The sequence below is a fragment of the Haemaphysalis longicornis genome, unplaced genomic scaffold, assembly GCF_048455015.1.
Source record: "Haemaphysalis longicornis isolate Haplotype H1 unplaced genomic scaffold, Haemaphysalis longicornis Haplotype H1 scaffold_8, whole genome shotgun sequence".
NCBI classification, from domain to species: Eukaryota; Metazoa; Arthropoda; class Arachnida; order Ixodida; family Ixodidae; genus Haemaphysalis; species Haemaphysalis longicornis.
In genome coordinates this window covers 191,848,350-192,422,101 of record NW_027526445.1, presented here as the reverse complement: position 1 = coordinate 192,422,101, position 573,752 = coordinate 191,848,350, and the positions used below count along the sequence as shown (strand labels likewise).

At 49.3% G+C, this 573,752-nt stretch overlaps 10 protein-coding genes, 3 long non-coding RNA genes, 1 other non-coding gene and 1 pseudogene across 42 annotated transcripts; 9 read left to right on the top strand and 6 right to left on the bottom strand.

Annotated features, from left to right (window-relative positions):
- Positions 1–28,910: 28,910 nt before the first annotated feature.
- On the bottom strand, positions 28,911–55,333 carry LOC144149219 (uncharacterized). Its single transcript, XM_077680758.1, has 4 exons — positions 54,338–55,333; positions 42,604–42,901; positions 38,616–38,957; positions 28,911–29,863 (listed from the first exon to the last, which is right to left on the bottom strand). Exons 2-4 carry the CDS (start codon positions 42,852–42,854, stop codon positions 29,701–29,703), a joined length of 756 nt encoding a protein of 251 aa, XP_077536884.1. The 5' UTR covers positions 42,855–42,901; positions 54,338–55,333; the 3' UTR covers positions 28,911–29,700.
- Positions 55,334–105,534: 50,201 nt separating this feature from the next.
- LOC144149850 (BTB/POZ domain-containing protein 7) lies at positions 105,535–145,158 on the top strand. 3 transcript variants are annotated; one of them, XM_077681550.1, is made up of 13 exons: positions 105,536–105,855; positions 109,252–109,321; positions 110,637–110,799; positions 111,375–111,530; positions 112,894–113,160; positions 114,065–114,263; positions 120,871–121,254; positions 123,058–123,266; positions 123,353–123,428; positions 128,481–128,800; positions 132,541–132,760; positions 137,166–137,539; positions 139,722–140,031. In XM_077681550.1, exons 3-13 carry the CDS (start codon positions 110,764–110,766, stop codon positions 139,878–139,880), a joined length of 2,400 nt encoding a protein of 799 aa, XP_077537676.1. In that variant the 5' UTR covers positions 105,536–105,855; positions 109,252–109,321; positions 110,637–110,763; the 3' UTR covers positions 139,881–140,031. The 3 variants fall into 3 exon arrangements, with proteins under 3 accessions (XP_077537677.1, XP_077537676.1, XP_077537675.1); XM_077681549.1 differs by lacking the exon at positions 109,252–109,321; XM_077681551.1 differs by lacking the exons at positions 109,252–109,321; positions 128,481–128,800 and having other exon boundaries at positions 105,535–105,855; positions 139,722–145,158.
- Positions 145,159–150,673: 5,515 nt separating this feature from the next.
- LOC144149849 (protein phosphatase 1 regulatory subunit 21) lies at positions 150,674–176,331 on the bottom strand. 4 transcript variants are annotated; one of them, XR_013318375.1, is made up of 22 exons: positions 176,119–176,331; positions 175,520–175,588; positions 175,315–175,455; positions 173,453–173,548; positions 171,821–171,985; positions 170,080–170,138; positions 169,909–170,003; positions 169,139–169,353; positions 167,255–167,356; positions 166,365–166,453; positions 166,124–166,260; positions 162,903–163,001; positions 160,341–160,468; positions 157,976–158,137; positions 157,084–157,182; positions 156,760–156,798; positions 156,591–156,653; positions 156,032–156,068; positions 155,818–155,927; positions 155,244–155,342; positions 152,649–152,897; positions 150,674–151,042 (listed from the first exon to the last, which is right to left on the bottom strand). XR_013318375.1 is itself a non-coding variant. In XM_077681548.1 (22 exons), the coding sequence occupies exons 1-22, from the start codon at positions 176,188–176,190 to the stop codon at positions 151,016–151,018; spliced, it is 2,256 nt and encodes a 751-aa protein (XP_077537674.1). In that variant the 5' UTR covers positions 176,191–176,329; the 3' UTR covers positions 150,674–151,015. The 4 variants fall into 4 exon arrangements, 1 of the variants encoding a protein (XP_077537674.1); XR_013318374.1 differs by having other exon boundaries at positions 156,026–156,068; positions 173,453–173,545; XR_013318373.1 differs by having other exon boundaries at positions 156,026–156,068; positions 176,119–176,330.
- Positions 176,332–177,140: 809 nt separating this feature from the next.
- On the top strand, positions 177,141–231,934 carry Pkc98e (Protein kinase C). 4 transcript variants are annotated; one of them, XM_077681543.1, is made up of 15 exons: positions 177,141–178,313; positions 181,273–181,324; positions 190,214–190,240; positions 195,149–195,317; positions 197,060–197,091; positions 197,805–197,887; positions 200,292–200,424; positions 203,470–203,603; positions 209,903–209,938; positions 215,159–215,261; positions 215,523–215,716; positions 216,584–216,757; positions 217,243–217,725; positions 217,942–218,088; positions 224,243–231,934. In XM_077681543.1, the coding sequence occupies exons 1-15, from the start codon at positions 177,951–177,953 to the stop codon at positions 224,420–224,422; spliced, it is 2,310 nt and encodes a 769-aa protein (XP_077537669.1). In that variant the 5' UTR covers positions 177,141–177,950; the 3' UTR covers positions 224,423–231,934. The 4 variants fall into 4 exon arrangements, with proteins under 4 accessions (XP_077537669.1, XP_077537672.1, XP_077537670.1 ...); XM_077681546.1 differs by lacking the exon at positions 209,903–209,938; XM_077681544.1 differs by lacking the exon at positions 190,214–190,240 and having other exon boundaries at positions 177,143–178,313.
- A 4,457-nt stretch (positions 231,935–236,391) lies between these two features.
- Positions 236,392–263,387, top strand: Rtnl1 (reticulon). 4 transcript variants are annotated; one of them, XM_077681539.1, is made up of 8 exons: positions 236,392–237,099; positions 238,729–238,764; positions 247,498–247,705; positions 248,980–249,118; positions 251,700–251,769; positions 256,827–256,873; positions 256,951–257,009; positions 261,752–263,387. In XM_077681539.1, exons 1-8 carry the CDS (start codon positions 236,499–236,501, stop codon positions 261,813–261,815), a joined length of 1,224 nt encoding a protein of 407 aa, XP_077537665.1. In that variant the 5' UTR covers positions 236,392–236,498; the 3' UTR covers positions 261,816–263,387. The 4 variants fall into 4 exon arrangements, with proteins under 4 accessions (XP_077537665.1, XP_077537666.1, XP_077537668.1 ...); XM_077681540.1 differs by lacking the exon at positions 238,729–238,764; XM_077681542.1 differs by lacking the exons at positions 236,392–237,099; positions 238,729–238,764 and adding an exon at positions 239,751–240,266.
- Positions 263,388–280,992: 17,605 nt separating this feature from the next.
- Positions 280,993–281,074, top strand: Trnal-aag (transfer RNA leucine (anticodon AAG)). The gene has a single exon. It is a non-coding gene; the product is annotated as a tRNA-Leu (tRNA).
- A 648-nt stretch (positions 281,075–281,722) lies between these two features.
- On the top strand, positions 281,723–415,228 carry LOC144149839 (MAP/microtubule affinity-regulating kinase 3-like). Of its 17 annotated transcripts, none has more exons than XM_077681522.1 (16): positions 281,723–282,154; positions 352,430–352,548; positions 379,234–379,332; positions 381,384–381,416; positions 386,525–386,557; positions 387,034–387,891; positions 388,150–388,249; positions 389,093–389,205; positions 389,303–389,519; positions 389,590–389,908; positions 393,919–394,062; positions 395,592–395,675; positions 402,349–402,642; positions 408,995–409,048; positions 410,802–410,868; positions 412,575–415,228. In XM_077681522.1, exons 2-16 carry the CDS (start codon positions 352,474–352,476, stop codon positions 412,932–412,934), a joined length of 2,850 nt encoding a protein of 949 aa, XP_077537648.1. In that variant the 5' UTR covers positions 281,723–282,154; positions 352,430–352,473; the 3' UTR covers positions 412,935–415,228. The 17 variants fall into 17 exon arrangements, with proteins under 17 accessions (XP_077537648.1, XP_077537662.1, XP_077537645.1 ...); XM_077681519.1 differs by having other exon boundaries at positions 281,724–282,154; positions 389,075–389,205; XM_077681521.1 differs by lacking the exon at positions 281,723–282,154 and adding an exon at positions 304,160–304,177 and having other exon boundaries at positions 389,075–389,205.
- LOC144148687 (uncharacterized) lies at positions 363,918–365,228 on the top strand. Its single transcript, XM_077680205.1, has one exon. The coding sequence runs from the start codon at positions 363,918–363,920 to the stop codon at positions 365,169–365,171; it is 1,254 nt and encodes a 417-aa protein (XP_077536331.1). The 3' UTR covers positions 365,172–365,228.
- A 44,368-nt stretch (positions 415,229–459,596) lies between the features above and the next one.
- Positions 459,597–466,535, bottom strand: LOC144149229 (uncharacterized). Its single transcript, XM_077680771.1, has 2 exons — positions 465,616–466,535; positions 459,597–460,195 (listed from the first exon to the last, which is right to left on the bottom strand). The coding sequence occupies exons 1-2, from the start codon at positions 466,482–466,484 to the stop codon at positions 460,042–460,044; spliced, it is 1,023 nt and encodes a 340-aa protein (XP_077536897.1). The 5' UTR covers positions 466,485–466,535; the 3' UTR covers positions 459,597–460,041.
- Positions 466,536–470,053: 3,518 nt separating this feature from the next.
- LOC144149189 (uncharacterized) lies at positions 470,054–481,346 on the bottom strand. Its single transcript, XM_077680716.1, has 4 exons — positions 481,164–481,346; positions 478,265–478,465; positions 472,471–473,519; positions 470,054–470,610 (listed from the first exon to the last, which is right to left on the bottom strand). The coding sequence occupies exons 2-4, from the start codon at positions 478,463–478,465 to the stop codon at positions 470,454–470,456; spliced, it is 1,407 nt and encodes a 468-aa protein (XP_077536842.1). The 5' UTR covers positions 481,164–481,346; the 3' UTR covers positions 470,054–470,453.
- Positions 481,347–514,870: 33,524 nt separating this feature from the next.
- On the top strand, positions 514,871–517,371 carry LOC144149186 (uncharacterized). Its single transcript, XR_013318227.1, has 2 exons — positions 514,871–514,992; positions 516,397–517,371. It is a non-coding gene; the product is annotated as an uncharacterized LOC144149186 (long non-coding RNA).
- Positions 517,372–523,214: 5,843 nt separating this feature from the next.
- LOC144149836 (uncharacterized) lies at positions 523,215–524,320 on the top strand (annotated as a pseudogene). Its single transcript, XR_013318370.1, has 2 exons — positions 523,215–523,931; positions 524,024–524,320. The product of XR_013318370.1 is annotated as an uncharacterized LOC144149836 (transcript).
- Positions 524,321–548,945: 24,625 nt separating this feature from the next.
- On the bottom strand, positions 548,946–551,045 carry LOC144150005 (uncharacterized). The gene is made up of 4 exons (XR_013318408.1): positions 550,822–551,045; positions 550,540–550,722; positions 550,414–550,470; positions 548,946–549,053 (listed from the first exon to the last, which is right to left on the bottom strand). It is a non-coding gene; the product is annotated as an uncharacterized LOC144150005 (long non-coding RNA).
- Positions 551,046–555,768: 4,723 nt separating this feature from the next.
- Positions 555,769–557,130, bottom strand: LOC144148638 (uncharacterized). The gene has a single exon (XM_077680149.1). The coding sequence runs from the start codon at positions 557,128–557,130 to the stop codon at positions 555,769–555,771; it is 1,362 nt and encodes a 453-aa protein (XP_077536275.1).
- A 2,815-nt stretch (positions 557,131–559,945) lies between these two features.
- Positions 559,946–562,610, top strand: LOC144149783 (uncharacterized). The gene is made up of 3 exons (XR_013318364.1): positions 559,946–560,979; positions 561,039–561,283; positions 562,360–562,610. It is a non-coding gene; the product is annotated as an uncharacterized LOC144149783 (long non-coding RNA).
- Positions 562,611–573,752: the final 11,142 nt, after the last annotated feature.

The window sequence follows — 573,752 nt, the reverse complement described above, 5'->3', positions numbered from 1 at the left end:
AGTTCGGATTTGGCTCGTACTCAGAACAGACAAGTTGGTGCGGCATTCTTATGAAAACTTTATTGCAATTGACCTTCAAGAATGGTACGATAGAGTTTTAAACAAAAAAGGCAATAAAACATGCAACAGAGCTTCAAGAACAGTAAAACTATACATGAAGAGCCGGTGAGTCCTCTTGGCAGCATTAGCAGCTCTTTTCGAATGGTTCCGTAGGGTACTTTTTTGGGCACCCCTGAAGACACTCACGACGCTCTTCATTGCCTCGCCATAAATTTCCAAAATGCTTCATAAGAAGCCTGCTCATATCATCTTCCATGGCTTGTAAGCGGCAGCTAATTTGTTAGGTACGTAAATGGGAAATATGGGAATAACAATAATAATAACCAGATTTACTCCGTAAGGACGAGGGAGACGAGATAAAATGATAGTATCACACCTCTCCGTTTCATTTCGTTTACTTCAGTTCACGTTATTGTAGACGTGTGGCGGCAGATCATTCGCCGGTCTCCTCATTGCTCTCTGAACTCATGATCAGCCAGCTCTCAAAAGAAAAAAAAATTGATGCGTACACGCACAAAACAGCGCGAACAGTAACACCAAAAGCGAAATCCCATGCATTGGGCAAATGAATTTGGCTCATGTCCATCCGTGCCACAGCAGGGTCTGGCTCATTTTCCATACGAAGTAAGGTCTGCGTACACGTTTGCAGGGAATTGTCTCAACTATTTATCTGCCACATTTTTTAGGGGTTGCCGGGATTTTCTTGGCAGTGCAGTTTTATCTGACTTAGTATTGGTTTGTGGATTAGGTTCATTTCGAAAAATGAACCTCATTTGGTGGTCAACGTGGGATTTTAAAAAAAAAAAAAAAACAGGCGAGGTTTGTTTGCTCCGTTTACACGGAAGCCAGTACCGCTGTACACTGGCTTCGTGCTCTGCTGCCGGCCTGCCATTTGTAATGCGCTGCACCCCCTTTACCCTGTCCGTCCGAAATCGGTGCTTCCGTTCTCCCGGACAGCAGTAACTTATCGCTTGTTTCGCCAGGGTGGCGGTTTCAGCGGCTCGGGTCGCATATGCTTTGGTGGGGAAGAAAATTTTTGTCTTTAGACATTCAACAAATCTCTCCCTCCTAGCGCGCCGTGGTGTCGGCGGATACTGTCGCCCATGCCTGGTGTTTGTGGCTCAACTGTTTCCTTCCATGAGCCGAACTCACAGCACGTTTTTCACTACTTTTCGTGGAAATGCTGCTTTTGCGTTTGTCGGTAAGAGGTCTGCTTGCCGCAGATAATCCCGCTGTAGGGTATACGCAATGCCTTCCTCCGTCCGGCTCGCGCACGTGTGCAGTGTCACAAGGCGACCCAAGGGCTTGGAACCGGATGGCGACGAGCAGAGTGGCGCGAGGGGATGCTTGACCCCATCGCCCGGCGCCTCTAACATTACGCCCGCTCAGGGAAAGCTACCGTGAGAGTACCAAAGACCTGTTCCACAGTCGGCGCGTCCGTCTGAACAAGAAGGATCGGTCAAAAAGGAAGCGCAAGAACGTTACCACGCTCGACGACGGCAGGGTGACAATGGGAAGACGCGCATCGCAGTTGTACGGCGGCAAGAGACACCGGCGGCATTCCCTTGGACCACTAAAGGCAGTGACCTCGGAACTGTTGATTGACAGCCATTGTGGTTAATGGCTGCTATGCACAACGGCGGTGCAGTGATGCCAGCACTGGTGGACCCCGTTGGGGCGATGACCCTCCTCCCTTCTCGTCACTTTGCCGTGTCCCCCAAGCCGTCGGCGGAGTAGCAGTCCTTTGGGACGGCCTTGCCGGCGACCTTCTACGCAGCTTTTGGGGGGACTTTCGTTTCCTCCCGACCTTCGGGGGCGGCGAACAGGGGGGAGCGGGGGTCAAAATCCTAATTGGTACGTGTGTTGCTGTGCGGGGGCGGCTTCGCTTCCGACTGCATGCGCAATTTTGCTGAGTTTGTCCGGAGCTGCGGCCAAGAGCGGTCGCATCTTGCTCCCATGGTGGTTTCTGGGCGCCAGAGCCCCACGAATTTCTCGCCAACCCCGCGGCGGTTCAGCACCCTTTTTGGCCTCCGGGCCCTCATCAGGGATCGTGCCGCGATACCCTTTTTGTGCGCTGCGGCACCTTTTAATTGTAATCCAGTTTTCATTGTCTTGTGTTATGCTTCGTCGTCTCCTGTAAATTAGCGTAAATAGACTTTCTCTTCACCATCTACTTGCCTCGTCTCGTCATCGGGTCGATCACCATCCTCCACGACGGCACCACCCACCTCAACAACGAACCAAACTTTACTGGCGGGTTTACGGACCCCGAGCTGCATTCCTATGAACAGACCTCGAGAACACCGGGCTTGAGCGGGGAAGGGCACGGAGTCAAGGTGGCCAATGGTCAACATGAGAGAGACGGGTGTGCAGCGGGTGATCGGTGAAAATGAATCCCGGCCGGACATCTCGACGGACACCAACCAGACTTTTGGCCGAGAGAAATTTCGGCTTCAAAATTGGACTGCAAACTGTGTCTTTGTATTAGAGAGGTTATACAATCCCGGGTACATATGATGAAAATACGAGGGGCATTAAACATAGCTTAGTCTCGCGATGTCGGAGTATCGTCAAGGTGTCGGCAGAGAGCAACGAGTTTACTTCACCAACGGGCCGAACAAAAGAACAGAGGAAAAGCTCATTCCCGCCTTGCAGGACAATTAAGCCACGCTGCGACGCCGAGGAAGCGACAAGGCGCATCCCTGGAAATAACAAGGTTCTTTACAAAACTTCCATTGGTAAGCGCTGACGCGATGGCGCTTGCCACCATTTTTTTTAATCTACATTTGCTGCAGTCCAGTTCGTCTCGATACTGCAATTTCCGAGGCCTGAATCACTAGCGCTTTGAATGACAGACCGTTAAACGTCTACTTCTTAAGCGCCAAAAACTACAGGGACATAGAATGAGACAGGGACACAGAATGGGACATAGAATGAGCGCGTAGGGACATAGAATGAGACATAGAATGGGACACAGAATGAAACATAGAATGAAACATAGGACACAGGGACATAGAATGAGACATAGAATAAGCGCGTGTCCCTGTCTCATTCTATGTCCCTGTAGTTTTTGGCGCTTAAGAAGTAGTTATGGAACACCAACTAGCCCGAACGCAAGCCCTTCTTCGTTAAACGTCGAACTCTGAGGGTGTTTAAGGTAATAACACACAGAGTTAGGCGTATTCATCTCCGATTTATCTATAATTTTGTTTCCTTCCTTCATAACTAGTAGCTACAAGTTTTGTTTGAAGAAAAATATAAAAGCGCGAGAGGTTTGCCACGGAGATCTGAACTCTCGAGTGCCTACATGCACTTCCGTTTCTGCCGACTTCGCTCGCGTATAACGTGTGGGATGCTCCTGAAATATGCCTTAACATTAGCTGAGGGAATGAATAGTTACTGTGCAGTACGCGTATTTATTCCTGTAAATATTTTAATTACTGCCGCTCTTTTTTTAATTTTGCAAACTTCGCGTGGGGATCTTTAACATGCGCAGAAATCTCGACCATACGAGTGTTCTCGCTCTTAATTTGCCTCCATCACAACGGCGCATACAGTTAATTTCATTTCTCTATGCAGGTTTACGCACCTTTATGGTAAACGCTGGGCATTCATCGTGTTTGTACTAGTAACGGCGGGTACCCTCGCCATCTCCCCTAATTTGCATAGAAAAGTTACCATGGGTTGCCCCCCCGAAAAAAAATCCTGGGTACGTGCCTGGTGGTGTCCATTATACTATATGTATACCTCTGGCATGGCCGTTCCATCCGCAACTAACGGCGCTGTGCTCTGCTGAACGAAACTCGGCTATATAAGTTTGGCAACCACGCCCATATCCAGATTGCAACAAATTGGTCGTTTGATGACTGAAAAGCAAAACCCACGCAAATGAGGCAGACGCAAACTTTATATATCAATAGATTTATTCGCTGCCATGCGATCTTCAGGAGTTCTCCCTGTTGACACATGGTGGCAACGTCCACGCAAATTTTCTCCAGACGTTCGGCTTCTTGTGGAATCGCAGGCCTGCGCTTCGTTTACGCTCAGAAGGACTTCGGAGGTCTTTGGAAGATTTTGGGCCTGGAATTTAGCACGATTTCTTATCCGAGGCCATGTTACCGGGCAGCACCGGGCGCTGTGTTCTGTCTAATCTTGACGCACGCTAATCTTTGAAGCGGATGCAGAGCCCGGGAAGGTCTAGCGAGCATGATTCCCCGGCTGCCGCTCGCACCCTTATGGGACCTGCCTGCCTACGCGTGCTAAGCACATGACTGTTGCACGTTAACAAACTCTACCTCACCGAATGCGACCTCGAGTCCAATGTGAGTGCGATTAACAACATCTCTCTTGACGCCACCGTTGAGAATCGGGTTGAAACGGAGCGGGCGGCGCACGCCGGCGTTTTTAAAGTCATTCTTCGGTTTGCGGGCGCAGCTTCCCAGGCCGCACCATGTCCATGGCGCATTGGCCGTGTCTGTGGCCGTTTCCAGTGTTGCCAAGCGAAGAAATCGACAGCTAACCTTTTCAACGAATACCACCGTAACATTGACAGACACACTCCCACTGGTGGATTCCCGCTAGGGGGCCGCGAGATGCACAAGCCCCTTGCATATTTCGCTCCCACTCACGCTGGCTAACCGCTACCTAGGCCATCGAGAGGGGTACCACGGTAATCGGCAAGTCAAGGATCACCTGGACACCACCATCCAAGTCATCGAATCACCAGGAGGTTAGTTCGGAGTGCCAGCCGCCGCAGCTGCTGCGCTGGAGAGTTAGGCCTCACGCTAGGCCTAACAGAATACGCCATGTGCTCCACAACGACAGCAATGAATACTACGACATCGACGGAAGGAGAATCAACCTCCGGAATACGAATTGGAACCTACGAAGGTACTACAAGCATCGAAGCCCAAGGAGAAGACTTCGATCCCGCGGACGTACATCGCCGGTTGACTACCACCGTGCGACGTGGGACACAACAAGCCAAGTCAGCCACTGGTGAGTCCTCAACCAATGCACGTCACTCAAGACCACGAGAGAGAGTCACTTATGCCAAGAAGGTAGCCAATGCACTCACCAAGGCAGCCTGCATGCCACAGTTATGCCGAGGGAGGATATCAAGATCATTGACCGGCCACGCGGTGGACAGAGGCCACGATAACGATGGCTGCCATTTTGGTGTCATCTTGGATGCCCTGACAGGAAGCAAGTGCTGATACCATATGCACTAATAATGCCCAGAGTATTATAGTGATTAGCACCCCAGCTCACCAACGGGCAGTGCAATACCTAAGAATGAAGAGCCTACTGATTGGAGACAAAGCCCATGAAATATGCACGTGTCAGGCCGCGCAGGAAGATACGGTGAAAGGAATGATCAGAAGAGTGGCTACTGAAGACACCGAGAGGGATATAAATGCCAATATTGTCAATGAATCCAATCCATTTGCACTGCAGGCTCACAGAATTGGTACTACAACTACAGACATTGTGTTTTTCGAAGTACATAAAGTACCGAACTATGTTAAATACGGCCCCTTATTGCTCAAATGCAGCCTATACCGAAAACATTTTGATGTCTGCAGGCAATGCGGAAAAATAGGCCATAGAAGCGACGTATGCCCATTTCCAGACACAAAAGTTTGCATGCGGTTTAGCGAACCCTAACGCTGAGCATGCCGGCCATTGCCAACCCAAGGGCAAGTTGTGTGGCGGAAGTCACATGACCGGGGCTAAAGAATGCACCAACAAATTCAAAATCCCTTACGTCGTTAAAAAAAGACAATGGACCCGCAAGCTCTCCGATGGTCAACAGCTGCGTCAACAACAGCTGCGCGAATTCAGCGAACTTGACGCAACAAGCTTCCCGCCTCTGAGACAGCTGTCAACTGAAAAGAACAGTAGGAGTAGATCTACCACCAGGAACAATAGCAAGCAAAGAGATGGTAGCCAGATCACCAGAAGTGCAAGTAGGCAGCCCTCTCAAACACGAGAGGGAGAGTAGCCTGGGCAGACACCCTTGAAACCCCACCGAATACAATGGCACCAAAAAGTTCCGACGAATCGGCCATTCTTAAAGCCCTTAGAGCCGAAAATGAACAATTGAAACAGAGAATCGCAAATCTCTAAATGACAAACAGATCCATTAACGAAAAGTTGGATAGACTCCTGACGCGTCAAACCCGCGAGCAGCAGGCGCCACCTGCCCCAGGTCCTGTTCCAGAGCAGGCGCGCATGACTGAAACAGAGCCGACCAGCAAGCGCAGGGCTGTTGACCCAGCCCCATCGAATGCCGCTATGTCTACCCAAGACCGTAAGCTGCGACTCCGGCAGGATAAGCCAGAGGAACGACAGGCAAATATGGAAGATCGGCTCGATGAATTCATCAAGACCACAAACGAAAGGCACCAACAAGTACAAAGTATCCTCGTACACATTCAAACACAGCTGGCCACAATTACGGAAAGACTCAACACCAACGCACAGGCAGCAGAACAGCACATAGCCCCGGGACCGCCGCCAATGTCGGTCATCCAACAGCCACAGCCACTACCCCTCCACTACCAGTCACGGGATCTCCTCATATGGCAATGGAATTGTAACGGGTATCAAAGTAAGAAAGCGATCATACAGCTTAACAACGTGAGGGTTCGAGCTAGTTGGTACTCAATAGTGCAAATTTAAAGCGCAACAAATTTAGACAAAAGACGAATGACACAAGGACAGCAGAATCTCGAGAACATCAATTGCAACCCGGACGTTATCATGGTACAAGAAACACTCAGCGAAACCCCACCAAAACTCTCTGGCTACCACACGTATGCAAGCCCGCCAATTAAGCGCCCGTGCGGACGCCAAGGGAGCCGGACGTGGGGTCTGCATTTTCATACGCAAGGGGATCACCTATATAGAACACGACTTAATCAGAAGAAGTGCCACTGATCACTGCGCAGTAGCAATTGTCACCGGAAAGAAGCGAAAGGTCAGCACCTTTCTCGTCACCTTATACGGTAACCCTGCACATCGCCAAAAACGTTTCAGAGCGCTTGTGCACAAGGCGTCGCGATTGGTCCACGATAACACACTCATCGTCGGTGGAGATTTTAAATCTCCGCACCATCACCGGGGCTACCCGACATCGATTGTCAAAGGCCGCTTCTTGATGGAGGAGGGAACGGAAGCCGGTATGCACCTGATCACTGACCCCACTGACCCAACGCGTTGTGGCACATCTGTAACAAGGGACACGACCACGGACCTCACTTTCGTCAAGCACAACGCACGGCACATCCAATGGAGAAACACTCACGAAGACTGTGGAAGTGACCACTACGTCCTCGAAATTGTCGTCCCCCTTCCTGAAAGGACGCCAGCACTTCGAAAACCCAAGATCACGGACTAGGTCGCATTCCGCAAATCCTTACCCCAAGAGCGCATGGAAATCGTCGATATTGAGCGTTGGGCGAAAGCGGTCGTCCAAACGACCTCGGACGTAGCCAAAGAAATAGAGACTGACGACAACATCACACAGATGGACAGCCGCCGGGCCCATCTACTTGAGGCCAAGAAATCTATAAAGGCCCGCTGGAAGACGCAGCGTACGAACCGTCGATTCCGCAAATAGAAGTCCATTGTAAGGTACTACGCACCCAGCAGTGGCACGAAGTCTGCAATGCAGTCGACGGGCAGCTCCACATGAGCAAGACTTGGAACCTACTTAGACACCTCCTGGACGAAACCCGGACAAAGAGTCACCATCACAACACGCTCAATAGAATCCTGCACATAGCCGTGGTAGAAATGGGAGAAAGTGAAGTGGAACGCCGGCTGGACGAAAAGTACCCGCCGACAACACCTACAGACAATCACCCGGAATACGCTGGAAACGTCAACGAGGACTTAGATCGCGATATAGAGGTCTGGGAAGTTCGAGCGGCCTTACAGACACTCAACTGTAAATCGGCAGCGGGACCTGACTGGGTCGCTAACAAGGCACTCAAGAATTTCAACAACCCTGCGATCGAGGCACTCACGAGGTATTACAAGTGCTGGCGCGAAGGCAGTCTTCCCACGACAATGGAAGACTGCTCGCACCATCCTAATACCGAAACCCGGGAAACCGCCCAGCATCGAACATCTCCGGCCTATCTCTCTTACCTCATGCGTAGGTGAAGTCTTGGAACATGTATTGCTGAATCGTTGGCAACGCTACTTGGAAGACAACGCACTCTATCCCAATACTCTTGTGGGTACCTTGTGAAAAGCTGAGTACCCAGGACGCAATGCTGCTCCTCAAGCAAGAAATAGTGGATAACACCTTCACCAGAGACAATAGAGCAATACTAGGACTTGACCTACAAAGTGCATTTGACAAGCTTCGACACTGTGCAATCCTTCACCAGGTGTCCAACCTGAACATGGGCAAACGCACGTACAATTATATCAGAGACTTCCTCACTGAGCGCTGCACTCAGATCTGCGCGGGTCTTGTAGAACTACCCGAAAAGCAACTGGGCAGCGTGGGGACCCCGCAGGGATCTGTCATCTCCCCGCTGATTTTTAATCTTGTCATGATTGGCGTCGCCAACCGCCTCGAACAACTGGAGGGTGTTCGGCACACCATCTATGCTGACGATGTCACCCTCTGGGTCTCGGGAGGCATCGACGGTTACATTGAAGACACGCTACAGAAAGCGGTCGATACAATAGAGGAACAACTCGAGGGGTCGGGCCTTGTCTGCTCCCTGGCTAAATCGGAACTCCTCATCATACCGCCAAAGGGTCGGAGAAGGAAAGACTATGCCCATAACATCCAGGTGCACACAAAGGAAGGGCAAACAATCCCAGATGTTATGACAGTAGAAAAAACTGCGCGTAAAAGACAGGACCGTGACAAGTAGACAGGACAAGCGCAGACTCACAACTAACTTTATTGAAACAATGAAGAAGAATATATGTCATTTCTGGCACATGCGCACACAGAAGCCAGTTCGTTTATCTTTTCCTGTCAGTGCACCATCCTCTTTAAAAATTCAAATTCATTGCCGTACAAAGCAACGGATGGCACGCTAACACAATTTTTGTCATTCCTGCGTATAAAAAACGCTTCCATCAACTCTCGGGCGATTCGATCACGGCCTTTGCCCAGCACTGTAGTTTCATTTATCAGCGGCCGACATGGTTTATCTTCACAGGCAAGACAATAGTGCGGAAGGTGGGACCCTGTTTTGTTTTTTATTGAAAGCTGGTGTTCCCTCAGGCTGGTGTTTTTTATACGAAGGAATGACAAAAATTGTGTTAGCGTGCCATCCGTTGCTTTGTACGGCAATGAATTTGAATTTTTAAAGAGGATGGTGCACTGACGGGAAAAGATAAACGAACTGGCTTCTGTGTGCGCATGTGCCAGAAATTACATATATTCTTCTTCATTGTTTCAATAAAGTTAGTTGTGAGTCTGCGCTTGTCCTGTCTACTTGTCACGGTCCTGTCTTTTACGCGCAGTTTTTTCTACTGTCATAATGCTGCACCAACTAGCCCAACAACATGCTGTACTAAAATCCCAGATGTCTCCAAAATCAGAGTTCTGGGGCTTCTACTGGAGGGCGGCTGCGGTAACGGCGCCACGGTCGCCAAGATCACATCAAAGGCAATATCTGCATCCCACCTCATCCGACGCGTTTCAAACAGGAAAGCAGGCATGAAGGAGAAAAGTTTGCTACGACTTATACAATCCTTTGCCATCAGTCACATAGCCTACGTAGCCGCGTTCCACAATTGGAGACGTAAAATATAAGCAATCCGTAAAATATACAAGCTCGCATTAGGCCTCCTCCAGAGCGCCAGCACTGAACGGCTTCTCGCCCTAGGTGTCCACAACACTCTGGAGGAAATTGCGGAGGCACAACGAACTGAGCAGCTAGAGAGGCTATCAGCAACACGAACGGGTCGATACATTCTCCATCGACTGAACCTCGTACCCACGAGAGAAAGAGAAACAACTAAGAACAAGATACCGGAGGAGATACGCCAACACTTGGTGGTTCCGCTCCCGCGAAATATGCACCCAGAGCACAACCGGGAAAGGAGGTTGGCCAGGGCAAAAGCTTTGATCGACCTTCACGCCAACGACAACGGGGCTGTATATGTAGATGCAGCCCAGTATCAACAGAGAAACACCTACGCAGCCACGGTGATTGCGGCAACGACGGCCAACGTCAAGATCGCCGCATCCATCAAGGCTCCTAGTGCAACGCAAGCAGAATAGATGGCTATCGCCCTGACCATCACGATTCCCACGACCACGACAATCCTCAGCGACTCCACGTCAGCGATAATGAACTATGCCAGGGGAAATGTGTGCGCGGCTGTAGCCCATATTCTCTCTCGAATACGGGAACGCAACCTCGCCAACTACCTCAAGTGGTTCCCCGCCCGCATGGGACTTCACATCTCTGGGAAGGGGAACAACAACCATAACGAGATTGCCCATGCTGCAGCGCGAGATCTTACCAACCGCACTGCAGCAGAAGTCGACACTGATACTTCGGAGTCGTACAACGCGGGCAAGGGACCCATGACTACCTACAGCGAGATTGTCACCTGGTACCGACTCAGCAGGCGGACCATGCCTCCTCCACACCCGGGTCTAACTCGAGCGGAAGCAGTCCTCTACCGACAACTACAAACACACTCGGTCCTTACACCAGCCCTTGCCCGATACGTATGCCCCGAGGTGTACGAAACGGACATCTTCCGCCTATGTCAAGACCATAGAGCTAAACTGGCTCACATCTTATGGCAATGCAACAAGGCAGCAACGAGAACAACGCTTCCTCGGGAAATAGAAGACGCCAAGTGCAGCGCTAACCTAGACACACAGCTCCAGGTGGTCAACACTATTATCGCAGCACTGGAGCTAAAACGGCCGTCAAGTCAACGCCAGGAGGACCCCACCAGGCGCAGCAGCGCCCAGGGAACCACCAGGAGTGTCCGGGATCTGCATCGAGTCGTTCCTGGGATGTCCATGGACCCCTCTACTGAAGACTAACCATCGGCCTGTATTGGCGCCTTAACAGGTTGCCTCCTCATGTGCTTCAACATGGGTGTTCAACAAAGTTTCACTTACTTACCTACACTCCCACTGGTGCGCGAAACGTTGACGTCGGCATCGGAAGAATTCGAAAAACTTGTGGACACGTTCCTTGCACGAAGTGTTCGTAGAGGTGCATAGATCGGTAGATCGCTGTTGGCTGTGGCGAACATGCTCCCTCCGGTTAGCTAAATATTTACGCTGCTATCGGAAACGACAGTCGCCGTGACGTTTCCGTGTTCACCAGCGTCGGCATGTGTGGTGGCCCCGCGGGAACTTGAACCGATCTGGACTACCTTCGAGCCATTTTTGACGGTCATGACGTTCTCGTCGCAGCACAATGATACGATCTAGCTGACGTTCGAACAGTTTTCGATGGTCGAGACGCTCCCGCCAGAACCTGCGGTGTGCTGTGAGGGATGGTCCAACCGTTAATGCGATAAATAATGCCCCACCACTGTGGAAAACCCGTTTGCGAGCCCCCTGTGTTTTTAGGTGGATTTCCGCGTACCTTAACAAAAAAAAAACAGTTTGTACAAGGGCACAATTTCTCTTCTTGTACGCTCCCTGTCACCTCCGGGGTCCCACAGGGCTGTGTGTTAGGACGCTTGCTGGTTTTAGTTTCTATAAACGATTTAGCACATGTTATGCCGGATTGTTATGCCGGATTCAATGCCGGATTCAATGCCGGATTTGTTATGCCGGATTCAATAAGATTGTTTGCTGATGATTGTGCTGTTTTTTTGTTAAACCATGGCTGAAAACGACCATGCTTCTTTACAGGCAGCTGTTGTGGTAATTCACGACTGGTATGTGAACTGGGGCATAGCACTGAACAGGGAAGAAAAACTGTCCTCGTCCGCGTAACAAGGGAAAAAAATCTGCGAGTATTTTCGCTTACCATCTTAACGGCAGCAACATTCAAGAGGTTAATAAATATCACTGGTAACACTTACCAGTAATCTTTCGCGGGGTTGCGCACATTGAAAATAAGAAAGACAACTCGATCCACTGAAAATGAGGAAGACAGCACTGAAGCGGTGCGAGGACACGGGGTTAGACAGGGTCACTGCGTCCGTCAAGAAGAGTCAGCAAGCTAGTCTGCAGTCGGTATTTTCTCCGCTGTTGCAACCGGGTGGGCCGACCCGAGCCGAGCTCCGTCGCCTCCGACATACGTGTGGTAGCGTGGTGTAAAGCGAGCGGCCAGCCGCTGTTGCAGCCGTGAAGAAGTCCAGAAGCCGTAGGCTAACGTAACTGTTTACTTCATAGCGAGAGGTGAGCCGAAGCCAAAGAACAATGCCCCGACGGGCGAGGTAACAGTACAGGACTCGAGCAGAGTGACAGCATGGATTCACTGCTCAAACAGGAATGGGGTATAGCGCTTGAGAGGCTCGTATTTATACCCAAAAGCGCAACGGTCAAAACAGTGTTCCCTCTAGAATGTGCACACGCCACGAACGTCACAGACACACACAACGCTCTTTCCAGAGTTCGTGAGCAGTCGGTAGCATCGGCACACGTTGAGTCCGCGGGAGAGGGGAGAGAGGAGGACTCCGCCGCGATCGCGGGGCATCTGTGTCCTTGGGGTGCGTCTCGACGTGTCGCTGGCAACCGCCAGAGTTTGAAGCGCGCCGAAAGCGAGGCGTCTGACCCAAGCTTGTTGAAACGTGACAACATGAGCCACCGACACGGTGGGGCTTGCTCGAAAGGCGCACGTAGTGGCTCCGCCGCACAGCCGAGGAGTGATCAGACGAAGCCCAGCGACGGGCTCAGTCGTAACACCGCCAAGGCACACAAGCCTGAATGCCCGTTCAAGGTGATCGTCTCTGAGCGTGGCACTTGGCGACACTCCGTGGGGCTGTTCTTGCAGCGGTTTCTAGGCATACAACGATCGATGACCCTTTTCGAGTTAGGGAGGCACAAGACGTTTAAACCTTCCTAGAAATGGAGCAACCAAAAGCGGTGAGCGCCTTTTCAAATGATCTAAGGGATCTATACTTCTCGCTGCCGCATGCCTCCATTTGTCAAGCTGTTGAAGAAGGCATAGACTGCGTAGGTGCCATTCGATTCCATAATGAATGCGGCGTTAATGTAGGTAGCTTCATTAAGTTGCTCTCTCATTTTACCTGGACTCCACGTTCGTAGAATTCTAGGCCGCATCTACATCCAGAAAAAGGGTGTGTGCATCGGCTCTGTTATCGCTCCTGTACTGAGTGACCTTGTGCTCGCCCGTCATAGTAGGGCTTTGGATGCGTCTCTGAAGGACAGTGCGGCGCTAAAAGTTCTGTACAAGGCGTCTGAGAAAGAACAGGCGAGCGACGTCGATGACATTATGACACTGTTTGCCCAGAAACTTAGCGACTTCGTGCTAGCAAAGGATGTGCCCACTGATGACGAACTTTAGTTTTTTGGATGTGAGGTTGTTCTTACATGCCAAGGACCTTTGCACCGTGAAGTCAAAAGGGTTTCATGTTATTCACGTCGGCGCACTCGAAGCTTGTGAAGCGCAGAGTGGATACTTCTGCAGCTATAAAACTCGCAGTCAAGATCCTGCCATGACCGAGTCCAGAGAAGCCTCGACGCTCAAACGAGCCGACTGCCTAGGGCTGGCTTTTCTGCTTCGCTACTCTACGGCGTGGGCTACAAAGTCTTGAAAGGACTAAGAAACCCGCCCCAGGAACAAGAGCCTCCATCAAGAGAGAGAAATAAGATAGCCGTGATTCCCTACATCCACGGGGTCAGCCGCTCAAGAAAATAGTAGGGCGGTCGGGCGTTGACCTCGTCTTTTCTGCTCCCGACAAATTAAGTAGCCCGTGCCGCAAAGTGAACAGTGAAAGTCCAGCGACGAAAAAGTGCCCGAAGAAACATGCGAAGCGCTACGTCCAATGCCAGGGGGAGGTTATCTACGAGATACCACTGTCTTGTAAGCGGTCGTACCTGGGACAAAGGGGGCGCTGCCTCAACGATCGTCTTCGGGAGCACGCGTGCGACGTAAAAAAAATTGGGCCCATCTCCCCGCGAGGGGGACTCGAGTTAATGCGTCGCATGGGGGTGGGTGTATTGCGTTAACGTTTAGTGTTTGGGGAGTTGGTGGTAGTGAATGCGTTGTATCAGCAGCTTCTTGACGTAGTTTGAATGAGTCAAGGATATAAGGCGCGTTCGTAGCCTCCCCTTCTGTGTCGGCTTTGTGGCGCTGTGGGTAGAGCACCATGTACATTGCGTTCCGCCCGCAGGGTCTAGGGATCGAAACCAGGCGCCGGATAGTATTTTTTTTATATAGTGTAGGGGGAGGGGTGCGGACTACGACTACGGACGTCAACGCGGGTGACATCGTGAGTTACTGAAATGCTCTGCATTTAAAACGCCGCAGGCAGCACACTCGCTGTACACGTAGCCAAGTGCTTTAGCTGATCGCCCCTGTTTGAGAGAAGCCACGTGCTGGCGCGATGCCGGGACCGGATGCGACGAGAGATTAGAGAAGCGTGGGAAATGCATACCCGAAACATGATTGCATCAGCGCTGCCTCCATTGCTCTCACGGGGAAAGAAGTTCACTTTCTTGGGGATACTGGAGATAAGTAGGGCTGTATTACAAGGCGTGCTAGTTGCTACGAATGTGTCAGTAATGCGGATTACTCTACCTTATAAAATTGATTGTGCATTTTTATTGCCTTTAGTTTTTTTTTCTTTCCTAAAAAAAGGGTATCACGTGTATTTTCTCTGTTCCTATTTATTGCCCGTTCAGTGACAATAGAGAGTTTTAGCACTCTGTATGTTCCGTGTTGTACGTAGGGAGAGAGAGAGAGAAAGCTCTTTATTAAAGGGACACTGAAGTGAATTTGTCAAGCTCCCGTTTTTGCTTGCACTGCGTAGACTGGCTGAAATTAGCACACTTTTCATCGTTTATCCGGTTGACAAATCAGTAATTATTTTACAAAGCGCGAAAGAAGAAAAACTACCATGCGCGGTTTGCGGCGGCCGCACCAACTAAGGCTGTGAGGTTGGGAGGAGGGGCGCCGTGATTGGACGTTGCCGAAGGTTAGCAATCACATAAGTTTCGGTTTCGGTTTCGGTTCTGTAAAACATAACCAAAGCGTTGTTGGATGGGCATTCTCAATATCTCAGTAATCATCGTACCGCGCTTCTGCCATGTTGTCGGCTGTAAAATGCACAAGATAAGCCTCCCAGGACGGCTTGTAGTCGTAGCATTCACTAGCCGAGACCTACGCAGTGCATGAACGCCCTCCGCGTACCCGCAGACGTCCAAATGTCATGCGCTTTTCCCCCTTATTTGGAGCTTGCCTCCCTCATTTCTGTATCGTAAAAAGCGTGTTCGCACCAGGCCAAGGGTCTGTTCATTCTGGCCTGTGCCCACTGCCTCCAAGCAGTCGGTGCTTATGGCAACAGCACGCCAACGAGAACTCGCTAGCGCGCCAGTGCCAGCCTGCGCGCGTTTTGTGAACTAGTTCGTGTAGCCATGAACGTTGCGGCCCAAAAAAAGGTGAACTCAATATAGAAAACATAGGCGGAAAACAAAAAAGTTAACTTACAAAAAAAAAAAGCACGTACCCGCGGGGATTCGAACTCGTGACTTGCAAAACATTTGCAGTGACATACCTAGCGCCCCAGACCACCGAGCCACGGAGCGGGACGCGAAGGTCTTGCTAATATAGGGTATATATTGTACAACCGGTTTACACTTTTATTTAGTTTTGGCATTTCAAGCAGCTTAGGTGACTATTTGTTGTACTGCGATCGTGCAGTAAGCGTCGCCCGAGTTTCCACAGTGGCTCACGTCTAGCAATTGCATTTCGTAGACGGAAAAGCGTTCGCAGATGCGTAGTCGTGCTGCTGGCCGCTGTGCTTGTTCGCCCAGCGCAAAAAAGTGCTTCCCGCGCCCTAGTTTTACGCTGTACGGTAAAAATATCAGTTGATTTTATTTCCTTAGTACCTATATTGACTTCGCTGACTCTTCTCCCGCCTTCAAGAGGCCTTATATTTTCCTACTGGCGTACCAGTCAGCGAAGCGTCGCATGTGCGCTTGTGCAGCGCTTGTGTGAAGCGACCTTGACTTGGAGCTAGATACAGTGTACAAACAAACCAAGTAAAGAAAGGCACATTCTTCCGTTCACAAACGTGTCCTGGCTTCGTTTCAACTAAGCGAACGAATTGCGACCAAGCAATTTTTTTAACCTCCTTGATTGCGACGACCTGCCGGCGGCCGGCGGACGAAACGCTGGGCCGACTGACTCTGTCGGCCGGGGAGCCGTGCAGTAGCGCAGCCGTGGCGCAGCCAATTGCCAGCTCATCCCCTCCTGACGTCACACGAAAACGCCACAGAAAATGGGCGAGCGTAAAGAGAGGAGGACAGCATTTTCGAATCAGTTTTTCTACTAAATAAAATCGCGTAAACGCGCCTAGAGTGGTCGAAACATGGCCTGGGGACTCCGGACTACAATTTGCGCTAGTAATCCCGCAATGTTTACATATCACTTCAGTGTCCCTTTAAAGAAGAAAGCCGAGAGGTTTGCCAGAATCTCTACACTGACATGCTACTCGGCGGGGGAATGGGTAGGGGAGGGTAGAAAAGGCCCTAGATATAACAGGGCGGAAGAACGAGGAGAAAAGAAGTAAGAAAAAAAAGCACACATCGTGGAGTTTGTGGGAACAGTTCGATGAACATCACGATCTCCGTAGTATGTCAAATCAGTTCAGTAACACTGATCCAGGTATTCAAATAACGCCACTAGTGCTTTGCTTTGAGCTGAAATGGAGGGCCATGAACCGAGGAGTACTTTTAAGCTGATTGGTCCTGGGCGTAGGTGCTCGATCTCCTGCTCCAAAAGGCACCTTGCGACTATGCAAGCGGGGCACTCTAACAGTAGGTGTTCTACGGTTTCCGGCGATCCGCAGTTATCACAGCACGGATTCGAGGTTGCACCGAGACCGAGTCGAAACAGGTATGTTTTCGTGAGCGCTGCATTGAGGCGTAATCGGTGGTATAAGGTTTCTAGTCGGCGCGGAAGTCGCTCTGGCAGCTTAATCCTGAGCTCGGGGTCTACGTGATGGAAGAAGGCATAATGGTGCTCTGGAAGAGACCAGAGCCCGTTCCGCTCCATTAAAACAAGTGCCTTAGTCATAGCTGAGGCATCATGCTTGGTGAAGAAGACCTTCCTCCTGTGATGCATTTGAAGGCCCCTGCGAGCTGCTTCATCCACCTTCTCGTTCCCTGGAGCACCACTGTGGGCCTGGAATCCTCTGAAATGTCACTTGGCGCCCAATGTCTTTGGCTAGGTGGTGCAAGTAAGTTATTTCACGAGAGGCGTGTTCGTGAATCCTGAAGCAGTCGTTGCGCAGTATAGACTTTGGAGGGCTGCCTTGGAACCGGTGAGGATGGTCCATTGCCCCGGTGGTAGGCGGAGAATGTACCGGATGTCTTCCTTGATGGCGTGAAGCTCGGCTGACATTGATGACGTTGCCCACTCAAGTCGATGAGAGAACATCTGTCCAGTGGACGAGATAACGATCCCAGAGGAACTGCGATCAAGCGTACATGAGCCGTCTGTAAAAATTTGGTTTGTGCTATGGGGTCGCCTTACTCGCTCAGCCTGGCAAGCGGGCTTCGCCTAGCGGCTCCCGCGCGAGAAACGTAGCGATCCCAACCCGGACAGCGGCCACGGCGGGTTCGGGCGAAAACGGAGACCTGAACCCTATCAAACAGATTTATTAAATAACTAAAAAGTACAAAAACACACTGGTTGATCTTATTACGCTAACCTAAAAAAGAGAGAAAAAAGGTCGGTCAGGCTTACCCGGGCTGGGGGCGCTCCAACAGAGGACAAAGGGACCCTGGTCGACGGAGCGGGGGTGGCCTACGTCTGTTTCCTTCCGTGGTCAGGACCCGAGAGAGCGTCCCCTCGGGTTTTTTGGCGGAAAACAGAAGACGACACCACCCCCCACTTCCTCCGCTCCCTCGACGGACAGCAGCGCTCCCCGCGGGCTACGCGGCGCACGGGAAAACGAAACAGCCGTGTCTCACCTCCCGCCGCTCATGCGCGCCGCGACAGCCGTCGCGAGAGCGGGACCTCCTTGGAGGAATGCGGGAATAATTCAGCATTTCCACAGTGCCTGAGTATAGCCGGCTAATGTGGTCGAGTGTCAACTGCAACAAGCCGCTTTGAGGCATAAGCTTTGGTCGAACATTGAAGACATTGCATCTTTCCATTAGCTCCCAGGCACCAAATTCAATGCCGTCTTATTTCCCACCCTGGACCCTTCCGTGTTGTACGTAGTTACCCTGTGGACCGGGACCCGTCTGGGCACTTGGGCATTCGTCGCGGTAGGGAAGATTAGTTCCGCGGGCCGGCCCTCGCCATGCCCGTGCATTCGTCACGGTGGGGTGCCTCCTCGCCCTTCCGCGCGCGCAGGCGCAGTCGGGTCCCAGTGAACACGGTAACTACGTAAACGACGGGACAGACGGACTGCTCGGGACTGACGGACGGGACAGACGGACAGACGGACTCAGTTAGCGCCCTGTCTGTGTGCCCTTTCTGAAGTCTCGTTTCCCGCGCTGGTTTATAACTCGATATTGTAGTTTGATCGTAATCATAATCAGCATATTTATAAACAAGGACGGGCGAAGTCCTCTCCTAAAGACGTCCACCCTTTCGTATACCACGCCATATCCGAATGTGTTTGCTGCCAAAGTGCCGCCCAGCAGCTTGACAGCCCTTGCCTTGTGAATTATAGTTGTGCTGGCGTTTTTCTTGGATAGTGGCACAGGTGTTGTCCTGAGGAACTTAGAGAGCAATTTCGCAAGCTTCTTTAAAAACTACGTCTTCTGCACCATTTGGTTGGGAGGTTTAACGCACCGACGCTACACAGGCGATGAGGGGTGCCGTAGTGGATGGCTTCGGATTACTTTTGATCACCTGGGGACCACGTGCGCCGAAATCTCGAACACACGGGCGTTTTCCCTTTTGCCTTCATCAGAATAATTTCCATCATTTATGTGGTCTGCGGTTATTCCGCCGTCTCCTGCAGCTACCACTCTCTTCCCGTTTGCACCTCGTGTTCAGTTGCTTTTGGAACCTCGCGAACCAAGCTAGTCTATACAGACACTCCCAAACTATGGGGTGCAGGGTACGTCACGCAGATTGGAGGTTGAGGGTATACGCCTCGAGCTTCGCGATCGCTGCGCCGCCTGCCACGGCTTCTCCGCGGCGTTTACGGGATGAGCGCTGCGTGGCTGATAGGGGCTCATGCAGTGGTTTGGTTCTCTTTCGCTTTTTTTTTTTTGCCTTTCCGTGCCCTTTCCATCTTGTTACGGCCATGTCTCTAGGAAAATAGTACGTTTAGGTCACTTCAAAAAACAGCTGCACCTTGCTATAGACCTTATGCAAAAGTGCCGCCATCTACCGGAAGAAAAACGAAACGAGCACGCGACGCCTTGTTGGTTGATGGCGGTCCCGGCCGGCGTGAAATAAATTGCCCGGACGCTTACACACGAAAGGGAGAAAAGGAGGAGTGCGAGTGGGAAAGGCGAAGGGCGCTTGGCTTTTCCGCCGTTGTGCACACTCCCCGCGCTCTGGGACCGCCCTGTCGGCGTTGAATATCGCCGGAGAAGTGTGCGCTCTGCGCTAGCCTCTGCTCGTGCACTTTCGTGAAGCGACAAGTGTATTAATCGGCGTGTTTTATTTCGCTCTCTGCGACGGCCGCGCTGTGGATTGAACGCTTAATCCTTCGTATTCTAGCGAAGTTACGAGTGCTTCAACCGTGCCTGTGTTGGATATTTCGCGCTCTCTTACGTGAAGCGGCAACTGTTTGGATACGCAGTGTGCACACTCCCTGTGCTCTGGGACCTGCCGGAGCTGTGCCCTCTGCTCTAGCCTGTGCTCATGTTACGTGAAGTGTTTCAATCGGCATGTTGTATTTCGCTTTCTGCGACGGCCGCGCTGTGGATTGAACGCCTAATCATTCATATTCTAACGAAGTTACGAGTGCTTCAACCGTGCCTGTGTTGGATTTCGCGTTCTCAACAGGTGTTGCCCGCCGCTTATGCACTTACGTGAAGCGGCAAGTGCTTGGATCAAGCCGGTCGTGGTTTGGGTCACGACAGCCGGTCGTGGTTTTGATACACAGTGTGCGCTACCGTATCCGCTCCTCATGCTCTTACGCGAAGTGCTTCAACCGTGCCTCTGTGCGTGATTACGCGTTCTCAGGCGTTGCCCGCTGCTGTAGATTTCGAAGTGCCTCAACCCTTCGCCAATCGCCGCGTATATGAACCGGCTGTTTCTCGAGCGTGTATCTAGATCTACACCGTTCACCCTGTGATCGACCGCCGCTGTAAAAGTTATAAAGTCAAGCTTTAATTGTCAGGTGTTGCCCACCGCTGTGGATTTCGATGTGCCTCAGCCGTTCGCAAATCGCCGCGTGATTGGAACGGCTGTTTGTCAAACGTGGATCTGCACCGTTCACCCTACATGGAATCAGCTTAACCTTTGGCCCGAAAATTGCATTTTGTGCCCTGATTGTTTCTGCGATAGTGCAGACAACCGTGTTGCTTCAGATATATTTTTTTTCTAGCGTTCCGTGCTGACGAGACGGCAATTGGAACTCCCTAAAGTTTCGTCAGGCGGAATGATAACTGGCCAGAGTCCTTCAGTGATTTACTATTGCTCAGATGCGTTGCCTCCATCAGGCAGGATGACCTTTAATTGTGTTATTCAGTAAAGCTTGGGTGTTGGGCTAGTTGGTATGAAGACATGAGGAAACGCAGAGCGCTGAAGTTTACAAGACGACCACAGAATAAAGGAACAAACAAATCACACCAACCGTTTCGAATTGATACACTTGTCGCTTCACGAAAGTGCCCGAGCAGAGGCTAGCGCAGAGCGCACACTTCTCCGGCGATATTCAACGCCGACAGGGCGGTCCCAGAGCGCGGGGAGTGTGCACAACGGCGGAAAAGCCAAGCGCCCCTCGCCTTTCCCACTCGCACTCCTCCTTTTCTCCCTTTCGTGTGTGAGCGTCCGGGCAATTTATTTCACGCGGGCGGGCGCTTGGTACGGAGCGTGTGAGGGGCTTTCTCGGCTTGGCGATCCTTTTATATTGAGATTTAGGCGCAGCCAAATGAGCGACGAGTGATCGGTGGACCTTTCATCATTGCCCACATTTGCGGGCGACTTCGTAAATATGCATTATGCATCGAAAAAGCAGTCAGGGAGGCACCGGGGGGGAAGCTGTTGGAGGCTGCCGCATTTCTTCTCTTTTTTTTTTTTTTTTTGCTTTGAAAGTACGTGCGTGTCGGTTCGCATTCTGCGGGTTTCTCAGGAGGTCATTCCTGAAGCGCTTCCAAACTTGCGGGCTGTTCTGGGGTTGAAATGGGGGAGGGGGGGGCACTCGCGATATAGCTATACGCTAAGGATCCTCTGGGACGCAGAGGAAACCTGCAAACGAAAAAAAAAACACTTAAAAAATAAATTACATACCCGGCATTTCTTAACAGCGGAGCTGTTGATTGATTGTGGGGTTTAACGCGCCGACGCAACGCAGGCGATGAGGCGCGCCGTAGTGGAGGGCTCCGGATTAATTTTGACCACCTGGGGATCTTTAACGTGCGCCGACATCTCGAACACACGGGCGTTTTTGCTTTTCGCCTCCATCAGAAAAGCGGCCGCCGCGGCCGGGAAACGAACCCGCGACCTCGTGCTCAGCAGCGCAACGCCTTAGCCACTGAGCCACCGCGGCGGGTCAGCGGAGCTGTTGTAGCTGGCCGTAATGTGTAGCACGCAACGTGTGTGGCGTGTAACGCGTTAAACATTGCCAATAAATTACCAATAAATTGCCAATGAATAATTAAATTACCAATAAATTGCCGAGCGCTGGTGAGCGCGTGCCTCGCGGCGACCGCCGAGCGTCCCCAGCACACGCAAAGGCTTTAGCAAAAAAAAAAACTGCGAAAGCCTTAAAAGAAAATGCCGAGCGCTCGTGAGCGCGTGCCTCGCGGCGACCGCTGAGCGTCATTTGCTTGCGCCGTGGGCAACAAAACTGGGTGCACACTACCGCTTAGAAAATTTTGCTCGAAAAATTTCATCTTCGGAAAATAGGCTACGGTCGAACAGCAAGCGACGAGCGGTGAATGACCGATACACGGGTTACCATGTACGTTACTTGCGCTACTCATGGCGCTACGTGAAGGTTGCAACTCTCGCGGATCCCTTATTTCCTGTAACGTTTGGCAAACAAAAGAATGCGTAGTACTTCCATCCGAGCATTCAGAATAAAAAAAAAATGCGGGCGTGCAAAGCACGAACGGCAGACTGAAAAATCTACCCGCACGATAAAGTACGAGTAGACCGATGCAGTGCGCCTTAACTACCAGCAGGGAGGAGTGCTACTGGGCAAATACAGGGCTAAAAAACAGCTCACTTCGGGATATTTTTAGTTCTGCACATATTGTTCGTTTCCTGACTATGCATGCGATCTAGCTATAATATTACTGCGCGAAGGGAAGTCGACACCCGCAAGCGACTTCACGCAGGGCTCGAGTCACGCTTCCGTTGAGAAATAATAACAATAAAAAAAGATGTGTACGCTATTTCCGTGGTCGTTCTCGTATCATCTTCGAGCACAGCAAGTTACACGGCAGTATTTGGGCATCTTGGACAACGATAAATGCCGACGTGCGCGTCGCTAACCCCGGGCTAACAGCGGTATCCGGAGATACGGGAATCCCCCAACATGGCGGAAGCGCACGCGGTTCCAGCAAGAGCGCGCCAAATTTTGCATAAGGGCGCCGATTTCTTCTCGCGGCTACCTTCCTGCTTCATGTTTTCGACTAGAGGTCCTCTGAGCGCGTAGCTGCACAACCTCGTTTGCTTACATGATTCGGTGGCAACTGCTTTTTCAATCGTGTAGCCTCTCTGCTCCGGCGCGTGGGCCCTGGTTGACGTGTATATGTCACCGGGACCTACTCGCCAAAACCCAAGGCGGCGCAGCACTTTGGCGTGTATCGTCGAGCTGAGATCTCGGTCGCTCTTAAGGCGCAACTAGAGTCACTAAATAAGGTTTTAGAGTACCGTCACTGAGGTACGCAAGTGAGCAGCGGTGGCCATTTTGGTGCTTATCAGTGTTGTCAGATTGTCTCTTCTACCTTCTCGCCGCTAACTTTGACCGGGTCGCTTGTAAACAACATGGCGGGGCTGGCGGGGCCGTGCAGCCGGCGGTGGTGCCTCGAAGTCAGAAATGGATGCTTTCAGGAAATAAAACTCACCAGTAAACCCTACCTGATCACAAAACCCCCATATAAGTGCTGGTTTTTGTACGCACTGAATTCAGTGAACTTTAGTGAGCGGCTATCATTTAGCGGCTAAGAAAAATTCAGTAATGCAGCCACCTCTTTTTCTGATAATGGACGTTACTAGCTAGGTGATGCAGAACGATGCTTGAACTCTCATTTGGCTCGAAAAGTTTTTAACACTTCAGCCGGTTCAGCACTAACGCCCAGGTCATTTTTAGCTCAAGTTAATGGAGTGCAGAAATGCCTCACATTTTCTGGGAGTATTCTTTCACTGCTGAAAATCAAAATACTATCAGAAGGATATCAACGATGAGCATATGAAAGCAGAGCGGGCAAAAAAGAACAACTGAATGTAAAATAAATATTTATTGAAGACAACGGCCTCAAAAAAAAGAACACAACCAATCGCAGTTCAAAAAAATCTGGAAAAATTCATTATGAACTCTTGCAAGCCTTTCCGAGGACAATGAGGCCGATTCCGAGGACGACTTATGCCAAACGGCATACTATCGCAATGAAAAGAAGAATGCCTCGAGATCACAAAAACTATCATAGCAGCAGAAAAAACCACACTCTCCCCTGAAAGAAAGCAAAGTGATTGCCATATAAACAGGAAAACTCTGCTGTTTTATTGCATAACTGAACACAAAACTGGTACAAAAAGTAGAAAGCAAAGACCCCATGACTTGCACACACACACACAACGCATTTATCCAACAAATATTCTGTACACAGTGAGTATGCATTTGGTAGCATATCAGTACTTGGCCAAAGTAACACAAGGAAGAATTTTGTATGTGCATCTATGTGCAAAGCTGATCATGTCACACTTGAAAACTATTACCCCGAGGATGAAATCACATTACTTCACAATGAAGTCACATTGCTACTGAACTATAAAAACAAACCTTTCCAAGAACGTAATTATTGTAACTTAAAAAAATTGACAAAAACAGAGTTTCTGCACTGTTTGAAAAGTGATTATTGTGAAGTGAATATACGTCACACAGGTACATGTACGGAAGTGCTAGAAGAAATGAAGTTGGCAATCGATTTCGAATTGCGGCACTACACAACTACATCATTTCCATGAGGAAATTGGCCCCAGCCATTTCGCAGCAGTAGAATGGGCTTTTCCAGCCCCTGTATTCGAGCAACAAACATGTGAACATTAAAGAGACACTGAAGCAATTTGTAAACATTGCAGGATTACTAGCGCAAATTGTAGTCTGGCCGTGTTTCAACCACTCTCACTGTATTTACACAACTTTAATAAGCAGAAAAGTCAATTCTTCACGCTTCAGTTAATTCGGATTCGCAGCAGAAATCAAAGGCGCACCTAAAAAACTTCGAGATTGGAATGGGAAACGAACGAGCTTGTGTGCATCTCAAAAGAACAAAAAAAAAAAAAAACACCGCACGGCATTGCTATACAACCAAGTGAAAGGCAGAATGCCCACCTGTGGCCATCAATCTATCACACAGATTCATCACACAGATGGTCGCTCCCGAGCCCATGCTCTCTGTTTGCACTCCTTTTCTTCATGTTTGTTGCTCACCACCACACATCTGGTCCACACGCATGGTCACTCCCAAGCCCATACTACTTGTTTGCACTCTTTTTCGTCACGCTTGTCACTCCCCACCACACACCTTGTCCACGCGTGGTCACTCTCAAGCCCATACGCCACTCATTGCACTGGTCTTCGTCGCAGTTGTCACTCTCCTCATCACACATCGCCACTCTCGAGCGGTCTTCTTGCGGCACTTGTCTTTGCTGCACTCCTCACTCTCCCCATCACATGAACCCTGTCACACTCCCGGGCACACTGCTCGTTGCATTCCTCTTCCTTCAACTCATGGCACTGAGCCGGGGGAGCTAAGACATTGTGCAGCTGAGCACGACACAGCAGGTTCAATACTCCGGCCACAGCAGCTGTCTTTCCGAAGGAGGTGACAAGCATGAGCTCCTAAGTGTATGAGATCCCAATGCACACTGAAGATCGTGAGGTCTCCTAAATTCATCCTGAACTGACTTGCCGCGGTGGCTGAGTGGCTAAGGCGTTGCGTTGCTGATCCCAAGGATTTGGGTTTGATTCCTGGCTGCGGCGAAAAGAGAAAATATCCGTGTGTTCGAGATTTTGGCACACGTTGAAGTTTACCCCAGGTGGTCAAAATTAATCCGGAGCCCTCCACTACGGTGCCATAGCCCGGGTGCAGCTTCGATGCGTAAAATCACACAATCAATCAATCATCCTAAACTGTACATCGGTGCCTTAAGTTTGCCTTTTGTTCTCCAAACTGCTGCCAGTTAACACACTAACGAATCTGAGAGACAGCTGCCCTCATTCCAACACTTTTCGATCCACATTTTGCCTTTGCAGTCTTCGCCTTGCTGCTGAGCTTTCGTAGGGTGATCCGCAACCGAAGCATGAGGAAAGCCTGTGTTAGGCGCTTCTGCAAGTCGTGGCAATGCGGAAAGCTGTTCGCGAGTTGGCATTTGTCCAAGGCAGCATTTGTGAGTGAGGCGAGAGAAACTGTTAGAGCGTCATGTTCGTGTGCACGGAAAACACTATCCGCATGCTGCAGCAAGCTCACGACATGACCTGATGGACGTGTGAGAGGGTTGGGTTGTGACAGTGAGCGGTAAGACTTCAGCTTCAAAAGCTGCTCATTCTGCTCCACGGGCTCTCCCTGGAGACACTCTCTGCATCTGTCACAAAGCTTGAATTTCTTGCTGACACTATGCGTTATGTACCCCGCCACATAGACAAGAGACTCCATCTGTACGTCATTAAGTGGGGGAGCATCATCGTCAAGAAGGCTGTCAGTTAGGAGCTCAACTTCTGCTGCCTCCACACTGTTCTTCTGAGCTGCCTTCTACTAGGCGCAACCACATGCGACGTTTTGGTCGCGTTTGGAGACCGTCCGCGGCGACGCGCGTTCAGCGCGCGCCACCAAATACACAGCAGCGCGCTCGGAGCGCCGGTGTCTGCGCATCCCAGATTTTCGGTCCGTTTTCGGCGTCTGCGCCGGATGTTGCTGTCCTCAATTTCCGGTCCCCCTCCGCACGCAACATGGCGGCTCTTTATTTGGCGGCTCTTTAGCACTTTATTTAATAGAACATCAATTTAACGTGTTTTGTTTGTTGAAGTTTTGATTATTCTTCAGTTTATTAAGAATGACTTAAACAGAACGATGCTGCCTTTACCAAAGTAAGTCTGGCAACTTGGATCGGAGAAGCGCTCTTCGCGCGTCTCATGTGGTTGCTCGCCCTCTCCAACGCCCGTTCCGCGTCGGCGCCAGGCGCCGCAGACGGTTGCAAGACGCGGGCAAAACGTTGCATGTGGTTGCGCCTTTACTTCATCAAAGCCGTCCCGGGCGTTCTAGGATCCGGTGGCTGGGATCGCGGTCGACGTTGTTCTAGAAACACCACCGGTGCCCATCCGTCACGAACCCAGACGCTGAGCCGCTTCGGCTTCTATTCCAGCTGCGGTCGCAGTCTCTTCTGTTTCCTCGCCCAGTCGACCCGAACGCTCTCTTATCCGGGGCATGGCATCCCGGTCTACGCCTGTGCGGTATCTGCTTTTCGCCTTTGCGGGCCAACTGCATGCACTCAAATTTCACTTTACATTTAATGTGCAGTACGTACCTCCAAATCAGCTGGGACACGGGCGGTATCCCCGTGGAACGCTTCGGTAATCAGTGAGGAGCGTTTCCAAAAGCTCCGGCGCAGGCCACGCTGCACCTGCCGGCGGATTGCGTAAACAGCCATGGCGCTTCACAGCCGGAATCTAGTCCCTTTCCGCCCCAATTCCGCGCTCCCTTTACGGCCTTCGTATTGGGGCGTCTTGCTGCCTGCCGCCGCAAGTTGGGGTCGATAAAATAACATCCCAGCCAGGGGTAGCGGCAGGGCAGAATTAAAAGAAATCCGAGTTGCGGGACTAAATTTAAATTCAAACAACTGAGATAGGCTAGATGGCGCACGCTGTCACCCCCGATTCAAAGGGGAGGCCTTTAATCATCATCATCATCATCATCATCTATACTGCTCGAACGCCAACAAGAGCTGTTCGGGGACGCGGTTCTGTGTGCTTCTTAGCCACTCTTACGGGAGTTGGTGACGGCAGCAGCATATCACCACTGTCACTTCCGAATACGTCAGCACAAGTGAATTCTATTGGCGCTCCGTTTGCACCTGATACTAATGCAATGAGAGGTGTGTTTCGTTTTGCAGCGCAGACAACGAATGTGGCTTTGTTTCGAATATATACATTGTAGAAAAATATTCGGAATGTAATTACCCACCACCTGACAATAACTTGTGCCTTTTATGGGAATATAGGCCACACGAGTATTCCAAGGCGGCTCGTAGCAACATATGTGTCCACTCACGCCTTATAGCAAGAACCAAGGATTAATGAAACCATGGAAAATAAATGGACTGCGAGTCCAGAAGAAACAGAATAGCTCGTACGGGAATAAAAAACCCAGTGCAGCTTCGGAAATGCTAAAGACGTTCACCAGATGCTAAATGTCCTGTTATTTCGCAAGACAGGGAAGGGGGGGGGGGGGGGGGGTGGGGGGGGGGGGGGGGGGCGCTTAACTATCGTTGTGCACAAATGTGGAGTAAAATCAAGGAATGAACTTTTCCGTAATCACGCACACAATCTGCGCGTTCCCTTTCCTTTTTCGACTTCAACAACCAGCTGATCAATCGGCAAACGCATTTCTTTTAGCCAGTTTACAAGCGATAAAAGGTGTCGTTGGAAGAGTGTGGTATCTGATAAGGCCCTCTGATTGCAGTTTGTTCTAGATTCTGCAGGCTTCCTGGGTCACGTTATGTTTCGAAGAAGCGTTAAGTCGCGGGCGCGGATTACTCTATAAGCCCGTCTCCGCGCTGGTCGCGGAGGATATATTAATGTTTGCGAGCTCTCACCTCGTGACAAAACGGCCCAGAATTAATTTTTTTTTGTCGTGTGCTGAATCCCGAGTATAATTTTGAACTATCCATCGTACTTCTTTCGTAGAATGCTCGTGAAATTTATTCCACATTGACTTGTCAATATCTGAGGTATGATATTGGCAAGCATAACTGGCGTGCTGTCAGGTATGAGTGCTCCGCTAGATTATGTAAGCATAGTCGTAGCAGGAAACGCTGAGTTTCAGAGGAGTGGAATGTCACTCAGCTCCATGCATATGCCGGTTTCGCGACGCCGGCCTGTGACACACACCTGGCGCTTATACACACCGAATGTACCACATTAAGATCGCGTCAGAGACATTTACACTCTTAAATACACATTTGGGAACCGAGTGACTGCTCCACATAAATATGTATTTAGAACACCTACAAACGGTATATCTCAGCCGCGAAATGCAGCAAAAGCAACGGCGACAGTTGGGAGCAGGCCGGAGCCTCCCGCGGCTACTCTCGAAACGGGCGGCTGCAGGATTTCACTACATGTAGGCAGCGCTCGAGGCGTATAGGAACTTGTCTGAAGCAAAAGCGGCACTCACGCCATATTTGGAGCAGATATCCCTTGCCGCCATCCTTCCTCGTACAAGTCGCGAGACAAATGAAGACACTCGACAAATACAGCCTGCACGCAAGAAATCTTTATTTTCTCGGAGCTGATCATCCATGGTCGTGCAATAAATTAAGTTATGATGAAATCCCACATGAGGCCACTCTCTGAAAGTCCAGCACTTTTTTATACCCCAAAGGCGACCAGGGTTCGCCAAAAGAATCGCCACAACCAGATGGGGACCGACACCCTGTAGAGCCGACGTACACCAGCTGAAACATGAAATGAACGTTGTGACGTGCACGCACATAAAAATGAAGGGCAGACACACTGCGGGCGTCCACGCCGCTCGGCTCTTCCCGAGGCAGTTCAATTTGACCAGGAGCAAATAAAGAAATGCACTCAAAGGAAGCACGCGCCCGTTGATCAAGCTGCCTAGTGAAGACTCTCATATCGGCGAGCCTAGTAAGCGGCGATGCACTGTAGTCGTCGCAATGAGTCCTCTCGAGATCCTAAGTTGGTGTAAAGGGAAACAAACGTTTGGCGCTGGCACAGCCCCGTTGAGCAAACTGCAAGGGCGTCGTCAGAGATGCAGCCGACTTGAGGCCTCACCATGAGCACGTGCCGTGGTAGGATTGCGCAGCCTCTGTGACGTCGTCTTGCCGAGCGTGGATGCCATGCTCTTCCATCCCGTCTCGATCCGGGACATGCTGGTCTTGCAGGCTACCGGAGGAAGTAGCTGACGATGGTCTGTATTATCTCCAGTGGCGACACGATGCAGCCGTCGTACTGGCGCGAACAGTCGGCGTCCTCCTGACGACCGTAGCGGGCGGCCAGCTGGTACTTGGAGACCACCGTGGTCGGCTCGTCCGGTGCCGAGTACGGCCTGCGCAGGGAAAATCGCGAGTGTTTAGAAAATTAATACTATGAGAACGATACTGAGCATCCGATGCAAGGGTGCCAATATTTCTTCAACTGTGTCGCTTTAGTTGCGTCGTCTAGCAGCGCAGCCACTCTAGAGAACGCTGTTAATGTAATAGCCGCTCTACATTAAATTCTGTATATACCCAAGCGATACAAACTGCTCAAATCTCTAGAAGAAAACTTTCCTCTGTAAAATTGTGTAACTACGAGGAGCCCTTTAAACGCACAGTATAATACAATTGGTTCATCCTTCTAGTTCGCGTAATTTTACAGCGCAGAGTTTTGTCCTTGACGTACACACCAGCTACCCCCGCTTCCAGGCATTACAGATATTCGGGAACTTTCTCCGCTAATGGGCATTGCGTACGGATTGCGACATTGCGTGCAATACCCATGAGCATTAATGCACTAATGCCGTTATTCGGAGGAAATGCCACGTAAAACTATAACGAATAGACAATATGTGATGTGAGAGAGCAAATTATACCCTATGATCGCGCGAGTGTGATGACACTTCGTGCATTCCACCACGCAGTGTAGCTCTTTCCTCTTGCAGCGTCTGGGATCCTAGTGCTGCATTTGCTTGTCGCGACGTTGCACGGTTTGTGCTTATGGGATCTACTAATGGGACCCAGTCACACTTCTTTCAACTTTTTTCTAACTTATAGAATGATTTCAGTACTTACTCAACAGGCACATTTAGAACTGAGAATATGGGGTCACAAAGAAAACCTCAAACAAAAATCACGGCGCTACGCCCATCAGATAACGTATAAACGTTCCCGAAAGAGTTTTCTTTCTCTGTCTAAAGATTGTTTGCCCGCTTGGGCGACGTCACTCGTGCTATATCGCGGCCGTTGGCCGCCTTCCCTACAGTCGCAGCGGTAAACGCATCTGATATAACTACTTAAAAAACGGAACAGCAACAAAAGCAAAGCATAAACTTGAAGGCGTATCTGCCCGGCAAGCAAATCACGCGGCGACGCTCTTAGCTGGCGATAACTACAGCTTTCGCGGTGTTTCCTAGTAAGAAGGAAAGAGTGAAAGCGTTTATCAGCAGTGTTGCAGGGCCTCTTAAGGAGGCTCACCTAATCACATTCCTATGGGACTAACTATTTCGCGACCTACGTGCTTGAAAATTGTCGCAACGTATCTACAGTATATAACACAACTAGTAACTGTCTTTCATGACTTTGCAACCGCAATCGATAATCACCAACAAATAGATGCAGTATTTTTAGATCTGTCAAAGGCATTTGACCGGGTGCCGCACAATTTACTTGTGGCTAGACTCAGTGAGATTGGTTTACCCGACATCACAGTTCGGTGGATAAAGGCTGCACCCAGTTTGTTGAATGCGATGATGTTTGGTCAGACAGTCTACGTGTCTTGTCAGGAGTGCCGCAGGGTCAGTGTTGGGACCATTGCTGTTCTTAGTGTGCATTAATAATATTGCGAAAGAGATTGGTGACAGCATAAAGGTCAAATTGTTTGCAGATGATTGCGTTGTTTACTTTGATATCAAGAGTGGTTCTTGCCAGACTGCATTGAATGAAAATATTTGTAAGCTCGTGGACTGGTGCGATAAGAGGGCATGGGAATTAATTTTCCAAAATCAGTTTCTACGGCCGTTACAACAAAATCCGCTTACTTGCACTTATGTTATTAAAAACCGTGCTCTCGAAGTTGTAACGTCTGTCAAATACTTGGGCTTAGCAATTACTATTAATCTAAAATGGCGTATGCATATTGACAATACTTGCATCAAGGCCTTTCTGAAGCTATCCTTCTTGAGAAGAAAATTGAAAAGACGTCCTTCTAATATTAAGTTAGAAGATTATCGCACCTTGATTCGCCCAGTCCTCGAGTACTTTTCAATAGTTTGGGATCCGTTTCATGCCAAGAATGCTAGTACCGTTGTAGGAAGCGGACTCGGTTAGTGTGGCAGATGCGGCTTCCTAAATAGCGTAGGCCCGGCCCGGCCAGAAGTGAGAGCGGCGAATTCGAGCTACCGCCCACCTGCACGATCATGTTCCATCTGTTGTCGCGTGCAACTGCTGACGCTTGCCAGGCACCGTGATGATGATTGGGCGCTGATGGTGACGATGGCGATGGTGTCGCTACACCGTGATTGAATGTATCCAGCGTCTTGTTGCACAGTTCATTTTGTCAGACTACGGGGCATCGTCATCAGTAACAAAAATGATAAAAAAAAACTCAGCTTGCCTCCACTTCTACTCCACCGGCAGGTCGCCCGCCTCAAAGTTCTGTATCTACTGTACGACAACAAAACCAGCCTGTCACGCGGCCTTCCCGCGCCACTTAGGTAATCGAGGATCAATCACAGCAAAACCATACGACCGTACTTCATCCGCACTAAAATATTTCAGATGTTTTTTTCCCTAACACCATAGGCGTGCGCAGAGTTCTCGATTAGGGGGGGGCAAAGCCTTACCGCTGCCCCCCCCCCCCTTTTACAGCAACTCCCGACCTCTTCCCACTGAAGGCCTAGCGGTCCGAATGCAGTGCAAAGAGGGATGGTTACAAAATTTTTATTTCAATGCGATGAAATTGCAACACATACAAAATATTTCTGAGCAGAAATTTTTACTTTAATGTGTTACATTGGCAAAATATGGGCCAATTTGGCGCCCCCCTTCAGATGATTAGGGGGGGCGGCCGCCCCCCCTGCCCCCCTGTGCGCACGCCTATGCCTAACACCATAGAACAATGTAACGGTTTGCCCGTATCGATTACGGAATGTACAAGTGTTCGTGCGTTTGAACATGATTTGTATAATCACCTTTTGTAGCCCACTCCTGCTTGGGAAGCATGGAGGAAAGAAAGAATACCTTTTCTTTCCTCCATGTTGGGAAGCGATGCTGTATGGTCCCTAGAAATCTTGCTAGTCTGCCGTCCGCCGGCCGTCGCGGGGGCTCCGCTGTGATGCATGCAGCGGCGGCGCTGCGCGCAGTCGGAGCGCGGCCGGGCGGGGGGAGCGGTGCGGAGGACGGCGCTCGCCGTGCTGCCTCCGTACGTCTGCTTGGGTTCATTTCAGCCCATTTTAGCCGTGCGTTTTCGTTCTACCTTCGTTTTGGCTAAGCGTAGCAAAAAAAAAAAAAAAAAAAGACTCCCACGAATATGATCAGTCGCAAGTTTTAACCGAAGCATGAAGTCACGGGAATACGCTTTCGCTTATTGTGTAAAGCCACACGAAAAAAAAAAATCGTGTCATTTGAAATATGCAGCACAACCACACGGAGTAGCGTCAATGGGATAAAAACATCTCAGTTTTGAACTTTTATTTCGTTTACTTCTTGCACACATACGACAAGGCTAATGAACAAAAATTGCGTGCGATGTGCAACCTCTCGAGTAAATCTAGCGACCTTTACAAAAACAAAGACAAAAAAGCACATCACATTCATTGTGGCTACACAACAATATATATAACAAAAAGATGGGTAATGGGCAATTAGTAATTACGAAGCTTAAGGTTAACACGCAAGCTACCAACTAAAACCCACATAATTTAAATCTATTTACAACGTCACACGGGAGCCTGCAAAACGTGCATGATCAATTCACATTGGTAGTTACACAAAGCTAATGATTCACACAGTACAAACCAAAACCCGCAATATTTCATCTATTTACAATATCACACTCTAGCCTGCGAAAAGTTGCATGATCGGCTGTGGTAGCTATACAAATGTAATGATTAACACAATACAAACCAATTAAAATCCACATAATTTACACCTATTTACAACATCACACTGTAACCTGCAAAAACGGGCATCATTGATCGATATTAGTGGTTATACAAAGCTTATCATTCACACAATGCAAACGAAAACTCACATAATATAATTACATCTATTTACAACCTCACACTGAAAACAGCCCTTGAATATGAAATTAAAAGAGAAAAACAGTTCACTAGGAAAAAACATTTGACATCAACCATCGTCAGTTGCACCTCCTCAACTTCAACAGTTTCATCCTTTGCTGCTTTTCTGCTCTCTCATTGTTCTGAGATTTTGTAAGGAAACGAAATCTCAGAAGAACGTAGAATTTCACTACGTTTTTTGTGAGTGCAGCTGCATGAACTTTACAGCCAAGGAGGGGCAACTCTGTATTGCGCAAGAATGCCGAAAAATCAACCAGGCTTTTTTCGTGCAGCTTGTTGACACTGAAATATGTCGTGAAGCTATCCTCAAGCACCCCAATCGCTGCACTCAGGGGTCCAGACGGGTAGAGAAGGCCACCGTTATCAAATTTCGCAGTAAACTGCGAAGCTTGATCGCTTCGCATTGCTTCCGACTTATCGGTAGTCAAGGAAGAACCACAATGCTCACACTGCGTCATTCTTAATGCCTTTCGAGCTACATAACCCGCAATATAATATGTCAGCATGTCATGACTCTTCTGTACCACACATGGGGTGTGGTCTGTGGAAATGCAGGACACAAGCGCTGCCTCTGCGCCACTAAAATTCCCCTCATCGATGAGGCAGTCAACGGCATCAATGGTTCGCTGCGTTGGTGGCTGCAGTTTAGTGCCGGATATGAGGGAAGTGATCACCTGCGGCGAGCAATTGCCAGACTTTGGTGGCCTAGCAAGGTTATAAAATGCAAGTGCATTTATCGTGAGGAGGAACTGTGCGGCAGTGGGGTGGTCATTTGTTCCTGACATCTGCCGAACAATTCCGAAAACATTTTCAAGTTTGTCTTGGCTCAAATTCGCAGTGAGCAAGTATCTGAAGCCGACAGAAGTTAGGAATTCAAGTAGTTCAAGTGTGCTTTTAATTGTGACACGAAGACCTTCGGCTGTGTTTTCTGAAAGAAAGCCGCCTTTTCTGACTTTGGCATACTGTTCCCATTCTGTCAGGTAGGACAAAAATTCCTCCAAAAATTGGCAGTTTGACGATCTTAGGTAAAGAGCTTTATTTGGTGTGCGGGAAGTCATAACCCGAATCAGCCGGTTGATTTTTTCAACAAAACACTGCGTAGGAGCCACTGGGCCGCACGCTTTTTCAATCTTTTTCGAGTACAAAAAAAGTCCCTTGATGACCTCATCCCCGAACAACTGGAATGCAAGTCCCACTCTCATTTTTTGGAATGCATCGGGGCTAAGGTGCACATTTGTGATCTTTGGCATCACCTTCAAAGACACGCTTTTGCAGTCGCTTTTCCATGCTTCTCTGATAAATCCCACGTTTGTGTAGCCTTGAGGCGTATGAAACCCCGTGGTTACGAAGGCGTTCCTGAGGTTCTTTAGGAGGTGGGGGAAATCGGAAAAAAAGTGCAGATGGCGCGTCTGGACAACTGGGTGTGGAGCCTTGCACTGTATGCCTTTGATTGTACCTTCAAGAAAAAAAAAACACGGAGAAAGTTACCAAAATCTATTCAATCAATCATCTAATCCGATTAATTTTGTAACGTACACAGAATTTGGGCATGAGGCTGCAATGCTGCTTACCTATAATTTTCTATTTATAGAAAAGAAATAACGGCACAGCAGGTGTAGCAAAAGACAACCATTACTACCTCTCAGAAGGTGTTACATGAATACTGTTAGCGAGATTTTGATCGTTCATCTATGAGAGAGTGACAGATACCATGACGAGTGAATAATTCTTACCTTTTATGCCGAACAACTTCCACATTGATCTATTCCACGTTGCTCCATCGCAAGTCACCGAGTCCACAAATAAGCCAGCTTTCTCACAGAGGATTGTTGCCTCGACGATGATTTTCGCCAATACATCTCCCTTGACGTTTCCCCGCGAAGCAAACACTCCCAATATCTGTGTCCAGTTTCCTGCATATTTCAGTAGCAAATAATGAGCTGCTTTTTAGTTCGACTTTGATACAATATCAAAGTTATAGCAGCTGTAAGTAATTGAAAAATAAATACCTTGATATGGTTGAAAGATCACCACCATTCCATGGTCGCTGAGCTGTTCCCTTTGAGCATCTGGGGTAAATTGTGCCAGGTCCACGAATCCTTCTAAGTCACCTGTAAAATGGAAGCACGTGAAGGTTACAATCAACCGAATGAAAACCCCTTTAGGCATACATGCCTCCCGAAAAGCAGAAAAAAGTTCTCGTACCTGTAGGCTTGACGTCCAGATGCTCGGATATCTTCATCTCGTCGAAAACTAGCCCTCCGTGACGAGAAAAGGCATCCATGTCTTTAGTTTTTTCAGACAGGGCCTCGAATATTCTTGGATTAAATCCAAAGCCACTTTTGAAGTTATGAATGCGCTTCTGCAGACACGTTCTTCCCGGAAGAGCCATGATGTTGTTGCGTCTTATGTGCTCATAGAGTTTCGGGCTCCTCATCCTCATTATGATGCACTCAAGAAGCCACTCTTCCGTGTAGGCAAATCCTTTGGTTGACTTTCGCCTCGCTGCTTCAAAGCACGTTCTCACAGCTAGCTGCTGTTTTCGAGGAAGACCGCTGATTCTGGCTTCGAATTCTGTTTTGGACAGTTCTTCATTTTTGACTTTAAGATCATCTATCACCTTCTGCACTCGGGCAAGTTTCTGCTTCGCGCGCAGAAGGGCACGTGTTTTTGAGGCTCTCTTCTTTGCATTAACCTTCCCAGAAACGGTCACACTATTGTTTGCCCTTTTTCGTCTAGAAAGCGTGTTCATTGTTATCCTTCGCAGGTACCTGCATGCTACACACGCAGTTTCAGAAGAGACAGTTAGGGAGCATTTTGGGGAAAAGTAGCTCCCGTTCGATGAAACAAATGATTTGCTTGTGGGCTTCAAGCCACAACCAGGGCACAACTTTAGGTTCCCTACCTCGAGCAACAAATTTTCTGCCTCCTCCGCCGTCTTCAGTTCTTGAGTTCTTAATTTCTTTCCGCGAATGTACACTGCCGCACAGACTGAATCTCCTGTTGATGACTTCAAACTCAGCACAACGCGTCGGCTCACGTGCAGACTGTCTAGGGCGCCGTCGTCGCTCAAATGGCAGAACGCAAACGTTATGTCACTGCTAGCACCGAGGTCAACCTTCGTCCAGGGTGGCGGCGCCCGCAGCTCGGTAAACTCGCTCGCGACATCGGGGACACAATTAGAGTCATCCAGGTGCGAGGCGGCACTACACGTAACGCCTGAACTGCCTTCTGCATCAAGGTGCCGTTTCTTCGGAGGCGGTGGTGGCGGCTGATCGCACAAATTGCGCTCTTTTCTCTTCCGAGCAACAGGTTTCGACACATACTTGGGGGCATCGGGAAACACTGTCGGCACAGCATCTTCCGTCAGCCGAGGCACATCACGTGGGATTTCAACTAGATTACCTTGAATAACGGTCTTGAAGCTTCGCTCGATGAAGCACGGTTCGAAGTGTCTCTCACACACGACGCTTGCGTCATCCAAATCCTTGTCAGCGCGCTTTATGTTACGCGCCCACTGCTGCAGCTTTTCCTTGTCCTTGGGAGTACGGAAGATGGAATATTTCTCCTTGCAGGATTTATATCCGCTCTTACACCCGGGCACAAAGCAAGTACCATCGCGCTTCGCGCGCTTTCTCGACGACATGGTGAAGGCTTTTCGATTTCCCCATTTGAACTGAAAGCCTCGCAGGAGCAGCAGTGAGAGCAGCAGTCGCAGCAGCGTGTGGAGAGGGTATGGTCCCTAGAAACAAAACTTTCTAGGGACCCAAGCGGGGACAAGCTGTTTATAATCATTGTGGGAATTTTGTGACGAGCCGGGGTGTTCGTTCAATTTACCAGCGCAACTAAAGCGTGTAATGGGCTCACGACAAAGAAACGGATACGAAGTTTAGAGAAGGCCTTTCGTTTGGTCTTCTCAATTTATCTGTGTCGTTCAAAGTCTGCGGTTGTGCTCGCAACGTTCTTAGCGAGAATCCTAGCCATTTGAACTTGCTCGGACAGAAAGGTGTCAACGCGTGAAATGTGTGCGGCCTCTCCGCCTCTTATGGCACTGCAACCATCCTGACTCCCCTTTGTTTCTTTCTTTCTTTCTTTCTTTCTATCTGAATAAAATTCTCAAGGCTGGCTCGGTCTACAAACGCGTTGCACAAACCCCGATGCGCCCGCTCTCCGCAGCAGTAGCGCGCGGCACAGGCCGGCCGGCGGCAGCTCTCGCCCGGCCGCTCGGGCGCTCCGATTGCTAGCAGCGCCCTCTGCGCAGCGCTGTGCGTGCATCAGCGGCGCGGACACCCTTGCCCATAGAGAAGGCGCGGGGACGGCAGACTAGCAAGATTTCTAGGGACCCTAGATGCTGGCTGCAGTGTTTATAAATAGATAAATAAATAAATAAATAAATAAATAAATAAATAAATAAAAATACAAAAGGTTTTCCAGGTCGATGAAAATGATCCTAATGACCTAGTTTGCTTATTTAAGAAATATATCACTTTTGCACTGAAATAGAAATGAATATTAGTTTCGCTACTTTGCACTAGGTGGCGCTAACTGTAGAGCAAGCGAGTTTCTTATTTTTCAAAACGGAAGTGATATACATTTCCAAAATAAGCAAAGTAGGCTGTCGGGAATATTTTCACGAATCTGTGTACCTTTCGTGTTGGGGCGCGATATGTTTGAGCCCGTGGGTCGTGATATGCATGAATGAGTCAGTCCCGTAGGAATGTGATGAGAGTCCCTGCAGAGCTGGCTTTGTCGCAAGGCGTGCCCTATCCCGAAGGCGCGAGGAGGGGACCGCTGTACTCACGGGTAGAGCAGCTGGAGCGCGAGGCCGATGAGGCCGTACTTGTTGGGCTGGTTGTGGGCCTCGCAGACGCTGCGCTTCATGCACTCCTGCGGGTCCAGGCTGGGGATGCTGGGGAACTTCTCGAGGCCCTTGTCCACGCGCGTCATCACGAACTCGCTGAAGCCCGCAAGGCCGCTGCCCGCGCGGAACAGCAGCGTGCGCTCGTCCGCCGGCTGCTGCTGCAGATGCGGCTCGCTCCTCTCGGCCGAGCCGGCATGTCCTCCGCCAGGCATGAGCAGAGGGAAGAGCATGCTCAGGGCACCCGCCGTGGCCGCCGCGATGAGCCCCAGCTCCAGCGGGGACCTGCGCCGGGAGGGCGTTGTGAGAGCACGGCGTACGACGTTGGACACGGCGCCGCGTCCTGGCAGAGCTCTCCACAGTGTGAGCGCTAGATGACACCTCTGCGGTAAACAAATGTAAGCAATTGCTGCTGAATGCTCGAGCGGAGCTCGCATCGGACCGTGTTTGGTCCGAGTGTTCCGTTTACGAACAACACGGGTGAGGCTATCTGTTGAAATTATCTCGTTCATCCCTTCCCTCTCTTGTGAGCCGTGGATGGCTCGTCTGACCTCTTGGTCCGCATCATCAGCTTGCTTGTGTCCCCTGTAGGAGAAAGGCCTCTCCCGTGTTCCTGCAGCCCTTCCTGTCCTGCGATGCCCCAGTCCACTCTTTGCCTGCGAATTCCTGATTCCGTCACTTTACCCGACCAGCGGTCCTCTCCTACTTCTAGTCCCGTCTCTCGGTAGCCACTCTGTTTCCGTGATGGTCTACCGGTCTGTAATGGGCTGGGATTGTACGCCCAGCCCGATTCCGCTGCTTCCTCTCAATTTGAGCTCATACCCAACATATATTCTTGTTCCCCAAGGGGGTTTCCTTTCACTACGCCCACGCTTGCAGCGAAGCATTCTTTTCGGGCCGTAATGGCGTCGTTTTCAGCACGAATGGTGGATGGAGCGAAAGCGATGCAGGCGATCTCAATGGCAGGCTAAAAAGCTGTAAAACTACATCTGCTTTGTTTGGAACTTTCAAATCAGTCTTAATTGCAACGTCAAACGGGAGTATTGCGCGACGTTTGCCGTTGTAAAGGAGGAGGATGGTTACACGCTGTGGCAGACCGCCTACTCGCTTATGGTAGGAAACCTTGTGTAGCTTTGTTTCTAAGCAGCAATCCATACGTTGGCATCTGAAATTACCACACACCCGTTACCGGTCGTATTGAAAAACAAGTGTTGAGGCGATAAGCGAATTCTAGAAGGAGTTTTCGTGGTATGTGACGGCCGTCGCTAGGTTCCACACGGAGTTTCGTTTATTTCATGATTGCAGTTCTAGGTACCAAATAACATTGCCACAGTTCGCAACATTCAGCGGCTATAGGTGGCGCCACGAGATGGCCGTTAGAGAGATCACAAAGCTGGACGGGGTCTGTGCCAGGTGGGCACCGAGTGGTGTGTCACCGGGTCACCGTTGCGACGCACGACTAACATGTCGGATGAAAGGAAACGCTGCCTTGTAGAAGGCGAACAGTTCGTGACGCGGGGTGCTACATATGTTGCTATCTGAAATTCGTCAGTGGCCTGGCTTGCGTAGTGATTTCTCCTTTTTGCCGCAACTGAGCGCTGCTACCTGATTTTTTTGCGCACTCCTCAAAATGTTGTTGCTTGTTGCTTGTTTGCGTTGTTATATATTATTTTGAGGCCCACTTTTTCTGGTAGCGGCTACGTTTTATTTATTGGTTGGTGAAGTGGTTTGGCGCCGAGAAATTCCGTGCAGTGTGCAGCCTAGACTGCTTGTCTTGACCTCTCGCTGACAGCGTATCGCATTGTGTCTTGGCCTTGTACCGCGAAGTTGTGGTACTTTTCACGGCGCCTGCCTCCGTGGTAGAATGGACGCGACCACGGCAGTTCGCGACGACTAGGGTGCCATATATATTGTACTACGCTTTCACTGCGCGAGCACGACGCCTGCCCTCGTGACGGGTTCGACGTTACGATTGCAGCTTGCGACGACTACGGTAACTTTGCGATACCCTTATAGCGCGTGACGACTACAGCGCCGTCTCATGACGCCTGCCTTCGAGGCGTGGCCCACGCGACGATGGCAGTGCGCAGCGACTGCAGCAACATTTCACGGTGCCTACCTTCGCGATGGGATAGACACGACGACGGCAGCTTGCGAGGAGACAACTAGCGATTCCGTTTCAGGGTGCGACGATTATAATAGTAACATTATACAATACACTTTCATCACACGAATACGGCACTTTCACAGCGCCTCCCTTCATGGCGGTGCAGCGCGCTACGACTACGGCAAGATTTCTCGACGCCTGCCAACGTAGCGTGGCCTTTTTTTATATATGCGTGATCGGCGTCCCGATTCGAAGCTTATAACAATCCATCCCTTCTTGAGGCGGACATCAAGTGGCGTGCTGCGGCACTGCGGTACGCACCACTTTTACTATCACGGACTGACCGCACGCGCAACGTTTGTGCTTCTTGTGTTCCAGCGTCCCTCGCCTGTTTTTTTGCTTTTTTCGCTAAGCAAGACCACGGACCACCGACATCAGCCAGCCTGAAGCCACACTCAACTAAACATAAATACACACAGAGAAGAACCAATGTTTCGACTGGTTCCGGCAGCCACCACGTGGCGGCGCCACTGTTGGTGAAAGTTGCGAATCGTGTGCGGAGCACTGCTGAGGTCTCTCGAATCTTATTTTTTTTGGCAGCGATAGCATGTGTATATTACCAGCATCCTGCATTTCCACGTATGTTTGTCTGAGCTCTTGTTTTGCGCCAGTGAAAAGAGAGGAGCGTAAAGGCAACCTTATCCGGTCCCACGCCGAGCGCCCGCAATCCGCGCTGGCGATTATGGAGTGTCTCGTGTCTGCGGTCAATGGTGCAATGAAATGAGGACTGAAGTCACTCCTGTACACAACAGCGATCGGCCGATGGCATAGGTACACGCAATAGTCGGCCTAAACTTCCTTTGTGAGGAGGATGTACACGCGTATTAGAGGAATGCTCAGCTCTTGTCAAAAGCATGGCTAACAGGTGGCCTGGACAGGCTATTCCGCTATTCCCGCGTAATGCGACCCGACGCAGATGCTATCGCATTTAGTTTTGCTTGACCGTAAGCTGTACTAGTGCACAAAACCACTTTAGGTGCCCCATCAGCATAGGGTCAGCAGCCGTGTTTCACAGGGTCGCGTGTCCCACGCCTGTAACCTGATTAGAGTTGTGGAGGATGAGGACGGCAGAAGAGGGAGGTCTCTCCTCCTTCACGTCTTTCTCATTTCTCCCCCTCTTACAGGTGAAATTCCTCTCTAACAACACCTCGTCCTCCGAAGCAAACATCATACGAAGGCTGAGGTCTGACTGCTATCGTAAAAAGTTCTCCACAACTGCTAGAAACGGCGGGTGGCCGCTTTACGAGCGTTCTAAAGTTCCCTATGCCTAAAGGCGCCATGAATACAAAATACAACTTTGGTTCGTTGTTAAGGAGGATCTTTTGTTCCAATACCGATGATACCAATTTTATCGCAAACTTGCTACACAGCTAGGCTAGATAGCAAGGAAAACGGATGAAGCAGTAGCGGCTAACCAGCCGCCTTCTCGCCCGCTCTTTATGACGTCACCGTATCTTGTTTTGTATGTTAATCGGGCCTCCAGTTCCATTTTTTTTGCCCTATCACTTGAATGCTAACGTGCAGTTAGCACACTGACAGAAATGTTTTTAGCCTCCCCCCTGTTGCTTCCGCTGCTGATGTTCGCTTTAGCGCTACGGGCAATGTATAGCGCGACATTTGAAAGTTTCTCAACATTTCTTGCGTTTTCACGGGTAAGAAAACGTGTTTTGTGGATATATAATGAACAGGCAGCTCTTCAAAATAAACGAGGTTTTACGCTGTCTTCGTGGTCCCTTTAAGTTCTACGTGCACATTGCAACGCACCTGAAGGGCGAGCTTTCGGCCAGATATCGTAGGCTGAATGCGGCCGTGGCGTTGCCAGAGGCTGCGCCGAGCTCGTTGAGGACGTGGTCGAGCCGGGCCGCGCTGTCTTCTTTGCGGGCGTACAGGTGGGCCGATCTGGACGGGCTCGCGAGCGACGGGGCCTGCGGAGCCTGCGAGGCCAGCACTGCGGACACGGCCAGGGACAGGCAGACGGCGGCTGCCATGTGATGGCGGCGGCAGGACGTCGGCATAATGGCGGCCTCTCGTCGGTGGAGGAGCCGAGAAGAACGCAGCTCGACTGTAACGAAACGACGAAGTCTCTCAAGTTCACGCGGGTGAGCGGGTATCGGATTAACACTGAGGGCAGCTGTAGAGTGGACAGTTTTATTTTATTTCATTTCGTAAATCAGATTGCGTCAGTTCAGGTGCATCACCCGATTTCACAAACCAACACTGTCCAAACAATTAAAGTGCGTCATACCAATAACATTGATGAAGTAGCTTGAGCCACTAACGTACTTCTTAATGGCACAGCATCGTCCCCCAAAACTACTATCGTTCCAAGTCAGTTTGCTAAAATTATTCGACCCACGACATTTTAGAGCACGTGAACAAATAAGCGCCGTCTCCACCGATTCTCCGACGGCCTTATACTGTGTCCCCGAGTAATAGGCTTCTTGTGAAACTATCTAAAACTATCGGTTCTTGGCATATCCACGCAACCACTGCTGGGAGGCGTAGGAGGAAAAGCACGGCACCCCCCCCCCCCCCCCCTTACCATTCTCAACATTTTAAGCTGGGACCGGGAGGGAGGGGGGGGGGGATGATTTACGAGCTAGGCCGCGATTTCTGCCGATCATAAAATTACTGCCTATGATTGTGTTCTTGTCGCAAGCTACGCACCATTGTGACGCAGTTTAGGTGTCAGCCAGTTCGCAATGTGCGTGAGGAAAAAATAAACAAAGCACTCAGGACGTAATGCATGACATCCCGAATTCTTTGTTTCTTTAATCCTAAAATGATTCCTTGTTTAGATTGTGCTTCTTTTAATTTTCGTTTTTTTTTTACTTGACTCTTTTCTACTCCTTTCCGGTTCTCCCTATTCCCTTTTGCGTCATCAGGTCGCTACGAATATGAACGCACTATTTGGGGATTTGGGGACGGGCGATGCATGGCTTATGGCAATAGTAACTTGGCTGAGTACCAAACAGCGTTACTCTAAGCACAGTTTCGGACTGAACTTGCGCTGGACTGATTCACGTGGAAGTTAACCCGAAAATTAGGGCTAGGTTCATTATTTGTTTACAGCGCGAAAAAAAATCTGGACGCACGAAGAGCGACCTGACCAAGACAAGCGCTAACTTCGTACTGCGGTTTATTGAGGACAACGCACTGTGACTTAGTGCAACAGATGCGAACCTGAGCTATTAAGCCTTCAGAACGTTGGCACTGCATATAATGGAAGACAATTGACCTTCACATTTGGCACAACGAACAACGCAACGAAAGTGATCGCGTAACCAGAGAAGAAATAATCCAGCTCCCTTTGTGACAGCCTAAGGAAAGGCATACCGACGCATCCGTCACACTTTTAGGAGCGCAAACAATTTTGGCCGCTCCTCCAGAAATCTGGCCGTCTGTCCGCAACGCGTGCCATTTAATATAAACGCCCGACGGTCTTTCACTAATAACGTACCCTTGGTTTTATAGAAGGGTCTTTATAAGACGTCGTATGCCCTATGGCTTTCAAAGCATACATACGTAAAGGTGTACAGTTAAACCTGGATGCAACGAACCTCTGTGTAACGAATTCCTGGATTTAGCGAAGTTTTTCAATGCCCTGTTGCCACCCCCCTTGACGCCCATGTGTTTGCGACCTCTATAACGAAGGGCATTGCTGCGGTAAACCTTGATGTAACAAAGTCGATACGCTGATTAGTCATTGTTTTGTTTTTTTACTTTTACTGAAAAATCGGCCGGAACAATGCACTAATCGAGCAAATAATAGCACTACTGTAAGGAGCCAGCATCAACGAAACATCTAAAATTGCCTAAAAACGAAATCCGTCATGAAGATGAACGGAGCGGCTAGCGCCCCTCAGTGGTAACGTAGCATCCACTTCTGGTTTGGCTTTTGTATCGTGACACCGCACCGGGTAGCTAGATTAACTAAACTTTACTTTCTTTTCGCCCGCACCCTAAACTACAGCGCGTTTCCATATGTTCGCGCGGTGTCGGTTCGAGACATTCGTGTTGAGGTGCTAGGCCCGCTTGTCGGCGTGTAGTGGCGCGTCTCCGCTGCCATCCCGTGGTATCGGTTCGTCGGGGAATGGAAGTTTTGTCTTTTCAAGACAAGCTGGCAATTTTAAATGTCGTCTCCACCGGCGAGAAAGAAGAACGTCGCCGCCCGGTGCAGTGTCCGAGCTGGCACCCTCTTAATAACAATTCTGAGAGCGGAACGTCAAGTCCGTGAAAAGGCGCCCTTTCAGCACACGTTTGGTTCTTGAAACGCGTTAAGGCACCGAAAAGTGTCAAGAGGCAAAAGTGATACTGAAGTTGCATTTATAAATACGGGGGTAAGTCGCTTTTCTGATGGAGGCGAAAAGCAAGAACGCCCGTGTGTACGAGATTTCGGCGCACGTTAAAGATCCCCAGGTGGTCAAAATTAATCCGAAGCCCTCCACTACGGCGCGCCTCATCGCCTGTTAAACCCTACAATCAATCAATCAAATACGGGGGGGTAAGTGAGCATGCTTCTTCGCAGAGCCGTGCAGTGCCTCGCGCCTTCTGAGCTTCTCTCAGGAGACGGAACTGGCAGACTCGCGGTGAAAGGACCGTGTATTGACTCAGTATGGGTGGTGCTCGGGTGGAGCAACTGCCGGCACATCTAGCCAGGCTAACCGCGTTTGATCTAACGGAACAACAACAACCAGCACCTGAGCTCGCGCGAAAGCAGCAGGCGCAACTCGCTCGGTTTTTCACTGCGAAATAAATCCTCGAAGGCTGAGTTCACCTTCACTCATGACGTCTAGCATTCTGGTTTTGTTTCTGCTTCATTCCCGCGAGCCTTAACTCGAAACCTGCATGTAACGGAAAAACTGCGATGTCAACTTCGTTGCATCCAGGTTTAACTTATGTGCGAAATGAACCCCTGGAACGAATACTTACGTACTATCTAACAAGCCCCGAGCTGCTACAAATCTAGGACGGTTGCAAGTTCGGCGAGTTGGTAGGTGTTCATAGCAATCGCAGTGCGACAGACGAGGCAGACAGCGCAATAACCACAGGACGAGCGATGACTCTCAACTACATTTATTGAAAACCCGCCACGCACGCTTATACCAAAGGCAAACAAAGCCACACGTGTCAAAGTTGCATACGGAAAAAGAAAGGCGGAAGACACGAGCTATTTGTCGTTATGCATGAACTGAACCTCATTATCAGCAAGCGCCAATGAAGGGTGGCTGGCGCAATTTTCGCCCCTCTTGTTAATGTGATAGGCTTCAACCATTTCTCGGTGTAACTGCTTCGGGCGCTCGGTAACAACATCAGTTTCCTGAAACACCGGGTGGCAGCCGCCCGTGTCGCAGTGTGAGGGCAAATGCGGTCGCGGACGTTTGTCCAAGGAGAGCGCATGTTCTTGCAATCCAACATTTGCTCACCTGCCAGCCGTATGACACAGCGCACGACGCTTGTTTAGCAGTCCACATATCTGTAGTGGAGCGCGGAGGGCCGTGGATTAATTGGCGTATTCATGGGAGATTGTGGCCACTACTACACCAGGGTGGTCAATCCTGCTCTGGTGAGGGAGTGCGTTACCGGCAATGGTCGCCGGGGTAGGCCGCCCCCAAACCCAGCCTCATTCTCCAATTCAATCAACACGCGGATTTTTTTTAATCCGGTGAGAATTGTGCGGCACCGGGATTCGAACCACGGTCCTTCTGTACGCGAGGCGGATGCTCTATCTCTACGCTACCGCTGCTCCCTTGGTCATTAAGGGTAACAGATTGGATCCCTAGAGAAGGCAAGCGTGGCAGGGAGCGGCAGAAAGTTAGATGGGTAGATGGGATCAAGAAGTTTGCGGGGATAAATTGGTCGCAGGTAGCACAGGACCGGGATAATTGGAGATCTATGGGAGAAGCCTTTGCCCTGCAGTGGCCATATAGATAGGCTGATGGTGGTGGTGGTGGTGATGATGATACCTGTACACACGCTTCGTGCCGCACCCCGATTCGGCTACCCTTCCTGTCAACGTAGCCTCTCCTTCTACGGCAGCGCCCATGCCCCCACTACCGTGCCCTTGGGAAGACTGATGAATTACCACGCATGGCCATTGATCTTCTGAAAGTGTTCCGTGAAACTGGTTCCGGTTTGACGTTAACGGTTGAGCTTTCAAAAAAAAAAAGAAAAAAAGAATCAGGAGCTGCAGTTTCTGGACCTCCACTGGAGATTTGAGGAAGGCCATGTGTGCTGGTTGTACTTGCCTAATGTGCACTGATTTTCAAAGCGAACGCTTTCTATGCCTCACTTGTGCCGTCTATCGCAAAGCCTTACTGCAGGAAAACCAACTTTTCCTAACGGGTTTCACACAACGATATGATGATAAGTGAAGGCACATCAAATGCGCCCTAGAAAGCGCTTCGTGTTCTGAATCGAACCTGAGTTATGGCACAGGGCATTCGAAGTCAGTAAAGAATGCAGTGTGTTGCGCCACCATACTGTGGATGAGAGGTTCGAAGGTCAGTTAAAGAGGCTGGAAGCGGCAGGTTACCCTATGAGCAGCGCTCTGGAGCTGTGGCAATAAATTGGCCAGGCATGTCAAATCTCGTGGGGACCCCGATAAGGAAAGAAAAAAAAAAAAAAAACGGAAGGGAATAAGCTGGCCGTGATTCCCTATGTGCACCGTACGTCGCACGGTTTGAAGAATGTTGCAAGTCGGCATGGTGTCACGGTGGTTTTTTCCGCCCCGCTTAAACTGGAGGGATTGTGCGCTGCCGTGCAGAGAAAGGCTTCGTTGGCAGGAAGGGCAGCAAAATCACGGTGTGGCAAAAAAATTACCCCATCTTCCCGAGGGGAACCCTGAGTAGGATGCGGAGCATCGGGGGGTTCCGTTGCGTTCCGTTGTGTTAGTAGTTGGGTTTGGGGGAAATTGTCGAAGTTCCGGTACCGCCACTCGACGTTCTCGAACCGACGCTGCTTGACGTTGCCGAAGCTCAGGAACCGCTGCTTGACGTTGACGCTTCGAAGCTGCTTCGCGCTGACGAAGTTCAGGGTCCGCCGCTCGCTTCAAGCGTTTGCGTTCAGCGTCGCGTGCCCTTCGCTTCGCAGCTTTGTCTTGAGTGGACGTAACGTTGCCATTAGTGTTTGGGCTGATGCTGACGCGTGCTTGCGCCAGCCCACTCACTGACGGGACTGTTGCTTCCATCACACTTCATCGGAAGCATCAACGGAGTCAACCGAAGCAAGCGCTGCACTGAACGCGCGCAGCGCTCTACCCGCTTTATATTCACACTTGAAGGAGAAGAGACTAGAGGAGGAGAGTAGCGCATGCGCCGCGAAAGCAGAAGCGAGAACGCAGGAGAAGCGCAAGCAGGTGGTAGGAGAGAAGTGGAGAGAGTAACGCGCAGCTGTTGGAGAGCGGGAAGGAGGAGAGTTGCGCATGCGTAGTGTGAGTGCGGACGCCGACGCCGCGGGACATAACCCAGAGCAAGAGACGCTCCGCATCTAAAAGATTGAGCACAGATATGTGGACTGCTAAACCGGCGTCGTGCGGTGTGTCATACCTCGAGCAGAGTGGAAAGCCGGACAAGTTGAAAATGGTTCATGACTGGAACTGCGCACAAAAAAAAAAAAACTGGACCAAACTGTGTGTTCTCTTCCCTGGTCCAGATTTTTTTTTTTTTTTGCGCAGTCCCAGTCGTGATACATAGGGCAGGCTGAAAGGTGTGCAAATGTTAGATTGCGAGAGCATGCGCTTTCCTTCGACAAACGTCCGCGACCGCACTTGCCCCAACACTGCGACACGTGCGGCTGTCACCCGGTGTTTCAGGAAACTGATGTTGTTACCGAGCATCCGAAGCAGTTGCACTGACAGATGGTTGAAGCCTGTCGTATTAGTAAGAGGGGCGAAAAGTGCGTAAGCCACCCTTCAGTGGCGCTTGCTGATAAAGAGGTTCTCTTCATGGATAACGACAAATAACTCGTGTTTTACTTCTTTATCTTTTTGTATGCAAATCTGACACGTGTGGCGTTGTTTGCCTTTGGTATAAATGTGTGTGGCGGGTTTTCAACAAATTTAGTTGAAAGTTAGCGCTCGTCCCGTGGTTATTCTTCCGACTGTCTCGTCTGTCGCGCTGCGACTAGCTATGAACTTCTACAAATCCTCTCGTGCCTTCGTATTTCGGTAGCCTTTCCGCGTGCACACGTGCATTTACTAATGATTTGTTGCGCCGTCATAACCTGTTTCGAACGTGCAGTCGCTAAGGTATGAGTTTACTGTTGTCAGCGTTGGTGTGGTTAGAGGTAGAGCGCACACGAAGACGAGTGCAAAAACGACATCCTCCTGAAGGCGAACTCATCAAGAGCGGAATTAAGTAAGCGTTTAAAGAATAACCGTCGGTTGCAGAAGAATGTGAATGTTGCTTTTGAAGGCATATATACGTTTAAGATTGCATTCAGCAACTTTAGCTTGCCAGTACTTGTGTCATCAGTACACGTCAAGTTTCCCAAGTGGGGGGTCCGCGGGCCGCAGAGGCCACGCCAAGGGTCGGCGAGTTCCTCGGTGACGCTTTTCTTTTCCTGCCTTTCGTAAAACCCTGCTGCCAACGCGAAAATGTGGCTTTGCCGCATCACACGTGCGTTTTAGCTCCTCAGCGTAGGCGGCACTTGAAAGATGGCTTTTGTGGCAACGCCGAGGTTGTGCAGGACGGGACACACAAAATGCGGCCATATAAACAGGTGCACGGGGAAAAGCGGGCTATTTGGTTTGTATTCATAACTGGCGCACCGTATACATGGGGACAAAAACAAAACTGTTTCACGAAGAACCGCGGTGGTCGTGGGATGACCTTTTTTTGTTTTTGTCCCAATAGCGTGCGCAAAGCTTACCGCTATGAAGAGGAAATTGTTTGACTACAGGACACGTATCAACATACTTAATGGTGGTGGTCTCCTATTTATTCTGCGAGCTCAAAAGGGGTCCTCGGCACGCTCTTGGTATACCGGGCCATATGGTATATTTATGGGTTCCCAGACAGTTTATCGAACGCCGTTTTATCGAAGAAATGTACGTTTTATCGAACCACCTCCGTTCGTTTTATCTAAAGTACGGTCTTTGTGCTTTCATTGTAATTTTTAGTGTTTGTTTCATTTAACTGACCTTTGCACTAACCTAATTTGCAGCTATAGTTTCATTCGACATTGTCTCGACCATGCATTATGTGCAGCAACCTGCGTACATATGTTGACGCGTCTTTCCCTCCCTTTCGTTGTTCTCGGACGCGTTTATTTTATGGCTTTGTTTCTTGAATGCCCATGGATAGCTCTCTCAAGCATGTATGTTCCATTTTTTGTATTACGGTATTTGCCACTATCTTACGAACCCTAACCCCTTGCACAATATACCTTGGTTGTGTTCGGTGTATTTAGATTGGTATTGCCAAATATACACCTTTCACGGACGCTCATGATCACGTGATCTGGCTGTCAGAATCTCTGGTTTCACTGTTTGTAGAGCCACGTCTGTGAATTCAAGTGACGTCGCAAGGGTAATCGTTGTGGGTGTCGTTTACAGCTTCGCTTTCCAACCACCTTCCCAGCGTGAATTGGAGCCAATTTTTTTCCTCTCTTTAGTTTTAATTAAGTCGTTGAGAACAGTAGGACATGGCTTATTAATAGCCCACAAGAAATAAACACCGTGCAGATAAATAGCTAGAAATTCAGAAATAGGAGGAGGCTTTTACTAGCTGTCCAGTTTGGAGTTTTGACGTTAGACGCACAAGCGCTGATTTGGTTGATTTTAGTGTTTAACGCGTCGTAGCAAGACGTCGGTTATGAGGCGCGTTGAGGGCTCCCGATCAATTTTGACCACGTGCGCCAAAATCTCCACACACAGGCAGGGGTTTTCGCTCTGCGCCTTCACCCTAAAAGCGGCCACCGTGGCCGGGATCGAGCCCGCGACCTCGGGCTCAGCAGCACAGCCTGGAGCCACCAACAACAGCACCTCAGCCCTCGCGCCACCGCGGCGGGGTTGCACAAGCGACAAGAGGTGCCTCGCTTGCATAAACACGCGCGGCAAAGTAATTACGTGCCGATACAGAAGCGGAGTATGACAAACTAAGAAGCATATCAGGGCATTATGGCCTAGTGTACGCTACAATGACGTGGTATGCAGCGGATCAGATGGGGGGATGGATACGGAGATTCGTTCCAGCTGCACAATGAACCGAACAAAAAACTGACGGAGAGAAACTTTGCGCAACCCAAAAAACATTAAAGGCATGCAGGAAATAAAAGGCGTCTACTATAAATGCTACAAATTTTGGTTAATAATAAGGACCCGCTGCGGAGACGCAGACGAACCTAAAAAATATACTGCAAATTTTCTCAAATGAAAAGGCTGAGAAAAACATTTCCAATAAAACGGCTTCGATAAAACTTGCGTCGATAAAACGACGTTCGATAAACTGTCCGGACCCCATATTTATGAAGAGGCCATAAGCTCTATTTTATTATTAAAATTTCCTAAAGGCTTCTACAATTTAAAGGCCGTCTAATAATAAAAGGCTGTGGAGCTTCCAAGGCAAACACACGTAGAGGTACCACAGCGGGGAGTTTACACAACTTTTTGTGCGTTTCATGAGAGGAGCAGTCGGAGAGAAGGAGGGGGGGGAAGGGGGGGCATGCAAAAAGAGAGCGAGAAACGCGGCACTCAATTTAAGATTAGGAATTTGCACTGGGCGCCTGGGGATAAACATTCTCCTAAACAAAAAGGGAGGCGTAACAAGACAGCGGCGGCAGCACTTTTTGCCGTCCTTTCCTAACTGGCCCGCCGGTGCGTGAGCGCGCTGCTTTCACAGCACAGCCCCAAGGAGGCCGGCCTGTTACCCCCGTTCGCTGCGCTGCTCGGAAAAGCAGGCCATTTGCCTCCTGTCTGCGTACGCGTACCTGCACGAGATCATCCCCGCTGTATCGCTCGGAGCCACGGCCGCAAAGAAAGTTGATACGCCGAAGCGTGTCGTTCCGCCTGCCTCCTCCTCTGACACCCCTGCTCAGCGGCACGTGCGGGCACGTGTCAGCCAGAGAGAGAGAGAGAGAGAGAGAGGGGGGGGGGGCGCAGCGGAGAAGAAACGCCCCGAAGAAAACACGGCGAAGCGAACGGGAAGCGAAGAAAAGGAGACCGACCGGACGGCGCGCCACCTTTCAACCCAGTGACCCGTTGTTCGCGAGAAGGGCCAGGAACGGAGCGGGAATAGCGGCGGGAGGCCACTCTTCTGCGCTCCAGGAAGTTCAAGGGGACGGCCCTCTCTCCATTACGTCACGCTGCGCAAATCCCTCTGCCAAACGACGATGGAAACGACCGCGAAATGTCTCCTCGTCGATGCGTTCTTGAAAGCCGTTGGCCGGTAGCACGTCAGGGCGCGTTCGGGCAGAAGCGCGAGACACACCTCATCTGTGCCGGTGACTTCTCTGGTTGATGGCGCTGATGTTTTCATGCCCTGATTATTTCCCAATTACAATTGATGCGCAGACGGGCAAAGTTAGCAGTTGGACCACTAATGCAATAGTGACGCAGTAACGTCATTGTGTACAACAGCGAGGTATCCATAATAATGCCTTTACTTTACTTGTTTGTTTCATTTAAACTCATAATTTCATTCCACCCGAGGACAGATTGTCACGCGTTCCCAGTATTTCCGAAAAGTCGCTCACGTAAAGGCAAAGGGCGTGGACGGCCCTCCCCCCCCCCCCCCCCCCCCCCCCCCTCTCCCTCCTGGGTGGGCAGTTTTTTTTTTTCCCGAACGCGCACACCGATCGAACAAAGGCGACGCCCGCTGGCAAGATCCCCGGCCACCGCGCCCGAACGGGACGCACCTCATTCAGGCGCACTTCATCTCGCTGTCACCTTTGGAGCGAGGCCTCTCAAGATAAATCCTTCTTTCCATTGAGAACGGTGGCAGCGCCCCTGAGAGGCAGACCTTTCTGCGTATGATCCCACCTAGAACAGGTCCTCGCGAGCGTAGCAGGAAGTCTCCACTCGAGACTGCGAGTGCAGTTCGCGGTATTTGTACCTTTTGCTGCCTTTTTTTCCCTCCCCCAGTTTCATTTTGATTGTGGCCGCTGAATATCAGCTCTCTATAATAGACGTACGCGCGCCGTAATGGACATTATGCGCTTCCAGTGCTCTCGAAAATGTTAAGAATTTGTGCGCGGTTCGAGGCACACACGCGTTGCAGCTGAGAAGGACCTCTCGCAAAATAAAAAAAGAAATATCGCGTCACTCTCTCCTCGTACGACCTACCGCGATATTTCCCTCCATATAAACGTCCGGTAAACGTGGAAATACGTAGCCGAGAAAAGTTTCCTGCATCGAGGTTTTCGTTATATAAGCCAAATTTCCCATTATGAACGGCTCTGCAAAGTCGGCTCCATCTTTATTTCGTAACTCCTTCCACGGTATTCATGAATAAATCATGAATAAATTTGTTGCAGTGATGCTGCCTGGCTTCTGCCGGCCGGTATCGAGTGTCCGTCGCCGACGAAGACACAAGAACTCACAGCTCCGGCAGAGGAACGAAATTGTACTCTGTAATGAGCAGAAAGCGTTCATAAACGCTGCGCCGCAGAACCACAGTATACAACACAACGTGTTCGGCCTCCAAGAAATTGTCAGCGGCGTGCGTACTGAAACGGGTTATCCAGAGAGAATTTTCGTTGCAGTTGCTGCCATCAGTGGGTCTCCTCGATTTACCAGTCCGCGGGCAGTCCGAGGACTGTGTTCGGACCGGAGGTCATAGGAATACATGGGAAAATTGAGTGCCGGATCGCGTCTCGGGCAGTCCGCGGACGATGCGGGACTGATAATCGAGGAGGCCCAATGTATCTCAACTTCAGCATCAAAGAAATGAATAGGATGAGTTATGCGTTGCAAACACGGTAGTCGAATTTCTATTCCATTCCTTAGGTCTTTTTGCACTGCTTTCGACCCTTCCTGGGTGCACATAACAAAAGAATACGGTATTCTTATCTGGACCCCGTATGTCTAACAAGCTGTAGTCAGTGCATCGTGCTTCTCATCCCAAAAGCCGCCGCAAAAAGAAATAAGGGGGGGGGGGGGGGATTCGCGCATGTTCTTCTTTTTCTCTTACAAATCGTACTGCTGACCAAGCACAACAACCAACTTCTAAATTCAGACGATAATTAACAGTGCGAAGGATGCTATTTCGTTCCAGCAACTGTCACTTTCTTCAGCCAGTCGTCTTAGCGACGCAGCATCCATCAAAAATCGATCTGTAATTCATGGCTGAGCAGCAAGCCAGAGAGACGTGCTCTATCGGGTCAACCGCCAGAAACCACGCCGTATCGGCGGGTCCCACTCCGCTAGGCGGCCGACTCCGAGGCAGCAGCAAACGAGCAAAACGGATTCAGCCAGCGGAGTGACGTGTAGACAAAACAGCTGTCAACGGATGCTGAATGTGAAGGGGGAAGGCGAGGGGGAAGAGATTGCGGCTCTCACCTGTCCGGCCGGCGAAGAACAAGTGGTCGCTCTTGAAGGAAGGGAGTTGCGACGTGCGGTCCCGCTATGCTGATGACGCGGCTTCGGGGACTCGGGAGCGCGGGCGCTTCTTCCTAAGAACAGCGGGCAAACCGGTGCGTTGTTCCTCGATGTACCGTTTTATCTCGAGCGAGGAGGCACGGAGCAGGCTCTGTTCGCGGATCTCGTCTCCGGCGGGTCACGGCACGAGTGGCCGTGAGGAGAGCGGTCGTACGCAGACGAGAGCGACGAACGCCGAAATCCGGGCGCGTGTCCGGAGAGGAAGGAGGGGCAGACGCTGCCCTTCCCTCGCTGCGGGATCCTCGACGCCTTCTCTCTTCCTCTTTCGAAACCTCCCTCTCGCACAGTTCTGCATTCCGGACATCAACACCCCCTAGACGAAAAGGGCCGGCTGGGTGGGTGGGTATGCATGGCTCGAGTCTGTGATTCTCGAATTGACACTCTCCTGTAGTGAGGAGGTTGGAAACATCGGCGTCTGTTCCACTACGTTTCCATTCGAATGGGACGAGGTTAAAGGAGCGGTTAAAAGAACCTTGTGAGTAATTTTTTGGCAGCCCGAAAAGATGCATTGCACGCTGCTTGAGCCAGACAGAGGCGTGTTTCGTGGCCGGACTGGGGAAATCCCTGCTCCCGCGTTGGTATTATTTTACCTGCTGCAAGACCGGAAGTACAACTTCAGTATGGCAGAGAGGAGTGTGCGGGTCGTGAGCACCATGCCCCGTTTTATCCGTCCTACGGTCGTTGTTCTCTACTAATCTTGTGGCCGCGAGGGAGCGTTTATTTTGGTCTTTTAAAATCAAAATCAATAATTTTTGAACTGGTCTTTGAATATCAGGCGTTTAGTACCACGTGTTTCGCACGTTACGGACTCGCTTGGTTGCAAGGAGAGGTGACTGGCCTCGTCGATTTTAACTTCAAATGAACCTCAGCTTGCCTGTAACCCTTCAAATGCTCAGCATCAGCCGTGAAGCACCTCGCCGAATTCTTGCGGTTATATATTTGCCGGCAACTGCGAATATGCTTTTTAAGTATTACTCCACGATTGCACGCTGCTTGAGCCAGACGCGGAAAGTGCGCCCCTTCTTCGAATGGATGTGTAGAACAAACTTGACATCCGTACGTCTGTGAGGTCTGTGGTGCTCCACTGATGTGGAGGTAAGCTTGCCAAATCGACCTCAATCGAAAGGACGAGATTGAAATCGAGAAAAACTGTAGGTGAGGCCAAAGCTGGGCAGGTCTGCCACCCGCCTCTGGTTCAACAAAATGCAACCTCGGCGAGCTTCGAGCGCATCGCAATTGCCCATACGTTGCGTACAGTAGTCGATTTCCCTTCTATAATGGGTTCGCAGAAAAAATGCGTCGCGGGCATCTCGCCCTGACACCCGTGACGCCAGCCTCCGGCATGGTTGCCTTCCCAGCACAGCAGGCATCAATCTGTTCCAGGTAAGTGTCGGGCAGGCGGGTGCTCGGGTCGATCGGTGGGCACGACAGCCAGGCAATCATTGCCGCTCCTGCTCATTTCCCGAGAACGTGTTGTGTTGTGTGTGGAAACACAAACAGCGTGACAGACTTGCCTCTTCCCGGAGACGGGCGAAGTGAATAGCTTTTAGGACGATGCAGCCGGGAGAGAGGGGATGGGGGCAATTCTCTACACCTCCGACTTCCAACCCCCCCCCCCCCCCCCCCCCCTTTCTAAACATCGTGTCTAAAGAACGGCTTTCTAAAGAAAGGGGCAAAAACATTTGAGGCTGACCACGCTGCGAGCACAGGGCTGCGAGTAACAAAAATGAAAAAAAAAGTAAAGAAAAAGGGGCGCTTTGATTGCTGCAGCCTAGCCACGGGAAAGTGCGCCTGCTACCGTGACATTCATGTGGGAGGTACGGGTGACGTGTGGGTGAGGGAGGGATTGCAGGACAAGGGGCCCTATTCTCTACTGCAGAAATTTGGCTTTCAATTTTGGCTTTCAGTTTTGTTCCCGTGCCTCCTCCGGTTGACAAAGCGGTTGTGTTTGCTGTCGTCATTTCGATGTTTCATGACGTTCACGGGCACCAGTTGTTAACTGCAACACGGATTGTAGGCGGGCCAGTTGGTACACATTCTTCTGAGATTAACAGCGCGAAAGAACGGGACGACAGAGGAGAAGACAGCGCTGTGTTAGTCTACGCCTCTGCTGTTCCTTTCTTTCGCCCTGTTAATCTAAGAAACACCAGTTGTAAAGTTTGCCTTATTTCTCTTCACTGAAAGGGCATAATTCTTGGCCGGCAGTGAAAAACTAGCATAAATGCAGCGGACATGTCAACGTACGCCTGTCTTTGCTATGCAACAGCAATACGGCTTGTCTGTCGCGCACTTTCTGTGATTGGCTAGAGAGGCGTAACGTAATTTAAACAGCCGGCAGAAACGATTATTCGTCACATATTGGCAACTTCAGCCTGCGTAAAAGTGACGTAATGTTACGTAACAGCTTGAATATGGCGGCTGCTGTCGCCGTGAAATAGGGCAACAAATTTCACCGACCTTCGGTGCTGTGATATCCCCGTTAATCTGTAGCACGCGCAGTTTAAAGCGTGTTTTCTACCGAAAGAAATAATAGTTTTGACTGTTTCCAAGTCAGCAATCACGGAGCGTACACATAACCTGCCGTAGTTTGCTTTCATGTTTGGAAATAAAATAAGAATTATCTGTTTTGAGTAACCGCAACATAAGAGGACAGTACAAGCCTCTCCACGGCAAAGAAAACCCAATGCATGGCATTTGTCCACACTCATCCTAGTAAGCTGCTGGGTCAACTCAAGTGAAAAATAACAAAGAAAAGTGACTGTTTTATGCATTACTGCGGTGATTAAAGTCGCGCTTGACGAATGAGTGAATCGGCGACATCGGTACGCTCCGCGGTTATTAGGCGTAGCGCTTCGCTGCCCTTATGCGTCATACAAGCGATGGTCGCGGCCATCGCGGCCGTCTTTTTCTCTGATCACGCCATAAACTTGTAACATAGCAGCTGACGATGGCGTGGTGGCGGTGGCCGCCGTGAAGGTGATAACGCAACAAAGATTGCATTGAAGCAGAGAGCGCAACTATGTTACGAAAACCGATTGAAAGAAATGAATAGATATGGGTTCCCAGACAGTTTATCGAACGCCGTTTTATCGAACGCCGTCTAATCGAAAAAATGCCCGTTTTATCGAACGCCGTTTTATCGAATGCCGTTTTATCGAACCACCTACGTCCGTTTTATCGAAAGTGCGGGTTTGCGGCTTTCATTGTAATTTTCGGTGTTTATATTGTTTAACTGGCCATCGCATTAACCTAAACTGCAGTAACCTTCATTCTACATTGTCTCTGTCGTGCATTACATTTTACCGTGTTTTCGTGTTTACCGTGCGCCTTTACCGTGTTTTCGATCACCTTTGTTTTATTAAATTATTTTTAATTTTTGAGTCTATTGAATTCACTCAAGCATGTATGACCTCCTTGTTTATATTACAGAATTTGCCCCTATAGTACCAACCCTAACCCCGATGCGCAATATTCCTTAGATGTGTATCGGCGTGTTTAGGTTAGTGGTGCCAAATATATCCCTTGCGCCATGGTTCATCATTACGTCATCCAGAGTCTTGTCCCCCCTAATTGTTCTAGTCACGTGGTTTACACGCGACTCCTACTTGGACATTGGGGTCACATTGTTTGCATCTGGAGAAATATTGGGCCAAGAACTTCTGAAAGATTAGTGCTATACGACTGGAACAGGGGCGTTCCGACCGTGATAGTGAGACCCCAACAGAGGTGGTGGAGTCTAGGAGAACTCGTCACAAGGGAACCCGTCACAGCCAACTCATCATAGATGAACTCGTCAAGTAGGACAAGTCGTCAGAGGTCATCTCGCACTAGGAAAACTCGTAAGCTAGTACAACTGGACAATTGCCCATCCCGTCACAATTTACGTTTTTTGTTAATCATGCTCAAATAAAAAAAAATACAGGATTTCGTATACTTTTCTACTTTTGCGTAAACACTCTTAGCCCGTCTTTCGATTCACCAACCTTACGTTTTCGTGGTGGCCTTAAAGGAACGCGCCCGACCAGGAAACGCATTTCGTTGGTTTTTGTGTACTTTGTTCAGGTAATCGCATGGGCCATAGTATTGCTCGTCCCCATTTTTTTTTATTTGTCCATTTTCATTTACAGGTAATCGGGTCATGGCGTTGTATTTTGAGTAGACCTTCATGATTTCTCTATTTTTGGTGTTTACTATTTTGATCTTAGTGTTTTTATGCTTTATGATAAAAAGGCAAAAGTATGCACCCCAGCAGACATGGTGGGGTGCAACCGGAGGAAGATGAAAACGAACCAACCTGCAGTACGGTGACAATTTTGTAACTAACGTTTTTCTCGTTAGTTCATGCAAGGCATGGAGAACAGTTGTACAAGGCTTGGTAACCTCTTAGCAATTGAACTAAGTAATTAAAAATTAGGAATGCAGAAATCAGGAGAGACTTTTGCTAGCGTTCAAGTTAAGCTTTTGACATTGGACTCTCAAGCGCCAAGAAGTGCCTTTTTTATGTACAACATACGCGGCGAAATAATTAGATTATGTGTCGACACAAAAGTGGTGTATACAAAAAGGTACGAAGCATATCGAGGCATTTTAATCAATACGCCACAATGACGTGATATGCTTCGGATCAGAGGGGATAGAGACACAAGGAGATTCGTTATGGCCGTACCAATTGCGCAATGAACGCAACAAAAAATTCTGGTGACATTTTTCGCGCATCACAAAAACAAAAAATTACAAATTTGCAAATTACATAGCAAGGAGGAAATTAAAAAAACGTACTGGAAATTCTGTTACTCGAAAAGGCCGAGAAGAATACTTTCGATAAAACGGCTTCGATAAAACGTCCGTCGATGAAACGGCGTTCGATAAAACGGCGTTCGATAAAACGACTTCGATAAAACGGCGTTCGATAAAACGGCGTTCGATAAACTGTCCGGATCCCATAGATATGGTGAATAAGATTGTGGGATGTTGTTTAGCTCAACATCCCCCTTTCGCTCGCTTTTGGATCAACGTTGCCCGATCGCCTTGTGGTGTTAACGTCAATATTTACCTGCAGAAATGCGTTTCCCTTGCCAGCCTCAGCTACTGTCTTATTTTTTATAATACATGTCAAGTGTTTTAAATCTTTTATGCGCAATATTTGATAGCTTGGTTGTGATCTCTATGAGTAAAGCGTCAAATTACACTGCATGTCGTTCTAGTTATACGTGCATCACATCCCTGATTGCTTACGCTGTGCTTACACAAAAAACATGGCGAATCCACTGTGAATTTGTGCAGTCGAGAATGGGGCCCCAGGACATTTTATGCAAGAGTTCTCCGAAAGCCCGACTTTTTTGGAAGGCGTGCGGTATTGCCATTTTTAGTTCGCCGCGGCGGCCGCTAGGAGGACCGGTTCTGGAAAAAGGTCCAGACTCCATTGAGCTGTTCGGCGTTTTTTTGTTATTACATACCAAATGGACCTTTTTCCAGTAGCGCTCTGCGCATGCGCTGCCCTCGCTCCCAGCGACCGATCCGCCATGCTTGGGGGGCAAAATGTAACAAAACGACGCCATATTGGATTAGCCAGTTGCGAACGCCGAGCCAGCTAAGTGCTGCTCCATCTTCTGAGCCCTCAAAGCGGCCGACAGGCAGGCGCCACGCTGCCGTCGAAACATTTCTCTGCCGCCAAAACCATGCCTGGCGCCTGCGACGGCTTCCTTAACAGCGCGGGACAGGCGGAAAAATAGGGAGCGTGTACTTCTATTATCCCCCAAGTGTGCGGTTCGGGCGGCCGCCGCAAGAGGGCTACGCTACTGGGAAAAGGGCCATTACGTTTTTGATCGGATATGCACCATATTTTCTTGATTACAAGCACCCCTCCTTCTTTTGAGTGGCGTTGCAACAAGTGCGCAGATGGTGTATAGGATATCCTAGCATATCCACGTTAAAATGTCAGCTTATTTAACACAGCGTCTTTGCTAAAAGGGCGGAAAGTGCTTAGACACGAAGAGGGCTTCCAAAAGGACCACGAGGACACGCGAAAGAAAAAGAAATTGTTATGATCTTTAGAGACCAACTGCACTCAAAATTTCAACCTTTTGAAATCGTTATTTCCGTATAATCCACCTAAAAAGACTGCAAGATACAAAATATTACAGCTGAAATACGCGTATCCGCGGCGCAAATGACCATCAAAAATAGAACATTTTAAAACCCAAATTGAGAAGAGCGCGGCCATTACGGCCAGGCTGAAAGGACGCCCAGCCAGCGAGCGGCCGCACGCAGCCGACCGGCCAGAGCAAACCTGCGCGCAACGCTTCGACCTTGCCGCAGGTGCACCGTCGCCGCACCGGCGACGGTGCACTTGCCAGCGAATTGCGTAAAGTCATGAAGCGGAAGTGACGTTGCGGCCGGCCCTGCGCTTTTTCCTACGGCCAGCCAGGAGAAGCGGTCGAGTTCCGCCTGGCGCGCTTCTCAGTGCTGTGGCGAGGGTGAAGCCATCTTAGTAACGTTGGATGTAGCGTTGCGCGCAGGTTTTCCCCGGCCGGCCGCCCGCTCGCCGGCTGGGCCGGCTGAAACTCCACTTCAACCTGGCCGTAATGGCCGCACTCTCCTCAATTTCGCTATGGTGTACTATAGTACACTATAGTACACTATACACTATAGCACTATAGAATTCTATAGAATTCTAGTCCACTATAATTTCTCTTTCAGAATCTCCAATTTTTGATGGTCATTTGCACCGCGGATTCGGGTATTTCGGCTGTCATATTTTGTGGTTCCCAGACAGTTTATCGAACGCCGTTTTATCGAACGCCGTTTTATCGAACAAATGCCCGTTTTATCGAACGCCGTTTTATCGAATGCCGTTTTATCGAACCACCTACGTCCGTTTTATCGAAAGTGCGGTTTTGCGGCTTGCATTGTAATTTTCGGGGTTTATTTTGTTTAACTGGCCATCGCATTAACCTAACCTGCAGTAACCTTCCTCCTACATTGTCTCTGCCGTGCATTACATAAAAAACCTATCTATATATGTTGACGCGCCTTTACAGTGTTTTCGATAACCTTTGTTTTATTAAATTATTTTTATTTTTTGAGTCTTTATTGATTTCACTCAAGCATGTATGACCCCCTTGTTTATATTACAGAATTTGCCCCTATAGTACCAACCCGAACCCCGTGCGCAATATTCCTTAGATGTGTATCGGCGTGTTTAGGTTAGTGTTGAAAAATATATCCCTTGCGCCATGGTTCATCATTACGTGATCCAGAGTCTTGTACCCCACAATTGTTCTAGTCACGTGGTTTACCCGCGACTCCTACTCGGACCTTGGGGTCACACTGTTTGCATCTGGAGAAATGTTGGGTCAAGAACTTCTGAAAGATTAGTGCTATGTGACTGGAACAGGGGGAATTCCGACAGTGATAGTGAGACCCCAACAGAGGTGGTGGAGTCTAGGAGAATCGTCACAAGGTAACCTGTCAGAGCCAACTCGTCATAGGTGAACTCGTCAAGTAGGACAAGTCGTCAGAGGTCATCTTGCACTAGGGAAACTCGTAAGCTAGTACAGCTGGACAATTGCCCATCCCATCACAATTTACGTTTTTTGTTAATCATGCTCAAATAAAAAAAAAATACAGGATTTCGTATAATTTTCTACTTTTGCGTCAACACTCTTAGCCCCTCTTTTGATTCACCAACCTTACGTTTTCGTGGTGGCCTTGGAGGAACACACCCTACCAGGCAGCGCATTTTGTTGGTTTTTTGTGTGCCTTGTTCAGGTATAATCGCACGGGCCATAGTATTGCTCGTTCTCATTTTTTAATTTTTCCATTTTTATTTAGAGGTAATCGGGTCACGACGCTGTATTTTGAGTAGACCTTCATGATTTCTCCATTTTCGGTGTTTACTATTTTGATCTTGCTGTTTTTATGCCTTATGATAAAAAGGCAAGAGCATGCACCCCAGCAGACATGCTGGGGTGCAACCAGAGGGAGATGAAAACGAACCAACCTGCAGCACGGTGACAATTTTGTACCTAACGTTTTTCTCGTTAGTTCATGCAAAGCAACGAGAACAGTAGTACAAGGCTTGGTAACCTCTTAGCAACTGAACTCAGATCCCATTAAGAATTAGGAATGCAGAAATCGGGAGAGACTTTTGCTAGCGTTTCAGTTAGGTTTTTGACATTGGACCCTCAAGCGCCAAGAAGTGCTTTACTTATGTACAACATACGCGGCGAAATAATTAGATTATGTGTCGACACAAAAGCGCTTTATACAAAAAGGTACGAAGCATATCGAGGCATTTTAATCAATACGCCACAATGCCGTGATATGCTTCGGATCAGAGGGGATAGAGACACAAGGAGATTCGTTATGGCAGTACCAGTTGCGCAATGAACACAGCAAAAAATTCTGGTGACATATTTCGCGCATCACAAAAACAAACGAAAATACACGCAGGAAATAAAAGTCAACTAGAAGACAGACTATAAATGTTTTTAAATAGGCCTGCTGTGGAGACAAGATTTGCAAATTACATAGCGAGGAGGAAATTAAAAAAACGTACTGCAAATTATGATACTCGAAAAGGCCGAGAAAAACACTTTCGATAAAACGGCTTCGATAAAACGTCCGTCGATAAAACGGCGTTCGATAAAACGGCGTTCGATAAAACGACTTCGATAAAACGGCGTTCGATAAAACGGCGTTCGATAAACTGTCCGGATCCCATATTTTGTATCTTGCAGCGCTTTTAGGCCGACTATACGGAATGACGTTTTCAAGAGGTTGAAATTTTGAGAGTGCAGTTGGCCTCTAGCTGCGCGTTAACATGCAAGCGATCCAATCAAACAGAGCTAGAAGCCCCGCTACAATCGCGCAGTTCTGCTTCTTGGCGGTGGCGGCGGCCGCCAATCGCGCAACCGAGATCCTGTGACGTCATAGCGAAATCGCCCTGAAGCGGCTGGGGAGTTCCCATTGCGTCATGTTTTCTTTATTACTTCCTTCTTTGAAGGTTGCGATGAAATTGTTATCGGGATAAAGCAGTCTTTCTAATGAACCAAACTTGCATTTTGTCTTCATGGCCCCTTTAAATGCGAAACAAAATCCTGAAATAGAAACGAACAAAACCACTTTTTTTGTTTGCTGGTACCGGGAATGAGTGTTCAAAGGACACGATGAAGCAAGACAGTTTCAGATGCGAAGCATCTCATGGTCGGGGCTATGTCCCTCCCTTGTCGTTGTCGTTGTTGCGCCGTCCACACCCCCACTGCGCATGCTCGGCTTGCTGAACGCCCGGTGGTGTCTTACCCTTCTATAGCTCATGGAGCGACAGTGTTGCCGGTGTCTTCCTGGGCCGGCACGAGACGAGCACGCTTCACGCGCCTTCGTTGTTGTTGTTGCAAACTTTATTAGAAAGGAAGGCCAAAGGCCAGGTGGGGGTGGGGGTGGGAGGGAAGGGAGGACGGAGCATTGTTCTTATAATGCCGGCTTCAAGGGTTCTCTTCAGGAGTCGTGCAGACCACTGCTATATTGCTCGTACTAGGCCGCTCTTTGTGGCATAAATGGCGATTTCGAAGAGTGTGTCGTGTGAGAGGGATGTTGGGTCGATGTAGGTTGAGGTGTCGTGGTGTGGGGGAGTGAATGTACGAAATCGAGAAAACTTGGGGCTGTGCCAGATGAGGTGGTGGAGATCGGCTGCGATGGAGTGGTGGCAGTAGGGACATCGGGGGGCGTGCTGGGGATAATACCATTGTCGAATGGTCTCTGGTGCCGTACAGGTGTTGGTCAGGAACTTGTTCAAGAAGATCTCTTGTGCTCGAGTTAGGGTGGGGAAGGAGGTGAGGTGGCCTGAAGGGGTCAGTGACTTGAGGCGTTGTTGTTTCAGCTGCTTGAATCTACGGAGCCTGATTGCGGGAGCGAGAGTGGGGTCATCGTCAGGGCAGTTGGGCCAGGGGTGGTCCGAGAAGGGCGGCGCCGGGGGTCCATCGGAGGCTATTGTGAGAAGGGCCTCCTGCGCAGCCACGTGAGCTGCTTGGTTCCCAGGAGCGGCTGATTCATGACCGGGGGTCCAGTCGATTCGGACTTGGCAGCCTGATGTTTGGAGCGCAGTGATTTGATGAATAATGTGGTGGACAGAAGGGTGGGTGGACATGGGATGACAAAGTTCTTGGAGAGCTTCATATGAGTCTGTTAGGATGCGAAGGTTGGGGGTAATGGGGAGATGGTAATCGTACATAAAGTAGTCGAGAGAATCGTGGATAGCGATGAGCTCCGCGTCCGTTGAAGTAATATTGGGAATACGGTGATATTGGGCTCCCATTATGGATAAATTGTCCGGGCTGATCCATGCTGGGCCGACGTGTGGGTTTATGTGGCTAGCGTCGGTGTAGACGTCAGTTTCACCCGGTCGTTTAATTGAGGCAAGACGTCGGCAGCGTCGCTGTCGAAGCTCGGGCTTCCTGCGTGCGACGGGTTGAGAGGTGACGGATTGAGTGAAGTGGGGCCGCTGCCATGGGGGTATTGGGGCTGGAAAATTAGGTAAGGGAATATTGCTTCGTTGATCCCACGCGGTGAGGAGCACGCCTTGGTGGGTGAGTTGTCGTTTAAAATTGTATTGATCCGTTTGTTCCTGAATGATGCGGTCGATTGGTGGGAGGGTCGCTGCTTGTTGGAGGTTTGCAGTTTTTGTATGACGTGGGAGGCCAGTGATGGTGCGTAGGGTGGAATTGTGAAGAACTTGTAGCGTGCGTCGTTGGGTGCAGTTGAGGTCATAATGTGTCCCTCCGTACGAAAGAATGCCCACCGCTACTGCTCTGCCGAGGGTGGTGATAGCCTTTTGTTTGGCTCCCCCATGTTTGTTTGAGAGCCGTCGGAGGGTGTGCTGCACGAAGTTCCATTTCTGCTTAAGGCGATTAAGCCATATTGTGGGGCTGTTTCTGGTTCCAATGTAGACTCCGAGGAGTTTAATTGGTTCCAGTCTGGCTGACACAGAAATGGAGGCGACACTGACTTGAGGTGGCACGTAATCGGTGGGGAGTTGACGGCCGAAGATGGCGAGGAATTCTGTTTTGTGAGCTGCGAGGGACAGGCCAAGGTCGGGGGGGACCTTTTCGAGTCCCGTCACTGCGCACTGGAGGTCGGTAATCATGGCTTCTTGATTTGGGTATTGGGCTGATTCGGTCCATATAGTAGACGTTTCATCGTCGTCGGCAGCGGCGTGCGTCGGCGAGTCTCGGCGGGCCGTGATTACAAGCAGCCCAAAACCATCCGGGGAACGTGCATCGACCTCATCTTCAGCAACGTCAGGGTTCATCCATTACAACAGCCCTTGACTTTACATTTCACAGACCAAGGCGGTCATGATCAAATCGGAGCGCCACCCACAGCTAGCTCGACGTCACGTATACGTTGAACATGATGATGATAATGCTTAAATAAAGACAAACTCATACCACGTACAACGTCTCTCTCTCTCTCTTTAATGCCTCTTCACTCTAACACCCCCCACCCCCCTCCAATAAAATTACGCCATCTTTCCGTAGGGGAACAGTATGCGAAACAGCCATGGGGTCAACGCGATTGTAGTTCCGGGAAAAGAAAAGTGTGCTAGTTACCATGGAAACCAAACGGTAAATATAACGGTAGCTGCGTACCTCAACCTCACGGAAACGACGAACTGAAAACTAATGGGCACTTGAATCGACCCCATGCCTGCTTCGCATACTACTCAGGGTTCCCCTACAAGAAGATGGTGTAATTTTTTTTTAACCAAACTGTTCCTTGAAGAGAAAGGAAGGCACCACGACAACGAATAGCTGTTAGTGGTTTTTGTGACACGAGATCACAGTACACAATTATCTTGCGCAAGTGCGTTTGCATCCCTAGACCAAGGATGGTTAGTGTTGCTAACATAAGGCTAAGCATTGATAAGCTTCATTATGTTTTTGTGTTATCAGGTCGACACTGGTTATGACATAATTCACCCGATTTAACGATTCGTTCAGTCGCTGTTTTTAGGCATGGCTGAAGCTCTGTAGCTAAATATGTTATTTTTATTTTCTCTCACAGATGTTCCTCTTTTATTAACCCCTTCCTCCTGCCGGAACATTTATGCCCGACTCCAGCCTTTCGAGGCGCAGAACGCCGGAAAGTTCCGAGGTTCCTTAGTGTGTCGTACCGAAAATGGAGAGCAACATGTGCAATAAATATCGGCGACCACCCAGCAATCTTCGAAGGATAGAGGCGGTAATTCTTCGCCGAGCCCAGACTGGCCAACTTCTGTCCCCAGCGCGGCTACACCTCATCAACCCGCACTCATACGTGACCCCACAGTGCCCGTTATGCCCCGCAAGAGGCACGACTGAACATATTTCGTGGCATTGCCCTGCCTTTACCGCGGTTCGGGAGACTGCACTTCAGTCTCTCGGCGTACGCCGACCTGGAACCCTCAAGGAGTGGATAGATCCACCATCGCACGTTGGACCATCGGACGCACTCCGGCTCTGGCGGGCTTTTCTTCAATATTTTAAGGACGAGAGATGACCCGGCCGCTTCTTTGCAGAGCCGACGTCGGCACCACCCCACCTCGAAGACGTGGACAGCGGCCCCTTTCCCCCTCCACCATAGATTCCCCCATTTCTGTCACAAGGTTTATAACCTGTACAAAGCAGAAATAAAGACGTCATTAAAAAAAAACTGGAACCATCGCAGCGTAAAATCAAACGTGAAGAACCAAGGAACCTGACAGTTTGAGGTGCTTGAAGGCTTTGAGAAAGTCGTCACCACTCATCCCGGGAGCGCAGAGAGAGAAAGAGAGAGAGAGAGAGAGAGAGAGAGAGAGAGAGAGAGAGAGAGAGAGAGAGAGAGAGAGAGAGAGAGAGAGAGAGAGAGAGAGAGAGAGAGAAATGATTATTTGCTGGAGAGTTTAGCGCCAACCCAAACAGAAGCTGGTTACTCCAGGCATTGGAGTATACAAAAGGTACAATACTTGCCCTAAGGAACCACGAGGTTAGATTAAGTACATTGAGACAGCAGCGGCTGAAAGATCGCATGCACACTTCGTAACTACTTGCTCTGTATAGTACACAAGCACACACATATATATACACATGATTTATTACAGCAGCGGAATATAGTTAAAAAAACTGTATACATCTATATACAAACATTACAAAATATGCACAACGCGACACAGATACTTTCGCCAATATACATACACCCTTGTGTCTTTCCACACCCATTCAGAGGAATGTACACGCATTTAATAGTGTTCGCACATCTTCGTCACTTGAAAAAAACTCCTTAGGCAAGAAAGGCTTTCGTTTGGTTGCGTACATTGTCCCACGGACCCAACAGTTTTGGAAATGATAGCGGTGTCCGAGATAGCAGGCTAAGCTTGTCACTTAATTTTTTCCGCTCGGTCGCATATAGAGGGCACTCAAGTAGGACATGATGCACATCTTCAGTTTGGTGTCCACGCACAGCAGGTGTCATCAGCAAATCGAATACGGTAAAGGAATTTCTTGATGAAGGCCACGTCAAGACGAAGGCGGTGTATACAGAAGAGGATAGTCGACTTCACTGCTCAGAAACGCAGAAACGAACTGCTGCGCAAAGCTGCCTTTCCAATGCCACTGCTGTCAAAATGGAGGCGCATCGTTGCTGCCGTTTTGCCGTAGATCGAAAGGGCAAAAAAGGAAGAAAGTGACCGTCGCTTCTTTGTGGAATTGTCACTTTCTTTTAATATTTATCTCAGTGCAAGCACATCGGTTCATCCATTCTTGCTTTACTTTTAGTGTCTAAAATACACTTATGATCACTTTGTTTTCATGCATATTTTGTACGCTTTTATTTGTCAGGGCTCAACGAGTGCCCTGGTATGCCACAGCTTTTTTTTTTCCTTTTATATTTTTAAAGTCTTGATATGTTGTGATTTTCTTGTCGTTTACAACTGTACTATTCAATATACTATAGTCAAATTTAACGTGGTGATTGACGAATGTTTATCATAGCATTATGTATTTTCTGTTCCTAACCTAACCAGTCGATCGATTAGTGTATAAAACTGCATTATTCGTATTTAATAAATCAGACTGCTTATTGGGTTATGCACAAACCTCCTCATAGAGAGATCCACCAATGTTTATCTGTAATAGTCCATCTAGAGTCAGCAGCTATATTCAGGATCGCCTTCCTATTCCTTGCCGCAAGCTTTTCGCACACTTCTTTTACTCGTGTAAGTGCATCAAAACATGCATTCTGAAGTAATTACAACTCTTATCAGCGCTTCAATAGATTTCATCAGTGCTGGCCGTTCGATGAATGGCCTCACCATTTGCGATATGTGCAGCATTGCAAAGGACGAGAAGGAAAAGACGGTGTATTTTTGATGAATCGCGGGGTTCGTCAAGTGTCAGTCCTTTCTCCGGTTCTTTTTTTAACATTCTTCTTAGAACAATTCGGATGATGGATAATATATCAACTTACGTTTATGCAGATGATATTGATTTTTACTCATCGGGCTCAGACATTCATCACTTGTGTCAATGATTACAAAGCTATCTGGTCACCCTAGACAATTGGCTTAGCAGGCTTCATTTATCACTGAACGTTAGAAAATGTTCTGTTTTAGTATTTCCGGCTACCATCCCCAAATCGTTGCGCCTATTGTAGCGGCTGCAGTCCATCCCTCAAATTACAGAAATTAAATGTCTCGGTATAATCTTTGATGACAAGCTTACATGGCGCCCTCATATTAAACATTCAGGTTCCAGGACATGCAGGAATCTCATACAATGAAGTGGCTGATCAATCAGCCAGACGTCGGTCTCTTGGTGGCCCCGTGGTCGCGCGATGTCCAAATGACAGCTTTCTATTGCGGGCGAGATTTAGGCGTTTACAACTACTCCAGACTTATCGGCAAGACGCCCTTCTCTCTACTAGAGATTAAAACCACCTTCGTCATGCATGGAAACGGATGTTTCTTAAATCGAGGATACGCGAGGTAGAAATCACTTAACTTAGATGCAAGATTCCCCCATTAAATTTTTATCTTCATAAATCTGGCCTGGCTCCATCTCCGCAATGACCTTTCTGCTAGGAACAAGAAAATATAGAAAGTTTCCTTTTGCATTGCCGCCGCTTCTATTCAATGCGACGCACGCACCTGGAGTCAACCTCTAATCGGCTCCACCTTGTGCTATCTACTTCCGAAGTTCTGTCCCTAGGCGCTTCCGCCCTAGGTGTTTGCCACAGGGACGTTGTGTCCGCCCTTCACTCTTACGTTGCGGCAACTCGCCGGTCTCCCTGCAAGCCAGGTAATGCGTTCACATTTATTTATTTTTATTACTGGCTCTACTTTCATAATATAAGAAATATTTTCTGTATTTCCTTTTTTTGAATATTGGGATCTTAAATAATATAGGTCACATCCTGATTAGGTACAAGTCTTCTTGGCCAGTCCCCCGCGTGGGTATGTGCCATGTTCTGAGGCAACCAACCAACCAGTGAGCGCGAGACGAAAAGCGAACGCCGAAGCGTGAGCTGGCATCATCTCCCGTTCCCCCGAGGTTCGCAGCAACATCTCTTGTTTCCGCAAGACGGAGGACCAACACCACGCGGTGTTGATTCTGCGCCGAATTCCTGCTAGTCATCCGCTGGAGGGGGCTCGATGGAGGGACTCCCGTCACCACCGAAGATGCCGGCACCGAAGACATCGGCATAGACTACAGGGCGAGGGTGTCGAAGACCGTGACCGGCTACATGAACTGCGGCGACGTCGTCTGGTTCGATTGCCTGGAAATGCACCAGGTCCAAATGGGGCGTGACCATCTCCTGGAGTTCGCCAGCGACTTCTTGCGCGCGCCGGAATGGGGTGGCCCTGAGACGACCGAGCCCTTGCCCTGTTGGCACCGTGCCGTGAACCGCGTTTCGTCGAAGGATAATAATCTGCTGCGACGGATCAAGAGCCAACGGGCGGGGGAGCCGGAACCCTTTATCCGGGAGCCTTCCTGCGTAACAGGAAAAGGCCGCCCGCTGCTGACGAACGGGCCCTTGCATCTATCATTCTCCTCCAACGATGGTTACGACATTGCGTATTGGCGGCACGACAGGCGTCTCTCCGACATGGGCCTGGCCATCTCGGAGCTCTGGAAACCCGTGGACCCCGCCCCGATCCTGCCAACACCGGGAGCTTCAGGACCTGGGAAAGAGGCCGGCTGCAGGAGCGTAAGAGACTCGGGCTTACGAGGCGGCCTCGAAAGAGGCTCCTTTCGCGTCGTGCCCTCGCAACTCGTCGAAGCCGCTACGACGGCCATGCTGCTCGTACGATGTCGACGGGAGGAGTGTTTGCCTCTCCGCCACGACCCGGAGCCCATGCACCGGCCGGAGACTCACAGCTTTGCGGCAACGAAACTGGCCGGGGACCGGCCGACGCCAATGGGGCGAGGGTCTTCTTGGCGTGCAAAGGGAAAGCCAAGTGAAGTACAGACTCCATCGGAATCGCTGGGCAGCCAAGCGGTCGAAATGCTGCATGTCTTGCGGGTTTAGTGTTTTCGCCTCAGAGGATAATATCTCGCTGAGCGTTCCTCGAGCACATCTGAGTTCCAGGTGAATACGGAGCTGCTCAGAGTCCCTGGGCCAGCGAGGACTGCGCTCCCCACATGGGCCGCCGTGGGCAAAAACTGCCTCGGCGCACCTCGAAGCGAGGTGTCTTACAGTTTCGACAGTCCAGGCGTAGATTGTTTCGTGAGAACGTCTTTGCAAATACAAAGTTTGATTTCGCTAGAGAGCCTCGATTCTTTTAGACAAGTTGTAACTAGAAAACGCGGCATGGCTGTCGAGTACTATATACGAGTCGGAGATGATCATGCTGGCTACATTTTAATCTGCAACATTTGCGTCACACCCAGTTCCGTATACGGGGGATGTGATTTCGGTAAAAGACTAGAAAAAATAATGTAAGAGTGAACATAAGGTAAAGAAAATGTAAAACAATTACGATTAGCTTAAAAATCAAACGCTTCAATATGCAGGAGGCATATTTTGCATAACCTTGCGCTTATTCTATTTTTGTTTGTTTTCTTTTGTCAGGACACTGCAAAATGGCTGATCGTTGAAGTCAAAGCGGACGTCAAAGCCACTTACGCTTCGTGCGCCACTTCAGTCGGCTATTTAAATCTCTTTAGAAGCTGTTTACCGCAATAGCACGATCGGTCCGCATGCCAACTAAAACTGCGGGCAGAAATATATGCGCCACACTGCTGCCTACCCTTCGGAGGTATACCTGAACAACTGGACAGTATAAGAGGGTTTTTGGCACATCGTTCAGCAGCGTCAGGCTATTTTGAGTGAAATAAAATGCAAAAATCTCGGCTTTGTTATGTCAGATTAGATTAGACTGGGGTCAAGGGAGTTAGACTATGTTATCGGCTGCCTTACGTTGAAACAGCCTGACAGACTCTCGCGCAGTATCGGGGGGAGGGAGGTAGGTGTGCCAGAAATGCGCCTCATGCCTTCCCTGGGGGATTGGTTTGGAAATGGGCGCACGACGGTCACCGTCCCTCTGTCCCTGGGATGGTTAAGCCCAACGTTGCGTGCTTTCACGACACTTGCGGGCACTCGCAGCTCGATGTGCAATGAATTTGACGTTGTTTCACTCGTCGTTAGGGGCAAGATGTAAACGCAGAGGTGTGTTGGTCTACGCTATCCCTGGCATTTTTAGTTGCGCACGAGTGCAAGTAATCGCACTGTAGTGCATGCTAAAGAGTAGCAAGCATAGCCCCGCGTGTACTGGCCAACGCTCACCTCCGGGTTTTACATTTTCTTGCGTAATGAAGATACCCGCAGCGAATGCCTGCACCGATTTATTGGCCACCGCTTTTCCTGGAATCTACCGTTTCGCGGGGCTCGTGGCACGATAGGACCAACATAGGACCAATCCGGAGCCATGGATAGCCTCAGACTGGGTGCATCTATTGATGTCTGTGGTGTAAACATTCCCCTCGAGAAGCGTATTTAGCCACTTCGCACACGACATCCAACCGCACTGCACAAAATGTAGTAGCACCACATGCTCTGGCAATGCCCTGCGTTACCGCGCGGTGACTTTATAACAGAAGAAGAGTGGGAAGAAGCCCTACAAAGTGAAGAGTACATGACTCAACTCCGGGCTGTCCAGATTGCTTGCGAGAGAGCGGAGGAACAAGGACTTCCGCCCCCTGCGCAAGTGCGGCCCGCATCCGCAGGACGCAGTCACTAAGACTGCCATGGATTTTCTGGACCTCAATAAAGTTCTCTGTCTGTCTGTCTGTCTGTCTGTCTGTCTGTCTGTCTGTCTGTCTGTCTGTCTGCGGCCCCATCATGCAAATACATCGCTCACATCTCCCATGTGTCGTAACCATCTTGTCACGCGGCGGCAGGACAGAGGACATGAACCATGGCATAGGCGCACGACAGAGCCCGCTCTGGCTGCGCCTCGCACACCGCTGCTTCTTCATCGGTGGTGGTGGTGGTGGTGATGGTGGCCCGTAAACTGGCGCATACCCACTCAGGGAAATTAATTGGCCAAGAATATTTTTGGATGAGTGTGCCCGGCGGCGTATATGCGTTTCCTAGTCAGTACAGCCAGACGTCACCTGAGCTTGCTTATTGGGGTTATATCACAGCACAAACGTACCTAAAGCGTAGAAAAACACTCGAACTGAAATAAATAACAAATATAGATGAGGCGTGATTCTGTGGAGGCAAAACGGATAAGTAGGCTCACGTGTTTTTTATTTATTTATTTATTTATTTATTTATTTATTTATTTATTTATTTATTTATTTATTTATTTATTTATTTATTTATCGCATACTGCGGACCATGTATCCATCCAGGAGAGGGCGATGCAGTTCAAAATTCTTCTGCATACATGCAGAATGCATACACTGCAGTGCCAAATTCATATTACACTTGAAACTCCTGAAAAAAAAAAGCGACAATAAAACAAGCAATGGAGAAGACTTAGCGACAAGTAAAAGTTATACAATTTCACCTCGGCATATCGAGCTGGGGGGAATCGTGGGGCAGAGCATTCCAATCAGAAACTGTTGTTGGGAAAAACGAATACTTGTAAATGTTAGTACGTGCAAATATAAGTGTAATGTTGAGACTATGTTTATGACGTGAAGCCCTGGTTGTGTCCTTTGTTATGTAATCTGGCGCATGCAGTCCTGATCTGGAAAAGTATAAGAGACGGAAAAAGTTAAGCCGTGCAGTTTTCCTTCGATCAGCCAAAAGTTCGACGTTCGCATCTTGCAACATGGCTGACGGCGAATCGCGGCGTCTATAACGATTGAATATAAATCGAGCAGCTAATCGCTGTATTCTTTCTATTTTTTTGTATATTGCCAGCTGTTTGCGGGTCCAACACAATGCTGACATATTCAAGAGAAGGACGAACTATGGCTTTATAGGCTCTAAGTTTTAGGGAACTTGAAGAACAAACCAATTTATGTTTTAGAAAGCCTGATTTTCTTCGGGCAGCAGAACATATATCATCAATATGAGCTGTCCAGCTAAGCTTTGATGCGATCGTTACGTCCAACTACTTGTACTCTTCTAAGCGCCTGATAGTGTATCAGCCTGCATTATAAGTAAATTCAAATTCTCGGATTTTGTTACTGAGACATAATATGCGGTTTGCTCAAAATTAATCACCATTTCCCACTCTTTACACCATTATTTTATGTAGTTTAAGTTCTCAATTGCCAGTCACGCTGGTCAGAGATATAATTTATGGTATTAAAAATTATGCAGTCGTCAGCAAGTAACTTAACAGACATGCCAGGTTGGATGGCTTGAACCAGATTGTTAATATAGATATTAAATAATACTGGCCCGAGAACTGACCCTTGCGGGACTCCAGAAAACACCCCCAAATAACCAGAGCTGAAACCGTTTATATCTACGTACTGTTTTCTGTTCGTTAAACATGCTATGACCCAGTTAATTATTTCCGGAGGAATGCCAATGCCTTTCATTTTGTTTATTAGTTTGAAATGCGGGACCTTGTCGAAGGCCTTAGAGAAGTCCATAAAAATGACATCAATCTGTCCAGCCTTGTCCAAAACTTTGAAGAACTCGTTGAGAGAACTGGGAGAACTCGTTGGGAGAAACTTGGGAGAACTTCGGAGAACAGCACGTACGTCTCTTTAACAGACCATAGGCGCAATATTCCGTTCGAAGGGGCCAACAGCTGAGCTCAGACAGCTCACCCCACAAATTCCATCTTGGAAAACCCCACAAATCTCATCATCATCATCAGCAACAGCAGCCGCCTGTTTAAGTCCAGTGCAGGACGAAGGCCCCTCCCACCTCCAGTGCTCCTGCCCTGCGCTGCTCGAGTCTGCTCCCTGCATCCGAATTTCCTTTTTTTCACCTCTCCGTCGACCTTCCCCTAATACCCCTGTCACACGGGCACTTTCAATCGCGATTGAGTCGATCCGGATCGAGCTCAATCCGGATCGGGCGCATGCTACACGGCAGTTTCAATCGCGATCGAGCTCGATCCCGCTCGAACTCAATCCTGGTTTCTTAAGCGCGATCGAGGCTTCCAAGCGCGATCGAACAAAAGCGGCGATATTCTCGTCCCCGCTGAGTATTGGCACAGAATGTGATAACTTCAACTAACGCTACAAACTGTGTCAAATAACTTAACCCCAATAAGCGTGAGGTAACATTTACACAGTTACGTATACCTACGACCACGAGAAGTTACCAGATGCCGGCCGCAAGTACAATGTTAGCGCCATCTAGCGTACACGGGTGCAACCGGTGCAACTTCTCGATCGCGATTTAAACGGGCCGTGTAGCAGCGGCAGTGCGTCGAGCGCGCTCGGAAACTCGATCGCGATTCACTTCAATCGCGATTGAAAGTGCCCGTGTGACAGGGTGTGACCCATGGCGGTCCATGGTGGCCCGTGTGACCCATGGTGGTCCACCTGTTGCCATTTCATCTCACTGCATGGCCAGCCCAACTGCATTATTTTCGTTTATTTGAACTATGATATCTTCTATTCGAGTTTATTTCCTGATGCAAGAAACTCGTTTGCTGTCATTGAGCGTTACTCCGATCATTCTTCGTTCCGACCTAAGTTTGCTTTCTAGTTGTTGGGTAAGGCGCCAAGTGTCAGCTCCGTATGTCACCACCGGCAGTATGCACTGGTTGTAGATTTTTCTTTTGAGTGGCAGAGGTAGCTTACTTTTCCTTATTTGGTAACGCTTGCCGATTGCTCCCCAACCCACGTTTATTTACCGTTGTTGTAGTCAGCATTGACTACCTGTCGAGGTATACTCGGTGACAACTTAAGAACGGCACCGGAAGTTGCCGCTGTGCCTTATCACCGTAGCCGGATGTTTCTCCGCGCGGCGCAAGTAGGGCGTTGCTGGGAATATTTTGAACATGGCGTCAGCCGTTCCCGTAATTTTTGGACTTAATATGCTTACAAACGACTCCAGCGACGACAAACAAACTGCGTGAGACAAGGCAGACGATATCACGCATTCTTAGCAAACCCCTTTCAAAACGCGCCCGCAGCTGACGTCACGGGTCCGGCGCTTTGGCGGAGTGATACACTACATGAGGTGGTGCCGTTCTTGAGTTGTAACCGAGTATAGTTATGATCTTCTACTTGTTCTAGCGCTTCGTTACAAATGCGGAACAGGGCAATTTCTGCCTCTTTTTAACTCATTGCTTTCGATTTATTCATATTTATCTTTATCGCGACGGCCATGCTTTCTGCTTGTCGTTCCTCAAGCAGTGTTTGCAGGTGTCTGGTCTGCAGACTCGCTTGGCAAGACTATGACCCCTGCAAACCTCAAATGGCTCAAGTGTTCTCTGTTTATCCGTAAACCGTGGTTTCCCATTCAAGCCTCCAGACAAGCGTTGGACAGTTCTGGCGAGACGGTATCTCCGTGTCGTATGCCCTTTCGGATCGGGAATTTGTCGCTTTGCTGGTAAAATATTATCCTGCTCGTACAGAAGTCTTATGTAAGTCTCCTTTATTCCCTGGTCTCTTAATACTTCCAGGACTGCTGCGGTGTGTGCTGAATCAAAAGCCCTTTTTATAGTCTATAAATGCCATGAATGAGGTTTTAGTGTACTATGGGGATTTTCCTATTATTTAACGACATGGGTGTGATCTATTGTTGAGTTCTCTTTGCTAAACCCAGCCTGATCTCTAGGTTGTTGGGAATCTATATAGCTAACTGTAGCTTTGGTAAACAGCTTGTGCATAACCGAGGTTAGGCTGATGGGTCTAATTCTGGTGGTCTTTATTATGTTGGCGTTTTTCCATGCTATGGCCGCCAGTCTTTAAAGGGGCCATGAAGACAAAATACAAATGAATGACGTGAGCACTGCATACCACGCTGCGTCGTAACTGTCGACGGGCGTACGAGACATGCCTACCCATCATGAACATGTCAAACCATGACTTGGACATCAAGGAACACGAGCGGGTAGCACGAGCGGAAATCTGCTATCCAGACGATATGCCGGAGCGAGAACTAAACGTCCACGTCACTCAGCGACAGCCGATTCCACGCGAAAAGATAAAAACTGGACCTGTTGTTACTCCGCAGCAGCGAGAAATGCTGGAATGCCTTATCGACGAGTATCGTGATTGCTTTGCACGCAGCATTTGGGTGATAGTGGGAGAACCTGGAGGGTGTGTTTTGCGCGGTGAAACCAGTAGCAGCTCAGTCTTCTGGGGGGCGCAGCTGAGACCACATGACTTGGCATAAGCAGCCACCACATCCGCTGCCTCCTGTAGGCGGCTCTCTAACTCTCCGATCGACCCTGTGGACGACCAGATGGTTATGTGGTCAGCGTATAGGCCATGGCGGATCCCCTGGATGTTGCCGAGGAGTGGCGGCAGGCCTACCAGGACAATATTGAAAATTATAGGATTAGGTGGGCGCGGAACACCACAGGGGGCTGTATTGTCTCCATGGAAAAGGAGTCGAGACACAAGACAGCGTTCGTCACGCCTGACGGGCACTACGAGTTCGTCCGAATGCCGTTTGGGTTGCCCAATGCCCCAGCGGTATTCCAACAGATGATCAACGCGATTCTGGGACCTCTGCGATACTCCGTGGCACTCGCCTACATGGATGACATCTTGCTCCCAACGACAACTGTAGACAAGGGACTCGAGCACCTACGAAAGATTTTGGAGGCTCTCCGAAGAGTGAGACTGACGCTACGATTGAGCAAGTGCTACTTCTTCTGCGACCGAGTCGACTACCTTGGCTACGACATTTCTGTGGAAGGGGTGCGACCAGGAACTCTCAAACTTCAGTGTGTAGCTGAATTTCGGAAACCGACAAATGTACACGAGGTCCGCCGATTCCTGGGACTCGCAAACTACTTCCGACGATTTGTCAAGGGGTTCGCCACCATTGCTAAGCCTTTGACGAAACCGACTTCCAAGGACGAAACCTGGAAGTGCACTGCAGAGCAAGACTTCGCGTTCGCCGAGCTGAAAAAGAGGTTAATCGAAAAGCCCATCTTGGCTCATTTCTCGTTCGACGCAAGAACGGAAGTTCACACGGATGCCAGCAGAGATGGGCTGGGAGCTATTCTCTTACAAGAGCAAACTAACGGGCAGCTTCATCCCGTCGTGTACGCCAGCCGACAGACAACCGAGTGTGAGGAGAGATACCACTCCTACGAGCTGGAAACATTGGCAGTTATGTGGGCGCTGGAGAAGTTCCGGTCCTACCTAATAGGACTAAACTTCAAAGTGGTGACTGACTGCAATGCCGTGCGGGCAACGATGAGTAAACGAACTCTCCTACCTCGGATCGGCAGGTGGTGGCGTCGACTGCAAGAGTTTATCTTCGATGCTGAGTATCGAAAGGGCAAGACCATGGCGCATGTCGATGCAGTCAGCCGCTCACCACACGACCCTCCCGAAGAGGCTGATGTCGTTGGCGGCATTCAGATCCTCGCTACGTGCATGGAAGTAGAAGACTGCCTTGCTATCGCTGAAGTTAACGATCCCAAAATAATGGCACTGAAGGAGAGGTTAGAAAAAAAACAATGCCTCACGAAAGAAGAGCGGCGCCTACAAAGCGAATATCAGTTGCACAACGGCAAAGTGTTCAAGAAGTTTCAATTAAGACGGAGGTTCACAGGAAAGGCTCCTCTGGGTCGTTCGAAGTCATACACGTGGGAGGGTAGTGAAGGCTTGTGATGACGACATCGGGCATTTCGCTGTGGGCAAGACAATGTCAAGATCAAGAGAGAACTACTGGTTTCCAGGCATGTCAAGGGATACATAGCTGCTTGCGTTGAATGCCTTTCCCAGAAGACGCCCGCCGAGAAAAAAACCAGGCAAGCTGCATAGCATCGAGAAGGTGAACAAGCCATTTCATACGATCCACATCGACCATCTCGGCCCATTTGTTCGGAGCAAATCGGGCAACGCGTACATAATTGCCGCTGTTGATGGCTTCACGAAGTTCGTAATGTTGCGAGCTGTTCGTAACTCCTCGGCTGGACCAGCGGTGCTGTTTCTTCAGGACATTGCTAGCGTTTTCGGGCCACCGAATGTGGTAATCACAGATAGAGGGACTGCATTCACTAGAGTGAAGTTCAGGGCAATCGGTGAAAGCTTTAGAATCACGCATGTCAAGACTGCGACTGCCACGCCACGAGCAAACGGTCAAGTGGAACGGTACAACCGCATGATAACTCCGGCGGTGGCAAGCATGACCAAAAGAGAAGACGGTCGGGACTGGGACTCGACACTGCCTCAGGTGCAGTGGGGTATTAATAACACCGTGCACCAGGCCACGAAGACTACGCCGCTTGGACTTCTGTTCAACTTCAGGTCACGGAGCATTACGGGTGACTGCATGGAAGACGCCCTCACGGAACATTTCGACAAAGAGTTGGAGGAGAAAAGGGCCGCAGCAATGGAAAACATCCGTGAGGTCCAACAGCAAACACGTTACCACAAGAAGCGGGCTGAACCGTCTGAGTTTCAACCGGGAGACATTGTTCTAGTTGAGCGAGAACCCACAGTGAGCGGAGTATCCCGCAAACTTAAAGTCAAATACAAGGGACCGTAGGTCATAGCAGAGAAGCTTCCCAATGACCACTACCGCATCAGAGACGTCTAACACACCCGGAGGACATGAAGAGCATATTCCAGCGTAGCTCCCGTTGACAAACTCAAGCTTTGGGCGAAGGACATCGACTCGGGAAGCTCCGAATCGAACGAAGACAAAAGTTCCGACCGGGACGGTCGGTAATGCAGGATGGCCGAATGTACGCAGCGCTTCCGCTGGATGACGCCACCGAACTCATCCAGGTGCGATCGTGTAACGCAAGCAGGCGAGCGGAAGCCGCGCCCGCGCACCTCCGCGTCAGAGAGCAAGAAGAGCGCTCGCCTATGGGCCACGCGAGCCAGCGTTGTAATGAAAATCAGTTAAAACGAATTGTTTCAGTTCAGCCAACGGCTCTCAATATAGATAACACGTGTTTTATAGTGTTTCCAGCGCTTGTCCAGATGCAAATGATGTTCTATTCACTGAGAAATTAGTCAGTTTAAGCTAAAATTTTGATTTTCCCGCTAAATCGTGTGTTTTCGAGGTCTGCAATGACATAACAGGAACCGACCGCTCTGCAGCCGATTGGGAAGACACTTACCAGTGGTACCACCCGGCACAGATTGGGTTCAGACCTCGTCTGGGGACGGAGGATGGACTTGAGCACTTATCATCAATGGTGCTACTTGGTGGCTGATCTCACAAAGTGCGGACGTTGCTTGCCATGGACACTCACAAGGCATATGACAACGCCAGCCACACCGCTATCCTGGAAGTTCTCCAAAGCCTACTTGTCCCGGAAAAGGTCCGCTCTTTCATCCGGACCTTCTTGACTAAAAGGTCATTTTCCGTACGCATTGGTGGAACTAGTTATGGCCATTTTACGGCCGTCCGTGGAGTGCCTCAGGGGTCGGTGATTTCACCCTGCCTCTTTAATGTAGTTATGCTGCCGCTTGCCTGGCATCTTGGCTCCATATCAGACCTACACCTTCTGGTGTACGCGGACGATATTACAGTATGGACTGCCCTCCCAGACCTGTCTCGGCAAGCCGCGCAACAAGCTTTAACGGACACACAGAAATGGTGTAAATACGCTGGTCTCTTGCTTTCAGTCGAAAAAACAACCATTCTGTCCGCGGCCAATGCTTGGGGCCGTCGTAGACTGGAGATGTCACCGATCTCACTACAACTCTCCGGCCAGCCTGTGAGCACTGCCACCTCTCTTCGCGTGCTGGGATTGGAGATTTCATTGTCAGGGTCAGCTGCCTTGTGGCTTCGATCTGCCCGTCAACAAGCAGGTCAAATGCTACACCTTATCCGACGCATTTCACAAAAGTCTGGAGGCTCTTGCTTCAAAATGGCCCGACTTTTGGTGCGGTCAATACTTCAGCCTCGACTTGTATATCAGGCTCAATTCCAGCATATGACCCAAGCGGAGTGGGCCCGACTTGAAGCAATTAATAGAGCTGCAATGCGGATGATCACCTGCCTCCCTCAAATAACGCCTATACCAACTCTTCAGGTTAGCACCCTGGATGAGCTTGTACATCAGCGCCGCTCCACACGCCAGAACTAACTAAATTTTGTTCCGGAGGCAGCGAAGTTGCCGATCTACATGGGCCGTTCTCTACCCGCCTTACCAGCCCACCCTGTAGCTAGGCTGCCCTGGCTGTACCATCAAGTGACCGACAACCGGCCTCTCATTCGACCCCACAGTCGGTCGATGGGAAACGCAGACGAGCAATCCGCGGGGGTGCCATTACTAGCGACTGCGAACCTGCCCCAGGTTGTAGAGGCATTTGTGGACGCTGGGGTCCAAGACAGCGTTTTAACTACAGCGATCGTATGCCCCTCTCATCCAGAAGCAAACCAAAACTGTGCTTATGAAACACTCCGCACCTGGCCTTCTTTGCTGGCGTAGCTTACAGCCATCCGGGACGGACTGCAAGCTCTACTACCGGCACTTCTTGAAGCCCCTGGAAGTTCTACGGCACAAATTTACACGGACTCAACGGCGGCCATACGGGATTTGCGACATGTAGCCTCCAACTCGTCTGTCTCAAGAGACAGTCATGACCTGCTGGACACGTGCCCCTGCCCTCTCCGACTGTCGTGGATACGGCGTAATGCTATCACCGCTCGTATTGCGGAGGATAGTTTCTGTCACGTTACGTCGGTTCCACGGCCCCTGCCCTTGCTGACCCACATGACCAATTTGTCCAACTAAAGGAAGATCTGCGTCTCGCCACACGTACTCTCATCCCACCGTGTTGGAACGACCTTTCCAGTGGGCTCGCTCGCTGGGAGGAGGTCCTGCTGCGTAGACTATGAGTTGGGGTGGCCCTCTCTCCTGCGGTAACCCGGGCTGGCCACCGCGATACCATGCCCCGTTTTCCACGACCTGCCCCTTCTGTACGGCTCCTGCCGAAGACGCCGACACCAACCACCTGCTATGGACGTGCCCTTCCCTGAGTGCAGCGAGATCCCGACACCTTCGCGGCACAGGCCTGCATCCGGGGAGACCCCCCGATCTTCAGCGATGGCTGTGGGGGCCCCACCACCGCTGTCTTCTGGACTTCTTCCGGGAAGCGGGTGCAAACGTGTACCTGTAGGACCTTATGCCAAAGAGCATACTATCGGAATTAAAAAAAAAAGCCTTGTTTACCGTTAGTGAACCTAGACGGCGCCACCATACCGTGGCAAGCCGTTTTCTGCCTCTGGTTTGTTTTTGACTGTATTTGCACCTGGCTTGTTTTTGTTCAGGTAGAAAATAATTGTTTCGTGAAGCATAGTGCTCGCTCGACAAATATGCTCATGTAAGACACCGTTGTTTGCGTCAATCGGCCAGTGTCGTATGAGCTACCCCAAAGCGCTGCAGTCCTGTGCAGCTAAACCAAGCATAGTGCGCGCATTACCAACAACAGTACGCATCGGTACTTCTATGTTTACGTGTGCTTTCGTAACTTCCACTGTTTGCCCCACCATTCTTAGTGCTTTAAAAGAATGTGGCCTAAATTTAAGCGCAAATAGCTTGTTCGGCAAGCTTATAAGCTCTTACGTTTGCTTTATCCGGTCTCCGCCAATCGCAGAGCTGGCTGGCCTATGACATCATAGGTTCTGTGCCGGGAAATGAGCGAGTGGGTCGCATGGCCATTTTTCCTGTTTATATAGCTTATTTGAGCGAAGCTTACGATAAAAGTGTTGTCAGTACGATTCTAACGAGCCAGTCTTTTGAATGAACCCAACATGTGTTTTGTCTTCATGGCCCCTTTAGGCATTCCGAAAATAGTGCAGCAAGCTTTTCCATTACAATATGTTTGCCCTCCTTTATAAATCCGCGGTCATGTGGCCGTATACGCCTCGAGCTTCGCGATCGCTGCTCCGCCTGCCGCCGCTTCTCTGCGGCGTTGACGGGATGTGCGCTGCGTGGCTGATAGGGGCTCGTGCAGTGTCTTGGTTCTGTTTCGCTTCTTTTCGCCTTTCCGCGCCCTAAAAAAACTTGTTATGGTGACGTCTATAAGCAAAGAGTACGTTTAGGTCACTTAAAAAGCAGCTACGTCTTCGTAGAGCACACGATCGCCTGCAAGAGCTACCCGCGGACGCGGTTCTGCGCGCATCGTCGCCGCTCTTCCGGGCGTCGTCGACGGTAGCAGTATATCACCCCTGTCACGTCAGGCACAAATGAATTCTACTGTCGCCTCGTTTAGACCTGATACTGGCACAGTGAGAGGTTGGCTTCATTTTGCAGCGTGGACAACGAATGCGGCTTTGTTTTGAATGTATACGACGCCGAAAAATATGTTTCGGGGATGTTTTTAGCCAATCTCGGACAATAACTTTTGCATTTTATAAGAATATAAGCCATGCGAAAATGTTAAGCATATTTCAAGCCTGTACGTCGTTAAATATGTGCCCACACATGCTTTATAGCAAGAACCAAGGCAATCTAATATGAAACTACCGATAAATACATGCTGTGCAAGTGCGGAAGAAAAATAATAGCTCTGATGGAAATGAAAAAAAAAAATACAGTGCAACTTCTGACATGCTAAAGACGTTCGTCAAAATTTAAGCCAGGTAGGGCTCACCTTGCAACTATACGCGAAATGCACCGCTATTTCGCGAGACGTAGGTTTGGGGGTAGGGGAGGAGGACGCTTTGTACAAATGCGGAGCGGAATCAAGTAAAGAACGTTTCGGTAATCACACACGCAAATCTCGCGTTCACTGTCGTTTTGTTTTAAATGCAGAGCATTTCTTAGCCTCGCCTCTTCCTGCGTCGGACGGCGTCCACAGCTCCGCGTCCGCAGCAGGTGCGCGCATGCGTCGTAGTCAGCCCGTTCGCTCGTCACCCCCGGAACGCTCCGTCGCGGTCTCGGCCGCGGCCGGGCTGGAGGAGCGGCGGGCGCGCACTTTCATATGAAAGTGCGTGCTCGCCGCTCCTCCAGTCCGGCCGTGTCTCGGCGTAACAGGTGCGTGATAGCAGCGCGGTGGGGCGTAGAAGAGCGCGCGCTGCTTGCGCATGCGCGCTCTCCCCCCCATAGCGCTCTCCCTCTACTGCGCGCGCTGCAAATATAAAGCCGCTAGTGGTCGCTCGTACTTCAGTCACTGCGTTGCTCCTTCCTTCCTTGGTTGACGCTCGCCCCCACGTTTACTCGTGTCTGCTACTCCAGCATCACGGAAGAAGCGATGGAAGCAACACTACCTTCAACCAGTACTGAGGCCCCAATGCTCTGCATTTACTCGTGTTCCCCTCGGGGGAAGGCGCGGGAATTTTTTTTCGTCTTCAACGAACACCTCATCGTTCGGCGGACGCATTTTTGGAAGTATACAGGGTAGGCAGTTCGCAAGCGATGAAAGAGTGGGGTATGTGATAAGGCCCTCTGATTTCAGTTTCTACTTTATTCTGCAGGTTCCCTGTGCCATGTGACGATATTTCGAAGAAGCGTTTAGCCGCGGACGCCGATTATATTCTAAGCCAGTCTGAGCGCTGGTCGCAGAGGATATACAGTTGAACACGGATATATCGAATTACTGTCTATATCGAACAGTGCAAACATCCCCTTGAAAATCCCATGCAAAAGTATAGGGCTTTTGTGCGCGTGTATCGAACTCCTGATCACGGGCAAATTCGATATATCGAATTCCGCGCCGAAGGCTCCCCAGAAAGTTTGCCTCCTCTGATGGGGTGGAGTTGATGATAATGTTGACTCATCGCAGGCGCTGCCTGGCTTGGTGAGACAGAGGCGGCGTCCGCAGCATTATGTCGCTTCGATGGCCTTCAACAGCTCTTTTCACGCTAGCACGAGGGGCAGCTCCATGATAGCTAGAAAGCGGATAGTGGTTGGGGCGAAAGGACATAAAGGAGCAAAAGAAATTGACCGGAGGCAATCTTTTTCTGTGACTGAGCTGTTTGGTGGCTCGTGCAGGGGGACCGATGCGGCGTTGTATGTTTGTTTTGTACAAGGCATTTATTTCAGAGCAACGACGGCGGGAATTCGTCGGGTGCAGGCTGCTGAAAAGATGTTGGTTGAAAAGGCGTTCGGAATTCCTCGCAGTAGTTTTGAGGGCTATGCACCCATCAACGTTGACGTAAAGGCGAATGCAGCACAACCCGCCCCGGCTATTCCGGAGCGTGGCGGGTGCAAAGCGACTTCGTTGCACGCCTCCAGATGGGGGAGGTGTTCGGTTCGGATACTGAAGATAACGGCACGCAGTGCCTGACAATGTTCCCAACCGCCTACTGCAGCCGAGGTTACGTCAGCGTTATTTGCCTCTGTTGTGGCACAGTGTACAGCGTTGATTTTCTCATTTGTGTGTGTTTGTAATCTTGAAGACAATTTGGCGAACTCTAAGACGCAGAAGAAAAAACAAGCGACGCTCAAGGACATTTCAATGATAAGTAAAGTGCAGTGGTCATCATGCTGCGGTTCGAATTTTCCGTGCTTTGGCGGTCAAAGCGGTAAATTACCGTTTACCACGACTTCAGAAAACTCTCAGTGATGTGCGCAGTTGTCAGATAATCTTCAGATAGGCCTATTTTATATATCGAATTATCGATATATCGAATTATTTCACGATCCCCTTGGAGTTCGATATATCCGTGTTCGACTGTAAGTAGCAGACGAATGTTTGCGGGCGCTCACCTCACGACAAGACGGCTCTTAGTCGTGTGCTGATCCCCGAGTATAATTCTGCATTATTCGTTGTACTTACGTTGAATATTTCCGAAATTACACACACTGGCTTGTAAATGGTGGTGACCAATATCTGAGGTTGGCAAAAGTAACTGGCGTGCTGTCAGGTATGAGTGTTCCGCTGAATATGTAAGCGCACAAAACTGATTTACATCGTAGTCGTATACCCGTAGCATGAACATCAGAGGAACGGGTGGTTATGGAGACACTGCTAGTAAATTCAGGGCAGTGTAACTACGATCAGGTCCATGCATACGCCGGTTCCGCGACGCTGGCCTGTGACACACACCTGGCGCTTATACAGACCGAATATACCACACTAAGATCGCGTCAGAAACATTTACACTCTCGTAAACACACCCCATTTGCGTACAGAGTGACTGCTTCACATAAACATGTATTTCCAACGCCCGCAAACGCTAAATCTCAGTCGTCAACATGCCGCAAAAGCAGCGGCGACAGTAGGGAGCGGGACCGCGGGACGGAGACTCCCGCGCCTGCTTCCGAAACGGGCCGCTAGGGGGATTTCAGTGGCGCCCCTACTAAGGTCCCTGAAAGAACTAAGGTAGCGCCAACTGCTCCCTCCTTCTCCGCTGCCCTCCTCTTTTTTCTCTCCCCTCACCCGCGGCGCCGCCGTCCCTTTAACTCCGCGGCGGGGCCGCCATATTTGTTGGCCACTTGAGAGCAGACGCCCTCGCTACGCTTCAGGGCGCTCGCTGCAGTTTGCTCTTGTTTTCGCGCCGAAATCGCTCTTTGGTAGCATTTATAGGATTTCTAGAGCCCCGTTTTACCAACAGGCACTGAGTGATAGTGTTTTGTTTTATATTTTTGTCTACAAGGGGATATTTGCGGGGCGGATGCCGCTGGCGCATACGCACAGCGCGGTTTTTGTTTACTTGTGCGGTATTCTGTAACACCTCAGGATAGCTCGTGAATGCGAAAGGATCGAGCGTGGACATTTCAAACTGCTCTGTTACGGTAGTTCCGTTCTTGCATTCGCGTGACTGTGGTCGTGCAATCACTGCACAGAGGTCTTGCGCACGGTTCGCGGCAGTATACAGTGCGCTTCATTCGCAAATGCCGTAGTTCGAGCGCTGCGCTGGCGTCCTTGCACTCGCCTTTCTTGCGATAATTGTGTATCCTCAGCGGCGTTCACTCTGCGCCCGCTTTTACTAACGACCTACAGCCTACCTCAATTACGCACAGTTTAGAGTGCTTTGCCGTTTTTGTAGAAATGTTTCCTTCACCTTCAAGTCGTTATAGGCTGCTGTGAGTAGACTAAAAACATACACATGCTGTTGTGCGTGTGTGCACGTACAGCGACGTGAAAAGCCCCTGCTTCCCCGACTTCGCAGCCGGATACACTAAACTACACTCGCGGCCGTACGTTCATGTGCGAACCTAGTGAAAAACGCAGACTTGTAATTCTGGGAATACGCGCCAGAGAAGACTGCGATCAATCGATCGGGTAAACTGAAATTACAGTCCCTCTAGGTACAAATTATGTAACTAGTTACTGCAGTTAATTAATCATGCAATACGTTTTTTCACCGGGCGCGGTCGTTTACAGCCGTTATTAATGGAGGCGCCTGGACAGAATTGTTTTGTGCTGGGATATATTCTGGCAGATTTGTACATTGCACTAACACAGGGATACACCCGAAAGAAATTCGAAAGAGGACCAATGTCACGATGATTATCAAGAGAAAACAATAAATCACAAAAATGAATTGGTGCCAGCAAATAGATATTTTATTGGAACAAACGCCCGTAATGACGTCGTGCAGGTGGCTTGTGCTGCTGACGTGGCTCCCCGTGAGAAAAAATGTTGGGAGGGGCATTTGGGTTTAGTTTTTTTAACGCCAAGCTTCTCCAATATCCGTTGCTCAAATTGATCCGTGAAATAATCCTATTGAGAAGGGAAAAGAAATGTCGCCACCGAGTTTGAGATGCGCCACAAACACTCCGCAAATATAGGCAATAATGCATTGCAGAAGGGAGTTAGTGACTGTTCTACCGTAGCATGGTCAAATTCGTGTTCGCGCATCTGCTCAGTGCCGCGTCCGCTCAACTCGCTACACTAAACCCGTTTAGCAAGCGCTTTGCTGGACAAAAATACATCTGCTGAAAATAATATAGTCGCCCAGTGTGTTTTGGTTCAAATCGCAATGACTGGATACGCTGCGCCATTGACTACTAAGATGAAGTAAGCGCGCACACTGCAAATGTACGGCATCACGTGTAATGCAAACGTAAGTCGTAATTAACGTTCCTCTGTGCATACACGGAAGAAAGGGCGTACAGCCGTTACGGTGCGAATATGCATTTGAAGCGCTCATTCAAACGTGCGCGAATTTAATAAAGCGATAACAGAAATTGCGCATCAAACGTACGTCAACGGCGCGGTCACTATATTAGCTGACCTTAAATTGTTTTACCTAGCCGCAATTTTTTTTTTCTCGCAACAGCCTCAATTTGCGCCGCACCGACCAAGCCCATATTACGCAGCAAATCACTCCGATGTCATAACAACGGGATTATAATACCACCCGGGTAGCTAACACACAAAACATGACTTCACGCCAAAAGAGCGTACACGCACTCGGAACGCACATGATACATGGTCAGACGCAAGCTGCCGTCGGCCAAAACAAGCATGAATTCAGGTGAACAATTCTCGCGTCACGAAACCCTTACGACAACTGACTGAACATGCTACGCCGCTGATATTGATGCTGGAAGTTAAGCGCGCACATGACAAATACACGGCCTCTTATCCAAACCAAAGCTTACGACGGGACGAACTCGGCGCTGCGCGCAATGCCTACTCAGAACAAAGCGTGGACGACGGTCGCGAAGGGAATACGCATTTCTTCGTAAGTGACCGCTCAAGCTCGCGCAGAATTTAACAGAGCAAGAACAAGCATTCAGAAACTTACCTCGCAAAAGAGTGATGGTAGCGTCGGCCTGAAGTATGCCCGTTCAAATCTATGCAACCAAACTTTTCTCCTTTCTGCGTCGCGTTTCCCGGACGGAATAACGAAGTCTTGTGCCCTGCCTGACGATATTCGCGCTGCCTAAGGCACAACACATCGACACCGAGAAGCAACCTAAAACGACACCAGTGCGACATTTTTTCGAAGCGAGCAGCTAATTCCGGTACTGAAGCACGGTGGCGACGGTGGCTCGGAAGCCAGCAATGGCGTCGCAGCGGCGGCGTTGCGCAATGTCCCAGCCGGCGAGGCATCGGCGAGGCGACCCGGCGGCGGAGCAAAAAAAACAAAACCACGTGACTTTTCCCTTGGCCAATGGCGCGCGGCGTTCGCCGGCGAAAAAGAAAATGGCAAAAAACGAAGTAAGAGAGGAGCGCGGGCGAGGGCGAAAGGCGGCGAGATCTAAAGATGGCGCTACCTTAGTAATTTTAGGGACCTTAGCCCCTACAGGCCGCGCTCGAGGCGTATATATCTGTAATCCGCGGAGTTTGTTCATTCCATTGGGAGGGGGAAAGGGAGTTCTGTTGCCAACCTGTCCTCCACCGTCATTCGGTAAACGCGGCATGTGCCACCATGCATTACTCCCAGATGGTCGGTGAGTGTTTAATCCCAACACTTTGTTTAACTTATTCACAGCTAATGCTTTGTCCTACTGCATTTCCTCAACACATGTTTTTTCAGCGTCCAAATATTTTAGATTTTAGTCTGTCCGTCTGTCTGTCTGTAACTCGATTCAGCCACCCGGCCAAAGTAAACTGCTTACTGCGCAATAGTCTTATATACTCACAGCCAAATGTAAACGTCTAAACCTGGTTTATATGTTCATACTTGTCAACTTTGTTGAACAAGAACAAGACATTACGCAAATATAAGACAGGAAATTAGTACACAACGGATATTTACAGTGTTCCTTTATTAAAAATTTCATGGATGCTTGGTTTTTGGATAAAAAATTCCCCCGCATTTCCCCGAGGGGGAGAATGTGAAAGTGCGAATGCACGGTTGTCGGCCCGCTTGCGGCGCTTGCGCTCGGCCCCCGCAGCCCACCGCCTCGCCGCCTTCTCTTCCATCTCTTCCATCGGGTTTGTAGTATCACGTGTACACCACGCAGTTATCAAGCCGCTATAACGCCGCTGAGTCGCCAACGCACGCCGCTGACGACGTAGTTTGAGTGCGTTAAAGATATAAGGCGCGTTCTGACACCGGTATCAGCGTCGCGTCCGTGGCTTATTCGGTAGAGCGTCGGGCTGCGGCCCTCAAAGTCCTCGGATCGAAACCTGGCGCCGGATGCTGTTTCTTCTTTAAAGGCCAACTGCACTCAAATTTCACCTCGGCCAAATTTGTTTTTAATGCGTAGTAAGTACCCCCAAATAAGCTGAGACACAAGTGGTAGCCCCGTGAAACGCCTCGTTAATCAGTCAGAAGCGTTTAAAAATGCTCCGCCGCAGACCACTCTGCACCTGCCGGCGGATCGCGTAAACAGCCATGACGCGCCTGTGACGTTCCAGCCTACGGTGGCTTTTTCCTCTGGCCAGCCACGCAGCGGGAGAACCGGTCGAGCTCTGCTGGGGGCCCCCGTGCGCGCGTAGAGCTTGCGCGCAGACAATAGAGAGTTTTAGCAGTACGTATGCTCCGGCCGTTCCGTTCGTTACGTTGCTACCGGATTTACCGGGACCCGACTGCGCATGCGCCATTTGTTCCGTACGCGGCCGGCGTCTCTCCCGGCACTCTGCTTCCGTGTTACCGTATCCGGAGCCCGCAACCGGCTTGCTCGGGTGTTGGAAACTTTAGGCTTAGCGTCCTGGCAAATATTTGATCGCCGCTATCTGTGCAACTGCGAATGACAATCCGTAACACAACTTTTCACCTCACTATCATCCCCTTTCTCGCATGTGAAACTTTATTTGAGCTACAACTGCCGTGAGCGATCGGTGACCGAGACATCTGCGTAGCCTGTTTCGATGCTTCTGAGGCAGGTATCGCCATCTCTCGGTCGCTCGCCGCACCGCGCGCCGCGGCATCCACGGCCGGTCAGCATAAGCGCATCGCGGCAGATATATCTGATCGCCGCTTTTAAAATAAGCCCTGAGAACAATCCCTAGCACAATTTTTCACCACACTAACACCTACTTTCTCGCAGGTGGAACTTCGTTTTAGTGATCAGATTGATTCGGAAGAACAGCGACAAGCGGTTGCTACCGTGGTCTGCGCCGGTTCGAGCCGCTGAGTGTGGCGAGCTGGCAGGCGCGACCGGCGTGTGCGCGGACTGTTTCCGATGCAGAAAACGCTTCACGATTGCCTGCTTTATCCATTTCTTGCGTACAAACCCGCGGAATCTACAAATTCAGCTCAGCGATCGTCGTAGTTGACCATGGTGCAAAAACAGTGGGCGGAGCGGCGCCGACGAGGCATCGCACACCCGCATCGGGCCATGTGTCTCAAATTCACGCGTACGACTAGTCGTGGTGACAGTCGTAACGATCAGTCGCATACGAATCGCGTGTACCAATTGTACATGTGTCTAGCGCTTCAATCGGGCAAGGCCAAGGCCATTCCTCCACGTGAACGGCGCGCGACCATGTCGTCACCTGCGCTCGCTCTGGTGCCGTCGCCGCCACCGCAGCCCCTGCCTCACAATGCGTCCGGCCGAGCGCGATTTATTTTAGATTTGCAATGCTTTAGGGGAAACTGCGTTGTTTATTTACGTATTTTTAGCGTGTGGATTTTTGCAACTACTCGGCTAATCAGCCGTCACACGGAACGAACGGTACGACGCTACGGAGTGCTAAAACACGTTTTCCGTCTCACTCTACGGAAAGAACCCGGTACGTACGCGCGCATGCGCAGTCGGGTCCCGGTAAACCCGGTAGCAACGTAACCAACGTAACGAACGTAACGAACGTACTGCTAAAACTCTCTATTCTCCCGAACTGGTGACCGTCCGGCCGCTCGCTGGACGGCTGCAACGTCACTGCAATGGCCGCGCTCTCCTCGGTTTCGGTTTCAAAATCGCCGATTTTTGCTGGCCGCTTGCGGCGTCCACGTGCGTATTTCAGCTGTTGTATTTTGCATGTTGCTTTCTTTTTAAGCAGACTATACGGAAATAGGGTTTTCAAGAAGTCGAAATTTTGAGTGCAGTTGGCCTTTAAAGAGCGCTGCGGACGCCGCCGACGCCGCCGCCGCCGCCGACGCCGGCGGTGGATGGTTTGGGGTCGCTTATAAAGTGCATTCGCACTGAAATAATGATATTCTACATCTACTGAAGAAAATCGCCGCCTCCTGGCGGCATATTAAAAATCACGCGGCAACAGCGACGAAATGTTCCACTAGCTAGGTTCCACGTTCTGCTTGGAACGCACGTGGAGCACGGCCACGCAGTTCTATAAAACTTGTAGTCGGCCGCCTCCATTCACGCGCGTCTCCGCCGTACTGCAGCGCTGGCATCGAGGAACCCAGCATGTAGCCCTGGGAACGCGGTAAATTCAAATCGCCTTGCGCAAACCTTTAGTGTGTTTACCTTGGGATGAGCGCGACGGCACAGAAACAGCATGAGAGATGAGCGGGAAAGCAAAGGGGGCATTTCCTTGGCAAATGTCTACAAAGACTATCGTCTTTTGACGACATTTGCAACGAAAGGAGCAGATACGCGGCCAATTTTTAATGCCTATATGCCTATACAATAAAAGAACTTAGTTTAAAACATCGCCTTTGTTATGCCAGCGGCTCGCGTCCACATCTGAGTCATGCTTTGGTAAAGCTACAACGTGGCGAAAGGAGAGGCTGTTCACCGAGATAAGCGTTTGTATTTGCTAAGCAGCTTTCGTGAGCAATCTACATAAATACTGTGCAAACTATAAGACATCATACAAGGGGCGCCGCGGTGACCGTTTGCGCATACACGTACACGGCGCAGTCCTTGCTGGGCAGCAGTCGGGGCAGCTCCGTGAGCACCTGGGCCATGCCGAGCTTACTGGAGGCGTGCACGACTGCGTCGGCTGGATCAGGGTCCGTATACAGAAGTTGGCCGCGGCTTCCACTTCACGCCGTAAGACCTCGGATGCATGAGGGTCAAAGTTGAAGGATGCGAGGTCCTGTCGGTCACCAATGGCCGGCCCGCACCGCAGGAAGCGAGGTGCTCCGGATCCTGCACCTTCTCCCACCGAGGGTTCTCCTCGAGTGGAACGGAGTCTACGGCACGGCACCAGCCGCGCGAGGGCTTGGCCATCGTAGGGGAACCCAACTCCGACGTGCGCAACAAGTCGCTGGCGAAGTCCGTGCAATGGGCACGCTTCACTTTCACCTGGTGCGTCTTTAGGCAATCGGTGAAGAGTACGCTGTTCATGTAGCGGGTTGTTTCAACGCGTCCAAACAAGCGGTTGGCCAGCGGAAAGTCGGCACAGAGTCCACGTTACGCGATGTTGATCCTCTGTCTTGCGTGGAAGTCGATCCTGGAAACAAAGAGATCCTGCCGCGAACCTCGGGAACGGGAAGAATGCCAGCTTGCGCTTGAGCGTTCGATTTCGTCTCGCGCTCACATTCCACTGTTGATGATGATGATGAAATCCCTCGCTTCCTCGTTATTCTCCTCTTTTGAGGTCATAGTGTGAGGTGCTGAAGCATATAGTGTTAGCTGAAGCCCCAGCCATAGGTCGGCCAACATTGTTGAGATCTATTGTAAAACTTTTGTGATTTCATATTCTTCCCATCCACATTTTTATAAAGGTTACAATTACCAACCACTTCTGCAAAGTCTACTCTTCATCCGAAAAATTTCTAGGAAGCCTTGTTTGTTTTTATTAGCATCTGGCAACGCTGCTGTCACGAGTGTCTTACATGTAATGATTTTCTTTGAAAATGGATGGTAAACGTTTATTGCGCTTATAGGGGAGGGGTAGAAGGAAAAAATAAAATTAGTATCAACATCATCACCATAATAATAATAATAATAATAATAATAATAATTATTATTATTATTATTTTTTTTTTTTCAACAGTGTTTCAACAGTGTTAACAAACTCTTCTTTTCTTCTCTATGCTGATGATGTCAAACTATTTAGGCACATTAGCGGTGTTCAGGACTGCTGTGCCTTGCAGAGGGATGTGTCGGAATTATCGGTCTGGTGCAGGAAAAACTGCCTAATTTTAAACCCCACTAAAACAAAGGTTGTCACCTACAGCCGGAAAACTCACAGTCTGCTGTTTTCCTACAGTATTGAGGGAGCTCCTCTGCAAAGGGTTGAGGAGATTAGGGACCTAGGGGTGCTTTTCGACAGTACCCTCTCTTTTTCTCCTCATATTAGGCTCATCACCCGGCGAGCACTCCGAAGCCTTGGAAAGGTGTGTCGGATTACAAAGGAATTCTCTTCTCCAGATCCATTTCTAATGCTATACAATGCAATATGTATACCACAGTTAGAATATGCTTCTGTTGCCTGGAACGGCATCTCCAAATCTAGTAGTGAATTAATAGAACGTGTGCAGAAGAAGTTTTTATCCATATTTAAGCACCGTCATCACAATCACAGTTTTCATCCTGATTCTGACTTACCCATAGTCCCTTCCATCCCTTCCTTGAACTGCAGACGTATGCGTGCAGACCTTACATTTCTTCACAAAATTGTTCATGGCGACCTCTCTTGCGCAGACCTGCTTAACTCTTTAGAGTTTAGTGTACCTCAAAAGCCCACCAGGTCGCATCGCCCGTTCTTGACCGCTGCGCGCAACTCCAATCATTCTCCTGTGAGCAGAATACAGAATTGTTACAACCGCTTCTTTGAACGCCTTGACATCTTTCAGAAATCCTTTACAATTGAATTGTTACAACCGCTTCTTTGAACTCCTTGACATCTTTCAGAAATCCTTTACAATTTACCGTACAGCGCTGTTGAATACAGTATGTTAAACACCTATGATATGTCTGTCGCTCTTTTTTTTCTGGAATTTGGTTTCTCTGCGGTTGTGTCTATCCAACTGATAGTTGCCTATTTTTGAAACTGTTTACTGTCATTTGTTCGTATTATCATTTGTCTCTACACTCCGTTGTTTTTGTTGTATTACTGTCAAACTTTGTTCTCTGCCTGTCGTGTGGCCTTTACGACAGGCAGAGCAACATAGGCATCTTCTTTTTTTATTTTTTACCTGTACCAGAGTCATTCAATGCTCTGCCTGTACCCAGGCTCCGCCTGTGCTTTATTTGTCATTTTCACTACTTCAATTTGTGTGTCTTGTCGCTTGTTTGTTTTCATGTAACTACCCGTGCGCCAGCACTCAGGCCTCTGGCTGTTCCTGGGCACGTAAATAAACATGATTGATTGATTGATTGATTGATTGATTGATTGATTGATTGATTGATTGATTGATTGATTGATTGATTGATTGATTGATTGATTGATTGATTGATTGATTATTCGACGTTTCGACGTTTTACCGAAATCGTCAGAAGTGGCATGGAAAAGTATATCCCTTGTTATAAGCCTGTTCCTTCCAAATTTCCCCACTGGTTTTCTAAAGAACTTCGAAGTTCGCTTAAACTTAAGGACAGCGCCCACAAAAAGGCCAAGCGTTCTGGGCTTGACAAGTGGAAGGCGCAGTTTAGTCGGTATCGCTCACTTTGTAAAATCCTCTACCGGCGTGACCACCAGCTCTATATAGAATCGTTAGAGGCTGCTGCGTCTCAGAAACCGGCTGAATTCTGGAGGTATGTACGCGGCCGTTCTAAGGCGTCTAAAGAACACGTTCGCCTGTTTAATTCCGATGGTGAAGAGGTTCAGGATGTTGCCACCAGTTTTGGTCAGTACTTTCATTCTGTCTTTCAACTGCCAGATGGCAACGACGAACGCCTATCGTTTAATAACTCTAATTTTAACACACTTATGTTCGATGAAAAAATTGTCAATGATAGCCTTCAACGGATGAAACCATCATTTTCCTGTGGTGCAGATGGAATTCGAGCAGCCCTCATGAAGGCTTACGGCACCATTTTTGTGCCTGTCTTAACTTCCATTTATAATAACTGCTTACTTTTAGGTAAATTTCCTCGTGCATGGAAGATCGCTCGAATTTTTCCAATATTTAAGTCTGGTGATAAGTCAGCTGTTTCTAACTATCGCCCGATCTCACTCCATTGTGCCGCCTCAAAACTCTTTGAGTCAGCTCTGCACAAAGTTCTTGCGTCAAGAACGTTGTGATACCAAATCAGCATGGCTTTTTCTCGGGTCGATCGACGGTCACAAATCTTGCAAGCTTTATGACACAGGCTTCGGCTGCAGTTTGTGAAAACGGCCAGTTGGACGTTATTTATTTTGACCTCAGTAAGGCGTTTGATGTGGTGAACCATCAGTTATTAATTAACAAGCTTGCTAAGTGCGGTGTAGACGCAAGCCTTGTTGCCTTGTAGTCCAACTATCTCCTTGAGCGGTCCTTTTATGTAGATGTTAACTACAAAAAGTCTAGTGTTTACCCTGCAACAAGTGGTGTACCCCAGGGTTCCGTGCTGGGTCCATTATTGTTTTCTGTCTTTATCAATGATGTGTCAACAGTGTTAACAAACTCTTCTTTTCTTCTCTATGCTGATGATGTCAAACTATTTAGGCACATTAGCGGTGTTCAGGACTGCTGTGCCTTGCAGAGGGATGTGTCGGAATTATCGGTCTGGTGCAGGAAAAACTGCCTAATTTTAAACCCCACTAAAACAAAGGTTGTCACCTACAGCCGGAAAACTCACAGTCTGCTGTTTTCCTACAGTATTGAGGGAGCTCCTCTGCAAAGGGTTGAGGAGATTAGGGACCTAGGGGTGCTTTTCGACAGTACCCTCTCTTTTTCTCCTCATATTAGGCTCATCACCCGGCGAGCACTCCGAAGCCTTGGAAATGTGTGTCGGATTACAAAGGAATTCTCTTCTCCAGATCCATTTCTAATGCTATACAATGCTATATGTATACCACAGTTAGAATATGCTTCTGTTACCTGGAACGGCATCTCCAAATCTAGTAGTGAATTAATAGAACGTGTGCAGAAGAAGTTTTCATCCATATTTAAGCACCGTCATCACAACCATAGTTTTCATCCTGATTCTGACTTACCCATAGTCCCTTCCATCCCTTCCTTGAACTGCAGACGTATGCGTGCAGACCTTACATTTCTTCACAAAATTGTTCATGGTGACCTTTCTTGCGCAGACCTGCTTAACTGTTTAGAGTTTAGTGTACCACAAAGGCCCACCAGGTCGCATCGCCCGTTCTTGACCGCTGCGCGCAACTCCAATCATTCTCCTGTGCGCAGAATACAGAATTGTTACAACCGCTTCTTTGAACACCTTGACATCTTTCAGAAATCCTTTACAATTTACCGTACAGCGCTGTTGAATACAGTATGTTAAACACCTATGATATGTCTGTCGTTCTATTTTTTTTTCTGGAATTTGGTTTCTCTGCGGTGTGTCTATCCAACTGATAGTTGCCTATTTTTGAAACTGTTTACTGTCATTTGTTCGTCTGATCATTTGTCTCTACACTCTTGCCGTTGTTTTTGTTGTATTACTGTCAAACTTTGTTGCTCTGCCTGTCGTGTGGCCTTTACGACAGGCAGAGCAACATAGGCATCTTCTTTTTTTATTTTTTACCTGTACCCAGGCTCCGCCTGTGCTTTATTTCTGTCATTTTCACTACTTCAATTTGTGTGTGTCTTGTCGCTTGTTTGTTTCTTGCTATATGTTTCTTGTATTTTGTTTTCCTGTAACTACCCGTGCGCCAGCACTCAAGCCTCTGGCTGTTCCTGGGCACGTAAATAAACATGATTGATTGATTATTATTATTATTATTATTATTATTATTATTATTATTACTTTGCCGCAAAAGTGGACCAGGAAACATGATACCTTTTGCAACTCCAATTGTCTGCGTGTCTTGTGCCCTGTGTGCCGACTGCAATGCACGTACAATCGGTACTCGGATTACCTTGATATATTTAATGATTGTCCTACTCTGTTTCGCAAACATGTCTGTGAGTTTGTATTGGCGTAACTGCCAACTTTTCTTATTCTGCATTTGTCTTTTATCCTTGAGTTCATGCACTTAAATGACTTTCATTCCGTAACTTCAACATAAGCTATCCTTTCGTTTTTTTTGTATTTTGTATTTTATTTTGTATTTGAAAGATGTGTACATTATGTTTCGTGTGTTTCTGTTTCCGTGCGCCAGCACAAAGGCCCCCCTGGCTGTTCCTGGGCACGCAAATAAATGATTGATTGATTGATTGATTGATTGATTATTATTATTATTATTATTATTATTATTATTATTATTATTATTATTATTATTAAAGGCCACACGCTACTGCAAAGGCTAAAGATGACCCTGGTGTTGATGACGCCAGCCTGCTTGTAATGGACCCATTACACAGTCGGAGGGCCAAGGCTGACCTTTTATTCTTGTACAAACTGGTCCACAGCCTCATTGATTGTACAGAGTTGCTGGGTGCCATAAATTTCAGAACCCCAACAGGCACCACCAGGGCACCTAGACCGTTTTATGTCTCTGCCCGTGTCAAGAGTCCCGTGGGACGCATTCAGCACCTATACAATATGCACGCAGAAAGTTTGGACGTATTCCATCGACCCTTTCCAGCTTTTTGTAAGAAACTGCGTCGCTTGACAAACCAGTAGTAGTTTGCTTGCCCTAGTATGTAACGTCCATTCACACACTTTATGCTGCCGGGGTCGGCTAACTATGTATGTATGCTAATTGTTTCGATATTCCCTTGTGTATCTAAGTTTTATGCCTTCATTGTGGCGTGATCTTTAGCTAATATCTTTTTCCGGTTTACATGTTTCAGTGTACAGATTTTTAATCATACCTTGTTGTATTACACTTGTAGTCTTCATAGCAGTCAGCAGTGTCTTATTGCTATGCACTGATTGCAATGCCTTGTTTGCATATGTGCTCGGGTCATGTGTGTGTGTCGGCGTGCGTGTATCTCGAAGTGTCTCATTCTCGTTCAGACTATACAATGCTATTTTCTATATTTTACTGAGATATGCACTTTTCTTTCTTTCCGCACCAGCACATCGTTCCTTGACACACTAATAAACAATTAATTGGTTGTTTCATTCATCATTTTTATTATCTCTGCGATTTGTTGGTCTGATCATTTATATCTATACTCCTGCCATTGTTTTTTTCGATATTGTTCTGTCAAACTTGTTCCTCTGTTTGCTGTGTGTCTCGACAAGATGGGACATCACAAAGGCATCGCTCGTTTTAAGGTAATACTTTATTGCAGTGCGACTTTTCAAAAATCAAAACTCTCGTTTTATATGTACACTCTGTCTCCATCATGTGCAGTGTGTATTTTGTTGTATATTTCCTTTTTTCAAGTGCCTTGAAAGTTTCGCTGGCCGAGTGCCATAGCTTGCAACGCTGTTTTTTTTTTTTTTTTTGATTTTCTGTCATATCGGGGATTTTGTGTGTTGTGCCGTGCTGTCTTGCGTTTCTTTTAATAATGTGTTGTATATGGTGTGCCAGCACCAAGACCTTAGGGTTGTTCCTGGGCACCGAAAATAAAGGTTGATTGATTGATTGATTGATTGATTGATTGATTGATTGATTGATTGATTGATTGATTGATTGATTGATTGATTGATTGATTGATTGATTGATTGATTGATTGATTGATTGATTGATTGATTGATTGATTGATTGATTGATTATTTCGGCAAATTTCCTCGTGCATGGTAGATTGCTCGAATTTTTCCAATATTTAAGTCAATAGATAAGTCAGCCGTTACCAACTATCGCCCAATCTCACTCCTTTGTGTCGCCTCAAAACTCTTTGAGTCAGCTCTGCACAACGTTCTTGCTGCCTGCGTCAAGAACGTTCTGATACCAAATCAGCACGGCTTTTTCTCGGGTCGATCGACGGTTACAAATCTTGCTAGCTTCATGACTCGGGCTTCGGCTGCAGTTTGTGAAAACGGCCAGTTGGATGTTATCTATTTTGACCTCAGTAAGGCGTTTGATGTAGTGAACCATAAATTATTAATTAACAAGCTTACTATGTCCGGTGTTGATGCAAGCCTTGTTGCCTTGTTGTGTCTATCCAACTGCGCTGTTGAACTGCGTACTGCGCTGTTGAACACAGTATGTTAAACATCTATGATATCTCTGTCGTTCGTTTTTCTTTTTTTTTTATTGCTGAAATTTGGTTTCTCTGCGGTTCTGTTTAACCAATATAGTTGCCTGTTTTTGAAACTGTTTACTTATCATGCTTGTCTTATCATTTGTCTCTGTACTCTTGTCATTGTTTTTGTCGTCTTACTGTCAAACTTTGTTCTCCGCTTGTTGTGTATTCATTACAATAAGCTGAGCCACAAAGGCATCTTCTTTTTTCTTTTTTACCTAGGCTCCACCTGTGCTTTATTTTTGTAATTTTCGCTACTTCAATATGTGTGTGTCTTGTCGCTTGTTTGTTTCTTGCAATATGTTTCTTGTATTTTGTTTTCATGTAACTATCCGTGCGCCAGCACTCAGGCCTCTGGCTGTTCCTGGGCACGTAAATAAACATGTTTGATTGATTGATTGATTGATTATTATTATTATTATTATTATTATTATTATTATTATTATTATTATTATTATTATTATTATTATTATTATTATTATTATTATTATTATTATTATTATTATTATTATTGAGTTCTACGCGTTAATATTGCAATATTTCAGTAAATCTGGAGTCGACCTTTAATCGGCCCCTCCTTTCGCTATATACTATCGAAGTTCTTTCACTAAGCGCTTCTGCCCTAGGAGTTTGCCACAGGGACGTTGTGTCCGCCCTTCACTCTTACGTTGCGGCAACTGGCCGGTCTCCCTGCGAACCAGGTAATGCGTTCACATTTATTTATTTTTATTACTGGCTCTACTTTCATAATATAAGAAATATTTTCTGTATTTCCTTTTTTTGAATATTGGGATCTTAAATAATATAGGTCACATCCTGATTAGGTACAAGTCTTCTTGGCCAGTCCCACGCGTGGGTATGTGCCATGTTCTGAGGCAACCAACCAACCAGTGAGCGCGAGACGAAAAGCGAACGCCGAAGCGTGAGCTGGCATCATCTCCCGTTCCCCCGAGGTTCGCAGCAACATCTCTTGTTTCCGCAAGACGGAGGACCAACACCACGCGGTGTTGATTCTGCGCCGAATTCCTGCTAGTCATCCGCTGGAGGGGGCTCGATGGAGGGACTCCCGTCACCACCGAAGATGCCGGCACCGAAGACATCGGCATAGACTACAAGGCGAGGGTGTCGACCACGACCGGCTACATGAACTGCGGCGACGTCGTCTGGTTCGATAGCCTGGAAATGCACTAGGTCCAAATGGGGCGTGACCATCTCCTGGAGTTCGCCAGCGACTTCTTGCGCGCGCCGGAATGGGGTGGCCCTGAGACGACCGAGCCCTTGCCCTGTTGGCACCGTGCCGTGAACCGCGTTTCGTCGAAGGATAATAATCTGCTGCCACGGATCAAGAGCCAACGGGCGGGGGAGCCGGAACACTTTATCCGGGAGCCTTCCTGCGTAACGGGAAAAGGCCGCCCGCTGCTGACGTACGGGCCCTCGCATCTATCATCCTCCTCCAACGATGGTTACGTCATTGCGTATTGGCGGCACGACAGGCGGCTCTCCGACATGGGCCTGGCCATCTCGGAGCTCTGGAAACCCGTGGACCGCGCCCCGATCCTGCCAACACCGGGAGCTTCAGGACCTGGGAAAGAGGCCGGCTGCAGGAGCGCAAGAGACTCGGGCTTACGAGCTCGGCCTCGAAAGAGGCTCCTTTTGCGTCGTGCCCTCGCAACTCGTCGAAGCCGCTACGACGGCCATGCTGCTCGTACGATGTCGACGGGGAGGAGTGTTTCCCGGAGACTCGCAGCAATGCGGCAACGAAACTGGCCGGGGACCGGCCGACGCCAATGGGGCGAGGGTCTTCTTGGCGTGCAAAGGGAAAGCCAAGTGAAGTACAGACTCCATCGGAATCGCTGGGCAGCCAAGCGATCGAAATGCTGCATGTCTTGCGGGTTTAGTGTTTTCGCCTCAGAGGATAATATCTCGCTGAGCGTTCCTCGAGCACATCTGAGTTCCAGGTGAATACGGAGCTGCTCAGAGTCCCTGGGCCAGCGAGGACTGCGCTCCCCACATGGGCCGCCGTGGGCAAAAACTGCCTCGGCGCAACTCGACGCGAGGTGTCTTACAGTTTCGACAGTCCGGGCGTAGATTGTTTCGTGAGAACGTCTTTGCAAATACAAAGTTTGATCTCGGTAGAGAGCCTCGATTCTTTTAGACAAGTTGTAACTAGAAAACGCGGCATGACTGTTGCTACATACCGCTATGTGTCCGGCTCAGCGTTCACACGCTCACGCGCCCGCGTGCGAGAGCGGGCTGTTTGTTCCGACCCCATGTTTTAGCCGCAGCCAGCGGCTGGACTCTCACTCGCTTCCTCCATAAACGGCATCGAGACTTGACAACTGTCGAATGGACGAGTGGGAAGACGTTTGCGCCACACCCAGTTTAGTATGCGGACGGAGGATGTGATTTCAGTAAAGGAGGGCAAGAAAACAAAAATGAAAAGGAAAACAAGATAAAGTAAAACAATTACAATTTGGTTAAAAATCAAACGCTTCCGTAGCTAGGAGGCATATTTTACACACCTTGCGCTTATTCTATTTCTTTTTGTTTGTTTTCTTTTGTCATGACACTGCAAAATATGGCTAATCGTTGAAGTCAAAGCGGACTTCAAACCCGCTTACGTTTTGTGCGCGTCTTTCGTCAGCTATTTACATCATTTTAGAAGCTATTTACCGCAAAGGTACTATCGGTCCGCATGCGTGCCAACAAAAACTGCGAGCACAAATATATGCGCCACACTGCATGCGCCTAACCATAGGAGGTGGCTGAACAACAGGACGGTCTTTGGCTTTGGCACATCGCTCCGCAGCATCAGGCTGTTTTGAGTGAAATGAAATCTAAAATCCCTGGTTTGGTTATGTCAGATTAGGCTAGACTGTGGTCAAACATGCAAAGGTGAAAATACTCTCAATGCCGCTCGCTTCAATGCGTGCCTGTACGTCCTTTCTTGCCTCTTTTTCAAATGTGTTGACGTGAGCTAGAAGGAAGCCCCAGGTAACGCTTTTAAAGCTTTCGTTACAGTGAACTAGAATACCTGTAGTTTCAGGTGTACCCATGGTACAGTGAACCCTATTCGAGTTCTCTATACCCGTGGTGAACAGGGTGGGGGAAGGCCAAAGGCTTTTGAATTTTTGGCACTTATAAGTCGTGAGCTTGGCTTCAAAACGGCGTGAGGATTTAATTTGCGGACTTGTGACTACGGTTAGCCACAACGGTCCAAAAATTACAAAGTATTGGCGCCGGACAGCGCCCAGAGGGCGACGCGGAGCCCGCGACACCCAGCGCCCCCTTCGGCAGATGTGCGCAACGTTGGGCCGGTCCCCGCAGGCCGTTACGTTCTCGGCTGGAGGGTGCTCCTCTTTTTGCAGCGCGAATGAAGCTTATTAGTCGCCCCTTTTGGGTTTAAAACGAAGTAAGAGATTGTACAGTAGTCCTGCCACATATAGTGCACGTGAATGGAGAAGGATTTATTCGGTTGAATTCGCGTATGGGAAGGCATATAAAGGCCGCATAGGCGTGATGCCCAGAAGAGAAATGCTTGTACACACTGCCTGCGGGCAAAACTTTTTCAAGGTCAGCATGTTTCCCTTCAAGACAAAACGTAATTTATATTGTTCAATCCACAAAATAGGAGGCTTTGTCCGTAAATACATCAGACGTTGCGCGATGTTTCCGCGCGAGGTATTCCATCCATGTGACTGCACTTGCGACTGCAGAACTACTAACTGGACCACATGGGTGTTACGTATGGGTCTTGGATCCGAGTGTGATGCTCGATACATGCAACAGTATTAAATTCACTTTTGTTTGTGTATAGCGAAAAGTGCTGCCACTAATAAGTGCCCGCTTCGCCAAGAAACTTTTGGGCTTCCAGGTGTAGCCCGGTACGCCAGCTGTATAAAAACACGCCCCCAAAAAGAAACTCTTCACGAGATGGGTGGGGGGAGGGGTCATCTAATAGGCGTATCGTGGTATCGTAATCAATAACGGAATATTCATAGTCGGGTACTTTTTTCTCTTCACGCCAACGGACCTCTCAGAAAGAAATAGTAGCGCATTTATTACCGTCAACCCATCTGCAGCAATTGTCGCGGGAGAAAATTCTTGTTCCCTGTGGACACTCCTCACTCCTCCGGAGTGATCGGAATCACAACGTATGGGATAAATAAAATTTGTCCTCCTTCCCCTCCTTCACGAGCGCGAAAATTTCATCTTGCATTCATATATTTCCAACTTTTATTGCGGCACGTCTTATCTCTATTTTTCTTTGCTTTTCAGTGGCTTAGACAACAATTTCATTGTTTCTTTTGCAAGAAGAGGCGGTGATTTTATGATATCCAATAGCTCGCGAAATATGTTTCTATATGTATTTAATAAGGCGATATAAGCAATATAAGTACGTGAAATATTAGATGACGCAGGGTAGAACCGCTGGGTGATAAACTACGCTGCCATAACTGTGTTTGGGAGTCCTCTTGTTACCAAATTTAATGCGTATTTAATGTATTTACCGCTTGCTGCAGCTGCTCGTACACCACGGCAGCATGTAATTCGGGCTTTTCAAGATTCAGTAACCACTCTCCGGCAGTCGCTTCCGACGCCAGCGCCACCGCGCCGGTGCGGCTGGTGCTCTTACGAATTATTTTTTTGTGCGCTCTGGGCGCTCTGGGTGAGAGAAGCACGTGTGGGCCGTGGCTCGTAAACACGCCGAGAGATATGGAGGACGAGACGACGGTATCGAGCGATTCCGACGATGACTGGACTTTACAAGAGTGGATGGAGATAGCCAACCCTGCTAACCATCATGCCTTCGAACCCCTCGCAAGACACCGCCAGGACATTGAATCGGGAAACGGCACCGATGGCGTGCGTAGGGAGAACTCCAACAATCGAAGTAATGAGACGCGATCGTCTGCTGTTGCGCTCACTCGTTCCGTCGTGCACGTCGGCGAGTCGTCATCAGACTATTCCGAAGAAATCGACACGAGCGACTCCGACGAAGAGGGGACTTTGGAAGAGTGGTTGGAGATACTCAACCCTGCAAACCACCATGCCTTCGAGCCTTTGGCAAGGGACGCGGAGACGGATCCGATTCGTAAAAGCGAGGAGTAATGACAACGCGCACACGAAATGCCGAAGTGAGATTCACGAGGAGATGGCCGTTACTGTTTGTTGACCAACATTTAATGTGTTCTTGAAACCTGTCGCGCAGAACAGCGATAAGAGTCAAATGTTCTTGATCTCAACTTCTTTCTTTTTGTTTGATGTCCTGAGTTTGTGCTGCTAACTTGCAGCATGAAATGCGTCGTTTGAGTGTCGTTGCGTGCTTTGTCGAAGTCACAAACGGAGCCCTAGTCGGTTTTCTTCGTGTACAATCGTGGAGAAAATGTGTACACGTGTATGCATGGAGCGTGTATGACCATGCTCATGCGTTTTTAAAATGGCGGGAAAGTCTGCGAGTTGGGTGGTGGCGTCACCTTGCGAGCAAGCGCTGGAACTGCGGTGTTTGTTGTGATTTCAACTTCGAAGTTCATGTGCTGTAATTCTTACGTACTGCGCTGTATATAAAAATAAAAGTCTAATAAGTGTACAAGCGTCTTGGTTTTCAAGGTTCCAATCCCTTTTCTTTCCCAAACGTTTGCGCCATCTTGTGCATGTTCTGGGTACCCGCCTCCGGTGCTCCTGCGGCTCGAAGGCGTCCTCCCTTGACAACTGCTTGCGTGTTTTCTTTTTCATGTGTACGTGTACCGATAGCCTTGCCAATCGTATACTGCCTCTTATACGCTAAGAAGTTATTCGTGCCTTGTCGCAGAAGATTTTCCGAACCAGTGTTGCATCAGCCCAGTGGGCACCGTGGGAAAGTGTGCCGCCTGCGGGAATCTGTCGCGGCCGCTTGCTTCGCTATCTTCGTCAACATGACTTTTCTGCTCGGACTTGATCTCCTTTGACGGAAATACGAGGTAAGATGGTGTGCCCATCCCGTACAGTTTTTCTGGACATGTGCGAGTCGTATGGAATGCCTTTGGTAGCGCGGGTAAACATCGCTTTCGCGTTGCAGACAACCCAGAGCAAACTCCCGAAGTCGGCAAATGGAGAGAGATTTTCCCCTTTTTCGTTCCATTATATTCGGTTGGTTCTCATCGAAATAAGGTACGCACAGCACAACTTCTCGGGGAAAGTCTTGCAACTGGAGTCCACGGAAGCGACCTCGTTAAACTACATCCGTCTTTGGGCAATTGGAACAGATCGCCTCGATCAAACGAGTGGGTCGGCGGACGGGACGCGTCTTCCGTGTCACCAGCTCCTGCCTTTAATTTCTTGAGTACGGACTACATGGCGAAAGTAGCTGTTTCACGGACTTCCTCACGTGTTCTTCTGTGTGCACGCACTGCAGCAGAAATGTGCCTGGGAGGGGGCCCGCTCTTTAGGGTGCTCCGATTTTGTTTTGTAGTGTTTCATTTTTAGGCCTACTACCTCTGCCGCCGTTTTTTCCCGTTCTTTCGCAAATTTCGCTCCTGGTAAGCTGTGGCGTGTGTTAAGAATTGGCTGCAGCTATTATGGGATAATTGGCACATCTGGCACTTACTGGCTTCAGAGATCGGAGAATAATTTGCTACAACCGAAAGTGTCTGGAAGGCACGTACCGATCAGCTGATTTTACGACGAAGTAGTGGAAGACCAAACAAGCTTTATTCGCGGGCGAACTATTGCTAACTACGTGTGCATTTGTTCAGGGGGTTGCTTGCGCGGTCGTGCCCAAATTCCTTAATACCTCTGGCACGCATTAAACAAAAGGCATTTAGTGACAATTCAATTTCTCACTCTTGCATGCTGCATGAGTGTATGCATCGCAAAAAGCCCTTGCAGAGACTTAAGTCACTTAAGTGGTGGACCAATGTTTGCTACTGGAAGATAAAGGCAACTGAATGTTTAACCCGGTCAGTCAAAAAGGATGTGCTCGTCATTTTGTCAAAGATTGTGGTACTCAACTGTTTCGAGTTGCTTAGATGCAATGTTTAGAGACTCTATCACTGCGTAATATGTTCCTTTCGTGGCGCTCCGGTGATGCACATTTCAGCCAGTCACCTTCGGAATCTTTGTGCGTTTGATTACTCTGCTTCACTTCATCACAGTTGCAGCTACTAGTATAGTTACCATTCCCCAACAATTCCGTTCATTTTTATTTAGAACTACTCTGAAGGCTTGGAATTTAACACACTACCAAGCTCGGGAAAGTTTCCTTGGTCCAGGTGAAAAGCATCAAGCTTGACAAATTAACAGTCGGCATTACTACAAAACGACGGACCTCCTCCCAGGAGTGATCTCATGAGCTACCCGATTGAACAGCTGTTCCCGCATGGTCGAAATGTGAAGGAAAAAGAAAAAGACATGTCTGCATTGCAACTGGAACTTTCACATCACGTCACATTATTTCCGCGAAAACCCGTCGTGGGGATATAAAATAAGGGGTGGGTTAACAAAATAAATATTTTGTTTATTGCCACGAGTTTTTCATTGTGAAATATGAGTAAAAGTTGGTCCAGAAATTTTGATGGGCAGGAAATGGCAACGGCATCGTAAGGAAGATCCTTTGTAGTCCATATAAAGAAGAACATTGCAGCATATTTCCCCCTCTACTTACAGGGGAAAAAAAACTTCATCTAGCTGAGCAGGGCATGTCCTGAGCTATGCTGCCAAACCATGGTTTGATCATGGCGAAAAACTGCAAAAAACACACACTTTCGAAGAAGAAACATACAAAATGAGTGCACATTATGAACTACACTTTCTAAGCTTGATGGACTAGAAATATGGCTTTTAAAAACAGCAAACTGGGCGAGTTGATGTTATTACAGTTGTAATGCTGGAAAGACTTGTGGGGGTGCTTGTGAAAATTCTTGAATGAATGCTTGTCTCTGTACGTCCCATATGAGGAGAAGTGTTGTGGGACTGCATCTCGGCACGAGTGAGGAGGGTAACGGTGTACCTCAGGGCTCTGTGAGCTGCGGGATCTTGACCTTGGTTTGACTACTCGTACATGCTTTGTGCTAGCGGGGAGTGGGGCCAAATGTGCATGCCCCTCGTGTGGAGCACGATCACTGCACTGCAGGTTCCTGCTTCGCTTCTTCTGCCACCGAAAATCAGGAGCCCAAACCTCGTTTTGTGCTCGTCAACGTCAGTAGAACACCACGCTATCTGTTTTGCCTGAAGATGCCGCCACTTTCTTGTTGACAAGCCTGTTTAATCCTGCTAATGTTTGAACACTCATGCTGGACAGAAGCTGACGAGGGCCTGCTCCTTTTATTGCAATGGAATGCGTGCCTGGCTTTGAGTGAAGTTCTTTCATGAAAGTGTTACGACACATTAACTCTAGTAGGTAATGCTTTCGGCATTAAAACCCAATAGCTCCTTATGTTGTGGTCCTCTACGGAATCTTTCCTAATGGAATGAGCTATTGTTTTTTCCTTTACTTACTTACTTCCTCTGTCTGGTCTAGATGTTTTTGGAAATGTAGTTAAGCATTTAATGCATATTTGTATGCAGTTAGTCCATGGTCCTATACTCAAGCTAGTGGCTGCAGTGACTGCTCAGGCACATCTTACATTTTGCACAGTGCCGTCCTGTGAGAAGACTTTGGGGAAGTCATAAATGGAAAGCAGCGAAAAGAAATGAGGAAGGATGATAAGAATAGAATTCAGCATGCGCATGGGCTCAGTATCAGAAAGAGACCCAAAATCCCAGTGTTCCTTGATGCACAGGGTAATCTTCTACATCATGGTGATGAGCAGCACACTCAGTGTCCTTGATGCAGGCTCAAGTCACTCAGGCACAACTGTGGCCTGAACCTTCCTTCCTGTTCCAGCAGAAACAGAAGTGCACCTCCTCCCCGTTTTTGTCCCCGAGGTGCAGAGAGGGCACACCCATGCCGTTTGCACAATTTCAAACGTTAGCCAGCCCATGTAAAGAGAGCTGGGCAAAACTGGGGCATGGGTTAGTTGATGTGCGTGTGCTTCAAAACCGTGTGGCGCTTGAAGAGGGGGCGCAAGAAGAAGAAGGAGGCAGGCACAGGCGGGCACTGCACTCGCAACTGAACTCTTTCACACCCAACATTTCAACGCAGCCACCACTGCAGGGCCAAAGTCTCTGCCAGGCCACTCGGAATACTTTGCCCCTGATTTTTCGCATCTAATCTTTCCTCCTAGTTCTGTCCCTCTGTCTGCTGTGCTATCTCCGAAATCAAGTACAGTACTTGTCTGGCTTGGCCGCTGTCTACACTGCGTGGTGTGTCACGCCCAACCATATTTCTCTTAGTGGGCACCGTAGTGTCCTTCACGCTGGTTTGTGCCCTGATTCAGGTTGCCCGCTGCCGACCTCCGAGTGTGACGCCCGTGCTCTTTCTTTCGGTGGCTCCTTGGGCCAGTGCAGGTACTGGTCCACGCCAGTGCCGTGTGTGAGCGTGGAGTTGTGGCTTGTCTTGTGCAAATCTAACCACCTTGCTCTAGCAGAATCGTACTGGTACCTGGGTGTACCCATCGACAGCAAGCTAACATGGACTGACCATATCGCACAGCTTACGGCCGATGCCTCCAAAAAATTAAGTTTTATCAGAAGGCCCCTTTTCTGCTCACCGGCCTCAGTTCGTAAACTTGCCTACAAAAGTTATGTCCGTAGTAAACTCGAATATGCTGCTCCAATTTGGAATCCACACCAATCTTACTTAATCGACACCCTTGAAGCCATTCAAAATCCCGCGGCTCGCTTCATAACTTCCCAGTACAATTTCCGCACAAGTATTACTGCTATAAAATTATCACCGTCTCTCAACTCCCTAGACCCTAGACGAAAAATAGCTCGCCTCTGCTTGTTTCACAAACTGTATTTCAATTTTGCTCACTTACATGGCTCCCTGCTTCTTCCACCAATTCCAACTTTGTGCCGGTTTTTCAATTCTTTGAGTGTTCAAAATTTAAAAGGTTCCACTAACACTTTCAACAAATCTTTTCTTCCATTAACGATCGAGATCGGAATCAGCTTCCAAATGCAATAGCCAATGAGCGTAATAGTACTCTTAAGTTTAAAACATTACTCGAAACTCATTTGACAACCGCACTGTCATACTGTCTGTGTATTATACTCGGGAACAAGTTAAGAACGGCAATAGCTCATGTACGGTATCACTCCGCCTAAGTGACGGACCCGGATGTCAACAGGCGCGCGGGGTTTGAAAGGGCATTGCTGTGAATGCGTGATATCGTCTGCCTTTTCTCACACAGTTTGTTTGTCGTCGCTGCAGTAGTTTATGAGCATATTAAGTCCAAAAAATCACGGAAATGGCTTGCGCCATGTTCAAAATACTCCCAGTAATGCACTACTTACGCCGCGCGGAGTAACATCCGGCTGCGGTGATGAGGCACAGCGGCAACTTCCATTGCCGTTCTTAACTTGTAACCGAGGTAATTGTGTAACCCGTTGCTTTTTTTGCAATTTTATGCCACTTTGAATTGTGCTATTAGTTGTACAATGAGTTTTATTATTATTGCCCTGTAATCCCAATTTTTGAATTGTATCCTACCTTATGTTCTTGGTCTGCAATTGCCTTTGTGTGTGCTTGTTCGATCCCTCCCCCTTTAGTAGTACCCCATCAAGGATGATGATGATGATGATTGTGTTGAAATACACACACCACTGTGGCAGACGGTGCTGTTACATTTAACCCCCCCCTCTGTGTGTGATGATGCAGCGGCTGCGGTGGAGGGGCATGGTGCTTGGGCCGGGAAGGTGATGGGCGCTGCCGGGAAGCGGCCCCTCAGCAGCAGGCAGCCCCATGCGTCCCCCTGGGCTCCGCTCTAGGGCGCGCCGGGGACATCATGGGGGTGGGAGCGTCCTCACCCGACCCTCCCCAGGTGACGTTCTTGGGAAACACCAAAGTTTTTGTCTGTCTGCCTGCCTGGCACTCAGTCGGGCGGTGCAACCAAACTGAGGGAATGCTTTGACGGGGAGCGTGCATAGCCAGGACCGTTCCAAACCACTGAAACTGCCACCATGGCTCACTGATGCCTTCATTAAAGCGAAGTGAAAGTACATAACTGGCAGTTCTGGCTTTCTTTTAGCCAGGAATACTTGTTGGAGTCGTCGTTACAATAGTAAGGGAAGAAACTGCATGTTAGAAAGGAGATGAAAGCAAACGCTGAAAGAAAATTTTGCCTCGTCCTGTTCTAAACAGAACAAAAACCAAACATAAAGAAAAGGTGTGCGCTGTTGCAACAGATGGCACGAGCAGTGCAAACATGGGAAAACTGAACTGAACAGACCGTCTTACTGCAGTGGATGGTTCCCAGGTAGGTGGTTCTCAGAGTCTAAAGTTGCAGCTGTACACATCCTCTGCTTGTGTGAAAAACCCAATGGGACTCTTGTGGGATGCTGGCACTGGTTCCCTGCGAGCGCGTCACGTGGGACTCCCTCATGCCTGCGCACGCAGGCTGCTCCCGAAATGGTTCGGAAGAAGCGGGGTGTGGCTCCGCTGCTGACGCTGCGCAAGCGGCTGGCACGGCGCCGCTGGCGGGCCAGCAAGGGCTTTGACCACGCCCAGGTCTTCAATGACTTCCTCAACACGGCCGGATGGACCGTGCGGGAGGTGAGTGGGGCAGGGACGAGCAGGGGGCGTTCTGGAAAGGGCCCCCCGCACTGTCCACTGAGAGCTTTACGAGCCAGGCTTTGCAAGAAGAAATGTGGGCTACCTGATATGCCGTGTCCATTCTGCATTTGTCCTGGACTTTGTTATAGCACCCCACGTTGTCAGGAGGAGGTCAACATGTAACTCGCTCACTCGTGGTCTTTTTCACTGAACTGCCCAGAGTAGTTTCGAGCAGTTCCTGGATATTCCAAAACTGCTCTTTGAAGAGGACTTGTATAGGCATATAAAATGCGGAGCTGCTTTGGAGCGCTTTTGAGCAGTGTCTGAAATGACAAACCAGTAGTGGGCGCAAAACTTCTTCGCTTCACCAGAGCAAATTGAAGAAGATACGGCCGGTGGTCTTGTAGGGGGGTATCAAGAGTGGGCTCCCACTGTTCACACACTGCGGACTGCAGGATTAGAGTGTGCATGTTTCTCAGTGAATTCACGAAGGGGGCTAAGGGAAGTGGGGAGTGCTAGCTGGCAACACGGAGTGCTGCTGCATGTTTGTCAAGGAGTTCACCACCTGCGTGTCCTAGCGTAAGAGGTGTGGTGCCTTGCTTAACAACCTTTTGCACTTGAATTCACCACATCTCAAGCTCACTCACAGCCAGCCGTGCTAAAGTTGCAGCCCACCTTCTGGGGGGATCCCCCTCTTTTCTTCCTTGTTTTTTTTTCTCTCAGAAGTCCTTGGTGGATTTTCAAGATGACAATGGGTTGCTAAAGTTTGTCTGCCGGTGTGGCCAATGCATCTCTGCCGGTGTGGCCAATGCATCTAGCTGCTGTTCTTGCCATGTTGTTGCTGTTGCAAAACCTCTCAGGTCTGAGAGATTTTCGTGTACCGAACACAGATGTGGGTTAAAGCATCATCACCAGCAGCAGAATATGAAATTAGTCGTAACATTTGGGGTGGTTTTTATGCTGGCTGGCAAAAAGTTGCTATCTGCTCTCAACTAGATGAAAAACTTCTTGCTTGCCGCTTTCATTCATGGTTACTTGGCTTGATGAAATTGATCTGTTTTGGGAAAAAAAAGTGTATGGGGATAGTGGGAAGGTGGAATTCAATCACACTTGTGTGTTTTCTGGACGCAATTTGCAATTATGAAACATGGTTGCGTGGCCATCTTCAACCAGCTACAGTTCTGGTGCATTTTTTTTTTACAGTTTTTCTAGCACACAAGAAGTTTGTGAGAATGCATGTGATGCTTTCGGAGCTGTTGTGAATGGTGGCATGATGGCAGTGCAGCTTAGTCCCCCTCCCAGCTGCCTTATCTGGCCTGACACCTGCCGCTTGTGCGCCCTGCGGCTGCCCTGCCCCCCTCAGGTGGCGGCCCTGGTGCACGAGTATGAGGCCACGGCGGCCCTGCGGGAGCTGACGGTGCAGGCGGACGCCGCGCGTCCCCCCGCGCGGTCGTGCCGGGCCGACCTGGGGCGCCTGCTGGAGTCGCGGCTGTGCGCCGACGTGACTCTGGCCTACCGGGGCACGGCCTTCCCCGCCCACCGGGCCCTGCTCTCGGCACGCTGCCCCTTCTTCCGGGACCTGCTCTCTGATGGGACGGGAGGGGCGCGGCAGCAGCAGCAGCAGCAGATGGTGAGGGGGACGGGATCTTCTGCTCTCTCTCTTCTGTAGTGTGAAAGCGCTGTGTGCCCTGCGAGGCGCAAAACCCGGCGTTGTAAGCAGCGGATGCTACCAAAAACCTGCCTGCTGTTGTCTAACTGAAAAAGAGAATGCCATGGCAGGAATGGCAATCGAACCCATGAACACGTAGTGACTAAACCACTACACCACACTCGCATCACGTGGAACGCTGCTTTGATTAGATGTCATCCAAAGGGGGCCAAAAGCAGGAGAACAATTTCTCGGGGAACTTGAGTATGCGGATGTGCTTTGAATGCAGAAACATTATGGCTTCATCGGGCAATGCTTTTGTGCTACATTGTGCGTGCCATGCGGGTTGCATGAAGTGGCCGTAATTTAGCTTCATAGCTTGTCGGTACACCGCTCCGAATGGTTTGTGGTCTGGCACCAATGAGGGCGGAAGAGATGGGCACTCCAGGTAGCTGTAAAGGAGTCTTTTGTTAGTGTCACCAGGGGAAGCCTTTTCCATTCAAGGCACATGAGCAGGCTGAAATGCCCTCAGGAAATTTTGTTCACTCCCATCCTGTAGGCTCATTTGTTATCTGTTGAACCTCAATGGGGGTGGCAGAAATGTCAAATATTTGAGCAGCCCACAAGGTATTAGTCGGAAAAAACTCTGACGTCTTTCTCAATGATCCCTTCAGAGGCTGCCGAATGGTTGGTTGGCCACTCACAAGTGAGGCTTCTCTGGAAATTACCGTGAACCCAGTTGTCCAGTTGTCAGATGAGTCATGTGAACCAGGCAAATGCAGGAAGTACTAAAAGCTTTTCGTTGACAGCCGAACGAGGGACGTGCAGGAGGAGGCCTGCTCTGTTGGTGTGGTCCCTCCCTCACAACGTGTTCCCCTCCTAACAGATGGTGGTGGAGATGGACATCCCCGGGGTGGGCACGGAGCTGTTTGGGGACCTGCTGCGCTACCTGTACACGGGCGAGCTGAGCGTGGCCGCGGGCGGGGAGGCCGGCAGCAGCGCCGCCCTGGCCACCCTCCTGCGGCTCAGCGAGCAGTTCGGGGTGCCCAACCCGCTCGCCCACGACCTCCGCCGCATGCTCGAAGGTGCCCCCCCCCCTCCTCCTCCCCCTCCTGCCGTTGCATGCAGAAAAGGGGCACTGTTCAGCCACGGCTGAGAGTCAGGTTGAAAAGGTGCACAGGGACTCCCAAGAGTAGTAACTCTGCATTCTTTCGGGTAGATAATTGCAAGTGCTCGGTATGAGTGGCGTGTTCTACGGAATATGGCATCACCGAGCAGAAAGGCCTTTAAAGGGACCCTGCAACACTCTTTGAGCAGTGCAAGTAAACCTGCGCAACGTTTAGATTACATTGCCAGGAATACCTGAGCCAAATATTACACGTGCACGTGAAGCGGTGAGCGCGCAAATCGATGTGAAAGACGCGGAAAAACAAACCGCTCTCTCTTCAGTTATCCTCATTATGCATGGCCTGAGGGACGTCACATAGGCCATGGCTGCCCGATCGGCTGTCACTGGTCAACTCCGCGGGTAGATTCTCCCATTTCCGTCGTCGTCATCGCTGTGTACGAACCTCTTCTATGCCTGAACCTGTAGGCACAGTTTTGCCGTTTCTTTTGTGTTTTGAGTGCGCGCGGAGTTTGAGTGATGGGCTCAATACTTCCCTTTCAACGGGACCACTCGACTACAAACGTTTATTGCTTCAAAAACGCCCTACCAGCCCGAGCGCGCACTTGCGAGCAGGCACCCATGCCTGCTTTTTTGTGGCACCAGACCGGAAATAGGCCCCTCCGCGTTGCGGAGAAAAGGAGAAAACTACACGGCATGTGATATATCGAAGGCCGCCGAAGAGAACGCCGCGAGCCGCCCCCCTCTCCGGGAGAGAGCGCGCAGCTTTCATCGCGTTGCCCGCGGTCGAGTTGAGAGGGAACGATTATGCGCGATTTCTCATCGCGCGTAGTTTCGTTAATTGTGAACGGATTTTCATAATTCTTGCGGGAGGAGATTTCTGGGACAATAGACTTTATCCCAAAATACATTACTAGTAGTCGATGGCAAGTGTTGCAGGGTCCCTTTAAGGAATGAAAGTCATCATTAGCATGGGTTTCCCTTCAAGCCTGGATTTGTTGGTGGTGCTGTCTCTGGCTGCTGTAGCAGTGGGCAATGACTTCCAAGACGGTGTGGCTGGACCCGCAGAAGTGGCACCCCTGGGGCGGCATTTGGCAATTTCTTTTGCGAGGGGTAGTTGGCCCACTCACGCCACAGGTTTCTTCCTTAGCCTTGCATTTGCAGTGGTGTGTCCTTTATAGTGGGTGGGTGACAGTTTATTATGGGCGGTCAGGTGCAATCACTGCAGATTGCAGAGCAAAGTCATGACACATTCTCCTCTTTCACACTGTCCAGTCAAAAGCACATTTGCAAGCCTCCACTGCACTGGTCAGTTCTTTACGTGGGTTAAAGGACCCGTGCAACGCTTTTTTTCTTTGAGGTACTTTTCAGGCTTTACGTCTGTTCTTCGTGTCATGCAGAGACAGACGCAAAAAGAATAATCCAGATCTGTGCAGAAGTGAAAGGGTTATTCCATTTTTTAAATTTAAATGTACAAGCAAATTAAAGGTTGCTCTTTCTCTCGAAAACCGGGCGACAGCTGATCGCTTTCCACTCTCCCCGATGACGGCGCATCGCAGAACCAATGAGGGCAGCGAAAAATGCCGCTTTCCAGAAGTTTTAAAGGCACGGTTGTCTATCCTAGCAAGCTCTTTTCCGCGCTTCTTGACGGCATCGTTCGGTGGCACAGCGACAACTGGCGACAACCACTCCCACTGTACTGATACAGCGCCGACAAGTAGAAAGCGGAGTCCGCTGAAGTCGCCTGCCCATCGCTGCGTTCGTGTGTGTCACTAGGCTTAGTTTTCTGAACTCTACCGTACTCTTCAAGCTATGTTCAGTTAACAAGATGGCTGTTCATAACAAGGCTTACATTGAAGAATGCCCTGAGGGATTCAAAGTGTGAAGTGTGTGCACTGCCATTGAGTTTCATACTAATGTATACTAGAGGGGAATCAGGCGCTGCAGTTGCGGGCCATTGGGGGTGCTGTCATTGCAGCTAGCACCATTCCTTGCCTACTTGGCTTGACCACCCACATGCCTTCTTTTTTGTCTCGAAGCCAAAATCAACAAAGAAGGGTAACATCATTTTCTTGTTCATCCTGCATGAAGCTTCTAAATAACCCCTGACAAATGAATCTTTCTGGAGCTTCAACTTCATAACACCAAAACAAATTCTATTAATTTTCTAGAGTAATGTTGTTGCTTTCTTGCAGCAAGAGGCAACTTTCCAGCTTGTTCATGAGCCATGCTGAGGACAAGTGGAATGGGCCCATCTAATACATGACAGAACGCTCACTGAAGCCCGGCTCCCTTAGACAGCGGTGCCGAATTTCCCTCTATTACATGTTAGTATGAAACTCTATGTGCGCTGCCTTGCTACTGAGGCTTGACCTAAACTCCACTTGTGGATTCATGCAAGGGTGGGAAACAGTCGCAAATACTGGTTAAAAAAAAAAAAAAAAATTGTGTGACGCTCACACACACACACACACAAAGAAGAGCATCTATTTCGGTTTCGAACTACTGACCTTCAAAAGGAAACTCTGATAGGTTAACCATGCAGCTATTTTGGCAACACGGCAAGGTGCTACAATGCAGCATACAATGCCTACGCCTCGATGAGTGTCTATGCGTGTGTGTGTAGTTTTTGTCGTTTTTCAGAAATTCTGGCAGTGATAATGTTTGTTCAGCACGAACAGACACTAGGTCAAGTGGGGGAAGCGGGAGTAGAGGGTGGGATATTCGTAGCTTGGGACATCTTGAAAATAAACCGGTCAAGTTGAAGCTGGTTGGCTCCTCATGAAGGCGGAAGAGGCCACGTGGGGTGAGGAGAGCAGGCTCACGGCTCTAAACCGCATGCGCTGGACTGCTTTCTAGAGAGTAGTGCGCAATTAAAGTCAGCATGGAGGGTTCCAGTGTTCGAGGGTCGATGTATGAGGAGGAGGCATTTGGAGGAGGGTTGAAGTTTCTGTAACGTAGATTTCGGACAGTGCCAAATTAGGTGCTGGAGATTGGCGGGTGTGAGGGAGGCACAGAAGGGACATCAAGGCAGCAGGTATGGGGTGTACCATTTACGGTGTAGGAAAGCGGAGCCGTGGACTCGGTGAGGCGATGTGGCTCTCCTACATTTATTGGGGTGCGCAAGGCCCGGCCGGAACTGTAGTGGTACCGGCGATGGCAAGCGACCGCCCAGGTCGCTTGCCATCGCTTGCCCAGGTCGCTTGCCTGTATGGTGGCCGCTACAGGGCTCCCCCCCTAGCGCGGAGCGCGACACAAGAAAACAAGAACATGAGCAACTAGTGCTGGAAGGTATATACACAGGGTAGCACGGGTGTGACGAAGGCTGCATAAGCATATGTACACGGTGTGTCCATGGTCAAAGGTCCCTGAACAGTCCACGTCGTCAACTTAAGGGCTTTCGGAGGGCATTGTAGCCTCCGGTGGTCTGGGCTGGGAATATAGCAGCGGACGATCGTGAACATGGATCGGCTGAACCGATGTCAGGCTGCCGCGGGTGTGAAAATTAATGCTTATGGTGGCACGGGTCTGGAAGGGTGGGCGCTGGAAGTGCAGCGTTCCACATCGTGAGTGTGCCGGTGTAAAAACAGCACGACGGCGTTGAAGTTGGAGTGGAGGGAATGGCCTCAGACGCAGTGTCGGTTCGCATGCTTGACGCGGAGCCGGTACGTGACGCCGACAGTGACTGCGCCGTTTCCGTCTTGCGGAATTCGAAAGCAGGTTGTGATGAGCCAGAAAACCCTGACGGATCCAGAGCACGCGCCTCCGGCGTTGGCAGAGCTGAAAAGGCGGTCGACGTGAGATTCCTGCTGTTTTACCAGCGCAGCAGACCGCCTTCGGGGTGGGCGCTTGCAGTGTCGGCGGCGACTTTTACGCACGACGGCGCACATGAGGGTTGGTGGGGGCCGCTTCGAGACTGAATAGGGTGGGTTTTCATGAGATGGACCTCGTGGCGGATTCTTTAGACGTGCGGGACTTGCGGCTCGCAAGCTGAGTATCCATTCAGCCATGGTGGGCAGGTCGCTGGAAGACGGGCTTTCGTCCACGTTGGGAACAAGTACAACCGTGTGCGTCTCGTGCGTGATTTGCGGCGGCGGCAGGGGAACCGTAATAGACGCATCAGCCACAGCACAGATGGTCGAGGTGCGTTGTGGTGCAGCGCCTTCGAGTGACGTCTCCAGCTGTGTTGACGAAAATGTTGTATTGGTTCCCGAAGCTGCACTTGGGTCGACAGGAGCCGCCTGCATGAAAGGTGGTAAGAACGGTTTCTTGAGGAGCCAGCCCAGGGCTTGAGTGCTGCGGGGAGGCAGTGCAGATACATTGGGCGACGGACTGCTAGGGCGTAAGGTGCAGTCTTTCATTGTCGTTGCCCCTGGGCTGCCATCCATGGGGTACAGCGTGGTCGCGGTTGCCGTGGTGCCGTCGCAGGGTGGTACCGCCGACGCCAGCATGCTGGTGCTAGGAACAAGGTCCCCGACCGGGGTGGTGCAAGGCCGGGCGGCTGGCGTGGGTGGTTTTAGGTACCGACCATAGCGCGCGAGGATGATGGTCCTGAGCTCGTCGTAGGGCTGGGCTCCAGGCTCCTGCAATGTGGAGGTCAGGCTGGATGGTAGGAGCTCGTACATCAGTGAGTAACGGTCCTGCTGCGCTGCGACGCCGTGCAAGTCATAAAAGCACTCCATCTGACAGAGCCATACTTCGGGGTTCTTGGGGTAGAACGGAGGGCGGAGTGGCAATGCCGCTGAATTGAGTGGAGTGGTGTCACCAGGTGGAGTCGAGTGGCTGGGCGCAGCTGGCGTGGTGTGGCCCGTAGAATGACGTTCAGCGAAGCCGGGTGGTGGTAGAACGTCTCTTCGCTTTTGGGTCGGAGAGTCGTCTTCAGGGGGCGAGGGAGGTTGCAAGCCGGTCAGCACGGTTCCCATTCCATCGTGCGGTACGTCGCGCGAGGTAACCGTGGAAGGGGGCGATGTAGCGTCCTTGTGGCGGGAAAGACTCGAGCCGAGGCACGCCATCACGTAGGCCTGTAGGGTGTCGTAGGGCCGATCACCATGTTCTAGCGGCTCACAGCGTAGGTCGGCCGGAAGCAGGATGGTGGTGATGCGGTAGCGCTCGGTCTGTGAGTCGATGCGGCGGATGAAGAAGTGCGCTTCCATTTTCAAGAACCAGGCTCGGGGGTAGGGTCGCTCGAAGGCTGGGTAGGGCGGCAGAGGGCAAGCTAAGTGGGCTCCATGCTGCCGACGTCCGGGTCACCAATTATGTAGGCGGCCGATGAGGCGGTGCGGCAGGGCCTACATTTATTTAGAGTTGCGTGGGGACGACAACATGGGCCGAGAATCCAGGGAGCGCCCGTGGGGTGCGGCTGAGCAGCGCGGAGGCCATGATGTTCTGTGGCGCGTGGCTCGCCCCGCGTGTCGAGGCCACGCGCTGCTGACGCTGGCGGAAGCGGCCAATGATGATGATGGTGGCCGCTACAACGGAATGTCTCTGGGGTTAAGCTAGCATTGGCAAAATATTTGTTCATAAAAATCTCGGCTGATCTTGGGAGCGGGGGTAGAGTGTGTCTTGAGGCGGTATTTTTTTTCTTTTTTTCTTTTTTTTTTTTTTTTGCCGTAGAATCTGTATGGCTCGTGGTAATGACTCAGGAGGCGGAGGAGCCAAGTCGGGTAGCAGCGGAGGACTGGAGGTTATGCACTCCCGTGCAGCCGAGTGGGCTGCCTGGTTCCCCGGTGAGGACTCCTCGTGTCCAGGCGACCAGTCGATGCGAAGATGGATGCCGCTAGATTTTAGGATGGAGATCTGATGCAGGATTTTGTTGGCAATGGGATTGGTTGATGTGGGACTTTGTAGTGTCTTTAGGGCTTCGAATGAGTACGTCACGAAGCGTATTTGTCAAGGGACGGAGGAGTGAAAGTCGAACATGAGGAAGTCGATGGCCTGAATGATGGCACAGAGTTCCGCTTCCAGAATGGTAGCACATGGAATATCAAAGGTTCGTTTGCCTTGAATGGAGGGGAGATCAGGCGATGTCCATGCGGTGCCAACTTGGGGATTAGCTATGCTTGCGTCGGTGTAAATATCAGTTTCTTGGGGGTGTTAAGGAAGAAATATCACCTAAAGCATTATTTAGGCTTATTTGGTCGGTACACTGACATATACAAAATATTGCAAGCTCAGCCAATCATAGGGTGCGTAGGGTCCCCGCGTTGCATCATCATATCCGGAGGCTTCAGGCATGACATAGGCAGTGCCGCATTTGCTGGTATTTGTAGAGGTGAATATTGCAGAACTTTTTTATTTCCCCACCGACGCTGATAATTCTTTTTTTGTGTGTCTGTATCTGAACGACACAGAGAATCGTTGCAGGGCCAGAGAAGTACCTGTAAAAAAAGCATTGCAGGGGTCCGTTAAAGGTGCTTGTTTTGTCATTTGCAGTATACTTTAATTGTAAAGCATTGTGTTTCAAAATTCTCCAGTCACTGTCCAACCGACGCCTTCCGTGCATTATCCGTAGCACCGCCGTGTGATTCACTCGAGCTCTGCGTGTAACGTTCCTCCAACACCTCCAGGCGGCCACCTGGCGGACGCCAGCCTGGTGTGGGAAACCGGGCCGTCTGGCCTGGTAATAGAGCAGGCGACGGAGTTCCCCTGCCACCGGGCGGTGCTGGCGGCACGGTGCCCCTTCTTCCGGGGCGTGGTGCAGCGGCGGATCAGCAGCGCCGCCGCCGCCTCGTCAGCGGCGGGCGGGGACGCGGCGTGTGGGCGCCTGCGGGTGGTGCTGGACTCGGCGGTGGTGCCCCTGCGGTACGCGCGGGTCCTCCTGTGGGCCCTGTACCAGGACACCGTGGACCTGTCGACGCTGCCCTGCTCCTCAGCTGGGGGCTCCTTGGCCGAAGAGCTCATGGAACTCTACCAGGTGGCCAGGCTCCTCGAACTGGACTCCCTCGCACAGGGTGGGTGCCTGCCCAGGCTTTTCTCACGCCCAGAATCCTTGCTGGGGCAGCAAGTGGGCTGAGCCAGTGTCGAGTGTTGGAAGAAGTAGTAGGTGGTCGGAGGGCTGTGAGCCTCAAATCATGGCACTTGCCCAAACAAGAGATTGACCAAGGGGCTGTCTACAAAAATAGGCTGACCGCATGTGTGAATGTTTTCTTCTTTACTTCGGCTATGTGTCAAAGAACACCTGCTGTTCCATGGTGTACCTGCCAGGCTCTGGATTTGGGTCTTTTCCCGAAATTCGGGGTTAGTGTGCTTGTCCAGGGTTTCTGGTCTCCGTGTGCACCTACTTCTGTGTCTGTTTCGATCGGAGAATTTGGTGTATACTCTGGCCGCACGTGAAAATTCGCCTGGGCGTCACAATATCTCCGTTGTCATCGTCTTCACGCTCAACATTACTTTGAACAGCCCAAAGAAATCGTCCTCAGTGATCAACTTGTAAATGAGTTGGTGAGTATTCTTTTTGGAAACCAGCATGGAAGGAGAAAGAAACGCAAATGAGTGTTGGACTAACAAATAACTGTTTGTTGAATGATAAACAATCAAGTATCTAAGAACTTGCATATGCCCACGAGGTGAAGAAAGCCAGACAAGTAAGCAGCCCAGTCTCAGCCAGAAGACAACAACCATATTGTCACGTAGTCAAAGACGACGCAGTTCTCTTCAAGGAAAACAAGTTTATTGGAGCGAACTTATGTTCCCCTAACAACTCAAAGAATACACTGGTGGCGAAGCAGCAGTTGCTTGCGCAGGCGAGCGGCGGTGAGTCGAATGCCACGGCGTCTGCTTAGCAGTCATTTATCTCTCAGTGCGAGGGCTTCTCGAACAGTCGAATCGCATCCAGAACACTCTAGATCAACGAGGATTATTCTAGGCTGTTCACGCTATTTCGGAACGCTCTCCCTATCAGAAGAGATGACACATGCGACACAGAAAGAAAGAACGGAACACACGCCTCCCTTGCCACACAGGCAACACCGATAACACAGACGGACGCAGCCGGGTGGCAAAAAGCAAAACACACATAGACAAACCCAATGCATGGTTCGCGACAATATCGTGGAGCAGGCAGATACAGACTCTGGAGACACGCTATCTCTTTTGAGTGTACAGCAGCAACAGAAATTTGCCTATCTGTTGGTTGCTGTGCAGTCAAGAGAGATACAGCATACAGATACACCTGGCAGCCAAGGTTTGTGCATATGTGGCCCGAGGGCAGAGCCCAGTGGTTCCTCCCATCCCACAAGGGCTTGTTTTGAGCCTCGTTAGCTATCGGAGAGCCGAGATAAAACTGGCACAGGAAGGGGTGGGGCCACTGCTTCTACTACAGCTGCGCGTTGGAGTGGACCAAACTCAGGATTCTGCCCCTGGGAGTGTTACACCAACTGTCTCGCATTGATTGTTTCACATCGATGTTTCATTGACTTAATCACAGCCTGCTGTAAAAATTGGAGTAACTCGCATGATTTTTAATTAATTCGTTTCTCTCACCTTTCACTTTAATTAATGACAGCCATTACGTTTGGAAGGACTGCCTGCCAGTAACTGGTGCCTCCAAAATGGCTGCGTGCATCAGCAGTGCAGGGCAGTGCACGTAGTCAGTGCACGTGCTGTCCCATCTGTTGCATGTTGAGTGCAGCGCTGCCCAAGCTGACAACCTTGGTGGCCTTCGCACACTGACTGATGCCTTCTTGAGAATGTTCTTCCTTCCGCTCGGTTGCCAAGGCCCGTAGCTTAGACGCCAGCACCCCCTCCTGACGCAGCGTGCGAGGACGCCCTGGTGGAGCTGCTGGGCCCGGACACCCTGAGCGGGGTGCTGCAGTGGGGGGCGCAGCCGTACGGCTCCCCCTGGGTCCTGCGGCAGGCCATGGGCTTCCTGGCCGAGGAGTTCTCCGCCCTGGCCGCCACCCCCCTGCTCTTCCAGCTCTCCAAGGCGCAGCTGCTGCCCCTGCTGCAGTCCGACTTCCTCCAGGTACGGACTGCGCCGCTTCCCCGCACCGGCCAGGGGGGCTTCCCTGCACTCAACCGTGGCCCCCCTCCCGCCGCTCTGAACTGCAGGCGAGCGAGCTGGAGATCCTGGTGGCGGTGCTCAAGTGGGGGGAGCAGCAGCTGCTCAAGAGGATGGAGGAGAGGGGTGAGTTGTGGGCACGCCCCGTTGGTTGTCCCTGTGTGCGTGGCTAACCGGGGATATAACCCTGTGTAGGTGGCACACCTTGAATGGACAGGGGTTGTCACCACGGTCTGGTGGGCCACCACCAGAGAGGGTGTGGGACACTGGCAGGCAGATAGAACACCATCGGTATTAATGAGGAGCAAAGTCACAGCAGCCCCTCTTCACAGGAGAGGCAGTGATGTAGTGCTTCTTTAGAAGAAAAGTGCGTGGGCTTCTAAGTGCAGCCCTCACCTGTGGTTGCATTGTGTGCTTTTACGGTAAGGCCTCGTTACAAGGACCACTCAAGGGACCTGGTAAACATTTCTCCTGTAACCGCAGATTTGAAGAACTGAGGAGTCAGAGAGGAGTCAGACTGTACCACTCTGTCAGAAATGGGCGTCAAAGTGTGTTTGAGCATATCACCAGAACATTGCTCAGGGTGGCCTGAAGATGGCATTGGTAACAGTTTTAGTGACTGCGGATTGTGTCGGCTTCCTTCCCAACTTCTGTACCTGCAGCACTTCACTGTGGGCAAGTTCTCCTGTTCTCACAATGCCATTGAAGTGCTCCTAGGGGTTCATCGGCCAACACGTTCTGCCCTGTGATATCCTGGTCGTCCTCCTCCTCTGGTTGACTCTCTAGGGCACCTTTTTTTATGCTCGAGGATCTCGCGATCTGTAAGCGTTTCAGATTGCACAAGGTCCACACCTGCAGCCACGAACTCCTCAAAACACTCTGAAAGCTCTGCGGCCTTTTGGATGAAAAGCCGAGCTTCATCTTCAAGGCAGTATTCCACAGGGCCTTCCATATGAGGGCCCTCTTGCATCATGTCTGTCCTGGATAGTGAAAACTTTGCTCTAGGGAGCCAAAAGAAGTTGCCCTGAGTAACATAAGTGTCTCTTGTAACCACGTTTGTGATGTTACTAACATGGGGAACATAGGGAAACCATCCAAGCTGTTTTCAAATGTCTTCTGTAACAGCGTCTCTTGTACCGACGTTATACTGTACAAATTTCGTCGAAAAGGGAATTGACTGGGAATTGTTTGAGAGTGCAACAGAGACTATTTGTAGCATAACACTTGCGGCGTGGCAGTGGGTGCAATGTGGGTCGACGGCCACATTGCGACCGGTTTGCCTTCCCTAGAACTCAACGCATGAGTGCAAAATGTGGTCACTTAAAGCACAATACCGGTCATGGTATGGTTTCCTGGGAGGGTTGCTGGTAGGCCAGAGTAGTTCTACTCTATTCTATTCTATTCTATTCTATTCTATTCTATTCTAAACATTCTATTGAGTAGGGATGGGCGAATATAGATTTTGAGGTTCGAAGCGAATTCGAAGCGAATAGTGATTTGGTCGAATAATTTCGAATCAAATAGTTCGAATAGTGCACATTGCAAATCACAAAGACAAATGAGCAACTTGTGACCTGACTAATGTGCACAATTTTTTCTAATAATTAAAACTCACATAGGCACAGCATTGTGTAAAACTATTACCAGTTGAACATTTATTGCAAAATCTTACACACAGCTTTCCTTTGCTGTATTCACAAGTTTTCATGACGAAATGCCTGTTGCACCACATGCTCTAGGTGCAGCAGTTTCCGCCGGCTGCTCATTCACAAGTTTAAGCGCCGCCTAGAAACTCGCAGAGTTATTAAGCGCCGCCAGAGTCCTTCAATACTTTACTGGTCACGAAACTGCTCCGTAACTCAATGGGAGAGCTTCATATGCTGCGTTTGGCCGCCGCGCGGTGGCGCCACCCTCTCACAGAGGTCACTCCTCGGGCGGCGTTGCGCTGTCTCGAACGGCGGAGCCGCGGCGAGTTGTGTTTGTTTTTTGCGGGGAAAAAAATTGAGAGCATTTTGAGAGCATCGTGGACCTAGAATTGTGCAAGGCTAACTTAAAGCCGGATTTTTGTCATATCAGTCAGGTTGTAGCAGTGTTTCATTACCTGTTCGCAAACTTGTATTACCTTGCGCTGAAGCTCGCGTGTAAAAAAGCTTTGGGACGTCCTTGTGCTTTTACTTTTCATATTTCCGCGAATTATCCCTTAGGGTTCGTTTTGTTTGTTTTGTATCCGCGCGTGGCCGATTGCGGTTTCTTATCTGGCGTTTCAACCAGAGCGCCCGTTTGCTCTGTTTGTCGTACGTCCCGTCGGGCAATATTGTTGGATATGGAAAGGGTGCCACCTTGTCGCTAATTTGATTTTTTGTTTCTTCGACAATGTTCTCGATCCTATTTCCATGGATCCGAAATTAATAACGTTCTGAGAGTAATGCATGCATAGCAAACGCCGCGCAACTCACTTTATCGACATTAATCTGTGCACGTCACACTGCGGACTGCTTCTTCAACGTTTGTGTTTCATTCTAGTCTTTTGTAGTGCAGGAGATCGCTAGCTCGCTGCGTTCAGGAAAGCTTTGCTTCGTTCTTGGCTACGTGGAAATATTCTGTTTCCTCCGTGTGCTGCACATCGCAGCGCGAAAAAATAAATTTTTGTACGCTGGACCACGCTCTTTTGTCTCCCTTCGTAACATTGAAATTTTTTGTTGCGTGTGATAAAATCAGTTTTATTGTTCTTTTTTCGCTTCCTGTTTTTGCAAGTAATGCAAAGCGTGGATGCAGAAAGACACATGGTGCACCATATTCTGCAGCGTTTTTCTGCAGCATTTTTACATGTTCTCAAGTACGTACCCACTCATCGAAACGACAATACTATTGGGCTATCTCTTTTATCGTTCTGTGCATTCCAGAGCAATCAACGGATTCATTAAGGGTAGTCTGAACGACGCGTATTTGGTTTCTTTCATTTTTTTTTATTGTATTGTCGATAGGCTCGCAGCAGTTCGGGACTACACAGCGACCGTATATGCGGTAATTACAACTTTGCTTTAAGAAAAGAAGCAATATAGATTTAAAAATCCGTAAACACGACGGCGTAGCGCTTGTGCCAGAGCACACAGAAGCCGTTGCCGTTCGCGGCCTAAGTCTACGGTAATTTACTTCGAAAAATAAAACCCCATTGAAGGGAGGTGATTTACACAATGACTGGACTATTCATAGCTAACTACTACGAAAAAAAAACATACCTAATCAGCGCGCGGATACCAAAAGCAGCAAGCGTTTGCACGCCAAGGGCTGGCCAATACGCCGCACGCGCGGCGGCTGGATGACCTTCGTGCGGCGGTGGCGCCTGTAGTGGCGCGCGCGGTCCCTATATGAAACGAGCGCCGAAGTTTCGTGACCAGTAAAGCATTGAAGGACTCTGGCGCCGCCTAGAAGCTCCGCTAAAAAAAGAAGTATTGTAGCCACTAGTATCCTCGGCCGTAGCCAAGCAAAGCGGAAGTGGCTGGCCGCCATTTTGAATAGGCTCGCTTAGTGCGGCGTACTGCCGCACTGTGCGAGCCTATTCAAAATGGCGGCATGCCTATTCAAAATGGCGGCCTGTACAAGTCTGCTGGCTTGGTGCCGCTATGTTCGGAGCGGTGTCGTTTCAGTGCCGCCTTTTTTTTTTTTTAACCTAAAGTGTGCTGGCGGCCGAGAGCTTCGTCGAACCTCTAGGCAAGGCAGCAACTCGGCAGTGCCGGCACTGATAATAGAAATGTCCGCGTCGGTGGGTCTTGAGCCAAGCCTGGGGTAACTCTCGGAAAGCTTGGCCGAAAAGCTTGGCTTTTAGCTGCCTATTCGGGAGCATCGAATAATTCGAAAATATCGAATACCTGCATTCGGATCGAAGCGAATAACGAATAGAGAGCTATTCGATCGAATATTCGACAATACCGAATATTCGCCCATCCCTACTATTGAGTGACCAGCCAGGTAGAGTGAGAACCTGAATTCCACATCTTGTGCCCTTTGAGAGCTCAGCATCCTTTTGGTGGTATCACTGGTAGCCTGGAAGTTGTGACTCTTGAGCAATTTGGTGCCCTGGTACTGCTGACCATGCTGGTCGCCCAAGGTGCATCTTCAGAAATAGCTGCGTATTTACTGGTAAAGGGCACTTTCTGGAGCAGCATACAATAGAATGAGCATCTCGGGAAACGTGGCCTCAGCACAGCATTACAAAGGGCGAGGCTGCCAGTGCAAGCACTCCACCTGTTTACCAGTGTCTTTCTGAAAGAATGGCATGATGCCATGCTTTAATCAATTCGGTGGCGAAAAATGGGTTAGAGGCGGTGGCAGTGCGCGAGGTGAGGGATCGTCCCGTTTTCCAAGAGAAACGGGGGTGTTGTGTCATTTTGCCTTTCAGGAAGAGATAATCAAGCTGCTGCTCTTCTTAGTGACATGAGAGCCAAGGTTAGTGAGGAGTCGCATATCTCCCGTTAGTGAGGAGTCGCATATCACACTGGTCAGTGAGGGTCAAGTCTGGGTAATCGTAGAGTTTCGTACTATAATATATACTGGAGCACAGTCTGGTGCCATTGTTTTGGCAGGCCGTGCCTCAGCAAGCGTTCCTTCGTGTACTGGGTAGGAACCATAGTGTCACATAGATTTTCATACTAATATGTACTAGAAGGAAATCTGGTGCCACTGTCTAGGGGAGCCGCGCTTCAGCGAGCGTTCCGTCATGCACCGGGCAGGCACGTTCCACTTGTCCTTGGCATGGCTCATGAACAGGCTGGAAAGTTGCCTCTGGCTGCAAGAAAGCAACAACATTACTCTATAAGATTAATGGAATTTTTTTTAGTGTTATAAAGTTGAAGCCCCAGAAAAATTTATTTGTCAGGGGTTATTTGTTAGATGAACAAGAAAAAGATGTTGTTGCCCTTCGTTGATTTTGGCTTCGAGACAAAAAAGAAGCCATGTGGGTAGTCATGCCAAGTAGGCGAGGAATGGTGCTAGCTGCAATGGCGGCAACCACGACGGCCCGCGACTGCAGCGCCTGATTTCCCTCTGGTATGCATTAGTATGGAACTCTGTGGCGATAGTGAAGGTGAGGGCGATGCGTCATGTTGAGTGAGTGTGCAGATGAGCTCTTGCTTGGAGCCAGGCGGCCGGTTGAGTGCGAGGGCGTGCCCTGCGGTGCAGAGCCGAACGTGGTGAGCCAGACGGCGCACAGCGTGGCCCGGCGGGGGGCCCGCGGCCGGCGGGAGCTGCTGAGCGACGGGGAGCTGCGGGAGCTGCTCTCGGAGCTGCTGTGCCACGTGCGCACGCAGCACGTGCTGCCCCCCGGGGCAGAGGCCCTGCAGTCGGCCCAGAGGAGGGGCCTCTTCCCCCGCCCGCCCCCGTGCATGCTGGGAGGGGAGGAGGAGCCCCCCGCGCAGGCCCCGCCCTCCCGGGGGGCCACTGCCTGGCTCGGGGGGGCTCCCCGGCCCCGCCTCTTCGCCCCCTACGTGGACGAGGCCAAGGTGGGCAGGGGGCAACCCATTTGTGGTCAAGCATGTTTTCCCTGTCCCAAATGAGAGGGCATCCCTAGGACACCTTAGCTGGAAACGGTTCTGCTGATAGCACCGTAGACCCTTTGCCATCGGAACCGTCAGACCCACCGGCCACACGTGTGTGTGCCCCCCTCCCCCAAAAGGAGTGCTGGCAACCATGGCAGTGAGCCGTGCGGCAACCACCTTTAACTGCACGTGAGACTGAAAGAGGTACTTCAAAACTTGTCCCCGTCTAACTCTTTCGTTGCCGCGCCTACTCATAATCGCTCAATTTGAACGATACCTTGGGAGCCCCTTTTCACAGCGTTCCAGGCGTTTCGGGAACAAGTAAAGCTATTTGGGGTTAGCTCAGAAAAGGCCCTTTCAAAAGTCAGCTTTATTTTCATTTTTGCAACAAATACCTGATTTTCAACACCCATTTGCATCTCCTGAGTGTGGAAAAGGGCCGTGGTCATCACGCGTCACTGCTACCAAAGAAGAACGCGTACCGCAGCGTTTGGTTTTTGTCATCAGAGCACGAATTGTGAATCAGAAGATGGTTTTCAATGGTCAGGTTTGCACTCTGATAGTAATAATCCCTGACATCAGCTGCAAATATCAAGTAGTGCGTGTTTGCAAAGTTTGCTTACGACTTTAGGCAGTTTTATTGCCTTTGCGCATGTTGTTCTGAGTCATGTTGTAGTTTTACCTACCCCAGGACCATTGCCAAACAGTTTCGGTTTCGTTTCTGTGTCGCAAAATTCCTGTTTGGCATTACTACGCAGTTACCCAACGACCCAACTGCAAGCCTATCTGACATGGCGCCTTCAGCGTCCACCACTGATCCCCAAAAAAAGCATGCCACTCGTGATTTCATCTCGCCCTAACCCGATTCTGCGATAAGAACTTCCGATGCAAGTCAAAAGATAACACCCAGTCGCCAGATATCACTTCCGACTAGGAGAGCACTTCAAACCGACCTTACACACCGCCAGCTGTTCGCCTGCCATTTTCGTTTCCATATGAAGGAATCTCCGGAGGTCTAGTGCTGCTGCTTAGTTGAACTCTCTGTTCGCACGTGGTCTCCAATAAGTTTTGTACTGTTTCATTTTAAAAATGTTAGGTGGCGCTACAATGCAGGAGGCTTGTAGTGCTCATCGGTTCCATTGCGCCACAGCTAGTCGGCCAAAGTTTGCAGGGCACGACTCTAGCGCATCGCACCTCATTCCTGCAAGCAGTGCTACAATAGCAATCCAGAAGATGATAACAAAATACAAGTTTATGTTTTGAGAGGTTACTGACAGGGAACGTCAGCAAGCATCACCCACCGAGTTTCGTTTTCAACTCCCTGCAGATTTTTCCGCATTGCATGCTTATCCCGAATACTGTGCTGGCTGTAAATGCAAATTCAGTCATTGACAAAATGTTCTTGCGTCAGGTGGGGACAAATTGGGGCCTCTGTTGATGTCAAACCACCAGATTTCTTCCAGGGAAGCACCCAAAATTGCACAATTTGAAATGGAGGTTGGGCTTCACTGCATGGTACAAGCACCATGTAGGCTAACATTGTTTTTATATCGGAGAAACTGTTCCGCGCAAGTAAGCATTTTTTTAGGACGTGTTTTTGAAATATTGCCCTACAAAATGCATATTCGAAATTTTTTCTACTCTCGGTTGTTTGTTATACACAATTCCTTTTTTTATCATTTCCTAAGCCAAGTTCACAAAACTTTTTATTTTGATAGTTCTTTTCGCAGCTATGATGTATAAAACATTTTAAAAACTGATGTTGTTAGAAAAGGCATTGAATGATCTGCATTTTATGTTGCTGCAGTTAGTGCCGAACCAACATGTTTAGCAGAAAAAAAGATGTTTCCTTAGACACCTCAAAATCTGTCAATATCCCGCGACAACGAATGAGCTAAAACAACAACGTGCAACTTTTTCTATTCCTTCATGCGGTTTTTGAATCACGTGTTGCAAATGATGGAGTTATTTGGACACGTACGGTAGTGTCGCATTTAGCCACTACTTGGCGCCACCTTGCAGAAAGTTTAGTGCCAAATTGAAATGATTTCCGCCTGTTTATTTAGAAATTGCTTGCGGTTACCCCGGTATATAAGACGCTAGCTTTCATGTGAGCTGGAGGACATGCCCTCTACAAAAACTGGTTGCCTGTCCCTTTTAGTGTTTTGATGAGTTTGCCAGGAGGTGTGGGGTGAAACAATGTTTCAGTGTCACTATTGGGGTACTTCATGGGCACCACTTTCCCAGCACCAAATGTGTCAAACGAATACTTGAATGTAGACATTTGAACACGTTTTGCCTGGTTCACAGCGACGTACAACTGAGAAAATAACAAACTCCAGCCAGAGGTAGAAATGGAGGACCTGAGCAGCTTTGAGAACAGCTTAGTTGCATCCTCCGGGGTTGCGTCTCATCTCACCTGTTAACTCCTCTTAGTCACCTGTGAGGAAGGAACCAAGCTGGTTTCAGAGCTGCTCAGGTTCTTCGTTTCTACCTCTGGCTGGAGTTTGTTATTTTCTTTGTCGAATGAATACTGACTGTTGACGGGCAGCAAGAATGCAAAAGCAGAGGGCACTATTCTCCTGCTGCAGTGCCGCGCAGAAAGCACAGCGTTGCAGCAGCAGCAGATTGTCCCTTTCACGGGGGTAGGGCCAAGCCTGTTATCAAAGGACCCAGTGGGCAGAGCTCAGTCGGTGCAGCTTATTAATGGGGCTGCAAATGTGCGGTGCACAGAATGCTTCGTAAAAGAAACTACGCGGAGGAAAGGGGTGTACCAGGCTAAAAGCCAGAGAGCATACTAGTCGCATGATTGCTCTGGGTGTCCTTGTGGCTGCAATCGAATGGCTTATCTTCTATTTAGAGGTGTTGAATGGAGAAATGGGTGCAGTCATGGGAGGTTGTGGCCATTACTACACCAGGGTGGCCAATCCTGCTCTGGCGAGGGAGTACAGTACCGGCAATGGTCGCCGGGATCAGGCCACACCTTCCTTCTGTAATGCGATCAACACTGGAGCAGTGGAATGGAAGGTGTAACATTGAGGGACCAAGAAGAGAGTGGAGTGGGTCAGAGAACAAACGCATGTTAAGGACATATTGGTGGAAATTAAGAAGAAGAAATGGACGTGGGCAGGGCATGTAGTGCGAAGGCAGGATAACCGTTGGTCATTGAGGGCAACAGAGGGGATCCCTAGAGAAGGCAAGCGTGGCAGGGGGCGGCAGAAAGTTAGGTGGGCAGATGAGATCAAGAAGATTGCAGGGATAAACTGGTTGCAGTTAGCACCGGACCGGGATAATTGGAGATCTATGGGGGAGGCCCTTGCCCTGCAGTGGCCGTAGACAGGTTGACGATGGAGAAATGTCGTTCGCATCTTTCTTTTTAGATCACGTGCTCCCAAATGGGAGCCGAAAACTGACTAATGACAAGCGGGATCATGTTCCTTTTTTTGTTTCTTTTATCCATTTGTAACTTTGGAGGGTAACTTGCTGCATCGATGCACTGGGAATGTGCTGGGTTGCAAGTTGTGCAGGAGCAATGCGCTACATGCTGCACTGTTACTGCCACCTTTGCTGCGAGAGAACAAGAAAGCGTCTCTGTTTAGTATTTCTTTTTGGGGAGCTGTTTGCAGCCGGTGCCCACTTGACGACAGCTGGAGGACCTTGTTGTTCGCTTCCCTTTCCCTCCTTCTCTCCCGTGGTCCTCGCAGGCGTGGCTGGAGGAGCAGCTGTCGCAGGAGCAGGCCCTGGGCCCCGTGGCCCCGAGCCCGTGGCCCCCGCACCTGTCGCACATTCCAGACACCCTGTACATGGTGGACAAGGGGGCCACGGGAGGGGTGTTCCGCGAGGGGGGCTGCCCCTGCCTCCTGGCCCCCTCCGGGGCAGGGGGGGGCCCTCCGGCCGTCAGGCTGCCGGACCCCACACTGCCAGGTGAGCTGGGCCCCCTTCTGGGGTGTCGTAGTAGCAGGGGCCAGGAGGACAAGCACGGGGAAAGAAGCAACGCTCCACTTCTCGGGGTGGCCACGTAATGTCACAAGTGCTTGGCACAAGTTAAAGCGGCCCTGGAGTCAAAATTCAAGTTGCTCTAGATCAACAGATTATCTCACAGAGAACAAGAATATACCACTACTTGTAGTTTTTTTCAAAATGAGGTAGCAAATAGCGAAAACATGCAGACAGGTGCTGCCGCCACTAGCTATACTGCTCAACTTGCACTGGAAGGGCCTAAAGGGACACTGAAGTGAATTTGTCAAGCTCCCGGTTTTGCTTGCACTGCGTAGACTAGCTCAAATTACCACACTTTTCATCGTTTATTCGGTTGATAAGTTGTTAATTATTTTATAAAGCGGGAAAGAAGAAAAACTTTGTGGGAATCGTGGAGAACTGCGACCTGCGATCCCGAGCCAGCGCGCGCTTCGGGAGAGACGCTTGTGCGCTGAAACCGGTCCGGCGCTCCGCTGGTTCGTCGGCGTCCCCCGAGAGATGGCGCCACCGATGTGTGCGGGGATAGGCGCGCGGGCGCGGGCGGCGCGAACGTGCGCGCACGGGAGTCGGGAGAGTCTCGTCGGAGACCCGGTCGGGGCGAGATCGGCGGAACGCGGCGGTGATGGATACTTGTGTCTCAGGTGGGAGCTTTGTTTGTTGCGCGCCGTGAGTGCCTGCCTCCCGTTCGCGGTCACGACCCGGACGGCGTGATTTGTGAACGCCGTCGAGCCTTGTGCTCGCATGCTTTGGGATTCCCCAAATAAACGGCTGTGCTTCGGCACTACTGTCTACTGTGTTCTCGTATCGGCGAACCTCGCTGGGCTGCCGTAGCCATGGGAGCCCGCGTGGTTGACACGCCGGGAGCTAGCGTGGTGGCTTACGCCAGGACTGGCTAAGGCCCCCGAGGAACCCTTCACGTATATCCCACAACTTCCATGCGCGGTCTGTGGCGGCTGCACCAACTAAAGGCTGTGACGTCGGGAGGAGATAGCACCGGGATTGGACGATGTCCAAGGTTAGCATTCAAACAAGTTTCAGTTTCGGTTCTGTAAAACAACATGCTTGACATCCGACGGCATCGTTCGATGGGCATTCTCGATATCTCAGTAATCGCCGTACCGCGCTGCTGCCATGTTGTCGACTGTCAAATGCCTAAGATAAGCCTCCCAGGACGGCTTGGAATCGTAAAAATCACTAGCCGAGGCCTACACAGTGGATGAACGCCCTCCGCGTCACCGCAGACGCTCAAATGCCATGCGCTTTTCCCGCATATTTGGAGCTTGCCTCACTCATGCCTGTATCGTAAAAAGCGTGTTCGCACCAGGCCAAGGGTGTGCTGATTCAGGCCTGTGCCCACTGCCCGCAAGCAGTCGGTGCTTGTGGCAACAACACGCTAACGAGAACTTGCTAGCACGTCAGTGGCAGTCTGTGTGCGTTCTGCGAACTTGCTCGTGGAGCAGTAAACGTTACGGCCCAAAAATGGTGAACTCAGTTAAGAAAACATCGGCCGAAAACGAAAAAATCAACTTGCAAAAAAAAGAAAAAAGCAAGAAAGCCTGTACCCTCGGGGATTCGAACTTGTGACTCTCAAAACAATAGCCTAGCACCTCAGACGACTCAGCCACGAGCCAGCTCTGCCGAGGATGGATATATAAGGTATATAATGTATAACCAGTTTACACTTTTATTTAGTTTTATCATTTCAAGTACTTTAGGTGACTATTTGTTGTATAGCGCCCATGCAGTAAGCGTCCCCCAAACTTCCACAATATCTCACGTCTAGCAATTCCATTTCATGGACGGAAAAGCATTCGCAGATGTGCGGTCGTGCTGCTGACTGCTGTGCTTGTTCACCCAGCGCAAAAAAGTGTTTCCTGCTCCCTAGTTTTGTGCTGTACGGTAAAAGTTTCAGTTGATTTTATTTCCTTAGTACCTATATTGACTTCGCTGACTCTTCTCCCGCCTTCAAGTGGCCTTAGATTTTCCTACTAGCATAAAGTCAGCGAAGCGTCCCATGTGCACTTGTGCAGTGCTTGTGTGGAGCGACCCGCACTCGGAGCTTGATACAGTGTACAAACTAACAAAGTAAAGAAAGGCACATTCTTCCATTCACGAACAGGTGGTGGCTTAGTTTCAATTGAGCGAGCGAATTGCGACGACCCATCGGCGGCCGGCGGTCTAAACGCTGGGCCAACTGACTCGATCGGAAGGTCGGCGAACCGTGCAGTAGTGCAGCCAATTGCCAGCTCGTCTCCTCGTGATGTCACACGAAAACGCCACAGAAAATGGGCGAGGGTGCAGAGAGGAGGACAGCATTTTCGAATTGCTTTTTCTACTAAATAAATTCGCGTAAACGCGCTCAGAGTGGTCGAAACATCTATGGTCTCCGGACTACAATTTGCGCTCGTAATCCCGCAATGTTTACAAATCACTTCAGTGTCCCTTTAAATTGCCTGGCATGTGCAATGCCCTTTCTGGCTGTTGCTGGATGGCGCTACTGTCTGCGGTACTGCTTTTTGAGGAAGTGTGCGAACTGCGCACAAGCGGTTTGTTCGACACCAACATTCGCGGGGCGTCAGGAGGACTTTAACAGAACATGCTGTTGGGCTAGTTGGTACATACTGAATGGGAGGCCTAGCACAAAAAAGACGAAGATGGTGGCAGACGTGACAGGCGCTACTAACGAGCATATATATGACAGGCATGCACTGAGTGAAAAAGAAAGGAAGGAAAAAAAAGTGATACATCAAGGGCATCTGGCACACCGCGAACATCAGAAAAAAGTTTGCAGAAATGCACTAGATAGAAAGCGACAGTACTCTCACACACATGGGCCCCTTTCTTTTTATGAAAAATGCCTCGGCAACCTCACGTGCAGTCACATCTCTGCTTCTTTCGATTATTTTTGTTTTGTCTAGGTCAGGTTTACAATCACAATCACAATCCTTACAATGTTGTGGCAAGTGTGAACCAGTTCCATTTTTCATCGACAGGGCGTGTTTTCTTAGGCGGTCATTGATGCACTGGCCGGTATGGCCGATATACACTTTACCACAAATCAAAGGAAATGAAACGCAAAAAATGCGAAAAGAAGCATGTCAAGCCTTTCATCAGGTGTGGGATAGGTGTTGCGTACGAGATTCCTTTGATTTGTGGTTGTGTCCAGTGTCCCTTTAAGCGAGCAGTATCTGTTGTGTGGAATGAAACTGCACGATCTCCGCAATTGGCATTCAGCTGTGCAGTCAAAACGTGGCCTGACCGCTATCATCTTGTCCATCAGGTGCCACAGATGCAGCTGTGAAGCAGACTCCATTAGTTTTCGATGTGACATTAGTTATCTGGTCGCTCACCAAATGTCCGCCGTGATGGGTGTTTCACCCCCTGTATGTATTCTTGCTCCATGGTCAGGAGTCAGGGAGGTAGGTTTGTGTGAGTATTGAAAAGCTGATGACAGTGGCGGTGTTGGTGGCAGTGGATTGTTGAGGGCGGTGGTGGGTGCTGCCTCTGTGGTGGCGATGACGATACTACTGTATACCACATTTACCCAAATCTAACGCACCCCCAATCCTAATGTACACCTGCTTTTCAGGACCACCAAAAATATAAAGTGCACAAGTTTCCTTCACAAGACAAGCTTTGTACGGGTGCAAGAAGTTAATTCACTATCCCACTAGGACATCTGTTGTAGCCCCAGCCCTCCAGTTACAACATACTGTAAGGCATAGGTGCCTCCCTTCTAAGCTCAAACTAAAAATGATCTGCGAGAAGCCATCATGGAGTGGCAGTCCTCTGTGGTAGATGCACTACGTGGCATCACCTATGTTAGCTGCTCTTTCTCCTTCAGCGGTTCAAAGTACCCAAGAGCACAGGCCTGATGTCTGGAGCTTGCTATCTCAAAAGGAGTGCCTGCTATCAGCTAAAGTTTCTTTTTAATATTTCTTGGCACCAGAAGCACTCTCAATGCTCTGCAGAAACACTCACGTGGACTGGATGCAACTTTTGTACCTTGCAGGTATTTCTCCCATCAGATATTCTGGTTGCATCTTCCCTGGTAGCTCCTCTGACAAGATTACCAACTGCGCGGTCATGTTTGTCTTTGTGAGCAGCTCAATTCTGGGCATTCTAATTGTCAAAGCCACACCAGGGCTGCTATAGTGTTGGGCTCCTGATTAATTGTGACCACCTGGGGAAATCTCGACACGGGCATCTATGTCCGTCTTTGAAGCGGCCATATCCCTGTCAAGTGACACAGGGAGCGCAGGGGACACAAACAGGCTGCTGCTGCTGAATACTCTCGGGTTGTGCAGACAAGGAGGAGAGCGCACCGCCTGTGCCCTGTGCTCTGACGCAGTGCTGAGCGAGGAGCTGGTGCGCCAGATGCGGCAGCGGGAACAGGAGCTGCGCGGGGGGGCCTCGCGGGCCTACTCGCTGGGCGCCAACCGGTGCGCCATCAGCCACCAGTTGCAGCTGCGCGTGGTGCGGGAGGCCGGGCTGCCCGACCAGGCGGCCGCCCTGCTGGCCCAGGCCCCGGCCCCCGCCCCGGACGACTGGGCGCCGCCCCCGGACCACCCGCTCGACCTGATGCTGGGCCGGAACCCCTCGGCTCGGCCCAACCCCGTCCTGGCCCCGCCCTCCCGGGCCCCGCCCCGGAGGCTGGCCCCGCCCACCGAGCTCCGGCTGCACCGGCAGCCGCACCTGGGGAGGCGCGCCCTGCGCCTGTCCGAGGTGGGCGACAAAGAGGCGTGCTGCTCGTGGCTGGGCTGCATTACCGTCAATGTCTTTTTATCAAAAGGCTCCCAGCAAGTTGAGTGTTAAATTGCGTTGTCAGCTTTTGTAGAGCGACAGTGCAGAGAGGTGATAAAAAACTGAAAATGACACCAGCTATTTTCTAGCGAGCTTTGTTCAGAGAACGGGCAGCTTTATTCTGACAAAGCTTATTTCTGAAGGTTCCCCGCATGTCTAACAAGTGGACTTGGAATTTTCAGCCAGTTTCCAGCGGTTTCGGTTTTCTTCTTGCATTGCGAAATTCATATTTTGCATCAAGTTACCGAACTTCAAGCTGGTTTGCCTTTATCGCCCACTACTCCTCGAAAAAACTGTACCACTCGTGATTTCACTTCACCCACACTTTAGTTCTGTGTTGCAGCTTCAGCTGAAGGTTCTGAAAGAACACCAAGTCGTCAGATAACAGTTCTTACAAGGGGAGCATTTCAAATCGGTCTTGCACTGCGCCAGCTGTCTACCGACCAGTTTCGTTTTCGTACAAGGGTGTTTCCGGAGGTCTAGTGTTGCTTCTTAGTAGAACTGTCGATTTTGACAAAGTCTCCAACATGTTTGGTATTGTTTCGTTTCGGAAACATTAGATGGCGCTACAATGCAGGAGGCTTGCAGTGCTGAACTCTGTCGCGCGACAGCTTCTTGGGAAAAACTCGCTGGGATACAGTTCTAGTGCATCACACCTCATTCTTGCAAGCAGGGATACAATAGTGAACCAGAAGATGATTAACTGGAAGGGAAAGTTCTCACAGATAAGTGATGATAAACTGGCCGTGAACATAAACTAGCATCCACCACCAAGTCTTGTTTTCAATTAAAAGCAGATTGTTTTGCATTGTGTGCTTGTCCCGTATTTTGTGCCGGCTGTAAATACAAATTCAGTCATTGACAAGGTGTTTTTGCATCATGTGGGGACAAATTGGTGCCTCAATAATGTCATACTGGCAGATTTCTTCCAAAGAACCATCCAAAATCGTGCATTTTGGAATGCACGATTTTTTGCCTTCACCGCATAGCACAGGCACCATGTGGGCTAACAATTTTTTTTATATCTGACAAATTGTTCTGCAGAACTCAATATTTTTTCTAGAATGTGTTTTTAAAATCTCTACCTAGAAAATGTATATTCTAAATTCTTCCTAGTATAGGTGGTTTGTTATACACAACATCCTTTTTATGATTTTCTTCGACGTCTGCATGAAAATTTTGATTTTGATCATTTTTTTCGCAACCTTTATGTATGAAAACATTTTAGAAAGTGCTGTTGTTGGAAAGGACGTTAAAGCATCTGCATTTTATAATATGTGCTGTTGTTGGAAAGGAAAGGACGTTAAAGCATCTGCATTTTATAATATGTGCTGTGGGCTAACGTACGGGATAGCAGAGGACCCCGGCTAGCTTTGCTAGAGAACGCTACACACCGTACACTAGCCCTGCGGAATCTGAAGACTCACGCACGGGTTCGAGTACTCACATGCGGTAGACAGGCTCCGGCAATCCAAAGTGAGGCTTTATTGCCTGGCAGATACAGGGCATACACAAGACAACACGACTATCGCTTGCGGGGAGACAGTGGCTCCTGTCGCTCGCTCAAGCCACTGGGCTCAGACCTCGATATCCGTCATCACGGCCGCGGGAGCAGGGGAGGCATCCCGAGGCGACCGATCAGGGCAGAATTTCTCGGCAGAGTCCCCGCGGAACATTCGCGTGTCCCGTAGGTCGGTTCGGGGGGAGAGGAGGTCTCCCCCGGCGCTCGAGGAGAGGGTGGCGAGGGAGAAGGCGACGAACCAGTCCTCCTTCCCCTCGCCCTCCGCGCACTTTCGCGACGAGCCGGTTCGGCGCATCGCGCGGGGTCATGAAGAGGACACGGCCTCCGTGACGCGCCGGCTACCCAAAATGGCGGCACCCAGCTCGCGGAAACATGTGCAGGCGAGGCGTAAGGAAACAAGGGTCCCCACAGTGCTTAACCAATACATTTAGCACATAGAAAGACAGATACCTAAAAATTGGTCAATTCCCAGCGATAATGAAAGAGATAACCGGGTTGTGACTGGGTTGTTGACCTGCTTCCAGAGAATCCTTGCTCTCGGTGCTCACGGCTTCTGTTTCCTCCCTCCCCTCGGCCGTGCAGCTGCAGAGCGAGGGTGGGGGCGGCCACCTGAGCAAGATGATCCCGGACATCGCCATGGCGACGGCCACTCTGGAGCACCTGGACCTGGCCGAGTCGGACAAGGACGACTACGGCAGCTGCGAGGCGGACGACCTCTCGCCCGTCCACATGCTCGTCTGACCCTTGGCCAGGAGGCCTGTGCTGCAGCAGCGGCGGCGTCGCCTCGTCCACCTGCAGCAGCAGCAGCCCTCGCTCTTCCGCGTGCAGCAGCTACGACTGGGCACCCCCGCGCAGCCGGCTGCCACGGCAACGCCGGCAGTGCGCGGGGCTCTCCCGCCGCCGGGAGAGCAGCCGTCGCCGTCGACCGCCTCTGCTCGGGCGGAGCCCTCGTCATCGTCATCATCTAAGCCGTCGCCTGGCCTTGCCAACCTCGGGTTCCCCTCGCCCAGAAGGCGAACGCCTCCTCCCCTCCTTGTGCAACACTTTTACGACGACACTTTCCAAGAGCCGATGGCGGGGAGACAGTGGAACATCAGGGACGGTTACTCCTCTCTGGGACGCCCGTCATCGGTTCGCGCGCAACGGCAGTGGTACGTGTCTGGCCTGCGCGACCCTTCCGCGTGGAACTGGAGACACTGACCCCTGAAGGTGGTGGAGTCCCACTGTGACAGCTGTCGGTGTGTCCACGCTAGAAGGCCGAGACTGGTGAGGGGAACTGAGGTGTTGTCCCTGTTGTTGTTGCATATGTATATGTATATGCGCGTGTTATACACTGAGGGCTTTTTATTTTCCCTTATTGCTATTTATTTATTTTGAACATTCAGTCTTCCACTGCTTCCATGAGCGGCGTGTGTACATTTGGAACAAGGACTTGGTTCGTTGGTGGCGCGCACTGTACGTTGCTTCTTTTCATTAAAGCGTTGTACAAATGATGCAGAAACGGGGGGGTCTGTGGAAGCGGGTTCTGTGCTGTAGAAAGATGCTTGTACAAAGACTTTTTAGGGTCACTGTGAAGCGAGTGATGAACACGTATGGGCACATGCATTGAGATGCCTGACCGAGGAATTCGGGGAGAAGAGGCTTTCGAGGGGAAGAAAGAGGCAGTGAGCAAGGTTTTGTTACGCCCTAGGACGAGGTGTGTGTGTGACATGTGCCCTGGTGATTTTTGACATGCCTCAGTTGCATCTGATAATGTGTTCAGGCCAGAGGGGCCAGGATTGCTGCCCGGCAATTCACTGCAAGATCTGAACTACTTGGAGCCTTTTATTTATTACTTTCCGCATTTCCGCCCAGCAGTTTGAAAGAGAAAAAGAGTATGGAGAATGCAACAGTGTCAGATGATGTTTGGTTAGGCAAGTGAAAACTGGCATCATTCCCAAACTATGGTTTTAAATGTGTCAAGAGGGGGAGGGGGGTGCATTTAGAAGGACATGTTGGATGAGTGGGCGCATCTTCACAAGGAGTGTGAACTGCATCAACTGTTGACCTCTACAAGTTGTGTCAAATCAGTCATTGGTCTTTGAAAAGGCTGGGAGAGCCAGGAGAGGCCGCGATGTCCCCTTTTAGCATGGAATGCATTGTTGTGATTGGCAGCAAATCCTGGTTTTATGTTGTCCTTCATCAAGGTTAAACAACTCCAACAAAATGTGGCGAACTTTCTTTAAAGTGTGAGAAATGGGGATGGCACCCTTGAAGTATGTACTGTCATGAAACTGCCGATTCCCACAGTCTCGCTTTGCACGTGTTGTGTGGCCTGTGGGACCCTGGTAGGCGAGTAGCTATTCTAATTTTGGATGCTCCAAAGTCCCAATGAAAAGCAACCAAGTGCTCAGTGATGATGTTTGGGAAAAGAAAATAATGTCGATAAATATAAGCCAAAAAAGACGGGCGGAGACAAGACGACAAGGACTGCACTAACTCGGCACAGACCTTGCTGTCTTGTCTTCGTCCTTGCCTTTCTTTGCGCTGGTTATCTTTGAATTTTGCGACAACATGCCCAATTTTTCATGTTGATGATGATAAGGGCGTGGGAGATACAGAAGGCCTCTCCGAACTCTCTCTTACCACAGTGTGCATGTATTGATGGGTGTCCATGGAATTTTTTTAAGGTGTGGTAAGCAATGTCTAGGGTAGAATTGAATCCAGTCGACTCTGATCAGAATCGGCAGCTTGGCCAAAGTGAAGACAAAAATCAAATCAACCGAAATTTGGCTAAATCAGTTGGTTAAGTTAATAATTTGACTTGGGTAAATGACCTTAATTTCGCAAGATTGGTCCGAGTGTTACACCATGGGCTCGGTATTTTCATGTGCTTGACCGAAACTACTGTTGTGAAATTACATTGCGTGTTGGCCGGGAAAGTTATTGGTGATGAGAGGAACTGTAATTGTCACGTTTTCGGCACCAGCAGCAGTTCTTTGCAAGGCAGTGTTTCGAAGATGCTTAATTTCCCAGATGAATTTCTGGGACTGCGTAAAGGAAACCAGAATGGCTGCAACTTGGGAGGAACAGGGACACCAGAAGCACCAGGACATCACACTCACTGATTCACTTGTCTGCCCATTCACAGTTGGAATATTCCTCTGCCATCTTTCTTCTCTGGCCACAGCACGCAACGAGGGACCATCTGAGGAATGCTTAATATGTACAAGGAGTGTTAAAGGACCACTGTCAATGTAGAATTACGACTTGGCATGGTGTAAGCCTGCCAGAGCAATCTGGATTTCTGAAGTGTACACGTCAGGAGGAGGCTAAAGTGCACAATATTCGTGCTTTGAAACGTATTTTGCCTGAAGGTGAGGGTTGGAATTCTTCTGGCAACCATGATTCTGAGTAACTTCAGTACCTTGTTTTTCTATGCATACAGTAGCCGACCGTTCTTCGGACTCCAAAAATTCAGACTTGCTGGATATTCCGGACTTTCCCGAGGAACCACCACTTGTCCCATAGGAGTAATGGCTCACGGATTTTTTGGACTGCTCTTTTATTCGGATTTTTGTTCGTTGCCCTCCAGGGCGGAAAAATCGGTCGGCTACTGTATTTAGATCAATGCTAAAAGATGGGCGTCGAAGCGTACCAATGCCATTGTCTCGGAAGTAAGCGTTTTTTGTGGCTGTCATTTGCGGGACCAGTTTTTTTGTGGGTTGTTGGCGATATGTACAGCTCTCAAAAAGTCAGCCTTTGTCACAAGAATGAACGCTCGTTACCTTCATTCGAGAACTGAACCTGAAAATTGGAATCTGCACGTGGTTTTGCGTAAGTTAAGTCCATGGGCCAGTCGCACGCTTTGTGCTTGGGTTTTAAGTGGGCAGGGGCTGAGTTTCACCCTTGGCTTCCCCTGTGGATGCCCACGTATGCACTAGAACTGCACTGATTAGCTTTTCGGGGCAAGGTACAAAACATCGTTGGGACTGTGTTAGAGCGTTTTGAATCACTTCACCCGTATAAAACCTGTGCTTCAGCTGTAAACATGATCTGCACATATCTTGTTGCATTGAAGCAATGCATTTTGGTGGACTGAGTTGATGTTGCTCAAGACTGTGTACAAAGGCTGTATTTGTTGCTTTCAAGAAATTCTTTTTCGCACATTTTTTGTATAGCGGTGTTGGTGGCAGTTCCTTTGCGGGGTCTGTTTCTTTGCAAACAGGGTGATTTTACTCGGAACTGCGAGGGTTTATTTTTATTGTACAGTGCTGGTCTGTCAGTTTTAGCTGGGTGCTTGTTGCATGTATAGTTGACGATGGTGCGAGCCAAGCCGTGTGCAAGTAGCATGGGCGCAACTTTGTAACCTAAATGCGGTTGAAGCCTGGTATTGTTGTACATACTGTGAAATGCTGGATTTGTTCCCTGGAATAGCCATGTTTGCAAAGGTAGCTCTGTGCGGCTTAAGTAATTTTGCATATAAATTGCGCAACGGCACGACCATATCTCCATAATATAGCATTTTAAAATTGGTGGCACACACACAGAGGCTGCTGCGCAAGAGTACTGTCCGCTGTATTCGGAATTTGTAATTTTCTAAATGCTTTGGGTAGGAATCCATGGGCTATTTAAATCTCCAAAAATTGGAGGAATACTGGTTTTATTGTCACTTTTTGTAAAGTTGGCATTAATTTTTATCAGTAAGAAAAGAATTACCTTTTTAGGGACACAGTTAAGATGCAAACAATCTGACAATGATGACGATGAATTTGCCCTCAGATTTACTTATGAGGCTGTTGGTGGAACAAAAAGACATTGTCTCTATGTCAGATGGCTCTGCGGTGTCATTTTTGGTTTTAATTTAGGATTTCTTTTAAGAAATTGATTTTTTTCTGCCTAAGAAGAAGTGCATTCCACCCTAAAGCCTCATTATTTGGATGATAAAAGTTTATCCTGATGGGGCTTTAACATGATTTGTGCATGTGCAGTTCTGAAAATAAATCTGGCGATATCAGGTTTCGCCTGAAAACAGAGGACACTATGTATATAAAACCTGGAGCATTAATGCTTAACTTGGTTATGGAATGCTCAACTAGTATTCTTTTTCGCTTTCTGTTCAAAATTCTTTTAGTCGACCGAGAGCAAGAGTTCAAAAAGAGATGAAATGCTCTGTAATAGCTTCTTTTTTTTTTTGAGAGGCGTGTGAATGCTGATTTTATTGCAGGCATCGTAAATGTTCTTTGGTAAGCTTTCAGTATGGTGTTAACCCTTCCAGGTCACGTTTACTGAAATCTATTGCGGGCCCTTTCACTTCCATGTGCACGCAACGTTGAGATTAGAAACCACTCGAAAACGATGACTAGTTCACATTTGGATGTTATTGTGATTTTAGTACATTCAAGTTTACTTATCTCTTATCTTTCATGCTTCCCTCAGCAGACTATGTCGGGTTTACCTTTTTTTTTTAATGTGACCCTCACTGCATGTTGATGTAGACAAAGCAATAACAATTTCCTAACTTACCAGTAGCAGCAAAGACATAAACAGCGGAGATGCCACTCAAATGAGTCAATAAAATCAAATTTTTATCGTGCAGAAAAACACAGACAATGCTCTTGCTTTTTTTAGGATAAAATGTAGGCAAGAGTGTCTAATGACCCAATATCGCTTGCTCTTGAAAAATATCTCTTCACCTTGAAATGAATCGATTGCGGTTTCAGTAATGGTGGTCCTGAAAGGGTCAACTGAACTCTCCTGCCAGGACGAAGCGAGTGTTGCACTCGCGAAACCACAGCGTCCATTTGAACACGAGGTAAATGGCCAGGCAGCAGTTTTTTGCGTCGCATGTATGCCACGTTTTTGTCTGTTTGATTGGCACTCAAGGCAGCTTGGGCGTTGCTTTGTTTTTTCTACCCGGTCATAAAGAGAGTGCAGTGCTTAGTGGCGTAGATGATGCCGCCATGCTTGAGAGGAGGCACTTGTGCTGTGCTGGCAATTGGTGGACAGTGCAAATAAAGTGAAATTATGTATTTATACATTCTGGCTGTTGAGGCACGGTCCTCCGTCTGTGTTGCTGCATCAGCTGTAGGCATGTGCTCGGTTGAAGTTCATGAACAAGGCAGGCAGGTATGGCACGGTGGTTCCCACCTGATGTGCGTGCATCAGGTGGTTCCCACCTGATGCACGCACATTTTTCTCCAATATTCTCTCTTATCGTGCATTTCTAATCATTACCTCATAAGAGCACAAAACGAAATTCCCCCGTGCCTGCCTCTGCCTTGACCTGTCCCACTGTTCATGTAACCCATTCATTCTCGCTCTCTCTTTTATATGTGTATGTATATGGAAATGAACTAGCATGATACTGTGAATGGACCTCCTAAGATGAAGAGTGATATCTTCCCCTTGTTTCTTGCTTAGTTATCTTACTGCCTCCTGGGAAAAATCCTGCCGGCGTTCCATGCACTGCTCTTTGAGAAGTTTTCCCGAGCAGCAGTTGATGCACGCTCTGTTTTGCGGACTCCGTGAGGCACTGGGGAAGCTGCAACAGGGCAACGGGCTCAGCAGCAGCAGCAGCAGCCAATCGCAGCCTCGGATGCAGTGACGACATTAAGCATCGGAGGAAAAAAGAATCTGAGAACCGTTCCCTCTACCAACATCGCAATTTCCAAAGCACCACCACTGGGCGTGTCGCTTTTGCCATACAGCCACGAGCAATAGCTGCAGTACCACAAGATTCCAGGGTTGAGGCAATTTCTGTTCCCCATGGTAAACTGCAAGTGTTGCCTGCCTATCCTTCCAACCCTGAAGAACCATAAAGACAGTGAGATTACCGAATGAACCGCCACTATCCGGAAAAATTTAATCAAGTCACAGATCTCGTGGTACACAAACTTTTGCATATGACTATGTTGCTCTCGGGACAAACGCCGCTATCTCATTGCCAGTGATTTTCACCACAGTGTGGTGTTATTGATTAGGATTGTCACACCAACAGCTGTTGCTGGTAGAAATTTCTTTTAAATAAAAACTAAGGAGCAAAAATTGATAGTGAGAGAGAGAGAACAAAACTTTATTTTAAAAAAATTTCATCATCTTCCCGTAGGGGAACCCTGAGTAGTAAGCGAAGCAGCCATGGGGTCGACTCAAGTTCCCATTAGTTTTCAGTTCGATCGCGGCGTTGTGGGAAGAGAATGACTGGAGCGCGCTCGCGCGTCATTTATACAGCGGAGCTACAGTGGTGCCCCCAGCGGAGTATGCAGCGGCTACCGTCACGTCTTAACCCTAAGCTGCTTCGCATTATTGGTTGGCCAATCCCTAGGGGCATTCTGCCACAACCATCATCAGCGGTGCCTGGCCAGGCATGCGCAGTGGGGATGTGGTACTCGGGGTTCCCCTATGGGAAGATGACGACGGTGGTTGAACGCGAGGCTATCTCGTGATGGATTCTTTGGTTGGCCGATCCCTAGGGACATCCTGCCACAATCATCATCAGCGGTGCCTGGCCAGGCATGCGCAGTGGGGGTGTGGACGGCAGACAACGACAACGACAAAGGAGGGAGGGACACAGCCCCGAGCATGAGATGCTTCGCATCTAAAAATAAAACCGGGTTGGCGAGGGGGGGTGGCGGTGGACCAGAGGGCAGTGGGGTGTGTGGAATTGCTGCGGATGTGTGTGTATCAGTCAAGTACGATGAGGGAACACGTGTGTTTGTAGTATGCGCCACATGTGGGCAGCCTCGAGGGATAGGTGTGGGTGTGGGGGTGGCAGAGTGCGGTGGAGGAGGCGGTAATGAAGGGTAACTTCCCTGAAACTAAGGAGAGGCTCAGAGTGTCTCGTTCTCGGGAGAAAAAGTGGCCCGGGAAGTAAGAGCTCAAGCGTGTGCATTCGCTGCCTCGTTAGCACCTATGCCGGTGTGGGCTGGGATCCACACCAGTTGCACGGGCTCGGCCGGGGGGCTGTGGAGAAGAATTTTGAGGGCTACGGAGGATACAAAGCCTTTGGTGAAGTGCCGGATCGCCTGCTGTGAGTCTGATAGGACTCACAGGTGATAGGTGATTGGGGTGGTTGGGGTGGGACTCTGGGAGAGTGCAAGGGCAATGGCCGCTTCCTTCGCCGTAGTTGCTCATGAGGTGGAGATGGTGGCAGTGTGTGTGGGGGCGTTGATGTCGGGTCCAGTAACCGCGAGGGCATAGGTCGGTTTGTGTGGCTGCATCTACGTACATGGTGTGTTTGGCAGGGGGGTGGAGTTTTTTGCATGATGACTTGCACGAGCTGCTCGGCGGTTGGCATGGAATATGGGGTGCATGTGACGGGGAAGCGGTTTGATGCGGATGAGAGCTGGAATGTTGCGTAAAATAGGTGGGGGGGTAGTGGATGTTGAGGGGTGTGTGCCCTGTGATTTGGAGTATGCAATGTCCCGTGGGTGTGGCAGAGAGTCTGGCGAGTTGGGCTGTCCGGTGGGCCTCAAGAAGTTCAGGGATGGTGTTATGGATGCCTAGTGACATAAGGCGATTGGAAGGAGCCCCAGGAGGATGGAGCAAGGCCACACGATATGCTTTGCGGAGCATGGCATCCAGGGTGTATGTTTGAGTGTTTGTGACATGCATGTGGGGCAGTTGGTAGAGTATGCGACTGATCATAAAGCTGTGTACTAAACGTAGTCGGTCCAGTTCCGCTAAGAGGGGACATGGCTTTTAAAACTGTTTCTGTTAATTTTTAAGTAAACTCTGTGAAACTTGTCAGCCTTGCTGCTTTTCCCCACTGATTTCAAAAATGACATTATTTTTTAGTTGGTCAATTAGTTCCCAAGATAATTAGAGATAATTAACCATGTTTTGGAGGAACAATAGACAAAACAGTGTTGGTCATAAAACTGTAGTCTTTGCATTCTCCAACACCATGAACCCTGGTGAGTGCAATAAGACAATCAGTTTTTTTATGCATCGCTTGGAACTAATTTTACAGCCCATTAAACTTAAGTGTTTGAAATGGGCACTCAAAATGGTTCATTGCCACTGGTGCCACGAAGGTTTAATGATCTGTAAAATTAGTTCCAAGTGATGCATCAAAAAACTAATTGTCTTATTGCACTCACCAGGGTTCATAGTGTTCGAAAATGTAAAGACTACAGTTTTATGACCAACACCGTTTTGTCTATTGTTCCTCCAAAAATGGTTAATTACCTCTAATTATTTCGGGAACTAATTGACCAAGTAAAAAAATAATGCCATATTTGAAATCAGTGGGGGAAAAGCAGCAAGTCTGAAAAGTTTCAAAGAGTTTACTTAAAAACCAAAAAAAGTCTTTTTAAGAGCAGTGTCCCCTAGGCCTTGATGGCGGTTGGCGACGCGTTTTGCGGTGGATAGTTTGGGCTGTGTATTTCTTAATGTAGTTGAGTGTGGGGAGTGTAGATCTGTTGTGTGTGATAGTAAGACCCAAGATTCTTAGCTCGTGGGTGTGGGGGATGGGGTCGTCATTCGCAAATAGTTGTATTGGCGGTTGGGGGAAGGGTGGGTTTTGGGAGGTGTCATGATAAGTAGGGCAGATTTGGTGGGCGAGCATGTAAGGCCAAGAGGGGTGATGTGTGTGAGGACGTGGTCAAGCCCAGTTTGTAAGGTGTCTTCTATCTGGTTATCACTGCGACGTGGCACCCATAGGCATGATGAGCATGTTTACTCTCTCTCTCTCTTGCATAGTAAAATGATGTAGGGAGTGGGTCTCGCACACTCTTCACTTCGAATGCCTTCAGGGGACGGGCAGTTGTCTGGTGCACAGCTGTTTCGGGCAAATAAAAGAATGTGGTGACCTGACACTGGCAGCAACACACTTTTCTCCTCTTGCACCCGACGGCACTGCTTGGCATTCGAGATTCCAATAGGTCTTACCCAAATGTCAGTTTAAACAAAACTCTCAACCTTTCGTAGCTTCATGTGCACTTTTCTTACACAAAAGATTTTTTTCTCCTTAAAAGCGAAATGCCCCCTCCTCCTCTCTCTCATCACTCCAAACATTTTGCAAGGTAGTAGTGAATGATGCATTTCCACAGCAGCCAAACAGTGACCATCCAAATGTTGTGGGATATGAAATTCGAACGTTTTATGCATGTATCTCAAAGTTCTCTATCCCGGCGTTTTTGAAGCGAAAGCTTTCGCAATGGCATCCTGCGAAGAAAATAATGCATTTCCCCGTAGACCAGTTGGTTGACCGAAAAGCTCTGTTAAGATCTCCGGACACACGGCGCGTGTCTGAAACCGGACTTCCACCGTGTCGAAACGGTTACTTGAAAATCACAAAAAAAGGAACAATTCTAGGTAAGACAATACACGCATTGATGATGGAGAGGTACACCAGTATGTACCTTTATCTCAAAAACCACGTATCGGTACACGTTTAGATTGCTTGTACATGCGTTTACTCAGTGCGCTAGAAATTCCCGCATGGGTTTGTTCCTTGTTTGCGGTTTGGGTCTTTGAAGGTTAGACGAACAATTGGACGCACTTTCAGTGAAGGTTTTGATGCAGTTGTGATGTCAAAAAGCTTTCACACTTCTTTTGACTTTCTTTAGGAAGCAACAGTAAAGTTTTTGTTACCTCCTTAATTCCAATTTCATAATCTGTTATGTCATAAACTAGAGTACAGAAAAAGGTAAGGTATGGGTATGTCGTACCTGCCTGTATAACTTTGCAGTTTGATTGCTGAAGCTGCAGCCGAATGTGGTATATAGTTGCCGTTTAAGTGTGTTGGCCTTTTGATATAAACCAATCTGTGTTTTTCCTTTGGTTAAGTCTGAAGAGGTAAGCAGGCGTGTTTGCTGTTAAAAGATGCCAGAGAAGGCCCCTCACTGCGCAAGAAAAGCTCAAACAGAGAAGAACGAAGGCACATTGAAGCCCCACAGGGATGTTGTGGAGAGATTCTGAAGACATCTATCAAAGCAATGCTACTGTTGAGCAAGAAAAAGTGAGGGATCGTAAAAAAAATGCTTACAGGTTGCTCACAGCATTCTCAATGCATAACAAGGTACACCTGTTATTGTTTACTTAACCAAAGAAACTGCCAACCTGAAAAATACACCTGTCTAAGGTGCTAGTTGCAACTAAAGTCTATTCAACACCTGAGCAGTCTTGGTGTCTGTTGACTTGTAGTACATGAACCTACTTCAAACGAGACTAACCTAACAAATAGGCCCTAAAACATATTACATGGCCTCAGGTTCCACAGCAAAGCCAAGCAGCATGCAGAAATAGTCTATCAAAAAAAGTGGGCCTTTTAGAAAGTTAGCAAGAAATTGCTCCGTAAAAATGTCTGCTCTGCTGCTGAAGAATTCATAAACCCATGCTTACAAGGAATGTCATAAAAAAAAAAAAACTGCCCTTGAAACAAATCAGATGATCTGGATTTGCCCAAAATGCATCATAATTTATGCATATATCAAACATGCGAATAAAAAATCAAACCACCCAAAACTGCCAAGAGAGGATCATTAGAAGTAGCAAGCCACGGTAACATTAAGTCACAGCTGACTTGCAAGAAACATCCAAGGGAGCAGACATGAAACATTCACAGGGGGCCTTTATTGCACCGAGCATTTTCTTTTTTTGCGTGACCAGAACAAAAGGCTGGAATGGCCGATGTGTCCCGCATAATACGCGGACACAGAAGGGATTATGCAGACTACTACTCCCCGGGATGGCAGGCCCACTAGCTTAACCGGGTGCTCTCCCAGCTAGGCTGTGATTCCACCTCCGCACGCTGCCATCATCCAGTGGGGAAATGGCTGAACGCGCTTGGCGGCAGTCGCCCGTGAAATCCAGCTAGTCGGTGGTGGGCTTGCTTGCGACGCACCACTGAGCACGTGGAGTGCTTCAGCACTTTCCAGGAATGTCCAAGCACTTCACTTTGGCTTCAGCTTCTTGCCAAACTGCAACACAGAGCAAGGGACAAGCAAATTAACAACGGCATTTGCTATGGAAACCCACATGTATACTAATAAGGCTGAACTCGTGTGCAGTGTCAGTATCGAAATACTACACTATTTTAACACGAAAGTGTTTTATTCCCGGATACACGAAGATTTCGCTGACATCATGTCCATCACGGAAGTGACGCCAGTACAACGAGGCAAGCGGCCTGTAAAGGGTGCACTCCTGCACACAGGGTCTTCTTGCAGGGAAGCAACCTTTAGTACTAAAGAGTACGTTATACTTAGGGTTGTTCGTTTTCAGGTTTCATATTTTAACACAAAAGTGTTTTATGCCGTGATAGCCCAAGATTTCACTGACGTCATATCCGCTACGGAAATGACAGAAGTACACCTTGGCCGAAGCGACCCCCCAGTAGGACGTTGCTCGCCAAGCACACCCGCAAGACAGCCGCCAACCCGCAAATCATGCTCAGCTGCAGATTTCACAGCACATTTCACTTACGTGTTTTACCGATTCCTATGCCAGAGGAATCAACCAGGTTTTCCTCTGTCTTTATAAAAACTAGAATTCAGGTGTTTTCATGAGCCTGTACTAACTTTTTTTGCTTCTTTTCGGGTGCACTGGCCACCGCAGTCAACAGTTGTCAAGTTCAAGTGCGTCGCTGTTGATAGAAATTTCCAACCATCCCACCATGGTTGGGCCACTCATTTTGGCTGAATTAAGTGGCCCATGGAATTAACCGAAGCAGAAGCACATAGACTTATTACCCTAAGGGGAGCTCTAAGTACCATCAAACCAAGCGAAAAAACTGAATTAGCCAAGGTTGATTCAACAGATCCAGCTTAACCTGTAACAATAGGTCAGTAGTTTAGATGAGAGGCTCCCGGGCATGCTGACGCAAAAGAACCCTCTAAGCCACCACTAAGATGCCTCGCTTAGGGCCAGTTGCACTGAAATTTTGTGCAGAGTTTCCCGAATTTAACATTCAGCATTCTCCTCTAACTGCATAAAAAAAGCCACTGAAAAAAAGGTAGAACAGGAGGGAGGCAACTAAAGAACCCAGTTCCTAAGAACCCAATTCCCTGGTCTAAGTTATACACAGTAGTTTTTATCTTTCTTAATTTTTTTTTCCTCCAAATGTTCCAACCAGCAAGTACTCAGGGTGGCATTTAACAGACTGCAATCACGTATATCTCTTAAAAGTATGTACTTCAACAAGAAAACAAAGACAATAATAACCACGAAAGGGGTTAAAACTAGAACAGAAAAGCTCAAATAGTGCCATGGAATCTACGAAAAGCATTTAGTGTGGTCACATCTTTCAAGCTCGAGAATACTATGCACTAAGGCTTTCCCCCATGAGTGACACAAACCAGCACACAAATTAAGCTGCACCACGCTGCCGATGAAGCTACTGCGTCGGCTGCGTTGGTGCACTGCACTTGACAGGACACTGCAAGTACTGGGGCGAAATTTTGAGAGTGCCCAACAAGCAAACACGGCTATGCCGGAACGAATCAAGAAAGGCGTGGCAACAACCAAGCCCTGAGGCACCTCCCCGGCATGCACGAGCGAGTTAGGAGCAAGGTGCTGCGAAGTGACCTGCAAAGTGGCAGCGGCAGCAGCGGTGGCGGGGAGGAGGGGTGGCAGGGGTGGCCTCTAGTGGGCAAAGCAGCTGAGGAGAAGCGAGTAGTCGGCATGCACCTTGGTCGTGGAGGAGGAGGAGGGGCCGTGCCGGAGGGCGTCGATCTCGTCCCTCTGCTGGGTCAGCCGCTCGTTCATGCTGGCCAGGTGCTCGCTCATGGTGCTCAGCTGGTCCTCGTAGCTGCGAGCCGTCGACCGCATCTCGTCCTGCGTCCACCCACACCAGCACCAGGGTGAGAGGAGGAAGACAGAATCGCACCTGCTGCACGAAGAACTGCCATTGCATGCTCCCTGCAGGCGCTATTCACGGCAGGAGTACTACTGCCACAAAACATCACGTATGCTGGGCTTTAAAAGGGCCCTGAAACACGTTTAGAAAACGGTTAATCATGGGGCTATGTGCTTGCGGACACCTGAGCTGAACATGAACAGCAGGAAGCTCCCTATTACGCTGAAAACCTTGCCACCCCTTCCATGCGCTTTCAGATATCGCAACGTGGAGATGCCCGCTATTGGTCAGAATTTTTTTCTGCACTTACGGCACACTTATGGCATGCACTGCTAGCTTTCCACTGATGCCTACAGGCTTATGCACTAGTGTGTTTGTTTATGTTTATCATTTTATTCTCTTAACATGCACCCTTTCTCAAGATGTGTGCAAACATTGTGGAAAAACCATGCACCCCTCTGTCTAACGACGACGATGGTTTCATGCGAAGCTTTCTTGTGATGGATTGTTTGGATGTTGTCTGATTTTGAACTGAGTTTCAACCATGTTGAAATGGAGCAATCGCATGGACGCCGGATTCATAACATGAAGGACCCACGTTCGATTCCAGCCACTGAAGCGTTTTTTTCTTTCACTTCACCTACGATCATACATCATCATCGCCGGAGAAAGTTGACTTTCCTGCAGGTCATTTTCAAGTTGCAGACACCATCAGTGAGAACACTAAAGCTTTGCTTTAAAACTTGCAGCGCCTCTGCACACTTCTGCTGGTCACAGCAGCACAGGCAGTGGAACACTTCACTGAAACCAGCTCCCCACAAGCAAGGAAAAAAAAAAAAAAAAAAAGGATGACAAAAACAAACTGCTACCACCAGCAGCCTCTGTGATTTTTGCCTGCAGCACATTTCAGAAGCTCAGCGCACAATCATCTGATAAATGAAGCGCTGATCACCAAGGTCATGTGAGACAGCACAGGAGCGAAGCATAGGACTGCTGAAGAAGCTCAACCCAAATGTGTCGCACAGGCTGGCATTTGCTCATGTCAAAAAGCTCTCCCAGAATTGCAAAATGTACGCACTCGCAAAGCCACAGCTTCGGAACACATGCATTCTAAGGGGACACCACTGCATGCATAACCAATGTTGCTACCACACTGTAAATCACAATGTAAACCAGCAAGCCCCTTTATGGCCTGCCTTAGAGTGAAGGAATCGGAAGTCTCTCTGGCCTCACACTCTACAGAGTGCAGAAGGAAGTCCATCTTGTGCTATTGCCAGAGCAGTGGCACCACATGGGAGAGACTGCAACGAGAGCCGCCAGAGAGAAATCTAGTGGCCATCTTTGCGATCTCACCTAAGGTGTTCAAGGCACGTTATTCTCTAAGTGCGCTCTTCCACTATCACAGAAACGCTGTGCTCTAATGTCAGCCACTGCCACGCAGCCCTTGCGAGTTTATTTGTGCTTGCAGTTATTTGCACAGCCACCTGCTGTAGCCGAACAACTTCAATGTAGCACACATCAATAACGCCACGTCCGCCAGAGCACGTACAGTGCGTGCAATCGGATCCTGCGCAGTGGACACAAGTTATCGGTATCAAAGCTCAAAGCATGTATCAAGGCTTGGTGCTTTTTACCGGCATCGTACAAGCACTGCTTGACCTCCACTGAGTTCACAGTACAAACTTCTAGGTAGCTTCTACGTGATGATGCAACGTCCGTGCTATGAAATGCACTGCAGCAGTGCGATTGCCTCTGTGTGCCGAAGCTTTGCATACACGAAAGCATTCATATTTTGCCCGTAAGCCAGAGCATTTAAAATGGGGCAGGCCTGCTCAAAATGGAAATTGCACATGCAAGCTTATGCTTAGCAGATATGGGCACTGGGTGCTGCCAAAATGTGCCAACTTCTCTGCAGTGAGTTACACGACTTACTTCAGCCCATCCCAACAAGCAAACGGAGAAGGGTTTGAGCACTGGCCAACAGTGGCAAAGAAAGCCTCGCTGCACATACACACACCACCCGATCTTTCAATGTACATCCTTAAAGTAAACGTAAATGCTGTCACAATGGACCAGACATGTAAATGTCAGTGTTTGGTCTCAAAATACTGCTGGCTAGGTGAACATCCTAACGAGACAGATATCAAATGCAAGAGCAAATGTGAAGTTTTTACTACGCCAGACCTACGAATCTTCACGCGTCAGGCCTTCTGAAATGCACAACCACCCCACTGCTCCTGCCACTTGGCGTCAGGTTCATCGCTAGCCATGTGCACATTGAAGCGAGTTGTTTGAAGAGTGCCAGGAGGGTTGACGCCGGTTACCCTGAGCTGCTGCAGCAGCAGCTGTGTGTCCTGAAGCTGGTTCTCCAGCTCCACCTTGTGCTGTTCGGCCAGGTGGAGCCGCTTCTGCAGGGCCTTGCACTGCAAGCACAGAGGCAGAGAGAGAGACACGGTGAACAGGGGGGCAGGCTACTACTACTACTACCGTAAGAGAGAATCTGCACTGTGCGGGGCTCACTGTAGTGCACAGGTTAGCTCAGGTCAAACTTGTCATTCCAGCATTACCACAACTTTGTTCTTCTTCATTTGCTTGGACCTTGTTCTCAAAAACCTCCCCCTCACACAGTGTGATTAATAAAGGTCAAGATTGCTTGCCACTCATCTGCTCCCTTTCATACCCCGCCACACTACCTACCCATTTTCACCCCCTTAGGGGCTGTTCTCTGAATGAGACAGACTGCGCTACTCTTTCCTGGCCCTCGAATGTGCACACGGTCCACGCTACTCAGCATTTTAAAACCCTAAGTGTGCAGAGAAGCCCAATTCTCACTATGGGAAATACTAATGCCGTGTGTGAATGCACGCGAGAAGGGAAGAAAAAGAAGGAGGGCCCTGCCTCGGAGTAGAAGTGGACCGCCTTGCTGTCGGCCAGCTGGCACTGTCGGATCATCTCCTTCATGCGCGCCTTGAAGTGCTCCGCTATCACCCGGCCGTCGTTGCCATCGCCTGCAAAGGAAACCCCTATTCACAAGCTGCTCCAGCCATACACACAGAATGCGACCGATGAATGACTTCGTCTTGAGGCCCTCAAAGAGACTACTGACCTTCACCTTGGTTCGAGGGCTGTCCTGATTCCGGCAACACATCCTGGTGGTGGGAAATGGAGAGACGAGTGTTGAAACAAAGTGTGTGGCAGCAACCTCAAAGTGGTTAAGTTGGCGTGTGCAGCGAAATACCAACATCAACAAAGTGCTCAAACCGAAATATCAATGCAATACAGGGATGTCAAGTGCATCGAAACGAGATAAAAAGTACGGTGTGAAGCATTTGATCTACAAACGTGATTTCTAGAGGTCAGGTTGCCAATGCACTCCAGCTAAAGTTCATCGAACAGCTGCTGACAAGCGACGTTGTAACTGCAAACTAGGTACACTGATCTATTGATGGCGAATGATGTGTTTCTTGCATTTTCTCTACCAAAAAAAAACCTGGAAGATCTGCTCAGCTTATAAAAGAAGCATTGTGTTCAGAAAGAACAACTGCACTAGCGAAGTCCATGCACTGTGATGTGTAGCTTTATGTACACAAAAAAGGCACACGAAAAAGCCATTGTGCAGCCAACCACTCCAACAAAAGTGCCTTGGCGGTCAGCTGACCCTGCCTCCTCACCTTGGCCTGCCTTTCGTACTTGGCTTGTGTAAGCTGCCACTCCAGCATCCAGTGCTCCTTTTCCTGAATTTATAAGCGGGCACAACACAGAAGAATATTCGTGCAGCTTGCACAGACAGCAGCACTGCCCAGCTGAGCAGAAGGGACAAAATAGGTAGAAGCCGCTCACCTCCTCGAGCTTCCTCACTTTGTTCTTCAAACTCTCAAGCTGAAATAGAAGAGAAAGAAAAAAAAAAAGATAAATAAAGACGAGTACAACACACTGCACGCAGACAACTAGGAGAACATTTTCTACTTGCTGCAGTTCAGTGTCTTGCAGTGTGTACGACGAGCTGTAATCAATAGCTTCGGCTTAATCAGAACATCTGGGAAGGTTTCGAATGCCAAGATACTCCGAGAAATAGTTGCAACGCACAATTTGAAGGAGTTAAAACAGATATGTTGGCATGGGGTAGAAGAAATGAATACCCTTGAACTGCTACAGCCATCTCACCTGCTGGGCAATTGACTCCTTGTTTTCAACATGGCTCTGGAGGGCTCCAGAGTTCTCGATTGCTACGCTGTATGGCACACAATCGGGGCTTTTTGTGTACTGTTGAAGAGATAAGAAAAAGAAATAGAAGAGGAGGAGGCCATAAACATGTTAGCCAAGGCACTTGCAGAATCAAGCTTATCCATAACAAAGTTGTGAGCATCCTTTCAGACTCCAACATCGGATGCGCTTTTTGTACTTTCTGCATGGAATGAGAAAGCCCCGTTACATTGCATTAAGAGAACTGCTGTCCTTCAAAGCAACACAGGCATTCAACAATCCCTGTAACCTGATTTTCTTTTTTTAAGCTTGCAGCGACTGTCGTCATTAAAATTTGAGCAAAACTTAACAAGGGGAAGCCTGTGACGTCCCACTAAAACTAAGGGTGGGTATCTGTTAATTGCACTCAATAGTTTACAGGTGGGCTCAGGGAACAAATACCGCCCATAGTGCAAGAACAAAGATGCAAGTTTTTAAAAGAAAAGTTAAAACTGAAGCTTCATGCCCAAAAGCTGCAACTGGACTACGAGGCATGCTGTAGGAGAGCGCTGCGAATTAATTCGGACCTCCTGGACATCTTTACTACGCACTGATCTTGCTACACGCAGGTATCTTTGTTTTTCACCTAGACCCTAAAAGTGGCTGCCGCAGTTGGGATCAAACTCGTGTACCTGTGCGGCACTGCCTTGGCCACTGAGCTACCGCGGTGGGAGCAAAAGATACAGGGACATCTTTATCATTTTTTTTAACCTTCTGCCTTTTAGTGCAGGCCCCCTGAGCACCGTATGGGACCAGCGAGACGTTCACCCAGCCAGTGGCGATCCTTTCGAAGCCAGGCCCATCCCCCACTCACCAGCTGGCAGCTCCTGAGGTAGGCGGCCCCCCGCTGCCTGAGGGGTGCCACGTGCGGCCCCAGGTGGGACGTGCAGAGGGCCCCTGCGCCCACAAGGCCCCTGCACTGGTAGGCTTCCCTGCGCAGCAGCACCTTGCTGTGGCCCTCGAGCGCTCGCGACAGCTGCGCCGCAAAGAGGGGGCCAAGGGACAGAGAGGAGCAGTGCACGCATGAACATCCTTCTCAACAGAAACACGCATGTGACTCAAGGACTCCCATAAGACTTAAAGGGGCCATGCAGACAAAGTACAAGTTTGCCTTATTTGAAACATTTGGTGTTTTACAGTGCCCCCAGTGCTTGTCCGGCAGCAAATAATGCTTTAGTCACTGAGAAAATAATCAATTTAACTTAAAATTTTGATTATCCCGCCAAATTGTGTGTTTCCATGACGTCTGCAATGACGTCACAAGAACAGGTCTCCAAGTGAAACCTAGTGCGCCATTAGGCTTGGCAGCCGACTGCAGAGCTTTGTTTGCCATCAGTCCTCCTAGATGGTGCTGCCACCATACTGCGCTGGGCCATTTCATGCCTGTGCTTTGTTTTTAACCGAATTTGCACCTGGCTTGTTTTTGTTACAGCAGGTAGTAATCGTTTCGTGAGACATGTGGTGCGTTCCAATGTACCCTTTAAACGGCTTCGTTGCCGCCTTTGCGGACAGTCCGCCATGTTAAGCTCCATTCCGATTCGAACGAAGCAGTCAACGAAGACTGCTTTGAAGAAACAGCATCGAAGTCAGCAACGATGCACGCTACCTTCCTGTCTAAACTACTATGTGACGCCAGTGCGACTTTTTTGTGTACTAATGTTGTGACAAATTAACATGTTATTTTATTGAGATATTTAGTATATATTTACTAGTTAATTACATAATGCTTGTAAAAATAACGGCAATATAATTTTCAAAACCTGCGTTATCCAACACGTCTGCTCCTACAAAGTTGTCATCCGCGTTGGTGACCGCTGCGCCATTCCAATTCTGCTTCCTTAGACGTCTAGTTCGACTGTTCCGTAACCTGTCTACCAAGCTGTCCCCGAATTGGAACGCAGCCATGGTGCTCGCTCGACAAATACGGCCGCGTAGGACACCGCCGCTTACGCCAATCAGCCAGTGTCATCTGAGACAACCCCGAAATGCCGCAGTGCTGTACAGCTGTAACAAGGATAGCGTGCGCAGTGGCAACAGCAGTACGCTTCGGTACTTCTATGTTTACATGTACGTGTGTAAGTCAGTGCAGCCGGCAAAGTGCTGCTCTAACTTGTTCAATGTTATGCGTGCGTTTGTAACTTAAATTGTTAGCCCCACCATTCTTGCTGCTGTAAAAAGACTATGAGCTAAATTTAACACAGCCATTAGGCATGTTGGGCCTGTCTGACACAACACTAGCCAACTGAGAAAAGCGGCATGGCCACTCACTTGACCATGTTTGTGGACCCATGGCTTATGCTTTAGGAAGCAATTTCTATCAGTCGTATTAAGAATACAGCAGGTATAGAGGTGTGGTCAGAAGCAGAGTGCCAACACTGGCGCTTCAGCAGTATTGCAGCACCACCTATGAAAGCGGGAGATAAACAAGATAACCAAATGGCTGTCTCCGAGATCACAGCAGGCCTGGTCAGCACACCATGTTCACTCTTAAGGCCGTGCCCTGGATATGTCATTGCCAATGCCGCGAAACATGCGATTATGCAGGAGAATGGAAATTTCAGCTTAAAATATTTAATTTCTCAGCGAAGAATACATCGATTGCTGCCAGACAAGCACTGAGGGCACTATAAAACACCAAATCTCTTGAATAAAACAAACATATTTTGTCTTCATGGAAAAAACACTGGTGTCACATAAGATCAGGTGGTGATGGCCAGGTTCACAAACAACTGGTGTTGCCATCGCAGCTTTGACCATGACCATGACTATGACCACTGTGAAGCCTCACTGTATGATCATTTTCAAGCTGCAATTTAGCAGCACAATCTATTGCCGCTTAAAGAGAACATTTTGCCTCCCACAGAACACCTCATTTTAACGGAGATGGGTAGCGTCCCCATTCCACAAATGCCTTTCCCAGCCGAGGCTGCCATGGGCAAAACGTTGTTTTTATTTGATTTCCGAATAAGCAGATAAGTGTGGTCCATAATCTTATTGTTAAACAAGATGAAACATAAAATGGAACCACTGCGCAAAATCTGAGCACATTCAAATGCGTGGTTGTCTGGGGGGAAAAAACACTACAATAAAAAGATTTAAAGTGTCTCAGTTACAATCGTAAGGCCCTGTGTGTTGGGTATGGGGCGCACTGAAAACGAGGGGCACGTGGGTTGGCGCACCTTTCGGCAGCTGTTTGAGACGGTCGCCAGACTGCTGACCAGGCAGTCGTCGGTCGTCTTGGCCTCCGAGGACACCGTGGGCAACTCGTGCTCGAGCAGCATGAGCGAACTCAGCTGCCTCTTCACTTCTGCCGAGCAGAAGACAAGCAGCCCAGGCAAAGAAAGCGGTTAGCTAAACAAGCCCCTAGTAGAGCCATGTGAAAAAAACGCTCAGGGTGATGAGGGAAACATAGACCACAGAACGACAAAAAGCAAAACCAATGAATTTACTCAGAGAAAATCCACCACAATGTATTTATATTCAGCCTAAATACAAACATTCGTTTCTATAAACGTTCGTCTTTACCTGCGTAACTCTCCCCTTGTGTATTCACAATCGATGCAGCTACAAACAGGTCAGTGAAAAGGTGCAGTAATACTGGACGTTGATTTTTCAGTGGTTCTCTTATTTATGCACTGTTCTTGAGCGGTGTTCATTTAAGCACTGAAAAACTTTTAAAAGAACACCATAAGCATATTAAGCAACTTCCACCCGTCTACACTTAAATTCAAGTTCCCTCCCTTTTATTCGCATCCCTTTGCTGCAGCTTTCAGGGTTAGCCGAAATTTCTTTTTTTTTTATCATACACAGCTGAAATGTGAATACAGTTAAACCTGGTTGTAACGAACCTGCATGTAACAAATTCCTGCATTTAGCGAAGTTTTTCGATTCCCCATTTCCATGGCCATTGAAGCTTATGTGTTTGCGACCTCTATGTAACGAAGGCGTTGCGGCGGTTGAACTTGACGTAGAAAAACTCGCTAAGCTTATCAGTCATTGTTTTCTGAGCTTTTAGTAAAAAATTGGCTGGCGAAACACGCTCACTTTGCGAATGCCAGCACTACTTTAAGGGGCCAGCAACTACAAAAATGTTTACATCTCTCTGAAAACAAAATTAGTCATGATGATGATGAATGGTTCGGCTAGCGCCATCCGACGGCTAACACAGCACCGACTTGAGGTTTCGCTTGTGTAGAAAGCTACATTTCACTTTTTTTTTTTTGCCCGCACCGTAAACGACCATGCGCCCCCACGTCTGAGTGCGGTGTCGGTTCGACACTTAAGTTTTGAGGTGCTGGGCCTGCTGGTCGGCGTCTAGTCGCGCATCTCCACTGCTATATGTGGTGTTGGTTCATCTCTGATGGGTACTGCTGCCAGAAAACGAAACCTTTTCTCTTTTCAAGACAAGAAACCAAATGCCATCGCCGCCCGGTGCAGCAACCCTCTCAACAATTTTGAGCGCGGAAGTGAGCATCACGTTCACGAAAAGGCACCCTTTTCAGTCCAAGTTTGGTTCTGGAACGCGTTTGGAATTAAAAAGTTCCGAAAGGCAGCAGTGATAATCTACACTTGTGAACACGGGTGTAAGCTACCTTGCCTCTTTGGGCGCGCGGTGTAGTGCCTAAGCTCGTGCGAAAGAGCAGGCGCAAATCAAGCAGTTTTCTACTGTGAAATAAGTCCTTGAAGGGAGAGTTCACTTTCAGTGATGTCTAGCATTCTGGTTTCGTTTCTCCTTCATTCACGCGAGCCTTAACTCGAAACCTGCATGTAACAAAGACCTGGATGTAATGAAAAATTGCGAGATTTTGTCAACTTGGTTATATCCAGGTTTAACTGTAACCTCAATGTGCTCGTAGGGTTAGGCTTCGAGTGCTATTGATTACTACTTCTCTGGGTGAAAACTACCAACGCTGCAGTTCTTCCTGCAAAAATATCCTGGATACATGGGTGTTCGAAATGAAATTCGAGTCAAATGTCCTTCAGAATTTCCATCACATGATACATCTGAAATTTCGAATGTCATTTGACTCAAACATCATCGGAATGTCAATTCAAATGCTGGTGTAGCTACTCGTCTGCCTGATAATAGTGCGATTCATGCTTGGTTACACTAACAGTGTGGAAAAACCGAAAGTCAGAACGAAGCGCTTGGTCTAGCTAGCCAATGACACACCATCGGAAGAATCCAAGCCAAGAGAAAAGGGAGAGAGAGAAAAGAGGAGATGGTGCGAATGGAAGCCTAACACGGCACACATTTTATTGTAGCTCCATATAACCGTTAAATAAACGAGTGTTTGTGCCAAAGCCCAGAAGCCGTATCTCTGACCCTCACTGCTACTTGGGGGACACTCCTGAGCCTGCCGTATTTGCACGATTCTAACGCGCCTTTGATTGTAACGTGCAGGGGAAGTTTTGGCATAAAACTAGAAAAAAAAAAATCTGAAAAAAAGAAATATCTGCAACAGCTGGAAAAAATATGCCCATCGAGGAATGTATATGCCAAAATTTGCTCGCGTGGTGCTGATGGACTGTTTTGAATTGGATTGAGCTGGATGCTTGTGTCCATGGCAATACCACTGGACACTTTGAAGCCGATTTCGGTGTTGCGCTTGATTGCAACACACACACAGATTTGAAGGCTGCTTTTAAGGAATAAAGGTGTGCGCTAGAATCATGCAAATATGGTATTCGAAATACCAGCGCACAAATATTTCCTACAGTGGAGTGCTTCCATTAAATACCTTCGAAATCCTCCCAGAGGCCTTTGGCGACCGCGACCAGGTTCCCCACAACGGCCACATATCCCACACAGTGGCATGCCTTGGAACCGGGCTCGCAACCTGCATGGTAACGCAACCAAACACACACTCTAAGGCACTTTTCCACACAGTAATAGTAATTGTATTTTTGAAAGTAATCGCAAGAATTCAAAACAAAATGTTCCTGACCAATCAGGACTTTTGCGGGAAAAAACAACAGGTCGAACGAATACTGGCTCAGTCTATCGTCTTTCGCATCACTCGCAGCTGAGGGGACAACGCTCATTTTGGACCGCCTCTGAATGTTGTGTTCATAGGCCTCCACTACTAGTGTTATGGCTGTGTGCAAATGCCTTTCTTTAAATCAATCACCCACAGTAGTATGCATGGGCATCTATTCATTTCATAGCAGCAAAAATGTTGGGGGGAAGCAATGGAAGTTACGAAAGTGCACATAAACACAGAAGCCCCAGTGCATACTGCTGTTGGTAATGCGTGCACTCTGCTTGTTACAGCTGCACAGCACTGCAGTGCTTTGGGGTTGTCTCAGACGACACTGGCCCATTGGCGTGAGCGAGTGTCTTACGTGACCCTATTTATCGAGCAAACACCATGCCTCACAAAACGATTACTACCTACCGTAACAAAAACAAGCCGGGTGAAAATATGGTCAAAAACAAAGCAAAGGTGAATGGCGATGCAGAGCAGTATGGTAACGCCGTATAGGAGGACTGATGGCAAACAAAGCTCTGCAGTCAACTGCCAAGCCTAATGGTGCACTAAGGCCCGCTTGAAGACCTGTTCTTGTAACGTCATTGCAGACGTCACGAAAACACACGATTTGGCGGGATAATCAAAATTTAAAGGGGCCCTGAAAGGCATTTTGAGCACACTAAATGAACTAGCGCAACCGTTAGATTGGGTCGTCAACGTCCTCTGTGCCAAGTATTACTCTTTTACGCGCAGCGGAAAGCTCACACTTTTGTTGTAAAGTTTGTCGTTTTTTTCTCACCCTTTCCTTCGTGTTTTTGGATGCCGCCATCTTCACATGTCTACATCATCGATTCCCAGATGTTCGTCATGAGCTAGACATCCTGCTATTGGGCGGCTTTTTCACGCACTTCCGGCAAAGAGATGAGTCGTCTGCTCAGCGTCGGCTCGCCGGCTGATCTGCCAGCGGAGTGCCGGAGTGCTTGGGCATTTTAAGACAAACGAAACAAGTGTAAAACAAACGCTTAACCATTTGTATTGAATGCAACACGGCCATAACACGACATGGATATTCTGTTACCTGAGTACGTTCCATGAAGAAAGCGTTGAAGCCCCGTGACACTTATTTCGTGCAATCGCAGAGAACGCCCTCAGCCGAATGCCCGGGTTTGACACATACATTTTATTCAACTTCAAAACAATCCAGAGATGCGTTTCTAACGAACACAACGTCACAACATGCGTTGAAAGTCTGAAAGTCACAACATGCGTTGAAAGTCTGATTGACAGAGGATGGGTTGCCTCCTGCCCGTCGTAAATTCGGTACTCACCTCGCGCGCGGTTTGCGGGGACGAACAGCAAGTCACTTAACTCTGGCGCACAAGCCGATGGCTTTTAGCCACGCACACTGCACATACCCCATGCGAGGTTGAGTCGTACGTTGCTCGAGAAAGATAATCCAGACCATGGGAAGCACTATCCACCCGCAGAAGCACAGCGTCGCATTTCATCGCGAAACAAAGGCGTCCACAACACACACACCATCGCCTCCTGTAATGCCAAACGCATCTCGCACTTCCCAATGGGAGTGAGTGGTACGCCTGCAGTGCCCACATGTCGCGAAGGGGGGCCCCGAGCTGAACCGGGATCACGCAACCGTCACTGACTTCTGGAGCGGTTTGTGCCTTGTTGCCAAGGCAACCGATGTTTGAGATTGTCAAAGAAATGGCGCTCGCTCCAGCGCTAGAAAGCTCAGAGCCGCCGAGGAGCATGTTTTGCCAACGTTGCCGCTCTCCACCACGCGTCGCCCCAAGCTAAACTGGTCACATGATTGAAGCGTTTTGTGCACGGGTTCTGTATCGGTTTAATATGACTTTTTCACATGCCGCCGGCAGGAATTACCACCGCTGCAAAATAAGACCCGGCACCAGCGGGGCCACATCTGATACGGCGCTTTTTGGATAAACAGTGCGCGGTGCATCAAGGGAACGAGCGCACGACCCTCCCCGTGCGGCTGCGAGTTCGCCGCCGATAAAAAGTCATGTGCCGCCAGCAACGTACACCGCGAAAGGGCAAGGCCAGGCCGCCGCATACATGCGGCCAGATTTTTCGTTCGCTTTTCCAGCCTTGAGCGGAGTGCGGGATTCATGGTGTCAACAAAGCTTGCCCGTAGCAGACGACAGTCTGAGCAGCACAATAGCGGAAGTATGTCACCGCTGCGGAGCGCAGCATCATGGGAGGCAAGGCTCGCGCGCCGTCAACAGCGGAGAGTATAGGTCGAAAGGAGGAGGAAACGCGGAGCGACGATAATGCGCGGTTTTTGATTTACGATTTCTCAGCAAATACTCATCGCTTTAACATAATTCTTGTGGGAGGAGATTGCAAATACATGGTTTTATTTGGGTACATGTACATCCATGCATCGGCGGAAGGTATTTCAGGACCCCTTTAAGTTAAATTGGTTAATTTCTCAGTGACTAAAGCATTATTTGCTGCCGGACAAGTGCGGGGGACACTGCAAAACACCAAATCTTTCGAATAAAGCAAACTTGTACTTTGTCTGCATGGCCGCTTTAATAACCACAAAGGTAGCCGTGCTCCTTTTACTCTGATGGCATTTCAACCAAAGGCCTTTGAAAAACGTTGCGTAGCAGCTCAAAGGTGTCATTTGAGTAAAATGACATCCGACTCAAACGCCTTCGAAACGCTGGTGTAGCACGGGTATTACACGGCCACGAACGCCAAGCTTCACCTGTCCATGAAAGTTGCATATAGCTTTTTGTAAACGCAAATTTTTCCCTCCCTCTTTTCAATGATGCTTCTAAAGCTTTGACATGGCTGCAGTAAAGGTGTAGGTGAATGACCAAATACATAGGCCACTGCTAAGGCGCGAACCTTCACAAACCGAGAATGTGGGACTGAGTAAGCTACAGAGGATTATTCGGGGACTGTGAGATAATTGCACCGAGATAAATTGGCCAGAGCCGAATCACCTTTTTCCGACAGCAGGAGCAGGTACCGGTCCATCTTGTCAAACTTGACCACGACACGGCCAATAACCTGCCCAAGCTTCGCCCGGAGTTCGTGACACTTGGTGTCTGAAGTCGGTGAACTGGCCCCCGCTTTTAGACTGCACAGCGTGGAAAGGGCACAGGTTTCGCAGTGCGTCGACTCAGCTGCTTGCTCAAGCGGGCAGACTCTGCAAAAGTGGCTAGCAAGTAAATGGGCACTCACCTAAGCATAATGTAAGGTAGCAGCTTGTTTAGGTAAGACACGTATCTGGAGAACGCCGCCGACAGGGCAGCAACCACAGGGCCACCGTCCTGCACAGCGGTCAGCGCACGTCAGTGCACCACACTAAGGGTTGCGAGTGACATCCAGGCTTTAAACAAAACAATGCTCAAAAGTGACACAAGAAAGGGTGTCGGAGTGAGAAATGACACTGCACTTGCTTCGTTCTCCCGTTAGCCACCGAAGAAAGGAACAGTCGAAAGCTTGCAATTTTACCATGAGGAGGAAGTTGGTTATTGTTCAAAATATTTTGGCACTAAAAGACACCAAAGGTAAGATACGGCTAGCCAACACAGTCTGTTCACATTCGTTTGAACTAACTACTAAAAGACAGGCAGAAGGGATATGCAGAAGCAGAAAAGATATGCAACAGTAAAGAGAGAAGGAAAACAGAGAATTACGCTCACTGAGGCTTTCTTTCATCAGGCTCGAATGAAATTCAAATTCAATGCAGCGGAAACAACTGGTTTATGTACTGCCATTGGCAACTGCCAAATCAGATGTTTAAGTAGTTGCACAAGTTTCGAACCCGGATTGGTTTACCTGTGGTGACAACTTAGAAGCATCCCTTCTTGCCTGCAAACTACAAAACAGGCAGCAGCGCAAACAATCTAGTAAAACTGCAGCCCTCGAAGTCACTTCACCCCTTTGTGGTCCTGCCGACTAGCCGAACAAAGCTCGGACGCTAGCAGGGCAGTCGATGATGCGTCTAGTTCACCTGCAGCTCAGACGCAACAAGGCCGCATCATATTGTGTGCAAAAGAGAGGCCCCTTCCAAACGCAGAGGCCCGGAAGGCGACAAAACGCGGCGTGGCTGGGAAGCGGACACTCACGAGTATGTAGAGCCCCTGCTGGCAGAGGGTGTCAAAGTAGGCCTGGTAGGCCTCCTCGATGGGCTGCAGGTAGGCCACGTTGCCGTGGAGGTGCTGGGCAAACTGCACCACCATGGGGGGCAGAGAGAAGAAGGGCTCGGGTTTAGCACCTGTGCACCCATAGTTATCATGAGTGAAAGCCAAGGCTATGCACGCAACGTTTCGTGAAAGTTTGCTCTTGCTTGAGGTTTCGCGGCCTGCCGTCTAGCTGTCATGCCTACTGGGTGACTGCATTCATCCTTTCGCTTGCGCTGAAGGGCACCCACAGACTCCCCAGCTGGCATGCCATCTATCGCGAGACTGAAGGACCAAACAGTTAAACCCTCACCTGGCCATGTTGTCCGCTTACGCTGAAGCATGTGCACAGACGGCACAGCTGGCACTGAATGATCAAGCGCAGGCAAAGCAGCCGTTTCCCCCTCACCCAGTCGTGCGGTACTGCCGCAGCAAGGATCCGAGTGAGAAGAGTGATAAGAAAGTGGCTGAAGGTCATGCAAGCAAGTGGTTGAAGGTGAGCTGCAATGCGATGAATGACCTTGAAAGATGCAGCATAGTAGAGCTTACACTCTAAAATGCACATAATTAGTGCCATTTTTGAGTGAATCAGTAGCATGGGAACCACTAGCTAGCAAGCACACACGCCTCCTCTTGTCACTTATGGGAGCAGATGGGTCTTTGGGGCCAAAAAAAACGGTCAAAAAGTCGTTCACTGAAAAATGGCATTTTAGGCCTCTACGGCCATTTTTCTGTCAGTCAGCAAATATGCTCATCAAAAGGCACCGTATTTTATTGTAAGTAGCATTTTAAAGTGCCCTCTACAGTGCAGTTTGCGTCGAATTTGATGGCAATGCTAGCTTTGCAACGCAAAGCTAGCATTTTGCCGATGGATATCTAAGCACCCAGAGCAGGTACGACTAATTTTTTTCGTCTGATATCTAAATGTGTGAAGAATACAATGCTGGGAACAAGGTTTTCAAGTGGAGACTTAGAAAAAATTATTATGGTGTTCAACTGACACCACCTGTGAGCCATTTCTGGCAGAGCACAGGAGGAGTGAAGTTCAGCGTGTTGAAAAGTGATGACCAAAAATAGCTAAATCAAAAGCGTTCTTCCAACGTTGTATTATTTAGTCATTTGTCTATCTAGCCACGTGGTAATTGCCATTGTGTATGGAGTGGTTATTTTTGTAATTGTGGGCCCAAAATAATGGCAATTAATAATCAATTATCTCAAAAATAACCAACTTGGAAAATATCTAACTGAAGATTTGAAATCAGCACAAAAAACTCCATTACTCCGTGCAGTTTCATTAAAATTGGTTCGTAAACAAAAGAAAAACAGCTCTAAGACCAGTCTTCTCCCTTATGTGCAGAGCAGGTGATGCTACATTCCCTCGCTTGAGGGGTAGGATCGGGACCTGGCCATCCTCCCCGACTCATCTGTCCTCCCTTGTGGGGAGCAGAGTTCTTGCTCTGTATTCCGAGTCTCACAGTTGGGAGAAGCGGAATGCACAATGAAACATCGCATGCTATGCTCCTGGCACTCCAGGTGGCACCACCGTACAAACGTGGTTACCCTGTCCAAGATGGCCACTGGCTCTCCCGTGGGCAAAGGCTGTCTTCACTTTTGTTTTATAAATAAGCCGGTAAGTGCCGTCGCCAGTCCTGGTAATAAGCAAAACGTGCGACACGCGGCAACCTTCATGTCAAGTTTGAGCGTGTACAGTGAAGTGGCGTGTTCAGGAAAACATTTTTCGAAATGCACATTTACTGTCGCGACGCCCTGCATCGGTGCAGATCTCCGTGCAGAGAAGCGGAGGGGAAGCCCCCCGCACTGGCTGCTCACCACTTGCAGCGGCCCCTGTGCCAGTTGCGGGTCCAGCCCGCAGATGGCGCCCGCAAGCAGCAGGCGCACGCGCTGCTCGGCGTATGTGTGCAGCGTCGACAGCGCCTGGCTCAGCTCAGGCACCAGCTCCGCCAGCTGCACGAGCAGCGCCCGCACACCCTTCTCGTGCGAGTGCCGCACCACGGGCACGTCCAGGCGTGCCGCACGCCCGTCCCCTGTGCATGGCGGAAGAAGGGGCCTCCCGTCAAGCGTCATCGGCCGCAGCGGCACCCAACAGTCTTGTCGCCAAACTGCCTCGCTCGCTCCTTCCCTACCCAGAGTTACTCAATGTGCAGCACTTGCGAAACTCCCCACAGAACCCACGTATCAAAAGTTAGTCTGTGGGTATTGCTCCCTGCACTGCAGGTCTGCGGGGGCAAGCACGCGGCAAGTTGACCGTCCTGTTATCTGTCGGCAGAAAATTGAGTAGTACTCAAGTGCTTGCAGCTGCTGCCACAAGTCATACCAGAAAGAACCATCACGGCCGAAGCAAGCCGTACCAAATTTGATGTTTCCCAACTAGAAAAGCAAGCTTCATTTTTATGTAGGTTTTGAAGCGAATGTTTGGCAAAGTGCAGTTTCTCTGCCCTAGTTGCCAATGTGCCAGTACCCTCAGCGTCAGCAAAGCAGGGCTGCTTGAACGTGGAAAAGGCATCGCAGCTTCCTTCTTCCTTTTTAAGGCCCTTGGCGCAAGAAAGGAGTACATCTGTCACTTCTTGCGGCACACTCACCAGCATCCCTGAAGTGCACGTTCTGCTTGATGATGGTCTCAGCCTCGGCCAACCTGCCCCCCAGGTCTTCCGTCACCTCGGCCAGCTTGGACTCGCTGCAAACCAAGAAAGGACAGTAGAAGTAAACAAATCAGCTCCCTCGGATATGCAAAGGCCACTCAGCTGCTTTACCTCTGCTCATTCTTCGCAGACACTTCCTTCAGTTCCTTCTCACAGGACTTGAGCTTCAACTGTAAGGTTTAAGAGGAAAAACATCAGGTTAGAAACTGGTGGCAACCATTGCCAGTTTCCACTGTGAGCCCCCCACCCAGCCCCTTGCGGTGAGAAAAAATCCGGGGCCATCTCCACTAACGTGAAACCTAAGGAGGGGCGAAGCACGCAGTGTGCAAGTGTATTCTTGGCGTTTTTGCCCTCGGAGATGAAAACGCTGGGGGGTAGAGGTGTACAGCTTTGCTGTAAGTCTCATGTCTTTGAAGCACAAAGGACGTGTCCCGGTGTGTTGTTTTAGTACGTGTTACGTTCTAGCGAGACGCGTTGGAAAACGAGTGTCCCGGTGTTTTAGTACCGTGACCACATGATACTAGGACGTCACGAGACGCCAACAGCAGGCGCCCTAAAAAATTAACCCCAATTCCTCTGTAAACACAATGAAATCAGAAAGTACGATGAAGCAATGCACCAGTTTTGATTACGTTCACTGCAGTGGGCAAATTTCAAGAAAGAAGAATCGAGTTTTGTCATGTTTTCATGCACCTGATGCTCAGTGCTTTGTGCAAAGGGGAAGTAGGGGCTTGTGCACTCATGCAAAACTGGTCTTGCACGACAGCACCTGCGGTTTCCTGCCTTACAAAAGCCCCTGGAGGGTCTATGGGATGCTGAAGTTCAGTGTTTCTTTTTTTTTTTAACCACTCAGCTAGCACTTTTTTTGCTACAAAAAAAAAAACAAGAAGAAGGGGGGTTACGCTGGAGTAAAAGCACAGAAGCATTTATAGGCGACGCTCAATAGCTTCACTATACCACAGATTCTGTTCTTCCCCTTCTGTTGCCACGTTCTGCTCAGCTCAATGAAGTGAAATTTCATCTAAATTTAAATCTGTCTGCCAGAGGTGTTTGAGTGCATGCAGTTTCCGAAGCACTTGGCAGGTGTACCCAATCTTTGTCACATATCGCATGCCCCAGTCAGCTGTCCCACTTTTGTCTCGTACTCCTGAACACGAGTAGAGCGAAGCAAGTTGCACAACAGGTCAAGTAGCAGCTCCCTTCGATTCAGACACGGTTCACTGCAACGCCTGCACCGAAGGGCTCGATTTTCCACTGCAGGAACGATGCCTTGCACTGCATCCCTTGACTGCTCACAGTACAGCTGTGGTGCCGAGACGTGCTGAACCTCCTCTGGAGGAGGTGCAGCAGGCTGGTTGCATGCACATGTGCCGTAGTTGGGGTGGTGCGAGTCGGCAGGTGGCTAACAGCAGTGGCAGTGACAGTTCGTCCAACCGCAAGGTGTGCTGCCCGCACTTCACCTTGTCGCTGACATGTTTGGGGTAGTTGAGATGGCCGTCAGCTTGGAGTTGTACAGGACGGCAGGCGAGAAGGCTTAGCAGATAGGAGATGAACATGCCTGCACCTCACTCAATGTAAACATACACGGGGAACACTGGTGACGCTGCAGATGTGTTACACAGCACTGCAGAAGTGCACCTGCGCACTGCAACGGTGCTGTGCACTGCTTGTGAATCGAACAGAGCTGCTAGAGTGCGCTACACCTTCCACCAATAGCCACTAGTCAGGCTCACACACATCGCAAGCCTGTCACACGCACCAAGCATGCTCCAAACGTACCATTTTTTTACGTGCCCGCCAAAAAACGTATCCCCAGCCGCCCTCAGCAGCCGAAGGCCGTGCCCCCACGCACCTCGAGCTTGGCCCGCTCCTGGGTGAGGCGGCTGATGTGCTCCTCCCTGCGGCCGACGGCCTCGCTCAGCTGCTCCTCGTGCGTGGACAGGGCCTGCCGCACCTGCTCCAGCTCCGCCTCCAGCTGCTCCACCACCCGCCGGTGTTCCGCCTCCACCGACGACACCTGTCCCCACCACCAGAGGAGAGGAGAGGGGAGGTGGAAAAGCAGAGGGTCTCATTCTGAGGGGCTGGGTGTTTCTCCTTTAATGATTTCCAGTGTTTTCAAAAGGAGCGCAACAAATCATAGCTCTGCATGCTCAACAATTAGCACTTGCTATTCGAGTGAACTCGCAGGGACTCCCTTAGCACTCAAGGCGGTCAATATTTTCTTCAAATATTCCACAAGTTACGTCTCTGCTACGATACGGGCAAATTTTTCAAACTTCTCTGCACAGCACGTTCTCTTTGGATTTTCCTTCCTGCACAACAATGCAGCCAAGCAAATACACTTTAAAACACATGCGAACCTTGCACAAAAATGTTTGCTAGTGACAGAATTCAAAATGGGAAATATTTTTGCCAATAGTGTCAGCTGAGCTACTGCCATCTTGGCAACAGACACCTGGTCACGCCAGTCACACAACCCCACCTCTTTTTAGTGGCCAGTCAAAGATACTCCCCGTACCTTAAAATATTTGCTTTTCTTTTCAATACCCTCTCTCGCCTTGCCTTGATTTTTATCCCTGTTTTGTACCTTTTTCTCTCATCAAATAGATGAGCACACGGGTGAGCAAAGTCCTGACTACCCACATTGTCGTCACTTTTTTTTTTCATATCTAGTTTCAGAAGCTCCAGCTACATTACCCACATCTTTATTCCAAAATATTCTATTCAATTTGCAGCCAAAAGTTCAGTATGTGCCTAACTCTTATTATATATGGATATGTAACCTCTTAACAAGTAAAAGCATTTGTGCAAGAAATGAAATATGGAGATTACACGTGCAGACCCAAGACCCATCTAATAATAAGAATCAACTCATATCCAACACAATGTGGCAAAAGCAAACTGCTTCATGGTCGAACAGGTACAAATAGGCCCTTTTTAAGTTCTGCAACTGCTCCCTTAACTCGTTCAGGTTACCTGAACTTTGTGTACGGATCACATCTTGCGGTCTATATTTTCTGGGACAATTTCAACCAAAGTGCTTGCTTGGTACACTCGTGACAAAGCATCTCATTGCACTGACGATCTGTTCTACAAGGTAAAAAGCCCTGCAGCAATAAGAAATAATGAAGCCACTAGCTAAACAACACCAATGAAGAAATAAAAAAACGGCTATACCTACCTAAGATCAAATTTAAGGGCAAATTAGCAGGTACTTGTAGGGAGAATTTTTTTGTGTCTTTTCGGGGGGAAGGGGTGCAGAGTAACATGCAGCACACCAGTATGCATACGCTAGGTAATAACAGTGCCGAAATGCCTCAGCCGAAGAGTTCTTTTAGGCGGCCAAGCAGATGATTGTGGCCCCTTCCCTCTCTTCCATCGATTAATTGTTCCAATGGATCTGCCAGCATGTCAATCGATCGACTGAGCCCTCAGCGGGCGGTTGGCCCTCGTGAGAGGAAACCCCACCAAGCTGGGCACGTACCTGGAGGTGCAGCTTCTCGTTCTCCTCGATGCGACTCTGCAGCTCGGCATCGATGATGCCCTGGTGGGCTGGAGATGCTGCTGCATTGTGCTTCTTCTGGGACAGGGGACACCAGGCACGCACGCTTACACGGCGAACACTTCTTTACAAGTCCTTGCTCGACATCAGCTGTCTGCCCCTCGTGACAAGCACCCCCATGTTTGAAGACACAGGGGCCGCACCCAACCCCCATCACTGACGTAGGGCTGTGAGCAAGAGAGCAGGTTGCACTTGCCTCGATGCGCACATGTCCCAAGAGAAAATGGTAGCTGGTCCCACCTGGTTTATGGATAAATGCCCAGCTGGGATCAGCTGGTCCCAGCTGGGAATATAACCGTGAACCAGCTGGGACCAGCTACATTTTCTCCTGGGGTTCTACCAAAAAGACCTTTAATTGTTTAATAATGTGTGCATCGATACAACGACCATGCACCAGCATGTAACGGCCACACTCAAGTAAGGGCTGCACTCCGAATTTCAAGAAACAAAAGAGGCAATTGGATTATTTTCCACACATGGGCCACACAAACGATTTTGAAGCTGAGCAAGAGGGATAATTAAATTATTTAATTTGGGGGGTTTAATGCACTGAAGCTGCCAATGCCGAATGCACCGGTGCCGTAGTGGAAGGCTGCAGATTAATTCTGATCACGTGGGGATCTTTTACATTTCTCTGAAATCTTGACAGCGGCATTTTCGCTTTTTACTTCCATCATAAATGCAGCCAGCGCAGCCGGAACTTAACCCACATACCTGGGCTCAGCAGCACAATGCCTTAGCCACTGAGCCGCCACGGGGGTCGCACAACTGATAAGGACGAATGCTAAGGCCTGAAATGCTTTATCCTTTTTCTTTTCGTGCAGGAACTTGGGAATGAAGCCAATGTTACAAAAAATCATTACCAAATAAAAACAAATTGTTTTTCTTCATGCAATGGCTGCACCCTTGGCTTTCACCAAAAATCCTGGAAACGAAACTTGCAACCATCACACGAGTATATACAGTAACACATTCACAACAGCACTGTTAATGCAACTTGCAAGACAAACTGAATGAGCACCACCACCCACACTGTGCGCCCCATGTTTTGAAATGAACCACGATGCTGTTGTATTTTCGTATTGATTCCATGACACCATCAGAGATGGCGCTGTGATCTGTTAACCTGTCATGTCGTGTATATAAATGCACTGTCCAATAAACATTGGCAGTCGTCGGTGGCTCACGGCAGCGTTCATGTGTGCCAGTTTGTTCCGTCCGAGATAGCGGCCCACCACGGCGCAGCACCACATTGGCGACCAGGAGGGGATAAGTTGAGATAAGCTGACCCTTGACCTCAGTTACACTATGTGGAACCTGTAGAGTTCCCTTGTCAGCTGGTGCAAAATTTAGTTGTTTAGTTGTTTGGACACTTGTTTCAAAAATTCAAGGGTCCAACTAGACTTTTTAGAACCTCGTTGTTTGAAGGATGTTGTGCAGAACAGAGTACAATTTTTGTCAATTCAATATGTGTCAATCCAAAGCTTGCATGTGACGTCCCCACAGCAGTTTCTGGAGTACTGGTTTCAGCGCTGCTTGAGACGACAGCAGTGGATAAGTTCCCAGCCATCCATCAAGCAAGGCAAGCGGTGCTCCAACATGGTATCTGAAGTAACGTCAGTGCAAGCTACGCATTTGCTGTGACCCCCCCACATTTCGAATCTAAGAAGGTGAAAAATAATGGCGAGTTAAACGCAATGAGCTGTTTTATGAAAACGATACCCAACCAATCCTTATGTGCGTTGTGAACAGGTAAAAATAAGGGCACTGCATCCGTATACTACCTTGTTCCTTTTCGAGCGATCCTCCTCAAGCTCTTCTTGCAGGAAGCCAACCCGCTTGGTGAGCTGCTGGTTGCAGAAATTTAGACTTTCGACCTCTTGCACCAGCTTCCGCATTGCCTGCTCCTTGTCCTTCAAGACATCCTGCAGATAATTCAGTCGAAACGATAACAGCACGGCTCGCGCAAATTTCCGCACGCAGGATTACCTTAAGTTCGACGTTCTTGGCTTGCTCCTCCGCCACGGCTTTCTTCAGGACCTGAGCTTGGGCACGTAGCTGTCAGAGAACGGGGACAAAACGGCGCGATGGTCGAGAACTGCGGGCATAACCGGCTGTTAGACCGTTTTGGTATCATCCCCGTGCGTTGAATCGATCACAGCAAGCACGGTACACACTCGTTTGCGTACATTTGACTTTAATTGATCCACACGCTCTGCGCACTTGGTTAACAAAAGCGACGACACAGAGCGCTTTAAACCAGAGACAAACAACTTTTATGAACTTTTTAGATGTACTCCGCACGCGGCAGTATCCACTAAGTGCACGCGAACCCGATTAGTGCACAGGGCCCTCAACTCAGCCAGTCGGTGATCTCCACCCCCTTCATTCATTGCGCAGCCGATAAGGCCGCAAGTAGAGCCAACTGGTCGCACCGCAGAGGCGCTTAACGTGCACGCAAGGCCGCCAGCGGCTCGCACATCGGTGAAGCAGGAAACGAGCGCAATTGACGCCGGCGCATCACGCGCACCGAGGCGGCACTTGTTTTGACAATGAGAGGAGTCAACGGGTGGATTGACCCGCACTACCTTGGAGTACTCGTAGGCGAGTTTCTGGTACTTGGCCGGCAAGCTGCCCTCGGGAGAGGCCGACTCATCCATCGAGTCAGCCGGCCTCCTCAGCCCGCGGACCAGTGGTGGCCGCGGCCGCTCGAGGAACCCCGCTGCGCGAACCAACACCGCACACTTCGCCCAGCGAGATTTGCAAACCGCAGGTGATAACTATCCATAATCTGACGGGGACCGTCGATTGTCACGCCCTCTTCCGTCGAAATAAAAAGACGCTATTAGAGCCGCGCTGAATGCAATCCATAGCCGACAGCAGCCAACGGCTTCACCTGCCATACCTGCGACGTGACCTGCGTTGTCTTTTCTACCTGCGACTGTGAAGTGCCGAAACTCGGAACGCCCGCCTACCATGCGCATTGGTCGCAGCAGGCGGCAACATGTTTGCTCCAGAAACATATCTGCAGCTAGAAACTGGTGTCAACAAATATAAAGACCAATATTAAGCAAAACAAAAAATACTCCGTCAAGTAAAGCTGTACGTCGCAAAATGCGTGTCTATTAATATTGTGGTCAATTGTTTCATTCGAATACAGGAATAGAATACACTGATCGTACAGCCTAAATATAGAACTTCCCTTCGCGTTACACAGAGCGCGTTACCTAGGAACGCAGACCTTATTCCAGTAACACAATCTATTTACTTCCTGTCGTGAAGTCATCCCAATTTCTTGATAACAGCTCAACGCTGTGCGTCACGCTCTCGCCTCACTTCCTCGAGCGTGCGAGTCGGCACAGCAGACTTCCTTTGCTTTGTTTGATCGCCTTACGTGCTTACGCACGCGCTTACGTGCGCAAATTCTCTCCCTTATAAGTATTTGTGGATGCTCTTTGACATAATAATAGAACGCATGGAAGACACTGGCGCGCAGGACGTCGGTATGTATTTGAAATAAATAAAAAAAACGTATCTACGCTATCACTGAAACCGTACGTAAAAATACTCTTCTTGTTGTGATTAAGTTCGGCGAGTTTAAGCTGCGAGTGGATTATTTCTACGATCCGGTATGCGCGCACAATGCCCAACGCCGATCGACCTCCTGTGGGGCCGCTTCCCTGCACAATTCCGGCGCCACGCAGGGCAACTAGCTTTGGCGAGCGCCGCTTGTTGATCGCTTCTCGATCGCTAGCCGTCTCAACAGGTACCGCTCTCGGCGCTTGGCCTTTTCTAGCGAAGCGCGGCCGAGGCGGTGACAATGCGCGGCTTGGGCTTGTTTTTTTAACGCGTGATGCAAAGCCGGGATCCGGCAGCAATGAGCAGTGGTGCCGAAAGAGTCGGTGAGCAGACGGCTCAAGCGAAACGAGGCCTAACAGGAACTCGGCACTCCTCCTCTCTCTCTCTCTGGAACAGTAGCGGACGCATTCCGTTGGCCGCTCGCCTGGCGGCGGCGTGCCTCACAAGACGCCAATGCGCGACGTCACTCGAGGCTTTTGAGCACGTCGGCGGGGCTGGCTACGGCGACGCCTCGGGCGACGTGCGCTAGCGCTTGTCGAAATAACGGAACGCGCCCGCCGACTGCGGCTTCGCGGACACGGTGCGCGTGCGCGCCTGCTGTGCGCGCATTGTGGGATAGCTGGCTTGACCCGCATAATTAGTCCTCGCGAAGTCGGCCGTTCGAGGGGCCGGGACGAAGTAATTTGGTGGCAGTTTTGCCGAGCGAGTGAGGCCGGGACGTCCGAGCTGCGCAGCGGACGAGCCGGCGCCGAAATGCGCGGATCACGGCGCGACGAGGGCTGCTGAGGGCCCCGCGGGAACCGCCGGCGCGCCGAGCCCTGCTCCGGGGAAGGCCGCAGACATGCCAAGCTTTACGGGCACCGTCAAGCTGAAGATATGCGAAGCCGTGGAGCTCAAGCCGACAGACTTGACCACCCGGCACGCGAACGTGGTCGGCTCGAAGCCTCAACTGATGCTGATAGACCCCTACGTGTCCATCAATGTCGATGATATCCTCATCAGCCGATCCAGCACCAAGCAGCGGACCTTCAAGCCCGTCTGGAACGAGTACTTCACGGCCGAAGTGCACGGCGCCCAGAACCTCGGCTTCACCGTGTTCCACGCGGCGCTGCCTTCGGACGACTTCGTCGCCAACTGCAGCGTCTCCTTCGACGAGCTGGCCAACTCGGCCAAGGAGCAAGGCAGCAACGAGAACGACATTTGGGTGAGCGCCATTCCCTCCTCCCCACCCCCCGATCCCCGGCCGCCGGATAAATCGGGAAACATTCGGTCGCCGCCGGAACGCCCATTTGCCGCCGCCGCCACTGTCCACCTCGGCAGCAGCTCTGGCCGCCGCTGCCCCCCAACATCGCCGCTGCAGCCGCCACCCGGGACGCGATGGTGCGCGATATGGCACCGCGCGCACCCGCCGTGCACCCGCCGCGCGCGCCAGCGGCCCCAAAATCGCGAGATTATTGTTTACCTTGCGACGACGTCTCAAGGTCTCCCCCGTGCTTGTGAAACCGCCGCAGCCGCCGCGTAGTGTTTACCCCTCGCCCAACTTGTAGGCCGCCCCGCGGCCGCAATTAAGCGAGCGTCTCTTAGCGGGCCTCTCAGCCGAGCGTGGCTGATTGCGGTCAATTTGTCGACAGGCGACCGAGCGTGGAAAACCATTGTCTCCGGGCGATGGCGTGTATCCGATACCTCCTCGTAAGGCGAGACGCGGCCGTGCACCGCCTACGACCGAGTGGCAGGGCCGAGATTTGCTGGATGGATATATATGTGGCGCTTGTCGAAGTCACGTGTCTCGAAACTGGATCGCGGTGACAGCGTTAAGCATGCGCAAGCATGCAACAAACGGGGTTTTGAAGTTTGGTGATCAGTCGCGAATAGAGGCAGTACGTATTTATGAAAGTCCATCAGTTAAACACACATGATCGATACGAGCTTTGCCTCAGCTTTTGAGAGATAGAACTGCCGAGGGACAGTTCGTGCTGTCTTTTCACTGTCAAAACGTGTGTGCTTGTTGGCTGTGTTTGGCACAAAATGCACTAACTCCGCCATTCATGCGCCCACTCGGCAATTCTCAAGTAGGAGGGGCAAAAAACGGCAAGGGATTGTCGTCGATGGCCCAAGTTAGTGTTAATTCTCCTTCTAAGCCATACAGTTACCCCCAAAACAGCAGATAACTGGAAGTAGTCAATTGAAGACTTGTTGCTTGATGTGCACCGAGCTTCTATCCCGGGATGAAGCTGTGAAAGATTGGATAGCTATGTATGTTCGCGCTGCATGAAGAGTGAGATTATAACAGTGCTCCCCTCTCCTACACTGCGTAGCTGGGGAGCGAGATGAGCTGCTGCCACCCCTCGCCACGAAGGATGCCGTTTCTTGTGTACCGGGAAACCCTGTGCAATGTGCTCAGCATTGTGTAGGAATACTGCTTCGAACGGTGCAATGATGTGCCAGTATTTTTTACTGCAGTCTTGAAGGCAGTGCCAAAAACATGCAGCGTGATATGCTTCAAACATCTTTTATAACGGACGGTCACTTTGTTTGCAGCCTCATGCCTTACTTTTTTCTAAGATGCTAAAAGCGAGGCTAGTGTGGGTGAAGGCTATTGTACAGACAGAGGAGTACTGGCTTGGTATTGCAGTTTTCCCCCAAACTTGTGCAAGCTTGATTCAGAACCATGAAGACAAAACACGCAAGTTTGGTTTATTTAAGTCTCAATAACAATGATACCAATTTTATTGCGAATTTGAAGCAAACAATGGAGATTAAACTAAGGAAGACAGATGAAGCAGTGGCGACTTGCCGGTCACTTTGCCACGGGGTCCTTACAACGTCACGGAATTTTGTTGTTGGTGCAGTTTGCGGCCGCCGACCAACGCCACTGCTGAGAAGTGAGTGCGATTGTAGTGGTGCATTTAGTTCCGTTTGATTGTATCACTTGAATGCTAACGTCTCATTAACACCCGAGGGCGTTACAGTAGGGGGACGTATTTTACGAGGCATAAAAGTAAACGGTGTAGGAATGGAATGCTGTGCTCATCAGGAAAAGTTGAACAGAAGAATGACCACAATGTAACTACAACAGTGAAAACAAAACAAGGAAAAGAAGGCCATGCAAAAGCAGTGCGGTGGTTGGGGCGTAGAACAATACATAGAACAACGCGTACGACAGGGCGTAGAACCCCCCACTTATGTCACTGCTGACGTCATATCGTGCAAATTTTGAGTTTTCAATATTTCTTGCTCTTTTTATCAGTTACAGAAACGTCTTTTAGGGCTGGAATTGAGTTAAGCGAGTTAGTTACCAGAGGCTACTTTCAAATTGAACTAAAGGAGATTTTATCTTCGTGGCCCCTTTAAGAAAAGAATCAATGTATGGCTTGTCTTTATATGGACCACGGTACTATTCTTCCGCCGTGATACGGACAGTTCCGCTTCATCATTGGGACATCTATTTAGTGCAGCTGAAATCCAGATGCAGCCTACCTCCATTTAGGCTAATGGGAAGAAACCACGAAAAAAAAATTAGCTGCGTTCAAAAACCTCATATATGGGAGTTTCTCTTAATTGGAGAGGAGCCTAGTTGGAATCTTATGTCAAGAGGCCTGCTTTGATTTAGCAGGCTGAAAGGAAAACGTGAGGTGATCGTAGTTCCAAGTGCTCGTGCGTGAGGATATAAAAGCGCAAGAGATGTATGCATTATGGTAGGGTGTGCAGTCATGGGTGAATCAAGTTTGTGCACATAAATGTAAAGCAAAAGTTGAAAATTAGAGTAGGCTTCGGTGAGGTCGAGTAATAGTGGAGTTCAGCCACACATAAAAAAGGAGCGCTCTTACTGAACCTACGTAATGTGACGATGTGATTTACAAGGAACAGTCGCTCAATTTGTGTTTCAGTTCATATGTTCTCGCCTTAGCATTTTATTTGTTGACGGCAGTAAATGCCACGTGCTACAGCGATAACTTTAAATTTTACTCATAGCGTCTACTGAACAGGCGAGTGGCCACTCTTTATCGACAAGAAGACATTGCCATTATCAAATCATCAGTTGTCAATAAACGCTGTCGATGTGTATGTTTTCTTGCCGTTTTTTTTTTCCTGTTGGTTTTTGTTGTTTAGACTTGTTGAGTTTGTGGCGGGCAAACCACTGAAGGTGTGTCCTCATTTGACAGATTGACCTCGAGCCAGGAGGGAAGATCCATGTGGTCATCGAACTACTTTCAGGTAACTGTGCTCGTCTGTCTTGTGTGCGGTCGCGGATCCTGCAGCAGCAGTCAGTTGCGTAAAGGCAGGGCAATTGCAAAAGGTTTCCCTTTAGAGAGGAAAAACCTGCAGTGACGCAACTGAGATAAAAATACTAGGGGAAATGATAAGTGACACCAGGAAGCAGCGTGTGATGTCACCATGCGTTCTCTACGCGGGGGCTGTAACAGGAAGTACCGGCTGTGTGGGCGGACAGCGTTTCACGGTTATGCTGTCAAAACTACTCCGGCATTTATTCTTTTTCATTTCCTCATTCAACTCCACTTGTGGGACTGAACGTGTTCTTTGTAGCACTGGTCTAGCAGTTGTTTTTCAATGAATGAACGCCGTGCTTGTATGTGTATGTGTCCCTTTACGCTAACCCATGTTCAATATTTTCATTGCATCAGCCAGCACTGTCATTGTGAAATGCAGCTTATTGGTACACATCTCTGACACGAAGTGATGCAATTTAATGGCAAGGATGTAGAAACGCATCCCGCTTAGTGTAGGGCAACAGGTGAGGGGAAGCGGGCTTATCGCTTGCATTGATGTATACTCTTGTCTAGCTGAAATCGCGGCTGAAAGGGGTAGGCAAAACTGCAGCCTTTACGAGCATTCTTGTTATGTTCCCTTTGCCAGCCCTGGTTCGCAGCTGCCGGTTGCAATTGCTCTAGTTCATCGAGCGAAGCGAACAGGCAGCTGTGTGAAACTGGGTCGTACCATCACCCACACTGGTAGAAAAAAATCAAGTAGAGCGTGTATGCCAAGGGAGAAGTTTATTTGTTGATTTCAGAGTACACGGCATTTGTATGTCAACTGCACCTCTGCCTTTACAAGGGGGTCAGCGCTTCTTCTCTCCGGCAGAGGCATTCACTTCAGCGTTCCTGATAGGCCAGGTGTAGCTTTGACTCGTAAAGCAGTGCTTGCATTTTTTTTAAACGTCCTCTACCTGTTGATGTGTACAGTACCACCTTGCACACGATTTTGAAATATACGGTTTGGGGTAAGGAAGGATTGGGTGCAAAAATGTATGGTGCGCGTGTTCACGGAAGGTATTCTCTGCCATTTCCTGCGTGCTACTTCCTTGTTGGTTACTAGGCGAGAGGCAAGCTTGAGTTATAAGTGCCGGGAAAAGGCCCCAGAAAAACCCAAGCTTTCATGGTAGATTTTAATCAGACGTTGTACTCTTGCTCAGATTGCCTGTCCTGATTTCAAATGCATGGTTGTTTTCGTGGGAGACCGGTTAGATCTTAAAGATATGGAATTGAAATAGGCCTTTCTTTTTCTGCCAAAAATAAAAAGACTGATTTTAAAAAAATGGATACACTATTGGTGTATGGGTAGACAGTGCAATATATAAGGAATTCTGAAAATATATTTTAAATCGCACCATTATTACGGATTTCGCAGCTTACTAACCACTATACTGACAATTGAAGAATTAAAAAAAAGCTTTTTATAGATGAAATAAAAACATCGTCTTGCAGGGTTGCATGGTCTACACATTAAGCTTCCTTCTTCAAAGAAAACTGTAACCCTAGTTGTATTAGGTCCTGAGATAAATGTGCAGAAAACATGAAAGGTTGCCAAGAGTACTGTTTTGAGAGAAAACAAAAGATGAAGCTGAGGGATGGGAGCAAAAACCGTCATTTACAAGTACTTTGGAGCATAACTTGGTAAATGTTCGTAGTAGGGTAGTTACATTTTGCAAGTCTCATTTCATTTTGTTTCATTTGACTTATTTCCACTTAAAGGACCCAAAGAACTTGTAGATTATAAATAAATATGTAACGCATAAAATCAAGTTTCCTCATTGGCAAATCTCAAGACCAGTTTTCAAGACCGCAGTGTCTCCTTACCTGTCTGAGAATCACAATTCAGTTGCTAGGAAGTTCCAGATTATTAGTTCCAGAGAAGCACGCTTGCTTGCTTTTCTGGCATGGTCGTTGGGGATCCTCAGCTCACGCAACGCCATGAAACCACATTTTTCTTTTGATTGATTGATTGATTGATTATGGGGGTTTAACGCGCCGACGCTTCACAGGTGGTGAGGTGCGCTGTAGTGGAGGACTCCGGATTAATTTTGACCTCCTGGGTATCTTTAACATGTGCCGAAATCTCTAACACACAGGCGTTTTTGCTTTTCGCCTCCTCATTTTTCTTTTGCTTCATGTCAACCTCGGCAGCATGCTTTCTCTTTTTGTGGCTTCTGTGAGGCTCGCTGCTGGACCATGATTGCTTTCTTGCCAGTAGATGTGGATGCAGTCTTTACTCTGTCAGATTTTGTCACTTCTTTGAATAATAGGTTGCTTAACCTTGATTGATTGGTGAGTGGGATTCACCATTAATTAACCCTTGAATTGTCACTTCTGCATTTTCAAACATTCATTGTCATAGTATATTTTTAAAATTTACTCTGCCAAAGTGTGTGAAGCTACATTTTTCTTTTGGTTAGTTTCCTTTATTTAATGGATAATCAATTCACGCTCCACTGCAGTCACTGGTTCGTTTAAGAACACTTCATCCAGGAAAGCTATCGACATGTTGTTGTGGGGAGAAGTTTCTCGTGGACCATAGGACTGCTTGTTCCTTTGCGAAGCTGTTAAGACCGAGATTTTTATGGCTGTCATCCTTGTAGCTGCAATGCAGGGTGTTTCAACATGTGAGCTTTTGGGTGTATTTCAATTCTGTAAAGATGAAACTGATTACTAATGAAGAATAATGATCAAAGCTGCAATAATGTGTGGTAACAACTTTGCCTATGTCGGCAGGTTACGCTGCCATGAAGAAAAAAAAAAAAGAATGCTGTGTACTTTATGTCTAATCAGATGGCGATCAAGTCAAATAGGTTGTGATCGCCATTCTGTTGTCGCCTCATTGCGTGAAGGGGCATCACAAGAAAATGAAGGTGTCTCAGAAGCTCACAAAAAAGCATCGTAGACAAATCAATGTGTATCACCTGAATTCGAAAAACAGATCCGTTGTTGCACACCTATGACAGATCGGCAACAGGTTGTCCTTTGATATTTCTTTATTATTTTGCTTTCACCAGAGAAATGGCAAACCTTGTATAGGTAGTAATGTAAGGGGTGCACTCGGCGACCAGTATTCAGCGGCTGCATTTATGTGCATTGCTCGAATACTCACTCGTTTTCTGGTATCTTCATACCTTCAGAGCTATTTGTAGGTAAACACGTGAAAAAAAAATGTAAACAGTTTGCTTTGTAGTGAGCAATCTTGACTATAGTATTTTACTGCAGAGCACCATCAGAAACACTAGGAGCCATGAAGCAGTGAAGCCTTTTGCAACATTGTTTGAAGCATGTTTGTTATAAATATTCGTCACCATTTAGAAAATGGTGCAGTGGAATTTTTAATTTCGTACTAATTATTGGAAATATTTCTTCGAAAATATTGCAGGGATTGGGAGGGTAGTTGGTGTGAAGAAAATGCTTTAGCTTCCTTTTTCTGTCTACTTGTTGAGTCGGAAGCCAGTAGATTGGCTGTTCAGCTAAAATTCTCCGCAAAGTTTTTATTACCGTACCCCAACCATCGTTTGAAATAAAGCAGGTGCTTCTCATCTGTAGCTTCTAGAATGGACCAACAGAACTTTGGGTGTTACAAGCATCCAGAAAGAAAAATAAAGACCTCAATGGGCAGCTAGCATAGACGGAATTTCATAACACAATGTTTTCTTCTGTGCAGTTTCCTTGTGTTGCAGTGGGCATTTTGCCTTATACCCGTGCCACACGTACACAAAAAATGACATTAAGTGCTGAAGGCCTTAAGATGCCAAATGACATTAACTGGTCGGGCCGTGGTACACGCGAAACCGCAAAGGCATTAAATGTGTTAGGCATGATGGTGATCGTGACCAAAAAGAGAAATTCACTCATATTTTAGAAGTATTTAACATAACATAAGAAGTATTTAACATTTTTTTGTGAAAGAAAACGCTATGAGAAACGGTGTTTTCTTAAAAATGGTGTGAGCCATTTCTAAAAGTGGCTTCAGCATGCCGTCGCTGGCCAGCGGTAGCCAAATTCGAAAAATTTAACACGAAGAGTAACGCGATGTTCTTACTTTTGCCTCTGTTCTAGTGAACTTCGTCGTTTTCAAAAGTTCGCCACCAATTGTGCACAAAAACTCGTCATATTTCGAAGTTTAGCTACATTTCCGCGTCAACACTCTGGTGCTGAGAGTTTCGGTGGCTTCATTTGGTGCTCATCGCATTCGAGAGTAGGCAGATTTAAGGTGTTCGCGAAGGTAAATGAGTTGTGCGGAACTCCTTAAACCAAAATGACATTAAAGCGAATGGCATTAGATTTTTGCGTGTAGCAGCAAATTAATGGCATTAAAACTAAAGGCATTAAGCATTTAATGTCATTTTTCGTGTACGTGTGGCACGGGTATTACCTGCTACGTAGTGTCCAGCAGGTGTGGGAGCGTAGTTCTGTGCAGTGAAAGGTCTGAAAACTCACTGGTCACAGATTGCAATAAAAACATGCTTTTCTTGGGCAGTGAATTGTAGTTCTGCTTCGAAGTTGCAGCACTCGGGTATAAGTAACTTCATGAATATTATATGAAGTTGCAGACGCATTGCAACTTGCATTTAAATAGTTGTGCTCAAAATATTTATCTAACGAGCTTTAGCAGTGTAACGTAGCTTGTATCACCTGCCACCCTTTTGCATATTCAGCGTATTTGCCAAGTTTTGAAGGAACAGTTCTCGCAATAGCGTTGGCTTACCTGGCTTTTTTTTTATATATAAAAATGTATGTAAATAAAAAAAAGTACCCTCTATGTCAGAGAAAAACGTAGGTGGTCACGTCATATTAGGAGCTCCATTTGATGGCACCCTTGTGCGCGTGACGTGCTAAAATGCTTTTCTGGCTAATTGGTGATTAGGCGCAGTGGTGCACAAGCGATGCAGCACATACCACTGTTTGTTTATTTATCTTTTTTTTTTTTTTTTTAAACTGAAATTCAAAGAGCTTGTGGTGGGGGAGCTATGGCCTTGTATTTCTGCACTTCTCTGCAGAATTCATGTGCTGGCATTTTCGCGTTTGTAACATGTACGATGAAAATTATACACGTTGAGTGAATGTGAACTGCCAATTAATGCAGTCAAGCCATTTTTTTCTTCATTGGGTATAGCGACAGAACTTTAGCAATCTTTTCTTCTCCTTTTTGCTCAGTCCAAAGTTTCTGGTGTCCAAAGTTATTGATTACCATAATCAAAATAGTTATGTAGAGAGAGGCATGTATCATATTTTAATGCTTCTGTAGCCTTTGTCGGAGGCTACTGATGTGACTGGAAGCCTTTCCTGTTCTCTGTCTGAAGAAATCATTCTGGAAAGAATTGACTACCATAACACAATAATAAAATGCCAATTAAAGTGCCGTGTGTGCGGGGGGGGGGCATGTGGATTGCGCTTAATTACTGCCTCTCATTTTTCAGTCCGATTGTCGAGCTTAGGGCGGTATCAATCACATCCATTTCATTGCGGTCGTAATTCCAGAACGCAGCTGCATTCTCCCCCGTAATAAAACACCGTAAAGTTGGAAGCCGTTCATGAGCTGGGGGTATGTGAATTAAGCTGCTGCTTTAGCATGAATTTCTGATAGGTGCAGGTGCAGTTCTTTGAAGTTATGCAGAGAAAGACACTTTAACAGGCAGAGTGCGTGCCTAAAAGGCGATTTGTGGAAGTTTCGCAAGTTTGAGGTAATAATTGTGCTTCATGTGAGACAGTGGGGTGTTTTCGCGAGATTGGACAGGCGTGTCCGGTCGACATCTTTCGTTTTGATGAAAATTTTGTATATAGCTCTTTGTGCACAGAGAAAAACATGTGAAGTTATTTTGTGGTAAAAAAAATTTTCCCTTTCTCAAAAAAATTCCCAAAGTCGGCTCGGGTCACTGGCGCTTTGAGCGGCTCGCGAGAAATTTGAAACTCCCGCCACTGTAAAACAAAAACTATTGCCGCCATCATAGCCCTAGTTCTTTTTATGCAAGGACTTTGCAAACTCTCAAATGATTTAACGTAGTTGTGTTTGGCTTGCAACCAACAGTGCAAATTACCCTATGTTTGAAGTATATGTATTTCAGTTGTCTTATCCGGTATTTGTGCTCTTTTCAAGCTTCAGGAATAGCACCCATGTGCCGTTCTGTACATTTAGACATTTTAGCTTTGTCCCCGTGTTGATGTTTGCTGGTGCGATGAATTGCTTAGTTAGTAACCAACTCGCCCAACTTAGAGCTTTAGTCGTACTCGTTTATTTCTGCCGGAACACTTGCCCCGATGCTGCAAGGTAGCCTCAGCTTGGTCCTCTCGTTTGCTCCCGAGAGGTCCGAGGCTCATCTCACCATCTCTGCACACGCGAGTGGGCCTGCACAGCGTGCACACAAAAACAGTGAGCAGTGCATAGGTTAGGGGCTGCGCAACAGACGGGACGAAGTGCAGACGAGGCAAAGGCATGCGTTTACTAACAACCAAATGATTTGCTGCATCGGGGCACCGCACCAAATTGATCCCTAAAAACGCACAGCAGTGGGGACGGGACACGCGTCAAGTTTTCAGATAGCGAATCTCCTTCTCGATGAGCAAGACATTCGCTGTACTACCACAGTCATCACCGTGCTGAACAATTCAAAACGCCTCGAAAATCTCGCGTGCCTTCTGCTCCCGATGTCGGCCCAAGGTGCTGCATTTTTCAAACAACGGCGTGCAGCCACAGCTTTTGCAATGCGCAGCGAGGTGGTTGCCAACAGACCCACTGAGCGCATTGGCATGTTCGTGCAAGTGGTCGTTCATGCAACGGCCCGTCTGGTTTATGTAACGTTTTTTGCAGTTCAGTGGGATGCTGCACACAACATGAGATTTGCACTCAACCAATGGCAGGTCTTGGCTGCACTGTGCTTGGAATCGCATAAAGAGATGCATCCGGAAGAGCAAATGTGCTAACTTTAACAATCCACTTGGGGTGCTTTTCTACGACTCGTTAAAATTCTGGGTACTTTGTTCATGCTTAATTTCAACAAAGCCTGCTCACTGCAGTGTTTGTTTAATGATTTTCTTTTGTAAAGGCCATTTCTCGCCCTACGTTGCGGTCATAAGTTTCTTACAAACCGTTTGACTATGTCAACGCGATACTGCTGACAAGGCCATATTTGGCACTTTGTAGCTGAAATACAACTAAAATAGTGCAACGTGTTTTTAATGTAGGTGATAGAGAGCAACCTTGGCTTTAATTTGTGGAAGTTTGCAAAAAAAAAATCGAAGATGGCCTTTTTTTTTTAATTGGCTTTCGAAATACTATACCAAAATGCATTGCCTAGCTGCACTACAGTGAGCTTTTTCAAATTGAACCATAAAATTCAAATCGAACCATCTTGACCACATAAACTAAAATTGGCACAACTATTGAACAAGGATAGAAGAGTAGCACTAAAAAAGTTTATCTACCTAGCTTGTTTAGATTTCTAGAAAAAAAAAAAGCCCCACATTTGGGCAATTTTCCAAACTTTTTCCAATTTGGGAATTTTTATTAAACGGAATTCGCTCTGCAAGCCAAGCACGAATACGTTAATCATTTGAGAGCTTGCAAAGTCCTTACATAAAAAGAACTAAGGCGATGGCTGCAGTAGTATTTGTTTTACAGTGGCAGAAGTGTCAAGTTTTCCGCGAGCCGCTCAAAGCGCCAGTGACCCGAGCTGACTTTGGAAAATTTTTTTGAGAAAGGCAAAATGTTTTTTTTACACAGGAGCTATATAGAGCTCCTGTTGACAATGAGCCATATGTAAAATTTTCGTCAAAATTAAAAATGTCGACTGGACACGCCTGTCCTCTCTCTCATGAAAGCACCCAGTGGCTAGTGCTCCTGTTACACAGCAATTCTAATGATGTTGAGAGCATATGACATTAGCTGTGGATGTAATTAGTTTGGTGCTGCACGGGAATACCTAATGACATTCGGCGATCAGATGAGTTTCGGGAACACATTCGCTTTAGCTTCCGCACTCTGAGTAGCCTCAACAGAAGTAACCTGTCACTAAAGAAGGAATTTCAGTAATAAACGTAAGCTTACTGTGTCTGAAAGCTATTAATAAATCACTGTTTTTCCTGCATGTTGTTTTCACACAGAATGGGCAGAAAACACCTCAACAAAACTGCCATGCCTGCTGTGGATTGGTTGTTTACTTGTCTTGACTTGGGATGTCTACATATGTTGCCTATAACAGTAATACACTTTTTCTGTCTAAAAAAAAGCTTGATTTGTTTTGTATTTAAAAAAATTTAGAAATATAAAAACTACACAGATGCACTTACACTATTACCTTGCAATTCTGTGAATTGGCTGATCGTCATTGCTATCTTTTTCTAAGACATTTCTTTCGTCTGTAGACCAGCATGGCCAAACTGAATGTCATTGCCAGCTTAAAATGTCGTTCATTTTGAATGACATTAGAGTTGCAGTGTGACAGAGGGGTGATTGGCAAAGTTGTGGGCAGCAGATATTTTTCTGATAAAGAAAAAAAAATGTAATGCATGCGTACATGATGTGCTTTTACCATTAAGTGTACATTGAAAAGATGTTGCTCCATGCCTGTTAGTTTCCGTATGGGGGGGGGGGGGGGGGTTGTTTACCTGTTGTAATCCATCCTGATAATAACTGCAGTAAACAATAGAACCTTATTATTTTTAGCGATGTCCTATGACTTTTGATACCATTAAAGAACTGGGTAATTATTTCTTCTGGCATTGTGAAAAGATCAAAGGCTACACTAGCCCAGGATCTTTTGTTCTGCTTGTGCATGGCATGTCTGAACCAGTCTGAACTGGTTACCCCCTCTTTTTTTATTTTTTCTAGCACATCTAGCACTGAAGAGAGAGCCCTGTAAGTGTTGGCTGTTGATCTGTGTTGTTCTCTTCTCTAGTCAGTTTTGTTTAGTGGTGTTCTGGGGACTTTGTTTACTTACAGCAGTGCACATTCTAGAACTCTTCTGACTTTTTGGCTGTTTGGGTGATGGTTGAGGATTTTTTTCTTGGCAGTGCACTTGCTTCAAGTTTAGGGATTATTCTAAACATGGGACCAGCAACTGTCCATCACTTTGAGCTGTAGGTTAATTTGCAAGCGGCTAGCTTCCTGGCTGGCTCAGCTGGTAGAGAAACTGCGGTAGTCATGGGTTTGAACACGGTACCAGGGGGAATATCCATTCATTTGCAAAGTTTAAGTGACCCAAGCTTTCTTCGTAGCCATAGGGCTATATTTGGGTGTGCTTTTTTCTTTTTTAAATCCGGGAGTGGCTTGCTCCAATTTGAGTCTTTCCCCTGAACTTTTGACTGGAGTTTTATTTGAACAACTTTTGCGTTTCGTGGTCACAGTGACCGTGCAAGCGCACACGAGCTCTGTTCCTTTTTGCAGTGATACACTGTAGCACTTGTTGGCTTGTCTTCCCCCCGTCTGTCTTTCCTCAATCTGTGTTTAGGCGCTGCCCTGAAGATAAAAAAACCGTGCTTTAAAAGGCACGTGTGCATTGTGTTGCATTGCCGTGTGATTAAGATTAAAGCAAGTGGGTTTCGCGCTGAAATGTCAAGAGCCTGTCAGGCGACACAGCCGTGGCACACTGGCTGCATGATGGATTGTTTTGCTCCTGTGAAGCCCGACTCTGTTTTTGTGAAGTCCGAGCGCTTTGAAGTTGGGAAGGGCACCGCAAAAAGGCACAGAAACAAAAGTGGGCGGTGTCGGTGGCCGCCGTGTTGACATTAAGTGAGCTCCAACGTTTTCAAGGGGTGGAAACAACTCTGCAGTAAGTCATGCAAGCAGCCAAGAGTTGTGCTCCTCAGGCAGTGGGTGATGCATTCTTGTTGGGGGCTTTAAAAAGTGCGGGTGCACCAAATTAAATGAAGAAATTTGGTGGAGCTTTCTTGCGTCCTTCTATGGCACCAAGCCTCTTGAAATGCAGCTTTGCGGGGCTTTTAAAAAGACTTTTAACTCTTTCACTACCGCCGGAAAATCGACTAATTTTAGGGGTCCAAGAAAACATTTTTTTCCTGCTAAAAAATTGGTTAGGTACTAATTGCAGGAACACGAAATGCAAAATATTTAACGGCATTTTCAATAACACCAGTTTTTTAAAGGTTTTTTTTATATCATAGTTGTAAAAAAATATCAAAATCAAAATTTTTGTCAAGTTGTCGAAAAAAATGATAAAAAAGGAGTTCACCGGTATAAAAGGATATCAAACCTTTTATCAAACAGTATAAAAGGATATCAAACAGTATAAAAGGATATCAAACCACCGGTAGTAGAAAAAAATTAGAATATACATTTTGTAGGAAAACATTTCAAAAACACGCCCTAGAAAAAATATCGACTTGCGCGGAACAGTTTGTCAGATATAAAAAAAAGTGTTAGCATGCACGGTGCTTGTGTCATGCGGTGAAGCCCAACCTCCAATTCAAAATGTGCAATTTCGGGTGGTTTCGTGGAATAAATCTGGCGGTTTGTCATTATCAGAGGCACCAATTTGCCCCCACATAACGTAAAAACATATTGTCAATGGCTGACTTTGCATTTACAGCGAGCACAATATTTGGGACAAGCACGCGATGTGGAAAAAAACATGCAAGAAGTTGAAAACGGAACGCCGTGGCTGATGCTTGTTGTCGTTCACGGTCAGTTATGTCTCAAAATATAAAGCTGAGCTTTATTATCATCTTCTTAGTCGCAATTGTAGCCTTGCTCGCAAAACTGAGGTACGATGAGCTAGAATCGTGCCCTGCGATCTTTGGCCAAGTAGCAGTTGCGCGATAAAAAAGATCAGCACAACGAGCCTCCTCTATTGCAGCGCTACCTGACATTTTTCAAATGAAACAGTACAAAAACTTATCGGAGATTCCGTCCGAATAGACAGTTCAACTAAGCAGCAACATTAGACACCCGGATATACCCTCGCATGGAAACGAAACTGGAAGGCGAACAGCTGGCAGTGTAAGGCCGGTTTGAAGCGCTGTCCTTGGCGGAACAGATATCTGGCGACTGGGTGTGATCTTTTGACTTGCATCTGAAGTTCTTATCGCAGACATCGGGTTAGGGTGGGAGAAATCAGGAGCGCCGTGCTTTGTTCGAGGATCAGTCGCGGACGCTCCAGGCACCATGGCAGGTAGCCTTGAAGTTGGGCAACTGCGTAGTAGCGCTAAATATGAATTTCGCGATGCAGAAACGAAACCGAAACTGTTGTAAACTGTTTGCGAATGGTCCTGGGGTAAGTAGAACTACCACAGAACTTAGAACAACGTGCGCAAAGGGAATGAAACTGCCTAAAATCATAAAGTAGCTTTGCAACCAGGCACTGCTTGACATTTTCAGCCGATTTCTGGGATTATTACTGTCAGAGCGCAAACCTGACGATTGAAAATCGTTTGCTAGTTCCCCATTCACGCCCTGATTGCAAAAAACAAGCGCTGGTGCAGAATAATTACGAGTTGCACGCATTGTTCGTTGTTAGCAGTGACGCGCGATGACCACGCCCCTTTTCCACACCCAGGTGATTCAAAAGCGTGTCAAAAATCACGTTTCTGTTGCAAAAATGAAAACAAAACTGATTTTGAAAGGCCATTTTCTGATCTAACTCCAAACAGCTTTACTTGTTCGAGAAACGCCTGGAACGCTATGAAAAGGCCCTCCCAAAAGTATTGATCAAATTGATCGATTTTGATAGGCGCGGTAGCGAAAGAGTTAAGCTTCAAGGGATTGTTCTCAACACTTAGAATTGGAAGCCTGCAGAGGTGTGCTTAGTGGGACTCGTTTCCAACCCTTTCCAACAAAAACTATGCCAGGTGGTGCGTAAAAAGTTTTTTTTTTTTTTTTTCCTTTCTTCCTCTGTGTGATATTGAAGCTTGGGAAAAAGGTATGGGTTTGGCACCAAGTAGTACCCATATCCCCTCCCCAGTCCCTATCGGTGACACCCATCGCATATGCAAGTCCAGGACAAGTCATTGACACGTTTGTAGTGTAAGGACGGCTAGCTTGTTAACCAAGTTGAGACCAGGCGGAAACGAGGTTTTTCTTTTAAATTATAGCCTTTTCTTTTGCGCACCACTCCTGCTCTGCTTAGATGCTGCTGGCCTACAAGTTTCTGAACACTCTGTCTTTGGTGTATGGGGCCCTGTGCATTCTGTGTCTGGGCTAGCAAAAATGCATCCTGGCCAAGCCATCTGTATCGTGAGCACTCGAGTGTGCATGCCTCGCGGCAACTGCCCTGGCTCCCCGGCACGCGTTTGTCAACTTGCTAAGCATGCCCACTTAAGGAGAGTGGACGAGATTGGGCAAAAAATGAAACTCCAGCGTTTGCCGTAAGCGTGGCAACTCTTGCTCGGAACGAGAAAGACACATCATAGCGTACAAGGTGATGTGCAATGATTATCACTTCCGAAAAACTGAGGGGAGCTTACACTCACAGCACCAATGATGGAGTAAAGGTCGTTGCGGCGGCGAAGACGAGGCAAATGGGCTGCACTTGTGCACTTAAACCTTCGTATCTTAGAACGGGGAGCAAGTGGGCTGGTTGGTGCATGTTTAAAAATCTGAGAAACAGCGCTAAAGGACAGGACGTAGATTAGACGACAAACACGCGGCGCTGACTCACAACCAGGTTTTATTGCTTGCAGGCGGCTTATATACACATCTGCCCAGCAATGGAAAGGGAAAAAGGAAAATACAGATAGCAAGGGAGGAGGATAGCGCTGTTTCTCACATTTTTAAACCTTCGTGACGGTCGTGAAGGTTGTGTACAGCTTCGCTACCTTCAAGTCTTGCGCATTAGCGTGAGCTTCCTTCATTTTTATTTTTGAGATGCTTCAGAAAGACTAAGAAATTTGGCACCGTGGAGGGCTTTAGGGGGCACACTCGTCTTGGGAACTTTTTTGGTTGTTTTCCAACCAGTTTTGGGGAAACTTCATGGGCTTGTTCATTTTCTTAGCTGATTTCAAATGTCCAAATAGTTTTGATGTAAAATAATTATTTTCTGACATAATTCTTGATTGCTCTTGAGAACAATAGAAAAAATACTGTTCAATAAAAATTACCAGCAAGGCATGAATAGATATTAGAAGTTGTAAAGAATGCGATGTTGGAAGCACTATTTTTGTATGGAAACCACATGTCAGCTTATATCAATTCTAACCTCTAGTTATGGAGTACTTCTGCTAACCAATTAAAAATCACACTAATTAAAAAATTATTGAAACTTGAAATGCAAAATTGGTTTCCTTTTATTGCAAGCTTTACACATTTAGCTTCATGCTGCAAAGCAAATGATCTTCCTAGCTGCACTACATGCTGGGATGTACCTCTTGAGAATTTCCTGTCGCTGCGGTACTGCTCGTGGTGTAGAAGCGAGGAATTATGGAAAAATTGATATTTTGGCATCATAATCTCATCACGATTGAGCCTGTACAGCTTTTACAAGTACCTGGTTCTGTCCAAGTGCTGAATTTTCGGAGGAAAAACTCTGCAAACCAAGAGAAAAATGATACTTAAAACAATGCCTTTTTCAGGAAGTTTTCATTCCCCAAGACCCAAGTGCCCCCAAAAGGAGGGTAGCTAAAAAAACACCAAGGTGCAGAGGGGCATCTGACACCCTGCAACTTGCTACAGCACGCACTTGCTCAAAACCACGTTTGTGAATTCCCATCATCATGCGTGAAGTTTGAGGGAAAAGGGAAGAGGAGTGTTGGTGGTGTTCTCCAAGGTGCAGCACTGTGCCCCTCCCTGTTGTTCATATGATGCACTCAATCGCAGCGGAGAATGTGGTGGCGGAGAAGCCCCCGAGGGAGTTCAAGCAGCGGCAGGGGCTCAACCGGCGCCGGGGGGCCATGCGGCGCCGGGTGCACCAGGTCAACGGGCACAAGTTCATGGCCACCATCCTCAGGCAGCCCACCTTCTGCTCACACTGCCGCGAGTTCATCTGGTGAGGAGCATGAGCACCACACCCCCACGTCCGTCTCTCCTCCTCCTCCTCCTTTTTCTTCTTCTTCGTCTTCTTTTCCATGCCTTAAAGGGACCACCGTTATGCCAGGGATGTACACGACACATGGTGGTGCGCCATTCTCTTCAGTGACAAATAGCCTACCTACTGTTCATTCCTTTAGAGGGCTTGCCCTATGGTAACTACAGTAATTTCTAAATGTTCCCCTTTTTAATTGGGTACTCAAAGTTGCTTCATTCTTTTTGTTTACAGTCTGAATTTCAAGTCAGAAACGTTTTTGGCTCTAAATGTCTTCTTAGTTGAACTTTGAGCGAATTTAAAAAAATTTTTCAAACAGTGCTTACTCCGTTGAGGCCAAAAGGATGTTGCTTTCTGCTACACATGTCTGAAACCTCAGTCCAGTTTGAAAAGGAAACAGTTAACTGTGTAGCTCTAAGTTGTGATGGCCTCCGCAGGATTTCCCGATATGAACAATGTGCCATAAAACCGGTAAGGATAAAAAAAAAAAGTCATACTTGGAGGCCCCATCTGCCAAAACGGCAGTTCGGTGGCTCTAGGCTTTTTGATTTAAAAAATTTTACCTGGTAAAAATTCTAATTGTGTTAAAATTTATTATGCGCATTTAAAGGGGCATTGACACCAATTTTTGGTATTAATATGATTACACAGTTCACTTCCTTGACTGAACAGAATGTCCTGGCAGACATATGAAAGGCCTGTCACAAGTTGAACGTAATTTACTTTGATCTATCGCGCTGATGGAACAGCACGCAGAGCTGCGCACAGCATACGGACGTCGGTGTGTTATCACTCTATGGTTGAGAAAAGAAGGTGACATAGCCGTGTGCCTCCAACGTTTGGCAGAAACTTCTGACGTCACTTCACAGATGTGGCCTAGCGAGTGGCGTCTAGGCACTGGCGCATTTGTTAACTGATCCCCAGACACAATGCTCCGCATGCGGGAAAGGAGCTGACAGTGCAGCCTAGCATCACAGTAGAAATCACCGTCAGGCCTTTTGTTGCAAGCGGTCATCACATATCCACTGCGATGGTACGCCTAAATGCCTTTCTTGTAGCTCAGCTGCTCAGTCGAAACACCTCCACTGTCCTCCGCAATGTTTTGAAATCCACAAACAGAAAAAAAAAAAAAAAAGAAAACCCGCCGCGGTGGCTCAGTGTCTAAGGCGTTGTGCTGCTGAGCACGAGGACGCAGGTTTGATTCCCGGCCACGGGGGCTGCTTTTCTGCAGATGGAGGCGAAAAGCAAAAACGCCCATGTGTACAAGATTTCAGCGCATGTTAGAAATCCCCAGGGGGTCAAAACTAATCCGAAGCCCTCCACTATGGCACGCCTCATTGCCTGCATTGTGTCGGCATGTTAAACCCTACAATCAGTCAGTTGAAGTCCGCACAAGACGGGGAGGTCATGGAGCAGTTCCGTCATACACACCCTTCGGGCGTATGACGAAACTGCAACTGGTGATTTTCAGGCAGTTCTGTGTAAATAATTATTACACACTCCAGTATTTAGAATGCTGCTTTGGGTTTGCCAAGCCATGAAGCATCAATAAAAGCAATAAAAGGGAGCATACAAATTTGGTGTGAGTACATACTCCTTTAAGTCTCTCTCCATGGTTGTTCAGGTCTGTGCGAGTGATTTAAATCTTTAATGACGCTAATGAGTTCTCAATGACTTTGCATTTTCTATCTCTTCTCTGTTTCTAGGGGCCTAGGGAAACAAGGGTACCAATGTCAAGGCAAGTTCCCGCTTCTTCCCAGAACATTTTTTCTTTCTTTCTTTCTTTCTTTCTTTCTTTCTTTCTTTCTTACTTGTGCTTACTTTCAAAGGCAAGTTATCTTGGTATTTTGTTGCTATCTGGTTTGATGGAAGCTGTATCTTTTTTTACAAGGCAGTTAATCTTGTCGTGCAACGAGCACAAGAAAAAGGAAGACTGCTGATATTCTTACTCTTTTTGAATGCACAGGAGGTTGCCTGTACAGATGAGTGTCCAATTGTAAATCAGTCTAGTCATTGCTGTAAGCACTTGTCTTCTTTTATTTTTCTTCATTAAATGTAAATGCATTAATTTATTATCTTGAGGGAAAGGGATTTTATGGCATGCTGAGCTATTCTCGAACTCCGGGATTTCACGAGTTTCTTGTGTTGACCAGAGACCTTTTAGGATTGGCTCCAAAATTTGTCACATGCTCCCAGTACTTGCGGTGTCACATTAAATAACATGCGACAAATTTTACAGCCAATAAAAACAAAAGTTTCGGTCTAGGTGGCATATCCAAGGAAATTTGTCCGTGTCCAAACTGGTTTTTCATCAAGCCCCCCCCCCCCCCTCTTTTTTTTTTCTTCTTCCCAAATCAAAAACATTCCTGTTGCATAGGCCAGTTTTCAGCCAAGTGGAGACTAGCCATGTTGGGCTCACGCGTGACGCGTTTCTTCTTCTGTTCCCTACAGTGTGCACATGTGTAGTTCACAAGCGGTGCCACGAGTTTGTGGTCACCAAATGCCCCGGCATGAAGGACAGCACCAACGACGAGGTGAGCATCGTCACCACCATCATCCTATTTTGTTGTGTCCACTGCAGAACGAACGCCTCTGCCGTGTTCTCCAACTGCCTCTGTCGGTTCATTACCCCCGAATTTTCTGATTTTGTCCCTCTATCGAGTCAGTGGTCTTCCCCTACTTCCTGACCAAAACCATGGCGGCCCTCTTTTTGGCAACTTTGAGATACCATCTGAAATATTTGTTCTATAGCTGGAAGAATTTCGGACTGCATTGAGCGTCAGTGCTTTTCTCCTCTCTGTGTCTCTATTTTTTTTCTGCTAAATTCAGCCAGTCGTTAAGCTGTAAAGATAGCTGCACATTGAGTGGGGAAGTATAAATGTACAACCCTCATTAGAACCATCATCTTTGAATTCAGCCAGAGAGTTTCCGGTTGCAGGTGCAGAGAAAAGGTGGCTGGAAAGAAGCTAGGTTTGAGGTGCACGTCTTAACAGAGAAAGAAAGAGCGCGAGAGAGAGTTAGGCTGCAAAGGTGCTGGCCTCACAAAATTTGTAGCTCTGTAACTTGAACAATTTCCTCCATGTTCATGCTTTAACTGCGCTAGTTACAGTGGGCTCTCATTAATACGAAGTCCACGGGGACCGCAAAAACCATTGGATTAACCGAAATTGTAATTAAATGAGAAGCACAATAAGAGCATTGTCATTAGTCCACATCGCATCTCTTCTTGATTTGGTTCAGATTCTGGACCTCCATCGCCAATTTGAGCATCAATGCGAGTTACCCCGATTATTGAGACTTATCACTGAAGTCGAAGCCTGAAGTTCCCACCACGTGAGCTGCTGACACAAAAAGAATGGCTGAGGAGCTGAAAAGAGAGAGATCCGTGCTCTGGCGCTAGTCCGAACTGACCAGCCAATTTATCGACTGTTTGCGCCCCAGTTGCAATGGTGCCAACATAGTGCACAGCACGCCAGTGTTTTGGCACTTGAAATTTTAAATTTTGTCGACGAGGGACAGTCACCTCGACGCTCTTTATTCAAAATAACTTCAAATTAACCGATACAATGGGGTTTAGCTTCGAATTATTGAGCGATTTCTTCCAGTGAATTGGATGTAAAATTGCCAGGACCAGCACATCACTCCCAACGAACTGAAAATTCCAATTACGCGACTTCGAATTATTGATGTAGTAACAAGATGAATCGAAAATACAGTTCTGTTAATCCTTTAACCAAGAAGTACAGCTGAGGATGCACCTCTGTATTTACTGCTAAATGGGGTCTTGTACGCAGGGTTCTCATGCCATTTTGGGTGTGGGGGGGTAGGGCGCAGACTTGGGCTACCATATTTAGAAAAAGAAAAAAAAAGGGGGGGGGGGAACTTTCATTTCAATTACCTGCCACTACTAGGCCAAAGGACGCAGGTATTGTCCTGGCTGCAGCGGCTGCTTTTCTGGTTTTACATGCAATTCATTGGAAGAAATGCTCGATAATCTCAAGCGAAAACCCATTGTACTGGTTAATTGAAAGTTATTCTGAATAAAAAGCATCCAGGTGACCGCCATTTCTTGATAAAATTCAAAATTTTCAGTGTACCCAACCAAACCGAACCCTACCGAGCCCAACTTGCTGATAATAGTGCAGAGTGTGGCGGTGTATTGGCGCTTACAATTTTGGATTTTATCAAGAAATGGAGGTCACTTCGATGTTTTTTTTTATTCAGAATAACTTCCAATTATTCATTGAATTGTATGGCGGAAGTGAAAACGCTTTGTGTGTTGACATTTTGGCGCACATTAAAGATTCCCGGGTGGTCAAAATTAATCCGGAGCCCTCCACTACGGCATGCCTCAAAGCCAAGGTACAGCTGTGGTGCATTGAATGCGATACTTCTGTTCCATTTCAAATCGGCAGGTGGGAAAAGATGAAAGGTCCGGGAGAGTGTTTGCTGGCAGACTAGCATTTCCACTTGTGTTTGTTGAACCTGGGTGCGGCCTTGTTGGAATTTGAGGCATGGATGAGCAGGGAAGGTGAAAAGCATTCTACCACTGCAGCTTTGTTAAGGGGGAATGACAGCTATGGCAGTGATTACATGATAGAAGTGTCACTGACTCCTGACACCAAAAGCGGCGAATGTGGAAGGGCCAAGTACGTCTGCCTTTCCATGTAATCTGTCATCTGGAATGCTTTTTGTTAGTAACCGTTTTTCTATTAAACAAAACTTAAAGAAAACTGCCCACTGAAGGGGTTTCCCAAGCGATGATAGCTGATGCAAAACCCATTCGCCTACATCTGTGTGGAGTCAGGTCATGAAGTAGCTCGTGAGGAGTGATTTTTTTTTTTTTTGTTACATCTTTAAGCATTTTTTCCAGCTTGTGTATAACTGGGACACCTTGTTAACGCAGCCATTCCTGCTTTTTCTTTTTCGTCGACCCAGTTGGCAGCGGGCAGTCGGTTCAACATCAACATCCCCCACCGGTTCGTCGTACACAACTACAAGCGGCCAACCTTCTGCGACCACTGCGGTTCCATGCTGTACGGCCTGTTCCGGCAGGGCCTGCAGTGTGAAGGTGGGTCGCACATCTACCTGTCACGAGAGATGCTCGTCGTACTAGAGCTTGAATCATGGAACCAAAGGTTTGAACCATAAATTAGAGCTTGAACCTAAGGTGCTGGTCACTGAGCTTAAACCATTTTGTTTGAGTGCTAAGTCAGGTCAATATTCTTGAGTTGAGTGTTGAGAACTTCACCCTATGATAACGTTAGTGCAATTTAGTTGTGAAGCAATGCTTATTTGCAGGTCGGGCGCTCTGACCATAGGTTGGTATTGTTTCATCTAGTGTGCATTACTGCATGATGGGGCGGGTAAATAAAGATGTTGGTGCTCCTTCTTTTTTTGCAACTAGGCGTTCTTAAAATGTAGTAGCAGTTGTAGCTGCACTGCCCTCTTTTCATTTCAAAACCCCCTCAAGCCTTAGTAGTTGAGGGGAAGGCACAAATTCCTCTGAGCAGTGTCACGTTTGCAGCAGTTGTGGGGGGGAGGGGGCAGCTCTGTAACCACTTTAGACACTGTGCTCCCATTTGCAGTAAAAACGGAGACACCGGCCAAAACGAGCTGTTAAAAAGCTTTAAAAACAACAAGCAAGAGATGTTTTGGCTTCGCTACAAAAGCCGTGTTCACGATGGGCCATAATGAACGAGACTTCCGTAGCGAAGCTGAAATGTCGCATGTCGCTTGTTTGTTGTTTTCAAAGTTTTTAACAGCTTCTTTTGGTCGGTGTCCCCGTTTTTACTGCAACATGTCACCTGACCGAGTGGGCTTCTGTCAAACCCCCGACTTCAGCGCTCTCATTTGTGCACGGGGGCTTCCTTGCTTGTTTCCCGCAGCTAGAAGTAAGTTTCAGATGATATTTGGAACCTTACATGATCTCTACTGAAGAACGTTGTGTAAGAAGTTGCTATTATGGTTCTATGGAAGGACTTTCAATGAGAGCCCCTTGATGCTTTGAGGTCGCACTGATGACACTGCTACGGGTAGTAGTGAACTGCTGAGAAGTTCAGGGTGCTTATTTTCTCCTTTTGTCCCTGTAATGACATTTTTTCTGTAGTGCAGTGCTGTCTGAAAGGCGTTTCTACCATTGCGTGTCATGAAGTAGTTTACTTCATTTAATCATTACTCAATTTCTGGTTCTTTTTTTTTAGTAAAGGAAGTAAAATTATGTCGTAGACAAGCTTTTTTTCTCCCTCAAGGAGTTCATCTTAGTTGAAATAGCTGATGATCGATCGATCGGTGTTGAAGAAGATGTAGATGGCTCGTTGATCGAGGGCATGTAGCTGACGACGGTCTGCTCCACAAAATTTACACTTTATTACAATATTTACAGCTAAGTTACAACAGACATCGCAGTACCATTGCTCGAGGAGAGCGCGAGACGAGTCCACATCAAGCGGGGCTCTCCCCTCTCCTCTACAACAAACACCGTGCTTTTATTAAAAAAAACCACGCCTCCAAGGAAGGCGGCCCCAAAGAGACAGAGAAGGACACATAATGAAAATATCTGGGCATTGATTGGCCGCACAGCCGCCACAGGCGGAGCTAATAATTAAGAAATTGGCCCACCCCTTGTCCCAAACTCCTTTCCCGTTCCACGCAAACTAGACGTCAATACTCAGAAAGAATTCGCACCGGAAGCTGCGAGACTAAAAAAGACAAACTAACGAAGCCTGAAGCGTTGTAACACAGATTTCGGAAGTGGCCTCAAAGGGCCCGAAAGGGCCCTTTGAGGCCACAAGGGCCCCGAACCCCACGTGCCAACAGACACCTGCGGCGTGACGCCGTTTGTTTACCAAGTTGCCGCCGCCGCACCATGCCCGTTTCCGCGGCCAACGGTTTTGAGAATTTATGTCCAGTTGTCTCTCTGTTTTCGGTCATCCCCAAAGTACCCATTTCAAAACAAACCAGAGTGCATTACAGTTTCAAGAAAAGCCGTCGCCATCACTTTGACATTCCGCGTCTTCGTGACGAGTCCACGCAGTGATTTATGACCCGGCCGCTGCGCTTCCGGTCCTGCGCCCGAGCCTGGACACTCAACGCGCGTAATAGGGGACCGTGCGGCACTCGCCCCTCGCATGATTCCGAGAATTAGGGCCAACCGATTCTCTGTTACCTCCAAAGCGCTAAGCGGTGTCCGCCCCCCGCCCCAGAGAATGACGACAACAACAACAACAAAAAAAAACCCGAAGAAAGTGCTTCCATCTGTAGTGCGTTGCTCCCCTCGGCCCCTCTAGGCCGGAGACACTCAGTACGGGCATCTATACGTACAGAAGAACTGCGAGTTGGGCGTGTTGGTACATGTTCATGGTGGGAAAAGCGCTACAGTAACAAGGACAAGTGATAGCGCTTTGTCCCGTGTACTCACTTGTCCTTGTTACTGTAGCGCTTTTCCCACCTCTATACGTAAATGAAAGAAAAAAAAAAAACATTGCAGGCCAGTCTTAGTCATTAGGCGATCCAAGCCCCAAACTTAACAATCTTTATTGTTATCATAAGGTTTTGAAAAAATGTAAACAATGAAGTCTCTGTCAAAAAACATTGTTGCAAGAAGTTACGAAAGGGCAGAAGAGCGAAGCCCACTAAGTGATGGGATTTTCACAAGAACACGAAATCTCAAGGACTTTTCTTGGTGCCCCTTGGGGAAAAAAATCTTGTTTTATGCCCAACTTTTCTTCACAATGACTGTGGACACTCAGTTTTACTCACAATTATGATTATGTTTCAGACTCCGAAAGGAGTGTATAGTTTTTACTCCTGCACTGTTGCTTTCTGGTGTAACATAAATCCAAGGGGAGTTTATCTTACACCCTATGTTGGGTTGCTTTTAGGTGTAAGATGCAGTGGGGATCGAAAAGGGAGATTATTTTGCACCCTTCTGCACTGTTGCTTTTTGATTTACTGGGCAATGGGGATCTGAAAGGGAGTTCATTTTACTCCATTTTATGTTGCTTTTAGGAGTAACAAGTAATGGGGATCCAAAAGGGAGCCTATTTTAACGTGCAGTGGGGATTTAAAAGGGAGCTCATTTTACTCCCTTTTGTGCCGTTGCTTTTCGGTCCAGCATGCAACATGAACGTGCACAAGCGATGCCAAAAGAACGTTGCCAACAACTGCGGCATCAACCCGAAGCAGATGGCTGAGATTCTGAGTGCCATGGGCATCTCCGGTGATAAGCTCACCAAACGCAAGAAGAAGGTGAGTGGCTGGCCACACGGGCAGCGGGCTCCTTTTCTATTCTTACGGTTGTGGGTAAAAGAGAGTAATCTTGAGTTTCACTTCACTGCATGTGAAATTACGGTAGTGCATGCGAAAACAGCCATTCTTAGTCGAAACTGATATGACCGAAGGAAAGTTGGGAAAATTAGTGTACAGCAAGTGATCGGATTGTAATCGTGAGTTACACCTTGGCTTTACAAAAAAAATTGTTTTAATCTTGAAAAAAAAAAAATTTAAGAGTTATAGCAATAACGCTGCAGTGGCAAATTGACTCTATAAGTATGTCAATCAAGTTACTGTGTATTTTATCTATCCAGGCATCAAAGCTAGCAGAATTGGTACTTCAGTAATGTTTGAATCATATTACAGAAATCATATAGAAGTTAATTTCAGTGTCCATACTTAATCACTGTATTGATTACCTTCTCTAAAATAAGTGCCTTATCTTTATGCGGGCTAAAACTTTGCGAGAGAGAAAAATTGAAAACAAGATTATTTTGTTTAGGTTTTTCCTCTTCATTTTGCTTTTATTTGCAAGAAGCTTTTCCAACCACATGCTGCACGTGAGTCACGTAGTGCCCCAGTGCCCCACTTCCCCAGGACTGCCCTGGGAGTGCCCCCGTAGGTGACGGGCCACGTTTGCATTTGCTGCTGCATTCCCGCTGTGGTAGAGCCACAGGAGGAGCAGCCGTGGCATTTTCACAGTCGTAGTTGCCAGTGTCGCATGTCGTGTGCGTGGACGGTCTGGGTTGACCTCCCTCGTGTCTGGTTCACCCTCCCCCATCCCTCGTTCCACCGCCATTTGAACCTAATCGTTTGGTTTTGGCCAAAAGGCCGTTCAACTGAGCGAGTGTTGCTTTTTTCTTTAGGACAGGCAGGAATGGTAGTGCGCTGTGTCAAACTTGGTCCTAAGTGGGAATGAAGCGATTGGGTTTTGCTGTGAATTGATTGATTGGCTTATTATTAAAAACTGGAAGCAGTTGTCTCGGGAACGAAATCATTGGCGCTATCTATCAGTATCTGCATGTATACATTTTATTTGCTTGTTTATGTACCTTTTAGTGGTTAGCTGGAAGGCTGGTTGGGGATAGATAGCGAGGTCTGTTATTCATAGGAATCAAGTGAAGAATATGAGAGGTTGTTTGTCTTCAACATTCTCTTTTCAACACGCAAGAAGATGTGCCATTAGCCTCAGCAGTGGTGCTAAAAGTTCAATTAGTGTTCAATGTTCAGCTGCACTGAATGCACGTTTTTGGCGCTGTTGGGCAAGCACTGCTTGTGCACAATTGCGAGGGAAGTTCATCTCTTGGGTGACTGGATACTTTACTGCAGCTAGGCACGCCATGCTGACGTGATTTTTACATTCTGGGTGTCTTTTTATGCTGCAGAGCTAGAAACTTGGGAGCGGGGTGTCTTTGCCTGCTGATGACCATGAAACGTAGAATAGTGCTACTTGAAGAAAAAGACTTTCACTTGCACAACAATGAAACGGGCTTGCTGTCACTGCCAAATAGACTGTAGTGCCACGGTGTAAGAAGTACAAGTGACGATACTCGCTGCTTTTTGGACAGCCAAAAGCGACAAGATAGTGTCTCATTTCAGCTGCGCACATCTTTTACTACCATCTATTGTCACATCAGAAAGGCAAGGTATCAGTCTCTCCTGTTGGGACTTTTATGAGAGCAGCAAAGTCATTTCGGCCTGCCAGTGTACGCAGCAGAAACCTGGCACCATTGGCTCTGGTTTTACTTGCATGTGTAGCGAATAGAATTGCTAGAAATAACAAGTTCTTATCTTTATCATACTGATCCACCTAGCGATATTACAAAGTACTGGTGCTTGAATAGGTGCGTCAGACATGGTATGTTACTTCCAATTGCCAGGGGCAATTAGTTGTATGGTTGGGAAGTTACTCTATGCAAATTTCGTCAATGAAAAGAAAGAACCTGTTCATGAAAAAGCCCCTGACGTTGTTTTGACGAGACCCAATTACTAGTAGCGCGCTGGCTCTAGCTGTTCACCCATTTTTATCAAATGTGAGGGTGCGATGCACAGAGAATTATTTGCGTTGAAACGAAAGCAGCACTGCAATTTGTACAAAGTGACATGATGGTACCAAAATTGAGTGGCCTTGTCAATCAATGCCAGCGTACAGCAGTACCAGTGATCGTGCCCTGCTCAGCTGATGGGGCGTTATCTGGACGTTTTTCGGAGCACAGTGTCTTCACCTAGTACTTCTTACACTGGGGTAGTAACCAATTTACGTCACACTTTAAGTGCTAGTTGTTGATGTTTATGTAGGAAAATGCAAAAAAAGTGTATAGGAAAAAGCATTGGTAAGCATGGCTGAAGCCTGTAATCAGCACCAATACAAATCAGTACTCTTTCGCCTTGTAATGAAATCAGTATGCGCATAATCAGACAGCGAGGGGCATCTGTTCTTGTTGTTGTCGCTTATGTTTGTGCATTGTTTCTGCTCCTGGCATATCTGCTTGGGCATGGAAACAGAGCCGTCAGGTTGTGCATTTGAATTCCTGGCCGACCCTCTCCTGCTCCCCTCTTTGTATCGTGCTCGGCTGCCTGTTTGTGAAGCTAGCTGCCAACTGTGGGCTCCTTTCTTCTCGCAGACAAACTTCGACACTGCATTTAGGTGCCAGCTTTATGGCAGTGCAAGAAGGGTTGTTCCGTTACACGGCTTTGCAGGTTTCGCTGAACGAGGTTTCGCATTATGACTTGTGTCGTCTGTTAGTAGCATAATTTCCACACTGTGCCAACCTGACCCTAACACGAGTTAAAAAAAGAAAAACCGACCAGCCATCACTTCAAGGGAGCATGCAGTGCTAATAGTATGTGGTGTCTGGGCAATATGCTGGTATTTAATGAATGTCTTCACACGAGAAGGTTTTTGACCTTTCACAGTATTCTGCTAAGCTAGTCGATCTCACAAGCCTGTCCTGGGTTATGCCAGCGAGAAAAGCCCTGCAAAGCCTCTCGTAAATTTTTGGCAAATCGGTAGATGATCAGCAGCAAGCTTCACCAGCCCTTTTGCTAGATGAATACAGGATCAGATAAGAGCCTAGCCTAGTTAATTAAAATAGCAAATGTGTGTGGTCTTCCTTTCTTCATCAGTGCAAGATTGTCGACAGTTAAGCCTGCCAGTGTGATTGGAAAGCCAGCAGGTGTTGTAGCTTATTACTAATTGAAGGGATTTAGAAGCGTGTTGAGAGTTGCTGCGGTTTGGTTAAGTGAGGCTGTGGATTTCTTCACAGCGTAAGGCAAAAGCGTGCATCCACCTGTGCTGTGTGTGTACCGTATTGGCGAACAGCGACACTGTCGGTCCCTGCCGTGCCTGATGTCCAGTTGTGGCCTTGATGCTGGAAGCGGCCTATGGCAGGGCTGTCATGTTCCCCTGCCATGCTTGAGCCTGCCGAATGCTTTGTGAATGCTCCCCAGCCTATTCTTTTTGCGTGCTCCAAATCGTGCTAGTTGCTCTCCAAGGTTTAGTGCTGGAGTCCTGTGGGTGTAGATTCAAACATTATTTGCTAGTGCATTGCTCGCTGGGCAAATTTGCCAGTCACTTTTATTTTTGCACAGGCCATTCTCGCATAATTTTCTTGCAATAATCGGACTTTAGAGGGCATAATTTACGAATATCCTGCATATGGCGATACGAGCGGAGGTGCATACGGAGCTTTATAAGTAAATTTCTGATCGCGTGTCATCATTACCTTATTTTTATTACACGAAGTTTACTCGGGTGCGAGTTAAGAATGGCAGTGGCTCATGTAGTGTATCACTCCACCAAAGCGACGAACCCGGATGCCAAAGCGTGCGCATGTTTTGAAACGAGATTGCGCACAATGCATAACATCGTCTTCTTTTTCACATTTAGTCTCTTTGCAGCTGCTGCAGGAATTTAAAAGCAGATTAAGTGCCAGACAGCACGGAAATGACTCGTGCCATGTTCAAAATACTCGCAGTAAGGCATTTCTTGCGCCGCACGGAGTAACAGCCGGCTGCGCTGATGAGGCACAGGGCAACTTCTGCTGTCATTTCTAAGTTGTCCCCGAGTATGGATGTTTTTGTTGTTTCCTTCTTACGGTGTTCATTTGAGGCTGCTAGTTTACCATTACAGTTAAGCACAGGCAAACGCTTGTTGTTTCTTTGTGTCTGACTTGTTCTTTCGTACTTGCATGTGTAGGCCTGTAAAATTTACCTGTGCTAATTCACAGCAGCAGTGTAAATGCGTAGCTGCAAAGTACAAAAACTTGAAATATGGTACTTAGGAAAAAGTAGGCCTGATCATGGCAGTTTGTGAACCATTGATTGGCTTTACTCGTTGTGATGAGCAGTCAAAATTGCTGGGATTATGCGCTTGCTTAAGGCGACCTCTCACTGTAACACAAGGCCTGTTTTTCACTTAATTATAAACACCACTTTTCCTTGAATTTTTCTTTGCTTGGTGGTCAGACCTTGAGAAAATGACTTAAATATTTCTGGCATGGCAACCTTGGCAGAGTTCGGCACGATGTGTAAAGTGCAAGTGCTGTGTGTAAGTTTAGCTAGAAAAGGTAAAAAGCGCGACTTGGACAACGACAGTAGAGAAGGACGACGGGACAAGCGCTCACTTTCAACTAACATTTATTGAGGCATCGTCTCATATTTATACATGTACCAGGAGCATGCGCACTTTGGAACACTACGTAGAACGAATCAACCAGAGAACATAATCACAGTGACATTTTCAAAAATTCACACTCACTGTCACGCAAAAGAACCGAAGTATCACTGACGCATTTATCACCTTTCTGCTTAATATGGAACGCTTCTAACAGCTCTCTCGCCACGGAATTTTTACTCCTACCGAGAATCCTAATCTGGTCAAACAGAGGTCTGCACTCTTTCAAGGGACTGACAGGCCTACAGTCTTTGCAGTGTGCGGGTAAATGCGGGTAAACAGCTCCTGCCTTTTTCATCATCTCATTCAAAGACTGTCAAAAGGGCCATAGCGTCTCTGGTTTTAGAATCTGCACTGAAGAAGTCGTGTGCACATGCTGTTCAAGAGAGCTTTGACTCTCAATTGAAGAGACTTCTGTCGGTCGGCTACCCAAGCTATGTCTTGGTGGGTGTTGCCGAAGCCTTGCTGCGGAAAGCCAAAGGCCAAGTAGGTGCGAGGCGGCCAGAACAACCTAAGGTGAAGCCTGTTGTTCTGCCCTATATACATAAGGTTACGCACAACCTGAAAAAAGTGGCAGAACGGTACCAAGTGCCGGTGGTGTTTTCTGCTCCACAGAAACTTGGCCGCCTGTGTGCGCAAATTTCCGGCAAGCAAAAACCGAAAAAGTGCGAAAAGAAGCATGCCAAGCGCTTTGTGGCGTGTGACGTCGGTGTAGTCTACGAGATACCGCTTTTATGCGGGGAGGCCTACATCGGCCAGACGGGCAGGTGTGTGAATGACCGGGCACGCGAGCATAGTTCTTCTCTTAACAATGATACGCGTGCGCATTTACCCGCACACTGCAAAGACTGTAGGCCTGTCAGTCCCTTGAAAGAGTGCAGACCTCTGTTTGACCAGATTAGGATTCTCGGTAGGAGTAAAAATTCCGTGGCGAGAGAGCTGTTAGAAGCGTTCCATATTAAGCAGAAAGGTGATAAATGCGTCAGTGATACTTCGGTTCTTTTGCGTGACAGTGAGTGTGAATTTTTGAAAATGTCACTGTGATTATGTTCTCTGGTTGATTCGTTCTACGTAGTGTTCCAAAGTGCGCATGCTCCTGGTACATGTATAAATATGAGACGATGCCTCAATAAATGTTAGTTGAAAGTGAGCGCTTGTCCCGTCGTCCTTCTCTACTGTCGTTGTCCAAGTCGCGCTTTTTACCTTTTCAAGCATAATGCACCAACTTGCCCAACAGATTTGTTTAATAAGTTTAGCTACTTTGCACGTCTGCTCCCTTCTGCACGCTTTTCGTCTCCCTTTTTCGTCAAGTGCCCACAGTTTATTTTTTTTCTTTCTCTCTCTCTCTCTTTCTCTCTCGAGGCCTAGTTTAACTGCGATCTCGCATTTCATTGCTTTTGTCGTTGCTTTTTTCATCTTCGTACATACCTTTTTTTTTTTTTTTTTCTTTCAAATTTTCTGTCATCTGCAGAGGTTGTGCTTTATGTGTGTGTGGATGGTTGTTTACGGCGGTGTTGTCTTGTCTCTTTATTATTTTTTTCTTCTCCTCCTGCCCCCCGCCCTGCCTCGACCCTTGCCCTGTCTTGTGCCCACTCTTCAGCAAGGAATATCCCTCACCCAAGAGATATATAACCAGGTGCATACCCCCTTTTTTCACATCTCTTTACGTCACCTTATCTCTCACTCTCCTCCCACCGTAACTGTAATAGCCTGTTGCAAAAAAGAATCACTTTTTCCACACTCGAGCACTTGTAGAAAGTGACGTGCCGCATTCATTTTTGTGCAATGCTCATGAATATTTTTTTGTGCTGAGGGTGAGATGTGGATACCACTGTAATTGTGCCCAACACGTACATTGCAAACGCAGGGTGTTGCGGCGCTATTGCAGACACGTGTAAAATTAATTCCATCCAAACTGTTCGCACAAACCATTGCAAGTTTCGTGTGCAAACTCTCGCATTTTATGGTCTACTTTGCTGAACACCAAATGTGCATTAAGTTGAGAAGCAACACAGTCGTGCAGCTGCCGGTGTGCAGTGCCGGAAAATCGTCAATGTCAGTTGTTGTGAAGGTCGCACACTAATTCGCCACTTGAAGTTCCTCTCAGAAGGCTTTAAGAAGGCTGGTACAGATGCAGCCCAGCCCTTGTTGGATTCAAGTTTAGAGTCACTGTGCGAGGAAACGGTGCTCTGAAGGGATCGTTCCCCAGTTGTCTCTTGACGTCGCACTCGCGTCGATATCATTTCTGAGCAGAGTGTATAGTGCGATTACCGTAAGGTTCGGAAAGAACACCCACTCGAAATGCAAAAATATTAAGTGAGAAATATGGATGGGCAATCTTTCGGGTCAGTTGCGAGAAACTACAAAAAAGTTGCCGCACCGCCACTCAAAACTGCGGAGATATCAAGCAAAAAATACGAGATGGGCAAATTTTTGGGTCAAGTGCGGAAATGACAAACGAGTGAATGCATCGACGCGTGAATAGATGATACGCATTTTCACCATCGCTAAAGTCATTGAACAATGTGACACTGTCAGAGTCGAACACAAGCTGCAGTGCTTCATCCACCATGCTCTCCCGAGCTTTGGGTCTCCCTGCCGGTTCCGTGCTTGCACAGGCCAGGCACTGGTTGAACTCGCCGTCTTCAGGACGGTCCAGGCTTGTCGAGATGCCGCAGTGCTCAAACGATGCCGGGACGGTGTCACCCCACTCTTCTGTTCTTTTGATCCACTGCCCCTTCCTCCTCTTGCCATTTAAGTACAGGATGCGTCTCTTTTGTTCAAAACCGAGACATCGACGGTGTTCGCGGCCGCGGGACGTTTTTGCAGAGGGAGCAGCTACTTGGGCTTTCGAAGGCGTCGAAGCTAGCGCAATCTTTGAGGTCTTTTAGTAAGTTGAAAATTTCACCCCTAAAGATGTCTCGGGGGGGGGGGGTGTTCTCTCGGAACTTTGTGGTATATGGGTCGATTGTTCGGGTAACAGGTACATCTTCATTGTAGTCTTCGGGCAGATCCTTCCGGTGCTGGATTCATTTCGGTACTGCTTTTTCACTTCCCCATTTTTAAAAAATCAATAGCACCATTTCTTCTCAGTTGCTTTTATTTGGTCTCAAATAAGCAGCTAATGCTGCCTGAGATGAAAAAAAAAAGTCTTTGAAAAAAAACTTGTGCCTATAGGGGCAGTGTCTGCACCAGCTATTTTTCACCACCTGTTGAACACCCGTACATTCCATTGGAGCAAAAACAAGAATGTCAGCGCGAAGTGCAAACAAGTGCCAAGTACTTTATTTCAGCATGATAGGTTTCTCTCTCTTTTTTTTTTTTTTTTTTTTTTTTTTTTTAACTGTGTTCAAGATCGCAGTAAAAATGGTGAAAATGGAGGTAATGGAGGTAAGGTAAAACTGCTTCTATGCAGTTAAAGGAGCCATGAAGAGAAAACACAAGTTCGGTTCATTTGAAAGATTGGATCGATAGAATCATACTGGCACCACCGTTAACGCACACTTCCCGCAAATAAGCTGCAAAACTAGGAAAAAACGGAATGGTCATGCGACGCACTAGCTCATTTCCCGCAACAGAACCTATGATGTCACATGAGCTCAGCTGTACGATTGGCTGAGGACGGAAAAAGTAAACGCAAATTAGACACGGCTTATAGGCTTTCCGATCGAACTATTTGCGCTTAAGTGTAATGCATATTCATTTTACAGCAGTAAGAATGGTGCGGTAAACAATGAAAGTTTCAAAAACGCACGTAAGCATAGAAGTACCGATGCGCACTGCTGTTGGTACTGGGTGCACTATGCTTTTTTTAGCTGCACAGCACTCCGCCGCTTTGAAGTTGTTTTACAGGACACTGGCCGAGTGGCGCAAGCGGCGTTGTCTTACGTGACCCTGTTTGTCGAGGATACCCCAGGTTTCATGAGACGATCACTTTTTACAGTAACAAAAACAAGCCAGGTGCCAATACGCTCAAAAACAAAGCAACGGTGGACAACGGTTCGTGGATGACTATAGCAGCGCCATCTGGGAGGGCTGACGGACAGCAAGGCCGCAAACCCGAATGACGCAGTGGAAGTTCGCGTGAATACACGCGCTTCTGACGTCATTTGTGACTACGAAACCTACGATTTGGCGGGAGAATCAAAATTTTAAACTAAATTGATCGATTTCTCAGTGAATACGGCATCATTTGTTGCCGGACAAGCGCTGGGGGCGCTATAAAACGCGAAATCTTTCGAATAAAACAAACTTGTATTCTGTCTTCATGGCTCCTTTAAGAAAAAGCCGCTGTCGATCTTGGTGTTCAGCATAATAGTTGGCCATAAAGTGCAAGTTTCATGCAAAGTTTAATGCGCAGTTAATACAGAACCATTTTTTAACGTGTTCATGATTGTATTCAAATGCCCCGTATATGCCAAATGATGGGTTTGAACGCATCAGTTAGGCATCCATAGAATCAGAAGGCATATTGCCGTCTTTACGTGATTGTAAAAACCCTTTTTTTGCCCCCCTAGAATGCCTTAACATTTCGATTTAAGATCCTTTACTGAGCACAGTAGTGTAATGTATTACTTATTACGAAACCTTTTTGCTGCAAGGCTGAAAAGGACAAAGTTGCTGCTAACTGTTATCCGCATCTGCTGCCAAAATTTTCAAGGGTAATTATGATTAGCTGTATCCATTACTTTGTTACAATTTTTTTTTTGCATGTTACAAAGACGATAAACAACTGAACATACAAAACTATCTTCACTCTGTGATTCCAAACTTGCCAAAATAGGAAAAAAAAAAAAAGACAGGATTGCAATATCTTTGTTCCTTATCTAAGATCAGTAAATCTGTGACCTGTTAAAACAGGAGAATAAAGCTCTGATGAAAATGGTAATTCCCTGATACAGCACATCTCATAGCTTAAGAAGGTGTTATAAAGCTTACAAACGTTGACCTACGTAATTGAACTCTTTATATTTGCGCCAAGCCAATGTCAAATGGGCATTAAATAATGGTATGGCAACAAAAAAGGTTCTGTTTTATTTTAATTTGGATTGAAGTGACTTCGTCAAATGTAAGCATAGTTCTTTTATAAACACAGAATAATAACTGTATGCATGCGATGGTAATAATTTCTTTCTCTGCTAAATTTGTTTGAAGTGAAAATGAAAACATTGCTAACATGTGTATGTGCCAGTCTAAAAAGAAGTAACACAATTTTCCTGACTAGGCTTGGTGTTACTGCAGAAGGCATGGAACCTATTTTTATGGTGTAACAACAGCAGTGGCTTGATTTCAGTGGCCTTTTGAGTGGTTTGCATGGAACAGAACCTAACTACTATTTTCACAACGCCTCACTGCGAAAAGTTAACATAATTCCTGCCCTCATGTAGTGTGTAAGAGCAACATATAACGCCCGCTTGTGTCAACACCGCACAATAAAATGCACATGCAAAGGAGCTGCTCAGGCAGCTTTCAGGAGCCTATTCTCTTATTGTGGCGTTGAAAGCTAAGCAGTTCGTATTTGTGTAGTTAAAACTCTTCTCCAGCGAAGAATGTGTAGTGCGGCAGGCATAACATGACTTAAAAAAAGTGGATTCAAGGGAGACCTCCAGTAGAAAATAAATCTGAAAGCTTGTGGCATGCAGAGGTGATATCGTTACTTCCATTTACTATGTTACAAAAAGTTAAAAATGTACTGAGGTCTAGTTATTATATCTCTAGTGCATATGTCTGTCATCAAGCAGTGAAGCTTATTCTTGGTGTTGCTTCAAACTGCAGCATGCTGTAACTGACATAACAGCCCACCAAAGGCAGGAGATCTGTAGCAGCGATAATGCTATGCAGGATGTGGATGTAGGGCAGTGCTACTGTCTCACTGCCTCTCTTTTCCTAGGTGTAATAGTTTGGTTTGTTTTCTGGGCCCATTTGAATATTTATCTCGTGTGTGCTTACAGGAATGACAAAAGTCAAACCCAAAAGGATAGCTGTAGTCGCGTGCGACCATGACGGTCGATAGCTTTCTCTTCCTTCTTCTCTTGGTTCTTTTTCCCTCCCCGCAGAGCTTTGCTTCTTGTGGTTGTGCTAGCAGAAGCACTTCAGATTGCTTTGTCACTCTTCTGTCGCTCGTGTGTGAATGTGTAGATAGAACCCGAAAGGCATTGAAAAATAGTTTGGTCTAATCTATAATACTGTATACGGAATATAGGAACTGTATGGAAAATTTGCGAGGGGGATCTTCAGACTGCTCTGTACGAGTAATATTGCTAAACAACCAAGTTGAGTTGAGTTTATAATTTTTATTATGCTGAACTAAAAATAAGCAGAATGCTTTCATTGTTAGGCCGCCTTCTAGGCTTCTCTTCCGCTGCATTTGTAAAATAGCTGGACATTTCCGAGGTATGAAGTCAAGGTACATGTCATGACGATTTGCATTCGCAGTGGCTTTTAGTTTTGAGGCATGCGAACCAGCTTTGTCAAACTAAAAAAACGTGTGCACCGCTTGCCTCGGTTTTTCAGAAAGCATGCTAGGTTGGCAAAATTGAGCCACAAACGTACATCACACGACGTGATGTGGTTACACCAGTTTCCAGCTTAGGGATCATCTTTCATTGGCTTCAGTTTTTAATTAATTGAACTGATGAGTTGCTACAACAGCCTGATTGAATGATAATCGGCGATATTAGCGGGGCCGTAATTGGTAGAACATTTCAAGCAGCTCTTGTAAGGCGAGTTGAGCTCGGATCAGCGCCGAAAATGTTTTTAAAAAATGCGGGCGCCGTTTTACATGTTTGAGAGTCTGACTGTTGGAGGGTGGCATGAACCGGCCTTTTTGTCTTCTCTCCTTGTGCCACGACGACAGACCTCCATCAGTGAATCTCCCAACAAGTTGACGCAATCCGTGTCTGAAAGATCGCACACGTCCCCGCTGCCGGCGACGGCAGACGAGGACAAAGGCATGCCGGGTAAGTCTGCACGTTTGCGGCAGTCTTTGTTTATTGCGTGTGCTGAGTAATGCCTGTTGCTGATTATGGTGTTGAAATAACTAGACCGTAGAACATGAGGTCTGTGCGAAATTCCGGCTGTAAAACAATCAAGCGGTTTCTGTGTTTCGCACGTACGCAGTTCACATTTATTAAACATGCATATTGGAACGAAATCAGTGCGTTTTCCAGCCTCGTGCGTGTCGTGCTAAGCCGTCTTCTCGTGCCCTTTCGTGATGGCAGGCATGAGCTTTGGGGGCTACGACATGCTGTCGCTGGCCGACTCGTACGGCCAGCTCCAGGTGCCGGACACGGGGGGCGAGCCTGTCGAGAAATTCTCTCCCACTCCGAGCAGCCGCGACAGCCGGCGGCCGCGCAAGTTTGGCCTGGAGGACTTCACCTTCATCAAGGTGCTCGGCAAGGGGAGCTTCGGAAAGGTAATCACGGTGGAGGGATGTGTGGGTTCAGTGTGCCAGCGGGCATTTTGACCCTGTTGCCCGAGGTCCATACATTGTTTGCCCACTGTAGAGAGTTGAAATACTATACGAGAAATGCGGGGCATGTTGTGGATGGTGTACCGCCAAAGTTTGAAGTGTGTGGCTCAATTACAGGCATTAAAGGAAAGGAATGTTCTCCGAAGCATTGTGCATGTGCTTTCTACTGACCTGGGCAAAGTAGATGCTGCACAGGGTTTAAATTTGGAAGCAAAAAGGAGACATGGTGTTCCGGCATAGTTTGAAAGTTGCAGTTTTATTATCGTATTATCGCGAGTATAACCCGCACCAAAAATGCGAAAATTTCAGTGGCGAAGTAGCGTGTGGAGTGCAGCTTCATGGCAATGCGCATTGTGCCATGAAGCTCCTGCGCAGTAACACTGACTAAGCCTTCCATAGCTCTAGCGAGAGCAGTGACACTGAGTGAATTGTAGCTTTCGCCGTGCAGTCAGTGTAATCTACTTGCCAAGTATACGCTTTTTCTGTGTGCATAATATGTGATGTGTGGCTTGAGCAGTAGTTTTGGTGCAGCCTTTCCTGTATCAAATGTGTGGGCAATACGTGAGGATTTCTTTTTTTCTTTTTAGGCAGGCTGAAAGTGTGGGTGTGAATTATATGCAGGGGTGGGTTATACATGCAAAAATACGGTATGTGCTTAGGGGAAATGAATAAATGCGGGTATTGTATGAGCCGTGTAGAATGTCTTAAAAAAACTGAACGAGGCCCGCAGCTCAAATTTGCCAGGAACAGGGATTGCATCCTCCCCATCCTCCTCCTCATCGTCACGGAGTGCCCCCTGCTGTTGCCCAGGTGATGCTGGCCGAGCGCAAGGGCACGGAGGAGGTGTACGCGGTGAAAGTGCTCAAGAAAGACGTCATCCTACAGGACGACGACGTAGACTGCACCATGACGGAGAAGCGCATCCTGACGCTCTCCGCCAAGCACCCTTTCCTCACCGCCTTGCACTGCTGCTTCCAGACAGAGGTGGGCACGGCACAAAAGCAGCTCCGAGATGACTATACTCCCTTATCAATCGACTGCCGCGCGGCTTTTTTGGAGACAAACGAACCGAGATCAGAGTGCCCACTGTCATCAGTCTTGAAGAGACACTGATGACATTGGCCGACCCGTAACGGGCCTTTATTTTTGGCAAGTCGCACAACTTGCAGCATACGCTTGCATTCCTCTAGGGCTTAAATACGGGTGACGAAGTGTTTGTGTGGTGATCCTTCTGCTCACTTCAGTGTCCTGGTTATTCTGGCTATCACCCCTGTCAATCTTTCCAACAACCAGGCCAGGCACACAATGAGAATAACATTGCACAGTCTCCGAACAAGTTGTACGGAACCGCATGTTCGGCATGCTTTCTAGCAGGGGGTGGTGAACTTGAATTAGGCTTACCCTATTGAGTGCACACGTGGATGGACGTGCCTGGCGTCTCGTCTGAGGCCCTTTCCCTCCTGTTCCAGGACCGGCTGTTCTTTGTGATGGAGTACGTCAATGGCGGGGACCTGATGTTCCAGATCCAGAAGGCGCGGAAGTTTGACGAGCCCCGCGCCCGCTTCTATGCGGCTGAGGTGACGCTAGCGCTCATGTTTCTGCACCAGTACGGCGTCATCTACCGGGACCTGAAGCTGGACAACATCCTGCTGGACACGGACGGCCACTGCAAGATTGCCGACTTCGGCATGTGCAAGGAGGGCATCAAGAACGGGGTGACCACGACCACCTTCTGCGGCACGCCCGACTACATTGCGCCCGAGATCCTGCAGGAGCTCGAGTACGGGCCCTCGGTGGACTGGTGGGCGCTGGGCGTGCTCATGTACGAGATGATGGCGGGCCAGCCGCCCTTCGAGGCGGACAACGAGGACGACCTCTTCGAGTCCATCCTGCACGACGACGTCCTCTACCCGGTCTGGCTCTCCAAGGAGGCCGTCTCCATCCTCAAGGGGGTGCGTCTTTCCCCCCCTCTCTGTCTTTATCCGTCCTCTCTCTCTGTTTCTCTGGCGTGGCTATCGTCTGCACACTGTGTACGTATAGGCACGGTCGTGCGTTTCCCAATCTCGGCTCTCGAGTCAGTCGTGGCAATCTGCCAAGGATCTTGTTGGGAGGGGGGGACCGAGCACGGAGCGTGGCTCCCATTGTGACCATGACCCTTGTGCGTGCAGTTCATGACCAAGAACCCCGCCAAGCGGCTGGGCTGTGTGGAGTCGCAAGGCGGCGAGCAGGCCATTCTGAGCCACGCATTCTTCAAGGACATGGACTGGGAAGCCCTGGAGGCTCGCAAGGTCAAGCCACCCTTCAAGCCCAAGATTGTGAGTGCTGCTGTACTGTGTTTCTGCCAAACTGGCTTTCACATTTCGCACTTGGCACTGCTAACTCAACGTGCCATCAACACGGAATACCCTATTTATTCAAATCTAGGCCGACCCCCGAAAGTCCGGTGAGGTCAGCGTTCACAAAAAAGAAAACACGTTTATTGAACATGAAGATGCGGTGCTCATTCTGAGTCATCATCGCTGCTAGCCTCTGAATGCCATCCTGGTTGCGGTGCACGCAAATATCCTCTCCCGTTGCGTCCTCCAACGACAGACATTTTTTTCATCTACGCCGAAGTCCCGCCCCGCTTGAACGTTCGACGACAACTCTGCTGCTAAAACTTTTCTTTTAAAAGCGGCACTATAATGGCACCGCTTGTTTGGTGCCATTGCACTGTCAAAACCAAACGCCACACAGCACGCAGGCGCAGGCCACTATCCGCACAGTTCAAAATGGCGGCATCGCTATGGGCCCTTAAGTGGCTACTGGCTCGTCTAGTAATGGCTACAATGCTTTCTTTTCTGGGTGGCGCTAGCTGCACGCCACTTCCCTCAATTTCACGTGGAAATTGGCGCGTGTTTCCAAATCCTCGAAATTTCAAACAAACTATCAGCTTAGATTCGAATAAATACGGTACTCGAGGAAATTCCGCATCTGAAAAAAATCGGGGAGGTTTCTGGGTAGGAAGTAAGGGAAGCAAGAGGGGGGGGGAGTAAAACATCATTAAAACCAAGTTCATTTGGATCCATGGTGGGGGGAGGTCTTCTTAGTCCAGATGCCAGTCAAACAAACATTTTTTTTAATGAGTGAAAGACACATGCCAGTGAAACCACGCAACCTCTGCACTCAGAGACTCGTGTTTGATAGTTGGCACTCTGCATTCCTCTCTGATGTGCACAGCCCTTCTTTCTCAATGCTGTCATTGGAGTGCAGCGTTTTTGCACACCCAGTGAGCGTGCGTTTCACCATCTGAGCTGGATTCTATTTGGGGGCACATTCGTCGCAATAGATGGTTCTTTGGCCACTCATTTTGTTGTTAATAGGGTTTTGCTTTTTTCTTTCTCCACTGCGGTATTATTGTACCTTTGCTGGGTGGGCCTCTTCTCGCACTCTCTCCCAAGCCTCACTCTATATAGCGGCGCAAATGGAGCCAGGAAGATGCTGCAATATTTTGCTGAGATACAAATTTATTTGCACAAAAAAAGAAAATACAACAGAAGCATGTCAGAACTGGACAGTCTACTAATTCACGAGTTTTACGTGCCTCTGAAACAAGACCTGCTTCAAAATCAAAATACAGTGGCATCTCAATGATACGATTCTGAGTGATACAAATTTTGGCATGATAGGAATTTCTGAGAAGTCCTGGCAAAATTGCACTGTTTGCAATGGGAAAAATTTCGGCTCTTACGAACGAACCTGCGCGGCTCAGTGGATGATACGAATGAGCCAGCGAGACGCCCGACTTGGCTGCCAAGCGAGCACGCGACGGCGACATACGGGCTCTCTCTCCCCTCTTTGTTGCTTTTTCTCTAGGAATGGCCGGGCTGTTGTTTTCTGCTCGCAAAAATGCCCAGCACACGCCACAGGTGCGCCCCGTGGAACCACTCGCACACTGCATGCGGCGCGGCTGGTGGCAGCGGCAACATGGCAGCGCATTCAGCCGTGAAGTAGTGGTGCGGTGCTCGAGCGACCGCTCTTTAAAGGGGCCATGCAGACAAAACACAAGTTTAGTTCATTCGAGAGATTGCCTCGTTAGAATCATACTGACGCCAGTTTTACCTTAAACGTTGCTCAAATAAGCTACCTAATTAGGGAAAAAAGGGAACGGCCATGCGACCCACTAGCTCATTTCCCACAACAGAACCTATGGCGTCACATGCACACCGTGCGATTGGCTGAGGCCGGCAAAAGCAAACGCAAATTAGGCGGGGCTTATAAGCTTGCAGAACGAGCTATTTGCGCCTAAAGTTTGTGCAGATTGTACAGGCCATGGAGGCCCCAGCAGGAGGGGCATAATGTGGCGACAATATCAGCCATACGACAATGAAAACAGTAAACAGCAAAAAGCAGAGACAAGAACAGAAGTGTAAAACAATGTACGCTGGGCACAACTACACAGGCACAACTAAACATTTTCTTCTAGTGAACCAAGAGAGTTTAGAGAATTTTTGGGTGTGTTGTTCCAATCATTAATTGTGCTGGGGAAAAAAGAAAATTTAAACAGATTGGTAGAAGCGAACGTTGGGGTTAAGGACAGAGAATGGGAATGACAAGTACGGCGAGTAGCCAGGGGTTTCAAGAAGGAACTCCAGTTCAAAGCAAGTTTGCGGTGATAAAGTAAATACAACGATTTAAGGCGGAGAAACTGTCTTCTGGACTGCAAGGTTGGAATTCCGTTGTTACGCATGAGCTCGGAAACCGAATTTTTGTGATGAAATTTGTGAATAAACAAACCGAATAGCTCTCCTTTGGATCTTTTTTAACAAGTCAATATTCTTCGATGTATGACGATCCCAAACAGCGCAAGTATACTCCAACTTAGGTCTAATTAGCGTTGTGTATGCAAGTAGTTTAACATTAGTTGGAGCGTCTCGAAGCCTATGCCGAAGTAAACATAACTTACAAAAGGAAGAGGAAGAAACATTAGTAACATGCGAGTTCCAGCTTGAATTATTTGTTAAAGTTATGCCCAAATATCTATATTCCTGAACTTGGTTTGAGGGATTTTCTGCGAGAGAGTACGAAAATTGGTGAGGGTTCCGTTTATTGGTGATGCGAAGGAAGACTTTTTTGGGGGGGGGGGGGGGGTTAGTACCATGCCTCATTCAGGGCTCCAGGAGAGGATTGTAGTGAGTAAGGAGTTAAGAGCTTCCTGGTCACTAATAGAATTAATATTGTTAAAAATGACGCAGTCGTCAGCAAAAAGGCGAATTTGGACGGGCTCTTTGATTCTTTTTATGGTGTTGAATGTCACCATCATCTCTGCTGAAGAGGAAGAAGACAAGCTCCTCGCAGCTCGAGCACGCGATCGGTTGTGTCAGCCATTAAAGAAAGAATGCGAACGGTTCCCCAGCCTCTCTCGTGTTTACAAGTGGTGCCGTGACCAGGACTTCTACCTCCACGCGACGAACGCCAACAACCTGCCTTGGAGCAGCGGAGAAGACGGCGGCGTCGGAGCAGCTGATCGACCTGGTCCAGACAAGGCCACCGCAGAAATCAACGGGATCCGACGAGCTGACTGGACCAGGTCGATCAGCTGCTCCGACGCCGCCGTCTTCTCCGCTGCTCCAAGGCAGGTTGTTGGCGTTCGTCGCGTGGAGGTAGAAGTCCTGGTCACGGCACCACTTGTAAACACGAGAGAGGCTGGGGAACCGTTCGCATTCTCTTTTTAATGGCTGCCAATACCGCTCGCGCTTCGAGGAGCTTGTCTTCTTCCTCTTCAGCAGAGATGATGGTGATATTCAACATATTTTTAATGGTTGACACAACCGATCGTGCGCTCGCGCTGCGAGGTGCTGGTCTTCTTCCTTTTCAGGGCAGATGATGGTGATATTTAACACATAGCGGTAAGAATGGCGGGGTAAACTGTGGAAGTTACGAAAGTACATGATGCACACTGCTGTTGGGACTGCGTACAGTATGCTTGTTATAGCTGCACAGCAGTATGGCACTTTGGGGTTGTCTCGCACAACAGTGGCAGGTTGGTGTAAGCAACATTATCTTACATGACCCTGTTTGTCGAACATACCCCATGTTTCACAAAAGAATTACTTTCTACCGTAACAAGCACAAGCCAGGTGCAAATACGGTCAAAAACAGAGCAAAGGTGGACAGTAATCCGGCGCAGTATGGTGGCGCCATCTAGTAGGACTGATGGTAAACAAGGCTTCGCAGTCCTTGTTTACAACACCGCACTAACGTTCACTTGAAGACCTGTCCTTGTTACGTCGTCGCAGACGTCAACAGGAGAGACGATTTGGTGAGAGAATCAAAATTTTGACTTAAAGTGATTAATTTCTCAGCAAATAAAGCATTGCTTGCTGCCGGAGAAGCGCTGTGGTCACTATAAAACACCAATCTTTCAAATGCACGACTAAAAACACCAATCACTTGCATTTTGTTTGCATGGCCCCTTCAAAAATTAATAAATTTTAGTGACCGTTTAGGAGGTACATTGCCTTACGATACAGTACAAACTACATTGGTTGCAACAGTTGTATATTGGATACTATAGCAACAAACAGTTGCGGCATCGTCACCTTCGCCACGTGTTATATATGGTGAAATAAGGCACTTATTAAAATGCCAATTTTTCTCATTATTGGTTATAACAATTGAATGTCACAGCTTCAGCCAACTTGAACAGTATTTAGAGGCATATGTGAGAAAAACAAGGTCACGGGGCCCGTTACGTGGGTACTCCCCTTTTTTTTTTTTTTTTTTTAACATGAAAGTTCCAAGTTTCATCCTTTATCTGTTAAGAAATGTCAAAAGGACCATGCAGCACATACCACTGACTATTTCGAATGTGTTCAAAGATAGAGTCTATTGTCCTAGCAATCTCCTTCTGCAAGAAATATAAAAAGCGATCGAGTATCACTGGAGCTATGCGAGATGAAAAATCGCACGTAATAGTTTCCCCTCGACTCAACCTTGGACTGCACGACTAAAGGTGCACGCTTTCTCTCAGAAAGGGAGTGACTAGAGATGTTCTCTTCGGCGACCTGCAATATGTCACAGGCCGGGGAGTTTCCGCCTTCGTGATAAAGCAGGCATTGGCACCTGCTCTCATGCACGCACTCAGGCTGGTAGGGCGTTTCTGTAGCAGTAAAGGGTTGTTGTCGAGTGGTCTGGTTGAAAGGGAGATATTGAGTTCAACACGCCAGCTCCGCGTGCACTCGAAGCATAGAACGCTGCGTGCATGTTCAGGCATGGGAGCGGTTGGTGCACAGCGCTGACAATGGGGGATCGTCCCTGGAAATGTGAGGAATAAACTATGACTTCGACCAGCAACAGCCAGTAGGACAGCCGCCGCTGTAATGATGCAGTCAAAGCGGTGCATAATGAGGGAAATTGAAGAGAGTGCGGTTGGTTTTCCCGCATCTTTCACAGGGATTTGTGAGCTTGCCCCTTTGTGGGCACGTGTCTCGGGTACTCTATCATGCAATTGCATGATAGAATACAGCATGCATTGCACTGCCGTATTATCTACCGGGCTGCGCTAACCTTGCAACTGTCCTTATCGCCTGCTGCTGGCTGGCTCGGCAGATAAGAGTGGTGTAGGGGATGTCTGTTTAATGCCTTCTATATTGAAAAAGAGAAGCTTTAGTACTGTGTCATAGCTGGATGAACCCAGTTATCCAGACTCCTATGAATCGCTGGGCAGATGAGAGGACCAGGGAGCAGGTCCCTCCTAAATTAAAAAAGAACAAGCCTGAGTGCTGGGTCGTAGTGGGATGAATCAGATTGTCCGACCCCTGCGAATCACCAATCAGATAAGAAGGGCCCGGAGCACGTGTTTCCAATGCCTTCTAAATAACAAAAGATGCCTTAGCACTGCATCAGAGTGGGATGAACCAGATCCTCTCTACTGCGGTGAATCGCCGAGCAGATAAATGGGGCGGGGAGCCTGTCTTTCTAATGCATCCTAGTTGACCACAGCTGACCACGACATTGACCATGGATGGTCTGCTTGGGAGTGGAGCAAAGGCTGTAGCATTGTGCACACACGAAACATAGCCAAGGTTGTTTGCAAAGTGCTCGCACCTTATTGGTTGCTCCTTCCCAGCTGCGGTAGAAGTTGCACCAGAATTTTTGTCCTGCTTCCCAACCAGCACAAAAAGTTTATTGCACTTGACACTGGCTGCGACTAGAGCAAGCTTATAGTTTCACAGCCATGGAGGCTGCCTGAGCCAAGACAAGTATAAAGTTAGTACAAACTTGCACTCTGCATTGTCCCCATGTTTCTGGAACCTCACTCTGAAGACAGTCTACTTCAGGCAGGTTCCCCTCCAGGTTAAAACAGCCAGAAACTTCATGGACACACAGGGGTAGGAGCAGTTGGCAGTGTGCAGTAGGGGCCTCCGTTGTGTAGCAGGCTGGTGATGGTGGGCAGGCGAATCACCTCCCCTCTCTCCCCGTCTGCAGAAAACCAAGCGGGACGTGAACAACTTTGACCAGGACTTCACCAAAGAGGAGCCGACGCTGACGCCGGTCAACCAGGAGGTGTTGCGCAACATCAACCAGGAGGAGTTCAAGGGCTTCTCCTTCGTCAACGAGGACTTCAATCCGGCCAGGTTCGCGGGCGAGGGCGGGCCCGCCACGTAGTGCCTCCTCCTCCTCCTCTCCCCTCTCTTCCCCCCCTCCACCGCCCTACGACGACTCGGGGCCCAAGAAGAAGAACACCACCTCTAGTCACACGCTCCCTCTCCCCCTCTTCTCTCCCCCACCGGCAAGGAGTGTATTTTCTTTTCTTCCGTCCTCACCTCCCTACAACCCTCATGCTTGTCACTCGGCGGGTCACGGGGCAACAAAGTCGCACCCCCAGCTGGAGCGGAGATGCACGACTAAACGCGAGTGCAGAGCGCGATCCACAGTCGTTCTTCCCTCCAGGCTGGCCGGTGGTGATGGCCCGTCGATAGGCGCCACTCCCGTGTTTACAAAGACAGTGGAGGGCTGTGACACGTTCATCTTTCCCAGTGGGGGGTGGGGGCCAGAAACATGGATTGGTAGGCACAGTTTGTTTCCTAGAAGGGGACACTAGGTCTATTTAGTTTTTTCTTCCCCTTTCGTCCTCTCTCTCGTTCCTGTGCGCATTCCATTGTCGAATCACTTGGCGAGGCTTGTGGTACCAAGTCCTCCTAGCCTTCCTCCCCTCTCCTTCACTCCCTCTTCTGCGGAGCTGTGGGATTGTATGAGCCAGTGCCATCGCGTACAGGCTTCAGTTTCGAGCAGGCCCCCTCCCCCTTCCTTCTGTGGCAAGGTTATCCCTTCATTTTGAAGAGCCACGGACTGGTTGTGACAGGAAATTCGCAAGCCCCGTGGCTTTTCTTTCTTGTTTTCCCCATACTGGTGTAGAGATGGACGGCCGAGACATTCTAGGATGCACTGCCGAAAACACTCCATCTGTCTTCAGAGGGCACTGCTGTTGCTGCTGCTTTTTGCCCCCCCGACCCACTTACCCACAGCTTGGACATTGCTTGTGGGTGGGGGGCAAGCTTTACACTAGGCAGAGTGAGGGAACGCAATCCGCTTCTAGTCTAATCCAGAGCCGAGCCAGTCTAGTGCCGCGCATTGTGCCGGATTCCTGGTCGGCACTGTGGGGTTGCTTGTCTATTTTACTGCGTTTTTTTTTTTTTAGTTATTATGATTATTTACAGCGAGTATTTTGATTATTTTGCACGCCATCCACGGTATCAAGTGTCCTCATCCAGGCCCATCATGGCTTTGTGTTTGTTGAGAGCCGCACCCTTCCTGCCGTTGTCGTCATTGCTGGCAGGTGTTTCCTCCCTTCTTGTGGTTATCGCCGTCAGGTCGAGTGTGTTCTGGCTTGAGCACTCCCCACAAGCGGCCAAGTTCTTGCAAGAACTGTGTCTCGTTTTCTCTTTTAACTAGGTTTTTAAACAAATGAAGGCGCCCGCTTGCATCTTTTAAAGAAAACTGCTGCATTTGTTTCTTGTTCCCGTTGTCTCGTGCTTCCCCATGTCCTTTTCGTTTTGTTAATGTAACACATGGTATTTATTTATTTATTCTTTTGAGCACAATTTGCACGCCTTAGAGGAAAGCAGGAGTAATTGCACAAGCTGCAGTTGCTAGCTGTGGAAGCTTCCCCCTCCTATTGTTATTTTCTTTATGGCACACAGAAAGAGGCTAATGTTTAGCCTTGGTCAAAAGCCGTGTGCTTGGTCCAGTGCGACCCTGTGAGCATTTTTAAAGTGTAATGGCTGCTTTACTGTGCGGCAGTGCGAGTCCATGCCCTTGTGGTCAAGCAAATGGACTGCGCTAACGGGAAACGCGGGGGACAGCCTTGAATGATGTCCTGGGCCAATGGAACCGTGACTGAAATGGCTCGGCAAAGACACTGAGCAGCCTCCATCGTTATGAAGCAGTATTCCAGTAGGTTTCAGCGTTAGTGGGTCACTGGAAGTGTTTTTAAAACATGAGGCATTGGAAGCTGTGTTTCTAAGATTCCGCTTGGCACAAGATGACTGCCTTTGGAGCGAATTGCATTGTCACAAAACTTTGTACTAGTCAGCAGAAAGCCTTATTGCTACTAAGAGGGTGGGGATCAGTAGTGACGGAGTTCAGCCAATCTGCTCGCATCGTTCTAATAATTTAGGCATGCGGGTAATTGTCTATCCTCAAGCAATGCGTATCTGCATAACTGCTTGCTTATGCCAAGCTTCATTGGACCGAGCCATAAAAAAATCTACAGAAAGCATGGTTACATTAGGACGCATTGCCCTGTAGTTCTGTTGTGCTGTTTTTTTCCTTTACCTTCCCACTACGAGTTCAGCAGGTTAGCCATGGTTATTGAATTTGCAGCAGGCAGGGTCGTTTTGTGCAGCCTTGCTCTTTGCCGTCCCTGCAGCGAGCTGGGAGACTACACGGAAGTGAGCGTGGGCAGCTCACGTGGGGATTACTGCTCCTCTGTGAACATGTGCGTTTTGCCACAGTGGTTCTGTGAGTGCTTCTCAATGCTGACATTTTATGTAATCTTACCTGCTGGCGTGGGTGGTAATTTATTAATGTAAGGAACGACGTAATGAATTCAGTCAAAGCTTGTTGTAGGGAATGAGGTATGATGAACCAATGGATAGTGGGAAGTAACCGTTATTCTGCAGTGTAATATTGGCGGTAGCTACAGAGGGTGGTTACTTTTGGGGGAACGGCTTTAGCGTGCTAACTTGTACAACAGTGTGATGACAGGGTGTTGCCCTAAAATAACTTGAAACGGGATGCAATTTCGTGGCTTTTCGAAGCTAATCATAACGGGGCGCCGTTTGCCGCATCGCACGTCAATGGGTAATTGCGTTGATAACATTGTTTCAGAGTTGTGCGTTGTTCCGAAGGATGAGGCAGGAGAGGGGTGAAGTAATTTTGCCAGATTGGCAGGCAGTGCATCACTCCTCTCTGCCAAAACTTGGACCCCAGCTCTAATTGCAACCCCCCCTCCGCACCTGCCGTGTCACTCTCATTGTTTGTGCGTCTCCCTTGGTTGTCTTGCTCGCGTGTAGGCTTCTACGTTCATGCTGTAATATTTATTTTGCCATTATCGATTCAGCCATACAAAGCCCCCTGGGGCTTTCATTTCAGCCTGTCTGCGCCACACTACTCATTGCCCCATTCACCCAACTCGCGCTCACATGGCCTGGAGTTTTTTGTTTGTTTGTTTGTTTGTTTCCGATCGCATCCCCCACCGATGACTTTGTGTACTGCTAAGTGGTAGTGCACCGTCAGCTTTACTTTATGCCGCACTCCGCGTCTTGTATTGCACTATACTTTAGCCATGCGTTGTGTTTGTTTTGTTTTTTGTTTTATTGTACAGTATCGCTGTATTGTAACCGCCCTTAGCATTGTTGTATGCTGCGGCCGGAGCAGATGTCACAACCACACGACGATTGTATTTGCACACTGTGTTTATCGTCTCCATTTTTGCAGTCACCAAGAGGGATTTGTCGCGTTCAGTTTTGTCGGAAGTGCGCAGAACATTGTTGGAGAATGGGTCAGAACTTGATTTGTGCTTATGCATAGAATGGAACAACGTATCGTGCCTCCCACTTTCTCTCTCATTTGCTGAGCAAGAGTGTTGCACCACTACAGTTTGTGGGTGGAAACGGAGCTGCTGCGCGCACGTTTTTGCCAAGAAGTGTGACATGCACTGGTTCTCTTCAAGGCGGGTTCAAAAGTCAAGTTGGGGCACATTTAAGGTCGCTGTCAAAATGAGTGCTTCGTATAGTTCCAGCTTTGTACACTGATTGGTTGGGCATGCTTTTAATCGACACAAGTTATTTGCACAGCTGATTTAATGTCGGGTGTCAACCGGTCAGAAAGCAACGGTAATTTTTTTTTTCCCTCTAATACAGCTCCATTCTCTTTCAGTCTCTCATTTCCGTTCATGTTGTCTAGTCTTTTCTGGGTGTCAGGGAAATTGGCCTAAGCAAGCCAGTTTTGTTCTGGTTTGAGGTCAGCAGTGCTTTTTTATTTGGGTTCACTCAGAGGCTAGCGATTTCTGTGGCTTGTGATACGGGAACCTTTTTCTTTTTTAAGGTTGCTCGTAGCAGAGGCAGCGGTCATGTACATCAATACTAATCTTCGAAGTTTGAAATAGCAGTCACAGTTATTCATTCTACTGATGCAGTTATTGGATGCATTCTGGACGCATAGCGAGCTCTGCGAAGGAAAGTTTGGCATCCACCTCCATGCAGCCATACGGCTACAAAGGAAGGCTGTACATCTTTCTCAGAAACTTCGCAGTTGAAGAAAAATCTGTCCTGGTCCGCGATTCGAACCCGGAAATCAACCCGAACCTGGATTCAAACTCCACCTTGGGGATTTCCCCTAAATCTGGTCAATTAGCACCTGTCCATTACTTCGAGTTGTTGATCACTTCGCTCTCGCACTACAAACGGCTGGTCTCCTGGTTAGCTCGGTAGAGCAACTGCTCCGGTTATGCAATGGTCCCGGGTTCGAATCCTGGACCAGGACAAATTTTTCTTCGACTGCAAAGTTTCTGAGAGAGCTGTATAGCTTTCCTCTGTAGCCGTACAGATGCATTGAGGTGGATGTGAAACTTTCCTTTGCAGAAACTTACTCCACCTTGGGGATTCCCCCCTAATCTGGTCGAATAGTGAGCTCTGGGTTTTTTATTCCAACCTTGCACTGAGCAGTAAGACTTTTCTTTATTTTTTGTGTGTTTTAATAAGGGAGGCAGCATCTTGCTATCGGCATTGCCCTACCCTTAGTGCTCGATAGAGTTGCCGTCACAGGTGTCTTCTTCTCCCTTGCGCATAGTTTGCACAGTGGGGAAACTGTAATTTCCGAAAGGCAAGCGACGTCTTCTGCTCCAAACTTCCTTTCGTTACTGTTGTTCTGTGGCTAAAAACAAGAGCGGCTACCTTGTCGCATCGTCAAATACTCACAAGCACGCGAAAAAGTGCGCCAGATGACACTGAAGTGTTTGGTCCATGCGTGCACATGTATATAATGTAAATGTACGCTTGTCATTGATAAGAGCACCGCGACGTCATTTCCCACTTGCTTCCGTTGAGCTTTAGTTTACTTTTTCCTTTTTTTCTGTAAGTGCAAGTGAAGCAAGCAGGACAAGAGTAGAGTGGTCCGAGATGTCTCTGTAAAGCTTGCATGGTGCGATGCCTTTCAGCTATGGAAACAGAAGTATAGAAATATCGCCATAAGTTGCGGCTTGTCCAATATGACTTTGTTTCCTGCGGATAAAAACGCTTTTTCTTGAATTGTGGGCTGACAACCTTGTGATTGCATTGCAATCAGCTGTTTTCTTGTAAAAAGTAGAAGAATGCATCTGGGCCTTGCTGGCGTATGGAAGTCAAGTTTTGTGCAGAGATATTGAAAGATTGACTGTGGCGTTGGTGTTCTTTTTTTGTGTGTGTTCTTGTTTTGTTTTTTTCCATACAGGTATGTCTAGGCGCCCTTTTAAATGGGTCGTTAGGGTTACAAGCACCCGGTATTGTCTGTAATAGCGCAGACCGGCTGCTTAGAGCGGATTCTGTATCACCCTTCCGCTACCAGCATTGAATACCAGACAAATGGAAAAGCATTCATAGCTGTCTAACTGACAATGTGTAAGAGGAGCATAGCTTAGACATAATCTTCGTGCAGTGTCGCACCGTGACTTTTTGTTCTACGAACATGACGTTGGTAATAATGCTTACTTGTATTGTCCAATCGAATACAGAGGCAGACTGACTCAGGGTGCAGCCAACCTCTGTTGCCATTAGGTTGAAGCTGTATGGCCCCGTGGAATTTCAAGGTATCATCGCTTTCCTTTGTGTTTCCAAGTGAGTTGTGTCTCTTGCCCGACGTACATTGCTGTCTGGCAAATACCAGCCCACTTTGCCCCTCCTGGAGAGACTTGTGTCACCCGGTACGGCCGCATTTCGGAGAGGCGCGGCGCGCCTTGTAAAAAGTGTACAGGATGGTTGCTTCGGCAATGTCTTTCTAGTTGGTACTTGCTCATTACGTGCTTTCATTTTTGCCGTCCTGTGGTACTTATTTCTTCCTGTATCGCTCAGTTTTGTTTCCCCGAGGTTGCTTTCAGCGAGGTAATTTTTTTCCCCCCTCCCCCACCCTTACCGAAGATAGAAATTACACAAAGAGCTTTGCCAGCAGCGACGGAGTCTGTACAGTCGATGCAGGGTAGTTGTTGGTCGATCCCCGACTTTGAGGGAGGCCTGCACGTTCGTTCCTCCTTGTTTGTTTGAAGAGGAGAGGGAAAGTGGGCGATGCGGTGACGTCACTCGTTAGGGCCCCAGTGTCTCTCTTTCCCTCCAGCCAGACATATGGGTTCACGCAACGCTGGTCCGCAGGGGCGGCGCACAAGGGAAGACAAACCGCGCTGCGGGCACAGCACAAGCCGGGTTCGACGCCCGTCAAACGCACCCACCGACTGCCAGGACAAAAAGCACAGGCCCGTGAGCTGTCTTCAAAGTTCCAGGGGGTATTGCGGGGCCTTGCCGTCTGCCATTGTAACTGCACGGTGACGGTCGTGGTATGACCGGGCTCAACCGGTACAGCTTTTGCCAGGTAGCAAGCGCAGTTTGGTATTCCGGGAAGTATCGAGGGCTTTTCGGCGGCGGATAGAAACCAGAGCGCGCCTCCCACCTTTCTTCCTCCCTCGGTCGAACAAGTGTCGTAGCACATAGGCCCTCTTTCTCTCGCAACGTGTGGGGTGCGTGTGTTTGTATAGAGGGGAGAAAAAAAAAGATGCAGCAGCTTAGAAGCAGCAAATGCACCCTTAGATCTGCACAATCAACTCGTGGTAACGTAGGTCCCCAGAGTGTGCTAAGAGCAGTGGCGTAGCGAGTTAAACGTGGCACTTTTTTCACCCGCCCCTCGAAGTACCGTGTTGGGACGGGGCGTCTCACCAGCCCCACAACTCCCGGTCAAGCTAGGATTACACTTGGCGCATCCTGTCGTCCACTCGCCGGGCGCGTGCGTAGTGCGTCGTGTGTCGCAAGCGTTTAGTTCGTTTTCTTTTTCTTTTCTTAGCTGTCGTTCAAGGTCCTCGCTAAGTGGAAACTGCTGCGCCTCCGAGCACGAGCTGTTAGTGACTGTCAACGCCCGCGGTTCCGATCCCAGCACTGTAACTGGCGTGACGTGGTTGTTGTCGTCTTTTTCCTTGCGAGCTGGTCCGAGCACGTTTCTTTCTTCTTCACTGGGCAGCAGCACCACCACTGTGCGAAGTTGGGGCGTTGGCTTTTACGTTTCCCGCTGGGGGAAGAAGCCGAGTGGCTCGCTTTCACCTGCGGGGTGTCCAGTCGAGGAAATGTGGCCTCGGGAGCGATTGTTCTCCTTCCGCGTGCGATGGGTACGGGAGCAGATGCAATTGGGTCACGGCGGATGCGTGACAACTCCTGTGTGCAGCGGAAGAATCATCCTGCCTCCCGTTTCATGGGAAAGAAGACCCCCTGACGCCCCCTAGTTTCGAGACGAAGCGTCGTAGAAGAGCGATTTGTCTAGGCACTCTCTCTCTCTCTCTCTCCATACTGGTAGGCCAGGCCTGTGTGTCGATCATCGTCACAATGAAGATTTTAGAAACGGGGAAAAGTGCAAAAGGATGTTATAAATATATACATAAAGTTACTCATACGATATATGTATATAAAATGAGATATTGACACAAAAAAGATTGGTGTGAAGTAGAGGCATTTGTAAACTCTGTACATTAAACTGTGTCTGTTTTGAAGAAAGCATGGTCTTTGAAGAGAAAAAACTTGCAACGTGCTTGCGGCACTCAGTGGCCCTTCAACCTTGTAGGTGTGTGTAGGCCCCCGAATCTGGTGCTGGCACGACCGTTCTGGTATATTTTGTCTGTGGTTCTCATGCCCTCGTGGATGGACATTGCTGCTAATAAACTCATCTGTGATGCAAAGAGAGAAAAAAACGCTGCCGAATCTCGCCTCGTTTCTTCACCCAGATCAGCGCCGACATACGCAGTGCATTGCAGCAAAGAATGAGGCACTTCTTGGGCCCACTTGGGGCTCCTTTGCACCAAAAGTTTGCACGAAGGTCGCATTTTATGGTACATTATGTTTACAAGTAACACAGGCGGCAGCGATCACTTGGTCATGTGGCCCAGAAATGACACTTTCACCTATGGGTATCAATCCTGCTAGATTTTGTCTCTCTCTGTACATGTGAAAACCTGTGGCGACAAGAAGTTTTTATTTGATTGCAAAGAAACCCAAGCATTGCTGTTGGCTGCGTGTGGTAAGAAAAGAAGGCACCATATATAAAGTGATCTCCGTGCAAAGTTTCAGCACGGTCGGTGAGGATCACCATTAGTGAGCACCTTTTTAGGGGTGCTCACTGCTTTATCACCGTGCATAACATACAGCATTGCGCATTGTACATACTGCACTGTGTTGATTAGTGGCTTATTGCGTCGTCCTTGTGGTTCAGGTGGAATGTATCAAACAAGTTTCAGCTTTCTGGTAATCCCTAATTAGTGTTGTAACATTTACAGGCATCGTGAGTGCAGCATACTGGGCACGGGGCAACTGTGGTCTTATCCATTGTATATCTGCACTGGAACTCAAACACACACTTCGCTAAACTGAAAGCTTTTGAAGTCCCAAAGCAACTTCTGCTTCTGTGTGCTTAGTTCGTTTTTAATAACTCGTGGAAAGGTTTTAAGGGCACATCTGGATAACTTTGAAAAACTGGCTGTGAAAATTTAAAAATGTCATCCTAAGGCATTTTGGAGCTCACAAAAAATATGGGCTTGTATGAGTAGCAGACTACCTCTCCTATAGATTATGTAAAAAAGGCATGGAGAGGCCAAATAGATTCAGAAAAGAAAAAAAGTCGCGCCAATCCACCCTGTGAAGGTGGTTGAAAAGCGAAGCAGGAAACGACTTGGATTCACACGCATGGCTCTACAAAGAGTGAAACCAGAGAAAAGTGAAATGCACTTAACCACAGCCTTTGCTGAAGTTAAATCAATGCCTTATCCATGAATGGTGGTTGGTTGAGTTGTATTGGTGAAGCAAATGAGTGGAAACTTTTTTTTTTTGTAAAATTAAAGGAAGCTCAAACCCGGTGTTAGACGATCTCACGTCTCCTCCATCTCTGCCGCCGATCTCGTCGCCTCTGTCTGCGGCGGCAGAGATGGAGAAGTGACATGTCATGGGTTGGTGTGAACTTTCTTTAATATTTATAAAGTCCTAGTGCATGCGCAAGGCGTGCACACGGCCGCTACACGTGCCATGGACGGAGTGCACAGCGGCGCGAGAGGTAACACGATGCTATCACGTGGCATTCAGTGAGAACGGGGGGGGTAAACCCGCAGATGTGCTCAGTGAGTGCACCGTCTGTCTCCCCCACCTCTGCGTGGTCTCGTACCTCAATCGGTAAGACAACGGCCTCTTGCTCCGCTTGTCTATTCGTTGTAGGTTCGATTCCTGGCGGTGCCAGTAACTTCTTTTATTTGTTCCCGGAAGTTTTCTGCTGACACCAACGGTCGCGACGGAATCCTTGGGGGTAGAGGTACAAAGCTTCGCTTTAAAAGGCAGTGCTTTTCAGGGGCTCGTGACCATATCAGTGCTCGCCATGTCGAGGAGTAATCTAGGGGCAGAGTAACCAAGAAACAAAACAGTTTTTTGGTTACTCTGCCTGCCCTTTGCATACTCGCTTCCTGCTTTTGGCACTAATTTCAAGTGCCATTGTCCAGTTTCTCCAATTTGCCTTGCTTGTAATTTTGGGGGTTGGGCTTGTTAACAAGATGCATCAAGGGGAGGCAACCATTGTGTGATTATTTTTGATGTGAAGCCTTAAATGGCCCATCGAACAAGAAAGTTTGTGCCCGTGACAGAAAACGAGGTGTTCGATTGCTCGAGGTGTCCTATGTAGCAAGTGGCATTCTACAGGTCGCGGGTTCGATTCCCGGCCGCGGCGGCCGCTTTTCTGATGGAGGCGAAAAGCAAAAACGCCCGTGTGTACGAGATTTCGGCGCACGATAAAGATCCCCAGGTGGTCAAAATTAATCTGGAGCCCTCCACTACGGCGCGCCTCATCGCCTGCGTTGCGTCGGCGCGTTAAACCCTACAATCAATCAATCAAGTGGCATTCTACAGCACGAGCTCGAGCAAAAACGCAGACATCTGGTGTCAGCTTCTATAATAAGACAATAGGAAAAACAACTCCTTCGAAGTAGTTCTATAACAACAGGCGTTCAACAGAGCGAACTTTAACGCAGCGGTAGTGAGAAGTTGTTGTCCACGCTAGTACGCCACAGATGAAAGGAACGGAAGAAGCAGCAGCCAAATTCGCCATCGTCATCAACTCTTCCATTAGACGTCAACAGGAACGAGGAGGGGTGAAACGTGTGGGAGGAAGATCAAAGCCATTCAAAAGTAGTGCTTGCAAATATCCATAAAACCGGTTATCCGATTAAACCAGCTCGGAGCAACTCCAGCCTGGAAAGCCGATTATCCGGATATCCAGATTTTCAATAATAGATAATCAGTATATCCGGTTTCCGTAGTTGGTTAACCGGATTTTCGAATATTCGGATGGTTGGGGGTGGAACATATCCTGCAACGGAGCAGCAACGGAAAAGAAATCTGTTTCAAAAAAACGGTTACGCCATAAAATCGACTCCAAGAAACCTGCTCGTGTTCGCAAAGATATCTCATATATAAAACAGAAATCCGGATGTGCAACTATCCGGATACAAAACCGGTCAAGGTATGCTAACCGATCGCTGCAGTTATCTGGCTTTCAAATTCGAATAATCGAATCGAATGACCAGATAACCGGTTTTGTTGCAAAACTAGTTTGGTATCGCTCCACTATTCTAGAGCGTTCAGGTGGATCACAAAACAAAGTGCCCCAAGTGGCAAGATACAGAGTCATTCAAAAATGTGAGGCAAAAGCAAGGAATCTCGGGCGTTCAACTAGGAATTCATGCGTTCTCATTCACAACGCGTAAGAAGTGCTTGATGTCTTCGGATTTTTTTAATTGCTGCCATTTGAATACGTGCTCACTAAAATTTAGTTAAAGAGTACCTTTTAAAGTGGCTGAGCATTGAAACGATTTTTTTTTTTTTTCAGATGCGTTTGCTGCTATGTGAATTCGTGCTTTAGTACGTAATGCATAATTGTTGCATCCGCGTGGTTTCTTAGATGCAAGAGGATGCAACTGGCGTCTGGGAGGTCAGTGACATTATCGAGAGAATAATTTACTAAGTCATATACTCTGAATTACTCCAATGCTTTTAAAAACCAAGGATTAAAAAAAGAGCGAGCCAAGCAGTTTCGTGGTCGGGATATGCCTATATTTCTATGGTCTCGCATTTAAGAAACGGTGCGGATGTAATTATGCATTACGAAAGCACAGGCACAGCAGCAAACGCATCTGAAAAAAAAAAAAAAAAAAACTATCGTTACAATGCTCAGCCACTTTGAAAGTACTCTTTAACTAAATTATTGTTCAAGGAGAACGGTGCCGGGATGGTGCTTCTTGGCCGTTCTGCTCAGTGGACTCGGGGGAAGTAAATTTCAGTTGCGACAGCTGAAAATCTATAAACGGTTGTCGCTAAAACGCATGTATTGCGTTCCTTGACCCTATCCTCTTACGCGGCATACATTTTTTCTTTTAACTTTCAAGGCATTTTTAAACTTGTTTGTCATGGCTCAACGCGCCATTGTAAATTCTGAAACGTACCCAGCGGTTTATAGTTTAAACTCGAGGTCTAACGCGCTTAATTACGGTATTGTTGACCGAATAAAAACAGAAGCTGCAAACAACGGCCACCTATGTTTGCGTGAACCACACAAATTTACGTCAAAAAAAGCTACGCTTCGGCGACCCTTTTTTTTTTTTTTTTTTTGTAACCGGCTGGTCAACGAACGCATACGCGGGCTATCATTAATGGTGAACAACAAACTACTCCGACGAAATATTTTCGTGTTACGTTCCTTAGAGGTCATATTTAAAAAAATAGCTTCAAAAGTGACAAAGCATAGCGGCAGACGACTTCAACGGTCCATTGTGCGTTTGACAGCTAGCGCTCCGGGCGCCGGCATGCGGGCCGCTGTATGAGTCACACTCCACTGCGCGCCGTTTCCTGACGGTAGCAGACGACATCTCAGAAGTCCTCCTGCCAACGCAGCGCGAAAGAGCTCGGCCGATTCCTCGCCCAGCATGGATTTCCTCAGCGACGCCGCGCCGAAGCCCCATCTAGACAGCGGAGACGAGTCCCCGAACGCGCCGAAGCCGTTCGTCGCCGGATCGGCCGTGGACGCGCTGAGCGAAGACCTCGCCCAGTTCGCGACGGGCAGCGGGGTGACGGATGCGGCGCGCAGCGCCGTTTCTTCCGCTTCTCCGCTGACCAGCGGCGGTGCGCCCGCAAAGCCCGATCACCTGGACCTCCTGTCAGATTCCCACCCTGACGCCGGGAGTCCCACATACGACAGCTCGCCGGCGCTAAAACCCGCGCTAGAGCCGTTCTCTTCAAACCCCGGCGCCGAGCACGGCTCGTCGCGAGACGACCTACTTGGCGACTCCTTGCCGGCTACCGTAGCGCCCAGCGCTCCAGCGCCCGACAAGGCTGCGCCGGAGGTGGCCACGGGTGCTCCCAATTTAGAAGCCCCCCAGCTGAAGCCAGTCAAATCGGCTGCGGAGTCTTTTGTGGACGTTAAGCCTACGCTCCCTCCTGCGTCTAGGCCTAAAGCCTCCGAGATGACGGCCGAACCGTCGTCGACCACGGGTTCCTCACGGGCGTCACCGTGCTGCGGATTAACCGGTGAGTGAGTCACACGTACGACTACAACAGCACCGTACCGCCGCTACTACGCTCTCTACGGAGACACGCCCACGTGCGTCGTCTCGCCTGTCGATGCGCCGTGATTGCGTAATGCCCGATTTTGACCCGCCTAGCGAATATCATCGAAACAACCGCCTCTCCCATTCACGGCTGCGCCCTCAATTTCAACTTCTCGTTTGAGTTCTCGTTTGAAGTGGCTCAAGTTTTAGCCATTGAGCGCCTCACGTAATCGGAAATCGAGGTTATTTTGTACCGCCGTTAGAACCTGCACGGTCGTTCAAACTGGCCTCTCAAATTTATTTGTTCGTATATTTACTTTAATAGCGCTAATAGGTTACTGACGTCGACACACCCATCTGCGTGCGGCCGCGCGACTAGACAAGCACAAGCCTAAACTTTTCCTGGGAAGGCAAGTAATGGCTTGGTTTGAAGTAGGAATACCGTTACAAATAGGAATACAAATGCACACGGCGTCAAACTACATCCTCCTTCGGGGATTTAGATACTATGAATTGTTGGCAAGCAGTTGCAGGCTGGTGCCGTGGTCGAGTGGTCTTGTTGTCGATCCGTTCGCGGCAAGGGGGATGTGGTTTTCGGTTGCCCAGGTTTGTGGGTTCGAATCCCGCTGCTGCGCGCTTGTCGCCGTTACGCATTCGAACTGACCGTGGATGCTGGGTCGTTTCGTGCCCTCCGGGGTCCAAAGAATGCAACAACACGTGTGGTCTCAACCCGTGTGGACGTATACTGCGACGTTAAATGCGGCCTACGTGGGACCACGACATTGAAAATTCGTACGCCCCGTTCTAGTTTTCTGTTCTTTTCTGGTTTCTTTTTTTTTTTTTTTTTTTGCCTGCGGAGAAAAAACGCGACTCGGCGCCTGCTTCCTCGTGGAGGTCACGTAGACGCGGCCGGGTTCAAGTTCGGCGCCCTCTCACGAATGAGGAAAAACGAAAAAGTTCAACGTGTTACATATATCCCCCGCTCCTGACGTGGGCGCAGTTCGTGTTTTCTTTCTCTCTTTTCTTTTTCGGTAAACCGAAGCGGATAAACGCTCACCTCTGGATTCGAGCTCAGACGCTGAATATCGCTTAACCTAGCTACTTGCGCTTTACAGGACACCTTAGTGTGCATGACAGCGAAAATACCGACCACGCGCTGGCGTTCTACTCTCCCAGTACTACCGTCTGCCCCCTTGAACCAACGTTTATAGATACTTTAAACGTTGCCTTGAACCTCGAGGATCCGCTCCCAATGCCTTCCTGCAATGTAGCTGGCGATCGGAACAACCAATGCACGTCTAAGCTCAGTCGGGTGCGCGTTTTTAATTAACGAGCTTTGTCATCAAAATGAGCTGCTATCGAGGTTTAATTTAGTTACTTTCCTCTACCGTTTTTTTTTTTTTGTCGATAACTGTGCTTTGAACTTGTGTAACAAGGAACCAACTTGTTAGCTGAATGGAGTATGTACTTACTCCCTTGCCTGATCGGTTTCGCATGTTTCTGTGCGCATGCCTCGCATTTTGCATTACTTCAAAAATAAGCTGTCTTGAACTTTGGTGTGGAAAATAACATTCTTTAACCCCTAACATCGCTGTAACACACATTGCAGGCCTCGCCTGGAACCCGGCGTGTCTGCATCCGACAGGTAAGCGTGCATGCTGTAAAGCTAACCTTACGGTGCTACGTCCGAAGCATGCGGTGGGAACATTAAAAAAAAAAAAAAAACCTCACAACATTGGAGGGAGATGAATGCGTGTAGCTGGGGGACCGCCTTTCTTACACCGCCATAATCTAAGTTTATTACTGCCGCCGCTTCGGTCTATAGCGCAAGTGGAAAGTGCTACAGCACTAAGCGGAAGAAGCTGCTTAATGTAGCATCCGAGCAGCCACTGCCGCGGAGCGCTGTTTTTCTTGCCGTCTGAAAAAGGAAACAAGTTTGAAACGAAACCCCGCCGACGACAGGCTCGTTCAGGGCGTAGCGCAAAGCGTGAAGTTGGTGGTCTCGGTTGCGTGTGTTTCGGTCACGACCGTACAGCAGCCAGGTAAGTACAGACGCAACAGCGCAACCATAGAGAAAGAAATGGCGCAACGAGCGTCTGCTGCTCCGGCTGGAACGAATGCAAGCGCTCGCTGCGTGCGACGACGGCGGCATCAAACGCAGCAGTACAACGAAAGCACTCTCGGAACGACGAGGTTACATCAATTTAGCCGCTGCGGCGCTCAATCGATGCCTGCGCGTCCCGACGGGGGGCTATATAAACGTACCACTGACCGTACAAAGAAACAAAAAATACAGACCGTCGAGACGGGGCCGCCCAGCTGTTAGCCGCCATTCCTTTCTTTTTTTTTTCTGCCCGTCGTCTGCTAGTGTCCTGCTACTTCCTTTTCGCGATCTGATTTCAAAAGCTGCTGCGTTGAAGGGAGCATAACGACAAGAAGAGTCCATTTTGCGTTATTGTTACAAGGCTGCTGAGCAAATGTGTTTATCAAAAGCAGAAAGCAGGCGATACTGCAGAAGGTTGTCGGTTGCGTCCCGCGGTTTTCGCGTTCGACCCGTGAACAAGTCGCTTGATTAGTGTGCACGCCCCCTCACACACACACGCGCACACACCGCCAGTATGCGTTTAGGAAGGTTGTGCGCGCTACATTATTCCGAGGAAGCGAGTGGTTATACGAGTGACTACGAGCGACTCGGTAAACGGGGTGAAGCAGACCACCGTGGAACGGCAGTTTCCAAGAGGAAAGCGGACAGCGACAAGCGGAGGACGAGGTCGAGGGGGGCGCGGCGCGGGCTTTTCCGATAGTGCGCATGCGCACTGGAGCTCGAATCGGCGTCTGGGAGGGTGCGTTTTATTTGAGCTCTGCCACTTGCCCACCCCCCCTCTCCGTGTTTTTCTGCGCTGCGTTCGGTGGTCGTCGGGTTTGTGGTGTTGCCGTAGTGCGTCGTTTTTCGGTGTCGGCGGGGCGTGTGAGGCCGGGAGACGAGCGAGTCGGTGTCGAACTTGTATTCGTGCCTGTGATTGGAACCGGGCGAGCGACCGAGCCGCACAATGGAAGCCGATAGCAGCAGCGCCGGGGATTCGGCGGCCAAGGGGACACCCCAACAGTGCTCCTGCGTTTTCAAACGGCTCTTCACCGTACCCCAAGGTGAGGCGCTTGTGGATGCCTTATAAATGCTCCTGCCACTTACGGAGCGATCTGAGCTTTATCCGGCGCCGATCCGCAGACTCGATTATCGCGTTAACGGCCCTCAGACTGCAGGAGGGGCGATTCCAGCGAGCGCAGAGTTCGGAAGTGCGCGTGAAACGAGGAAGCCATTGCACAGAGGAGGAGCTGTTTTATGGAGGGTGTGCTCGCGGATAACTTATTGCTCATTCCATCGTCGATCATGCAGATAGGCCGCTCCGAACAGGCGTGAACCTTCCTTCCTTCAAGCACTCCCGCAACTCTCGCGGTACCGGTGGAGGCGGCGAAGAATGCGTGCATGCACGTGTTTTGACCTAATCGTGGACCTCTGTGTCGTCTCTATTTCAGGCGTCAAGTTTCGTCGGTATTTGCCCTCATTTGCGCTGATTGCACAACCCGCGAGCGCTGAAGAGGGCGACTTTCCCCGCGAGCGTTCGGCTAATTATACGCGCCTCTCTGAACGAGGTGCCTTTGTTAAGTTGGAGGAAGAAATCCTTTCTCCGAAAGCCGCGGGGACCGTGCGAAGGCGACCCTGACATTGAGATTAGGCGAGAGTGCAGAACGCCATCCGAGGATTTTATTTGTTTGCTCTCGCTTAATCAACACCGCTTGAGTCGTTCTTAGAAGCGCGGTGCAGATTAGCCGACGTCCCATTTGGTCGCCGCATACCTTTCAGCTTTGGTTATTATTTGCTTGCTGGTTTTTGTGCCACCTAAGCCTAATTTGAGTTTTTGTCTGAAAAAGTTGCTTGAATTTCGGGTACTCTGTTAAGCTCAGCTTAATTTAATCAAATTAAGAACGTTTAATAACGTTCAACGATAGTCAAGTGCTGTTGACCTGTCTTTTTTTTTATTTATACGCCGTCGTACCAACTAAATTTCAGCGTTGCAGCCTGCGTCAAGCCGTTGAAGTGACGGAAAAACTTCGAAATCCATTGCCCCTCCATGATAAAAGCGTGCGCTCTGTTATCTTTTTTGTTGCCGATTCTACGTTTGTTTCCTAATGTAAGGAAAGACCATTTCTCCTTCGTGAAGCGCGGCATAATTGTACTAAGGAGGTTGTAAAATTAACGTGCGCTGGTTTCAAAGTGCCAAGGACACAAACAAACGCACCACATACCACTTGCGTCTCGTATGTGTGGCATGTCTTCCTGCGTCCGTTGTATTTTTTTAACCGGCGTTCGTTTAATTCGTGATGTTCCTCGCACCTACTTACCTCCTTCTGTTACTTTACTGGCCACTGCAAAGCACTTGCGACAGTTTAGTTGTGTCGTGCCTTTTTAAAGTGCGATTCATCTTCTCCGACGAGCCAAGAAACTGTCACAAAACTTCCATCAAGGCGTGTTCACTGCGCCCGCAATCCCTGCCAAGGTTTATGTTCCATCCAGGCTGGGACGGGGGCGAATTAGGGCTAGCAATTAACCCCCCGGGGCCGATGGCTCCCCTGTTGTGGACCGGTGAGGTCGGCGGCCTTTTCGTTTTCGGCGCCCTGTCTTCGTCGTCGTCTGCTGCTGGAATCACCGCGGCGTGCTTCCTTGGTTGCGTGTGCGGCCACTTGTTTCTTTTTCCCCCTCGCGTGTCACGCTTCGCTCTCTCCCTCCCGCTCTCTCTCCTCCTCCTCCTCCTCCTCGTCGTCGTCTTCTGCCGCCGATCTCGTTCTCCTCCTGGAGGTAGCGGTGGTCACTCCTTTTGCTTTGCGAACAACATGGGCCGAAGACGCGACGCCCCAGGTGCGACGGCGGCCGAAGAGCCCAAGAACTACGACCACGAGACGCCGCGTAAGGTTTTTTTCTCCTTGCTCGTCGTTGCTGCGCGATTCCTCCAACCTCTAGGCCCATCGGGTTCGAGTCTCGATGCGAACCAACTACGCCGTGCGGGTGTGCGCCCCGCAACCCGTCAAACTGCATTTGGCAGACGAGCGTTCGGGCGCATTAGGGCCATCGATCTGTTGTTTTCGCTGTCCCGTCATTGTAGGTGCAGCAGTGCACGCGATCTCGTAGCTTTTGCTGCTCGTACTTTTTAAATTGTCGCCATGTGGTGTGTTTCGGACGAGCCCAGGGCGCACGCAGTTAACCTCGGCGACGGCTGCTGTTTGGGCACTTGTTCGTTCCCTTGCCGTATGGTCGCCGCGAAAGGCTTTGGGTCGCGCTCGGTTTGCGGAGGGCGAAGAAGTCCGCCGTGTTGGTTCGTGCCTAACGTTCCCGCAATAACTTTGTGTGCGTGGACGTGGCCGCAGATCTGGGGCCGGAAATTTTGAATCCCGCGTCGCAGGCCGCGTTGGAAGCGTCACTCGCCAGCGGCGTCGGCACCTGTGCCACGTTGGACGCACGTTGGCGCTGCTGCTGCTGCTGCACTGCCGGTGTTGGCCGCTCGATCTTTTTTTTTCGTCCATCTGTGTTCAGCTACGGGCGCGTTGTGAAACTGGGCAGGTGTTGTTGCTGTAGGAAATAGACTCTTCTCTCTTTTTGCTGCTCATTTTCGAAAACGAGATTTCTGTTTGAGCGCAGTGCGGAACCCCCGAAGCGTGCAATTAGGGAAACTGGCGGGACACCCCGCGATGGCTTTGGCCGGCAGTCTTGGTTTTCTTTGTGCCCGCGCAGTGTAAACTGCTTGAACAACGTTTCTGCTGCATCTCGGCGTTGCCGCTGGTCTTCTTAAAGCTTGTACCCGCCGTGGTGGCTCAGTGGCTAAGGCGTTGCGCTGCTGAGCACGAGGTCGCGGGTTCGATTCCCGGCCGCGGCGGCCGCTTTTCTGATGGAGGCGAAAAGCAAAAACGCCCGTGTGCTCGAGATTTTAGCGCACGTTAAGATCCCCAGGTGGTCAAAATTAATCCGGAGCCTTCCACTATGGGGCGCCTCATCGCCTGAGTTGCGTTGGCTCGTTAAACCATACAATCAATCAATCAATTCTTAAAGCTTGTGATTCCTGTTTCTCGAATTTGTGTAGCTTTGGACATAGTGCCTTGTACCCGGCAGCAAATTTAATTGAGCTCGGCAGCTGTTGAAATGCGCTCAGCACTGGACATTTTCCGCGAATAGAATACTTAGGAAAAAGTGTGTTGGAACGTTTGCGTTTTACCTGCTGTGGTTCCATAGGGTAGCAGCTATACACGAGGTTGCAGATTGTGAACAATATGGGTACTCAGAATCGTTGCAATATTCGGTCTTTTGCTTATTGTAGCTAGCAAACTTTTTTTGCGAAGACTCTGGCCTCCTAACCTTATTTTTCTATCCAGCTTCTGTCATCAAAACACCCACGTGTGAGATAGCGGTGCACTAACAGACCGAACTCATTTTTTGCCCGCCCTCCCCCTCTTCCGTGCTATGGTTGCCTCTCCTGGGATACAACTGCCGATGTCAGTGAGCAGCTAAATGCCCACCCGGCCCTTCCTTGGCATAACCATCCAACACATGTGGATGTGGCTTCGTTTGGCCAGTGTTTGGCGCAGTAAGAAAAAAAAAAAAGCTACAAACACGCAAAGCAAGCCTTGACATGTGTGCGTGCAGTGCTGGTGCAGAATGGTGCCATCAGTTGTGTGCAGGGGTGGTAGCCTTTTGTTCCTGCTGTCCATGGCCAACACCAATAGGCACCACACGGTGGCCAGTTGTCAGTGCATGGACCCACATGATGCGAGGGGATAAGGGAGCTGGGTCTCTGGAATAAACGTCCAAATTACCGGCTGGGTTTTTGAATTGCGTGTTCACGTGAGTTGCTGCATTTGGCAGGCATGCAGGCACAACCACTGCTGTTTCAGAATTTTGGTGCATGGTGAACCACTTTGAGGTACACAGCTGTTTGAATCCATCTACTTTGGTATGCTTTTTGGGTTGCAAGCTCTTCTAGCACGAAGAATTTATTTTAATTTTGAGGGCAGGTGGTTGGGATGTAGGATTGCCGTGTGAGGTCGTTCTCATGCCAGACACCGCCTCTGCCTCAGCACGTTTCAACCGCCGTATTTATGATGCCCTCTGTGCCAGACGGCTTTTAGGAATGGGTGGGTAAGACAAATGAGAATGACAAACGTGCAATTAACAGAGTTAGAACCATTTTACCAGTAAAAAAATGCGGACGTAGAAAGAAGCAAACAGGACAATCGCTTCTTCACCATCCAAATAAAACAGTCTGTGTGAAGTACAAAGTACTTGTCAAACAGAGAGGCTGGAATTGTGTATGCCGCCACATCGCATTCAGTATGACATGTTTCATTTTCCTCGTCCATGGTTCTGCTTGCGTGCCATATGTTGGGGTAGTCACCTCATAACTTTAGCTTCTCACTTGCACCGTCGTGTCCTCTGCTCTTGCTTTCTTCCTTGCTGACTGATTGCATGTCCCTTGGTGTGGTTTCGATTTTTCTCTTCCACATTCCACCATTGCCACCCATCATCAGCACCCTTTTGTCGCGGGCAACCACATTTCACAGCTGCTGCTGCAGGTGTAGGCAGTTGAGGGGCAATTGTTATATACAAGGGGTTGTTCGCTTTGGGGTAACACCCGACTTTACCCTATTTTTGCATTTACCTATTTTTGCACCCCGCACATGTTTCGGAAGAATCTGGTTAAATCCCATTTCTCCCCGATTGGACCATTTCTAAGTAGTGATCCGCACAATAGTGGGCTCACGGTCGGCCGTTCTCAACCAGTTCTTGTTGGAAGCAAGCCCCACAAACGCAGCTTTCGAACTCATTGAGTGTTGGCATGACCCTACCACTCGCTACCACAGGCTGTGTGCCTAGCTAATGGAAGCTGTGATGGGGAGAGAACTTTTTCCCAGATGCGATACGCTCTGCAATTGGACAGGTCTTGAATAAAGACCGACATGTTGTGCATGCAGATAATGCACGTAAACCAGGACAAGTTATCAATGCTCTTTACTGTCATTAATAATCCATTTCAAAACAAACACCAAATTTCCAAGAAGCAAATGACATTTGAACGTGTTAAGAAGCTCGTGATACCTACTGATAAAATACACTGAGTATATTATTTAGTACACCTGTATGTACATTTAACCTGAAAAAGTCCGAATTTTTTAATGTTTTTTTTTTTTTTGATCCCGAATTCTCCCTGATTATCAGTTTAGAAAATAGCTCCCGATTTTTACCCCCCGATTTAAAAAATGTATAAAATGGGAAAACGAACAACCCTGTGTATAAACCACATCAATGTAATTTGAAGGATCCGTGTCGAGTGGGAGGTGGTGTGCTGGGTTTATGTATCGGTAGTGATTTGGTGCCCAGTGGTGCGACTGTGGGCTCTCATCAATACCATACCAAAATTCATTTCCCTTAGCATATTTTTAATGCTTTCTTCATTTCATGGCTGAGAGGCTTGGCCAATCACTGTGTGAGCATTATTACTAACACAGTAAAAGTTAATTAATTCAAACCGTGAGGGGACGCCATCTCAGTTCGAATTGACGAAATTTTGAACTACTGAAAGAGAACAGTAACAACACTACACTGCAATAGGGATGCAGTGGGGCATGTCAACGGTTTAATGTTTGAAAAAGCCCGTGATTGTGGCATGCCTTTTGTCCCCCCCCTCCCCGTAAGGTGACAGTGAGCTTTAACAAATTTAGCGAAAGGCCTCATCTTTGCCTCCTTCAAAACAGAAGAAGATAAGGGCAGCATTCCTTTCAACCATGATGGCACTATGCTTTGACATTGACAGGTTTTCGCACTTATGACCTGAGATGTGAAGCTCACATTTGTCAGTGCACTGCACACACCACGTTAGCCTCATCGACATAGTTTGCAAAGAATACGTCTTCCAGAGCGTCTGCTGTGCATAGATTTTCAAATTATTCATAATTTTGATGTACAGTAGAATCTCGATAAACGGAAATCGCTTAAACGGAATTGCTGCTTAAACGGAACAGTTGCCTGGAATTTGGTTGGTTTTGTATTCAGATAACGTAAAAAAAACTCTCGGTAATCAGAACTAAAATTTTTGCATCACCGTGGAAACAGAACCAGAAATGGAACTTCTTGTGAAATCCACTGGCATGAGAATCAGCTTTTTACGATTCCGGCTGTTTCGTTCTTGTTTTCTTTTTTTTCCCCTCCCTTCATGCTTTTTTAGCCTTGTTGTCTCGTAAGTGGATAGCCGTGTTAGCGCAATGAATGCAACGTTGCAGTTCTTGTTCCAGTCGTTCGGTCTTGATTCTAGACGCCGAGGCTACAGGGCCCACCTCCTGTCGCCTCGTTCGTGCCATCGTTTTGCTATTCGTCCTTCATTACCACGTTGCCGTCTTCTAAATTCGGTGGCTCGTAAGCACTCGCGAAGTTGAGGCCTCTAGCCTCCGTGAAGATGCAGTTGCAAGGACTCAAACAAAAATAATTGACGCATTTTGTAGTGCACAGCGACTTATTGTTGCCAAATCAACTTTGTGAATGCTGTGCCTACGCTTCTTGTAGTTTTCTTGCTTTCTGAAAGCTATCAGCTACAGTCACTTTCTAGTGGTTAGAGTTCCGTGAAATGCCCTTAGAAGTGTGTACGCACATAAATTTGCACCTTTGCACGTCTATCTCAGTAAACGGAACTCCTGTTAAATGGAACTAATTTTTCCGGTCCCTTGAAGTTCCGTTTATCGAGAGTCTACTGTATCGAAGTTCAAATTAACAAGCTTTCACTGTATTAGTTAAGGTTCCCGATAATGATGAGTAGAAGTGTGCTTTGCTAGTCGTCTGATTTCATTAGCTTGCTGAAGTCACTCCTGCAGGCCGCAGTACGTGTCCCTGACGTATTTTTAAGTTGAAGGCCACCGTCCATATACCGTGCCCGTGTTCAATTAGCCTGACTTGAGCTGTGGTGGTCCGGGGGTTTTGTGCTCACCTTGAATTCGGCAGGTCCCTGGGTTGTATCCAACCCAGAGCCAAACATGCCAAATCTTTCAGTTGATCAGTAGCTTCGTATGAGTGTCCCTGAGAAATTTAGCGTTGCATTGAGCATTTGTTGTCGTTTCTAAGCACGTGGTTTTCCACCAACCTGCAAGATTTTCTGGCACGAGCAGCACACACTGGCTGTACACTGTGAACCTGTCCCGAGATTGTTGTCATGCACTCACGTTGCCTCTTGTCTCACAAAGACGGTCGTGTGGGTGGCTGCTGTGCGTACCCCACGTGCGTCTGCGCGAGAACTGTCTGGACAGGGCCGGGTGTGTGAGCCTCTGCCCCTCTCCCCCTCTCCCCCAGTGGAGCAGCTGGTGTACTGGCGGCAGCCGAAGAAGAGCGGCCTGGTGTTCGGGGCCGTGCTGGCCCTGCTCCTGTCGCTGACGTGCTTCTCCCTGATCAGCGTGGTGGCCTACCTGGCCCTGGGCACCCTGACTGTGGCCATCGCCTTCCGCGTCTACCGCAACGTGCTCCAGGCCGTCCAGAAGTCCTCCGAGGGGCACCCCTTCAAGTGAGCAGCTGGGGGGGGGGTTTGCCTAGACATCTGCTCTAAGCCGGTGCCTTAGCAGTGGAGGGAAATTTGCTCGCCTGTGCTTGGGGAGCGTAGCCATTGAACCAGTCGGTTACGGTGCCCAGGGGTAGTTCATAACGGCTGGGGTAGTTTGATGTTTCCAAGTTCCCCATTGTTGACATTGTTGCCTTTGCTGAACCCTTGTTGGCTCTGCCCCGTTTTATTTAACTGCACGTACAATATCCCTCCCGTGTCTATTGTTGAACGCACCAAATCTTGCACGTAATAATTTTAAGCTGTTGAGATGGACTGCCAAACCATACGCCATTGTAACATCTTCCTTTTCGTTGACTTGATTCTGATGAATATGCAGCCTAGATGTTCACCACAGTAATCCAGACTGGTGGTTGATGAGACAATCTTCAAAATGTTGTTTATCTTCTGCATTTTGATGTGAAATTACAATGGAAATGTCGGCAATTTTATAGTTCACGTTTTCAGGCGGCTCAGTCTATCCAAGAGTACATATGTAGTCTTGTGGATACAAGTGGGCATGGGTTTATATCCTTGATGCTTTGTTTAAATTGGAATACGTCCCTTATGGGAAATTTGTTGGTCTCGGAGAACTCCTTTTGAGGAAGCAAAAGTAATTAAGTGGGCATTATTCCACTATTAACCTTTGCATGTAGTAGGCTGAGCAAAGCATGTTGGGTTGTTGGTTCTTCATACTTAGACGTAAAACTCTCTTCTTTTTTGCTGTCTCATCCGTGTGTGCAGTTTTACGTCCAGTGGGTGGAAATTTATTGCAAGTTGGGCTACTGTGTGGTGATGTGTCGGCCATTGTAGGAGTGATGCTGCCACGTTAAACAAAACATTGGTGGGGAACAAGCTTGACAAAGTAACCTAATGCTCCCCAAAAACCAGAAATTGGGCTCACAAAATTTCTCTACCTTATTTTTCAGTGTAAAGAGCCTGAATTATGTGATACTTAGTATATTTAGCTGTGTGCTGGCTTTAGCATTGGGGCTGTATAAAACAAGATTCCTACGTAATTGTTTCGTTATCCAATTGCTCATAAGCAGCAGTGCAAGGAGGACAAAAGATTGGCATGTGGCACGCAAGCTCTGACTCTTCGCAGGTGAAGTTCAGTGGGGCAACGGGGAATACATGCTAGCAAAAAATGTCGCGGCCGGAGGAAGCACGAACTCTTGCCTGTGAGGGCAGAGCTGCAGTAGGGGGGTTTTGTGGCTGACTGTGTGCACCCCCTGCACCAGGGAGTACCTGGAGAAGGACCTGAGCCTGCCCAAGGAGCGGGTGCATGAGACTGTGGACACGGTGGTCAAGCATGCCGAGGAGCTGGTCAAGCGCCTGCGCAGCCTCTTCCTGGTCGAGGACCTCGTCGACTCGCTCAAGGTCAGGGGTGCTCCCGCACATTCGCTGCACTCCCTGGCTGATGGATTGCAAAGGCACAGCTGAGTGAAATGACGGGGAGCGTGGCTTGGACTGCTGCCAGCGCCACTGGGCAACAGACACCGGGTGCCAGGCAAGGCTCTTGGTGTGCTTATGGCGGCTGGTGATGGTGCACTGATTGCTTTGACTGCTGCACCTGTGCCCGATCGCCACAGGGAATGTGAGCTTGTTACAGAGGCATTTCTATGCTTTTTGCTCACAGCACTTGCTGCGATTGGGCACGGGTGAAGCAGTCAGCACTCCAGCTATCACCAGCACCATCTTGCGCCCGATGACTTTGTGATGCTGGCGGCTGTCCCAATCACGATATCAGTCGTCTGTTTAAAGTGTTCAGCCAACTGTACACCAGTGGAGGATGCAAATGAAACTGCCAAATTTAAAGAGACTAGGGGCCGTATTCTGAGTCCCCCCTCCACTCCACTTGCTCCTTCCACTCGGGTGAGGGGAGGATTCTGCAATGCTTATGCATGGGGAAATCGATCTCCTCCACTGGAGGTACTAGTGTAGGAGGGACTCGGAATATAACAGGTAGGTCTCATCTGATGTTGCATCATTGGGCTCGGGGGTGTTAAAGGGGTCGTGAAGAGATGTTGGAAAGAATTGTGGTGTGCGGGTAGGTGGGAATGTGGACCCCTGCAATACAAACTGAAATACATGCTGTTTCGTTGCACAATATGGGCAAGTAGATAGCAGGTCTGGACACAGTGAGTGCAAGTCCAGTCCAGCGGTGGCACAACCTAGGGCGAGTGGCCCAGGCTAAAGCAATCAAGTTCAAGGAGGACATTTGCGTAAATTGGGTATTCTGTTTACGCTGTTTGGTACCAGTATAATCTGTTGACCTTGCTGGTATCTTGCTGAAGCTTGCCAACGTCTGCCTCACATGGCCACTAATGTGAGTGACGCGGACATGAACTTCCTGATCTGACAAGATAGGTGACCGAAAGCTGAAAATGGAAATTTACAGCATGGATTAACTTTTTACTCTCCAATTGCAAAAATTCAATCGCAAATGAGCAAGAAACAGTGATCCAGTGCATAAATGTCTGGTTTGCAGCTTTACAAAATAGTAAGCACAAAGAGCGTGTAAGTAGCTCTGGAATGTTCTTAACATGATGTCACTGCTCGTTGCACTTCCGATTGGTGGTATCGCATGGCTGCTTGAGCTGCGCCTCAAAACGAGCATTTCAAAGGTGTCCCCTAAATTGCAGAAGGGATGAATTGGGGAGATATTTGGGATTTATGCTCTCAACAGGCTGTTCAAGGAGATAAAATTAGGCAAAGGCAAGTGCATTCTATCTTCATGACCCGTTTAAGGTGACATCCTGGGGTGCACCATTTCTTTTTGAGCCACTTGAAGAGAGACGGTAAAAATTCCAGGTCAGACTGTGTGAATTGAGCGTCGGCTGGAGGTAGCATTCCTGTTGACTGCTGGGCAAAGAGTGTTAGGTCTCGCTCTCCTTCCTGTTTCAGTGCTGCGACCACAATGTGTGCACCATCACTGTGGAAGTGCACGCAGTGAAAGGAAGCCAGAAAGACCGTGTGGCTACTCTGCGATACTGTGAGGAGTAGGGGGAGACGCCTCGAAAGGGGGTGCAGGGGTGCACCACCAGGGTGTCAGGGTGGCTACGACGAGATGGGCCGGGAAGTCGAGAGAGAGGCTGCTCAGCACAGGGACCAAGTGAGGAAATTTGGGGGTGAAGAAGGCACTCGGACAGCACAGGACGTGTGTATAAAAGGCCCTTGTCCTGCATGCGTTCTGCTCCTGATAACTCGCAACACGCGAGTTCAGCCTGTGTTGCTGTGCCCTTTCAGCCAGCCGCCTTGGTACTGTTTGGGCGGTGGGAGAGAGAGAAGTGGCTGTAGAGACCGTGGAGTCTATTCAAACACACCTCCTTTTATTTGTGCGCCCTGACCCGCTCCTGGGAGGCCCAAAGCTGCTGTCGCAGTAGCATATGGGCGCACGAGTGATGCGTCTGCTCTGGAGCAGTTCAAAGTGACAGTTTGAAGAGACCTTTTGATTAAGGGCCCATAATGTAGGCCGTAGTGTAGTTCATTAGCATACGTGCCGGTCAATGAAGCGAGCAGCAGCTTTAACATCTGTCCAAACTAACGTGGCAGCTCTGGCTTGGTGTTGGGGTTTACAGTTTGCACCCTGTGGCAAGCATGGTTCAGCTGTGTATTTCAGGGGATCAGAAGGGCTCTGTTGTGTATGCCAAACAGTTATTTCAGGTGGTACCATGCAAACACTGTCCTCTCTCTCTCCTTTTCAGTTTTAAACGGTGTGTGAATGGGAGTCGCCGAGAATAGCTGTCTCTTGGCTTTATTTGTTTGGCCTAGTGGAAGGCTACTTATGCCCGTGTGCCGTCTTGGTTTCTGGTGATTAGTTTGGAGCAATGTGCCACGCTCTTCTTGTGGTTCCAGAGTCCTCTGCCGTCGGTGGTGCTTTCTAAATGCTCTGCTGCTGGGCGTGTTGTTCTCTGCTTTAAAAGAGTGCGTTCTGCTTACCCTCTCCTGCGCATTGCAGCTGGCCCTTCTCTTCTGGGTGCTGACCTACGTGGGATCCTGGTTCAATGGCATGACCCTCATCATTCTCGGTGAGTGTCTGGTGCTATCACTTACCACTGGCATTTGAAACAAAGATGCGGGCTCGATTCCTGACCGCGGCAGCCACTTTTCAGGCGGAGGGGAAAAGCAAAGCCACCGGTGTGTCGATATTCGGTGCACATCTAAGATCCCCAGGTGGTTAGAATTAGTCTGGAGCCCTGACCACTACAATGCACTTAATAGCCCATGTGTACCTATGGCGCGTTAAACCTGATTCCCCCCCACCCCCATTTTTTCTTAAGAAACATCTGGCAACCAAACGTCCTGTGGCTTCATCCATAGTCTGAAATGCCACTGTGCCAGGGTCTGTTACTGTAGCAGCAGCAGCATAAGCAAGCAAACTTTGCACTTCTGGCACCTGAGCGTCGTCCCACTTAGATAGGCAACGCTGATGCATAGCCCTTCTAGATAAGGTCGAGACCTCGTCACACAGCGATATCGCCTTCCGGTAGTGCCTGAAGTGCCGCATCAGGGCGCAGTGCAATTTTGCAAGAAGGAGTAATGCCACTCTGCCCCCAGTTTTCTTGTGCAGCACCCTCTCAGGTATTCGTGTTTTGTTCCTGAAAGGGGCCATGCAGACGAAACACAAGTTTGGTTCATTCGAAAGATTGCCTCGTTAGAATCATTCTGACACCACTTTTAACGCACACTTCGCTCAAATAAGCTACCTAATTAGGGAAAAAGGGAATGGCCATGCGAGCCACTAGCTCATTTCCCACAACAGAATCTATGGCGTCACATGTGCCAGCGCTGCGATTGGCTGAGGCCGGCAAAAGAAAACGCAAGTTGGGCAGGGCTTATAAGCATGCCAAATGAGCTGTCTGCACTGAAATTTAAAGCACATTATTTTTATAGAGTAAGAAATGTGGGGTGAACATTTAAGGTTACGAACACGTAAACGCCGAAGCAGTTAGTGTGGCACTTTGCTGGCTGACACTGCCTAACACAGCCATCGGACGTGTTGGACTTGTGTGACACAACACTGACCGACTAACATGGTCACTTATGTGACCCTCTTTGTTGAGTCATAGCTTATGTTTTAGAAAATGATTAGTATGAACCATAATATAAATGTGGCAGGTATAGAATTCCGGCCAGAAGCAAGGTGCAAACACTGGCGCTTCAGCAGTATTGCAGCGCCATCTGTGAAAGTGGGCGATAAACAAGATAACCAATTAGCCATCTGAGATGGTAGCCATGGTCAGTGGGCCATGTTCAGTTATAAGGCCCTGCTCTGGATACAGCATTGTTGACGTCGTGAAAGCACGATTTAGCGGAGAATTGAAATTTAGGCTTAAGTAGGGACATGCGTCCTAAAAATGTTTTCCTTGTTTTTGGGTCAGTCTTCAGTTTTTCACGCTTCTTTTGTCTCTAATTAGTCCTCGATAGCTGCAGAAGTTCGGAAAACATTGACGCCTGAAATCAGTAATTTCATACTCCTTGTGGGGCTTTATGGAAATTTACTCTTGCTAAACCAAAAATTAAATGCATTACAATGTTGCTAAAGACCTGCTGTAGGGGGTGATGCTATTGTTCATTTGGGGGCATTTTACACGTAAGAAAAAATTGTGCATTTACTATGAACATTTTTTTTTCTAATTAGCAACCAGGGCTATACTTAAATGTAATTGTAATGACGGTGTAAGAGTAATAACACATAACATCACCCCTCCCCCCCCTCCCCTTAGATAATTTCAATACGAATAAAATGATGCCACCCTTCTCATTTTTGCTCTAATATAACATGTAAAAAGCACCCGTAAGGCTGAGTATGGTGTGCAAAAACATTGAACTGAGAAAAGAGCATTCGAAGTTTCAAACGAAATTAGGTTTTGCTGAAGGGAGTCTACAGCAATACAAATGGCACTGTTTTGTAGCCCTTGTGTTTTGTGACTATGGCCATACTTGATGTGTGACTGCACACTCAAAATGATAGCCCACTGCCCACCAAACCAGCCTAAGAAACATTATTTACAATGGTGTGCGTCTGTTTCAGTACGCAGCAAGTGAAATAGCTCTTGAATAAGTGGCTCGTCCATAGACAGCACATCTATGCACAATGTTCAAGTCTAAAGCACAATTTTTGCTGAGAAATTGTCACTGTTCTCTACTGAAACTGCCCAACAGCGGACAAGGACTGTAGGCAGAGTCCCTTGCTGGTGCCCCTTTGCAAGTCCCTTTTTCGTTGCTGTCCATGTGCATCCTCTTATGCCTCTCCAGCCTGCTGTTGTCCTTTTCGAGGCTGCGAAGCATTGAGTGACTTCCCAGGCTGTAGCCGCATTTTTCGGCAATCTCCGCATTGCTCTTTGTGACACCCTGGTTGAAGCGGCTGGTAGCTTCAGCCACTGCCCTTTCAATGCTGCGCAATGAGGTGTGCTGTTTTTGGAAACTTGCTGCCGAATCACAGAGTGCAAGCTTTTACTGGCTCAAACGAACGCACTTTTCATCATTTATCCGGTCGATAAGGTGGTATTCATTTTATAAAGAGACAGAAGAAAAACTATGCATACGCGGTCTGCGGCCGCCGCACCAATGAAAGCAGTGATCTCTATACAAGTTGCGTTTGGACGATGTCCGAGATTACAATTCAAACCAATTTTGGTTTCAGTTCTGTGCAACATGCTTGGCATCAGATGCTATCGTTCGCTGGTCATTCTCGATATCTCAGTAATCGACCTACCACGCTTTTGCCATGTTGTTGTCGGCTGTAATGTGCGTCAGGTGAGCCAACCAACATGGTTGGAATCGAGACAATCACTAGCCGAGGCTTACACAGTGGATGAACACCCTCCGCGTCACCGGAGACGCTCAAATGCAATGCGCTTTTCCCCCACCTTTGGAGCTTGCCTGGCTCGTGCCTGTATCGTAAGAAGCGTGTTCACACCAGCAAGGGTTGGCTGATTCGGATTCGGGACTGTGCCCGCAGCCATTTGGTGCTTGTGGCAACACCATTCCAATGAGAACTCGCCAGCACGTCATTGTCAGTCTGCACTCATTCTGCGAGCTTGTGAGTGGAGCAGTGAACGTTGCAGTGCAAAAATGATTTCAGTTTAGAAAACATTGCCCAAAATCAAATAAATCAACTTAAAAAAAAAAACATGCACTATCGGGGATTCGAACTTGCGAATTGTAAAAAAAAACATCCCTGTTGGGCCAGACCACTCAGCCACAAGCCAGCGCTGTCAGGGGTGGAAGTATGCAGTAAATAGTGTATAGCAAGTTTACATTTTTATGTAGTTTTGCCATTCCAAGCAGCTTAGATGCCCATTTCTTGAATAGTGCTCGTGCAGTGAGTGCCCCCCCTAATACTAGAATTATCTTACCTCCAGCGACTTAATTCATTGGGTGGAAAAGCGTTCGCAGCTGTGTGGTCGTGCTGCTGACCGCTGTGCTTGTTTGCCGAGCCCAAAAAGTGCTTCCCACAACCTTGGTTTTACGCTGAACAATAAATGTTTCGCTTGATTTTAATTCCTCAGTGCCTCTATTAATTTTGCTGACTCTTCTCCCGCCTTCATTTGGCCTTAGATTTTTCTACTAGCGTACCAGTCAGCGAAGCGTCGCATGTGCGCTTGAGTGGAGTGATTCGGGCTGTCATTTGGCCTGATAGTGTCACAAACTACCGAACTCAAGGCGCATCCTTCTGGGCACGAACGTGTTGTGGCTTAGTGATCGAACAAATTGCATCGACTCGTGGTGGCCGGCCGACTGATTCCCTCGGAGGGTCGGCAAGCCGTGCAGTAGTGCAGTCAAGCCAAGCCATTTTGTTTTGATGTCATATGAAACGTCATAGGAATTGACGTTCGAATCGAGTTTTTTACAGAATAGGGTCGCGTAAATCCAGCGAGAGTGGTCGAAACATTATTGAATCACTTCAGTGTACGTTTAACAACATTGGCTTAACAACCTGCCTTCTCAGGTGAATTGCCCTTTGGCAATGGCAGCTCCTATAGGAAGCTTGTTGCCCATTCACCAATGCCCGTCTGCCTGCGACGTCAGTATGCCAGCCCTCCATTCTCGTTTACCCGCTCCGGGATTGGCCAGCACTCGCGAGGCTAATGGCTGATTCACCAACCGGCCCACACACGTGCTCTCACAACTCTGGGAGCAGTGATGCTCATGCTTCTTGCATTGCTAAAGAAAGCCTATGGTGCCCGGATGATCTGTTTTGTTCTTGCTCATCGTGTCACAGAGACATGTTTATGTAGTAGGGCAATCCGATTGTGTGAAATAGATAAATTGTTGCTGCCAACGTTCATTACTCTTTTGGAGGGGGGGTAAATGTTTGTTGGGGGTAGCTGAGGGAGAAGGGGTTTTTTTTTTTTTTTTCCCTGTAAGAATTGAACACGTGTATAGGTGAGACATAACTGCGCATGCAAAAAAAAAACTGAAAATTTCAAGCATCTGGCCATGGTGCACATCAGCTGAGCGTTTTTGCCATTTTACGTGCTGTGGCATCCCTGCCCTTCTTGTTTTGTTTTCCAACTGCAGTGCACTATTCCAGTCGAAATGTTTTTCAGGTGAAAGTCTAAGTTTGTTTCAAGCATGCGCATTGTGAGGTACAGAAAGTAGGTGGCCAGTGAAAAGTTTTAATTTGTGCAAGCTAGGGATTGCACGCTGAGAGAGCAAAAAAGCAGCAGCAGCACGGGAGGAGGGTCAGGGGAGGGCTCAGGGAAAGGGGAGCAGCTGCACCACGAGAGGGGAGGCAACGATGGCGAACGGGGTGCTCGTGGTGGTGGCTAGCGAGCGGAAGGGGCTTTGCAGGGGGCTCTACAGGGGCAGGTTAAGATCAACAGGGGGCTCCTGTCGATGGCAAGCGACTGGAAGGAGCTTCACAGTGGGCTTGCTTTTCGGGGGGGTGCAGGGGGCGGCTGCCAGGTGCAACAGCAGGTCAACAGAAGGTTCTGCTGGGTTTTCGCCCTCACATTCTTACAAGGTCCCGAGCACCCGCGTAATTAGACTACAGCACTGGATTATGCTCCAAGTGTCTCTCTCTCTCAACACTGCACTGACTCTGTCATCTTCTTTCCCCTTTCTCTCTCTGCTGCAGCCTACGTCGCTGCGTTCACACTGCCGAAGGTCTACGAGACTTACCAGGTGGGTTTCCAGGCCACTGTGCTCTTCTCTGCCTTCTCTGTGTGTGCGGGTGACTGAGATGGGGTTGCTTGGTGCAGGCGGAGATTGACCAGTACCTGGGCCTGGCCAGGACACACGTGGGCAACGTGATGGGCATGTGAGTGTCTGCGCTCTGCCGTGACGGTGTTCTCACTGTGCTGTCAAGGCTAGTTGGTTGGGAGCATACGTGGAAGAAGCTCAAACGAACTGACTAATGGATGCAATGTTTTGGCTCCCAGGGAGTTAAAATTAAAAGGCACTGGCCAATGGGTAAAACAAAACTAAGACATTTCAGCTCCATCTGCAGGCTGAGCTTCTTTTTTGCTTTACTCGCTGGTCAGTGCCTTCTCGTTTCTCCAGTCACTCTGCCATAGATTCACACACCAGAGGGCTGGCGTAGTCCGTTCTAGGGGTCCACAAAGGGAGTGAAACAAAAAAAGAAGTCTAGGCAATTGCTGCTTTGGCCACAGCGGCAATGCCGGTGATGCTGGTGGTGTGCATCTGCAGCAATTTTTGCCACCACATGTCGCCCTGGTTGCAGAGTCCTTTGTCGGTGGGCTGGGAAAGGGGTTTCTGGATTTGTTTTGGCTGGGCATTCTTGGGCTTCAAGTTCTCATTCCTTTTTTTTCTTTTTTTTTCTTGACGAAGCGATCGAGGAAGACTCGGACTGTTTATAATGCCTAACTGTACCACCTCCCCGTCCCTTCAAATTTGGCATTGGAACTGTCGCTCCTTTCGCAGGAAAAAATCGTCCCTCCACCAGCTTATCGCCCCTAACCCCCCAGCAGTACTCGCCTTACAAGAAGTAGAATTCACCAATCCCTCTCTCCGAGACTACACCACATTTCAAAATCCCAACTCGCCGCGGACCGCCACGTTCGTGCACAATACCTACCCAGCGCAACATCATCCGCTGAGCACTGCAATTGACTGCATACTAGTAGAACTCTTACCTACCAGCAAGAAGGAACCAAGTGTTTTTATCCTCAACGTCTATTCCCCTCCCTCTGGCAACCTCCAGGAACTTCCTCTACTCCTCCGGACTGTCATTAAATTAGCTAAGCACCACCGATTAGTAGTCCTCGGCGACTTTAATGCACCGCACACTGCATGGGGTTATGCGCGCAATGCGAAATCAGGAACTACCCTTTGGGATGCAGCACACCGTCACGGCTTTACTCTTTGCAACATGCCCCTCATCCCGACCCGCCTCGGCTCCAGCGTCACCCGGGATACCACCCCAGACCTAACATTCGTTCGTAACGTCTCCCAATACACATGGCAATGCCTCCCCCACACTCTCGGAAGTGATCACAGCATCGTTCACCTCACCATTTCGGGCATAACCAAGACCCAACTAGGCGTCGCCCGCCTCACAGATTGGAAAGCCTTCCGGGATACTCTACAAGCTACCCCACCCGCCAATTCGGACCTCGATGAATGGATGACCACCATTGAACGTGCTCTTCAAAAACACACCAAACGAATCCCGATCACGACCGAGTACCCCGCTGTAGATCCGCACCTCGATCACCTTTGGACAGCCAGGCACAGCCTGGTAACACGCTGGAAGCGTAACAAAACAAACCGGCGCCTGAAGTTACGCATAGCTCACCTCACAAAGCAAGCGGAAGACTACGCACAACAACTAAGTCAGCAGAATTGGCTCCAATTTTGCGCCCAGTTACAAGGAACGCTTAGTACGCGCAAAACCTGGCACCTACTTCGATCATTAATGGGTACCCGAGAGAAGAAGATCACCAATCAACATAACATCCGTCGACTGATGCATGCCTTCCCAGGAGATGAACAAGGCCTCCTCAACACCTTACGACAAAGGTACGAACTTTCTCCACAGACTCCTGTGCCTTCTTATTCGGACTATACTGGTGATCCTAACGCGACGCTGGACACGCCTTTTACCTACGAAGAACTCGAGGCAGCAATCCGCAACCTCACGCGCAACACAGCTCCAGGTCCAGACAAAATCGCGAATCGTTTAATACGCAACCTTCCTCCTGCCAGCCTCGACCAGCTCCTGAATCTTATCAATGATCATTGGACACAAGGGACGCTTCCGCCTGCCTGGAAACACGCTGACATCTCACTGATCCCCAAACCTGGCAAACCAATCGAGATACCCAACCTGCGTCCCATCTCCCTTACTTCATGCCTCGGGAAACTGCTTGAACACATGGTTTCCAATCGCCTGACGGCGTACATAGAAGATAACAACCTCTTCCCCACGACCATGTACGGCTTTCGACCTCAACTGTCTACCCAAGACGTCCTCCTTCAGCTCAAGGAAGACCTTCTCAATAACCTTCCGAAGCATCACAAACACTGTATCCTCGCTCTCGACATCAAGAGCGCGTTCGATAACGTTTCCCACGACGCGTTACTAAACAGCCTCGCCACTCTCCATGTTGGGACACGACTATACAACTATGTGAGAGCCTTCCTTACCAACCGCACCGCTACAGTGGGGATCTCTCATTTACGCACACCCTCCTTCCCAGCGCTTCCCCGAGGAACACCACAAGGCTCCGTCATTTCTCCTTTGCTATTTAACATAGCTCTCAAAGATCTGCCTCCGCTACTGGACACCGTCCCATCCCTCCACCATGCCCTATATGCCGACGACCTTACCATATGGACCAACACAGGTTCCATCGGCGAACAACAAGAATCGCTTCAACGAGCCATCGACATCACTACCACATATCTCTCTAAATGTGGTCTTACCTGCTCCCCGGAAAAATCCGCACTGCTAACCCTTCAGCAGAGAACTCGTGGACGACACACGGCGCCGACGCCGGACCCGGCTCTTACTATAGAGACTCGCCCCATTCCTGTAGTAACCCATCTCAGGGTACTCGGACTGACAATCCCACGAGATGGCTCCGGCTCGCACACCATCCTCGCACTTCAACGCACAGTTACTCAATTGGCACAACTAGTTAAGCGCATCACCCACCAACGTACTGGTCTCAAAGAAGCTGAAACTTCCCGTCTGGTTCAAGCTTTTCTCATCTGTCGCCTTACATACGGAGCTCCTTACCTGTCCCTTAAACCAGCAGAGCACAAGAAACTTGACATTTTAATTAGGCAAGCATACAAAATTGCACTCGGCCTCCCCACTAACACCTCTACTGACTTGTTTTTACGCTTGGGAATACATAATACTTGGACAGAGCTGTGCGAAGCTCAACGAACTTCGCAATTCCAACGCCTTAAGCTTACACCCACTGGCTGTAGTACTTTAGCTCGCCTGGGCTATCCGACCCCGACTCAGCCTCACCGCCTGGCACGTCTTCCCCCCCTACTACGCGCTCGCATTAAAGTCGCCCCGCTACCCCGGAACATGCACCCAGGCATCCACGATGGTCGTCGCACCGCGCGAACCAACTACATCCGCACCCACTACCAGCATCTGCCGGACACGCTTTACGTCGATGCATCCCCATACCCCAACCGATCGACTTACGCCGTCGCGACTGTAGATAGTCAAAAACGTACCGTCGCCACTGCCTCCACGCGAGCCTCAACACAAACTGAAGCGGAAGAGATAGCCATTGCGCTGTCCCTTACCTCCACTCGTCGTGACTACGTGACAATAATCACGGACTCGCGGGAAGCCTGCCGACACCTTCAAAAAGGTCTACTCCCTCGCACTGCCCTACGCATCATTGAACACTCCTCTTACCTCCCTGAGGAGTGCCACATTTTATGGACCCCTGGCCATTGTGGGTTGGCCGGCAATGAAGCGGCGCACGACGCGGCCCGAGAAGTGGTACACCGGGCCATTGCCCCCCCCCCCACCATTGCCCACCCCCTACTCGCCTACAATGACATACTCACACACTACAAGCTCTCTCGTCGCACCTTCCCTCCACCTCACCTGTCTCTAACAAAAGCCGATGAAATCACTCTCCGTCAACTTCAAACCCGGACCTTCCCTCACAATACACTTTGGCATTTGATTTTCCCCACCTCTCACTCACCACAGTGCAAGTTTTGCCCCGAAAGGGGTACACTGTATCACATCGTATGGGAATGCTCCCACACACCCGACCTCCCTCCCAATCCCCACCCCTCCCCTTCACAGTGGGCGGCGCAGCTGTCCAGCTCTGAACCCGGCTCCCAGCTTAACCTGGTGAGACGGGCCCGGACTGCCAGCCAGAGCCAGGGACTCCTGGACTAAGGAGTCTCCCCACTGGTCTGCCTCCACACACGGAGTCAGATTGGGCCTGAATAAAAGTTTATTCCTTCCTTCAACTTTTTTTTGCTCATGGGGGAGACCCAAACCATCAAGGTATTAGTGGTTGGCATGTCTGACTGTTGATGAAGCGGTTTTGTTGCACACCCAGACAGTCGCTCAGGAATTTTTTTTTGTGTGTGTGGGGGGCAGAGTTTGCCATTTGCTATGGTGCTGTGTTTGCTGAAAAAGGAAGCGTTTGCAGGCCCCAGAAGTGCCTCGGCTGGCAATGTTTGCTAACCACTGGCTTGTAAAACTACACGAGCGAGTTTGTAGGATAAGTGAAGAACTTCATGCGCGTAGCCGGCGGAAATCTATATTGGTTGCTGGCTATTTGCGGGAAGTTGAAGTTCATTGCCAAGAGTACTGGGGCCACAAATTCAGATTCCAAGGTGCCTCGTGGCAACCACCAGAGTACGTTGGCTCCCGCATCTGAGTTGAGGACGTAGAAGTTGAACTTTGAGGGTTCGCTCGGCTTTACCGCCTAACCGCTGACACTTCTGAAGTGGGCAAGGCTGAACAGAGGCGTGACAAGGGGCTGGTGTGCAGGGCATCTCCTCTCCCGCCTTTGTGACCCGTCTTTCCTCTTCCCCTGTGCACAGGATCAGGTCCAAGATCCCCATTGGCCATTCTGCAGCACAGGCACAGAGGCCCAAGGCAGAGTAGAGTGGCTGCTCTCCTCTTCGCTGGGCCAGACCGTTCCTCCAGGGCCAGCAAGAGGACGGGATTTGCCCTCCCCCTGTTTTTTTTTTTTTTTTTTTTTTTTTCCCACCAGTTGTGCAAGTGGCTAACTTTTTTTTTTTTTTTTTTTTTGCCTTACCTCTCAACCCCTTTCCTTTTTTCTTTTTTACTTCTTTGATGAGCCCTTGCAATGAACCTTGTTTCCCTAGTTGTGTTGAAAACATTTTCTTTTCCTGTTGCATAAGTTTGGGCTGGACATTGTGAAGTGAGTTTTGTTCCTTAGAGTGTTTTTGTACTTGTAAATTGTTTTTCTTGTCTCTCAAGCAGTGCTTTCAAAGGGTCATTGTGAATGAGATGATTGCATTTCGACTTTTTTGTTTGTCTGCTGGACTCTTACTTTGGCTAACTCGTGATTCTTTTTTTTTTTTTTCCCTCCTCGTGGCTGTTTTTGTTCTCCGTGTATGGTGGCCCATTTCCAATCTTATCCAAATGATCCGTTCATTTTTAATTTTTTTTTAAAGTTAGCAAGCCACATCTGTCACATTTTAAAGTTTGAAGCAAAAAAATAAACCTACCCTGTCAACCGTGTGTTGGGCAGCGTTATTTGGGAGTGCGTGCGGCCATTGCTTTGTTTGAATCCTATACTTAATGCACAAATGTGTGGCGAGCAGCTATCGAAGCTTGCACTTGGCACCCATTTGGCCGGCTGTGAATGCGCTGTTGCGATTGCAATGCGGCTGATGTAGGGATAACTGTGCAGATTGAAGAGTCTGTCTGTTTTTGTCTCCGGGATGCTGTGAAATTTGTACCTGCCTCATAATTGTGTGCGCCAGCCTCCCCCAACTCTCGGGCCGTTCAAAGCTCGAATCTGCTCCCACTGCTGCTGTTGTCGGCGATGTGTGCACGCGTGTCTGGCTGCCACCTACCTATCAATGCAAAGAAGGCTGCTGTGGTGTTTTGCGAGAGATGCGGGGAGGTTGTTTGTGTTCTGTCGTGGTTCTCGTTAGCCCTCTTTCTTGAAACTTGTAACCCGTAAGCGCGCCTGTGTATGTAACTGCTGTTTTCTGGGTTTGGGCGGTGGGCCAAGGGCGGGGGAATCGATGTTGGTGCAGTTTGGGACCGTCTGTTGGTTGACGTTCGATGGTAATCTCCCATTGGGGGAGGGGAAAAAAAGCTCCCAGTTCTACGCTCGCAGTAATGAAGAAAACCGCTGGTGTGTGCCGGGTGTTCATGCTTGAAGTTAACATTGTTACCGAGTCGGAGGGGGCAGTAAAAAAAGTTTTCATTAAACAGCGGATTGACCTCCTCTTGCTTTGGGTGTTTTGATAAAGCTTTTTCTAACCACTGCAGTAGCGACATACCTACCGTACTTCTTCAATCTGGGCTGTTGTGGAACCCGTTCACACACTCTGCCTGTTTGCAGCACATATTTATTGCATCGAGGAGTACGTTGGCCTGTGCACTTTTTTACAGTCGTGTTCAGGAGACGTGGTCGTCGTCCAGTGTAGTAGTTTCGTTCTCCGTTGGAAACTACAATAAAGCATTCCCCCTAGACCTCTCCCCGCTGGTGTCTGCTCTTTCGGCCGGGATGCGAGGCAAAGCAGCGACTGAGCTGCCTGGGTAGCGAGCAAGAGCAACGAGTTTGAAACTGTTGCACAAAAAATGCACAGTGCTGGTGGGCACAAGGAATGGAATTTCTCTGCACTGCACCTGCCTGGTGAAAGTGGGGCCTTAATTAAGCTAATACTTTGAAACAGTAGTGCATAGCCAAGGCTGAAAAATGGCATACAGATAGGTTTGTAGGTCAAAGAAATGAGCTCCGACAGCCACTAGCTTTGTCTTTATGCTTGCGTTCAAAATTTTACACATGTAGATAGGAAGGAATGTACTGCTACTTACCTAAATGTTTCTATCTTCTGACAGGATCACCGAAAACCATATTTAACGTATAGTGTAGTCTTTTGTTGGCATATTATTTGTACCAGTTCTCAAGTGCGTCCATTGCTGCCACTGGAAGGAGTTGTCACTGTAGCGGCGGTAGTGCTATGGTGACGTAACTCAAGCAGGCAAGCAACGACCATAACAGATATGTAGTCGGTGGATGCACCTTCTGGAATGCATGTGCATTCTTTCATTGCTTTAGTACATCATGACATCCGTGTGGTCGCTGTGAGTTTTGTGGAAGTTGCATGTAAACCACATGCCACAGAGGTAGGCATGAACCAGGCAGGGTCCATCGCGTGCCTTCTACTGCAAATGTGCACACAGCTTCCCCAATCAAGGGGCTTTAGTCCCCATCGAATGCATGATGCATGCGATGGCTGCGCAAGTTCCCCTGAAATCAGTGGGGGGAGGTCGAACCATGCACGAACTCTGTTCACTCATTTGCCCCAACCACCTGGCCAGTGTTTTTTAGATGCAAAGCATCTCTTCGTCGTCCTCCGTCGTCCGCTCCTCTCCACACCACCTGTGCGCTAGCGCGCGCTGCTCCTCCTCTCCACTCCCTCTGCTCTGCAAATAAACCTGGTCCGCGCTCCGCCCAGTTGCTTCTTCGGTACTGCGCCGTCCGATGACTGCAAATGGATGCCAACGATTCCGTCAGCGAACTGGCTGGCACACCTTAAACCAGTGCCAGCCAGCACACCGTCAGAACCGTGAGCACCTCCGAAGACGGCTGCACAGAAGAGAGCTCGCGATGCTGAACGTAAACGGCAGCGTCGAGCAGCGGATTCCTCGCTTCGAGAACCGAGAAGCTGCTTTGAAACGCCAGCGGCGAGTAGCTGATCCAGATGGCGTTCGGCAACCTGACAACGCTTCGAAACACCAGCGTCGCACAGCGGATTCCTCGCTTCAAGAAGGAGAAGCCGCAAAACGTCCCCCACTACTTGATAAATAAAGAAGACATTTAATACGCTACTACATGTGTCTTTACTCTAACAACCAATTAACACGCTACCACTCCACGGCTTTGCATCCCATCAGTGTTCCCAAGTGGGAAGATAGTGTAATTTCTACAGCCGGACAGTGCATCCATGGCCTGGAATGTTTTGCATTGCAAACGGTTTGCAGAAGCCCACATTCAGAAATGTCCTCAACGAAGAGTGTTCAAATGACTGCGATGAGTGAACCCGCCGACGACATGGTAGGATTGTGTTTTGGGATTTCCCTCTTTTACTGTGAAGCAGCATACCTCCAGCCAGCCGAGGAAATTTTCGTGTCTGCCTCAGCAGGAAACTCCCAGGCTACTGCTGGCTACACCAAGGCTATACACACTACTGGCACTGCCAGGGATCCAAGCTGGGCCCGAAGAGAAGCGAAGCGAGAGCCCACTGTCTTGACGTAGCTGCGCCCACAAGTGGAGACGGGAAGACAGACGCTGGTTTTGTACTCTGCGTCTGGGGAGAAGGCTTTTTGGAGGCGTAGTCGCGTGTGCCGCTCTCCTCCTCACCCTTCGAAAGACGCTCCTTTCCATTTTCTTTCTGCCAACGCACCCATGCTGCTGCATTCGGGACGCCGCCCCGACGAATCCCAGGTAACAGCTGGCAGAGTCTCTCTGTATAGCCACGTGTGTGAATTCAAGTGGCCCCGTATGGGTAATCGTTGTGGGTGTCGTTTACAGCTTCGCTTTCCGACCGCCTTCACAGTGTGGAATGATTGATTGATTGATTAAAACGTTTATTGAAATACAGGGGATGGGGAAGGAGGGAGAAAAGAGAGCTGTGGGTGGCCATCCTAGTCCGGTAGGCCGCGTGCCTTCGCAGCCGTCTTGGCCCGAGAGATCAGGAACGTCTTCAAGCCGTCTGCTGCGCAGCAAGCTCTCCCACTGCTCGAGGGAGGGGGGAAAGGGGTGCGGGGAGTTGGCGGGACAGAGCAGTACGAGGTGGGGCGTTGTGTTAGGGGTATCGGGGCGGTGAGGGCAGTCGTAGGGGTAGCTAGTTGGTGAGATTCTATGGAGTTGAGGGTGATGGTAGTAGGTGTGGGTTTGCAGTCGGCGCCAGATGCGAGCGTCCGCCGTGGAAAGGGAGGGGTAAAGTAAGGCGGGAGGCTCTGTAGTGGTGGAGGATGTCCGTGTATGTTTGAGGGAGGGGATGCAAGACCGGAGGGTTGCAAAGCGGTGCGTCGTCTTCCCCTTCTGGAGTGCCGAAACTTGCTGCGGAGTCTCGGCGTTGTTCGGAGTGGCCTTCTTGCCTCGCTGAGTGGCGACCACCCAACCGGCGATGTTCTCCGGGGTCTCGTCGATCGATGTTCCGGGGACGGCAACCACCATGCGTCCGGAGCTGCGGTCCGAAATGGGCTGCTGGTCCCGGGCCGGGCTCGTATCCATTGCTGAGTGACCCGACGCCGACATTTCGCACGAAGCGGGGCCGGCGCGGTCCGATGCGGCCGAAGCCGTCGCTAAGCCTAGCTGGCCGGTTAGGCCTAGCTGGCTCGCCACGTTGTCCGGCGCAAAACAGGCGTAAAATCCGCAAAAATGGGCGGACTCGCCAAGATTTGGGCTCTACGTGCTCCGGTTGTCATGCCGAAACCGATCGTACCGTTTTGGACGGGCTGGGGTCGAATGGTCCTCCCAAAATTGGCCTCATCGACGGAGCCGATGCGAAGCACGTCCGCTCGCTCCGAACGCAGCACCCCAGCCCGGTAAGAAGGCAGCCCAGCCAACCCGGGCCCAGATTATCAAGAAAGTCAACGCGAACTTCGCGAAGACGGCACGCATGCCTCACGTGCCACGTGGCGAATGCAAGGTGATAGTCAGGCCCCGGGGGGGACTGAAGGTGGGCAAGATTATGATGCCGGAGCTCGTGCAGGCGATGGCGGGTGCGGCGAGAATAAGTCTCGAAGACATACAGAGGGACACGATCTGTCCAAACGTTGCTCAAAACATTATCGTGATCAGCACGCCGGACGGCGAGAGAGTCAGCCGCTACGCGGCCATCCATGCACTCATGATTGGAAATCAAGCATACGAAGTGTGCGCTTACGCGGCGGCACCCGAAAATACGGTGAAGGGCGTAATCGGAGGCATCCCGCTCAGCGAAACGCCCGAAATGATCCGAGCGAAAGTTGTAAATATCTACAACGGTACGGCGCTCGAAGCGCACCGGATCGGAAACTCGCACGCAGTGATCGTGCTCTTTAAGGGGGACAAAGTCCCGTCCTACGTTAAATACTGCGGCGCGCTAATAAGGTGTCGGCTATAGGCTCCGGACAGCGCCCAGAGGGCGACACGGACACGGAGCCCGCGACACCCAGCGCCCCCTTCGGCAGTATGCGCAACACTGGGTCGGTCCCCGCAAGCCGGTACCGCCGGTACGCTGCTGGCTCGGGGGCGCTCTTCTTTTTACAGCGTGGATTAAGCATATTAGTCGCCCCTTTTGAGCTTAAAACGAAGTAAGAGATAGTAAAGTAATCCTGCCACATAGTGCATGTGAATGGAGAAGGATTTATTCAGTTGAACTCGCGTATGAGAAGGCATATAAAGGCCGCATAGGCGTGATGCCCAGAATAGAAACGCTTGTACAGCCTGACTGCGGGGCGAACCTTTCTCAAGATCAGCATGTTTCGCTTCAAAAGAAAACGTAATTTATATTGTTCACTCCACAAAAGAGGAGGCTTTGTCAGCAAATATATCAGACGTTGCGCGATGTTTCCGCGCGGGGTATTCCATCCATGTGAGTGCACTTGCATGCGACTCTGGACCACACGGGAGTTACATATAGGTCTTTGATCCGAATGTGATGCTCCATACATGTAACAGTATGAAATTCACGTTTGTTGGGGTATAGCGAAAGTGCGGACGTTAATAAGAGCCCGCTTCGCCGAGAAACTTTTGGGCTTCCAGTTGTAGCCCAGTACGTTAGTTGCATATATGTAAACACGCCCCCCAAAAAGAAACTCATCACAAAAAGGCTATCACAAGAAATTCCTTTGGGCAGGGATGGGATGGGGGAGGGGTAAGCAGAACATCTAATAGGCGTGTCGGAATAACTTACGGAATATTCATATTCGGGTATTTTTTTTCTCTCCACGCCAACGGGTTCGGCAGGAGACCTCCCTTAGGAAGGAATAGTAGCGCTTTTATTACCGTCAACACTTTCGCAACAAAAGTCACAAGAGAAAACATTTAGTTCCCTGAGTACACCCCTCACTGGTCCGGAGTGACCGCAATCACAACGGATGGGGTAAATAAAGTTTGTCCTCCTCCTCCTCCTCCCCGAACGCGAAAATTTTTTTTCCTGTGCACTTATTGTTCCAACTTTGACTGCGGCACGTCTTAGCTCTATTTTTCTTTGCTTTTCAGTGGCTTAGACAACAATTTCATTGTTTCTTTTGCAAGAAGAGGCGGTGATTTTATGCTATCCAAATGCTCGCGAAATATTTGGGTACATTAACGCCAATAAGTGTCCGCGCCCCATATGTGGTTATATGTATTTAATTCGGTGGTATAAGCACGTGGAATATTAGATGAATCAGAGTAGAACCGCTGGGTGATATTCTGCTATACCTGTGTTCGGGGGCCCTCTTTGTTACCAAATTTAATGCGCACTTGTGTGTATTTACCGCCTGCTAGCCACCCTACTAGCAAGCTGCTCGTACACCAAGGCAGCATGTAATCCGCTCGCTTAATGTGAGCCTTTCAAGATTCAGTAACCATGCTCGGTATCTGCGAAAAAAAAAACAGAGAAGAAGAATCCGCGGGAGAATGCAAAGCCTTGAACAATTGCTTCCCAGTTGTGCTAGCCTACGGCTCGGCAGCGAGGCGACAGCATTTTATCAGTGCCCCGTTTTATTTGGAGGCTTCCCCCGACTGTATAACGTTTTGCATGACTTTGTTGCTCTATGTAGTACATATACGCGCAAATAACGTTATAACAAACGTCTTTTGCTAAGTTGCGTTCACTGGCGCTGAAGGCGGTCGGCGCGGCGGGACCGACCCAGAGTTGCGCGTGTCTGTCGCGGCTGGCGCTGCGCTCGCGCGGCAAACTTCGCTGTCCGGAGCCTATACCGCCAACACAAAGAAGTGTGCAGAACGTGCGGGCAGGTGGGCCACCGGAGAGACGTGTGCCCCCGACCGAATGTGGTGGTTTGCTTCGCCTGCGGGAAGGCAAACCCCGCTGCAAACTGTGCGGAGGCTCGCATCCCACCGGCACGGGAAACTGTGCGAACAAGTTCAAGACGCCATTCTTGCTGCGGAAGCGCGAACACGAGCGCAAGATGGCGGCGGAAAAGGCGGGAAAGTCTGGCCAGAGCAAGGTCAGATTTTCTAGAAAAGACGAATTCCCCGAACTCTCCCCGAGCAAACAAGGGGGGCGGCGCAAGAGCCGCAGCGAGAGCCGAGGGCGGTCCCCAAGCCGCGGACGCTCGGAGAGTCGCGATAGGCGGCGCAGTCCCTCACGTGACGGCCGGAAGTTGTGGACAGATATCGCCAGAGGCGGAGCCAAGGGCGGAAAAGGCGCGAAAGAGCGCCAACGCTCGCGCACGCCGGCGAGAAAGCCGCAGAACGACCCGCTTGCATCCAAGATGATGCAGCTCGAGAGCACGATTAGGCTGTTGCAGGAGACGGTGAAGCAACAACAGGAGACTATGAAACAGCAGAATGAGCTGATTGCAAGATTCACATCGCAACAGCACGGAAACCAGTCAGGCACGCCATGGAGTGGGGGAACGGCGCAGCAGACGGCATCGTTCACCCCGCTGGGGATGCCGGTCATGCCACCGCCATCACCGCCGCCGCAATCGTTGGAGCAAGGCAAGACCCCCTGCCAGAAGGCCCGCCGTAGCTCGGTGATCGAGTCGGACGAGGACGAAGACCTGAACATGAACACCGGGGACGACGAGACCGAATCCATCTCATCGATCTCGACACTTCACTCTAGGAACACGGATACCCAAGGCGGCCTTAACTGTGGGGCCCGGTTCAAACAAATCAACGAGCGCCTAAACAGGCAAGACAAGCGCATAAATGAGATCTCACAGAAGGTCGACAACGTGGCGTCAGCCATGAAGAATTTTAAAAACGACGTCAAGGCAGACTTTGCCAAGTTCGAAGCCCGAGAGGAGGCCCGCATCAACACGGGCTTCGAGGAAATGAAACATTTCATGGTCCAACTACTGAAGGAGGAGCTGGGGAAACTTGGCCACGGCAACCGCACGTCGCCTGGAGCCTCGCCCAGCCATGGATAAGGCCGCCAACAACGCCAAGCTCAGAGTGTGGCACTGGAACGCCAACGGCCTCCGGTGCCGCAAGGCCCTACTACAACAACAAGTACAATCCATGGCCGCGCCTTCTGACGTGATCATGATTCAAGAGACACATATGGAAGAGACTCCGAAACTCCCGGGCTACCACGTTCACGCATCACCCCCCAGCGCGCGCACCAGCAACACGGGTGCGGCGCAGGGAGTCTGCACCTTTGTACACAAGGGCATCACCCTCATCAAGCTCGACCGCTTCCTCGATGGCGACACGGCCCTGGAGTTGTGCGCGACCGAAGTTGTGGTCGGAAAGAAGACGCAAGAGTCCGTTTGTCTGGTGAACGCCTACAGCAACCCGCAGCACCGCAGCCAGCGGTTCCGGGCGCTGTTCCAGAAAGCCAGGCGAAAAGCCGTCGACATGCCGATCATCGTGGCGGGTGACTTCAACTCGTCCCACAGGGAACTGGGCTACCCCCGCACGACTGCCAAAGGACGGAGCCTGCTGGACGAGGCTGAAGAGGCCGAGTTCGAGCTGCTCTCGGACCCGCAGCAGCCGTCACGAATTGGCACTTCAGCCACCCTCCCTCCACCCCCCCTACCCCACTCCACGAGCGATGGGAGACCTTGCGGTCCAGCCCCGCCCTGCCGACCCAGCTCGCGCTGACGGCCAGGGGCCAAAAGCTGCTGGCCCAATACGGTTCCCGCGACCTGGGAACCGCTCCGTCTGGCGTCTGAAAACGCCTCCAGCTCAAATAAAGTTATTACTACTACTCAGCAAGCAGGGACACCACCCCCGACCTCGCCTTCGTGCACCTCCCGGACGACAGACCGGTGAGCAGGCGCAACACGGGGCTCAACTTGGGAAGTGACCATTACATCATACAAGTGGAATTGCCGCTGCGGGTCCGGAGCAAGCAGGCCCCGACTCGCAAGCACAAGCTGACGGATTGGAACGCCTTCCGCCGGCAGGAGATTGCGCCCACCATTGAGGACCTCGAAAAGTGGACGCGCAGCCTGGTAGACGCGGCGGCGCGTGTGAGCACGGAAGTGGAGACGGACGAATCGATCCCCAGTATGGACCCTCGACTGGCCCACCTGATCGAGGCACGACAATCACTGCAACGCCGATGGAAGCGCATGCGGCACAGCAGAACACTGCGCAAGCGCATCGCCCACCTCGGCCGCGAAATCGAAAAATACAGCAGGCAGCTCTGCGCGCAGCAGTGGCATGCCATCTGTAACGAAGCCGACGGGCAGCTGCACGCCAGCCGTACGTGGAAGCTGCTCCGCCACTTACGTGACGAGACGCAGAGCAAATCGTTCCAGCAACACCGATTGGCGCAGATCCTGCACGCGGCAATCAAAGAACACGGCGAGGACGAGGTGGGCAAACGCCTCAACGATCAATATCTCCCGGCCACCGCACAAGTCCGACACCCGGACTACGAAGGCCCAGACAACCCCGCGCTCGACGCGGATATAGAAGAATGGGAGGTCCGCCGAGCGGTGCAAGAGCTGAACTGCAAGTCGGCAGCCGGCCCGGACCTGATCCACAATAAGGCCCTGCATAACCTTGGCGACGTGGCCATTACGGCCCTTACGAATTTCTACAACGACTGTTGGCGCTCCGGCACGCTGCCCAAGCAGTGACGGACCGCCCGAACGATATTGATCCCTAAACCCAACAAGCCGCCCAGCATTGAGAATCTCCGCCCTATCTCCCTGACGTCGTGCGCGGGCAAGGTGCTGGAGCACGTGCTAAACAACCGTTGGCAGAGTTTCATGGAAGAGCACGACGCGTACCCTGCGGCGATGCTGGGCTTTCGGGCCCGGCTGAGCACGCAGGACGCAATGCTACTGATCCAGCACGACCTGCTCGAGTCCTCCAGCAAGACCGACTGCAGGGCGATCCTAGGCCTCGACCTCAAGAGTGCCTTTGATAACGTGCTGCACTCCGCAATCCTGGCACAGGTCGAGAGGCTCGGGCTGGGACGGCGAACGTACGATTACATCCGGGCCTTTCTCTCGAATCGGACGGCGTGCCTCCACGTCGGTCACCTGCAGCTGGAGGAGCGAAGGTTGGGCAGCGTCGCCACACCGCAAGGGGCCGTCATCTCCCCCTTTCTTTTCAATATAGTCATGATACCAGTGGCCGAGCGCCTTGCCCGATTGCCGCAGGTCCAGCACACAATATAAGCAGATGACATCACATTGTGGATGACGGGAGGCACGACCGGCCACATAGAGGAGTCACTGCAAGAGGCAATCTGGCAGATAGAAGACTGCCTGCGGGGGACAGGCCTCCGATGCTCTCCGCAGAAGTCGGAGCTACTGGTATTGCCACCTCCTGGCCACTGGCGCAAGTCGGCGGAGAAGGAGGCGGCTATCATCACGCTGCGGACCGAAGACGGCACCACCATCTCGCACGTCCGAGAAATCAGAGTACTTGGCATGCACGTCGACGCGGGAAACGGCAACCACACCGCTCTGAGCCGGCTGCTAACGAAGGTGGGAGTGGCGACCCGCCTGGTCAAGCAGATCTCCACCAAACGACACGGGATGCGACAGACGAATCTCCTGCGACTGCTGCAGTCGTTCGTGACGAGCCACGTCTCGTACGTCGGCGCGTTCCACGGATGGCTGCGGCACGAGCGGGAGAAAATCAACGCTGCAATAAGGAAGGCCCACAAGATGGCGCTGGGCCTCCTCGCCAGTACGAGCAACGACGCCCTGGCTCGACTAGGAGTCCATAATACCCTGGAGGAGGTGAGCGAGGCCCAGCGCACGACGCAGCTGACTCGCCTCGCAACAACCAAAGCCGGAAGAGCGATCCTACAGAGGGTCGGCCTGCGCCCGCCAAGGGCCGAATCCTATTGGGAGGAAGCCCCGAAGCGGGAGGAGGTGAGCAAGCAAGTAGCAAGGCGCCTGGTGGTCCTGCCGCTCCCGCGCAACGTGCACCCGGACCGCAACAAGGAGCGAAGGGTTGCCAGGGTGAGAGCGCTGGCAGAAACATACGCCGACGACGCAACGGCGGTGTACGTGGACGCAGCCAAACACCAACGCAAGCCGAAGACGTACGTGGCAGCGGTTGTCCGGGCCACGGACGGGAAAGTACTCAACACCTGCAGCGTCCGAGCGACGTCTGCGGAGCAAGCGGAGGAAGCCGCCATCGCCCTGGCGCTGAGCGGCACACCGGAGGCGACCACGATCCTGAGCGACTCCCGCACGGCCATCGCCAACTTTGGCCGCGGGAGCGTCGGGACGCCGGCGGCGAGCTTGCTGCCGAGGACCAAGTCAACCACGACCCATCTACGATGGTTCCCGGCCCCACGACCAACTTTACTTTGGTCGTGCCCGGCCCACGTCGGAGTCATCCCAGGGGGAGCGGCCAACCGCAACGAGGAGGCGGACGTCGTCGCGCGTGAGCTCGCGTACCGTGCGGCGCCCCCCCGCCCCTCGGAAGCGGATGAGGCTGACTTCCTGGACCCGGACCCGCTACTGGACTACGGAGAAATCCTCGCTTGGTACCGAGAGGGCCGCCGAGCGTTGCCTGGGCCTCACCCGAGACTAGGGCGACGTGAGGGGGTCCTCTTACGACAGCTACAGACTGGAACAGTACTCACGCCGGCCCTAGCCCGGCACGTGTGTCCCGGACTGTTTGAAAGTGCTACGTGCAGTGTGTGTGCGCGAGAACTGGCAACCTTAGCCCACGTGCTGTGGGGGTGTGACGCGTGTGCGGGGGGAACCGTGCGGAACTCTCTGCCACCGGACATGGAACACTACATCAGTTCGCCTGACCATCAGGCGCAACTCCAAGCCATCCAGCGGCTCGACGCGGCCCTGGCCCGGCAAAAGCGAACGGAGGTAACTCCTAGTAGCTAGCGCCGGACCGGTCCACGCTGAGGTCTAGTGAGATAGGGGGTTGGTGAAGCCCTGCGCGGTCTGATCCACCCTTACATGCCGGATTGATATCAATAAAGTCATTTTCCTCCTCCTCCTCTTCCCCTTCTGGAAATGCCCGGTGGATAAGGTTGCGGGCGGTGGCATGTGCCACCGCATTCCCAGGAAGGGATGTATGGGCAGGAATCCATACGATGCGAGTCTGGGGGAGTTCAGGCCGTTGAGACAGTATGGTTGCTGCGAGAGTTGATACGCTTCCTGATGCAAAGCGTGGACAAGCCGCTTGCGAATCAGTGAGTACGGTTATGTAGCAGGAAGGGGCGTGTATTATTGCTAGAGCGATAGCTGCTTCTTCGGCTGTGGTGATGGAGGTGGTGAGGAGGCTAGCCGTAGCGCTTGGATGGCTGCAGCCGCGTCTGCGGGGTGAGTGCGATAGCGTGCGGCGTCAGCATGTGGCGTCAGTATAGCGGGCCTCTTGACCACTGGCGTGTTTTGTAGACATGCAGGAGGCGCGGGTCCGATGTTTTCGTCGGCCTGCGTTGTATATGCATGTGCCTGGGTGTCGGGAGAACGTGTATGGCGCTTCGATGAACAGCCGACAGGCGTTGTATAGTGTCCTCAGTTTGGGGGAGGGAGTATCTTGGCGCGCACTTGTCGCCCGGTTGCTGTGAGTCGTAAGCGTTGTAAATGGTGCGCGCCTCTATGAGTTCTGCAGCTGATAGTGTGTTGTGCAGGCCTAGTTGTAAAAGTCGCAAATTTTTATTACGACCGCCGCGCCGGCCAAAAATGGCGGCTCGTGTGCCAGGTCAACGCCGCCTCTACTAACACACGATGCGTTAACGTGCACGCGAACACCCCGCCCCCGCGGGTACTTTTTTTTTTTTTTCATTTTGTCTTCCGTGTGCATTTGGCGAATAATTTGCGACCGTAATCGTGTATACTATTTCACAAGAAAATGTTTTGAGAAAACTCCCATGAGAAATTCTCTGGTCGTGCGCTCTTGCGTGAAGCCTGTGTGTGGGCCATTTAGTAGTAATAATAATAATAATAATAACGTTTATTCACATTTCAAAATACAGAACATTATCCAGTCCGCATAAGCCGCATGGCTTGTGTGCGCCGCTGGGCAGTCACAGGAGGGCGCAAATTGGGACACAACGGGAGTAGAAAGCTCAAGGAGCCCAAAAATCGCAAGGAAAATATCTTGAGCAACTGCAGCATCATGCCCAGGAAAAGAAAAACGCCAAGGTACTTTTTACTCATACATACACAGGAGAGGCATTTAGCAGTCAGTCGCACTTCAAATTGTTACAATGGTTTTTTAGGTACATCCAAAACAGCGCAATGCATTCATTCAATGTCCGCAATAATTAAATGACATCAAAAATGTTTTTACCTGCTTCATATTGTTAACCACTGGCTCGGTTTTAATTCTGTTAAATAAATGTGGGACATAAAAGGCACGGGTTCTTTTACCATAATAAGTGTGCACACGTGGCAATACAAACTTTTCAACGTTTCTCAAAGGCAGCTTTAACATTCACAACTTTGAATTCATTTTGATAAAAGGGCTTGCACAAAGCATCAAACATAAATTGCTTTTGAACAGGTAAAACATGAAATTGTTTCATGACATCTTCCATTGGTTCACCATGGTGCTTTGTACTATAAGCGAGGTTGTATGCAATTTTATGGAGGATGGTGTTCAGAATATTGAGCTTATAGGATGATGCGAGACCATATATTGTAATTCCGTATTTGATGGACTCTCCTAAACTTTTACATACAACTTTTTTACTGAAGTGTTGCAAATAGAGCGCAGCGCATACAAGGAAGCGCACACTGCTCTAAGACGTTTGGCAACGTATTCAATGTGAAGGCTCCAATTAAGTACGTGTCGTCAAAATATAACCCAAGTATTTTACGTTATGTTGAAGTGTTGGGTAAGCTGATTGAAAAGACTTATAAGGGCTATGGAAGCAAATAAGATTTGTCTTCGATTTATTTATATAGATATGATTATCGGTCAGCCAGTCTAAAATGGTACAAATATCTCTCTGAAAGACACGGGCACCATCGATCATTGTAGGCTGTGCAAGGGAAAACTACGGCAGTATCATCGGCATACATATATAGACATGGGATTCTTAAGGGAAAGACTGGCTAGATCATTAACATAAATATTGAATAACAGCGGCCCGAGGATTGACCCTTGGGGTACCCCGGTTTTCATTAGTACCGGCTTACTATAACAATCACCTACCCGGACGCGTTGAAAACGTTTAGAAAAGTAATCTTTAAAAAAGGCAAGATATAAGTGTCGTGAGACTTGACTGCAATGCACGAAATTAAAGTGGCAAGCCAACTTCACAAAGACCAGACCACTGCTTTGCACCTCGACCGCTTCAAAGTTGGCTTTGCTGCTGTACCACGGCCCCTCGATTTTGAAGCACTGCTTCAAAATCGGGGGGCCGTGGCTGTACGCATGCACTGCAGGGAAGACATCCTCCCATGGGCCCTGGGGCTTTTCAAGGCGAAATGAAAGCATATTTCTGTTTATTGGAACGCGCTAGGTACGGACAATATTTGAGGTACACCGGATCGCACAGAAAATGAGAGCGAGCACTGGGAAGGGGAAACCGCAGCGCCTGAGGGTATGCCGCTGCCTGCTTTTGAGAGCTAAGGAAGACTTCGCAATGCTCACCGGGCAAACAGGAGACTCTTGGCAAGGGCGAGTGAGCGAGGGGAACGAGCTTTGGAGGGTGCTGGAGGGTAGTACGCGGGTAGTGCAGTTCAACGTTTCTAGATCCTAGTGTCCTAGTAACGTTGGTGCAGTTCCCATAGGAATTGACGCGAAAAATGTAAAAAAAAAAAAACAACAACAACAAAAAAAAAAACATACAGCTAATACCGAAAAATGAATGCCAGATTGTTTCTCGCGGCGTCCGCGGTGAGTCCAGAAGTGATAATCGAAGAGCCCCGGCCAATGCTGACCGTTTTGGCTCCCGCAAAATTTAACTTCGAGAAACCGTCGGCAATTTTTTCGTCATTTTCGCTTAATGAACAATGGGCCCCCTCCTCGCTCATGAGTACCACCGTCCGCGAACTGCTCCGGACACATAGCTCTCTTTCCTCCATGTATGACACCGGATAGAATGAGAAGGTGTGTAGAGATGCGTCGCTCAGGAGTGATCCGGTTCTTTTGAGCCGCTCTTTTTGAAGAACGAGTGAGCCGTGGCTCAGTAAAAGTGAGCGGCGGTTCTTTTGGAGAGAGGGAGACCCTTCTCGCCCCCTCAGTGATCAGTGTCGAACGGGGCGAGCCACAGCACTGCAAACAATGGAGAAAGAGCCAACGGAGCCTAAAAGCCGAGTCAACGCTCTCTCGCGCCAGCTATTGCCGGCGCGAGAAAGCAACTCCACTGCCGGGCCAGCTGGGGCTAATTTTCCAAATTTCTCCAGCGCCCCCTGTCGTGGGAGCAGACAATTTGAGCCAGGAGAACCGGATGCAGTTTTGACCCGTTCATCGGTTCTTCCGGTGAGCGGATCCGCTCAGTGAGCGGAATCCGCTCAGTTACTGAGCGAAAGAACCGAAGACCCGGGTCAAATGAGCCGTCTCTCTGCGCCATCTATTATCGGCGCGGGAAAGCAACTGTACTGCCAGGCCAGCTGGGGCTAATTTTTCAAATTCCTCCAGCGCGCCCCCTGTCGTGGGAGCAGACAATTCGAGCCAGGAGAACCGGATGCAGTTTTGACCCGTTCATCGGTTCTTCCGGTGAGCGGATCCGCTCAGTGAGCGGAATCCGCTCAGTTACTGAGCGAAAGAACCGAAGACCCGGGTCAAATGAGCCGTCTCTCTGCGCCATCTATTATCGGCGCGGGAAAGCAACTGTACTGCCGGGCCGGCTGGGGCTAATTTTTCAAACTCCTCCAGCGCGCCTCCTGTCGTGGGAGCAGACAATTCGAGCCAGGAGAACCGGAAGCAGTTTTGACCCGTTCATCGGTTCTTCCGGCTCTTTCAGTTTCCGCTCAGTTACTGAACCGAAGAACCGAAGAACGGCTCCCGCTCTTTTCGAGAGCCGCTCTTCGCGAAGCGGATCTTCTGAGGCGCCATTTGGGAACCGCGATGGCGGCGGCGGTGAATGACAGATCGGGAGGCCGCAATGGCAGCAGTGAACGAACTGCGTCTGTATTTTCAAAGTAATAGGAAAATAAACTCCTGTGACCATATAATTCACTAGAATCACTACAGTTACATTTGTGCGTGTAGCTGTTGTCCGCGTCAGGAACGAGCCGCATCTTCTTGACCGCTCAGTTCCGCGGCGATTATCGGCTCCCGGCGGTTCTTTGGCAGAGCGGCTCCCCTAAGAACCGACGTTCAGCGGCTGCTCGCTCGATTAGAGAATCGTGCTGAGCATGGCTCTGAAGGAGTCGTGTCGGCACGTTCCGGTAGAGTTATTAGAGGCGTATCGGCCGACCCAGCTGGGTCTTGTGTGCAACTTTCGCGTCATCTATTATCGCTGCCAGAAAGCGGACCCGTCGACCTCGCTTCGAATAAACTGAACAAAGTGTTGTTCACCACCACAATATTAAAATTAGTTTCTTGTATTATGTCCAGAATAATTTTTTCTGGCGTCACAGCTCACTAGTAGAGATCATATTTGTGAGGTTATAAAGTTGACAAAAAGTTGCATTTTCTTCTATAAATATCGACCGAGAGTGATTCTGAAATACCACTGACACATAAAAACCTTTGTAGTGATGGTGAGGCCAATTCTTTTCAGCACAAATACAGCGGATGTTGTTACAAAATAAATGACTAAATAACAATTGAGTAATAATTTAGATTATGGATGCTTAACACAGGTTACAAACCTAAATGAACCGCTGAACCGTTCAAATGAACCGGTTCACTTCAGTGAACTGAGCCGTTCTGAGCCGCTCACTGAAGTGAGCCGTTTTGCCCATCTCTAAAGGTGTGAAATGCGCGGAGGAGCGCCCTTGCCCGGCGGGGGCCCCATTTCGCGGGCCTGCCGCTAGGGGAGCATTGGGCGCCTCGGTGACAGGCGCGGTAAGACGAGGCGGCCGGCGGCCCAGTCGACGGGCTCGCGATTCATTTCGCACGTGATTATTGATAAACCGTGATCTTGGTTCTGGTGGACATTATTTGTGATACTTGTGAGCTACACGTGTGGAATGATGGCAGCCATGCCATCAACTGCGAAGAAAAAGACACAAAGGTGGTGTTTCGTACCGGGATGCGACGTGGGCTACACGAAGTGTGTTGAGAAAGTATCCCTTTTCCGCGCACCGGCTTGGCCAGAACAGTTCTCAAAGTGGGCTCGTGCCATTCCCAGGGCTGACAAGCATCTGCAGGAAAATTGTGTAGGCATTTGTATGAAAATTGTGTCTGTATAGGTATTTGTATTTTGTTACTAGGGGAAAAAATGCATTGCGCGAGTTATTGAAGTGCGATGCAGATCTCAGTAATGTTTTTTTTTTTTCTATTTAAAGCATTGGCTTGTACCTCCTGCAGGTTTATCATCCGGGATTTCACGCACTCTGTGAACGGCACGCGCAAGTTCCCATACCCCGCAGTGTTCCTCGACAGAAAGACGAGGCGCTACCTACGATATTTCCGAACCTTCCGAAATACATTTCGAAGACATTGCCTAAAGAAAGGAAAAGGCGGCCAGATTTTTCACATGACTCTCCTAGCACCAAGAAGAGCCGCAAGAGTACGTGACATATCTGAAGCATGCCAGTCAGCAGAAATGGAAACCCAAATTCATGAACGAGGGACGGCAGTTAATGCTCCCACCAGGCATTTTATCTACGATTCGAGGTGCAACATGCATGATCTGTCTCATATCGGCTGCCCAGAGCACGCAGTATCATTGACAAAATCAGTCACGGTTCACGCGATTTTTTGCAATACAAGAATTCATTTCTTACTAAAGGGCCTGAACCAAGAAGAAAATGCAAAGAAAGGCAAGAGGCTAAAGCCCTGTGTCCTGTAAAGTAGCTTTTTTGTAAATATCTTGAGAGTTAAAAGAGTGCAAGTAAATATATATTTGCTTCAGTTGTGTGAGTAAATATTTTGCAAACGTGTAAATATTTGTAAACTTTGCAAATAAAATGGTTACCGCGAACTTGTTTTACTTTCTTATTAGTGGTTGCAGCATATTGCTTGTAAAATACACGGATCGATAGGTAGAATTCGCGTTATGCGCCCTGTATGCTAAACCGAGGATTACACGTAGTTCACACCTCGAAGCCTCCCTACCGAGACCGGTACCCACTACTTTCTCTAACGGGACCCTGTAATATCGCGTGGAATACAGGTGCACCTTACCAAACCTCGAAATTTTTTCTGTTTAAAGTGAAGGCATCAACCTCCAGAAGCGTTATACTCCGCTTGGTTCGCAAAGATTGATGCAAAAATACGCAGTTCCTCCTCGTATAGTGCTGAGAAGCAAGCTCAGTATATTGGCCGGTGACCATAACTGTGAAAGAGCACTTAGGTTACACATTAAGCGGCTTTAAGCGCGTGGGAAAAGCTTGCGGGCTCCGAAACACGGCAGCGGCGCGGCCAGGATAGCCAGGATCGCATGCGCGCGCCGGCTCAGCAGACGCCGTTCTTACCGCGCCGATACCTACAGCGCCGCCACGCGGGAGGCACGCGCAAGTGAGCCAGCTTCGGGCGGCCGGTTTTCACACCTTTAACCGGATGCCCGGATGCGATGCGGCGGTCTATTTACTTCGCTTATTCTAAATCTATGTTCTAAACACTATAGTTCTAAATGCAGTAGTATTAACTCTATGCTAAATGCGCTTTCATTTCAAGAGTTCGCGGACTGCCGGCCCGCAGACTACCAGGATATGATCTAGGACTGCAGATCGTGGACTAAATGTACACGAAATCTATGATATTCTGCATGATTTCAAACTTTTGATAATTTCGGAGAAAATATGTGGGCAAATAAAGAATTGAAAAACTACTTCGTCCAATTCAAGACCAAAAAAACCTCTACAGCTTCATATAGTAAACTTTTTCCGTTTTGTAGCGTCTGGTAGCGTGGCCGAGCGGTCTAAGGCGCTGGTTTAAGGCACCAGTCTCTTCGGAGGCGTGGGTTCGAATCCCACCGCTGCCATTAAGTTTTTTTCTTTTTTTTTTGTGCGTGCTTGTGAAGAACTGAGTACGGCCCTGTTTTGCTTGAACCTGACAACAGCAATGAACGATGGCAGCACGAACACCGACTTCGAATATGCTGCGAAACCTTGCTCTGTGTCGTCATGCATTTTATTCCCGAATAACAGCCAGCTTACGGCTGGGGTTTACTGGGTTTACCCAGCCATAAGCAGAGAAATAAATTTAGATTGAGGAGGGGGGGGGGGGGTTGGGAGAGGGTGTAGTATAAATACCTGACGGCTCTTTTAGTCAACGCGCGGTGCAAAAAAAAAACTAAGACTAGCAGATAGATTCACAACCCGGGTTCACAACCGCAGCGGACTATCCGGTATTTGTTTTATATTTCCATGGCGTGAATAGTGCTTGAACTGCCCGATGTTCGGTGAGTAGCGGACTGAACATCGAAGCTACCCAGCTGCTTATGAGCGCATCCGACGGTCGGCTCCGCCGTCTTCAACCTTGGCTTGGCCGCTTGGCGTCTGCTAGAAAAGCCCACAAGCGCTACCTGTGAAGTGGCGCCACCTCGGTACGAGCGCATGACCTATTTATTACCGCGCCACCTGCAGCTGCTCATAAAAGGTAATCCTCAAAGCAACGCTGGCGACGCCAACCAGAAGCCGAACGAGAAGTTTTTGCCCTTTGCCGTCTTCTTCGCTCTCTTTCCCTCGCCGTTCTTTTCAGAAGCCAAAGTTGTTCGCTTGTTGTAGCCGTGCCGGCTGTGTTTGTGCGTGCGGCGCGGGTGAAGTTTGACTGAGCCCGTGCGCTGCTTCGTGCGTCTTCACGGATCTTGTCGTTGGATTACCCGTTTCGTTGCGCCGCGACTGCCTCGTTTCGCGATCACTGACACGGCTGCCGTGAATGCCCCAGCGTCGTTTAACCTGCGCTCCGCTCGGGCCCCGCAACGGCCCGCCGAGGATTCTTACAACTTGGTTCACCTGCCGCCTCGCCGAACACTGCGATCCCTCGCACGGGCGTGTGCACGCCCTGGCTGGAACGCTGCCCGACGCAAGGTGTCCCACTAAGGTTGGCCAAGCGTGATTCGGTGAGTGAGTTGAGTGCTCTTGTCAGTGCTCCGAGTGCGTGCGTCGGTTTCGGGGTGGCTTTTCGTCGAAGTTGAAAGAGTTGCTAATTTGATTGACTAGCCTTTGTAGAGAACGATATAGCGCTGGTTCTCAAGTCCCTGCCTTTAAACGGCTCTAATGAGGAAACGAACGCGCTCGCGTGGTGCACAGAAGTTCGTGCTGCTGGTTCTCTTCCTCGATTGACCATTGTGTGCGCCTCCCAGGACAGCTTGGCGGATCTACACGCACGAACACGCCCGTAACCACCGTATGAACCAGTCGACGCACGAAGTATAATAAAGCGACTCCTGTGCTTCCTCAATAAGCGTGCGATGCAAAACCCTACGCGTCGCCTGCGGAGTTGTACGACGGGCGCATCGAAAATAGCGCTGGCGTGGTGACCCCTGCCACTTCCTCGCGTGAGTACTACGTGCCACAACGAAGCAGAAGTCGCTGCAAAAATGAGAAGGGGAGGAAGCTGTCTCGGGTGGTCGTTGCGATCCAGGTGGCGGTGGGCGAAGCGCTTGAAATAGACGACGTGATTCCCGGTTCGACGCCGATACCGCCCGCCTTCGCCGCCGAGGAAACCGCAGGGGGAGCATGAATCTACCCGCAAGCGTGGGACGCCCAAAGGCCGCCGGTCGGCGGTTTACCAAGGTCGGCTGGCGGAGCCTCTAAACCACTCGTCTTCGCCGCTTGGTCATTGAGTTGCCACATGCGTGCACTGTCAGCCGCCGTTTGGAAGCTGCTTATCGGTGTGCAAATACACCTGTAATTGAGTGGTTTTGCATGCGACGCCCGTTAGCAACCGCGCTGCGCAAGCAGCTGACTTTTTTGGCTTGTCAGGATGTTTTGGTCGGGACAATGGCTCTTGAAGAAGTCATGGAAAACATAATACTAGCGGTTCTGGCTCGTTAGGCTTTGCTTTCTGTGTGTGCGATGTAACTTAACACGAACTTAGCATTACAGGTCTTTGTAAATGTGCGATGATAGACAGGAGAGCGTGTGAAAAATAAAAAAAAAGCAGCAAGTTCGTACTAGTGGGACTCAGAGAGAACCGGTGACGCGCCGCGCGCCGGGAGGGTTCGCCTGGAGAAAAACAACGAAAAAGAAAAAAAAGATCCGAGCGGGGGAGTAACCGAGAGGAAGTACTATTGAGGTTGGAGGTGCTCGATTTCCCGTCGCCGCAAATCATGCTTCGGCGTCGAGTTCGTAGCGTCCCCCCTCTTTCGACTGCCTCGCCCGGGCCATATTCGCACGAAGTCGGCAGCCACGCCCCTGCGTCGTTTTCCTCCTCTTGAGACCGTATCTGTCACGGCGAGTTTTCAAAGGCAGGAGGAGAGCGTGCTCGGCTGTTTTGCTGTTTCTGGTCTTTCTGGCTGAGCAGTCGTACAAAATTATATGGCTAATGACACATGCCGTAGTAAAACGCCAGGTTTCGCATCAAGTCCTTCAGGATTCTTCAAATTGCACCGAATTTGGGTGTTATGGCGTTTATTCCCGTTCATTATAACAGCTGCAGGGGTTACGAATCGAACACTTGGCAGCAGAAACTCCTGCGACCTTTCCAACTTTTAGCTGTCACTGCTTAAAGGGACGGACCACCGATTTTTGTCGCCTATATGTTCTCTAGCTCATATGACAGCCAGCGATTTATATAGCCTGGTAACCACAAGCAATTTATAAACTGGCGGAAATAATTTTAATTTGGCACCAAACTTTCTGAAATCGGAAGGGTGGCGGTTTGTAGTACTTGCCGCTACAATATTTGTCCCGGTCACGTGACCTGCAAACCTTGCAGCTACTGCAACTGCTGAAACGTTTATTCATTTATCGGAAACCTTTTAACACAAATATTTGTATATGTATTTTTAAACATTATTTTGAAAATTTTGACGACACGTTGCCCGCCGCAACTGGGTTGCTCTCAGCGTGGCTAACTCTCAGCGTGGCTAACAGCGTGGCCCAGAGTCAACGGCAAAATTCAGTAAACAGACCCAGTGAAGGAGCTTTCACGATTCTGCCTGAGTCAGAGGCGGTTATCCTGGCGAAATATTCGATTTCAGCTTCCAAATACGCCAACGGCAGCGTAAAAAAAAAAAAGAAAAAGGACGCACCCGGAGAGAATCGAACTGCCGACCTCCACAACGTGAAGCCAGATTCTACCTATCGTCCATCCCAACAGATGGCGCCTTCGCACAAAATAGACTAAGATAGACTAGTGAATTAAAAAAAAAAACACATAAAGGAATAAGAAAGTTTGAGGTTCATACTTTTTTAGCTGGGGACAAGTTTGTAAATATCGCTTTTCATCTCGCATACAGACAAAAGTATGTGGCCGCGCTACCGTATGTCATGGTTGGCAGCGTTATTTTTGGGAGGACACATACGGCTCGTAGATTTTAAAATTTCTATTTAAAAAAGTTCTAGGGCGTTATCAGCAAAACCGATGCCCTTTCATTTAAGATAGAGAACATATACTCGACAGAAATCGGTTGTCTGTCCCTTTAAGTTTTTTCTTATCACCCATTCCCTCGAACTCTTACCGCAGGTCCCTCTTTTTAACATTAGGAGTATCACCGTGTTGTGTGACGGCAATTTTACTTGTACAACGCGCATTAAAAAAATTACCCCACCTTCCCGCGAGGGGAACTCTGTGGAGATGCGACGCATCTTGGGGGTTCACTTGGTGTTTCCGTTGGGTTGATTCTCTAATTGCGTGAAACGTGTGAGGAACGCGTATGATGTATTCTTTATTTAACACGCGGCGTAACGTTAACGATGACGGCCTTGTGGTCGCTGAAGTGTACGGGCAGTGGATGGTGAAGTAACGGGACCACCGTGCAATTTGCAAGGAATATCAAGTCTGTGCACGTGCCCGAAATCGGAACGCCGGTGCTGGAACGACCGCGGCTATGACGCAACACAATCCACTTTAATCTAAGCCAAGCCAACCCAATCGAATCCAATCCAATGCCCCTCGCGAGAGAGTGTTCGCTATCGGAGAGGAGAGGGGGTGAGCGGCGGAGAGCGCAGCGATCGCGCGGCGACGAGAATGGGGGAGGGGTGTGGACGGACAACAACAACGCCGTATGGAGGGACAAGGCGAGTGAATGAGATGCAGTCGCATCTAAAAGGACATAATTAAGCATGTTGCTTTGTTGGGGCGAAACTATCAACCAACTAAGTTCCCTTCCGCGAATCAACCTAGCAGTATCGCAAGTCGCAGGTTTTAAATTGTTAATTGTCGTACTCGGCCGGTGAGGAATAGAGCCACAGAGTTAAAGTTGTAATTAAATTAAACAAACAAGTTCTAAAATAATCAAAGCCTCTTTCTTAAAAGCGAAAGATGGTTAAAACGCGAAGCTTTCTTCCACGCAACCTGAGTCTGAGTGAAAGTCCAAAATCCAAACTGCTTCAATCGTGTCGGACAGACGTCGGCTGTATGACGCGAGGCACGCAGGTTCAATTCTTTTCAAGTTGGCTTTCCTGCAGTGCGTTACGTAGCGACATCGGACGCCATCGGTGAAGCATAGAAATCTTCGCTTTAATAAGACCTTCAGTGAGTGGAGTAGTGACGACAATGCCGTCCAGCGGAGAGCGGGGGTCTTATGAGAAATTCCCCCTTGAAATCTGGGCGGTAAATTTGCAGGCGGAAGGTTCTAGGCACAGCGAACGCAAGTCCACTCCGTGTCCGTCTCCATTTCGATTGCAATGTTCTTTCCCAGAATTCTTTCCCAGAAACGTGCTCCCAAACAAAAATCCGCACTACACATCTCCCCCATCTGCTGCCCCGTACACTTTCCCCGCCTTCATCTTTTTAATCCCTGTCTTTCGCTAACCAAGGCCGGTCCAATTAGTGCGGCGTAGTTGTACGGCGGGAATCGAGACGCGCATAACGAGGCGCTCGCGGAGGCCTACGGGAGACTCCAGTGCTTTTGTTTTGCTCTGTTTTTTGCCGCTTTCTAGGTGGAACTTCGCTGCCGTCGTTTGTTAGTCACTATTAGCTGTCTGGCACAACTTGCTCGTTAGCACCCCGTACGACTTCGACCCCCCCCCCTCTCTCTCTCTCTCTCTCTCTCTCTCTCTCTCTCTCTCTCTCTCTCTCTCTCTCTCTCTCTCTCTCTCTCTCTCTCTCTCTCTCTCTCTCTCTCTCTCTCGCGCGCGCGCGCGCGCGCGACGGAATTCGCTTTTTACTGGTGAACGTAAGTGGCTCCCACCAACGCCACTCTCTCTCTCTCTCTCTCTCTCTCGCGCGCGCGCGCGCGCGCGACGGAATTCGCTTTTTACTGGTGAGCGTAAGTGGCTCCCACCAACGCCACTTAGAGCTCCCACCCCCGTACGTGAAATCGGAGAGACGGAAGCTGCTCTCGACCACTGCGCGTGAGGACAACTTGCGGCCGGCCACAGCACGTGCAGCGAACACTGGCACGAAAGCGAGACACAAGAACGCTGACGCTGTCGACTTACCGTGTTTTCCTGTTTATAACCCGCTTGGGCAAAAGTTGATGGACAGTGCAGGGAAGGGCGGGTATGCGACGTCCCGACGTCAGGGCTGGCGTCACTAACGTCTCTATCGTCGTCAACCGGTACCCGCAGCTTGACGCATTTACGCATGGGTCGGTCTACAAACTTAGCGAATGTGTGGATCACGTGCACGACTCATTCGATCCTTGGCAGGACTGATGAGGTTTCTCCCCTCGTCCTTCGGTGTAGCGAAATTCACGGTTGAACGAAAGAATTTGCCGCGCACGCCGTGCTTTCAACTGTACTGCGCCGTTGCCGCCGTTCCGGCGATATGGTGGGCCGATTGGAGCTACGCGAACTCTTGATATACGCACTCATAAGTGCAAGCTTCAGAATGTCATGTCATTTTTTTTCTTAGAAATGAATAAACTACGACATGTTTTTGCTCGGAATAAGTCGTGCATGGCTGCATATACAGAGCTCAACACATTTGTCTATAACCCAGTTTGGCACTCTACGACCGTGTCTCTACGTCTCTACGACCGTGCAACTTCTGGATGTCACCGTGTGCACGCCTCGAGCGCTGCCTGTAGGGGCTAAGTGAGGCCCCTAATTTTAGGGGCCTTAGGGCTAAGGCCTCCGAGTAGGGGCGCCACTGAAATCCCCCTAGCGGCCCGTTTCGAAAGCAGCCGCAGGAGGCTCCGGCCCGTTTCACACTGTCGCCGCTGCTTTTGCTGTGCTATCACTACTCAGATGTACCGTTTGTATGCGTTGGAAATACATATGGAGCAGTCCCTGTGTTCTTAAATGTGGGGTATTTGCGGTAGTGAAAATGTTTCTGACGCGATCTTAGTGTGGTACATTCGGTCTGTATAAGCGCCAGGTGTGTGTCACAGACCGGCGTCGCGAAACCGGCATATGCATGGAGCTGATTGTCATTCAACTGCTCTGAAATTTAATAACAGTATCTTCGTAAGCAGAGTTTCCTCAGATAGTCATGATACGGCTATACACTACGGTGTAAATAGGTTTTGTGTCCTTACATAGTCTAGCAGAGCCCTCATACCCGACCGCACGCCAGTTATGCTTGCCAATATCAAATATTGGCCTCAAATATTGATCACCACCCTAGCTGGACAAGCCAATGGGGCATAAATTCCATGAACATTCTACCCAAGAAATACGATGGACAATGTAAAACTATACTCGGGAATCAGCACAAGGCGAGAATTTAATGCTGGGTCGTTTTGTCGCGAGGTGAGCGCTCGCAAACATTCACGAGCAGCGGGAAGACGGGCTTACGGTTGAGTCATCTGCGTCCACGACTGAACGCTTCTTCGAAACATAACAGAACAAACTGAAATCAGAGGGCCTTATCAGATACCACACTCTTCCAACGACACCTTTTATCGCTTGTGATCTGCGTACACCCTGTATACTTAAAAAAAAAAGTGTCCGTCGAGTGTTCAGTTCGTTGAAGCCGAAAAACAACAGCTTGTATGTGTGATGAATAGAACGTTAATTACTTCATTTCGCTGCGCATTTGCACACAATGAACGAACGTCTTTAGCCTTCCCGAAGCTGAACGGCATTTTTTTCATTCCCGTAGGAGCCATTCTGTTTATTCTGGAGTTGCAGACGATTTGTCATTCTGTGGTTCGATCAAGTTTCCGTGGTTCTTGTTATAAAGCGTGAGTGGGTACATATTTAACGACACGCAGCCTTGGAGTATACTTAACATTTTGGCGTGGTTATTGTCAGGTATTGGGTAATTAAATCCCCGAATCTTATTTTTCTACGATATATATATATATATATATATATATATATATATATATATATATATATATATATATATATATATATATATATATATATATATATATATATATACACAAAGTAAGAAACCTCGGTAACAGCAACAGCGGAGGGTTTATTTCGACGTTTCGACGAAAGTCTTCTACGGGAATGGAAATGATATATATATATATATATATATATATATATATATATATATATATATATATATATATATATATATTGGTGGGTTTCGTTGTCCGCGCAGCAAAACGAAACCAACCTCTCACTGTGCCAGTATCAGGTCTAAACGGGGCGGCGCAATAGAATTCACTTGTGCCTGACGTATTCGAAGTGACCTGCAGTGGTAATATGCTGCTGCCGTCGTCGACGCAAAAAGCGCACTGATCCGCGTTCCCGGGATAGCTCTTATTGGCATTCGAGCACTCTACGAAGACGCAGCTGTTTTTTGAAGTGCTTTAAACGTACTATTTGCTTACAGACGTCACCATGACGAGTTGTGAAGGACGAGGAAAGGCTGAAAGGAGGGAAAGAGAATCAAAACACTGCATGAGCCCCTATCAGCCACGCAGCGCTCCTCCCGTGAGCGCCGCGGAGAAGCGGCGGCAGGCGGCGCAGCTATCGCGAGGCTCGAAGCGTATACTGTTGTCTGCCACAGTTATCTGCTATCGCGGCGCACAATCCCTAGTCTCTTGAACACATCGGCTGCCAAATTAATCCCCCAAGCTCCCCTCCGTGTCGTGCATATCCTTTTGGGCGTCATGACTGCTCTCTCCCCCAACCTTGTCTTGAAAGGACATTCCCGCGGACCTCCGTTTGCCAGCCAAAAATGCTAAACAAAACGAAACAGCGCCGAAAGTTGGCACATATGAGTGAGTCTTCGTCTTCGTCAACTTTTTCCCGCTGTTACGTCTTGTTGGGCAGGGTAAACCTTCGCCTGTTGTGAACATTGCGATGTGTCACCCTTCGCTCTTACTTCTTAGTTGGCGTCCACGTCACGGGGGTGGTATGGCGCGTTCAAATTTTGAACAAATACAGAAATAATGGGGAAACAGCGCAATTTTGTGCACACATTCCAAAAGAACCGAATATGCACTTACTGGGAATTTCAGCTTGACGTAAAACCGAAGCACGTCGACAGAGAAGAAAACCCGGACACAGCAGGCATTGTGTCCGTGTTTTCTTCTCTACAGTCCTTTTTCGCAGTTACGACTTAACGCTGTTTTCCAGTCTCTTCACTTCCTACCAACTAGCCCCCCGGTGATACCCGCTCTTTACGTCCAGGCCGATATTTCCAGTGAATGTGAACCAACTTGTTCAACTGGCACCACGTTTTAAGCCAAAGCTTAATGTCCCCTCTGGCCTCTGATCCAGATAGCCACCCTCCCTCAGTATTTCTCCCGTTCTCATTCCTTCCTTGCGGCCCCCCAAGACGCGGACACGAAACTGGGGAATCCAGCGCCTTCAAGACGAGAACTGGGGGGTCTTCTCTTTCTTATCATTAGCACCTGAGTATGGGGACTTTTTTTTTTTAATTAGCCTAGGCGATCGAGAGCCGACTATCAATGTTTCCAGTCCACTGTAAGGTGTCGCGTGCGTGCGGAGGCTTTGTCTTCACCTAGGAGGCGTCGTATGGACCCGCATGCTCGTGGCGACCTTTGATTTCTCACCTGCATCGCGTATGCGAGAATTTGCGTCCCGAATACGCTGGTCTCCTCTCCCGACGTGTATTATGAGTGGCGTGGCGGCCGGGTGTGAGAGCGTCCCCGGCTGTGCGAACCTGCATGGTGTGAACGGCCTCGACCCGCTCGGCGCTTCCGTTCTGCGCCGTGCCGGAAGTGGCGTTTCGGGCGAAAGGCACGGTGCGCGTCCGCCGTCTGGTCTGGCCACTGTACTCGCGCTACATGGGCGGGCCGCTTCGGTGGAACTCGCTAATTGCACCAGTTGCCTCGTCGTGACCTGGCCGCCGATATCCGCAGTGTAGGGGAGTCGGAGTCGTCGTGTTTCGCCGCAGTTCGAACCGTGCCGCCGCGCAGGAACTCGGTGATTGCGCAGTGCATTCGCGAATGTGTTGAGATTTCTGAGTAATAACGGTGGGGTAATAAATTCCACATCCCAGTCCGCAACTTCACTTCTTGATGGCAGTCCTTGAATGGTTGGCACTGTATAGTTAACGCAATCTCATCCCGGGTAGCCTTGTGGGTGTACATCTATAATTGCTATTGAGACTATTCCTGATTCAAGTTTGTGTTCCAGAAGTGAGCTTTGTTCAGCAGGTTGGGGGCCTTCGGAACCCCTTTCGACCTCGTCTTCAGTTGATGCATTAGCAAGACCATCATTGTTCGCCGTCCTCCGCAATGGGGCAGAGAATAAGTTTGGCCTAAACACAGAACGTGACGACAATCATATGCGCATAAGCACACGCACTTCTTAGTGTGGGGTCCTCATTGTCTGTCTTTCTTCGGAAGAGGAAATCTGCTTTTTTTTATTCCGACCCTGCTGAGGAAGGGGGAGGGGCTCCTGTTCTATCTACGCATCCGACACAGTTTCCTGCGGTCATCCCTCTCGCCCTTTTGTTCATTTCCCATATTTTCTAGAGGAGGGATTAGCCGATCTTCCTCCTATTCTGCACCGGTCGTCCTTCCTACATGGTTTGATGTGGTTATCACCAGCCCAGCCTTATCATTTCCGCTCCTCACATTCTTGTAGAAGTCGTCTCACGAACTCATTTTTCTTTTGTCCTTAATAACAAAGGGTCACCTCTGTCTCTGCGAATCGTGCGTTTTGTAAGTTAAATTGTTAGCAGACGACGCAGTGTTCACGACGAGCCAGAAGGCAGTGCGTTATATAGTGGCCGCGCTTTACGAGAATGACGTGTCATTGAGTTGTAGTAATTTGTCTTCTAACTTTGCAGAAGGCGAAAATTGCATGGGAAAGTAAGACATTACTTCTGAAAGTAAGACATTACTTCTAAAACCGAAATAAAAGAGAAAACTTCCAGCTTGTTTGCGGTTCTGCGTCGCTGTGAAGCAGACGCGCCTGCAGACGATGGGGACGCACCTGACTACAGGTGCAGGGTTGCGTTCTGGCTGCTGCATCGCTCGCCCCGGGCGGGATTGTTGTGGACGACGCCAGCCTGTCTGGGACGAGAGGCCCGTGATTAGCGTTCGACGGGGCTGTTTCCGTATCGCGTGACGTCACGGCTTCTCGCGGGCGTGACCTGCCGCCGGGGCCGTAGCTGGAAGCCCGCCACCGTCATTATTGCTGCTACGACGAGCCGCAAGGTCGCAGCCTGTGACAGCGGCTGTTCGTTTCTGCGCATTGATGGATGACGGGTGTTGCGAAACCGCGTCCTGTGCTGGTAGCATGCGCACGGGCTCGCGTGCACTGTCGCTGGGTGCCGGAAATGCGGGCTGTGAATCATCGAGGTGTTGTTCACGTGCGGGGTAGCGGTACATGCGTACTGCGGGAACGCTCATCTCGTGTGGGCTTCAGGGTCGATCGGCGCCGCCATTTTGTGAACTGCTGGAATCAGTGGCGGAATCGGCCGTAAAGCACGGCGCGGAGGCGAAAACAAGAGCGACACAACGCGGGGCTAAGGCTGACACGCATCTGCAAACTGACCTTGTACAATTGTGTGCGTGCGGTGTGGGGGAGGGGGGGGGGACGCACACATGCAATGAAGAACATGTAAAGAAGGAAACATAACATACGCGTGCATTGTGGTGAAGCATCTCCATGACTCGTGTCACTGACCCATATACGCTGAGCTGCAGCTTGGCAGCTTAAACAAGACGCTTCTTGCTTCGTTGGAAAAAATTGACATCCACCTGAAATTGAGCCATGAGGCTGCAAAGCAAAACTGTGCAGCTTTCTGGGAAGCTTCGCAGTTGAAGGAAAATTTGTTCTGCTTTTGTTGCGAAATATATCCAGAAGGTAACGCTTTGTTCCAAAAGAAATCACTCGACTGTTCAGTTTGCCGTTACTTGAGCCGCAGTTCTTGCCCACACGCTGATCGGCAGGTAGTGACAGTGGAAAGGTTCCCATTTGTATACATCTTCTATGAGCGACCTTCTGACCGGAGCAAACAAAAAGTGAACGCGAAAATATGAACCTAAGCACGCGAGTCTCCATGTCTTGTCTCATGAAGTGGATTCGCGTGCGAGCTACATTTACAAAATATAGTAAGCGCGTCTGGTAGTGGCGCTATAGTCTGGTGGGAGCGGAAAGCAGAAACGCCGGCGTGTCGAAAATTATGTTCACCTTGAACACCCCCTGGTAGCAAAATTAATCCGTAGCCCTCGTGTATCTTGGTGCAGGCGACCACAGCGCTGAGTGTCGCCGCGCTGCCGTTGTTTCATGCGGTATTTGTCGGCTGGCACGTGAAAAAGTTCGTGTGAAGGGATACCGGGAGCTGTCAGGAGGTCCCTAGCCTATTTCTTTCTTTCTTCGTGCACTCTTAGCTGGCAAGCCTGGATCGAATGCTACGGGAATGCCCCAGCACAGAGACAAGACTTCAAAAACTCAAAAAGAACATCTATTATCAGTAGTAAGGGGCAATGATGGGAGACCCTGCTCGCAGCGAAAACCCCGAAATCCAGCAGTGGGCCGTCCGGAGGGCCGAAGACGCCGCCAGGAGCCAAGGCATCTAGGCCGTCGTCTGGGGCGCCCCAGGGCAAAACAGGCCGCCTCCCCTTTGAACCTAATAAAGTTATTTCCCTTCGAGTTTACGCCTGCTCGCCCGGGCCTAACAGCATCGGGCGGCAACGGTGTGACTCAGCGTGTCTCTGCCTTGTCAGCCGCACACCGCGTTCGGTGCTGTCCACAGGGGCTTTCCCCGGCGTGCGCGCAGCGCGGTGACTCGACAGCACGGCGGCGCCGACGGTGCGTGTACGTCGTCGAGCTCTTCTAGCGCGACTCGACGACGCGTGTGCGGCCCGGGCGCCAAGTTTCTGCGGCGCCCGAAAAGGATGCGCCGTCGATCGTCGACTCTTAGTTTGCGCGGATGTTTTCTTCGAGGGTCGTCGCGAGCCTGCGGCGTGGATGAGACGACGCGGGGGAAATGAGAATGACGCCACACGCACGTCGGTTACACCTGATGGCCTCTGATCGGTAGCGTACACTCATCGAGAGATCGGTGGTGGTGCCAGTGAAATGGCTCGTACCCACTCAGGGGGACAGGCCTGGAAACGGGCGCCTTACCGAAAGAGATTGGCAGCTGAAAGACTGGGCTTTTTCTTCTTCTTCTTCATTTTTTGGGGGGGAGCGGTTCTTCCCTCGCTCGTCTTCATTTCGACGCCTTTCATTCCATTTTTTTTAGAGAGCAGCTTACTATGACTCACTGGTTCCGTCCATCGTTACGCCAAAACGCACTGCAGGAAAGCCAACTTGCACGTTGAACGCCTCAAGAAAAAAAACAGCGCTTTCCGTGGTCAGATTTGAACCTGGGTTCAAATCTGGAAGCCGACGTCTATCCGACTACGCCATTCCGACACGGCCGAAGCAGCTTGGACTCGGGTTGCACGGGAGAAAGCTTCGCGTTTCAACCAAAGAGGTTAAAAAAATTTTAACCTCCTTGGTTTCAACCATCTCTCTCCTAAGAGAGGGGCTCCGATTTCTTCTGCCGCTGTTGCCCGATTCCGCGGCCGTCTTTTCGCACGCCGAAACTTGTTTGGTCAGTTATTGCGTTTCACAGCGCTAATGTGCAGATATCGTCTGCTGAACTACGCGTTCGCTTTACGACATCGTCTGCAGCGGACCAAACAGACGCACGGTCGATTCATTGTTTCGTGTGGAAAAGGATGAATAGCAAACGCGTCCATCAAAACCATTCTAACTCATTTTCGCGCTACATAAAGTTTACGTGAAACACTGTTGTTTGTCTGTGTGCGTGCGCGCGCGCTCGCATCAATTACGAGTAACCATGCGGTTAGTGGAAATGATTCAGCACTATGGACACGGTGTACGTGTGAATCAGCCGAATACATAAACTTGCTCGCTGATCTCGATCGACGTCATTCGGCACTATGCACACTCGCGGGCGTCGGCGGGGGGTTTGTGCGAAGGGGGCCCTCCCCACCCCAAGCCACACCAGTCCCTCTCTCCCCACAATGCAACTCGAGAGAATATCCTGTCGACTCTCACGCGCACACTGTTGTTTATTTGCAGAGGTCGCGATATAATATATATATATATATATATATATATATATATATATATATATATATATATATATATATATAAAAGATAAACGGTTAGGCTAGTGAAGGTTAAATAGTAAAAAGGGGCGCAATAAAAAACATAACAAGTTTACTTCGAAAACATCACTTTACATCGACGTTCCGGACGGGGACCGTCCTTTATCAAGAGTAATATTTTACAGAATGGAAGTGGTTTATATTACTCTTGATAAAGGACGGTCCCCATCCGAAACGTCGATGTAAAGTTATGTTTTCGAAGTAAACTTGTTATGTTTTTTATTGCGCCCCTTTTTACTATATATATATATATATATATATATATATATATATATAAGGTTAGTAGAGATAGAGACACGAGAAAAACGTAGAAAATAAAAATAAGTTTACTGACGTTTCAGGAAGAGGACTTCCTTTCTTCAGAAAGGACTTCCTCGTGTGTCTCTATCTCTACTAACCTTATTTTTTCGCGCTCTGTGTGAGTTTTTATCTTTCAGACTATATATATATATATATATATATATATATATATAGGGAGCAGTAGAACTTTGAAGATGGTAGGGAACACAAGAGAAGAAAAACTTCGAACAAGGTAAAAGCACTATTGTTGCCAACGTTTCAGCAAAGAGACTTGATATATATATATGCAAGGTTAGTAGAGACAGAGACACACGAGAAAGACGTAGAAAATAAATAAAAAAATAAGTTTACATCGTAAACTTATTTTTATTTTCCACGTCTTTCTTGTGTGTCTCTGTCTCTACTAACCTTATTTTTTCGCGCTCTATGCGAGTTTTTTTCTTTCCAGACTATATATATATATATATATATATATATACATTTTTTTTTTTTCAGAATTCATCTGTTTAAATGACCTACCACAATCTCCCCTTTGCTTTCCGAGGCATTCTTGACTGCCAACCCCTGTTTATGTCTTATTACAATGAGCCCCTCATTTTCCCATTCTGATTCGCTGTCTTGGTTTTCCCTGTCCCTCGTTCTTGCGTGTGCTGTACTTCTACGAGAGCTGGTATCAGAACACGCACATTTTTTGGTTGTTTTGTTTTTCGTGGATTTCTGAAGAAAAGGTAGTGCGTTAAATGGTGCCGCGAAAGCTGGTAAATATGATGTCTTTTTTTTTTCTGTGGGAACCTGGTACAATTTTATAATTGGTAGTAGTGATTTAGGCGCGTTGGGCTGCTGAAAAGGACACAGGTTTGATCCCGGCCGCGGTGGTCGCTTGTATGATGGAGGCGAGGAAAATAAAAAAAGAAAAGGCGCCCCTGTGCGCACGTTAAAGATATCCAGGGGGTCATAGCTGTTCTTCCGCAGCCTTTCGCTACGGTGCGGCTCGTAGACCACGTCTAGTTTTGGTGCATAATTTGCCAGGTATTTTTAAATTCAGACCCGATTTTTGTAAGCTTCGTGAAGTCCGAGGGAATATTTTCTTATAGGGTGAAAAAGGAAGCACTCCGGGCTCGACCAAATGAGCGGCCTTATTTATATCCTAAACTGATGCACGCGTGCTCCCAATCACTTACTTTCAGTTTTGCGGTACTCAGATGCGAGATTGACCGCGCAAATATCCATGGTTTACGGTACTCTCTCTCTCTCTCTTTCTCTCTCTGTCGTATACAACGTTTCTCACCCTTGACGTTACACGACGACAACATGGTGCCCCATCCCGGCATATACGGCGGCTGCTCGCGCGTACTAGTTATACCCTGGTCGTAAGTTCAGTCGTAACCGCACAAGCGTCGTACTTGAGAGCATTCGTTCGGCCATGCTAGAATTTCGTCGCACGTTTTGCATGCGTGGCTCTTCTTATCTTTACTCGCGCGCGGTGCGTTTTGTTCTTGGGGAGGGGGGGGGGGGGGGGGGGGGGGTCTGCGCGTTGGCCCGTCGGGTTCATATACGCACCTTCGAGGTCGGAGGCCGCATATACCACCGGAAGTCACCACTGCCTTTCTGATTGGCTGAGGCAAGAGTGACGTCAGGGCTTGAAGGCCAGTTAAGCCGATGGCTTGACGCGCGAGACCAGGTGAAAGAAGGGAAACTGTCACTCCCTCTCTCTGGGCGTCTTTTGGACGGGCCTCCTTATTGCGGTGTGGTTTACGACCAACGTGTCGTAAAAACGCGGCTTCCAGCGGGACATCACGGCATTCGTGAATCGTCGTGGGCTCGGGAAGCACTCGTTGAAAGGAACTTTTCCACCCGTATCTGACCGGAGCAGGCCAAAGCTTTTCCCTCGGTTTCCGCGCCCTCAGCCTGTGTCATCGCAACGGGTCCAAGTGGAATCTTCCGCGCCGTAACTGAGCGCGCCAGTGTTTCGTTTGTCGCACGCCTTGTTTCTTCCAATTCCCACAAATCGTTATGGAAGTGGCTACACACACGAACCAGGTAAAACAACGGAACAAGAGCTAGTGCGCATTGCGTTGGCATCATATCGCGTGACAGGTGAACGGGACAGCACGTGACTAGAGCAGGTTGATTGCAGCCGAGGGGGTGGAAGCTGTGGGTTGATGTGTCGCCAGCGTGCCTTTCGAAGTATTCGCACGAAAAGACGAAGAAACAAAATCGAAAAAAAGAGACGTAAACGCAATGTAACTCTAGTATCGTTTTGCCTTCAAAGCAAGAGAGCAGCCTTAATACGTCGATGAACCTTTTTTTTTTTTTTTTTTTACTGACCATTGCTAAACCAATTACGTGTTAGCAAACCTTCTTTTTCCCTCGATTTGATGCGGCGAAACAACTAATAGCAAGTGAGTGTCTTTACTCCCTGGGATGCAGTGTTCTGGGCAGTTATGGTCTCGCCGTGACCAGCTGCGAGTCGAACCCACGACCTCGTTCTCAGCAGCTGAGCGATTTCCTTCAGCGCGGCGGAAAGAAACGGTGCTGAAGGGGGCGAGAAAAAAAAAAGAAAAAAAAAAAAAAAAAGACGAAGCCCCGCGAAGGCGCCGTCACGGCGGTGGGATGCCGGTTCCTTGCCTCCACGGACAATGCGTTTTTTTCGCCACGCCGTACTGTGTACGGCTTTTGCGGCTTCGGCGTGCGAGCGAGACGAGCGGTGACCGTCCGACGCATGGCACAGATTCGGCGGCGCGCGCAATCACCCCCGAGATGCGGAGACTTCGCCTCGTGCAGTCGTCGTAATCGCTTACGGCTGCTGGCGACACTTTCCGTCGTTGCGTTGAGGCTCGAGATACGTCTGTCGAGTGACACGGCTGTTTCCTGACCAAATGGCGACACAACAGATAGACGCATGCGCGTGTTTTCCGTGGTGGAGGAGGAGGGCTTCGTTTGTGCCAGGAAGGTGTTGCTGGGTGCGCCTCGCCGCTGCTGCGGCTACTCCCCGCAACCCATCGCCTCGGGGCTAATCGTTCCCACTTCCGCGCCTCCGATGTCCGTGATTACACACGCTGTGTTCACGCTTCGGCCGGTTCCGCACCGGACTGTCCGAAGAGAGCGGACCGGGTTGGCTGCGCCGACAGCGGGCAAGAAAGCGACTGCCAAGCCGCATGCAAAGTTTCCCCTAGAGTGCAGTTTCCCCGTTGGCGCGCGTGTCCCATTGGCATCCTGGAGGGTGAAAAAAACCCAAGCACATCTCGCAGGTGCCAGGAAGCGACCGCCGCCTTCCTGCCGACGTGTCGAGCTTATTTCTGGTTTCGATAGGTGGTGCGCAGCTACGCTTATCGCGGGGCAGAGGAATCTCCCTCCGTATTGTTCTCCTCCTCTCACCTAAGTATCAGCCTAATTGATTGATTGTAGGGTTTAACGCGCCGACGCAACGCAGGCGATGAGGCGCGCCGTAGTGGAGGGCTCCGGATTCATTTTGACCGCCTGGGGATCTTGAGCGTGCGCCGAAATCTCGTACACACGGGCGTTTTTGTTTTTAGCCTCCATCAGAAAAGCGGCCGCCGCGGCCGGGAATCGAACCCGCGACCTCGTGTTCAGAGGCACAACGCCTTATTGGTCAGCCTAATAAAGCATGGTCGACAGCGGGGCAGGGGGTGACAGAAAGTTAGATGGGCAGATGAGATCAAGTGGTCGCAGTTAGCACAGGACCGGGGTAATTGGAGACTAATGGGAGAGGCCTTCGCCCTGCAGTGGACGTAGATAGGCTGGTGATGGTGATGATGATGATGAAAGCATGGTCAGAGTATCGGCGAGGGAGCAAAAATATGCTCACCTGGGCAGTGCCTGTATTCGATGAACTGACCAGGACACTGTGCAGGCCTTCACACTGTGCAGGCTTGGGATACTAGAGGTCATGGGTGAAATCGGTCGTCGAAATCGGTTCGGATATGATCACATAAGCGTTTCTCGCGTTGTTGTTTAAAACATTGAAAAATGGGGGGAAGGGTATGGCGTAAGAAAAGAAGCCGCCTTTGTTGAAACCAGCCGAACAGACTGGAGCGCAAGAGAAAGGCAGTCGACGGGGTGCCTTTCCAGCCGGCCCGACACCTGAACAACCCGTGTGTTTGCTCAACCCTCCCAAGCGAAGCCTTCCACGGTGGCCCCTGATGACGGCGCTCTAGGCGTTTCGTGGGTGTCACTTCCACTTCATCGGCGTTTTGCAAAGGTCCAAGTGCCGAAAACTCGGTCCATGGGCGGCGCGCATGGTTGGAACCTTCGGGGCTGCCAGCGCGCCGTGCTCGTTGCCCCCACACGAGCTTTTCGCGACCTCCGGGGGGGTGCCTTTTTTCACACGGGTTTCGTGCTCGAGTGCGCTCTCGGTGCCATCTAGCTTCCACCTGGGTTCTCATCTCCCGAACCCCCTACGGTTATGCAACTGATTCTCGTTCCGCACGCGCGGGCATTTCTTTCTATCTTTCTTTCGTGCGTATTATGCAGGGTGGCTGAGAGTGTGGGAAAAGGCGAATTGGAGTCGAACAGGTCCTAGAGGAGCCTCACGCACGCGACCCCCGTGGCGTTTCATGTCCTCCTCCCCCCCTTCTGCCTTGTCGCCTGTGCGGGCCGGATGAGGCTTCAGAGCTCGGCTGAGACACGGGCGATACAAGCGTGGTGACACCGGGTGTCCTGCTTGCCGAACACAGTAGGTGCAGGGAGGTCGCGCTCGGTTCGTATTGTAAACTGCCCGTTGTTGGGCTCCGGTTGTTCGATTGTTAAGGCGCATCATGGAGCCAGTCGAGCGCCAGTTTAGTCAGACGAGCCTTGTTTGTATCCTGATTACAGAAAACGAAGTGGCTGGTACCGGTCGTGCGGACGCATCTTCAGATAAGAGCCGCGACCTGCAGGCGTTCCGCTACACCGCACGCTTTTAATGCGCTTTCTGGGTTTACTCAGTCACATAAATCAACTTTCGATTACGGCGTACGTCCTAACAAGGCCACTGGTGGCCGTTTTTGAACAAGACTAACCTTTGGTTACTCCATACACTTTGTTCCGGCTCCGAAAGACTCTAGCGCACGAAAGATAAACATTGTGAGCACGTCCTGAGCATCGCATCCTATTTGCAGCGGCCGGATCGTATACATTGTGGGCCCCATCCTGTGCTTCATCTTCTTCCCGTCATAATCATCCCCATCAATATTCCTCCCATCCTCTCCTTCATCGTCATCAAAGCCTGGTTCCGAATCCGCGATGGCTGCAACGCTTCCAAATAAATGTCCTCCTGCACAGCTGTCTCGCAAGGCCCTCTCAATATGGAGAAACCTTTACATTTAGCTCCACGCGACGTCAGCAGCGCCGTGAATAAACGAACTATAACAAATTTATCAGTGTATCAGCTAGCACTCAGATGGCACGATCACACACAACTGGCGTCATCTTTGCTACGACTTTCGCGGTGGCGGTGGTCGGCGGTCGCCAGTCACACAAAGTCCCCGAGACGTTATAAGGGCTCGGCGAGAAAGCTGCTGCTGAGTCGCCACTGATTACTCGTTCTCCTCAAGGTAAGTCCGAGTCATAATTGACAGTGTTGCTCTTGGGTCGTCGTCGTCGTCGTCATCAGCCCGTTTGGATCTACTGCAGCACGAAGGCCTCTACCGTGCTCCTGCGGCCGGTCCTGTCTTGTGTCGCCCTAGCCCATTTTTTGTAGCGAAAGGTGCACTGGCCGAGGTTGAGCAGTTTCGCGAGGACCGTGAAGGGCCGTGCTGCGCAAGCGCAAGGAGCATTGGGTTGGATTGGATTGGCTTGGAAATCCAATCAAATTGGAGTACGGGTGTGTAGAGAATTGGGTCGGCACGTTCGCCGGTCTGCGAATTCCAGAAGAGTGACGTCATAGCCGCGGCAGGGCGCCGGTGCGTGCCCAGCTGTGTGCCTCCGTTGCGCAGTAGCCAAGGCTCCGTTGCGCTGACCCGGAGCCGCTTGATAGCCGTTTCGCGTGGCTCCTGGAGAGCCGTGCTGCGCATGCGCGAGGAGCAGTGACTGGACTGGATTGGATTGCTGAACCTTAGCTCACGGTCCGTATATCCTGGCATAGCCGAGCTAAGCCAGTGCTAATTTTTTTGCCTATTTTCATTCCTCCACTGACGTAATGGTGTTCCTCCGTGTCCAGTTTCGTCAGTCCCTCTGCAGCGACCCTGATGGTCCACCGGTTGTCATTTCTCCTCAAGTCCGCTGCCTTTCACAAGAGGTCGTGTTCTGACAGGAGATGCTCGCTTCCAATCTGGGACCGCTACTCCCAACACCTTGCTTTGGTACAAACAAAGCAGCCTTTTCTTCACGTACACCAAATGGGCCATCATGGTCCCTCTGAAGGGCGCTATTGTCGGGATTTCGGCCGAGATTTCCGCACCAGCGCAACGCATCCTGCAGGACTAAACTTGAGACTAAGAGAGAATAAACGTTACTGAGTAAGTGGGTAGGGAAAGGGGCAGAGTGTCCTGGTCTCCCATCGCGAGATCTCCGACCCTCGCTCTGGTGATCAGCTCGCGCTGATGCTGCAAGGCAGAGCTGGCCTGGGCTGCCTCCCATGTCCCTTGTGGAGCGTTCTGTGTGTGCCTCCATGCCGTCATTATTGGACGGCAGTTGCACACTGTGTGGAGTAGACCGGCTTTGTGCTGGCATTTGTGGCGGTTCTCATTAAACTCGCGGGAGAACTGCACGGTGCTGGTGGATGGACAGCTGTACCACTGCGCGTGCTGACAGGGGCCGGTACCAACTGCGTGCATGCGCAAGTGGGCCGACCAGGCCTCTTATACGAGGACCTGCCTTCCAGCGCCGGCTCGGTCCGTTCTAGCCTTCCGGCGGACGGCTCTCGCGGCCGCGTGGCTCGTGTGTGGCGACAAAGCGCGTGCGTGCGTGCTGTAGTGCAATCGCCGAGTCCGTCGTATACCCTTCCGGCACGGCGCCAGCGGCGCGCAGTTTGGCGCGCGTTCTCGGCCGCGCCGCGCCTTGCGGCAGGCACCGCGCATGCAGCGGGGCCTTTGCTCGCGGGCTTCGGCCACCGCCCCTGCTTCCTCGGTTCCGAAGGCGGCCGCTTGGCCGGCGTTCAGCTTCCAGGCAGCTCTCCCCCCTCTTTGTCGTCGTCGGCGTCGCAAGCGTGTTATTTACCCGAGGCCGTTAGTCGGCCGCCCCGACGAGACCAAGGCTCGGAGGAACGCCCTGTTGGCCGTTGTCGGCAGGCCTCCACGAGAGTGCCGCCTCCCGTGCAGCCCTCGGGGGAAGAAAGAAGCGGCACGTTCCTGCGCTGAGAACGGAAACAAAAACTCTGTCCTATTCTCGGCCGGCCGACTGAGGGCGCTGCCCGCGAAGCTCAATGGGGGCCGCTTGGGCTGTTTTTATTGTTTTTACACGTGTGCTCGCGTTTCCCCCCTTGCTTTCCCCCCTTTTTTCGTTTCTTCGTCCCGGAGGTGGTCATTTCGTCAACGGACTGTGCTGGTGGCGAATAAGTGGCGCAGTCGACAGGATGGCCTAACCGCGCATGCGCGACACAGTGGGTGCCGAGTTGCCTTTTCTTTTATACCTGTGCTACACCCCCGTTTCAAAGGCCCTCCAAAGGCCGTTGAACCAATTGTCTATCGAGTGTCCCATTGTAAATGCACAGGGCGCACTTGCAGGCGAGCGTTCAATTGTCAATTGAAAGTCGCCGTGTAGCACAGGCATTAATCATGCGCTTGGCGTTTCCCGCTCACCTTTTCAACTACTTCGTTTCCTCGTCCTGAGGGCAGTCAATTTGTCAACGGCCGGGGCCGGGGGCAATGCAAGTGGCGCGCTCGACAGGACGGTCCGACTGCGCGTGCGCAGCGCAATCCAAAACACGGCCTATCTTATCGCGGTTACATAGCGCACCAAGCGAGAAAGATGAAGGGAAAGGGGAAATCGTACACGGCGTTTACGCCGACTCAACGCCGATCTAGGCAAATAGAGCACGCTCTGGAATAAAAAGTATGTTTAGGAACGAGGAAGGCGGGCCATTTGGCTCGGGGCAAATCGAACGTGGCAGCGCGGAGAAATCGATCACGCGACGCTCAAGGCACGTGGAGCCGCCACAACTGCGACGGTTTCATCGACCCGGGCCGTAACCCGGAAGCTGAAAGGCCGTGTACATTCACATATTGCACTGTTTGATGTGTACGGTTGGAGTGTTCTTTGGCAAGCGCCGATCCCGGCAATATGAGCGCATGCGCAGAGGGCTTGACGGCGACCGCGCGCGTGCTCGGCGGTATGGATTGAGACCGCACCGTGCACTGCGGCCGGTCACGTGTTCTGCCGCTACAGAAGCGTGTAAGCGCGACTGACTACCACAGAGCCTTGCTCAGCTCAGTGAAGCCACGGTGTACGCGCCCTGTGCATACAAGGACCCCGCAACGTGATTTCCCAAGCTCCCTTCCCTATTTCGGGGACCGATAGCAGTACGTTGCTGTTTTCTCCAGCATTAAGCACGAGCCCATTTGGTGCTTCTGGGAGGAAACACGGAGAACGCACATAAAGGGAGTGATAGGAGAGGGAATAAACACTGCTGGTTTATTTATTTAACGTCGTAAAGTCACAATCTCATCCTGTGTTTTCCGTCTTGGAGGCGCTCGAGCTGGCGCAAACTTACCTTACCTCAGGATTGCATCGCGTGGTCGCCGATATCCGCAGGGGGCGTGGTGCTATTCACGGGGCCGCCGAACGTTTTCTTCCTTCTTTTTTTTTTTTTTTTTTTTTTTTAATTTGTGAGTGAAAATCGGGAGCGGAAGGAGGCCGAGACAGCGCAGCCAAAGCCCGGCCGAGGCCGCCTCCTCTTTCGTCCTGCAGCCTCGATCCATCAATTGTGGGCTGGCGGAACGGAGCGCTGCTGTGCGCCCAGACAGCTGGCAGACTCGACCGGCCCTCTTTGATGAAGGCCGAACGCGTCGCTCCGGCAGCATGCAGCACCACGGCCGCCGCGATGCGTGCGTCACCCTTCCTTCCCTCTTTGCGCCCTCTCCAGGTGGCTACCCTCTCTGTCTCTCGGCGTTCTGAACTGTCACCTCTCCCGTGCTTGGTGGCGATGAGGTCGTAGCCCAAAATTCTGTATGCTGGGCACTTCCAACCCCGCCCCGGAGGTTCGATTCCCGGGCCCACCGATGGGTAAAGTACACAGGGCCGTATGTTGTGTTTCCGTTTTGTTTATTGTTTTTTTTTTTTTTTTTTGCTTCACAACTGTGGACGATGATTTAACTGGAGGGACCAGCAAGGTCTCCGTTATTTCTGAGGCGACGGTTGAGCTTTCCGTCGCAGTCATTTTGTATTGCTCTCTGCTGTCACCTTCGACGCAGCCTTCCCGTCTTGCTTCAGAAACCGTTCTTCGTGAAAGACCTTTCTTCGTGACCCTGTGAAATGTTTTTTGTTTGTTTGTTTGTTTGTTTGTTTGTTTGTAGAGAACCGGCATTGTTTGCAACTAAGAAGCGGCGTGCGCACGCTCGCGATTCTAAGGCCTGTTTCTATTCCCGACACTCTTGTTTGTTCGGTATGTTGTGGTGGTGCCGTTACGATTCTAAGGCCTGTTTCTATTCCCGACACTCTTGTTTGTTCGGTATGTTGTGGTGGTGCCGTTACTTTTCTTTTCGTTAAAAGCGCAGCACGACGCAGATATCGTGGGCTTTCTACAGGTCGACGCCTGGCCCTGTTTACGACGCGACACAAGGCCTTGGCGTATGCGCCTCCGTCCGCGCGAGTCGCTTGTCAAGCCGGGAGTTCAGCAGACGCCGCGACTGTGCAGTAGCAACCGCTGTTTGAGCCCGATCGACTGCGCAAACGTTGTATGAGTACAATGGCGTGTAATTCAAAAAATTGCAGCATCTCCACTTCATGGATGCATGATGGCGAGGGTGCTGAGTACGGGGACTCGAAATCACATCCAAGTGCCCCGACCGTCATTCGATTTTAGCCGTGAGTTGCACCTTGATTATTCCTTAAATGAAACTGCAACTCACGGCTCAAATCGAATTTCGCTTGGTTTTTCGCTTGATTGTGGTGTTCGCTTGATTGTGGTGTGCGCACGGATGGAGGACGCGAACGGACATTGGAAGGTCCTAAGGTACTCCGCACCGTTACATGGAAGGGAGTAAACCGTTTGTCTCTTGGGTACTAACTCGCCGTTTTTACGTCAGTTGGCAAACCGCTTTCTGTTTTGGAGGAATGTAAAGGATCCCTTTTTGCGCACCGTTTGCCAAGTGAGATTAGGCAGGGTTTTGCCTGAGTTGTCCGTTACGACATTGTGTATGCCAGGTGGTATCCGTGGCTATCTAAAAGAAGTTATGGACTCGTTACGTTTTTTATGCGCATGGTTTTCGTTAGAGTATTTGAGTGCATGTCACTAGGAAGAAACTGTATAAAGATCTCCGCGACACCGTTTTTCCCATTCCTATGTACAGAATTGCTCACTCGGCTGGCACGGGTCGAGATGCGTTAAAACAATGCCAGTTGCACCGGGATGTAAGACATTTTTCTTTCAACTATATATACACACCGGGACACTCCTTGTGAAAACATGGATGCAAGAAAAGGGACTTTTTATGCCGTGGGGTGAACAGTGTTGGTTATGCAACAAACCGGAAACCATAACACGTTTTCATTGACTGTTGGGACGGGGTCTTCTTCTGGGATGTGCTGCAACGTACGCTAAAAAACATCGATGCCCATGCTGTTCGGTATTTGTCCGTTGAACATGATGATGATGGCGTCCCTCTAGATCTAATAATGTTACTAGGTCTGCACAGTATATGGAGATGCCGAATGGCAGTCCGCCACTCGGACATTGATGCGCGGTGAGTAAATGAGTATTTCCGAGAGACCATATTATCTTTTATTGAAGTGCAAAAGGCACGCCAATGGTTCCAGACTGGTTGTCACAAGTGGAGAAGTTAACACAAATGAAAATATTTTAGCAGTCGGCACTTTATCCTAGAGTGGAACAGTGATTTTGTGTCTTAGTGTAATGGGTTTGATTTGTTGTTGTGTATTATGTTTGTAACAGCGGTGTTTGTCTGGAAATAAAGAAAAAAAAGTGGTCGTAGCCCAATGGGCAAGACAACTGACACTAATTCTGGCTGGTCTACGAGACACAGGCTTGAATCCTGCTGGTGCCTGTGTGAGTTTTTGCGATTGTAAATGCTATGCGCACGGACGCGGACGGACATTGTGCGGTCCTAAAGTACTCCGCACCTAATAATTTTCAGGGCCAACTTCGACGAACTTATTCGCGATGTCCCGTTCTCTTATGTTCCCTATGTGTACTACGCACCGCCAGGAGGCGAAGAGGGGGAACGGAGGGCTCAGGGAGTGACCTCGTGGAACACCCGTTCAGTCTACCGTCATCTGCAGCGCAACAACGCTGTATTAATACAGTGGCCCTTATTTTCAAAATGCAGTATAATTTACTGGGTCAACTTCAGTGTAGTAATACGCGATGTCCTATCCTCCACGCATCGTCAGAAGGAAGGGTGGAGGAACAGAAGATGGCTCAGGGAGTAACCTTGTGGAACACCCCTCCTGTGAATCAGCGTAATCTGCAGTAGACTGCAAGACAAAGGCCTCTTCCATGTGCCTCCAACCATGCTGAAGTCATGCTTCACTGAGGTTCATTCTGCTGGCCATATTCTGATCTCCACCCTCCCCCGAGACCTCTTCCTGCTCGTACTTCTCATCCCGTCCCTCGGTGGGTGCACTTGTTGCCGGTCCTGCGCGTCACACACCCGGTTGTTGTTGTTGTTGTTCCTTCACAAAATGGCGCATACCCAATCAGGGGATCGGCCAAACATCAGTTGCTAATTCGAATGAGATTGCTGCCTAGGTGGATGATTCAAGGAAAGTTAGAAAATTTTGGAAGCTTTTTTCTTCTTGTTTTTGAGGAATCGAGATTGGAAATTAGTCAAAATTGAAACAAAATAAATAGAGAAAGAAAGAAAGAAAGAAAGAAAGAAAGAAGAAGAAGAAGAAGAAGAAGAAGGAGGAGGAGAAGAAGAAGAAAAAAAAACGGCAATGGAAACGTTTGGAGGGCTCTGGTGAGGTTCCAGAATAAGATACGAATTAGGTTGTGAATCTTTTGGAATTTTCTATGAAGCGCAGAAGAGCAGAGCAAACATCCCGGCGGCCATATCCAGTTTCTGAAGCCCCAAATGATAAAAGAACCGGCACTGATAATGCCAACCCCAGGCGATGAAGCGGCACCTCAAGGAGCTGACGTCTGAGGCTTGAAAATCGTCGACAGGACAAAAGGAAGTGGTCCACAGACTCTTCTTCATTACAGTAACTGCACATGGCAGACTGCGCCAGACGAGACCTGTGGAGGTATCTGTTCAACTGGGGCACACGACATCGAAGGCTCGTTACAATCGCCTCCAGGTCGCGTGAGGGGCACCAATTCGGTTTCCAGGAGAATTTGAGATGACAGAAATCTCGCAACGACAATAGGACTGATTCGTGCTGCCTTTGCAGTTTCAACAATCTACGGAATCTTGCGGCGGCTAATAGAGGCGTCGTCTCAATGACATCGACAACAGGCCCGGAGAGTGCTACCCTTGCCAGAGAATCTGCGGTTTCATTAAAGGTGATTCCCGCATGCCCAGGGACCCAAAGAAGGTCGACTTCAGTAATATGAGGTGGCAGAAGTGACCGAAACGTCCGTAGAAGAGGTGAGTCTTTCGGAGAAGAAAGGGCTAAGCCTACGGATAGGGAATCTGTAATTATGAGTGGAGACGGTACCGATATGTGAAGCTTTCGTAGTGCCAACACTATTGCCAAGAATTCCGCATAGAATATTGGGGTAAAATCCACCAGACGAACCGAAAAGTACCGAAAAGGCCCGTTCACACTAGCGACGAAAGCGAGCGAAAGCGATGAAAGCGACGAAAATTTCTGTCGCTTTCGCCGCCTTTCATCGCTTTCGTCGCGCGACGAAAGCGATCGGTCTCGACCAAATTTTGTCGCCTCCGTCGCGCCGTCGCTTTTGAAGCGGAAGCAGGAGGCGAGACTTCCTGACGTCATATCCTGCCAAAGCACCCGGATGCTGTGTCTCCACAAGCGACGAAGCTCCCGTGAAGTCTCACTCCGAGCGCGAGACAATAACAAGAAAAGCAAAAAATAGTCGTCGCCCGTGCTCGATGTCGCGTGCAAGTGTGAACAGCAAGGGTGGCGATCGCTTTCGCCTTCGTCGCTTTGTCGCGTCGCTTCGTCGCAAGTTTGAACGGGCATTGAGATGTACGAGTTTGTTGTCCGTCTAAAGCGTCACGCTGACACCTATCATTCTCCTTTTCGTGGCTTGCGAGCCAAGATTTTCTTCAAAGTATAGTGACGCTTAAAGTTTGCGCCCGATAAGTGGTAATCCGAAGCTTTTTTTTTCCCTCAATGAAACTCTAAAAGGAAGGGTAGGGGGAAGGGGTGGGGAGGAGGAGGTATATCATAGCGTAACCCAGTTTTGAAGATTTTGGTCGACCTATACCTGTTTTGTGTCCTCTGCTTTAGTCGCTTGAATCGCGTGAATTGCTTCAGTCGCTTGAATACCACAGGCATCGGGTGAACTCACGGCTCACACTCCAGAAGGTATTTGTGAAACTTCGCCTTGGCATATGCTGCGCAAAAAACAAAAACAGAGGGGGGGGGGGGTCAAAGAAAACATGAGCAAAATCCTCTCTACTTCTCGAGCGCTCACAAGCCGAAACAACACATCTTTATTGCTTTCAGGTGAAATCAGGCACGTGGTGTTCCAGACATGAGGAACCGAAATAACAAGTTCCGTGTTTGTTTTTTGAAAACACTGCGCCGCACGAAACGGGAGACAGGAAGGAAGAGAAAAATCGGCCAAAACAAGCATAAAAGCTACTGTTCGAGCGAGAAAGCGGCTTCGTGCTCCCGATTCTCGGGTGAACGACGCTTCGTAGCTGACGTAGGTCCCGATAATTTTGGTCTGTCTTCAGCGTCGAGGAGTAAGTGGTGAGACGCCCTAAAGAAAACAAGGCGGAGATCGTGGGGGGGCTGAGATGCCGTTCATTTTTGTGTCTTATTACGAGCGTTGTTGTTGTTCTGGTCGCTCGCGGCTCCGCCTCCTGCTTGCGACCGCAACAGCGCGGCGCGCACCCATTAAAAAAAGAGTGGGTGACGTCGTTGGACAGTGCGCAACGTCGGGGACGACGCGGAAGCAGGTGTTTTGCAAGACGCGAGAAAAAACGAGGATCGTCTGCGTGAGGGTGGAGGCAGACAGCTGCTCTGTTCCCGACTTGTTTACGGCTTTGCGAGGTTTGTCGTTACGGAAAGGGGACTGGAAAAGTTTCGCTTTCTTTCCGATCAACGCGACTGCTTTTTTTTTTTTTTTGTTTGTACGCTTTCCCACCTGGCGTCGTGCGGTATACTCGAGTGAGCAGACGTGACAAATGTGTTTGTCGCCTCAGGCTCCCCTCACACGGCGAACACGTTTCGCGATTTAGAAACAAAAATTATCGTTGTTTCACGTGGTGAACTTGAGATTACCGTGAGAGCGGGGCGCTGCCACTTGGTGATTCCCGATTAACCTTTGTCTAGCGAGGCAGCATACATATACAGGTGGTTATGCATGTTCGCGCAGACATTTCTGTTCGTTGCGGCACACTACAAACGTTTAACCGCCACTATCAATCAACTTCTCTGTGGTTGAGCTCTCTTTATCATCACCAAGCCATCATCTACAATCATCATCGACTAACTGGCGGAGAAAGACGACGTTGCACAGTCTCGGAAAGCGCATTTTGAATGTAAAATTGAAGATAGAGGGAATTTTCTTTATACAGGACCCTGTAGTTAAATAAGATCCTTATTCCTACCACTAATGTTTGGCCGATCCCCTGATTTGGTATGTGGGACGTAATCATCACCAAGCAACATCATCGTCAGCGCCGTCGGCAAGCGCAGAGATGCCGCTACTACCCCCCCCCCCCTCCCTTCGTGGCAATAAAGAAGCCTCAACCACCAAGATGATTTATCGTCTCATCGGCGATTATAGACATTCCATGCAGTACACCATTTGTTCCACTTTAAGATATACATGCGTCTCTTGAGTGGCGCTAACCATTACGAGTCCCTGCAGTTAGTTTTTGAGCAGAAATTTGTGAGAGAAGTTGTCTTTTCTCCCTCGGCCCTTGTGCACAGGTCTGGGACGCAGCCCCCTTCCATTGCAGAGCTTGGGTTACGAGAGGCTGTAAGGACAGCGAAGCATTGGGGATAGGGGTTATAAATGGGCGTAGGACAAGCGGGAGGACAGGAGGTTGCTCGCCATGCACTCGCGGGAGACGAAAATGTTCAGCCCCAGCAACATGTGCAGCAGTATTATTATACTTACTCGTGGCCCACCGATACACTCAGCCATGGCGAACGCGCGGCGGGAGAGGCCGACAACTCTGCTTGTCGGCCGGTAATTTTTTGCAAGCTCCAACCTGCGGCGGCTTTCGATTTCAGCTCGCAACACGACGATCGGCCGCTGTGAAACAATGCCCTTGAAGAAAAAAAAAAAATCGAAATAAACGAAGCAGTTGAATAAGCCCACGTCATTGTATATATTTGCGCATAAATTTATTTATCGTTTAGACTTCTTTATAATTTTTTCGTGTGTGTGTGTGTGTGGGTGTATACGTGGTATTTCTTTTACTTTTTCCCTTTTTCGTTCTCTCCCCTTTCGGAGGGTACCCGTCCCCAGAAAGAACTCCTGTGCATTCCACTGCACTGCACTGAGTGACTTTTTGAAGGCATTTCTTGGTGCTTGATCGTTTGCGGACTGGTCCTGATCGTGGTCAGTCAGAGCTCGACAAACGAAACTCGCGGCGTGCGTCATCCGCATGCAGTGCACATGAACTCGGCGCGGCTGAGTGCATTGGACTAATTGCTGTATCGCGAATAACTTTAACGCGCAGTGGGGAGTACATAGTACTTGCGTTCGGGCTTCAATACGTTTGCGTAATGCTGAACGTTGCGGTAGCGCTGTATTTTCAAACGGCTATCGTGCGCCAGATAGGACCGCCCACGCCGCCCTTCCCCGTCCGCACCTTGTGCGCTCTGTTAGCAGCAAATGCGCGGGGAAGTCGCAGGGGATCTTCCGTCCCAGATTCTCAGTTCTCTGCAACTCGTGAGCACCCAAGTTCCAGTGGCTGTTAAAAAAAAAACGAAAAAACCCCCCCTAAAAACTGGGTGTGCGACAGAGGCGACAAAAGGCGGAAAGAACGGACCACAGTAACGGACGACTGAAATTGTTGCGGCTGGTTGGTGTAGTCGTTTTGCTGAGATGTTGTTTTGTTTTTCTTTTGGCGTGGCTTTTTAGCGTCGCACTCAAGCAGACTCAAATGTGCGGGTCGTGTTCTGTCTGCCACCGGGTCTCGGGAGCGCCGGCGAGCGCAGGCGCCAGCGAAAGTTGTGATATGCCGCGATGCATACAGTGTGGTTGAGAAATTTCGGTTGACTGTATATATTTTGCGCAGAAGTATATAGTAATAGAGGTCGTTCGCGTTCCGATAAATGCCCTTCGGGTATGATTAGGTGTGCATTCGGGCTTTTACGTTTCCTAAGCCGCCAGTGTGGTCCACGCAAAACTTACTTCCGGTCAGCGGACAGCCACTCTTTTTTTTTGTTTCTGCTTCTGATGTGCTGGCGGGATGCAATGAAAAGTAATAGATTATTTCATCTACCTCGTTTAATTTATTTTTCATTTTGCGATAATTATTGCCGCGCCCTTCGCGATCAGATACATCATATGGCGCCTGATTCGACTTTTCGCTTTATTCGCTCACACAATGATTGGTTCAAACCACAACGAAACATAAACGAAACGTATTAGTCCCTCTGGTCTTTCGCAAGAAATGCGAACCTTTCTCAGATGACCTGAAATTGCACGAGTGCGGGCAAACGAAAAACGTCTTCGAATAGACCTGTTAGCCCTCCTGGAAAAATTTCCACCCATAAATTACTAGAATTAAGTTGTTCGTGTGCGCGGGAAACGGGTGAAATTCGCGAACCCCACCAGCCAACCTTTTTTTTTTTCCTCTTTTACTTCCCTCGGTCTTTCCAGACAGAAGATGTTCGACCTGTATTGTCTAAATGAATCAATTCATTCATTCATTGGACAAGCCCGTGACACCCCGTGATATACGGACGCCGACCGTTCAGGAAGACAAACAAGTCGTCTGCTCTCCACAATGAAGTTTATTGCCTCTATACTACATTCGTGCGTTCAATGTCAAACAGTCAAGTTTCCTGTTGACGTTGCGAACGTCATACGCGCCCGGTCATCTTTCGCATCCATCTTTTAGCGCGCTGACGCTCGCGGAACGGGCATTATATCAATTGTGTAGGGAGACCATTGTTAGAGAAATGTCTCAAAAGAAGGTAGAGAATAGGTTTTTTTAATTGTTCGGGCCACTATGTGTTCTTATACAGCTCCCTTCGTCTGAGGTGTTTAAGGCGAAAGCTTGAGCGTGAGTGGTACGTGATGTTCTCCATCACTGATGGCAAGAAGCAGACAGTCGAACCTCGTTATGACGGAAGTAGTGTCGGGACAGTAAACTAGTTCGTTATATCCGATATTCGTTGTAACCGTAGAGGTAAAAATCAGCTCTAATAAATGGGCAATCTGGTTTGCGCAGCAATCCTAGATAAAAACGATTTGTTCTAGGCTTCGAACCCACTATAAACGAGGTAGCCCTTATCTGACTCCTTGCGGCATTTTAAACTAAACAGACCGGAATGGGAGAACGTGAAATTACAACAGAACAAAGTTCCTTAGGCGAAACAAGCCGGCCTTCTTATTTACTTAAAGGAGGATCTGGCCTTTGCCTGGTGGCTTTTCACAGTCTCAGCGGAATGAAGTTTTTCACAGTGTCCACGCGATATAGGGCCTCAAGCTACTAAAGAATGGTTATTTTGCCTCACTTTTTTTTTTTAATTGTGCTTTTATTATGCTAGCTGTCGAGTTTTGAGCATCGCGGGAACAGTCGATATCGCGCGGCTCTCGAGGTTTCGGTTTCGTTTTAAAAATAATAGGTGTCATTCAAATGAAGCGTGACCAAACTTCATATTTAGTTCGCTATATCAGTGTTCGCTACAACGAGGTTAGACTGTAAACGGGGTGGCAGTAAACATGGAGGAGTGGAACTTCGACAAAGGCGTCTCATAGTAACTGCTTGCAGACGCCTTTATTTGACCTTCGAGATTGTACCCGCCGCGGTGGCTCAGTGGCTAAGACGTTGTGCGGCTGAGCACGAGGACGCGGGTTCGATTCCCGGCCGCGGCGGCCGCTTTTCTGATGGAGCCGAAAAGCGGAAACGCCCGTGTGTACGAGATTTCGGCGCACGTTAAAGATCCCCGGGTGGTCAAAATTAATCCGGAGTCCTGCACTACGGCGTGCCTTATAACCTGTGTAGTTCCGGCGCGTTGAACCCCATAATCAAGTACAATCAAATCGGGAGAGGAAAGCCGGTCCCGGTCGAAACGTCACAATAAATCTTTTGTTCTTCACTGTAACTGCTGGGCTTCCCAGCGAGGCGCCGTCGCTGGTCATTTGCCTGCGCCTCGGCGACGCTGCGCGACCTTGTCCGCCTCACGCGCCTGGCGACAGTAGCGGCTGCACGCGCCCGCAGCGAGTGTCGCCGTGGAAACTTGCGCCACTTATCTATCGGCCGCCTTATCGTTGGGAAACGGTACCGGGAAGCGCGCTTTTATCCTCTCTGCGCAAAAGTGTGCGTACTTGCCCGAGCCGCGCACTGGGAGTATATGCACATCAGCACTCGCGCAGTTACGGGGAGCCGGAGTGTGCGCTGCAACGGCGTTACAGCCCCCTGGGGCCACGGCGGGTTCGCGCACGCGCCCTGGCTGGCTGCCATTGCATGCGTCCGTCGTCCGGCGATTGTGATGCGGGACCACGGAGAAAACTGTTGCCGTGAGCGGGCGTCCCGAGTTTCACAATGGCTCGGCCTCCATGCTTTTCGCTCGGGAACGCCCGCTGCGCTTCGGCTGTGCACGCACAGCGACGCTCGCTGCCGCAGACACCTCGTAGATAAAGGAGGCCGCCTTTAAGAATGTCTCGCCGCACGTATACGACTTAGTGGCGGAACTGTCGTACTTGGGGGCCTGGATCGAGAAAAATAGGACTTCATCAGGTTCGTCGTCACGGTGCGAGGATACCCGGGACCAGAACGAGGCGGTGCCTTCTACTCTGGGAGGCGTTGCCGCACGAGCCATGAGTCATGCGGCCTCAATGAGGCCACGCGTGTGCGCTTTGGACGCACGCTGGCGGCATCATCGGCGGGGACCGTGCTCGCGGAAGCGTTCTTTCTCTTCGGGCGAGCCAGCTCTGCCCTGGCCTTCTGCGGTAGCCGTGCGGCGATTGTGATCGAGCGACCGTCGAGAAATGGCGCGGCTGCGGCCGCTTTGAGCGCATCTTTGATCTTGATGAGGATCTGATCGGCGGAGCTCGCCTGACGTCGATGCTCGCGGTGTCGTCGAAGAATTGATCCGTCCTGTCTTATGCGTTGCCGTATATTGGAGTAGCAAAACGTAACCAACGCATGTGGTGGTTTCCAACGATGGTCCAAAAGGTGTGGGGGCAAGCGCGAACGCTTCCTTAATAAGATAGTTATGTTCGTACATTTTTGTTTTGCTTCAGTGGTTCGTCACATCCGGTGGGTCATATCCGCTCTGCCACACCCTTATGTCACATTCGTTTGTAATTACATTGACTCCCGCTAGTTTTCCGTTAACAGCACTAACAGCGACTGCCGTGGATAGTGGCCTCCTCGCTTTGTCATTTTGGACTGTCCGAGAACTGCCTGAGAGCAGCTTCCGTATTTCAGACTCTCATTGCGAGGGCACTTCCTGGATTGCTCTCTGAAAGTTCTGGGGCAGGCCAAAAAGGACGAATGACACGTTTTGGTGAAATATTTCGAACGCTGGTCGCATCGATGTTGGCATTTCTTAGGCGATTTTCTTGCTAAACCGTTTTTCATGATCGTCCGCCGTTTATCGTATTTACCTCTGCGGCAATCATTCTGGGCAGTGATTCGGCTCCATACGATCATTGGCTTTGCGTTTTCACGCGGTTGAAATTGCCGCCTTGAAATATAGTGGGACACGGATGGGGGGGGGGAAGGGGGGGGTTCGGATTCGTTTCATCGAGGTTAACCGTCGCAACGCCTTCGTTACATAGAGACCGCAAACACACGGGTTTCAATGGGATTGGCAATGGGGAATTGAAGAACTTCGTTAAAACCAAGAATTCGTTACATAGAGGTTCTTTACATCTAGGTTTAACTATATTGGCATTTTTTCTCCGGCGTTCCCATTCTTTCGTCGGGACGACGTTCGGGCGAACCGGCGTGCAGGGGCAGGTGCCGAGCCGTGATTGTCTCCCTGGCCGACCATGTCGATGGCGCTGGCGTTGCCAAAGGAGCTCTCAGCACTCTCGAAAGCGGCTCTCTCTACTCTCTCGTTCTCCGCTCTTCCATTGCTGGCTTTGTTGACGGATCGATGAGCAGCGAGGCGAAAATGTTGCTGACGTGCGCTTTCTAAGAATCTGGAGGCGAGAGCCTTGGACGTTCTGTTGACCTGCTGTTGAACTTTCTGTCGAACGTTGTTGCCGCGCCCGTCACCGCATCGTCCGAAGCTAGCTCCACTCGCTCGTCGTCGCCAGGAGCCACCTGTTCGTCCCCGTATTCAAGGCGGCTCGTATACTACCCGTGCGGCAGCGGCCTACCTTGATTCCTTTAGCGCCGCTGTTTCCATTGCTCGGCGCGCGATCCCCGACTCGCACTCGCTCCGACCACAACTTCAGAGACAGCGAAACCTTCCCTAATGCATGCAAACATCTCCCGTTTTATATTTATTCGTTTATTTTATTTATTTATCAATACTGTAGGTCTTCTGCACACCCATACAGGGAGCGGGCATACAGCATCCCAGGCATATAATTAGATACAAAGTCAAAGAAATACAATATTTTCAGGAACGATAAGCGGTACAGCGGAACACTTTCAATAGCGAGTGCATCAATAGTACATTGGTAGTATTCGCATAACGAGAAGAAAAAATTCTAGAAACCGCTTGCTACGCATGAAAAAAAAATATTACAAAAAAGTACAATGCAATACTGCAAGACACTGTTTGCGCTATCACAACTCCTTAGGCGGACGCAAGTTCCGTGAATGCTGCCAATTAGGCTCGCTCGCTCATCAGCTCCTGCGCGCGTTTTCGCCAGGAGCTCGCTCACGTGCGTGTAGGAAGGCGATTGAGCAGCGACCGTCAGGTATCTGGCTGACCCGGTGTTTCGTATTCGTGGCTGCGACGATGTTTACGTGTTGTAGAGAATTAGCTGCTGCAGCAAGCCGCTGCGAGCCTTGGCGGGGCCTTTAATTGTCTTCTGGAGTACACGGGCGGGTGCGCTTGTCTGCTACTGTCCTAGCCGACGATATAGATAATCGAGCAGACGATCGAATAAAGCAGACGAGTTTTCTGACAGCGGGTGCCCGCCGCGGACACGTCCTTATTTTCGCTCTGGGTGCGTGAATTTGATTTCTCGCTGTCAGCGCAACGGTAAAATGCCCCTGTAGAATAGAAGCGGTCCCTTGTAGTTCCCTCAGACTCTTGCGCGCCCGAATATTGTGCTGGGTTCCGGCGATTAGAAACGGTCTGCAGTGCAGGCTATATTACACCTTGGGTCAATCGGTCTCCTTGGCTGTTCTCGCAGTCGACGTTTGTCACGCAGCACTGCAGTGCCGGTAACGGTCGTGCGCGGACAAGCTGGAGATTCGGCATTCCATAACGTAAAAACAATATTAGAGAGGGAACGGTTTTGCGGGTTGTGCCCCCCCCCCCTTTTTTTTTTAAATGGCCCGCCGCTGTTTAATTGTATTCGGCGCGTATCGCTTGAACGCTGTTTTATTTTTTTCCTCCTCGCTTTTGCGCTGTCACGAGGTGCTAGTGCGTGCTGATCAGCCCCGTTCATTTCGCGGATTATTTTCTCGAACAGCTCTACGTGTTCCAGCAGCCGCTCTTCTCCACTTTACTCTTATTTCTCCGTCTCTGTTTTTTTTTTTTCTTCCAACGTTCCCAAGCGAGTTCTCAAATGACGTGATTGTCAGCACCGTAACGGCGCGCGCGAGAAAAAAAAAGGCGCGTCTTGGTGGCAGCCAAGTGGAGCAGCGGAGTCACTTTCGGCCACCCCTTCCTCGTCCTCCTTCCCTCAAAGGAAGCAGAAGAGAGCGCGAGGGGAGGACAGTTGCCCGCACGCGTTGTTGTGTCCTAGATGTCTTGGTTCATGCAGCGGCTGATGGGCGTTCGTCTCTGGCGCGCTGCTGTTGATGTCTTGTGCGCAGCCGTGCGTCGCGACCTATTTAAAAAAAAAAAATAATAGAGGGGGACCTGTAGACGAGTTCTGCTCGACAGCGGCCAGTTTGGCTTCCCTCTTTTTGGACTGAAAAAATTGGCCCCGCTGACTCAGCCGCTCGCGTCACAGAGGCGCCAACTGCACCGGCGCAGGCGGTCGGTTCACGGACGGCCATTACTGCAGCTCGAAACTCACATGAGCACCGCGCGGGTGTCTTTCTTGGCGTGGCATACCAGCTCGTTCACTTCATTTCCGCTAATACACATACGCGGGTGCAACTGGTCTTTTCAATTAGGCTCCTGCACTCCCCCGACGCACGGCACAGCAGTTCACGGCCTACCGTGTCGTCTGCACTTTATCGTCTGCTCATCGTCTGCTGCTCGTTTCGTGGTCTCTTTTATTCGCCAGTCCAGAGTGGGTCTGAGCTGTTCCTGGGCAGTCCATAAATGCTCTTTCATGCGCGAAAAAAGCACAGCTGCTCTGGACCAGCTCTGCGCAGTCCCAGAATGACAAGTCGAAGCGACAATTTGTCTGCACTTTATCGTCTGCTCTTCTCTTTCTCTACCGGTTTTTTGTTTTAAGTGCGATGCACTTTATAAGCGACCCTGAATCCGCCGTCCGCATTGCTCCTCCTCCTCTCCCCTAGCAACGGCGCGAGGAGCGGAGAGGAGCGTCTGTAGCAACGGCGCAGCGACGTCACACCCCACGTGACCCGCGCGCGCTCCGCCTCCTGCGCCGTGGCTGCGCGCGCCCGCGCCGGCTCCCGCACCGCTCCTCGCGCCGTGACGTCACACTCCCACGTGACCGCGCGCTGGCGCGCCTCTCCCCCCGTTAGGTTTGCACTCACCCTCGGCGCGCGCCTCTCCCCTCGCCTGACAGCTCCCCCTCGCCGGTACTGCGCCTCTCAAGGCGATGGCAGAATTACTACGCCGTGTACTCTCGGCGCAAGAAATGCATTCGCACTTCCTCACGATTCCCTTCGGGGAGGTGGGGGCAATTTTTTTTCTCTTTTATTTGCATGTTCTGAGCCAATTGGAGCAGTTCGTGGGCAGTCCAAACATGCTCTCGCAATAGAAATTCTATGGGCAACTAAAATATGAGCTCCTCATGGAGCTCCATACCCTCCACGGTGGCTCAGTGGCTAAGGCGTTGGGCTACTAAGCACGAGGACGTGAGTTCGTTTCTCTGCCGCGGCGGCCGCTTTTCTGATGGAGGCGAAAAGCGAAAACGCCCGTGTGTACGAGGTTTCGGCGCGTTAAAGATCCCCAGGTGGTCGAAATTAATCCGGAGCTCTCCACTACGGTGCGTCTCATCGCCTGCGGTGCGTGGGCGCGTTAAACCCTATGTACAATAAATCAATCAATCCTCTGGAGCTGTTCGGAGAAGTATAAAATAAATATCGTCTGCACCAGTGTTGAACCGAACTAGGGAGTGCGACACCCCGAAGTGCACTTTGTGAGGCGGAGCAGACGGCGTGTGCACTTTTGCGTGAACGAGAGTTAATCGCGGTAAAAATTGATCGAAGGACCCTTTAAATCCGCTGTCAGGGCCTGCAGTCTTTGGGCCGCGCCCGTATGGACGCCCGGCACGGCGTTGTAATAGCCGCGGAATTTCGACACACGCAACGTTGACCTTACGCGCTTGTCCGCGAGGCGCGTCACATAATAGCGGATGAATGGATCAGGCGGCAACATTGCTCAACCTGAAAGGGGGGGGGGGGGGGGGGTTACGTGCTGAAATATCATCCCCGTGCTGTCTTGCCTGTGTTCTTTATCGTTTGAAAGGACATCTCGGCGATAAAGCCCCCTGCGTGAACTCGGGCGGTGTCAACGACCGACGAGACGGGCAGAATTCACCCGAACTCGTTTTCCATCCTTTGTTTACTTTTCTTTCGTAGTTTGCGCTCAGCTGCGTCCCACGTGTGTTCATTAGGCGTCGCAAAGGCACCGGCTGCTAGCGCTATATAGATCGGCGACGAATACGAAGGCAGGGGATAAAAATATGTATATATTCGGAACAATAAAGCTCCGCGCACTTTCCCTGTTCGGGGAACTCTGCGTGGAGGCACCGACTTCGCCGCTCATGCAATTGCTCCACCGGCCTACGTGCAGAGGTATATATGCATGCGCGCGTCCGCATATTGCAGTCGGGGGACCGTACACGGCCCCCGCCTAATTGCGAGCGCGACGTAATAGCGGCGCTAGCTGATGTCACTGGCGCATGCGGGGGAATATGCGGCGTGCACGTGTGGAGAGGTGTGTCCGTTGGCAGCGGGACGAAGACCCGCCGCCATTTGCGAGTGCAGGGTGTGGTCCGCTTTCTCCTGCTGCCGGCGCGCTTGTGTCATACGCGGTCTTCTCCTCGAAGGAGTGTGGGCGGGCACGGCTTCGCTTCTTCTTTCTGGCTCTGCCCGTATCCGTGTGCGCGGTGTGCGCACTTCGAGCAAATGGCGTTCAAATGACCGCTTCGGTGAAAGCTGGGTTTTCCTTTTGTTTGTTTTTACGGGACGATTATGGTTTTGCAATGTTTGTTTTTCTTTTCCTCGCGCTGGGTAATTTGTGTTTTTTGTGCTAATACCTTCGGTACCGCTTCCTTGCGAAAGCGGCAGCTTTCAAAGGTGGAGGATGGCACTGGCACGTAAACGCTATCCTGCAACTGTTTTACGCTTCGTTTCGGGAATGCCGTGTTCGTCTTCGAATGGCGCTCTGTCAGTGGCTGTAACAGCAACCAAGTATTGCTCCAGTAATACGTGACGACGTGATAGCGTATGTGCTTGCATCGTTGTGTTTCGGCCACGCAACGTAGCGCCTCCTCCTGCCGCCTCCCAGCCCCAATTCCCGGGCTCGCCCTCCGCGCATTCTCGACCCTTTTATCCATCTCCCCTTCTGCATTTATTACCCCGTGCTCAGTCCTACCTTTGCCGCCTTCCTCTCTTCCTATCCGTCTGCCCCCTCGTCCTACCCTCCGGTTAGCAGCTATCGGGACATTACCCGGATGTACCGAGAGGAGAGGTGCAGACTGCCGGAACCGCACCCCAAACTGACTAGGCAACAACAGACGATCCTGCGTCGAGCGCAGGCGGGATCGCTTGCGCATCCCGTACTGATGAACCGCATGCACCCTGCGGAACACGATACGCTCTGTCCGTTTTGCAAAAGAGAGAGGGGCACCCTGCCGCACATCTTGGCAGAGTGTACAGAACTCAAGACCCCCCCCCCCTCCTTCCCTTCCCCACAACACCCCCAATCCCCGACCCCTTGAGCGATAGGAGACCTTGTTGACCAGCCCCGCCCTGCCGACTCAGCTCGCACTGACACAGACAGGGGCCAGGAGCTGCTGGGAACATATGGGTCCCGTAACTAGGGGACCACCCCATCTGGTGCCAGCGCGCACTACCGATTACTTCTTGGGCTCAGTAAAAGTTGATTCATCCTCCTCCTTCCCCGCAATACCTCTCACTCTGGCGCTGTGCTTTTCCCCCTCGCACCTTCGGCATTTCTGCTGACCTGATGATGATGTTGGCTATTGGTTTCCCTTTGGGGCGGGGTCATCTTACCAAAAAGGACTAATATACCTATGTTTTATGCTCTTGGTTTAATACTAGCGCTGCTTAGGGCAGGCACAAAAAGCTTATTAGGCACAACATACTTTTTTTTCTGTTACTGGTGGTAACTGTCCTAGGCAATATTCCCCTCTCTGCTTTTTGTCCACCAGCATTCTAATGTACTTTTCGTCGCCTCCACAGCCTTGAAGTTAACTTCCCCTGTGCTACCCTTAAATCCCAGGGCTTCTGGAAGCCCACTATTTCCCTCATGTAGATTTGGATGGATATCCTCGCAGAAACTATGCGGAACTATGTGTCGCGTAGTTTCTGTTCCTTTTCCGCAGACCACGCATACCCCATCATTTCGTGAATACTTCCCCACAAAGCTCTTAGTTCCCAAGCAACCTGATCTAGCGGCCTCAAAAAGCAAAGCACTGCCTTGGGAGTTATCCTTTTTGTCAACCCTCTCTCACGCATCTCTTTCCTCCTTCTCTTCCCCCTCTCCTTTCCTCCCCTCACCTCGCCCTCCTTCTCCCTCTCCCTCGTGCCAATCCCCTCCCTTCTCCTTGTATACTAAGCCTCAGTCTCCCTCCACCACCCGTTCTGCCTCTTCTCCCTTTTCCACCTCACATTTTCCACTTGCGTATCACCACTAGTCCACTCTGCCCCGTCCCTCCTTCCTGTCCGCTACCACTTTTCCACCCGCTCCTCTTTTTTCCGCTCTCTATCCAACTATTCCTCTTCCCCCTTCCCCTTTCGATTCTCTAATACCGTCACCAATTCCCCTCTCCTACTTCCCTCCATAATCCCCCTCCACTTTATTTTGCTTCGAGACATTTCCTCCCCTTCCCAATACGCTCACATCCCATCGTCTTGGCCCTCTCTCCCTCCGGAACCACATTTCCCTCTCTCCCTCTCCATTCCACTGTATGCTTATATTCAATGCTTGCACATTGGCAAAAAAAAAAGACGATGCGGAGGGGTGTAACTCACACTCAGAGTACGCAGCGCTCGCCCTTCAGCTGCTCCTCTTCGCATCGTTTCTCTCTCTCTCTCCCTCCCTCTTTGCGCGTGCTGTTCCAGCAATGAATTCCAAGCAACAAACCGATCTCCTGCTCACGCAACGCGCACCTACTCAGGTGTGAAATCGCTGCCATCGGCGCTGCCAGGGAGGCCATGTGTCGCGTAAGCGCCGTAGAAGAAATATATTCGCCGACCAGGACGTACGTGAGCGAAGGCACGCACTTCATGGAAATCCAAGGAACGGATCCCCCTGTAATGGCGGTAACGCCAGGATCGGAACACTTCGGCTACATAACCCCCTGAGGTGTAATTTCATCGCAATGATCACGCTGTAGCGTTGCGTTAAAATAGCGTAAACATCATCGCAGTGAAACGCAGTAGCATCGTGACAACAACGTAATCTTGTGAAGCCAGTGACGTGCTGTCGCCAAATTGTTGTCATGCCCTATGCACTCAAGTCATCGGATGGTCGTGGGTCTCCGAATGTTCGCATCATCGGATCGAATGATGACACAGGACTGCGCCTGTCCGCGTGTGCCTCTCTCTGTGTGCGTCTTCCTTGACGCAGTTTACCCCGTTCGAGAATATGTACCATCTGGCCCAACGACAAGTCCTAAACTATAGATCGAATGATCGTCTGCCAATTCATTCGTCGGTTTACTTTGCAATGATGGGTGTTTAAAGAAAACTTGCTTATTCGAAGTGATCGCTATGTCGTACCATAATAATGCCTCGTTCGCCGTTTTTGTCGACTCGCATAGTTTCACTACCGCTGAAAAAAAAAAAAAAAAAAATGCGCACGTGCTGAATTCGAGACTAGTGCGGGAGCGGGGTGCTGTGCTCTGGTGACCATTTGCCATTCTTGGTTTAGCTACGTTATAGTTGTGTTGTTACAGGGGGTTGCGCATATGCGAGTCAGTATTAGCAAAGACGCAACACAACTTGTTCGAGGTAGATATACGCGAACAATGCGACGTTGGCGCGCTGTACGAAAGTTTCCGTTTAACGGCGGCGTAATTATACTTCCCGGCACTTCGTTGCCGGGATGGTGGCTGTAACCGCCCAGTTTGTCACATCGTGTTGAAGCATGAAGACGAGGCAGCGTAAGCGCGGTTTCGACAATAATGTCGCCATTGGCACCGCTTCTGGATGTTGCAGATGATATAAGGGACCTCTACGAGCAAGGAGAAGAAGGGGAAAGGAATTTTGACGAAGTGTGCTTCGTTGTCGGAGAAGTTTGATTTGGCGCCGAAACTGTCTTTTGTGTGGTCTTCTGCGTAGTTGGCTTCGGGGGACAACGTTGACGCAGCGCGAAAAAGCCAACCTAACGGCGCGTGCTATGTGGTGATGCCAGAATGTTGCTGTCGCCGCCTTCCTTTTGCGCTGCGGCAGGTTTAGACAAGAAACAAATTGAGAGGATGCTTCGCTGACGCGCCGTCTGGAATGCAATTACGCGCCCCCGTTCGACCCCCGTTTTAGAGCCGCCGCTAAATTAACGCGGCTATAAAGGAACTTTATTCGCTCGCCAACCCGTAATTAAACCGAGGGATTTCGTTTCACTCCATTCCGTAAGAAAAAAAGGCGCGGGAATTGGAACCGTCCCATTTTCCGCACCTGGGAGATAAGCCTGTGTTGGCGCTTGCGTCAGTTTCTCCGGTTATCTGCTAAAACTGTCGGGTGAAATTGCGCGCCTGTCCCGTCCCCACAACGCGGTCCGCGTGTGACGTTGCTCTGTTCTCTAACGCTCTAAACATGGTTCTACAGCAAACCCCGGTTTATTACGAAACGTGGCTGTATTCGAAGTCTTTCACAGTCCCCACTGCAGTGCACGAAGAGCAGCAAATCACCCGCGCTTTTAACGAATCATCGCTTGTAGCGAAGCCAGTTTCCTGTTCCGAGGGCTTCATCACGGAGGGGAGATCTTGTACTTTTTCGGGCTTGAGCGTGATCTGTAGGGGATACTGAGGGGAGCGTGATGCTCGCCCGTCACACCATGGGGCTAGCTAAGGCCGTCCATGGACGGAGTGGCGGCTGTACTATTAACGCACAAGGCACACGCCACGCTGCTGCTGCGGGACTGGTGGCAGAGCCGCCCTGCCGGGCCGGTCTTTGACATCTCCCACGTTTCGTCCGAGAGCCCGACGGCTGCGACCTTGGCGCCCCCTCCCCGTTTCTCTCTCCCTCTTCGCAGGGACCGAGTTGTTGAAGGGATGGGGAGGGGGGTACTCGTGGGCTCGTGTCACGCAACGCGTGACCCGCACACGCGCGCGCGGGAGAGGCTCCAATTATAACGCGCAGTCGACGTCACCCTCACGTCGCCCTCCACTCCCTCTTGCCTTCGTTCTCTTTTACTACCGCTACGTCGTAGCGTTTGGAGTAGCTGTACTTTAATTTTTGTTTTATCTCCTCCTTCTCTTGTTTCCCCGTGAGAGAAGAAAATGAGCGAGACTTTTTTTTTGTTTTTTTCCTTTTGTGAATCTCTTCGTTTCGCGGTCCGGGGCTGCGCGGAGGATTTGAAGACCCCCCCCCCCCCCCCCCCCCTCGTTCTTTCATTCATTTATTTCCCCCTTTTTTTCTTTTACGTGGCTTCAGTTTATTAGCGGCGCGTGTACGAGGAAAGACGGCTGACCTCTGGTTCGTTCGTTCGCAGCGGCAAGTGTACGTACACACAACGTGCGCAATTTACATGAGATGCGGGAGCGCGCTTATTTTGCGTGACCACTTTCGCGCTACGGGTGATGTCTGTGCGAACTGCGCGCGGTCCCGTTCGATAGACATACGCGCCGCGGCCTGCGAAACTGGGCTAGACGGGGAAGAATGGATGAGAAATCGTCAATTCTTTTAGCACCCCGCTCCCCCCCCTCCTTGCGTGCATCGTGTGGGTAGATTTCGAATAGATGTGGCGCACAGAACCAGTCGTCGCTAAACCTCCGTAACGCACCTGAGATTAACGTAGATAAGTCAAGGTTAATCGGCATTAACCTGCCGCCCTTGATTGCGGCGAGCCTCGTGCGAAGAAGGGGTTTTTTGAACGCCGATATTAAAGCGGGCGCGCAGCGATTACTTGACGGTTGACGGTGCCAATCTGTGTGTACGGTTTGAAACGCGAACACGAAAATCATAATCAGGAGATGCGAAATTGAAAATTACTGTTCGTTGAGGTCTAATAATGGCGTGCTATTGGTATATTCGGAAAGCCACATTTCCGGACTTCGTTTTTGTAACCAAGCCACGCGTCATTTTGACTTGTGTGGAAAGAAATCGCGCTGTTTGCGTGTTCTCATTCATATTTTCGTGTTTCATTTGCCACGCATACTGTACAAGGGAGCCTGGGCCTCTCTAGTCGACACAAAGACCGGTTAAAACGGCACTGAACACGCAGTGCATAAGGACGAAAAAAAGATCCCCGTGAAGCACTTGCTTAACGCAATGGTGAATGCTTGGGCGCGCGTTGGTGCATAGTTACAAAGAGGGGAACAGCGCAACACAGACGAAACACCCGAAGAAAGTGACAACCACGAGCGCTGACTTACAACTGAAATTTATTTTTCGGCATGTCACGTATATACGCTGGCAGTCAAAAAATACAAGAAAGCAGAAATAACATGAATGCTGGTGATAACCCACGGAATCGTCATACTACACCAACGTTATGTGCCACAAACACGTGCTGAAATATATGTGGGACAGAAAATTAACCTCTTTTTGGGAGAGGGACAACGAGGGTACGCTCACACAATTTTCTTTTCGGCGCCCTATTTCTGCAGCCTCAATTATTTCTCTGGTTGTTGCATGCGCTCGTGGATGTCAGGCTCTTCATGTGTTTCGACTCTGTTGCGCTGTTCCCCTCATTGTAACCTGTTTACGGTCATCTGAAACGCCTTTGGATAACGCCCGGTTGTTAGCTTATGCGACCAGCTATTATGTGGGTACCGCGCGGCGAGGTACTCGCTGACCATTTACTTGCATTCTTATAATGTCGCACTCCACTTCTTCGTTCTTTTTCGCCCGTGTGTCGTAGCATGGACCATACCGCACCAATTGCCTGGTTAATTCACTGGCTGCAACCAATGTATTTGGTAACCACCACAGAGGAACGACGAAAGCAAAAGGGATGTTTAAAATATCGCAAAATTGATTGATTTATTGTAGGGTTTAACGCGCCGACGCAACGCAGGCGATGAGGCGAGCCGTAGTGGAGGGCTCCGGATTGATTTTGACCACCTGGGGACCTTTAACGTGCGCCGAAATCTCGTGCACACGGGCGTTTTCGATGCGAAGCATCTCTTGCTCGGGGTGATGTCCCGCGTCCGTGCCCCGTCCGCAGCGCCTCTGATGATGATTGTGGCAGGATGCCCCTAGAGATTGGCCAACTAAAGAATCCATCACGAGATAGCTTCGCGTTCAACCACCGTCGTCATCTTCCCGTAGGGGAGCCGCTGAGGAAGAAGAAGGAGAAGAAGACAAAGCTGCGAAGAGGAGGGCGTGTACGTTGCTCTCAGCCGGTGCACCAACGTCAACAACCTCACCAACAAGAACACGATGGACGAGTTTCGGGGCCTCGAGAACCACCGCCTACTCACCGTCACACAACAGTACTTGCGTGCCTTTGCCACCGGTGTGGACCCGGACGCGGAATTCCCTCTGGCGCTACTAAACACCAGATCACTCAACATAACGGCAACACAATGGAACCACACAGAACCCCCATGATGCTTCGCATCCTCATCAGGGTCCCCCACGGGAAGATGGTGTTTTTGCTTTTCGCCTCCATCAGAAAAGCAGTCGCCGCGGCCGGGAATCGAACCCGTGTAAATATCGCAAAATTACTGGGACGTTTTGTTATAATTCGAGGACATCGAGTAGCTTTATCTGACGTACATGTCACATTATTTGAAGCCCCCAACACATCGCAAAATCCCGGAAGCATTTGAGGGGTTGGGGGGGGGGGGGGGGGTGGGGGGGGAGGATTCGCTTGAGTTTCCGTCGCTGCCAAAGGCGTTTTCAGGTGATGTGCACCCACCGGACACACGGACTGAAGCATCTGAAATCTGAAGACATTTTCTATGGGACGATATACTAGCAGGCTCACTTTAGCGTGTGAGTGTAATATCCCGCACGCGCGAGTGCGTTTCCGTGCCGACTAGAGTTACGTGTTACGTTTGCTTACAAAGGCCACCGTTCGATATAGTTGGCTCTTCTCTGTTATGCGCTGTACATTCATGACTCATGGACAAATGAAATTCGAACACGAAAATATGAATCAGAGCGCGCAAAATTAAAAAAAAATACTCTTGGTTGACGTCCAATAACGGCGTGTTATTTGTATCTTTGGAAAGCCACATTTCCCAACTTGTTTTTGTATCTAAGCCACTCGTAATTGTCACTTGCACGGAAGGAAATCGCGCTATTTGCGTGTTCTGGATCATATTGTCGTGTTTGCGTTTCATTTGCCCATGAATGTACAGCGTGGTTATTTTTTGTAAATCTGAGCGGCTCTTAACGGGGGAGGCAGGACTCGAGAGAGGACGCGTCTTCGCGTTCTGGTTCCGAACGCTGCCGTGACCACCCTGAGGAAGAGACGGAACCGGTGTCCGGCAGTTGTCCCTGCTCTCGCGGACCGCAGTAAATGCGATAGGCATACGCAAACGCGGCTGTGGCCCGCGCGCTAGGCAGGCTGCAAACGAGCCGAACTAGGTTAGTATTCTACACCGGGCCGCGCGTCACTACGCGCGACACAAGCTGCGGCCGTACCGCGGTGGACATCATTTTGCGCGCGTCCTCGTGCCTGAAGGACTCCTCCCGCAGCGAGAAAGCCGATAAACGTCGATGGGCCCCCGAAGAGGTGTCTCCGCACGCGTCCACCGCGTGTCGTTTTCTCCCGCCGACCTGGATTTGCGACGAGCCCGCGCTTATCTGCCGGGCCGCGCTATCTGGGCGGCCCTCTCGTTCGCTGAGGGCGCATTAATTAGTCTCGACGGGCCGCGATAAGTGGGTTCGGGAGAAGCCGCTCGTTCGCGTGCGTGTATGCGTGTGTGCGGATTACCATTACGAGCCCGCTGGCCTGTGGCCGCGTTGATTCTGCTCGCTCCGGGATGTTTGTTTCTGCGCGCCGTTCGACGCGGCGGCTGCTGCTGCTTTTTCCTCGGCCAGCATTGGGACTGTTCGTCGTGCGTTCTCGGTGTGGGAACGGAGCTGCGTTTGTTGCGCGTACCGAGGCAGCGTTCCCGTTGCGTTTATGTGGGCGGTGGTACACCTCGCAGTTGGCGATACCCGCGGAGTTAATTTGGAGCCGTTGCTTGAGTCTTTTTTTTCACGGGTTCCCGAAACTCTGCTGCGATGCGGGCGGGCGTCGTTCGTGGAGTCAGACCGCGAGCAGTGTTTGTGGAAAGTTTTTGGAACGTGCCAAAAGTTAGCACGCCACAGAAAATACAAAAACAAATTTACCCCTCGAGTGAGATCGAAATGTTTTGTGCCAGAAAGCTGGCCAAGGCAATTTGTTTTCTAACTGCGCCAAAATAGTTTTCGCACGCTCGAACGCTAAACCTTGGCTTGGAATTATTTGTGGTGCAGGTACTTTTGGCGGGGTCGAGAAACTTGTGACTGAGACTGTACGTATCAGCTGCAAGACACGCTGGCGCGCCGCCTCGGTGAACGAACGGCTTGCACTCGCCGCGTTACCGCCGTCGTCAAGCCGCCAAAACGAAAGTACTAGTGTCTCGCGTGGTTAACGTTACACGAGGAACGTGTTCATTTATTTCATAATGTGGGCAGAAAACTGCGTCTCGTACAACAGGCATGTTTACACTTGTCCCTCGTTAGGGACAAGTGTTCTTACGTCCTCTTTAAAATACACTCGGCTATTCTTATACGCTGCGGTTTACACCGGGCCGCATTTACACACCTTCTTGGTTTTTCAAGCCAGCAGTATCGAATAAATACATAAATTCAATTTCAGTTAAATGAGCTCCTCTTTAGTCTAACTTAGGAAATGAGCCGGTAGGCCAGGAAATGCCTCCAGGCAGTGGCGTAGCCGGGGGAGGGGGGGTTCAACTCTCTTCCCCCCACCCCCCCAAATTTTCGTTGATACATGTTTCCTTCCCGAAGATCTGCATGACGACCTCTCTGAAACTCTCTCGCTCCTCTCCCCTGCCTCGGTCGCTGTGGTGTGGGTGCCGGGCCACTCAGGATTATTGTCAATCAGCTGGCTCACCAGCTGGCCCGCGAGATTACTAACCGGGCGCCGGTGATCCCTTGGCCTTTCCCTCCCATGGCGGAGGAGGCATATTTCTACAAGAAAACCCTCAAAGAGCACTACCAACACCTTCGGCACTCGCTACAGACTCTTCCGCCACCACACATTACCCTATCCATTGCACAAGTGCACACCCTTCGGGCAATCCAGCTGAACACCCTCACCACTCCGGCACGTCCTTACCACTACGGCTATCGCTCCGACCCGTACTGTCCCAACTGCCCCGCTACGTGCGCAAATGTTGAGCACATCCTTTTCTCCTGCTCCGCTGCCGAGCAGTCTCCTCATTACCCTAACCCCCCTCCTCCCAACTGGCGGGTGTGGTTGGCGTCGGCGGCCCTCGTTGACCAGCGAGCCATGATTCTTCTTGCGTCACGAGGTCACGACCAGAAATAAAGTTTCTTCTCTCTCTCCCTTCCTTTTGGGAAAACGTGCATAAAATGTACTGATGCCTTCCTAGAACTATACATATATAAGGGTAGGCAGTCAAAAAAGCCAAGGAAAGCAAAAGGGAAAATGTTGTAGGTCATTTTATTCTTCTTGAAACACATATATTTGTTTTTAAAAAAACGAAAGTAGAGAGAAAATGCCCTTATTTCTGCCTTCATTCAACGAGCCCCTCATTTCCCATTCTGATTCGCTATATATAATATACGCACTATTGTCGCATATGCACCCCCCCCCCCCCCCCCCCCCCCCCGAATAATGTCTGGCCTCCAAAGTATGGTTTTTAGACGTCCACACATTAACAGCGCGATGAGTGCTTGTTATTTTGCTTCGGAATGTTCGCAACGACGATCACCTATTTTAAAACGCCCCCAAAGAAAAAGTACGCCAAGCGCACCCAAAGATTTTTGAAATGTTGGCTTGTTTTGTTTTGTTTCGTTTTTAAATTGCTTATTTGTCCTTTTCGTGTTCTCCCGTTCCGCGTTTTATTTTTCCCGCGGACGCGGGAAAAATATATTGATATTGTACATAGATATTGTACATTGTAGATATTGTATTGTACAAAAAGATATTGTACATAGAACGACAGGGCCTAAAAAGAAAAAAAAAGTCGAAGTCGACACCCACAGAACAGAAATAAGCCGAAACGGGAGTAAATGGCTTTCCGCATAACTCAATCCCAAGTGGGAGTATATACTATACTGTGCGTGTCACTTTCATGTATACATTATCACTCTCGCGTACGAATGTTATGTGTCATTGGAATTCTAAGATACCATGTCCTGAAATTTTACCTCGTTGCCTGTTTGCATTTTATGTACTTGTTTTTACATGTGACAAGCGCTACATTGCTGAATATTCACGTTGCTTTTACCTCGTTTTTACGGTGCACGCCTTCATTTAGTTTTTTCTAAAGTGAACAAATACTGTTTATTATTGCGTTTTACCGTGTTTCCTCAGCTATCTCGTGTGTTTTTTTTTTCCTGTGTGAAATGTTACCCAGTAGGAAATGAATCATCCAACAGTATGTATGTATGTCTTGTGTTTGCACTTCTTTGCTGCTAGATGACGGTGGCCGGAGCTCTGTCAAGCTGCTTTATTGCAGTTTTTTTTTCGGCCGCCATTTTTTCACCATTTTTCACCTGGTGTATTGATTTGGTGAAAAATAAACAAAATTGAATTGACTATATGCTCCTTCCGGCGGGAGTATCGCATTACTCCCAGTATTTCAGAAGTTTGTTTATTGGTATATAGGAGTAAAGTTTTACTGCCACTAAAATGGGAATTTCCAAGGGGAGCATTGGGAGTGTATTATTTTTTCCCATTAGAAGTTTTCAGGAGGCGCGTTCGGGGTACTGTTCAACTGCATTCAGAGTATTTTTGCTGTTTTTGGGTGTTTTGTAGGGGAATTTATGGCTGTATATTTGGGAGTTGTTGTTATTGGGCTCTTAGCCGTTGTTTTATTTTATTATAATTTAGGCTGATATATTTGTATGCATAGAAATATATCTGCCTAAATTCGGGTCGTACACGCGAATGTTTTCACGAGGGCTCACCACGTATGGCAATATTGTCTGAAACGTCTTTTGGACGCGGTGCGTGGGCGGGCTGCTGTTTTGGCGCAACGTTGTGAACTGCTATCGCCTTGATGGGAGGCTGGGGTGATAGGGCGGCGGGGCGAGACGGACAGCGCTCCTCAGTCTCGGGGCGCTATACGTCAGAAGCGCGCAGATAAGGCACACCAGAGCGCGCGCAACACGTGCGCTCGAGTGAGTCCCATTCCTCCGGGCCCTCGCTTGGCCGGCGGTGTCGAGTAACGGATCGAGCTGTTGACCGAGTCTCTTGTCTTCAAGCTTGGCCGAGTAGCGTCGCGTGTATCGTGTATACGCCACATGTTTCCCCTCAAGCATGCCTCGCCTCGCCGCCGACAGCTGGTGTGCATGCAGGGAAAGCGTGCACTTGCCGAACGTCTGCGCTCTCAGGTGCGTCGGGGTGGTCATAGCGTCCGATCGTGTACAGGCGCTTGCTTTATCGGGCCTCTAACTTGGGGCTCGCCTTAGCTTATCTCGACTTTGCATCTTCTTCATCATCGGCATACTGTTTATGTACACCGCTGGACGAAGGTGGCTAATTCCGTAGAGTCTCATACTAATACAGTAGAACCCCGCTGATACGTTCTCGGTTGATACGATTTCCCGGTTGGTACGCTCTCAATTGTGAACACTAAGAATTCCCCGTAGTACGTTTCTCCCTCGCGTTTTCTTTTTAAGAACGTATCAACGAGGTTCTACTGTATGTACTGGAGGTTTGATTGATTTGATTGTGGGGTTTAACGCGCAGACGCAACGCAGGCGATGAGGCGGGCCGTAGTGGAGGGCTCCGGATTAATTTTGACCACCTGGGAATCTTCAACGTGCGCCGAAATCTCGAACACACGGACGTTCTTGCTTTTCGACTCCATCAGAAAGCGGCCGGGAATCGAACCCGCGACCTCGTGCTCAGCAGCGCAACGCGTTAGCCACTGAGCCACCGCGGCGGAAATCTGTCGCCAGTGTCTGGGCGAGCGGCGCTTCGGCGGGTGTTCCGTCGTGTGTACTGCGGACAAGCGTTCCGTCGCCACTTGGCGTGGGCCCTCAGAAGTTGCCCGTGGTTGCAAAAAAACAACAATATTCTTGTTAAAGACAATTAAAATTGTTTTTTTTTTCTTTTCAATGAAAAGGGGGAGCCCCAAAAAATTGAACTGTCAGGGGTTATTTAGAAGCTTCATGCAAGGCGAACAAGAAGAAAAAAAAGTTCTTTTTTGTTTATTTTGGCTCCAGGAGTGAAAAGAAGGGCTAGCCAAGCCAAGCCAAGTGGGAAAGGAACGCTGCTAGTTGTTATGGCGGCGCCCACGACGGCACGCGAGTGCAGCGACAGATTTCTCTGGTTGGTTCCGTAGTCTTCCAACCGTTCCCGGGAATCTTGTACTGTCCGGAAAGATTAGAGTTTAAGCACTCCTTGTTGTACGTAGTTGCCGTGTTGACCGGAACCCGTTGGGCACTTGCGCATTCGTCGCGGAAGGGGGGATAGTTCCGCGGGCCGGCCCTCGCCATTCCCGTGCATTCGTCACGGTGGGGTGCGCCTCCTCGCCCTTCCGCGCGCGCAGGCGCAGTCGGCTCTTGGTCAGCACGGTAACTACGTAAACGACGGAGCATACGGAGTGCCAAAACTCGTTTTCCGTCATCCCTCCATTGAGTCGATGGTCGTGCCCCACTTCTGGTCCCTCCTCCCGGTAGCAGCCACTCGGCCACCCGGATGGTCCGCCAACGGCCACTTACTCTTCGCATTACGTGTTGGGCCCAAGTTCACTTGTTTCCCCTGGTCTCAGCTGGGGTGTCTTCCGCCCGAGTTCGCTCCCTAATCTAAGGCGTACGTTTCCTATCTGCAATCGCCATTCCTATCATCCTTACTCGCGTGGCTAATTGGGCTGGCCTCACATCTTCCAAGGTTTTACTAAGGCGCCAAGTATGGGTCCCGGAGGCGCGCATTGGTGAATACTTTTTTTTTTGATTGACAGAGACAACCTGCTTTCAATTACCAGAGTCCTTGAAGGACTCTGCAATTACTTAGGAGCAGTTTTCTATCGAACCTTACCCTGTACTAATTCTGCGCCGGATTTCCCTCTCGGGATTTGGATCAGCATTGACAGTCGGTTTAAGATAGTTTTACCTGTTAAGCCTCTTCAAGCATTTTGCTACTTCTGAAGCCAAAGGAGGAGGGAGGGGGGGGGGGGGGGGGGCTTTCTGCATGTCTGTTTTACTCCACTTTCTATTTCTTCATATTCATCTTCTTACGGCGATCTCCCTATCCTCTTTCTTTTTCGGCGCTCTTTGCCCTATTAACCCCACCCCCCATAAAAAAAAAAACACACCATCAGATCCTTGTATCGTATACGACGGAGCTTTTCTAAGTGCAGTTCCATAGTGTTTTGTGATGAAATGCCCCTTTTCACCATAAATGAGGAAGTCGGGCTTTTCTAGTGTTGCGTGGTTTTGTAGTTTCAGCATAGGCCGTTACTGATTTTCTCTGCCTCATCGTAAAGGTCACCACCTTTGTGGAGGTCGTCTTGAAGAGCCATCACTTGTAATCCCTATATATAGGCCACGGCTAAACTGCCCGTCCTAGGCTGCTTTTCGTGGCATAAGTGGTAATGTGGCCGACGGTGTCGTGTGACAGCAGTGCGGGGCCAGTGTGATTTCTGGGGTCGTGGTAATAAGGAGAGGCGACCGGAGAGAAATAGAAGGGGCATTGGTTCTCTCCCGCTCGACCACGGGCTGAATACCAGTCCGTGTCCATCGTGTCGTCGCTTAAATTCGCCTTTCCCCCTACACCTCGATGCCGCTGCAATAGTTCTTCGTGACGGCCGTATGCGTTGGGGTCGGGAGTGTGACCCAGCATTCTGTGTCGAGAACATCGCCTCTCACGCGAAGTTCGAATGAAAAGCCGAGACACGAGCCGCTGCCGCGGGTGGTACCCTGCCGTGTTCGGGGCAATGGCGTTCACGTGCGGGCGTAATCGAATTACCCTCGCCCTCAGGCGCAAGCCCGGCAGAAACGTGCCTCGACCCGACAACGGGCAGTGGTCATCACGTCCCGTCTCGCTCCTCCCCGGGCATGCACTGTTGGCACGACGCCGAGCGGGGGGCGAACACGTGGCGATTTGGTTCGCTGCACGGGCGAAATGGAATGCCGTTCTCGAGTTACTCCTCTCTCTTTCAGATGTTGCAGATCCGTCCATGCGGCATCGCCGAAACCTGTCACAACCCTGCGCACAAACTATATGTTAACCCGCCAAGACAGAAGGAAAAGCAGGATATGTAGCTCCTTCCCGCCCTTGTGTTTGTTTCTGTACGTCTCTGTTTTGTGTGTGTGCGTGAGCCTAATGCTTAGCAATGCAGGATGCACTGCGCGGCGGTTCCGGCGTGAGAGTTTCGTCGGGCGAGGAAATGCACCGAGCGCGAAAACACGGCCGGTCGCTGCCGGGATAACCGGTTGCGCTGGCACCGTGAACGGACAGTGGACGCGATTCTCCGAACAGAAGGGGAGGGGGGACGAGACATTCTTCAAGCGCGAGATGGTTTCAGCAGAGCCAGTCTTCACTATGCTTGCGCGTGCCTGCATCTAGTTAGACTAGCCTTAGACGTCGTCTAACCGCCTATCCGTACTTCCGATCCGTCGGCTGGCCGACATGTTGGACAACTAACGTGGCGCGTTTTCTTTGCTCGATATGACTGGTTCACTGAGGGAGTAGCCGTTGTCGCTGCGGTATCTATAGTCCATTCCACAAGCTAGGTGCAGCACTGTGGAGGCTGCATTGTTGTGAATAGCCCGCCCCCTCAGGGCGCCTAGCTCACCGCGAAGGAAGCGACAAAAGGCGCCGGGGCCTTTCGGTTCCACTTGCCGAGAGGGGAGAAGTGAGTGTCCTTTCAGGACCCCCTTCACGGGCAGTTAGGCGCCCACAGTGGGCACACTGTTGACGACAATGTTGCCTCCACAATGCTGCACCTATAGCTTGTGGTAGTATAGTGGTGTAGCACGCCTCCCCATGTGGCACTTTCCCCATCTTCCCGCCCCGCTTTTCCCCCTTGTCTCAAAATCCCACTGTCCGTAATCCCTGTCTTTCATCCCCTGCCGCGAAACCTCTCTCCTCGCGCTGCAGGAGAGGGGAGAGACCCTTTCGGCCAGCTTTCTTTCCTGCATGCAAGCGGGGGAGCCCCGCCTGGCATTGTGTGAGCGCGGTCCGCCTGGGGCAAAGACGGTCGTCCTGCCTGAAAATAAAGAAAAAAAATTAGCAGTGGCTTAGCTCGGCTATGCCAGGATATACATAGCGTGAGCTAAGGTTCAGCTGGTCATTCTTAGCTTTCCTGGTTGTCTAGGATTAGCTTGATTATCATGCTTACTGCTGCCTCAATAACACACACACGGTATACGCATTATGTGGCACATGTATATTTATCAAGCAGCTCCGGCGCAGCGTCACCAATCGCCCCATGAGCTAAGCTCGTTCCACAGGCGCACGCCGGTGTTGCTGCGACGCACGAGCCATCGGTTCCACGCCCGGCCACCCCTCGCATGATCACCAAGTGGACCGGGCCGCCACGTGCGGAACGGAGGCTGGCGAAGACGCTGGGCGCGTGGGGTGTGTGGGAGACGCCGGGCAGCGAGCAACGTTCTGTGCGCCGTGTGACGTCACTGCTCCTCGCGCATGCGAAGCACGGCTCTCCAGGAGCCAGGCGAAACTGCTTAGCCTCGGCCGGTGTAGCTCACGCTACAAAAGGACTGCAGCAGAGGAATAAAGTGTCTGTCCTTTGTCGCGAAATTTAAATTCTTCTTTCTGGCCGGGTCGTCAGTGAAGGGAAGGCTCGGTGAAGAGAACCTACACGTTGTCGACGCGGCCTAAATACGGGCTCATCGCTAGGTCCTGAGACACATGTGGGCGCATGGCAGGTGTGACAGCAAGTTCTCTCGTCACTTGCCATCGTCGCTTCTACCGTAGGGTTCTCGTCATTGAATTCCGGATGATGGTTCGGGTCTCGCGGAAAAGTTGGCTAGTGTTGGAGATCAGCCGTTCTGTCTCGCCGCCGAGCCCGCTGACGTGCTGTTCGTCGAGCCTGCTTCCCAAGCTCCCGCCTTGTGTTGTCTTCACTCGGGCTGATTCGCCTTCTGCGCTGAAGTTTGCCTCTGGAGCAGCAGCGCCAATTCTCGTGTCCCGGGGGCATGGAGGCGTCTTTAGCCGCGGTCAATACAGTAATCGCGCGACACGGCCGTCTTTCGTCGAATTCCGAGAACGTGAACATCAGCACATTGCCCTGAGCAACAAGAGAGTTATCAAGAGCCTAGCCACCGTTGTAGTCCAATGTAATTCGTCCTTATGTCATCAGAACGAAGCAAGCGGCCAAAATTAAGGCCGTTTCTACGAGGATCCGGAGAACCAGAAGAATCTGGTGAACCGGGCGAAGACGGCAGCCACCGCCAGAGCTTTCCTGGACTGAGGAGACCTACCACCTCGGACCAGCAAGAACCAAGTCCTAGCTAGTCTTTTCAGACAATAAACGTTTATTTCTCTCTCTGTCGAATTCGAGACACGGGCTCTGTCTATGCGGGTTACAAATCTTGAGTGCGACCAAGCATGCCTCGCTATAAAGTGAAAGTAGAAAGGTATGCACCCACTTCAGCTTTCGTTTTTTATAATTTCGCCTGGCCCTAACAAGTGGTACACTCATTCAGGCTGCCGATACTAGTGCAGCCCGCCAGACGCTGGGTGACACGAGAAGTTATAGCGCACGGCGTTGGGTGTATAGTGCGGTGGCGTATTTGCGGCGACCTCTGTCCGGTGCGAGAGAGCACCTTCTGTTCCCATCCTGTTGAGGTCTTGCCCTAACGCTGAACCGCCACAGCTGCTTCTTCGCCTCGGTACTCGTCGGTCACGAGCAGAAGGATGGCCCGTTTCCTGCTATAAGCAAGCGGCTTCTACTCATTTGACATCAGTGACGGTGACGATGCAGTTACTTCCTTGCAAAGAAAGGCCCATCAGCCGGCTCCTCTTCCGTTCGCTGCTGCGGAAGTCCAAGCGTGGCCTCGCGCTCTCGTGTCAGCCTTGGTGGACAAAGCCCTCAAAAAACGAAGGCGAAGGATAAAAAAAAAAAAAGAAATGACGGACGACAGGGAAGTTAAACACAGCTTGCCTTTTGTTCGTCGCGTGAGGTGGGTTGTGACCTGTTGCCGCTGTCGTGTGGCCGTATATGTGTACATACATAGCCGAACTGGGCGATGCTTTGGCACACGTTTACACGAATATAGAGGGTCTTGTGGCAAAAGTAAGGCTTCCTCTTATCGCAGCATTGTCCCACGTGTGGCCGTTCACCTCACCATCGTTTTTTATTGATGCTTCAGTCTTATCGCGATATCGGGGCGAAACTACCAGAGAGCTGATAGAAGGCTTCCCTGTTAGGAGGAACGACGATCGATGTGTTATAGCGCCCCCTCCATAATCACAGCAGACAGAGACTGCTCCTGGCTGTGTAGCGCGCTGCGGTAGTAATTTTTGTGGCGTTTTCTTTTTCTTTGGGAGAAGGGGGGGGGGTGGCATCACGGCTGTCGTCGGACCCCTAAACTACGAACTCGTCACGATTGAACCTGACGTGCATGCTATCGACGACCTAGAAACTCGACCTATTGCACGAGCCATGTACGCCGCCACCACCACCCATACAGTTCGTCCGCAAACACCCATCATCATCGTCACCGGTTCGCAAGCCGCCTGCAGACAGTCGATCAGAAATGACCTGCACCACCGCACATCCCGCCTCATCAGAGACGCGCTCGACGACAAAACGCACACTTTCCACGTTATTTGGACTCCTGGGCACGAGGGTTTGGCAGGAAATGAGCGGACACATGCGCTCGCCCGAGCAACTATTTACCGGACCCCTGACCAGCTCTCGTCAACCTTAAAGGTGTTGTGCCACCAGATTTGTTGCTTGTGCATCCTTTGTTGCAAACGTTTTATATTTCTTTATAAAGCATGATACATGCTCTCACATGCACATATTCTGAGTAAAAAAAATATTATCGCACGATTCATGTGAACAGGATTCGGTTTCGGTTTTCTGGGCGCTGATTCAAGCAGTTTGCGCTGCTGAGCACGAGGTCGCGGGTTCGATTCCCGGCCGCGGCGGTCGCTTTTCTGATGGAGGCGAAAAGCAAAAACGCCCGTGTGTACGAGATTTCGGCGCACGTTAAAGATCCCCAGGTGGTCAAAATTAATCCGGAGCCCTCCACTACGGCGCGCCTCATCGCCTGCGTTGCGTCGGCGCGTTAAACCCTACAATCAATCAATCATGATTCAAGCAGTGACGTCACAGTATTGCGAGGACGCTCTGCCACGTGTGTCATGCGGCGCTGCGGTACGCTGCGACTTTACTGCGGCGTCTGCTCCCGCACACACGTGCTTCACCACTCCAGACCCACACCTTCCCAGTCCGCACTCAGCTCATTCACACCCACCCACACCTTGCCTTGCCTGCGGGGCCCTCGACACGCACTATCATTCCTTGTGCGAGTGCCCAGCAGACCCCTTCCCCCCCCCCTTCCTTCCCCCTCCCTCTGGGAGCAGGCGCTGGGTCGCGGCGGCCCTGTGGACCGCCCCCACGCCCCTCACCTGATCCCTGACAGTAGCGGTCCCAGAGATTGTTTTTTTTTTGGGGGGGGGGGGGGGGGGCGAGGCGAATAAAGAATCGCTCCCCTCCTTGCGCCAATTCTGTGGAGGTGGTGATCAGGGTTGCCACTGAGTTTTGGGTCAATATCGCCAGACGGCCAGCAAAAAGTCGCCGAAAGTCGCCATTTTTGCTTGAGAATTCGCCAACAGTGTCGCCACACTAGATGTCTACGGCAACGCCTAAAAATAAAAGCTCCCAATTTTGTATAACCCCATAAAAATCAGCAACGTTCAAAACACTTATATTGTATTGATGTTTTTCAATGCCAGTCGTATGGTACGCTTCATAATGCCTGGTTCTTCGACTAGCCGTTAGCCGGAGCCGCAGGAAAAGCCCACTCTGGAGTAAGCAGCGGCTGTAGTATTGGTGGAAAAAAAGCAGATAAGTCGATAAAGTGTCATCCCAAGCAGGGGTAGCGGCAGGGCAGAATTAAAAAGAAATCTGAGTTGAGGGTTAACTAAATTTAAGTAAGGCTAGATGGCGCATGCCGTTACGCCGATTCAAAGGGGAGGCCTTTGATCATCATCATCATCATCACTTTGGCGGGAAAAGCCCACTTTGGCGGCGGTTTGCACGCAGCCGGCCGCGGCCGCGGTTGCAGCAATCCTCCCTGTTCTGTGAGACTGTAGCACAACCAGCACAACCACAGCTTGGGGAGCGCGCTGCTCTTCGAGGCTCGAGCGGGAGCTCTCCGTACTCATGTGCGCTCCGTACTCGCCACTCTCGGGGCGCGCGGTGGCCCCCGCGCCGTTTCACACCGGCTACGTCACCGCTGAAGGCCTGGGTCCCTGGGTCGCACTAGAGTCGCACAGGCCACCCGTTTTCGGGAGCAACGCGGCAGTAGACCATGTACGCTGTCGTAGCATACGCGGGGGCAGCGGAGGCTCGGTAAGCGCCACTCGCCAACACCAGCGGGCTGGGCGCACGAAATCTCCGGACAATCCGGCCGCCGAGCCACCGAACGACCAGCGAGAATTTTCTCGCCCCGCCGCGGACCCCTCGCCGCGCACGCAGTCGTTCCTAACGGAGATGCTCCCCTAGATGCAACCTCGTTGTTGCAGCAAGCCAGTAGCTTGATCGAGTCCCTTTCAGGCGCTCTAAAGTTTTCCCTGGAGGAACCGAAGCTGTCAAGTCTACTGGTGAGGCTGGAAATACCAGTTTACCGCGGTTACGAGGATACCATCAGCGTGACCAACTTCACTGAGGCTCTCACGCACTACCAGACAGCCATGGGACTCAGCGACAGCAATATGCTCGCTCGTGTCGTGCCAGTCGTGCTTACGAAGCGAGCAGAGCAGTGGTACGTACCAGCTTGCCGGTCACCGAACCGCCACGTTCACTGAACTCAAGGCGGCAATCCGTCGCTAATTTCTTCCAGTGGACTGCCATCGGAGGACGCGGCGTGAACTGGAGCTGCGCACACAAGCTCTAGGAATCCCTCCTAGTGTTTGTGCGGAGTATGGAGTCGGTTCAAATCGCCGAACCGACAGCCCTGAACGATGAACGCGTCGAGAGGGTTATGCGGCGTACCTGCGCGGCGCTCGGTTCCGCGACCTGGAGGAGCGAGCCGCTGAGGCGAAGCGGATACAGGGCCACATACTCGCTTCCCGAGTGTATCGCCCTCTTCCGCCGGCAAGCGAGGCTCTTGAGCCCCGCTGCGCGTGGAAGGGAGCTTCCTCTTTTTCTTGCCACCCGCCGGACGCCGCCCACGCAGTCGGAGCGGAAGACAAAGGTCTGTTGGAAATTAGCGAACGAGCTTTGGACCCATACACTTACGGACGCCACACGGCCAATGCCAGGAAAAAGCCTGCAACAACCGCCCTGAACTCCCAGGTCCGGCGGCAGGCGGAGACACTCCAAGGGATGCCAATCGCGGGAATACCCGTGGTGGGCTGCGCTGTTTTCGTTGCAGAAAAGAGGGCCACATCAAGCGCAACTGCTCCCAGCCGCCGGCGCAGTTGGGAAACGCAGGTGCCGGCCGAGCGGGAAAGCCCGTTCGGCCCTCCCTAGGCCGCCCGGGTTACCCCGTCGGAGGGCCTGCTCCGTTCATCAGTGTCGTCATTGCGGGCCGAGAATCCCGGCTTTATTGGACACGAGAGATAGCGCTTTGTTCAGAGACGAAATGTTGTACGTCTTGCATCAGCGTTCTGTTCGCCTCAGGGAGTGCCGAGCTGTGTTCAGCCTTGCCAGCGGTGTGGCGCGTGCCGGCGCCGCCGCAAGGTTGACAGTTCGATGGTACGGGCGGAGGAGTCGATGTCGTTTTATCCGCCTGCCAAGCCAGAGTGTCCCCGTGATTTTGGGCCGCGACTTTCTTCGGAAGTCCAGAATTACGATCGACATTATGATCCCGCTTTCTGACCCCCGATGCCAACCCCCACGCCGCCGCCTCCACATGCCCACGCCTCGGGCGAAATAAGACACTGAACAGAGACGACTGAAACTTTCGAACACCGCATGACCGCATCACGCGTAGAGGTATTTCGGCCGTGTCAAAGCAACACCACCGATAATTGCGCCACTGGCGCCAATTTGCCCCCTGGTGCTTGGTAGGCCACACTGTCTAACTAAAAGACAACAAAAAAATTACTGATGCTGCTATAGCAACGCTTTCGTTGATGCGCGAGGAGGAAACGCCGTGCCGCTTATCGTCTGCTATGGTCTGAGCGAGCGCGCCTGTCTTTGTGTGCCGCAAGCGTGAACAAACACCGCTTGCATTTTGCTTTTCAGATAGGGTTGCTGCTGCACATCTTGTTTTCGACAGCTTTCAGTTGCTAATTTGCTTGGACTCTCAGCACGTGCAGAAAACATTTGTTTGGATATATTTCTTAGCTGAATACGCGTGAGGCAGCACGCCCTGAAGCGTGGAATTTTGTTTGGGGCAGAAAAAGTAGTAGGCGGGAAATGTGCTTTATTCACTGATTTTATTAGCAACGTATGACAAGTGAAGTTCAATACATGCCAGAAAAGCACATATATGTGTGTCTAGTATAGTAAGTACAAATGTCCGCATTCTCTGTCGGTTACACAAACATAACAGAAATCTTCGTACAATTCGTCGTATACAGAAAATTGCTGCAGAGGTCCCCGCGTTCATTTGCTGTACACAATAGAATTCTACAGAAACGATGTTTCATAAAAACACGCGTTTGTGAATAATAAAATTATTATTACGTGAGATGACCAGCTCATTTCGCCACCATTAACAACCGCTCCATATTCTTATTCTCTCAAACTTGCTAGCCCAAAAAACCCTTTATTGCTCGCGAATTTTCTGCGCAATTTCGCCATACGTCACACTTGGTAAATGGAACAAATACCACCATGGATATCAATAAACACGTAAAAAAACGAAACAAATATTGAGAGTGCAAACAAGGTACAAAAAATGTGTCCTAGCACAGGTTGAAAAGCGAAGCGCCGCTCGGCCGTCGCGCAGGTAACTCGAACTTCTCGTAACACGGAATGCCAGCGGTCAGCTGCCACGTAAATAATTTTTGGGCTTCTTTCGTGCTAATAAGCAAACTGATCGTCGGAACGCTCTAAAGCCAAACCAGTTCGTCGAAGAAGCATTTAGGCACATTAGGCGAACATAATTTGCAAGCTTTTCTCTGTTGGAAAGAAAATGAAGGGCAACCACTCACCAAACCGATACCGAAGCGAAATTCCGTCTGCGTGTCCGCTGGCATCAATCGGCTCATGAGAAACTGTCGACAAGTAGCTTCACATGCTTACAACAGTACGGACAAAAGCGTTGTACCAAACAAAAAGACATTTACTGTAAAGCAACAGCAGAAGATGTTTCGGTCCGCACGGCAGCTTTTTTGATAAGGATAGCGCTTGCTTCTTCATAACTTTCTGCTGACCTGCATGCCGTCCGCTGGGAAGCCGAAAATTTTCGCTGTATTATTCCTTCCCGAGTTGTCGCACCGCACAGCATCGAAGCACGCGTTGTGTCCTTTTCTCAGTTTCTCTGACATTTTGAGCCCGTTCGCACTCGCAGACAACAAAATTTTCATCTTCAAGGCATACTACAAAACATCTACACGTGTACACAGTGAAAGCGGTAGGAGCAGACGGACAGGATGGCAGCAGAAGAGATAAGAGCGAAAGCGCCGCCCGTTGGCGAAACGAATGAAGCGACTAAATAAATAAATAGGGTGCCAAAAAACTAAACAGCCAAGTACACATTTTATTTCCACACACAATGGAATCACTTTACTTTATTGCTGGGTATGTTGAAAAAATAAAGCCACATATGCAAAGTTGCTGAATTTTCGCTTGGCTACCAGCGTCATGGCGGCACTTAATTTTGCGATACCGAAACTAGCCAAAGTTTCCGGCCCCTGGCAACAACAACGTTACTAGATAGGTTCAGTTGTAAAACTCTCGCTTGAGCGTTGATTTCTGTTAACCAATCAGCGTTTCCAGCCGTTCCTCCCCTTATACACTACTGTAACGTTGGGCAACACCGACTAGGCAGAGCAACGCCACCTAGACTGGAAAGAATTTCCTCTAGGCGGCGTTGGGCAGAGCCGTCGGGACGGACGGAGAAAGAGAAGTGGGGGAGCGAGAGTCCCAAGCCGAAATTCGCCATAAAATCGCCATGTCGCCATTTGTGATTTTCGGTCGCCACGGGCCTCTCAAAGTCGCCAATTTGGCGAAAAGTCGCCACCAGTGGCAACCCTGGTGGTGATAACCATGGAGGCGTGTGCGCGTATGCGGTGCAACCCGCTGGGATTTAACTTCGCGCAAGTGGAATGCTTAAAAAAACTAAAAATAAGAAACTGAGGACCTCTTTGGGACTACCACTGATCCCTGAGCATAAATAAAGTTGTTTCTCTCTTTCACCACGGAAGTAAACCCGCTGGCTCGTCATGTCAAGCCGCGACAGCTCCGACACGGACTCTTAGTCTGCATCCTCGGATGCAGACAAATGAAAACCATGGATATGCAAACCATGCCCCTTAAAAACCGCTAAAAAAAGCTGTTCCTGCCGCGAATTGAACCCGCAACGTTGTCCGAGCGGGCGCGACGCGCGAGACCACTGCGCCACCGCACAAATGATGTCCCGCCGCGAAATAGCCGGTGTACTATAATGGAGGCCCATCCTTCGAGTCGTACGTCGGTGTTTACGAGCTAGTTTACAGAATTCCTGGCTGGTAAACTGAATTTTTTTTATATAGCGCTTGCGCAGCAAGGTTCCCCCGCAATAGGTTATCGCCATCAACTCTACTCCTTCGCGAAAGCGCTCGCAAAAATAAGTGTGCCCGGCTGCGACTGCGATTTTGCACTGTAGGGATAGTGCTTGCCGTACTTTGGTTTTACATTTTACATTAAAAACCTTGGCCGATATTGATCTCTTATTACCCAAATTACCCTACGTAACTGTTCTTCTGCACGAAACTGACCTTAAATTACTACAGGCGAGCCGATCGCACACGCATATGCAGTTTGCAGCTCCGGGGTAGCGGCGTCGCCGAAGTGCACGGCTGAAGCGTCGAACGCCAAAATACGGATCGCATTATCGCTAGTGTTGAGTTGTATGGGCTTCATGGGCCTTACTGAGTTTATTACACTCCGGAAACTAAATTCATTGCGGCACGAATGTTGTCGGGGCGCAGTTTTCGTTTCTCGGTTGATTCCCGACGACGCGTCGGGCGACCGGTTTTGTTGGCGTCTCGGTCGGCGAGTCAGTCACACTACGGCGACTTTCCATCGGCCGACGTGTTTGTGTCGGCGTAGTGTGACAACGCGGTCTGGCTATTCGGCAGTTGGCCGATGGTTTGGCGACTCGTCGTCGTCGCCGTCGTGTTGGCCTAGTGTGTCTGATACGATGTCGCTCGAGTCGCTAACGTGGTATGACGTCACAAACTTTGTTGTCAATTCACTGACGTCATGGTTAGTGGCGCTAGCGATGGGTCCCGATCTCCAGAAGAGCTTTTAGGTACTTTTTAGAAGCGAATTAAAATATATATTAAGCGCTTGCTGTACCCAGCACTTCGTGTTGAGGGTCCTTGCATACAGAGAAAGCCTACAGCAGGCTTTTTACAGACTTAAAATTCGGTGGCACAACCCCTTTTAAGCGATGCACAGCCGTCTTTCAACCCGCGCGAATACCTCGAGTCCTTTCGCGCGCAGCGCAAGGTACATTGTTCCCCACATCGTGCACTCACAACGCCGCAGTTCGTCCTCTTCCGACAGATGCAGACTAACACATTGCCCACTGAACATATCTCACATCGCTTTCGAAATTTACCCGGAACCCCTACTTGCTCGTTCTGCGGAGGTTACCCAAACATATTCCACACAATATGGGCCTGTGATCGACATCCAAAGTTGACCCGAATCCCGAATACAACTCTGGCATCCTGGGAGGCAAGTCTGGCTGACCCCAGCGCTGCGGCGCAGCTCCTGCTGGCGTCCACAGCGGAGGAAGCCACGGCCACGGCTTCCCAAGACGGCGCCCTGCACTAAGCGTGCTTAGGAAAATAAAGCTTGCTTGCATCCTTCCTTCTCATTGGTCGCGCGCATGCCAGTTCTCTGCCGCATGACGTGCCTCTGACGGTGGTTGTGTCAGCATAAAATAGTCAGCATAAAATATGCAATGCAGAGCGAAAAAAAAAAAAAACGCTCTGCATTGCATATTTTAGGCTGACTCCGCTGTTCAATAGAACGTTTGTTTTTCATTGACTGCTCTTTTCCCTTACCCTTTTCCCGTTACTCTTTGTCTACCTTTTATTTTCCACTGTATCTTTTTTTGTACAGCTGTCACTGTTTCTGCCCGTGTAAGTGACCTGTCACTTAGAAATTCTGTTAGCCTTGATATGGAATCAAATGTTCATCAACTGTTGTCGTCCTGCCCAACACAACACGTGTGACCATGTTTTTTGCCGTGATTGGCTCCTGATGCTTTATAAGCCAGTTTACTTGCCATTTGTTTTTATTCGGACGAAGGCTTGCCCCAAGCCGAAACGTCAATAAACTTTCGTTCGTTACCCGTTAGTCTTCTCGTTTAAAGTATATATATATATATATATATATATATATATATATATATATATATATATATATATATAGAAATAAGGGTTGGCGGTCAAGAAAACCTCGGAAAGCAAAGGGAAGAATGTGGTAGGTCATTGACACAGATAAAGAATTTGGAAAGACAGAAAGTGGAGAAAAAATGCCCGCTGGGTGGTATCCGAACCCACGACCTCCAGAATACGCGTCTGGTGCGATGACCACTACGCTACCAGCGCGGCTATTTTTCCCTCCACTTTCTGGGGTATTTATGTTAAGGTATTTTTGTTTCTGCGTTTGGGGGTGGTAGCCAGCGCCACTCGGACTACTCGAGGGGTGAAGGGGACCTTCTTTCAAAGCGTACTAGAATATTGTGTTCCACTTTATAACAGTCGCAACTGTGGCTGCATCTTGCGGCGGCTTGCGCTGGCATAGAGCTTTTCTATTTTTCCCGAGTGTTGGGGCTGTAGTGAGTAAAGTGAAATGTATCGTTGGGGCTTGCAAGAAGTTGCCTGGGGACGCGTCGCCGTCACGGCTCTCCCGTCCTCCCGGAGCGCAACGAGTGCCCCTGTCGCCGCCGAGCGACCTTGCCTCCCACGGGGCCGCGCGGCTGTCGCTGGAGCGGGCAGGAGCGGGAGAGAGAGACGCGGCGGCGGCGGCGGGAAGTGCAAACGGAGGAAGTGGCAGAGGCAGGCTTTCCCGCGCGGCTTTGCTGCTCTGCTAGGGAGCTACCACTCTCGGTTGAGCGGGAGATTGATCCAAGACAGCGGTCAGTGTTCGGGGCTGAGAAGTGCAAATGCACCTGGCCTCAATTTTACTGCTATCTTTTGTTTCCTACTAGTTTTGTTCTTTTCGGTATGACGTGACGGTAAGCCGAGGCCTTTGGAGGGATGGAGGAGTAAAACGCGCGTGCGTGTGTGCGCGTGTAGAGAGATGAAACATGGAAGGCGGTAGGCTGACAGGCGAGAAAACTTTGGACAAGGCGTTGTTCAGTTGAGCCCAAGGAAGCGGGTTCGATTCCCGGCCGCGGCGGCCGCTTTTCCGATGGAGGCGAAAAGCGAAAACGCCCGTGTGTTCGAGATTTCGGAGCACGAAAGATCTCCAGGTGATCAAAATTAATCCGGAGTCCTCTACTACGGCGCGCCTCATCGCCTGTGTAGCCTCGGCGCGTTAAACCCTAAAATAAAATCAATCACTGAACTTGGAAAAAGTAGTGGCCTCAGTCCGTGGCCGTTAACGTTTCGCCAGGGCCTTGGCTTCGTCAGACTTGCCTGACGAAGACAAATCTTCTTGTCGAAACGTTGGCAGCAGATTGAGGCCACTACCTTGTCCATCTCACAACAAATAAAATTTGCAAGAGTGCGTGAGTTCTGCTTTTACAGATCAGTAATATTTTTTCAAAGCGATTCCGGGTCGCATAAAAGAGCGGAGCGTGTTATGCGCCCCGGTGTATTTTAAAATTCCGAGCGCTCAAGCAGCGATAGGACGGGGAAAGTCTAGCACCGCTAGTGCATTCCACACGTTTGTTCTGGCCTTCCGGAAAAGTACTGACGCCAGCCCTTTTCCGTTAGGGTAACAGTTCAAACACCGTTATCGACGCGCTATAGGCAAATCCTTGTGTTTTCGCAAAGACAGCAGTTCCGTTATCGGAGCGACTCCGTGGCTCTGTGGCGGAGATTGCCGCTACCTTATCGGGTGCGGATAACATGAGACTCCCGAGACATTGCGCTGAGATAACAAAATCAGGCGACTGTTAAGCCGAACGTTGTTTTCCCTGCCAGCCAACGTTGCTGCCAATGGATCGCTTCCCGATCGAACGAGGTGGATCGTGCGCTCAGGAAGCACTGGAAAATGGCTGCTCGCTTCCATTTTCCCTCATACTTTCGGCTGGTCCTGGATAGGAATAATCTAAATTTCCAATTGAGTGTATTTTTACTCTCCAAAGCTACGCTTTTGGTGCAGGCGCGCGTGGAATGAGTTTACACTCCGCTGGGGTCTCGGATGCCTCGGAACCGAATGGGCCTTCGACTCAGATGCGAATGTCGTGCTGCTTCATTGCATTTTTTTTTTAACTGCGTTCGGTTCAGTTGTCCATTGAGTCGAACGTTCGTCGCTGCGTACATTCGAAGCGGTCAAATGCATTCGAGACACGAAATAACTTACGCGGTCTTGCCCTGGAAACCGGACGTTGGCTTTCACTACACACAGTGCATTCTAATGAATCCTGTGCAGCACTCCCAGGATCGAGATGGACGTGCCCTGTTGTTACAGAGGATGTCGCGGACCAGACCGTGGTTTGAGCGGTAACCGCAAGAATGCAAGCTTGCAAGTCTCGAGCGAGAAGTTATACTCCTTGCAGCGAATTGAGACAATTTTGACGACGTGGATGGACACCTGTTAGGTCACGTAGGCCGACGGGTCATGAAAATCAACTACACGGGCACAAGGTGATCCTTGATACTTTAAAATATCACTTGGGTACTCATGACCGACAAATGGCTCAGAGGTGACGGTCAATGCCCGTGGAAATTGCTGGAATGGCACCTGGTCTCTCGTGGCCGGTATTGCACGGGACCACGCTCAGGTCTCCCCTTTGACAGCACATTTGTACTAATTGTAAGTGTAATAGCGCGAACTCTGCGAACGGGTATCTGTGGGTGGCCGAAGGAAGCAGAGAGGTGCTTTATTGGCCCTCGGGAAGCTGTTTGCCAGCCGTCTACCTCGCGTAATGGCGTCAAGCGCCCGTCAAGTGGCTGCCTTCTGTTTACACGTGACCAGCTCCGTCGTTCGAGTCCGCTGCAGTTGTTGGCGCACGCTTCCTCGCTGTTTATGAGGCGCAGCGGGCCTCGAAAACCTTCGGCGCGGAACAAGGGGACGGCAACGGGCGCTTAACACTGCATGCGTGACGTTCGAGATATCCTTCGGCGCCTGTTAAGACGCACCTCTCTCCTTTTGTGGAGCGTTGTTGGCGTACTCGGAAGGCGAGCAGGGGAGAGTGTGACGAGTCGGCAGTGCTATATAGCTGGCCGCAAGAAGCGTTTGCGTCAAACGCGCGACGAGCGTGCACAGCGGCTAACGAGGTCAATGGCGAACGTCTTCTCCCGGCAGGGTCTTTCTTTTCGCGCTTCCCTGGCGGGGCCTTGCGGGGCGATGACGTCACAGGACGGCAAACTCCTTGTGACGTCATCCCCGCATCGTATGGGAGGACGGCTGTTGTTATTTGAACCCGTCTCCCCGCTTTTCCGGCGTCGCTTGTGAGGGTGGTTCTTTCTTTTAGGGGCGAAGCACCTTAGGACCTCGCTTTGTCCGGGGCTTGGCGTCCGTGTGCACAGTGTTGCGCATGCGCGAGGAACATCGAATTGGATTGAAATGGATTGGATTGGATTTGATTAAATTGAATTGTTTCTGATTGGATTGGAATTGTGTATACTGTACACACGCGTTGTAACTCATTTACATGCGCGAGTGGGCAATGCCACGGGTGATTTACGGTAAGAACGATCCCCGGTGCTTCGCCCACTCATCATGATTCACTTCGTGGAGGTGCGTGAATGTTTTTGAGTATATGGTGCAAGCAGCACTAAATCAAAACACTTGCGCGTGTGCGTAGCACCTGAGAGGTAGCTACTAGAATGCGCAGACAAATTTCATCGGCACACGCTGTAGCAGCGTTGTCATTACTTCTGTACCGCGAAAACTAATTCGCCTTGTTTGCGAACAGCGCACGCTAATGGCGCTGACCCTTCACGGGAGATTGTGTCAAGGGGTTATAATTGAAAATGAAAATCCAAGTTTAAATGTTATAACATTTTAACGAAAAGCACCCCCAGTGGTAAAAAGTAATTTAAAAATGTCATTGAGACGAGATTGTCCGCTGCTGTGAGCGTCAGAATTAACGTTCAGCAAAGCTCGGTAGTTGGATTCTGAACATACGAGTCACAACCGGCCAGTTGTGATTTCACAGCGTTTCGCACCGGCTAAAAAAGGTGGCAACAAAGCACAATATCCCGGTGATGTTTTCAGCTGTTCTGAAACTAAAGGGCTTTCGCAGAACTGGAAACCAGAAGACAGAGATAGAGAAACCTTTATTGTGGCGTCCAAAGGGGTTAAGCTCAAACTATGGGTGGGGCCATCCAGTCCCCTTCGTCCTCCCCAGGCCCTAAAGGTCAGGTCCAGCTGGCTCGGAGCTGTTCCGAGCTGCCTGCCATGGCGCGAACTGATTGACGCTGTAGAAGAAGAAGACAGATGTCACGTTCGGCACACGGCACAGGCGCAAGTTGGTCAACTGCGCAAAAGGCATTGCATAAAATTCCTCTCACGCGTGGTAAGTCTACCGCTCTCCTCCTAATGGCGGATTGGGTGAGCATCACGGCGCTTCGGTAAACGGAAATTTGGCCGCGCATGTCGAGTTGTTGCTGTTGGCCAGAATTTGACAGCGCGACGACCTTGTTCAGGCTCGAAGGCAATGCAACGCCGCAGAAGTGTTTGAAGCATTCACAGTGGTGTGGGAGGTGCAGGGAGAGTGCGTTAGCGTCCCCTCAATCCAGTTTTCGGCGCGTGAAATGAGCTTCCTGCACCGTGAGCCAGTGCCCTCTTGCTAACCCCTCCTTTCACGATAATCAATTATTCTCGCCCTTCCTACGTCCGTGTCTCGCTTCAGTGTGTCCTAATTCTTCTGGTGCGAACTACATCGCGCGTTGTGCGAGTCAGACAGGGGCGTATCGAACACGGGAATTCGGATTAACGCTCCTATCGAACAGTGTGAACGTCCCGATGAAACTCTATTGCGTCATGCGTCAACGGCAACGTATACGGGGAAAACCGTGTTGTCTTCGTTCCGAAACTCCAGCACCATCTATGTATTGTTCGTTACCGTCTTCGTCGACGGACAGCTGAACATCATAGCTGTGTCTGTCTGTTTCGTTTAACGTAAGCGGCGTTGCATAGTAGTCCAATCAAAGCTGATGATTAGCTGAATAGATTTATGTGACCACTGCAACGTCATAGCGCGCTTACTGTGATTCCTAGGCTACACAGACGTCGAAAGGGTGAATTGAAACGCCCGCTACCGGACGTGGTGGGGCTGGCATCCCCTCGGTGCTGACGCTGCAGTGACATGTATAGTTTCGCGTAAATTGAGAGCGTTGTGCATTGCGCAAACGACATAAGAAAAGGAACTGCGCGGACTTTACAAGGACTGAAAAGTTGACCGTGCGTCTGCCTTCTTCGCGGCAAGTGTCGTCCAACACTCTTTAAAAAAAAGGCCATGGCACTAACAGAGCACTAACCAGTTACTTCTCCCAGTATAAGCTAGGTAGGTAATGGATTTAACTAACTGGCCATGCATAGCCTAGTAAGAAGCTACGCGCGACAATGTGTGTCGGCTGAGCGTTCAGCGCGACATAGACACATTCAACACGCACATATCACGCTTGGACAGCCAACAAACGAATTGCGCAAGAAAACCCAAGGAATGCGCGAGGAGAGCGAGTACAACTTAGTTGCCTCATCTGCTCTTCTTGTTTTTATAGCCAGGAGCGGAAAGTCATCTGATAAAGGTAGTGGGCTTGTCGCAAAAAATCAAATACTTTAGCGATAATTTTAGAATTATGCATTTTAATGTGAGCCTATTCAAGCCAGCATGCGGATTTGCAAAACCATTTAATCGTGATTTGGAGAGGTAATAAAAGTGCAGTGAATGTTTTCATGAAACAAGCAGCAGTTACTAAGTTCATGGTCTGGACTAGTAACGGTTCCACACTTAGTGGCAGGACCTACGTACCGTTCTGGGAGGTAGTAAAGTTCGTAACTATAGTCAGCAAATACAGCCGTTACTGTGCCCTTTTACGAGCTTTTTTGGTCAAGAGTGAAAGACGACGGTCTTTTGCCGCCCCTGCCTCGGAAATGCCTTTCCTCTCTCCTGTCAGGCGCTTCCCCTCCTGACTCGCTCCTCCAATGATGAATTCAGTGAAGGTCAACTCAAATCCCTTCAATTTTCCCGCGTTATCAAGTCATCACTCCGGGTTATCACCAGGGAGGGGGGGTGATAACCCGGATGGCGCTTTCGAGGAAGAAACGCTAATGTCGTACGAGTACGGGGAATGAATAAATCGGGCGGCACGATTTTGGACGGATTCAAGGCCGTTTATGAGGCGTGTTTGGGGCGGGTTTCGAATGGGGGAGTCATATTTAAGTTTCGATCTGATGAGGGACTGGTAAGCGAGCACCCTTACATGCTGGGGCGCATGGCGTAGGGGAAGTTTTACGAAGCCCAGTGTTTTGTTTGCGGATGAAATGACGTTAGTAATATGCGCATAACTTCGCGTATCGGTGATGTATTATATCCAAAGGTGTTTTTTTTTTTCGATTTCCGTCGAGTTCGATCAATTCGGGCCCGACTGCGTAGTGTTGCCGTTCTGGAATTTTTCTCAGTCGCTGCCATTTTTTTTCTCTTCCCCTTATCGCAGGACGGAGGCTGGCGTCCGAGCGCGCCGCCGTATCCTAGGGCGACATGAAGATCAAGGATGGTGACCTCACCGCGCGTCCCGCCTCGAGGACGTCGGACGTGGGGGGAGGAGGGGACAAGGTGAGGGGGCTGTCTGCGAACTGCGTGTGTGTTGTGCGGGGTGTATATCTACATGACCTGCATGTACGAAGTACGCGCTGAATAACTCAGCTTTTAACGACGGTGTATGTATTGGGTTCCGGAGAGGAAAATAACTTTCTTCAAGACGTGAACTTTTTGTGTGAAAGAGGGGAGGGGGGAAATGTCCCTCCGTTTTTCTTATCAAACGTTTTTGGACTTTCTTGTTGTTATAGATGGAAAACACATCACGAAAGAAAGTAAGCTTGTGGGCCTATCTATCTGTGCCGCTACTGTTCTTTGTGTACTGCTATCATTTCGGTTTTTTGTCAGTTTCTTATTTTTTCTTTCTGTTTTTTCACACTTGTTTGACTGTTTTCAGAAATATGTAGCAATTTACCGTGCGGATTGATGCTTTTTTATGTAATTAATCCCTGCCCACCTGCTTGGTCTTCGGACTGCAGTATGTCTTAAATAAATAATAATAAATGAGTAATGCCCAGTGCAGTGCCTGTCCCATAGACGGCCACCCGCTCCTGTCCTGTTTTCCCCGAGTCCAATCTTTGCCTCCCAAGTTTCCGTTTCCGTACCTCCACCGAGTTGTTGGACTCTCCCTGCTCCTGATCCCGCCCTCCCGGCAGCCGCTCTGTGACCCGGATGGTCCACCGTTTCTCACTTAGCATTACATACCCACTTAAAACTGACGTCTTCCACGGTCGACCCGATTTTGCTCCCTGATCCAAAGCGCCTCGCTTCACGTATTTAAGGGTCATTCATATCGTCTTTTTTTTTTTTCCTGTCCTTTGTTGGACTTGGACTGATCCACTGTGTAAGCTAGACTAAGCGTTCTTTCGAGGCGCCAGGTGTCGACCTCCCGCAGTACTCATTTGTTGGACACCCTTATTTTCACTGACAAGACGTAGCCTGTTAATCATCTGGAAGGTCTTGGCGAGTTCTCGCCCAGCCCATACTGGTTCTGCGCCGGATTGGTAATGTTGCTGCGCTCTTGCGACTCCAGTTCTGGTCTGAGCTTCGCATCATGCAAATCATACGACGTTTGTCAGGCGGGGCCCCTGCTGGGGAACGGACTGGAATTGCGCAAACTCGCGGCATTCATAGGCATCTCGCATCTATCCGCCTGTGCTTCCCCCCTCCCCCGCTTCGTGCAGAGCAGTTGGCCACAAGAGCACTTCCTCGGGGCGGCCTCCCCGTCTTTCCTTTCATTCAACTTTGTTTCTATCTACGCCAGATTTCTTTCGCTCGCTTGGGATCAGCTCCAACTACTTGTCCGAGGCAGTTGCATTCGTCAAGATTTTCCGGCGTTCCAGCTTACTGCATGTCTGTTTGATTTCCTCAGATTTACATTTAATCCCGCTACAGAGCTTCCCGAGTGCAGCTCCTTCAGCTTTTTTTGCAGTTCTCCTCGTCAGATGAGCAAGGCTGTTTACCTCAGTAAAGTAAATCCTTCTCCAATGTAGTCTTCTCCACTCACTTGCATCCCTGACTCCTTCCATTCAAGTTTCCTGAATGCCCCCTCGAGACGAGACATGCAAACCATTTTGGAACTTTTCAATCTTTTTGTGAGGCATTATCCTTCCCGTACAGTCCTTGAATGTGTCCTCCAAGGGTGTTACGCATGTGGCCTGTATTCCCTGGTCCTTTAATGCCGCCTGTACTGCATGCAGCGATGTGTACAAGGTCAGACTTTCTTTTGTAACATGTAAATGCGATGTAAAGGTGTGTATTACACCCGATGCGGCATTCCCATTACCTATTTGACGACATGAATGAGATCCACTGTTGAGTAGGTTTCTCTGAATCCAGCCTGTTCCCTCGGCTGTCCGAAACTTGGAGTGTCGCTAATGCCGTTAACTGTTGCTTTTGCGAACAAGTTGTGTGCTAGGCAGGTTGATGGAAGTGCAATTCTTAAACCCTTTAACATCTCCCTTCTTGCGGATCAGATTTACGTTGGGAATTCTTCTAAGCTATAGGGGCACTGCGAGAAAATCAACCGGGCCTCAAAGTTAGGATGCTCGCGTTATCTTTCAAATAACGAGCGCAATCTGAAATCAAGAATACGTTGAAATGGTTTGTTGGACAATATAGAGTCGCTTACGGCCGATAGCGGTGACGAATTGTGAAGGTCGATAAAAGTTTCTTCGTAATTTATGACAGCTAGCCGCAGAGCTGTGCAGCAGTTGCTTCGTCTGCATGTCCGGCAAGGAAGACGAAGGGACGATTTTGTGTTAATGTAGTGCCCCATGGAAAGTAAGTCGTATGTCGGAGTAGAGATTATTCTGCTGCGAAAATCAGTCTGCGCAGACGAAGGCTGGAAAGCTTGCGCGATAGCCGTCGGTGTGTGATGTTAGCAAGAGCTTTGGAGAGACATGTAAAGATGGCGTCATTGAGGAATGAAAGATTTGACGTCCACAGAGAAATGAAAATACGAGTTTCTGTTTTGCATGAAAAAGCTGGGTGGAGTCGGTGATTCGGGGAGGAAGTTAGCTGCAATGCGTGAACACTGTGTCCTGCAGCAGTGTGCAGGTCCCCTGCAGAACTTTTTGGATGTCAACGCATCACTCGACTCTGGTGACGATCCAAAAAAGCCTTTTATCGGTCAACATGGCGCCACAGTATATCTACTAGATAGATGTACTAGTGTCTTTTCCGTTTGCAGCGGCTGGCTCCGCAGCGTAGGGCGCCAGGAATATAGTAAAGCTCAGCAAAATCACAAACGGAAAGGGGAAACAAACATCGAAATGTGTGTCGGTTTCGTGGCTCGGTTGGTAGGGCGCCGGGCACCTTGCGTTCCGCCCGCGGCGTCATGGGTTCGAAACCGGGCGCCGGAAACTGTTATTTTATTTCTTCCTGGCTGCGGACTACGACAAGGCGCGCATGCGGACTACGACAAGACGCGCATGCGGACTACGACAAGGCACGCCAACGCCGCGTGACATTGTGAGTTACTAAAATGCTATGCATTTAAAAAAGGAGTTGAAACAGACAAGAAATGGGGCAGGGGCACGCCTTGGCCCATCTGCCTCGTTCATGTCCGACCCTGTGATGATGATGATGATGATGATGCTTAGCGGCCTTCACTTTGTTATGGGGTGGCGTTGCACAGCGGCCTTAGTCGTAACGCCACTGTACAATCGCCTCGCCACAAAGAAAAAAAACAGCTATTTTTAATCGACCAGGTTTAGGGTAAATCTGGCCGATTATTTTGTGTGATATTTTTGTGCTAGTCTGGCAGCTTTGTTAGGATGTCTTTCCACCAACATTCTAACCTTCCTTTACTGTCCTCTCGTGCTTTCCCATTCACCTCTCCGTTAACCTTAAAGCCACGGGCTTCCGGAAAGTGGATGTCTCCCTCACTGAGGACTGGACGGATACCTGTGCACTCAGTTACAATATGTCGCATGGTTTCTGGCTCCCTGCCGCCATCTGCGCACAGTCCTTCCTGTACCTGCTCGAGGAAAAGCACTACACAGCTGGAGTGCGCGCCCTCTCTTGGAAGAAACGGGAACTTGCCAAATCGTAAATATGTTACCACAACACTCAATGCAGGTTACTCGAATTGGCAGCGGTTGAAAAAGCGGGGATAAATTGGTCGCAGTTAGCACAGGATCGGGGTAATTGGAGATTAATGGGAGAGGCCTTTGCCCTGCAGTGGGCAAAGGCTGTTGTTGTTGTTGTTGTTGATGATGATGATGATGATGAAAGGTCCAAGAGGAGTAGCTTTCCCGTAAATAAACATACTTTGGCATTCAGCAATAAATATCACTATATAAAAAACCGCAAGAGCGGATAATGAAAGGATATATCATTTATATATCCTTTCATATAGGATAGGAAAGGATATATCCTTTATAAACCGGGTATACCCTGTTTCTGCTGTTTAGACTACGAGGGACCGCCGCATTGATGGATGGCTTGGAGGAACATACATTATGTGACTTTTTATCACGATGTGCCAGCGAAATACACTCCGTACGCGGGTTATAATAGTTCCTTTGAATCGGAATTGTCATTGTGCTAAAAAGAAAACAAGGAAACAGACACGCGAGGACACGCGATTCAAATGTCATTCACGCAGTTCCATCTGAAATGCCACCCGTGCGGCTCTAACCGTGCGCCTGCAGAATTGTGCCCGCGCTTTTGCGTGTGAATGACAACGGGGCAAACTCGCGCGCCTGAACAATGGCGTCTTAGGACCCGTTCATCTTGGAATCCTTTATTTCGGCACCGCATTGATGGCAGTGCCTGCGTGTAGTCGCGGCCTATTCTCTCTCTCTCTCTCTCTCTCTCTCTCTCTCTCTCTCTCTCTCTCTCTCTCTCTCTCTCTCTCTCTCTCTCTCTCTCTCTCTCTCTCTCTCTCTCTGTGACGCTGAATGATGTGAGATGTGAGATGACGTGTGCGGGCTTCGAGGAGGAGGAGGAGGAAAAACTTTATTGTGAGCCTGGTGATGTGGGAGTGGCTCCTCAGTCCAGGAGACCATGGGACGACCTTGCTGTCTCAGCCCTGGACACCAGGAGTTGCTGTGCATCCAAGCCGGCGCTGGTCGTCAGGCTCTCCCACAGCTCAGGGAGGGGAACGAGTACATTCGCAACTGTCGTTCTCTGGGCAGAGACCTCATTGGAAAACAGAGGGTTAATTCGTCGTTCGAAGTAATGCGTAAGGACACAGAACGCGGTTGCGGGTGTATACATTTGTAAACGGGCACGCTTTCGCCCCAACAGTGCGCTCCTCCCTGGCACGGCAGTCCTCCCTCGTGAAAACGTTCTTGATGACTCCTCTCCTACAGCTATTCCGCTGGATAGCACCACTTCGCTGCAGTGCCCCTCGAGAAGAGGGATTACGATTCCGCTGCTCCATGGAGCGTGCCACTCTGCACGGCTGATGAGCAGGGTCGTATGTCTGCCCGTCAGCATGAATTGATTGGTTTGATTGATTGATTGATTGATTGATTGATTGTACGGTTTAACGCGCCGACGCAATGCAGGCGATGAGGCGCGCCGTAGTGGAGGGCTCTGGATTAATTTCGACCACCTGGGGATCTTTAACGTGCGCCGAAATCAGGACGTGCAGGTCTCTCTCCTGAAGAGTGCACCACAGCGCCCCTCGTTCCGTTCCCACGTTACAGTGGGGAGCTGAGGGACCCGCAGCTGCTTATTTCGAGCCCGATCTCGAGCCCTCTAGTCGTCCTGCAGCGCCTCTAGGGGTCGATCGTCAATCCGGAGTTATGGAGTTATGCTGAAACGATGGCGGTGCGTCGTCATGTACGCGTGCCTTCGGGGACATTTTTCTTGCGAGTAACCGGGGCTTGCTAAGGCAATCTCCCTAAACGTTTATGCAAATTGCCTCGATGCAATTCGAAGCATACACCAAGGTTTCATGCAAGAAAGCCGACAAAGAAACATTTGGCGGGGCCTAGAAACTTTTGACAATGACTGCATGCACGGAGGCTGGCGTGCACCGCTTTCTGGGGCTCAAGATAGGGCAGCATTGTTTGCATTGTCTCGATCAACTTGGCACCCAAGTCTTGGAAACGCTGGGAAAATTACACGCGTGGAAGAGCGGAATCGCCGTGGAAAATTGTGTTGAGCGAGAGGGGAGGGGCTGCACAGCGGAGTAACTTGGTGCACGTAGCGATGATCCCTAGTTTCGCACTGCGCTGCTATTTTTGCAAGCAGCTTAAAAACCGGAGATCGAAAGTAAACAATGCCCAATATCGCTTCGCTGCAAGCTGTGACCAGGCTGTTCGGAGCAGTGTCGGAGAAAACGCGCATGGCCTAGTTCCCGAATGTACGCTGACAGAGGCTTCGGAAGTGCTTTGAAGGGGGAGGGGGGAGATGATGATGATGATGATTTTGTGGCTGTAGCAATTTGGCCGCGTTTTTTTTTTTGGCGTCTGGAATTTTTTTTTTTTTCACAGAGGTTCACCCTGGCTTCCCCAATTGAATCTTGCATCAAACACAATTTAAAGGAGCACTGACACCAATTTCCGGCGTTAATATTATTGCACGTTCGCTTCCTTCACTCAACAGAATACCCTGGCTGAAATATGAGCGGCCTGCGACGCGAAGAACATAGTTCAATTGGATCTCATTTATCGCGCCGACGGAGCAGCGCGCGGAGCTGCACTCAGCAAATGGACATCAGCGTGACATCACTCCAGGAGAGGAAAAAGAAGTGACGCGACAGCGCTCGTCAAAAACTCGTGACGTCACTTCACGCGCGCGGCCCCACGAGCGGCGAGCGGGCGCAACACCCTCTCAAGTGGGCGCCGGTGACGTCCGCACAAAGCGCCGGTGACGTCCGCGGTGACGTCCGCTCATATGCGCCGTTCGGGATGAAAGCGCGGGAATTTGAAACAAACGATTTTCAGGCCGTTCAATGTAATTAACTATCGCGTGCTGAAGCATTTGAAGTGCTCTTTCAGGTTGGCCAGACCATTAACCATCGATAAAAGCAATAAAAGTGTAACATAAAATTTTCGTGTCAGTGCTCCTTTAAGTTACAGCTCTTTATACTTCATACATCTTACATTATGCAATAATTAGGGTATCAATTGTTTCGTTAGCTAAGAGCAGTCGTGCCCTCTGCGTGGCTGTCGAAATACACCTGAAAGGAGCTTCACGCGTGATCGCGAATAAAATTACGGCAAGGAAATGATTTTCGGAACAGCCAAACTCTAGGGATAATAGTGTATGAGTAACAAGTTGCACAAAGAAAACAAGCAAGACGAATCGTAACGATTACCCTCGGCAGACGGGTATTACGTTCTGGCAAAATGACTCAGTCGTATTGAGCCTAGCGTTAATTTGGACCACTCAAGACATGATTTTTGTTGTTCTTTAAAGCCGTGAGTTGTCTGATCATGCCAAGACCAAGGGGGGCTGAGACCCTTGTTACTGGCAAGAGGGGTGGTGTGCTCGAGCACCCCCTGCTGATAGGCAGAGATGGGTGGTTCTCCTTCGTAAATGAACTACTTTACATAGGGAAACTATTTGTTAAAATGGCCAGATCGGAGTACTGCATGTTATATGCATGCGGATCGGCAGCATAACGTCCGAAGAAGTGCCGAGAAGCTCACGTGGCACAGACGGAGGCAGTTGAGACGCACGCGACAATATTCGACCAGTCGTACTCTAATACCGTCCGCAGCCTCTTCCGAACTCTTTTTGCCCTGTGCTTCGTTGGTGCGCTCTCAATGTTCTCCGAGATGCTTCCGGGATAAATACCCCGGCCACCGGAGTCGCTGCCACGGAGCAGTTGCACGCGGTTGCCATTTAACGCAGCGCAGAGCTCCCTCCCTTTTTTGTGCCTCAGTGGCAGACAATGACAGACAGACACCCGCCAGTGGGGTGATGCCTGGTGCGCGCGGGGCCCGCGAGTTCTAGCCTTGCGACCGTAATCTTTTCCTCGTCCGTCAAGGACAACTCGGCCGTCTAATTGAAAGCTAATTGTTTTTTTTTTTGCTTACTAGGCGCCCGAAAGTTTCATATGCTGCCTAGCGAATGATGTGTTCTCCTGGCCGTATGGCCTCCTTGCAAAAAATTCGGCCACCTGAGCGATTGAGGTGCGAAGACTGAGGGAACAGCGCAGCCGGTGGTATTCACTAGCTTTTCTTAAGTCTGCCCCTTCCTTAAGAGAAGCTTTTTTTTCACGCAAACTGAGTGAAATCGGAGTCCACCATCCACCTTCATAGCGTCCAAAATCCAAACTGCCAAAGTCCACTTCAACTCAGCCGAAGTCCAAAGCTAACGCTTGCGCTACGAACCCGGAGGAAACGCTGAGCGGGGCCCCGAGTGCGATGATGGTGCAATCGCACAGCGCCGGTTTCATGAAGCAAGCGACGCAGGTTCTCTTCCGGCCGCGGGAAGCGTTTTAGGGGCGAAGGACCTTACGGCAGAGGCTTGTCCGTCCGGCGTCCGGGCTCACGGCTCAGCACCGTGTAAATCGAAACATCTGTGAAGAAAAGGTCCGCAGAAGGGTAACAAGAACAAAATAAAAGGTCCAGAGAGAGAGAGAGAGAGAGAGAGAGAGCGCCGTGCTGTGCATGCGCGAGGATCATTGGATTGGAGTTGGACTGGATTAAATTGAATTGTGTTGCATTGGATTGCACTGGAAATCGTTTTGGCAGCAGTAAGCACTCCCACGGGTGATTTACGGTACGAGCCATCCCCAGTGCTTCGCCCACTCGTCATGATTCACCTCGTGGAGATGCGTGAATTTTTCTCTTTCTCTCGGGGCGCGCACTCCCAGCGCCCGCTGCTCGCCACTTTCCCTCTCACTTCTTGGCCTACCATCTTCCCCCTTTCCACTTTGCTGCACGAAGTTTTTGAGCGACGCCAGGCACGGGTGGAACTCGGGCTTGAACGGCTCCGCTCTGTAAAATGAGAGAGGCCAAGGGCCGCGACGTGCCAGTGGTTGCTCTGTATTCAATATAACAGTGCGAGAAAAACAAAGCAGCTCGAGCTAGAGCCAACGTTTTTACATTAGTGGTGCAGCGATGATAACTACCAACAAAGTTTCAACAGCGACTGCATTACCGCCGTTTAGTTCTTTCATCAAACTTGTAATGCTTAAAATGGGTCTTTTTTGAGCCATCCAAGCTCTGCCATGCCGGGAGGTCCATTATTCGGCCTCTGTTGGGTCATTGCAGTTGTAAACCCTGCTTTCCGTCAGCTGGCAGTGGTCCGTTCATGAAATTTTAAAGACGACAGTCTTTCTTGGGCTCCTCAAACGCGAGAATTGTCTGTCTGTCTGTCTTCCCTCGATTCAGTCGCCCGGCCAAAAGTTAAAATAATTACTGAGTGGGACGTTTACATAGACAAAACATTTTCAATCTAATAAATCTAGAAAGATGCCCCATATGTGTCACATTGTTCAACGAACCGATTGTATTAGGCTTGCTTGAGGAAGAACATCAATACATAACTGGTGTTTGCAGTGTTGTTTTATTTAAAAGTAAATGCGTGTGCTCGATTTTTGCGAGAACGTATTAAAAGAAGCGCGCTGAAACTGTGTTAACCACGAAGTACAAATCAGGGGCGGTATTCTCGTAACTGTCCCTTTTGAAAACGTCCCTTCTGCGTCCCTTTCATCGTGACGTACTTCTGTTTAAGCAGTGAGCGTTGGCAGTAGGTTTGCCGCGCTTGCGTTACGTCACTTCCGGTTGTTTGCTTTTACCCAGTCAGTGCTCGCCAAAAGGGACACTTTTGAAAGGGACGCAAAAGGGACAAAACTCGAGAATACCGTCCCAGGATGCCGCCCGGATCTCGCGCTCGTGAACAGATTCAGCGGACGGCGCAGCAGTGCGAACGCGGGAAAATTGAACTCCGCAAACCTCCAATGCGTGGACCGAGACCGGAGGGGAGCAGCGTGACGGGTGGGCGGATGAGACGGGAGAGTCGGTTGCGTGGCGAGGGCGGCAAAAGTCTATCAGCCTTTCTAAAAGTCCAAAGTCTTTCAGCGACATTTGCGGCCAAGCGAGCAGATGCGCGGCCAATTTTAACGCGAAAGCGTTTTATTCCCGCATGCACGAAGATTTCGCTGACGTCATATCCGTCATGGAAGTTGCGCCAGTACAACGAAGCAAGCGGCCTGTAAAGGGGGCACCCCTGCACGCAGGGTCTTTGTGCGGGGAAGCAACCTTTAGTACTAAAGAGTACGTTATACCAGAGTCCTTCAATGCTTTACTGGTCACGAAACTTCGGCCCTCGCTTCATATAGGGACCGCGCCCGCCACTACAGGCGCCACCGCCGCACGAAGGTCATCCAGCCGCCGCGCGTGCGGAGTAGTGGCTAGCTCTTGGCGTGCAAACGCTCGCTGATTTTGGTGTGTGCGCGCTGATTAAATGTGTTTTTTTTTTCGTAGTAGTTAGCGATGAATAGTCCAGTTATTGTGTTTATCACCTGCCTTCAATGGGGTTTTATTTTTCGAAGTAAGTTACCGTAGACTTCGGCCGCGAACGGCAACGGCTTCTGTGTGCTCTGGCACAAGCGCTGCGCCGTCGTGTTTATGGATTTTTAAATCTATATTGATTCTTTTCTTAAAGCAAAGTTGTGAATACCACACATACGGTAGCTGTGTAGTCACGGACTGCTGCGGGCCTATCGATAATACAAAAAAAAGAACTGAAAGGAACCAAGTACGCGTCGTTAAGACTACGCTTAATGAATTCGTTGATTGCTCTGGAATGCACAGAACGCTAAAAGAGATAGCCCAATAGTATTGTCGTTTCGATGAGTGGGTACATACTTGAAAACATCTAAAAACGCTGAAGAAACGCGAAGGATCAAAACACGAAGTTGCACCATATCTTTCTGCTTCCACGCTTTGCAATCCTTGCAAAAACAGGAAGCGAAAAAAGAACAATGAAACTGATTTTATCACACGCAACAAAAAATTTCAGTGTTACGAAGGGAGACAAAAGACCGTGGTCCAGCGTACAAAAATTTATTTTTTCGCGCGGCGATGTGCAGCACACGGAGGAAACAGAATATTGCCACGTAGCCGACGCAAAGCTTTTCTGAACGTAGCGAGCTAGCGATCTCCTGCACTACAAAAGACTAGAATGAAACACAAACGTCGAAGAAGCAGTCCGCAGTGTGACGTGAACAGATGGACGTCGATAAAGTGAGTTGCGCGGCGTTTCTATGCATGCATTACTCTTGGAACGTTAATTTCAGATCCATGGAAATGGAATCGAGAACATTGTCGAAGAAACAAAAAATCAAGTTAGCGACAAGGTGGCACCCTTTCCATATCAAACAATATTGCCCGACGGGACGTACGACAAAAAGAGCAAACGGGCGCTCCGGTTGAAACGCCAGATAAGAAACCGGAATCGGCCACGCGCGGTTACAAAACAAACAAAACGAACCCTAAGGGATAATTCGCGGAGATATGAAAAGTAAAAGCATAAAGACGTTCCAAAGCTTTTTTTACACGCGAGCCTGAGCGCAAGGTAATAGAAGTTTGCAAACAGGTAATGAATCACCGCTACAACCTGACTGATATGACAAAAATCCGGCTTTAAGATAGCCTTGTACAATTCTATGTTCAGCATGCTCTAAAAAGGGTACATTGCTTTTTCCATTCTCACACACAGTGCGTTTCCACACACTGTCGCACACTTATAATCGAAGCTGAGATCTCCCGTTGCTTGCCTTGGAATGGCGCCCCTCCATTTCTCACACAGCTGCCCGTCCTAAAGAGAACACAAGGCTTTGCATCTCTTTAACAGGTGGTTCTATCAGAGAAGTGGAAGAGATGAGGATCCTGGGCCTGCTTATTCACAACAAACTGAGTCCAGAGACCACCATTGCCAAACTGAAGCGAACAGGTGAACAGGTCGGACGGATGATACAACGCGTATCCAACAAGCGCGGAGGGTTACGGGGCAGAGACGCGCTCCGGCTCGCCCATGCCTTCGTAACCAGTAGGATCCTCTTCTCCATACCCTACCTCCGTACGAACAAACAACACGAGAATCGCATTGACGTCATCATTAGGAAGGCCACAAAACGAGCCCTTGACCTCCCGGTGGCTACCTCCAACACCAGGTTATCGGCGCTGGGAGTGCTCAATTCGTATCAAGGGCTGAAAGAGGCTCATCTCACAAATCAGTACACTAGACTCGCACAAACGGCGTCCGGGCGTCACTTGCTTAATCGCCTACAAATCAAACATGAGTGCATCACAGAGGAGACGTGCAAACTCCCAGAGTTGTGGCGGCACAGGCTCTGGGTGCATCCACTTCCGCGTAACATGGAAAAGCACACTCACGAAGGCAGGAGGGAAGCACGCGCTAAGACCCTGGAAAGGAAATACGGAAATGGGCGAGGTGTGTTCTATGTTGATGTGGCAGGACCGTCGCCTCTAGGGTTTTTCACTGCCGCTGTAATTCACAGGGACCAGCAAGTCGATGGGCTCTCCTACCGGGCTCCTAACTCCACGCAAGCCGAGGCTATTGCCATAGCGCTCGCCGCCTCGGACCCGAAGTCAAGGACAATAATAATGGACTCTCGCCGAGCCTGTGAAAGGTATTTAGCGGGCACGGTACCACCCTTGGCCTACAGAATTTTAAAACGAGTGGTGCGGTTCGTAGACCCCGCTCCTAAAGAAATTGTGTGGTCTCCGGGGCATCAGGGTCTGAGAGGTAACGAGGCCGCGCACGCGGCTGCCCGAGCGCTTACCCACCGGGCGCCTCACCCATGCTCTCCCGGCTCGGAGATTAGCAAACCACTTCTGCGGTTTAGAGAAATCGTAAAACATTACTGCGATAACCGCCGGCTTTACCCAGCCCCTGCACAGGGTCTGAGCAAGGCCGATGAGCGAATACTGCGGCGCCTGCAGACGAACACATTTATGCGCCCTGCAGTAGCAAAGCATTTCGACCCGAAAACAGATGGGCGGTGTCTGCACTGTGGGGAGGTGTCCGACACCTTCCACATGGTATGGGCATGCCAGCGCAACCCTGCGTTATCACCCAACCCTTCCCCTACCAGAGAGGCATGGGAGGCAGCCCTGCTCAATTGCTCGGGGCTGGAGTCTCAAAGGGCTCTAGTTCGACGGGTGAGGGTGGCGGCCTTGACCAATGGGGTCCCGGAATAGGGACTGCACCTGTGCGGAGGGCCACAGGCCCTAACTCTCTTTTATTCTGATCAAAAATAAAGTTTCACTCCTTTTTCTCCTCCCGTCGCTCGGTCACCAGAACAAGGAAACATTGTCTATGGTATCGTTGTACAAGGAACGACATCCCGGAACGCAACACATGTTCGGCATCGTCGGTGCACTACTTAAGTCGCATCACAGGAGCGCGATATGCACGTTACATTTTTTTTTCCCGCACAAAACAAACACAACTCGCCGTGGCTCCGCCGTTCGAGCCAGCGCAACGCCGCCCGAGGAGTGACCTCAGTGAGAGGGTGGCGCCACCGCGCGGCGGCCAAACGCAGCATATGAAGCTCTCCCATTGAGTTACGGAGCAGTTTCGTGACCAGTAAAGTATTGAAGGACTCTGGTTATACTTAGGGTTGTTCGTTTGTGGGTTTTATATTTTAGCATGAAAGTGTTTTATGCCGCGATACCCCGAGATTTCACTGACGTCATATCCGTCCTGGAGATGAAGTCAATGCACCTTTTCCGAAGCGACCCGCCAGCAGGACGTCGCTCGCCAAGCGCACCCACGAGACAGCCGACCCGCCAATTATACTCACCGGCAGATTTCGCTACACACTTCACTTTCGTGTTTTACTGATTCCTATAACAGAGGAATCAACCGCAGTTTTCTTTTCTTCACCCCGTCCTCGTTGTTCATGGAAGCAGCAGGAAAATCACGCCACCCTCTCTACCACCTCTGTTCACTTGAAATTGTTCTTCCGCGATCATCAGTCCACCTGTGCCCATTGATCAGGGGTTAATAAACACTGTTTTTTTTTCTTCTTGCCGCGTTTGGGACCTCGCTAACTCGAAGTCCTGGAGTTCCGGTTTTAAATTGATCGAAGTTTAATGTTATTGCGTTCTCTTTCCTCATGCTCAGAACCCGGCCCGTATTTGTTGCGAGTCTCGTGCACGGCGAGGTGATCAATGCACTAGTCTATTTTTATTCGAGTGCGCGGCAGCTGCGGATGTCCGCGGCATGTCGAAAGCGAACAAGGGAAAAAACAAGCGAACGTTACTATTCGAAGCGATGCCACTGCCGCGCTGCCAAACGGCATTACGTTCGCTGACAGATAGTTTTGTAGTGGGACTTCCTGTTTAACGTCAACACACGATTCAAGTATAAATCAGTGTTTCGTTTATGCGGTTGCACTGTGTTGCACATATGCAAACTCGCGTTTCTTACAAAAGCACACTAGAGAGGGTAGTGGCGCTGTAATCGCGTGCCAAATTGGGATAATGGAAAGACTAAAGCTTTGCATTATACCTCCTTCATTGACTTGGCTTAGACCCTTATATACGTGCTTGAAAATACGGAGTACGCGGCCAGAATTCTGTGTGTGTGTTTACATCTTTAGTTAATAAAAGCACTGCTTAGAAAACTAAAAAATTAATTATTATTCTCGTGTCTGTCTCTCTCGTGCGGACCAAGGTTATGTTACGAACAACGCTAACTCTCGGAAAAAGCTCGGTTACAATTTTTCTAGTCATTTCACCGTTATTTAAGGCGAATAAATTAGCCGAACAGTTCGTAAAAATCGTACGTGTATGCAAGAAAAACGGTATGCTTTCCTGGTCAACCTAGTCAACCGCCGCGCATTTCGTCTGTTACTGCGGGTAGTATATGTCATTAGCATGCTACAATTTACTTGTTCGAAAGTAGAAGCCTTTAATAACGGCCGCCAGAACCCCAGGTGAATCGCAGACAAAGCATGTTCACGTTTTCCTTCTGCTTAAAACTGAAAAAAAAAAAAAAAAAAAAAACGCATCGTTTCATCTACACGCTTTTACAGCGTGTTTTTTTTACTATTTTAGCCGATGCAAACACATTTTTCTGCGTTTCTGCCTCAAAGTCAATTCAATTACGGAGCTAATGCATATAAGTAGTCACGTTGACGCTAGCGACCGGCTCCTCTCATTATTACACTTTGCAACAAACTCTGTTGCAACCCCCCTGAACCGTTCCGTATATACAGAATTATGGGAATGCGGAGTATGTTCCTACGAAGACGCAAAGCCGCCACAAAACAAGAAAGATTTTTGAGAAGCACATGAAAATAAAACAGTGCATGCCTGTGGAAAAAGTTGACACCTGTTTTAAGTCCGTATTATTACTAGAACCGCGAAATCGTTGTCCGTATGAATTCCGTATATGCGGAGTATACGGAAATTATACGGAGCGTGATTTTGCTTATTATTGAAGATAAAAACACAAAAACTGTGCCAAACGTTCATATTGTGCGAACTATATGATTCCCCTGTTTGTCGAACTAATATCTACATTCATTACGCTTGGGGGCGTAACACTCCGTATGAACTCCGTATTCCCATAGTTCCGTATATACAGAACTTTTCAGTAGGGAGCCGTCAAAGTTTGTTTATATTTTCTGTCCGTAATCAGTCCAAACCGCTTGCGAGTGGCCATTAATTGCAGACCGACCGTTACATGCGCGCCCGGAAAAAAAAAAGCGCAAACAAAGTGTCTCCAGAGATCTGCTCATGCTGGCAACAGTCCACAAAGGACACGGCTGAACTTTTGTTGTGTAGGTCATGGCACTCACATCATTAACATGCAACACACAAAGCAGCGTTGCGCCAGTCCGTATCGAACAGCCACGTGTGCGCACCTGGCGACGTCAATCACCCGCTGCCTTTCATGTCCGACTGTAACCGCGGGTCGCCCCGTCACTGGCCCGGCGAATAACAGGGGCGTCGTTCGTTGGCTCCGCGAGGGTGCAGATCGTCAAATGAAAAGCGAGGACCACAGTTCGAAACCTCGGGGTCGCCTGGCAACCGGGCGGAGAAGGGCACCACAACGCGAGTCCGAATCGTTCGCGACGCAGACGTACGAACAGCCAATGCTCAAAGAGCGTTGCTCCGTATACCTACACAGCGCTTTTCTAATGCTCTTTTTCGGGACCCACTCGTCCTCTTTCCCGGAGAGTCGGTTCTGCGGCAGGGCTATTTCCGAAACTGACGTACAGGCTTCGCGACCTTTCGCGTTCCCCCTTCTTTTTCGCCGTGCGCTTGTCTCTGCAATTGGAATCGATAAGGTGCCTTTGTACGCCTATTGATTATTCATCCCAACCAGGCCTTGGACGCCAACAATAAGCCAAATTTTTCCTCTTGCTGACGGGAAACTCTACTGGGGGTCCCAACGGCAGTGCCATCGATTCTGCTTATTGCTCGCACGTACGTGCTGGAGGCATATTGCTTTACGTTGCACCTTTTCGCCATGTCACCTGTTTTTGTGCGTGAGGGCGACGCTGCTTCACGCAAAGACAAAAGGGACGACAACAAATCCGCCAACACTCCTCGACATGCACTTCCCTGCAGTGCCTCGGCCAATCCCCGGCGTGCGTCATTTTCTCAGCATCGTCGTCATTCACGGAGAAATGCCGTCATTAGTACACTGCGTCTTCTTGTTTGGCCAGCGCCCGATAATCCGCGTGCCGTTCGAGCGCTGTTTTCTCTCACGGAATGTGCTCGTTGCGCCCAGCCGTGGCACAAGCGTGACACGATGGACCGGCTTGCTGTTCATCGCAACGTCTTCGTGGGGGGCCAATAAACTCTACTAGGCCGTCACAATGTGAAAAATGACCAACTTCCGAAGTCTTTGTCGTCGTAATAAATTAGTTCTAGTAGTAGACATATATGTACGTGAAAAGGAGAGCATGTGGAGGGGGAGTTCAGCGTGCTCAGTCCAGGAGCCCGCGCTGCAAATTCTGCCCTCACCCGGGCACCCTCATCCACATGATCTTGGAGTGCGCCCGCAACCCGGCCCTCCCACCTTTACCCACTTCCCTTTCCCTCCACCAAGGGAGAACCAGCGCTGTCTTGGACGCCCAGCAGCTCCCGGTGTCCAGGGCTGAGACAGCGCGGTCGTCCCGTGGTCTCCTGGAATGAGGGATCACCAGCTCCTGCATCACTATGCTCGTTTTTCGCAATTCACAACAGCAGCGTTTCTGCTCCGTCGCCGTTCGCACTGCCGGGTTGAAGGTTTCTGGCATTTGGCACGGGCAACATGGCGCCTGGGGCTACGAACGCATTGCGAAAGCTGTGTGTGTGACGCGCAAAAAGTGACTAAAAACAGCCCACCCACGGGACGGCGTTGCCGCGGTTTGTTTTTCTTTCAACAATAATCAATGCTTTATTGCTTTACACCCGGAACGCGTAGATCACGAACAGGTAAACAAAAACGTGGCAACGACAGAGGAGCACATGTTGGGCACGCTTGGAAAGGATTCACCGAGTCGCATCAAAGAAAGAACGGAGAAGGACAAAAAAGTGGAAAGAAAAGGGGGGAGGGGGGGGGGGGCAGTTACGTCATGGCGCGCGCACACCTACACGTGATAGACTTTATAGCTGGAAAGTTGAATGTTACAGCTGGAATTTATTTATTCGAAATACCCCTAAAGGTCCTCGTGAGGGGGTATTACATAGGAGTGTTACATAGCACACGTATGTATTAGCGCAGTAAAAGGGGGAAAATATAAAATAAAAAGAAGCGGCAGTGTTCAAACTGTAAACACAAATAAATACACATTACAAACTTGAAAAAAGTCATAACGCAATAATCAAAACATCATAGCAACAAAAAGACAGGAATATAATACAGATGGTTCAAATTCAAGAACGACAGGATGTACAACCTATCAACACAACAACAAAGAAGAAAATACAGAGCAAAAGCAAAAATGCTCAGTGCATGTTTTGAAGGACGGAAAATAAAAACCCAAAAAGAAGAGGAAAGTGTTAGGTTAGCTCTTGAATTAGTTCCTGGAATTTCGTGTTCTCTTTTTGAGAAGCGATATGAAATGGTAGATTATTCCAATCGACTATGGTACGTGGAATGAAAGGCCGGGCAAAAGCGGATGAGTGGCAATTTATGCGTTTAACTTTGTAGGAGTGGTCTCGGCGAGGGAAGATGGCGGGAGGTGGCTCGAAGAAATAAATCATCGTGAAGTGACGCGTGGTGGTGGAGCTTATGGAACAGTGATAGGCGGGAAAGTTGGCGGCGATGTGCTAGACCAGGTAGTTCAGCGCGACGTTTTAGTGCTGTGAGGCTAGAATGAGGTGAGTAGTCTGAATGTATGAAGCGAGCAGCCCGGATTTGCAGAGATTCAATATCAGTTGCGATGTATGCCTGATGGGGATCCCAAATGGCTGATGCATATTCAATTTTAGGACATTAGTGTAGTAGTGTTTGTGTAGTAATGTTTGGCGCTGTAATTCTTTTTTTAAATAGCAATAAAAGAGGTAGAAATAGTTCTGAAAACAAAATTTGGCGCACGATATACAAATAATGGCCAATCAACAAATTCAGCATTGTGGTTCTTTACCTTGTGTCCAACCTCGGTACAATACAAAAAAAAACGCGCGGGGGTGGGGGGGAGGGGGTGGCTATCGTGTTGAAACGGATACAAACTTATCAAACACTTACGCCAGTATTTTTCACAAACAAAACAGCCTGCTTAGTTTGATAAGTTAGTTTGATAAGTGTCAAAAACTATATGACAGCTTTATCGTTTGCTAGTTCCTCCTTTGGCGCGATTAAAACGCGGCAAGCGGTTTTTGGCGAAAGTGCTGCATCGCGTTCATTTGAATACTCCCGCCTCTCCAGCGCGATGGCTGCTTTCGGCTCTTGTGGACAGGGGGCGGTAGGGTTCCAGAAAGAACGGTCCCACTGAACAGCTGACTGCTGTCTTTCTTGTGCACTAAACGCACGTCAGAGCTTTGGAGCAAGAGAAGGTTGCAATACCTTGTTCACTCGTTCACGTGCCCGGATTGCTCAAGCTCTGTTTTTGAATAGCGCAAGCCTACAGACATGGAGGAAAGAAAGCATGCCAGCAGTCGTCAGCACCGTTTGTAATAAGCAGAGCATCGGGGAAAGTATGAAGCAGGGCGACGAAGAAAATGTGATGAGCTTCCGGCGGGCAGGGTTATTTCAACGGGGAGTACAATAAGGCACGTGATAGCTCGCATTTACTCTGGGGAAAAAAAAAAGATATACTGATGGCTCGCAAAGTTCGTTTTACGTACGGCCTTCCAAAGCACAGACGGAAATCGCTTGCAGTGCCGACGACGTGACCGAAATTGTGGCAAAATGCGAAACGAAAAGGGTGGGGGGGGCTGCGCACTTTCACCTGCCGACGGGCGCGCGACGCACAGGTCGCAGGACACCCCGATCACCTGTTGCGGCGACGAGCACAGTACGACGCAGGCCGAACGCGCAAGGAACGTCTCGCAGCGAGCACCTCACTTCCCGGCGGCCTTTATTTCTCCGTTGCTGTCGCGCTGCTTTTATTTTCATCGAGGCACCTTTTGTTGCGACGTCTGCTGCCGGCGTCGTGTTTGAGTCACGTGAGCGGGCTGAGTCATAGCGAGCGACCAATCAACGCGCTGCGCAGCCGGCAATCCGGGCCTGCCAATCTGCGCACGGCGCGCAGCGCGCCAGCTCCCGTTTTTCTTTCTCCGCGCCGGGCTCTTCTTTTTTTGTTTTTATGCGCGCAGTTGGTTGGATGGCCGCCATATTGTGTGACATGGCGGCATCAATGTGATCGTTGTGCGAAAGCCCGGACCCCTTTTTTTTCTGTTTCTTCAGAACCGTGGCCCGTGAAGCTTCCGTTTTTGTTTTCTAGGCTGTGCGTCTAGTTTTCTGGCCGCCCGCTGTGCACCGGCCGATGCGAGGGACTGCGCTGCCCGGCGGCGTCGTGCGAATTTCCCCTCGTGGATAGCCCCGTAATGGGTTGCGAGGCGGCAGCAGCGGCGCTAGGCCTAGCGTGTTGTCCCGGCCCGGAGAAGTTTGCTCCGTCCGATCGCGCCGGCCCCGAGGACGTCGCTCGCAGCGGATTGGCGCCGTGTGTGTGCATGTGAGCCGTCCGGGTGTTGGGCCCGCTGCTACGGTAGCCGCCAGACTCTGTTCCAAACCTGGATGACGACCCCGAGGCCGCCGAGAAGGCACACGCCTTGGTGGATAATGCTCCTTCGCGAGCCTCCGCTGGATCGCACCGGTTTGCAACGACCCGCGGGGCGGCCGTGAAGTTTCGCCGACTCGGCCTGCATAGGTATGTCGGCCTGCGGGCCGGACACCGGAGCTGGGTGGAAGCGTTGCTGGTTGTCGACCAGATAAGCACGGCGATGGGCGAGAAGCAAAAAAAGCAAAATGAAACTGCCGCTGTCAAGGTGGAGGGGCTGGGTTCCGGGCGGTCGGTGCCGATCCCTCGCTGCGCTGCCTTTCGATCGCAGTTCCTGCGGAAGTGGTTGCTTCCGCCGCGATACAGTCGCCCGGGGCTATTCTCCTGCGAAGTTTCGCGGCCAGGTTCGGCCGGGTTGCTCGGTGGTTTTGTCGCGGGGTGCGCCCCTCGAGTCTCTGTGCTCCCTCGCCATTTTACATGGGGGAATAGCGTTAGGGCTCACACTTATGGCCAGGCATGGGCGTTTTTCTCGACGAACCGAGCTTCCAAATGATCACTTCGTTGGCATAAACACTTTCGAGGACGCAATCGTATTTGGAGACGCTGCGCCGCGGCGCTGACTTGAGCGGCGTCGGCTCAGCGCCCTGAGCTCTGGTGAGGCTTTTGTTTGCGGGTACCGTATTTTTTGACCCTCAAATTCATGTTTCGTTTTGCTGGTTGAAGTACTAGTAGGAGCGAAGTATACGGGTGTACCTCTTTCGAACGGGAAGAATCGAAACGAAAATCGCGTTATGACAACGCGTCCCCTCTACCCTGGCATTTCTGGGTGGTTGCGTCGTCTGTTAACATTTCGTGCTGTTCTGTGTCGTGTCGCGAGGGGCAGATGTCCGCGCTGGTTGTAGTAGCACGGCGACAGTTCCGCGGTTGTCTCAGACACCGGCGAGCGTTGTCGCGAGGCGAGATGGCCGAAGGCGAAACCGCGGTCACAGCTGGCTGCGAAGACCGAGGGGGAGCGTAGCGCACGGGAAGCAGGTAGGCTTAGCCCGCGAGACGGGCGCTCGTCTCGTAGTCGACGCGTCCAGCGATTCTGTGAACTGCTACGACCGGCCGCTGCTGGTCATGTTTGCCAAAGGGGTGCAGGTTCGAACGGGCACTTAATGTAAAGTGTGGCCGCGGAGCGTTTTGTCGTCGAACGATGTTCGTGATCGCGCTGTGCCGCGGTAGAAAACGCGGCACGTTGGCGCATTTGTTCTGCGTGCGGCGTTGTTTTCGTGAATAGTGGCGAAACTGCAAGCTTCCTCACACCCTTTCGTGATGCACGTGTGTGTCACGGTGTCCCGCACCTGTAACTCTGCTGTGTGCATCATCACGCGTAACTTGAGCGCGTCTGCAGGGGCCGGCGGTGAACACCGTACCCGTCCTTCCAAGGTCGGTTTGCCAGCTATCCACAGAGCAGGGGCGAAGTTGCAACTGCCCTAACGTAAGGCTAACGACTCTCCCGTACTGCGTTATAAGTTTGAATTCGAGTTCGCTTTGACTTTGGGAAGCATCAGCGCCGCAATCCCGAGCTTTGCCGGCGTGAAAATGTTGCATAATTGCGTCGTTAGCGGGGGCGTGCCTTCGGGGTTACACAAACGCCTGCGTCTCGATGACAGCCCAGTGGACATAGTGGTATTTCTGTGTAGCCATGTGGCTTTTGTTAAACACGACAACCCTCGGCGTCGTGTCTTGCTCTTCTTGTCTGGACCTTAGTAGCTTCGATTCAACGACACAAATACATTTCATAGGAGTGCGCATGAATTCGTAACGCAAACTTTGAAGCTCCTATTTAAAGTTCGAGATGTGGCCCTAGTAGAGATTGCCCATCTGACAGGTACCTACATCTAATTGGCACATTTAACAGAAAAAAAAACAACACATTTGCGCTGTCTAATTTGGGAGACAGCCGAAGCAGAAGTGGTGAAATTCACAAATGTGGGCACAATCACTCATGGGCCAAATCATGCATAGATGTGTGACAAATGTCTTTTTCTAAAACACTATCATGCCACTTTTGTAGTTACTCAGTACGACTTTTAGGCACTATACGTTGACTTCCATGATCTTTTGAAAAACAGTGTTGATGCTTGAACGTGGTCAGCACTTAGCAAGCAAACAGTTGGCAGATTTCATTTGGTATGAGGGAAGTGGCCATCAAATCTCTTGGCCTTTTGCTTTTATATGGGAGAGGACGGAATGTGTAGTGTTACATGGGGTGAAAAGTTATCTTGTCGTCGTGGTCATGTGGTATTTCCATGCCACAGGCGGCAATAGGTGTAGCCCAAGTTTGATTCGTTACATTTTCAGAACTCACCTTGACAGTTTCCACCCACTCCTCTTTGAGACGTTTGGTGATTGGATACAGGCATGTCGGCTGGCGAAAATAAGTCAACTCAAAACAGCTGGATAAAAAGACCTTTTCAAATGTCAGAATTCTTGCAGCAATAAAAAGGCAGCAGTTTTTGACTGTTTCAACAAATTTAAGCAGTTCGGTTGACACAGTGAATACGCCTGCTCCACCAACACCAGGTGCCAAATTGTGGGGTCACGTGTTTTACGTGAACGAGTTTTGCAGCTTGATGTTTAAAGAAACTGTGGCTGCAATCAGACTAAACTTGTTTTTGCCAATAAAGCACATGGAATCTTGAACAACTTGCCCGCCAAATGATTTGTAGAGCACATTTCAGGGGAAGCAGAGCAACACAGATGCACCTCGGGTGACGTACTGTACACCTCTGCTCTGCTTGAGTCAGGTGGTGGCGCATTTCTACGAACTCAGATGGGCGTTGCACACGAGTTTCTGGGGGTGCATCAACCTGTACTGTCGTGCGTCCACCACATTGGTGAGCAGGTATTGTTTTAGACAAGCGAGGAGCAGGTGGTGATGCAAATGGTGTTTTGTTTGTCACTTCCTGGACAGATGTCCCACCCTTGGTAATGGCTTGCACTGTGTCAGGGGAGACAAGTGGTTCCGGCAGCATTGGACAATACTGAGCCTGCGGTGGGCTGACTTTCTTAGAAGAAATGTAGCTGGTGGTTGAACATCCTTTGTCGCTTCTGTAACGTACCATGCAATGTGCCTTGTGGGCTCTGAGAATGGCGAAAGCTTTGTTGAAGACCACCCCACCAATCTTGTGTACAAGGGCTTTCGGCCAAAGAAGTTTATATCGACTTTGGGTTGGAGGAGGCCCAAGAGTTACAAAAGTTGCTTGGTTGGTGTACTTTTTATTTCAACGAAGAGCTATATGTGCATAGCTATAGTGGAACCAGACTAGGTGTTGCAGGAATATTATTGGGTTCTAAGGCATAGTGGAATTGTCACCAAACAGGTGTTGCACACTTCTGATGTTGCAAGTAGCCAAGTTTGACCAGTACATGGTCATTGGGATGGGAACTCTGTCAAGCACAAGACAGAGAATTGGTCATTGCAAGTTCAAAAACCCTTTTACTTCACTTCTCTCTATTGGCAATCCAGTGCCTGGTTATTTTGAGTTATGAAGTTGGATCAATGATTGGTCTACATGTTTGCATACCGTGATAAAATGAATCAATTCCCTTAATCTGCTCGCCATTAATAATTTTGTCGAATAACTTTAAATGGCAGTACAGCTTCCGTTTGAAAGAGGCTTTGATCAACTTGGGTTTTGACAAAAGTGTTATCGAATTGCATCTACCACCTTTTGCAGTACCATCTTTGTGAAAGGAGCTCGAATGGAAGCATCACAATTGTAATTGGCAGTTTAACCACTCTATTACAAATTGGCCATACTTTCGGCATGGGCTACATCAAAGCCTTTCAACGTTTTAATGTTTTCCTCTTTCGTCATCAGTACGATCTTTGTGGTTATTCGGCTGGCTGTGGTCTCGCGCACTGTTGAGTGCCTGTGAATTTGTCGAGGACAGAAGCTTTTAACTCGGGCCTTAGATGTCGGCCTGTTTTACCTGATAACGTGATTAGAGCTCTCCTTGCCTTTAGGGAAACAGCTGTTCAAAGTGGGGGGGGGAAATTACTGCACTCCTTGGCTGTGCCAACGTCTGCATTCACAATGACATTCATGTCGATGGCATAATCGACAAGCTGCCGTAAAGCGCCTAAGGGGTTTGTCTTTCGGATTGACAGAGGTACGTTGGTTGGTGATGCACACCACCACTTAAAGAAACTGCTCCCCCAATTCCCGAATCACCGAAACTCGCCCGAGAAAGTGGGCGGATGTGAATTGGGCCATCGAGCACCAAGGTGACTGGGTTACCGTTGGCAGGCCGCTGTCGCCCCCCTGGCCATGGCAGCCCTTCCGTGCTTGCCTGGCGGCGGTGGCTTTCCATAAATAACCGCGGCTCCTGGGAGTCTGGCGCGCCGCGCGAGTGATGAATGCAACGGTGGTCCCCCCGCGTTCCTTGAACTACCTCACGTTTCACGCGAAAAGTTGGGCTGGCCAGGCCAGTTGGTTGACACTGGGAACCTCCTTAACTAGTGCACGGTGTCTCGAAATTAAGGGGGAGGCATTGCAAGATGCAGCTCTGGGAAGCAGGCGTGACTTTCTGTGGGCAGTTGAAACAGCTGGGGAGGATGATCAAATCGAGCTGTGGTTTGCATCGTGCAAACAGTGCGTGTTTGTTGGTAGCTATTAAACTTCATCTACCACGCGATGTGCAAAAGTGCCAAGTCTTGGGCAAGCACTGTCTGGCTCTGTGTTCGTGGAAACACTGCGTTCCTGTTCGCGGCTATAAACATGCACGTTCACTTCATTCTGCTTGTCGCCTGCTTGGAAGGCCGAGGTTTTTGTTAATGCGGCCGGCATTGTTTGCCCAGTTCTCAGTGCTTGTCGTCCTGAGACCACTGCTGCCGTTTTTTCGCTTCTTCAGCATCACTAAGTTAAAAGTGAGTTCTCTCATAAGCTTTTCGTCCCTTGATTTGATTACATATCAGAGTGCATTACTAGGGAATCGAAATTTTCTACAAAACTTTTTAGTAGTTGGTAAGCTTTCACTTTAACTTACTTGGCAAACTTTTGGGCAACTAAGAGCAAAGGATATCCACCACTTTTTGTAGAGCTTATCCTGTCAGTTCTGGTTTTGAGAGCCCATGACACTTGCTATTTTGCAGTAGTCGTTAGCAAGCTTTAAGTCAAATTCTTCCACAAGATTAGCGAGTGTGTATTGCAGAAAGGGTTTGGAGAGTTCAAATCAGCTTCAGTTTTTCCGAAGGTTTTCTGGTGCACCTACAGCATGTTCGAAGTACACACTCGAAATCCTTCATTCTGAAATCGCCCTAGTTTGATGTACACCACAACGATGCATGTACGAACAGGTTGCATTTTTGCATGCTGTTTACACCCCCATGGTGCATGTGGGTGCCCTCCACCTCTTGTATCCTAAGCGGGGCCATGTCAGAACAGAATTGTGGCAGCAGCTTCCCCAGTAGGTAGCTTCCCTATTGAATCACCACTAGTTAAATGTGCACTGCTGGTTTTTCCGAGTGTTTGGTGCGTTTTAGTGTGTATCTGGCTCTCTGCCTGTAAGGAGAATGCAAAAGGGCGTTTAAATCCTTTATTTTCATTTTAAGCTGCAGCTTGGCTCTGCAGAAGGTCAAAGTACGCTCTTTATGGCAACAGACGCGGCAGCTTGTTAAACCAGATGCACTCCTCGGATAATGGGCTTTTTATTGCAGCCGGCTGTGAAACAAATCTCATTTCCTTCACTGCCTCCGTGCACACCTCGTGCAGGTGGAGAAACTTTGGTGGGGGTGACTGAACGGCGTGATGCTCTTGTTTTGTGCTTGAATGTCAGAGAACTGGGGTTGCCACCTGCCCGGTTTTTGACTTGGCCGACCGGTTTTTCTAGACAGCCGGCCGGCTGGTTGCCGGTCCGTACCTAAAACCGGCGGACATTGGCTGGATTTTTGGTGATCGTGCTGGGATTATTTTTTTTGTGCGTATTATATTATAAGTGTTAATTCAACAACTACGACGATAGATGTGTGTCGACAAGCTGTGCAAAGACACGTGAGAAAATACACGGGCGAGCGTGCTCCGACATGGAGAAGGGGAGGAACAACACAAGAAAGGCCGCCGCCGCGGTTCAGTTGCAAAGAGTAGCTGTTAATGGAAGAAATATGCGCAGCTACTTTTCAGCGCAGCACATTCAAAGCAGTGACCAAAACCTTAGCCACTTGTAGTCCAAACGTTTTGATTTCTCTCTTGAGAACCCCTACAATAAATGGTATTGCATGACAAAAAAAAACTTTTTTTTTTTTCAGCAAAATTTGGCATTCTACTTCCCTCTCCCCCCTGAAGGTTTTTTTTTTTTTTTTTTTTTTTTTTTTTTTTTTTTTGAGGGAGGGAGTTGGCAACACTGCAGAGAACTGGAGATTGGGGCATGTAAATAGTCAATATTCTGCACAGGTGCTTGAAAGTGAATGCAAATTCGTTCACTGGCCACAACGGAAGGTTGAGTGACGATTTGCATAGCTTCAATCCCTTGGCAAAATGCTTGGTTGGAGTGGAATGTGTATTTCAAGTAACTAGGATATAGAAAAATGAATGTGTTTTGTTTTGTGGTGGGTGTGGGGCTTGTGTGTGTCGTGCGAGTTACCGGCTTTTTTTTTTGTTTGTTTGTTTGTTTGCATTTGACAATCTTGTTGGCACTGCAAAATTTGCATGTGTTTTGCTGGACAGTTGGTTGTTCGATGGATTTTTATTCAGTGCATGCCTTATGAAACCAAGCCAAGATGGACATGTTTGAAGATGAGTGCTTGAGCCGGGGTTTTGTCTTTAGTGTTTCTGGAAAGGGTTGGTTTTTCTCAATTCCCTCTTTCAATCACATCTAGTTTGATGCCCGGCTTTGTTGCTCACGAGTTTGCTGTTTGGATGCCCTTTTAGGAGAATGTCGAAATAAACCATCAGGAGTTATTTATTGCTGCTCTAGTTTTTTTTCCCCCATCACTGATGTGCACCTGACCAGTAGTGATTGCTGTCACATGATTCTCTCTTGCTGCTCAATATGTGCGGGGCTCAGTGACGCTGGGGGGTAACTTTTTTCCCCACCTTGCTTTGGTGCAGGCTCACAGAGGGACTGTAAAGTTGCGCCCGCTTACAGTCGCCATGTCCAGCGTGCGGACACCATTGCAGACCGTCCATGAGTCGGTCACGACCGATCAGGTGAGCCCTGCTGCCGCTCGGCTCCCCCCTTCACTGGGGGCACATGTTCTTGGCAATAAAGTTTTTGGCTCTGGAAGTTGAAGTGATGATCACCACTGTTTTTCCATCGGGAAATTCAGTTCTGCAAAGCAAGTTGAGTTGACCTGTGGTTTGGGTCTGCGTCCCAATCAGTTGGCTTGGTGGATTCGTGCAGTGGGAGGAAAAGCTGGGGGTGGGTATTGTGTGGTTTAGTTGGCCGAGGCTGTGGCAGCATCGTTAGGGAGTGACCAGTTGCAAACATCGGCGAGAACATTGCGGCCTTTCTGTTTAATCGAATTCCTCACTTCTCTTGCCTCACCTGCATGGGGTTAGCGACTCGCTGCATATTTGTGTCCATCATTTTCGCTGGGCAGCTGAGGTGTTACGAGTTGTAAACACTGCCAATTGCTTTGCTAGAGGAAAGCCTAGAATGTGTAGACCATGTGTTTAGTATATTTAGGATATTCACATGCATTTTCTTTAAAAAAAAGTGTGTTCAAATGGGCCTCCCATTTTTTTTTTTCACTCATTTTTTGCATTGTTCGCTTTGCCATTTTCTCTTATTGGCACTGACAACGTGTTTTTGGAAGCCCTGAGGGCAAAATTTAAAGGGCTGATGCCAAATTTTTGTGCTCCATTTTTATTGCAATCATCGATGCTTAATGGCCTGGCAAACCTGAAACAGCACTTTAAATACGTGCAATAACACGGAACGGCTGAAAATCGCCGGTTTCGGCTTCCATCCCGGGGGGCTCGTATGACAGAACCACGCTATGGCCTCACCACTTTGTGTGCACATCAAAGGCTGGTGGAGGTGTGGCTTCGACCGCCCCGTCATTGGAGGCGCTTAGGCCTACCATTGCAGCGGATATTTGATGACCACTTTTGATAAAATTTCTGATGGCAATGCTGTATTAGTTCCTTTCCGGCATGTTGAGCTTTGTTTCTCTCGAGAGTGCTTTTCTGGGGTGCGGTTATGCCTTGTAGCTCTGGCTACGTGCATCAGTTCGTGAACGCACCAGCGCCTAGTCGCTGCTCGCCAGGCAGCGTGTGTGAAGTGAGGTTGAGAGTTTATGCCGAACGTCGGAGGCACACGGCTACGTCAGTTTAGTTCCCTTACCTCGGAGTGGTGTCGCGCGCCGCTCTGCATGCTGTTCCATCAGCGCGATAACTTAGATCAAATTAAAGTACGTTCCACGCGTTGCGGGCCGTTGATATTTCAACCAGGGCATTCTGGTGAGTAAAGGAACCGAACCGTGTAACAATATTAACACCAAAATTTGTCATTACCCCCTTTAAACTGCCACAAGCAAACCTGTACAGCCTATTCATGTTAAACCAGCAGTCCACGTGAAGCTAAAAATGGAGAAAATTCGTACTTTCAAGATGTATATGGCATCAGACCGCATTACTGGTCTCCTGACTTGTCTCCAGGAGTGGTTTGTAAAATAGTTATGGTGGCAGTTTATTCACTTTACGGTGCAGTTTCACTGGCAGACAGGTAAAGCGTAGCACAGATGTCTTAGCGGGCACGCATAATACAAAGTGTTGTAATATTAATTTAGCAGGAAACTTACTTGTAGTGCAGTCATACATAGTGAAAGCATTGAAATGAAGTACATTTGTTGTGGACTTTATAGTTGGGCCCAGTATTGTGCAGTGCTCTGCCAGTATTTAACAAAACAACTGGTTAATCAGACTAGGGCTCAAAAGGGATGATAAGCTCTTTTGTGGGCGACCACGGGAAATCAGCCGCGATTGGGGAGATAAGTGCTAAGAGGTGGCTACTTCCTGGCAGGCTAGCAGTGGCACTTCCGGCAAACCGTTTGGGTAGTTTGCCTCTGGGCTAGCATTGAACTGGGCAGTGTTATGTAGTCTAAGCGGGGTTCAATCCCTGTTTGCTGCAGTGCTGTCAAGCCTCCTGTACGACAGAGTTGTAATGTGAATGCTGCCGCTGGATTGAGACGTGGGGGCGTGCCGACACTAACCATGCCAGGTGTGGCCTGTTGACTAACCACTGCTGTTGTTTTCAGGGCCCAATTTTTAAGTGTCCTAAACCTCCTCCGGTGAGTGCACTGTGTGTGTGTTAGTGGTGACGGCAGTGGTGGCTTGGTGTGTTTCGTCGGGCCGTGGTGTCTGGGCGGGTGGCTGGATTTTTTCCCCCTGGTTGCATGCACGACCATTGAATACATTTCTTTCGACACATCTCATGCCCTTCTTTTATGGCCAACGAGGGGTTCTTCTGTTTTCTTGCTTCTGCTGTGCCATCATGGCATTGTAGTCTACCACTTTTTTGGACGCTGAAGGGGAGCCAATCAATGAGGCTTATTATTGGCTCGTTATCCCTTGAACCTTGTAGGCTGCGTCTTCTTGGAAAGTGGCTCAACTGCATTTCCTGGAGACAGTATTTTGCACCTATGCTTCTTATGTGTGTGGTGTAATTGGTTTAAGCTGCATGACACCCAAAATTAAAAGAGCGGTGCCATTGAGATTGGTAGGGAAGTCGCAGAAAGTGTGCTCTTGTCATTGAGAAAGGAGAGTTGTTGATTTTATGCGTGCTTGGAGTCAGAAGAATTGATACGTCAACCACGGGGGTCTGTTTATTTTACGCTTGCATGCATAGTTTAAATGAATAGTTTACTGACAGCTCACCCATTGAAGCAGCGAACAGCAATCAACAACAATTGGAGCTCCGCTATGCTGGCAGCTCACAAAACAGTGCCCTGTGATCTGCTGTTTGCTGTTTGGGCAGCCTTTGCGGCAGTTTCCATAGACTGGATTTTTTAAATATTTGACTGCTATAGTGGCCTTAGTGGGATAATCAAATTGTAGGAAGATGAGGGTACGGTAAATGGGTGTAACGAAGCCTTTGCAACTGAAAGCCGACTTCTTCAGAAGCATTACTTCATTAGGTGAAACTGTTTGCCCTCCTTGCACTGCAGTTGGGACTGTGAAAAACTTAGTAAAGCAAAGATTCAAATTTGGCCGTTTCGTTTTAGCGGGGGTTCACTGAATTATTATGTGACGTTGTGGGTGCAAGGAAAACTAGCTTGCTAGTGGGGCTAGATTTAAATTTTTGGGGTTCAACGTGCCAAAGCCAAACTCCGGCTATGAGGCACAATTCATTTGTACCACTTGGGGACCTTTAAAGGGGCCATTAAGACAAAATATGTTTTATTCGAAAGACTTCATGTTCTATAGTGCCCCCAGCACGTGTCCGGAAGCAAATGATGCTTTATTCACTGCGAAATTAATCAGTTCAAGCTAAAATTTTGATTCTCACGCCAAAATGTGTGTTTAAACGACGTTTGCCATGACATTGTAAGAACAGGTTTTTGAGCTAAACTTGGTGTGGAGCAGAGACTTGCTTGCTGTTAGTCAACCTAGATGGTGCCACCACACCGCGGCAAGCCGTTTTCTGCCTTTGGTTTGTTTGTGACCGTATTTAAACCTGGCTTGTTTTTGTTTGTGGAGAAAATAATTGTTTCGTGAAACATTGTGCTTGCTCGACAAATATGGTCACATACGACACTATCGCTTACGTCAGTCGGCCAGTGTCATCTGAGGCAACCCCAAAGCCCCGCAGTGCTGTGCATCTAAACGAAGCATAGTGTGCACAGTACCAACAGCAGTACGCATCGGTACTTCTATGTTCATGTGTGCTTTCGTAACTTCCACTGTTTGTCCCACCATTCTTACCGATATAAAAAGCATGTGCCTTAAATGTAAGTGCAAATAGGTCGTTCGGCAAGCTTATAAGCCCTGCCTGATTTGTGTTTGCTTTTTCCGGCCTTTGCCAATCGTATAGCTGGCTGGTATGACATCATAGGTTTTGTTGCGGGAAATGAGGTAGTGGGTCACATGGCCATTCCTTTTTTTCATTCCATTTTTTTCTAAATTATACTGCTTATTTGAGTGAAGTTTGCGTTAAAAGTGGTGTCGGCATGAACCAAACTTGCATTTTGTCTTCATGGCCCCTGTAATGTGCACCAGAATCTCGACACACGGGCACTTCCACTTTTCACCTCCTTTTGAAAAGCTACAGCTTTGGCTGGGATCGAATTGACGTGCAACACGCTGACGTGCGCTTCATTTTTGTGGCAAACCAAAGAGGTTTGTGCGCAGTGCTGGTGATGAGACGGGGGCCACCTGCTTCCTGTTGTGGGTGGCTCTAGCTAGTAAGAAGAGCATGTAAACACTCCTGCAGCTCTCTCAAGAGAGAGAGAGTGTGAGAGAGCCTGTGTATTTGCTTTTGCTAACAAGGGTGTTTTTCTAGAAGCCGTTGAGGGCGGTCGTTGTTTCAAAACGCTGCAGCCCCTCGATGCATGACGGGGGAGACCTTTAGCGCAGCTGGCAGGGTGCCACTTTTGGTGTTTGCCTAGTGTGGGTAGTTTTTAGTTTTTTACTGGCTTGGCGCCGGTACAGGAGGGGGGTGCGTGGGTCCTGTCTGTCATTGAACGAAGGCTGAAACGGGATCAGGCCGTTGTTTCGAAACCATTGTTTTCCCGCACAGTGTGTAACGGAGCCATTACACGTGAATGGGGGAATAAAGGAACCGAGGAAAATTGAATGTGCATCATGGTGCTTTGAACATTCCCCCTGTTAGTTATATGTCACCGTTGCATTCACGTGTGCCTGAATGTCGAGCATCTCGGTCTCGCCTCGCTGCTGCGGAAGAGGCACTCCATGATGCGCGACGGCGAATCACTTTGCTTTCAAAGAAGTGGTGGCAAAGGAATGGGGCATGCAAGAGCCGATTTGTGGCAGTACTATGGAGAAGGGAGGCGGGTTATGTTCGTGTGGTGTTCAAGTGGGCTGTTGAACCTAGGCAAAAGAAGTGTGCTGTGGAAATGGGACCTTGCATCGATACTGGGAATGCCGTGGTCCTGGGCAACATGTTTAGCCTTTTCCTTGGGGAGGAGGCAGTTTATAAATCATTCCTTTTGAATATCCGCACAAATGGTTTATATTTCCTGACTTTCGAGAGGCATTGTGTGCTCCAATGTTACCACTATGCATAGGGAGTACAGCTCAAGTGTTGCCTTGTAGGCCAATAATTTCTTTCTCATTGTAGCCTGTTAAAGGAGCCATGAAGAGAAAACACAAGTTTGGTTCATTTGAAAGATTGCCTCGTTAGAACCATAACGACACCACTTATAACGCAAACTTCGCTCAAATAAGCTACATAATTAGGAAAAAAGGAAATGACCATGCGACCCACCAGCTCAGTTTCCGCAACAGAACCTATGATGTCACTTGAGAATGCCCTGCGATTGGCGGAGGCCGGCAAAAGCAAACGCATGTTAGGCAGGGCTTACAGTTTGCATAGCGAGCTAAATGCCCGTGAAACATACTGCACATTCTTTTTATGACAAAGAACGGTGGAATGAACGGTTGAAGTTCCGAACGAACACGCAAGCGTGTATGCCAATGCGTACGAAACTACCGTTGGCCGAGCTCGACATCTCGCCATTGCCACCGTCGCGCAGACGAATTTTCGGGTTCAAGGCTCTTCGGGGCCAACGAACCGTCCCAGCACGCACAGCCGCGACCTTGCTTGGTATCGTAATCCCTTCACAGGAGGTTGGCCGTCATATCGCCAACCAGCAAAGGTAAAAATAGAAACAAGGGGAGTAAGGAACACAGAGCAGCAACGAGATAGTGCCACTCGTCGCACAGGTTTCGGTATGGAGGTCGTGTTGGCTTGCTGCTATCGTTACGAGCTCGTTTACAGTTTACAACCACTGAAAACTTCAGTTTGTTCGAGTACTTTACAATGAAATTTCGTTGCTGTGTTTTGAAATGCCCATGTAGTACGGGCCAATCGTCGAGGGAGTGCGACATCCCCGCCGGTGAGATCTCCTTTCATGTGCTGCCCAACGACGAACCTCGGCGAAGCAAGTGGCAACGTTTTGTGAACTTTGCAAACGGAGGAGAAAGAGAGCTAAAGGAAGTACGAGTGTGCTCGCTTCATTTCCGATGAAGTGATTACAGCAGGGACCCGGACATGCTGGCACTCGTCGCCGACTTCGTCAAAGCGCTCTGACCTTTAGGAAAAAAATTGCCGTACACACCGCGCATTGACGCTCGAATCTTTCTGGTCGGAGCAGAGAGCTCGAGCGAACGGCTTTCCATACACGACACCGGACAACTGGCATAAGCGATACTGCTACTGAAATTGAAAATACGGCACATACGTACCAGTCTGTATTCGTCCGTCCCGACGGGGCTGACGAGGCAGCGGTGCCGACGGCTGGGCGTTCGTCTGTTGTGGCTATCGCGGAATGGTCGCTTTCCCGTTCACCGCGCATCCCACAACTCTTGCCGCTCGTGCACTTGGAAGCATTGAGCGTTCAAGTGGTGTGAGGTTGTTAAATGCAAGCCCGAGCTCCTCGGCGAGAGTTTTGTTCTCCGGATCAGGCGATTCCATGACTAGGGCTGCGGGTGCACTAGGTTTTACTAGTATTTTTAAAATGGCCGCCGTCTCGGTCGACTCCCGCGTGTGGGTGCTATATGGAGTCGACATACTAAGTATCTGTTTCATGGACCGGCTCATGTGACGCCATTGTTCACATGACGAAATGTGCAATTTTAGCGGGAGATTTAAAATTTTGGCTTAAATTGCCTTATTTCTCAGTGAATAAAGCTTCATTTGCTTCCGGGAAAGCGCTTGGGGTACTATGAAACACCTAATCTTTCGAATAAAACAAACTTTTGTTTTCTCTTCATGGCTCCTTTAAAAAACGAAAGGATAACATGTATTTGTGAAATTAGCACTGCTGCAGTCATTGTCAAAATTTTGTGGGCCAAGCCGGAAAATGCACAGGCTGCAAAAAATTCACTGTACAAGCTATGTCCCGAGCTAGGCTGAAACTTATTGTGCAAGAAAGCTGGAGAACACCTTTCTCTCTTACTGCTTTAAAATATTTTTGCCACATTTAAAGGTAAAGCCGATTCTTTGAATTATTTATGGTCGAGAAGGCTTAGGATTGGCCCACAAAATTTTGACATGGGGTGTACATATCAAAATGGTTGCTTAGTGTGAGGTTTTCTTTAAACGACAAATACTGCTTGTCAGCACTGCTTGCAGAGAAATTAGTGTTTGGATCACATTTGTGCCGAATATTCATGAGAGGATAGATGTTGATGCTTAAGAGTAAAATTTTCTTTCCAGCCCATTAGTCGCAGTGCAACACCTGGCCGTTCCGTAAGTTTTTGATGTGCTGCTGTCTGCTAAAAATTGCCCTTGTCAAGCGCAAAGTTGTTGGCTCGTTTATGAAGCCTTGCATTGTGCTTGAAGGCACCACTGCTGTTAGAAAGTTGGTCGGTTTTTGCTTTTAGCGGGGCTGCAGGACCTCACCAGCTTACCACTCACGAGTGTAGGTGTCCAAAGGCCGTTTTCTTAACTTGAGGCTGTGTGTGTGCAAGAGCAAGTGCTAAGTAAATGTCCTATCCTTTGTAGTCGCATTTTGCTCTTTCGCATTAGCTTGCCAGGTCGTTTGATACATCAGTGGGGTTCAGGTGTCAGTTGACCCATGTGCCTGGTGTTTCTCGATGTGCTCTAACTACAGTGATCCTGTCTTGTGAAGGGCAGAGGTTGCAACTCGTGCCGGTGACTGTCATCGTCGATGCCTCGGGGCGTTGTTGTGCGGAGCGTGACGGTCTGTCCGTTGTGGTGCGCAGGGGGAGGAGGTGTCGTCGTCCGTGCTGTCGCCGCGCACGTCGTCGGCGTCGGCCACGGGTGCGGGCGGGGGTGGGGCGCCGGTGGGGCGCAGCAGCCGCACCTCTGAGGAGCCGCACATTGGGCGCTACCGGCTGCTCAAGACGATCGGCAAGGGCAACTTTGCCAAGGTGAAGCTGGCCAAGCACGTGCCCACGGGCAAGGAGGTGGCCATCAAGATCATCGACAAGACGCAGCTCAACCCGTCCAGCCTGCAGAAGCTCTTCCGAGAGGTGCGCATCATGAAGATGCTCGACCACCCCAACATCGTCAAGCTGTACCAGGTGATCGAGACGGAGAAGACGCTCTACCTGGTCATGGAGTACGCCAGCGGGGGCGAGGTCTTCGACTACCTCGTGGCGCACGGCCGCATGAAGGAGAAGGAGGCGCGCGCCAAGTTCCGCCAGATCGTGTCGGCTGTGCAGTACTGCCACCAGAAGCGCATCATCCACCGCGACCTCAAGGCCGAGAACCTGCTGCTGGACGGTGAGATGAACATCAAGATCGCCGACTTTGGCTTCAGCAACGAGTTTGTGCCGGGCCTGAAGCTGGACACGTTCTGCGGCAGCCCCCCCTACGCGGCGCCAGAGCTCTTCCAGGGCAAGAAGTACGACGGGCCCGAGGTGGACGTGTGGAGCCTGGGCGTCATCCTGTACACCCTGGTGAGCGGCTCGCTGCCCTTCGACGGGGCCAACCTGAAGGAGCTGCGCGAGCGGGTGCTGCGCGGCAAGTACCGCATCCCCTTCTACATGTCCACCGACTGCGAGAACCTGCTCAAGAAGTTCCTCGTCCTCAACCCGGCAAAGCGGGCCACACTCGAGGTGGGTGGTCGCTCTCTTTCTCTCTCTCTTTGACCTCTCCTCTCCTGGGGAGGAGGGGGTGGGTGCCGAGGGCAGTTGTGGCCGAGTGTGCCTGCGCACTCTGGGCTCCCCACCATGTAGAGAGTGGCCGTGAGGCGGCGGATTCTGGAGGCTGAACGCTCGCTCCTGTTTTTGGCATGTTCTCGTTCAGTTGTCCGAGGTGCCTGCCATCGAACCCCTCAAACTCCCTTTTCTCTCTCCCCTTGCCGTTCTCCTCAGGTGATAATGAAAGACAAGTGGATGAACATCGGCTACGAAGACGATGAGCTAAAGCCCTACTTGGAGCCAGAAACTGATTTTGGCGACTCCAAAAGGATAGGTGAGTGGTTGTTTTCATGTGCGGCTGATGGCAGCATGTGCGTACCGTACCGCATTGCCTCCCCAGATACTAACACATGGTACCGAGAAGATGCGCTGTGAGCGCCCTGTGCAACTTGCCCTCAAGTGATGTGTGATTAGTGTGAGGGAAGGGGTTCCAATACCAAATTGGGGCTAGTCGGCATTTTGAGAGATCAAATTTGGCTCTCACCCCTTGCCAAGGCATGCTGGCTACTTGTGTGCGAAAAGGAATGGTGTCCACTGCGTGAAGGATTGCTTACACGCACTTGATTTGTGCACGTCTAGCTTCTTTAACACAAATTTGCCACATGAAGAGCTGGCACAACTGTGTGTGCCATGTCAAAATTGTGAAACGATTTGAATGGGTTTAAGCATGGAGGTGTTCTTGGGGGAAAGAGGCGAATTCAAGGTTGAGGGAATCGGAAAAAGTGAAGAGTCTACAGATATAAATTTTCGAGCTAGTTCTGTAGTGCATGCCTCTAAATTCTTATGCTTATCACAAACACTGTGAAGCCACTTATCTGAACGTACAGCCTCTGCTTGATAATGACCAGTGACCCCTTCCTTACCAGTATCTCAATCTAATTGTTGTGCCCTGCTGCCTGCAATGCTCCTAGTCCTTGCTGTCAGTTGCCTCGTGCTAACTGTCCTCTGCCCAGTGGTTGTGCAACCGCCCCACGTTCACCACCACCACTGCCACTGCTGGCGAACTAACCTGCGGCTGTGTTTGCTTCTGCCCTCCCCTTCTCTCTCTCTCCCCCTCTCCCGCTGCCTGGCACGGATGACGGCACGGGGGGAACGGCAGCTCTGTCTTCCCGCGCAGAGATCCTGATGTCGATGGGATACAGCCGGGATGAGATAGAGGATTCCCTACGCAACAGGAAATATGACGACATCATGGCCAACTACCTGTTGCTGGGCAAGCGGACCACCGAGGTGAGCAGGAGGAGGCGGGTGGCCCCGTTCCTCTGCTTCTCCTGGTGGCGTGGCGTTGTTGACCACCCTCCATGTCTCCCTGCCCCTCCTTGTGCAGAACGAGAGCTGTGATTCGAGGTCTAGTTCCAGCTTATCCCTGCGGACATTGAGGCCCGGCGTGGAAGCGGCGTCTGTGGTGCCGTCGGCGCCCAACCAGTCCCCCTCCCACGTCAAGGTGCAGCGCAGTGCCTCGGCGACGGCCAACAAGCCCCACCGGAGGCTCAGCCATGGCGCCACCACGGACCAGGGGGCAGCCACCCCGGTGTCCAACGCCGGTACGTCTCACAGCAGCGCCCAGGGCTTCTCTGCGGGGGCGTGACGTGACGGGTGTCGGTGTGCGCGCAGGCACCCCGGCGGCCGGGGGCGGGGGCTACAAGCGGCAGAACACGGTGGACGTGCCGTCGTCGCGGGGGGAGGCCCCAGGCTCCCCCCGGGCGGCGCCCAAGGCGGCGCTGAAGAAGGCGGGCTCGGGCGGCACCTCCCTGGCGAACGCGACCAGCAGTCCCTCCAAGGCAGCGGTGGCCGTGCGCAAGGCCGCCCCCAACTCGGCCGCGCCCAACTACATCAAGGCCAACCTGAGCAGCGGCATCCCCCGGCGCAACACCTACAACTACGCCGAGGCCAAGGCCGGGGGCGGGCCCGCCACCATCGACGCCCCCGCCAGGTGAGCCAGGCAAGCTGGGTTGGCCGCCGAGCCCCCGCCTATCTGTCTCTTCTGTCCGCACGTAATCACGTGGCCAGGCCCTCAAAGTGGGCAAGGCTTGAGCAGTTCAGATCACGGTGAGGTATGGGCATACTGTGGACTTGGTCACGTTCGGCATCATTGAGCCTCCAAGGCAGTGGAGTTCACTTGCCAACATTGCAGGCAACACGTGGAGAAAGAGAGCGCGTGGCTCAGCTGCCTTCTTGGAGCTGGATTTGGGGAAAGTTCACACGGACGGTGGGAATATGTGCTGCCCCTTGGAATGCCCCCCAGCTCATTCTAACCTCTGCCAGGGCCACTAACATGCCTGTAGCCGATCTGGGCGTATTGTTTGCTTTTCTTGCCATTTACTGCGTTTTTTGTACATTCTACTGCTGTATGTTTGCCCAAAGTACAAGGCTTATGGCTGAATGCATGGCACATTTGTGTTAGTCCAGCTTGTTTGGACATTGTCCGAGTGCAATAACGTCACGGTCAGGGTTGGGTGGGCTGACCACCAGTGACTGCTTAGTGAGTAACCATGAATGAAGCAAATGTTCCAGCAGAAACATCGCTTGGACGTCTAAAACGCTTTGCTGATGAAGTGGATTGGTGCGAGGCCTAGGTTAGTGGTACTGACAAAAAATTGTCAAGAACTTGAACCACATATGTTTGCTTCTAAGGGGCTCCCTAGTTGCAGGTTGAGGAACAAGCAAGGGGCTCTTAGCTTTTTTTCAAGCACCCAGTCATTTTTACTGCCTCCTAAACGATATTGTATGCACTCTTGCAGTGCAAAGGGGCTCAAACCTTTTGAAGCTTCAGTTTGCTAGAAGTGTACTGTGTGCGCAGCAACTTGGCTAGCAAAGATGCCGGCAGGTTTAGCTGAGTGGTTGGTAAGGGGTGAAGGGTCGTGCTAGTGGCCATGTGCCTTGTTCTAACTGCATCATGACATACACTGGTCGACATCTTCGTCGAAGTGGGCGAGGCAGAACAGACGAAAGGCAGTACTGCACTTCTAGATTAGTCTCAGCAGGGACCTTGGGCTCCTGAGTGGCTTTGTTTCAGGGGGGTACGAAATGAAAAAGCAGTGTAGAATGAATTTTTTATCCACCAAGGCTTGCTGGAGGCCTGAATTGAAAATCACTTGCTTTGCTTATGTCTGTCATATTCGAGGTTTTAGAGAAAAAAAGTGGGAAATGGTCATATTGTTGCTGTAACTAACTTGGTCGTCTTGCTTAGTCCAACCCATGGAGAGGTCCTCTGCATTCCATCTTACGGGCTTGCTCGCTAAAGCGTGAATCGCATGGTGCGTTTTTGCACGGGATTCGTGCGTGTCGGCGTTGCGCGTGCAATTTTTTGATGCCCGCGTCGACGATTCCGTGCACGCGGCAGCATCTGCCTTGCTCAGAAAATGACACGCGTCGCACGCAGCAGTGGGAGGAGGAGCCTGGCGGCTTGCGCCAATGGGGAGGCGCGCACCTCATGGCGGCAGTTTCGAAGTGCTCGAGACAGCCGGCTGGCTCCGCCAGATATGTTAAGGCTTTCCACCCTGGCAGATATTGCATGGGCACTTTCACTAGCAGCGCGGATGATGTTTTATAGTACCGTTTTTGCCCACATTATAAGCTCCTTTTCTGTGCTAGCAACTTCGTGCGTGCCTTGAGTGGCATTTTAGAGAGCGGCTTAGAAGTGGTCGCTTGAGCTCCCGACACCACTTCGCAGCCGAAGCCACTGCCATGTTCTGCCGCCTGCCGCGCCATGTCAGCGCGTCTGTGGCGTGTGCAGCGCGTTTTCGCTGGCAAAAAACGCTCCATGCGGTTCACGCTTAAAGGGGCACTGACACAAAAATTTTGCATCTTTTTTTTTTTTTTTTTTTTTTTTTTTTGAGATAAGTAGCTAGTGACCTAACCTAACCTGTAGAAACCTAATTTGCTTCAGCGTGCGACGGTTGTTTAATTACAGGCATTTTCAATGCGGCCAGTCGCAGTTTTGGTTTCAGCGAGTGCCGCGAAACGATGGATTTTTTTAATGCAACCCGCCATCGCATCATTAACTCCTTTCTCATGTAAGCCACCATGGTTGGGACTTGGGGACAATTTCGTGCAGCGGTAACAAGCTATCACTCGAGCTACCTGCGCCGGCCTGGGCCACTTCGCGGCCGTGGTCGCCGCCTGCACAGCGACCGTGCGGCTAGCTCAGTGGGCTTTTTGTGCCTCCGGCGCGTTTTCGCATCCAATGGTAATAAACAGTAATAGAAACAGAGTGCCTGGAATCGCTGTAGAACTTTGGTCGTGGCCAGCTGCCCAATGAGCTGGCGAAATCACGGCGCCTCCGCCCCCAACGATCGGGTCGTTCGTTCTCGAGAGCAGAAGCTCCGCCCTCCGATTGAAGCGGCGAGCCGGCGAAAAACGCCTGCAGTGCGGAAGCGGCAAACACAAACTCGTGATGTGTTTGGATGTTGTTTATTTACACAATATCCTCGGGATGTCGATTGTGCGTGGTCCTCTGCTGGCTGCTTGGTTGCGTTTCGCACACTTCAAAATTGATTTTAAATATGCTCTAGGCTGTATTCGCCGCTGATATTTTGCAGATGATGTATATGTGTTCCCACCAATCTATCTCCGAAGTTATCTCGCCTTCAAAATTTTGTGTCAGTGCCCCTTTAAGACTCCATATGATAGATACTGTGCTTTTGCCACTGAGGAGTGTGGACAACGTTGGCCTAGCTTGTAGAACACCACAATTGATAGGCAACCGCGTGTAGACATTGTACCTGCTTGGTGCCTTTCTTTTTTGTGTAGTAGCTGGGAGATGTGTACGACATCGGCTGAAATCTCATCTAACAGCTGGGTAAAGCTAGCTGGCAGTCTGCCTTTCTCAGAACTGGTATTCTGGCCTCGTGGTACGCTGTTCGACGTGGGTCGATGCGTCCGCTATCCATAAGGATGATGGGGAAACATTGGAAGGCTTAAAAGGCAAACTTTAATGGAGTATAATAAATAACAGGAACAGTTTACAAGTTGGAAAAAGAAAGGTTCCCTCCTCTGGTTAGCACCATAAAAAAAGTGGTGCTGTCCCAAGGGCTGGCAACGGCAGACTGGTGGTCGTGGCGTCTCCGGTCCCAGGCGCGGCGTGGTTCTGCGAAACGTAACTCAACACCTCGCCGGGATTGCAGGACAGCGGGAGAAACGGGCCGCATTCCTTTTCAGTCGTCCCCGGCTCGGATAGGGAAGGAGAAGCGCGCACACACAGGCACAAGAACAAGCACACGACACACTTGTCTCACCCTCCGAGGGACACCGGCTGGCTCGGAGTTCAGAGTTGGTGGCGCCTCACTGCGCGTCCATGAGTGCGAGAAGAACTGGTTTTGGCCAGATACTGACGGTTCGGCGTGCATTCACTTTTGGCTATACATACCCTTGCCTTTGAGGCCCCACATTTTCGTACTGGTCCTTTGGTTCCGCTGTTTTAATTCTGTGCGTTCTGCTCTTTGGCTGTGTCATTAGCTGACAGCAAGATTGCAAGACATGAGCCTCTGATAGCGGCGTTTCAGCAAGGATCTGAAAAGGCATTGTGTGGGTTCCAGGGATTGAAATGGAAGCTCTGTTGGTGTTCTGCCGCAGAATCATTCACTCACTTTCATCAAGGTATTCCCACGAACAACTTTCTGTTTAGTGGATTACATTTAACGCCCAAGTTGCGGTGTGCTGCCTGAAGCACAAAAAAACAACTCAAGCTGAGGTTCAGGGCTTCTCAGGCTGCTGCTGCTCTCTGTTCTGCCTCCCCAAGGGGTTTCTTGGCTGTTGCGCTGCTTTGCCAGTGGGTGGGTGTGGCCCAAGACCTTGGCTGCTGCTCCCACAGTGAACGGGGCAGAGAAGAAAGGGCAGTTGGGGTGGAGGGCAGTGCACCACACGTGGTCTGGTGTAGTAAAGTGGTGGGGAGCCAAGTCTGACGTGCTGCTCCTCCCTGCTGTGGTGTCCGTGTGCACACAGCAACAGCTCGCTGCTGGACGATGTTGGGGGCGGGGCGACCCCCATGCGAGCCCGGGGCCACACCAAGTCGGCTTCGGTGTCGTGCACCGGCCGCTCCTCTGACCTGGTGCCGCTCTGCCCCTCCGACCCGCTCAGGCCGCCCAGGTACAATAACCACCACCTTGTCACCACCACCCCCCGGCACACACCGGCACCGCCGCACCGCCATGCCCCCTCCTTGTGTTGTCGTCGTTGTCGTTGGGCCTGGGTTCTTCCCCCCTCCCTCCCTTCCCACCCTGTGCCTCTTCCTGTCGGGTGGGCGTGGCAGCACTCTGGGAGACCGCCGTCACAGAACTGTGCTCTGGGCAATTGCAAAGCGTTGATTGGCTTGCCAAAGCTGGAGTTGCGGATTGTTGATGAGGAGTAGGTTGCACCAACATGCCTGGCAACAGTGCTGCAGTAGTTTATATCTGCAAGATAATGTGCAATTTGTGCGAGTTCCCACAGTGGTGTCACATTGATGCCTGAGGGCTTAGTGGCAGGGCTAGCGTAGGAAGGCCTTGCACTGTGGGGGGAGCCCTGGAGCCGTGCAAGCGCCCCCCAGCTGTCTTATATTATCGAACTGGAACCAGTTTCTCTTCAGTGTGTTGCACTGCACTGGCTGGGACACTGCTAGGGGACGGGCAGCAGTGACGAGGCAACAGTGTACTTTTTCATGGCTTCCAGGTCTCAGCTTGGCAGGTTCAAAGAGTAAGGGATGTGGTTTTCAGTGTCATGCAGGCAAGGTAGATTTCCGATACCGTCTCCACCTCCTCGCAGCAGCCTCAACAACTATGCCTGCTGAGGTTTCCGCCATGCCCACCGAATTTTTCTGTACGAGTGCTGCTTGGATTCGTGGTGAGGGCTGTGGTGTTTCGTGCCAAAAGGATGGTCGCTGGGGTGTTGCCACTAAGGGTCGCTCCTTCCCCCGTCTGTGTGTCACCCACGTAATCACAACTGCCGTTCACAAGACAGAAGCATTCCCCTGGTGTCCTCAGGCATGGTGTTTTTCGCACGTGGCCACTGCATGCCGCTGCCTGCCTCTCTCTCACCGTCTGTTGCCTCTCGTGTGACCTCTTTGGTGTCGTCGTTTGTAACCCCCTGCCCATCTGTGCCCGGCCACTGACTTTGCCTGAATTCCCCGGGGTGGTATTCCAAGTCAGCAGCTGGGCGCAACGCTCCTTCTGCACAGCTCTGCTCCTCCCTCCAGGCTGGTCACCAGCCTAAACCGCAGGAAGCTGCGTCGATGCAGCACCATCTTGTTTGACAGACTCGCTGGGGGTTTCCCGCCTTCAGAACCAAGACTAAACTAGTGCCGGCTCCTTTTGAAGCATGCCACCCGTAGGTGCAGGGCAAAGGTGCCCTCATTGTAGGCCTAGTCGGTAGCATCACTTGTGTGCAAACGCTTGGGCGCTGCAAAGGTAAGTGTACTTGCTACAACCTAGTCTTTCAGGCTCTTGGCATGGCCGGTTAGGGGCCAGCGTTAAGCTCAGTTCAGGCGCATAAAGGCCATTTGGGTGTGCCCGCCTTTTGAGCAGCGCCGACCTTGCTCTGTGTTGCCCTTCGGGGGGGGCTGTGCGTGTGCCTTGGTGCCAACCTGTTTTTTTTCCTCCTTCTCCTTGCCCCCCTCTTTTATTTCTCCTTGTTTGTTTTAGAGAAGCGAAGGATGTTAGACAAAAACCCCGGTCCGGTTCATTGTTGTCCCATTGGAAGATTCGCTTGCCAGTCAATAAGCCCAGGTAACCAACCAGGCCTCTGTTTCTGCCACTGCCCCTGCCGCTCTCTCGCCCAGCGCAGAGACTGCACCGCTGCCCTCTTCGCGTGCACCGCCGCACGGCTCGGATTGCTTGTTGCCCGTCCGGCTAACACGCTTCCGCGGCCCCGTCGCAATAACCGCACGCCTCTTCGAGCACGCCTGTCGAAGGGCCACTAGCGAGTCCGGGTGGTTTGTTGTTTCCACCCGCGTGCGTACTAAACCCGCAGTGCTAGTTCTTCCCCAGGGTTGCAAGCGAGCTCCTTAGGAGTGCACAGAGCACCTTCTTTCTCCCTTGCCCTCGCTTCATCCACAACGGAGCACGCTACAGATCCCGTGCAGGGGGTCAAAATTCATCCAGAGCCCTCCACTGCAGGCCTTGCAGCACAGGTGCAGCTTTGGCATGTTAAACCCCAATGGTCTGGATTTTGACCCCAGTTGTGTGGAGTTGTGGAAGGCAGCATTAACTGCAGTCACCTTTGAGTGGTTCGTGGCAATCTTGAGGAAACACTTCGATTGCTACCGATTGCAACATGGTAAAGGCACACCGTTCACTACAACCCCCAATAGATTTTTCCCCCCTATGTTGTATGCCTGAATAGGATAGTGAAGGGCATTACCTGTAAGCAGCAATAACGGGCCAGCTGCAGGCAACCCGTGACAATATTGGGGCTTAACGGATCAGGCATGTAGGCTTTATTAAACATGAAATGCCATGCTGCAGCTCTCTTTGCTCGTTAAAGACACTGCTGGGAGACTTGTGGTTCCGAGCCCGTACATTTGTGGGATTTCAGATTTTTCGTGTGTTGCGGTTCTCAGAGGATACTTGTTGTTGGAGCAAACATTCAGAAAGCAAAAAATGCAGTTGAAGCTAGGCTTTACAAAGCCCGTTTTCGCCAACTTCCCGATTTGTCCCTCAATTCCCCAGGGGCCTAATGCATTCCCATGTTGACGAATTTCCCAGCTTGACGAAATCATTGCCAGGTGCCAGTGACTTCAAAGTTCAGCGGTAGACGCACATGCACACCCTTCACTGGCAGCACCTTTGTTGCCTTGCATGTTCAGTAGGTTGCTGCCTAGGAGCACGTCAATCTCAATGCTGTGCTGAATTGATAACTTTTTTCTTTTCTTGTAAAGTGGATAGAAAAAAAAATACTGATGAAATTCTCGGTTAAAGCAGGTGCAAATGAAAAGCGAGCAAGTAAGCGCCCATTGCCGTTGACATTCAACAGCCTGTGGCTAGCAACACATATTGGAGCCTGTGACCGTTCCTTGCGGCCAGCATGTATGCCAGGGGGTGGTGTCTGCGTGTGTGGTCTGTTGCCATGGCCGAGTGTTTCGGCGAAAGTGGCAGGGGAAGCGACGGAGACACTCCGTTTTTGTTGCACCAGTGGTTTCGGGAGACGAGGGTTATCGGAGCTGCTGCAGAACTGGAGTATAGTGTCCTGGAAATTGGGTTCAGGACTGCTGCATGCGCTAGGACACAGTTTTCGAGGGCATGTTGGCAAGGGATGATTAGCATCAGTGAAAACAGTGCTTGTTGCAAACTTGAGCACTTTTGTTTTCCGATTGTGGAAAGCGGGTGTACACGTTGGAATTGATCGTGGTAGGTGTGCCAGGGTTGTCCAGGGCTGCAAGCGGCCAGGCCTTGGCAGTTTCTCCATTCACACTCACTAACCCACTGTTTCGCCCTTCCACTTTGGACACTGCTTTGCCCAAAATTCTCACTGGCCATTATGCTGGTTGACTCGTGCTCATGCGCCCATGTGGTTCCTATGCTCCACTCGGCAGCAAAGACAAGCATTGTGAGAAGGACGCAATTGTTGTCTGCGGTGGCTACGCGGCAAGCTCAGATCGAGGGGAGTAATTTAGTCTCCCAGGTTGGGGGAGGTGATGGCTGGTCAGTCTCTGTTTCATGAGCTTTACAGTGGGCATAAGTTGCTCATTGTTACAGCATTTCAGCCTATAATTGCACATTTTTCTTCTCTTTTTTTTTTTCTCCTTCATTGAAATGAGGACTGATTTGTTCCCTTTTTTTTTTTTTTGGTCCGTACAAACCACCTGCTGTGCAAGTGGGTAATTGAGCTGTATTGTTGCAGTAGTGTACATGGCATCTGCTAGTTCACTTGAGTTCTCTGTTCATTGGGAGCTACCGGTGCCTCCAGGAGACCACTGCAGGCGGCTGCTGGTCTGTTTGCCAGTGCAGAATACTTTTGAACAGTTCATGGGCAGTCCAGGACTGCTCTTGCAATAGAAATTCTACGAGGAAAAAGAAAAAAAAAACAGCTGCTTTGGAGTAGTTCTGGGCTGCCCAAAACGACCAATAAGGCTTGGCTTCCTGCAGAATCGTCTCTCCAAGTTGGATTTGTGTTTTGTGTAGTTAGGCATCCAGCCAGAACTTTCCGCCTTTGGGTTGGCAGAGGCATCTCATTGAGAGCGGACGTGTGTGTTGATTGCCACACTCACAATGAACGCACGTGTGCCGTTGAGCAGTAGCTGGCTAGCTTAGCCCGAGCCAAAGCCGGCAAGTCATCGCTCTGACAACAGTTGTCGGCCCCTGGTGGCGTTGCTGCGAGGCTGCCTCCACCGCAGCCACACCGGCGCGCTGTGGCAGAAGTTTAAGCAATTTGAGTCTGCAAAAGACGCGTTTCAGCACTGTTTTGCCACTGTTCTCCGCAAATGGGGAGATAACATGACAACCGGGCTTGCAGCGAATTTTGTTATTGTGGGATCGCTATTAAAAAACATTTCGTTGCCTAGAGATATGAAATACACGGGCTTCGGTGAACGTTTGCCGGGGATCCAGGAATATTTCATTACCGTGGGAATTTCGTACTCTTGTTCTCCATATCTTAACTGAATGTTCAGGATTTGAGGGCACTAGACACTTTCACACTTTCACTTGAGGGCACTAGACACTAGTCACTTTCCCGGGATTTATAGATATGCATACCCCTACACCCATCCCTATTTTTGGCAGATGAACGTATGTTTCCCGTGAATTGCTTTTTAACTTGCATTCAAGATATCGGATTTTGGAAACTTATTACCTACCATGCGCAATTCCGAGATGGTACTATGCACCAGGATTTTTGCATTTCTGGTAATGTTTTAGACTGAGGGCCTTTTACAACCCCATACCAGTGATTTATTTTTTATCTTCCTTACGTCCTTTCCAATTGTCTTTTACTGCCTGAAAGACCACTCACTCTGGCATGGCGCTCTTTGGCCTTGATGGCATTGTGCCATAAACACACATACATTACCATGGGGTTTGACTGTATGGGCAGTGCAGATGTTCGTTTGATGTTTGCAGCAGTAATTGCAGAAATGTTTGGAAGGCCTGGATAGCCAGGAAGAAAGCAGTTGGAGGTGATGCTGCTTGAGTTCCACTTTGTGCTATAAGTGTGGCCCTGACTAGACCGCGTGTTTCGGCTGCTTTTCAAAGCCAGCTGACGGTCACATCATTCAGCAATTTTGTTTCCCTTGTACGAAAGGCCAGTTTAGCGTGCAGTCCTGTCCCCAGCTAAGGCCTACTGCTGCCCACTCACTGTCAGTGTGCTTTACTCCCTTGTGGCATGGCCTGCGTGCAGTCTGTGTGTTTCCCGGGGTGTCTTCTGTGTGTACCACTCACCTCCCTTGCACTGTGGTTGCAACCTTCCTGCCTTTTTTTACTCTGCCTCGTTTTATTGGGGTAGCACTCACTTGAAAGTGTGTTTATGCCTGCACTGTTTATGCTCTCAAACGGGAGCTGTACTGCGACGTTCAGAGTTTAAAGGAAATGCTTTTCATTGGGGGTGTGTTTTAGCGTAGAAGACACGCATTTGATTAAGGGGGCACATGGGTCTCTGGGACAAAAAAACTTGCCCAAAGAAGCATTTTTTTTAGGCATCAATTTTTCCTTATTGTGCACAGTTCTTCCTGCAAAAAGTTGGTACTTGAACAGTACCAGGTCCTTATAAAAGCCTTTCAGGCCTGATATCGATGAGAAAAGGAAGTTTTACATAATTTACTCCTTTTTTCCCCCGCAAACGGTGTTGCAGTGACAGGAAATTCTCAAGAGGTACATCCCAGCATGTAGAGCAGCTTGAAAGATAATTTCTTCTGCATCGTGAAGCTGAACGTTTAAACCATCCAATAATGAAAACAGATCTTACAGTATTTGTTTAATAAGCATTATTTGTAATTGGCTAGCAGGAGTACTTCAAAAATAGAAGTTAAAATTGATCTAAACTTGTGATTGCAAAACAAAAAGATACTGGTTCCCACATTTGATTCTCCACAACTTCTGGTATCTATTCATGCCTTGCCGGTAATTTTTTGTTGATTAGGTTTTTTTTTTTTCATTGTTCTCAAGAACAATCAAGAAAAATATTATCATCTTTGAAACTAAATGCCTTACATCAAAACTAATTGGATATATGAAATCAGCTAAAAAAACTGGACAAGCCCGTAAAGTTTCATCAAGATTGGTTGGAAAGCAAAAATAGTTTGTTTGGTCTGATGGATGCCCTTCTGGGTTCTCGTATTTGTTGCTGCTTTTTTTGTTTGTTTGATTGTAGCTTTTGAGGAAGGTAATGAGCTCTTTGGTTTCTTTAGTGGCCATGGAAAACATGGTAACTGCCATAGCCCAGATTTGTAGCACACTACAGATCTCTTACTGGTGGTCGGTATTAATCTGGAGCCCTGCACTACGGGGCACCTCCTGGCCCAGGCATAGCTTCAGCGCGTTAAATGTCACCAAAACTTTTGGCCATAGCCTAGTTATGACTTCCAAGCTGAAGGTTAACTCTGCTGAAGGGAATTTAGTTGGTAATCCAGATGCCTTCTTCTGCCTCTAGTGCTAGTAGTGTAGAAGTAAAGCTGGCGCTTTTGTTATAGTCGTGGTTTATTTACTTGCCTTAAGGCTGTCATCTCCTGCGTTGTAATGCATAATGAAACGGGCTGGCAGTGCTTGGCATGCTGCTTTTTTGTTTTGTTTGTTTTGATTGTTGCTGCTCTAACTTGGGGCAGCTGTGTTGAAAACTCTGGTATATGCAAGGCACCAAAATACTAACAATTGAGTCTGTGCAGCCTAACTGAGAGAAGATAATGCTTTTTTTTTTTCCAATGATTGTTTTGTATTTTGCATGGTAGTAGTGCAATTGCAGGTATTTTTAGTGGTTACTGTGGTGTTGGACACCTAAGATCACTGTGTTATACGTGCAGTGCAAGATGAGGGGTACTGGGCTCTGCATGTTCTACTGCACCTGTCTTGTCAGTGCATTTACACCTCTCAAATTTGTTGTGATGCTTGAAAGTACAGCAAGTGGAACAAAATGGTGCTAGTGGATGCACTAAAGCCCATGAAATTGTGCAGCAAGCAATCATATTTTGAGCATAGTTTGGCGATTATAAAAAAGGGCGACTGTGCTCTTGGTGGTTTGTTTCTATGTAAGTAAAAGAGATATGTAAAGACGCGCTGTTTTCTTCTTCTTTTTGTCTGCTATTGAATGTTGGTTGTGCAGCTACATTTTTCAGTGTTTGGAAGGGGGCTTCTTGAGCGTCTGTTTACTAGAAGCATTTTGAGAGGCCCAGATAAGCCAAAGTATGCTGGAAGGCCCGATTTTAGTGTGATGACTGGGAGCATTTACAAGGTAGCATGCGTTGCCGAGATTTCATTTTTCATTCAGTGCATGCATAACAAAAGAAAGGCTGCCGCAGGCTTCAGCGGAACACCGAAGGGCATTGTGAACACTGTTGAATTCTCTTACCCGGCTAAAATTCATAAAGTGGAGGCCCTGTTCCTTCTTATTTGGCTGATCTACACACATTCTTGTTCTTTCACAGGAAGAGTGTGTTGCACAGTGGGGATAATGGGCGAAAACGTGGCAGGAAATTTAGAAGGCCGCAAGAACCAACGCAGCAGGAATGAATCGCCATTGGTCAGTGTGTAGGGTGAATGGTGTTCGGTCCTTCACAATGCGAAGCTTACAATTTGGCCGTGAGATATGGCTGTCCACATTTGGCTTGAGCAGAGGTCTAGAGTTTGTGGGGATGCATAGTAAGGAGTGGGTCTAACTGGGTGCCTTTGTGAGCTTAGTGGCTTCGTATGGGTGCACATTTCCCATAAAACTCTGGGGATGCCCTTTAAGACCGATGCGTCAGCCTGCAGTTTAGGAGGGGTCGGCCTCCTGTTTAGAGCGGACACCATTATTTAGTTTGCATTCAAAGTTCTGTTGATTTGTGTTTGGTGCTGCGCTCGCTTTAAATGAAATACCAGCCCGGGGCAAGACGTTCGTAAAGTTGGTGCCTTGATCACCTAGTCCCCCTGCCTCGTGGCAAGCAGGAAAGGCCTGCACTGCTGCGGGGAACTGTCTTTTTTACGCCGCTTTCACTGTTCCACATTTTTCAGCGACATGCAGCGACAAGATTGTCGCTGTGCTCATTGCCCGGTTGAGCAAAGCTGCTAGAGGCTTTAGATGTGCAAATTAGCGTGTTTGCGAGCCCCCCTCTTCCCCTTTTCCCTGTGCAGGTAGACGAGGCCTGGGCAGTGTGATTACAGTTAGTGCACCCTCCCTTTGCGAAGCGAGCGTTGCCCGTTGACTTCGCTGTGGGGCGTTGAGGCGCAGTGTCTTACTTGGGGCACCTGCCCCCCTCTTCTCTCCCTGGCCTGGCAGTGCGGGCGTGGGCGGAGGCGTGGGCGGGGCCAAGAGCGGCGGGGGATCGGCGCAGGGAGGAGGCGGGGGCGGCAGCCTGGCGGCGTCTCCGCTGCCGTCGCACACGAACCGGCCCTTCCCTAGGGGGACTGTGAACCGCAGCACTTTCCACAGCGGCCAGACGCGCCGCGCCTACAACGGGCCTGGCTCAGGGGGCGGGCCCGGCTCGGGCCTGCCCCAGCAGTCGCAAGACACCTCGAGCGTGTCGGGCCGCCAGTCCTTCTTCAGCAAGCTGTCCTCCAAGTTCAGCAAGAGGTGCGTAGGACCTGTGGCTGAGCAGAGACTGAAACGATCACGCTCCCAACCCTTTCTTTTTTGGGCAAGAGAGATGCTGCCCCCCCCCCCTCCCTCTCTTTCTTTTTCTTTTCTCAATGCTCGGCATTTTGTGGAGCCAAGAGAGGCTTGTGTGTGTTCCTGACAGTCGTTAGTGTCGACGAAGAGGGAGGAGTGACGAGAGACTGAAACGAGTGCACAATGCTCCTGCCGCAGCAACTCGTAACAGCAACCGCAGCTGCTGGTATATCTGAATAGGCAGCAGTGGCCCGGAGGGGTTGGAGGGCTGTGCGTGTTGCCAGGCATGCCTGGTTTCTTTCCTTTCTTTTTTCTTTTTTTAACGACTGTAGTCTTCATAAATTTTGGTCGCAGTCTGTCCCTCGATTGAGCCACCCAGTTAAAAAAAAGTTGCAAAAGAATTCTTCAACGAGAAGTTTATGTAGGTGAAACCTTTCCAAACCACCGAAGCTGGAAGCGCACTTCATACGTGTCAACGTTATCGAGCAAAAAAGAAAACATTCGGCATATTTGAGGCAAACCATCATTGCACAAGTGGTGTTTGCAGCATTCCTTTAATTAAAAAAATACATGGCTGCTTGATGTTTGTGATGGAAAATGAGGAAGTACGCACCAGAACCAGTGTTTTGACCCCAAAGTACATAGTGCTTGCACCCAAGCATAGATAGACCTCATGGCAGCACTCGGAGAAGTCCGGCAGTAACATAATGTTCCAGTAGATGGCATGCAAGCTGTAAAGCATTGCAGAATTAGATTCGCTTGATAAAGCTCCACAGCGTTTGTCATGGTGGGATGGGAAGAGCAGGAGAAGTGGGCAGGGCAGAGGCATTAGCAGCAAAGTGAGCAGATACGTGGCCAGTTATTCCTCGTAGGCTAAGCTTTCTGAACTCTCATAAATGCTGGGCATGTGGGGGGGTGACACACCAGGAGGCGATTAGTCCTTCCTTTGCCTGTCCCCTTAAGCCCGTTCTACATGGGGCAAATTTCGCTTGCGAATTCGCAGCTGCGGCGCCGCTCATGCACCAAAACGATCTATTCTCGTTGCTGTGGCGAATTTTCAAATGTTTGGAAGAGTCGAACTTCTCTTGTGAACGCCGCTTAGAATTTGGCAATATGTCGCAGCGGTGAAAATAGGAAAATAAATCGTTTTGGCGCACGGCGGCGCCGCAGCTGCGAATTCGCAGGCGAAATTCGCCCCATGTAGAATGGGCTTTAGTGTTGCTCACATTTTCTCAGCTCGGCAAGGTTCCAAATGCCCCAGTACCAAGCACGTTTCGACCTATGTGTACTGTTAGTCGTGTGTGGAATGGGCTCAGAAGCTGGCTCTGTTTATTTTGCTTGCTGGGTTGTTTGACAGCATTGAGCCACGCCATGCCACCTTTGAACAGAAATGGTCGTCTCCTTGAGCAATGATAGGTCTGTGTTTTTATTTGAATGTGTTTGCAACAATGGCCGTGAAGGACTGCACAAAGGCTGTTGCTGGAGTGCAGGTTTGAGCTCGGGTGTAGCGTGTTGCTCCCCGAAGTTCCGAGCCAATGCCAGATACAACCAGTGATCAGTGGGGCAGGTGTATAAAGCCAGCCAGCCACTGCTCAGTCATGGGCACGTTACCAGTGAAAAGTAAATTGGTTACAGTTACAGTTACTGTGAAGAAGTAACGTCGCTACTTTTCCTGTACTGTATAAAACTAGTAATCAAAATAGATCAAAAACCAAATGATGGCGTCTATTTTATAGAAATGCCTGAAGGCATGCAGTAGCCAAAGTCACTCATGGTAAATACCGTATTTACTCGCATAATCCTCGCACTTTTTTTTTTCCGGAAAAGTCAATGCAAAGTTAGAGGTGCGAGAATTATGCAGGGGAAAAAAAAAAAAATCTGGTGCACAGTGTTGCCAATTTGCCTTATGCCAGTCCCGCTAAATGTAGCGGTCGTTTTTTGTATATGTAAGCTCAGTGTTGCCAACAGCAGCTATTTCTTTTTATTTTATTATTTACAACGTAAACAGTCTCCCGTCGATCAGCGGTCATGAAATTGCCGCCTTTGCTTTCTGGCGCGCGCCCTATCTCGTCGTCGTATGTGCGTGCCCTACTCCAGTAACGCACGTTGAAGTCAGTGACGCCGAAGTGCCTGCCTGCGGCACGGTTGCCGTGTTCGATCGCGTACTCTTTCGCTTTCAATTTGAAAGCGGCAGTGTAGCTGGCGTTCTTCCCCATGGCGAAGCGGCACCAAGCACAAAACAAAGAGATCAAAAAGTTCTCAAAATGGCAGCGAGCTATCCACCACTGACGTGAGTGACTCACTGACTGCTGCTGCTCAACGACGGGACCACAACGGCGACACGACAAGACGGCGGGCTGCGCGAACACCGTCTAGTTGCGCGCACGCGAAACATGCGCAAAACTGGCTCAAGGACAGTGTGAGTAGCGTGTTAGGGCACCTGTAGGGAGTAGCCATGCAGGTTGTTAGGGCGCTTGGATGGCCTTGGACACACAGCGCTCTCCGCCGAACGGACAGGCGGCGGGGGAGGGTGCGCGTTGGAGAGCGCGTGCACCATGCGGGTTTCGCGAGCAGGCAACTTTCGCCGCTGCAAAGTTGGGGGTGCGAGGATTATGCGAGGAACCAAAAAATCCAAGTTTTGGTGGCTCACATTGGGGGTGCTAGTATTACGCGAGTAAATACGGTATTAGCCTAGACTAAGGTAATCTGAGTGAGGGCACCCTAAAGCCCAACATGAACAATCGTTGTGCACGCCTTATTTTGTTGCGTCAACTCTTCGGTTGATGCACCCTTGGTGTCGTTATGGGTGCCCTGTTCTCAGTGGGAATCTCTGCGGTGGTCTCTCATTGCATGGGTAGGTCAGCTTCCTCCTCAGTGGCAGTCTAATTGCCTGTTTCATTTTCTCTTGTTTCCACTCGACTCCAGAAATTCACCTAAAGACTGACTTCCAGCTAATCTTCTTGGCAACCTCCTCTCCTAGCTGTGAGGGGAGCCATGTGGGGGAAAGGTGAAAGGGGGATAGGATATGGGAAAGAACAGTTAGAAAAAGTGAAATGTGGGAACTGTACATCAGTCTTTGACGAGTGTTGCTGTTGGATAATTATTTTTAAAAAAAGGAAGTTACTGTAATGGTGTTTCCTGCTACAGTTCCTGTGTGGAAAAAGTGTTACAGTTACAAGTTACTAAAAAAGTAACTGGTTACCAGTAACGTGTTTCTAGTGAGTAGTTACTGGCCAAGACTGTCTGCCTACGGTTCCTGGGTTGAGCCCTAATTTTTGGCTACATTTTCAGGAAAAAAAATCGACCTCCATCAGCGTAAGTATTGCCCTCGCGGGCAGATGATGATCAAACTCTTTCATTGATCTCTCGCTATCCACAGAATAGTGCCACAAGTCATCTCTCGAGTGTACCGCGATGCACCTCATTCGGCAGGGGTGATTTGCAATTAAAGCTGCCAACAGCAGATGCTGCCCACATGTCACAATGGCATGCCTTTCTCTTTTTGTCTCTCTGCTGCATATGTTCTTCCCAGCAACATTAGAGTCGTTTGGTTGTCAGTCCGGGATTCTAAGTTTTTTTTAACTTGGCAAGTTTGTTTTGATATTGTATTAAGGTGGATACTCTGGAGCTAACAACTTCTGCTTGCCAAGTGAAACTGCTTTCATTTGCTTGTCCTCACTGGTTGTGTTTACTGAAAACAGATGTTGCACGTGTTGCTCGCCACTGGCGTACGCATTGCATCACTTGTTTTCGCGCAAGTGTGGCCACTCTTTGCTGTCCTGTAAATATTTTTTTTCTTTCAAAACTAAGCTGCTGCATGTTCAGCATGCCCAGCCCTGTCAGTTTTGAGGGCCACGTTATAGGAAACACACCCTTGTGCCGTTGTGGAGCTGTTTTGTGAATTTGTGTTCCGGGCTGTTCTTGTGTTGCGCGCAATAACAGGCATGTGCGTGCTTTTATTTTCTCGCAATGCTGCTTCATACCATGTGACCAAGTATTTACAGGGGGATTACTGGTACATGCAGTAATGGTGTTATACTCGGTTATAACTCAAGAACGACACCACCTCATGTAGTGTATCACTCCACCGACGCACTGGACCCGTGGCGTCAGTGCGCGCGCGTTTTGAAAGGGGTTTGCTAGGAATGCGTGATATCGTTTGCCTTGTCTCACGCAGTTTGTTTGTCGTCACTGGAGTCGTTTATAAGCATATTAAGTCCAAAAAATCACTGGAACGGCTCACGCCATGTTCAAAATATTCCCAGTTACACCCTACTTGCGCCGCGCGGAGAAACATCCGGCTACGGTGATAAGGCACAGTGGCAACTTCCGGTGCCGTTCTTAAGTTGTCACCGAGTATAGGTATCAAAATTCTACTAGTTCACTGCATCTGTCGTCACTAGGGCTGGGCGTCGATAATCGCTTAATTAATCGGTTGCATTAATTGATGAAGAAAATGATACAAGTAATATTTTATAATTACGTAAGTATAGTAATAAATATTGTCAGTATTCTCCTAGGCCTGTTCACCGCTTTTTGTAGTGGTTTGAGGGAAGAGAAAGGGAAAGGAAGTGCAGTACGAATATTATTGAGCTCGGTATAGGAGCTCACCTGCATACAACCCGGCGGGGGGGAAGCGGAGTAGATTTGTGCAGCGCTCCCAGCCCTCTTCAGCAATCGTCAAGGACAAGCAGAAGCTGTTTGTAGGTGGGTTGTAATTTGTGTTGCACTCGAATACCCACCGGCTCTCGGCTCTAGGCCTGATCAGGTCGGGTGGTCGGTCGAAGCAAGAAAAGGGATTCTTGACTGGTGCCGGGTCCTCGGTGACCACCGAGGACGAGCCCCCAGGGAAAGGCACTGCACTCGCGTTGACCCCTGCCAACTACACCAAACTGGGGCAGGTGGGGCATGCAAATTGCTTGAATCCGGTTCCGGTTCAAGAGATGGCGCCACCGCCTCAGCAAGCACACTATTGCTCCTCCCACCAGCGCTCCTCCAGTGCCCAATCAGTGCACGCCGTGTGGCAAGAGGCTTACAATCTTTGAATACACTTAAACACTGCATGCATCGCCCCTCCCCAGGTTTCACGTTAGGGCAGATGGCCCGGGTTTTTTAGACACCCCTTTTCTTAGGCACCAGGTGGCGCTGACTCACAAGCAACATCATCACCAGGTTTGTCCTGAACCATTCGCAACTGCTTCAGTCCTATTTAAAAATGAAATGAAGTTTGTTTTTGCAAATTGCAGATTTTTCGGACTGCTCTTTTATTCGGACTGTTTTTGAGTCCCCTCCAGGTCTGAAAAATTGGTCGGCTACTGTATATAAGACAAGGGGCAACTTTCCTTGGCATTTTTGTGGTCGAAAATACTCAACCGAAATTTCAGTTTATACATTAATGCTTACCACCTTGCTTCCATGCTGCCAGTCTGGTGTGTAGTTTGTGAGGTTAACACACTGGTTTATTTTTAGAATGTTCCTGGAATGAAATGGTCAAGGGCTCAGAGCTTCCCTTTGCTAACAGACATTTCTACAAACCTTGTGTATGGTGTTTGGGATCGGTTGGTGAAAGACAACAGAACCAATCTCTTTTTTTCTTTTTTTCCCCAGCTGTGCAAAATTTCCAAACAGTTGATTGTCGGACACTGAAAATAGGTGTTGCCTGAAGCGTAAAAAAGTTGAGAATGCTCCTGGCTTTGCTGTAATTTTTGGTCACTTCTTTTCTTTCTTTCTTTTTCCAAATTAAAGGCTTTTTTGTGTACCATTGCATGTAAAGTGCATCGAGGTTTTCATGTTCTGTGTTTTTCTCGTGAAAAAAAAAATTCAAATGAAAGTGTCAATTCATTTTATTTACACCTTAGCCAGTAATTAGTGGGATAAGTGCGCATTTGCTGTATTCCTATCTGGTGCGAGTGTTTGAACTTCCTTGCATTTTTACGGTGCTTTTCCGGGTTCGGCATTGTGCACTGTTCTATCGGAAACGGCTGTGAAGCTGCTCCGTTCTTCTTCTCTGTCTGCAGAGCGTGCACAGCCCTCACAACCCTGTGGCATTTTGCAGACGCTTTTTCTTTGTTTTGTTGTTACCTCGTGCTAGGCACTTCACACTTTTTTTTACTTTTAAACTTCCGCTGCGGAATGTCTCTCTCTCTCTCTCACTTCTCACCTCTGCCACTTGTGCTCGTGTTTTTTTTTTTTTTTTTCTTCTTTTTATGTTACTGTTGCCGTTATTGTTGCTATTGTTTCTCTCTCTCACACTCACCACCCCTGGATGGGAGTTTTTGATGATGCCCTGACTCTTCCCTCCTCCTTCCCCCTTCAGTGCTGCCAGCTACAATGCTACACCACCGCCTTTGCCACGAGAGCTTAGGACAAGGTATATACACCTCCTCACACCCGTTGTCTTTTTGTTTCTCCCTCTTCCTGTGGTCTTCCTCCTCGGTTCCCTTCTCTGTACTCCTGAGGGGGGCTTCCTTTCGGCTGCTCTTAGCATCGGTCATTCTCTGTTCCTCTCTTGCATATTGTTTTTTTCCATCCGTTCCTTCTCTTCCTCGTCCTTTATTGCCACATCTGTAGAGGCTGTCCTTTGTGGCTAAGCTGTCTTTACCGGTGGTGGATTCCCTCTACTCTGGCAGCAGAAGAGGCGTGGCAGTGCATGCGTTTTCGGGATGGTGGCACAGCCCCGTCTTTTGCCCCTCTTTTTGCTTTCCCCCTGGCCATTGTGCATGTGTGCATGACCCGCGGTTGATGCTTGCGCGTGCAGGGTGTTATGTCGTAGGCACTACGAAATTTTTTGCACGAAGGTCGCATTTCACGGTTGGCACTGCTCAACGCTTGGAGTGATGGACATGTTTTTAGCTTTGGGAGCAGCATTCGCAGCAACTGTGCCTTGTGGAATGGTAGCACCACGTGTTGGTGCCAAAAGCTCCACTCCAGCCTCCAAAATGGGGTCACGCATTTCATTTCGGTGCCCGTAGAGGGCGCTGTTAGACAGTGACTAATACAAATACAAAGGGAGGGCCTCTAATCATCATAATCATCATTCATCGCCACGGATGCGGCGTCCGTTGTTCAAAATTTGGTTTGTTCAATTGTAGAGTCGCCAGGCACTCGTTGATCTCGGTGTTCAATAAAAAAGTCAGATGCGACCTCCTGGCAAAGTAAAGTGCACATGAGCTTGTGCTTTGCAATAATGTTGAGTGTCTATGACAATATTTCTCTATTATGCATGCACTCTGAGTCTACACTAGCATTGCGGGCCAGATGACAGGCATGCATGGTGCATGGCTAGAATCTGTGTGCGATTTGCTTTATTGTGCTTTCTTTTTTGCACCCCATGGCTTAAGTTTTCTCAATTATGCCTCCTTTCGGGACAGCTGTGTAGACATAAACGCAGTGCAACCTGTGCTTTAGCAACTCGGTCATCGTGCCAGCTAATTACCTAATGTGTTTCAAGCAGCATTCTTGCTTTTTAGCTGCCAGTGCCTGGAAGACCTGAATGCGTGTATGGGGGGTGCAGTCAACCAATAAAACGAAGCTTTTATCGTTTCAAATTTAAATAGGTCGCCTAAGCGACCAAGTGTTCTCATTTTTGGCAGCCTTTTGCATTATTGAAGCGCCTTTAACATATACTGCAGCAAGCTTATGAAGAGATTGGTCTGGTTAGCTTTGTTACGTGGAATGCTTAAGGCCATAGTCACTAGTAGCATTGTAAAGATGTCGCTGACTTACAAAGACGACTGTTGCTTAGTCATTACTCCTCCTAGTTTTAGTACTGGTGCTGTCAGTGTTTGTTACTCAATGTTGGCACTAATAGGTTTTGACGTTGTGTTGCTTAGTTGAAGACTTTCCTAAAGATTGCTGTTTATCACAAGGAAGGGCTGTGTTCTGCTGGCAGTGTGGCTCTGTGGCTGCCAGCTGACATGCTGGGTCGAGGACTGCGGGCCCGAACTGTACCACAGCTTCGTGATGGGTGTGCATGTTCTAGCTAGAGCGCAGCTACTGGGAGACAGGAGAGAGCTTTGGCTTAGAGTGTTACCATACCGTTCTCATTGTACCTTGATGCCACTGCGCATGCACGTGCATGTGCCGGGTTCCTTCCGTTGAGTGAGGCGGAAAACATGTTTCAGCACTCCATTGGCGCTTTCCGTATTCTGTCGTACCGGCCACCGGAATGCAAGTAGCGACATCAGACGTGTAAGTCTCAAAAGCAAATTACACAAAACCTTGTTGCTCAGAACTCTTCACTTACGCCTGAAATAGCTTGAATCTCAGTTAAATTAGATGCTCGCAATACAAATAATTTTCTTTTCAAGTAATTGCGCAGACCAGAATTCACACCTCTGCTAGATATTGTGGCATGAAATGAGTAAAATATGTTGTAAAAATTATGCAGTAACGTACACTACTCTGTCCAGCATGATTCTGGAGGCGTAAAAGCAGTTTGCGAGCCCAGAAACCTGTGTGAACTATTTGAAATGGGCAAGGCTTAGCACAGAGGCGGCCATTTGCTTGTTCACCTGGAAAAAAAAAGGATCATTTGTTGTACTCCTGAGCATCATTTAACAAAAATAACATAATAAACAACATCAACGAAGGTTGCTTTAATCGGCTGCACCAAGCTTGAAGCGCCAAGCGCACTGCATTTGCTGTAATCAAGACACCAGGCTACACTTCGGTGGCAACTGTAAAACCTGTGTGGGTAAGTTACCGTTCACGATAAGTGCTTGCACATGCACAGTGGCGTCACGGTACAGTGAAAACGGTGTGGCAACACGGTAACACTCAGCTGCCGTACTGTGAGCTAGGTCGAGACACATCTTGAAAGAATGTGGTGAAAAATGTTGTACCTGGGGCGATGAATTCAAGGTCAGACTCTTTACAATATTAAAGCCCCTGGCATTAAGGGAACACGTTGATGAAGGGATGATAGACGGGATAAGAAAATTCAGTGGCACGGAGTGAATTCTGGCAGCGCAGGATAGGAGTGGGTGGAGGGCGATGGAAGAGGCCTTCATCCTGCGGTGGATTTCAAGGACATGGTGACAAGGACTGTGATGTTAGCATTTCAGCTCGACAGTTCGAGGGGTTTGTAGTAGTGAAGGCGTCTTCCCTTAAGCCTTCAAGTTGCACGCAATAGGGAGCAGCCGAGTTGCAGTGCAGGTGCTGCTTAAGTGGAAACTGAGGGCTGTACACTTTATTGCTTGAGGTGACCGAGCCTTTGTTTGTAGTCTGGTGGAATAGATTAGAGGGCAGGCTTGGGACGTAGTCATTGCCTTGTCTCGTTACTCTGACTTGCTGCTGAGCCCAAGGACACCGGTTTGATCCTGGCTGTGGTGACTGGGGAAAAGGCAAAAACGCCAATGTGTCGAGATTTTGCTGCCCGTTGAAGATCCCCAGAGGGTGAAAATTGATGCGGAGGAGCCCTTCACTGCGGCGCTCCCCGTAGCCCAGGTGTTGCTTCGGCGCGTGAAGGGAGACTCGCTTGATCGCACTCCTATGGCACTTGATAAATTCATGGCCCTCGCACTTAAAAAACGTGGCCTAGTTTGCGTCTTTTAGAAATATATAATTTCTGTACTGAAATGAAAATTAAACAAGAAACACATTTTCGTCTATCTAGCTTTCACTAGGTGGTACTAGCTCTCCGGAAAGCGAGAGTTTTGTGTATTTATTTTAGTACAGAAGTCGCAATGTCCGAAATAAGTAAACTAGGCTAGGCTGTTTAGAGCATTTTTGTGGATCAGCAAAACTTTTCCTGCTGGTGCAGGATGGTTTTTAAGACTGTGGGTCATGAAGTAGCACCCTCAAAGCCCACAACCAGTCAGTCTTGTTACTCTCTCTCTTTTTGGGTTGAGACGCTGGTGGCTAACGCCCCTCCCCCTGCTCCCCCCGTGAAACAGGACGATGAACGAGGAGCAGGTGAAGCCGCGCTCGCTGCGCTTCACGTGGAGCATGAAGACGACCTCGTCGCGGGACCCCGCGGAGATCATGCAGGAGATCCGCAAGGTGCTGGACCGCAACAACTGCGACTACGAGCAGCGCGAGAAGTTCCTGCTGCTGTGCGTGCACGGGGACCCCAACACGGACTCACTGGTCCAGTGGGAGATCGAGGTGTGCAAGCTGCCGCGCCTGTCGCTCAACGGGGTGCGCTTCAAGCGCATCTCCGGCACCTCCATCGGCTTCAAGAACATCGCCTCCAAGGTGGCCAACGAGCTCAAGCTCTGACTCCTCCCCCCCACACTCTCGTGAGGCACGGCTAGGCGCCCCCGGGGGGAGGGGTGTGTGTGTGTGCTTCCTCCACCCCCTCCCCCTCTCGACTACAAGCGCACGTGACGACGAGCGGATTGACGACGAGCCTGCCACGTTCTGAGAGTCCCAGCACAACAACGAGCTCCTTGGCCGCGGCAGCGGGGTTACTGTGGTCGACAAGGCCTTCCCGCGTGTGCCGCCTTGCAAGAAGAAAAAGACCAGCAGTCTTCTGTCCCCCCCCTCCCCCCTTCCTCTTCTCAGAGTGTTTTGCGGCGGTGGCAAAACCGAAGTACTGGACTATGCGTATTTGTGCAGCCCCTTCTCCCTCTCCCTTCTTTTCTTTCTCCAGTCGTTAACTGACTGACTGAAGGCTGGACGTGTACGTGCGTGTATGTGTAACAGTTTATGTGCGGATGAGTGTCACTTTTTTTTTTCTCCATTTCTGTATTTCACCTAGGACTTTTTTCCTCTTTCGGTGTGTGTGTGTGTACATAAGAGAAGGGCCATTGAAGTGAGCGTGACTGACTGACTGTCGTTTTGTGATTGCGTAGCAGCGGTTTCTGGCTGTCCTCTGCGTGCGAGTTGCCGCCGCTTGGGGTGTCTCTCCCCTGCTCGTGCACCGAGCAAAGCCACCCCCAAGGGAACCAGGCCACACCTTCCGAGGGGAATGGGCCAAGACGCACTCAAACCCAAGGGCCACACTTCTTCTGTTCACCATTTGGCCATGGCTTCGAAAGGCTAGGGATGGGCTGAGCAGTCTTGCGGAAGCTCCGAAACGATTGCCGCACGATGTCTATGCTTGGGAGCACTGCTCCATCCAAGACGCCCGCAATCCCGACTACCTGGCGTGCTGGCAGACACTGGCCCCCGGAGGAAGCTTGAAAACCGCAACATTTTGAGAATCGAGGCGAAAGTGGGGTGTGCGTGTGTGCTGTCTTTTTAGTTTGTTTCCCAGAGGTGGAGAGGTGGGAAGGAGGGGACGACTGTGTTTGGGGAGGAGGAAACCAAAGGGTGGGGCTGGTCGGGTGTCAGCAGAGAGGTTACTTATTTCAGAATGTCGTTGCCACGCCGCGACCGAGATCACCGGGCGCGCACTTCCTTGCCTCGCGCGAGTTCCTCCGCCAAGAAGAAGTCGTGTATGCCACACAAACGGTTCCCTGCTTCTGTTGCTTCTTTTTTTTTTCTTCCCGAAGCTTGGCAAAACACGAATGGCGTGCTTGGCTCGATAGTTTTTTGTCGCCCAGCAACGATGGTACGCACGTACCACTTCCACACGGCCGTTCATCGAGGGGGAAGGCTGCACCTTGCCAGCATCTGTGCCAAGCGTGGTGCAGGGGTTGAACGAACGACGGCAGCCTTGCAGCAAGCGGGAACAAGTTGCAAGCGGGGGGCAAGTGGCTACCATGACGCTCCCCTGTGAAGGGGCGGCTCTTCAAGCCACCAGTATTGAGTTCCTCCCCAGCGGAAGTTAAATTTCTGTTGACGCGACGTTAACGGCAAGGGACTGGTGGGAGGGAGTGCATCCCTAGGAAGAAACTTGTACTTTATCGTAGACACCAAGCCGCCCATAGCTTTTGTCTCGGTTTGGCTGGGATGCCCATTTCCCGGCCTGGGAGGGGTGGTGTCACTACGTTGGACGTTTTACTTAGCTCAAGCAGTTCCCCTCTCTTCTGATGCGTTTTCCTTCTGCCCCCACATTTTGTTTTCGTCGTCGTGTATCAAACGAATTGCGCCACATCTGTGTCGGTCGCCATTAGCCGCATTGTACATACAAGCAGTGTTGTTCTTTCCCGGGCAAGCAACTCTCTGTGTAAATAGTGGGCAAAGAAGACTCTTCTTCTGGGGTTGGGGAAGGGGGTGAACCACTGCATTTCAGACAGGTGCAGTTACCAGTGTCGGGGGACTCTTCTTTTCCCCTTCTGCCACGTTGTTTTGGGGACACACACACACTGCGCATCTTTCTTTTCTCCCCTCTCTTAGGCGGCTGCGTAAACTGGACGACGTTGTTGTTTGGCCTTGTTTCTCTCGAGAAATGCTTTTGCGAGGTTCAGGCGGCGGGCTGATGTGGTGTGTACATAGTTGTGCTGTCGCCCCATCTGTTTTTGTGGTGCGGCCGCTGGAGAGATGTGACCAGTGCGCAAGCAGCAGTCTGCGACTTTTTTTTTTTTTTTTTTTTTAATGTTTGAGGAAATTGGTTTACTAGTTCAGTGTAAATATCTGGAGCTTTCATAATTACACGAGTAAGTGCTAGGGAAGTTTCTAGTGTATAATTTATCAAAAAAACAAATAAAGGGTCCTTCCAGTACGTGTGTTGTCTTGTCTCTTATGCCGAAGGTGGGATTGAGCACTTGTGCTGTGAGGCACGGCTGAAAATGTAAAGTACGGCTTTTTGGAACTTCACCCAGTAAATACTACAACTTAATTCGAGCACACCTGATGTATCGCTGTTGCGGATGTGGTTAGTGGGTTAGTGGGATGTGGTTAGTCACAGCTGACCAGTGTTTAAATTTAGTGCAGCTGTAATAAAAAAAATGTTTGTGTGGTCTCAACTATTGCTGCGAGCTTCTAAGAATATGTCTTGGTTGGTGAGTGCATTGATTATGTCCTTCAGTCTTTACTCCGCTCCATGAGGTGCACAGTGGGGCCTTAACTGACTGGCATCGTCGACAAGACTGCAAAAGCAAAGGTAAACTTGAGAGAGGGTCTCGATCGCAGGTTTCTGGGACTGCCAAAATATTAGTTTTTTTGTACCGTTGTGTACGTAGTTACCGTGTTGACCGGGACTCGAATGAGCACCTGTGCATTCGTCGCAGTAGGGGGATTAGTTCTGTGGGCTGGCCTTCGCCATGGTGGGGTGCGCCTCCTCGCCCTTCCGTGTGCACAGGTGTAGTTGGGTCCTGGTAATCAGGGTAACTACGTACACGACAAAACAGGCGGACTGCTAAAACTCTCTGTTGTCACAAATGACACCTGGGGCTTCACAAACCTCGAGGTAAGATATTTAATAGCTGCGAATCGATAGCGGTGGCCGAGAGAGTTTCTGACACGAAGCACGCAACAAAGGGCACTCGTCCTCTCCTGTTGCCCTGTGATGATGGTCACAGCATTATGGCCTATTTGTGCTCCTGCCAAAGCTGGTCTACTGCAAAACCAGCCAGGTCATCTGCTCAAAGTTTGTAACAATGCGAGGTTAGGGGGCATGAATGACGGAAGTTCGAAGATGGTAGCGACGAGAGGGCCAACATGGAATGAGGAGTATTGCAGTCGTATAAAGTGATTGTGGCTAGGTACGCTGAGAAAGAATGTGCGGTCGGAAAGCAAGTGACGAGATCAGTGGAGGCAGAGAAGGCAGTGGTCTGGCCACAAGAGATGGATCATGCACAATGACAGCGAGTGCAGTAATGAGGTCAGCTGTTGGGACTTTGGGAAATATGGCACGATTCACCCTTTCACTTCTCCAGGTGGTGCATCTTGCCCGGTGGCGACAGCAAGAAACGTGCCTTGCACGTCCTCTGTATAATAATTGCATAGAGCGCTGCTGAACTAGGTTTGTGCAGATCTTGCTGGCAATTCAACTTTGCAGTCCTTGTAACACAGTCGTGCTACCATTTGCTTGAACATCCGATATTACTGTTGGCCTAGCATTGGATGTACCCCACGTTGTTTCCTTTGGGTTGTGCACGCGGCACTGTCCAAAAGCAATGGGCAAACGTCCCCCACAGTATTGCAGGCCAAAAAAAGTGGCAGGCAAGCCTGTCTCACTTTGCTCATCATGAGTGCACCGCTATTTGCAGTCTGTAGAGGTGGGTCGTCCACTCGTGTGGAAGTCCCTGTCATACGGGGCTGGTGCAGGTTTTGAAAAGACATGACGACCTGGAGCGAGTTCCCTACTGTGCAGCACCACAGTTAGACAGAGAGACCACGCCTGTTCTTCCAGCTGGGCAAGAATCCTGCTGCCCTTGATTCCCATATGTGGCAAATCCACAATCAATGGATTGCGAGCCCCTGAACACTGGCCTTTTAGTTGCACCAGCTGCATTGTTGAATTTATCTATGGGAAGGCCTTATTCAAAGCAACATGAAGGGTTTGCCTGAAATAGCTGAAGGCCACATGCAGTCAAAAATGTCTCCCCACGTTGTGCCGACAGCAGGGATGGTGAAGGAGCTGAAGCAAGGAAGGAGGAAGCTGTCACCAGCGCTTCCTCTGCCCTTGACACTTTCAGAGGAGGGTAGGCTGTAGTGGGGCAACACCGAACCGGTACTGCGGTAAAACCATTTGAAATGGTTTACTGGTCACTGACCAAAGTCAGAATATACAAATGACATTTCGGGAGCACTGCAGTGACCAGTGAACCATTTCAAGCATGTTTCCTGACCATACTCTATGCAACTTTCGGCTAAATGCGGTAAAACCGGTTATCTGGTTATTCAATTCAGAGATTATTCGAATTTGAAAGCCGGATGACCGGAGTGATCACATAGTGTCCCTTGTTACCCAGTTTTGTATCCTGATATATTCCAAAGATCTGAACGAGTGCGTAACAGTAAAATTATTTCCACATTAAAATGTTTTCAAAAGATTGGAGACTGTGTCTTAAACAGCGTATTTTATGGAGTAAAAATTAGTGTGTTCCTAACTTGATATCCACACAAACTAATGGCGTGTTAGCATCTCCGATTATTGCGCCGAATATCCTGTTAATGAGCTTTTGAAACCAGATACACTGATTATCCATTATTTAAAATCTGGATAACCACCTTTCAAGGCTGGAGTCACCCACAGGATAACCAGTGTGACGAATGTTTGCAAGCACTAGAAGGCTAGCGCCTTGTGACAGTACGACGTGGTTTGGGGTCTACACACTGTGCACGAAAAGGTGTAAATGCAGCTGTTCAGTGGGTGCTAGTCAGGTGTTCGGTAAGTGGCCACCTGGGCGAGCGTATGTGCTTGCTCATTCCCTGCCGAAACTTTGGGCACGGGAGTCCAAAGAATATAGAATGTTCACCTGATTATTTGAGCTTGCCTTGAATTAAGCTGGCGGTATGGTGGTGCAGGTTGTGGATTAATTGTCTACGGGAAGTTTGTGAATCGGTGGGTGCGTATAAATGTTGTAGTGTGAGGGCTGTCTTATTAAAGGCTGTGGCAATTTAAAAAAAAAAAAAAAAAAAGGTGTTTTGATGTCGATGGTGTGTGCATTAAGTTTGAGCAGAAGCGGCGCGTAGTTGAGGTCTGTCAACCGCAGCGGTGCCTTTCACAACCCCCTCGGGAGGTGGTGTGCTGTGAACCATGCTCAGCCGATGGCTCAGCATAGTCCAGATAGTGGAGGGGTGAAAAGCCCCTTCAATGTGAGGGCGAGGCGGTTGGCCTCACGTCACCCTTAATGCACCACCGATGCAACTCAGGTACACCCTTTAAAGCACGTGTTCACTTTTTAACAGCAGAGCGTTACCAGAAAAAATACCGAGCGTGCGCCTCCCGGCGTCGGCTCCCGGCGTCGGCCGGCTCGACCTGCGAGAACACACTGCCCAGCGTCCTTGGCGTGATCTCTCGTGTGCTCTTCTACTGGCCAGTTCACGTGCGTCCGCGCCTGAAGCTGCCTGAAGTGGGGAGCACAGACGCCGAGTTCGCGAAGCCGGTTGCCGTCGGTTCTAGCGCGTGATAACGCGGTCCACTTTGGGAGAGGTGTGAAAGCCTGCGGACAAAACGATCCGGGCCTGCCAGTCATGGAGAACTTTCAGTGGCAAACTCGAAAATTTATGAAAGCTGCAACAGTCGCGTATCCAACGAAGCGAGAGGGGTTCGCCAGCTCTGCTGTTTCTCCAGCCTTGCACAACTAGTGCAAGCTGTGCCAATTTTTTAAACAGCTTGAGAGCTCTTCAAGCTTTGCACTTTCCATGATGTCCATCAGCATTTAGAAGAATTGCAGTTTTAAAAAATACTGTCATTTTTACATAGACGGCGCTAGTAAACGGTTTCGCACAGGGCATCTTAGCTTTGCATGCTTCTCTCTAGCGCTGCAGAGTAGTGAAGTTGTCATGTGACTTACGTCCTCACGTCATTTATCTATTCTCCTCGCAGCGGCATCGCGGGATCGCGGCATTTCCCATTTTCTAGTGGAGTGCGCAGGTTGCTGGTTTGCTCATGTGGCGTTCAAGCGGTCCGTCCGAGGTATATCATGTAGTCTGGGCTGGCTGCTAGGTTGTCTGGTGCTCCGTTACACAGTGCTCATTGCGGGCATTGGGGTGAGTAGAGCTGCTTAAATCGCGAGTTTTACTGTGCAAAATAGGGACGCCCAGGAGGCATGCCTTGGCCGCTTATGTTAACCCTAGGCGTGGTGTTACGATTTGTGTTGGCGCAACATTTGCCCTTGTAGAATACTGCCACATTTGCAGTGTCGGCGGTAGTATTTTTAATTTCTGCGTGTACTGATGGGTTTCGAACATTTTTTTTTTCCCTTCATACTTCCTCAGGCGAGTCCCGACCTGTGCAGATGGAGTCGTGGCCCTCGAGTGCAACATAGGTGCGTTTCTTTCAACAGCAAGGCGTTGCTGTGCTATGTAAACCTGTGTGATGAGACATGAAAACCTTGAATGGTCAGTGATAGCAAAATAACTGATTTAATGAGGCTGATATTGGCATATTGACGCAGAACGCGACTGCTCTACAGGTCACCTTGCTACAAGCCTTTTTTTTTCTTTGTCTCTTTACAGGCTGTTCTCCGGGAGATGTTTTATCAGGTAAGCGAACACCTGTATTCCTGTATGCCTAGTACGGTAGTATCCTGTAGTAGTATGGTGTGATGACGCGTTATGCAACTTGACGCATTGCTGGAAGCAAAAGTAACTGATTTAATGAGTCTGACTTGCCCCGTCGGCATCGACATAAATGCTTAAAAGTGAGCCAATTGACAGCACTTTTCTTGATTTTTTTTTTTAGGTGGCAACGTACCCGTTCTGCGCAAGGAAAGGTCTGAGCAGCACAGCTGACAGGCTACGCGGAAATGAGTGGCTCGAATTACCCACTGCCAGTTCGCTGAGGCAGTCGTTGACCGTTGGTAAGGAAAGAATGCGCAGGATCTGTTGAGGCCAGTGCACCTTCTCCCAACAGCTTGCTAGCGCTTCCCAGTTCAGGGGACCTTTTGCCATTAGCGATCTGCGAATACGCGCCCTGCCAGTTGGCTTTTGTCTCCCAGTGCACGCGATAGAAGCAAGAAGGGCACTCTCCTCTCAGCTTAGAGAGCAGCTGCTGCTTTCTTGCATAGGGAAAGGGCGAACACATTTGAAGCTGACTGGGCTGCGAGCATGGGGCGACCGGCGAGGGAGTAACCGTAATGAAACTAATTGCCACTTTCCCCCCTTGAACTTTGCTGTTGTGGCTGCTTGGGGGACTGGTACTGTGAGAAGGTCCATTGCTGCCATGGCAGCAGCTGTTCACTTGGCAGGAAGCTTTGAGAGGGAATGGTACTGTGCTGGCTACAGTGCACCATGCTAGGTTGTAACCAAGCTAAAACTTCCCTTAATGCGCCTTGTGCGAGCCTTGTTCATTTCAATTGTGGCATAACATGGTTTAAATCAGCACTGTCGGCCATCCAGTGGCATGGGCTTGTTCAGTTCAGAGACTTGCACTCTTAATGCCTTGTCCATCTTGGCTTAAGGGGGCGCACTGGTCTTAAACCAAAAAAGTGTATTTCTGCAGTTATGATGATGAAAATTGGGGGCTATATAGAGCTTTTCCTTCCGACTATAGATATAAAATTTGTTTTTCTGTAAAACGACTATATTCAAATTTATAACGATTTTTACATTTGATTTTTTGACAGCTTTTGTAAAAACTGCTGCAGGAGGGATGCAGCTGAACAAGGTATCAATGAACTCTGCACAAATCAAGGAGTGCAATAAGGCTAACATTGTCATTCTGTCTGATCTGAGCAGAAGCTTCGACCGTTTAAGTTTGGGTCTGGAAGGTGGGGACTAGAAAAATCACTTTTGCCTTCCAGGCCCAGATTTTAATCCATCGTAACTTCTGCTACAGACCAGATAGAAGGATGTTAGCCTTATTGCACTCCTTGATTTGTGCAGAGTTCACTGGTAACTTGTTCACCTCTATCCCTTCAGCAGTTTTTTTAGAAAAGCTGTAAAAAAATCAAATCTAAACATCCAGATAAATTAGAGTAAAGTCGTTTTACACGAACAAATTTTATATCTACAATAGTAAACTACATGTCCCCCAATTTTCATCATCATAGCTGCAAAAATGAAGTTTTTGATCAAAGACCCATGTGCACCCTTAAAGCAAATTTCAATCATGTAATCTTTTATTTTCCTTTTTTTTTTCTGATTATGTTGCTATGCAAGTAAGTGTCCATGGCCTTGAGAGGCATAATGACAAATGAAGTGTGTGCCATTAAATTTAGCATTCCATAATTTGGTGGCATTTGACAATTGCTTCACCATAACTTCTAGTCTGTGTAAATGTTATTATGCATTGTGCAAATTTGTTTGAAGGAGTGATGGGCTTAAGATCTAAGGGAGTCCAGGGAAATTGAGACTTGTCTTGGCCAACATTATTGAAACCTAACCTCTACCTACTTATGTCCTCCACTATCCAGAAATTCCAGAGCCCGTCCTTTGCCCCGTAATCTTATTTTGTTCCCCCGTCAAGTTTTCTACCCCTTATTTCTAGCCTAGCACCTCAGTAGGCCCTCTGTGACTCTTATGGCCCACTGGTTGTCAGTTATCTGCATTGTATAGGTGGCCCAGGTTCACCATCATTTAACCTTCGTCTCCACACCCCTTGAGCTTTTTCCTTGATCTAAGACGCTTGTTCTTTATTGCTAGATCCCACTTCTAGCATCCACCATTCCATGGCTCATTGTGCTGGCATTTTTCCTCCTCAAGCAATGCTCAAACAACCTTTAGGCGTATTTTTTTTTTTGTGTGTGTGACAAAGTAATTTCTGACGGTTGGCACATCCTACCTAGTTAGACAACCAGGCTCCATTCACAGCAACCCTCAAGAAGTTGTCGAATTCGCCCATCAGTCCGTGCCGGCACTTGTTGATGTACACGGGCACCAGCGAAGGCCACTGGGAGAAACGCGTCCAAAAAGGCCAGCCACGTCAAATGACATCGCACCGGCCAGTATGGCCATGCCTAGGGTGCCGTGCTGTAAATGGTTTATACTAGTTGTGTGCCAAATTTTTATATTGGTTTGGTAAGCACTGGCAATGTCCAAAGTGGTTACATTCATCCGCTTCAAGCGTTTCATTGTCAAAATGAATGGTGAGGCTTGTCTAAAAGTGCCACTTTTATTTTAATTATCTCTGGATGTCTAACATATCTAGGCACTTGTCAACTAGGTCATTGGGAAACAGTAGAGGATATGAGGAACAGAAGAAATTCTAGGAAGTGGTTGTGGCTGACGGGAGAAGGCACGTTTAAATGTAGTAGTCAAGTAATGTGATGGTGTTGGTGTCCCAAAGGGCATCTTTCTGGGCTAATGTCTTGACTGTACTTTGACTGGGTGTGATATGACTTGCAATAAAGTGTGTGCGTGTCGAATTTCTGCCTCATTGTCTTTCTGCACAGGGAGGTAGTGCTGGTGGTCTTACTATGGTAGGGAAGTTCAGGAGAAAGTTTTTGGTAGATGCACCGTGGTGGTTCAGGGGTAAGGTGTGCTGCTGAGCATGAGGCCGTGGGTTCGATTCCTGGCCACTTTTCTGATGGAGGCGAAATGCAATAGAGATTTTGGCTCGCGTTAAAGATCCCCGGGTGGTCAAATCCGGAGCCCTCCACTATGGTGCACCTCATCACTTGCGTTGCGTCGGCACGTTTCACAATTTATCAGCTTTTTGGTAGTGTCCGCATATTAGATGTGGGGGAATAAAAAGGATAGAAGAGTGCACCAAACGCACTTGGGTTTGTGTGGTTGCAGGGGCCGATTGTGTTGTCACTGCACTGGCTTGGCACCAGCCAGAGGTGAAAAGTGGACTTCCTAGCATGCGAAGGTGCACATGACAAATAGCGAGTGGGACTGAACTGAATGCCTAACAGCACTAGCCATGGGCCTCCATAAATGGTGCCTTGGAGGGGGCAAAGTTTTAGCAGCATGGTCAAACTAAATTCTAAAGGGGAGGGGCAGTTGCTCCCCCTCCTCCAGATGCCCATTACTGTAACCTGGTGAGTTGCTGCTGGTTCATTTGTTTTAATACTAAAGCTTGCGCCTCGCGAGTCGAATAATCCAACGCCATTGCGGTTGGATTGCACCAAAAATGACTGACGGCACTAGGGGAGAGAGGTAGCATAAACTTTCATTCGGAGCGATTGGGCGCTGATATGTTGGGGCACCCACCCGATGGGCCTCACAGTAGACGACGCACAGAAGTAAAAACATGTCAAGAAAGCTCGGAATGCTGTTAAATTCCTCAGAAAGGTAATTTACACTTTTGTCTGGGTGGGAGTTGGGCTTGGGCTTCCAGGGAGGAAGACGATTTATTACACCACCGCCATAGCTTCTACATGTTTCTGGATGAAAGGTGTGCTAAGCGCTTGCAGCATTTGGCACGTGGCGGTGCAGCCTATCGTGAACCAGTATTCTAGTTCACAGTAGTGCAGGCATTGGGGAGGAGGTGCACTTGAGAAAAACTGGTGGACCCAGCCACAGAGTAGGCCTCTTCTGGGGAAGTAGTGGCAGGAAATATTGCCAGTCTGCTCATCGAAGCAATTTCCGCCGTGTCCTGTGATGGAAACTGCTTCTCTGTCGGATGTATTGCCAATGTACACACAAATACGCCAACCAGGACAAGGCACAGGAGGCATAGAATGCTGTGAGGAGAGCCAAAAAAAAACAGAATGATGTAGCAGTAAACCTTCTTTGACGGTAAGCACAATCGGGAGAAGCCGTAATGCTTTTGCATTCACAGCATGTAAGCAGAGAATTTTTTTTTCCCAATATCCTTAGTCGTTCGAAGCACCAATGTTAAAGGGGTCCTGAAATGCCTTCCGCCGATGCATGGATGTACATGTAACCAAATAAAGCAATGTATTAGCAATCTCCTCCTGCAAGAATTTTGTTAAAGCGATGAATATTAGCTGAGAAATCGTAAATCAAAAACCGCGAATTATCGTCCCGCCGTATTTCCTCCTCCTTTCAACTGTTTCTTCGCTGTTGGCCTCCCCTCCCATGATGCTCCGCTCCTCAGCGGTGACGTACTTCCGCTATTGCGCTCCCACAGACTGCCGTCTGCTACGGGCCAGCTCTTTCGGCTTTTTCATCTCTGTAGACACCATGGACACAGGCTGGAAAAGCGAACGAATGACCTGGCCGCATGTGTGCGGCCTGGCCTTGCCCTTTCGCGGTCTACGTAGCTGCAGTTGGTATCGGCGGCGAACTCGCAGCCGCGTGGGGAGAATCGTGCGCTCGTTCCCTTTGGTGCACCGCGCACTGTTTATCCAAAAAGCGCGGTCTCAGATGTGGCCCCGCTGGTGCCGGGTGTTATTTTGCGGTGGTTGTAATTCCTACTACCGGCGGCATGTGAAAAAAGACATTTTCAACCGACACAGAACCCGTGCACAAAACGCGCCGGATCGGATCGCTTTATCAGCGGCGATGAACGTGAAGGCGAAGAGCAAACCAACGCTGCACTCGATCAGCGAGAACCCGTGTTCTGACAAGCTGCACCCATGTGTTGCATTCAACACTGACGGGAAAGCGTTTGTTTGCACTTGTTTGGATAGTCGTAAAATGTCCAAACACTCCGGCACTCCGCTAGCAGATCAGCCGGCGAGACATTTCGGAAAACATTTGACAGATGGCGCCGTATGCATTAGTGTGTCGCTACGCAAAACTGATGAGACGCTCTACTAAAACTCCCATCGCGGTGTCACGTAGCGGGACGCAAAAATTTAGCGTTTAGCGTATGCAAAGGCCACAAACGCTGTACTAAAACTCTATTAGCAGCAAAATAGCGTGCGTATGTGAAACCGCTTGCGTTTACAAAGCTGCACGCCGAGCGCGTACGTTTCAAACCTAGTGACATCGTTTAAATACACTGGCAAGCACAGTGTAACGTAGTCAGATATCAACCGTATGCTCAGGCGAAAAGCAAGAGCTTGTTTTATGTGGGGCGGAGATTGCGCATGAAGGCCCGTTCGCACTTGCGACGAAAGCGAGTGAGAGCGGCAGGAATTCCGTCGCTTTGCCGCGCGACGATCGTTTTTGTCGAATGGTCGGGACAAATTTTGGTTGCGCGACAGAATTCCCGTCGCTTTCGCTCGCTTTCGTCGCAAGCGGGAATGGAAAGTTCTGCCGCTGCCGTCTGCTACGCAGCTCGGAGGTAACCGCGCGATCTGCTCGGGCCGGATGAACGCGCACACTCCCGCACCGCAGCGCCCCAAGCAGCAGACGGCCGCGTACATCGCTCGCGGCGCCGGCCTGGAGCCCGCCCTCGGCACACTAGCCAGTATATTTCAGGCACTATAATGGAGGAAAGATTTTTTGCTTCCGATGAACCTAGTTCTTTGCCCCTGTGTTTTTAAATACGTGAAGTGGTTAGCACGTCGTCCTCACGCAGCTCTGTATCGTCGTAGCATCGCTGATTGTCCGAACGAAGCTTGCAGCTAAGCCAATGCAGCGACCGAAGCTGTGTGTGTGTGTGTGCATCGCCTCCTGTGTGTTGTGGACGCGTTCGTTTCGCGATGAAATGCGACATTGTACTTCTGCGGGTGGATAGTGCTTCCCATGGTCTGGATTATCTTTCTCGAACGACGTACCACTCAACCTCGCATGGGGTATGTGCAGTGTGCCTGGCTAAAAGCCTTCTCGCTTGCGCGCCAGAGTTGCGACTTGCTGCTCGTCCCCGCAAACCGGGTGTGAGGTGAGTGCCGAATTTACGACGGGCAGGAGGAGGCAACTCATCGTCTGTCAATCGCGGTTCAGACTTGCAACGCATGTTGTGACGTTGCGTTCGTTCGAAACGCATCTCTGGATTGTTTTGAAGTTGAATAAAATGTACGCGTCAAACCCGGGCATTCGGCTCAGGGCGTTCTCTGCGATTGCACCAAAGAAGTGCCACGGGACTTTCTTTATGGTACGTACTCACGTAGGATAAAATCCACGTCGTGTTATGGCCGTGTTGCATTCAATACAAACGGTTAAGCGTTTGTTTACACTTGTTTCGTTTGTCGTAAAATGTCAAAGCACTCCGGCACTCTGCTGGCAGATCAGCCGGCGAGCCGACGCTGAGCAGACGACTCATCTCTTTGCCGGAAGTGCGTGAAAAAGCCGCCCAATAGCAGGATGTCTAGCTCATGACGAACATCTGGGAATCGATGATGTAGACATGTGAAGATGGCGGCGTCCAAAAACACGAAGGAAAGGGTGAGAAAAAAGCGACAAACTTTGCAACAAAAGTGTGAGCTTTCCGCTGCGCGTAAAAGAGTAATACTTGGCACAGGTGACGTTGGCGACCCAATCTAGCGATTGCGCTAGTTAATTTAGTGTGCTCAAAATGCCTTTCAGGGCCCCTTTAATGGGACATTGTTAATGAGACATGAAGACGACACACAACCTAAGTTGTGTGTTGTCTTCATGGCTTCTTTAGCGGATTACCAGAATACAAGCTTGTGGTCGCAAGCTTTGGTAACAAGCTGGGCATTGCAAGAAGTGCCCACGCGCTTTCTGGTTTGGATTGGCAGTCGCAAAGATAACAACTGCTAAAAAAAATCCAATGCGCAAGTGGGATGTCAGCCATTTAGAAATATAGCTGTCTCCATCAATTTGTCGAACTGTGTCAATGAACTACAACCCGTCAAGAGGTTTTGATAATTTTCCTTATATCTAACACGTATCAACAGTGGTTACATGCATGCATCTTGGCAAACACTACAAGATGTTTCTTGCATCACTTTCTTGGATCAGAGTTGAGTTCACCGTTATACCACCACGAAAAATTACAGCACTGCAGTATATAGCACTTCTGTCACAACAGCATGCACTGATATACAGTTTTTATAGACAACTTTTCTCGCTAGTGGCAAGATTTCTGCGTTTCAGATTTGTTTAGTTAGCACAGTGAAAGCCTTCGGCAGTATTAAAGCAAAACTCAAGAACATAACAGAGGGTGGCAGTGTTCTTTTCATCAAAACTAGACTGAATTGGTTGTCACGAAAGCCAAGCAAAACCAGCAGATCTAGGCCAATAACGACTGCCCCAAAGACATGCGACTTGAATAAAACAATCCTGGGGCGGTATTCTGGTAACTGTCCCTTTTGAAAACGTCCCTTTTGCGTCCCTTTCATCGTGACGTACTTCCGGTTAAGAAGTGGACGTTGGCAGCATAAAGCAAGGTTAGCAGTAGGTTTGCCACGCTTGCGTTACGTCACTTCCGGTTGTTGGCTTTTAGCCAATCAGAGCTCGCCAAAAGGGACACTTTTGAAAGGGACGCAAAAGGGACAAAACTCGAGAATACCGCCCCTGCAGTGCCACATCAGGAATGACGGGAAGTTTCGGGCAGGTCACACTGGTTGGCACTACTACTACTATATACGCCTCGAGCTTCGCGATCGCTGCGCCGCCTGCCGCCGTTTCTCCGCGGCGTTGACGGGATTTGCGCTGCGTGGCTGATAGGGGCTCGTGCAGTGTTTTGATTCTGTTTCGCTTTATTCCGCCTTTCTGCGCCCCCCCCCCCCCCCCCAAAAAAAAAAACGTGTGCTGACGTCTTTAGGCAAAGAGTACGTTTAGGTCACTTAAAAAGCAGCTGCGTCTTCGTAAGTACGCGATCGCCTGCAACAGCTACCCGTGGACGCGGTTCTGCGCGCTTCGCCACCGCTCCTCCGGGCGTCGGCGACGGTAGCAACATATCACCCCTGTCACCTCCAAAACATCAGGCACAAATGAATTCTACTGCCGCCTCGTTTAGACCTGATAGTGGCACAATGAGCGGTTGGCTTCATTTTGCAGCGTGGACGACGAATGCGGCTTCGTTTCGAATATATACGTCGCAGAAAAATATGTTTCGGGGATGTGATTACCCAATCCCGGGCAATAACTTGTGACTTTTATAAGAACATAAACCATGCGATTAAAGGGGGCCTGAGATGGATTTCAAAGTGTTTTTGTTTGTGTCAGAAATCTACTCTATAGTTCTTGTAGAAACAAGTCCAAAAATAGTAAGCATATTCGCTCACGCTAACAAAAGTTATTACCCCGACGAGACCGAACTATTTGTTGGCTCGGCGGCTTGCGATGACGACATAGTCCGACCTCGTCCGAGGCGAAGCACTCATTTCATGGTTGGCCGCCGGAATGTCCGCGATTTTTGACGGCGGCGGTTTGGTTTAGAGCGTCGTCGTTACCATGGTTACTTCAGCGAGTGGGTCGCACATGAGACGACGACGTCCTTTTTTTTTTTTTTTTTTAAGCTACGTTTTCAGTCTTTACGGACTTTGAGCAGGAGATACTGGTGATTGCGGAAGTCGACCTTGCATGCGCGAGAGTTTCCGTGAACGGTAACTTATTTTTACCGTCGCTACATAGCGATACAGAGGCTAGAATTTCTACCGACTGTAGTAGCGAGCCCCCTGCGCCGGCGAAATGTACGCTCGCGTTTTGATTAGATTACCGGAAAGTTCCGAGAGAACGCCCTCCCCCGAAACATCGCCCACCCCCTTTTACGGGTGAAATATTCAATTTACTGAAAGACGCGCGCCCACCCCGTAAAATCCATGGCTTTAGCGCCGATGAGTGAACAAAACAAACCCGAATCATCTCTTCATGTGTAGATGCGGTCACTTATTCGTCCTTTCCGCGCTTGACCCGAAATTTCGCCCATCGTATTTTTCACTTGATATCACTGTACTTAAATTTGGGTGGGCGTTCTTCCGGAACTTTACGGCACAGCAAATGCGCTGTGCTCTGCGCTTCATGCAGGCAATCTTAGTTGATGTTGTTTACTACATTCTTGCTAAATGATGATCAGGAGCACGATAAATGACTTTTTTTTAGAATGAGCGAGCAAAATTTCCGCCCCTACTCCAGCTTCCCACGCTTCCAATGGTTCAGAGGCCTTTATGAACTAGCATAGCTCTTTTATGCTTTCAAAATCGTCTTGGGCAAGGTAATGTAGGTAACTGCGGAATCATTACAATATATCTTACTCATTTTATATCGAAATATTTAGCGGTGGCGTGAATTCTGGTTAATGCAATACTTGGTCCTAATTCTTCCCACTAGATGGCGGCGTCAACGTCATGTTTTCGATTTTTTAAGCTCTACAGTAGAAGTATACGGCTCTTTAAAAAAAAAATATTGTATTGTGAGAGTTCAATCTAAGACGTCTAAGATTCAAGCCATTTCAAGCGTAAGCGAACAGTTCTGGGCAACAAACGTTTGTGTCATTTGCTTTGCGACAAATTCGCCAGATGTCGCTACTCGGCAGAGCCGGTAAGCCGGAATGCAGAAACCGCAGAGTGCAATCCTTTCGTTTTCAGCGGCAAACGGCTACTCTTGCTTCATTTAACACGGTAAACGGTAAAGCGCGCTAAGGACACTAGGCAACAGGTTCATTCAGAAGGCCGGTGCAGCAAACCACACTTTCCTGCGATAATGACTTGATGGGAAGCAATGAAATGAAACTCTTTGGCAGTTGTCGTTACGGGATGAGCATGCTCTTGCCCTTGTCGCGACCGCCGCAGAGAATCAGCTGCGACAGCGTTTGGGCTTGAACTGATTTATTCAGCCCGCGTGAGCGCACTTGAGCGTGCGCCTCGTGATCACGAGCAGTGGCCGGCGTCGTCCAAGCGCTGCGTGCGGAGCTCCTCCTTCGTCGTCGGCGCGGCGCTCCCTTGGTGCGCCGTTCGTTACCACCTCTGAAACAACGTCGAGGCTACGCTCGAAACACAGATGGTGCAAAGAATCTATTCGGGTACAGCGTCCAAGAAAGCAAACGCAAAGATAACTGATGATACTCTAACACCAGACACGGAGCGCTGAGCGATCACGCTGGCTGCAAGCGTCGTTGCTCCTGCGCTCACTGTATCCTTCCGCCGAGAACGGAGGAGCGTCAAGCCCGGTTTGGCCCGGTGTGTAAGTGCTTTACACTCCGGTATAAAACAAATATGTGTGACTGTGTAAAAGCACCCACACACAAAAGATGTTTTTTGTAGCTTTCTGATGTTTTTACGCTCGTAAAAAATTGATTAAATCAAGAGCGCACAAACACGTCACGATTAGTTCAAGAAATAGCCGTTGCGCTCCGATACCATCGACCCCCCAAAAAACCCCATCTCAGGGGCCCTTTCCAAGCCTGTGCGTCGTTAAATATGTGCCTTCACACGCCATAAAGCAAGAACCCAGGCAAGTTAATGAAACCACGGAAAAATAAATGCTGTGCAAGTGCGGAACTAAGAAACCTAATAGCTCTAACGGAAATGAACAAAAAACAGTGCGGCTTCTGACATGCTAAAGACGATTGTCGCAACTTAAGCTAGATAGGGAGATAGGGTTACTGCTATTTCGCGAGACATCGGTGGGGGGGGGAGAGGAGGGGGACGCTGTGTACAAATGCGGAGCGGAATCAAGCAACTACGTTGTAGTAATCACACACAAATCTCACGTTCACTTTCCTTGTTTTTATACTGCAACGAACAGCTGATCGTACGGCGGACTCATTTTTGGAAGTATACAGGGTAGGCCGTTCAACAAGCGATGAAAGGTGTCGTTGGTAGAGTGTGGTATGTGATAAGGCCCTCTGATTTCAGTTTCTGCTTTATTCTGCACGCTCCCTGTGCCATATGACGATATTTCGAAGAAGCGTTTAGTCACGGACGCGGATTATATTCCAAGCCCGTCTCCGCGCTGCTCGCAGAGGATATATGTAGCAGATGAGTGTTTGCGGGCGCTCACCTCACGACAAGACGTCTCTGTCGTGTGCTGATCCCCGAGTATAATTATGCATGGTCCATCGTGCTTTTGTTGAATATTCCCGAAATTAACACAGACCGGCTTGTAAATGGTCATGATCAATATCTGAGGTCTATTGGCAAAGGTAAAACTGGCGTGCTGTCAGGTATGAGTGCTCCGCTGATTATGTAAGCGCACAAAACCGATTTAAATCGTAGTGTATAGCCGTAGAATGAGCATCTGAGGAACCGGTAGCTACGGGGAAACTGCTAGTAAATTCAGGTAAGTGTAACTACAATCGGCTCCATCATACGCTGGTTCCGCGACGCTGGCCTGTGAAACACACCTGGCGCTTATACAGACCGAATATACCACACTAAGATCGCGTCGGAAACATTTACACTCTCGTAAACACACCCCATTTGCGAACAGAGTGACTGCTTCACATAAACATGGATTTCAAACGCCTGCAAACGGTAAATCTCAGTCGTGAACGTGCCGCAAAAGCAGCGGCGGCCCTAGGGAGCGGGACGCGGACTCCCGCGGCTGCTTTCGAAACGGGCCGCTAGGGGGATTTCAGTGGCGCCCCTACAGGCCGCGCTCGAGGCCTATAGCTGTGCTCCCTCTCCCGCTGTGTTCACGACACGACCGGCTTTATAGATAGCGACCTGCCCATGCGCGCCAATGCCGCATGCAGAATTTGTTGTTGCCCGTTTTTAGATGCAGAGCATCTGATTCACTCGCCTTGTCCCTCCGGCGTCGTCGTCGGCGTTGTCCACCCCTCCCCCATTCTCCTCGCCGCGCCAGCTGCGCTCTCCGCCGCTCACCCCCTCTCCTCTCCGATAGCGAACACTCGCGAGGGGCATTGGGTTGGGTTAAAGTGGATTGTGTTGCGTCATAGCCGCGGCAGACGCGCTGGGGCCGGCGCATGTGCAGTACTCTCTCTTCCGCGGTTTCCTCTCCTTCGGGCGCGCTGCGCATATAACCGGTGTGCCGTTCTCCGGCGAAGCAACATCCACGCTTGGCTCAAACACCTAGAGTCCACGCCGCTTTACAAGTACGCCAACGTCGTCATCGACTGGGACCGGCTCACGCAGTCCCCTCAACGTTATGCGCGCTATAAAACGCGGTCCCTTCGCCGCTCCGCCTATGCGTCGCATCAACACAGGGGTTCCCGCGAGGGGAGGTGGGAGTTTTTATTTTTTTAAGTTCTTTCCGACACCTCTGCTACAGTGAACTAGAATACTTGGGTACCTCTGCCCCGGCTGGCGCTGCCTTTAGTCCCCATTTCTCCGTTGTATACGCTTTCGCTGGGCCTGCCATCGTTATTTTGTCGTTTCCCGGTTCGTTGTGCCCAGTCCTGTAGAATTTCTGTTGGGGTAGTGCACGCCATCTGTGGGCTTGACGGTGTGCTCAAATTAAATGTTTTTAGCGCAGAATTGTTACTTGGCTAGGCTGGCCAATGCATGCACCTGAATGGCGTCCACCAAGTGCCCCCCCCCCCCCACCCAAGTATCGTCCGCAAGAAAGTTCAATGGCGTTCCTCGAGTTTTATAGTGCGCGTACATCCAAAACAATAAAACCCCCCAAAATATTCAGTGCCTTTTGTTTAAAAGCATTGATCAGAAAAAATGAGCAGAAATAACTTTGCGCGCACTATTTCATATATTGCATGAAAAGAAAAAAGAAAAGCATGGAGAAACACTCGGCGAGCAATCCATTCCCGTCGGCTTACGGCGCATAGCGTATGGGCCTCGTGCGCTGCTACGGTGGCGCCACTGATGATGATGATGATGATCGTTGTGGCCAGAAACCCTTTGTATCGGGCGGACACCGAAATGTCCAAGCCAGGTGAAAAAGTTAACGAAATGCATATAAAAAGAAAAAAAAACCCGGATGAATGCCTAAAGTCATTGCACCGTCCCCACCAGCGAGAAAGCTAAAGGTAGCAGTTTTCCTTTTCCTGCAGTCTTGTGCATATGGTACACTGCATGCGTATGTACGTCCACTGCACTGTCACCATTCACTGCAGTTCACTCGTGCGTTCACTGCACCGTCACCACAGCCGCACCCAGCCGAACCGATCGCTGCCAGAGTTGCAGTCGCTCTTTCGTCGTGTGTACGTCCATGGCATTGTCGACGCCGTCCTCGAACCCTAGCGCCTGTTGTATAGTGGCGTTGACTCTGGCGGGTGGGCGCAGCTTGTGGCAGTGCAGCACCAGGTGCTCCATGCTTTCCTCGTGGTCGCCGCATGCCCTGCACTTTGCTGCTTGAACCTCTGGTGTGCTGTCGTAGTGCCGGCAGTACAGCAGCGTGCGCAGTGCCCCCGCACGGGCCTCGAAGAGGAGTGTGCTGCCGCTGCTGTTGTCGTAGACACGCATCCGGCCTATATCTTGCCTGTGGTTGCGGTACAGTTCCAGGGTAGACTTTTGGTGCATTGTTGTCTGCCAGTGAGCGCGTTCCTCTTCTTTCACCCTGGAGCGCACCTTCTCCGTGATCTTGTGCGGCGGGCCCACCTCGATCGGGCTTGTAGTGAAGCCGAATTTTCGACGGAGGTGGTAGAGGCGGTTGCACCACTGTGTGCGAACACCCTTGAATGCCATGTAGCGGAAAAGTCGCCGCGCCCAGCGTTCGTCGTTCATGACTCGGAGTCGCTCTTCGAATGCAATTTTGCTGGTGGCCTCGCGAGCCTCAAATGTTGACCATCCCAAGTCACCCTGTATGGCCTCCACAGCCACTCGGCCATGGCAGCCCAAGGCAAGGCGGCCCACCTCTCGCTGACCACGCTCGAGCCACCCCCGTGTTGGCGCCGACACACACACCACAGCGTTCGCAAAGGTGAGACATGGGACGTGCACCGACTTCCACAAGTCACGGACCAACAGGTATCGGTTGCACCCCCATAAGCACCGTCTGCGCAGGATACAGCTGGCGCGTCTCGACCTTTCTTTCAGTAAAGCCTCGTGTGTAGCATACTTGTCGCCAGTGGTGTTGAAAGTGATGCCAAGGTAACAATAGCTGTGCATCGGTGGAACTTCTTCCCCGCCAGGCAGCAGCACAATGCGAGCTTTGTCCTCTGGGTCGGAGAAGCACAGGACCGCTGACTTGCGCGTGTTGAAGGCCAGTCCCAGTGTTGACAGATGCTCAGCCGAGGCGGTGACAAGTCCCTGTAGCTCAGCCACACTTCCAGCGAGCAGGACAAGGTCATCGGCGAAGACCAGCCCCGGTAGTGTCCACATTTGCGGGAGTCCATCTTCAGAATAGGGCAGCGTGAAACCAAGTCCCGACGAAATAAGGGCTTTCTCTAGCCCCGCTACATACAGCATGTATAGCAGCGGGGAGAGCGGGCACCCCTGCTTCAGTCCCCGGTGTATTGCCACTGGCTCCGTGTGGACCTCTCCGAAGCATGCCACTGCCTTGTTGCTGGTGTATAAGCGCCGCAGAAGGTCAATCCATTTGGATGGCATAGCCAGGTCGCTCATGTGCCGCAGCATACGGCCGTGTGGGACATTGTCATATGCCTTAGTGACGTCGAGAAAGCATGTCACCAGGCCGCGGGATTCTTTCCGTGCAATGTCTATGCACTGGGAGAGTACAAACAGGTTGTCCTCCACCCGACGACCCCGTCTAAATCCATTTTGCAGCTCCGTCAGGTGACCACTTTGCTCCGCCCACGCGCTCATCCAGGCCTTAAGCACTTGGGCAAAAAGCCTATATAGTACGCTGGTGACTGTGAGTGGCCTGTGATCCCTGAGAAGGCTGCTGTCACCGCCTTTCTTTGGTATTAATGACACTTTTCCCAGTAGCCATGCCTCTGGGATGGGGTCGCCGTGGATTATGCCGGTGAGGATTGCTGCAAGGTGTGCTTGCGCCACTTCCCCCAGACACTTGACCAGTTCCGCAGGGATGCCATCGAGTCCGCTTGCCGTGTGAGCCCCAATGCGAGCAAGAGCACGTTTGAGAGCCAGCGGTGTCACTTCCCATTGGCAGTCAGCCATGTACGAGTCGTGTTCACTTGGCGGCTCTCCTACCGGGCTGGCTTTGTGCTGGACGTCACCTTGGTTGGGTGTATGGTCAAAGATTCTCTCAAGATGCGATTGGAGGTGCCGACGTATATCAAGCACTGTGTCACCCGTCATTTCATCTCGGAGCTTTGGCAGTGGCGATTTGCGGTCGAGTGAGGAAACATAGGTCCAAAACTTCCGGGTGCTGCTGCGGCCTGCTGCAGTGATCTCCTCCAGTTGCCTTTGGTCGTTTTCTGCGATTTTGCATTGGACCAGCTGTTGCACTGCTCGTTTGCAGCGCAGATACTCTTCCCAGGCTAGGAGGCATTCACTGGCTGTGAGATTTTTCACTGCATGCCTGTGTGCCCGGTTCGCCGCACGCCGCTTTTCAAGGGCCTCTTTGATTTCCCTGTCCCACCACCGCTTTCGCTGAGGGCCTCCACGAGAGCCTGTGCGAACCTCGTGCTTGCGCATGATTCTCTTGAGCTCATCGACAAACTCCGAGTACGTTGCCTTCCCTGCGTGGATGGGGCTGCACTCGAATTCGCTGGCAACTGTTTTGTATGCAGGTGCCGGCAGATAGCGCTTTGCAGGTTTTCGAGGCTGTCGCACATGTTTTTGGTGGGGCGATGAGAGTGACAGCTTGATGCGATTGTGGTCACTCCCCAGGCTGAAGAGGCCGCCTTCGTCGATGTGGACCTGTCTGATGTGTGCTGCCAGTGAGGACGATATCAGTGCGTAGTCAATGCAGCTACGACTGTTGCGAGCACACCACGTAAAGTCACCTTCACAGTCTCCTCGCAGGTTGGCTATCTCGAGAGAGAGCTTCTCAGTCAGGCCAACCATAAGGTTACCATTATAGTCCTGGAACCCATCGATGGCCTGAATGTGCCCATTGAAGTCTCCCATCAGGAGCACTTGTTTGTTGGTTCCCCACCGTGCCACATCCTGTTCTATGCATTGCAGTATGCTGCAGTTGCCGTCGTGTGGCCCTTGGGTGACAGCTAGGTACACAACACCGATGATCGTGGGCTTACCAAAGATGTTTCCGGTGATCCAGAGATGTTCCCGGCACGATCCTTCCAATCTCGCCCATGCATCACCGTGTCGCCACAGCACGCCCACCCCACCACCTCTGCAGTCAGCTTCCCGGTTGCAACCCGCCCAATGCCAACTTCCATGTATCTGCGGTTCCTCAGAGCCCCGAAGGTGCGTCTCAGTTACTGCATAGATTGCAATGGCCTCCCGGTCAAGAGTTGCATACAGCTCTTCCCACTTTGAAGCTTTCCTTGCCCCGTGCAGGTTTAGGAAGCCGATGTTTACCGTTCCTGCCCACTTTGTGCGGTGTCGACAGGAACGCTTCCTTTTTTGTTGGGCACTTTTCCGGGGGTCAGTAGGAGGTGCTCCCTCCCTCTGCGGGATGTATCTGGTCTGTTGGGTTGGGGGCTTCACGGTGGTGGCTGTGGCCTGCTGAAGAGATGGCGGTGGCGGTGGTGGGCTCCCTCGGCCATCGGTGTTGTTGCAGGTGTCTCCTACTGGGTGGGCCATTTCTTGGCTAGGATGCTTTCCAGGGACTGTGCGATGAGCTGAACCAGCTCCATTTGGTGCTGATTTGTCCCGCTCTTCCGTCTCTGCTGGTTTTTGTTTACCGGCCTTTTTTGGGTATGGTGTATCACCCCTGTACCTTGTTTTGGGTCTCCACGCTTGTGCCCATGCTGTACAGGCAGCTGGTCCTCCTTGGACAGCATCCTTGTCAGTGGTTTTGGTTTCCCCAGTCGGGGTGGGCCTCCCCGATCTAAAAAACGCACCAAGGACTGTCCAATGAGTCGGCTGATGAGGCGTGTGCTGTCCTCGCTGTAGTGGAAGCCATCTTTGCCATAGCCGATAGGCAGCTCTATCTTGTTCATGTCGATGAAACGTTGCCCGGTCTTCCGACACCACTTTTTGAGCTTCGCATTGGCCAGCACAATTGCAGCGCGCACCTCTCCGCCTCGGCTGGTGATCTCTGGGATGGAGCACACAGTGAGCTGTCCGCGCCGACCAGACCATTCCCGCGAAAGGATGTCTGTGATCCCCTCAGAGGTGCCTTGCAGGACGTCATGGATTCCGGCATGCAGGATGTACTGTCTCTGGGTAGATGGGGCCTTTTTCTCAAAATCAGTGGCATAGCGGACAGCATCTGCCATCGTTGCCTTTGCTCCGTATAGGAACTCAAAAGTTCCCCGCGAACCAGTCTCGGCCATCAAGGTCTCCGCCAGGAGGCTCACATTTTTGTCGCCGGCCATCGTCGCCGGCCTGATGTGCTGTGTTCAGCGCCATCTTACGGACAACGAAGGCATAACTTCCGAAGTCCGTGAACAGACGACGTCCCTGAGCATGGTATTCCGCTCAGTACGATTATGAGCAAGAGAAAGAAGAAATGGCCGCTATTCTGTTGCCATATGTGATACGAACAGCCAAACGGTACTTTATTAAACAGAATATGGTCTGCAAAGGCGACAGGAAAGTGATTTATCACACAGAAACCAGTTGTATACAAGCGCGGGATTGTCTCCGCGCTACGCGCGGACACACTGTCATTTCGCAACGGTTTCTACTGAACACCAGCAGCGCCGCCCATATAATAAAAAGACGAAAACCCGCGATCTTACGAAGAGAACGAGTCGAACCACCCACGTTATCGCTCCCGGAAGCGATAATGTGGGTGGTCCGACGATAACTGGAACACTTTGAAGTTTTTTCCTGAACGAACCGCCGCCTTGTTCGCGCTCAAACTTCACACGAAGGTCGCATTTTGTGGTCTGTTTTGTTTGACACCGGGAACATCGATAGCACTTACCTGTTTATTCTGAAAATAAATAAAAGCGATCTCCGCCTTTGGGGAAATGGTGGCTGATTTGGACGTGCGAGCCAGCGCAAGTTAATCTTGGAACGACTGCGCCACCTGGGGTATACGCAGAGCGAAACGCACGTTTGAGATTCACGGTAGGAAGGAGCCACGAAGGAGCCAAATGGCGTAGCAGATGATCAGGAAATGTGAAGGCGGGTTTTCTGATCGTCTGTTAGCTCATTTGGCTCATTCGTAGTTGCATTTTGGTTGCCTTGGTTGCTTTGGTGAATTTGATTTATTCAGCTTTTGATCGGGGCATCTGGCATAACGCAGCAGTTGGCGGACTGCTGATTGTGAGGAGAAGATGGTGCTTGCAGAAGCTAATTTCTTCCGTCTAAACTCCACTGTGCCATGTACGTGTCAGGAAGTGGTTTGATGTGTTGTGTGTATGAAATCGCGGCGAAAGGTTCGTGTGCATGATGCTACTTAGAAAAAACAGCGCCAAAAAACGATACGACAGGGATTAAAGACAATTGTGTTTGATTTACTCCCGGTCGTATCGTTTTTTGACGCTGTTTTTTCTAAGTAGCATCATGCACCAACTAGCCCGTCTCGGTTCACTAGTTCGTATGTATATTGCGACACCAAGGATGCGGCTTCAAGAGCCCAAAGATTCAGGTTTGTAGAGACACGTATTTGAAAATGCAACTGCTTGTCTAAACTCTACCTCAAACTGCTGAAACTACGATGAGTTCGTTGGATGGGCTCGAAAAAATATCGCAATGCTTTTTTAAGTGCTTTCATAGGTGTATAAACACGTTCTTAATATGTGAACACTTCTTAATATGTGAATACTGGTGCATGTTATCTTTGTCAGCAAAAATATTTTGGGCAACAAGCTCCACTTGAACTCGTTTTCTTTCACCCACTGTAGGAGAAACGCAGAATACAAGTTGTACAGGAACGTGTGTTTGAGATATTTGAGAGTCGTTTCAATAAAAGTGTAGAGGCGAATCCCCGAATTGTGACTGCTGTGTGTCCATCTGTTTACTGTTGTGTCGCTGTGTAGCGCAAACATCTACGTTTCTGTTTTCATTTTAAAGCTTTCTTTATATTTTGCTGGTATTACTACGTACAATGGAAGCATGCATATCCGTGGGATGTTCCTTGTATTTTCTAATGCGTGCAAAGATTATACTGACACCAAAGGCTATTTGAGGTGTTTCAAAAATAAGCACTCGTTCCGTTTTATTGGATACACGGCATTTTTTTCGCAGCGGTCTTAAGCCAAGTAGCGTGCAGATACGTATACCTATGGATCTGTTCTTTTGATTTCTTTTCGGGCACTATATGCTTTATGCGTCGCAGGCAGCTGATCTGTGTACTGTCGTCTGCTTTTATTGGAGAAGGGGCGCTTTCGCCGCTTTCTAAATTATTTCAGCTTGTATTCCCGCACAACTCGTCAGCGGAATATTTCTATGAATGTAACAATTGTGAACGTAATAAAACGCGGTAATTGTTGTATACTAATGTTCCGGTTTCTGTTTAAATTTAGCCGCGTAGCGAACTGCTGTACAACGTCTGCTGTATATCAGTATTTGATTTTTATTTCTTGGCAAAACCAAGGGGAGGCTGAGACTAAAGGCGGACGTGGCCTGACAGGTTGCCTCAGCCACCCGATTTACAGCGTACATAGTAACACGTCTGATTACTTTGTTCTTCAGAAAAAATTCTGCCGCCGCTACCAGGTGGCGCCACATGTTTACTTGAAACTGCAGTGCACAAATTTCGTCCCTAGATCCAACACAGTCGGCCCCGGGCGGTGGCGGGAGGAACCGCTCCTAATGTGGATGGTACTCTGGCGTCGTGTGCTCGTTCACGTTGCGTGCGGCGCAAGACACGTGCTGCACACGATAAATAATGAATATGTGCACTTGTATTTGCGCTAAGCAGTGGCATAGTTACCTCTACTTTCGGATTACCTCTACTCTAGTTACCTCTACTTGCAGTTGTCTACCATTTCAGGAACGTCAAAGGGTGCTTTTTAAAGGTGACGTGGTGGTTATGTAAAGGATAAAAGTTTACTACACGAAACGGGTAAGAAGCGACAAAACCCGTGCATACCCGTACATTTGCCACACCCTTGTAAAATTGCGCTGTGTCTTTTTAGAAAGAAGAAACAAATAAAAACAATTACACTGCACGCGACCCGTGCGCTATCTCCCATACATTACCGGGGGACGTATTTTACACCCGCAAGCGCCTGTGTGATCGAATTCTTCCCGTACCTTTTTGAAAATAAATACCATTTTTGGACAGTCGTTGCTTATACTGTGTTGGTAATTTTATGTATTTTTTAAAATACGTTTCTGTGGATGCGCAAGAGTATTCCAGGGGGATTTCTCGGTAAAATTAAGCAGTTGGGAATTTGCGTCTGTCCTGTAGCATTTCGTGCATAGAGATAATATACTGACTCTAGAGGGAAAGCGCGCCGCTGAGCCAATGCATTGGAACCGTACGACACATGGTGGCACTATGGTCCCCAGAAATACTTGCTATAGGCCTCCTGCGCTGGAGTTTTGGCGACAGGCAGCGCCCCTAGCGGCCAACGCATCTGGGTAGTACAAAAGCAGACGACCCTCGCCGCCCTCCATGTGTTTTCAATTACAAGCCAGAGTGAAAGTTGGTTGTGGCGCTTTGTGGCGAGTTTAAATGACTGCATATTGTATGAAATAGCCCTTAAAGTAGTTGCAGAGGCTAAACAAAATAATATCCGCTAAAAGAAGCCGATTTGTCGGCTTTCTTTTAGCGAGCTTTCGCGATGGTCGCGGCGTGGGACAGTATCGCCAGGTCGGGTGGTTTAACTGTTTCACGACAGTTACAGTTTTTTCTTCTTGCGTGCGGTCGACAAAGGAAAGTTCACGAGTAGCATAAACACGGAACGCTGCTCATCCTATATCCTGAGGTAACTGCAAAAGGTTGCTTCAGCGGGAGCATGCAAGCGAAAGCAAGAATTGCGCAGCCGACACACTGACACTGCTGGCCTGGCACCGCCTTTGAAACGAGTGCAAATTTTCTCAAACTGAATGATTCTTGCGTAACGTTTTACGCCGCACGATTTACGAACGGGAGGGTACATGTATACTAGCGAGTAGGTGGGGCAATAGCGCCAAATAAACAAATTAAGCGCTATTAAAGGACGCAAAACATGCACCAAATGACACGCCCGCTGCCTGCAGAGATGTGTACTTCTGTAACATCACATAACACAGCATAACATAACACAGCCGCATACATGGAGCGGGGCCCCGAATATTTACATACGATCATCACTGACTGTGTTGGTTTTCTAGTGCAGGGGTAGTCGAATCTGAACGCCGACACGCCAGTTTTGACTTCAAATGGAGTTAGACAGCGAGGCAAGACCTCTCCTGGGGTACGTCACGCGGCGGCCGTGACGTCACGGAAATCGCACGTGCTGGGTGTGGCCGGGAGGGTGGTTGGCAAAACATTCGGACCGGCGCGCGGCGCGTATGCAGTGAGGCTGCATTAGACGCGCGCGAAAGTGGAATTTTTGTTTACGCGTTGGCTTTTCTGATGCCGGTGGGCTGCTGTGCTCTCGGCTACCCAAATTTTGCGAGAAAAATCAGCGGCATCAGACTTTTCGGAGTCCCCACAGAGGTAAATTCGGCGTGTATTGTGGATGCGCGCAATGTGCTGAAGGGGCTGGCAGCCTCTGCTCTTACTCGTAGCAACATTTCGCATTCTCTAACTTCAGCTGTTCTCCAAAGCGCAGTCATAACGTCTACATTGGCAGTCCGCGCTGATTCGTGCAATGAAATGATACTGTTTATCAACCATCTGCTATCATATGCAGCACCAGCAGAAATTTGCTCAAGTGAAATAGGGGCGGGGGGGGGGGGGAGGGGAAGGAGGGGGCAGACGGAGATTTTCTTGCTGCGAAATATTGCCATGTTTTGAGGAGGTAGAGCACTGTATTAAAAACACAATGAATGCCTAACCTGCTTAGGCGACGCGAAATAAATGTTTCGACGAGAGGCCGCGATAGCGCACGCCTGCCGCCTGATCGACAACGACAAGTTTGGTCTTTTGTTATGGGGGGATCTGTTCAAGACGAACGAAATTCATTGCTTGTAAGTACAATAAATTTTTACCTTGATAAATTATATTCTGCCTTGAGGATGCCGGAAAACTGAGATGCTTGCCGTGCTCACATGTAGCATCGTGCCTTCGGGGCGAGATGGGCCGCTCACGCGACTCGAAAAATGTGTTTGCCCTTAGCGAACAGACTCAGTGAATGTATTCATTTGTTGCGGCCTCCCGACGCTGGGGTATGCAGCGGGCGTACATGGATACTAACTTTAACTATCATGAAATAATGACTACCGAAAATATTTCAGTGCACTGTCGCAAGCTATACGCACTAATCATATGTGGCTGCTATGTTACTCTCACAATGACGATGAACCATTACGAGATTTCACTGGGGTGAAGGTAAGAAAACAATCGGTCAATCTCGTAGAGAACGACATCATCGCGATATTTTTATTGGAATAATTTTTGCCTTTTGCTCTTCATATTTTTGTTTCGTTGCTGCTTATTTTACTATTTAATCCTTTCATGCTTTACCTTTCCTTTTTCCCCTCGACATGAAATCGTGTGTACACCACTGTTTAGCTGCCTGAGGCACCGCGCTTAGCTTAAGCGGACCTCGAAAGAAACAATAAATTAGCTTTCCTTGGTATGTCTCCGAACACAAATAATCTTCAAAAACATTTTGGGATGCGTCGCAACAGCACGAACGTTCAGAATGACTAGTTTAGGCTGTTCTGCCGCGCACTGATTATCCGAAAGCGTCGCCGTTCAGTTGACCGTACGGTAAACGAAAGTGTTGCGGAGGTTGTAGAAGCGGAAAGCTACATGGAGGTGCGACGGCCACAGCTAGGATAGCTAGACCCCCCCTGCAATGTGGGAAACCAGTGACGGCCCGAACCAACGGCACATCGTTCCTTTCGGGCGCCGTGCCGGCGGCGCAGGCGCTTTCTGCCAACCGCCACCTCACTTCGCGGCCGCCAGCAGGCGCCACCTGTCGCGCACGTGCGCTTAGTGACGTCACGTTGTTTACATACAGGGAGAGGTCCATTGGCGTCCTCCAGTTGAATTGCACCCCCACCTTCACACTTCGCCAGATTATTGTCAAATATTATTAGAAATTCGCTGAATTTTTTCTCTTTGCATTCAAAGCCCCCTCCTCCCCCCCTTCCGATTTGCCGTCCAGCCCTCCGCCGTGTCGGCTGCATGGAACTCGATCGGCCGTTGCTGACCCTCATTTTAGGCTATTAAGTGCGAACTGGGAATGTATATACTGCAAGAGCGTAATTAAGTAAAGCGAGAGCAAACAAGGAAAGCGAGCGGCCTCTTAGTTCGCCCGACCACTTTGTTTTACGGCCACTAATTTCGGAATCGCAAAATAGATTTCACGCTTGTGATGGTCGCGGCAATTTGTCACTGAGACACGCAACAAAACGGCAAGCTAACGCTGCACCGTGTATTCGTAACGGCGACGCAAACGAGCACTGTTTAATTAAAGTGCACGCACTGTGTGCAGGTACGCAAAAGAGCAGGCTAGCCTGCGGTCCGCCGGACTCGCTGGCTTTTTAAAGCGCGATCATCACCGATTGCGTCACTCTTCTTGGCTGTTTTTGAGAAGTCTCTGTCACCTAGAGTATAAGTTTAAACTAGAAATTTCACTTAAAATTTCACTTCGTACGACCATCGATCGGTGAACCTGCGAGTAACAGACGCCGTCACAGTCCCGGCACTTTCGTCGGCGCTGTAAACGTGTTAAGCGCTGCAAAGCTTTTCCCCCTAATGCCAAGTTGATCGCTGAAATAGATCGGACGCGTCGGGGATGAACTGGTGACCACGTCGCAAAATAATCGGGAGCGTGGAGCTCATTTTGCTTCTGTCAACACGGGATCCTATGGGACCCGCGCAGCTTTGTACTACCCGGAAGTACTGCCCGGAAGCCGCTTGCGCAGCGGCCCCTGGGCAGCCGTCCGGCGGCCGCGAAGGGGGCTCCTCCGTGATGCATGCAGCGGTGGCGCTGCACGCAGTCGGAGCGCGGCCGGCCAGTGTCGGCGTGGGGAGCAGTGCAGCGGACGGCGCTTCGCTGTGCTGCATTAGTAGGTATGGGCGCTTTCAGCCGATTTTAAGGGCGCATTTTCGTCCTCTACAAAACAGACTAGCCAAATAAATTGGTTCCTACGAATACGAAGAGGCCGCGGCCGCCGCTTTTCTGATGGAGGCGAAAAGCAAAAACGCCCGTGTGTACGAGATTTCGGCGCACGATAAAGATCCCCAGGTGGTCAAAATTAATCCGGAGCCCTCCACTACGGCGCGCCTCATCGCCTGCGTTGCGTCGGGGCGTTAAACCCTACAATCAATCAACGAATACGAAGAGTTTGTTACCGAAGCATGAATTAATGCCAGTACGTTTTTTGCGAATTAAGAACGATCGAGCCGCCAAACCAATCGTGTCACTACGCTCTATTCTCGATATCCTCTTCAAGGGAAAAGGTTTCGACACATTCTGGGGGGCATCGGAAACACTGTCGGCACGGAATCTTTTGCTAGCTGGGGCGCATCACGCGGTATTTCGACTAAGTTACCTAACAAAGAAGCGTTTTTGCGTATACCCCCGCCGTACACTGCCGTGGATATATAATTGATTGATTGTAGGGTTTAACGCGCCGACGCAACGCAGGCGATGAGGCGCGCCGTAGTGGAGGGCTCCGGATTAATTTTGACCACCTGGGGATCTGTAACGTGCGCCGAAATCTCGTACACACGGGCGTTTTTGCTTTTCGCCTCCATCAGAAAAGCGGCCGCCACGGCCCGGAATCGAACCCGCGACCTCGTGGATATATAGCGCGTGGAAATATTTGTGTTATGTGTGGGCGCTTCATAATTTTTTTTGAAGCCCTTTTGAACCATCCTCACTTCTCTTTGCTTAGAAGTCAAATACAGTATTCCCTCGTTATAACGAGATCGCTTTATTCGAAATATCGCTTTATTCGAAATTTCTTCTTGTCCCAACCCAAACGCATGCTTTTGAGGCCGCATTACTCGAAGCGCTCGAAGAGCTTGACCCGCTTAGAGCGAAGTGTCGAGCAGAGGCGTGGCCCATTGGCGGCGACCCATCGGCAAGTCAGGCGCGGTCAACATGGCCGGTCAACGCAAGCTGGTCTTTCCCCGGGCGATTTTCTGGAGTCAGTTCATGCTCGATTTACGTCAACCGACTTTACACAAACGGTCCAACTGCGTGGTACGGTCCTTAAATTTTGTTCCTAGACATTGGTCAATGGCGTGGGCGCGATGGTGTGCGAACACCGACACTCGAACCGTAGAATTAGCAGTGTCGTTGATGAGGGAACGCCGAAAAGCGCTTGTTATGCAAACTTCACGGCTGCACACCTCGAGGAAAATTTGCCCAGTGATCATGCTAAGCCTCTAGAGCGAAAACCGTCAGTTTTCATGATTGCGCTGTGTGCCCAGAGTGAGCGGGTAATCGTTTTTTGAGCGCAACAAGCACAACCCTAGACTCTATAGCCACGGCATTTGCGGCGGTTTCCAGCGCGAAATTCGCGTATCATTCCGTGACGCCCGCACGCCTCCCTATAAATTGGCCACAGCAACTGACACTTTTATGGGCGATGACCACGGCCTCATGCATTGCTGGTAAAAGCGGAGATGGGGTTGCTCGTGCCCGACAAAAACTTGAAACAGGCAAAACTCACTTCCCTTTTTGCACCCTAATAAAGTCGTTCTTCTCTGAATACATTGTGTTTTGGTTCCTTGCAGTTGTGGTGCAATTACAGCTCAATTGCTTCAGCTCTTCTCGAGCGGTTGCTTATATCGAAATACCGCTTATAACAAAATTTTCCGCCGTCCTGCTGACTTCGTTATAACGAGTGATTACTGTATATGCTTTGAAGCTTGAACGGAATCTGACCAATTTGAATCGTTCATTAATTAGGCCCCATCGCACGTCGAACGCTGCCTCCTCAGTTGGGAATATCTATTAAATGTACCGTAATTACCCGATTCTAACGCGCCCCCGATTCTAACGCGCATCCGATTTCCCCGGCAAAAAAACCGAAAAAACTTGCACCTCCGATTGTAACGCGCACGGAACTTTGTGAGCACGAAAAACGAATGCGAGACAAACGGGGGATTTATTTCTCGAAGTAATGTCACTCATCTCACTCCTCGTCGCTCTCCGCTGACCACAACATCTAGTCCTTGGTGGCGTCAAGCGCGTTCGCGATGCCACACTTCATAACGGACGTTCAACCATGGTCGATGGGATCGTGGCCCACGCCTCGCACGCCCATCCTGCGATCTTCTCCAGAGGCGCACGCTTCAGCCGACCGCTCGTTTTGAACACGACCAACTATACTGGTTTTGAACGCGTGAGAGCCGCTGCTCCCACTGCGGTTATCGAGCGCGCAAGTGGAACGATTTGACGGTTTGTGTGAACGCCGATAGAAAAGCCTAGGCGCCTATGCTTCCTGCGTCCGAAAAATCGTTGCTAAAAGCTTTGGCGCCATCTAGAGATGGCTATGGCGATGGGCGGGACGAAATTTCCGTTGTTTCGGCAGTTTCGGTTTCGTATTCGATTCTAACGCGCATGCGATTTTTCGCCCTATTTTTCCTGAAAAAAAAGTGCGCGTTAGAATCGGATAATTAGGGTAAATGCCGAATAGAAGTAAACGCAGGTGATGCTTTTGGCACTTTCAATCAACAGACAGAAACTGTGGTACGAGCTTCTATTTTGCGCGCCTGTAATTTTTGTGAATTCCACGATTTGGAAAATTCGCTACCTTAAAGAGTTCTGGAAACTTTTTCACTAGAATCAGGCTGCCAAACAGTAACTGCGCTTGCATTCTTCATTACACAGGGCTTTCTTTTTTTCTTTTTTTTTTCGCCCGCATACTCGGAGTGAATCACGAGACGCACGGAGGGAAAGCAACAACAGAGAACATCTGTGTTATGGCCAATCATTTTACTTGCGGCTGTTTGAAATTAAAAACATAAGCTCTTAAGGCTTATTTATTTCAATGACCTTGCTTTACCCCCCGCCCCTCCCTAGGGGAGTAGGAGGGCTCGGCCAGAAGTATTTAGGAACGGCTTTTTTGGTAAAGCATTTAACTACAGCTTTGTTTTTTTTTTTTTTTTTTTTTTCCTTCTTAAGTCAGCCAGGATGAGTACATGCAGACCACCTTCAATACATGACGTTCGGGGATAAACACGTAGTTTTCACAATTAGCACAAACACTGCGTGTGGCGCCGCCGGGCTCTCCTGGAACGGATCTCACTGTCTCAACAATGCGCGACATAATGGTTCCAGCGGTGGTAGCGAAACGGCTAATCTCGTTGCTGCGGTTTGCTGCTGCTCGCTGCTGCTAGTTGCTGCTGCTGCTGCTAGTTGCCATCATCCATAAGGGGAAAGGGAAACCAACGGACGAACCCCAGCACTATCGACCAGTGTCAATAACGTCTATCATCTGCCGCACATTCGAACGCGTTGTGAACGAGCAACTCCTCGACTTCCTGGAGCGCACCAGCTACTTGTCCAACGCCCAGCACGGGTTCCGTCGCAACCGTAGCTGCGAGACTGCCTTGGCGACGCTGACTCACTTCGTAAGCGACCAGCTCGACAACCGTAAAGAAACTGACCTCGTACAGCTCGACCTGAGCAACGCCTTTGACACCCTCCACATTGCTCTCTGAAACTGAACTGAACTGAACTACACACTTACTCTTTCTTCGCTAATAAGAGCTTAATTACACTAAAAGTTTTTATAAAGCTAGTTTTAATTACTGAAGCGATTATTTGTAATTATTTTGCTTCAGTTTTTTGTTTTCGGTAAATAATTACGGAACAACTTTTTAGAAGACTGAATACAATTGATCTGGCAACCATGAAAATTGTATCATGCCAGCGCCCACGATTCGTACGGTCTCGGAGCTCGCTTTACCCCTCTGATTTCGTGTGTCATTTTTAAATACCCCATTTTCAAATCACAACATGAATCGCCTTGTCCAAAAATGTGTTTCACTCAGCATAACCAAATGCCTATTATGGTCAGGTCTTAACCCCTTAAGGTGGACCCAAGTTTAAAGGAGGAAAAATTGCGTAATATAATTGCCGTTGTTGCTCACATGTGTGGAGGGTGTGTACCATCAGTTGCTGGATTTTTTCCCCCGCGATGCCCGCTTTAAATACCATTTTGAAAAAGGTGAGCCACAATTCCTGGACAATCTCGGGCCAAAAGGGTGGTTAATCATTTTTCAAAATACTGGCGTTTATTTGTTGAACTACTGCTTTTTCACCGCTACGGAACATGACGCTTAGCGTACTTCAAATTGCAAGTAATGCTGATCGCCAACGTTTGGTTTCTCCCGTTACTCGGTGTCTGTCCTCGCTGCGTTTGGAATGTTGGCAGAACCCCCCCCCCCCCCCCCCCTCTAGAAAGAAATGAAAAGCACACAAAACTTTTATCAGTGCCTTTTCTAACCAATCCTCAAGAATTAAATGCCAAGACAAAAGTGCAGTTCAGTTAACAACACAAAGCAGTTGCCAGGAACCTGTTGCGCTATTTCGTAACGAGAAATAAAAAGAAATGTTTTACTACGTCTGCAACAGCTACGGCAACTGTCATCTTTATGGTTCGTAAGCGACATTACGCAAGAACGTAAACACATCTCTGTTCTAGGCACCTGTTATATTTTAAATGGAACGCAAATGGTCACAGTACAGTCGTAACAAAAAAATCTGTGCTCACTGTAAGGCCCCAGAAGCTTGGTTTACGCGCGTACTGTAAACCTCAGGGCCGTACCCAGAAATTTTTTTCGCCGGGGGTTATGACTTTTGGGAAGGGGGTAGTTTTGCTGAAAGCAACAGTAAGTATTGTTTACGTGCTGCCTGGAAAAGATTTCGGGAGGGGTTTGAACCCCCAAACCTCCCCTCTGGGTACGGCCCTGGTAAACCTGCTTGTCACTTCGCAAACGTCTAGCTAAACGTTAGATGTTGAATGTACTGCGAGCGTTAGCAATTTAATTAGCAAGCTCACGTGCGATGAAAGTCCTAGATAAGTGACTCGACACCGTTATTCACCAAACCTGCCTTCAGAGTCACAAAGAATTCCATTTAACCTACGCTGCGAGCAAAATATCCGTTTGAACGGTTGCATTTATATGTATGCGCTGGTTAAAATTTAGTAATTTTATCTTGCCTTTCGAATACACAAAAAATATCGTAAGCTCTTAGAAAAATATCGGGTCAGTTAAGTGGTGTTACCATTTCAGGGCATCCCACAAATGCTAGAATGTGTCATGCTACCAATGGAAGCGAATAAACCTGCTGTTGTACACTGAATTCCCGATATCGAGGCTTCCTAATTTGTTTCTACTGATGATTTTATTGAAGCCTCAAAGCCATAGTCTAGAAAGATCGAGCTTGCTACGAGCCACGGCGTTCAAGTTTTGTCATCATTGCGGCCGTTCTGCGAATCCCGATGTGCCGCCGCTTTTTTGGCATAGTAATGAAAACTTATTGCCGCTTCCATGCTATACAGTGAACGTTGAGGAACCGAACTACAGCATACCACTCTTGTCTGCGCCTTTCGTGCGCACATACGGTGCGAGAAAAGCACGAAGCGCGCCCATAGTGTGCATTCTCCCGGGCCGCTCAGCGGAGCATCCACACTAGCAGCGCGACGCTGTCGCCACCTACATGTCGATCTCGCGGCGAATAGCAACAACAACAAAACAACCGCGCATAAAAAATTTCCCTCGCAGTCTTGGTTGGCCTTCAGCTCCCGTGGAGGCAATGTGGCCGCAGCATGAATGGCGATTCTAGAAAAAGTAGCTGCAGTGAGCCCGATTCCCAGGTTCTACTTCGGCAGGGCCTAGGCTCGACGTCAAACCTAGCCAAAAGAAACACTTTCGCGAAAGAATATGCTGAAAGATCCTGCAGCATAGTTGCATCGCACTTTCAGCGGGCACATGGTACGCGACGGTATTTGTTGCGTACAGCTGAGCAAGCCCGGCAGGCATACGGTAAAGGCGATTTGTTTTCATTCACCGGGTTCCGATCGCTTCGGGACGGGGCAGTGGCTCAAAGAGACATCCCGAAGGTAACTGTGGTGCTCACCGCAAGCATTGACCGGGGATCGCTGCCATACCCGGCTTTGCCTTTCGTTGGGCTGTTAAACCACCCTGACGGAGCTCCCACAAGCGTGGCGCTCCAGTGGTGGAAATGGCGGAAATGCCGCAGCAGCTGAAAAGGTCGTCGATTGGTGCTCCCTTCGCTGGAAAAACCTAACGTTCTTCCGCAAGAGTGAGGCCGCTTCCCGGAGCTGCTTTTCACAAATTCGAGCCTTCACTGTGAAATTCTGCACATGCATAGACGAGCTCCACGTAATAAGAAAGCTCCTCGACGCAAAGCGAAAGTCGACAAAGTTTATGCATGTTGAACGAAATGAACGAAAATAAAGAACGCTAGTCGTTGACGTTTGCACAGCTAAAAAAAAGGTATAGACCTAGCCTGGAATTCTCTTTCCCCGCAGGTATTATAAGCAATGACCGGTACCATCGGCATTAGGCAGTTTTAGCATATCGTTGCCGTGTTTACGTTACCGTTTACCGTGTTTGCGGGAGTCGACTGCGCAGCGTGGGAGTTACCGCGAAGGGTAACTTACCGGCACAGGCTTCACCTTCGCCAGCGGCTTCCCGTAACACTGTAAACGGTAACGCAAACACGGTAACGATATGCTAAAGCTGCCTATTAGGCAGTTTTAGCATATCGTTACCGCGTTTACGTTACCGTTTACCGTGTTTGCGGGAGTCGACTGCGCAGCGTGGGAGTTACCGCGAAGGGTAACTTACCGGCACAGGCTTCACCTTCGCCAGCGGCTTCCCGTAACACTGTAAACGGTAACGCAAACACGGTAACGATATGCTAAAGCTGCCTATTAGGCAGTTTTAGCATATCGTTACCGCGTTTACGTTACCGTTTACCGTGTTTGCGGGAGTCGACTGCGCAGCGTGGGAGTTACCGCGAAGGGTAACTTACCGGCACAGGCTTCACCTTCGCCAGCGGCTTCCCGTAACACTGTAAACGGTAACGCAAACACGGTAACGATATGCTAAAGCTGCCTAATAGGCAGTTTTAGCATATCGTTACCGTGTTTACGTTACCGTCTACCGTGTTTGCGGGAGTAGACTGCGCAGCGCGAGAGTTACCGCGAACGGTAACTTACCGGCACAGGCTTCACCTTCGCCAGCGGCTTCCCGTAACACTGTAAACGGTAACGCAAACACGGTAACGATATGCTAAAGCTGCCTATTGACTGGTATGACCGCTACTTTATATGCGAGCAGTCGCAGGCCCCACTGCGAGCGAAGCGAAGCTGGCGAGTTTGGGGATTAAATGTAGCACTAGCTGGCGGAGCGGCTCCCATTGTCGCCAGCTGTGATGGGCAGGTCGCTATCTATGAAGCCGGTCGGGGTCCAAGATTGCCGAGGTTCTTGGAATAAACTCCTACTAGTCCTATCTCAGTAGACCCGCTTCATCAACAAATGCATCGTAACGTGAATTAAGTAAATTAGGTGGCTTTTTTTTTATAATGAGCCAAACTCACTGAAACAGAATTTGGTGAAATAGCGATACTTTACCTAAATGGAACACTGTCAAGGCTTTCATGTTTTACGCGTCAGCTAGAAGAAGCCTACGCCAGCAAGTAAAGAGTAGCTGGCCTGTTTTTGTCACCAGCTGGGGCAGGCGAAAGACAGTAATGGCATCCTGATAACATTTGTTTTTGCTGATGAAGGACACGTTCTCCGCACAAGCTGATGTTAAAAACCAGGAGCTGTCGGCAAGAAATGCGATACGTTGCAATTAGAAGTTTAATCCTTCTTGCGAATCCTTAAAACGTGCACATCTCTGCCTGGGCTCGTTAGTCACATTTGCCAACGGAAGAAATGGGCCGCTTAAATACATTACCTTCGAAGCTCCAATTTTGCTCTCAAGTAAAATATCCGGTAACACAGTTGCAGCACAGGAATCTGGTTATTCTATCTCCTGGGACCGGAGTTGCCAATTTAGCTATTTTGTAGCTAGATCTAGCTACTTTTGGGCACAACTAGCTACCAAAAATTTGATTCAGCTACGAGTAGCTGTTCTAGCTCGTTTGTTCAAAACCTAGCTCTTAATTTAGCTACATTAGCTTCAGTCTAGCGAAATTGCGGAATCGCCATTCTGTTGTCGATAAATAATTGGTACACGTATGTTACGCACAACGAAACTGACTTTAGGCATTTATCAGGGCTCCACAAGGAGGTACAAACGAGACCAAGATATATTGCGTCTCGAGAGAAAGCGGGACACTCATAAAGAGAGAGGAAAGGGAAATACAAAGAAGGCTGCGAAAGAGTCTGTCCCCCTGCGTCATTTGAAAAAGCAATGAGTACTTCAACAAAAGAGGCGATGTGGTAGTGCGGCTTGCTACGGGTGCCGCTTATCACGCGGGGACACCGATGAGCATGGAATTAAAGCTCGCGTTACAATAGCGTACATGTGGGTACAGGTGTGTCACCAACGCCACGTGGACACAACACCAGCTCCAGAAACTTTAAGTTCCTGCATCGCCGGCGTGTTTGCTGTAAGCGGTCTATAGTGATTGACTGCGGGGTTTAAAGCACCGACGTTAAACAGGCGACGTTTCTATTCTATCTTTGTTTGTTTGTTTACGATAATGTCCCGCCGCAGTGTTTAAATTCGCCAATTTTTTCAACAAAGATCAGTTGGAAGTTAGCGCTTGTGCCCGTCGCCTCCCTGTGGCCTTGTGCGCCTTTTTGCGCTACACGAAGTCATGGTTCATATCTGACTGAAGTTGACATCGTAATCTCGACCTCAACCTTTTATTTAATGCGCCTTTCGGCCATGGAATATTTGCATATGATGAACCAACCATGCTGACGACTGGCTGAACCTCCATTCAACTGCATGTCCTAATTATATGTCGTTTGGAAACATGGCAACAAAATGCAATATAGCAATGCTTGGTGCAAGGCTGCAGAATATTTTTTTGATTTCATAGGCCTTTCGGTAGATCGATAAAATATATGTAGTACATTTTTTTACATGTTTACAGAGCAGTGATGCATTCGTAGCTGGTCTTTTGTGAACGCGCATTTGACAATTTGTAAGAACTACGCCGCCACTAAACTATTGGCATGAAAACGGAAGCACTTTTTTTTTTTCGTACGTGCTCTGCGCAATATTTCAACATAATACAATGGCCAATAAATGCGTTATATACAGAGAACATATTAAAAAAGCGCTTCAAAAAGAAATTTAGCCGCTTTTAGCTCCTTGCTGGATTTTTTATTTACTTCTAGCTGCTTTCACGTTCCCATCTAGCTACTTTTGCTTGCCGGCAATTGGCAACACTGCTGGGACCATTATATTATATTGACAATAAAAATGCATGTAGGAGCCACTCTAACAGACTTGAGACTAACCTTTATGCTTAGTATGCCAAAATTCTAAAAATTCAGAACTTCTACATTGGCCAGTTTTTGTGGAAGGCTTTGGTAAAATTAGCATGGATATTCACGTGATCTGCAGACAGCTAAAAATGCATCCCATCAGCATGAGCGGCATTGTCGAAAAAGTAATCGATAAGCAAAACAAAGTGAGCTCAAAACAAGTTGGCAAATTTTCCCCTTGCAAGTTTAACCGTCTGTGTCAGTTACTGCCATCCAACAGTGTCCTGCGGGCTTTCATCAAAAAGAATGGTGAAACCGTTAGCTTCTGAGCACTTCCACAACCATTCGCTCACAGTGTTTTCCATAAATTAGAGGTGTGCGAATATCAAATTTGAAATTGCGAATTGAATACGAATACTGATTGCAAACTGAATCGCCTAATTTTGAATACAAAGTTTTTTCCCTTAGTGTGCATAGAGCTTCTTGAACATAGCGACAAAAAAAAAAGATAGTTGCGTGGGATAACAGACTGGTATAAAAAATTAAAGGTAAAAAGCTAAGACAAGATGGCGAAGCAGCGGTACAATTAATGTGGCGTACATTTCTCTAAAATAGTGCGGGATCCTCAACATACTGTGAATACAGAAAGTATTTGACTGGTCCCTTCAGTCCTTGAAAATGGGCGAGGCATGCTGATGGCTGGTATGAGCTTTAGCTTAAAGGAGCCATGAAGAGAAAACACAAGTTCGGTTCATTCAAAAGATTGTCTCGTTAGAATCATACTGACACCACTTTTAACGTAAACTTCGCTCAAATAAGCTACATAATTAGGAAAAACGGGAATGGTCATGCGACCCACCAGCTCATTTCCCGCAACAGAACCTGTGATGTCACATGGGCTAAGCTCTGCGATTGGCGGAGGCTGGCAGAAGCAGACGCAAATTAGGTAGAGCTTACAAACTAGACGAACGAGCGATTTGCGCTTAAATTTAGGGCACACTCTTTACAAAGCAATAAGAATGATGGGACAAACAGTGGAAGTTACGAAAGCACATGTAAACATAGAAGTACTGATGCGTTCTGCTGTTCGTACTGCGCACAGCATGCTTGGTTTCGCTGCACAGCACTACAGGGCTTGGGGTTGTCTCAGACGACACTGGCCGATTGACGCAAGCAACGGTGTCTTACGTGACCCCATTTGTCGAGCGAGCACTGTTTCAGGGAACGAATATTTTCTCCCAGAACAAAAACAAGCCAGGTTTAAATGCGGGCAAAAACAAACCTAACGCTTGCCACGGTATGGTGGCGCCATCTAGGTTACGGAACGTAAAGAAACGCGGTAAAAAAACCAACACCGCTGTACAGGGTGGAGACAACCTTTGAACGGTCCCGTGCCGCCGCAATTGGGCCAACGGGCTCAACGCGTTATTATTTTCGTTTCCCACGAGACCTAGCAACGCGAAACAGACAATATGATTCAAACTTCTTCAGTAAACCGCGTTGCGGCGATAATTTTAGCGCGGTTTTGACACAATGACTTGCTTCGGCGGCGAGCGAGCAACCGAACATGGCGGCGCCAGCGTTACGTGTCTCTACCCTGTACGGCGGATGCGTGAATGAAGGTACTCTAGGCTGCAGAGCGGTCGGTTCCCGTGATGTCACTTGGGACCACGAAAACGCACGATTGAGCGGGAAAACCAAAATTTTAACCTAAATTGTTTAATTTCTCAGTGAATAAAGCACCGTTTGTATCCGGACAAGCGCTGGGGGCACTATAAAACACGAAATCTTTCGAATAAAACCAACTTGCATTTTCTCTTCATGGCTCCTTTAATTCAAGCCATCAAGTAATAACTCCCGACTCCTCACTTATGCCACTATATAGACAACAAACCTCTTCAGGGTTTGCATATTCCCCTTCAGCTACATACACCTCAGGTTGCACACGCTTGTTTTGCGCAAGCCTTTTTTTTCTTTTTCTAATAAAGAACTTTATCCTCTCTCTCTTTCACAATTAGACTTCCTCGCACACCTTTGGCGTTGTGCGAAAAGCCCACCCAAAGGCGCAAGTCATGCGGTGAAGCTTGAGGGTATGCATGCTGTGTGGCAGAGCCAAGTTGAATTGCTTCATTAATCGTAGATGTCGAATATTCGAGTACTGCAAACCTAAAACTGCAATGCAAAGTATTCGAAGTTTCAAAAATTCGCACCAGTAACAGTGGCCTACACATTCTTCCTGTTAGTGTCTTGCCTTGAAAAATGGAAGTGGTCTGCCTGTAACCCCCTGCTGAATAGTGGAGCTGACAGGCATAATATGTGCTTAAAGGAGCCATGAAGAGAAAATACAACTTCGTTTAATTTGAAAGAACTAGGATTCAGTATCTCACTCAGCTCCATTAGAGCCACAAAAGATGTTTTTTAACGAAAAAAAAGCAAGAAGTATTTAAAAACTTTCAAATTTCGCGCCACAGTGACGTGTTATGAGCAAGAATGACGTCATACGGGCCAACAATAAAACATAATTTTCAGTGCGTTAACGGCACGTTAGCATTCAAGTGATGCGGTCAAATGGAACTATAGGCCCCATTACAGACGCCAGTCGTGTGTCGTCGCGACAGGTCAGTTAGGCGGCCGCCAATCGCACAAACAAGGTTCCGTGACGTCATAGAAAAGTTGCGGGAAATTGGCTAGGGGGTCGCGACTGCTTCACACGTTTTCTTTTATATCTCCGTTATTTGTTCGAAGATTGCGATGATATTGGTATCATTGTTATCGGGACTAAGCAGTCTTTCTAATAAACCCAACTTGTATTTTGTCTTCATGGCTCCTTTAATAATGTAAACCTGTTTTCTTAGCCTGTGGTACCTTTCATTTCAATTGGTTAGCGTGTTAAGGACAGTTCACTCGAACCTAAGGACAGGCCCCAAGCGGATTTGATTTCACATCAGACGGCCACGTTTCAGATGGAGGCAGGAAGAAAAAACGCCCCTGTTGGAGAATTTTCGGCTTATGCTAAATATCCCCTGCGGTCAGATTCAGTCCAAAGCCCTACACTACGGCCCGCTTCATAGTGTAGGTGTAACTTTGGCGCGTGAAACCATATAATTAATTTCAACTTCTGAAGATGCTTGTACGTAACAAAGAAAAACCGGTTTCGAGATTTGAGGCTTTTATAGAATTTTTCCATGTGTTGTAGTGTTGTGTGTTTCACACCTGTTTGTCGCCCCTGTACACTTGTCGACTGCAATACTCGCTCTTAAACAGCAGCCACGTGGCAGCTGTTTTAAGAAAGCGATTAAAAGTGCACTGGAATGCATGCCGGCAAGAATCCAGCTGGGGATCTAGGTGCAGTTTTCAGATATACCTGATAACTGAAGCAATGGATCGGCCAGTTTAAACGGGATTCCAATTAATTTTAAACGAAGAAGCCTGTCTCGTTGACCTCAGAATACTTTTGATTGGCGGGCATTGACATCTACAGTTCTTATGTCCTTTTCTTCATATGCTTTATTCGGTGATTACGAAGATGGTCGGGTTAATGGTGCAGGGCCTACAACGAGCGGCAACAAAAAAAAGAATTAATGAAATAAAAGCGGTATGAAGACTAACTGCTAAAACCTGACAGTTAAAAGTGAACGGAATATACTTTAAAGCCAAACAATAACAAGCGAGGCTGTGATTAAACGAGCTGTAACAATTTCATCTCTGCCAAAAACTGAAAATAGGGGGACGGAAAGGGAATTTTCGGAAAGGAATGAAGTGAAGAGGGTGAGTGCGGTAGCAGTGGAAGAATATGAGGGGTAGTAGGGGGAGGAATATTGGCGATGGCGGGGAAGGTGATTTTAATGGAAGGGGGAAGTGCGCGATGTTATCATAATCATCACCGTGGTTGTGTCCACTGCAGGACACAACTAGTTTCCGCTACACCCTGCCGCTCATAACTTCGGCACGTAATGTCCCAAAATCACGAAGTGCAACACACGCGAAATGCAAATAACTCGGAGTATTTGGTTTCGATAATGTGGCCTTAAGAAATGGCCATGAAGAGTCTACAAAGTACAACTCTGTTGAGTGCGGAAATACTAGCATTGGGTAACTATACCTTAACTCCATTCTAGCCATGAAAGGCGTCTTTTTGCCTTAAACGACGATGAAATACTAAAAAACTTTCAAATTTCCCGCTGCACGATGTCAGCAGTGACGCAGTGGAGGGACCGCTAAAACGAAGTTATCAAGTATGCAAGTGTTACGATCAAACGGAACTACAGGCCGCAATACAATTGCCCAGTTCTTGGCGGTGGCTTAGCTCGGTTGCCGCCAAATGAATGGGGACTCGCCACTACTGTATCTGTTTTCATTAATATCTCCATTATTTTCTTGAAGTTTTCGATGAAATTGGTACTGTTGTTATTCGAGACAAAACAGTCTTTTAATAAACCAAACTTCGATTTCGTCTTCGCGGACCCTAGCTCTCGCGTGACACAACGAGGACGTAGCCAGGTGGGTAGCCTCAGCGTTCAAAGTCCTGCACCTTATCTATCTGCCCTTTACCCCTCCCAAAAAGAACAAAACGTCGGAAAGATGATGCTTGAAGTTATCATAACAAGAAAACGAGGGGGAGGGGAAGCCATGACCCTGTTTCGCATACGTTTTTTTTTTCTTTTTTTGAAATCTGGCACCACGCGCTCAGCTCATTCGTGCATTCTTTTGTCCGGAGAGAAACAAACAAAAAAGCTGGCAGGTATTTGAGAAGTCTTATGTGGCTCGTAATTTTAACAAAGTTTTTGCCGATCGTTGCGAAGAGCCTCAAAATAAAGGAACAGTAAAATGGTTGGATATCACAAGAATGCTCAAGGGATGAAAAAGAAATACAGTTGGTTTTAAAGGGGCCCTAAATAGGCTTCTGAAGGTAGCCATTTCAATCGCGCAATCGCTAGAGTATCCCTTCACGACGATACATGTATATCAAATATTACACCTCTGCGTAAAGCAGGGGCCGCACAACCACGCAACCATGCCCCTGAACACGCATCCAACACACCACCAGGATCGCAGAGACGCCAGAGCGCAAGCTATCAGACGGTACGGCCAAAACTCCACCACAGTATACACGGACGCAGCATCCTATCCCGTTAGGAGAGCTATGACCGCTGTTGTCAACACAGCTCAAGCCCTCCTCACAAGTGCATCAATTCCTATCACCCGTGCACTTGAGGGAGAATAAGTGACCATAGCCCTAGCAATTGCTGAAACCCCTGCAGAAATTATAATTACGGACTGCCAACAAGCATGCAGAACTTTCTCGGGCGGTTTCATCTCACCCCCACCACACATATTCTACTGTGGCATCCAATTGACACCACCCCCCAGAGCGCGACTCGGGGATTTAAACACACCCGGGCCCCTAAGGGTTTCGACACCCCCCAAAATCGAAATTCTGGATAAACCCCTGGCGGGACTATTGCTGAAAATCAGTTTATTAACGCGGGAAAGGGGCTGATAGCGCAGTGAAACATTGCGGTGGTGATCGTCGTCGGCACGGCCTCGTAAAGCGGTGTCTGAATAACTGTGGCGATGCTAACCCTTTTCTCCGACCAGTTCGCCGCGACGGCGCCGCATGCAGAAACGCTTGCGCGTCGCCCGCTGGTCGGCGGTGGCAATCTTCAATTAGTGTCGTGAGCGAGCATGTGTCGTCTGGAACCCCCATATGGCCTTCAAGCGCTCTATTCCGCTGCTATAAAACCAAGGAGGTATAAAACTGACGTGCCGACGCGAGGGGCACGGCCGCACGGGGGACGCTGCAGCCGATAGCTGCTCGCATCTCGATCCAGCCCTGTTTGTCTAGGTGGTCTTGCGCCTGGTCGGCAACTCCTTGCTGGTCGGTGACTTCGCAGCTTCTACAGCGCTTTGGAGGCGCGATGAGAGGGTAATTGCTTTAGGGCTTATTGCGGGCCCTTTTTAATGAACGATAACTCGGCTAATAATCAACGCTGTTGACCCATTTTTGCAGCAGGACGTCCCTTGGATAGTACTCCAGCGATTCCGCACGTCTTTGGAACCCTGTTTAGGTTCACTTTAGCACTCACCATCACATGGGGTCGCTTTAATGTTGATCTTTCCTATCTGTACGACCAACTGCTATCAGCCAGAAATATGGGCAGCTCTGGCTACATTGAGTCGACTGAGCAGGGACGCGGCGCAGTCAATTTCCAGACATAGAACGACAGGTAAAAGCGTTTGTCAGAGCACATTCCGCACCCACGGGGTTTAGAGGGAAAGCTGCAGTGAGAACTGTCACGGCACTGCACACCACCGCGACGAATCGCCGCTAAAAAATAATACTCTCAGCATAGTCACATCTCGTTCTTAGCGGACAAATGTGTATTATTTGTTTGCTTATTTTATAGAGGTAATAACAATGGAATGCGACTTGTTTTCGGAAAGCATACTCAGCCAGTAGTCGCCAAGTTGTAGTAAACATCAATCAGGGAAAGAAAGCAATCGAGAAAAAAAAGCGATAGAGTGGGGATAGTGACCGCAACTCTTCATTAAGCAGTCGAAGTCTAAATCACAGCCTTTAACTTTAACCTTGGTGCACTGCGAGAGATAAAATTTAATGTAAAGAACTGTGAGGCCAACGTTGGCAGAAATGCCAGTTCCTTAAAACGGCACTGCCGAGGTGAAACTCCAGGAACAAACCGTACCATGACGCAGACGTTTATTAATGACAGCATATGCACAGCCACATCACCAGGTCGAATCATCACGGTATCGATAGCTGTACTCATCATCATTGTCATACAATCATCACGGGTACCGATAGCTGTAGTGCTGCTGGACTAGTGGACCCAGGGGGTGCCGGCAGGATGTAATGCGGCCTCGACAGCCCCCGTATCGGCGCCCCTGTCTAGCCATGGCTGCGTAGTGCGCCGCCGAGGATCCCGTGTCCCACATGGGGTACCTGCGGACGAGAGAGAGATGATGATGATGATTAAGGGGCTCCCCTTCGAATCGGGGTGACGGCATGCCCCATCTCGCCTACGTTATTCATTTACCTAAATTTAGCTGACCTACCATTCTTATTTCCCTTTAAATCTGCCCTGGCGCTATCTCTGGCTGTGATAAGTCTTTATCGTTTTCTTCCCTGCTCTTTTTAACACGAAAGTGTTTTATTCCGGGTTACACAAACATTTGAGCGACGTCATATCCGTCACGGAAGTGACGCTAGTAGAATGAAGCAAGCGGCCTGTAAAGGGTGCACCCCTGCACACAGGGTATTCTTCCGGGGAAGCAGCCTTTAGAACTAAAGAGTACGTTATGCTTAGGGTTGTTCGTTTTCAGGTTTTATATTTTAACACAAAAGTGTTTTATGCCGGGACACACCAAGATTTCACTGATGCCATATCCGTCACCGAAATGACGCTAGTACACCTTTGCCAAAACGACCCGCCAGCAGGACGTCGCTCGCAAAGCACACCCACAAGACAGCCGCCGACCCGAAAATCATGCTCAGCTGCGGATTTCGCTGCCCATTTCACTTTCGTCTATGACAGAGGAATCAGCCACGATTTTTCCACCAGTACTCAAGTCGCTGTTTAGTACTATCCACCGCTGACCAGTTATAATGCTGCCCTCTACTGCGAATCCTCAGGAAGTAGGACCGTTCTCCCAATTCTAGCTGGCTGGATCTTTTGGCATTCAATTACTGCGTGGCCGATTGTTTCTTTATCCCTGCCACAACCCAGACATGTCTCATCTTGGGCTGAATATTTGCTCATGCAAGTTCAAGTTCTCAAGCAGCCAGCCCTGCCCTCAAAGAGCAACGCACTGCCTTTACTGTTATGATAAAAGTTCTCTCTCGGGATGTCATGTTTTCCTGTTTTATAGGTTCCCAGTGACCCCTACTTTTCCATCCTCTCCGCCCACATGCGCGTCTCTGCGAAACGCTTTAAAGGGACACTGAAGTGATATGTAAACATTGCGGGATTACTTGCGCAAATTGTAGTCCGGAGTCCCCAGGCCATGTTACGACCACTCTGGGCGCGTTTACGCGATTTTATTTAGTAGAAAAATTACTTCGAAAATGCTGTCCTCCTCTCTTTACGCTCGCCCATTTTCTGCGGCGTTTTCGTGTGACGTCGCGAGGAGCCGAGCTCGCAATTGGCTGCGCTCCCCGGCCTTCAGACGGAGTCAGTCGGCCCAGCGTTTCGTCCGCCGGCCGCCGACGGGTCGTCGCAATTCGTTCGCTCAGTTGAAACGAAGCCAGGACACGTTTGTGAATGGAAGAATGGGCCTTTCTTTACTTGGTTAGTTTGTACACTGTATCTAGCTCCAAGTCAAGGACATGCGACGCTTCGCTGACTGGTACGCCAGTAGGAAAATATAAGGCCTCTTGAAGGCGGGAGAAGAGTCAGCGAAGTCAATATAGGTACTAAGGAAATAAAATCAACTGATTTTTTACCGTACAGCGTAAAAATAGGGTGCGGGAAGCACTTTTTTGCGCTGGGCGAACAAGCACAGCGGTCAGCAGCAGAACTACGCATCTGCGAACGCTTTTCCGTTTAGGAAATGCAATTGCTAGACGTGAGCTATTGTGGAAACTCGGGGGACGCTTACTGCACGAGCGCAATACAACAAATAGTCACCTAAGCTGCTTGAAATGTCAAAACTAAATGAAAGTGTAAACTTGTTGTACAATATATACCATATATTACCAAGGTCGGCGGAGCCTGTCCCGTGGCTTAGTTGTCTGGGGCGCTAGATATGTCGCAGCGAGTGTTTTGCAAGTCACGAGTTCGAGTCCCGCGGGTGCGTGCTTTTTTTTTGTAATTTAACTATTTCGTTTTTTGCCGATGTTTTCTACATTGAGTTCACCTTTTTTTGGGCCGCAACGTTCATGGCTCCACGAACTAGTTCACAGAACGCGCGCAGGCTGGCACTGGCGCGCTAGCGAGTTCTCGTTGGCGTGCTGTTGCCATAAGCACCGACTGCTTGCGGGCAGTGGGCACAGGCCAGAATGAACAGACCCCTGGCCTGGTGCGAACACGCTTTTTACGGTACAGGCATGAGTGAGGCAAGCTCCAAATATGGTGGAAAAGCGCATGACATTTGGGCGTCTGCGGGTACGCGGAGGGCGTATATGCACTGCGTAGGCCTCGGCTAGTGAATGCTACGATTGCTAGGCTGATCTTTATGCATTTTTACAGCTGACAACATGGCAGAAGCGCGGTACGATGATTACTGAGTTATTGAGAATGCCCATCCACAACGCCACCGGTTGTGTTTTACAGAACCGAAACCGAAACTTGTTTGGTTGCTCACCTTGGGCATCGTCCAATCACGGTTCCCCCTCCTCCCAACGTCACAGCCTTAGTTGGTGCGGCCGCCGCAAACCGCGCATGGTAGTTTTTCTTCTTTTGCGCTTTGTAAAATAATTACCGATTTGTCAACCGTGTAAACGATGAAAAGTGTGCTAATTTGAGCCAGTCTACGTAGTGCAAGCAAAAAGGGAGCTTGACAAATTCACTTCAGTGTCCCTTTAAGAGCGCCATCTTGGCAAAAGCAGGCAGATGCAAATCGTGGCCGCTCTGTTAATCAGCCTTAGAAATCTTACCGATATAAACAAATAAAGCTGATGTTTCTACACTGCATATGCTATGGAATATACACGGCGTTGCCGGTTGTGGTCTAAGTTTTAGTATAGCGGGTAGCCTACACTACGCTATAGCGGCGGGTTCTGGGACCTGACTGCGCATATGCGCTCATTCGTTCCAGGAACAGCTAGTGTTCCCCGCGATGTACCTGCATGCTGCAGTCGAGTCCCGATTGTAGTAGTATTGCCGCTGTATTTAACATTGGGTGCGAGGTAAGGGGGTGGCGGCAGCCCAAAGGGACCCCGTCGTCGCGGGCGGACGCAACCGCGCTATGCTGAAACTCTATTGAGTAATCCGTAAAAACATCTAATCTGCCCCAAATTTCTTCAGCAGGCGTTGTTTGGGACAAACACTGCAACAACTTTGCAGACATTGCAAAAAAATAGCTGGATATCGCAACAAACCCGCAAAAATATAAATACTGCCGAACTTGAAAAAAAAAAAAAAAATTGCCCGCGTATCTGCTCCTTTCGTTGCAAGTGCCGTCAAAAGACAATAGTCTTTATCGGCTGTTGCGAAGTAAATGTCTCCCTTCTCTTTCCCGCTCACATCTCATGTTCCTCTTGCGTCGCGCTCCTCCCAAGGTAAAGACGCCAAAGGTTTGCTTAAATCATTTTAAATGCAGAGCATTTCAGTAACTCACGATGTCACCCGCGTTGACGTCCGTAGTCGTAGTCCGCACCCCTCCCCCTACACTATATAAAAAAAAATACTATCCGGCGCCTGGTTTCGATCCCTCGACCCTGCGGGCGGAACGTAATGTACATGGTGCTCTACCCACTGCGCCACAAAGCCGACACAGAATGGGAGGCTACGAACGCGCCTTATATCCTTGACTCATTCAAACTACGTCAAGAAGCTGCTGATACAACGCATTCACTACCACCAACTCCCCAAACACTAAACGTTAACGCAATACACCCACCCCCTATGCGACGCATTTACGAGTCCCCCTCGCGGGGAGATGGGCCCAATTTAAATTTCCCGGGTTCCACTGCTCCAAACCGGGTGTCTCGATGCGAACGCTGCCGTACGGCGAAGACGCGCGTTAATCGAGGCACCCTACTTCAACGTTTATAGAACCGCGTTTCCCTACTCCACGTGCGTTGCAGGCAGAACGTGCAAACTATCTAGTGGAACCTTGCGTAACTGTTGCCGGTTGATTTCTTAAAATGGCGCCAGAAGCTATAGTGGCGCGGGCGACAGCAGGCGACGGCGGAGTGAATTCTTCTTCTGCAGTTGATGAAGTACTTAATTTCGCAAAAGTCAAGCATGTTTGATTTTTTTATAACGGAACACTGCAAATATCACTTCTGTATGGATTTGTTGTCTCATATTTGCGTAATGTCTTACTCTTCTTCAACAACGTTGGCAAATATGAACATTTCACCGGACATAGACGGGTATATTCAGCTGCGACTATATAAGACTATTGCGCAGGCATTGTTTTGCTTTGGCCGGGTGGCTGAATCGAGTCACAGACAGACAGACGGACAGACCAAAATTTCTGGGTTTAAGTAGCCCAAGAAAGACTATTGTCTTAAAAAAAAAAAGACATGCTTACTCGTTTAGGGGTGGCTCTTTAAAGAATGAAGCTTTGTTTAGCTCCTATGTCATGATGGGAATCGTCGTTTATGAACGGTGATGGGAGAGGGCTCCCGAAATTTTACGCCCGGAAGTTTAGGCAGAAAGGCAGGAAATAGAATGGTGTAAAATGTGTCAGGCAATTCTCTGGAGATCTAGAAGCAGCGTGCAGCAAGGCTGAAGCCACGAGGCCCGAACGACCATTTTACCCGTAGTTCAGTAGGTCGCGTGAAGAACACAAAAGCCACCAACGAGCATTTTTTACTACATATATAATAGTGTTTCATTGCCACGGTTGGGGCAGTTGTGAGAATTTTATGGCGCGTAATACTAAGCTGTCTGTTAATAGAGCGGAAAGTTGCTTTTGTGGTGACTTATACGTATTTTGCTTGCGCGGAAATGGACGTTAGCGCCCGCCACGGCGAACTAAAAATGGCAGTAAGGCACGCCCTCAGAAAGTCGTGCGTTCGGAGAACTCGTGAACAAAATATCCTGGTCCTGTAGTCCCTCCCGCAGCGACCCGTCACCAGCACCTGTCAAATCAATTGTCACGGTCGCCGGCACGTTACCGTGACTTATAACCTTCAGTGGTCGAAGCCCCCTTTTTTCTTTCATTATTTTTTCATTTTCGTTATGCCCTCACAGGCAGGCAAGTGCTCGTAGAATGGACAGCCACAAAGTCTTTGCCCCTTTTCTTTGAAAGCCTTTGATGTGAGCCCGTACGAACCCACCACAAGCTGGCGAAAGAGAAAAATAACGCCAAACGCTAGACAGCATAGCCGCTCCCCAAGCAGAATCCTGAGGGGCGCCCTTTTGTTTTTTTTGCCGGAGGCGCCTGCCAAAAATGGCGAAGCGGCAGCCCGCGCATATCGCTACCTTTTCCCTGCAGCGATCTGCGCATGCCCGGGCTGCCGGTCGGCCATCTTTGGCAGGCGCCTCCGGCAAAACAAGAGGCCGCCCCTCAGGATTTGAGGTCCAGATAGAAGACGACGAACTGTACAAAGGCTGTTTGCCCTTTTTTCTGGCTTCGCTTGTCTGCTTCGAAAATATTCAGATCACGATGTTTTATCCGCACCAGCCCTCACTTTGAAACATAATCGGGGCCCGAGCAAGGCTCGGTTACAGAAATTAAACTCTGTCTCACCTGAAGAAGCGCTCCACCTTGACTCCAAGCGGGCCGTACCTCCACGGGTAGCGCGACATCTCGCACACAAGGAACGACACGCAGTTGTCCACGTCGTTCATTCGAATCAGGTTCAGGTGCCGGCGGACACGCTCGCGGAGTTCGGCTAACGCGCCCGGGGGCCTCATGACGTGTTTGGCATCGAAGAAGTAGTTGAACTCGTCCGCGGTGTCGTTCAGTTCCACAACGCTTCCCGGCTCCGACGTGGTCTCGTTGACTGCCGGCAGTGTCTCGGTAGTAGGGGAGTCAGTTATCGACGCCAAGCTGGTAGCAGTAGTTGTGCCAGTAGTCGCTTTCGAGCTGTTGCTTGTTGTCGACGGGGCTGCTGTCGTCGTCCTTGTAGTAGTAGTCCTCGTAGTAGTAGTCGTGGTCGTCTTTGTGGACGAAGTAGTGACTAGTCCTCCGCGCCGGCGTCCCGGTCGCCTCCTGACACTCGCGGTCGGCTCTCGGACCGAGTTGACGATCCTCTCGATGTCGGGGTTGCGAAGAAGCGCCACGTAGTACTTGCGCACTTCACTCACCACCACGGGGTCGTTGACGAGGGCGATCAGGCTTTGCGTTGCCACGGCCACGCGGCCGAGGAATCGGTCTTCGGCCTGCTTGGATCCGAACACCCGGTTGCGAAGCCATGAAAGCGGGGAGCTGGCGGGGACCGGGTCGTCGGCACCGCAACCCAGGGTCCACGCGAGGGCGACGAAGTAAGTGGCCAGGTTCATGGCTGTCCGAGTAGGTTTGAAGCAGAGCGTGGTGGTGTCTGCGCGCCGCACGTGCGCTTCAAGTGTGCGCTCGGTGCCAGCTGGGAAGGTGACGTCACGCGAAGGGTGGGTCATCGGCTGAGACGTTTCCCCAGTGGTCGGCAAGCCGGCCAATGTCTCCTTCCTCCTCCCATCTCTCTTCCTGGGCTTATCTAGAAAACGCGCCCCAGATGACCGCCGTCCCCTTCGCGCACCGTCTCCCTTTCCCAGAATTGTGAATGGCTTTGGGCTGAGACGGGGAAGAACCAGCCTTTGTCCGGCGAGTCGTTTCCGCTCTGCGGGGCAGGCAGGAAACTCAGAAGCACGCCGTTCAGAGATATCTTCCATGGCCTCTTTCTGGCTCCTTAATCCGGTGGCCCCGGCGCGACGTTTCCCGGGGAGATATATTGTCATTCATTTCAGGCAAGGTAACAGATGCGTAGTGAGGGCAATGAAAACTAAGTTCATTCAGTCTTCGACTGTAGCCGGCTTTTATGCCCGAGTACGAGGGAAGCCGTGATGGCTTCCTGCAACAGGAAAGTGGTTGAACTGCATGCGTTGTTTGTTGAGGGGGAAGTAGCAGACCTGAGGCTCCCTCAACTTCGAGCTTAGAGAACGAGAGGAAGAAAGAAAGCATGAACAAAAAAGGGGGGGAATGAGGACAGGGTCTCGGTGCAAGAGGTGCGGGCCATTGATTGCCACAAAGCAGCGAAAGAACGCTAAAATTCCAACAGAAGAATCCCGAAAAAAGTTTCGGAATGTGACTAGCAAAATGTTTGCGCAAAGTAAAAAGAAAAAGTCAGCAAAGGGTAATGAACACTACTGCGATTCCCCGATCGCTTTTATCACTGATGACCCATATCCATATACGATTTCACATTTCGTGCGACCGGGCAACCGACGGCGGCTGCGTGATAAAGCAGCGAGCAGCGTCGCCATGAAACGTTGGGGAAGGCAGGAGGGGAAGTAGGTCAAATCACCCCAGAAGTGTCCACAAGTTCCTCCACCGTTCCACAAGCCCTGCGAAAAAGAGTCGGACACCACTCCTGAAAAAAAAAAAAAAAAAAAAGTTGGGTATCTCTGCAGAAATAAAGTCATGGCTGCACGAGCAATCCAAACAGTTGTAGACAAGTATTTAGTGACCATTATAGAGCATCGCGATTCTTTGTAACTTGGGGGCAGATGCCCAAAGGAAGTACGTGACGAATTGTCGGAGAACGAGGCGAGTGTGACCCCTTTCGCTAGAACGGGATAACCCAGAACGAGATGCCCTCTTTGACCACTTCGAGTTGGCTGCGACTAGAGCTCTAGCTGCGTGTCGAACACGCCAGGCCTTTCATCTAAATACCCATGGAGGAGTTTCCGAAATGAACGGCGGAAAGAGAATGCTTGGAGGGGGGTCTAGAAGGGCGTATCGAACACGCCAGTCTTGACTAATGGCATGCAGGAAGTCGACGACAAGTTGGACAGCGGGTGTTTCTACTTGGTGCGCAGAAGGCGAGCACGTGGTTGATTGACGGGTTTCTTCGCGGAAAAGGACGCTTCCGTCGACGATTTTATTGCGTAGCATTGTTTCCAGAGTACCCGCACAGCCAGACCGTGTAACGCCCTGAATTTCCACAAAAATGCAGATATCGCGGAAGTTCCACCTGTAATCGTTATAAAAACGCGAGCGGAGGTAATTTGTCGGACGAAATTTTGCAAAACTAGAAAATAAGAAATTAAAAAAAAAAACGAAAATGGCATGGCATTTCCACAATAATGCAGATTTCGCGAAAGTTTCACCTGTAATACTTTTAGTAGCGTTGATGGACATAATCGGTCGAACAAAATTTTGAAAAACTATACAAACAAGAAAAAATTAAAATTCTGGAAAATGGCGAACCGTATAACGCCCTGCATTTCCACAATAATGAAGATTTCGCCGAAGTTTCACCTGTTCGCGTTATAATAGCGTAATTTAGAAAAAAAGACGGCTGGACGAAACTCGCACTCAAGACAGGCGGCATAACAATGCTACGCATTAGTAGATAATTCTGTGAAGTTCTGCAGAATTTTTTGCATTGTTTGAATAGGCTATTTTCGACCGGGAATGGAATGCCGTTTCTTTAAAATATTTGCGTTGGCATAACGTTTTTGTGGCGTCAATTGTAAGATACGCCATTGCTGCAATCCAGTGCACACAATTTAGTGATAAATATCCCGTACGCACACATGCATATGACGCGCCATAGACTCCTTGCATGCGTGCAAAACCGTATAACGTATACACACACGGTGTGATCGGGCTAGGACTGACCAAAAAGATAATGTAATTTGATAAATTGAATCAATCGATAATTTGTATGCATGCATCAATCAATAATTTCAAACCTGCAATTTAAACCATTTGTAACCTCTACTGAAATTGGCAGCGTTTAGTAGGCCCTCACTGAACGCATGTCGCACTATTGCTTTATTTACTTAGAGGGATAATATTGTACACATCTCTCTGGAAATGCTTGTGAACGTAATATTTCGCTCCCTTTGCCTGCCGTTACAGAGCCCCGAGCTAATGACCAATTAGCTTCTTAGATTCGTTAATAAAGTGGGTTCATACATTTTTTTCGTTGTGTATGAATGATTTTCAACCATGTTCTTTTAGACTGTCTTTTAGACTGTATTTGTTAATATTTTCGCAGGACGTTTTTTTTTTAATTCATGCTTGGCAATACAAGAAAAGCCAGGCATCAACAGTTGGTGGGAAAAGTTCCTACATTTATACGAAACATAGGCATACCTGCCAACCTGGGGACTTCGAAAATCGGGAGGTTCACAGCGAGGGGGAAGGGGGGGGGGGGGAGGATTTTTTTAAAAATGCAGCCCATGCGATGTCTAGTCTATATACGAGATTCATCTTTCGTTTTTAACTAGGTCTCGTGGCCACACTGATGCCGCGCATACCGGGCAAATCAAATTTATTCAAAAAAGGGATTTATTAACTTGTGGGAGGAGGAGGGTTGCAATAGTTAATGTACTACTCATTTTGCAGTGACATGACAGTGGCAGACTTGCAGACAGTGGGTTTTGCAGAGCAGAGTTGGACATTGAAGCCCTGAACTCAGCCCGAGTCTTCATTACCAAGCTGAAAATGCGCTCGCATTGTGTGTTGCTATGCGGTATTACTAGCACATCAAGCATCAGCTTCGCCAGTCGGCCAAATTTCAGCTCTCCGTCCGTATTCCGGATTTCTCCAACTGCTGACCACTGCACATTGCACCGTACGCAAGTCGTGCAAAATCCAAACTGTTCGCCTTTCCTGGACGGCACGAAACACGGGAATTCCGACGCATAGCACTTCAAAAAACATTGGAAATACTTCTTGTGTTTAGACGACGTCGTGATGTCAAGAGAGCTACGCATTGTCCCGACCACACGTGAACAAAGTTTGGCTTGTACACTCCGTGCACACAAACGGCTTGGTTTCCCATCCGACTTCGGCTAGCTACCCAGCTCGTGGCGGCAATCGCAATGCGGCTGCGCTGCATAACGCAGTTTTTTTTTTTTTTTTTTTTTTTTGGGGGGGGGGGGGCGTTTATCGGGAGATTTATGGCTGTGCCCGTACAATCGGGATAATAAGTAAGAAATCGGGAGTCTCCCGGGTAAATCGGGAGAGTTGGCAGGTATGCACGATAGGCAACCCATGTGTGCCTATATTTACGTTCTTTTAACTACCTTTTTCATGCTCAGTAGGTTGGGCATTCACTTTATGTCATTATTACAAAGAAAGTCCCGCTTTCATTTATAAACAAGGAATCGTGGCGTCAAAGAACGTATGCTTGATAGTATTACTAGCGCCTATTTGTACAAAAGAAAGGAACGGCACGGAAAATTCGTTGTTGTAAACGCTATAATTTATTCATAATTTCCTACCTATTTAAATACTGTACACAAAGACTCTGGACAGCCGCGGATACCTCCATGCCGTCGACATGTTTCTCATCATATACAATAGCTTCTCTCTATGGGTGATGACGTCATCACAGCTTCCTCTACCATAACAAATCACTGTTCGTGGTGACGCGATCAGATCTTCAGCCCCTGTCGGAGGACGCTCTTCATCTCTTCGACGCTCATCCGGCAGGTGTCGTAGAGGGCAGCGCAGTCGCCGTTCGAATTTCCCGCCGTGGCTGCGTCCTTGTAGAACCACACCGACGTGTGGCTGGGCAGGGGTTCGTACTCCCTGGTGAAGAAACAGAAAAACCAAGAGGGAAGTTGTGGCGGGTGCTGCAAAAGTGGAGCGTCACGTAGCGCAGACGTGGCGACCGAAAGAAAGGTCCAACAGCTGAGATACTGTACAAATACTGTACAAGAGCAAGGGAGAGACGGGGTTACATACGTTAAATTGCTCGTATCAAAGATTCAGTATCGCGTCGCTGAGTTTAGCCTCACGTGTCTTAGTGCAGCAAAAAAGTGTACGCTCCGCGGCAAACAAACTGCGGGCAAAATTAGAATTCTTCGGGGTGGCATCACTTGGAATACTTGAACCTTATTGCCATTGTGGACAAGAATTGTGGACAAGACAAGAAAGAACTGTTGCAGTAGAAAGCGTGACCTCAGGTTGGAATTAATTTTGCTAGCGTTCCACTTCTTGCTTAATATGCTCACACGCACAAAGAGAACCCTTTCCAAGAAGTAACAGGTAACAGCCCGGTACAGTAAATCGGCGTGAACTTGCTTATGAACTAGCCTCGCTTCATTTGAAATCCACCACCGCCATTCATACCTGGCACCGGCAAAAAGTCTGAATACACTGTTTGTCGCCCTGCTTAGGTTGTAGCCGGTTTTATACAGGGTGTCCCAGCTATCATACAAAGATTAAAAAAAAAAACGCAATGGCGTTACTCGAAACAAAAAATAGCGCATAGTGTTTCCAATACAGTGGAGTAGTGGTTAGTAGCTGAGCTAGCGACCGGTAATATTGAGTTTTAATTAACTATAATTAACAAGTACTGCCCTAATCATTGAAGTGTCAATGAGACGTCCTCTCCGAGCCCAGTAGAGTATTTTTTTTTCAGCGGTATTTTCTGCGACGAACTAATTGCGTACTCATTCATTCGAACGAAATATTAAAAAAAAAATGGCTGTGTATCTGCTCCTTTGCCGACAAAAGCTATAATGGCGCTAGCGACAGCAGGCAACACTGAATTTTTTTCTGCAGCAGATGTAGAATTTCATTTCTCAAAAATCCAAGCATCTATGAATTCCTTGTGGATTAATTTTCTGTCTTCTATTTGCGTAATGTCTTGTTCTTGTTCAACAATGTTGACAATTATGAACATATGAACCAGACTTCGACGTTTAGATTTCGCTGTGAGAATATAAGACTATTGCGCAGTCACAGACAGACAAACCGCCATACAGACAGACCAAAATTTCTGGGTTTAAGTAGCCCAAGAAAATACCACGTGACGGCGCTCCCGCGCGCATCGTAAAGCAATGAGCTGCGGCTGAGTTAGCCAGAATGAAATAAGGAAAAGCAAGAAAGAAGAAATTGCGACAGAGTTTGTGCCTTATCTCCCACACGCGCCCCGCGAAACTTGCCGTTGCTGCTCCTTCCATGCATGCCCTCGTCAAGGTGATACGCTAGCTTCGGACATGTGGCGCGGGCAAAGGAATCGCGCGCGGGAGCGCCGTCACGTGGTATTTTTCATATTTCGCGGGGTTTCTTTATGAGTCAGAATTAGTTCGTCGCTGAATGCCGCTGCTGGATTCCTGTCGTGGGTACCTACAAGTGGCTCATTGATACTTTTAATGATTACATTAAAGTTAGACAATTAATTATAATCAAATAATCTCGTTAACGAAAAAAATACTGGCCGATTGTTATGCGGAGGGTTTGTTCGAGTAACACTATTGCTCTTTTTTAAGTCTTGGTGCTTGATAGCTGGGACACCCTGCATAGAACCGGCTGTTCGGCTGCTGTCAAGCCACTCGCTCGATGAATGACTATGACTGTTTTAAATGCGCCCTTGTTGAACTTGACACCCCACACGTGCCGGCGTTATGCCTAACCTTACATTAGGCGGGAGCAGTTACTCACCTGAAGAAACCGAACACGTCCGTCGCGTCCTCTCCGAACTCCGGTTGCTGATTGGCCATGGTGCAGATGAACTTGGCCAGGCAGTTTTCCTTGTCGTGCATCCGGATGAAGTGGAAGTAGTCCTCCAGGTCCTGAACCGACACGGTGCCGTTGATACCCGGGATGGAGACGGGGTCTTCGTTGGCCGTGTCTCGGCGGTACCGGGGCTGGCTGCTCTCCTCCTCCTCCCCCTCCTGCTGCGCATGCGCCTCGTCATCGGGGTGGGCCGACGGAGCTGCTGCAGCTTCTTCCACCGCGTCCGAGTGAGCCTGAGCGTCGGCTTGTGACATCGCGAGAGGGAGCTGGCTTCCGGGAATGACGATGTCCTCCTGGTGCGCTGCCTGGGGGACAGGGGAGGAAGACGCGCCGTCCGCGTACGTGTCAGCGGCGCCGCTGTCGCTCGGGAGGTCGGGCGAGTCGGCCGGGAGGCCGAAAGCAGGGCCCTGCGCCTCCTGGACCTCCGTCGACGGCTGCCACTCGCCGTACGGGAAGATGTGGCTCTGACCGCCCTGGGCCAGGGGAGGGGCGGGGCCGGTCTTGCTCGTGGGCTCTTCGGTCTGCAGTTGATGCAGCTGCGGCTGAGCCTGCTCCGGAAGGGAGTCGGGATGCGACGAGTAGTAGGCCTGGGGAACTTCCTGGGCCACGACGGCGACTCTCATCAGCTCGCCGCCGGTGGTTCCGGCAGAGACGAAGTCCTTGTACTGTTCCAGGGGCAGGGCTATGACGGGCGCCTGGAGATGTTGCTGCTGGCCGGCTGCCGCGTAGCGTTCCCTCTCGCGCTGGTTGGCGAAGTCGAGCGCGGCGTAGCCGGCGGCGAAGTGCTTCTTGAAGTCGTGAACGTCTTCGTCTGGCACGACGCCCGAGGACAGGGAGACTTCCGGGGGGTTGAGCGGTGCCGCGGCGCCTTGCGGGAAGGCGTGGGGGGGCTCCACTATGACCTCTTCCACGGGACCCTCGGCGACGTCCAGAGCAACGGGTTCGACCACCTCGGGTGGCGGCGCGTCGGCAACCTGCGAAAAAAAAAAAAAAAAACAATAACATGGCCAACAGGAAAGATGCCCCCCCTCATCCAAAGACGCAGATGCCTGTGCATTCACAGCGCTATTTAGTTGGCGACGTTGGCGACGCTGTTTTTGGCAATAATCATTCTTACTGGCCGCATCTTTTTATGATACACAAGAGAGTTATTGTCGGAAGAGCCTTTCATTCAATCTACCCACAAATGCCCTCCGGGGAGGTTGCTACATAAGAGGGGGGGGAATCAACGCAGCATACATGGACTCGGCAAGAAAGGGTCGAGTAGACTGGCGGGTTCAGCTACCGCGACGTGTTTGCGACGGCAGCTACATCGCGGGGTGGGGGCCCCCTTCATAGAGGCCAGTCCGAGCGAGGTTGGCGCGGCCGGCGGGGCGACCGTTTCAGGGAAGCAATTATCTTCCCCATGGCAGCGGAATTCTCGGGATGTGAAACAGCATCTCTCGCGCACTAACTTGTCTCGCGAACTATTTTTTTTTTACTAAAAAACCACGTGTATTTAGTTGAGTAAGAAAAAAACAAAAACTGTGAAAATGTCTCGAAGTAGTAGACAATTACGCCGCTCGTGCAAAAAAATCTGTTAGAATAAATAACCTTTCAACGATATAACGCGCTTCTTTTTTATGCGAAGACGTCACCCGGTGCTGCCCCTGTCGCGGAAGAGTTGCCAGTTTGTCCGGCGCCGGGCTGTGGTTGTTGCTGCGGTAATCGTTCCGAGCCACACGGTTCTTCCTTCGTTCCTCCGGCCACTGCTGAGCCACGAAGTCGTGCTGAGCGTGGTTGTGTGCATCAGCGCGTGTGCGACACCGTGACTTCGTTGCGCATATGTGCATAGGGTCTTTCTCAGAGTCTGTGCGTGAACACGTGAGTGCGTGATCCCGAACACGTGTTGTGTACGTTGGTGCCGCGGGAAGTGTAAGAACAGATCCAAAGTACGGATATTCCCATTTCCTGAGGATGAAGAGTGGCGAAAACCTTTTCAACGGAGAACACGAGGGTGAGTGGTTCTTCAGTTTCATATATTTTATTCAGCGCAAGATGAGTTGCAGTTATTTATCTGCTAGGCCCAAGCTCAGCAGCACTGCTAACGATTAAAATTTAAAGGAGAAGTCGGAATATCTGACCTCCCAGCGCAGCGCGAGAAGCTCAGGAGGCGAAACGAATCGGCCCAGCAATCCCAACACGCAGGCGAAGAGGAAAGGCGTATCTGGTGCGACGAGCAAATCACGCAGTGCCGCCCCGTGCTGGCGATAACAATAGCTTTCGCAGGGCGTCCAGACGCGATGCAAATAGTGAAAGCGTTTATCGAAAGTGTTGCAGGGTCCCTTTAAAGGAATTGCTGATAAGCTTTCTCTACAGAATCTCAGCAGTGACGCGATTTGTATAATCACGTCAGGAATCGTGGAATCACGCAACTGGCCCATCACACGCTCTATTTACTATCTGTGGCGTCGTCGGGGCAATGCTAGAACGTGGCTTGCGAGACTTATTTTTACCGAATTATGGTCCCATCTAGGGGACAAGAACCCTCTAAACAAAGGTTATGGTTCAAAGACAGGGCAGTTTCCTTTTTGCTATCACCCCCATAACCCGTAATAATGGACGTTTGCGCCTTTACTAGCTGAACAAGAGTGCGAAGCTGGACGAGTCGGTAAGGATCCATGAATAAAAGAGCGCAAGGGACAGGACCTGGGGAGTAAAAACGCCCGTCCTGTTCCGCTTTCATGAATTCATGAATTTAAAACCCCTATTAGAGCGGCTTGGGCTGTGCGATAATTATGCATAAATTGGCAGCTAAATTTGTTCAGGGCTGTAATTTATACCCGTGGCACACGTACATGAAAAATGGCATTTGCTTAACGCCTTAGGTTTTAATGCCATTAATTCGCTGCCACACACAAAAGTCGTGTGGCATTCGCTTTAATGTCATTTTTGGTTTAACCAAAGAAACTTTCAGCACCAGAGTTTTCACGCGGAAACGTAGCTGAACTTCTAAATAGGACGATATTTTGTGCACTCTTGGTGGGAAAGGCGAAGACGAACAGCGGCAAAAGGCAAAACATATCACTCGTCGTTTTGAATTTTTAGGATTTGGCTACCGCTGGCAGGCGACGGCAGCTGCAGAAGTCTCTTTGGGAAACGGTTCACACCATTTCCTAGAAAACGCTTTCTCATAAAGTTCTTTGTAAGACGGTTTTCTCTACGTTAAAAACTTTGCGTTTCTCTTTTTGATCATTATCACCATCAAGCCTAACACATGTATACCTTAGCGTTTTCGGGTGTACCAGGGCCCGCCCAAATAATTTCATTCTGTATCTCAAGGCCTTAAAAATTCAATGTCATTTTTCGTGTACGTGTGGCACGGGTATCACAGCTTACGGGATGAATGCCAGTAAATTCGTCAGGGGTGAGATCGCTGGGATCGGTGTAAGAAACGCGTGGCACAATAAGAACAACATTATGAGCACAATAGAAAACTTAAGAAGTGCGGCAGCGCGCCGGGCGTCAACCGTCGCTTGGAACCAATTTTAATTCCATCCGCAGTTTTGCGAGGCGCGGAAAAGGCAGTTTATCCGCTGCGACCGGAAACTGGCCTTCGAGGGAAGGGTTTCCCGCCGTTCCAACGGCTCCTTCCCTCCCAGCGATGGACAAAGTGAACGGCAAGAACAACAAAGAGTCGGTGGGGCATTCTGTCCCCTTTCGCCGTATCGGATCTATCTTTGGGCAGTTTCAGACCTGGTAAATGTGGCGGAACCAATCTTTAATTGAGCTGGGGGGGGGGGGGGGGGGGGGGCGGTTATCGGGGTAGTTGTGAAAGGAGACTTTGAACGCCGCCTTAGAGAACGACGCTGTTATGAGAGAACGAAAAGTGACGCGCAGTAGCACGGTGGCCAGTCTTAACACGTTCGGGTGAGTAAACCGAAGATAAGCTGTGCCCAGTGCGCGATTTCATGGGTGCTGATCGATAGCTACATATCAAAATCTTTTATCCCATTCAGAGTGATCCGTAGATGACCTGATAAGCACAATGCCAAGCCACTAGCAAAACGAGATGGCACCTATACCGGAAACGGAAAAAAATGGTCCCATGGCCCAGTCAACGTGTTTCTCTTCAAGTTAGTCGGATGTGAACTTTTTGGGGTTTTATTTTGTCCATTTGCGTTTTAGCTAAAGGGTTAGCTAAAAAATTTAATGCTTTAATATTTCTATAAGGGGCCGAAATTAACGCCTTTGGAGGCTAAAATCTAACAAAGAAAATTGGGCAGACAGACGGACGGGCGGAGCGTTTGATGGGTGGATGGATGGATGGTAGGGCTGACCATCGATTAAAAATTTTAATGCAAGTAATTGGATTAAAACCGCACAAACAACTGTGAGGCCTGGAACCGTCCATACACGCTTTAGCAAGATTTAAGCGAGATAGAAGCTGCAGCTGTATTAAAAAAAGCCCATTCATCTTCAACGACGATATTCTAGACTCAGTAAGAAAAGGCTGTTTGTAAAGGTGCTGTCTTGCGATAGTGGGAGTGTGCCTTTTATTTAGAGAAAATTACTTGCAAAATACATTGTAGGCATCGGCTGATTTCCTTAGCTGATGTGCATGCGGCAAGAAAGAGCGAATCTACCTTATAAGGTGCTGTAGTAAATAAAAGGGTCTGCGAAAGATTTAATTAGTTATAATTGGATAAACAAGGTATAATAGAAATATTGAAATGCTCAATTTATTCAAATAACTGGCGCCAATAAAAATGGCATCAATGTAAATGTGCAAGCATTGCAGTAGATTGTTGGGCTCCATAACCCAAGTTACGCGGAAATATAGAATGACTAACCGGGACCCACCTATACACGGCCGACCTTGGTCTTATATTAACGTCAGAGTGCAGCCACAGCACGGAGGCCACCCTTCGGATATCATACATCATGCGGCGGAGGACTAAACAGGACCTCTTTGTCTAGCTCATCATATCTCGGAAATAAGACTGCGTCCATAAGCTGTGCAGATTTCCTATTGATGTAGGCATGAAGGCTGTTTCACAATGTTTTCGGCATCGCGATTTGTCCACCCACACAAAGGGTGCTAGCTCAGCGACGACAGCTTCGGCCGCTATTTCACAGTTCAGCTACGCTCGCCACTGAGGCATGGTTCCTCCCCGATTAGAGAGGATGGGCATGCTGTGGAATGCGCAAGGAAGACTGTGCGTCACAATAGTATCGTATTATTTGTCCAGAGTTTAGTTTCCAAGCTTACGATGTACGCATGGACCGACATTTTGCTCCGGTTAACGCGGTTTTTATGCGAGGCGAATTTCAAGCAAATTCCTTGCTCCTAACCACGGCGGAAGCATAGTCTTGCACCGTGCTCCTACGGTGCAAGGATTGGTCATTGTCGAATACCCTTCTCTGTATCGACAGCGGTCTGATCTCTGGCTGAGGTGGCGTGCTGTTCAAGAGAGTGCAAGCCCGCTCCTAAATCATTTCCCTTTGAGATAAATAAACGTTTATTTCTCTCCAGCTGTAGCTACGGCGCTGCAAAACATTTTAAAACCTGTCTTTTCGGAGGAGTTTTTCTGGTAGAATAGCTGATGGAAGGATTATCTCGACCCGTTTTCAGTATCTAGATGATGTTTGTAGCCTTCCACAAGTACATCCTGCATCTTCACGGTTACAGAGACACTGGCAGTTGCGCATACTGAGTGCAGTGCACTGGTGTACATACCTTGAGGGCGACGCTAGCCTTGACGGCCCGGTTGCCGGTGAGGTAGGAGGCGAGCCTGGCCGTGGCGGCCAGCTTGTACTGGGCGAGGCTGCGGAAGCCGGCCGTGATGTAGCCCAGCGGCGAAGACACGCTGCTGCCGGCCACCAGCGCCATCGAGAGCAGCAGCACCAGCGTCGGCACACGAGACATCCCCAGCAGCATCTGATGGGCACGAGGGGCCTCTCCGGGTCAGCGCTTTGCACCGCTACGATTCGCAGTACACAGAGGACGTAGGCTCCTGTTTGCTAAGCATTTAACCGACACCTCGATGCCCACGAGAGGCTGGTAGTTTGCGGTAAACCAACGAAGTCCTCAGGACAGGAACCTGGCTTCAATGTAAGGAGATAAAAGTATCAATTTGTCTCTACACTGCAGCAGGAACCGAGAAACACGTCGAATAAAGCGATTTAGAATAAGTATTTCGTCAAACAGGGTTTACTGTATCGAATTGCTCAGCCATAACTGGCGACGCGGAGGTTGCCGCGCCCGGGGTAGTGGATCCGATTTCCGGCCATTAGGGAACGCCAACTACAGGTTTTCCCGCTCAATGTAATCCAATCTCCATACAATTTAATCCGGACGTCATGTAATTTATTCCAGGCTCCATGTAATTTATTCCAGGTGCCAGCGAATTTAATCCAAGCGAAAACCAAATCAATCCAGCTATCAGAAGAATGTTCAGGAGTTTATTGTAAGAAATTAGGTACAGCTTGGCGGACTTTTCTGTTGCGTGTGGTGTGGTGAAAACATTCCGTTTCTTGAGCAATTATGTGCAAGATATCTTATGCGCACAGCGCAATGCGCTCTTTACCAACACGAACGGTCCGTTGGTGACGCGTGCTGCGAGCTGATCCCCTGCGAGAGCGCCGTCGATAACGTCAGAAGTATCGTCTGCTCTTCGCGTAACAATGCAACAATGCCTTCAGAAGCTCCTTTGCTAAACACATTACTTTAATGCTCCTTGCATTCTGATTTTCAATTAATGAGTTTTTCTGCAGTGTTAAGCATTGTTTCTAAATTATAATATCGTCTCCGAGATCGTCAGAAATATCGCCTGCTCACGACATAAGTGTCGTCTGCTCGCGTAAAAATACGCTGGCAAATCTGCTGGCGTAACAAAACGAGAGCAGACGATACTTCTGAACATCTCGGAGACGATCAGCACACGGCGCCAACGGATCAAACGAGACCACTCTCCTGGTCTGCGGGTGTTAATACATGTCCATAAAACTGCGCGCATGATATTTTTCACGTAATGGATCAGGAAACGCCACATTTTTACCACACCACGCGCAAAAAGTTCGCAGAGCTGCGCCTAATTCCGCACAAAACACTCTTGACCATTCTTCTAAAAGCTGGATTAATTTGGTTGGTGAAGGGAGTAAATTGGTTTGCACTTGGATTAAATCTGCTGGCACCTGGATTAAATTACATGGCGTCTAGATTAAGTTGTATGGTGCTTGCATTAAATTGAGCGGAAAAACTACAGTTCTTCGCGTAGCTCTATTGCGTCCTGCCTCAATTCACAGCAGTCGCTTCGGTGCGCTAAAGGTCTCTGGAGCGACTTTTTTTTTAAAGCGAAGATTTCAGCTTCTCGCGGATCGTGGATGAAGGGAAGAAAAATTATATTGCTTCCCGTGGGCGGAATCAAACCTGTGTCGCCCACGGTGTGAAGCCGACGTCTATCCGATTGCGGCTCGGACGAAGTAGTTCGGAATCTGAGAAGGGGGCAGGGGCGCCACTCCCTCTAACGCCAAGGAAAGCCATGGAATGCCCGTTTCAGTAAAGCACTGAGAGCACATTCTCATTAGAGTAAACCGTCCTGAGAAGAAATACCTTGTGTGTATGGTCACGTGGTGTGACGAGAGTCCGCTCGCTTTTGAATTAGTTCGTTCGCGTTCCCCCATCCCCGTTTCGACAGGGGGGTAGCTGATTTTTCGAAATCTGCTGTGCTTTTAGTACGTAGTTATCAAGAGCGTTAAAGGAGCCATGAAGAGAAAATACAACTTCGTTTAATTTGAAAGAACTAGGATTCACTATCTCACTCAGCTCTATTAGAGCCACAACAGTTGTTTTTTAACGAAAAAAAAGCAAGAAGTATATCAAAACTTTCAAATTTTGCGCCACAGTGACGTGTTATGAGCAAGAATGACGTCATACGGGCCAACAATAAAATATAATTTTCAGTGTGTTAACTGCACGTTAGCATTCAAGTGATGCGGTCAAATGGAACTAGAGGCCCTATTACAGACGTCCAGTCATGTGTCGTCGCGACAGGTCAGTTAGGCGGCCGCCAATCGCACAAACAAGGTTTCGTGACGTCATAGAAAAGTTGCGGGAAATTGGCTAGGGGGTCGCCACGGCTTCACACGTTTTCTTTAATATCTCCGTTATTTGTTCGAAGATTGCGATTATATTGGTATCATTGTTATCGGGACTAAGCAGTCTTTCTAATAAACCCAATTTGTGTTTTGTCTTCATGGCTCCTTTAACAAACAGCCCCCCGTGCCAGGTATTACTGCTCTACGCTTTGGCAACCAAAATGATAAAGATGAGGTAATCTTTAACTAGTTTAAAAAAATCGAATGAATTTTAGCCCACTTTTTTTTTCTTACACTGTAATAGCCCTGCTACGGAATAGTTATCCTGCGTTCTAGCACAGGGCAGTATCCACAGAGGCGCAGCCCGTAAATGGTTTCTACACGTGCGTTTTTAAACCCTGAGCAAAAGCGTATCTCACTTGCATCTTCCTGCTAATTTACTCTGGAAAACGATTCGCACCAACGCATCTAGAAAGCCATATCATACCGCACCCGGATGACTAGACAAGAAACAATGCAAAACAGGGAGTACGGCTCACCTTGACGATTTGCTTGAGTTACAGCGAAGAGACTTGAGATGTGCGTCGAGCCCCAGGTACGTGTATTTATACTGCGCTCGAACGCGGGACTCTCGGCGGATGACGTATTCCTCAGCACCACCTGTAGATGCCAGGACCCACAAGCTCCTCCCTCTGTCTTTTGTACGTTTGCATCACTGTGTATACATGGATGACGTATATAACTATCGTCCAGTTCAACTGCAACTCCAGGGCCTGGGCCTTGTTTCGTAGGGAAGGAAGGGTAGCATGTTTCCCACTGGACAAAGGTACTTCGGACTCCGCCGATGCGTTGCGAAACTCGCGTGATGTTCGCAACAATAAGGTCGCCATATTGACGTCCCCTCCCCCACTCTTCCACAGGTGGGCTTCCGAGGATAGCCGGACAGTGACAAAGGTTTGCAGGCACAATAACAGGGATAGAATGCGGTGGCTAAGCAGCAGGAAGCGGCTGCTAGCGAGTTCTTGGTAGAGCCACCTCCTCGAAAAAGGGGCCACTTTCCACGACACGCAGCGACGTGTCGGGAGTAGTGGGGCTGTTTGTATTTACTTTTGAGCTTGGCCCGCTGATGCGCACTCTATTCCATGCGCCCGCTTTCTTTTCCGCAATGGGTCTACCAGTGTACAGTGCTTCGTTGGCGGGGGGACAAAGTGAGGAACCAAAGCCCTGTCACTCTCTTTCTGATATAGGACTCCCCTGTTGTTGTTCACTCTGTTTACTCAAGAGCGGTGACAGAGCAACGTACTGTACAGTAACAAGCCATCCTTGATCTGTTAAAGGGGACATGTTTCAGCAAGAGCTGACGGGTAAAGTGAGCCTTCCTTGGCGCCGCTGCTGAGCAGAGCTCTGGCGGTCACATTTTTCAGCACCCCTGGCATCCCCAGGAGAGCCAAGAACAGGCCAGCCTGGCACAATGCTGACATTGCTACTTGGGGTGGTGGGTGAAGATGAAGAGAGGGTTCGATTCCAATAGAAAGTGAAAGGGAGCGAGTGCACAAAAAGCTCAGAAAGAGAGAGGGATGAGAGGGGAGGGTGAGACCAGTTCGCGAGCTGGGCTGGAGTGCAGTACTCTTTCAGGAAGCCCAGGTGTGCCTTCATAGCCCCCCCCCCCCCCCCACCCCCCTCCCTCTGCAGTGTTGTTCAGAGACCGAGCATTTCATCCAACACTGTTTCATCGCAGCTGCTGTTAAACTGAACGCCATTCCACCGAAGGCTTGAAACTGTTGAGAGTACTTGAACAGCACTGAAATCTTTATCTCGCAAATATTCAGGCTCGATATTCGCGCGTTACATCACAATTTCCGGCAGAACTTGCTCCTCCACATTTAGCCGGTCTGATCAATGCGAACACGATAAAGCCTAGGCAAAATTTTATCATTTACTTCTTTATCGTGTCGTACCTGCACTGAATAAATTGAAAATCCTCAGACAAAACTAACCTACACTGCAGAGGTTACCAATCATCTACTATATGAACAAGTGCGACGAACTACACATTATGTTTTTTTCAGAAAAATGTTTGGAGTCGCAAAACAAGCTCGCCACCGGCTGACCCTTACAGTTCACTATACGATCACTCATTCACCCTAAAAGAACCTTGAACACCACGGCCCTTTTTTAGAAGTGTAACACTTTTTTATACTATTGCACTGTCGCGGTATTTTTATTTACCGCTGCCCAGGCAATAATTTTCCCGAATTAACTACATGATTTAAATGTTTCCATATTAATTTTATTCCTAAGCAATCCGCCTCATCATTGCTTTTTGACTTCAGTTTCTTCATTCTTCTTCCTTAAAGAGTCCTCATTCTTTCTCACAACTGTTACACCTACGCTGTTAGTGGTCCGTGTCGTTTGTCAGCAGATTGCGCTTTGCGGCAAAGCCAACTTTCTTGTCAACGCTCTGTCTGCTTAGGTGAAGTTATATTATGTGAAGGAAAGTGTGACATCCACCTAAATGCAGCCATACGGCTACAAAGGAAAGCTATACAGCTTTCTCGGAAACTCCGCAGTTGAAGAAAAATTCGTCCTGGTCCAGGATTCGAACCCGGGACCACTGCTTAACCGGAGCAGTCGCTCTATACCAACTGAGCTAACCAGGAGGCTAGTCGTTAGTAGCGCGAAAGCGAATTGATCAACAACTCGAAGTGAAGGACAGGTTAATCGGCCAGATTTAGGGGAAATCCCCAAGGTCCTGGACCAGGACGAATTTTTCTTCAACTGCGAAGTTTCCGAGAAAGCTGTATAGCTTTCCTTTGTAGCTGTATGGCTGCATTTAGGTGGATGTCAAACTTTCCTTCACAGAAACTTACTCCACCTTGGGGATTTCCCCTAAATCTGGTCGATTAACCCTGTCCTTCACTTCGAGTTGTTGATCAATTCGCTTTCGCGCTACTAACGACTAGCCTCCTGGTTAGCTCAGTTGGTAGAGCGACTGCTCCGGTAAAGCAGTGGTCCCGGGTTCGAATCCTGGACCAGGACGAATTTTTCTTCAACTGCGAAGTTTCCGAGAAAGCTGTATAGCTTTCCTTTGTAGCCGTATGGCTGCATTTGGGTGGATGTCGCACTTTCCTTCACAGAAACTTACTCCACCTTGGGGATTTCCCCTAAATCTGGTCGATGAAGTTGTATTAGTTGGAACGCTCGTGACAAAAGAAAATGGTTCTGGAACAAATGGTTCCGAAACAGATGGGCCCGGAACTCGTCCCGGACGAAATGGTTCCAACCCCAAAGTAGCAACAAACGGTACCAGGTTCGATACAACCTGTCGCACGTGAATAATGTTGGGGGAAGGGGTGGGAAAGGGGGATATGGGGGTGGTGTGGGGGTATTTTCCGTGTTTGGGTGCTACCGTAAATAAACCCCTCATTGAGCTTCGCTAGAAGGAACTACTTTGCATCAAAGCCAAATAAGAAATAAAGAAATTATACACATCGTCAGGGCTTCAATCGAGAAGTTTTAATCGGAAACGAATTCCTCATTTAACAAGGATGTCTCATATAAGCTGGATCCTTCGTATTTTAATTTCTAAAAAAAAAACAAATTTTATTTAAACTCGAATACGAAGGATCCAGCTTATATAAAATAATGAATTTTGGTTAGGATTAGCAGCAAAAACTGGATTCTTTTTTTAATGCTGGAACAGCGGCAAGAGTTGGGTTTTAAACAACGTATTTGCTGAATGAAGAGTTTTTTTTTTTCGGGAAGCATCGCCTCCATAGAACAGTGTACGGTGAGGTTGACCAGCAAGGACCTTGCAATCCATCCTGACCTGGCGAACAGGGACGTCGCCGCTAGCCGCAGTCGGGGGGATCGCGGACTAGGGATTCCCTCCACCGGGCGGACCCCTAACAATAGCACTTGTGCTCATTAAAGGTTTTTTTTTCGTTCATTCATAAATGATAGAACAATACATGCACCAACAACACCTTCATGCAAACTTTCGGCACATGGCTATAGTATAATACTTGGGTGCTCCTTTGAAAGTTGAAACAGCGGGAACATATTGGTTTCAAGCAACGTATTGCCTTAACGAAATATTTTATTAATTCTTGAATTCGTAAAAGACAAAACAGTTCATACAGCAATTAACATTTCACACAAACTTTCGGCACAGGTAAGCGTCACTTGCACATTTACTCTGAGCCGGTGGAATTTTGTCTAGTGATCTCTTTTCAAAAACTGCGATGTGCCATAAACTTCTGTAAGCTTGCTTGTGAGAATAGTGTGAAATATGTTGGAACAAACAAATCCTTTTGTCACCCTACAATTCGTAAAGTATTTTAATGATCAATACACTTTTTAACGGTTTTCTTCGACTGCCCTTTTCAGAACGCGAATCACACACCAGGGGAGGCGACACCCTTTCTCAGACTTCTGTTATACGACAGTGTTCACTCCCGAGGCCGTCACCCCTGTGACCCCTGTATCCCGCAGGGAGGGGAGAGGTGTGGTTTCGAGTTGAGCGGATCGATGAGGCGAGATAGTCACTGGAAATTGTAGTTTTGCTGTTAAACTATTCCCAATGTTTAGTTTCTGCGAGGTGACGGTGCGAATGTAGTCATTTGTTTTTTGCTAACGACACGCGACTTGAAAAGAACAGACAAGCGCCAAGGGTTTCTGAAACATCGCTGCAACTCAGAGACGAAGTTTTGTCCAGGTGTTTAATTGCCAAATCACTGGTAACGGTTTACCCATATGGCTGGCAGGTGAAGGGGGGGGGGGGATAGGTAGGAAAGAAGCGAGTGAGCTTTATTTGTTCGTTTTTCCTGGCGTAATTTAAACCTGTGTGGCGCCGATGGTTGTCGGTGCTACGTTCAAATTTGGCGCCAGAAATGAATCTTCAAGCGGCTTTGGCGCAAGTTATGTCCCCTAAAAAACCCAATAATCGACGAAATCGAGGCTTCGCCACAAGGAAACAAAAAAAAATGTTTTAGCAAGAACAAGTCACAACAGTTAAAAATGCGTCACATGAACAATGACAACAAGAGATACGAATAAAGCGCGTTGTATGTGCTGTACCCAATTTCCTCGTTACGTTAAATGAGTGTGTGACTCTCATCTTTAGGTAGTTAATTTCGGCTGGTTAGCACACATTTTTGAAGTAAAAATGGGCCTAATTGTTTTTTATTTTCACTTCATCGTCCAGCCTGCACGGTGTGCTGACGTCTTCTTTAAAGGCGCACTCAAAAGTATGCAGGGGGGCATGTAACAGATCGCGGGCTCGTAGGTATAACCTGCCGTATAATACAAAGGGACAAAATTAAGAAAAACAATCCTTTTGGGGTGCAGGGATGAAATGTTGTATCCACGAAACTGCGTGATGTGCAGTGCGGGGGTGTAGGTACAAATGGTCCCAGAACTTATGGTCCCGGAACTTATGGTGCCGGGACAAATGGTCCCGGAACTTATAGGCGCCGTGCAGTGAACAGAGGGCAACACTGAGCCGCGGCGGCCAGCGCCGCCATCGGGGAATAAGAAAAATACTGGGTCGGCCACCGCTCGCCAGCGTGCTCGGGTTTCGGTTGCGCTCCTGCTTGGCGGCACCGGATGAAATGCATTATACGCAATTTTGAAGTTTTGTATTAATTAAAACATACTCCAGTAATTCTACCGCACCGGGCTGAACTGTTGACTTCGCGTACGGGGGAGGGGGGCAAGCGATATTGACTTCCCAGTGCCACGCATAGCCAGAACGCAGGTGCACTTCGTGCGCACGTTTTCACGTTTCCACATAGTTTTTTCAGTGAATTTGTGTTTCCGCTAGAAAGCAAGAATTAATTAGCTGTTCACAGCATTGGAAAGAAGCCGCTTTGTTCGCATCCTTGAAATCGGACCACCGTGGTTTCGCGAGTACGGTGCTCCGTCTCACAGAATCGGTTGTTTGGGTGTAGTGCGGTCTGTACGCTGCGCTACGTGCTAGTAGCATTGACTTCAAAGCAAGTATAATTACCCCAAATACGCGGGCTCCAATGTGGATCACGCGAGTGGGAAGCATCGAGAACTGCGCACCAACTGGCGGCGATTTTCGATTGAATGATTGTGCGGTTCAACTCACCGATGCCAGACAGGAGATGAGGCGCGCCGTAGTGGAGGGATCGAAATTAATTTTGACACCCTGGGGATCTTTCACGTGGCCGAAATCTCGAACACACGGGCGTTTTCGCTTTTCGCCTCTATCGGAAAAGCAGCCGCTGCTGCCGGGAAACGAACCTGACGACGATTTTCAATTTCACGGCTTGAATTATCGTCAAACATTCGCAGAATGCGTCTTGCTCCTCGCCCCTGACAGTTGGTTTCCGCTGGTGCCAGTTCGTTCCACCCCGAGATCACGGAGCGAGCACATTTTCTTGCTCCGTGCACGAGGTCAAGCAGTATCGTTTCAGGAGCGAAAGGAAGACTGTAACCTCTGTGCCTTCCGTCTCCTTTTCCGCCCTCCAGGAAATGCCCGTGAACGATTTAAGACTACCTCTTCCTTTTTTAGGGGTAAGCAGGGCATCCAAATATTAGAATCATCATAAACTCCGCTTATTTTTTATTCTCTGAAGTTGCTGTTGCTGTTGTGAGCCCCGTTAAAACGTCTTTGTTTTATTAAACAGCATTTATTTGCAGCGCAAAAATCCCACATGCGTTGCTTTTATACCTTGTTCTGACGTAGGTATTTCGACTTTTTCACACCTTTTTTTTTCTTCAAACAAATGACCCTACCTGGTTTAAAAACAATCATATTTTTCCAAAAAAGAGGTGAGATGTTGCAGCCATCAATTAGTTATCTTATAATTAAAATACGCTGAGTGTTACGTGCCGCATGAATTTTCATTATAAACACCGCGGAAGCCACATGACAATGCAGAGAAACCGGGTTACACAGGTATATTTTTTGGACGGACTTGTCGCTTGTTATTTTCAGACGGTTCTGCCGGAAATTATACTTGTCATAATTTATACTTGTGCTACACGAGCGTTTTGAAGATCTTCGAGTCGAATGTCTGACTCAAATGACACCTTTGAGCTGCTACGCGACTTTTTTCAAAGGCCAATTGGTTGAAATGCCATTGGAGTCAAGGGAGCATCACCAACGACCTTTGAGGATTTCAAAGGCCTTTGAAACGCGAACGGCCGTACTCTCGGGAGCAGTTTCTGCATGCCGTAATTAGAAAAACAATTATTTACGAGTAAAAATCGCGGTTAAAGTGCACAATCTTCATAATTTCCCAATTGTTTTTGTTTCCTATCACTCGCTCTACGATCACAAGGTAAACTTGGTACTCTCAACACCGGCGCTGCGAAAAAAAAAAAACTGGATGTCAGCGCATGTTTTGTGCGCGATTGTAGATTGTTATCAATTCGATCGCTAATAACTGTTGTTTTTTGCTCATTTTAATTCTACAATTAAATTTTTGTCAATAACGAAACAGGGCAGCAGTGGCGACGCCAAAACATGGCGGGCGAACGCGGAAACTTTCAACTGCCCTTGAGAATTGTCGTGTAGATCGGCGAAACTCCTTCCAGGTCGAATGACATTTGAAATTTCGAAGGTGATTCGACTGAAATGTTCTTTCAAAAGCTCATGTAGCACAGGTATTAGTCGGGTTCTAATCCTACCCGAGATAAATGGCACCCGCAGCTCCCCACCATTAGTATTTTTAAGGTTAAGTCTCCTGCCACACGCGTGGCACGAGCTGCGCCCCCATGGCAACGGCTGCTGCCACGCAGAAGTGACGTCAAGCTAAAGTAATCACGTGACTTCCTGTGACGTCACAAAAACGTCATATTTACGTCATTTGATCATGCGCTTTTTTTTTTTAACGGCGACGGCAGCCGGGTGTTCACGTCTTGTGTCCCGATGTTCTCCGCCCGTGGTTCTAATGGCAGGCCTGACGCATCGTTACGTCCTTATCTCCATGTACAGCGGCTGCCTGGGGGCGCTTTTTTCTTGTCGGGAGGTGTGCTTGTAATTATTTAGATTGGGTATTTTTTGTGAACTTGCTGTTGCACGTCTTGGTAAGCCTAACGCATTGTTTTCTGCACGCTGCTTCGCCCCGCTTTTTACATGCTCCTAGAACTGTAGTGTTGTCGTTTAAAGGGGCCCTGAAAGGCGTTTTGAGCACACTAAATTGACTAGCGCAATCGTTAGATTGGGTCGTCAACATCATCTGTGCCAAGTATTACTCTTTTACGCGCAGCGGAAAGCTCACACTTTTGTTGCAAAGTTTGTCGCTTTTTTCTCACCCTTTCCTTCGTGTTTTTGGACGCCACCATCTTCACATGTCTACATCATCGATTCCCAGATGTTCGTCATGAGCTAGACATCCTGCTATTGGGCGGCTTTTTCACGCACTTCCGACAAAGAGATGAGTCGTCTGCTCAGCGTCAGCTCGCCGGCTGATCTGCCAGCGGAGTGCCGGGGTGCTTGGACATTTTACGACAAACGAAACAAGTGTAAACAAACGCTTAAACGTTTGTATTGAATGCAACAGGGTCATAACACGACATGAATATTCTCTTACTTGAGTACGTTCCATAAAGAAAGCGTTGAAGCCCCGTGGCACTTCTTTCTTGCAATCGCAGAGAACGCCCTGAGCCGAATGCCCGGGTTTGACGCATACATTTTATTCAACTTCCAAACAATGCAGAGATGCGTTTCGAACGAACACAACGTCACAACATGCGTTGGAAGTCCGAACCGCGATTGACAGACGATGGGTTGCCTCCTCCTGCCCGTCGTAAATTCGGCACTCACCTCGCGCGCGGTTTGCGGGGACGAACAGCAAGTCACTTAACTCTGGCGCACAAGCCGAGATGGCTTTTAGCCACGCACACTGCACATACGCCATGCGAGGTTGAGTCGTACGCCGCTTGAGAAAGATAATCCAGACCATGGGAAGCACTATCCAAACGCAGAAGCACAACGTCGCATTTCATCGCGAAACAAAGGCGTCCACAACACACACACCATCGCCTCCTGTAATGCCAAACGCATCTGGCACTTCCAAATGGGAGTGAGTAGTATGCCTGCAGTGCCCATATGCCGCGAGGTGGGGCCCCAAGCTGAACCGGGATCACGCAACCGTAACTGACTTCTAGAGCCTTTTGTGCCTTGTTTCTAGGGCAACCGATGTTTGACATTGTCAAAGAAATGGTGCTCGCTCCAGCGCTAGAAAGCTCAGAGCCGTGGAGGAGCATGTTTTGCCAACGTTGCCGCTCTCCACCACGCGTCGCCCCAAGCTGAACTGGCGTTTTGTGCACGGGTTCTGTATCGGTTTAAAATGTCTTTTTCACATGCCGCCGCCAGGAATTACCACCGCCACAAAATAAGACCCGGCACCAGCGGGGCCACATCTGATACGGCGCTTTTTGGATAAACAGTGCTCTGTGCATCCAAGGGAGCGAGCGCAGGATCCTCCCCGTGCGGCTGCGAGTTCGCTGCCGATAGAGAGTCGCGTGCCGCCGATAGCAAAGTCACGGCCGCTGGATGAAAGGCGCACTGACGTGCGCTCTCATCCAGCGGCCGTGGCAAAGTTCTGCAGCAATGTACACCGCGAAAGGGCAAGGCCAGGCCGCCGCACACATGCGGCCAGATTTTTCGTTCGCTTTTCCAGCCTTGAGCGGAGAGCGGGATTCATGGTGTCAACAAAGCTTGCCCGTAGCAGACGGCTGTGTGAGCAGCGCAATAGCGGAAGTACGTCACCGCCGAGGAGCGCAGCATCATGGGAGGGAAGGCTCTCTCGCCGTCAACAGCGGAGAGTAAGTTGAAAGGAGGAGGAAACGCGGCGCGACGATAATACGCAGTTTTTAATTTACGATTTCTCAGCTAATACTCATCGCTTCAACAAAATTTTTGCGGGAGGAGATTGCTAATACATTGCTTTATTTGGTTACATGTACATCCACGCATCGGCGGAAGGTATTTCAGGACCCCTTTAATATTTTGTAAGCTTCACGTTGCCTTGCAGTTCGCGTGCTATCGGCTTTACGCGCCTGCATTCGTTCTCTACTTGTGCCTCGCTTCTTCCATGCCAAGCCTTGTGTTCTAATTCTAGAGTGGTGGCTCAATTATAAAACGTGGCGATCAGTATTTTCCACCCCGTCGCGCCGTGGCTAACGAGGTAGCTGTCTTTGATGACATGCCAACGCGAGCGACGTAGTGTCAGCGTGTGCACGAATAGAGTGTCGTCAGGTAGCGCGCGGCATCATCGAACGCAATCCGACCTCGCATGTAGCTTCTGCAATTTTTCCCCCTTGGTACTATCGCCGATAAATGTATCCTGACTATTCCGCAGAAACGATCTGTGCACGCGGCGCTGCAGAATCCGTGCAGGGAGCGCAGCTTCACTTCCGTGGGTGGAGCCCAACTGCCCGTCCAAAGATATCTACTCTAGATACCACTGAAACCATTCGCTGACTGGCTGGCTTCTTGTGCAAGGAGGCTCAAGCTCCAACTGTGCAAGCATGCGAGAAGTGCAGCCGATAAGATCGCCGTGTGAGCCAAGTTTGGAACTTCTGCTAATAGTCCTTTAAAAGTATGGTGTGCACAAGGTTAACAAGCGACAGTTCAGTTATTGTTCATCTTTGCTCAGATTTATTGCTCTTTCAACTTAGAAAGTCTTAATGAAATGATAGGCAAGGCTTAAAATTACTGCTTGGCTTTTATTTCCCTTTCCTTCGCTCCAGTACCTTTCGCCTCCTCTAACCTGGTTAGGCAACAAAACTGCCTCCTGCATCTGCTTTGAGTATAGGCTCGTTCCTTCTTTACTCTTGTGTTTGGCTTGGTTGGAATTGAACATAACCAGCCACAATACTTTCATTCACTCTCAGCAGGATGGGCTAGTGATGATGAGAGCTTATCTCGGAGGCTTGCAGTCTATGCACAAATTCCAAGTGGCCCATCCCAAGCACTCTGCGGAGTTCAACTTGACACTAATGCTTGTATTCGCAACTGGTGAAGCGTGCTTAAGTGTCTACTGTCCAAGCCTTTGGGGTAGTGAACAGGAAGAGTTCCCAATTCTGAGGGGACTTTTCACATTCTATAGCTTTTTAACTCCGCACTGTGTAAACTGTTTTGTAAAATTGCTCAAGTGAATTTACTTAGTGGTAAGGGGCATTATAAAATGGCTCATATTTCGTTCACAATGATGCAAGTCTTGTCAGAAGCCAGCTGCTAGAAAACACATTCACGGGTTGTGTGTTATGTGCCCATTAGCTGTTTCTTTTTCTTCCACAAAACGGGCACTTAAACAATCCTTTAAGCCAACAAGCTTAAAAAATAGTTTATCAAGTACAACTTCAGGGTAATGGTTGGTGTCGAGCGTGACATTGCCCACTCCCAAGAGTACTTCTTAATACCTTGTGCAGGAACTGGAGCCAAGGCCACGTGCGTGGATGTGAATGTCTGTCGGTGTTTGTGAAAGTTGCAGTACAGCTGGAAGGTGTATGGATCATGGGTGGTTTTAACAATAAAATGACTGCTGAACGTACTTTTGCTCTGGTATCAATGAGCAGCATGTGAGCATTGATAAGTGCTTCACTGTTGACATTTTTGTTACACAAAAGGAGGCCATGTTAAGTAACAAAAGTTTGATGTGGGCGAGTTGGTACATACTGCTAAAAAATTAATCGGCACTAAAACAGGGATGAAGAAGAAACACGTAACACACAACACGGTGCCGAACTTCCAACTAGAATTTATTGAAAAGATGCTGCTTATATACCCAAAACTAAAATACTAAAAGCATTGTGACGACAAAATGCATCACATTTCTAAAAACGCTACTTCTCTATCTGTCAGTGATATGGACGGAGTACTAACGCAGTTAGCCCCTGCCTGTCTGATAAAAAGAGCTTCCATAATTTCGCGCTCAAGCTTTTTCGCGCACAAGGCCCCCTGGCAAATATTCATGAAAAACACTGGACCAAAAAGCTGCCAACACATGGAAGCCCTATTGATCACGGCACCTTTCCTAGTACTTCAAGGGGTCCTGAAATACCTTCCGCCGATGCATGGATGTACATGTAACCAAATAAGACAATGTATTAGCAATCTCCTTCCGCAAGAATTTTGTTAAAGCGATGAGTATTAGCTGAGAAATCGTAAATCAAAAACCGCGCATTATCGTCGCGCCGCGTTTCCTCCTCTTTTCAACTGTTGACGGCGCGCGAGCACTCCCTCCCATGATGCTGCGCTAGTCAGCGGTGACGTACTTCCGCATTACGCTCCTCCGACTGCCGTCTGCTACGGGCAAGTTTTGTTGACACCATGAATTCCGCACTCCGCTCAAGGATGGATAAGCGAACGAAAAATCTGGCCGCATGTGTGCGGTGGCCTGGCCTTGCCCTTTCGCGGTGTGCGTTGCTGCAGTGCAGCACGTGACTTTTAATCGGCGGCGAACTCGCAGCCGCTGGGGAGGATCTTGCGCTCGGTCCCTTTCATGCACCGCGCACTGTTTATCCAAAAAGCGCCGTATCAGATGTGGCCCCGCTGGTGTCGGGTCTTATTTTGCGGTGGTGGTAATTCCTGCCGGCGCCATGTGAAAAAGACATTTTAAACCGATACAGAACCCGTGCACAAAACGCTTCAATCATGTGACCAGTTCAGCTTGGGGCGACGCGTGGTGGAGAGGTTGCGTGATCCCGGTTCAGCTCGGGGCCCCACCTTGCGACATGTGGGCACTGCAGACGTACCACTCACTCTCATTAGGAAGGGTGAGATGCGTTTGGCATTACAGGAGGCGATGGTGTGTGTGTTGTGGACGCCTTTGTTTCGCGATGAAATGCGACGTTGTGCTTCTGCGCTTGGATAGTGCTTCCCATGGTCTGGATTATCTTTCTCGAGCGACGTACGACTCAACCTCGCATGGGGTATGTGCAGTGTGCGTGGCTAAAAGCCATCTCGGCTTGCGCGCCAGAGTTAAGTGACTTGCTGTTCGTCCCCGCAAACCGCGCGCGAGGTGAGTGCCGAATTTACGACGGGCAGGAGGAGGCAACCCATCGTCTGTCAATCGCGGTTCAGACTTGCAACGCATGTTGTGACGTTGTGTTCGTTCGAAACGCATCTCTGGATTGTTTTGAAGTGGAAAAAATGTATCCGTCAAACCCGGGCATTCGGCTCAGGGCGTTCTCTGCGATTGCACGAAAGAAGTGCCACGGGGCTTCAACGCTTTCTTTATGGAACGTACTCCGGTAAGAGAATATCCATGTCGTGTTATGGCCGTGTTGCATTCAATACGAACGGTTAAGCGTTTGTTTACACTTGTTTCGTTTGTCGTAAAATGTCCAAGCACTCCGGCACTACGCTGGCAGATCAGCCGGCGAGTCGACGCTGAGCAGACGACTCATCTCTTTGCCGGAAGTGCGTGAAAAAGCCGCCCAATAGCAGGATGTCTAGCTCATGACGAACATCTGGGAATCGATGATGTAGACATGTGAAGATGGCGGCGTCCAAAAACACGAAGGAAAGGGTGAGAAAAAAGCGACAAACTTTGCAACAAAAGTGTGAGCTTTCCGCTGCGCGTAAAAGAGTAATACTTGGACCAGATGACCTTGACGACCCAATCTAACGATTGCGCTACTTCATTTAGTGTGCTCAAAATGCCTTTCAGGGCCCCTTTCAGTACCGTTTATCAGCGCTGTGTTTTTTCCCCCCCAACTAGTAAACTATCCCAGCGTTGCACCTTAAGCCAGAAATCAAACACTTGCTTGTCAATGACAAGTGATCTGCCAAACTTCCGTGTCTATGCAAAAAGTGAGTAGCTCTACTTTCTGTGCTATGTCTGTGGTGTGAAGCTCCATTTCTAAACAAAATACCAGGGTTCTTCTGGAAGATGCACAGCATTAAAACCTCAACAAAAAAGGAATAAGCAAGCGATACTTTCTTGCACTACACTAGAGTCCTGCGGGAAAGCCAAACCAGCAAGTGATCTTTTTCTACAAAGCGCTGCAAAGGAGCCAAGAAAAAGATTCCTTTTTGCGGACACCAAAGCTACGCTGGAAAGCCAAAATGTGTGGTGTCTGTTACTGCAGATTAGCTGCAAGACGGGCATGTTCACGCAAAGATTTATGAACCAGGCTGGCGGGGTAACAAAATCATTGAATGAGGTTACAATAAAATGTGTTATGAAAAATGATATAATACTGTTTGCTATAAATAGCAATTAAAGGTATAAAATGGTTTTGAGACCAATTAAATTGCCTGTTGGAAATCATTGGCAAAACCTAAAGAGCAACATTTCATACAGCTGCAATTGAGAAATAGCAAAGCGTGGTTGGGGCCTGAATTCAGCAGGCATGCTCCAGCTGAGAATGTATAATTGCAGAGCAAAACAATTATAAAGGCCAAGGGAAAAAGGTGAGCTTAGTTGAGTTACCACCAAGGTCTTTGGTAGAGAAAATAGTTACAAAAATAAAGAAGCAACATGGGAAGCTTTATTTTCCCCGATTTAAGTTTATCAGCACTGAGCTTCATGTTCTGCATGTCCCATCGAAGAATGTTACACCTGCATGCACTCGGCACATCACATTTTACGGTATAACACAGTTTACTTCCAACATAGGTAAATAAGAGAATATTGCATAAGCAGTTGATTTATACGTGAAATAGAAACAGCAGGGTTTTTAAAACGAAGCCCGTAAGTGTGCTGAATGAAAGGGACCATTGATGAGTTTATGTTGTCACTAATAACAAATTTTAACGACCTTTTTAGTAACAAGCCCCTTCCATGGAGGGACTGTGTGTAATCATAAGATTTTTTTGATAAAAGGTTGTAAATGTATGTCAAAAGGTATTTTAACGCCCTAGTCGTGGCCTGGGAGTCATCGGCGCTTTTTTCTGGTGTTTAGATGATCAAGGGCTGTTGTACGGGACCCACCTTCTCTTCTCACTTTGGTCACCATCCTTCTTAGTCACTGCATTCATGTGCTTGGTCAGGGAGCTAGCAAGCGAGGACGACAGTCGGCAGCAACTATCAGCCGAGTTCCTTCAGGCTGGGACAATTGCTGGAGAGGCTAAACAATGTTTTTAAAATCCCTAACTGAGAGCTTTCACTTTTTATTTTGTTAAAGAACATTTTGTGAAAGAAACATTTGTTAAAAAACATTAAAGAACATTTAAATGTTCTTTGTTAAAGAACATTTAGATTTTTGTTAAATAACATTCAAGAACTGTCCGAAATAACAAAAATGACTATTGTTCCCGTTAAATAGTTAATCTACGTACAGTGAACGATGGCATAAGATCTATCAATGCGAACCTACCCTTTGAACCTGCTTAATATTTAGCAGAGACTCACTCCATTCATTAGCTGTTTTATGGCACTGTGTGGGTGGGCTACTGGTTTCCACCTATGGAGCCTGTGGGGCGCGCTAGTTTCCAGTCGTCCTGTCAAATGTTTTTGGAGACTAGCACTACCCTGCAGTGTACGAGCCATGGATTCCCTGGGTTGGCCATGTGAAATTCTAGTGAATCGTTACAAGCTACCAAAGAAAGTGAGCATTTGTTTATCGACCACTGTTTTGCGGCCACGAAGTTTCGTTCATTAAAAAAGACTAACGAATGACATCAATTTTATTGCAAACTTCAAACAAATAATTGGTATTACAGAAAATGTGTAAAGCAGCCGGAGCTCCATAGCCACTTTCCAGCTATTTCTCCATGCCATCAAAGAATTTTGTTTGTGCGACTAACAGATATCGACCTATTCCACTGCAAAGAAATATAACTGGGCGATTGCAGTGGGGCCTCTAGTTCCGTTTGATTATATCACTTGAGTGTTTACGTACAGTTAACATACTGATGACTGTGTTTATAGTGCATGCACATATAACATCAATGTAGTTTGAAATTGGGATCTTTTTCACCATTTCTTTTTGTTAAATTTGCCCCATGACAGCCTTGACGTTTGCCTATCAATTACATTTGCAGCATGCTCGCTGCTTATACCTGTTTACACAAACAATCCGTAGATGCTTTCACGTTCCAGACACATCTTAAGATTCTCTTTGACGTTGCTTATTGAGCCTGTGCAGAACCCATAGGTTTTTATATGCTGGAGTGCATGTATATGTATTAGGCATGATGGCCGGCCAAGTGTACACCCTTCCTATTACCAGAGTCCTTCAAAAGCATTGAAGGACTCTGCTATTACCGTCTGTACAGCCTCTTCTCTGACCCTATCGTCTGGGTGTCCTGAATTAACTTCCTTTGCATGAGGGACTCAGTCAAGTCTGGCCAACATAGCCTATACCACGGTACAGTGAGACGTGAAAGTTATACCAGTGCAGTAGCTATGCGATGAAGCGCCTAGCTAGTCTACCTTTTGAAGGTCGCAGGTCCTAAACTGTCGTAGAATCATGTATTCCACTACGAAATCTTTGGTTTCTACTAGGAAATCTTTTTAAGCGCTGAATATCACGCAATTATGATGCTTGTGGCACATGCTCACAAGACTTCTCTGCTTATAAAACGTATCGTGGGTGTAAAACAAATTTTAAGCTACAATTTCGCCCACTAGAAAATAAGAACTTCCCGATTTTCGGAAGTTTTCCTTGCTAATATTTCAGAAGAGGAGATCTACTGTAGTGGTACGTACGCGGTACATGTGTGGGGACACCAAAGATTACCTTTCCTATTCTTGGCGCAATTGTCTGTAATTGTAATGCGCACATGTGCCTAGTAAAAAACAGTTGCCGCCACTACCCTTCGTCCTCGGCACTGTACATTCCGATTATCTTTTGGCGCTGCTAAGTTGTCTTGATTTCGAGAACACACACCGCGATTTCAGGTCACCCATTTAAGCATTCTGATCTTGCCGTGGTGCAAACTGTTGATAGCAGATGCCGCCGCGCCGACATGCGTCGGAAGGTTCACAGAATTACGCTCGGACGGTGTCTTTTCTTGTGTGGAACGTAGCTTGTTCGAACGGAGCCAGTCGGTTGTGCGATGTCTCACGTACGCTGAAACTGTCCGCAGGTACCATCGGCATACACCAAGCATAACCAAGCGGCCACAGGTCAACATTACTCGAGAGCGGCTATTTTGCTGCGGTCTGGAAAGGCTGTCTGGGTCCCCCCGCAATACTTAATCACAAGCAACTTTCTCATGTTTTCAGATAGGGCTTCTAATAATATGAACTCCGGTTTATCTACGTTGCCGGCACGAGAAAATCGGAGCTTCGTCACGCTTTCGGATACGCGACTCCATGTACGCGATACGGCAGCTGGCAGCAGCAGCAGCATCGCCGGCTGCTCCCGCAAGAACAAAAATTGTTTGTTTAGAAAAGTTTTAGCAGTTCAATGGTGCGTTATTTTGTACTGCAAATAAAAAAATGTGTATTTCGGACTACACTAAACAAACTAATGACAATTAATAATGTTATGACGTCATTATGACGTCACGCGTGGCAGCAGCCGTTGCCAGGGGGGCGTGGCTCGTGCCACGCGCGGGCACGAGACGTTGCCTATTTTTAAAAGCTGCCAGACGACATTCCCAACAACGAGGTCAGTGCTGCCACTTTTGGTAGTACGGGATCACCTAGAACGAGATGCCCCCTCTGACCATTTTTCCTAGTAGGAGTTGGCTGCAAGGAGTGGGCCTGTTCCCTGGACAAACAGCTCTATCTGCTTTCATTTCTTTCATTTATTTTTGTTGGTGGACCCTCCTCAGCGCCCTCTCTTGTTCGCGCGCACTCCACAAAAAGGCTGTGCGTCACGCTGCGTTCTCACGCAACGGAATTCGTCAACAGTCCTTGGTACCTACTTTCCGAACCGGCTTTTCGGGCTTTCGAAGCGAGCGGCGACCGTGTTAAACCGTGTCGAACGTCGCTGGAGCGGCCAAATCGGAAGTAAGCATGCCAAGACCTAAAGCGCGGCAAGGGAGAATGCTGCCTCCTTCCAGTCATCCGTGGCGCAGGGGATGGGTCTCCTTTTTCAAGAAAAGGGGTCAGGAATCCGCCAGACTTTTGATATCAGCCCATTCATACTGTCAATCGGTCTCGTTAGATTTGCTCACGTCTTGCGTCATCACCAGGTGTCGAGTTGTTGCGGGCTGGGGATGAGTCAGGTTTTCCTTTGTTATTGTTTACACCTGTCGCGCCGTTTACAATTGATCTTTTTCGAGATGCCCTTTTCTTCTCCTCTCGGCCGCGGTTACTGCAAATGACACGACTCAAGCCTGGCTTGCGTTTTCTTTGTTCGGGGACGCTTCAGAGAGAGAGGCAGCTATATTTAACCAGGGGTTAGCGCAGCTCGGTAGCCGAAGACGACAGAGCTTCGGCGACTGTGGCTTCCCGACGCGTGAGCGACTTCTGGGTATCCAGGTTTGAGCAACCCAACACTGCTCCCCTCCCCACTGGTCGACGTGCAAAGTTCAATGAATGCGTGGAGAGAGAATAAAAGGGCGGAACAATGGCAGAGGGAGACGTTCTGTCTGTCGTCGGGTTATGTCGTGCCACCCGAATGGTGCCTCCTTTGTGAACCATTCGTCGAACGGAGGGTGGGGATGCAGGAAGGGCCTAAGGTAAGAGCACCCCCGGGCTGCAAGGAATTATTGGAACCGGGTCATGGAACGCACTGGGTTGGCGTCTTCTCTTGTATGGTGCAGCTGCGGCCGGCGGCAAGCTGGAAAAGCACTGTTGTTCGTGCCGCCTCACCTTTTCACTCGACAACGCCGATAATTGCTTGCCAGTGGAGGACCACAAAGTGGAACGAGGGAAAACACCAACCCGCCGCGGTGGCTCAGTGGCTAAGGTATTGTGCTGCTGAGCACGAGGACGCGGGGTCGATTCCCGGCCGCGCTTTTATGATGGGAGGCGAAAAGCAAAAACGCCCGTGTGTTCGAGATTTCGGCGCACGTTAAAGATCCCCAGGTGGTCAAAATTAATCCGGAGCCCTCCACTACGGCGTACCTCATCGCCTGCGTTGCGTCGGCGCGTTAAAACATTACAATCGATCAACGAGGGAAAACACCAGAGAAAACTGCGGAACACGGGTAATAGGCTTGTATAGTAACAGCGACAAGACGTTTTTTTTTTTTTTTCATTGGTTGTTGTTTTGTTCGTCTTGTTTCGTTTTGTTTTTTCGTATAATAAGTGGATTACTCGATTTATCTGTAATATTTTGTACGTGCGATGGCAGCACCTACTAAACTTTTTTTTTTTTTTCGTGTGAGCGTAAATTTCGCTTTGTGAAGTGACGTCTCTCGAGAAATGGAATTCGCAACTGAACTCTACAAACTGATTACTCCGCACTATGTAAGCGAGCACAATATGTATAGGGCTGTTCGTTTTTGTTTTTTATATATATATATATATTTAAAATGGTGGGGGGGGGGTAAAAATCGGGTGCTATTTTTCAAACTGATAATCAGGGAGAAATCGAGTTTTCTGTAAAAACATTCCGAATTTCGGGATTTTTCGCGTTAACTTTATAGATGTTCCAAGTAATACACTAAGTTTATTTTATCAGAAGGTGTCACGACCTTCTTAACTTTAACGCGGCAAAATTGGTGTTTGCTTCAAGCTGGCATTCTGTGGGACATTGGGGTTTTCTAGCAAATACTCTCCGAAAATCGGCGTTTGTTTGGAACTGAATCAGTAACGATAAGAGTAAATAACATCGACAACCTCCAAGTAATGAAACATTTTATTCACGAAAAGCTGGTCATCGATTTTTTACGCATCCTCGTTTACATACATTGCCATTTGCATGCGCAACATGTCGGTCTACATTCGAGACCTGCCCAATCGTTGAACGCATCGCAGCCGGGAGACAGTTCTTTCGGCATCACAGCTTCGATTAGCGAGGCGCAACAGTGTCAGTGCCGCATTTGCCAGCCTAGCTGCAGTGGCGAGCGTTAGAGTCAAGCCAACACTCAATGAGTTGAAAATCCCGATTTTTAACCCGATTCTTCTGAAAGATGTTCGGGGCGTGAAAATCGGGTAAAATCGGCGTTTACCCGAAAACGAACTACACTAATATATGTAGTACTGCATGTTGGATCCTAAAAATGTCAGGGCCGTAACGCAAGGACCTCTTTCCTGATACCGGGGTCTATCTTAACGCTGGTCTTTAAAAAAAAAAAACGACATATATATGGGGATCGGCAGAAGCACTGTGTCCCAGAACTGAAGTCCCCGGACCGAAAGGTCCTGCAAAAAAGATTCCGAGTCAAGAGGTCCAATGAGTCAAGAGGTCCAACGCGTCAAAAGGTCCAATATTGGACCTTTTGACGCGTTGGACCTCTTGTCTTTTTGGACCTCTTGGCTCACCGTGGACCTCTTGACGCGGCTGAGGCGAGTCAAAAGGTCCAACGACTCGAGAGGTCCAAGCTTTAACAAATCACCGCAAGCTGCCAACCGCACTGCGTGAACGTTTGTTGGCACTGCAGGTTCTATAAAGGATGCTACACTTGCATCCATGCTTGTAGAATTGTTCAAGCACACTTTACGAATATTTATTAGGCGCCAAGCAGAGCGCGGTAGACGCAACCATGCACAGCGTTTTGTTATTCCCACTTACGCAATTGTGTTGGGAGAAGTGCGAATAATGCGAGTAAATAATAATTTTGTGGGCTGTCTTTACAAGGAAAGCTCCAACGGCGTTTATGCAGGTTACAGGTAATAATAAAAATACCGAAACTAAATATCAAACGCTGACGCCTCTACGGCAGGGCCTGTTACATCAGCTATGCTGTGCTTTCAGCGCGCTGTCGGAAACGACGATGCCGCAGTAACAAGTGCATTTATTTATTAGAAATACCTACATCGTCCATTCCTGTGGGGGTTTGAGAAAGAAAAAAAAAAGCAGCAAATTCAAAATAAACAAAGCACGAAATTCAACTGGAATTCAGCATTTATTAAAAGAAACCAGCACGTTAATCGAAGAACAATGACGTTCTCCTGTTTGTTCTTCGCTTCACTTTCTTCTCGTGCATGCGCATAGGAATGTTATGTGGCGGTGCGGCGGCTTTCTTCAACCGCGGTTTCAGAGGCTGCAGACCATCTATTAATAAACGACACACCCAACATGCACGAAAGACACACCATCAATAACAAGAGAGTGAACTAAACTTACAGATTTTGCTCCAGAAGAAGTCAGCTTTCGTGAAGTGACTACAGCAAACCCCATTGTGTTGCTGACACATTTTCCAATGGGAAGTTACTAGATGGAAGCTGAATTATTTTACTTTATAGGGACGAAGAAACGCGTAATCTGTGCAACGCGCTGAAAGAATATTAATTCGGTTTGGGGACTACAGCATTCGGCAACCTTTGAGAGGGGCCCCGATCGCTAGTCACGTTTAAAAAAAAACAGAACACACGAAATTCAAGGACTGGTCAGAGTTACGCAAGGAAGTATTGGTGATTAAGAGTACTGATATACTAAACTGGAAGGCTGAACGTAAGATGCTGAAGCGAGAATTTCTATAGAATTAGTATAATATGTGTCATAGAACGCATATGCTGGAAAACAGACCCTAAATTCTACAAGATAGAAATATGTCACTCAAGCAGTTAGTAACCGTTACCAGGAACCGTTATACTCTAGGTACACTGCGGACGTAACCGCAGTTAAGCCTAACCGTGGTTATTTAACTTTAACCGCGGTTATCACAAACTGCGGTTTTGGCTGTTACACGCGAAATTCCAAGTGTGGTGACCGCGGTCACTTGGTTGTGAGTGTAACAAAAATAAATGACCACACTTTTAACTTCACGATAAAAAACAAAAGAGAAGCAGTGTAGACAAAAGGAAATATTTTTAAAGCAGTCGCTTCAGAGCCAAACGCAATGCAGTCGCGCGCGGCGAGGAGAGGGGCTTCTCCAAAAGCTCGCAACCTGCTTGGTTTGCTCAGGTCTGCTCGGTGTTAGCATCGCGGTGGATATTTGACCGCCGCTATATCTACAACTGCGAATTACAATATATAGCAGAATTCTTCACCGCATACTTTCTCGCATGTGGAGGTTCTTTTCCGCGATCAGGTTGATTTCGAAGAGCGGCGATAAGCTGTTGCTGCCGTGGTATGGGCCGGTTCGAGCCGCTTGCAGTTCCGTGCGGGCAGGCGCGCCGGCGTGTTCGCCGATCGTTTCCGAGTGCTGAAAACGCTTCACGATTGCCTGGTTTATCCTTTTTTTGTTGGCGGACGACGCTCGGAATTCACAAATTTAGCGCGGCTTTTGTCGTAGTTGATCGGGTGGATCGGGAAACGAGCCGCTGTTGACGGGCAGTCGCGCTGCTTGCGAGAGCGACGCAAAGAACGAAAGCGCCTCTTGGACACAGCTTTGGGGCGCCCGCTATTTGAGAACCTTCGTCTCCTCCGAACGCCAGGTGATTTTTTTTTCCGCCTTCGCTGATGCGCCGCCACTTGCGTCCGAACTGACTTGCGCGATTTTGAGCACTGCGGCTGCGGCAACTGCGGTTAGCGTGAACTGAGGTGGCCAAGCTCAGTTTGCGTTAACCAAGGTTAGCGGGGTAACCGCAGTTTCGTCTGCCGTGTAACACAGCAAACTGCGGTTTTGTCTAACCGCGGTTCGCTTGACCGTTGTTAACTGCGCCCGTGTAAGTAGGGTATTATTAGCAGTCTGTCTGTCTACTTTTCGCCAACAACCATATAGCAGTCGGATAGTACAGAATCATCAAAATAGCTAGAACAATCAGTAACCATCACAAGCACCCATTTATCGCAATCTAAACCCGCAAAACGTAAACCAGATATTACAAGGACATTTTATTGCTTCCAGCGATTTTATAAAGTGAGCTGAAGGAGGCTCGTTGGACCTTTTGACGCGTTGGACCGCTTGACGCGTTGGACCTTTCGACGCGTTGGACCTTTCGACGCGTTGGACCTCTTGACGCGTTGTACCTCTTGACCGAAATTGGACTTTTTGACTTGTTGGACCTCTTGACTCGGCTGTCACGTGACTATTGGACCTCTTGTCTCGTTGGACCTCTTGACTCATTGGACCTCTTGACCAGAAGCGTGCAAAAAATAGTACAAACTCCAAAGTAGGAACAAATGGTTCTGAAACAAATTGCTTCAGAAGAAGGGGCACGACATCGCATCAAGAATGGGGCGTTCACCGATGCTCTTGTTACAGGTGACGCTACAGCTTGCGATCAGTTCCTGTCCTTTCGTTTCCTGGCCGGCCGTTTCCACGGAACGCCAGCTTTGCCTTTATCAGACATGCTTTGGCCCGCCAGGTTTGGAAGAAAAAGAGCACATAATCTGGCAACAAGCGACGTCTTCAACTGCCACCTGCGCACCGGCGAGGCCATATAAACGCCCACCGGACCGCTCTTCACTTGGGCACGACATCGCATCAAGAATGGGGCGTTCACCGATGCTCTTGTTACAGGTCAGTTACCTGAATAGTAGCGCTAGTGTTAAAACCAGTAATTACTGTCTGCTAGCGGTGTCGTGCCCCCCAGATTTATGTGAAACAGTGAAGCGATACCTGTCTGTGCCGTCGCGGATTTGTGACAGTGTCATTAACATGCTGCTACTCTGTTCGGGGGACGTTGGGCTAAACCCGGGACCCAATGAAAAGATTCTAGCGGACATTCTGGAACGCGTGCGGGGGCTGGAAGCGGGACAGGCGACAATATTGACTGAGCTCAAAGGAGTTAAAGAAAAGCAGACCGAAACTGACGCTCAAATCAAACAACTGAATGATAGAGTTGCATCCTTGGAAGCGTCTATTGCATCCCGCAGTCCGGGTGAAATCAGCCTGCCCGAGAATAGCTTACAGGGTATAAATGACCAACTGCAGCACATTACATCCCGATGTGATAGTGCAGCAAATAGGATGCGCCGCTCGAATCTTCTGTTTTTCGGTATCGAAGATGACGTCAATGAAGATTGGGAAGCTTCAGGGAAAAAACTAATTGAATTTTGCGAAGAAAATCTTCAAATCACCCTCACAAGCCAGCAGTTTGAACGCGTCCACCGCCTTGGCCGGTTTCCTCCAGATAAGTGCCGGCCAATAATTGCTAAATTCGTTCTGCTTAAAGACAAACAAATCGTAGAAGCATCAGCAAAAAAACTTAAAGATACAGACTATTCTATTAGTCAGGATTTTCTGTTGCAACCCGCGAAGCCCGGAAAAAGTTGATCGAGTTTGTGAAACCAAGCAAGCAGGCATTTAAACTGCGAGTAGACAGGTTAGAAATGAATGACAAGACATACGTTTATGACCTGAGTTCTACAAAATCGGTTGTTCGTTTTCAGAGGTAGCTAAATAAGAAAGCAGGCAAAAATAAACTTCCTAAGCAACAATGGCCACCTTCCTCGCCCTTGGTACGACCACTAACAGTGACGTTTACTAACATCCGTAGCCTGCTGCCGAAACGTGAAAATATCTCTTCGATCTTGGACGATAGCAATACGGACATTGCTGTCTTAACTGAGACGTGGCTTCACCCAAATATTCACGATGCAGAACTCTTTTCGGGCGTGAATAGTTTCAGTATTTATCGGTGTGACCGTTCTGAACGAAAGGGGGGCGGTGTTTTGATCGCGATAAAGAATACACTGCCATCGTTTCTGATTGATACTCACTCACCACTCGAAATAGTTTGGGCTGCCTGCTTTTCCGCTTCCTCAAATATACTGATAGGCGCTTGCTACCGGCCACCCGATGCAGGTCCTTCCTTTGGCGATGAACTTAAAAAGAGTATAGCGGCCGCTGTGCAAAGCTATCAGTGTGAAAACGTTTACCTCCTCGGCGACTTTAACTTTCCCGATCTTGATTGGCCGTCTCTTTCTTCACCTAGTCGCCCTTATGTAGAATTTATAAACTTAACTCTGGATTTTAACCTCTTCCAAACTGTTGACGCACCAACACGTGGATCTAATTTATTAGATCTAATTTTAAGTAATGCGCCTGAAACTATCGGGCCAATCACTTATCGGGCCAATCACTTATAAAATATACAATCTTTAACTCCAAAGCATGAATAAACAAAAGAAAAAAAGCATTCAAGAGAAACAAATAGCAACAAAGAGTGTACAGAAAAGTTAAGGGAAAAAACATGTAAAAATTGCAGGGGGTGCTTACAACTCTGAGAACGTGAAGGCGAAATTTTCCGTTGATATGCCTTGAACTTCCGTGCGAACTTTACGAAAGTTCGTACGAAAGCCCCCGTCCGCTGCTGATTAGCCCCCTGGGCAGCCCCCTCTGACGCTCGTTCCTTTCACTACACATCACCAGGATCCTGTTTTTCGTGTCGGTACCTTCACCTGTCGAGGCTGTGTGGAAGCGGTTTACCCTCCTCACAACGTGCGGGTTCAAAACAGAGATGTGCTCAGCTTTATGCATGCTATATGTGGTTGAGACGTCATCAATGCGAGACATCTGTGGATTAAGCTAGCGTAACGGCAAATTAGAAAATAAATATGGGAGAGGCCATGAAAGCAGCCCAACCTGAATTTCTGTAAAACAAACGTTCTTGGTGCGATTAACCGGATTTACTCGAACAAGACTACTTTTCCCTGCCTTGGCTTCGGGACCAATTTTTGCGGGACCATTGTTTCCTACCTTGGATTTGGGACCATTTTTCCCGGGACCATTTCTTCCGGGACCATTTTTTCCAGGAGCACTTTTTCCGGGACCATTTTTTCCGGGACCATTTTTTCCTACACCCCTTGGGTGGCGGTGATTGCTAAGTGTTGTGGTTTCAAAGTTCATCTTGCCAATAAGCTTCATTTTTGGGTTCAAAGCATTTTGCTTTATGAGTAGGCTTCACCGCAATACACGCAAGCAATGTGGTGGAGCTAAATCTAGCGAAACTAGCGGCTTGACTTAATTGGAAGGCGTATTTTCAGGGACGGACCATATAAGCAGTGTTATTTGAAGGCCCCAAGGCCTTTCTTTTTTACATAAACGCCACGCGTTACATTACTGACGGATGCGTCATGACTTACCGGCGGAAGTAGCTATCGAATGCTTAAGCATCAAAAAGGGCCCATCTCCCCGCGAGGGGGACTCGACTAAATGCGTCGCATAGGGGGTGGGTGTATTGCGTTAACGCTTAGTGTTTGGGGAGTTGGTGGTAGTGAATGCGTTGTATCAGCAGCTTCTTGACGTAGTTTGAATGGGTCAAGGATATAAGGCGCGTTCGTAGCCTTCCATTCTGTGTCGGTTTTGTGGCGCAGTGGGTAGAGCACCATGTACCTTGCGTTCCGCCCGCAGGGTCGTGGGATCGAAACCAGGCGCCGGTAAGTATTATTTTTTTATATAGTGTAGGGGGAGGGGTGCGGACCTGTTGTTGAGAGCGAGGAGGGTAGCGTGATGCGGGAGAGGAGGAGTGGGGGAGAGGGCGCACCTGGAACGGCTGTTGCGGACGCCGAGGCACGCCAACGCCGGGTGACATCGTGATGCTCTGCATTTAAAAGAGCCTCTAGACGTGTCATGGCCCACCTTCGCTGCCTCCTCTCTCTTCCGTCGTCGTCTCTGCACAGGCTGTTTCCGATTCACGGTTAACACTTGTGCACCTCGGCCAGTCTCCTGCGGCCACGACCGGAAACGGCAGCGACGACGCATTGGCTGCTGACAGGTGGTGGTGAAAAACATTTATTAAGACTATATACAAGTGAGAGATAGGGGTGGCCTTAAGGGCCGACCCTGTACAAACTCTAGGAGGAGTCCCTAGTCCGGGACCCCTGTGGCTTCCGCGGCGGCGCGCGCCCTGGCCACGAGGGCTCGTTGGCCCTCCAAGGTCGAGCAGCCGAGCAGGGCAGCCTCCCAGCTCTCACGAGTAGGGGGGGGGGGGGGAAGGGGACGTGATTCGGGGGACCGCCGGGTTGGATGGGCATGCCCACACCATGTGAAAAGCATCCGCAAACGGATGATCACAGTGTGGGCATCCCCCGGAGAAGGCCGGATTGAAGTGCTTGAGTATCGCCGGGCACAATACCGTGTTAGTGTATAACCGTAAGAGCCAGCGCTCGTCAGCCTTAGTCAGGCCCGGCGCCGGAGGCGGAAATCGGAGCCTGTTCAATTTGTACATCGCTGTGATGTCGCGAAATGAGCTGACCGGGTTAGGTTCTGGATCGTAAAGTCCGCACGCCGCGACGACGGCGACCGCAACGGCCCGACCAAGCCGATGACTGAACCAGCTGTGCGATGATCCCTTATAGCGCGGGATAAACAGCTAAACAACTCGAAGTGCTAAAAGTGACTGCGTGTTCTTAATTTCCCAAACAAACAAATGCGCGACAAATTTAACGGGTCTAGGTTTTTTCGGTACAGGGCAGTTCGGTACAGGGCGTTTCGGTACGGTCTTTTCGGTGCACGGACATTTCGGGACACGGGCGTTTCGGTACAGGACATTTCGGTACAGGGAGGTTCGGTACGAAAACTAATTCGAGCGAGCGTTTGAGGCAGCAAAATTCGCGTGCGTTTTCAACATGGAAGTTACAAGCACGCAAATCGAACTTGTTTATTACAATGGTTGTTGCTCGTATTTCTTCGTTATTTTAGGCCAGTAAAAATTTATGTGGCCTAGCCAAAAAATGCCTATCTATTTGCGTAACAGTAACCACAAAAAGTACAGCTCGTTCATTACTTCGTCTCTTTAGCGACAGTATCATCCGGTGATATATTTTCTCTTGCATATTTCATCAATAATCAGTGACTGTAACTATTTTTTGCACTTTCCAGAAACTACAATAACAGCTGCGTAATTAAGCACCACCGCAGGGAAATGGAACCTGTATCTTTCCAACGTAATGACCAAGAAGATCTTACAATATTTTGGCATTACGTATTTGTGGGCGTTGCTTTCTCCTGATGACGCAGTGCACAAACTGATTCATTATCAATTCATTACCGAAGGCACCTGTTGTACATGTCTCACTCTCCCGTGCTAGCCTTATTGTCGTTATCAGTTACAATGCTGGGTTTACTTTTTTTTGTAAATTAGAAGTTGAAAAGGCTCTTGTATAATATTCAAAGCTATCTGCCATGTTTTCTGCAACCTACATAGATATATTCTTTGCAAGGACAGGTCGCTTGTGATTTCCAGACGATTCTGTCCGAAATTATACTTGTCATAATTTAGTCGGGTTTTACTCCTATCGGAGATAAATGGCACCTGCAGCTCCCCACCATCAGTATTTTTTAAAGACGATAATCTTTCTTGGGCTCATTAAACGCGGAAAATTTGGCCTCTCTGTGCGTCAGTTAGTGCCAACGAACTCCAGACTTGCCCCCCCTTTCCAACCCAACTTTCGAGCAGTGGAGGGCTTCCCTGGCCCGCCCGGACCCGGATATCCAGCTTAAGTTGGTGACCCGAGCACGGACGGCCAGCCGAAGTCAAGGCATCCCAGACTAGGGACACCATCCACGTAGCGAGGCCCACACATCAGCCTCTGCTGGAGAAATAAAAATATTTTTTTTCTTTCTTTCTCTGTCTGCCTGCCTCCATGTCCCTCGATACAGCCCCCCGGCCAAAGTTATTGCAGAGGTTGAACGATACGTTTATAGGTAGCATTTTATAAACGCGTTGTCGATTAACGTGTTGTGACTGTGTTGATTTTTTTTAAAATTCGCATTTTTGCCATGCGGCATATAAAGAAAAGATAAGACATTAGGTAGAATAAAGAGAACGGGTACAAAAGCACAGGTAGTCAGGAAATTGATGACCCTGTACAAGCCTAAGGTAGGCATGGAGTCCAGTCTCGTGTTAAAAGTTCAGCAGCGAGCTGCAGTAGCGGTCTTCGTGCACCCACTGGGTTGATTAGCTCGCATCATACATTCCCGGGTACTTTAAACGTATCGGGGCCCGTAAAAGCCGTGGATCTGTCAGTCCGCTCTTGTTATAAGCCCCCTGAATCAGTAAATCACGAAATTTTCACAAATCATGGCAAGAAGCTTCTCTTTTTAGTACTTTTTTAAACCTTTGCTCCCCACAGCTACACAAAAACTGTCCACCTAGAATAACCGCCATGATTTTAACGATCGAAATTTGTGTGTTCGATTTTCAAAATTTACTTTCGTTGAAGTTTCTAAAATTCATTATTCAAATGAACAGCCCCAGTCTTTTATTCTCAGTGTTGCTAAAAAATTTGAATGAGTGATTGTTCGTTGATTTTCCGCCTTGCACGTCTTTGCGATCTTCCGGGTACGAGGCTTCTCGTCGACAGAGAGAGAGAGAGAGTATAACTTTAATTCGAATCCACTTCGAAAGGAGGATGTAACTTATCCTCTTCCTCAGGTGGCGGCCAGGAGCCCGTGGGCGCCAGCGGCACCCTCGGCCAGCTGGATTACTTTCTTCTGGATCTGGGGGTCCGTACTGAGCAGCGCGGTCTCCCAACTCAGCGGTACCGTTATGTCTAGCGACGAGAGGCAAAGTAAAATGAGGGCCATGAAGACCGAAGTTTGAAGTATAGCAAGAAAGTGCATGCGTTCGTACAAAATAACAAAAAAGGGGGAAAGCATTGGGATAGACTACCAGGGAACGAATCCCTCTTCGGAGAAGCCGATGGAGCAGCGCAGCGTACACAAAAATACGGAAATACTAAATATTCGTCGTCTCGCGGGGAACTATTTTTTATTTGCACCCTCGCGTTTCCCATCCCGTCGTCGCCCACGTGATCGCTTTCGCTTCGGCGCATTCTGAGAAACAAACATGCCTTGGCACCCCGAATGGTTGAATTGGCTAGCTGAAGCTGCAGCGCGTAATTAGCGGCACGAATGGCAGGGGTGGACCGATCCAAGGGCGAGCATTTTGGGCAAGCTTCCGCGCAAGCGAGCGCCATGCACGCTCCTCCGCCACTTCCCGTGCGTCCAGAGAAGTTCGGGAAAGACAGGTGACTGACCCCAACGGCGGTCGTCCATCGCGATTCCGCAGCCCCTTCGGTCCAAAATTTTGGTACGAATAAAAAATTTACGGGTTTAAGGAGTTTTCGGCGCATGAACATATCACTTTGTTCGTTATATTGTTTTTGTTTTGATTTTGTTTGCACAGGATCTCCAGGATTTATTTTTTCAAAGACGGCATCTGAGCTCTTATTGTGATTATTTAACGCCTACTTATGAATCCGCGTACTTTTCAAGCGATATCTCCTGTAAATATTTGTTGAGGACAGTTCCTCAATACTCTTTCATTTGTTTATTTACTTTTCTCATAAATGCTCTTTGAATAGCTTTTTCAATTACTGAAGAATATTTTAATTTTGTTTTCTGAGTAGGGAAGTTCTTTTTCACAAAAGCACCGAATGTGAGCTTCAGAGATACCAATGAGCCGCGATCCAACACTCTAAGAAATCGGGGGAGCAGTTGAAGAGTCCAACAGTCATTGTACTCTTGCAAGCGTTGGTGGACTCCCCTCGAAAGCTGCGGGGAGTTGGATGCAATGCTCGCTCCCCATGAGGAGGAGAGCAAAACTGACCGCGTACTCTTCTCGTGCGCGGCGGAGTGCAGCCCCAGTTCTGCTCCCGCACCAGTGAAGAGTAAACCTGCGCATCGTCTCCCATCTCCAGTACGAAGAGTAGAATTGCAATTTCATTCTTGTCCAGTGCGGGAGTAAGCATGGAGATGCAATCCTGCCATCTGTGCACACCAACTCATCAGCGATGTTTTTTTGCATACGAATATATTATATAAAGCGGTTGTGTAAAAAGCGCCCGATTACTTCTGCCGCGCATTCTAAACGTGCAAGAATATAAATTCGTGTAACGATTGCTCGCAGCGTTCAGTGGCGGCAGGCGGCAAACCGAAGGAACTAATCTACGGACCGCTGCAGACGGTCGCTTTGAAAGAGTTTGATCTATAGCCGTACGATTGTCCCGCGCCTAGTCAAGCTAAAAAAAAACGGATTGTAAATCTGAGATCGATTGAGAAAAATGGTGTTGCAAGAAGTGAAGTCCGCGTTCTTCTGATAGCTCAAGCTGCAAGCGCAACACGAACCCGACCCAACAACCGTGGCTAGTGTCGCCGAGATAGGCATGTACATACGATAGCTTTTACTAGGTTAAATAGAGGAAATCCGTATACATAACTGGTATTAACAGCAATATGGGGCCTATCTGCAAGATCGGAGTGTGAGGAACAGGCGATATCACAGCGAGGGCATCTCAAATACACCCTCTACGGTGAAAACTATCTCGTCGGCTGACGAACGACGATAAAAGCGTACACACCGATCGGTTGCTGGAACTCAAGCGCCTTTCTTAAGCAAAGAGAAATGATGACCCCTCCCCCCCCCCCCCCCCCCGCGGCGGCGCAGGCGTGGATCACGATACGTAACGCGTCATAGATCCGGGGGATCAGGTAACGCGAACCGCCCGAGCAAGCGTTCTTGAGAAAGGCACGTTCAGCGAGCCACAAAGTGCGCGTGTTCTGCAAAAACCTACACAGGCGGTGAACCCGCCAAGGCCGGACGGGCGACTTACAGGCCGGGCCAGACCGTGATGTCAATGCGCTACGAACGAAGTGGGCTTTCAAGCAGACGCTTCGTGCAACATGGGAAGTTGGACCTGCCCTTATCGTCATACTTGCTTCGACACAGTATACGACGTGTGTTGGCTAACCGCTGGCCGCTTGTGCGTCAGCGCGACATCATGCACACGCGAGCAAGTTGTATATTCGTTCATTCATTCGTGCGTGCGTGCGTGGTACTAGTTTTTCTTTCGGACGAACATCACAGCGGCGACCGCGCTGAGGCCGATTTCGGAACTATGCGCACTGTGTAGCGATGCGCGCGCTATGCAGCGTTGCCAGGTGGTGAAGTTCGGCACCAGATTTTGGAAATCTGGCGAAATTTGGGGGCGCCTGGTGTTGATGTCCCGGAATGGCTACACCAGATGATATCTGGTGAAAACTGGTGAAACATTTTGTGACATCGCTTGTCACCTAAACTATTGAAATTTACGCCGTTTTGTTAGTGGTTTGATTTGCATCCCGTAGCTGCCGCTACATTCTTGCCCACATCCACACGTGGTCGCACTAGGAGAGAGAGAGAGAAAGGACTTTATTGAGGTACCGGCAGTCGGGGACGGATCAGGCCACGCAGGGCTTCACCGTCCCGTAGTCTTCACCGCTCACCGCGGCGTCGGGCCGACCCCGAGGTCTACGTCTGGTCGGCGCGGGCTACTTGGAGTGCCGCCGCTGTCACCCCTAGCCCTCGCTCCCGCAGGAGGAGGCCGAGGGGAGTGCGGGTTCCCCTTTCGCCTTTGCCTGTCCAGTGCAGCCTCGAGCCGCTGGATGGCCCTTAGCTGATCTTCTCGCCCCGAAGAGCGCACTGAGTCCGCAATGTCCGGTGGGAGGATCGGCGTCCCCGCACTTGAGTCGTGGTCCGCACATCCCCACATCAAGTGGGCCAAGTCTGCGTTCACACGCGCACACACACTGCACACCTCGTCCTCGTACATGTCCGGGCACACGTGGCGCGCGAGCGCCGGCGTAAGCACTGTCCCGGTTTGCAGTTGTCGTAGAAGCACGGCCTCTCTCCTCGCGAGCCCCGGGTGGGGCGGAGGATAGGCCTGCCTCTCTGTCCTATACCAACACAGCGTAGCACCGTATGTGGTCAGGGGCTCTGCGCCGTTGTCGTCCTCGTCGTTGCTTGGCTCCTCGTCGACGTCGGCGTCCGTCGCTGGCGCGGCCCGGCACGCGGCGAGATCACGGGCCGCAGCGTCGGCTGCCTCGTTGACGTTCCTGTAGCCGCCTCGCAGCTCCCGACCCATGTGGGCCGGAAACCAGCGCACGGTCGTCGTTGCGTTCTTGCGCGCGCCTTCCCCGATGCCGGAGAGGACTCGCATCGTTGTCTTGCAGACCATACCCCTGGCGAGATTGGCGATGGCCGACTTCGAGTCGCTGAACACCGTTCGCGTGTCGGGGTGAAGCAGGGCCAGCGCTATGGCCGCCTGCTCCGCCTGTCTGGCGGTCTTGGCTTGCACGCTGCCCGCACTCAGTACTTCTCCCGTGGCGGCTCGTATCGCCACCACGGCGTAGGCAAACGCCGCGACAGGGAAGACACCTACGCCGTGGTCGCACTAGGAAGCGACCATCGGGGGGACAATTTCCAGCGGGCATTTCAGGGAGGGAGACTCTCTCTCTTTCTCTCGCATGCTATGCGCGCATACGTGAGAGAAAAAACTACATAACGTGACCTGTAAGGAAGGGTGATGCATGATGCCATTTTTTTTTGCATAAGGAGTGCGCGAGAGAGAAACAGAACCACGTGACCTGGGAGGATAAGTTTTGTGTGGTTTTGTGCGACGTGAGGTTTGTTATTGTTTTGTTTTTCTCTGCTGTTTCCCCGTTTCGGGCATTGTATTTGTGCGTGGCGGTCAATGAGAAGCTGGCGCTCTATCACATGTGGTAGTAGTCAAGCTTTCATGCCGCTTCTAGCTGCTAGCTCTCCGCGCAGTTTTTGCTCGCATACGGTGTTTGTTATATTGCTCCCATCTGTTCCTAGCTATGCGTTCGGGTCGGTGCTTTACGCGTGGATGGACGCTCTCACATGTGGTGATTGTATACATCTAGAAAGCAAATACCTTTGTGGCTGACTAGCGTGGGGTCGGCAAACTGAATGCTACCGCTTTGCAAGCTCTGCCGTAAATCCATCAAGCCCCATCGTGGAACGCTGCCACGACACGCCTAAGGAGCGCAACACAAGAGTCATTGTAGTAGTAAACTCGGGCAATTGTTCTGCCCGTTTATGTTTTTCCGTGTTCTTATGAATTATCAGTGGTGAATGTACTTGGTGTCAACGGATATTTTATGTTAGTGTGACTATGAAATACCTGTTATGTAACTGTACATCATGCTTAGCAATTTTTTCCTTAAACCTTGACTTCGAAACCTTTCATGAACCGAACTTTGTCATTGTGTGTTTGGACTTCGTTCTTATGCGTTTGTTTTGCTTACTTCTGAACAAAAAATGTGTGTATAATTTATAGTATAGGTGGCTTTAGAGTGTTGAAGCTTTCAATGTTAAGAACTATATTTTAGTAGGTGTGTTTGGACTGCTTTCTTATGCGTTTATTATTTTATCGAGAAAATGATTTAATTTAGGCTGTAAGAGGGCAGTGAAAATGAAAAAAAATAGTAAGAAGACGTGATTTGTTGCCGACGATTAAAAATAAGTGAAGTAGCCGGAAATACGTCATATCTGACATTTTTTTTATTGCTGGTGAAATCTGGTGAAATTTTGGCAGGAAGCTGGTGTCGAAGCCCCTTTTCAATCTGGCAACGCTGGCGCTATGGCCGGACTGTATCCGCGGCCGTCGCAGGCTTCGCGCCGTGAGCTTGGGATCTTTCGCAGCTATTACGACCTTGGATTTATCTACCGGACGAAGAAACGCTGGCGGGAAGTAGAGGTAAGCCATTAGTTAACCTCGTATTCTTGTCTTGTGTATTTAACGAAGCAGAGTTACTCTCGGTCCGCGGAAGCGGTTAGTCCTAACGTTTTCGTGACTGATTTTGACCGTTGCTTAGTTTTGAAGGGCGGCTTTTGTACCCGTGTGCAAACAGCGTCGATTCTTGCACCGTTTCAATCTCGTTGATTCGTGAAGTGTTGGTATCCTTGCGGAATGTTTTCGCAGGTAGGAAGCATGGTCGCGTGAGTAGTCGCAGCGCTACGCTGCACTCTTAGCTCGGCGGCTAGGGTTAGAGTGGCGGCCGTGCAGTAGCTGTGGCTACCTGCGCGGCTCCAAAGAATTGCGTACAATAGGCTGAGTGATAGGAGCGCGTCTAGCGCGTGGTAGTCACTAAATTACAATAATTTTAGTGACCGCCGCGCGTACAGCAGCAGACTGAAATGCTGTTCAGACAAGTTTTTTTACGTTTTGCTTGAGGGCAGGATGGACGGAAATGTGACTTTTCGGGGCGTACTCACCGCACTGTTAAGGGGTAATTACATGCGTCTAAGGCGATGAGCGACGCGAGAAACCTCACTCAGTGTGTACGGCAAACAGGAATTGTGTGCGACACAGACAAGCGAAATTTTTTTACACAGGCCGGTGACGGCGGCGACAGCGGCAGGCGACGGGCCGTCGCCGTCGCTGGTTTATTCCCGGACAGAAGCAGCCCACAAGCGAGCGGCAGCAACGACGTCGAAGGGCATTGGCAGCAATGCATTACTTTTTTTCGTTTGTCGCTGTCGCCCACACTGTTTGTTGTACCCATTAGATTACTTTTTTCGCGTCGGTTGGTCCCTATTGGTTCTCATCAAATGTTGCGATCTGCAGCGTGCATGCAACGAAGCGTACTCGAGAATGAAGAAAACAGTAGCTATATGACCCATTAGCAACTTTTCCACGCTAGTCTTGTGAACGTATAATTGGCCCTACGTTGCAGTCGGCTGAGGACAAACTCCAATGCAAATTATTGAGGGATTGTAACCTTACAAAAAGAGTTATGTTTCCTTAAATTTTGTGCAATGTTTTTATACCGGGAACGATAGCGGGGTAAACAGTTGAAGCTACGGACACGTAAGCGCTAATGGGTTTGGGGCGCAGTGCGTAGGCAGACAGCTGTAGGGCGCGCTGTCTAACATGACATTCGCCAAGTCGTACAATGAGCGTGGTGGCATCCAAGGTCACCACATCCGCATCTAGACTGGTTACTGCGCCAAGCAGTATGGCATTCCAATACGGGTTCAGTGCGTGCTCTCGGCGCAAAAACTAATCACCCAATAAACTTCATTTAACGTTGTCAAACTCGTTAATATTTTTTTCATTGTAGAACTTGTCTTTGCTGTCCCCCTCTTTCTGTCTATGTAGGAACCGCGGGAAGACGCTACTTGCCCGCAGATTTTTTTTTTTTTTTGAGAGAGGGAGAGATCCCCGAGGCGTCAGCAGCAGTGGCCGTCGCATTCAAGACACTTCTCCTCACACCCTTGGACATCGTGGATGGGTTCCCATTGCTGCTGTCTGTGTTTTGGCCATTCATTGTGTAATACGCTTCAAAGGCGAAGCGCACCTTCTTGCTTCTGTAGACGTTACTTTGGCTCAAGCGCGGTGCCCTGGTCGGTACTGTTCTGGAGGCCGCCACCAACATTATGAAGCAGTCAGCTCGAACGTGTTTGTTTTTAATACCAAGTTATGCCTTTTTAAATCTTACTAGCGCATCCTCATTTGAGAACCACCTGTCTAAAAAACCCAGTGGGAACGTTTCCTGCGGTTTCCTATTGTACCACCAAAATATATATGTTGCAAAGTTGCCGTGTCAATGGCTTTGTATCTTTGTGTTGATTGCACCTTGTAATGCGTTAATAGTAATCCACGCTGAATTGTTTGTCCCAAATTTTTCTTTCGCAAAATTTATTTGTAAATACTTTTTATGTGTGTTAAATAAGAGCTGGCTTTTTCAGTCCATGTGAAGCACTCACTGATGTACTAAGGCCATTTTGTTTTATGTTAATACTGTTAACTATTCTCCCAGTGCTGTATTTGTACTGACGCTTTTCGTGCTAATGCCAGTACCTTTTTATTTGTGGATGTTAATGTCATTTTTATCGACATAATTTAATTTTGTATTTCAGTGTTTTCAATTGCTTTGCTGCATTTTTATTTGTGATTTTTTTTTCTTGGATGTATCCTAAATAGGCGCTACGTCACCTGTGTGCATGTGGAGTAGGAACCGTTTTTATGCCGTGATATTTTAATTCCCAATAAATTGCATTTTGTGTTAAATTGCAGAATGAACCGATTGTTGTGGTATTTTGAAAAATAAAGTCTGAGCTTGTTTTTTCTTCATTTCCATGTTTCAAAATAGCTTGTCCTGTTTTGTTTGCTTGTAACTGCCTATAGTACCATCGTGGGAAAGGGGGGGGGGGGTCTAGTAGCAGGCGGAGCGAAAGCACGCTGCCTCGCGGGGAATAGCAGAACGCTCTTGAGGCGTAACGAGATGCTTTCCAAGAGAGAGTAGTGGTACCCGTCTGCAGTATCCGGGAACGCCGCCAATAGAGCTTATTCACGCCTAAAGGGAGTGACGGAACGCTGCCTTGGAGATGGTATTGCAATTCCCACACAGGGTTCAAGTACTCCGCTTCGAAAGCAGCAAGTAAATCCCACGGGGAGTGTTTCGCCTCTCGTTCGGCCGCCACGCGCTACTCCTCGGAAGAGTCGCCCAATGCTTCCAAAGGGAGTGAAATATGGGACAAAAGTTTTTACTCCTAGACAGAGTGCCCAGCACTCCTCGAGTTCTTAGAGTGAACGTCGCTCCTAATCAGGGACGCTGCTTTGACGTGCATGCCTGCTGCGGAAAATATTTCTTACGCACTAAGCGCTCTTCCGGACTGTTAAACTAAGTAAACACCTATCTTATAAATGAGAATGAAATGCTTCACCAGTGCTGCTAAAACACAGTACCAGTCGGAATAATAGCGCTAAAGTGTTACACTTCGGGTTGTTCACTTACATCATTCCACGCGAGTTGAGTTCAGCAGCTCATGATAACCTGCAGTATGCCTGTTGCAGTCGGCACTTGTTCTTTTTACACCACGCGTTTTTTTACATCATAATGTCGCGCGGACACCTGCTTCGGCCAACATATCATTTAGTCAGTGATATTGTGTGGCTCAAAAAAAGTACTGCTGGGGAGCTGCAGGTGACATTGGTATCAGATAACATCACGACCATATTATGGCAATTATACTCTGCGACAAAATGCGAACAATTCCAAATGAGCAGCCCTTGCGAAGATGAATATTTGTATGTCTGCTGCAGAAAACATTGCAGAGTGCTTTAAACGTCGTTACACAGCTTTTTCAACATTTGATTCAGAAACACAATAAACCCGCCGCAGTCCCTGCTAACTACGGAGAAGTCGGGACGGAACCGTGCGGCAAGATACAATAGGTGCCTTCCGTAATCCATTGCTAATAACGCATTAAGTACTTGCGTTATCAGAAGGAAACAACGCACACAAATGCAGAATGCCAAGAAATTGCAACTTCTTTGCCATTACGTTATAAAGGCACAGGAATTCCTTTCCCCGGGCAGTGGTACTCATTTCCGCAGCCGTTGTCGTAGGGACTCCGGAAAGTGCAAAAAGAGAATAGTTACTCTCACTGATTTCAAAAAAAAAAAAAAAACATGTGATCGTAAGTCGTCAAAAAACGAGTGAAGAAACACGATGATACTGTCACTGATTTGTTATATAAAATACTGGTGATAAGAAGTCGGTAAGAAAAAAACCAACTGCTGGCCTAAAATAACGCAGAATTTCGAGCAAGAACATCTGTAATAAATAGGTACGAATTGCGTGCTTGTAACCACCCCGTAAACAACGCGCGCAGCCTAAAGCGCTCGCTGAAATTCGTCTTTGTACCGAAACACCCGTGTCCCGAAAGGTCCGTGTCCCGAAAGGCCCGTGTCCCGAAACGCCCGTGCACCGAAAAGACCGTACCGAAATGCCCTGTACCGAAATGTCCTGTACCGAAATGTCCTGTACCGAAAAGACCAGAGCTGGGCAAAAGCAGGAAATGACGCGAAATTCTCGAGAACGTTAAACCAGACGCCGTGCTAGCCGTGTTGCCCTTTGTTTGATGCAAAGCAGGTTCCCTCCGCTTTATGTGGCTACTCTTTACGTGTGCGAAGGGGTGAACAGAAGAGTAAACGGCGGCGCCGGCAAAGAAAGCAAGTTGACACACTGCGCATACTGGTCTGAACGAAAATATGAGCCGCGCGGACTATTAAGATTCGAACGACACTGGGGCCTCTTGTCAACAAAGAAAGGAGGGAGTGCTCCCCACTTGTTACCAATGTATGCCCACAGATCGAGACGAAATGAGGATAATTTTACTCGCTCGAAGGTGGCACGCACAAGGCGGCAGCGGCGACAAAGAAAGCAAATTTACACAGTGCGCAGGACGGGACCCCATTCTGTTTTTTTTTTTACTGCGCGTTTTTGAGCTAGGTGAAAAAATAAGGCGACTTGATAGGCTACTCCGGGGTCTCAAGAGCAGCTCCACCCGAGATGGACGTCGAATTCATAAAAACACAGAAGGGCAGGGATGCATTAGTGTTCGAGGACTACAAATATTGCCTTCAGCGAAAGAATTTAAATGGGACGTCAGCATGGCGATGTTCAAAATACTGGACACGCAACTGCAGGGCAGCTGTTTTAGTGGATGAAGGAAGAGTGAAGTCAAAGACACAAGGTTAGCTCATTATGTTTTGCTAATTTTCGTGTTGCTATTGGTGTTTTTTAACGGTAGATCTCTTTTCAATTTTGAGTGGAAATGGGCGATGCTTGCTTTTGTCTAAGGACGCAATTTTATCAGCCAGAAACAGTGGAGAAAATATCCACATATCCGATGTAATGTGGCGCATGGAGGCATAGTTTGAAAATTCATTGAAAAGCTAGGCAGGTTGACTTGTAACAGACCTGTTTGTGTGTTATAAAACGCGTGAAAATAAATTCAGTTTTTCTCACAAGTGTGGGGAGAAGTTAGGGGCCAATAAATACAATGAACCATAGAAGAACGTTGCTAATGATAAGTCGCACAGTGTCGGATTGTTCGACTGCCACGTGTCACATTCACTTCGTAATAATGATGGCTGACGCAGCCTTATGGATAACATATGCTTCTCCATCTCTGAGCTCTCTCTTACTTAAAATATTGTGGATCTGGATTTCGTTTTATAAAAGGGCATTGGTAAAACTGGAAGCACGGGGAAAAAGAGGCGCAGAATAATTGTACCTGTAATCGGCATCAAGCAAGCGAAAACCCCCAATGCTTTTTGAACGAGAGATATTTCAGTGATGCCTGTTGCACAAAAAGTTACGGAGGAGTTGTAGAACTGCCCCCCAAAAAACTTGTACAGCCTGCTGTGCATGTGCCAAACCTCTCTAGATCACGCAGACAGACAGGAATAGGGAAGAGAAAGATGAATCAATCGAGACGTTTCGTCAGTATTCCTCATTCGGTCTTCGGTTGCCACAACACTTTCTTTGGGGCTGTAGCCAGAAATCTTTTTTTGAAGGGTGTCATGGGCTGTCGGAAAAGGAAAAAAATCACGGAGAAAGTTATAACACGCCCCCCCCCCCCCCCTGCCCCCCCCCCCCCCCCCGCATGACTACGTCCCTGGCTGAGATGAAACTGGTTTGTCGCAGGGCGTTTGATCATGTGCTAGCAGAGCGTTGCGTGACAGCACTGTTTAATGCCCCCGTGGGAGTTATTCGTTGTCACCTTGTGACCTTTATTGACAGGCCTTAGACTTCGACGGAATGATAGACGCGATTTTATAAAGTGAGTAGACTAGCGGTGTAGTATAGTTGCAACAAGTAATGAAAATAAGACGAGTTGATGTAAATCACTATCTCGGGAATATGCAATTCCCGCTTTTTGCCCCATTGTCTGATGATAAGGTTGTATGAAACATAGGTGCATGCAAACTTAGCTGTATGCAAAATGGCCCTGTTCGGTCATGGGGTTTAAGCCTATTATTTATTATTGTTTTTGTTTTTGCACGACGTAATTCTTAGTGTTTTTGTAGTGACAGATCCACGTTATCTCAATCTCGATTCTGACGCGGAATTAGCAACCACAAAAAGAGGCGGTGCTGTGAATTTTCACGGCGGATATTCGCATTGAGGTTACCGAATCAATGCTGCATGGAGCCTGTGGACATTAAAAATGTTTGCAAGACCAAAGTTGCAATGTCGCTTCATAGACTGTTTTATAAGTGTCATCGTAAGCCATTGCACTAGTTTTGCTTGGGAAAACTGTTTCAGAAGCAGCACTCATAATGGAGAATATTTCATGCACCAGTCATAAATTCCAGCGAGTGAGTGAGATTGCCATTTATTGGTTCTAACGGAATCTCACAGTTTGAACCCCGCGAAACAAGCTAACACAAATGTACGAAGGGCTTTAAGAAGTAGCAGTAGCAGTAATAAACATTTTTACTGAGATAGTAATCGAGAAATAATGGGCTTGAAATTTATTCTCGCACCTCTATCAAACAATTTTCGGTGTCACGAAATAACGACGCATGATTCAATGAACCAAATAGTCTATTACGAGTCTGCCCATGACGAACCGCTTTGTGATGAATGGCCCCACACTCGTATCTTTTCCTGTTTGCCAGCGTAGTATAAAACTGTGCCGCGAATGAACCGTGTGGCGCCTCATTATATGGCGATTGTTCTGTTACGAGCAGGTAACGAACGCCTATTCTCACCACAGACTACTGTTTACTTTGTTTGAAATACGTAAATTATTGGATTTCGTTATAAAAACAATACAATTTATCAAAACCCTTGCAGAGCACAACCACCCCCCTGACAGCGAAGAGCTCAATGAGTGCCGATTCACGAACTCGCTCAAGGAGACAGCCAGGCAGCACCCGCACATGCCGGCCCCAGAAATTTACAACCAAGAGATGCTGGGCCTGGTGGGCCAGGTAAATTTCACTTCTACCTATTCAGCGTGGTTACATAGTTAATGTTTCTAGGCACCGTACATCAGCCAACCAGGCTGCAAGGCTATGCGAATGAAAACTCGCGATAATTGAATCACGATGAGGCCATTTTCGCCGAGGAAGTTTTAAGAATTAAGTCTTTAATAGCCGCCTTATTAAGTGCCAGTTTCTTACGTGCCGTACTGTTTTGACGGGAGATTGTAAATTTTGAATTTGTAAAGATGGATTTGTAATTAATTTCCACTGAATGTTCAGCCGTCAAATACGCACTACGTTTTGTGAAGATTTTGTTAATTAAGCTGGTGAAGGTATCTATTCGCTCTAGAGGAGTTAAAACAGTGTATAACCACAATTTAGCGTAAAAACTTCGGGATCTGGCATATTCATTCTCATCATAAGAATATTTCTAATACGATCAGAGTAAGCTCCCATGTAGTTTAGTTTGGGTTACGCACGTTATCAAGTTGCCCTAAAATGCGTGTTGGTGTAATTCTATAATACGAGAATAAAGGCCTTGATCGGAATACAAACTGCATGGTTAATCATATAAACTCTCACGAACCGGTGGGGCAGTCATTATTGATTTAAGCACGTATGACAATGTTTTTCGGGTAGGTATGTAACGGTGCCTCGTCACAACTACAGTCGAGGTCAAGGAAACGGATTCACTTTAAACTGCGGTAACCGGTTCACTGTAATTTTTTAAGCTTCCATAAAGCTGTGGTTTTGAAATTGTACCGAAACTCATTATTAGCATACAGTTTTGTATGCAAATTGGCATAAAGATATTTAAATATTTCTTTTCCATTTTTTTGTGCTCCCCGTTGTATGCTTTATACGTTGATAGCAATATTGTGAAGGCCTAACAACCAATTAATCTACCTTACTTCTTAACTTACCCTACTGAAACTATGCGAAAACAAGTACGACCAATTGCAGGAGTAAAGCGTGGCTGTGCGTGTTGGTTTTGAAATTTTGCAGCTGCATGAAACAAGTGCTTTCTATATTGGAGGTTTATAAAGACCAGATGAATATTTAGGCTGCAGATGAGGTTGCTCCTTCGATCATTTTTATTGCGGCTTTGTCCTTTTATTCTAGGTTGGCGATGATGCCTTAGGCGCCTTGTCTACCTACCAGTCTGTGAGGTCCACACTTTACCGTGAAATGTGGCACAGATGAATATGGGACAGCGCCACAAACAAACTTTGGACGGGAGAGACTTCCTGCTCTTTGACGTAACAGTGAGCGGCCATCGAATCATGTGCTTTTGCACACAGGAAGGATTAGAGCGCTTTTTGGGTGCCGAAGAAGTCTTTGTCGATGGAACTTTTTTTTTCATGTCCCTCCCTCTTTTACCAACTTCTTACAGTGAGTGTGGTCCTTGAGGGAGTAAGCCTGAACGTGGCGTATCTCCTTCCCGGTAAATCTAGAGAAATATACGTCACCGCTTTTCAGAAGTTCGATGAAGCCCTAAGGGCCTGCGGTCGCTCTTCACAACTAAAAATTGTAAGGAGCGACTACGAGCTCGCCCTCATACAGGCTCTTCTGCATGCATTTCTCGGAACCAGGCACCGTGGATGCCATTTTCACTTTGCTCAGACTGTGGGGCGTAAAGTGCAAAGCCTTGGGCTTTCGAAGCCTTATCAGAAAGATCCACATGTGAAAATGTTCGTGCGGCAGAGCATCAGCTTGGCATTTGTTCCACCAACGTTCGTGAGGGTCGCATGGCGCACACTGAAATCATCAGCCCCAACAGCCACAGGAGTCTCCGAACTGTCACTCTATTTTGAAGACACATGGATCACTGGAAACTACGACATCAGCCAGTGGAACCACTACCAGAATGATGGAGCCCGCACAAATAACTTGAAGGAGGCCTGGCACCGGTAAGCGTATTTTGTGGATGTAACAAATTTTCCTTGAACCTCTTATCACTTCATCAAATTGGAAATTTGATCCTGTGCTTTAATAATTTCAGAAAACTGAACAACGTCCTCGGGAAAGCACACCCCAAAATTTACAACTTTGTGAATGTCCTACAGAGGGATGAGGCCCTCAGCCGATCCACCATACTACAAGTGTTGGGTGGCGGACAAATCCGGAAGCGTCAGAAGAAGTGGGAGCGAAAGGACGACAACATTCGCAAGCTAGAGCAGCGTGTCAGCAACGGGCAGCTCGACCTCACCGGCGACCTGAAAGCCGTCCATGCGCTTCGGCGGGATATGAAATCCGCGTTTTGTGTCTTGTACATAGTATGTTAACAAATAAATATATCGTAACGTCTGTTCTGTAACCGTTGTGGCTGTGGCTGGGCTTAAGTTGTGTTCTCTATGTCATGGGTATTTACGCTAACAGCCTGGGTAGGGTTGCCAGTGGCTCTAATTCTTAATGCCTAGCATTTTTTGCCGAGTCCCCCAACCCAGCAGGACCGTGTAACGCCCGGAATTTGCACAAAAATCCATAATTGGTAAAAGTAGCCCTTTGATTTGTTATAATAACGTGAGCGGACATTACTGGTCCAAAGGAATTTTGAAAAACCAAAAAATACACTAAATAGCAAAAAAAGAATTTTTACAGAAGTCAACCAACGAAATCAGAAACATGCATCTGATTCATCTCCTCCAAAAGAACAAAGAATACACTAGAAAAAAAAAATGCAGAAAAAGGACGTCGGAAATACGAAAAAAAAAATTGTTATAATGAACAAACCATGCAATCTCCTGCCTTTCCTCAAAAATGCACAATTGTCGAAAAAAAAAACATTTATTCCTACATGAGTGAAACTTAAGCGCAAACAGACACAGGGACGAGAAAGGGAAACGACACCAACGACAAAGCGCTGGTGTTGTTTCCCTTTCTCGTCCCTGTGTCTGTTTGCGCTTAAGTTTCACTCATGGATGTTTACCAACTAGCTCGTCTCTCCATTTTGCTTCAGCTTATTCCTACAATAGCGTAAATAGAGATATTCGGGCGAAAATAATTTTGAACATCCAAAGAATACAAAAAATAGAACAATAAATACTACAAAAACGAACAAACAAAATAGAAATCCGCATCTTATAGATCCTCTACAAAAATAAACTACAAACTAAACAAGCCTTCAAAGAAATGAGAAAAACGCATAAAAATCGCGAAACCAACCAAACCTGCAGTACTCCTTGGATCTGTGTAAAAATTGACAACGTAAAGGAACTTAATCGCTGCATCATGGGCGAAAGTAAACAAAATGATGCTCAGAAACAATGAAATAAACTAAGGCATTTGGCTACTCATAGCCAAAACTTGCTGCGTAAAATACTATGCAATGTTATGCAATACTTGAATGTCTGCAAGTTTTTTCCGCAATGTTGTTTTATTATTTTTTTTTTTGCGGCAACATGTTCTCTTAAGTCAGGGATCTGAAACTCGCATCAGTGAGCGGGCCGTCGTCACGAAATTTAGTCCCGCACAGCAAAGAAGGTTGAAACGAAGGGGGTGGGGTTAACAAAATGTCAGCTCACGCTGCCATTTAAAAAACAAGTCATCTCCCACATTTTCTAAATATGTCGGGTCATTTCTGAATGGAACTGTGTGTCAAGATTCGACAAACGTATTAACACCGATCTCCAGGATGACTAAAAGCTAAACGCCGATTCTGAAATATAAAATACTTCTTCCCCGGTGATGCTCCAACACATGGTGACCGCGTTGGGGGCGCTCTAAAAAAATGGAAATAATCAAACAAAGACGCTCTTGAGCGGGCCTAGCCGCAGAAGAAAAGTCTGCGGGCCGCATGCAGCCCCTTGGCCGCGTGTTTGAGACCCCGGTCTTAAGTTATACGCTTTTTGAAAAAAATAAGTCTAGTTCGGAATCCTTTAACAGCGGAGCTGTTGTATCTAGCCGTGATGTGTGGCGCGTGACGCCCAACCCGTTAAAAATACGAAATAAAATGCCGAGCGCTCGGCCTACATAAACCGTTTCATTGCAGTTTCTACATTTTGGGGGCAAGGGAATGTTTGTAAAGCGTATTTCTTCGGATAGTGAGAGTGTGCCTTTGATTTAGAGAAAACTACATAAAATAGTATTGCACCATTGTAAACACCGACTAATTGTCTTAGCTGGCCTGCCTGCCGCAAAAAATAAAAAAAGAAATAAAATTAACGCCTTGTCGTAAATTAAAAAAGAACGTGTGCAAAAGAATTCAATCACTTGGCTTTATAACAAGTGTTCTCTGAACAAGGTAGTAAACAAAAATATAGAACTGCTCAATTTATAACACTAACTGACAATAATCAAACGCGGCATCATTGTAAAGATGCACTCACTGGGCTGGATTATATTCACATTATGCGAAATAGAAATATAACGGCTGTTTCAAACAAGCCAGCACCGGTAATTCGGTCGCCGAAAAGTTTGCACACCGAAATGTCCGCGAACCGAAACGTCTTGCACCGAAATGTCCCAGACCCCGCAGTAGCTGTCGTAAAGCGCTACCGTGCATGTAATGCTTGGAATGAAGAACATGCATATGATGATGACTACTATTAGCACAGTGCAAAGTGACGACGGAACATGTAATTACATGTTCCGTCGTCACTTTGCACTGTAAACAATTTGCACTATGGAACAAATAAACAATTTCGAACTTGTGCAAATGCGAGGGGATGTGTCCTGAAGTGCTCACGCAGACAGAAATCGGGCAGCTTCACTATGGTTCAGGCCTTGCGCGACTTAGTTGAAGCTTCGCCAGCCACCTCAGCCTATCAAAACGTTGATTAGTTGGTCGATTCTTTCAGTACGACACGAAAAAGAGGCGAACATGGGATGCGTCTAGGTTGCCAGGTTTATGAAATACGCGTCCCGACGCAGCAATAGTTACCCATATGTTTGCGATACATAATGCCCCGTCTGTACTAGAGGGGGAGGATTGATAACTAAGGAGCGCGACGTTTTCTACACGCCTTTTCAATTCAATCTACGCAACTTTCCTGTCTTGCAGCTTTGAAAATTTTATTCCAGTTAAGGCAAGGATAACGTGTTCGTTACTACCAGCACAAAACATTTGATTGCCCGGAGCAAAAACTAGAGCTCTGTAAAATCCTCAATTGTTAGCCCGTGATAAGTGCGTACTACAGTAGGCCCGGTCTGAATACTAGTGGGCCTGGCCGGGTCCTGGTCACCTGGTTGTGGTCCCCGGTCCCAGGCCGGACCCTGGGACCACAACCACGTGACCAGGACCCGGCCGTGCCAATACAATAAGTATTATGAAAACAAAATATTTTTTGTGCGTAAAAGAGTTACTTATCTATGATGAGCAGACTTAAAATGTACCAAAAATATTAGCAAGTTAACGGGGGAAAGAAGAGGGTAAAAATCAACGAAGTACACTATAAGCATTACGATTTTTTTTTTACTGAAGTAAGCACGCAGACGGACTGCGTACAGAAAGTGTTTACAAATTGTTGTCAAGAAGATTGTCCATAACTTCCGGCACGACCGTCTTGGAAAACTTTTTGCCATGGTGGGTGGGCGATTCTTTTACTTCCTGAACTGCTGTTTTGCTTGCTTCCGTGTTCGACTCAGTTAATCCAAAGAAATGCAGTTGCTTATGACTCTCAGGATAGTTTTTTCCCAAGCATGTTGGAGAGCAACTGGCCTGCCATGCGCCCGCAGTGCCTCGGGACCTAGCAATGAGCTCGAATTTAGTCCGGGTCGTCAACGTGCAGGTTCCATGCTATTATAGATCGACTGTAGGGTTTAACGCACCGACGCAGCGCAGGCGATGAGGCGCGCCGGAGTGGAGGGCTCCGGATTAATTTTGACCACCTGGGGACCTTTAACGTGCGCCGAAATCTCGTACACACGGGCGATTCTACTTTTCGCCTCCATCAGAAAAGCGGCTGCCGCGCCTCCATGCTTTTATAGGAAACCTAACTGACTAGGCTTTAGCCGCGTTAACTTTCCTGCCTTCCTTCTACATCCTTCTTTACTTCCTTCCTAAGTATACCTTCTCTTTACCGGACCTAACACTGACTATCCGGCCAGACCGAAGCATTTAAATTTCCCCACAAAAGACACACACTTCATTCCTCGGCTGCAGTTATTTTTTCTTTACTTGCAGACAGGGAAGCACGGCCGTCTTTGCCCCCCCCCACCCCCCAGGCGGACAGAGCTTGCACAATGCCAGGTGGAGCTCCCATGCTCGTTACCACTAAAAGGGTCGCTCCTCTCTCCAGCTCGGGGAGAGGGCTTTTGCGGCCGGGGGAGGCCAACACGTGGGAAGAAAGACAGGGATTATGGACAGTGGGATTTTGAGACACGGGGAAAGCGGGACGGGAAAGCTGCGACATTGGGAAGGCGTGCTACACCCGTCCGCGCGACATTATGATGTAAAAAACGCATGGTGTAAAAAGAACAAGTGCCGACTGCAACAGGCATGCTGCATGTTATCATGAGCTGCTGAACTCAACTCGCGTGGAATGATGTTAGTGAACACCCGAAGTGTAACACTTTAGCGCTACTATTCCGACTGGTAATGTGTTTTAGCAGCACTGGTAAAGCATTTCATTCTCATTTATAAGATAGGTGTTGACTTTTTTAACAGCACAGAATAGAGCTCAGCGCGCAAGAAATATTTTCCGCAGCAGGCATGCACGTCAAAGCAGCGTCCCCGATTAGGAGCGACGTTGGATCGCGGCTCATTGGTATCTCTGAAGCTCACATTCGGTGCTTTTGTGAAAAAGAACTTCCCTACTCAGAAAACAAAATTAAAATAATCTTCAGTAATTGAAAAATCTATTCAAAGAGCATTTATGAGAGAAGTAAATAAACAAATGAAAGAGGATTGAGGAACTGTCCTCAACAAATATTTACAGGAAATATCTCTTGAAAAGTTCGCGGATTCATAAGTAGGCATTAAATAATCACAGTAAGAGCTCAGATGCCGTCTTTAAAAAAATACATCCTAGAGATACTGTGCAAAAAAAATCAAAACAAAAACAATATAAAGAACAAAGTGATATGTTCATGCACAGAAAACTCCTTAAACCCGTAAATTTTTTATTCTGTAACAAAATTTTGGACCGAAGGGGCTGCGGAATCGCGATGGACGATCGCCGTGGGGGTCAGTCACCTGTTTTCCCCGAACTTCTCTGGACGCACGGGAAGTGGCGGAGGAGCGTGCATGGCGCTCGCTTGCGCGGAAGCTTGCCTAAAATGCTGGCCCTTGGATCGGTCCACCCCTGCCATTCGTGCCGCTAATTACGCGCTGCAGCTTCAGCCAGCCAATTCAACCATTCGGGGTGCCAAGGCATGTTTGTTTCGCAGAATGCGCCGAAGCGAAAGCGATCACGTGGGCGACGACGGGATGGGAAACGCGAGGGTGCAAATCAAAATAGTTCCCCGCGAGACGACGAATATTTAGTATTTCCGTATTTTTGTGTACGCTGCGCTGCTCCATCGGCTTCTCCGAAGAGGGATTCGTTCCCTGGTAGTCTATCCCAATGCTTTCCCCCTTTTTTGTTATTTTGTACGAACGCATGCACTTTCTTGCTATACTTCAAACTTCGGTCTTCATGGCCCTCATTTTACTTTGCCTCTCGTCGCTAGACATAACGGTACCGCTGAGTTGGGAGACCGCGCTGCTCAGTACGGACCCCCAGATCCAGAAGAAAGTAATCCAGCTGGCCGAGGGTGCCGCTGGCGCCCACGGGCTCCTGGCCGCCACCTGAGGAAGAGGATAAGTTACATCCTCCTTTCGAAGTGGATCCTAATTAAAGTTATACTCTCTCTCTCTCTCTCTCTCTCTCTCTCTCTCTCTCTCTCTCTCTCTCTCTCTCTCTCTCTGTAGACGGGAAGCCTCGTACCCGGAAGAGCGCAAAGACGTGCAAGGCGGAAAATCAACGAACAATCACTCATTCAAATTTTTCAGCAACACCGAGAATAAAAGATTGGGGCTGTTCATTTGAATAACAAATTTTTAGAAAGTTCAACCAAAGTAAATTTTGAAAAGCGAACACACAAATTTTGACCGTTAAAATCATGGGCGGTTATTCTAGGTGGACAGTTTTTGTGTAGCTGTGGGGAGAAAAGGTTTAAAAAAACACTAAAAAGAGAAGCTTCTTGCCATGATTTGTGAAAATTTCGTGATTTACTGTTTTAGGGGGCTTATTAAGAATAGCGGACTGACAGATCCGCGGCCTTTACGGGGCCCGATACGTTTAAAGTACCCGCGAATGTATGATGCGAGCTAATCAACACAGTCACGACGCGTTAATCGACAACGCGTTTTTAAAATGCTACCTATAAACGTATCGCTCAACCTCTGCAATAACTTTGGCCGGGGGGCTGTATCGAGGGACATGGAGGCAGGCAGACAGAGAGAGAAAGAAAAAAAATATTTTTATTTCTCCAGCAGAGGCTGATGTGTGGGCCTCGCTCCGTGGAAGGCGTCCCTAGTCTGGGATGCCCCATGACTTCGGCTGGCCGTCCGTGGTCGGGCCACCAACTTAAGCTGGATATCCTGGTCCGGGCTGGCCAGGGAAGCCCTCCACTGCTCGAAGGTTGGGTTGGAAAGGGGGGGGGGGGGGGCAAGTCTGGAGTTCGTTGGCACTAACTGACGCACAGAGAGGCCAAATTTTCCGCGTTTAATGAACCAAGGAAAGACTATCGTCTTTAAAAAATACTGATGGTGGGGAGCTGCAGGTGCCATTTATCTCTGATAGGAATAAAACACGACCAAATTATGACAAGTATAATTTCGGACAGAATCGTCTGGAAATCACAAGCGACCTGTCCTTGCAAAGAATATATGCAGGTTTCAGAAAACATTGCAGACAGCTTTGAGTATTATACAAGAGTATTTTCAACTTCCAATTCGCAAAATGCAGTAAACCCAGCATAGTAACTGCTAACGACGTTAAGGCCGGTACGGAAGGGTGCGACAGTGTACAACAGGTGCCTTCGGTAATGAATTGATAATGAATCAGTATGTGCACTGCGTTATCCGTATTTGTGTGCACTGCCAACAAATACGGAATGCCAAAATATTGTAAGATCTTCTTGGTCATTACGTTGGAAAGATGCAGGTTCCATTGCCCTGCGGTGGCGCTTAATTATGCAGCTGTTATTGTAGTTTCTGGAAAGTGCAAAAAATAGTTACTGTCACTGATTATTGATGAAATATGCAAGAGAAAATATATCACCGGATGATACTGTCGCTAAAGAGACGAAGTAATGAACGAGCTGTACTTTTTCTGGTTACTTTTACGCAAATAGATAGGCATTTTTTGGCTAGGCCACATAAATTTTTACTGGCCTAAAATAACGCAGAAATACGAGCAACAACCGTTGTAATAAACAAGTTCGATTTGCGTGCTTGTAAATTCCATGTTAAAAACGCACGCGAATTTTGCTGCCTCAAACGCTCGCTCGAATTAGTTTGTTTTCGTACCGAACCGCCCTGTACCGAAATGTCCTGTACCGAAACGCCCTTGTCCCGAAACGCCCGTGTCCCGAAACGCCTGTGTCCTGAAATGTCCGTGCACCGAAAAGACCGTACCGAAACGCCCTGTACCAAACTGCCCTGTACCGAAAAGACCTAGACCCGACCTGGGCCCCTCGCGTTATGAAACCGGCTTGCGTTCTTGGCGTGATCTCTCCCGTGCTCTTATACTCGCCAGATCACGTGCGTTCGCGCCTGAAGTGGGAGCACAGACCAGAGTTCGCGAAGCCGGTGGCCACGGATTCCAGCGCGTGCTAACGCCGCCCACTTTGGGAGAGATGTGAAAGCGCGAGACGCATGCACGCGGATGCGATGCACGACTGGTCGGAAATATGGCCGCCAATAGTCGTACTCGTGAATATGAGGCACATGGTCCGATGCGTGCGTGCGATGCATCGTAGACGTCGCTCCGCCCACTGTTCTTGCTCCATGGTTGCCTCGCTGTTTAGGCGCACTCCGGCCGATTTAGATATGTGCAAGAGGAAGCCGAGCGGGAAAAGAAAAGGTTTATCAACTTGAAGTAAAAATGAATAGTGCTATAGCGGGGTCTAGTACATTTCGGTGCAGGACGTTTCCGTGTGGACATTTCGGTTCATCGGTGCAACCTGGGTGCAACCTCAGCCACCGTCATGGTTGGTTGTTTGGGGTGCGGGAGTCAAAATCGTGGAGGTTGGGGCTGCCCAAAGCGCCAGCACTACCCACCGGAGTCCCACCTGCCGAATCGCAGGGACAGGGCGAACCCATCGTCTCCTACTCGGGGCACGCAAGATGGAACGCGCTCCCTGTACGGCTGCGCAAAGGGCGACTAGCAATTGAGGACTGGCCTCCAGCAGAGTTCCCAGTGCGCGCGCGCAGTACCCGAGTAGCCTGACGCGTCCACGGGGGCGTAGTGTGCAGTACAGATAACCACCCATCCGTAGTGTTCAGGGCCGGGAAACTACTCGCGAACTCTGTCGTATCAGACGAGCAACTGGTCTAGGGTGACATTCCCCCGAACGGAGGCCTCCGGCCGATTGCTCACCGGGGTCCCGGATGGGGTAGAGGTCAGCCCTGACACAGTTTGTGCATGAGCCACTAGGTGGGCAGGTCGAGTCCGTGGCCACCCCGGCTAGGCCGAAGTGGTTGACAAATCCGGGATTACCCGCACCCCGGGTGTGTGGTGGTTGGACGCCGGGCTGAGTTGGCCCGGCGGTCCTGAAACTCTGAAAACCCTTTGTTCCACCACACGGCCGCTTAGGCCAGTTGCCGCGCACCCCTTTAGCCGTCGGGTTCGTGAGCCGGACGTTGCCCGTGGGACACCACATGGAGGCGGGTGCGGGCAGGGGGGAGTGCACGCCCACTCCTGCTACTCCCCCCGGAGCAGATGGTCAATGCGCCTGGTCCCACGCTCCTGGTCCTGGTCCCTAATTGACATGATTCAACTACAATTGTTCGTCAGCCACAGAAACTGTTTAGCGCTGCTTCTCTATCAGTAACCATCGTGCACGACCGCTTTCATCGGCATGTAGCGATGCTGTTTTTTTTGTTTGTTTGTTCCGTGGCCCTCCATTACTGCATTCAGGGTTTTCCTAAAATGCGGGCCGATAGCTTTGCATTTCATCTTCGTCCCGACGACGAGGTGGTTGCCGTGGTCGATCACTGCAATGGCTTACAATGCTTGCGATCAAGCGCGCAATACGTGGTGAATATGCGTTTTCCGCCCGAGCCGGTGCTAGTGCGCCGCCCGCCGCGCAAATGCACCTCGTAACATCTGTCCTGACAGCCATGGTGGCGTTCGCTCGCAGACGATGCTTCAGCGGCAGCGCCACTGGGATGCTCGATTTATACCCTCGTTCCCGTGCTTGGATTTCGGGCCTTTTTACGGAAATGCCTGCATGGAAACGTCGATGGGCATACTTTCTTGAACGGGCGGGTGAGTTGTGAGGATATGCGGAGCAGTGATCCAGGCCGCTCCCTGGGGTCCAAACGACGGCTGATATCCGCCCGTGGAACTGCGCAGTTTCCATCGGTATTCGCTGCCCTCTTATAACTGCGGTGATAATTACTTTCCTTTGCCTTCAAACGGTGACAAATGGTTAGGGGTACCAAATATTTCCAGACCAAGTTGATGGTGGGCAATTTGGCCACACAAAACGCTTCCGCGTCGGGGGCTGCAGTGCGCGTAAGGTCTGTTTTTGTGTCAGTCACTGCAATGGTGATGGAGGAGACTGCATGTGAGGAGCCACTTGGAAGGCATGTTCTGGGACTTGTGCGTTGACTATTGGGAATGTTGATACAAGGATTTCCTGCGCAAGTTGTGTGCCGCCGGCTGGCTCGAAGGATGGATCAGCATGGAACCAAGATTGCCGGTAAGCTCACTACTTATAAACCGCCATTTTCCCCTGTATACAGGGTGGTACGATGGTAATTGGAACATTTTGGAAATTTTTTCCTGAGTGAACCGTCGCTCTATTCGCGCTCAAACTTCACACGAAGGTCACATTCTGTGGTCTCTTTTGTTTGACGTTGAAGGCAACGACGGTACTCATCTGTTTATTCTTAAAAAAATACAAACGATTTTCGCATATGGAAAATGGAAAACGGCGACCTATCTGGTCTTGCGAGCCAGTGCAAGCTGATCTTGGAACGATGGCGCCACTTGGGGTATGCCGAGCGAAACGGACGATGTGGATTCCTGCTCCTTACGCGACAGGAAGAAGCTAAATGAGGTAGCAGACGATCACAAAATGTGAAAGCGGGTTTTCTGATAGTCTGCTACCTCATTTGGCTCCTTCCACAGTAGGAAAAAGAGCCAAATGAGCTAGCAGCTGATCCGAAAATGTGAAAGAAGGTTTTCTGATCGTCTGATACCTCATTTGGCTCCTTCCTACCGTAAATCCCCAGTATTCGTTTCGCTCTGCTTGCCCCAGGTGGCGCCGTCGTTCAAAGATCAGCTTGCACTGGCTCGCAACTCCAAATCGGCCGCCGTTTTTCCATAGGCGAAAATCGTTTGCATTTGTTTTCAGAATAAACAGGTGAGTACCGTCGTTGACCTCGGTGTCAAACAAAACAGACCACAAAATGCGACCTTCGTGTGAAGTTTGAGCGAGAACAGAGCGGTGGTTCGCTCAAGAAAAAAGCCTAAAGTGTTCCAATTATTGTCGTACCACCCTGTATAAACTGTGTAATACAGGGTGGTATGACGAAAATTGAAACATTTTGAATTTTTTTCACAAAGGACTTTTCAACAACAGCCGATACAAAAAAGTAACGCAATCGGCGGGGGTCGTGTTTAAAAAGTCAGCGAGTCCGGCGGATCGCAGGCTCGTCTGCTGCGGTGCGCCGCGCTTTTGTGTACCTGCGCACTATGCGTGTACAGTGGTGATCATTCTCGCTAAGGGTGAACACGGGAGCGCGTGGCCTCCGACGATACAAAGCACCGCGAGGGCGACGTGCTAACCGCGCGAGGTATTTAAAACACAGGAGCAAAGCACTTGGTCCATCGGAAGCAAATTATCGTCCACAAAAGAGTAGAACCGTAGATGGTTGTCGCGTCATTAGCCGCCATGTTGGAAACGCAAGCGGCGTCGCGTACGCACGTTATTTTGCCGAAATAGCATCCGCTCGTCTTCCGTCCGCTAAACGCATAACCGGCTTAGCGTACGGCACATGCGCAGTGCGAACGACGCAAAGAAATAGCGTTCGGTAGCCCTTTGCGTACGGCTGCGTACGTTACTCTAAAACTCTCAAATAGCTGCGGCAAACGGATTAGGGAAATAGCAAAATTTTTCTGTGCGCCTTGTTGCGCTTCGTGTTCCGCGACTGTATTTGTGAATTACCCTAACATGTATCAGCAAATAGCACTGTCAGCGCACTGTCAGCACTGCGTAAGTGTTTGTAAGGGCAGTAGCGCCCTCTGTATTTTTTGCGATTCGAAAACCGGTACACCTACAGCCAAAAATGGCGCTCGCAAACTCTCGCCAAAACTTCTACATCTACGAGAGCACTGCACGGGCCTGATTTTACGGCCTGAGCCCGGCCCGAGCCCGAGCCAAAGCCCGCTTTGTGAAGCCCGAGCCCGACCCGGGCCCGCCGTCTCAAGCCCAGGCCCGGCCCGGCCAGGTCATTTATTTTTGAGCCTGGGGAGGGCCCAGGTGTGTGTGACCAGCCCAAGTTTTAGACGCTGAAGAAAATTTATTATATTTGGTTCAGTGTCTTCGTAGAGGGCGATCAGACGGAGCATCTAGTCTATACAAGCGCGTTATGAATTGAAACGAAAAAAATAAGGGTTTGAACACTTAGTTTAGCTTTCACCGTCTGCAGTTAACGCCACATCGGCGTGAAAGCTCGTATTCTTACACGAGAGACACCATCACCTTTGATGACCAGACTTTTGGTAACATCACGTGGTTGTCTCGGCCACAAGTTGATATTGCCTGAAATTTTTTGCTCCGCATTTGAATCCACGAGTATGGACGTGCTTTGAAATATTTTACCTGCAGTGGTTGCTAAGCGGTGGTGTTTCTCTGGCACCCGAGGTTATTTCCCGGGCACGGCAGCAGCATTTCCAATGGTGCGACATATAAAAGACACATGTACATAGACATAGGCACACAGCTCCAGGGTGTCTGAATTAATTCGTTCCCCGCTAGCGCATTTCTTGTAATCGTGTATTTGGTATGTTATACACCGAAATATAAAATTTTGATGCAGTACATAAAATTTCATTAAAATTACAGTATGGTGACTATCACACATTGCAAAACACGTTTTTAAAACATTTCATTGAATAAAAATAAACTCAGAATATTCATTTTAATGCTCTTTTGTACACATCGCGTCGGAACTATTAGGTGCCGGGCCTATGAATTCAAGCCCGAGCCCGGTCCGGGCCCGCGGCATGGAGCCCGAGCCCGGCCCGGGCCGCGTATTCCCAAACCATATCCCGTAGGGGCCCGGGCCCTCCTAAAATCGACTTCGGGCCCGGGCTTTCGGGCCGGCCCCGGCCCGTGCAGGGGTCTAACATAAATACATTACTGCGTGAACTGGTAACGGTGACGCCAGTGCTGCCGGGACGTGGCGAAGCTGGGCTTTAATGGCAACGTCATTGCCCCAGGTGAAGTGCTTCCTAAACGGCATGCAGACGCTTCGTCACCAGAGAGTTTTAGCACAGCGGGTAGCGTACGCTATGCTAGCGGCAGCGGGTCCCGGGACTCGACTGCACATGCGCGCATGCGTGCCGAGACCACCCTCTTCCCCGCGGTGCCCGCGCGCGTGCCCAGTCGGGTCCCGGTACCGTTGCCGCTAGCGTAGCGTATACGCTACCCGCTGTGCTAAAACTCCCGATGTCCAGACACCCGGACGCTTTGCGTGTCTTTGCGTACGCGAGCGCTCCTGCACGAGGGCTTTTCAAGACGATGGTCATTCTTGGGCTAGTAATTAAACTCGATTATTTTGGCTCTGCCTGTCTGTGCGAGGGAGTGCAAGTGGTGAGAGTGAGTGGTGGGAGTGAGCGCGAGTGAGTGAAAAAATGTTTTTAGTGAGGGCGTGTGAGTGGCGCCCAGTTTTGTCGAGGTATGGTTTGGGGCTACAGCATGTTTGGCAGTGTATACCAGCCCTACTATTTGTAACGCGCTCAAATGTTCGACTGAAGCCGAATGTTCCGAGGTACAGAGCATCAAACTTTGTCTAACCGAATATGATTCGCAGAACAAGATTACCTTGTTCGAATTGAAAATTTCGTATTCGCCGCGAGCTCGACATGTAGGTGGCGACAGCGTCGCGCTGCTAGTGTGGATGCTCCGCTGAGCGGCCCGTAAGAATGCACACTGTGGGCGCGCTTCGTGCCTTTTTCTCGCCGTATGTGCGCTCGAAAGGTGCAAAAAATAGTGGTACGCTGTAGTTCGGTTCCTCAACGTTCAATATAGAGCATCGAAGCGGCAGTCGGTTTTCATTACTACGCCAAAAAAAGCGACGACTCATCGGGAATCTCAGAATGGCCGTAATTGTGACAATGAACTTGTACGCTGTGGCTCGTAGCAAGCTCGATCTTTCCAGACTATGTCTTTGAGCCTTCAATAAAGGCATAAATAGGAACATATCAGGAAGCCTCGATCTATGAAATTCAGTTTACAACGGCAATCTCAATCGCTTTCACTGGTAGCATGACGCATTCTTGCATTTGTGGGATGCCGTGAAATGGTAACACTACTTAACTGCCACGAAATTCTTTCTAAGAGCTTACGATATTTTTGTGTGTTCGAAAGGCAACATAAAATTACTGAATTTTGATCAGCGCAGAGATATAAATGTAACCGCTCTAACGGGTCTTTTAAATGAAATTTTAGCGACTCTATAGGAAGGTTTGATGAATAACGGTTTCGGATCACTTATTTACGGCTTTCGTCGCAACCGAACTTGCGAATTGAATTGTCCACGCACGCAGTACAATCAGCATCTCATGTTTAGCTAGGTTTTCGCAAAGTGACAAGCAGGTTTACAGTGTGCAAACCAACCTTCTGGGACCTCACAGTGAGCACAAATGTTCTGTTACGGTGCTCTGTTGACCATTTGCGTTCCTTTTAAAATCTAACAGTTGCCTGCAACAGCGAGATGTGTTTGTATTCTTGCGTATAAGGTCGCTTACGAACCCTAGAGATGGCAATAAATGAAGTTGCGCTGTTGCAGATTTAGTAAAACATTTCCTTTTTATTTCTCGTTGCGAATCAGCTCAATGGGTTCCCGGTAACTACTTTGTTTTGTAAACTGAATATCGCCTTTGTCTTGGCATTTAATTCTTGAGGATTGGTTAAAAAATAAAATTCTGTGCATTTCGTTTTTTTTTTGAGAAGGGGGGGGGGGGGGGGGCAACGCAAGAGCAGCGAGAAGAGAATGCATGTAACGCGAAAAGCCAAACTATGGTTATCAGTTTTACTCACAATCGAAACTACACTAGGCATCGTGTTCTGTAGCGGTGAAAAAGCAGTACACGTATTTTCAAAACTGATTAACCCCCCTTTGGTCCGAGATTGTCCAGGAATATTGGCTCGCCTTTTTCAAAATTATATTGAAAGCAAGCATCGTGGGAAAAAATTAAAAAAAAATACAGCGAGTCATGGCACACACTCCTCACACATGTGGGCAACAACGTGCATTATATTACGCGTCTTCTCCACTTTCTTTAAACTTAGGTCCACCTTAAGAGGTTAAGACGTGACCATATTAGGCATTAGGCAATCGTGAGACACGTTTCTGGACAAAGTGATTCATGTCTGATTTGAAAATGATATATATGAAAATGATTGATTGATTGATTGATTGATTGATTGATTGATTGATTGATTGATTGATTGTAGGGTTTAACGCGCCGACGCAACGCAGGCGATGAGGCGCGCCGTAGTGGAGGGCTCCGGATTAATTTTGACCACCTGGGGATCTTTAACGTGCGCCGAAATCTAGTACACACGGGCGTTTTTGCTTTTCGCCTCCATCAGAAAAGCGGCCGCCGCTATATATGAAAATGACACACGAAATGCCACATGACAGACGCAAACTCACAACTGCTTAATTTTACCGAAAAATCCCCCCTAAATACTCTTGCGCATCCATAGAAACGTATTTTAAATAATACGTAAAGTTAGCGACTCCATACAGTTGAATAAATGTTTATTCCTCCTCCGTAGTATGAACAACGACTGTCCAAAAATGGTATTTATTTTAAAAAAGGTACGGGAAGGACACGATCACACAGGCGCTTGCGGGTGTAAAATACGTGTCCGGTAATGTATGGGCGATAGCGCACGGGTCGTGTGCAGTGTAAATGTTTTTGTTCGTTTCTTCTTTCTATAAGGACACAGCGCAATTTTACAAAGGCGTGGAATTTGCACGCGTATGCACAGGATTTGTCGCATCTAGTACCCGTTTCGCGTACTAAACTTTTATCCTTTAAATAATCACCACGCCACCTTCAAAAAGCACCCTTCGACGTTCCCGAAACGGCAGACCACTGCACTCAACAATAAGAAAAGTGCAATGTGTGGAAGCAATGTTTACAACACGTTTCACACTCAAGCGCGCGGCGAAGATGTTTCGTGGTTATTAAACCAGCGCATTAACCCGCAACGGCCGCTGATTATTGCGTTTCTAGAGGAAATGCGCAAGCAGAGGTAACTATGTCATTGCTTACTGCCAAACGAGCACACATATTGGCTGTTTTGTCGTGTGCAGCACGCGTCTTGCGCCGCACGCAACGTGAAAAAGCAGACGACGCGAGAGCGCCATCCACACTAGGAGCGGTTCGTCCCGCCGCCGCCAGGGGCCGACTGTGTTCGCGCTCGGGGCGAATATTCTCTCAGGTCTACACACAAGCAGGGACAACGCTCAGGAGAAACTGATGCCACTTTGCCGCGAGGTTTCCAGGCCAAGTCGTTTTACCTCGCTAACGAATTCCGGCTAGCAATCATTCCTTGAAAGCCCAATAAGTATTCTCCTCTTGGCTCAGGATTCATCCGCAGCGGAGTCGCTGCCTGTTTTAAGGGACTGTGAACTACATCCTACAAGGCGTAATGGAAGCCTTACCAAGTCTCATTATACGGGAAAGATCGACGGAGACACGTAAGACGGCTCAGTACGTGTAGGAATGCGAAAGCGTTGTGGTCGCGCGGGAAAACGTCGCGGGCACTTCTCGTGTTTTATGCGGCGCCAGCCAGCCAGCTGCCCATTGGTCTCTGGTAGTTCAGTCTGTCGGGTCAGCCAGAGCAAGGCAGCTAGGACTAAGGATGCCTCTTACTGTCTGGAGGAGGCCCCAACAGCATCTTCCTGCACACACATCAATATGTCTCTCTCTCTCTCTCTCTCTCTCTCTCTCTCTCTCTCTCTCTCTCTCTCTCTCTCTCTCTCTCTCTCTCTCTCTCTCTCTCTCCTTTCCCTCAGCGATTCTGTGAAATTATTTGTCCGCAGTGCCTATTCTGTGGACCAGACCACAGAATAATTTTAGGCTTTATAGGGGGTATTCACGTGACGTCACCGGCAGCGCAGCAGCCGGTGGAAGCCATCTTGTTGTACTACTGGTAGCGCCACAGCGCGGACCGCCGCATTGGCCGCCTTTGCGCCTCGCTATCAGGCAACGATCACGAGACCTGAGCGCCGATTTTGCGGGACGAGTTTCTTTTATCGACAGCGCCGTTCACGTGTCTCATGAGTGTTTGTTTCCGGCTGTTTCATTTGATGTTAACGTGAATGTGATGGCAGCGTCGAGGAGCCGCGTCGATAAGACAACCTACGCCTCGTCTCTACGCGGCGACGACCGTCGCCGCTACGAAGAAAAACTCGCCCGGTGTGGCTGTGACCAAGGAGGTTATATAAAGATTGCTGGAGTGGAGGCCTCCTATGCGCGCCACTGCTAAGGGGTGAAGCCAGTCCGAGCGGGCGGCGGCCATCTTGGCATAGGCAGAAACGTACATAGCCAAGGCGCACACATTCGCGATGAAGCCTCCCTGGCCTCTGTTATTTTTGTAATTCGTAAAAATAAAAGAAAGCATACACATATCATGAAACAGCTTTATTCCAGCTACTACGATGCTGATTAAACAAGGTACGGGTAGTAGCAGGAAAACTTCATTTTGTAATTACACCACCTTAATGACCCCTCAACTTGAGGTTTCAACAGAGTGCCTACTGATTTTTGAAAAGTATAAGCTTAGTTAGCACATTCCTTACTTTTTCTGCCGACATTTTTCGATTCTTTTCCTTGATCATGTGGTGAATTCGAATTTTTATGTACAATTCCACCACATCTTTACACAATTTGTAAATGTGGTTGTCCAAGGCATCACCATCAAGGATGTGTTGATTAAGACTTGAGAACCACTGCTTGTCCGGCAGAAGACCAAGAATTTCCAGAACTAGGTGCCTTGATCTTGAGTGAACAGCCCCCAGTGTTGTGCATTCTGCCTGTAACCGACGCAGACCTTTCTCTGCAGCTGTACAAATCGACACAACGTCATCCGATGGTGAAGTAAGCCCACCTCTATTCTTATGCCTCACCAAAGCAGGCTGTTGTTCGGTTTGAAGGGCCATTACGCACTCTTCACACATGCTTGAGGCACCAAGACTTCTAGCAACAAAGCCAGCAATGTATGGCACCACAGATTGGCTAAATGAAGACAAACTCTCAGGGATGTCCAATCGGTGAGTGTAATCATGGTCTTCGGGCTGCATGATTGAACGCCTTGCCACAGTTGTGTCTGTGTTTTCCGTGCTGAGAACGGTAGCAGACTTGCTGAGGATGGACACAAGGTCTGGTGAACAGTTGCCTGCACTTGATGACGACACTTCTGTGTGCACTAAGAGGCGCTTATACGCAGCAGTGAACTGCGCTGCTGTAGGGTTATTGTTGAAACCACCTCGACCTCGAACACCGCCAAAAAAGGTTTCAGCATGGTCTTGGCTCATTTTATGAGTTAAAATATACGTCATAGAGCCATGGACTACCAAGTGGTCAAAAATATGCTCAATGCTTTGCATGCAAACAATGAATCCAAGGAATCCTGTCTTTTTTGGAGACTCTAGAACAGGCCGACCAGCTGGATCCTTCAGAGCCGTGATGTACCTTCGAGCTTCATCGAAGTGAGACTTCCAGCAATTTTCATTTTGCTTGCGCAGTGGGGCCTTGAACGACTTAGCTAAGGGGTTCCTAGAGTTTAGGATGTCGAAGAGGTGGTCGAAAACTGTGATGAACCTCGCAGTCGCACTAGCACCCCTGAATTGGGGCAGTTTCAGTTCGTGCTCACAAAACACCAAGGCATCAGCAACTGATGCGCTGAGTGCTTGGACGGCAAGTCGCACTTTCATTTTCTGCCTCTCCCATTGGACATGGGCACTCGTCAACTTGTTTCCCAGTCGCAATCCCTCTTCACGCTGAAGGGCGTCTAGTGCCTTTACATATGCCCATTTCACAAATTTCCCATCCTCATCAACCAAGTGACTTACAGTTGCCAGCGAGTTGCGTATTAGCTTTATCATGTGACATGCGTCTAATACAATGTAGACGAGCTTGCACGGATCACTAGGGTTCTTGAAGCTTGTCACGAAGTTCTCACTGCCGAGTTGGAGATCTGCACCAAGACACTTTGCCATGCTGAAATTAGACGCTGCACCATCAAAAGTGAGCGAAACAACTTCCACCCCTATAGATGCCAGCCTGGCAATGCATTGCCTCGTCAGTTCAGCCCTTTCTGAACCTGTGAGCGAATCAATTAGGAAGTAGCCTACAGGCAACTTCAGTCTCATATTCAAACCGACAAGCATATATACACATGCATTCCTTGCCTCCGGAATGCTGTCATCTTGCGTGCCTGTGCCTAAATCGACATAACCAACGACCTTGTTTCCAACAAGCTCGATTTGCTTTCTGATAGCCATGTCATCAACTATTAGGGCACAATGGAGATTGCCAACACTTTTGACAAGCTTCTCGAGAAAGGAGAAGGACTCAACGGTGAACCCTGGCTCCCCATTCACCGACCGGTACCACTCTCGAAGCGTACGAGTTGCTGGCAGAGCTCCATTGAATTTCGATCTAACATATTCGTAAGCAGCCGGTGAATAGAAATGCAGTGTTAGCGCAAATGCACGCAGCTCTGGGGGGTATTTGCCTTTTTGTTGTTCTTGTGCCCTAGATAGTAGCTGCTGAATCTCAGGAGAAAAAGTAGCTTCCAAAACTTCTACCCCCTCCTCGGACAGGAGCTTTTTCTCCTTGAGTTTTTTCATTATTTCTTCGGCCACCTCGTTTCTTCGGCTGAGCCTTCGCTTGTTTTGCTGCAAAATTTTAACTTTCTTCTGAAGGTGAGTCACTTTTTGAGTCGATGCGTGGAGCAATTTCTTGTAGTGCTCTTTAGTTGGTGAAGCCGTGGCACCATCTTCCCCTTCTTGTTCAGCACACACAACTTCAATGCATCCAGTGGCGGGAGGATCCCGAGGAGTTGGTGGAGGGCGCTTCCTTTTCACCTGTAATTAAAAAACCAGTGCATTTAGTACTTCTGCATGCCGAACGAGCCAACTGTAAACACTAATGGAGTATCTACTCAAAACCTCTAGAAAAACATTGTCGCGCAAAATAAGCTGCATACATAAAAGAACACTTAACATGCCCAGCGAGGAATCTTGCTTGCTACGCAATGAATCGAGTTATGTATGAGTTATAATCATTCTGATATCACATGCCACGTTGCTTGTATATGTTCTAACAGCTTTACAGCTGAGTGGAAGGCAGTTAGGTTATTTTGAGGTAGACTGTGAGAGCGTTTGAACCCGCCGCGGTGGCTAAATGGCTAAGGCGTTCTGCTGCTGAGCAAAGGTCGCGGGTTCGATTCCCGGCCGCGGCGGCCGCTTTTCCGACAACGCGCGTGTGTTCGAGATTTTGGCGCATGTTAAAGGTCCCCGTGCTCAAAATCAATCCGGAGCCCTTCACTACGGCGCGCCTCATAACCTGAGTAGTTAATTTCGGCGCGTTAAACCCCACAATCAATCAATCAGAGCATTTGTGTGCGACTTCGCTATCGCGAAGCTTTGTGGCGCGAAATATTACTGCCACCATCGACGTCAAGAATTCATACGAGAGCAACAAACATTACGTTTACGAGTGACGAAAACGCGCACAACGCACATTGCACGAGCCAATTTGAAGCAGAGACATTTAATACCGCTACACTGCGGACTAGGAAATGACTCTTACTGGCTTTTGCAGGTGTTTTGGGAACTCTGGAAACACTGTCGGCAAGCTTCCATGTCGCAGCCGAACTGTTTGTCCTGTTCGGTCGAAGCATTCCGGGGTGAAATGGACGGAACACAACTGGTCTCCGTCTTTCGGCTCCCAGCCCTCTCGACGAACCGCTTGTTTCCACTGGTTTCGCACCTCGGCATTTTTGGGGAATCTGTACAAGAAAAACTAGCTGTGATACCAGAAAACAAAGGACGAAGCGGAAGCAAGGCCCCCAAAATGGGCCCACAACGAGCAGCCGTGGGTGAACACACCATGTATTGTTTTGAACAAACTTCGGTACTTACAGATGAAAAGTTATTCCCGATCCTTTCTTCGCTCTATTCGTACATCCGTAGGCGACGCACGATGACACCATTTCCGCTATTTGCGTCACACTCGCGAACACACGTTTTTCATCTCCGCAGAAGCAAATGCAGCGCCCGCACGAACGAGGCCAGGTGCACGTTGGCCAGGCGTACCGGCGTACCTTCTGCCTTCTGCCTATGGCAAGATGGCGCCGTCGGCGCCGGGTGGCTTCAGCTGAGGAGCGCCCCCGCCACTCCAGCAAATTTATTTAAACCTCCTTGGCTGTGACCCGCTACAGTTGCCGGCAGCGGAGTGCGTTCATGGATGCAGTGAGTGGCCCGACGTGGATTTCAACGATATTTACGAGTACCTCGTCACACGGACAAGCTTTCTGACAAGACAGCAAATCAAAAACAAGAAAAGCTTGGAGGCTTACAACTTTGTCGTCAGTGGGTGGGTGAAGGAGCCCTACGTCAAGCCTGTGTACACGGATGAAGTGATAGTTGTTGGGGAGGTTAATCACTCGCAAAGTCTGTCGCTAGGGCCGCTGACCGCTTGGCTTCTCATGAAAGCCGATGGTCGCGTTGTACATGGACACTGTTTGTGCATGGCTGGCCTCGGTGAGACGTGCTCGCACATCGCGGCTCTTTTGTTTTACATGCAGTTGCGGCTAGAGGTCGAGAAAGCGAAGTCGTGCACTGACGTTAGCAACAAATGGTTGCCGGCGCACAAACGCAAGGTGGTGCCGTCGCCGATCGCCGAGATGAATTTTTCATCCGCGCAGATGCGTCGCCGTCAACTGATGTCGGGAATTTCAAGTACAGTGCAGCAAGTGCCAAGAGACAAGGCGCCCCCGCCAACTACTGAAGAACTAAACGGGCTCTTTGACAGCCTAATCTCCAGTGGATTACGCCCTGCTGCAGCCGCTACAAACCCGAGGTACAGTGACCTGTACGTTTCAGCGACGGCCCAGTGCAACGCAGCGCACTTGCTTGACTTGTACAGTCCCAGCGCATCAAGTTTCGACAAACCTTCTCTCACAGAAAAGTGCCGGTCGATCACCTTGCAAATAACGGAAGCCGCAATTTCTGAAATTGAAGAACGCACAAGAAAACAAGCGTCCACACCAAGGTGGTTTCAGTTCAGGGCTGGCCGCATCACAGCGTCAAATCTAAAAGCTGCCTGCACCACTAATGTTACAGACCCATCGGTGAGCTTGATTAAGAAGATCTGCTATCCAGACAACAAACTCAACACTGCAGCGGTGAAGTATGGCAGAAACAATGAAGCGGCAGCGTTGGAAAGCTACAAGTCTCTCGCCGCTCAGCATCACACTAATGTAAGGTTTTCTGAAGTAGGTTTAGTGGTGTCAAGAGAGGAGCCATATTTCGGTGCAACACCTGATCCTCTAGTGGAGTGCGACCGTTGTGGAAAGGGCACGGTGGAAGTCAAGTGCCCCTACACTGTGCGAGTAACGTGCCTCCGGGATCTTCTGTCGCAGACGAAAAGCCATATCGTGGAAGCTGATGGCAGCCTTGTGTTAAAAGAAGACGATGAATACTTTTACCAAGTTCAAGGACAGATGTTTGCGTGCAACGTTGAATACGCAGATTTTGTGCTCTGGAAAGAAGGAGAAATCAATGTAGAAAGGGTACGCCGAAACAACACCTTTCTAGAAAATGCACTAAAGAAGGCAAGAACATTTTTCTACAACGTTATCTTGTTGGAGCTAGTTGGCCACTGGTTCACCCGGATGAGAGAAGCCGCAGAGGCGTTGCAGGAGAGTTTGGAAGACTGAAACTCAGTGGCCCAATTATAATGGCTCAACCATAAAGTCTGTTTTCGCCATTTATCGAGGTCTGGGCTGAAGTAACATCTGCATGCACCAGCATGATTTCATGAGGCAAGAAGACAAGCTTGCAGCAGTGTTATGCACCGTCGCAACACGTGACATAGAGGTGACTACACTACTTTGAAGTGGTACGCTTGCAAGCTACAAGCAGTGTTTAGTGTGAAATGAAGGTTGCAGCAGTGTCATAAGTTATCAACGCAGTGTGGAGCACCATCATGCACAAACTATCACAAATGTATGAGTGGATTCTTGTGAACACGACTTCATAGAAAACATGACACCAACGTTGCGTGTGGCCTAGGAACAAGGCAGGCACCTTTTGACGTAGGTAACAAATGTTATAAAGCAAAGCACAATGTTCGAGTGGGCTTTATTATGCAGGTTTTGTGCTGTTTTTATTTCTGATAATTGTGCTTTCTGCCAAGTAAAGTGTCTATCCAGCTTAAATAGAAAAGGTACCTCTATTTTGTGTGTAATCATGTTTGTGTTAACCAAGCTTACTGGTGTGAAAAATTTTTGTTACTTTAAAGTGTTATCTGTAACCCTTGACTGACTTCATTGAATGATTTTTCCCTTGCACCCCTTCTTTCTTTGTGTATTACGTAATATGCAGCAGCATGATTTTTGTCTTTACCGTGCGAGTACTTGGAAAAGTAACGCCTCTTGGAGTTATGGAAAAAAACATACACCAGTTCAACAGGCACAGGGGAAACAAACAAACAGGAATCAGTTTATTCGTTGTCCCAAGTTCTGCAAAGTGGCTGATGCTTTTTTTAAAACTGTGGTAAAGATTAGTGCTCCACTATAGCTTTTCTAGTTTGTCAAGGTAGCAAAATGCAGGTTAACATCTGAAAAAAAAAACTCATTTCTTCCACAGCAGGTTTGCGTGCACAAAACCTGTGTAAATACAAAGCCTCACAGTGAACTGTCATGAATGCACTTCTTCAGAGAACGGCCGAAGCACTCAGTATGAAACATGCTTTTGCAATGACGATGCCCAGTTCGGTTGTCAGAAAAATAATGCTCCTTTCAGTTTTGTAGTTGAAGTGCAAGGGAAAACACCAGGCAAAGGAAATTCAAACATGGTGCCTCTTTGTTGCCTAGGTCTCCAGTTCTGGCTGAAAATCCCATCGAAGTTATATCGCATACTAGTTGAAGAATCCATAGTAGCATTGTTAACGTGTGACCAGTGGTGTCATTAGGCAACGTGCAAAAATTGTGTGAGCCACGAATTTACATGTTTACATTGAAACTTCAAGAAAGCGTGCACTTAAATTTCATGCATTGTTATGCATTTTTTTACGTGTGACTCAAGAGTGAAATGCAGCCTGTATTAAGCAAACGTAAATGCTAAATTTTATAGTGAGCCTCGTACTAAGTAGCAACATATTAGTAGCACAAGAAATTTAGGCCTTTTGTGAGACTGCAAGATTTTATTGCTAGCCGACACATAAAATACACACAGCTTGTAAAATGCACTATGTTCTGTTCTACAGACATTTCATATGCAATGTGCCTGTTATACAGAAGAAAAAGAAAGCTGGCACAAATGAGTGCACTTTTTACCGGTGTCGGCACCAAGATGTGCGACCAATGAGCACAAGTGACAAGTTGTTAGAGACTAATCCAATGGCACCACAGAGTTGCATAAATTGGTCAGCGCACAGCAAACAACTGCAATTTTGTCAATCGGTGTTTCTCCATGGCAAGACACAGTCAACAGTTCAACTGGCAGGCAACTTTTAAGTATCAAAAACTTGTTTCTTAGCAACCCGATCACTCTCTCAACATGTATTCGGACATTGGCTAGCTCTCTGGTATGCTCAACTTCGCTAGCACTCAGTTGGCGCTTTCCCTTTGTAAAAGGAGGAATGTAGAGTTTCGCACAGCATAATCCGACACTTTCTGAAATCAAGAAGCCTCGGTCGGCCAGTACAATGTCATCGTACTAGAAGTTCCTCAGCACGCCACAGTCCTCTGTGATAAACTTGTCACTACTTCTACCGCCATAGGCCTTAATATAAAAATGATGTTTCCTTTTGGGCAGATGCCAATCAGAAACTTTATGGTGTTATGGTGCTTGTACTGGGACCAGGTGCCAGCGCGTGTGTCGAGTGCACTTGGCCTGTCCAAGAACACCTCAAAGCAGTCTAGAATGACTCGCACCTTCCTACCAAAGTTCCGCATAAATGCCAGCGGCATGGTTTTCATAACCTGTTCCTTATCAGGCCATTGAATAAGTGGTCCTAATCGGTCGAAGCAGGCATCCAGCCATTTTTCCCACGTTCGAGACACTGTTGCCTGTAAAACGTTGAACCTGTACGCAATATCCTGTAAACAAAGTCCAAGCCGTATGCGCATCAGAAAAACCATCATCTCCTCAAACTTGCTTAGCACGTTGTTGCTCGAGTGTGCCACATATGGCTCCACAATTTTGAAAACGGACATCAGCGCTAAAAATGACGGAAGGCCTGCGTAGAATGACACTTTGTCATCTTTGTGCTGCAGTGTCTGCTCAGTGAACCGGCTGCTCTCTACGGCGTGTCGAAGTTTATAAAGCTCGTGATTGCGAATAACGAGCTCGTCTTCCATCCTTCTGATGTCAGCACCGGTCAGATCAGTCTGGCACCCTGCAACAGCAAAGTGCAGAAGGAGACATCTCTGTGGAAATCATTCTCACATAGACGCCCATCAACTAGATCCGCACACTTCATAAAAAAGCCATTTAGTAAATTAAAAGTGGCTTAGCACAAGTACTCTGAATGCTAAGCATACACTACCACTCGGTACCACTTTCAACACTGAAGAATTCATCACAAGGCCTGTCACGAACAATCTTCAAAGCACATACTTTCTTTCTTATATTTATTCTCACCCCCTTTCCAGGTCATCCATTAATCAAGTGAGACCACACGGCCTCCTTTTGCAGATTAAGATGGATACTTCAGTAAGCTATTCTTAAGACGAACTTGAAGGGGACGTGAAAGCTTCTTCGTATTGTAAGAAATTCGTCTTAAGTGTACGTTTTTTGCATTGCGCACATCACGAAAGAATAAAAATTTTGTTTATCTTAACCATAAAATTCGTCCCAACCGATTTTGTCTTAATAAGAGTCGACTGCATTTTCTTCATCCACATTTTCACATATTGCAAATCTACTCGCCCACAGTGATAACAATGGAAGAACTAATTACTGGCAATTAAGTACATCATGTTATGATTTACTGTGTAACTTATACTTCAACTATTTTGCTTGGTCAACCAGTTTGAGCTTAAGGCAGAAAAACAGGGCAGGCACCTCGCAGGTGTCGTGAAATAACCCCCCTCCCCTACCCGAGACTTCGTTACGGTAATTCCCTGTGAGGCCACATGCACGCTTTTAACCTCCAGTTTCCACGTACGTGAACTCTATGCCTCAATGAACTCTACGTGAACTCCAAGACGGCCGTCATGATACGCTTGCCGTATTCTTGAAGCTCAACAAAATCAGAGGTGAAATTTGCGTACACGCTCGCCGGCGCGCGGCCCGAACTCTCACTCCCTCCCCCGCGGTTCTAAGTTTCATTGTGGCACCGTTTCCTGCGCTTGCATATTATTTTATCCCCGGTCCGCTTAATAAATTCTCACCTCCTGCGTCCTCATCTCTTGCCTAGTTTTCTTCCGGCACAACTCCACCAGCGCCCGGTCGACGCGTACGCTGTCGGGCCGGCGAGTGACGCCTGATTTTGTTGTCGAGCTTCAAGAGAAGGGCACGCATATCACGATGGCCGTCTAACTCGCCGGTCTCCCGAGCACGGTAGCTGCGAGGCGCACTGCAGGGCTAGCTATCAGGTGTTTTACTCGTTTCAGGCTTGGGTCAGCGCTGGAACCTAGCTGGCGTCACCTGGTGATGTTCTACGGCTGCTTCAGCAACTGTAACTCAGTAACATCGCTTACGCTCACGACTGTAAAAACGCGATGAAAAAGCAATGCTTCAAAACAGGCACCTACCTTGATCGATACCTGCCGTATCGTAAACGGGTGACAACTCGTCAGCGCTGACGGCCACTGAAAAAAAGAACGGTTCACTTTTCACACATTTCCAAATGCAAATTTTCGCGTACTACGTTATCGCACCTTGCGGGGCTGCGACGTCGATTGGAGGTGGGGCTGTTTGGTGAGTGGCACGCGCGGCCAATCGTCGTCTCTTCTGGCGTTCGTAGCGGGCTTCACTGTTTTTGTCAACAGTGTCGCCGTAGCCCAAATGGAGACTCGGCGCCCAGTCTGGATTGCACTCATCGAAAAGGTGTGACGGCGACCCTGCATGATCGAACAGTTCGCGTGCTAAGTGTAAACAACTGCGGCAATCGATTGTACTAGCCGCGGCGCTATGCTACTCAAATAAACGTTGCCTCCTACCTGTAACGAAATGCCGGGAGCAGACTTTATATTTGTCCAGGTCAGGATCGAGGTCTTGACGATTTATCCGAGCCACCCATTCGCGCCGACGCCGTTCTGAAAGCTCCTTCGTTTTTGCGCACTCGTTCAGGCGCACTTTGGGTAACTTGAAAAAGTGAACATCCGGCTTGTTGCTTCGTAGCTTTTGTTCCTTCGTCTGAGACCTTTCGGTGCACCCGATGATAGCGCAGGCCACCATAGTGACCAGCAGCACACAATCACGACACCTCTTGTAACAAAGTTGGTTGTTTCCTCGAGAGCCGGAGTGACAGGAACGGGTCAGCTGCGCGCGAACGTACTGCCCGCAAGGATGCCCGTCCGTACGTAGTACAAAAAGATGGCGGCCACTCCCAGAATGCACCGCTCCTGTGACGTGGGTGAATACCCCCTATTCTCTGGTTGAGACCACAAGGTTATGTTTTGTTTTGAGCTACTCCTGAAAGGGCTCCGCTCGTCGGCTTCCGTGGCGCAGTGGTAGTATGGCGCTGACGCCCAGTTGGAGTCCCGGCAGTTATGTAGTTTTTTTCAAGTGAGTTTTCTGCTGTAACCTGTTCTCTTAAGTCAATTCTACTCATTATTTATGTAAATAAGTGTGAATTGGTATCGTTTAGGTTGCTTTATAGATGAATACAGATCAACTATAGCGTGGTACGGGCCACAGAATAGACCTGAACATTACCCTGTGCTCGGGTCCACAGAATAATGCGGCACATTATCCTGTGTTTATTATCACCATCATCCACTGGACCACAGATTAGGCGCGGCAGTATGTGTGTGTTTATTGGCGCAAGGGATTCTGAGGCCAACACTCTAAGAAAAAAGGTGTGGTAGTTTCTCCCTTCAGGGTGAAACAGGAATGTATCATATATTGCTCCCTAAGAGGTAGAAAGATTCTCCCTTTAACAGGGAGGGGCGCGTTTCTCCCCCTAGCAGTGGAGGAAGATTTCCCCCTTTCGTGAGCTAATCGTTCCTCCCTTGGCGGCGCTACCCGAGCAATGCTTGTAATGCGAGAAAGGCCCAGCGAGCTGATCGGTTTGAGGATCGAGAAAGTACAAATAGGTAGGTATACTGTGATTGTGTGCGCTTAAAATGCGCTAAAATACCCAAAACATTACCTACACTCTTAGGCACAAAGAACTAAAAGTTCGTTCGTTGGGAGACTAACGGCCTCTGCCACAATCATTAGTCCCTTTGGGGACTAACTGCGAGGGGACGAACGGTTAGCCCCCCATCCGGATGGTCCGTTCCGATACTCCCCAAGGACGAACTGCTGAGAGTCAGAAAAAAGAAAAAAAGTTCGCACCAGCAGGAATCGAACCACCGACGACCGGGCATACACGCAAAGAATCCGACGTGCTACCGCTGGACCACGCCGCCTTTTTTTTTTCTTTAATACATGGAAATTTTAGAGAGAAGTCAGCCAAGACAATTGACACACAATATTAACACTAACAGACAGAAAAGGGTAAGCCCGTCAGTCTAACAAAGGTCGGCACCAATTCAAAACTCAGGCAAGCAAACGCACGCATCCAAAAGATGCAGCCACTCTGGTGGATCACTCTGCGCGACGTAAACGCTCCGTACCAACGCCGCCTGTTCCCGAAAAATGACCTTGGTCGGCCTAGGGGGTTCAGCATGCCGATCAGTCATGCGGCACTTCCACAAGCTAAACAAACCTAGGAGCACAAAAACGTCATACGGCACCCGATTAACGTCCTCAAATGGCAAGAAGCGAATGGTGTATGGGGTGATGTCAATGTCCTTTTTTAGTGTCCGTTGCAAAACGTCCCAGAAAAACACCGCGTCACGGCACAGCACAAAACAGTGGTCAATAGTTTCTGGTTGGTTGCACAAGCGGCAATTGTCTGACCAAGGGATCGACATTCCTTTGTCTCGCAGCCATGTTTTAACTGGAAGCGTTTGCGAATGAAGCTTAAAGAAAAACGTTTTAGCATTTGGCGGCACGCACATACGCTTGACACGGTCTAAAACATTATTCGTATGGTCCCGCAAGTATGGCTGGCGATAAAGAGGCACGGGGAATAGATTATGAATTAAAGTGTTCGTCATAGCTGTCCTTGAAAGACTAAACAGGTACTCCAGAGAAAACCGCGCAGTAAGGAAATGAAAAGTATCTACAACTTCTTTTAGAAAACCCCATGGCGGCTTTTGGTTGACCTCACCCGTAGAAACAAGGAGAAACGGCAAATGGTAACTTATGCGCTCTTGAATTACAGTACGTAAAAATGGATGCTCCGCCGACTTGTAGAAGAAAAACCGAGACACAAGTTGGTGCACAAACAAATGCATTAACCCAACACCACCAGACCGTAAAGGAAGAAACAAATTATCTCTGCGCATTGGCTCCCATTCAGATCCCCACACGAAGGTAGCAAACACTCTGTGTAGAGCCTGGACTTTCGCTCGCGCACAGTGCAGTACCTGAAGAACATAAACAAGCTTTGCTACCAAGAAGACATTGCAGACTTGCGCACGGGCAAATACAGAAAGTTCTCGCCCCATCCATGCCTGCGAGGCACGCTTGACATGCGTGAGTGCTGAAGACCAGTGTGGTCCTGAGTTCCTTATTTGGTGCAAAGGCACGCCAAGGTACTCAAGCGGTGTGCTGTCCCAATTAATACCTGCAAATTTGGAAGGTTTGGTTCCCCACAGGCCAAGCCAAAACCCCTTAGTTTTCTCCATATTCATGACCGCTCCAGACACGTCACAAAACTCCTTAGTCAATGCAAGGGCTTCGTGAACACTACGCTTGTCAACACAAAAATAGGCAATGTCATCAGCATACGCAAGAACTTTAACTTCACATGACGCTAACGAAAAACCACGTACTCTTTGACTCTTTTGTATGCTAACACAAAGAGGCTCTATGTACAGTGAAAACAGTAGCGGCGATAGAGGACAGCCCTGTCTAACAGACGATCTGATCTGAACTGGCTTCGAGAGGATGCGATTGACGACAAGTTGTGTAGTGCAATTCTTGTAGCAAAGCTGAATGCCTCTATATAGCACATCACCTACATTAGCCGCTTCCAAAAGTGCAAATAAAAAGTCGTGAGACACCCGATCAAATGCTTTCGCAAGGTCAATTTGGATAAGGGCCACCTGTTCAACCGAATCAGACACGCATTCCAATATAGAACGAGCAATATGTATATTCGTTTGAATACTTCTGTTCCGAATACCGCACGTTTGGTGAGAACCAACTAAACTAGAAATTACGTGTTGAAGACGGTTAGATAAAACTTTGGCGAATATTTTATAGTCAACATTGCAGAGAGAGATTGGCCGATAGCCCTCTACAGATCTCAGCTTGTGTTCATCCGCAGTTTTTGGTATTAACACTGTGTGCCCTAAGTAAAAGGTAGGGGGCAAAACACCGTGATCGTATGCGGCTATGAATATGTCCAAGAGGACTGGAGCGAGGATATCAGAAAACTTCTGATAAAATTCCCCGCTCAGGCCATCCGGTCCAGGGGTCTTGTTTGTCTTAAGCGAAGAGATGGCAATCTTAACCTCTTCCAGTGTAATAGGGCCGGAAACCCCGGCACACTCATCATCCGCAAGCCTTGGAAGTGCCCCAATGAGAGAATGAAAGCCACGCTCTTGACCCACGACATTGGACCCACCAAATAACCTGCTGTAATGAGCATGGAATGCACCGGCAATATCAGCTGAGTCAGTATACCTAGTACCATTATAATTAATCTCAATTATCTCCTTTGCAAGAGCCGATTGGCGCTCATCACACAGCGAACGGCGAGTGGGATAACTGTCATAAAACCTTCGTGTTCTGGACCGAATTAATGCACCGTGGTATTTTTCAGTAACATATTGCTGCAATTGTCCTTTAGTTACGCCAATTTCATCTATACTTGATCCAGGCATTGCTGCCTCCAGTTCGTGAAGGTCCACCAGTGTACGGGAAAGTTCACGAACATGAAAGCGTTTTAGAAACGCAAGACGAGCTGACTCTTCTATAGCCAAGTTTCGCACCTCTTGCTTAAAAAAGATCCCAATGTTGATATAATGAAAGCTCAGCTATTGCAAAAGTGTTGTGTAAGCACTCCGAAATACTTCTGCAAAAGATTTCATCGGCCAATAAGGAGACGTTGAGCTTCCATAGATCCCACTGAGGCAGCACACCACGCGGCTTTGAGCTACCGAAGTAAACAGATACCATACAGTGATCGGTGAAAAAAATAGGGCGCACAGTATAGTCGGAAATCCCAGAAACTTCTTCTGCAGAAATGTAAATTCGATCCAGGCGTGCATTCGAGGTACACTGAAAGTGAGTGAAGTGCACGGAACTCCCTTTCCTCTCTCCAACATCAACAAGACCATGCTCGTGCACTAGATCAGCCAGGATGGCTGCGCTGCGGTCATATTGCACGCTAAGCCTAGAACGATCCTGCACATTACATACACAATTGAAGTCCCCCATGAGGAGGACTTTTCTTTGCGTACGTAGAAAATCCCGAACCCACAGAAAAAACGACGTACGCTCACGACAGTTCACGGGGGCGTAGAGGCAAATGACACGCCACTCAACACCTGCAATGACAAGGTCACAGCAAATAAACCGCCCCGAAGTATCGGTGCTACACGAGAGACAAGAAAACCCTATGCCCTTGCTGATGAAGACAAAGCATCCCCCAGACAAGCCTGCGGAGTGGCTAACACAAACACTGTACTGCTCTAAGAAGGGCTCTAATGCTGCCGATATGTCCTCATCTCCACAGAGCTTTGTTTCCTGAATGGCCGCAATGCTCACGTCCATCCGTTTAAGGAGGCGCAAAAGCTGGTACTGTCGTCTCCTGTTCCTCAAGCCTCTCACATTAAGTGTGGCAGCGTGCAGTGCTGTGACACTTGCCATACTGTGGGAGCATCTCACGTGTCCTTGTCACCTCCAGATAAACCACCCTTGCGGATGGCCTTGGATGACAGTACCTTTCCTGGCTTCTTGGAACCAGCCAGCGGCACAAAACCACTAGCCAGAACAGCAGCGTCGGAGGAGTCCAGTACGGTGGACGCCTGCTTTTTGCCCGCGATGGATGCCTTCTCGCCATCCACAGGAGCAGGCCTCTTCATCGGCCCGCTGCTACCACCCGGAACGTCGTCAGGCAAAGCCACAGCATCCGCCCAAGATGATGAAGCAATCTCCATGGGGCAAGTAACGGAAGCATCGTCCCCAACGTCACCGGGAGACAAGTCGCTCCTCTCATCATCGCTGGCAGGCAGTGGTACTGAAGCATGGTCTTCCTCCAAGGCGTCAATGGGAGTCGCGGAATCCATGCCAATCGGCTCCCCCTGCTCATCACTTGTCGATCCACTTATCACTTGACCAGGTGGCACCGTATGGGGCTCCACTTGCTCACTCTTCCCCGCTGCAGGATTTGTTGGCACAGCCTCGGGAGGTCCAGCCAACACTGGCTGGTTAACTTCCCCCGATGCGTCCACTACCTCCGTGACATCCATGACATGAGCGGACACATCTTCATCAGTTGGTAATTCGTGACCTTGTCGGAGCTTGTCCGCATATGTCATGACACACCTTTCTGCGGTGTGGCCATACCGACGACACTCGGTGCACCGTGGGGTACGACACTGCCGCCGTACGTGCCCAATCCTGTTGCAACGCAGACAAAGAGGTGGTCTGCCAGGGACCAGTACAAGGCACTGGCTCCCATAAATGTCCATCATGTGCGGTATGTCAGCGACCGAGACGCCATCCTTCAATGTGAGGGACACCTCCCGAGCTCCGGTCTCCATGTGGTCCATTCCTGGACACCTCCACATCTCTCTAGCAACAGACTGGGTAGTTCCGAATGGTTCCAGCGCTTCAGAAATCCTCCGGTTGTCCAAATGGCGCGGCACCCAAAGTAGCTTCATTTTGATGTTTCTCGTTTCCGGGTCAAACACCATACACTTTAGTCCCTTGACGGTGATGTGCTCGAGCTGGACTAGCTTTTGCTTGACACTGTTGGAGACGCAGGTAAGCATCCAAACGTGACTCATTTGATATTGTCCGATGCACAACACATCACGGAGGTTGATAACGCGAGCCAACGCATCCCTAAAGTCAGGAGCCCGGTAAGGACGGCCTTTCAAGTCTGCATGCAGGAAAACGGTATTCAAGACAACGTTACCGGTTGGGAGACGAGGAAGAATGATCTTGTAGTTATCCATATTAGTTTCAGACGAAGTAGTACCTCGGCCAGTGACCGATGCGCTGTTTCCAGCTGAGAGCATGAAAAGACACAGCCGTTCCGAACGGCGTCTTCTTCTTTATTTTTTACCACTAAATTTTTTCGTAAAGTGAAAAATGGGGGGTTCACATTGGTTAGTTGAATGCAGCTTGTTGGTATTCACTAAACATCTATTTGATGGCACCAAGCATTCCATATTAATATAATACTTCACCCATCAACAATTTTCAGCTTTCCTTATAGCAATGAGTCACTGCTTAAAGGAGTACTGACACGAAATTTTCGGGTTACGTTTTTTTCGCTGCTGTGCGTGCCTACCAGCCCACTAATCATATATTGACAGATTATACGGTCGAGCGCAGCGTAAACATTCATTTACGGCGTCGTTTATTCGTGTCAGTTTCGGTTTCGACAAAACGAACGCCGAGCGGCCGCCATGACAGGAGGTATCACGTGACGTCGCAATTCTTGCCGTATCGCTGCCGCTCTGGAATCGCGCGTGAGCGAGCGCGCGCCCAGACCGGCCGAGGTCTTCGCCGTCCCCACAGGCCCGGGCAGCATGACGTCAGTCCCAAAACCATGACGTGTACACACGCTTGAGCAGCGCGCGCCAACTACAGCCAGCGCGTCGGCTTCGTCAAGCGGGATTCACACGACGGAGAAACCCTCTCACGGAGGCGGACGGATATGTGACGTCAACAGCACGTGACCGGATTATCCGGCCTGGCGGCGCATCCACACGTGCGGAGCTACGCGGATTGACTAGCAGACGACAGCGCCAAGGAACAGGTTCCATTCCCCGCCGAGGGCCACCACCGTCGAGCGAAAACATGTGGAGGCATTTTATTTCGCGCAGCCACCGCGGGCTATCCCCACCGAGGGGCGGAGCCTAAAACCGGTCACGTGAGCGGGTCCCGCGGGCCAAAAAGAGAGGGTTTCTCCGTCGTGTGAATCCCGCTTCACGGGAGCCCCGACGTCGGCAGTTTGGGGCAAGTAGCAGATGATGTCATGTCGGTCCGCTCTCGGCTTTCTCGTGCGGGCGAAGATTAAAATGGATTTTAAATATGTTTCGCTGAACAGTTGCTGTTGAAACTTGCTGGGAGATATCTCCTGATAAAAATGAAGCATTTTACATAGTTATCTCAGCTTTGAAATTCCGTGTCAGTACTCCTTTAAGAGGTGGCTCAGTGCTTTGGCATGTCAACGACTCCAGTGAAAGTACGCCCGAGTATCTGTTCCAAACATTTTGCACCATCCTGCTACTACGAAGGCCACACCAAGCGAACTCTGAAACCAGATGCAGTGCCAACAATTTTCCTGCAGGAAAAGAGGACAGAGGCAAGTATTAAAATAAATTTTGGGCACAGAAACCTTTGCGGCTATCATTAAATTTTCTACATACCATCGCAGACAGTATTCCTTAATGCAAATGAGTTCACCAATTGTGTTGTAGGAGCCTGCAGCAGCTACCTCCAGCCATGGAGAGCTATCTGTGCCAATTAAAACCCCACACAAGGCCCAGCGGGTAAGGAACAGCAAGATTAAAGGTGCCCAGCTGAGTGACTGTCTGTTATAGGAAACACCTGTGCTTCACTCTGGCTACAGGCCACGCCACACAGGACCCCACGCAAACGCTCGGAGGTAGGCGAAATGGCTAATTCATGCCTGTGCCCAAGCTTAAATTGTGTTGCTGCAGGAAATGCAGAGCCCCATGCCTGTGCTTCCCTCTCTCCACACTGTGGAACAAGCTACACCCCGAAGGACCCCACGCACTATCCCACGCAAACGCTAGGAGGTAGGTGGAATCACTAATTCATGCCTGTGCCTGACCTTGAATATTTTTTGTTGCAGGAAGCGCAGAGCCCCATGCCTGTGCTTCTCTCTGGCCACACTGCAGAACAAGCTACACCCCGAAGGACCCCACGCAAACGCCAGGAGGTAGGTTAAATTGGATATTATGTGCCCCAAGCTTTAAAAATTTGTATTGCAGGAAATGTCCATTCGTACACCTTCACCTAGGTCAGGAAGCTGTGCAGAACCGTGTACACCACTGCGAAAACTACGCAAACGCCCGCAGGTAAAGTGAATCGACTGCAGACGCAAGTGTCCTAGCCACTAGAGACTAAGCTCACCGACTCTATGACCCAGGAGACACCAACAAGTGTGCCCACCAGTGCTGCAGAAGGACCTACACCAACCAACACCCCACGCTAGAGCTTGCACGTAGTGTATAGTGAATGAGATGAACGCTACCCTTGGTTAATTGACACACTGTCTAATGGCACGCCTACACAAAGGTCAACTGGTCGTGTAGGACTGCCTACTCTTCACGAGACTCAACACAAGTGTTCATGAACAGAGTGTTTTAAGTGAGAATGCCAAAGCATCAGGTTACCTATTTCTGTCTCAGGAGTCATCCACGCCTCGACAATCCACTCCAGGTCAACTAAAGAGCCCTTGCATGGGTGCCTCAGGTGGTACAACACCCAAGACTCCCGCCCAGGTATGTTGTGAACCACAATGAAACAGTTTGCAAAGTTAAGCTACTGTTTTTTTTATGACAGGTAGCATCCTCTACAGGCCAATCAAGCAAAAAGCCACCATCTGCCCTTGACCACAAATACCATTCCACCCAGACACCCAAATCAATGCTCCGGGAAACGAGCAAGAAGCTTGGAGTCATGAAGAAAAAGCTCTATTATACAAGAAAGTGGCTGAAGGAGAAGAAGCAAAAGCTGATTACCTTAACAACTCTTCTTAAAGAAATGAAAAAAAAAGCAGCTCATCTCTCCCTAGCAGGCCTTGGAAGCCTTCGGTGAGCTCCCTAGTGAACTCGTACAGAACTGGGGCTCGGACATTAGAAAAGCACCAGCTCGACGGCGCTACAGCGAAAAATTCAGGAAGTTTGCCTCCACGCTTTACTACCATTCTGCGAGGGCATATACGTATGTTTCTAGCATTTTTACCATGCCTAGCAAGCAAACAATACGCACCTGGCTCAAAATCATTGATGCCTGGCCAGTATTCACGAAAGAAGCTCTTGACCACATCAAAATGACCCTTGAGGGAAAAAGAAACTGGGAGAAGCTGCTGCATCATGCTGGACGGCATGAGCATACGCAAAAAGTGCGACCTTGATACAAAAAGTGGACGACTCATTGGGTAAGTGGATCTCGGAAATGGCCAGAGTACTCTGGACACAGTGGAAACTGGCCTAACTGGTGGCGCACTTGTGGTCATGGCTGTTGGTGTGGCGGCCCCACGGAAGGTACCTTTTGCATACTTTCTGAACAATGGACTCACGGGTGAAGCACTACAGAACATTCTTCGCGAAGCCATTGCACAACTTACTGAATGTTCAGCGAACGTTGTCGCTGTTGTGTGTGATGCACTTGCTGTAAATGTTTCCATGGGCAATTAAGCTGCTTGGGTGTCGCATCCATGAAAGCAATAGCGACTCCTTCCAGACCTCATTTGCTCATCCAGACAAGCCAGCACAAAGAATTTCCTTGATCTTCGATGCTGCTCATGGCTTGAAGCTGCTCCGCAATGTCCTTGGAGACAAAAAAAGTCCTACGCAGGAGGTATTACGGAGTAAGTAACTTGTGTATTTTTGATAGGTTCACAGTGTCTCACCACATCTTATTTTACAGGCCATTGAGTGGGCCTACATCGAGAGGTTGCAAGACCTCCAAGAGGCTGAAGGGCTTCGTGCTGCAAACAAGCTCATAAGGGGCCACGTTGAGTATTACCGGCAAATCATGAAGTTCAAGGTTGCCACGCAGACGTACAGCTCATCTGTGAGCAAAAGTCTCAACCTGGCACGACGGTTGGAGCTTAGGCAATTTGAGGCTTGCGCAGGAACAGCCAAGTTCATCGCCGATGTTGATCGGTACGTTGTAGTTCAAGTGAACTTTACATGCAACTTAAAATCTAGTGCATTTTTTCCAGGTTGTTTGACTTGCTGAACTCCCAGAACCCCACTTCAATGGACCTAAAGGCTCCGCTTCGACCTGCATCCTTCCAAAGACAGAAGGAAACCATGCTGGAGATGTCGGCTAAGCTGATGATGTTGCGCCTCCCAACTGGCGACTTGGTCTGCATTTCTGGGAGGAGAATGTCTGTAATCGCCTTGCTTTCTCTCTGAAGAGTGTAGCTGAACTTGCAGACAGGCTATTCAAGTCGGATTTGTGCAGGTACGCCTACAACTTCCCTTTTACTGCTGGTTGCACTTTTTAGTGCATCAGAAACAAATTTGCTTTTGCCAAAAATTATATCTGCTAAATGTACACTGTGATGCTGAGTTAACAATTTTAACTTGAAGTGTAAGCTTAGTGCATTACAAGATTTATGTGATTTAAATTAAATTACAGAACCTATCAACTGCATCCAATGCTTTAGAACATAACTGTACCAGGCGTCGCCCGCAATGATCCTCACTCAGTAACGGTGCTATAAGGTGAAATTAACCTTCCTTGCAAGCTGTACAACAAAGGCTACCATGCTAGCCTGACCTCAGTCGTATTTTGGATAATTAATCTCATGTTCCATACCAATAATCCAAAAAGGTAAACCCACATTATTCGCGTCATTCAGACTAATGGAAAAATTATCATGCCTTTATGTTTTAATACTAAAGAAGGAAACACACAAGCCTTAATTTTTTAACATTGCCTCTTGCCTTTCATTACAATTGTTACAGCCTTTTAAATGCTTAACCTGAACACTCAACCTGACACTTAACCTTAACACTTAATGCTTAACCTTAACCTAAAAACACGAGTTGGGTTTCTCGTGCTACCTGTAGTTCTGTGTAGTTGCTTACATGTGTAGTTCTATGTCCCGTCAACACCTGCAACCCACAAGGGCCAGTTTTTGTAGACTGGCCTAACATTAGGCGGCTACGATGTAAGGAAGCCTTGACGACGATTTTGTGAGGACAGCATTTGTTTGAAGGGAAATGCATGCCTGCTATATGCTGAAAAAGGTGAAATAAAACGTGAAGGGATCAAAATGAAAAATATTGCACGTCTATAGTTTCTGTTCCACAATAAAATATATAAAACCTTCATAATTTTTCTATCGCCCTTGTGCAACCGTAAGCAGTGTATCTTTTAGTTCAACAGTACAAGAAATAGCAGATTAGCCAAATTGCTTTACATAAGACTACTGTTATTCAGCATTGTCCTGTATACAGAAACTTACTGTGTATTTATGATTGCAGTCATTTCGGAAGCCGGCAATACATTAAACTCCACTTTTTTTCCAACAGTTACCTCTGCACATACCGGCTCAGCCAAGACCACCTGGAAATGTTTTTCAGTTGCATCCGTCAGAGAGGAGGATGGAATAACAACCCATCGGCCCTGCAGTTCCGCTACGCGTACCGCAGCCTCCTCCTTCATGCTGACATCAAGCCGGCGGTAACAGGCAACGTCATGCCAGACCTTGCTGGGATTTCCACACTTCCACTCCAACGCGCTCACAGCAACGAGGATGACCCCGAAGAAGCTCAGTCACCAGAGCTGGCTGATGCTAATGCTGTAGCCGACCATGATTACACAAGCCTGTGGTATTAGCAATTTCAGCAGTGAAATTGTGCAGTACATTGGAGGGTTTATTGTAAGAGCTGTGTGCAAGCGCATAAGCTGTACTTCTTGCACAGAAATGCTAATTGAGCATAAGGTCACCAGCATTCTGATCTTCATAAGAAATAATGGGGGCCTCATAATGCCATCACCCCTTGTGCGTCATGTGCTACATGCGACAGAACACATTCTGCGTTGGAACTCGTGTAGCCTTGTTCTGTCGTCCTTTCAACAGTTTTGTTCAAGGCATGCTAATTCGTTCGAACAAGCAGAGCACTACTGGGAAAATCCTGTTCACGTTATCACTCTGATCAAGTTCATGCTCAAACAGTACATCACTCTTCGGCTGCGAGAGCAAGCCAAAAGAATTACAGAAAAGGCAAGGGGCGCATACGTGCGAGCAATGCTCACGAAACAAATTTTATTTCACCACCAGTGATCACAGGCGGCCTTCACTTCACTACGCTTCTTTAATGAAGTAACACAAAGAAGCAACTTGTTTTGTATCACCACTGTTCCCGTACGATTTGTTTCAAAACCCCACCTAATAAAAAAAAAATGCGTTACTCTTGCATGCAGTGCATCGGCTTGGCTTTTAATTCAGAAAAGCGAACGGGCGTCATTCTAAGAAATTCTAAAAGACGTCATTCTAAAAGACGTGGTTCAAGCTGTTCCCTGCCAATTATTATGAGAATAAATTTGGGAAAATATTTGGTGCAACAGGGAAGCTTAATTGTGTTTCGGCATTGCAAATCTTTAAACTTTGAGAACCATGTCAGCGGAAAATGATTCCACACAAAACGCGACCGAGGGCCACAGCTTACACACGCATTCCTTCGTAGCATTGCCTAGCAAAGAATCAAGCGCTCTTTTTTATTGTTAAAAGGGACCCTTCACGGAGCGCGACCTGACGATCAGCTGACTGCCGGAAAAGGTACTCCCGAGCGTCCCGAGGGTATAAGCACGCATGCTTCCAAGTTATTCCAGGTTGACTTTTGACGCTTGTGTGCATTAGATTTTGCGTATGCGCAACCTTTTATCACAATGAAAGACTTCAAATCACCTACACTAGCTGAAGGCGTGATTTAAGTTACAGTTTTTGATACCGCTCTGGTAGAAACAGTGCCGGCGTCGCCCCATTCCTTGCGAAGCTGGTCCTGTGCGGAGCGAGACTAGTCTGAGCCAGGAGTTAGCTTCTGTATCAAGCAATCTTTCGAACAAAAGAAACAGCCAGCTGCTAGTAACCGACAACAGCGAAAATACAAATTCCAGGCCTTCGGGGCTGTCGGCTTTGGAACAAGGCATTACGCTTCCCGGTAATCATATGTAAGGTAAAACAGGTTTTGCAACCTTGCCGAACGCTCGAAAGTATTGTATCACATCACTTTACGTTGTCATGGCATGAAAGTATGCCGACATGCACTATGGGGCGCAAAAAATGTAGGTTGAGTTCGAAATAACCTACTGTGTGTTTTGGCGCGTGCTGGTTTTATACCACTCTTTTAACCAGTATGGAGGCTTATTGAGCAAGACGAGGCACGTCTACGGTAAAAATACAGCAACACTATGTTTCTTTAGACCTGTAGGAATAGTTGTGTACATTTTCCTAAGCGATATCTCTTAATAATCAGATATGCGTTTTAGTAAAACTGCACTCAAGAGGAGGAGGAGGCGGAAGGGAGAAAACTTTATTTAACAGTAAAATCGAGCTGGTTTGTGGGCGGGATCCTCAGTAGTCCAGGACAAGAGAGTGAGTGAGTGAGTGAAAACTTTATTGCATAACAGCCAGTAGTCCTAGACGTGGGCCAAGAGCCCTTGGGCTCTAGCAGCGTCTTCGGCCAGCTGAATGGCCCAGACTTGATCAGCTGGGTCGGAGCTGAGCAATACGGTCTCCCATTGCTCTACAGTAGCGATGTTGCGACCTAACGTTGTCGCCTGTGGACAAGCCCACAGCATGTGGGCTAAGTCTGCCCTGTCCTTACACCGGTGGGTAAGAATAATTTTCCTTAATTCATCGAATGTCATCCCGAGTAGGCCAGGATTTGTTCTTTACGCCTGAAGGGGTTGGGAAACAATGAAGAGGCGCTGCTTGGACATATTAATCGGCTTCGATTCTTGCTACACTGAAACTGGCACGTATACAATCTATTGAGTTCGTTAGCGAGTATATCAGGCCTTTAACACCGTAATCATGTCATAACTGTTCTGGGCGAGATTCCGTTCGTTATGATAACGATGGTTACAATAGAAATTCGGGCACAAAAGCCACCTTCGAGTACTCGACAGCGTTGTCTTCGCCGTTTCGCGGTGGCGTAGCAGAAACTTTCTCATGGCATTTTCATGTGAATAAACAACGCACGCTGCGGATATGTCCTTTCTTGTACGCGGCCATAACGAAATCCGGTTTCTGAAGAAGGTAGCGTATTGCCTTGCAGCTCGAATAAAATATCCACACAAACTTTGTAAGCCTACCAAACATCCACAAACTACCTATAAGACGTTTGTGACGGTGCACAAAAATTAATGCGTTGGGCTCAGAAAAAACAATTGTATAATACAATTCAACGGCAACAAAATAAATAGAAGACAGACGTTTTATTTCCTGCTGTGCGATGCGCGTGTGTGATCCGATGCTTGGAGCGTAGCATTTGACTGTTGAGTCTTCATATGAAGGCTACGCATTTTGAATACTTATCGAAGAGCTCTCAGCACTTATCCTCGCAAATAAGCTAGAAAGGACGAGTTACACATGATCTTCTGAGCGATGCTGGGGGGCGCTGCGGTCGCCGAGGTGAGTGAACGCACGACACATCGGCTCCGTCGATTATACTACTTTTCGGAGGACCATCCCGCCTCAGCTGTCCCAAACCTGCACGTACGCGTTCCTTTTAACGTCCGGAGCACGTCGATACCAGATTTGGGCATTTTCGCCCATCTCTGGCCGATTTACGAGTGTTTTTCTCGAGTGAGGCGAGGCCGCCGGGCTAAGCCTAACGAGGAATACGACCACTCCGAGCATGGCGCCGGCCACGTCGGCGGCCGCCGCCACGAGCGACGCCTCGGGCCCCACCCCGACAGGGGCCGCGGGCCACCACGTCGCAGAAGACGCCTACGAAGATTCCACGGAAATGGATACGACACCTGCCAACTCTCCTCGCCGACGACGGCCCAGCCTGGACCGCAGCTCGGGGAGGACGGCCATTACGGTTCCCGGCACCGACGACGACGCCGACGCGGGTCCGCGCGCCGACGAAGACGCCGCCCCGGGCAACAGGGACCGCGCCGGGTGGATTCAAGTTGTCCCCCTGCGCCGCCGCAAGAACCAAGCGGGCAAGCAAGGGACCCATCCGCAGCATGCCCCTTCGCCCACCGGTAAGCCGAGCCCCGACTCCGCTTCACAACCCCGCACGCCCCGGCAGCCCACGCGGGCGCAGTTCGCTAACAAAGTCAACGCGGTCATGACGAAGACGGCCAGGATGCCCAATTTCGCTTCCCGCGACGAGAACAGGGTGGTAGTTCGACCACGTGGCGGCCTCGTGGTAGGCAAGGTGCTACTGACCGACCTGCGGAGAGCCGTTTTCGCGGCGGCAGGCGTGGACGTGGCTGCCTTGGAGGAGGACTCCGTGTCGCCCAACGCGGCCCAGAACATTTTGGTGATTAGCACGCCCAGCGAGGAGCGCACCTTGCAGTACGAGCTGATCCAGGAAATCGCGATCGGAGGCGCGACATACGAGGCCTACGCGTACCGGGCGGCCCCGGAGGACTCGTCCCGGGGCGTCATCCGCGGCGTCGGGCTCGAAGACACGGCGGAAAACATCCACCGCTTCGTGGTCAACAGACACAACCCCACGGCGATGGACGCCCACCGCCTCGGCAAGTCCACGGCCGTCGTCATTCTCTTCGACGGCGGGAAGGTACCGTCCTACGTCAGGTACGGCGGAATGATTACGAGGTGCTACCTCTACCGGCAACACAGAGAGGTGTGCAAGACGTGCGGCCAAGTCGGCCACCGAAAGGACGTGTGTCCCACCCCCACCGCCCGGGTCTGTTTCGCCTGCGGGCAGCGGAACCCGGGGCCAGACCACGAGCAACGCTGCAAGCCCAACTGCAAGCTCTGCGGCGGCCCGCACGCCACGGGCACCAAGAGCTGCAAGAATAAGTTCAAGACCCCGTTTCAAGTCAAGAAGCGACAGTGGCAACGCAAGCTCAACGAGGAGCAAGCGAAGTCGGCACCGCCGCCGCCGGCGCTGAAGGTCAGGATTTCTAGAAGAGACGATTTCCCGGAGCTCGACCAGCGCGCGGCGCGCGGCGGCAGCCGGGAGAAGAGCCGCGACAGGAGCGCGTCCGGCGTGGCGCGCGGAGATAGGCACAGAGACCTGTCACGTGGCCCCACATGGGCGACGGTTGCCGTCGGCGGCGCAGCTGCGTCGTCGCGGCGGCGGTCCAAGTCCGCGCGGCGCGAGAGATCGGCGTCTAGGGGAAGGCGCGCGAGCCGCTCCGGTTCACGCCACAACAGCACGAGGCGGCCGGCCGCGAAGCCTAACGGATCGGAGAACGCGGAGCTACGCGAGATGGTGAACGAAATGCGTGCGACGATCCACGAACAGCGCATCACGATCGAGCGGCTCTCCAAGCAGCTAGAAGAGCTACGGGGACTGCCGAAGAAGGGGTTGGAGAAGGCGAAGGCCGCTCCCGCCTCCGAGGCCCCGAAGCCTACTTTGACCATGGCGGCGTGCCCCGCGCAGGGGCAGGCTCTGCGGCCGCAACCCCAGCGACAACAGGCGGCACGGGAACCCACCCCCGGGCAGCGACAGGAACCGCAGCAGCCGTCTCAGGCGGCAAGCCAGACCTCCCCGACCCCTCCCAAGACACGGGTGCAGGAGTGCGAAGAGCGCGAAGAATCCGAAGAGGAGATCGATGCGGACGAGGACGACGCGGAGTCAGTCGTCTCGTCGGCGTCGGCGAAGGCGACCGGCGCCGCGAAGACACCGGGCTACGCGGGTCTGAGTAACCGCTGCCGTCGGCTGGAGAACCAGATGAACCGCTGGGGCAAGGATCTGGAGAACATGGAGAAGCGGCTCACCAACAGGATCGACCGAGCCCTCAACCAAATGATGCAGCAAGTCAACCAGGCCGTCGGCCAGATGACCCAGCTACAACAGCAGCTGCAGCAACAATTCAGTCCCGAAAACATGAAGACGCTCAAGATGAACGCCATACAAGAACACTTCGACAACGGAGCCTCTCAGCAACATTCACCATGACGAGCCGCGACCGCACGACCCTGAAGATCTGGCACTGGAACGCAAACGGCTTCCGGTGCCGGAAGGCAGTCCTGCAACAGCACCTGCGCTCCCTGACCGCGCCGGACCTCCCCGACGTGATCATGGTGCAGGAAACGCACGCCGAAGACGCGAACGCGACGTCCCTGCCGGGTTACAGAGCGCACGCCAGCCCGCCGAGCGCCCGCGCATGCGGGAAGGGCGCGGCGCAAGGAGTGTGCACGTTCGTCCGCAAGGGCATCGCCTTCGTCAAACACGAGAATTTCCTGGGCGGCCGCGGCAGTTCCATCGAGCACTGTGCGACCGAACTGGCAATAGTCACGGGCAGACGGAAGAAGCGGGCGACGGGCACCGCCGTCCTCGTCGTGAACGTATATAGCAACCCGCAGCACCGCCAGCAAAAGTTCCGGGCGCTGCTGCACAAGGCTCGCAACGCGGTCTCCGGGCAGAGGGACGCGGCGGTCGTCGTGTGCGGCGACTTCAACGCCCAGCACCGGGAGCTCGGGTATACGGCGACGTCGGCCAAGGGCAGGAGCCTGCTGGAAGACGCCGCCGAGGCCGGTTACGTGCTGCTCACGGACCCGTCGCACCCGACGCGCATCGGCACGTCGACGGCCCGGGACACCAACCCGGACCTTTCCTTCGCGCTCCTGCCGGGCGGCAGGACGGCGCGGTGGAGGAACACGGGCCACAACCTGGGAAGCGACCACTACATCGTCGAGGTGACGGTACCGCTCCGCTCCGGTGACGGCGGCGGCGCCGGCCGTGTCCAGCACCGCCTGACCGACTGGCACCGGTTCCGGGAAACGGAGCTGGGAGAGATCGAGAACATCGAGGAGTGGACGGAGGGCCTCGTGGCCGCAGCCGAGGGGGCGACGGCGACGATCGAGACGACGGAGGACACGCCGCGCATGGATCCCCGCCTCGCGCACCTGCTCGAGGCGCGGCGGTCGCTGCAGCTGCGCTGGAAACGCCAACGTCACAACCGCGCGCTGCGCAAGCGCGTGGCGGTGCTCGGCCGGGAGATCGAGAAATACAGCCGCCAGCTGTGCGCGCAGCAGTGGTACGAGCTTTGCGGCGAGGCAGACGGGCAGCTCCACCGGGGCGGCACCTGGAAGCTGCTGCGGCACCTGATGGACGAGAGCAAGAGCAAGGAGTATCAGCGTCACCGCATGGCGCAGATCCTGTACACCGCGATCAAGAAGCTGGGGGAAGAGGAGGTGCACAAGCGTCTGAACGAGCAGTACCTCCCGACCACCCCTCACGAAACGCATGCCGACTACGCCGGGCCGCCAAACGCCGCCCTCGACCGGGACATCGAGGAGTGGGAGGTCCGCCAGGCGACCCGCTCCCTGAACTGCCGCTCGGCCGCGGGCCCGGATCGCGCGACCAACAAGGCGCTGCGCAACCTGAACGACGCGGCGGTGGTGACGCTGACCAAGTACTTCAATGAGTGCTGGAGATCGGGCAGCCTTCCCAAGCAGTGGAAGAAGGCCAAGACCATCCTGCTTCCCAAACCGAACAAGCCGCCGGGCATCGAGAACCTGCGCCCCATCTCGCTCACGTCGTGCGTGGGCAAGGTGCTGGAGCACGTCTTGAACGCCCGGTGGCAGCGGTTCCTGGAGGATAACGAGCTGTATCCCGACGCGATGCTGGGCTTCCGCGCGAGGCTCGGCACGCAGGACGCCATGCTGCTGCTGCAACACGAGGTGCTGGCGCTCCCGGAGGGGCCCACGGCGGACAACCGAGCGATCCTGAGCCTGGACTTGCAGAGCGCCTTCGATAAGGTGCGGCACTCTGCGATCCTGGCCCAGGTGTCGCGCCTAGGTCTGGGGCGCAGGTCCTACGACTACATCCGAGCCTTCCTGTCCCGGCGCACGGCGCGGCTGGAGGTCGGGGGCACGCAACTAGAGGAGCGCGAGCTCGGAAGCACCGGCACCCCGCAGGGCTCGGTCATCTCGCCGTTCCTGTTCAACCTGGTGACGATCGGCGTGGCCCGGCGCCTGGACGAGCTCCCGGACGTCCGGTACTCCATCTACGCCGACGACATCACCCTGTGGGTCACGGGCGGCAGTGACGGCCACATCGAGTCGACGCTGCAGGAGGCGGTACGCACCATCGAGGCCGGCCTGGCGGGCACGGGTCTGCGGTGCTCGCCGCAAAAATCGCAGCTGCTGATCCTGCCCCCGCCGGGCCGGTATCGAAAGCGCGCTGCAGCGGAGGCGGAGCGCAACATCGTCGTACGAGCGGCAGACGGCACGGCCATCCCGTCGGTCCCCAGCGTTCGAGTCCTGGGCATGCACGTGGACGCGAACCGCGGCAACGGCACCACGATCGAGAAGATGATCACGAAGATGGGCATAGCCACGCGCCTCGTGAAGCGGATCTCCACGCGTTCGAGGGGGATGCGCGAGGCCAGCCTCCTCCGACTGCTGCAGGCCTTCGTGGTGAGCCACGTGGCCTACGTGGGCGCCTTTCACCAGTGGAAGGCGCAAGAACGGGAGCGCATCGACGCTGCCATCCGCAAGTCCTACCGGGCGGCCCTGGGCCTCCTGAACGGCACGAGCAACGCCGCCCTCCTGTCCCTGGGGGTCCACAACACCCTGGTGGAGATCAGCGAAGCGCAGCGCGTATCGCAGCTGGAGCGCCTGGGCAGCACCAAGTCCGGGCGCAAAATCCTGCAACGGGTGGGCCTCCGCCCGCCCCTCGGTCCCGCGGCGGAAGACGAGCTGGTCCCGCTGCGAGACGACGTCGCACGCCGTATCGTAGTGCCTCCGCTCCCGAGGAACGTGGACCCGGAGCGAAACGTCGAACGCCGGTCGGCGCGGGCGCGCGCGCTCGCCAGAACGTACAACGAGGACGAGGGAGCGGTGTTCGTGGACGCGGCCAAGCACCGCGAGCGGGCCGACACCTTCGTGGCGGTGGTCCTGAAGGCCACCTCGGGAGAACTGCTCAACGCCGGGTGCGTGCGGGCCGCGACCGCCCGGCAGGCCGAGGAGGCGGCGATCGCCTTAGCCCTGACCCTGCCCGGCACGCGGACCGTCCTCAGCGACTCGAAGTCGGCGATCTCCAACTTCGCGAGGGGCACGGTGTGCAGGAGCACCGCGCGGCTCCTCTCTCGGATCCGGGAGGGGGCCGCCAACAGCACGAGCATCCGGTGGTTCCCGGCTCACGCGGGCCGGGAGCTGCCCAACGGCCACCACAACCGCAACGAAGAGGCGGACGCCGCGGCCCGAGTCCTCGCCACGTGCCGGACCGCGCCCCCCCGCCTCGACCGAAACCCGGAAGACTCCGGGGAGGAAGCAGACGACGACCACGACGAAGACGCAGGGGAGCCCCTCGTCGCCTACGGCGAAGTGCTCCGGTGGTACAGACGCGAAAGAGGGACTTTTCCGCCTCCACACCCCGGCCTGTCCCGGGGGGAGGCGGTGCTCCTGCGGCAGTTACAGACCGAGACCGTGCTCACGCCGGCGCTGGCGCGCCACGTGTGCCCGGAACTCTACGAGCGGACCGAGTGCTGTGTGTGTGCGCGAGTGCCCGCGGACCTGGCCCACATCATGTGGGGCTGCAACGAACAGTGCGCGCGCGACGGAGGCGACCGCCTCCCGCCGGACATTCGCGCGTTGATCGGCTCCCCGGAGCACGGCAACCAGCTCAGGGCCGTCCAGCGGCTCGAGGCAGCTCTGGCGCTGCAACGGCGAAAGGAAAGCCAGCGCCCCTCGCCTCCCGGCCCCCGCGGGGGTCGAGCGGACGGCGACGGCGCGGGCGATCCGAGTAACCCGCGCGGCCGGCCGGGCACGACGCCTCGGGCTCCGCCCGCTACCTAGCGCAGGTAGTTAGACGAGGTGCGGCGAAGCCCTGCGTGGCCTGACCCGCACCTTTCTCGCAGGACGAATTTATAAAGGTCATTTCTCTCTCTCTCTCTCTCTGAGCGATGCTTTAGAAATGTTGTTCTCTCTCTCCTCGTGTGTTGGAAACTTGCGCAGGATACAGGTTGAAATTATTCTGAGAAGTCATAACCTGGCAAAATAGCTGAATTACTGGAAAAACGCTTTATAATGCACTAAAGCACCAAATCAGGCTATTTTTAGCACAGGCACTGCTGCCCCTCACAAGCGGACGACAGCGGCGGGAGTAGCAGGGGCGCGAATGTAGCAGACGACAGCGGGGCGAGTCCCTAAGCTGACGTCAGAGTCAGCGGGCGCCACTCAAACATCTCACCGCCAATAGAGAACACAAAATTGCATGTAACACGTTTAACAAGGCACAAGTGTTGGCTACCTACCCAAGGAACACCTCTACACAACGTTTCGACTCGTGAAAACGGTCCCTACGTACACCGCAGGGGGGGCTGCTATGATGGAATTCGCATGTTGCCAGGTGGATACTCATCACTGCCGCCAACTCTAGTAAGCATAAAGACAGCAGGCAACACTGTAAGGGTGGCATCATGGCTGCGCCCGGGTGTAGTACAGTTCAATGCGCGCGGTTGGCCGGGCAGCTTTTCCTCTAGAGTCGGCAGTATTAACTCTTTGAAATGAGCTTGTTGTTTGTTTCGAATAACCCACAGCAATGCCTGAGCCTCAGCTGTGTTTTGTTGTTTCGTCAAAGGTAACTCTTGCAATTGCGACCTTTTATTAGTTTCAGGTTTTGTAAGTAGTAGAATAATTCAAAGAAGAAAACAACGTGTAACGAAACAGTACGACTGGTATGTTTGAGTGATGACATTGCCTTCGCTCTTTTAGCGAAGAGCGCGCCGCTGGTCTGGCAACAATTCAGAGACACCAGCCGAAATGCTACCTATGCTACTGCAGGGGTCTTTTTGTTGTGGTCACTGATGCATCAATATGCTGCTGTCCGTCCTCGTTGATGAAGAAATGAGCAGGTTAGTATTCGCAAGGGGCACGCCCTATAGGAGGCGCGCAAAGCGGTCCAAGATGGCTGTCCTAAGGAGGATCGGCGGGGTTCCCTCTACGGACCGCCGCTTATGTGCGCGTTGTAAACAAAGGGGGTAGCTCTGATTTTTAGATGCAGAGCATCTGATTCACTCGCCTTGTCCCTCCGGCGTCATCGTGGTTGTCGTTGTCGTCGTCGTCGTCGGCGTTGTCCACCCCTCCCCCATTCTCCTCGCCGCGCCAGCTGCGCTCTCCGCCGCTCACCCCCTCTCCTCTCCGATAGCGAACACTCTCTCGCTAGAGTGAACTAGAATAAGGGAGTGTCCCGAGCGGCGGCGCCGAGCTACTCCGGTTGGCGTCGACACCGCGAGGTGGCGCGACTGCGCCCTTTCGCAGCTGGTCTGGCGCAGTGAGACTACGCGTCTGGCCTTGCACTATCATGTTCTCGCGTTCTCTTTCGGCTTTTAAAGGCATTCAGAAGCTAAGCAAGATTCTAAACGGTCAAACGTAATTTTTGCTTTACTTACTGCTGCTCCAGGTCGAGCAAAAGACCTGTGACCTCGATGTGGTGAGCCGTTCTGGTTGCAGGCACTTTAGTCCCGCTATCCGCGATTTTGATTCACCCCGAGCTTTATATCTGGCGCGGGCGCTTCTGAATGTCAATGAACTGTCCCTTGTGTTCTCCGCAACCCGCCGAATACTGCCTGACGAACGATAATTACTTACTTTTCGCGAACTGGCAGGTGTCCATCATGGACTGTCAGTCGCTGCACAGGTCAGAACATCGCGGTTCTAAAAACGCGTCATTGCTCGTATAGCAGCAATTAAAGAGCGACAAATTTTTTAGCCGAGGTGTTGCAGTAAACTCTGATGTATTATTCGGCGCATGTGCGCAAATAA

Bases quoted from the DNA above. Each gene is read 5' to 3' on its own strand.
- LOC144149849 (XM_077681548.1), bottom strand. From the start codon at position 176,190: ATGGATGAGTCGGCCTCTCCCGAGGGCAGCTTGCCGGCCAAGTACCAG. The intron at 155,343-155,817 runs GCAGGGCCCTCC...CTGTGCTTGCAG, and splicing joins CGGTCCACTTCTACTCCGAG to TGCAAGGCCCTGCAGAAGCG. The intron at 152,898-155,243 runs GTAACCGGCGTC...GGGTGGACGCAG, and splicing joins TGCTGCTGCAGCAGCTCAGG to GACGAGATGCGGTCGACGGC.
- LOC144148638 (XM_077680149.1), bottom strand. From the start codon at position 557,130: ATGCTCTCAGCTGGAAACAGCGCATCGGTCACTGGCCGAGGTACTACT.
- Pkc98e (XM_077681543.1), top strand. From the start codon at position 177,951: ATGCCAAGCTTTACGGGCACCGTCAAGCTGAAGATATGCGAAGCCGTG. The intron at 200,425-203,469 runs GTGGGTCGCACA...TTTTCGGTCCAG, and splicing joins GCAGGGCCTGCAGTGTGAAG to CATGCAACATGAACGTGCAC. The intron at 203,604-209,902 runs GTGAGTGGCTGG...CCCACTCTTCAG, and splicing joins TCACCAAACGCAAGAAGAAG to CAAGGAATATCCCTCACCCA.
- LOC144149839 (XM_077681519.1), top strand. From the start codon at position 352,474: ATGAAGATCAAGGATGGTGACCTCACCGCGCGTCCCGCCTCGAGGACG. The intron at 394,063-395,591 runs GTACAATAACCA...TGTTTGTTTTAG, and splicing joins GACCCGCTCAGGCCGCCCAG to AGAAGCGAAGGATGTTAGAC. The intron at 402,643-408,994 runs GTGCGTAGGACC...TTCCCCCTTCAG, and splicing joins TCCTCCAAGTTCAGCAAGAG to TGCTGCCAGCTACAATGCTA.
- Rtnl1 (XM_077681539.1), top strand. From the start codon at position 236,499: ATGGATTTCCTCAGCGACGCCGCGCCGAAGCCCCATCTAGACAGCGGA. The intron at 238,765-247,497 runs GTAAGCGTGCAT...CCTCTCCCCCAG, and splicing joins GGCGTGTCTGCATCCGACAG to TGGAGCAGCTGGTGTACTGG. The intron at 256,874-256,950 runs GTGGGTTTCCAG...TGCTTGGTGCAG, and splicing joins AGGTCTACGAGACTTACCAG to GCGGAGATTGACCAGTACCT.
- LOC144149219 (XM_077680758.1), bottom strand. From the start codon at position 42,854: ATGCCGACGTCCTGCCGCCGCCATCACATGGCAGCCGCCGTCTGCCTG. The intron at 38,958-42,603 runs GTGCGTTGCAAT...CTCCCGGCGCAG, and splicing joins GCCGAAAGCTCGCCCTTCAG to GTCCCCGCTGGAGCTGGGGC. The intron at 29,864-38,615 runs GTGAGTACAGCG...TTCCCTGCGCAG, and splicing joins GCGCTCCAGCTGCTCTACCC to GCCGTACTCGGCACCGGACG.
- LOC144149850 (XM_077681549.1), top strand. From the start codon at position 110,764: ATGGGGGTGGGAGCGTCCTCACCCGACCCTCCCCAG. The intron at 110,800-111,374 runs GTGACGTTCTTG...CTGCGCACGCAG, and splicing joins CCTCACCCGACCCTCCCCAG to GCTGCTCCCGAAATGGTTCG. The intron at 123,267-123,352 runs GTACGGACTGCG...TCTGAACTGCAG, and splicing joins TGCAGTCCGACTTCCTCCAG to GCGAGCGAGCTGGAGATCCT.
- LOC144148687 (XM_077680205.1), top strand. From the start codon at position 363,918: ATGATACAACGCGTATCCAACAAGCGCGGAGGGTTACGGGGCAGAGAC.
- LOC144149229 (XM_077680771.1), bottom strand. From the start codon at position 466,484: ATGACCCACCCTTCGCGTGACGTCACCTTCCCAGCTGGCACCGAGCGC. The intron at 460,196-465,615 runs GTGAGACAGAGT...TCTCGTCCGCAG, and splicing joins AAGGTGGAGCGCTTCTTCAG to GTACCCCATGTGGGACACGG.
- LOC144149189 (XM_077680716.1), bottom strand. From the start codon at position 478,465: ATGCTGCTGGGGATGTCTCGTGTGCCGACGCTGGTGCTGCTGCTCTCG. The intron at 473,520-478,264 runs GTATGTACACCA...TTTTTTTCGCAG, and splicing joins AGGCTAGCGTCGCCCTCAAG to GTTGCCGACGCGCCGCCACC. The intron at 470,611-472,470 runs GTGAGTAACTGC...TTTCTTCACCAG, and splicing joins GACGTGTTCGGTTTCTTCAG to GGAGTACGAACCCCTGCCCA.